Consider the following 576,716-nt stretch of genomic DNA (forward strand, 5'->3'; position numbering starts at 1 on the left):
ACCTTCTCAACATTCTGGTGTAGAAACTGAGGCTCAGAGTGATCCCGTAAGTCATCATTAATGGGTAGTAGATTTAGGGTTTTAATTTAGATCTGTGTGACACCGAGGCTCAAAGTTAAATGGTTTGCCCAAGGCCAGAATTAATTGGTAGCCAAATATGGACTAATTTGTGTGGTATAGTCTAAAAAACACAAAACCACACCCAAGGAAAATATATCAACAGACACCAACCTCACAGCTGGGGGTCTACTGTGTTTGGTGGTGCCAGTTGGAGATCCCATCTCCCAAGCCTTAATGTAGACCCTGCCCTCCTACACATTTGGTGAGCTGGGACCTGGGGCCCAGGGCTTCTCCAATGGCAGAGACTATGTTTTCAGCTGAAGCTTCTCTATCCAGGATGTTTTCCTGCAAGGCTGAATCTTGTCCCAAAGGTGGTCACAGAATTGGCACGTTTTGGGGCTGGACTTCCCCAACTTCTTCTTGCAGCCAAAGCTGGAACTCGAATCCTCTTAGGGGAGGTCAGTGAAGCTTCTGCTCAGAGACCAGACACAATCACTGTCTGGATTATCTGCAACGCAGGGCTGCAGTGTAGCTGAGCAGAAGTGCTTTACAGGGGAATAATTCCCAACAAGGGATTCTGGTGACCTTATAAACAAAGAGACTGAAGGAACTTGGCTTCTCTTTTCCCAGGGTGGAATGCCACCTAATTCTCTGAAATCCATTTGATTTTTTTCCCAAGCAAAAAAAATACAAATCCCAGGGGTCTGTGCTGTTTCTTTGAGACATTTAAACTACCAATCACATTAGTGTGGGAGCTACTTGAAGGAATATTGAAACCAGCAAACTGATTATATGAAGAATAAAAACGTGGTATAGAAAGGAATGAAAAACAATTAATACATTCATTTCAAGGCTAAGAGCTCTTTTCTGGGTACTTGTGGGATTTATTTTTTTATTGATTAATTATAAATGGTTGATGGGAATATGCATTGGGGATTTTTGGTTAGGGTAGGGTTGTACGGGAGAGAATCTCTTGCTCCCTGTTTCTTCTGGTTCATAGAATTTTTTTTTTTTTTTTAAGAGAGAGTGAGCATGAACAGGATAGGAATGGGGGCAGAGGGAAAGGAAGAGAGAGAATCCAGGCACATACCCTACGGGCACCCAGCCCAATATGAGATCACAACACTGAGATCATGACCTGAGCTGAAATCAAAAGTTGGATGCTTAACTGACTGAGCCACCCAGGCGTCCCTGGCTCATAGAATTCTACTAGCCCTTCCTGTAGGATCAGAAAGAAGCTTCTTTCTACCTCTCATTGGTCCTCCAAGGGTGGAGGGGGATTCTGCTAATCAGTGAGATGGTGAGAATCTGAAATTTTTTGTTTGTGTATCCGCATGGGGCAGGATCTGCATCAGAGATGGCTTTTCATGTCTCTGGTCTCTCTTGTACTCTCTGACCTGGCTGAGATGGGAGACAGATTCTCTTCCGTGGCAACCCTCCTGGTGGTTGCTGGTTGTATGTTCTGTAGACTCAAACCTCCCCTGTGTTTGAGCACTAGGGTCGGGACTTGGAAAGAAAGAACTGGAAGCTTGTTTTGGTCTTAAGTCTAAACTGTGTCTTCTGCTCTTACCAGTAAAGACTCCCAGTATTTTTATTCCTGTTTAACTTTATTTTTTTTTTAATTTTTTAAAAAATTTATTTATGATAGGCACACAGTGAGAGAGAGAGGCAGAGACATAGGCAGAGGGAGAAGCAGGCTCCATGCACCGGGAGCCCGACGTGGGATTTGATCCCGGGTCTCCAGGATCGCGCCCTGGGCCAAAGGCAGGCACTAAACCGCTGCGTCACCCAGGGATCCCTATTCCTGTTTAACTTTATATTTCAGCTGATTTTGTCATCAGAGGGGAGTGGGCTACTGTCAATGGCCCATTTTCATTGAGTGCCACAACTGCTGGCCATATTAGTGACCCTGATAGCAAGTTTTTTTTTTTTTAATAAGGAATGCTAAGTTGTGTTTAGAACAATCAGCTAGAGAAGGGTTGGCTTTCTGGAGAATTGCTGGAACAAAGAACAAGGATATTGGGGTTATATGAGCTTGGATTTGAATCCTCATTCCTCCAATTATTAGCAGTGGACCCTGGAAGGTTATTTTAAGTCCTCAACTCTTATATCCCATAGCTTCAAAGGGGGCATAATAAAACCCATTTCAAAATGTCACTGTAATGATTAATGATAATAGCTAGCAAGCAGTTCTTTTTTTTTTAAGATTTTATTTATTTATTCATGAAAGACAGAGAGAGAGGCAGAGACATAAGCAGAGGGAGAAGCAGGCTCCATGCAGGGAGCCCGACATGGGACTTGATCCTGGAACTCCAGGATCATGCCCAGGGCAGAAAGCAGATGCCAAACCATTGAGCCACCCAGTGATTCCCCAACAAGCAATTCTTGAGTGGTTATTATGTGACAGGTATTATTCTAGCTTTCTTGTTCATATCAACCTTGTGAGGTAAGAACTATTTTACCTCTTTTTTTACATGAATCTCAGAGAAATTAGTAACTCACTCAAGGTCATATAGCTACTAACTACGCTTAACCTTTGCATTATACTGCCTTTCAACTGAACAAGAGATTCAATAATAAATGTATGTGAAAGTGCCTGCTACAGTGTGTGGCACATGGACAGCATCCAGTAAATACCACTTTATTTCTTTTCCTCTCACTGATGAGATGTCTGAGTCAGAGGTTGCTCACTTTTAAGAGCACACAGCAATTTTTACTCTTTTGAACTCCCCTTTTCTGTACCAATCCCCAAAGGTAGAGATTAGCTGGGACTTTGGATTCTTTATATTAAATATCCAGGCCCAGGTGTTCAGGAGATATAAACCCATGTTTGAACCTAGAACTGCCTATTTCTTTTTTGTAGGGTTCTGGGGTCAATCCAGAGCTGATGTTGACAGTGGCCATTGATAATGATGCCAACTTAAGAAAAAAACATGCCTAGAAGCCTCTGGTAACAATAAGGACTTAAAGAAGCTGGTAGGGAGACAGAAGCAACATGATCATTTGATTTTATAGCATGTAGGTGTCATCCATGAAGTTTGCTCTGAAGCGTGCAAAGCCATGCTGAGTGTGGACCTTACACTACAACTCATGTAGTCAAAGGTGGAACAATACTTCGGGAGTCAAGGTCATGAGCTATATAAAGTGGACAAAGCTTTCAAATTTTGATTTAATTGTGTTTGACCTTCTTGAAAAGAACTGGGAACCTGATTACCTACTTAGCCAGAGTCAAGCCTGAGAAAAATCAGACCAGAGTCTGAAAAATTGAGGTTTACCTGGAATATGCTCAGGCAGTCACTGGGGCTGCATATTATTGGGGGTTCACATGAGAAACCTTTTCTTTGTTAAGAGCCTTTGGGAGCAGCCCTTTCCTAAAGAGGTAAATTTGGCCAGTAAGTTGAGATCTGAGAAAGAATGAGAGATGCATCTTAGTCTTGGCTCCCTCATTGCTTTCCCCTTGTGTGAATTGAGGATTTTAACATCACCTTCTTTCTTAGGTCTTTGTTTTATGAGGAAAAGGATCAACATGTGCCTAGTGAATAAGTTACTGCTCCTTTGTCATGGGGGCTTCCATTCCCAAGGTGATTTCCTTTATTATTAGGTAATCCTTTATTGTATCCACATTCCAGAAAGTGAGATGAAGAAAGGGGAAAAAGAAATACACGTGTCCTCTCTTGAAGTACACTTTCTCAAGTTGAACCCATGATTTCCACTTATATCCCATTGGCCAGAACTTAATCACTTGGTCTTCATTCTAGATGATTGTGTGCCTAGCTGAGATTCTTTTATCTCAGGAAATGAAAAGAATAGAGGGTTACTAGTATTATTAATGGTTTCTACATCACTATCAGAAATATCTTTCTTTAAAATAAACCAGAAGTCTCAATTAGATGAATTCTGGAGCTTCCTTTAAGAGGAAGTATATTTCTTTATATTAACTATTCCTTCAGCAAATATTCTCTCAATCTTTACTGAGGCCTCTTATTTGCTAGGTGGTATAGTAAGTGCTTTGAGGATTATGAAGATGGACAAGACATATTATCTGATCTCAAGGTGTTTACAATTCATTCATTTATTCAATAGATGTTTGATAAAAAGCTTTTGTATACTAAGGATGTGCTCAGCTCTGGAGGTAGAAAGTGAAAAAAGAAGTATGGAGCTAGCCCAAAGATAGAAGGATAGATGAAATAATAAATATAATAAAATTTTTTTAATTGAAAAAAAAAATAACAGAAAAGATTAACAAAACCAAAAACTGATTCTTTGATGTCATTAGTAAAATAGTTAGGGCGCCTGAGTGGCTCAATGATTGAGTGTCTGCCTTTGGCTCAGGTCATGATCCTGGGGTCCTGGAAATCGAGTCCCGCATCAGGATCCACACAGGGAGCCTCCTTTTCCCTCAACCTATGCTTCTGCCTCTCTCTCTCTGTGTCTCTCATAAATAAAAAAATAAAATCTTAAAAAAAAAAATAGACCTCTGAAAAACCTGATCAAGACAAAAGGGAAAATACAAATAAGTAAAATGGAATGAAAAAAGGAAAAAACTATAGACAGAGCAGGGTATGAATAATAAGCATACTACGAATAGTACTAGATGTAATACTAGATGTAATGGATATATTTTTAGGAAATATAAATATATAAGAAAAATCTTTGAGAACAGAATTAGACTAATAAATATTAAAGAAATTGAAATGGTAATCAAAGACCCATTATCTCCCCCCAAATCCAGACTCAGTTAGTTTTAAGGTTTCATTCTACTGAATTTATAAGGAACAGTGTATTTCTATTTATATATATATATACAATTCTAGAAATAATATATATCATTCAAGAAATAAATATTATTCTAGGTATATATACATACATATAATTCTAGAAAACATCATGAAGCATATGACATTATATATTTATGTAAATAAAAACTCCATGTGCATAAAGATATACACACTTTATAAGAATGCATGTAAACAAAAGAGCCTCATTCATTTTATGGTAGCCAATGATCAAGGTAACAAGATTGGGAAAGGGGAATAAAGGAAATAAATAAATACAAGAATGAATGAATGAATGAATGAATGAATGAATGGAGAGAGACCATACTGGGATGAATAGAGTATTGTTGATTCAATTCTTTGACCTATGGTCTAGTAGAATAGAAGAGTGGTAATCAAATTGTGGTCATTAGGGCTTACAATTCAGTAAAAAAAGATAGGCATATTTCATTTAAAAAGTGAAATAAAGTGATTTAGACATTTTGGAATAATCCTGGTCGTGGCAGAGTGGGGACACAAATCATGGTGTAGTGACTTCTGTCTGGATGGAGGCTGGGAGATGAACTTGCAGAGACAACACATTCTAGTGGAAGAGACTGATGTGGCATAAAGCGTGTAATTCAAAGAAGAGCAGAGAAAAAAATTAAAAGTGAAGATTAAAAATAAATCCAGTGGAAATGCAAAGGCAAGGACTGATAATCCAGTCTAGGAAGTAGAAGATATCTGAGCTGAGCCCACACAAACTGGGCAAATGACCAAGACAACTAGTCAGCCTGGGGCCATGTCTAGGTCCTCAAGTAGATGCTGATGTTGGCTCAGGACTATCCACAGAGCCCACGTTAAAGCTCTGTGCAATCATGCACCACACATGTGCTAGTGTGACCTGAGAACCAATCAAATGATTAGTAATAAAACATAAGCTTGTATTCTGTTTCCTCAACTAGGAGGTGAATCCCTTTAAACCAGGCCCTAGTGCTGGGGTTTTGTTGTTGTTGCTGTTGTTTCTTTCCACGACCATGGCATTTAGATTTTAACTCCAAATTTGCACATGTAATGAGATGATTTATCATGGAAAATTATTGCATGATCATCAAAAAGTAATGAAAAGTTGTCACAGCCTTGCTTCTTAATGGCGTTTCTCAGGGACGTCCTTCCCCCTACCTTGAAAATGAGCTCTAGGGGTCTAGCATGGAGCCAACCCGGGGATCAGACACTGTTTAATTCACTCAGGCAGTCAACCATAAACACATTTTTCAGAAGTAAAGACAACTTCTGTAACTTTTTAATTAAAGCATAAAAGCCCTTAATTAAAGAGATATAAATCACCAAGAAACCTTTACATTTTTGGAATCTTCTGTGGCATTGCATGCATGTTTCCAGCTGTGTTCACTCTGACCTCAGAGACAACCTGGTCCAGAGAGGGAAGGGCAGCACTGCTTACCAGTGGTCCTGGAGCAGCTCAGCAGGACCAAGCATTCAGCGGCAGTGCTGAGCTAGAGATGCTGGCATGGAGCCTGTACTTGGTGGACGGAGAGAACAGTGGACCTCAAATGAGAGCACTCAGTCCTGTCTCTCCCTTAGCTAAGTCCACTCTTAGTTTTGGTCAGTCAAGATGGCAGTTGCCTCCAGGGGGTAGGGGGACAGGTCAAACAACACCACGAAGAAACAATCAGATAGTTTGAGAATATAATACATTCCACAAAGCCATCAAGCTGGGTTCCTCAAAAAGTCAGGGTCATGGCAGAAAGGAGTTGGAGGACTAGAGTGGATTATAGGAGTCCAGACACTACAACTAAATACAGCGTGTGAACTGTGACCGCATCCTGATTGGAAATAGACACTAACTATGAAATGCACTCCTTCAGTTGATGGCAAAAATTGAATATAGACTTGAGATTAGATAGCATTATGGAGTTACTCATTTTAGTATGAGTGATAATGGTATTGCAGTTAAGTAAGACAGTGTTTTGTTCTCAAGAGAGGTATATTGAAGTATCTAGAAGTGAAATTTCATGATGTCAACAAAGGTGTCAGAATGACAACAACTATTGGGCATAGGTGGATGGCATCCATGGGTTCATTTGAGTAGTTTTTATACTCTTTATGTAGGTATGAAATAATTTTATACAAAATGTGGGGGATGAAAGAATGGTGGCCTCTTTTACTTTGTCTCTTGGAGACCTCCCTCCACATATGAGTCATAAGTCAGGCTGGGCAAGTGTAGCTGGACAAGTTTCCCTCTCTGTTGTCTGGATGCTGTGAATGCACATCTTTACAGCTCTTAAAATAATATGGGCTTGAAGGTAGCTCTAGGAGGTAGCTCAGAGAATCTTTTGACTGGCTGGATCCACTGGGGAACTCAAGGTGATGATGAGGGTCCAGAATAGGAATGAGTCTCCAGGACCCATGCCCAGCAAAAATACATGTGTTTCAGTAGAAATGCCACTGGACTCAACCAAGAAATCTGCACACTTTCTAGCCGCTGGGTGAAGTGGTCTCATCCTCCTGGGCTCAGGGGCTGATGAAGCACAGCTGCGGTGTGTGGTATGAAGATCTGCATGGGGCTATTTAAGGGACTAGGCTACCCTCACAGCTGGGGAAATAAATGTCCCTGGAACACTCTTTTCAAAATCTGGAACATTCCTTTGTCAAAACTTAAAAAAGGCTTTAGTTTAGAGAGAGCTGGACCTTGGAAATTGCCTGGCCTCATGGTTTTCAAACAGCGCTGCCAAGAACGTCCAGGACTCTGGGGACGTTCCAGTTCAAGTCAAGACTCAGCCCGAAAGTCAAAAACCTAGTCAAAAACACTCCTCTCATGGAAGACGAGTACACTAGTATCCTAGGGCTACTGTGACAAAGTTCCACAGACCGGGTAACTTCACAGAAATTTATTGTCTCACAGCTCTAGAGGCTAGAAGTTCTGAGAGCAAGATGTCAGCTCTTTCTGAAGGTGCTAGAGGAAGGTCTGTTCCAGGTCTCTTTCTTAGCTTTGCGAGTGCCTTGACTTGTGGCAGCATAGCTCCAGCTGGGGAGGCCATGACATTTCCCTTGTGTATGTGTGTCTGCGTTCACATTTCCTCTCTAAGGACACCACTCGGGGTGGATTAGGGGCCCACCCTACACCAAGGATACCTTGCCTTAACGAATTACATCTGCAATGGTCTTCTTTCCAACGAAGTCTACATTCAGAGGTACTGGGGGTTAGAACTGTAACATGAATTTTGGAGAGACACAATTCAACCCATTCCAGTGAGCTAGAGGGAAACTGGCTGGCCTCAGCTCCATAGATGCGCCTAGCATGGACACCCACACTTAGGTCTAGGTCTCCTGGGTTATCCTCAAGAGCTCTTGTCGCTACTGCAAGCCATCTGCTACTGATGCTCAGACTCAAGCATCAAGAGATCCCAAGCATGCTTTTCTTAGCCCTAGTATACAAGCCATTTGCTACTTTTGGGGTGCCCATCGTCCAGCCTCTTTCTATCAGCACCTGCTCTTTTTTGTGGGAAGTCTCCTATTGCGTGGCGCTTCCTGGGCAGTTAGTACTTGTTTCCCACTCTGAGAACTGGAAGGGCAGACTCCCTTCTCCTATCTCAGAGAGCGAGGGGGGATGCATGCCTTAGATTCATTCTCCTGGGCCTCATCCTTGGAATGAGCGATGCCATAACATTCAGGCCACGGCAGCATGCAGACTAACTTGTTCCTGTGGGGTCGCCTTCCCGGGCCTCCTTCTGGTCATCCTCCAGAACTCCCTGGCATCCCATTCCCATGAGTCCCTGACGGTCTTCTAGAAAGTTCCATTTTTGTTTAAGAGAATCCGTTTCTGTCATGTACAGAAATAACCTCTGACTGGTACACCAGGTGTCACCGGTTACCTGGAGAGGGTGTTACTAAATTCACTTTAATTTAGAACGAACCGAAACACATTGCGAGGCCCCAAAGATGACAAACTACCATTATGTGGATGTGGTTCTGGACTCAGGTCTGAGCGGGGACCTCCGACCTGTGCTCCGCGGGCCTCACCAACCCGGTGCAGCCGAGGTGAGCAGGGCAAGGAGGTGACCGCCAGCCCGCTGCCACAGGCTCGTCCATATCCAGGGACAGCCCAGACATGTCAGTTGTGTGGTAAACAGCTGCACTGGTGGCAGATCACAGGGCCCGCCGATTTTATCTTGTTAAAATCAAGCCTAAACAAAACAGATAAGCGCTCTGTCATCTTCCTGAATTAATCCACATTCAGTTTATCTTCGGAGAGGTTGGCCATGGTGTCATCGGTGTCACTGTAAACATCTGCTGGATGGGTAGCTCTTACTAATTTAATTTGCTTTTGGATATGTGTAGGTAGGACCTCCCCTAATCCAAATAATTTGGAATAATAGCAGCATCGAGGTGAGTGAAGTAATATGTGTGGTAAACCAAGGCCTTGGGGTTTTGTGGGGTTTTTTTCCTGAAAGGAAAAAAAAAAAAAGAAAAAGGACATGTATGGGGGTATTTTTGATTAAACGCCTTAGCCTTGCTATGGTATTTATCTTCCCGTGGCAGCCCCTGATCCAGTCACAATGTATAATTCCATTAGCATTATCTCTCAATTCATTGGAGGGGGCTTCAGCCCGGACAAGAGCGGCGGAACAGGCTGCACTGTTCAGAAGGCTTATTTCTTATTTCTCCAGCAAGTTTATTCCTTTATCGGCAGCTCGTTTAAAAGGAGCTAAAGGGGAGCCGGTCAAATCATTAAGTGAGAATTTAATGTGGGTTTTTAAAGGCAAACCCAGAAGCCTTTTTTTGGTGGTGGTGGGGGTGTGTGGAGGTTAAATTAAATAAGTGAACAATGCCTGCACAGCTGGCATAACTGTTGGCAAAGGATAATATTTAAAGGCCGGCCTCGTATTTTTAAGGGAGGTTTTATCTTTGTGCTTTTAATGAGGGAAGTGATTTTGATCGAGTGTCAGGACTGCTGGGTGTATTCTCGTCGAGCCACGGAGTGACCTTGTGACTTTGTTTCCCCACCCCACTCCCATCTTTGTCTCTTGGCCACCACAGAGGGAGAGCTGGGGGGAAGAAAGGGAGGATCTTCTTGAGCGCCTGCAGAGAAAGAGGAAGGCAGCTGGGAAGGAGATGCGGTACTTCTCGTTTGTCCGTGCTGAAGGCACGCAGGGTTCATGGGGAGAAATGAATCACACAGAAAATCCCCACACCCTGTTTGGTTTTAAGCCTCCTCTCCCAGAGGGGTCTTTGGCTTCATACACTGCCTGAAATCGCCTCCCTGGATTTGCTTCCCCTCCCTCCCTCGTTCACCCCCTCTTGGAAGTGCACATCAGTCCAAAATAGTCAAAAGACAAACAGCAGGTGGAAAGAGAAGAAGATGCCAGGGGTTGGGGAGCTACGTCCTAAAGACTCCTGGGACCTGCTTGTGTGGCTTGATGCTTATAATCCTGTTTTCCGGGAGAGGGATTTGAGGTGCCGAGAAAGTACATGCTGTGTGGAATTTCGAGAGTGGAGTTGGGAGGCCCTCAGATAGATAGATGTCTGCCTTAGCCATTAGAAATTGCCTGGGTGGCTCAGTGGTTGAGCGTTGGCCTTTGGCTCAGGGCGTGATCCTGGGGTCCTGGGATTGAGTCCCACATCGGGATCCCCGCAGGGAGTCTGCTTCTCCATCTGCCTGTGTCTCTCTGCCCCTCTCTCTGTGTCTCTCATGAATAAATAAATAAAATCTTAAAAAAAATTGCCATCCTAAGACATCAGAAAGGCAGCAGGGAACAAACCTGTGCTAAGTGCTTCATATGCATTATGTTGTTTAAAAAGAGTTTCCAAGCTTTTTTTTTTTTTTCTTAAAAATCAGGACCCTTAGTGGTAAATTTTTTGAGCAATCCCAATATATGTATGTTTATTTATTCATAAGTTATATATATGCTATTGTTGTAATGTATTATGTATAATATAGGAGCAACTATATATGTTTGAAAAGAAAGAGAAAAAGAAATAAAGATCGAAGTTATACTTTTCCCTTGAATCTCCATCGAGTCTTGGGGATACGCTCGATGCTCACAACCTACTCTGACAATTTCTTCTCCTCACAGCTATGGTTGTGAGATAGTTTTAGTAGCTGAGATTGTTTTGGTAATTTGCTCAGAGCTGGGATTGTAACTCATGTCATCTGATTCCAGATCCAAGGTCTTTCCATTACACGGCATCCCTTCCTTCTCTCCTCCTATCCTCTCGCAGCCCCGATGGACAGCTCTGCATTCCTATGGCCCGCTATTCCCTCCTTTTTCTGTTTCAAGGCTCTCCATATTGGTCGAATCTGTAGGGGATAACTCTTTAAATATTGATCGGCCCAAATCAGTGCCAGTGATCCTATTCCTCTTTGCCAGACACTCATTTTCCCCAGCTTCTCTTGCAGCTTGGAGTGACCATGTGACCTACTACGGACCAATCAGACATGCAGGAGTGTTCTGAGCAATTTCACCTGCTGTTAGAAGGGAGAACGATTCTAGAAAAGAGCTCCCCAGCACTTCTTTTCTTCTTGTGAGTCTTAAATATGATTATGTGAGGGGATGCTTGGAGCTGACTTGGGCCATGAGGAAATGAATCTCAAGGCCAAAAGTCGACTTATTAAGGATGAGACACAGACAAAGCAGAAAGAGACTGACTGGCTCCTTGAGAACCTCACTGAGTCCCTGCACTGGACCAGGAACCACTTACCTCCAGGCTGCTCCTGAGCAGATATTATCTCCAGAGCAGATATTAAATGTCTTCACTGCTTAAACAGATAGGCGGATATTTTGTTACTTGCAGAAGCAAAAGCCTTGCTAACTGACATAGTCTCCATTCGACAATTCTGATCAGCATCTCCCATCCTCATTCATCATTTTGTTAGTTTCTTTCTGTTCCCCAGTCTACATGTTAGCTTTTTTTGAGGAACCAGGCTTGATTCATATGGTATAAGAAGTTACATGATCCAAAGATCTTTTTAGACTATGAACTATTTTCCTGACTCTTTACTGTTTTATCTTTCCTAATTGTATTGCTATGCGCATGTTTGTGTGTTACAATGGCTTGTTCTATTTCTTTCCTTTGGCTAATTCTGCCCACACCCACCCTTTCATGGTTCCCAAAGCTTGCCTTCTTTGGAAGAGCATTTTATTCTTTTGCTATGACCCACTTCAGGGCCCTTTGTACTGGCTGCTTCCTCTCCCCATGTCTTCACCTAGCTGGTTCCTTCTTGTCCTTCAAGCCTCAGCTCAGATGTTACCACCTCAGAGAAGTCTTTTCTGTATCTTCAGCCCTTGCAGTGCTAATTTTCTTCATAAAACCAACCACTACCTGAGATTATCTTGTTCATTCATTCAATTCGTTCACTCTTGCCTCCACCCACAATGCACACTACACAAGGGCAGAGACTCAGTCTGCTCTGAGCTCCACTCAAAAGTACCTAGGAGTTGGCACACAGTAGGAGATCAGAATATGTTCGTATAACCAGTGAATGAAAGAAAGACTAAAGGGGAAACTCCTTTTTATCTATTAGCTTAGATTCTGCTTAGTGCATGAATAAAGCCAATAAGATCTTTAAAATCAAAACAAAAGAGAGAGAGAAAGGAAGGAATGAATGGAGATGAGGTACCTGCTCATCTGAGTCCTGGTTTCGTCCCACAGGGATATTTCAGTATTTTGAAACAGGGGTCCTTAAAAGAAAGCAATCAGGAACTCTATAGAAGTGCTGTGTAAATATTGTACCATCATGAACTTTCCATAATTTAAAATCCTTTTTTTTCATAATTTAAAATCCTAACTTAGAAGAACATACATTAGTGTTGTTATTGTTTCTCATTTAGATGAGCCTTCTTTTAAAAATATTGTAACAGCGGAGACACTTTTAATAAAAAAAGGAATAGTTGTAATTTCAATATGGTGTTATGATCAGAATCGAGAATAATTGCTTTCTGAATTGAATGATGCTCTCTCCCTTACAATCTCACACTACCTGGTGAAGACTTTTATCTCTGCGTTGATAACATATTAGTGCACTTATTTGTTGACTGTGTTGTTCTCCCTTCACCTGAAAACCCCTAAGGGTAAGGACTGTGCCTGAAACAGCTTTGATGTGCGGCACAGTGACATATGGTAGGCATAAATGTTTTTTGAATGGATAATTTTAAACATGATATCAGTTACACAAAGTATCCCCTTGGCATATTTCACTCTCCAATTACAGTGAAATTAAAAAAAAAAGAAACCTTTATGGTTCCACAAAAATCTGTAATATCTGTTTTGATCTTTGGGAGATATCTTTATCATTATTACCATTATCATTTCACTCTTCCTTTCTTAAGATGCACTCTCTCTTTATGTAGTATTTATGCCTGAATAAGCATGAAGAATCAGGAAGGGACAACCGTGCCCAAAAGGTGTTGATGAAAGCACTGGAGGGAAAGAGATAGGATGCTTTCATTTTATTTGCAGAAGAAAATGATGAGGCTTTCAATAATACTGATCGTAATATGGGAGGAAGCATAATTAGGAATGGCAAAGGGACATTTAGGCTGGAAATTTGGAAATATGCCTTCACAGAGAGGTGCATTTGATGATGGAATAGTTTCTCCCAGGAAAGAGAGAAGAATGCCATCGTTCAGGTCATTTAAGACAAACAAGAGGATGAGAGAGCAGTCATTATTTATAGCTTGTCACAGTGGAGGTGGATGTGGGACAAAAGCGTGTCCAGTGCCCAGATCTACAGTCTATGGGAAGAGATGACACGAGCCAACATTGAGCCTCTTAGAGAGGCTCAAGATTGTGATCTCTTAGAGACACTGGGACCCTGGCCTGGATTTTAGGCTCTTAGGAAGCTTCTGCGACTAACCAGGTAGGGAATAGAGGGATGGAAAGAAACTCCCTTGGAGTAGGGAGAGGCTGCCCAGTGGGAAGAAGGACAAAAACAATCTGAGCACACACAAGGAAAAGACTGAAGACTCGGGAAAATTTGAAAGCCAAAGGGAAACAGTGAAAATCCAGAAGGCTGAATTATTTGAGCCTCCACTGGACAACTGATAAGGTTCCATAGAGGCCTGTGCTGGGCAAAGGATGGTATGTCTGGTGAATGAGGTGAACAGGACAGAGGGGGGAAGAGGCAGGTTTAAGGTAGTTCTGCATCATCTCGTTACTTTCATCCCACTCTTTGACTTGACTATATTTCTGATTTCATCCTTGACTTCCTTCCCTGGTGTTGGTGTTGAGTGGGACATCAAAACCCATCAGTCAGCTTCGCTAGATATTTCCCCCAAAGCGTGACGGTTGAATTCAGTAAACATTTATTGACTCAACACAAAGCCCATGCTGTGGAAGATAATGACAATGAGCACATTAACAACTGAAACTTCAGACCTTTGAAGACATGAGAGGTCGTTTCATCCCAACTTCCATCTTCACCTAGTTTTCCAAGTGATGGAGAACTCCAAGTGATGGAGAACTTACTACCATCCAAGGAAATCTATGCTGTCTTTAGAGAGCTCCATTAGAAAGATATTCCTTTTATTGGGCCAAAATATTTCTACATAAGATACATTCCGTTCACTCATCCTATCTTGATATCTTGAAGTTATATAGAGCTAATGCAGCCCTTCAAATATTTGAAGCTGTCATATTCCCTTGAGTCTTACTTTCCTGAAGCCGAACATCATCAGTTCCATTGAATGTTCCAAATATAATAGGGTTTGGCCACTTTCTCTTGAATGTGGTCAAGTTTTTCCTGAAGTGCAGGACCTGGAACTGTATACAACAATCTGGGTATTGTTTAGCTGTCTCAAAGTAGAGCAGAGCTATGGTTGCGTGTTCTTTGGGACTCTGTTCTTTATTAATATAGCTTCTAAGATCATTGGCTTTGGCAGCATCTCACCACTGATTCACATTGGTAACCTACTGTCAACTCCAGCTTAGACTCTAAAAAAAAAAAAAAAATGTGGTTACATTTCCTCGATCCTGGATTTACAAAGTTATTTCTATGCTTATCTATAGGACCTTGGCTGTACCCATATTACACTTTATTTTGTAAAATTTCCCCATAATTTTACCACACAAAATTGTTTTTGGATACAAACAGTAAATTCTATGTTGCTAAGCTTTGATCATATACTTGTAGCCTGAATAAAAGAGGTTCTTCTTGATTCTACATTAAGATCCGTGGCACCAAATACATGCAAAATATCCAAAGTAAATGCAAAATCAACCCTTTCAAAGTGTAGAAAAATTACAAAGTTCTATACTGGGTGGTCTTTTGAGGAGCCATCAAAAAAAGGAATTACATCATATACTCTGAAAGTCTGAAAGACTTTCTAAAAACCTCCCTTTTTTCTAACTGATGCTCATGGATCTCAGGACTCCCTATCTTCACAGCCTTCCTCCTGCCTGGCACTCTCATCCTCACCCCCCGACTTCCATCCTAGGCTGCTGCTTTATTTCTCCCCTCATTACCAAATCCTTTTTCTTTTTTTTTTTTAATTTTTTTTAAAATTTATCTTATGATAGTTACAGAGAGAGAGAGAGAGAGAGGCAGAGACACAGGCAGAGGGAGAAGCAGGCTCCATGCACCGGGAGCCTGATGTGGGATTCGATCCAGGGTCTCCCGGATCGCGCCCTGGGCCAAAGGCAGGCGCCAAACCGCTGCGCCACCCAGGGATCCCCCAAATCCTTTTTCTTTCTGGAGTGCTCCATGTATTTTCAAATGTTAATCAGCTAAACTTCTCTTACCTCTTCCGTTCCTCAGCATGATGCCCCAGGTCAACACCAAAATGCCTTATTAAAGCACAAAATGCCCAATATTAAGCAGAAGTTGCTTTCTCCTTTCGAAAGGAGGAGGATTATAAATACGTATTTATATTTAATGTTTTTCTTTTATTGTGGTCGTGGACACATGTGATGACCATGTCTCCTGTTTTCTTATCCAGGTTATGAGTAAATCTGTTGAAAAGGATTACTTGGAGAACAGAGCTCTGATACCGATCCTAAGAAAACCTTCCTGTGGGTTTTCTCGAAGCACTAATGAACTGTTTTCGGGGGTTAACCATTCAGGCAGCTGACCCATTTAGCCCACATTGCCCCATGTTCTAAGGATTTTATTAAAGAGTCTATCAAGTGCCTTGATACTCTTTTGATTCAGATACTTTCTCTTTCATTTCCTTGATCGAAAAATCTCAGCACCCCGCTGAGTTAGGGAGCAAGAACAGCCTGACTGGGTTTGTTCTTTGAGATCCCAGAGGTAATCCTTGTGATCACTGTATCACTCTCTAAATAATCATATGTCTACTTTTTTACTGAACTAGTGGTTAACATTGTGCCAAGGTCATCAGTTTATATTTTCCAGAATTTACCTTATTTTCATCTCTCATAAAACTGGAATGGCATTTGCCTGCCTAATCCTTCCTTACCTCTCCGTATATAGATTAATAATTCACTATGGAGTGCTCACCTGTTAATAGGTAAATTATTATTAGCATCATTGTCATTTTAGCCTGCACCGCCTCTGGGTGTTGGTTTTCATGAGTTTACTGATCCCAGTGTAGAAGAATATCGCCTTTGCCTTGATTCAAAAGTTACGTGCTTTATCACAGAAAGGATTTCTGGATCATTCCTGGAATCTGTCTCTGATCATTTAGAGACAAACAGAAGTCCTCAGGCCAAAAAGGACACTGGTGGGTCTTTAGGAAATAAGAGATGAAGACTCATGTGGGTTGTGCACCTCATCATGCCCGACAGACAGACTGCTGTGTGACCTTCATGGCAGCCCACAAATGAGGAGCAAGATGGAGCAGATAGTTGGAAACTGGAACAAAGGCAAGCTCGACTATGATACAGATGGGGTGGAGGAGTGGTTGGCTGGATTCAGGAAGAGAGAGAGTGGAGGACTAGAGGCGTGATGAAGATGCTTTTAGCAGCAGTATTTTTTGTTCCTTTTTAACAAGCTTTTTTAAAAAATGGAGAACGTAGTACTTGCACATGGTAAAATGTCAAAAAGAACAAAAGATGTACAGTAAAACAATAAAATATATATCACTCTGGCTCCCACTCTGAGGTTTCTACTGGTAACTTCCAGAATGTTCTATGTATATACAAGCCTATATGGATATATACATACTATTCCGTATGCTGAAAATATGCAAATATATATACAAATACTCCGCTTTCTCCTTTTTTTTTTTCAGAACATAGATTACATAGATTTACTTCATTTGTTTGAGATCTACACTGTGTTCTATTGCAGGGGTGTACCATAATTTTAACAGTAGTGTTTGGAGAGAATGAAAACAGAATTGTGGCCAAACACAGGGTATTAATCTTAAATTTGAAGGGGAGGCAGGAAACAACAGGTGTTACAGGTTTACACTTCAGATACCTAAGTAACCTGAGATATGTCACTTCAATGTCCCTTGCCTCAGTTTGCCTAGCAGGAAAAGGAAATCACATTCCTTCTTGATTCCAGTGTTGAAAAATATGAAAAAAAAAAGAAAAATCTCCTTAAATACAAGATTTGGGAAAAACAGCTACTGGAAAGGGTATACATTAATTTTTTCTTATCATCTAGCAGTGGGATGTGGGCAGGAAGGCAACTCTCACTCTGGCTATAGCTATGCTAAATTGAGCTGATGGTGGTGATGTGTTTGCTGGCTGTCTGTAAACGGTCAGCTGAGTAACTAAACAGGCCTCATCTGGGCTGACCCACCTTTTCGTGGCCTGTTGCCAGGCCCAGGGGTGTCCTGGGAAATGTTTAACAATGGGCTTTCCCCCAAAATAAGAGCCCTGGTGTGTAGTGCTGATTCCTGTGGTGTAAATATTTCCACCATGACTGATTTCTGGCTATAGTATGCTGTCATTGAATGTAGAGGTGGGGAGAGAGGCACACAATTGGTTGCATACCGGGGGCTTGCAGCCTGGGGGCTCTGAGGGGCCTCACCAGGGACACCCAACATTTGTTAAAGCCTGCAGTCTGCAGGAGTGCACTGGGAGGAATGCCCTTAACAACAGAAGAAGGAGGGATACCTGGGTGGCTCAGCAGTTGAGCGGCTGTCTTTGGCTCAGGGGCATGGTCCTGGAGTCCTGGGATCGAGTCCCACATTGGGCTCCCTGCATGGAGCCTGCTTCTCCCTCTGCCTGTGTCTCTGCCTTCCTCTCTCTGTGTCTCTCGTGAATAAATAAACAAAATCTTAAAAAACAAAACAAAAACAGAGGAAGGAGAATGGGGCCAGAAGGAGAAATGGGGTCAGGTTACAGAGTCCTAGAGGGAGATGTTAAGGAGGAAAGAGGTCACCTTGGCCCATGCACCATCTCTGGAAACTCCCTGAGACTGTTTGGGGCTTTCTTTCTACCCTCACTTAGCATAGGCACCTCTGTTGTTCTTACCCTTCCCCATTGCTACTTTCTTCCCTCTCCCTTTCTTCCTACCCCTTGTCTATGCCTTGGCTTTGCTGACAACCCTTGGGCACTGCTTGGTTCTCCAGAAGCCACCAAGGATTGAGAAGATCCCCTGAAGCCCAAGAGAAGGCGATGTGACAAAGTCTTCATGGGACACTGTGTGGTGGGGAAACTGCACTGTCAGCTTCCAGCCACTTCTTGTTTCCAGTCTCTTCTTGCTGTGACACAGAAGAGTCCCTGGACTTCCCTCCTGCCCTGCAGTGTGTTAAGGGCCAGGGTCAAGTGTAGAGAACTCTTCTAGCACCATAGGGACTAGTGTTCACACTGGAGTCCACACAATCTGACCTCCAAGAGGCTCCTCTGAAGGCAGGTGCCATTCAGCTTGTTAAAAAGAACAGGATCCAATGCCCCTTTGCACTTCAGTGTTGCGTGTCTCTGAGGCTGACCATCTGGAACTGACTGCATCCAACTTTAGGTAAGCGTTGGACTCGAGCATTCTGTGTGCTGATGGTTTCCAGCACCCTGGCTGGGTTTTCTCATTTTCACTTGACACATTGAGATATGCTAAGAGGCTTGATGCAGGGGTTCTGAAGGGAGTTCCTGGCAGGGCACATATTGGTGCCCACTCCCACCCAGTATGGTTGGTCTCATACACCAAGCATGTCCCCCTCTGCCCTTCTTATTCTGAAGCACAGTGCGAAAAAAAAAAATAAAGCCCAGTGGGCTCAAATAATAAGAGTAAGAGGCCAATGAGGCCAAGGCCAGGGGAAGGATTCCCTCTCCGCAAGTCACTGTGTTAGTCATCTATAGCTTTACAATGGAGCACCTCCAAACATCTTGATTCTACTCCACAATGTCCAGGACCTCAGTTGGAAAACTAAAAGCTAGAATTATCTGAAGATTTGACTGGGGCTAGAGAATCTTCTTCCAAAGCGGCTCGCCCATGGGATGTCAAGTTGTGCTGGTGGCTGGTGGGAAAGCTTGGTTCCTTTCCAAAGACTGCTAGGGGATCCTCACCACATGGTGGTTCACTTGTCCCAGAGTGAGTGACACAAAAGACCAAGCTGGAAGCTGCCATGTCTCTTATGATCTAGCTTAGAAATCACACATGATCACTTGTGCAGTAATGTCTTCTTGGCCACCTAAGTCAGCTCTGATTCATGGCGAGAGGGGACTGCAGGAGGGTGTGAGTACCAGTTGGTGAGGATTGTTAGGGACATTCTGGAGGCTGGCTGTCACAGTTGTTTAGGAGATGAAACTTAGACCACACCATCATCATCTTGGAAATATATGATACTAGATGCCAATGGTCAACCCATCAGCCCAAACCCATCTTCATTACGAGAAAAATGACTTCAGGCTTTTGTGCTCTTTGCACCCTAGTCAGAAGGGCCAAGCACCTCACTTAAGCTTTTTGGCAAGTGAAGTAGGCAGAAGCAAGATGGAGCCTTCATGTGGGAGCCATCAATTATATCTAATCCTTGGAATTCAGACACACTGTAGGATCTCATGCCTCCAGGGACTGAAGTGCTTACATTTTCTTGTTGAACAAAATACAGAACTGGATGGAGGGGCACCTGGGTGGCTCAGTGGCTGAGCATCTGCCTTCAGCTCAGGGCATGATCTCAGGGTCCCAGGATCAAGTCCCCCATTGGGATCCCCGCGGGAGCCTGCTTCTCCCTCTCCTGTGTCTCTGCTTCTCTCTCTGTGTCTCTCGTGAATAAATAAATAAATTATATATATATATATATATATATATATATATATATATTTTTTTTTTTTTAAAGAAGAACTGGCCAGAGCTGGGACTCTGCTGTTTCTGGCCAACGAAGTTAGATCACATCCTCTCCCTCCCTCCCCCAACACCCCCCCCCCAACCCCCACACCTACCCCTGCCACTATATCCTCTAACTTTTGGTTCTTACAGTTAAAGATGCAAGTTTATGTGTTAGCTGTAAGAGAAGGAAGAATTCTGAAGAGGAGTGGTGGGTGAAAGGGTCTGGGAAGGCAGGAGAGAAAGATTTGGATCATAGGAGCTGCTTAGGGCCCAGATGACCAAGATCTACGCAACGTGTAAGGGGGCGGGGGTGGGCATCCTTCCTATCTTGGTACCAGCCTCCTGGCATGGCCTGGGAAGTCCCAGCAGAACAGCAGGGCTGGCTGTGTCCTGCAGTATAGGTGGGCAGAGGCGACTAGAGTGATGTCCTTCTCTAGGCAGTAGACTTCAGTGATGGGGCCCATGGAGAATGACATGATCAGACTGGCCCCTAAGCATGACCACGGTGTGTGTGTGTGTGGGGGGGTGGTGGTGTCTGTGACATAATGAGGGGAGACAAGGAGGGGTTGGTCAGTAGAGGCCGAGTCTGCGTGAGCAGGGCAGGCTGGGAGCTGAGTCAGGTGTTCACATGTGTGTACCCTCGCTAGGACCCACAGGCTCAGGAAGCCTGGGACCAAGGCCCACACTAAGTTCAAGCTACAATCAGGGACTGTGGTGACTCAGGGGTGCTCTTCCCCCACCCTCCTCCAGGGACACTCATTGTTCTGTCCCTTTTTTACTGTTCTATGGCCCAGAGTCCCAAAAATAGAACCCCTGGGCTAGAAGCTTACTTAACCCCTTAGGAATCAGAGGAAAGATTAAGTTTGTTTCAATGGATGGAGAATCTTGAGAGTAGCCTTTAGACCCCCAGGGGGCCGCTTGCTCCGATGCCGACCAGAGCTTGCTGGGGTGTGTAGTGTACAGCTGGTGACACACCCAGGAGGCCAGGGCCAGTGGGGAGCTGGGGCCCTTCCTGCTGTCTGCAAGGCATGCAGCCTCGTGTCGCTGGGGACGCCTCCCTCTCTTCCCAGTGTGTGCCGCGACTCGGGATAATGTTGATATTTCCACTCTCCTGCAGGTGGCGCCACAATTTAGGTTTTTAAGGCACCAGCGGCCTGAGGTTTCCATCCAGCGCTCGGTGCACCGCACAAAACCCAGCCAAGGGGCCAGCTCTTGGGGGAAAAAAATTTCTCTATAGCACCACCAGGCTCCGGTGATTTATTTAACAAGCAAATCTGGCTTTTATCAACTTAAATAGCAGTTCTGTTCCTAGGCTAATAAAATGGTGGTAGCTAAGTGAGGGAAAACTTAAGGTTTTCTTCTCCTCTCTCCTATTAAATCTGGCCCTTTTATTCCACCGTGAGAGATCGGCCAATACTTTTCTCCTGAAGGCCCTCAATAAACCACAACCAAATTGCCATAAAAAAAAATCGCCTTCTTAGAAGATAGGACTTTATGAAGCAATATGACTTTCAGTTCCCCCTCTTGTGGCCGTGGGGCCGGGCAATGACTACCTGTTTTCTCACCAGCCTGGGGTGGAAGAGGTGACGTACAGATCCAGTGTCAGCTGGGGAGAAAGCTTGGGTCCCTCGTCACCCCTCACCAGCTGTCAGGGGCTGCAGGAGGCTTGAGAGGGAGAAGGGTTTGTAATTAATGCAGAAACCCATTTTGCACTGTTACAGAGCTTGCCCTTCCCAGCGTGTCTGTTCATAAAAGAAGGGTCAAGACGACAGAGGACCCTCCCCCCCACCCCATATTATGCCATTTAAAAAAGCATATGTCCTTCTGCAAAGCAATGCTAATTCCTTGGGTGTGTGTTGCGCTTAGAGTTTCCAAATGCATGAATGGGTAGCATCTCCTTTGAATGGCACTACCTGTAAGGGCTGAGTCGGGCAGGTGAAAATGTGACATCTCCAGATTATCGAGCTCGTGGGTGGCAGCGCTCAGACTAGGACCCTGGTCTTCACGCTTCCAGTGTAGAGTCCTACTCATCCCACCCCAACCCACTCTCCAGCCTTGAGAGAGCAAATCCAAGGAGCCATAATAATAACAATAATAGTAATGATAATAAAAATCAAGCCCTGCACAGTTGTTAATTTGATCCTTCCTGGTCTCGCTCACAATGACATTATAACCACCCTTTCAACATCCCCCTCATTACTAACTGGAAGGGAAGGAGGGTAAAGGTGGTTGGCCCAACGGCCCTGTTAATGATGAAAGAAACAGCCGGGGCCCCTCACCTGCCCATTGTTGGGCCAGCTTTGTATCCCACTCCTTTTCTGGCCATTTGGTTCTGTTATTACTCTTCAGGCACCACATGGCATCCGTGTTTCTGAATGAAAATAAATAACACCACACACTAGGCAGGAGATAAAGAATAATAAATATATTTTATTTGCCACCTCTAAAAAAGGTCTTTGACTTCCCATCCATCCATCAGAAAATGACCCTGGGGCTCACTAGCAATATTCGTGTGTGTGTGCGTGTGCGCGCACACACACACACACACACAATCACAGGGAGGCTACAGGAAGGAAAAATCAGTTGTATTACAAATACATGTTAGAATGGCAGCAAAGCTGTTTTCTTGCTTCCCCTCTCTTTTAGCATTTTTATGACATACCCTGAAAGCCGAGTGGCAAGCAGAGATTTGAAAGGCTTGCCTGCCCCGCTCCCCACCCCACTGCTTTTATTAAGCCATGGTCCGTAAGTGACCCATTACGGTTTTCTATGTCGCTGTCTGCCTGTCACCTCCGGGAAAGGCCTATGATGGTCCCGTACAGCAATTTTAGAGCTGATGGCTCAGAGTGGGGTCAGGACCATGTGAGGACAGCCTTACAGGAGCCTGAGCCTGGGCACCTCTTTAAATTTTGCATCCTGGGGACCTCACCCGGGCCTCGGTCTGCCTAGACAGGCATTTGGCCCTGGGCTTCCTCTGCCCGGATGTGAGTCCGAGGAGCAGCAGCACTGAGTTATTTTGTTATGTGTTTCTCTGGACTTCCGAAACTAACCTGATATTGTGCGCTTTATCTAGAGTCTGGGATCCAGGGTTTCTGAGAATAGAGGAGCCAGATCAATGTATTAACGCTAGCTAATAAGATAACTCCTCGCTGCTTTCTGGGCCATGCAATACTCAGCGGAGGACCAGAGGCTAAAAGGGCTCCACTCTGTCTCCCGGAATACCCTCTAACCAAACAAGCAAATGTCTGGTTTCCTCCTGGCGCTGGCGCGGCTCATCTTTGCACGGAGGCGCCCACCTTTGAGAGCCAAGCTTCAGCAAGCGCGATCTAGCCGGGCCCTGCCTGACCTGCCCACGCGGCCCACCCCGGGGGGCTCGTAGAGCTGGGTAGTTCTCAGCTCCTTTCCAAGACTCCTCGGTTTACAACTCGGATTTCTGTGAAAATCTAACCCCTGCAGGAAGGTGTAGGGATTTATGCCGTCGTCAATCATTTCCACCTAATGGCAAGATTCTCAGGAGATGTTTTGATGGGAGGGACAGTAATGGGCAGGAAGTTGGCTGCCTATGGGAAAAGGAAAGTTGAGGAGGAGTGAGGGGGGAGGCCGACGCCCCGCGGCTCCGCTGGCAGCTCCTGGGGGATGGTTGCCCACGTGGGGAGGCAATGGTGGCACAGCGGATGGTTGTGCCCTGGGACTCTGGTGGGGGTAGGGGCGGGGGCCGGGGCCCTAAGCGCGGGGTGGGCGCCCAGAGCGGGGATCCCTTAGGCTTCTCCTGGTGGGTGGGGGCACATTCCCAGGAGGGCGAGGCAGAGGGTTCAGGGGTGGCGCTACCCACTTCCCACCCGGCCTCTCTCCTCTCTGCCAGACGACTGCCTGAACCGCAGCAACGTGGTGACGGCTTTCTTCGGACCTCGGGAAGTGCCCTGACGTCGCATTGTCTGTTTTGCTGCGGTCTGGGTCTCGGAGACGAGGAGCCAGGTCAGCCTCTCCGTGCGCACCTGGATGGACGAGTCAGGTTCCGGAGCAGGCTGCAGGCACTTGGCCATTCATGCCCGGAGCTCCCCAGGCCTCGGTCCGTGCGGGCCGCAGTGGGGGGGTGCCTCGGAGGGTGCGTGCGCCCGCGTGGGCTCCGGGGACCCGGGGGCCCTGCGACCGTCCGCGTGACCGCCCCAGGAGGCTGAGCGTGGCCCCTTCCGAGCGCGCGCCCCCGCCCGCCCCCCGCGCCCCTGCCCCCCCCGCCCCGCCCCCCTCCGGCCCGCGCCGCTCCGGGCAGGGGCGCCGAAGGTCCGCGCGGGGGGCGCGGGGGGCGGGGGGCGCGGGCCCGGGCCCGGGGGCGGCGCCCCTGCCCCCTCTGCCGGCCGCGCTCCGACGGTCTGGGTGTCAGCCGCGAGCTCCGAGCCAGCCCGGGCGAGCCAGAGAGGGAGCGGCGGCGGCGGCGGCGGCGGCGGCGGGGGGAGGGGCGGAGGCGAGGGAGGGAGGGGGGAGGCCGCGGAGCAGGGAGGGCGGAGGGAGGAGAGGAGGGCCCAGAGAGCGCCAGGCAGCTGGAGTTTTGCAGCGCTTGGCCGGGCTTCAATGCACAGCAGCAGCGAGCCGCGGCGGCAGCAGGCAGCCCGGGAGCTCCGGCGGCGGCCGAGCCAGCGGCGGCCCCGCTCCCTGCCCCCTGCAAACTTTGCGAGCGGCCCGCCCGGGGGGCCGGGGGCGCGCCCGGGAGGCCCGGCTCGGCCCGCGGCCGCGCTCTCCGCCGCCGCAGCGCCCGGCGCCGCCGCCCCCGCCGCAGCCCCGCGCCTCCCCGGGGAGCAGCCCGCGGCCCCCGCGGCCCCCCAGCCCCGGGCCCGCGGCCCTGCCCGGCCGGTCCCCCGGCGGGGGCGGGGGCGGGGGCGGGGGCGGGGGCGGCGGCGGCGCGGGCCGGGGGCAGCCGGGGGGCGGCCGCCGCTGCCCGGGGGGGTCCCCCGCGCCCTCGCCGCGCCCCGGCAGCGGCCCGACCGGGCGAGCATGGGCGGCGCGGAGTGACGGCGCCGCGCCCGCTCGGCACCAAGGACACTCGGCCCGCGGGTGGGGACGGCGGGGGCAGCCGCGCCGCCGCAGCCGCAGCCCCGAGAGCCGCCGCCGCCGCCCGCGCCCCGGCCCGGCCCGGCCCCGCCGGTGGAGGCAGCGGCGCCCGCATCGCATCCGCGCGCGACCTCTTCGTTGGAGCCCCCGCCCCGCTCGGGCGCCGCCGGGGGAGCTGCCCGGCCCCGCAGGCTGCGACCCCCTGCGCCCGCCGTGCCCGCCCCGGGTCCCGCGCCTCGGCGGGCGTCTGTCCGCGCGGGGCCGGGCCGGGCTCCTCCGCAGTGTGGCTGCGGCGCTCCCGCTGAAGGAGGCGGACGCGGCGCCTGCAGGTAAGGAGCCGGCGGGGATGCGCGGCCCGGGCCAGCCCGCCGCACGCACACACCCGCGCGCACACGCGGCCACACACTGGCCCTCGCCGCGCACACGCACCTGCCCACGTCCCGCCTGGACGCCCGCCCGGTGCGGCGCGGCCCGACCGAGGGGGCATCTCCCCTGTGCCCTCTCCGCCGGGGATCCGGACCCCCAGCTGTGCCGCCCAGGACCCCGGGGTGGGATGCGGCGTACGGCCCCCCCCCACCGCGGGGGCCGAGGGAGCGATCTCTCAGTGCCCCCCCCCCCCCGGGCATCCCAGCCGCTTCCAAGCCGGGAGCGAGGGGCCTGGGGGAGACCCGCCCGGCGCATCTCCGCTCCGAGGCCGCTGGACGCGCTGGGGGTTCAGCGGGAGACGGACCCACGGACGCTCGGGCAGACGTTGGCAGAGCGGGTCGGCCCCGCGCGGGGGGGGGGGGCACCGCGGCCGACGGGCTGCGGCTCTGCGGGCGGTGCGGGTGGACCGGGCCCTGCGCCTCCCCAGTAAGAGGCAGCACACGCCGTGCCGAGGCGCCGCACCGCTTCCCCGCGAATGCGCCGGGATTTCAGGCAGGAAGGGGCTTCAGCGTCGCATACGGGGTGTCGCTGGTCCAGGGAGGGTGCGTGGGCTCCGGGTCCTCCAGCAAGACGTACGACCTACTGGCCTCTGCAATCCCTCGGCACCAGCAGGCCCAGGACCCAGGGACACGGGCTCGGGTGCCCTCTTCGCCTCTCGACCCTTCCCTCTCCGCCGGGCGGGGAAGCGGGGGCTGCTTTGCCTGTGCCTCTGGCTTACACCTGCCACCCGCCTTCGGAGGTGTGTGTCTGAGAAACCGACCGGGAAGGGGTCGGGAGCAGGCTGTAGCGCTGGAAGGCACGAGGGTGGCCTCTCCCGTCACTCCCTCGGCAATGCCCCCCATAAGGGGACCAGGCATCCTTGGGCTTGCCAGTGTTCCCCAGAGCCAGGCTGCTCCCGACAGGGTAGGAACCACTCTCCAGAAGCCCGAGGGTCAAGGTTCTGTCTCCCCGAAGCTTCTCCTTTCCTTTTCGTGCCGACTGAGATTGCACAGGCTGCTCATTTTTCAAACTTTTTCTGGTGGAGGTAGGAGGTGGTTGGAGCTCCAGAAGGGCTTTTTGGCGGTTTCCATTTGGGGGTCAAAGAGCATTTCATTTGGGCTCAGTTGTTGTAGGGGGAAGGACGTGAGATCCAAGTAAAACATTATTTTGCAGTTGCATGTAAATAGAGCAGGGTCCTGTGTTTCCCCATAGCTGTCCCTTTTGGGGGTAGCTTGTCGGGCAGCCTGGCAAGAGATGGGATGAACTTGTACCCTTTATGCGAGATCATGTGTTCAGAGTGTCCTACAAACTCCCCAGTGGGAAAAATATGTTGGGAGTCTTCCAGAACATGAGGAGAAAGGAGTCAACATCCTTTCGAACAAGGGGCCTCAGTGTTGGGCACAAGATTTGGTTGATGCTGGAAATCCTGAAGATGGGTGCTGAAATAAAGGGCTCTCTCCCGCACCCCCATCTCTGCTGTTTTCAAACTTTGCCAGCTCCCGCAAAGGTCTCAGCCAGGCTGGGGAGGAGAACAGCAGACGCCCCTGGGGGCAGATTGTATTCCTGCTGTGTGCTGTGTGAACTGCCCTTTGATTGATTGGAAAGGGTAGATGGAATACAGCAAAGCTCTCCCAGTGGGGAGAACCCAGTAGGGGGAAGGAACATCATTTTCTTTTTTTTAAGAATGGTGTGTGTGTACACACACGCAGGTATATGCGTGGTTTCTCAGAGAGCCTAGCCCAATGTGTTCGGCTCGTCCAGTGTGTGACAGCAAGACCCACCGCTGGAACTGAATCATTTCCCGGCAGAACTGGATCATTCCCACACGCATGCCCTCTGAGTGCGTGGACAGGGAGGTCCCGCGTATGCGTAGAGGAGCACATGGTTTTCAAAAGAAATAGTGAGCTCCGGCACCAGTGGGTGGCTCCCAGGTAAACATTCTCTCCCGAGACCTCCAAGAGGCAAAAGATGGTGTGCAGAGCTTCCCGAACCGTCTGCCTATCTTCGGCCCAGACCTCTTGCTCCCTTCCCTGCTTCCCCCCACCCCTCCCGTCTTGTAGCCTTAGGATCCATCATTTTAATGCAAAGCCAGCAGTCATCATGCTAGTTATAACCTAAACATTTTTAAACATGGGTTCAAAAAAATCCCCACACTTTCTGCACTTAGCATTAGGTACCAATTTGGTTTCTAGGGCAAAGCAGGCATTAATTAACATCTGTGTAAAGCTGGGTGTACATCATCTAATTTTTTCCTGGCTCTCTTGCTGAGCCCTGGAGCATGTCACGTTGTCACACTCTCTCTACCACCCCTCTGTGGCGTTCCTTTTAAGTTCTCTAGGGTCTTCGCATGCGGAAGGGAGTCATACCAGAGAAGCTGGAACCCTGAGTGCTTCTTTTCAGCAGCCCCTCGCTGCTGCAAGGCTGAGCTCTAGGGGCTCCTTGGAGAGCGTGGGCTGCCCAGGGGTGCTATTCCTTCAGGCCCAATCTGGTGTTCACTTGCAGGCTCGCCTCTGTCCTCCCCCAGCCTGGTCCTGGATGCCCTCCCACCCCGATGCTCCGGCAAACATTTCCACATTTCCAGAGGAATCTGAGGCCGCCAACTTGTTTCCTTTCTGCTCTGCGCCTCTCCGTGGCTGCTGCTGCTGCTCCCTGCAGACCGGGGGAGGGGGGGGATCTGCGAGGCAGAGTCTGCCTACACTGGGCCTCCTGATCCTGATAATCACAATGAGGGCTGCCGGGAATCGGGAATCGGGAATAGAGTGGGGGCTTTCTAGGGAGGCAACAGTCCTGAAGTGGGGAGAGAGCTGAGGGGGCGGGCTGATGAACTGCTCTTAGCTCCTAGTTATCACCAGGCTTGGATGCAAAGAAACAGGCGGCCAATCTCTGTCCTCCCAGCTGGCTAGAGGGCATTTCTCAGCGCGTCTCCCCATGCTTACTAGGAGAAGGCACCGTGCAGACAATGCCACCTGAGAGACCTGTTGGAGTGGCTCCGTGATGGGCGGGGATGGCCCTCCGGAAAACCAGCCCGTGATCCACGCTGTGCTTAGTCTGTGCGACAGATGTGCCCTTCTCTTTTAGGCTCCGCTGGCCTCTTCTTGTCTGTGTCCAGCGGCCGGCGACGTGAAGCTGGTTCAGATCCTGGGGCAGCAGAACAGGGCTCATTTCCTTGCCCTGATGCCCCCCTTCCTGCTTCCCTTTCCCCCCACAACTGGCTCATTCACCTCTTAGCTTTGTGTGCACATCCGACAGCGCGTTCGCCCTCAAATTTGTGGCACTCCAAGAAATCAATATAACATGAATTTAACGACAGCTGGATGATTAAGTGTTATTTATATTTAAGAGCGGCATTCTAAAAAGACGTCGCGCTAATAAATCAAACGGCTGTTGGGGAGATGCACATGATTAGGGTAATTGCCCTATAGGCTCCACTGAGCAATGCTTGGCCCATGCAGACACTACCTTTTTGGAAGCTGCCCCCTGCCCCCTCCTGCTGCTCCTGACCCTGACCTCCCACCCCATCCCCACCATCCCCCCCCCCACTTATTCACTCTTGCCTCTCTCCTCACTGTCCAGGCTGGAGCATCCCAGTTGTGGCAGGCAGGTGGAGTCGAGTCAGGGACACAGAAGGGGGATCTGCTACTAAGTGTTAGGAGATGGGTCTTAAAAGTGAAGGCAGGCAGGAGGTTCTGATTCCCAGAGCAGAGGCCTTGTTCCAGAAGGACGAGGTGGCTTCTCTGCTTGATATGAGGCAGCCTGGGAGAAAAGCTTCCTGAGTCCCTGCAGGAGTCTGTGCCAGCCCCCCAGACCCCTGTCCTTACGATCATGTGGCATCACCCTCCCCAGGGAAGAGGCTGTGTGGACATTAGTATTTGCCCTTGTGAAAATAGCAGAAGGGAAAGGAATGATCATCAGTGATGATGGTGGTGGCTAATATTTATTCAGCACTGACTTGGAGGAGCCATCATTTAAGTGGTTTATACAGGTTGGCCCATCTCCTCCACGAAACTACCCAGAGAGGCAGGAACTGAGTTATTCCCCCCCATTTCCTGCATGAGCAAACCGAGGTGCCTGAGGTTAAGGACTTTGTCCAGGATCATACAGTTGGTGGGTGGTGGAGCCACCTCTCAACCCTAAGCACACTGACCTCGGTCCTTCTCGCTGAGCTGTCTGCCTCCGTAGGAGACCTGTGAGGAGCGTGTTGCCACCCTGGGGAGGTTTGTGGGAGAGTATGCTGAGGGCGCAGAGAATATGTGGTTTCTTCCTGGGACAAGTCTGTGACCCTGGGTGAAGCTATTTATTCTTCCACTCTCGATTTCCCCATTCATCAAGTGGGACGGCCTTATCTCTGACTGTTGGTGAGTTGTGAAATTGCACGGATCGTTCTAGCAGAGTGCTCAGTTTCTGAGGGTGACTCTTGCCTCTTTTGGCAACTCCCATTTCTCCCTGGGAAAAACTAAGGAGGAGTGAATGAGTGCAGCCCTCACCTGTGCTTTTGACTCTATGCAGCTCTGAGTCTTGTGCTGGTGGGCATCCAGTTGTCTCTAGTAAGGGCTTCAAATTTGCTGATGGTGTACAAATACCACTCTCTCATTTAATCCTTCAAAGCATCCAGCAGGGTGGGGGACTGTTTATTCTCATTTTGATTGCGTAGGGATGGAGAGGGAATGCCTGAGGCTCCAGGACACTACATGGCGGATGGTCTCTTCACTCTTGGGCAAGGATGCCCGTGGTAGGGACTTTTCGGTTCACTCATTCATGAGCCCTAGAGTTCTAGATTTTGGAAGCTGGAGAATCTTGGAAAGCCAGGGAAGGAATCTTGGCCTGTGGGCATCAGGTCACACTGGGCGCCTGGGCCATATAATAGTGGGAGCAGAGATTCACTGGAGGTTGGTGCCAATGGCTGCGTGTGGGGAAAGTCATCCTGTGCACTTAGTGTGAGTGGAATACTTTGTTAGGAATGTCTTCCAGGTCCTGAGAGGTGGGGGCTGGGAGGCCCTGATGGAGCCTGTAGACCTGGCTTGGTGCTCTCCCATCCTGAAGCCAAGCCTCAGTTGCCTGACTTGGTCTCTCTAGCCTCACCTTAACATTTTAGGGAATAGCCACAGGTGATACTCTTGCAGTTAGTTGTTTGGTTAGTTTTTCCCTCCAAAGATAAACTTTTAGCCTTCACTTTCTTTGGCTTCTTCTCTACGCCTCGAGGTGAGCAGAAGTTTCTGCTTTGTCACCTCCCATCTGGAGCAACAGTAGGCGTGGCTGGAACTGGCGTCCCTGGAGTCGTGCTTGGACCTGCATCAACAGGTGCATGTGATTTCTTCGGCTCCCTCTCCTTGCCAGCTGAGCTTGACTCGCCCTCTCCCTCGCCACGATGCCTTCTCCACGAACCAGGATTCACAACAGCAAATTGGATTTTGGAATGTTTTGTCACTCCAACACAAAAACAGATCACTAGCTAAGAGGACGTCACCTCTGCAGTCAATGCGCTGAATGTAGACCCATGGAATCAATTCTGAGGTCTTCTGGGGAAGAGTATTTTCATTAGGAAGCATGTGGAGAGAAGCAGTAGAGGAGGGCAGGCGTGTACTGGGTCCCTACGAGAGGAAAGCCATGGCAGTTCAAAGGCTTTCCTGGTCTTTGCTCAATATCAGCTTTATGTCTCTCATTCTCATTGCACTTGTCCCAGATGAGCACAGCTGGATTTGCCTCCTGGTGGTGTGAGGTCTGGAGCTGGAGGCCCAACAAACCGTTCCTTGGCTTTGGCCCAGAGGACAAGAGGGAAAGTAAGAAGAGCAGAGTTGGCTGTTTCCCCTCTTATGGCGGGAGGAGACAATGAGAGGAGAACATGTCAGGGCTGCAGCCACCAGGAAGTGTCGTTGAACTGACCTACGTAGAGTGTCAGCTAACCTTGCAGACAGAGCTACAGTTCTTTTTCTCCCTCTCCATCTCAGATCTGCTTCCTGAAGGTAAACCTAAAATAGAGCAGCGTCTCCCAAAGTATATTCTGTGGGAGTGAATAGGTATTGCATACGCAAAAGTTACCACGGCCAAAGTTGGGGAAACCCTGAGTGTGTAAAGCAGAGCTAGAGTTCCTTGTTGCAGGGCTTCTCAGAGCCTTTAAACATACTAACTTGGATAGTAAAACCACCATTGGCAGATATACTGGGTAGCGGCCCTGAGAATCCATGGAAAAAGGCTGACCTAAGACTAAGCATTTTATTTTGCTATTCTTAACTGAATAAAGGGATGGATTCCATGGATCCTACAATGAACATTTCAACAGAGCATTCATGCTATAGACACTAAGAACTGGGTTCTGGTGATTAAGTGGATACTAGGGTTTCAAGCAGAATTTTGCCAGATGAGCAGATAGTCGAACTCCAGGCCCAGTGTTTGCCCCTTGTCCTCCCAAGATGGCAGGGAGGTTCTTAGGCAGGAGTGAGGTCCAGACAGGTGTATATTTTCTCAGGTTCCTCAATGGTTCTGGTATGTTTCCCTGGTTAAAAACCACTGGTGTTGTGGGAAAAGTTCGGTTTTAGAGGCACATAGATGTAGCTCTGTCACTTACCAGCTAGGGGGTCTTGGGAAAAATCACCTTATGCTTCAGGATCACCAGTGATAAAATGAGGGGCTTGGTCCAGATTGGTGATTGTAAACATTTTATTTTATTTTAAAAGATTTTATTTATTTATTCGAGAGAGAGAAAGAGAGAGAGAGAGAGAGAGAGAGAGAGAGAGAGGCATAGACCCAGGCAGAGGGAGAAGCAGGCTCCATGCAGGGAGCCCGATGTGGGACTTGATCCCAGGTCTCCAGGATCACGTCCTGTGCCAAAGGCAGGCGCTCAACCGTTGAGCCACCCAGGTGGCCCTGTAAACATATTTTAATATGTATGTGGTGGAGTTCTTTATTCAGATGAAATTTTACATGAGATTCTAACACACAGGACAGATGCAAGAAGGACTGTTCTGCTCGAAGCTATGGAAGGGCCCAGAGCCTTGCACTTTTGGTTTGTCTGACCCTCACCCCTGGTTTTGGCCTGGCCTCCCTGGAAAACAGAGGCTGAGGCAAAAGCTGATGTGGGAACACTTTGTTGAGGGGGGAAATCCCAGAGCAGCAAGGAAAAAGGGGGGAGATGTAGGGAAGGAACAGAAATGACAAATGTACAAAGAATGCATCACCGAGCCAGCTAGAGAGTCCTGTGGAAGCACAACAGGTGGCTCATTACCTAGAGAAGCCTGATGGGAACACAGTCTCAGAAGGGTCTGGAGGGCAGGCACAGTCAGCACTGTGCTGGGCCCTTCTTGTGAGCTGCAGCCCCTTGGGCACCAGTCCCCCCTTGAGGCAGGGACTCCCACCCACTTTGGGGTTGTGATGCTTGCGCAAACCAGAGCTGTCCATGGTCAGGCCCATAGGCTGGGGCTTCTGGGGCTCCTCTCACCATGGGCCTCCTGGAGCCTGGCCTTTGCCTGGAAGGAAGAAAGCTTTCGAGAACCTTAGGAGTCGTGTGAGGTGTTCCTGAGGCCACTCAGGCTAGAAGTGCGACAACTGGCTGAAGACACAGCATTGGGGGTGAGGGTGGGGTTTCAGGGAAGACCTGGGTGGCAACATAAATTGGGGGTCTGGGCTACTTGTTTCCATATAAGAAACATATCATATCTTTAGAATAGAATCAGCTAGAACAGACTGCTCCAGTGAGGCATCATTCAGCCCTCAGAAGTCATGACCCCATGGCCACGATGGCCGTCCACACAGTGTAAGCCTCCAGTAGGAGCTGCATTAAGAACAGGTTCCAGTTAGGTCTCAAGAGGCTTTCCTGACATTTAGAGCTTATTCGCCAAAGGAGTGCCTTCCACACGGCCATGTGTGGATACCTCAGAAACTTCTGTGTGTCGGCTGAGGGGCATAGCTGCTTGGAAGCTGCGGTCAGAGGCAACCGACCTCTGCCTTTCTCTTGGTTTTAAGAAATATTGTAAATATTGAAATCTAAGACAAAAAGGGGGCATTTTTGCATAAAATACTTTGTATAAGTCATCACATCCAGCCAGCACCCCTTCCTTTTTACAACTCCTGTGTTTTGAAGCCCCTCCAGGGTCAGGTGGAGCAAAGGAATGATGGTTGGGCTGTGCTTGTGACCTCTTTCCCCGCTCTCTTCACCATTAGATACTGACCCCTGTCTTTCTTCCCTAAATGCACTTGCCTCTAACCGCTGATTGATGTGAGCCAACTCACTGACTTCGAGACATGTGTCTGCATTAGCATGTCTGCCTGAGATTTCTGGCTCCCGAGGGTCAGGCCCAGCCTCTGGTTGAAGTGTCTCTTGTGTAATCAGAACTTAATTCATACTTTTAAATAATGGTAAAGAAGCTGCTGCTAGCAGTAGTGATGATGACAATAGCATTGAAATTGTTTATTTCCTTACGTCTATAGACGAGAGGTACCAATTCTTACTTTTCTTGTGTACTTGGTGCTCCACCTAGGGCCTATCATACTGGAAGCAATCAATAAATATTTGCTGAGTAAATAGAATGAATAAATGGAGCAGGAGAAGGGGGAGATGAATGGCCTATAAAGACAGAACTAGAGGCTGGTGAACCAGCTGCTATGGCGAGTGCCTGCTCTCTGGCAGGGGCAGGGTTGACCCACATCAGGGCAGGTGGCTATTACAAAGGGTAAGACAAACGAGGACGAACGAGTGCTGGCCAAACCCATCAGTCACCGTAGAGCGTCCTGGGTTCTGGTGGTTCAGGGGCAGGTGGTCTATTGACATTGACACACATGGAATCGAACTCTTGCTTTCCATGTAAAACCCATTGTGGTTTTAGGTGCCAGGAGTTTGGGAGGGATGACCAGACTGCACTTCCCAAATCATTCCAAAGACTAGTTCCTCCATGGAAAAAAACATCTGTGGCCAAGTAAGCCTTACAAACACCTGATGCTCTGTCCTCCTCTTGGAGATTCGAGATGTACATTAAAGGCATAGGAGTCCCGCTGTAGACACACCTGTTCAGTTATTCTTAGCCAACCGTTTTTCAGCTTATTTGGTGGTAGGTATTTAAGCCAATCAACAACTCCTGGAATAGTGCCTTGCACCATCCCCCTCCCTGGCCTGGCGGCCCCTCCCCCTCCTTAGCAGGGGCAGGCTAAGGGGCCGGGTGCTCTCCCTTCCTCCCATGCACCCTCATGCCCATTTGCACAGCTGCCCAGGTGCCCCCAGTAGTGAGGGTGGGCGTCACAGGGAGGGGGTAGCGGGGCCAGTCCCTGTATTTATTTAAAAAGTGATGATGTAATATATTGGGGTTGGGGGAGGTCCCATTGCCTTGGGCCTCATCTTAGCATTTCAGGGGCTGGGGGAGCCTGGGGCTGGGGAGACCAGGGGCCTAGCCCCACAGAGTGAGGACAATGTGACCCCCCCCCTCTCCCCTTTGCGGCTTCCTTACTCAGTGATTGGAGTGGAGAGGTGATTCCGCCTCTCCTCTTCCCTCCTCTCCTCTGCTCCACCTTGGGTGTAAGCGACAGGAAGAAATAATAATAATTTAAGATTCACAAACAAAACAAAACAAAACAAAACAGTGTTGGACAGAAAGCATTTGGGGGAGATGCTGGCCTTCAAGTGAGAGCTTTTGGGTTTGAGTTTGGTCTGGAGGGGAAGAAACAGGAGAATGAGTCTACCAAATTGTTACACGGGGGGACTTTTGAGGTCCAGCTTTCAGAGGGGCTGCCTTCTTCCACTCCTTGCCATTTGCTTTTGAGAATGTCAGAAATGGCTGTGAATTGTTATGAGATGTTGGTGACCATAGTGTCTTCAGATGCACATTTTCTAAAGAAACCGTTTTAAGGAGCTTGATTGTGGCTCCGACCGGTGTGTGGAAATGTTTTTGACAAGGAGCACTTTTCGGTCGCACATGATAGATCGAGATGGATGTTTGTATAACATGTGAGTAATGACATTTACCGTCTCCATATAGTTTTCTCGGCTACTTTTATCCAATAAGAGGAGAAATGTTCTGCATTAACAAAGAAGGCTTGAGTTATTAAGACATAGCTCCCTAAATTTTGGATAGTTGAAACAAAAAAATATTCTCTTAAGGAAGAAACTTTGCTACCCCAGAGAGGCTGAAGGTTTCTAATTAGACTATAAATCCATGGTTTCTACTGTTGTGTAGTGACCCAGAGAGCAGAGTTAGGCATTTCCCATGGGCAGCATTTCAGTGCCTGGCACTTATCTTACATAGGTAATGGTGTGTGTGTGTGTGTGTGTATGTGTGTGTGTTGGGGTGGGGGTGGGAGTGGGCTATCACCTCAATGATGTTTGGATTTGGATCACCTGGGGACACCAGGCGGGTGACCCACGTGCCCAACTACAAGGCTTCAGCCATGCTTTGCTCAAGCATGGTGCTCCTTTGCAAAGTGAATAACAGTTGCTAACACACACTTACTAACAAAATTCCCCTGACGCCCATTCATGAAGCATTGCACTGGTGATTCTATCAGCATTAAACTGTTTGGTGACTGAGTTGAGAATTATAGGAATCGGAGAAATGAATTAACAATAAATCAAGTCCCAGCTGAGTTCGAACCCAACTGCAGTGAGTTTTAAATTAAAAATATCTTGCTATGATGAAGCAGTTGTAAGTCAAGCACTGGAGCTCTGTCACTCTTGACTTTAGAGAAGTGTAGCAGTCACCCTTTGAAAGGAAAACCCTGGCAACAGCCTGTATTGATTCCCAGCCATGCTGGGAAATTGCCACTTCATTTCTTCTTCATAAACTGTTGGCTTTCATTTTTTTTTGAAAAGGAATCCTATTTGCGGGGACACGACAGAGCTCTAGGAACTGGGCAGGTGGGAGAGGGCTCAGGCCCAGGGTGTTCATTCACTGCATTCTCTTTGGTCCTTCTCAGGAGGAGCCATGCAGAAGGGGAATCTGGGTCTGCAGGTGTCATGTGATTTGTTTTCCTGCTCGGACCATATTTGATTCTTCTTTCTGGGGGATCTGTACAGAAAAACAACAAAGAGAACACTTCAAGGAAACTGCAAGACTGTCATGTTGCAGTGACAATTGCAGTGTAATAGGAAATCATTTATGTAAGTTACGGTGCCCTCTGAATGGAGCTTGTCAAAAATGTGGCTACAGCTTCTCAAGGCCTATTTTTTTCCTCTCCTGCAAAATAATCCTGAGGTTTTCATTTTCAGAGCAATTGAAGAAGTATTATGTGCCGGGCAGGGAATAGGGAGACCCAGCTTCTAATCCTAGGCCTGCTGACTCTCTTCCAGCGAGTTCCCTCTCTGGGCTAGGCCTCAATTTCTCTTCCTTTATAGCTAGAGTAAGCCCTTGCTGTTCCCGAGCTGAAGCTCAGGAGGCGAAGATGAAGGTGGCCATCTGTATTAAAGGACCAGGTGAGCAGCAGAAGATTGTATTCGCATGCAAGGTCAGAGAAAATCAGGAAGGAGAGAGAGTGAAGTCTAAGCTCTGGCCTCTCACCATTACACTCGAACCAGCTCCTGCGAGCTTGCTGAGCTGAGCTAATGAAAGCAACCTGCAGAGTCTGAAAGGAGGATGTACGTGCAAAAGCAGGAGACCAGGGGAGGGGATGGTTACTGCAGGAGTGCGGAGGCCCAGGAAGGAGGGGACACCTCATTCTAGTAGTAGTAGTTTAGGTCAGGACTATGCAGAAAGAAAAGGGGTTGTGATTTCTCTTGATGCTCACCTTTCACTTTGCTTTTTCTGTATATATTTACGTGTTTTAGTTGGAGAGGTAGATGTGATGTTAAGTAATGTTTACCCAACAAGTTGATTGATCAGGCAGGCAGTTCAGTCAATATTTACTGAATGCCTACTATGTGCTATGACTGTGCAAAAGCTTGGTTGTATGGAAGCAAAATGGTTTCCGTCGTTGGGGAGCTCACAGCTTGGTGTGGTCACAGCGCCCTTGTCTATCAATAATTTAAACCCAACATACAAGGGACATCTGTGTACACAGACGGCATCCTGAAAACATGCAAGATGGGGCACCCATCCAGTTATCAAAGGCAGGACATGGAGAAGGTGTCCTGGAGAAGGACGAGGGGTGCGTGGGATTGGCCGCATGAACCTATGAGGAAGAGGTACCAGGTACAGGAAGTAGCATGGTCAAGGCATGGGGGTGAACTCACACGGCACCGTCCCCCTGCAGTAGTGCAAGGCAGGGGTGGGAGGTGGGGCACGATGCAAACATGGGTGCAGCCTGGGCCAGCACCAGTGTCCTGTAGGCAGTGGCAAGGCCTTAGGGATTCTCAGGTAAGAGAAACAAGGTTTCCCTGGTAGAAAAATCACTGTGGGGGCAGCAAAGAGAAAGAATTGGAGGTGGAAGTGTGAGAGTAGTTATGGGGGCACAAGGGAGGGCTGATCAAAGGCAGTGGCAGAGGGGAGAAATGGACGAATCCGAGAGGCACATAGGAGTTTGAATTGACAGATGGGGTATGGCGGTGAGGCAGTAGGGAGCAAGCAAAGGGGGCTATGGGAGGCCTCGTAGGTGGGAGGTGACACCATTTCCAGACCCACACTTGGTTGAGGGGAAGTGGTGAGGAAGGAGGATGTGTTGTTTTCTGGACATGGTGGATTGAGATGCATATGGGACTTTGGGTATAATCGAGAAGGAGGCCAGCAGACATAGGACCCTTGTTCCCTGGCAGCTTCATCTCAGTGCCCCCATGTAGGGTGCTACTCACCCCAGTTTTATACTTGCTTTACTTGGGGATCTGCTGGAAGCTCGGTAAGGAAGCAAGAAGACACATATACATGGATTTTTGCATTTTCCAAGTGGTTCATGCTTCAAATTAAAGATACTCTCTGGCACTTTTTGCATGAGATTGTTCTGAAAACCCCCAGGTCCTCACTTTGCCATGGGAGATCTCCACTCGTTTCCAGTGGGAAAACAGTCGTACCTGGAGGCTGAGTCCTACACAAAATATTACCAAGCAAGCTCAGGATAAAGGCAGAATTTGGGTGATGGAGAATGACTAGGCCTTTGTGCTGGGCAACACTGGTTCCCTTTCTTGGGGTGTGCACCTCATTTTTAATGTGTACACACTCGAAACAGCAGGAGCTGCTACAATGAGCTCCACCAGGAGCAGAGATGGCAATGAAAATTTTGACCTACTGTCAAATAAATAAAATCTTAACAAATAAAGGAAAATGCTGACTTTGCCCTTCAGAAATCATGTCTTGTCTGTCTGCACATCGGAGCGGTCTGTACGGGTCCGGCCCACAGGTGGAAAGGTTTTGCTTGGCCCAAAGAATGTACAGTTGGTTCACTTGGTTCATGAGAAGCAGTGCTGTTATTCGGATGCTGTTAGATGTGGCGGCCCCTCTCTGGGGAGCCACAGATTCCACTCCCCGTCGTCACACCTTTGCCTCACACATTTGTGGTGAAGGTACCTGAATTAAAATACCAGCAGCCTAGTACCTAGTGGCTACTCCAGCCGCGATGCTGGCCCCTCCCTCCAACACACAGTGGAGAAAATGAGCTGAGGTATCAGCGTGGAGCACTTTGCATTCTACGGGGAAGTTCTGTGATTCTGGAGCCTTACTCATCACAGCAGATGCAGAAGGGGCTGGTGGTGAACACGTTAGTCTCTCGGTGCTCTATCAGCATGTTTGTACTATGGAAACTTTAGAACACAGGCCATTTAGTTTGAGCAGAGTGTGGAGAGAAAATACGCAACTCCTTCAACCCTACCCAGACCCTTTCAACCCCCTGCCTCTGCCCCGGCTCCTCTGTGCTGCTGTGGAAGGCCTCCAGGCTTGTGGGGAAGATGAAGTAGTGGTCCCCGGACGGGATGCGGTGTCCAAGTAGCATGGACACAGTTTCCACTGGGCCTGCAAAATAGGAACTCGGAGCTTCCAGCCCCAAAGAGTGTCTTCAACTGCAAATTGGCAGCTTGGTTTCAAGTGAAACTGCATCTCCTCTCTTCTCCGGATGGCTCCTTGGTGTCTCAGAGCTGCTAATAAAAGTGGCTGGTGGACTCTGATAGGGAATGGGAATGGGACCCGGGTAGGTAGTTTGAGCTCTAACCTTCCGAGGGCCCCACAGAGAGGACGGGCTTTCTGCGCTTCCCTCCTCCTGCCCCGGCGGCCAGCCATCCTGCATTTTGTTGGCTCCACTCAGTACAGAATAGATTCACATAGCTGCACTTTCTGTCTCGGGGAACTCGGCAGTTTCCCCCAGTTTATCTGGTGGCAACTTATTTCCCTAGTAGGGGGCAGAGAGCTGGGCCTGGAGTCCTAAGAAGGGAAATGATCTAACCACATTGATCTGTGGTTGGGACCAAAATAAAGTTGTTGACACCACTCTGGGCTGTGCTTGTGGCCAGTGGCCGATGCCAATGGAGGAGGGGGCCGTGTTCAGGAATGGGGAGCCAAGTCCTCTCAAAGGCTGCCCCAGAGCCTGAGAGACAAAGGTAGGGGACCCCCACTGCTTCTCCTTTTGGATTTTGCTGTAGAGACTCCCCAAGCTGCCTACTGCTTATCAGATGTCCTCCAAGCAGCTTGCTCAGAGGAGAAGATCTAAGACAGGTGCAGACACTCGAGGTGCTGACAGAGTGCATAGTGTCAAATTGGCTGTTGACAGCCCAGGGCTGGGTGGTGGGGGAGGTGGGAGAGAGCAAGCCTTGCCAAACCCAGGACTAACTTCATGAAGAAGTGGCCGCAACTCAATCTCATCTTCATTCCTCCCTCCCTGAGTTGATGCCAGCAAGACCGAATGCTTCCTGGCAAATACTTTATAAGTAGACAAATCAAACATTCTGGAAAGCCTGTCTTTGTATGTATGGTTGTCATTATTGAGTGAAATGGTATGTTCTTTGCCTATAGGATCTGGATGCCATAGAAGCCCTCATGCTTTACTTTGGTGATGGCCATATTCCGATTGTTCAAGAGAGCTCACGTTAAAAGCTTTAGGGACATCACATGGCCAAATAGAGAAACTAACTTCCTAAACTGTCAGACCACATTTCGTCAGCATGTATTGTTTTGAAAGAATGGCGTATTCATTCCAAAATTTATATTTGCAAATTAAAAAAAAAGTCTGTAGGCCCAGAAGAGGTTTAACCAGCTGACAAATTTTTCAAGTAGCCTTGTTCGCATTCCACATGTTAGCTAGGTCTAAGTATTTTTGTGTCAAGACATCAGTATACCTAGAAACTGCAAATTCAAGCTGCCGAGAACTTATTTGTAACCTATGATCTATTGACTCGTGTTTTTAGCATTTATATCTCGTATTCTCACTTCATCGCAAGCTTTGAAGGCAAAGACACACATACAGTTAAGGCACACGTGTTTTAAACATACGTGCAGTTCCCTTTGGACCCAATATTAGGGTGGTTTGATTGTCTTCTCTAGATCCCCACCTTAAATTTGGTTTTCTGAGCTTAAAAACAAGCGTGCTTGAATGGTCAGGCAGCAGCGGGGATCACACGTACTGAGACCACGACAAATCCACCGGAATCAGGAAGTAGCATTAAGGGGAAAGTCTGCACGCACTGACGGCTGTGTGCTGATGTTGAGTCTTTTATTTCGTTGTCATTGCCCTACGATTGCGAACGAGCATCTACTGAGTTGGAGTCTCGACCACAGACTTAGCATATGGATGGGAGGCACAGAGAAACAGCTCTAACTTCCTCTCCAAAATGCAAACTTGGCTGAGTTCTTGTCTTTGGCCAGAAGGTTCTGAGGTTTCACAAAGGTGAAAAAATACAAATGATAACATCAAAGTGCAATTCGAGGAGATTTTTATCGAGGAGCACAAATGGCTGCCCCTCTGTAGTTGCTTGCCTGTAAGAAAATCTTACAGTTCAGGCTTTTATCAATCCTCCTTCTGCCTCTTTTCTCTGAGCCACACATGTGGGCTTTGCTGGCAAGGTGGACCTCTTTGCAGGGGGTGGGAACACCCTGGCTTTGGGAACAATGATGGAGGGCTTTCTCTCTTACTTTCCATGTGGACCTCGACTTCATTGCTGCTCATGGCACAGTTAGGCCTGAGTCCACATCCGACTTTGGAGAAAGTCAGAGTCTGCAGGAGGCGGGAGCAGCAAAGCCCAGGGTGGGTTCCTATGTGCATCTGGGTTGTTGGGCACAGGTGCCCTGAAGCACTCAGGCCAGCCCCATCCCACCGCTGGTTTGTAACCATTGGGTCTCTAAACTCCTTCCATGCTCATTTTGTGTATATTTTGCATGAGCTTCTGCCATTTGGAACTTTATTAATTAATACTTTTTTGAAACTTAAGTTTTGAACATGTTCTTACCATGGTAAATTTCATTCCGGGGTCCAGTTTGGATCCTGTTCTAGTCTGCTAGGATAGTTTTGAACTATCATCAGTGGATAAAGACTTACAATAACATGACTTCTCTCATAGTATCTCATCTGACCTTCACAAGTCCTGGAACTTGTCATCCACTAATTTGAGAAGTGTGACTCTCATTCTTTATTCAAATTACTGATAAAAATGTGAAACAGCATAGCACCAAGGACAGAACCCTTTAGCCTGGCATTTCCTGGAGAGCTTCCCTTATAGGTTTGACGGGAAAAAAAAAATTGATTAATCTACTTCGGGCCAAAGAAGCAGTGGGGCATCCAGGACCCAGCATAGACATTGGAGGCAGACAGACCTGGCATTGTAACCTGGCCTACACCAACTTGGCCATTCCCAGTGATCAGATTATTTGGGGGCTCAATATCTAATGACTATAGGTAGGTGAGAGCTGTAGGCGTCTCCACAGGCTTCCAAACAAATCAGGTGTCACACTCAATTCTACTATATATCAATGTGTCATGTGACTACACAGTACCAGTCACATAACCTGTTCTCAAAGCTCAGTGAAGACCTGATCTTCTGTTTTAACTAATGTGTCAGGGACAGTAAGTGCCTGAAACCTGAGGGCAGACACATAGGGCATGTAGCCTCTAGAGCCCTAGGCCAGCCCTGGCTCCACGAGGTAGTACAAATATTATCATTTCCTATGTGTTCCAGGAAATGAGAAAGTTTGGGAAGCCCTGACATAATGACTGTCTAGTTCGGGCTGTTGTAACAGAATATAATAGACAGGGCAGCTTAAACAATAAACATTATTTCTCATAGATCTGGAGCCTGAAAGTCTAAGATCAAGGTGCCAGCATGGTTGGGTTCTTGGTAAAGACCCTCTTCCTGGTTTACAGATGACCAACCATCTTCTCACTGTATCTGAGAGGGAGAGGCAGAGAGGGATACTCTTTTCATAAGGACACTAATCTCATTTGCAGGAGGGCTCCACCTGCATGACCTAATTACTTTCCAAGGGCCCTACCTCCTAATGCTATCCTAGTGGCATGAATTCAGGAATAAACAAACCTTCAGTCCATTATAATTACCCAGACAAGTTTATTTGATGGAAGGTTTATTTGAAGCAGATGCAACAGTATTTTGGTTTTAGGTTTCAGCTCACTTTCTAGTGGTATCGGAATTCAGAATCTTTTGAAGGATGAAACATAGACCCAATGGGAGCCCTAGACTGAAAACAGAGCCAAAAATGCTCTGGGCTTGCCAGATTTTTGTGCCCACAGGGCAGAGATTCCTGGACAGTATTTCTAACCGATCATCTATCTTTGACACCACTTAATTTCCCACTGAAAAATTATTTCTAACATCTCTTATTGCTCTTTAGTAAACCCAGTAGTGCTGATCAAGATAGTATAGTTGAAACACTTGGGTGAACTCTGATGTGAGTCTATCAAAAGCCAACTCACCAACCCTGGTGTGTGCCTTTTTGATGACAGCACTTCAGATGTTGACTAACCATCCTTGGGTGTAGATTAGAACTAACTCTCACACATTATAGCACACTGTTTAAGCTTAAGTAGTTTAAAGTAAGTTGCAGACATCATGAAACCCTGGCTTCTTGGCTGTGTGACCTTGGGCATGACCTATCCTCTCTGATGTTCAGTTTCCTTATCATTAAAAAGGTAAGAGAATACATGACAGGGTTACTGTAACAATTAAGTGGTAAAATACACACTGCTTGGCTCATATTAAGTGCTCAATAAATGGAGGCATAATATTGTGTAAAATTCTGGTCTGCTCTTCAGATACCTAAAACGTGTTAGTTGTAATTTCTTAGCACTTTGCAATTCGATTAAAACACTTGGATTTTCTTGGTTTATAAATAGTCACATCTGTTTTGAATGCTGGGCTTCTGTGGGCCTATTGCCTCGAGGTTCTACAAGCAAATGGGAAGACAAGAAGAGAAGGGGCTGCCTTTTCCCTAAGGATGAACTCTTTTAAAAAAAAGACTTAAAAATCTATGCAGGGATTCCTTCATTTCTGGAAGATCCAGCACTTGCTTGGAGTTTAGATTTAACAGCTGTGTTTGTATATCTAATCTGTGCATAGTACAGCATCTTCTTTACCAGGGCACACGTGTAAACATACGTTGTTTTTATAGGACCTCCAGTGATAGCTTAGATAATGTGTTTTCCTTGCCAGGCAGTGGTGATGGTTGCTGGTTCTTTTAAGTTTACCACCCAGCACCCTAGATTTGTTTTAAGGGAGAAGCAAGTAGAAGACTCTCGGCTTTAACTCATGGCTAGGATTAACCATTAGCAGGTAACTGTTGCCTAGCACCTACCTGCTTCTCATGTCAAGCACTGCAGGCTGAAGCAGTTGCTAATGTTTGTCGGCAACAAAGTCATAAAGCTGACATGGTCCACCAGACTCTATAAGAGGGGTTTGAGTATGCATGGCATCGACCACCTGGATATACTTGCCTGCATCCAATGGGGGAGATTTATGAAGACAGCCCATCTCACCTGTCTTCAGTCCCACTTCAGTTTCACTTGTTTCCTGGCATGATAGCCTTAAATGAGATGGTAAGGGCCTCTGGGATTCTTCTGCAGAGTTTACGCTGTGGGTGTCCCGCTCTCCAATCAGAGTCCTTTGGCACCGTGGTTCGTTAGAGCGGGCCCAATACCTCTGCTCCAGAATCAGTAAAATCTAAGCATGATGACAAACCATTAAGCTTGAAACGTTGCATTATTCCCAGCAACGCTCTGGCTGAGAGGAGGGAACCACTGGGTGTCTGTGGAGAAAGCTGATGAGCCACTGCAGAGGGGGCTGATGGCGTGGGGAGTCTAGGGACTGGCAGTCCGTCCGTGTATTTTGGTGATGATGGGGCCTTGGGGAGCTGAGCTTAGGCCAGCTCTGAATGAGACGGCCCTTCTGCTGCAAGCACACCTCGGAGAGACTTACGGCTCCTCCGCTGTCCCCTGAAGGAAGGGAGGCACCTCGCCGGCACCATCACAGCCGTCCTCTGCTCTTCAGCCCTTCTAGGGGGACGACAGCCTCAGGATTTAGAACAGCCTTCACTTCAGCTGTTCCATGCCATAGACGGACCGACCGTGTCTCCTGGTAGTTTTGGTTTGAAAATAGTTATTATATCTACTTATTAATGTATATATATGGAATATATTATATATAAATATATGATGTAAAATTAAACATTAATATGTGATATAAATTTATATATTTATGTATAGAGATAGACATCTATCTCTATACATATATATGTATACACGTATCTATCTATCTCTACTATCTAATTTTCAAAGGGTATCTTTGAACAAAATTGGGAAGTAGTTGAGTTTTTCCTAAGCTCTCCATTCAGCGTGAAGGTACTTCCTTTCTGCCTCTCCTTTTCTTTCTTTAGGGCCAGGGCCTCTGGCGCTAGCCACAGTATTTTGTGTCCCCTTGAGTCAGGGGTGAGTGAAAGCTGGCATCCTGCCCATGTTCTATTGCCCAAGCCCTGCTGCATCTCCTTGCTGGGAGAGAGTTGCTTTTTTTCTTCCTACAACATGCCTTCTGCCCACCAAGCTTGGCAGATAAGAGAGGATAGCTTTCCCTAATTCTCCCCAAGTAGTCCTATAGACCAGTGGGGACCCTGTTGATTGTCCTCTCTCCCTTCTTCTGTGTTAGTGCTGTCCTCAGAGTTCCCTTGGCCACAGGGAAGGGGAGGTGATGGAGGAGTAGTACCAAGAAGGGAGCTGTTGGAGGAGAGAGCATAATGCTTGACCCAAAGAAACAAGTTCCAGAGGTGACATTTAAGGCATTCGGTGGAGGGGGTAAGATGTTGGTTGGCACAGGGAGACTTCTCTAGAGCTTCTCAAACCAGACAGAAAGGCCCCCGAACACTAGCTCTATGTGTCTGTGATTCACTTTGGGCCTGGAGATGCTGTGTCTCTGGCCCTTCCTTCGCATTTCATTTGTGGATTTGTCAGGAAGCTCTGCTCCTGAGCTGATGGCTGTCACTCTTTGGCTTTTCTGATGGGTCTGGGGAGGCCTGGGGGAATGTGGAGATCCTTCCAGCAGTGTTATGTGTCTCCTGGGGCAAACCATCATCAGTATTAATGTGGAAAATAGCTCAAGGGTGATGAGAGCTGCTGGTCCCCCTGTCCCCACACTTCCTTTCATCTGTCTCCTCTCTGTCATTCCAGGAAATGCTGACCTCAGGGTGAGCAGGTCACAGGCCACACCTGGGGCTAGCAGAAACAGACCTCAGGATGCATCTCTGTGTCTAGATCATCCGGGTGCGGATGTGGGTGCTGGAGATAGGTATTCAGAGCAGCAGGGTTTCTGCCTGTGAGGTATACCCTGGGCGACTGGCTTGTTCAGGAACCACAATTAGAGAGCTTCTTTTTCATGCCATGAGGGCCCCAGAGCACCCCAGAATCATAGGCCAAGGGCTAACAACAAGCCAATCCCCTGACTCCTGGCAAGACCACCCTCAGGCAGCTTATGATGGGCTGTGCCAGACCCAAGGCAAGATCTCCTGTTAGAGTCTCTTTCCTTTTAACAGAGCTTCCACTGGTGTCACTTAGCTGGCATCAGGGAAGGCACTGAGGCCTTACTCCTGATCTTAATCTCCAGGGAGATAAAGCCCCAGTTTTCCTTAGGTCAGAGATTTGGAGCCCAAGGGGAGTGTGTCTCCAGGTGGAGGAAGCACAGCTGGTATATCAGTGCTGGCCTGAGCTCCAAGATGGTGGGGGTGGTAGTGGTGGTGGCAGTAGGGGTGGGGGGTAGGGGGCGGGTCATCAGATCACCCCTTCAGCTGGAATCATCATGCTTGCCTCTTCCCACCGTCTGGAGCCTTTCTGCTAGGAAGCGTGCCGCAGGAATTGGGGAGCTGATGGAGGAGCAGGCCTGCCCATTCCCATCCCCATGGTGGTGCCCAGTGCCCCATCTCTTGGGGCAGGGGTCCTCCTAGCTCCCCTTTATGGCCCAGGACTTCTGAAGGGGCCTGAACCTCAAACAAACAACTCTCATGGTGGCTTCTTTCTTAGAGCGAGTATTTGCTGAGAGCAAAGTCAACCCTCTTAGCTTGTTCCTTTCTAGGCTTGTAAGGAAAGGTCTAGGAGTTTGATCTCGAGCACCAATGTCCTGGGGAAGTTTGCCAGCTGTGATCTGGACACAGGCTCTCTGAATGGCTTTTCCAGCTCCAATTAACATCCTCTCTGCTAGTCACATTAACTCCCATCAGGAGCTCTCCTGTGCAAGACTGGGAGGCAGAGTGAGCCCTGAGCGCTACATGTGCCGTCGACGCATCTCAATTGCATGTGGGGCATTGATTCTACGTTTTCCTCCTCAGCAGACCCGCTAATAAGATTCTTTTCCCTCTCTTCCCTCCCTCCCCACCCTACCCGCTTCAACCTGGCCCGACTCCTGGTCAGACCTTGATTACATGTCTCATTGATTCCATTCAGCTATTTATTAATACGCTAATTAGTATGTTCATTTAAAGGAGAGTGACACCACTTTTTAAAAATAAATGTACAGAGGTGCAGGTTAATGGAAATTTCTGTTTATTTAACATTGATGTCTGGTGTGAAGAGGATTAGTTTTGGATGTTAAAAGGACACGAGGGTTTTTCCAGGGTTTAAATCACTTTCGCTGACAGTCGCTAACGCTCTTTGAAAGGTGACACTTAGAATCATATTGCACTTTCCTTCAGTGATCCCCCGCGCTCAGCATTTTGGGTAGAGAAGCTGGGGGAGGAGGGGCCACTGAGAGGGTGCAGGGCTGGCCTACGCACAACTTGGATGCATATGAGGATGGTTGGCCGTTGTGGTAGAAACAAGTGAGGCACACTCACTACTCTGCCTGCAAGACTGTCTGGGCGTTTGGAATAAAAAATGTATGAATGGTTGAATATTACTTTCCTGTTAAAGTCTTGTTCTATTTGTTGTTGAGTTGCTTATGAGAGGTGTTCTCATCAGAGTTGGCTAGTTCTATAATGTACAGTACCAGGGGGTTCACACATTGCAGTGTGATATCAGTACAAGAGGGGAGCCTTGCTCCATGCAGTCACTCAGGAAGCCAGGTTCCTTCCACCTTGTGGCTTCATCGCCCCTGGGGCTTCCCAGTTCCCTACTGACCCTTCTGCACCCGGCCAGGAGAGGAAGAAAGAGAAAATGTGTGAAGGAAGTTACGTTGCTGGTGTGGGGACTGGGCTCACTGTCCTCAAGCCCATCGGCACTGGGACCGGACGCCAAGTCTCTTTCTATACAGGAGCAAAGCATAGCTGCGGACCAGCGCAGAGACAGAAGAGTGCCTAGAAAGCCTGCAGGACACTGCTAATCCAGGAGAGAGAGAGAGAGAGAGCGTGTACATACCTTAGATCAAGAAAGACTTCCTGAGAGGTATTTTCTAGACTTTGTGGATAACAAAAAAGAGCTGCAAATTGAAAAAGAAAAAAAAAAGCAAGTAGGAGAGAAATTCATAAGATCCCAAGGGAATAGATTTGTGTTTCAGAAGTCTCTGGGGGAATATTTTCCCTGCAGTTGGCTAGGTGCTGGGCTCCTTGGGTAGGGACTGAATGGTATCTTTGTTACAGAGAGGAAGGCAGTGTAAAGTGTATGGGATGTTGGGAGCTGCTGGGGAATCATGTTATTATGCGATGGATTGATTTGGAAAGAGGAGTTTTGAGAAGATTCAGCATTATCTATCTTTCATGCCCCCAATGTCCCCAGTGTTATGAGAGTGAGTCTTGGCCAAGGGTACCATTATTATGGTGTGAGCCCCTCTCTTCTGCTTTTCTCCAGTGATGGTGGCCTCCTGCCTTTTCCCCAAAGCCCAGGGCAGCTTAGTGTATAGTTCTGGCATCCTTCATCTCACTTACAGCTTAGACCATACACACCCTGGCTTCCTAGCGATGCCCTCCCTTGGTAAGAGGGAGTGCCTACTAGACTACTGTCATGGGTTAAGGTCACTTAGGAAGGTGGCAGTAATTGTGCTGTGAGTCAGCTGGGCCCCACTGAAGAAGGCAACAAAAATGCACATAGCAGTTTGGCAACATCTAATAAAACAATAATTCCTGCTCCTAAGGATATAGCTCATGGAAATAATAGTACTGATATGTGAGGATGTGTGTGCAAGGATGTTTATAACAGAATCAGTCTTGGAGCGGACTAAAGAGAATGCCCACCAATAGGGGAATGGCTGGATAAATTGTGGTGCAGCCACACCATGGGTTATTATACAGCCATCCCCAAATATGGTCACAGCTAAACCAGGTGATCTCGAGCGTTTCGATGAGGTACTGTTGAGGGAGAAAAGTGTGTGGAATATAACTCTGTGTGTGTTTGATTCTCTGTGTGTGGAGAAACTTGTGGGAGAATACTTGGATGTCAGTAGTCTCCTGGAGGAGGGAGGTGAATGCGAATAGGGTGGGGGTGGGAAGGCAAAATAAGGTACGAGTGTAGAATGTACATTTGGCAAGGAAGGTAACCTGACTTGATTTACTTTTTAGAAAGATCACAGTCTCGGGGGTATGGTGGGTGGCACAGAGGAGAATGAAGCCGCGTCAGGGAGTCAGTTAGGGGCCGGCACTGCAATGTGGGAAGAGGTGAAGGCATCGGAAGGAAGGGGAGGGAAGGGAGGAAGCATCTAGAAATGGGTCAGAGGTTGATGAGCAGGTCGTGATGGTAATTGGATGAGGGGGCTTACAGACCATGAGGGTGGTGCTGTACCGACAAAGGGAGAGAATGCAGAAGGAGCAGGTGTAGAAGTGGAGGGACTGGGCTTTGGTGAGCTGAGTTTGAGGTCCCGTGGGCATTGACCGGACACGTGCTGGGTATGGTATGCAAGTGACCTGGAGGCCAGCGGAGAGGGGCTAGGCAGAGATGTGGTCATTGCGGCCTGGTGGGAGTGTGATTTACTTGAGCCCTCGGCCAAAGTGGATTTGGGGGGGTGTGGATGGGCAGCGGACCTAGACTATCTCCTTCCTCCTCCCAGTGGGTCTCATGGAAACCTTGGCGGCAAAGGGAGGTGATTGTGTACAGCAGGATTCAGTGCCTTCTGAATACAAAATAAAGTCATATTTTGGTTAAAATCTAAATTACGATGATTTTTTTTAAATCAACGAGCTGTACTCAGAACCTCTTTAAGCGTGTAGTAATTGCCTCCTGCAGCTCAAGAAGTGCTGACCGACTCCCTGTTGCTGTGCTCCCCACGTATCCAAGCAGCCACATCCCTCTTGGCAAGAGAAGGGAGGCCAAACTCTGAATTAACCTTACTGATGGGTGAGATTAAGGAAGGGAACAGGAGAGTAACATAGAGGGTGCTTACCCTGATTCACCGCGGAGCCGCGGGCCTCCTGACTCCTTTCTGGACATCTGGACAGGGTAGGCTCAGCGCCATGCTCTGGGCTGGGGGTGCTCTAAACTCCCATTGAACCCCCACAGTCCAGCCCTCATTTTCTTCCTAGGGAATGTCCACTTCCTTCAGGGGATGCCTCCCTGATGGGTACAGGGGTGGAGAATGGCCTAAGGCACCAACGGAACAACAAGGGAAGAATAAGGTTGTCCAGCACCGGCATGCTTTCCGAAGTCTGGGGCAGTGCCCCAAGCCACACCTGGATCTGGGCTCAGCCTCTCCTCCTGGTAAAGGGAGCACCTGCTCACCTGTTCTGTCTTCTCCAGCAACTCCTTTTTCTACCTCACGCTCAAACTGGAACTCACATATCCCTTCCCCAAAACTAGCTGAGCATTTGAAAATCATTTTAGGAAACAAAAATCCCAGCTGCTTCATGCTGCTCAATAAACAATCAAACAAACAAAAACCCAGGGAATCTTAACTATGTCGTCGTAACTTAACCCAAATAGCGGTTTGCAGGACTGCTGAGGACATCTCCCTGCAGTCGATGTACTTTACCACGCTCTAGAACACCAAAGTGGATAGTGGTTCAGGCAAAGGGTCAGAATCAAGGAATCTACTCCCTGTGGTATTTAGTGTCTATTCACTTAGAAGGTTTTTCCAGTATATGTGCTTCCAGGTTTCAGAAATCTTAGGAGGGACCGAATATAACAAAGTTGTTGGGGTTGAGGTGTTTTATAAAGCCCCTAAGGTGATTCTCACGCACAGCCAAGTTCGGAGTCATTTCTAGTGGCTGAACTACAAGCTGTCTCTGCCTGAGACATCTCAGAGGGAAAGAGTCGTTACTACATGGTTTGTGAATGGGGTGACTAGGTTGCCTGGGATTCCAGTTTCTTTGGGTGTGATGGCAATTTTAATCATACAAATTAGGAAAAACACTGGTGTTTTGAGCCCCAGGTCAAAGAGTTAGGTTGTATATCTTTTGGAAAATACAACAGAATTCTTGGTCTTGGTCTTTGGTGAGAACATGGCCAGTTCTGAGTCAGAACAGGTGTTTCTGGGATGAGTGGTGGGAGCAGAACCCGAACTGCCTGGCATCCATCCAGGGGCTCCCCCATTGTCCTCAGGGTAATCTATCTCCAGGTTATGCACCCCCGTTTCTGGATGCTTCCTGCCAAGCAAAACCCCCCAGAAGTGGACAAAATGATGGGACGTTAAAAAAAACAAAACAAAAAACAAGACCTCACATGCATTTAAAATCATCCTAGGCTCGTCAGCTTATCATAAAAATCCTTTCTCAGTCATCTTGAAGTTAGAATTCAACTCAACTTTGAATTAATTTTGTGTTAGGATTTAATTTGATTGAAGACGGGGCTGGGTGAGTCTAGAACTCCACTTCCTACTATGACAACTAAGGGCTGTTCAACGCGCAGGCCTCTCCAAACCCCTCACAAACCCCACCGGATTTGGGACGTGGCATTCCTAGAAACTCCTTTGAGTCTTTCCAAAGCGAGGCTTTGTCTCTCTTCACGCTGTCCCCATCCGCGGCCCTGGAGCGAAGCCACCAATTCAAAGGGCTCTGTTTGGCTGGGTGTTTTCTTCGGTTTCACGTTTTGTTCGACAGCATTAGATGTGCTCACGCTCAGACTCCCCGGGGCCTGTGTGTGCGTCAATGACGGCTTTCTGTCCTAATTTGGTCATGGTGATCTTGGGGTCTGTAGTTGTGGCTACAAAGAGAGGTGCTCTCTAGTTTCTTGTCATCCCCAGGGCTCATTTGCAAGCTGCTGCATAGGCCTGAAATAGAGAGCAGTCCAGAGAATAGAAATCCAGGCTGCCAACAAACTCTCTTGTTATCTTGATGCCTGGTATGCTTCTCTTGATGGGTGTTTGCGGGGTCCTGATGGCTTTTACCCCATCCCTGTCTTTTCCGTGGCTCTGGAATGCCTGTCCTTTGGTTCTTCTGCCCAGCAGACAAATGGGTTGGAATCCCTGGAACAGCCCTACCCTCCCCAGCTGATCCCAGGAGGAGCCTTCTGTAGGCTCTTCTCTTGACTTCTGCCCTCCATCCTGCTGCATTCTCAACCACTCCTGAAGGCATTCAGGGAAGCCCTGGTGAAGGTACGGAAGGAGCTACATTGCACGGAGAGGATGTTTACTGAGTGAAACACCTAGAAACTTAAACAGAGATGTAGATGTGGGAAGATTTATGGAAGCAACATGCTGCAGGCTTCAAGGTAAGACTGGGATCAGATCTAGATGTAATTTGCGTCCTGTGACTTCCTACTTGGGCAAGTTACTTAAGCCTCCCCGAGGCTGCTGCTTCATCTATAAAAATGGGGTGATGATACCTTCCTTACAGCGTTCAGTGAGCTGATGTATGTCAAGTGCTCATTAGCAATACCCGGCCCAGGGCAAGCATTGTTAAAGAATGTGCCCTACTACGTCTTCCTTTTGGAAAGGATTTCAGCTTCAAATGATCACGAACAGGAATCAGGGACAGTATCACCGTGGAGCTAGCCTGCTGAAATTCAGTTTACTATTTCAAGAGAGGAAATATTTGAAAAATAAATGTATTTTTCAGGTCACTTGTGACAGATTGGCATAGTTTTGGCCTCCCGTTCCTTGAATAGTGAAACCAGATGGGCTAGTTTGGCGTTTGACTTACACATTTTCCTTTTGTGAATCTCATGGGTTGAACTCATGGTTCCCAAGCCCTACTTATCCTAGGATTCAATGAAGGAGTTTCTGAGAAAGTACAGATTCCCTGGCCTAATCCCAGGCTGCTTGAATCAGAATCTCCAAGGGTGTCAGGAGTAGAGGTGGGGATGGGGAACCTTTTGGAAAGGGCTTCAAGGGGGATCTGGTGATCAGTTTCGGAAGTCCAAGCAAGAGCCCCATGACCAGTGTCGGTTTGCTGGTGGGGGGAGGTGCTGGGGCGATTTGCAGGATGGTTTCCTCTCCACTCGGCTCCCCCCGTGTATCATTAAAAAAAAAATTAATACTCAAAGGATTATCAACACCTATCCCCTTCTGTTCCTGAATCTAAATGAGCATATGCCTGGTCCCAAAGCATGACCCTTTTTGGCCTTTTTTGGCCACAGTGGCACTACATTCTGGAGCTATGCTCACAAATAGTTTTCAGAAATTCTCCTTTCATTTTAGGCTTTTACATGTGACACATGCATTGGATTCCTTCTCTTTCAATTCTTCCACCCAGAGGTGCGGCATTGCTGAACCCACTCAGCTGGGTAAAGGGGATCGAGAGGTCAAGACTGTCTTAAGCAAATCCATGTCAGTGTGGCATCCTCTCTCTCTTCCCCTCCCCTTTCTTGTCCTCAAACCTCCTTGTGAGGACCATCCCCAGCTGTGACCCTGAGGAGCTGTAAAGGAAGAGAATAAAAGCATGAGACTGTGGGAGTATGGGTGTCCCTCCTTGACCCTTCCTTGCTGCCTCCTCTTCATTTCTCTGCTTGGGTGGAAAATAGTAACACTCAGGTCACGATGCTCAGTGGCTCCTGCTAAAGTCTGAGCAATGGCTCTCTGCTGATCCTATCAGGAAAATGCTTCTGGAGGCTTTCGCTGATGTCTGTTAGATCTGCTACAGGGAGAACAGACTTTAGGAAATGTAGAATTATTTCTTCTAATTTTTTTTTGCTTCTCAAGGACAAGTTTTAGATGTTGTGTGAGTGATCGTGTTTTAGAATCTTGTCAGTTTTGTTTCTTCTACAGATTCTGAGAAACCAAGGGAGGGATCTGGGAGCCTCAAATCTGTGAATTTCTAAGGATCTTCAAGGACTCTGAAGTGAGTTAGGACATCAGCAAGGTGTATCTCCTTCTTAGCAGTGAATGCCCTGAGTGTGCTCTTATGGTAGGAGCTACAGGGTCCACCCCTGGCCTGACTTTGGGAAAGAGACTGGATCATCTTGAATGGTTTTGCAAATGGGGTCTTCCTCTCCTTCCCTGAGAGGTACTGGAGGGCTACCCTAGAGCAGACTAGAAGGCCACCTTTTGCATCTGAGCATTGGCTGATGTAATTCTGGGAAAGGAAGGAGAGTCTTTCTAGGGATGGTTGAGAAACGTCCTCCTAAAATTTAGTGATTCTCAAGTGGGTCCTAAACTAGTGGTTCTCAAGCATGACTATTAAGTGAAAACCCATGAGCCAAATCACATTTAGGTCCATGGAATGTTTTGGTGTTGGACAGATGAAAATCGAGTGAATTCTGACTTCAGGGCTCAGAAATGGGAGAAGCTAAGAGAATGAGCTCCACTAAAGGGGTCTCTAATACTTGTCCCCTCCTGGATACTAGAGTTCTTATGGTCCTGGGAGCATCCATTTTTACATATCCATATTCAAAGCTTTTCTGTACGTGCCACCATTGTTTCTCATTCCAAAGATTAGCTTTGGGAGTAGGCAAAGTCCTGTTCCTGAACTTATAGCTAGAGGACAGGACCCCAGGTCTTGGGGAGTGAGCAGAACATAGGTCTGGCTCAGTCAGGTGAACCCTTCTGGAGCACTTTGTCCATTTGGGCAGTTGTTAAAGCAGCTTTTGGACTAGCTAGTTATCAAAGATGATTTGCCACTCAGTACAATTCAGTTTCTAGGGTTGGTGGGTTACCGATGGTTCCCTTCCCATGTCCTGACCTCCACCCTGAATAAGTAATGTGATTCCATCAAGTCAGCAGGAATAGATCACCTTCTGTGAGGTCAAGACCCGAAGGTACTGGGGAGCTTTGTGGCAGATGGTGTCAACCAATCAGCCAGACCTTTCTCTACTCTATTACACTTCCTAACACCTTCACCCCAACTGATCCCATCCTCACCTGCATAAAACACAGCAAAGTCATGCCACCATCCGTTTCTGGGGAATCTGGAAATCCAACTGCTGTCCTGCTTGTTTTAAGGAATGAGAGTCTTGCGAGGAAAACATGTCAGAACACATTCACAGGGGATACCCTCCTTGGGACTATGTAACAAAAGAGTCAGAAAAACATCAGGTCGATCCATTGCCCTGCTTTCAGGTGGCAAAATGTTTAAGAATTACTTACAGAGAAGTGATGCTGGGCTTTTTTTCCTCATCCCAGGATCTCAGTTCAGCAGTTACTGTATTTATAGAGTGCCTTCTCTAAGCCAGAGATAGTGCCAGGAGCTGGGGTTTGGTGGCGAACTGGTAAACATGGCCCTACCCTCAGGGGGCTCATGGTCTGTCCCTGGACCATTGTTGTTGTGGCTTCACTCTGCATCAATACCCACAGCTACTTTCTAACTCTCATTGGGTTCAATGAAGGCTGCCTGTAGGAGACTAAGAAGGGCTGGCAGGAGGTAGGGTCCTTTTGCAACAACTACTAGGAACTTTCTGAGCCCTCCCATCCCGCCCCCCCCCCCCCCACCCCACAGAGGATATTGGGAGAGTGGCTGGCACACTCTTGAATTCCACGTCTGAGAACAGGGAGAGGAAAGCGCATTTGTTTTGTGCAGATCTTATTGATTTGGTGCAGACAATTAATAAAAAGGGCAGGAGCGGACAGGTTATGTATATGTGGGGAGCTTTGCTCAATGTGGCCCAGTGCTCTCCTTCATCGGTAGCACACGTTCGGCTCAGATCAATGCCATGCTTGGTAATTTATTTATGAAATTATATAGCCCTTCCTCAAGTAACATTTTACTTTTATCTTATTTCGTCTCCCAGATCCCCACAGTGAGAGCAGAAGTTATTTCCTCATAGAGAGCTACCTTTTGACACTCATTCATATAAATGGAAGGGGGAAAAATATCTGCAGTATGTGGCAGACATCTACCCAAAGACGTGATTATCGTTTAAAGGTTTACATTTCCATTGTATTCAGTCTCTACCTAGAAACCTGGGAAGTTAACCCTAGTAGGCACCTTCTCATCACTCAGTGGAACCAATAATGAGAGTCCTAGGAGTCCCCCAGGACCACCTGTCACATAGTGATGGGGTGTGCACCTCTCATCCTCCACACACTTAAGTCTGTTACTGCGTACTGTTTATCTTCTGTGGAACTTCCTGGTTGTGCTCTGAAGCTCCAGGATCTCTATTATTAACAAGAAGCCCTGGGAGCTTTCCTCTTCCTCCAAATAAGAATTATGCTACCAGCCAATGTCACTTATGGAATCTCTGCTGTCACAAAATGGGGTGAGAAATCTCTGAGAGAAATCTCTGTTCCTGAAATGCAATTAATGTTATGCCATATTGTAAGTCAGGCACTTGCCAGAAGCATCAGAACTCTTTCTGGAAGAAGGTAATGTTATCCTAGTCATCAAGTTCTTCCCACAAATGAAGCTTTGAATACAACGTCAAAGCATACAATCAAAGATGAATTGGCCCACAAAGAAGCAAGGGAACATGAATAAGAACCAGCACAAACAATAGACCTGCAGGTTTTCTGGGTGCTGCAGTGATCAAGCACTGGCTTTAAAATAACGATGCTTACTTACCATTTTAAGTAGAAATAAGACAAGATTGCAAAACCTGGCAGCCGACTAGAAACTATAAAAATGACAGTAGATTTGAAACATGGACCAAAAAAGAAATTCTAGAATTTAAAACATAGCAGGTGAAATTACGAACTCACTGAATTGATTTTAAAAGAATTTAGACACAGCTGAAGAGATAATTAATGACGTGGGGGACAGGGCAAAATAAACCATCTGAAATGAAGGATAAAAAATACAAAAGAGGAGGTTAGAGACATAGAGGATACCATGAGAAGGTCTTACTTATTGAACTGGATTTCCACAAAGAAAGAGAGAGAGTGGGGGGAAAAGGTATTATTTGAAGACGTAATGGCTGTGAATTTTCTAAAACTGAAGAAAAATACCAATACACAGATTCATGGAGGCCTACAAGCTCGAAGCAGGATACATAAAAAGAAATCTGCATTTAGACGTGTTGTCGTACAAATGCAGAAAGCTGAAGACAACTTGTACTACAACTTCCCAAGCAAGTCCCCAGTTTCCTTGTATCTGTACCTTTGTGTGTACCATTCCTTGCTGCTTCAGCTTTATCTGTCCAGATGTTACCTAATTTTTCAGGCATTATCCAGTAATCTTCCTGTTTTTACCTCCATCCAGATTTGTAATTAAAATTACCAATAATAATTTAATGTCAACAATATTAATCCTACTTTTTGGACCACTGCTACCATTATGGAACACCTGTTGCATTCTGGGCGTTGTTCTTGACATTCATCATACATGATCTCATTTAATTCTTATAAAACTTGGCAGGAGTTTCTACAACAGGATAAAATCTGAGGCCACCTGGCTCTCCTATGAACTGAACATAGCATTTTACCAATTTTGTGCCATTCATACCATTTTTTCTTGAACTACTATATTTTCTATGCAAAGCCCATTTCATCTAGAGAGTGAACCTCATCTTTTTGGGTCTCTTTCTGTGCCTAAGACCTAGCTTTGCACGTGCATAGGAGGTGTCCCTTTATTTGCTGAGGAAGCCTCACACGTGGCATGTCCCTGAGATGCCTTAAGTGCCTGTGGATCTGTTAAAAGTCTGAGCAGACGCACCAGTGGAAGTTGTGAGCCTGTCCCCACACCTTATCATATCTGCCTGCCTCAGCGGCTCCCATTCACACGTTAAATTGAAAGCAGCGACCGATGCTCTATTTAAAGTGTCCTCGGAAATGGTACTCAAGTGTGGAACACAGCTATTTCACTGACGTGGGCAAGGTATTTATGGAGAGGTTGTTTTTCCTTTGGATGGGGGAGGGGGGGGCGTTGTAACCAGAAGCCATTATTTGACACCTGTGTGGATGTCAAAAGGAAAACAATGAAAAAAAGAACCTCAAAAAACTCCACTACCAGTTACCTCCATCTCTATCAAGACATAATCTTCCTGGTTATTTTCTACATGAAGCCGTGTCTCTTCCATCAGCATCCAAAGATCACAGACTATGACCCCAGGCCAGGAAAAGTTGAAGCAAGAATTGTCCAGAGCAGAGAAAATAATTGTAGTGTTCGCCATTAGCATTCCGGCAACGGCTCTCTCTGGATTTGTTCTCTACCTCAGCTTGACAGCTTAATGGCCGGAGAAGAAGGAATGTTTTAGCACAGCCAGTCTCTACCTACTGTGGGGAGGGGGTAACCGGTGAAAGCACTAGGTGAAATCTCTAGGGGAGGGGGGTGCTATGGGAAAAGAGGTGTTAAGTTAGGGGAGATAGCCAACTCATCAGAGCTGCACGCCATCCCTGCTTCCAGCAAACCCATGATTTGCGTGGGCTTCCATGTCCTGTGGCTAATCTTTCCCTCCCCAGCTCTCTGTCTGGGCACCTTTTCACTGAGTGTCCTTTCAAATAAATCTTTTTTGATTCTACTGATTAAATCCACTGCTTGCATTTTTGACAGCCAGGACTTTTTTTTTTTTTTTTTTAAACTCTGAACAGTACCGACATTCCCCTCTCTCTCCCCTCCCTCACCTTCCCTTAGCTAATAGCACAAGGTTTTCAAGGCAAGTTCATGCTACACCTTCTACTCCTGGACCCAACATCCATTTCCTGTAGAGCTTTTTGCAGTGTGAAGGAATCTCTAATACCACAGTGCTAGAAAATGTTTGCCTGGGTCATGGAGGTGCAGACCTAGTAGAGATTTGGCAGGGAGTGGTTAAAGCTAGAAGCTTTGGGCAATTGCATTTTCAGGTGAGGACAACATGTCTAGAATAGTAGCTAGCCCTCATGACAGCTAAAGTAGGAGTCCTGGGGACCCTGGCAGCAAACATATCCTATGAAACTTCCAAAGCTTCGCTGCAACTGGTGTGATTTGATTGATGGACTCTCTAGGCAGCCTCTGACCGATGTCCTCCCGGATAGTCTGAACCTCTAGGGCGGTCAGTGTTTCTCCGTGACGTTCTGGGCAGGACAGTTCTTCCTTATTCAGGACCGTCTTGCACAACGCGAGATGAGCATCCCTGACCCTCTGGGTGCTAAATAGCAGAAATGCTCAGTCAACCAGAACAGCCTCAGTGCGTTTCTAGATGCCCATGAGGAGAAACTGCCCAGACTGAGAACTTTTACAAGTCTGAGAAGAGCATGGCTGACCCCTGTACCTCTTCCTGAGGTGGGGCACTGCTGAGGTATCTTTGACAGCTGGGTGACCTCGAACAAGTCACTTCAGAAACTCTCTGAGCCTTGGGAGTTCTCGCCTGTTGAATGGTGATGGTGATAGAATCCATCTCTGAGGGGCCCCTGGGTGGCTCAGCAGTTGAAAGTCTGTCTGCCCCTTTGTCTCAGGGGGTGATCCTGGGGCCCTGGCATCGAGTCCCGCATCGGGCTCCCTATGAGGAGCCTACTTCCCCCTCTGCCTCTGTCTCTGTCTCTGCCTGTCTCTCATGAATAGATGAATAAAATATTAAAAAAAAAAAGAAGCCATCTCTGAGGTTTGGTGGGAGGATTGATATTAGTGAATCTGTATGAGTTTACAGTGTGCTTGGCAATTCACTGAGCACATCGTATGCAGGATCTCATCTGATCTTTGCAGACAACCACCCAGTGAAGTAGGATCTATTATTATTCCCATTTTACAGATTATGAAGCTGCTTTTAGTCCCATCTCATGGGTGCAAAGACTCAAGGCCATGCAGCTAGTGGGACTACAAATTTGGTCAGTGGTTCTCAAATTTCAGCATGCTTCAGAATTTCCTGGGAGGCTTGTCAAAATCACACATTGCTGGGATCCACCTCCAGAGTTTTTGATTCAGTAGGTGTGGGGTGGGCCTGAGGATTTCTGTTAAGTTCCTGGGAGCTCTGGTGCTACTGCTCTGGGATCTCGGGTTGACAGCCACTGGCCTAAGTCTTCCAATTTATAACTACCCCAATGCAATGTGTTGTGAGCTGTAAGAAGGCAGGTGGAAAGTATATCCCCTCCTCTCTGCACATGTAACACACACATCAAGGGATTTTGTATGTCCCATGTGGTCTTGGGCGGGGCTTAGTCCCCAGGGCAGAGGACAGAGTCTTGGAATCTGTCTTCACCACCAATCTATGGAGGCTTCATGTGTCCCTCAGCCCTGGGCTGAAGAGGTAAGGTCCTAAGTAGGGACTAATGAGGTCCTTGAACCTTGTAGTAGGACAGAGAAGGGCAAGGTGGGTGACGAGGTAGCAGGTAGCCACAGGGAGACACTCAGGGACTGGCAGCTTGGGAAGCGCTCTAAGACGTGACTTATTATAGGTTCAGAGACCTGGACACAGACAATGTAATTATTTTATTGTGCTTGTATTTTCTGTGACTATCAGATTTTTATTCTCTTCTTCTGACAATATCCATCTGCGCAAAGAGAAGGCAGGGAAAGAGATTTTCCTTTCTCCGTACTTGGGCCAGAGTGTTCGGAGGGGAACAGTGGCTGGTCATGGTCGTAGCAAAGTGAGAGAAGCCCAGAGAGAGGCAGACCTGGGGCCGGGGCAGCCTCCAAAAGCGTCCAGGCTTGCTTGGTCCAGTGGCCCATCTAGGGAGCTTTCCAATAACAATATTGTAACCACCAATCAAGTGATTGATTGTTTACTGTGTCCCAGGGCTTACGCTGAGCACTACCAGCGGTGGAGATGAATCCCTATTTTCAACTCCATTTTACAGATGAAGAAAGTCAGTTTGAAGATTCAGAAATTTGCTCAGGGTCATACAGTGAGCAAGTGACAGAGACAGACCTGGAGCTCAGGGCTGCCCAAGCTAAAGCCCATACCCTTAACCATTTTGCTCACCTAAAACCTTGGCTCTTGCCTTGTTTGAATTTGGGAAGACTCTTCCCTTATTGCCCAGACACTTCAGCTCCACTCATCCTGCCCAGAAGCCGGTACCCACTAAGCCTCATGGGGCTGGTGATACCCCACACTTCAGACCAGCCTTTGCCCAAGACCCTGCCCATGAACCTGAGTTGGTCAGACAATCTCACGGGGTCTGGGTGTCTCCCCTTTGTGAGCACCAGGAGCACTCTCCTCTCTTGCGGGGCTGCTGTGTGGATGCTGATCTGTCTGGGCTCCTGGGAGGAAAGGTGGTAGTGGCATCTCCTACCACCGGGGTGGTCACAGCTCCAGCTGCCACCCCAGTGTTTGCAAGCCTTGTGCGTGTGCCTCCTCTGGGTAGGTGGCCTCACTCGAGAGCTGGAGAAGGGGAAGGCAGAGGATGGGACTTTCTTGATGTCTTTTCTAGGAGGAATTGAATTGCAAGCAGGTCCAGGGTCAGAGCAGGATCAGCGATTCTCAGCATGCTGCAGAGGAGTTGCTCTGTGCTGGGGATTTTCCCCTCTGCTGGTTTGATAAATGATCCAGGGCTGGGTGTCCAGGCCCCGCATGTGGGTCATGGTGGCCCCTACTGCCCATCCACTTCCCCATGAAATTGACAACAGAAGCTCCTGGATTGAAGGGCTTGATCCAGATAAAGACCCCATTTAAGAATTTTTTTTAATTTATTTTTTTTATTTTGCTTCTATTCTTTCCAGAGGTTTCCTGTCATTGTAGATTTGACACCTCACTCTCCGAGGGCCTCTAGCCTCCATCTCTCTCCTCCTCTCTGTGTCTCCCATCCCTCTTTCCTACACAGCACTAGCTGTAGATGGTGCTGGGAGAAGGCCCCCTGCCTACTGGGAAGGCATATGACCCTCGGTTCTGGGGTATCCTGCAGTCCTGTTTCAGGATGTCTGTCTCAAGCTAGGGAATCCCAGCTAAAGCTCTTAAAAAGGGCCTTAACTTTTTTTTTTTTGGAAATAGTCTCTTGAGTGCCGAAAATGATCTCATCCAGGGCAGTGAGTGCACTTAGAGGATTGAGGCCCCTTCCAAAAAGGCTGGCTTTATGATTTTGAGCCAAAAAGAACCATGAAATCTCATCACTGGATTAATAACGACCATAAAAGAACTCATGTGTTGAGTTCTTAGTCGGTTTTGCACACTGCTAAGTGCTCATGTAGGCATTAGCTGGTCCAGCGTCCTGCCCCGCGTGGGACCCTGCGCACAGCATCCCTGCCACATGGACACTTGGCTTTGGACTGAGCGTGCCTGGGGTAGCCTCTTCCACAGCCAGGCTGGCCCATGGACACAGGCAGGATGGAAATCTCTGCCTTATGGCCTCCATTCACAGGCCGTTTGGAGTGCTCCAGAAAGGTCCCTCTCTCCTCCGGGTAGCAGCCCCACCTTCAGTCTAGACATCCCATGCCTTCAAGAGGCCCTGGTCCTCTGTGGTTGCTTGTTTCTTTTCATCCCTTTCACTGTCCTGATGCCTCCGTGAGTCAGGCCAATGCGATAGCCTTCCTTTGCAGAAAGCAGAGTCAGACACAGAGTGGGGATGCAGCAATTCATTCTCAAAAGATGCACTTTTCTTCTGAAATCCCCCACTCACAAATAGCTCTTTTCATCTGGTCTTCTTGGAAGTAGGACTTTCGACTAGGCCAAGTTGGCCATCTCTGTAAAGCTGCTCCTGAAGGGGAGATAGCTTTCTGTCTCACAGACCCTGTGAGATTGTGTGACCAACTCGGGTTCATGGGCAGGGTCTTGGGCAAAGGCTGGTCTGAAGTGTGGGGCATCACCAGCTCCATGAGGCTTAGTGGGTGCCGGCTTCTGGGCAGGGTGAGTGGAGCTGAAGTGTCCAGGGGGACAGACTAGGAGTTTGGCCGGGAGAAGCAGGAACTTGTGCCCTGAGATCATAGCCTCCTGCCCCTCTCAGCAGCTGCCTCCCAGGGGGCAGGAGGTCCTCTGGGCTGGTTTCCCCCAGGACTGGATGCCTAATTGGTCTCCAGACATCTGCAGCCCCAGTGGAGCAGGCTTATGGGGCAGGCCTCCGCAGAGGGAAGGCTGCCCGTGCCAGCTGGGGGTCCCACAGGGGCTGCAGGAGGCCCCGTCCAGAAGTCTTCTCCTTTCTTGGGTTCCATTCACATCCTGGTCCATTAGCTGAGCCCTGGATGTGGCAGTGGGGTATGTGCCGTGGCGGAGGTGGGAGTAGGGAGAGAGTTTAGTCTCTCCTCTCTGTAATCGGCAGCTTCTCCCCCGGGGCCTGGAGCAAGAGCCAGGACTGGGGTAAAACGATAAAGATTAGTCTCTCGTGGGGAACAAACGGAGGAGCAGGAGCGACTGAGCTGATGGGGGAGAGCAATGCAACACGAGAAGGACTGGGACTAGATGGCTGAGGCTGAGGAGGGAACCTTTGTGCCCAGCACTCTTAGGAGCATTTACACCTATTAACTCACTTAATCCTCACAAAGGCCCCATGTGGTATGTGCTATTTAGATCCACTTTATACATGAGGAGCCTGAGGTTCAGAGGGTAACTTGTTCAAGGTCATAAGACAGATGCACACTTTTCTCCCCATCTCTGTGAGGAGCAGAGGAGAAGTGGGAGGCAGAGGTCCTAGGCTGGGGTGGAGTCTGAGCTCCACCCCCCCCCCCCCAAACTGCCTATCCTCTGTGGACCCCAGGCCCCTGCTGCATCAAAGGGTAGTGGTAGGAGCTCCCTCATGGTTTTGCGGTGAGGGGTGCTGGTGTGGTACGGTGAGGGGGTCAAGGGTACAGCCCGGTGCTGGGCATGTGGCAGGCCTCAGTAATTAGCTCTTATTGTGAAAGTGAGGATGCCTCCATTTTCAATCACAGAAAAGATATCCTGAGTGTGGGGTCTGCCGAGAGTCTTGATCAAGGAATAAAGCAGAGTCTGGGGATAAAGGGACCTAGGTACTCATTCTCTGTCACACTTGCCTTTTGGGACAGTGGGGTATGGCCTTGCAGGCTGGCTGCCACTAAGTTAAATGAGATGAATAAGGTGCTTGAATAGGAAGAAACCTCTCCCCTTTCCTTCTGGGGCCCCAAATCTGCGGCTGATGTGAGGAAGGAGGTGGGAGGAATGATGAGTCCACTGGATGGTCTCGGTCACAAGGGCCTTTAACAGAAGCTGGATCTTGAGGTTCCTGAGTGTGTAACCCTCACTCCTTACACTCCCACCAGACCACCATCCATTCCCTGCCCAGCCAGCTCAGGGCAGCCCTTGACAAAGACAGGCTATGGGTAGAGTCTGCCTGCCATGCATTGCCATCCATTGGGCAACACCTCAAAGTAAATTAGCACTTAAGAGGAGGTTCATCATTAATGATGGTGAATATAAATCCAGATATGAAAACAGTCTTCCTAATGCATTTATTTTTTTTGAGAAGGGAGTGATGAGTTGGTGTGGCTAGTTGGTCCTATAGCCTGTAATGTGGATGATGAAGAGTTTGCGCTAGCAGGATTACCTGTTCATTTTCCTATTGATCACTAGTGTCTGCGTTATTTGTATTATTTTCTTTCCATACTCTCCTGATAGGTATCTTTTAAAGCCACTTACTAAGTTTTTAAAACACTGGATCATTAACGTGAAATAATGCAATAAATTGTAAGTCCCCTTAATTGGCACCAATATGCAACAATATCTTGCAAATGCTGATGGGAAATTAAGGTGTGAGGGGACCATGTGAACCCCTCAGCATCATGAGAGAACCTCTGCTGCCCTCAGGACACCTGCTTTACTCTGTAGGACATAGACCTGTTGATATGCCACCCTGTGGGTAGGCCAGTTCTACGTGCGGAATGGTAGTAGAGCTGTTATCTTTCATTCATCTCTCTCTCTCTCTCTCTCTCTCTCTCTCTCTCTCTCTCTATATATATATATATATATATATATATATATATATATATAATTTCGTTCTTTTACTATTTTCTTTCCCTTAATCTTTAGTTTGGAGACCACAAAATAAAAGACCTTCTGTGCCAGCCAACTCAGTATCTGTCCATTTGCTCCAAGTCCTGGCTGTTTTCTCTCTGGAGACTCAATCCTCCTCCGTTTGCTCCTCACATGTCCCCTTCCCCACTGCTGTGTCTCCAGACACTTGCACACTTCTGTGTGTCTCCATGAGCACATCCCTAGTAGCCAGGCTCTTGCCTCTGCACTAGGGTAGAGAGGAATCCCAGGCCATGCTTCTCTCTCCTGGAAGATGGGATGCTCCTCCTTCACTGACACTCCGACAGCACGGCGGAAGTCCAGTGGTAGGAGAAGTCAGAAGCCAGGTGGCCCTGTATCAAGTTAGTTGGAGAGCCTGGGTTAGGGCCAGGGAAGAACTGAAATGGCTGGTGGGTCTCACTAGGTCATAGCCAAGAAGCAGAGAGAAGAAGTATTGTATCCTTTGTTTACGCTGATATGTTTTCCATTTCTGCAAGAGCTCCTGCTCTCCGCTCCTCTTCACCCTATCCACATGGGTCAAGCTAGAACTCTCTTTCCTGGCCCTTTCTTCATCATAGCATTAGCCTTGGGAGTCATCACAGACCGCCATTTTGTTTCCCAGCCTCCCTTTCTTCAGCCTTCCCCTCCCCTCTCACAGGAATGTCTCTCAGTCTCATTGCCGTGCCTGGCGAGTTGCCAAAGCAAACACACACACATCATTAGCCCTTCCTTTGGAACAAGTCCACGAGGCCATGGGGCCCCAAGACGAGGACATGTTTAAGGAGATGGGTTGGCATGGGGTGATGGCGCTGAGGCCGGAGATGCTGATGGCAGATGGGGAAAGGAGCGTGGAGCAGTCTAGGCCTGCAGCCGGTGTGTGGGAGAAGCCCGGGGACTCCACCGAGTCAGAACTCCCCGAGGTGGGCAGGGCAGCGGCAGCTTCACAGACTAGCAGAGCAGAAGGAGAACAGAGCTCCACAAGCATCAAATCAGAGAAAAAAAATGGTTTTCTTGTGGAGCCAAGGTTTTTTTTTTTTTGTCTTAAGTGAGCACAAGGGACTCCTGATGTGGAAGGGAATCTTTGAATTATTGGAAAATGCTTTGGGGATGGAAAATTGGGCTGAGGCTGGCCTCTGTGGATTTGGGGAGCTCTTTGAACAGGGGGCATCTGGAGACCCTTCTCCAAAGCTCAGCGGCTGGTTCACAGGACAAGTTAAATCTTTTCATGTTGGAGGCCTTGCACCCATCCAATCCCTGAATTGATATCCTGCCCCAGGATTTGGCTACCTTGGACGGGGGCTTAGAGCTGCATAGGGATGCTGTAGTGTCCATTTAGGGTCTCATGAGACTGATCATTTCTTCTTCCATGTCCTATTGGGCACTTACGCCATGCCGAGTACTGCGTACTGTGAATTGAACTATAAATAAGAAGTATATTTTCACGTCAGGAGGGCTTATTTAGCAGCAAAGTGAATACAGATGTAAACATTATGGCAAATGCAAAGTAGAAAGCAATCCACTGTGACGTTTGCACACATTGCTTGGGAAATTCAGGGAAGAAGGGAGATTCCTTTGGCTTGGAGGTTAGGAGGGATTGTGATGGTGGCAACACGGATTGCCACCACTTAGAAGGCAGGTCCCACTGTCATTCTCATTTCCTGGCTGAGGATACGGAGACCTAAAGGGAAGCAGTCATTAGTCCAAGGTCAAATTTTCAAGGGTAAAGATAGGGAAGGAGGAAGGAAAAGGGAGTTTCAAGCAAAGAGAACAACTTGGTGAAGTTATGAAAGCAGGAAAGCACAGGCCATGTATGAGCAATGAAGAGTAGTTCTATTTGACCGGAAATGATAAAAGTTAGATGTCAGAGATCTTTGAATTCAAGGCTAAGTTTGTCCTCCATTCTAGAGGCAATGGGGAGCCACTGATGATTCTTGAGTAGGAGAGTGTCATGATCAGAGCAGACAAGTGGTTTAGATAGAGGAGAATCGGAGATGTATAGACCATTAAGAGGTGACTGTAACAGAACATGAGAAGTAATGTGCTGTGCCCAGGGGACATTATAAAGAACTATTACCTTGGACAATGCAGGAGAGAAAATTTCTTCTCATTTTGGTAAGAGGCAACTGATTTCATAAGAATGAAGGAAAAGTGGTCCATTTTCCAATTCTTTCCAACTCCATCCACCCATTTATACATATTCTCCTAATCGCTAAACTAGACCCTACTCATTACCGCTCCACTCTTTTCCTTTCTGCTTACTGGATTTCTTTTCACAAATGTGATCACTTTAAGAGCAGTTAAATGGAATGAATTAAATCTCTTTCATGGCTTCAGACATTTATTGGCTTTGAAGGAAGTGGTATGTGAGTGCGAAGTCGACATACAGAAGCATCTAGATCACTGAGCTAAAGGTATTGCGCTGTAGTGGAGAGCACTGAACTCAGGTTCTGGGTCCAGGTGGTAACTCCTTTGGTGGTGCTAGGATGTGTAATCTGATTTTGAGTTTCTGTGCCTGCAAAATGGGGCTAAAGATACATAAGCCAGTGGGGCAAAAGAGAGATAGTGATAAGGCAAATGAGAGTCTGTAGGTCAGTGGTTCACCAAGTGTGGTCCCCAGGCAAGCATCATCAGTGTCACCTGGGAACTTGTTAGAACTACAAATGACCAAGTCACGCCCCGAACCCACCAAATCAGAAACTCAGGGTGGGCCTTCCAGGTGATTCGGCGCTGCATGGTCAAGTTAGAGAGCCGCTGCTGCTATATCATAGTGCTCAAGCATTCAGGCTCATGTGGGAACTCTATCTTGAGCTGTCACAGCGGTTCTGAAACCTGAGTGTGCCCACAAACACCTGGAGGCCTTGTTTCAATACAGGCCCCTTAGGGCTGGCGTGAGGCCTGAGAATATGCATTCTAGCAAGTTCCCAGGTGCAAACCCCTGTTCTATTACGCTCTGGCTTTGAACATATCTCTAGCTCTCTCTGGAACTCTGTTTCCTCACCTGTAAAATAAAGATCATGATGATATCTACCCTATAGGCTGTTAGAAAAACAAATGAGGTAGTTCATATAGAGCACATAGCTCTCTAAACGTCCTTGTTATTCATGAATTTGTAACATATTTTGCAAATTTAGAGGATCATTGGGAAAGCCGGATCACAGAGGACTACAGTGGGTCTATTTAAAAAAATTATTGTGGTAAAATATATAAAACATGAAATTTTCCAGGTTTTAAAAAGATTTTATTTATTTATTCATGAGAGACACAGAGAGAGACGCAGAGACACAGAGGGAAAAGTAGGCTTCCTGCAGGGAGCCCGATGTGGGACTCGATCCCAGGACCCCGGGATCATGACCTGAGCCAAAGGCAGATGCTCAAACTCTGAGCCATCCAGGTGCCCCCAAATTTGCCATTTTAAGTATACAACTCAATGGCATTAATTACATTGGTAATGTTGTGCAACCATCACCACCATTCATCTCCAGAATTTTGTCATCTTCCTCAACTGGAACTCTGCCCATTGAACAGTAACTGCCCCCTTCTCCCTTCCACCAGCCCCTGGTAACCTCTAACCTGCCTTCTGTTTCTATGAATTTGCATATTTTAGATATTTCGTAGGAGTGGAATCATAGAATATTTGTCCTTTGGTGTTTTGCTTCTTTCACTTAGCCTAATATTTTTAAGGTTCATCCATGTATCAACACTTTATTCTTTTTTAAATCACTGAGTCATATTTAATTGTATGGATACACTGCATTTTGTATATCCATTCATCTACTGATGGATACTTGGGCGGTTTCCGCCTTTTGGCCCTTGAACATAGGCTAAGTGAACATTGGTATACACATATGCCTTTGAGTCCCGGTTTCCACTCTTTTTGTTATATACCTAGGAGAGGAATTACCGGGTTGTATGGTAATTCTAGTTTTAGCTTTTTGAGGAACCACCCGACTGCTTTCACAGCAGCTGCACCATTTTACATGTTCACCAGCAATATTCAGCCATTTCAATTTCTCTCCATCCTTGAAAACATTGGTATTTTTCATCTGATGGTAGCCATCCTGGTTAGATATGAAGTGGTACCTCATTGTGGTTTTGATTTGCATTTCCCTAATGACATCTTTTGAAGTGCTTAATGGTCATTTGTCTATCTTCTTTGGAGAATGTCTCAAGTTATTTGCCCAATTTTGAATTGGGTTCTTTGTCTTTTTGTTGTTGAATTGCAGGACTTCTTTATGTATTCTGGATACTAGACCCTTATTAGATGTGTGATTTGCAAACATTTTCTCCCATTCTCTAGGTTGCATTTTTTCTTTTAAATATATGTATTTTTTATTTTAGAAGGAGAGAGAGAGAGAGAGAGAGAGAGAGAGAGCAGGGAAGAGGGGGGCAGAGGGAGAGAAGCTTCAAGCAGACTCCCTCCTGAGCACGGAGCCCAACAACATGGGGCTCAGTCCCACAACTCTGAGATCATGACCTGAACCAAAATCAAGAGCTGGCCGTTGAACCAACTAAGGCGACCAAGCACCCCTAGTCTATTTTTTAAAGTATAGTTTCACTGAGATATAATTGATATGCTATACACTACATCTTTAAAGTATACAATTTAATGGGTTTTGATGTATGGAAACAGCGGTGAGATCATCGCCACAATCAAGATATGAATAAACCCATCACCCCCCAAAGTTTCCTCATGATCCATTATAATTCCCCCTCCCTGCCCTTCCTCTCTCTGCCTGTTAATAGTAATGCTCTAAATGCCCTGCGGTTGACACTGAGGCATAATGGGAAGATGCCTAATCTGGGACTCAGGAGGCCAGACTCCTGGTGCTCTGGCTCTGTTGGTGGATGCTGATTTTGAACAGCCTCTCCACTTGCCTGGGCTTGCTTTCTCACCTGCACATGACAGGATCCTGCTATCAGTGGTTCTCATCCACTCTGGCCACATATTAGAATAATCACCTGGGAAGAAAATGATTATTGCTTTTTTAAAAAGCTACATTTTAATAATTACTTTATAGTTAATTTTGAATAATTACTGCTTTTTGAAAAACACGGATGTCTATCCCCCATCCTTTGAATGAGAGTTTCTGGAGGTGGGATCTGTGCTTTTTAAAAAGCTCCCCCAGTGATTCTGATGCACAGTAACTTGAGATGATTTTCTTCTTATTCAAAATTCCATGCTTTATATATCACTTTGTATTTTTCATATTGATTTTCTTTCACTCTTTCAAAAATATGGTGATGTAGGTCAGAAAGATATGTTTGTTTACAGACAAGGACACAAATCTAGACAGTGGGTAAGGGACTTGAGTAGATGTAATGTAGCGTGGAGACTGCAAGGTAGCATGTGTTCTCCATTATTCCCTTCAATTGCTATTAAATGAGGTGACGCCGGCATGCAGGCAGCCAGTGGCTTCTGGGTGGGGCTCCCAGGGTGGGATACCATGGATCAGGGTTTGACTTTGTCAGTGTATCCAGAGATTAACAGACTCTCAGGACTAACTCGCTCTAACTCCCTAAGACATTGATATTTAAGGTAACATGTCATCTTATTCATTTTAATGGAGTCTGCTCCTATCTAGTTAATGAAAGAATGGTGGTTGCCCTCCTAGACACCCTTCATGGCCTTCATGGCAGCAAGGTCTCCAGAGGGTACACTTGTAGCCTGAAGATGTCCTAGGTGAGTCAGTGAGATGTGTTCAGCCTTCAGATGCTTTCAGCCATTGGTGCTTTCCTCTCTGCTGAGCCATGGTGAGCATATCAGTGATGTCTCCCCTCTTGGTCAGGAGAAGTCTGCAACAGTTGACCCAACTGCAAGTGGTAGGCAAGTAAGGACAAGGGGTGCTCCTTCACATGAAGCACCCGGCAGGCTTCTCATGTGGTCCAGTTGGCCGGTTTAAATCTTGTGAATGTTAGGAGCTCATGTCTGGCCGAGGGGAAGGTTGACTTAATCCAACCTTGATTAACCACTGGGGCTAGGAATCGTTGGCTAATTCCAGGCATGCCCAACCCCCTCCTGAGGTGGGGCTCCAGATGGAGGGTGAACTCCCAAATAAAGTTAGGGGTTATATCAGTGGGAAAGGATCAGTGGGGGGTCAGCTGCCTCACTGGGGAGCATGAAATTGGAACCAGGAGGTTAGTGTTTTTGAGAACCATGTCATCCATTGCTTGGAGAAGTCTGATGGCCAGCTGTCATCACTCCTGGAGTGTGCTTCCTGTTGAGCCACATAATCATGTCTGGAAGCCACCACAGCTCTCTCTCTTTCCCTGGTTTGTGTAAGATTAAAAACCAGCAGTTGTTGCTGTTTTGCTTTGTGCTCTGGGCCGACCAACCAGAGTTGGTTAACATCTTCTTTATTCTGACTCTTTAGATTACAGCCTTCTTGAGTTATATTCTTGTTGGAGGAAGAAACCATGTCACCTGAGTGGGCTTCAATTCCCTGCTCTTTCAGCAGTGATTTCGGGACAACTTGCCCCTGTAAGGTGGCTTCTGCAGATACCTGGCACTGCTGTGCAGATGTCTTGTTACTAAATTAACTCTCAGAAGGTCACCTTATCTCCTTGTTCCAGGGACTTCTTTCTATAGCCTCTGTGTGCAGACTCCATCAGCTACCTCTTGGCTCTGTTTGAAGTAGTTGATTAGGTCAGGTGGGTGCCTGGGTGGAGGTTGAATCTGCACCTGGGCAGTGTGCTGGCAGGTGGAGTGAGGAGTTGATTTGGGCAAACACAAACATGACTGTGATGTGGTCGGGTGTCAATTCGGGTGGGAATGCGGGTCATTGGTCGGTTGCCGCATCGATCTTTTCCAGGCTGAGCATTTTGCCTCATTGATTTTTTCACTGCCGACTGACTCTTGTTCATCTGTTCACTTGGAGATTGCTTCATTTCTTTTTAGTTCATTTTTCTGTGCCCGTTTGACATTCAGCCACATTGTATTGCCCTTACTATAGGCGCTGATCACCCCTTTCCTAGGACAATCTCTGTGACCCTGGCAAAGGCCTTTAGCCTCCCTGACCTGTTTCCTCATCTAAATGGAGAAGATAACTCCTGCCTAAAGCATTGAGAAGCTGGGGGCATTTGGGTATCCAGAAGGGTAGCTCCTGAGAGGCGGGTGCAAGACTTGTTTGGTAAGGAAACTGTGGTATTGCTCAGACGTGGCAATGGGGGAGAACCTCCACTTGAGGAGGGGTGCTGAGATTCTATGGCTTCCATTCTCCAACCGGTGCATGCAGCTCAGGCCATGTTGGCTCCAGAAACCAGGGTGTATTTTCTTCCTTGTAACCTCAGCCCAAGTATGGCTTTACAACTGCCCATCGATGTCTAATAGCACAGCTGAGACAAGCCTGGACACTTTAACAGGACTCTGCTAGGGACCGGGGGGTAATAAAGGGGAAATAAATAGAGTTACTATAACAAGTCAATATGGTTTCCAAGTTATGTTTTATTTTGCTTCATCAGTAGATGAAACCCCAGTTTAACACCAATTGTGCCACCATGGAGCACTGTGCGTTTTTGATCCTTAGCGAGACCCAACAGATCCCTTAAAGTTTAGGCATAAAGACTGAGGCCCAAGGAAGGATGGGAGTTCCTTCTCCTACCTGCAAAGGTGTGCCACCAGTCCTGATGACCTGTGTTGGGAGCCATCTCTTACCCAGTTGACTTATATCGTGAATTTCCACTCTTCATGAGCATAGCTTTACACCAAAGACCAGGGTGGAGGAGTAATTATCCCTAAATAAAGCAGCAGCCCCACAGGATCACCAGAAACACCTGCTTTCCAGGCAGCAAGGAAGTGAGGCATCCAGACAAGGTGCTTGGAAGCTGAACTAGCTCTCTGAGGTGGGGGTGGGCGGCGAGTGACAGGGCCTTTGAGTCTGGGAACAAGATAGGGATGGATGCAGCAGAAACCCATACTTTGTTTAGATAGACTCATTTTATGCTTCTTCCTTTCTCTGTGTTTATTTTGTTTTCCCGTCGATTTCATGTAATCACAGAGAAAAATTGTGGCCTCTCTCAGCTATGCTAAGAGGAACCTGGAGAAGTGGGTTGTAACAGGTGTGCGGTGTTGTGCCGGGAGGTTAAAGGGAGGGGTGTTATGTACCCATGAGGCTGTGGTGATGGTGGACACAGTGTTACATCACTGGGCCTTCAGCAGAAAGGGGAAATCAAGGTGACATTTGTCCTAGCTCCTTCCCCTCACCTAGAGATTTTCCTTGCAGTTCTGAATCTTGAAAGCTTTTTTTTTCCCGTTTTCAATAAGTAAAGCAAATTACCTTCAATTTCTCAGTCTACTTGACAGAATTTTTATAAAGACTAAGTGAGAAAATAGATGTAAAAGTGTTTTTGAGAAACAGAAGCCAGCATACCAACATTTCCCAAAGTGTGTACCATGGAACAGTGTTCCTAGAGATAGTAGTAGGTGTTAAGCAATCAAGGATTCCTTGGTCAAACACAGTTGAGAAACCTTGGTTACCAATCCTACAACAGGTGTCTTCACCAAAGGACTTCTCGGGACTTTTAATACGCTCATGTGCTTCTTGGCTCTTCAAGAGGGTGATTTGGTGTTTCCCAAACTTGATTAAGCAGGGACCCTTTGCGGGCAGAGCTTTGGGAAGGATTGATAATCTTCACTGGGTTGTACCAATATAATTGTGTGAGTTTGGAGTTGCAGGCGGGTGGAGGGGCATGCTTTCATCCAGTAAGCTACGACAGGCATTTGTCCGTAGCGGTTTCTCATTTCAGTGCTTCTTCCCATTCTCATCAGTGTCTATGAAATGGCAACTACAAACAGGAGTTACTTAAAATCCAGATGAGTACTTTTGAAGGGGAAATGTTTTTTTTAAGTTAAAAACCATCTTAGCCCACATGCTATCACAGGTGAGCTTTGAAGACATTGTGCTAAGTGAACTAAGCCAGACACACAGGGGCAAGTACTGTATATCTCCACTTATATGAGGTCCCTAAGGTAGTCAGATTCATAGAGATGGGGGCACCTGGGTGGCTCAGTCCATTAAGGATCTGTCTTTGGCTCAGGCCATGATCCCAGGATCCTGAGATCAAGCCCCGCATCTGGTTCCCAGCTCCACAGGGAGCCTGTTTCTCCTTGCCTTTGCCTCCTTCTTTCTCTCTCTCCCCGTGTCTCTCATGCATAAATAATATCTTAAAAAATATAAATTCATAGAGACAGAAAGTAGAAGGGTAGTTGTCAGGGGCTGGAGGGAGGAAGGTTTGGGGGAGTTAGTGATCACTGGGGAACTGAAACCCTTTTCACTTGGGGATGATGAAAAAGTTCTGGGGATGGATGGTGGTGATGGTTGCACAAGAACACGAATGTACAAGAACGTTAATGCCACTCAACTGTACACTTAAAAATGGCTAAAGTGGTAATTTTTATGTAATGTCCATTTTACCACAATTTTCCAAAAAGTTGATATTAAAAAAAAATCTTGTCCTCTGTCTGAGTTCCCTTGATTTGGTCTGATTTCTGTCAGACTCTGGCCATCAGACCTTTGCTGGTTTGTGATCACTGAGTCCCCAGGATGCCCTTTAGAACTTGAGTGAGAGCTCTCTGCTAGGAAGTCTCTGACTGATGCCGATTATCCCTTGCCATGTTTATTCCTTGAATTTTACTGATTTTGGTTGGAAATTGATGAAGTTTGCAAATTGGTCCATACTTCGTAACCATTTGTAATTTTCCTTTAGCAAAATTGAAATTTTGATGTGATAGTTCTTCTTCCACCAAACCTAAGTGTAAAATACTAGGTCCCCGAGTAAAATATTTTGTAGTTTTTATTGGCATCATCTTCTAGCTGAGGTCATTGGTGCACCATCTGCATGATCAGGGGACTGTCACAAGCGAGGACCCTGATGACTAGGGGACTTTCTGTAGGCGTAGGCTCAGGACTCAGCCTCATTTTATATTTCATTGAGAATCAGCTTCTCATCTAGAAAATAAGGATACTCTTAGTATCCTCTTGGGAGTATTTAAATAAGGTGCCTAATGCAGACCACACAGCTGGTTCTCCAACTACCTGCCTCCATAATTCCCATTTGCATCAACCTGGGCAGGGCCAGCTCTGCGGATGACCTTGCCCTTAATGCTCCAAATGGAACTCTGGACTTGTTTGCTCCCCTGCAAAGCCCTCCCCGTATCAGTAACGTGCCACTGCTGTTTACCCAGTTCAGTTGCTCAAGCCAAAATCAAGGAGGTGTTACAGCTTTCCCTCTCTCTCTTCCCTCTCATTTCTGTACTCACCAGCAAGCCCTGTTGGAGCAGGTTGTCTGTTTTCAGCACTGATGCCTGACCCAGGCCACCTATCACCCCTCAATGAACTGCAGGTCTTCTCTTCCACCCACAAACCATTCTCCATCAAGCAGCCGGACTGAGTTTGTGATAAACCTGACCTTGTTTAAAACCTTTCCATGGCTTCTCACACCCTTTGCAATGAAATTCACATTTCTTCCCATGGTTTTAAATATCCTCTGTCATTTGCCCCCTGCCTTCCTCTCTGACCCCATTGCTCACACTTTTCTGCTCACCAATGCCTTCCAGACCCTCAGCCTTCTGCCTTTTCCTTGCCAAGTCTGCTCCTCCCTAGAGTTTTTGCATTCACTTTTCCTTTGATCTCCCCAAATCTTTGTGTTGCTGCCTCCTCCTTGTGATTTATTTAGCCCCCCTGCAAGCGTCACTTCGGATAGACCTCCACTGGTCACTCCAGTTGGGGACCCTGCTCCCACCTACAGTTACTCTATATGGAATGACTTTGCCTCCTTTTTTTTTTTTTTTTTTAAGGTTTTAGCACTGTCTGAAAAGAATATATTTTTCTTATTCATTGTCATTCTCCCTATTAAGTGTAAGCTCTGTGACATCAAAGACTTTTTTGTCTTATTCATGTGTACTCTTAGAACCTGGGTTCCTGGTATGTAGTAGCAGCTGGGTAAATGTTGAACAAATGCATGAATGGGCTTGGGTCATCTTCCTGTTTTCTGATTGGCCCCTCTCATATCATCCTTTGGCTACCCAGGGCTTGTCCAGTTGTGCCATGTCCCTGGGATGAAGGAAAGTTATCTCTCCTTCACAGGCAGGTTCTCAAGGCCTAGCAAGGTGATGGCACTCCAAAGCAGTTTGGTTTTTATGCACAAATAGGTTAGAAGGCTTTCTTCTCCTCCCACTTAACAACTACACATGGGTTGTGGAACCTCCTAGATTTATCTGCTCTCCTACTTTTGATATACAGTCTTTGGTGATGATGTCTGATGGATGACTTTGTGGTTTACAGGGAAGCATTGGATCTGTCAGAAGACTTGAGTTATAGACATGAATAGCATGGCTTTGGGGAAGTTAATGACGTTCTCTGAGTTTCTGTGTCCCCATCTGGACAACAACAATCATGGGTTGGATAGTGATGAATATATATTTTTGGAGTCATGAGTGTTTATTGCTTATGAAGGAGCTTGTGGAAGGCAAGGTTTACACACAAACAAGAGGTGGTGGTGGTGGAATTTCAGGCCGTGTAAGAGGAGGAGTGGGTGGAGCTGGCAGGTGTTTTCCTCTCTGTATGCAGCACTTCGTGTTTCCATCTACTGTGCAATGTGCGGGGCAGACTCACGAAAACGGTGAATCTGCTGAAAGGCCTCCTGGGTTTTGCAGTGGATTCAACCCTCTCTCATACCTTAGATCCATCTCTTGGCCTTCCTGCATCCCCAGTGACACAACTTCCGAGCAGGTCCCAAAAGGGGGTGTCAGCAGTATCCAACATGAATCATCCTCTGGCTGGCCTTGCCCTGGATCCTCGCAGCAATATGCCCCATCTGTATTCTTGTCACCTGGACAGAGAGGAGAACACAACTAATTCATAGGAGTGCTAGCGGAGGACCCCAGTCCTGTCAGGGGTGCAGGCAAGAAGGCCTGGTGTTGATGTTGGGGCAGAGGTTGACTTGTTGAAAACCATGTTCTGTTGCTGCTTTACAGTGATGGATGCCTTGGAGAATGGCATCTGAGGGTCTTCACCATTCTGTGCCTTACTTGTGAAAGGGCAATCGGATGGGGGATTAAGATTTTCTGCCCCTTGCCTCATAAGTTTCTGGTATAAATACAGAGGTAGGGTGAGGTTTCAGCAGAGTAGGGTGGGCAGAGCAAGAATAAAGAGTTTAGGCATGTGTTAGCGAATTTAGAATTGTTGCCAGAAATCGCACATGTCTCTTTGGTCGTTTGACTCATAGGTGTGTGCCCAGCAGGTGGGGAAGCAGTGTGACTCTGTGGTACATGGAAATAAGCAGGGGGAAGGCCACCAACAAGCTCCTTAGAAGGAATAGCATACTATTCTAGCATGACTTGATCAATACTAAACATTTAAAAGTTCTGTGTTGTCATGGTGATGGAATTATTTCCAAACTTTAAGCCAGAAAACCTACTATTCGGCTACCTTGCATATTTCCAGGTCTCAGTATCTGGCCCCAAAACTTTGTTGCAATCATTCTGAGTGTGGTGTTTTTTTTTTTTTTTTTTTTTTTTTTTTGAGCTAATATAGCTCTGTTCAGCTTCCGGCTGCAAGGGAGACTTCTGCCAAGATTTGCGACACGCAGCTGAAATATGTTTTGTATTTTATGAGCTTTGGCTCATCGTGGAATTAAATAGCACTAATTACATGAATATAGACCAGCAAGGGAGACAACTGTTCACTTCCTGATTTTCCCTGGAATTGAAAAAGAAAGGGAGGAGGTAGAAGGACAAGTAGGGGACTGGGGAAAGGGCCCTCCCACTAGACGTTAAATGACAACAGAAGTACTGTCATTTGTCCCAAACGCACGCCCAATGGACTGCCCCTTCACACTGCCACTCATTGATGGACCTAGTGACTTCCTTATTTGGACCCCCCTGGAAAGGGGGGTGGCTCTGATGGGGGCAGTGACAGGGCCAGGGGTCCGGGAGCCACTGGGGATCCAAGTGCCAACTGGGGGAGATGCTCAGGCCCAAGGATTTGAGAGTGATGGGCTCCCAGCTGGATACCCCCAGCACCCTGTATTTAGCATCATTTCCAGCAAAGTCTAATGAGAGATTTCACACTTGTCTAAAGAAGGGAATCTTCATTCCTGTTTTCATTTGTTTTCTTGCTAAAGGGAGGGAAGGAAATGGACAGCATCACTCTAGCATGGGTGTAAGTTAAGCCCTTGGTTGGGGTGGGGGAGTGTCAGGGCCTAGAGGACTCTTGCCTACTCTTCAGAGAGCTGTTGTGTGGAAGTCTCCAGAAGCCAGAAGTGAAGGCCCCTCCCTGAAGGGTTAGCTTGCTTGCTTGGACCGGGCTCAGTGCAATGGGCCAGGACCTGAGCTGACAAGGTGCATCCCACTCCAGCCTCCCTTATTATGTGAGACAAAATAGGCTCAAGGAGGGTGATCGAGGCCCACCTGACAGATGAGTGCCCTGTGTCCTCAGAGGGCAAGCTGTGGAATCCAGACCATGGCAGGCTCTCCCAAGGCACCCCACAGCTTAGATGTAGGCCGCTACAAAGCCAATTTATGCAAGGATGCAAAGAGCACTGAGAGAGAAACTTCAGTACCAGCCTTTTGTTTTTAATCAATACCCCTACCCTGTGGGGTATTATAATGGGCACCATCATGTGACTCTACTGCATGCGACTTTGGTGGAACCCTCCCAACATCAGTGGTGGCCTGCCTTCCCTGAGGACTAAGTGCCTTACTCTTGCCTCTCCTAGATCTGGCCCAACAAGAAACTTGGTGATCTCTCTTGCCTCAACATCCTGTTTCCAGAAACACCATTTTACAGGTGGAGAAACTAAGGTTTTGAGAAAGAAGGGCAGCAGGACTGTGACCAGGTGGGATGACCATTCCTGATGGGTGACTTTGGCTGACACATCAACCATCCCCAACTGTGGGCTAAGGAGATCTGACTTTTCCCCTGGTCGAGAGAGGAGGGGAGGGTCTGGAGAAGAGGAGCTTGTTGAGGTGAAGCCATGTATCATGGTTTCGCTTACTGCTGCCAGGCTGGGAGTCCAGGCAGAGAGGATGGCAAGGCCACAGGAAATGTGGCTGGAAGAGCTGTCCCTTCCAGATGAAAATCAGGCCTCTGAGTAAGTCTTCAATCCACCTCTCCCCAGGCCATGGCCACCAGAGGAGCTACATGGAGCGATGACTGTCCTCAGGATGTGGTAGACTCCCAGCACCTCCTCTGGGACCGGAGTGTCCACCCAGGACTTGGGGGAGCAAAAGTACCAGCAGACACTCCCTTCATCACAGTTTGGGGGTGTCCTGAGCACCTCCCCATGACATCTTTCCAGTTCTGTACATCCAGCGTTAATGGGGACCCTCAGAATGCCAGCAGCCAGCCCCCCTGGGCAGAGCACTCCTCATGGGCTGGGCTCTGGGTTGGGGCCGGACAGAGTGACCACATGGATGCCAAGTCCAGCCGGGGCATCTGACCCCAAATTCCTGGCCAGCCTGTTTCTTTAAATGAGACGCTGGAAAGTTGACGACTCTGTCCTCCCAGCTCAGGCCGCTCTTGAGAATGTTGTGTTTTTAAAGCCTCACAGCCAGACTTGGAGTAAAGAGAGTCATTGCTTAGCGACTCCCCCACCCGGAGCGCAGTGTCTGGAACATAAAGGGCTGCCGCGAGGTAATAATAGAGTTCCATGTTGGGCTGCCCGGGCTCGCCGAAGCTCCCGCTCAGCTCTGCTGGGAACACGGCAGACTTGGCCAGGGAAAGGTGGTTCTGTCGCTGGGGGGCTCCCTCAGGGCCAAGGACGGGGAGGCCTGGGGGAGGGGAAACCATAGGTGGGGGGCCTCAGGGGTCCAGGGACGCCCTAATCTCTGAATGGGGCGGCTCACACACTCACCCTCCTGCAGAGGCTTCTAGGCTCCTTCCAAAGGCTCTGTCCATGGTAATCACGGTTCCCCAACCCCCCTTTAATCAACTGGGAAGTAAGGATTAAGAGGGCCCTGAGCTGCTGAGCTTGGTGCTGAATTTCCTGGGGACCAGGGCTGGTTGCCTGGGCACAAGGACTCTGAAGCCTGCGGCCGGGTCCGCGTTACTCTGCTTCCCCATCCCTCATGCCCCTCTCCAGCCCTTCCCCCAGCCGCCAGGGCCACATTTCTCATTGCTCAAGAGAACAGAAGCAGAGCGGAGGGAAAGCGGACTGGACGGATTGACTCCTAGGCTCACGGCCTGCTCTAGCTGTTGCTGCATTGTGGTTGTGCACTGGGTTATGGCCACGCTGACCTTTCGGAGTCCCCCGTGCACACACGACTGTCCAATGACAGTGCTGTGACCTTCTCTTGGGAGGACAGCTGCTTTGACTTGATTTTTCCCCCTAGCGGTCGTGATGGATTGCACTGCGACATTCACACCCTCAGGCCCTTTTCCTTTTATGAATGTGGCCCTCATTTCTGAGGCAGCAATGAGGAGGAGGGGCAGGGGGGCCGTGGGCCCATCGCAGGCTTCGGAGGCACCATTGCACAACTAGGCCACAGACGTCCCATGTAAGTAGTAATTCTTCAGACAATAAAATAACGATTCATGCCTCCTGCTTCTGGAAACCAAGAGTTTAATGTGAGAAAAGCAGGCAGTGGGATGCCTGGGGGGCTCGGTGGTTGAATGTCCACCATCAGCTCAGGTCGTGATCCCAGGGTCCTGGGATCAAGTCCCACATCGGGCTCCCCACAGAGAGCCTGCTTCTCCCTCTGCCAGTGTCTCTGCTTCTCTCTGTATGTCTCTCATGAATAAATAATTTTTTTTAAAAAAAGAAAAGCAGGCAGGAAAAAATACTGGTTAGTTAACTGAGGAGATTACAGACTCAAGTGGGAATCTGAAAAGGGCTAATTTGGATCAGTGGCTGTCTAGTGTTCCTTGAATTAAAATGGGAGAGCTGTGCTGTGTGCCCATCCCCTCCCCAGCCCTCAAACTTTGAAAGGGCCGCTGAGGAGCATGAAGATTTTTCTGCCTTATGGACAGTGGCGCGGTCATCTCGTACCTGTCTAGGCAGCTACTTGCAATCTGGCTTTGGGAATGAGGAGGGGGCCGCTGGCACCTAAAGGGATGCCCCCTAGAGGCACCCTCGTGTACTACAACGATCAGGGCCCCCACAGTGCCCAGCCTGGGCTTGGAATCCCTGCTCTGACGGGCTGGCTGTTTCTGCCTGTGTTAGGGTGTTGCCAACTGTTATGACACACAAATCCACCATTTCAGAGCCTTGTTCCAGTGATGGTTTCTTTCTTGCCTTGGCGAATGAGTGCTTTCATCTCTGGGCCCCATCCTCCCATAGAGCCTCAGACTCCTCTTTCTCCAACTAATAAAAGGCTCTGTAGGGAAGACATATCCTTGTCTTACCTGCTCTGGTGTGGAGGTGGACCCATGACACTTCTTCACTCTTCACAGGGTCACTGGATACTGTGAGGAAACATAGAGGCTGGGGCAGGTGGGCTGTAGCTGGCGGCCACCTCTTACCAACAACTTCACACCATCAGCCACATGGATGGGGAAGCACACATTTTTGGTGGATCATTAGCTTCCTGTCCTTCAGCCTTGCCCAGACAAAAGCTGAACCACGTCTAGTGTGGCACAGGAGAGGAGGCCAGGGGAGTGAGTTTCCTGGTTTGTAGTGAGTGCAGAACTTATCATGACTGGAGATAACCTCAAAGACGGACAGCGGGAGGGTCCTGTAAGAGACCACCAGCCCCCAGAGGGCAGGGGTACTGTTGTCTTCATCTTCTTCTTTTTCTTTTTTAAAAAGATTTATTTGTTTGAGAGACGGAGAGAGAGCATGGTGGGGGAGGGGCAGAGGGAGAATCTCAAGCAGGCTCTGCACTGAGCACAGAGCATGAGGCCCAATCCCATGACCCTGAGATCATGACCTGAGCTGAGATCATGACCTGAGCTGAAGTCAAAAGGCAGACACTTAACTGACTGAGCCACCCAGGCGCCCCGAGGGGGGACTGTCTTCTGCATTTGAGTATCTGTACCCCGTGCAGCCAGTTCAGAGCCCCTCACGTGGTCCTTGCTCAATCGACATTCATTGGGTGAATGAAAGAATGCATGTTGATTCTAGCAACCATGTCTCCTGCATCATCTAAGTTTTCCTCAGTGCAAGTTTGTTTTAAGGCCCTGCTCTTTCTCCTCAACAGAGTCTGTGCTGATTTTCTCTGCTGAATAAATGATGGTTCTCAAAGTCCAATTTGTGGATACAAGGCAACTTGTTACAATATTCCAGCTGGTGGCCTGGCAGTTTTTGTTGTAAGTCCTGTATGAAAGATATAGTTCCCCTGATGCATTTGAAGTCATGCTTTAAGCAGACAAAACTGAGTATTTTAAGGAGCTAGAAGCCCTGGATCAGAGCAGGGTAAAACCAGCATTTTGAATTTGGTCACTGTTTCAGCAAGTGGCCCAACACCAAGATTTGCATTGTACTTTTGCTATAGGTGATCCCAGCTGCCATTGCCGACACGCTGCAGGGGAGTAGGCATTCATTTGTTTAATCATCATTTATTCATCCATTCATTCGTGTGTTCTCCAACATTTATTGGAGCCTGCTATATATCAGGCTCTGGTCTTGGAACTGGAGAGAATAGTAATGAAAAATATGTAATTTCTGATCTCTAGGACCTCATATTGTTAGAAAGGGGACAGCATTAATGGACAAATATAACGGAGTTTGTAAAATGTGAGACGCTGGTGGGCATTCATTCCCCTACTAACATATCGCAGGGGCTTCCTACATCAGAGGCAGGGTCAGAGATGGCTTCTTTGAAGATAGGATCCTAGATGAGGTGGGGATCCCAGGGAAGTGTAAATCTCCTATGCAGAAGATGCAGAGGCATGGACAGGTGGTGAACATCCGAAGACACATGCAAGCACAGCCCTCAAAGCAAACGTCCAGCAGACAGAGGAGCACTGTGTTTGATTCTGAAAGTCAGCACATGCATACACGTACACACACCTTTACACACCCAAATCTCGCCTGAGATAAAGCCTCACTACTTGCAAATTCTAGATTAGCTCTGTGGCCAGTGAGACGCGGGGATCTCTGGCATGCTTACTTTTCCCTGTGAAAGAATAGTCTATTAGAGAGGATGTGGTGAGAGACACTTTAGTCTTTTGGCTCAAAGGCTGGGTTTTTCTGTGTATGGGTTAGGATTCTTTCATTAACAAATACCAGAACCCACACTGGCTTATGTGAAAGGGGAATTTTTGGCTCGTGTAACTGGAAAGTATAAGCATAGAGCTGGCTTCAGCACACTTGATCCAGACATCTGTGTGATGTCACCAGGACCTGAGATCGAGTAACTTCCATGCTCTTGCTCAGCTCTGCTCTCCTCAGTGCTTGGGCTTCATGCTGTTCAGGCCCCCCTGCCCACCTCCCACCCCCATGGCTATAGTATGGTACCCACAGTTTTCAGGTGCATACCTGTCCAAGGTCACAGCCAATGGAAGACCTAGAACTTTTTCCTCAGCACTCTCATCCAAAGCCTGTGGCCTCTTAGAGATTCTGACCAGACTAAGTATCCATCCCTGAACCAATCCCCGTGACACTCCCCCTCCCCTGCTGCCCTCACTGTTCCACAGCTCTGTACTGATTGGTTTGGGCCCAGTCATGTGTTCTCTCTTGGACTGGGGTGGAGGCCATTTTCCCAGAAGCTTTTGAGCTGAGAGAGGGTGAAGAGGTGGATCCCTAGAGGATAAATGATTGGTAGCAAAATAAAAGATGTCCAGCATCTTTAATAGTGTCTTTCAAACATTTTGTTGGTCACGGCTGTATTGGTCAGCGTTCTCCAGAGAAACAAAAACTGTGTGTGTATAGGGAGACAGAGAGATTGGTTTTAAGGAATTAGGTCGTACAGTTGGAGGCTCCAAATCTAAAATCTGCAATGGTAGACCCACAGACCTGAGACTCAGCAGAAAGCCAAAGGGGTCTGCTGGCAGCATTCCCTCTTCCTTAGGGAGGTCAGTCTTCAACTGATTGGATGGCCACCTTATAGGGGGGAGTCTGTTTCACCCCACTCCCACTGATTTCAATATTAATTTCATCTGGAAACATCTTCACAGAGATACCCAGAATAATGTTTTTCTGCATGCCTGAGCACCATAGCCCAGCTAAGGTGACATATAAAATTAACCATCACAACAACTCACAGTACGATACGCACTTACACCACATTGGAGCACACGTATATTGGCTGAAACAAAAGTGGTGCTAAATAGTGGTTATCCTTCCTAACTGTGACATAGCCTTGTTTTTCCCTTCTATTTTATTTCATTAAAAAGCATGTGTGACCCCCTCAATTGGTTTCTGGATTTGGGGTATGTCATAGAGATGGTCTTGTGAAACACCATCTGAGAATATATCTTCAGAATGTTCTATCATCCCATAGCAAAGGTCCTTCCGGCCTGACTTTGTCTTACCTCTGCCCAGACCTGTGCCTGTTCATGCCTCGGTTTCCTTATTTGTAGAGGAGGCATACTTACAAATATTTCTTCTACCTAACAGGGTTGTCGTGAACAATAAAATAAGAACAAGGCAATGTATATGAAACCGTTTTGTAAACTCTGAAGTAATTTCGTGAGGTAATTGCTATTTTAAACTAGTCTATAATAACTTTCTTGTCTACCACTCAGGAACCTGAGAGGATGGTGCTATTTCATGAAAATTAGTTGGAGCTCTTCAGCACTACTTGCCACATAAAACAAAGACAGCCCCAATTTCTTTAATCAAAATGATGATCAGCTTCTAAAAATGAGTCTCATCTCCCCTGAGATCATTCAGCATTAAAATCTGATTTTAAAGAAGGGAAAAAGGGCGGTATGTCTGGGTTCGATTCAGAGCCTCTCAGTTCTCCAGCCTTCTGCGACTTGCCCACTCTGCCAGTTCAGCGAGGCCTTTGGGGCAATCTTGGGGTGATTCAGTCACATCATTTGCCTTTAAGAATCAGTGATGGGCTGAATGCCACCTCCAGCACTTTGTTTTAAAGCCATCTAACTGATGACCTGGGGAAGACATGGTGGGCAGGACCTAGAATTGGGAGCAGGGTTTCCTAGGTTGCATCCCCACTTATGAGGACAGAAGACAGATGTCCTGGAATGGAGCTGCCCTGGCAGGCCAGCCTGCAGAGACAGAGCAGCCTCAGGCAGCCCCGGGGGAGGGCAGAGGGCTGACCGCTCTGCCCTCTGCCTGCTTGTGGGGCCGGAACTGGGGGAGCATAGGCGCTTTGGTAGGGTCCCCCCTACAGTGGTGCCCGGCAGGGTGTCTGGGGAGGCAAGCTGCAGCCCACACCCTTGCTTGTTCCTTTTTTCTAACATTTCTCTGTTACTTGTTTTCTAATCAGTCCTTCCATGGAGTGTAAAATGCGAGGCTGGTTATTCCCATCACACGTTACTGTTTACTGTGGGTTCCCCCCTCTCGAGGTGCCACCATCCTTAGATGAAGATGATAAATGTTTGAGATGCATAACTGTGTCTTATTTCAGTATCTAGAAGATGGAAGAAGAGCCTTGGCACCTTTCTGCTCCGTAAATTCATAATTACAGGCTTCCTTGCCTCGTTTCTTGCAAACTGGATAACTGTTGATTGGCGTGTGGGTCTGTGAGTGTGTACAGTAAGGTTGGGGTATGGCAGGTGCACTTCCCCGGTCCCTGCCAGGTTCTGATACAGGGACTGCAGAAAGGTCCCTCCAGAGAGTTGGTGGCTGAGCCCTGACTGGCACCTGCCTGTTTGGAGTGAGGATTACCAGCCCTGCTGGAATTGGGTTCTTGGCAGCAGTGTTCTGAGAGCTGTGTTAGCCAGCAGAGCGTATGGCACCCAAAGAGCAAGCTCCTCCAGACAAAGGCCAGGGAGCAGGTGCTGAAGCGAGTTCAAACAAAGTTGGAAGACTAGGCTGCAGGTGATGGAAAGAGCACTGGACTGGGAGTCCAGAAGCCTGAGCTTAATGCCGCCCCCCACCTTCAACTCACCATGTGACCTTCTGCAAATCATTTAACTTCTCTGGATCACAGCATCCTTGTCTTTAAAATCAAGGATCGGAAACCTTTACGCTGAACTGCCTCTTTCAGATGAAAAACCTCTAGATTCTTCTCTGATATTTGGATTTGCACAGGCAGTTCAAGATAAGCCATCCCGAGTCCTCATCGGGCGAACTGAGATGGTGCCATTGGGTACCACCTTGTTATCATCATCCTAACCCTGTTCATCTCCTTTCAGTCTTGTCAACAAGAACAACTCTCACTTCATAAGTACTTAGGGCATGCCAGGCTGAAGGCCCTGTGCCAGGCGCTCTCCGTCGTGAACGGTCTTAGAGGTGGATGGCGGTGCCCACCTGCTGCATGTTACCTGCCAGGCTATGCCCTGTGGGTCCCAGGGGCTTGGCTTCCTCCTGTGGAGCTGGTGGGGAGGTGTTACCGGGAGATGTCCTGGGGCTTTTCTGCTTGAGGCCTTATGTGGATTAAAAGAGGCTTCCATGTGCTCTATATTCTGGACTCAGAACTGCGTGTTTCTAGAAGGACTCTAGGTTTTGCGGTTTGATACAAACCTGGGTTTCAACCTAAGCTCTGCCATTTATCAGCCCCTTGCCCTGGACAGAGTTACCGTCACCTCACTGGAGAAGCAGGTGAGAGCACTCTGACCCCAGCAGACAGCTGAGCTGAGCAGGCGAGGGGTGGGCGCGCAGGCATAGGGACCAGCTGTGGCAAATGACGTTCCTCCTCGCTTCCCAGCCCTCTGCTAATCAGAACAGGCCTTGAGTCTCGGCTATATGTCGAGCATGGGCCTGGCACTTGGACTCACCAGTGAGCATGGCAGGTCCCCCAGCCCACAGCCTCAGCCCCAAACCCAAGTCCTCCTGCAGAGGCTACATCGATGGAAGTGTGGCCCCCCCCCGGGGGGCTGTGCTCTGTTCCTTCAAGCGCCTCTCCTCATTACCACAGGTGTATAGTCTCCACCTGGCAGCGATGTCCTGACAAGGCCCAGGGCTTCCCTTGAGCCCTGTCTCCTATCTCTAGACTCTCCCTGGCGTACCTGCCATTTGATAGGCTTTTGCTGACCCCTCCCCGAGGAGACCTTCCAGCTCTGCGGGTCCTCCCTTCATTCTCGGCCAGGCCTTATGCCACCCACCACTTTCTCCCTGCTCCCTCACCCTGAGCTAGGAGTCAGTATTCCTCATGGGACCTGCTGAGCATTCTATGATCTGTCACGCAGCATTTTGCTGTCTGCATAAGTTAGGTTCTGGTGGCACCTACCCTACCTGACCTCAGGTTCTTTGAGGGCCCAATCAGCCTGGCTGTGCTGGGACCCCGCAGCATTCTGCACATGCCGTGTGCGCCTTGTGCCAGTATCTGTCACCTGGGGGAGTGAATGAAGGCCCTGGGTTGGCAGGACTGTCCTGGGCCGTGGCTACACAGCCAGGGCTCCTCTTGTGTGCATTTGAGCAGGCCTGGGGTTTCTGTCAGGGTTTCAGCTGACAACGTCAAGTCTTGGCTTTCTTCTTTTCTTCCGTCTTCATGGAAACTTGCAACTCTCCCCGTGGGGGCTCTCTTGCTCTACCTCTTCCTACCACCCCGTTGTTGAGGATTTGGGGGTGAACACGAGAAGTTTCACAAAGCTGAGATGCCCCCAAATTGGATGTGGGCCATTCCTGCCCTGGTTTCTCTCAAATAGGAAGGAATATGACGCCGTCCTCTAGAGTAGAAATGAAGGAGACTGTTAGGACCGAGAGCTATTTGTTCCATGGGGAGTTATTTATTTATTTATTTACTGGACCACTTCTCAAGCCATTTGTTCTCTCCCTTTAATGAAAACCTCTCAGAGGAGGCCCCAGTAGGGGAGGCAGCCAGGATCTGCCTCATTAAAATGACATCAGGGCTCAGAGCCGGGCAGCATACCCCGAGGACTGGTTGCTGCTGTGGTGCAAGAGATCCAGGATGTGGTTTTTACATTTTGGCCTCATGCACCATTTGGCAGTGGGGAGGCTCAAAGGAGAAGCATAGGTGTCAACCCAGAGGGCTGGGGTGTCACCGACATCCCCCAAGGAAGGGTTGTTTGCACTCTGTGCTGTGCATAGACAGTAACTGGTATACAGCCTCCCCTGTGCCTGGCTGGGGTAGACCGAGATGGATACAGTTAAGGAGAACCCACTGTAGACTTGCACTCCTGGGTTTGAATCTACCTCTACCACTTGTAGCTATGCAGGCTGTAAACCTTCCCTAAGCTCTGCAGTGGGGACAGCTATCCCGATTCAGAGGACTACAAGTCAGGGTCCCAGCAGGAGACAGCACGCACAAATCTGGTTATTTGTGCAAAGGTTGATATAGGAACCCTTCACAAAGGTGTGGCTCCGACAGAGGCAGAGCAGTATTTGGGAGTAGGAACAGTGAGGCCCCGCTACCTCCTCTAGGACCAACTGGGGGTGGGCAGGAGGTGGTTCACAGGACCTGAAGACAAGTCCCCTGGGACCTGTGGGTGAGGGTGGGAGCCAGAGCATGCAGCCCATCTCCGTCCTCCTGTCCTGTCCCCCTCCTGCCAGCCTTCCGCTCATGTTCCCAACTGGCTGCACATAACCAGGCGCTAGGGTCAGCAACCCACAGATATGCAGTCCATACAGCTCAGCGTCCCGGGCACAGAGAAGGGCAGAGAGTGGGTCTAGAGGGGCAGGTGGAAGAGAGCCAACATTGAAGGGTTTGTGAGTTGGAATGAGACAGTCTATGGAAGGTGCTGGACGGTGACTGTTACAAAGCCAGGCATTGGGTGGCCATGTCTGTTCCTCCTCCTCCTCCTTGTCATCATTGTTATTGTTATCATTACCATTATTGTTATTGTTGAGGTCGCCCTCCTGGCACTGCTGCCACCCAGCCCTGCCTGTCCCCCCATACACATGGGGGCAGAGTCCCTTGGTCTTTGGCTTCTCCAGTGTAGTTCTGTGTCCTGGCATGTGCAGAGGGCTTTTGGGGTCCAGTGGCCTAAGCCACTATCCTTGTTGTCCAATATCACATCTTTGCTTTCCCCCACAGGGAGCCTTTCCTCCTGAGTCCTGGCCCTCCGAGGGGACTCCTGTGCCGAGTGCTACCACGCTGCAAGGAGGACCTGTTTCTGAAATGAAAGCCATGCCTTGGAACTGGACTTGCTTTCTCTCCCATCTCCTGATGGTAGGGATGGGCTCCTCCACTCTGCTCCCCCAGCAGCCAGCCCCGCTGTCACAGAAGCGATCCTTTGTCACGTTCCGTGGGGAGCCAGCTGAGGGTTTCAACCACCTGGTGGTGGATGAGAGGACAGGGCACATTTACTTGGGGGCCGTTAACCGGATCTACAAGCTTTCCAGTGACCTGAAGGTCTTGGTGACCCACCAGACCGGGCCGGACGAGGACAACCCCAAGTGTTACCCACCCCGAATTGTCCAGACGTGCAACGAGCCCCTGACCACCACCAACAATGTCAACAAGATGCTCCTGATAGACTATAAGGAGAACAGGCTCATTGCCTGTGGGAGCCTGTATCAAGGCATCTGCAAGCTGCTCAGGCTGGAGGACCTCTTCAAGCTGGGGGAGCCTTTTCACAAGAAGGAACACTACCTGTCGGGAGTCAACGAGAGTGGCTCTGTCTTTGGAGTGATCGTCTCCTACAGCAACCTGGACGACAAGCTCTTCATTGCCACAGCCGTGGATGGCAAACCGGAGTACTTCCCTACCATCTCCAGCCGGAGGCTGACCAAGAACTCAGAGGCAGATGGCATGTTCGCTTATGTCTTCCATGATGAGTTTGTGGCCTCAATGATTAAAATCCCTTCCGACACCTTCACCGTCATCCCCGACTTTGATATCTACTATGTCTATGGCTTCAGCAGTGGGAATTTTGTCTACTTTTTGACCCTTCAGCCTGAGATGGTGTCTCCACCAGGCTCCACCACAAAGGAGCAGGTCTATACATCCAAGCTCGTGAGGCTTTGCAAGGAGGACACCGCCTTCAATTCCTATGTGGAGGTGCCCATTGGCTGTGAGCGCAGTGGGGTGGAGTACCGCCTGTTGCAGGCCGCCTACCTGTCCAAAGCCGGGGCTGTGCTCGCCCAGACTCTTGGAGTCCGTCCAGAGGATGACCTCCTCTTCACTGTCTTCTCCAAGGGCCAGAAGCGGAAAATGAAATCCCTGGATGAGTCGGCCCTGTGCATCTTCATCTTGAAGCAGATCAACGATCGCATTAAGGAGCGGCTGCAGTCCTGCTATCGGGGGGAGGGTACGCTGGACCTAGCCTGGCTCAAGGTGAAGGACATTCCCTGCAGCAGTGCGGTGAGTCGGGGGAGGGCCTGTGGGCTGGGATGGCGTGGTGTGGCAGGGGGACTCTGGCCTGTGGCTTCCATGGGATGTGAGTCACCCATCCCATTTTGCACATGAGACAAGTACCTCCGTCCCTGGGTCTCACTGGACTCAGATCAGCACAAGCTCCAATGTGCTATGGCTATGACACTGAGCTTATCAGAGCTGGAGGTATTGCTGAAAGGCAGATTTCTTAACTGAGCACTTTTCTCGGTTCTATACTGGTCATGGTTATAGGAGGGCATGCTATAGGAATGAGTGGGAATTATGTTTTATAGGTGTCACATGTACCGGGCATTGTTAAGGCTAGATTATCATGTGCTCTGCACAAGACATGTCCCCATCCTTCGTACTGACCATGCCTGCAAATCACTTTCCTGGGAGCTAAAATAAAACCATTACTAGAATGAGCTAGTCAGTCTACATTTGGGATAGATCTAGAACTTCAGGGACATTGTGTTTTTAATTTCTTGAGTATCTTTAGGAAAGGGCAAAATGAGAGCAGAAGTAGGGTGGGAGTCCAGTGAGCATAGAGGCGAAAGCAGAGCTTGCTCAGAAGCCTGCATGTAGTAAGCATCTTCTGTGTGTACTGTTCCATGGAAGAGATATGCCCAGCAACCTTGGAACAGTAGTGGGTGACCAAAGTGCTGGAGGAAACCGAAAAAGGTGAGAGTGAAGGGTTGGTTTAGGAGGCCTTCCAGGGCCTTGCTGGGTGGTCACAGGTGCAACAGGGGACATAGCCTCCTGCCTCTCCCAGCTGAACTCACTTGTAACCCGGCTTGCTGTGGCTGGACTTCTATTCATTTTTAAAATGATTCCAGTAGCTTAGAAGGCTCCGTTCTGAGCATTTCTATGTCCTGTGTCCATGTGCTTCCCCTTCTTATCATTCACTTAAAAGATCATGACCCTGGTTTGAGAAAAATCCATCCTGTAATCTTAACGTAGAGAGAAGAGAGGAAAATTCACATACAAGTAGAAGTATGTGATTCTTGATGGCCAGTCCAACTTTGGTGGAATTCCATAGTACAAAACTGTATTTTGATTGGCTTTAAAAGTCCAAGTTTCCCTTCATGAAGTATGGCCACTTGCCAAGTACATTTCAGGGGGCGCTGCACCCAGGCAGCCTGTGAGGAGGCCATTCCTGCGGGCGCTGGAGAGATGGAGAGGAAGGAAGGGTTTATCTTTGATATTCTAACCTTTAGGCTCAGGCTGTTCTCAATGGTGAGTTTTCCAGGTGCCTGGGCTGAAACTAAAAGATGCCATTTCTTGGAGGTACTGAGAAGCCAAGAGTCCCCTAGTGTCACAGAGGAAATGGGAGAGGCACCATTGGCTGGAGAGGGTGGAGGGGACTCCACCGTACCTGCTGAACCCTAGCAGGTGACGTATCTTTGGGAGCCTTTGGTTTGGGGCAATGGCTGATCCACTCAGTAGAGTCGAGGGGAGAGGTTTATGAACTGGGGGGCCATGGATTTCTCCCAAATGCAGGCTATGAAGTTCGGGCCAGGGGCTGTGTTGGGTGTATGTATACTACACATCCAAGCATAGCTCCCTGGGGGGGGATGATGGTAGGAAGCTGGCATGGGGAAGGCCCTTGGAGACCCTCTGGTCTCAACCTTCAAGTTGAATGAATTGCCCAAGGTCACGTATTTTGGAAAACAAAGTCAGACGCAGCACTTGAGGGAAATTTCCCTTGCCTCTTGAAGAAGGAAATCCCACTTGCACACACTCATGCACACACATATGCACACCATACCTACACGGGCACGTGTGCACACATGTAGTCAATGCCCCTACCAGCTTGCACACGTACGCACACACCCTATGTTCAGAAATGCAAGTTTACACAGTGTGCTTGCGAAACAGCTAGTTCTTTTGAGATCAGAGGGGTTGGCTATTTTTTCCTGTAGATGCTTTTCTGCTTTTCTGTAGAAAACTTGCTCAAATTCTTTTCGGGTGAGGCTTTTGGGAGTAGAATCAGCCACCGGGATCAGCCTGGCTGCCTATGGGCAGGTGTTTGTCCCGCCCTTGCCCCCTGCCACAATAAAAAAAGCAAAGTTCATGAGGGAAGTCTGCAGAGCTGCGGGTCCTAAGACCACATGGTGGCCTTGGAGAGAACAGAGGGACGACAGCTTTGCAAGGCAGGCTAATGCCAGGGCTGGGAGTCATGGAGGCAGATAACAAGCTTTTGATTTTTCTGTGGGCTTTAATTAGCCCTTTCAAGTTGGAGGCAAGTTCAGGGCTGAGAGCAGAAAGGAGGAGGCCAGAAACTCCACACCGGGCTGGGCTGTCTCCCCAGCCAGTGTAAAAAAGGCCATGCCAGCTTGTAATGTCAAGTATCGGTTTCCTTTGATTCAGCCGGCGCTTGGATTACTTTGCTCCGGTGCTCCGGTGCTCGGCTACAGTTCACTTGGCCCCAGCTCAGACCACACATGCTCCCCATGCCATCAGCCGGGCCGGAGTCCTGGGGCTCCCCAGCGAGGAGCCCTGCTGGGCACACGGCTTGCAAACCCAGCTTCTCCTCCACCCATTCACGTGGCTGCTGGGTTCCCTTCCGTTCTCCCTTCCTGCCTCGAGGCAAGGATCGGCAAGGTGAATCTAGAGTTCTCTCTTGCCTCTGAGTCCAAGATTCCCTGGAGGCCTGTGACGTGGGACAGAATCTCAGATGGATGGCCCGTGTCCTGGAGCGTGCCCTGTGTAAGACCACGAAGGAGGGAGGCCTGGGCACAGGAGGTTGACTTTTAACATTCGTGTTTTGCAGGCTAGGTGTTCCCTCTGGGCTTTATCATAATTACGACGCAAAGAGTTTGAAAAGGTGTGACTAGTGGTTCATTTTTTAAAAACTGAGATATAACTGATGCAGGACATTGTATCGGTTTCAGGTGTACAATGTAATGATTCGATATTTGTATGTATTGCAAAGTGATCACTGCAGCAAGTCTGGTTAACCACACCAAGTTACAATTTTTTTTTCTTGTGATGAGAACTTTTAAGATCTTTCTCTTAGCAGCCTTCAAATATACGATACAGTCACCATGCCGTACATTACATCCCCAGGACTTAGTTATGTTATAGCTGCAAGTTTGCACTTCTTGACCAGTGATCTGCTTTTATTGTGTTCCTGTTGTCTTCATTCCCCAAGGCTAGAATGCTCATCCTTCAGGGTCTTCTGGCCTCTCCCATTTCTTGGGGTCCACATTCCTTCCCCTGAACTCGGGCCTCTGGAACTCAGAGCAGGGAGCAGTGTGAGCCGTGAGGCCCCTCTCCCCCTCCCTAGGTCCCAGCTGCCACTTTGCATATGCTCACGGAAGATGAGGCGGTGTGGGAAGGGAACATCTGTGTGACCTGGGCTGCCGTGCCATGGAGCATTCGTGGAGGCACATGGTGAGCTTCAGCCTGGTGGCCAGACAAAGGGAGAAGTGTGGAACTCGGCCTGCAGGCCCCCAGAGAGCTCCCTGTTGCTTTAATGCCAGGTGAATCAGGGAAGGCTGGTGGAGCCCACCAGAAATAGAGGATGGCGGGCCGGAGTGGCCTCCTCCTGGGAATGTAAATGCGTCGCACACACAAATCTCTGAGTGGGTGTCGGGCAGGTGCCTAGAGGCTAGGAAAGCAGCCCTGGTATTTTCTGGTGCTTGTGGGAGATGGAAGTGGCTTCCAACTTTGCCTTCTAGGCCATTCTTTTTCTAATCAGTCCTAATAGAAAGAGGTATCCAAGAATAAATGGCCTAGAGTCTGAAAAATGTTATATAGGTCTCAGGAGGGCACGGGCAGAAAGAGGGTCCTAGAGGCATCAGCCAGGGATCCCATTCTATTTTGGGATTCAAGGGACTAGGGACCAACCTGAGGCCCTTTGCTTACCCACATCTAGGAGGGTTAATGCTAACATGTAAGCTCTGTTTCTCCTGCTCAGCCCTCAGATGGTCTCTGTCTCTGGTTTCTTTTGAAAGCTGTTACCCAGCTCCCCAAACCGTCTGTATGCAGAGCACAAGATGATTGGCACGAGGAGCCTGTTGCCTATGGCTTCTGTCATGTGCCATGGGCCTGAGCAGGCCAAGGTGACAGCTCCAGACTTTTCCTGGGAGCCCTGATACTCCTGACCTGGAGGGGGGCAGCCAGGCTGGAGAGTGTGCTATTGTGGGACAAGGCTCTTGTGCTCTACATGGACCAAGTGGCCTGGCCCCCAGAGTCCCCAGGCATAGCTCTCCATGCCTCCTCAGCCTCCTGAGGTAACTCATGGAACACTATCCCTCCCACCTCCAAATGAATTAATGAATAAACGAAACAATTATCAGGCCCTGGCAATGTACGCCTTCCTAGTGGATGCCAAAATCATGAAATGACATCAGTGTCCGGGGGCTCAAGAGTCCAGGAGAGAGATGCACCCCAGCAGGTGATTTTGACCTGTGTGATGGGAACAACGGCTGTGGTCATGGGAAAGGTCATCTCTCATGCCACTAAATCTGTGTGAGTTTGGATCCAATTGAGAAGTGGACATGGGAGTCAGGGAGTGTCAGCTTTAGTGCTGATAAAGCTAGATGGGGCAAAAATCAACCTCTTAATCTTCCCCTCAATCCTTGAACTTCGAGTGACCTTGCAATACAAAACATAGGTGCTTGGGGGAGAAACTTTTATCCAGAATCATTGCCTGACACTAGTCAGGTGTCCGTACTGGGAGTGGAGAGCGGTGACCTCCGAGCTGCCTGGCAATCCCGTTTCAGGGCTTTGCATTGTGCCTGACAGTTTACAGAGGGGCTCATCACCTACTTTTCTTCTTGAAATGGTGCTGCAGGGTAAAGCAAAGGCAACATCGTCTCCACTTGAGGAACTGGAGGAACAGAAAAGTCAAGTATGTCCCTCAAGGTCATAGGATTGGTAGACTAGAACCTACTCTGCATCCTAATTGTCAGCTCAGTGTTTCCCCAGTGTGCTCATTGGTGTGTTAGTGGCATCCGGTGTGGGACAGTCTATGGTGTGGGGGTTGTTGGGGCATTGACAATCCTGGGACCCCTGTCACTGCAAGAACTAGAAAAGCCTCTCACATTTCTGGAAGTCTCTGGCTGAGGACCATTGCTAAACCATATATCCAACATGGGGCTTACCCGCCAGCCCTGCTCTATCATTCCACAAGGTTCACAGAGGTACAGGGACTGAGCTTTTGATTTTTAACCCCACCAAGCTTCTCTTCACGTCCCACAGGAGAACCCTCCTCACAGGTGCCCTTGCTTTGACTCTTGTATGCCTTGGTTTTACAGGCACTGAAGCCCTGGGAGGAGACAGGATCACCCCCCCCCCCCACACACACACACCCCAGTCTTGGGCTGGCCTCCCATCCTGGCCTGGATGGGTTACTCAGGTTTGTCTGGCGCCTGGGATCCTGAAACTCCATAAGAGTGAGCATCCGGAATGGTCAGGCGGCCACCCCGGGCTCCGGGGGCTGGCTTCTGCTCGTCTGTTCAGTGTTTTCTTATTCCTGGCCAGCAGGAAGTGCAGCTCTGGCTAGATGGGGCGTATCCTGTTGTTCATGGCGCTAGGCAAGGTTTTTGTCTTGCCGCTCGGACCAGGAACTCCTCCTCTTGCCAGCCCCATGCCTCCTTCCTCAGCTCCACTACATGTCTCTGTCTCTCTGTCTCTGTCTCTGTCTCTCTCTCTCTCTCTCTCACACACACACACACACACACCAGGCCCACCAAACATGCTCAGAGCACACACACACTAAAGTCCCAGTGACAGCTCAAGTCACCTGTCTCCTTTCTCACGGGCCCAGGCACCCAGCTCTCACAGCCTATTGACCCAGTACTCCAGACCTCAAGTTTGGTCCTGGGGGGCCTGTCATATTGCAACCCCAGTCTTTACAGAAGCAAGTGTTTCTCTCCTCCAGGTTTGGCTTCTGTTCTGGGTATGCTGGTGAGAAGGCCACCCATCTCCCCCTTTTTGGCCAGCAGGGTTTGCAGGGAAAGTCCCAGCTAAGTACCCACAGATGGTGCTTTGGGCTACGGACGGTGGCTGGGCCTTGGGTGGTGTGCTGGATGTATCCCCCCAGATGCCACCCTGAAGCCTGTTGAGTCAGCAGGGGGAGTGATGGAGACCCAGGAGTCCCGTGTGCAGAATTTGAACACGGACAGCTGCCAAGAGACCTCGGAGGCCTCTCAGCCCTGCCTCTGCTGCTCACTCTGCTGTGTTCCACTGTCGTGCTTACACTCACCTCCTAAATCCCTCTTCCTCCTCTTTCTGTGATGCATTCTCCTCCACCCACCCACTACGTGGAACAGCTAATGCAGAGAGATCCCTCTCACGTGTGTGCGCGTGTGTGCGCACACACACGGCCCATACGGCAGGCGGCAGCCCAACCCAAATCAGCAGCTGGGTCTCTCATTCGTGAGCATACAGACCAGCCAGACTTTACGGTCCAGCTCTGCATTCTGGGCCTTTCCTTCCAGTCCTGTCACCCTCACAGGGTGGTGTCTTGGCCGGGATTCTGGCTGGAGATTTCGGGCCCCTGGGTCTCAGCCAGTCCCATCCTATGAGATGTCACTGGGCTGGTGAGCAGCTTCCCTTTTGCTCTGAATTACACATTTCATCTCCAGGAAGGAGGTGGCAAAAACAATATCCCTTTCATAAAGTGTGTTGAGACTCCTAAGGAAAGAGAACTACAAAGACATTAATAAATACCAAGAGGCACAGAACACCTTGTGTTTGCAAGATGCTTCCACATCCTCACCGCCCCACCTGTAAGGTTCTCCTGTGGTTGGAATGACCCTCTGGTGGGGCAGAAAGGGATTTAATAACACTGCTAGGATTTCAGGCTTATATTTTGGCTTCACCAGTATCTGCGTTTCAGAGATCTGGGCTCACCCAGATGCTGCATTCTCTAGCCCAGGCCTGGAATGTACCCCGTTTGCCTGCCCATCCCTCCGGCCCATGTTGCAGATGCAAAGTGAAGGCATTTGAAGGAGAGGCTGCATTTCAAGTCAGACCCCCCTGCTGTCACCTTCAGGTGTCCCTCGGTTTTTGCAAGGCAGAGAGGAATGACTGCACATCGCTGCAGGAGGTTTGCTTCTTTTCCTTAGCAGAGTTAGTGGAGAGGAGGGGGAAAAAGACAACTACGGGAGTTTCCCAGTTGGCCTCTCCATTTACATTTTTTCTCCCCTGGCGGACTGGGCCCCACGTGCTGTCCGCGTAGATGAAACGGGATCCGCGGGAGAAGCAAGCCCACGTCTTTTCCCAGTCCCGGTGTCATTACTGTGTCTCTGTCAGTGTTCCAAAATATAATGGGATTTGTTTGGCTGATTTATCCTGCAGGCAGGCAACATTATCCAGACTCACACACAGGCCTGAGGAGCAAGAGGGGAAGATGCATGGCAACAAGAGTGAGGCTAATAAAATTTATTCCCACTAACAAGGGAGTGACCTCCCCCCATAATTCAGCCTGGCCAGTGGGGCCACTGCTTCCCAGGGCCTGCCAGAAAACACACAAACTTAATCACTATGGCGTGCCCTGCTCCAATTATAGCTTTGGTGGCGCTGAGGCCGTCTGGAAGGGGAGTGGGAATGTGGGATGATGGGCAGTGTGCAACTTCTTTGCCCTTGACAGGTAGCCACCGGCGACCTTTGAAGCCAAGGCACAAATGGACAGAGCAGCACCTGACGGGGCTGTGCTTGGCACCATTCCCAGTGCTGGGAAGCCTTCCCTGGTATTTCCCTATGGTCACCCAGTTTGGGCCACTGGATGAGCCTCAGCGTGGTGGCCATCTGCAGAACTGGGCCAGTGGAGTTGGGGTCCTGGTTCTCTTGTTCCACTGGCCTCTAGTTCTGGTCATGGTATCTTGGACCTGTCTGCTTGTCAGAGGGAGGAACCGGGGCTCTCAACAGCTGAGCTAGTGAGGAGAAGGTCATGGGCTCAACCCCCCAGATCCTATCCTGGGTTGGGGTTACTCTTTGCTGGCTCTACTCAGCTATTCCTAGGAGGGGTGCATTGCTACACCTAACTGTTGGTTACAGGCCTCAGAGAGTGTACTTGGCCTAAGCCTTTCTCTTGGGAAAACAGCTCAAAATAGTGGCATTAGTTTCATCTTGGAAGGATAACTTATTATGATGATGAGTGAAGGGCCGCTTAGCGATCTGGTGGGATTGGACACAGTCTCAAACACACATAGAAATATTAAAATGAGTATAAAAACAAGCATTGCTTTTAGCACATCTTTTCCATTGATTCACAGCTAGTTACGTGTGTTAGTCCAGTGAATGTTTGCATCAGAGGCCACATGCACATACAGAACTCCTAAACCATGATGACCTTCTGTCCTATATTTTAGTATCCACCCTTTCAAGATGCTTGGAAACAGGGCACTTGACTCCTGGGAACCTTGGTGTGATTTGTTGGCTTGTTTGTTCTTCCAGCCCCGAGATACTTCTCATGAAGCCCCTTCCATAACAGTTTTGTCTAACTCGGTTGTTGTGACTGTGGGTTTGCTGGCTTCCCCTCTGTGTCTCTGTCCATGTTCATTTCCCCTACAATCTCGCTGGAAAAAGACACGGTACAGGAATCATTCTGTGGTGGTGCTATAGTAAGGAAGTGGGTGACGCCCCATTCCCTCACTCTTGTTTTTGACGTCTGTGTTCACAGCCAGGGTAGGAGGGCCGGCCTTCACCTGCTATGGGACTTCCCTGGCTCTCCAGAGAGTTCAGGGATGATTAGAGCTCAGGAAAGAGAAAGGGAATTTTATGTAGAATAGTAAAGTGGTTGGTTGGTGGGCCGCAGAGTCCCATTTTGGGGGATTTTTGTCTTTGTTACAGAAATGAGCACTCAGGCACATTGGACTATTTTATGGAGTAGGAAGCTTTTTGGTAAGAGTCAACCTAAGCCTCCGAAAGCCTCCTCAAGATGTTTCCAGCTCCCCGAGGACTCTGTCTGCTTACTTCTCCCTCGACCCTCAGAAGGTGCTTAGAGTCATCTCAAGGGGTAGCTGCACCCTGGACCTCAGACCCTGTTGCCTTTATTAACACCTTGGGGGTCAGTGGTCATATTTGAGCTGGGGCTCCCAATAAGTGGGTAATTATTGCCTTCTTGGGCTGTGGAGCTTTACAACTGGAGTCTGTATTTAGACATGATCTACTTCAGCTTATCTGATCAATATCCCCCTTTAAAAAAAATCCCACGTGCGTAATTCACTGATTCCCTATTTCCAGGGGAAGTCTGCTCTGATCAGTTTAGGAGATGTGTGTGTGTGTGTGTGTTTGTGTGTAAATGTAATTAATTAATGGGAAGGATTTAGGGCTGCTGAGCTTAAAGAATCCAAGACCTTTTCTCTTACACAGCAACAAGCCCCTCATGGGCATCCCTCCTCTTTTTCTCCTAACTCACATTTCTTTTCAAAACTGTAGCCCTCACTTTCCTTTAGGACCAAAGACCAGGAAGGGAGGAAGCCCTGTTCTGGTGATTGGCCAACAGCCTCCTTCGTAGTGGAGAGTTAGTTGCTTCCAGAGGCCCCAAGAAGGCAGAGCGTTTGTCCTGGGTGGCAGGAGGGAGAAGTCTTCCCTGCCCAGGTCCTGGCCCTGGAATAGGTTCCTTTGGCACCACCCTATAGGAACCTGGAGAAAACCCCTATGTAAGATGAGTGTTTGCCTTCCAGAACCAGGATCTGGGGTTCTGGTGCCATTTCTCCATCAACTTAATAGGTCACATGGCAGGGGGGTCATTTTGCTCTGTAGGCCTTTATTTCCTCCTCTGCAAAATGGGACTGTTGGAGTGAAAGAGGTTGAGTTTTTTGCCTTCTCTGAGACAGCCAAGGTGTGAAAGCGTGGCCTTGCCCTGTGCTGGATGGAGCACTCAGAACTAGGCCCCGACTCACCTCTCCTGCGAATCCCTGCTGCTTCTGTGTGCCCCCTCTACCTCAAGCACTGTGGATACAACTGAGGCAGGGCATGTACGGCCTTATCTAGGTCATAGCCTAGGTCTATCTCCCCCACTGAGAAGGGGGCAGAAACCGATGAGATGTTTCCATCTTCACCTTTTTGTGTCCTCACTGAGGCCTTTGTTCACTTCTTCCCTTCCTACTTGTCCTTATGCATACAGTAAATAGTGTTGTTTTCAGTTAGGGCCTCGGTTTCCCCTTATAGAAACAGGAGCTCCAATAGCCTAAGGTACCAAAAGTTTGATGGACAAAAGCCCAGCTAAAGGCTCTTCAGTGGGTAAGCTTGGGCAAGTGTCTGGTACCTTCTCCCCCTGTGTGATGATCTGGCCTTCCAGCTTTGGGGGTGAGCCTGGGGTGCCCAGGACTGCTCTGCACGAGACAAGATGCTGCCTTTGCATTTAGGAAGGGCAGGAGAGCTGGTTGCTCCCAGATGGAAGGACTCCTCCCCTTGCTGGACCAGGAGCTGCCCACAGAGCAAGAGGGGACCAGGTCTGACTTTGTATTTTCCACCCTGGGCTCAAGATCACTGCTGCCGACCCCGAGCAGTTGGCGGCTGCATCCCTGTTTGAAGGAGTTGGCCGCATCTATCTGCCCAAGCCTGCTGGCCTACCTGGTGGGCCTCCTTTGGATCAATTCAGGATATTTGTAAACAGTCAATGCCTAGGGTAAGGGGGTGTCCTGTGGCTATGGAAGAGGCCGTGTCCTAGAGCTGAGCTAATTGGCCCACGGGGGAATGGACCTGGTGACCCTTACCTCATTAGCACCACATCTGGATCACTGAGCTCTGGCCTAGTTCTGACCTTTCCATAATAAGGACTCTATGAGGGGTTTCTGCAAAGGTGGGGCACCTGGGGGCGGGGCTGAGACAGCCCCACTGGGCAGGGGAGGTGCCAGCAGAAGCCAGGCTAAGGGCCGCATTAGCCAGAGTGAGAAGCAGCTTCAGGACCGGGCCCCTGCCTGCCTTACCACCCAAGGCCTTCCTGGTGGCTTGGCACAGGTGTCAGGGTGACAGAGGTTCCTTATGAGTATGTCCCCAGGGCACGGGGCAGGAGGCGGTACCGAGGAACTCCCAACCAGATGCCCTGCTGTCTCCTCCACCCTCTTCGGAGTCTCTGCAGAGGCCACCGGACACCTCTGGGGTCCTCGGGGACTGCTTTGCAGCTCTGCCCCCGGGGAGTCTGGGGAGACGGCGGGGGAAGGCTGCCGGCGGAATTAAAACCCCCTTTCCATGGAGATGATAGAGCTCTTCAGAGTGCCAGTCTGTCTACAGAGTGGGAGCAATTTCCCTGTAATTGGTAAAGTAACCGTAACTGCTCTGTCATTTGTATGTAGCGACACGTAATTGCACGGTAACCTTTGCCGCCGTGCGCAGGGGAAGCGCGCTAAGCTATTAGATTGTAATTTGGAGTGTCAGCTCCGGCTGTCCACACCGCCTTCACCGCCAGCGCTCGGGAGCCTGCCACCGAGCCTCTGTAGCTGGATCCAGAGGGCCTGCTCTGGAGCGGCTGCACCGTCCCTCCCTGGGCCGGGGCTGTGGTGTCCTTGGCAAGGAAGGGACCTCCACAGGGTCCCAGGCCAGTGCTTCCCCACCTGCTGAACGAGGCTCCAGCACCTACCTGGGAAGGGGTTAAGATGCAGGTCCCCGAGTTCCTGATCCAGTAGATCTGGGGTCGGTTCCAGAATTTGCGTTCCAAATGAAACAGCGCTAAATGTTCTGGATCTTGCCATCCCTCCGTTCCTTCCTTCCGCCTCATAGGCCCTATGGATCTTTAGGAAACACTACTTTTGCTATCTCGTCTTGATGACATTAGCCTCTTTGAATGTGATAACACCTCTCTGAGGTGGACACCATGAATTTTCCCCAAAACGTGAGACACACAAAGGTTGTTGGGATTGTCTAAGGATGACAAACGACAAAGTGCCAGATGGTGTTCTACGTGTCTTAAATCATTTAATCCTCACCCCAGCACTAGCAAGTATATACTCCTGTTATTATCCCCAGTCTACCAATGATAAGCTGAGGCACGGAGAGGTTAGATACCCTTGCTCAAGGCCGCACAGCTTTAAGTGGTGGAGTTGGGGTTCAAGTCTAGGCCTTCTGATTCTAGTTCAGCAGTGTTAACCACTGTGAAATCGGGCTTTAATTTACTCATCCGTCTATCTGTTCATTTAACACACGTATGTCTCAACCTACTGTGAACCAGGAATGAAGCTAAGGGTATGAAGATACATAAAACGTGGTCCTGTCCTTGAGCTCATGGTCCCTGGAATCCAGTAGATCACAGATCTTGACTAGTAAAGCCATGCAACCGTGAGGATGTTTGTGGAAAGCGGACTTGGGATCTTCCTGCGTGGGGCAGAAGGGGGTGGCCCTGTCTGAGGCTTTAATGGGACCCTGTCTGTTCCCAGGGTTGCCCACGTAGGCACCTCATACATTCCCATGGAACAGATCCTTATTTTTTCCTTGGTAAGAGTAAAGTTGCTGTCTAACAAATAAGCATTATGACAATGGCCAAAGCTCATTTGTGTGCATTTGTGGAGCAACCAAGGGAGAGGTATGGCTGGGTTCCTGATTATAGTGGGGTCCAGTCCACCCCTGGTGCCCCTGGCTGCTGCTCTAATCTTGCTGTTAATGGGGCCCAGGGGAGAGCTTGGCCACGGCAAGAGTATACACTCTCCTCCCCCATTGCCCAGGGTGTTCTGGAATCCACACCAGCCCTCACCTGTCGAAGGCTTTCAGCAATTAGCCTTTCCTTCCAGGGCCCACACGGCCCCGGCATCTCTGCTCCTTACACCTCAGCCTCCCTGGTCTGTGGTCCCTATGGGGTCCCCCTGCAATGATCAGTGCTCTAATTACCCTCTGCCCACAGCTCAGACCCAGCATAGGGGCGTCCTTAGGGAGCCCACTCTGGTCAGGGGCCATGCTAGGGATGCTCCCTGCAGCCATCCCACCCCTGTTCTGGGCAGGATTCCCATGAAAAAAAAAAAAACAAAAAAAAAACAAAAAACAAATATAAACTATCATCCTGCATTGACAGGGTGCTTTCCTCTTTACCCAGCATCCTCACACCTGTTTTCTCACCTGGCCCTCAGGACAGTCCTGTCTCACTGTTTTATATTTGAGTTGTGCGGTTGGGAAGGGAGCTGCCACGTGATCCCGAGTCCTGTGTCATCTCTGCTACTTCGGTGTTAAAGGTCCCGCCCACCCCCATTGCCCCTGCTTTGAGGAAACAAAGAGTAAGCCTCCCTCGGGCCACAGCTGGGGGACCTCAGCATCCCTGCAGACCTGGACTGCACCCGGCTGAAAGCCTCGATCAGAACTTTATCACCTGGGGCCCTATGTAGAGGGAGAAACCGGTATGCGGTGGGAAGGGCGGATGCGCGGGAGAAAGCCATCGTTGTCCCAGTGCCACGTGAGGAGCCCCAGCAGTGGCCCTGGTCCCACTGGAGCCCAATGACAACACCCTGAAGCAGGTGGGCAGTGTGGGGGATGGTTGTCAGGTCCAGGCGAGCGGACTGGCTGCCTCCTGACTGTCACGAGCCGAAGACGGGCAGGGCTGTGGCCACCAGGCTGCCCTGCTCAGCTGTCCTCGCTTACCCCCCCGCCCCCCGTGGAAACATCTCTCCCTGGCCCCCTTGCCGCTCATGTTGCCAGAGTGGCAGAGACTTGCAGCCTCCGAGCAAGCCGCGATTCATGCTGCAAGCGGCCAAACATGCACGCTGCTCTTTTTGTAAGGGGTTCGGTATTTATCTGTTGGTGTTCGGCCTGGCCGAGGGGAAGAAGGGTGTCCAGTGATGGGCCTCTCAGAAATGTAATTATGGGGGCTGAGCAGCCTACAGCCTATGCCAGCGAGGTGCGTGTTTGTGCCAAAGGTGGTGGGAGAGTGTCAGACATGCCTGGTCTTGCTCCCTGCCTCAGTTTCTCCTTTTGCACCATAGACGATCATCCAGCGTCATCTACTTGGAAAATGCACCATGAGGGCAAAAGTCCCTGTGGCACAGCTTAAGCCCAAGGAAGTCAGGGGTGAGGGCTCCTTGTGAAGAGGAGGCAGGAACATGCAAGGCCATGAGGATTCCCAGCATGCCCTAGGCAGCCCTTGGCATGCCTGGCATAGCATGCTGCTCGTATGTCTGTCAGGGAGAAGGCACTGTCCTCCCTTTATCTGGATTTTTCCTTCTTCTTTTCTTTCTGTCCCTTTTACCCTCCACCACCTGCCTCCTCCCCCATGTCCTCATTTTAGGAAAGAACCATAAAGATCAGACTAAACCTTGAAAGCTCCCTCCTAACTTTGACTTCTGTATTATTTTTGGGGGGGCGGGAGGGGAGGAGTTGGGGGTTGTGTTTGGCCTGGGCTATTGGGCCAGACCACGCAAGAAAGGCCAGAGGGGATCAAAGATGTGGTGCAGACATCTGTTATGCACGTGGCCTGCTGGGCCTGCCCCTGTTCTCCCCAGCTCTGCCCCAACTGCCCCCATGAGAAGAAGGAGGGGAGAGGTCAGAGAGAGGTTTTAGATGCTCAGCATGTTGTCTTCTCTGAGGTGGACAATGCCCATCACCCCAGTCACCATCCTACGAGGTAGCTGAGGGGCCCTCTGAGTCTCTGGAAAGCTCAGAGTTGGCCACTTACACACAGCTCCTCTGGCAAGAGCTCGCCTGCTGCTTCTCCAGATGCCTTTTCCTTTGGCTGGATTGAAGCCTTTAAAAAAATGACACCTTGGATTTTATTTCACTCCTTTTTCTAAAAAGTCCAAAGACGTTTACAGGCGTGAGCTCTATAGACTTTATGGAAACCCATCAAAAAGCAGGCCTTGTTTCCTTCATCTTTATAGAGTGGAAAATAAAAGCACAGGGAAGATGGAATAACTCTTCTAAGGCCACACAGTTCTTCTGAGAAAGAGGGGAGAGAAAGCCAGCGTAGGTTCCTAGAGCAGCCTTGGAGAGGTCTGTGCCAGACCAGAGCTGCTCGATGGGCACGCTGGGGGCTCTGCACCAGCTGTGGCAAGGTCCCTTCCACTCCCTGGAAGGACAGAACCCGGCTGTGACCCTGTGCTCACATGGGGATCCGGGAGGCTGGAATAAAACAAGGAGAGACTCACCAGAAACACAGTGGTGAAATGGTCCAAAGGCTTTTCTGTTGGTTCCCGGACTCCTGAAAGTGTCCAGGACTCAGGAGCAAAAGGTTGGATGTGTGTGTCACACGGGGTATCCAGGGGATATTCTCTTTAAGGAATGCTCGTAGACGTTCCAGTCATTTTTAGGGACTACAGTGCTTAGGAAAGGCTGAAGGAATGTTAAACATATTTCTTCCTGAAAAGACTTTTCAGATCTTTCCTGTAACTAATCGTTAGGAGCCTCTCATGTGGTGTTGGAATGTACTGTTTCGGTACAAAATTATTTGCCCAAGGAGCCCTGTTTTGGTAGAGCATCCTTGGGGGGCTTGACTTCCACAGAAGACACCGTGGGGAATGCTGGGTTGCCCATCTTCCCCTATGCTTTAAAAAACAAAACAGAACAGGGAATCTGAGATGGGGCATCACGAGGCACCACTGTGGCTTGTTGAGTTCATTCGTGAACCTTCTACTTCTATTCCTCTCTCCCCAACTGATTGCCTGTGCATGCCTCTGTCATGGTATTGTCACTCACATGTTAATGTTTCTAGTTCTCTTGTTCTGCACTCAAGAGTCCTCATCTGTGTGTCTGCTCAATAATAAGTGTAGGTGTGGAGGCCACATTCCCTCTTACTCCGGAGGAGAGCTGTCTGGAGCGGCCCCTGCTCATGGGTGCTGGCCCAGGGCTTGCTGGTGTGATGGTGATGATGGACGATCTAAGCTACCAAGATGGAGCCCTGAGGGGTTGGAGGTGGGGCAGAGAGGCCATGGAGGCCAGCAGAGGAAAGAGACTCTAGGGATCTGTGTTTTTTCACCATGGTCCTTCCAACTACTTAGGTTGACTGTTGACAGGCCACCTAGTTTCTCTGGATCTGATTGTTTCACATGAAAGAGGATTCTCCTAGCCTTGCCATTCCCTGACTCGGTACTTCTGCTTATTGCCCTGATGTTCCCTCCTAATTTTCCTCCTTTTTAATTTTCAGCTCTTAACCATTGATGATAATTTCTGTGGCCTGGATATGAATGCCCCCCTGGGCGTGTCGGAGATGGTGCGTGGCATTCCCGTCTTCACGGAGGACAGGGACCGCATGACTTCCGTCATCGCGTACGTCTACAAGAATCACTCTCTGGCCTTCGTGGGCACCAAAAGTGGCAAGCTGAAGAAGGTAGGACCTGCGAAGGCAATCTCTTCCCACTGGCATGGATATTATCTCATGCTGTTTTACTACTTTGGCCCCAATGGGCAAGTGATACAAGCTTGAGCTAAGGAGATAAGTTGCTGTTGAGGTCATGAATGATGCCCTGTCCCTCCTCTGCTTTCATGTGGAGGGTTGTTGTGGGGATCACAGTGGGTGAGTGTGCAGATTCATCTCTTTCCTAGGGCTGGTGTGCACATGGCGGAGTTACTGCAGCCTCACCTGGCCATCCTAAAGGGCGTGCTCTGGCCAGCCTGGGTTTGTGCCCTGCAGCAATGGCTCTTGAAGGGCAGTGGTTGGGGAAGGTGGACAGGGGCAAGTTATGTGCCTGTTCCTCTTGCTTCAGTCCTTTTGACTGGTGCATCCAGCTGGAATCCGTGCGGGGAAACAGATAAAAAAAAGTTCAGGACCTGCTGGAGCTGCTGTCGGGGCTGAGAGTCAGATGGTGGGATGAAGAAACTGTGGGTATTGTGAGGGCATAGAAATGACTTGAGGTGGAGTAGAATGGTATTGACCTGGACATGAGCTTTTCCTCCTCATCCTCTAGAAGCTTTCAGGCCTCAGGGTATTGGGTGATGTTGGCCCATCAGCAGCACTGGGGGCACCCTTCCACCTAAGACTCTTCTCTCAGCCACATTTGCTCAGGCTTCTCATCTCAATGACTTGGAGCTGGTGCCCTAGAGAGCCCCGGCTTGACTGGATCCAAAGCCTTCCTAAGACTAAGCAGTATATCCTGTTTTGTGTTGGCTGATAATTGCACTTCAGTCTCATCCCAGGGAAATATTGGTGAATCTATGTGGAAATCCCGCTTGTCTAATTTAGGCTTCCCATGGAATTCTCTGGATGTTGTGTGATTCACACTGGGCACTACCCGATCTGAAACCGTTTTGAACTCTACTTTCTCTTCATTGTGTTTTGGGGTATTAGTGCCACGTGGTCAAGGGGACATGTTCTGGGCAAATCTGGAAGACTTTGCCTACTCTCCCATCCTACTATATAACAGCCTGGCAATCATTTCTTTCTCTAAATCCGACATCTCTTGGAACAGGCAGTGGGGCTGGAGTGTGAGAGTAGGGAGGGGGAAAGGCAGGGAGAGTGTGTGTGAGGTGGGGGGATGTGTGGGGTGTAGTTACACGGGTAGTATCTGGAAGAGGAAGCATGTGCTGGGGAAGTGCCATGACGCGCCACCAGGATGACGCGGGCGGCGTGCCACCATCTGGTGCTGCCCAGAGAGCTAACTGTGGAACTGTCGTGGAGGGCCTTCCGTGTCAAATGAATGACTAATTTCACCATCATCTCCATAGCTTTCAGAACTATATTTCCTAATTCCCTGCATTTCTGTGAAGACTATGTTAAGTCTTGTGGCTGCCTTGGCCTGTTGTGATTCTGGCTCACACGTTGAACTGAAACTCGTGGAAGCCCGAGAGGGTGCCGTGTGCGAGGTGTTGGTGTGTCGTCCCTGCATGACTCCTACCTGGATGGTGCTGTCTTCTGCCTCTCCCTCTAAGTGCACATGTGTCTACGTGTCTCATCACCTCCAGCTGCTGTCAGGAGCCTGGGCCAACTCCAGTCTCTCCTCTTCCCTCTGTCCTTGGCTTCCAGCTTTCCGTGAACTGGGAGTCAGGTATCTAAACTGGCTGAAATTGTGTCCCATAAGCCTCGGTATCAAGAGAGGAGGGAAGAGCCCAGACTTTGGAGCAGGGGCCTCGAGGTGTTTCTGTTGGATGCCCAGAGGATTTCATTTTTTATTATGATTCGGAGAGTTTGGTTTGCTAGGAAAGTGAGTTCTAAATACCAAAGGCCTTCCCACAGGGTGTTCATACAATGACCTGCTTCACCTGACCTGATGTGTAAATAAGCACTATTGGGAGTAGAAAGTAAGCAAGATGATTTGGGGTGCTTTAACTCTTTTCTCTAGAGACCCCAATCTCAGTGCAATGGAGAAGTAACTTACCCCAATGTGCTAAAAGATTCGCACCCACTGAATTTCCTACCCCGGGCCATAGGATCACTTACTTGCTGGCAAGACTGAGTAGATCCTTTAGGAGGCTTTTTTTTTTTTTTCTCCTTTTTTTTTTTTTTTTGTCATTGTCATTCACTGGTGTCAGTGAAATAAACACTGAGAGTTCAGTGCACATAACAGAACAGACAGTTATTTTCTCTCGGGGGAGCAAAAGAGACATGTTTCCTGGCCAAGGTTGCATTGTAAACCCAAGACAGTCAACCTGCAAATGTGCGCTGTTGGTCAGAGGATGGATCGAGGTCAGTGGGGCTGGCTCTCTTGCACCCGTGGAAGCCAGGCCCCTGATGGGGAGGTCAGAGTGCAGCGCATGTCCATGACAGTGGGCTGAGGACACCTCCGGGGGTCTGGGCACGCAGAGTGCACAGACACAATGCCCATAGGCAGGCTGTAGGCAGAGCCTTGCCTTCAAGTGTCTCCAGAGCTCAGCCAGGCCTGCAACGACAGGCAATACCTGACCAGGAGGCTCGGGGCTTTATAAACCTTGGACTGGCATTTCCCATTATTTTGGGGAGTTGATGTAAGAACAATTCTGTTCCAGCCACCTGGGACGTTCCATTTAATTTCCAGAGCAATGGGGCGATTGGTGAAGCATAAACATTTGAGAGGTAAGAGCAGAGGGTCATGTGGGGGGAATGAGCCAGTGGCCCTCCTGGGGAAAGCCGGGCCATCGGGGCAGCCAAACTTTCTGCTCCATGAGCTCAGAGTGGCAGCCTTTTTAATAGTTTTGCTGGAACCCAGCTACTGCTGCTGCAGACTCAGCATAGCCGGCCCAGGGGACAGTGTGAGTTGGGAAAGGAAGGCTGGGCTGCTGAGTCTGTTGTTTGAAATAATAAAAAGCAAAGGCCAGTTTATTTATTTTTTCCAAACAATAGAATTTCCCACCACCCTGCTCGCTGAGCACCACTCCCCTTTCCTTGCCATAACTCTGTATTGCTTTTCCCAGAGGTTATCGGACCACATTCACCTTTTGGGCAGAGGCCCAGCCATGAAATGCTTTGGGGCTGCAGGAGGATTTTTGCAGGAAGTTTTGTGAGCTACTGAAACGAGGGGGTGAGAATAATGGAAATCACACTGCAGCCGTAATTACAGAGTTGTCTTCCCTGAGCCCTGTAATAATCTCCTGTGTGTATCAAGGGCCGTGCAGAGTTCTTTGCAATACGACAAGAGACTTGAGGTAGGGAGGGTGGGTGGGAGGGCTTGGGAGTTTGCTGTGGGTTTCAGGGGTCTGAGAGCTATCCATAGGTTGCCCTCAAAATTACTGACTTTTCCTTTTGTTTAAAAGGTGTGGGTCCCCATCATTTGCAACCTTGTCTCTGATGACCATAATTTCACTCCTTTAGTGCACACATCACATGAGGCAGAGGGAAAGGAGGTGAGGAAAGTGCCAATTTGGATGTCTTTCATGTTTTCTGATGCGTGTGTGTGTGTGTGTGTGTGTGTGTGTGGCCGGTATTGGCAGCTTTTCCATGGCTAGTGTTATAGGCAAGCACCGTTAAGCAATGTGGCATATAAATGCTACCAGTCACCAGGAAGTACCTAGGAACTTAAGAAATAACCCACAGACTGTTAAAATTTCAACTCCTGGTTAAAAAAAGTCTTAAGGCGAATACTATCCTGATCTGCTGTAGAGTGTCTGCGGAAACGAGAAAATCTCTGTCCTGAGTTGGGGTAATGAGGCCAGTGTTGCCTCAGATGAACAAAAATCTCTTTGCTTAAATATTTTGGCTCTTTCCTTGCCTCTTGCATTCCTACCACTAAGTGATCATATTTTATAGCTGCTGTTCGGCAGTGAATTTACTGCCTGACATTAGTGGGAGAGACTAATGTTCATTGTGAGCCAAAACATCATAAACTTCCATGTGAGGTGTGATGGCTCCTTTCCTTTTGTGATTGCATTGTTCCTGAGTATTTAACTAGGCTAAACTGTTGACATCTAAGGGGCAGAGCACTTTGTGGAGACTGGTTATGCAGAACTCGGACTGGTCCGACTCTTGGCCCATAGGAGGATATGTAGCCTTGTGTGTGACATGCCAAGCCTCAGCAGCCTCTCTTGACAGGGACTCAGCGTGTGTCAGCAGGGAGAGTACACAGGAGTAGATATCTTAAAAATCATTCCCGTCGGGAATTATTATGCACATCATCAAAATGGATATTGTCTATTTCGAAATTGATTTGCTTGTGTTCCACGGTTCCAGAAGGGCAACCAAACAGAAGTGGGGTGGGGTGGAGGGAGACCCACCTGGGTCTGTATCATTCTGACCATAAGGTCTAGGGAATAGATGCTCTGTGTGTGTGCAATGCTCAAGTCACAGAGCAATACTGGATCAGAGATGTGTAGCCACTGCTTTGCGACTTCCTAAATGTATCCGAGAATTCTAAACACTCCCCTGGAAGTTTGAATCAACTTTAAAAAGAAATTCATTCCATTGATAGGACTCCAAATGGGTGAAGGTATCACAAAATCGAATGGAGATGTAATGTTGGAACTCCAACTTGCCTGGGGATCCTGAGATTAGAGCAGAGGTACGTGATCTGGGGCAGGATTTGGTCAGTGAGCTCTGTTACGAGTTTCTTCAAACAGAGGTGTGTGGGAAGCCTGTGTAGGTCTGAAGGTGTGGGGTAAGTGAAGAGGAGCTGAGGTTGAAGATGCTACAGACAGAAGAGCACCACAGATGTTTTAGGGGTGCCGTGCCCCTTCTACTCATCTTTCATCTCAGGGGGGACAAGACATGGCTTTTCTGTCATTAGTCCTTCAAGCCTGGGGACCACAAGACTGGCTGGCCTTCAGACCAACCTCACTTCATGCCAGTTGCCCACTCTGGTCCATCTCCTACTTGTGCAGCCTTCCCTGCTGGGTTTTAAGCCATTTTGTCTGTGCGGTATGTGGTAGACGTGGAGGGCGGCCTAAGCTGGTCAATGTCCTCAAGGGCGTGTCTTATATTCTTGAGCAATATTAAGTCTTCATTCAATCATCCTTTTTATATAAGTGTATCCCCACTGGCATTCACTTCCTGCCCCTTGCTATTTTTCACTACTTTGCCCTTGGACCCACCCATTGTCCCTGCATGTCCCTGGTGGGGGGAATCTCAGGGGGTTGCTCAGAGCAGACCTGACCGGGCATTGGGAGGTGTCCTCACCATGGAGCTTCGGCCTCAGCCCTTCTCAGAGCAGCTTGACACCATAAGCTGGGGCATCATCTCTTTCTCCTGGCAACCTCTTGAAATACACACTTTGAGATCCCCAGAAAATACTACCTCGGGAACGCTTGTCATTTTATATTCCAAATGATCATTAATAGTGCACATGATTTAAGGAGATAGTCTTCAATGAGCTTTGCCAATTCAAGATTTATTGATACACGTGTGCCACTTTTTTGAATCATATGTGTGTGTGTATGTGGTGTATGCATTTGTGTAGAATGATCCTGATCATAAATTAAAATGCAAAGGCATTAAAATGGAAGAGAGTGCTGCAGAAACACCCCAAATCATAGAGCGCACTCAGTCAGCTGATGCTCAAATGCCAGACACGCTGGAAGAATTTATCCAGTGACACATGCAAGTGAAGTAAAATATTGTGCTTTACAAGAACATATCATTAAAATGAAAACTAGCAGCATATCAGGAGTCTGGCCATGTAACCAAGACAACAAAGATGGGAAAGGATGAAAGACATGGTGTACCAGAGGAAGAGGGAGGAGCAGAGGCGAGGGGAGGATGGGGCCCCCAGCTGTAAAGGGCCTCTTACTGCTGGGCTTGCATCTGATAGGACCCATATCAGAGGACGACAGTATCTTTGAGTTCGCAGTGGTGAAGGCACTCGGTGAGGGCAAGACCAGGGGCAGGTCTTCATTGCCTGAAATCACTGCACTTCCTCAGCCACTTTGATGGGAAAGGTAGTGGCAGCTGAACAGACTCAGGACTCATGGGCTGAGCTCTGATTGGGGTGTCTGCTGAGAGTCCCTCCTTGTTAGCAAAGGACTTCTGTGAATGTGGCCACATGACTGGCCGCCTGGGGGTGTCACGGAGCGTTTCTCAGCAGCTTTGGCTTCTTGTAGAGGCATTCACGGGGACCTTTTTAATTTTTTAAAAAATTTTTTAATAAAAAATTAATTTTTTATTGGTGTTCAATTTGCCAACATACAGAATAACATCCAGTGCTCATCCCGTCAAGTGCCCTCCTCAGTGCCCGTCACCCATTCACCCCCACCCCCGCCCTCCTCCCCTTCCACCACCCCTAGTTCGTTTCTCACGGGGACCTTTAAAATATCTCTCTCAAGTGTGCTGTAGTCACTTGGTGCTTTCTATTTGGCCCCAGATGACACAGGGGCCTTGCTTACCCACTGGGACAGAACAAGTTACCCCAGAATGTAGGGGCTTAACCAAAACAACATTTGTTATCTTGTAGTTTCTGTGGTTGGGCATCCCGTCAGGGCCTAGCTGGGTGGTTCTAGTTTGGGGTTACTGACAGACTGCTGCTAGTCAAGGCGGCAGGCGGGGCTGGGTAGGGGGAAGATGCACTCCTAAGATCATCCCTGTGGCTGTGGGCAAGCTTCAGGTCCCCACTGGCTGCACCATGTGGACCACGCCCCCCATGACGGCCGTTCACACAACACAGCAGCTGAGAGAGAGAAGAGAGGGTGAGCAACCTGAAAGCGTCGATCTCTTTGAAACCCAATTTCAGAGGTAGCATCCTGTCACCTTTGCTGTATTCCGTTCCTTGGAACTGTCATATGGTCCAGCCTCCCTTCAGGATGAGGGGCTTCCAGCTTCTACCTAGGCCTGGATACCAAGAGGCAGGGGCCACGGCCCTTTTAGTGGCTGCTCACCACACTACGGCCCTGTTTCTGCATCCTCGAGGGCACCCAAGCCAGTACTCTTAGACTTCCAGTTATCTGTTTGTGGTGCAAGGAGGGCCACAGCCCGGAGACTCTATGGCTCCCGGCTTTGCCCCCATTGGGAAGCACCTCCTTCCTTAGGAAGGGCTCCCTTTCCTAGTGATGGAGCTGGCAGGAAAGAAGGTGGGAAGGGAACCCTAGTGCTTTGAACGTCTGGTGAGTACCAGTTCCTATTCTGGGCATTTTACGTGCATAATCCTCAGCATTTCCTTTGGGGTAGATGCTACAACCTCCGTTTAACACATGAGCCAAGAGACTGCCTAACTCTCCAGGATCACATAGTTCGACCTAAGGTCTGCCCTTGACTCCTTTATGTGGTAACATCTGGGACTCTACTGAGGTTGTTCTCTCAGGCTGTGGGTTAACCTCACCTCCCCAACTGGGAGAGGAGGTGGTCACCTGGCCTCCTGCACCTGGCCAGTGTGCCTGTTGGTCAGAAACTTCCTTTCATTCCCTCTGCCCCAGTGCAGGCTCAGGGCCCTGTGCTGGAACCCCGGGTGGTGATAACCGATTTCCTGTGTCTAGGTGCTCCCCTCTTTAATTGTCCTATGAGTTGTGCCAGGTTCATCTATCCAAAACAACTCCAAGCCTATCTGTGTCCTGGGTAAAAAAAAAAAAAAAAAAAAAAAAAGAAAAAGAAAAGAAAAGAAGAGAAGAGAAAAAAAAAGAACAGTTGCCTCACCCAGGCTCCTGTGGCCCCCAGCTATGGCCCTGCTGTAAATAGCCCGGCCCCACTGCCTTCCAGCTCAGCTCTTCAGCCCTGGCCCGGCACAGGTTGAGTCCTTTAGGGCCCTGGCTACCTTTAAATGCCAACGAAGAGCCTCCCACCTGAGAAACAATGGGATGCCCACCTACCTGGCAGCTCTCCACGGTTTCCCTCTGGAGGAGCGATCCTGCTGGAGCCCCAGCCTGCACAGAGTGGGCGGTGGCCTCGGGGAGGCCCGGAGCTTTTCTGGGAAGCAGACAAGCTGTGCTTTTCCACTTGCCACTGACCTGCTGCCTAGGACGCACTCGGGCGCTCCTTCGTCTTTAGCTTCTCACCCGCGTGCTCTCTCCCCACAGCCTGGGGACTGTGTGTAGAGGTTCTTGATGGGTTTTCTCATTGTTGGGTCATCCAGGGCCCCTGTCTTTGCTCATTGGATGATGGCTGCTTCTCCTTAGATCCCAGAATTGCTTTGCAAGCCTGTGGGGCCGAGGACCTAGTGACGCCCTCTCCTTACCACGCTTGGTCATTTTGAGCACCTCCCCCGTCCAGCCCGGGTTGCCTTCATTTTCTTCCTAAATGCCCATCCCCCCAGCCCGAGCTTCTTGGCCGTGCCCTCAGTCCTGGGCTTGCCTTTGTTCACTGCCACCTCTCAGCTCTTGCCTGTTGGCTCGGTGTCGTTATGTAGTATTGTGCTTCTGCCAAACATGTATCTCCTCATGAACATTATCTTGACCAACTCACCCAGAACCACTGTGAGGCTAGTGAGGTCTGGGGCAGCCCTGATTCCACAATTCCTTCCTAGGTTTGGTGGCCTGAGGAACAGTGACTTGAGGGGCACCCTTTCCTCCAAAGCTGCCCCTGGATGCCCGTCGCCAGGTGGCATTATCTCCATTGTTCACTGCAGAAGCCAAGGCTCATAAAGATGAGGAATTGGGGCCCATCTTCACATCCCATGTTGCTGGCACAGCGGGGTGGGGACCCAGCTCTACTCTGTTGACCTGCTTTGTCCACATGAGTCCCATCAGGAAAAAAGGGCCAAGGAGTGGATGTGAGAGCAGTGGGTGTTGGCTCAGGGGTCTCCCCCACCCCATAGACCCTCCCTTCTTCTCAGGCTACTGAAACACACAGCATCCCCAGTGCCTCTCCCCAGGTCCCAACTTTTCTGGCTTCCTGGAGAATCATTCAGAAGCCCCCTCCCTTCCCCTTCTTTAGTTCAGGCTCTCTGCTGTCTCCCCAACATTCCCTCCAGTGATCATTCATTTTCTTCAGCCTCCCCCAAAAGATCATAGCATTTATCCATGAGTTTCTACCAGAAACAGGATTCCTCTGTGGGGACTTCTTATGATGGGTATACAAGTTTTTTGAAAAGTTGTATGTAATTATATCTTAAATGGCTCAGATTAGCGTACATGGACTAGCTTATTTAATCTTTATGATCACAGTTGTTTTGGGCCTTCCCTCAGACATGCCAGATGTGAGAGAGGAAAATACATTTTCTATTTTTTAAAGATTTATTCATCCATTTTATTATTTTTTTACAGATTTATTTCTTATTTTAGAGAGAAAGAGAGAGAGCGAGAGAGCGAGCATAAGTGTATGTGAGTGGGGGGAGGGACAGAGGGAGAGAATCTCAAGCAGACCCCCTGTTGAGTGTGGAGCCTGAACCCAAGGGGCTCGATCCTATGACCCTGAGATCATGACTAGAGCTGAAAGCAAGAGTCAGACTTGAAACAAACTGTGCCACCCAGGAGCCCCAGGAAAGCACATTTTAAACTTCACTTTCAGAGTAAATCTCTTTTAGATCCCGTGAGGTTTTTCGGATAGAATCAGCTTAGGCTCTGGGTGGACCTGAACTTGCACATCGTTGACTTTAAGTGCCACCAATGGCCACTGGGGACGCTTGACCCCACCGTGATCTGGGCAGCACCAAGGCCACAGGGATGCTGGAAGTGCCCACGCTACTTCTTGTCTCCACTAGGCCGTGAGCTCTTTATCCAATGGAAAGGTCATGGGCTTTGGTGGAAGAGATTCGAGTTCATCAAAGGCAGCCAATGAATCCTTTTTCAAATGGGAGAATGGGTTCCCCAAATGGATACATTATGTATCCATTTTATCAATTTGAGTTTTTATTCAGTCCTGTTTTTTTTTTTTAAGATTTTATTTATCCATTCATGAAAGAGAGAGAGAGAGAGAGAGAGAGAAAGAGAGAGAGAGAGGCAGAGACACAGGCAGAGGGAGAAGCAGGCTCCATGCAGGGAGTCCGACATGGGACTCCATCCCGGGTCTCCAGGATCATGACCGGGCCGAAGGCGGTGCTAAACCGCTGAGCCACCCGGGGTGCCCCAAGTCCTGTTTTGATTTACCCAGAAATCATAGTCCATCAGAGGTTCCAAACTCTATAGCCGAGAACTTCTGAAAGCAGTTTATTTTCTTCACATAAAAAATGGGCGATTAATATAGCTGGATCTGTGACCCAGTGTGTCTAAATCCTCCCAGTTAGACCACAATAAAGGCCATTTCCAGCTCGCAGTCACGCGCACCCTGGTTGGGCGGTGGCTGTGCTCCATGTGATATATTTGGGACAGAGACTGAAGAGCAGCCCCTCAGTCTGGGACATGCCAGTCTTCTGCTGCAAGGAAGAGAGAGGCAGCAGAGCCACCTGACGACTGTTAGAGCCGCCCCTTGGAGGGAGCACCCATTACTGCTGTTCACATTTTATCGGTCAAACCAAAGTGAATGGTGTGGGAAGTAGGAATCTGCCACGGGAAATGGCCCCATGTGGATGTGTATGGTGGGGAGGGAGAGAGGGGCAGAGAACATTTTGTTAAAACACAGTTTACCGGAAAGACTATTAGTGCGATCGTCAACGTTGAGTCAAGAAATATCAACTTGGTCATCTGTAATGTGCTAGATGCATCTTGACTTAAAGAGCTATGGTCTTTTCTGCCTTAATATTGGAGAAAATGTGTGAGGAATATAGGATATGACTGACTTCATATCATCAACCCCCAGACATCGTGTTAGAGATTTTTTTTTTGAAAAAAAAACAAAACAAAAACAAAAACAAAACAAAAAACCTAAACCCTCTATCAGCTGATTTTCTTGTGATTTGCTTTTTCTCCCGAAACCAAAACTAGAGTTGTTCAAGTCCTTCCATTAGTTAGACTCTGAATGTTTGTATTTCCTTGCATTCAGTTGTCCGTAAGAGTGAGGGTACTTTTTTACACACGGAGATCGGATTGTGCCCAGCAGAGGTCTCTGGAGGTAATTAAATTATCCAAATTTATTCAATCATTTCTCTTACCTGCAATTAAATCGAGCCTCCCAAATTCATTTTCCCTGAGTAATTTAACTCCCTAAACTTCCCGCATTTCCCCCTCTGAACTCTGCTTTTCTAACTGTGAATTCCAAAATTCATTCTGGACACAGGCAGGACCTCTGGCCCCTGAATTCCATTCCTCTGGGTGATGAACCCACCCTGGTTCCCGCTGACTACCTACTCAAGGCCAGCTCACAGGCCTCCTTCTCAGGGCTCCCTACCATCCACTGCTCTGGAAAAGGCAGGAGAAGTGCAGAGCTGGAATTCCAAGCCGAGGAAGCCGTCCTGCAGATTGGTTTGGAAAACATTGATTTTTTTAGCTCTCAAACTTATTTTGTAGACTGCCAATTTTTTGGCAGACACGTCTTAAACGTATATCGCACTGATGATGCATGAGAGCCATTGAGCATCCATAACTGGGGAAAATGATAAGTATTTTCATGGCTGAGCTGGTGGCAGTGATTGTGAGGGCCTTGGCAATCACGGAAAGCTCGTGAGGAGTTTGCCCTTTTGCAGATGCGCTAGGAGGGGCCCGCTTGTCCTTTCTAGGCTCTCCACCTTCTATTTCCAGGTAGATAAGACATAGACCCACATGCACATGACTGTGTGCCCCCTCCATCCACACACATTCACGTCACCAGCATGCACACGTGCTGAATCCCCACATGTACCTGTACGTGGGCACTGAGGTACCAGACCCTCCTCTGTGCTCAAGCCTGGGGCTCGCCCTCCTTGGCTGTGCTCCCCCTCCCTTGTGTTCTCTCTGGGAATTAGCAGCACACCATCTAATCAGTTTACCTCTGACTCGCCCACTTTGGCTTCGAGATGATGACAGAGTGGAGCTATTTAGCTGTCAAACGCGCTGACTGTTGCCCAGATGGACAGCATTTCAGACATCAGAGTGGGCTCTTTTTCCTCCGTGTGTGTGTGTGTGTGTGTGTGTGTGTGTGTGTTGGGGGGGGGGGTAATGAGTCTCCCAGATGCTTTTTTAAGTGCTTTTTGCATCTGCCTTTCATTTTAATGCCTCCTGCTTGCTGACCTCGCTTCCCGGCAGCCAGTGTAAGTGTGATTCCCATAATTAGCTTAGTGATAATTTAATCTCTGTGTTTTAAATTTGATTGTTTTTGAGAGCCCTGGGTCTGGGGACGGGAGAAAGGGGGACCTTTGCTTTTGTCCAGACTCTCTCTGTCCAGGGACACGTGCGGGGAGGGGACTTGCTGGTTTGGGGTGGGGGTGGGGACAGTGAGAGGAAGGCCATTGTGGGTAGATTCTGGTTCCCTTCCTTTGTCCCTGTGTCCCATCAGAGTATGAAGGCAGGTGAGTATGGGTACACACAGCACTTGAAGGTGCCTCAGTGAGGAGCAGCTCCAAGATGGGAAAACATCCACTTCCCTAGTAGTCATGGCAGCCATTCTCTTAAGCCAGAGAAGGACAAGAAGGAGCAAAAGGAGCCACTGGGTGCCACCTTGTTGCATCCCACACTCATCCCCGCAGTCTTCGTGTCTGGGTCTGTGTCTTTATGTTCAGGTGTGCACCTGGGGTTGCCTGTACCTCTCAATGGTCAGGAACCAGGCCTGCATATTACATGAAGAGCTGGAATTGACCGCAGGGAGATCTCAGCTGTGTTTCTGGTTGCACTTCTAATTTCGGACAAATTATTTATTTGAACAATGAGAATATTGATATACGCACCCTCCGCCTCTCTCATGAAGGAGCTGGGGATAACAGGACTTCCCATCTGCAGAGCAGTCTTTGAGTCACCAGGAGGAAAAAAAATAAAAATGAAGAAGATGGTGAGGAACGGATGACTTTCTATGCTTAGTAAACTTCCAAGAAGGAAAAAAAAAAAAAACTTCCAAGAAGAGTCTCCGAAACCCATGGATAGAAATGCCCAGGTGAACCCAGGCCAGGAGTGTGGAAGGTCTCCAGAGATCGGGGCCTGTAGGGGAAACCTCAGATGCTCCAAATAGATGCACTAACCAGTCCTTGTGAGATTTAACTGTGCTCAAGATCTCTTTGGCAGAACTTCAGAAGCCCAGTGAGGAAGGGGAACGATGTCATTCAGCTGAGCTACTCTTGGCCCCTCACTGAGCGGCTAGGACATGTGAGGCCCTCGAATGGGTGAATAACCAGGGTGAGAAGGGGGCACGGGCAGGCCGTCCTCGGCTCTGAGGTTGGGTTCCCTCCTACCATCTCCTGCAGCCTGGAAACAAGGTCTTTGATTTATGAGCTGACTTTTAATTAAAAGAACAGCAGAAAAGAAATCTCATTTTGCCACCATAGGATAAATGATTCACGATCCGAACTAATTTTGCTTCTTCTCCAAATGTCCCCATGCCGCAGGAGCGGGTGCATGTGTGTCTGTGATGGGACGTTGGCTCGGGGCTCTGGTCTGACTCCTCTGACGCGTCTGTGCTCCCAGGCCTGACCTTGCCTCTACCTTCGGGGTCCTCCTGTGCTGTCCTAACACCTGCTTCCAGGTGTGCATTCTTGCCCAGGGTCACAATTTCTCTTTGCAGCTTTCCTCAGGATCTTTACTTGAAGAGATGCTGTCAATTTTAAGTTGCTTGTAGAACTTTTCTTTCTTCTTTCAACCACGACGATGTTCATACGGTCTCTGGCAGAAGAGACTTTATTTTGTGGTCACCCCGAATTCTCAGGATGCTTTTATTTCCCTGAGAGCCCCTTATGACTTCCCTTTGGCATTTCCCGGGGCGGAATTTACCAGACCCGCAGCCCATGTTCTCTGGGAGTTGATCTGCTGTAATATGACCGAATCTGATGTGGGTGTGACCTGCCACGTGTGTGGACATAAACTTGGCCTCTTTATGTGACATTTCTTTACCATCACTATCCATCCACCACCTTTAGCAGTATGATATGGACTGCCTTTTCCTGTGGGTCCTTCCTTCTGGAAATACCAATGTTTATTTGCTATTTAGAAGTATATTTCTGTCTGAGAGGCTACTGGGTCTATTCTCAGTATTTCCATCCTTCCCTCCATCAGCAAGATTTGTGGGGCCTGTCCATTGGCTACAGAAGTATGAGCCAAGTGTCCTCAACACAACCAAAGGACCCTCCTGCCACTACCCTTGCTGTGACTTTGGGGCAATATTGGAGAAGCCACCATAGTCTCTTTGCTCCAAGGAAGGAGAGAGAATCTGTCCCTGAAATACACTGAAAAACCTCAGTGGAGGGATCCCTGGGTGGCGCAGTGGTTGGGCGCCTGCCTTTGGCCCAGGGCGCGATCCTGGAGACCCGGGATCGAATCCCATGTCAGGCTCCCGGTGCATGGAGCCTGCTTCTCCCTCTGCCTGTGTCTCTGCCTCTCTCTCTCTCTCTCTGTATGACTATCATAAAAAAAAAAAAAAAAAAAAACCTCAGGGGAAGTGGCCAGCAAAAATCACCAGCTAAGATAAGCCAGGAAAAAAAATTTGCAGAGCCACGGAGAGGCCTCTTGAGCCAGTGGCAGGAATTCGGGTTTGTACTTGGTGATGAATTTTCATTCTTCTCTGCTGGCTGACTCACTTTGAGGGATGAGGGACAATCACCCCCCTTTGCAGGGTCTCAGTCTTATTTGCAGTAAACAACAGAGGGAGTGAGCTCCAGCCCTCCCCCACCTTCTGTCTGCTGCTGCATTTATAAATACTCAGTCACATAATGTCCTGGTGTCAGCACGGGGGAGGCTCACAGGGACATAAGCCACCACTTCACAGTTAGAATGTTTTTTACTGCCTGCCACTCACCTCAAACTAAGAATTGGTATCTGTGGGCTCGCCTTCAAGCACCAGCTCACGCAGCCCGCTGCCTGTCACCAAGCCCAGCCGTCTCCTGCACCTGCTCCTCTTTCATGAGTTGAGGGAAAGACCCCTGTGCCCTCCACCTACGTTGGGGGACCAGCAGTGACGTCTACTTTCCAACCTGTCGAAGTGATGCTTCCCAGAGCACTGTGGGGCCCTGGGGCTGTTCTGCGAGATGAGATCACTGGTGCTAAACTTGTCTTTGCTGACAGCCTGGAACTGGATTCCAGGGTTCCTGGCAGGCTTGGGAGGTAGTCGGCTGGGGGTGAGTTCCCACAGATGCCCCAGCTCCTGCCACCACTGCTGTCTCCTGAGTCGGGCTTCCTTCTCCTCTGACACTTCTCTCCTCCCAGTCGGGTTTGCCAGGCTCCCTGTTCTAAAGAATTGCCTCCCTGTCCACCACCCCCACCTGGTTCCTGGTGGCTTAAAAGGCTGTAGAAAGCCAGGTTGGAGATCTTTAAAAAAAAAAAAAAAAAAGAGGGGGTGGCTCAGTTGTTTAGTGTCTGACTCTTGATTTCAGCTCAGGTAGTGATCTCAGCATTTTGAGATTGAGCCCCACGGTGGGGGAGGGCCTCCTGCTCGGTGGGGAGTCGGCTTGAGGTTCCCTCTCACTCCCTCTCCCCCTGCCCCTCCCCTACTCTCTCTCTCTCTCTCAAATCTTTTTTTTTTTTTTAAAGCCAGGTTGGAGGATATGCCAGGCATCAGTCACTTCCCTGTTCTTGCGTGTGGACAGCTGTCTTGCATCGCAAGCACTGGTGCTTGGTGTTGTGCAATCCATGCCCGGGGGCGGGGGGGTTGCTGCAGTTGGGCCCCAGAGCCTGAAAGAGCTCCTCTCCTCTTCAGGCTCCAGCATGTCTGTGGCCTGCCATCCTGACAGATGAGTATGGAACTCCAAGGGTCCCAGGAATTTAGAACAAGACTTGGGAATCCCATCACTGGGAACCTGGGCCATGTGACTCTGAAAGAGAGGGCTTTCTGGCAAGGGAGACGGAGCCCGGCCAGGGTGCTCCACTGAAGTCGCAGGTGAGATAGACGAGCTTCCCTGCTGGGAGGACTTGGCCAGGAGCACCTTGAGAGAAGCCCAGGGTGGGGGGGGTGGTGTGTGCAGAGGGAGCACCAGGCATCTCACCAGGGACTAGCAGCGAGCGTTTTAGTCTCCTGTCACTTACTGACTTCAAACAGCACAGTTAGTAGGTTAGAAGTGACATGGGTCTCACTGGGCCAAAATCACGGTGTCTGACAGCTGCATTCCCTCCTGGAGCTTCTCAGGGAGAATCCATCCCCTTGCCTTTCTGGCTTCCGGAAGCTGCCCACATTCCTTGGTTCAGGGCCCTCTTCCTCTGTTTTCAAAGCTCGCAGCATTGCGGCTCTCGAGCCTTCTGTAGTCTTAGCTCCCTCTGACCCCAGCTGGGAAGGCTTTGGGCTTTTAGGACTCGTGATGTGATTAGATCAGACTCACCTGCATAATCATCAGTGGAAGCTGATGACACTGCAAAGGTCAGAGTCACCACATCATCAGTCAGGGTTGGAGAGGGGAGGACAGGATGGAAGAATGAGAGAAAAGTGAGCAGCTACTGCGTGCCAGGCCCTTTGCTCCCCAGACCTTACATGTGAAAGTCTACGGCCCTTGCAGCAGCCCTGCGTGCTAAGCGTTTACTCCAGTTTTTTCCCCAAGACACTTAGATTCAGACCCCAGAACCCACACTCTTGTGTTCGCTCTCCCTGTACGGACTTAACAGATTTTGTGTATGTGTGCCCATGTGCATTTTGGAGCTTGATTTGGTTTCCTCACCCCAAATCCAGCTTTGTGTAGGTAGGGGTGAGGCTGGGGCATGTGAGGAGTTTGAGCCCCAGAGAGGAAGCTCTTGGTCTTAGCATCCTGGGCAGCTCTCCTTGCTGGAAGTTTCTGAGCATTCCAGGGCCTGTGTTCTGAGCCCCAGAGAGAGTGGGCCTTTTCTCTCGCCGCCTGTTGAAATCCCTGGACTCTCACCACGAGCTTCTCTACTTACAGGACTGAGCTCAATTGGGCTTGTGAAAAGGAACAGCTGATGTGTTATATAATTCCCTTTCAAATGTGTGTGTAACAGTATGTGCATAAATATAGTGTGTGTATGTGTGTGTGTAGGGGGGGAGTTGTTCCTGGAAAAGCTGAGGAGGACCTGTTTGCCATTTTCGATGACTTGTTCTAAAGCATTCCTCTGCCTGTCTTCTCATTCCGTTCTCCTTCTCCTGCTCCTGCAGGAAGATGGAGAGAAGTCGCAGTGCGCAGCAGCCCACGGGAAGGGATGTTAGGGACATTGGGCTTCCGACTGCCTCTTCTACTGTGTCACCATAAGGCACAGACCTCCGCATGCGACCTCAGCTCTTCGGGTTATTGATGTGAGAAATTCTGCCTTTGGGCTTCAACGAGATCGAGTGTGCAAACAGATACCACGATCAGGAAAAGCTACTTGTGCAGAATATGGATGTGTGTGTATAAATCTGAATTTACAAAGAATAAATGGGGATGGTTTTTAAATAGAGCCTTTAAAAGATGAATTATGTTTTCTTTTCTTTTTTTAACTTTTTATTTAAATTCTTTATTTAAATTTTTTATTTAAATTATTTTCTTTTTTTAAGTTCAATTTGCCAACATATAGCATAACACCCAGTGCTCATTCTGTCAAGTGCCCCTCCTCAGTACTGTCACCCAGTCACCCCAACCCCCCGCCCCCCTCCCTTTTCACCACCCCTTGTTCGGTGTCTCTCATGTTCTGTTGCCCTCACTGATATTTCCCACTCATTTTCTCTCCTTTCCCCTTTATTGCCTTTCACTATTATTTATATTCCCCGAATGAATGAGAACATATAATGTTTGTCCTTCTCCGATTGACTTACTTCACTCAGCATAATACCCTCCAGGTCCATCCATGTCAAAGCAAATGGTGGGTATTTGTCGTTTCTAATGGCTGAGGAATATTCCATTGTATACAGAGACCACATCTTCTTGATCCATTCATCTTTCGATGGACACTGAGGCTCCTTCCACAGTTTGGCTATTGTGGCCATTGCTGCTAGAAACATCGGGTGCAGGTCTCCCGGCGTTTCACTGCATCTGTATCTTTGGGGTAAATCCCCAGCAGCCCAATTGCTGGGTCGTAGGGCAGGTCTATTTTTAACTCTTTGAGGAACCTCCACGCAGTTTTCCAGATTGTTTGCACCAGTTCACGTTCTCACCAACAGTGCAAGAGGGTTCCCCTTTCTCTGCATCCTCTCCAACATTTGTGGTTTCCTGCCTTGTTAATTTTCCCCATTCTCACTGGTGTGAGGTGGTATCTCATTGTGGTTTTGATTTGTATTTCCCTGATGGCAAGTGAGGCAGAGCATTTTCTCATGTGCATGTTGGCCATGTCCATGTCTTCCTCTGTGAGATTTCTCTTCATGTCTTTTGCCCATTTCATGATGGGATTGTTTGTTTCTTTGGTGTTGAGTTTAATAAGTTCTTTATAGATCTTGGAAACTAGCCCTTTATCTGATAGGTCATTTGCAAATATCTGCTCCCATTCTGTAGGTTGTCTTTTAGTTTTGTTGACTATTTCTTGTGCTGTGCAAAAGCTTCTTATCTTGATGAAGTCCCAATAGTTCATTTTTGCTTTTGTTTCTTTTGCCTTCGTGGATGAATCTTGCAAGAAGTTGCTGTGGCCAAGTTCAAAAAGGGTGTTGCCTGTGTTCTCCTCTAGGATTTTGATGGAATAAAGATGAATTATATTTCAAATTTTCAACAATCCTCTGTGTGCGTGTGTGTGTGTGTGTGTGTGTTAGTCAGTTAAAGCTTTGACGGTGTGAATGTAAAGATTTCCTATCTTTTTTATAATTACCTTAAACTTATCTTTGGCCCAGTTGATTTGATAGCAGACTAGAGTTTTGTGTGAGTGTTTTCCAGAGACTTAAAAATTAGGAGGGGCTGTTCCAGCTCATCCGCACAAGGATTGGTCAGGGAATACCCAGGTACATACCCAGGGAACCAGCCAACGAACCAGGTGGAGTCAGGGTGTGTAAGTGCGAGTGTGATACGCCTATGTGAGAGCCCTGTGTAATTACCTCTGATGGTACCTTCTGCATTAGGGGGACAGGTGTTTCATTAAGTTTGAGAGATCTGGGGCATCCTCACTATGCCATGGTGGGATCTTGGCGTTCCAAAGTGAGCACGCAAGGATCCAACTGCCGAGAAGCTGGTTTTTTCAGCATATTTTAACTGCTTGGACACCACTGTCCTGAATGACGAGCTTATTTAAAGGATCAGAAAGACTCAAACTGTACCGCCACACAGCCTCTGAGAATGCTGTTAGGGCCATCCCGGGAAGAGACTGGAAGTCTGGATCCCTGGTCCACCGCTTTTTTGTTCTGTGATCTTGTGTCTGCCACTTTCCCTCTGTCTATTGCAGACACAGAAAACATACCTTGCTGAGAGCAGCCCGTGAGTGGTTTTCAGAGCCCAGGATTGGCGGGCCCTGTTGGCCCAAGCAGGCCTGTAACAAGGCCAAGATCTTTTGAGTGCTCCCTGCAGGGGGGCGGCAAAGGCCACTAACCTCTGGCCTCAGGCAGAGAACCCCGAGTCTTGCCAGATGGGTCATCTCGGCCACAAGAGTGTGTGACTGATTCAGCTCTGGAAAAATAACGCAGACCCCATGTGCTCCCCATTGTAGGTCTGGGGGCTTCGTATCTCTTTTGGCCCTAAGACCAGCCACTCTGCAAAGCAGTGGGGAGGACTCCATGGAGGGGGCACTCTGAGCTCCTTCTCTTGTTTGATTATTCGATGACCCAGGAGACAAGGGAGCAGGCAGGAAAATAGGCCCCGTGGGACCACAGTCCCTTCTCCACCAATCACTTCTCAGCCTGTCTTACAGCTTCTCTAGGTGTGAAACAAGTAGTGGGCAGTTTTACCTGACAGAGCTGTTTAGAGAATCACGAACAGGTGGTGACAGTGCATATTTCTCTAAGAGGCTACGAAACATTTCAGCCTGGTGACTTCCCCCAACAGGAGTCTCCTGCTGAAGTGCCCAGAAAGCCAAGAATCTGTGAACAGGCAACCGCACCCATGGTCATACTTATTTGGTCTTCTGATAAATGGTTTGGCAATTTGACTTTAAACTACTAAAAGAGCACAGAGGAGAACTTGGAAAGTGTTTTAAAAATTTAAGAAGGAAGGAGGGGCCCCTGGGTGTCTTGGTGGTTGAGCGTCTGCCTTTAGGCTCAGGGCTTGATCCTGGGGTTCTGGGGTCGAGTTCCACATCAGGCTCCCTCAGGGAGCCTACTTCTCCCTCTGCCTCTGTCTCTGCCTCTCTCTTGAATAAATAAATAAAATCTTAATAAAATAAAATAATTAAAAGGAGTAAAATGGAGGGATCAGGGAAAGGAAATTATGGGAGAGATGGAAATAGAGCCACTGCCCCCACAAGAGGGGTTATGCTTAGAGAAGATTGCTGTTGGGGTGCCGGTCACGTTCTAATGCCACCTTTACCTACACCCATGCTCCTCAGTTAGTGAGGCTGAACCCGATGGGGACTTACCTATGCCCGCTCTGGCCAACATTTATGTCATGCTTCCTAAATGCAGGCACTGCCCTGGCTGATGGACCTCTATCAACTCAATCAAGTCTCCTAACTGCCCTACAAAGTAGACATGCTTGGGATTGCCAAGATCACTTGAGGAAACCGAGGCCCAGAGTTGTTCAATCCAATTGTGATTTAATCACAATCACGGCTTGTGATTAAAGCCGTGGAGGCAGGATCCCCAGGGCAGGGCCTGGCTCTAAGCCCATGTCTGTTGGTCTCAGGCTGAACAGAGCATGGTCACTTGCAATGGCCCGAGGGAAGCCTGCAGCCTCCCAGGAATGTCAGAACTCACCCTCTTCTTCGTCTCTTATCCCTTGAGCTGAAGCAGCCCTCCCCCACCTTGCATTTTCTCTGCCCTGAAATCTTTGGTAGGCAGGCAGTGATGGGTGGCTCCTCCCTGCCCGTCTGGTTGATGGCTTCTTTCTCCCTGGAGGAGAAGAAAGGCCAGACAGTATCTGCTTACTGATGTTGAGTGTCCTGGGTTGAGACCAGGCCCCTTGGCCCATGTGGACACCCAGAACTATGACCTGGTGTTGTTCATGGGCTTTCTATCTTTTGAAGGGGATGCTCCCTGGCTCTAGATTGGCATCTCTTCTTCCTTAGCCTTCTCCTCTTTTTCTAAAAATACACATTTCGAAAGTAGCAGATGGCTTCATGGGTGATCTTCCAGCCCCTTCGCCTCTAGCTCCACAGGGTGAGGTTTTCTTCTCCTGGCCTTTTTTTGCCTTCCTTCCTTCCCCTCAAACCTTCTGGCCATGGCCCAGCCAAGTGTGTGATCACACTTTGCTCTTTGGGCTCATGCAGCCTGGGCTGAGATGCCTGGTCCCTGTGGCCCTGACACCACAGCACGGGCCAGAGGAAGAAGGGCTTTTCTATGAATGGATCAACTTCTTGTCCTCAGGCACAACAGCCATGTGTCCAGAGAAATTCTGGATGGTGTTACTGTTAAACTAGATTTTCTCCATAAAGAGAAACATTGCCATTATTTGGGTGGGGAAGAGGCCCTTAGGTGGCTTAGCTCAGGCCAGGGACCAAGGCCTCAGGTGGCTTAGCTCAGGCCAGGGACCAAGGCTTCAGTCATTATTCTTCAGAGCTTCTAGGGAAAAGATTTTGAAGCTTTTTATTTTATTTTTTTTTTAAGCTTTTTAGACAGAGAAGTCAGTCTTCAAATAAAATCTTAATGGAAGCCAAACATAAAACTGATGCAAATCAGGTCAGATTGAAGTTGATGGTTGGGGGAAATGAAGAGGGGGGAGGTGGTTTCAGAGCTTCTCTCTCTGTCTTCCTAGTGGCCTCCCTAAGACTCTAGGGCACCCCATGGAGCTCAGGGAGCCCCACCTACACGTGGCTGGTCTCAGCTGAGTCATGAAATCTTCCTGGCGTCGGGGCTGCATGTCTTGCGTTGTTGGGGTGAGGCCGGGGGGAATGCAGGGTGGTGTGTATGTAAGGGAGTAGAAAGAGAGGGGAACTTCTGCTGCTTCTCCTTTGCCCTCTCAAAGTGGGTGGCACCTGGGTCCCCCAGGACTACACGATGGTCCTTAAAGGGAAGCCAGGCCCCCAGAAATGTGTTGAGTACGATTGTGCGTCTTCTCTCTTAGCCAGTATCTCAGAGCTGTGAAGAAAACAGCTTCTAGTGGGCCACTTTTGCTTTTAGGGTGAGATGCTTCCATGGGAGAAATATCCTTGAACGTAGCTGCCAGCACAGGTGCCAGGGTCGGGAATAGCCTGTCTCCTGGGCTCCTGCAGTAGGACACCTGTGTTACTGGTGTGTTCCTTTAACTTGCTGAGAAGGGTGGGCGGCAGCTCGGGCCGATTTTCATTTTGGTGATCAATAATGGCTGTGCTGGCCAAGGTCACCTGTGCCACCACTGCCACCAGCTACTTAGAGACCTCCCCTAACATCTGAATCACACGTGACAGTTTGCAAAGCCTATACCGAGTCATATGTTGCCACGCTTACGTGGCACACCCACCTGCGAAGTAGGTGCGTCGATTCTGGTTTTACAGATAAGGAATGTGTCTTGAGAGGTTACCTGCCGCCAGCAAGGTCGCCAGAGCAGTTAGTGGCACGGCGGGCAGGTTCCCAGCCAACCATCAAATCTCGGATTCTGAGTCTAATGCCATTTACACTTTTCCACAGGTGCTTCCAGCTGTCAGGTCTGGCAGCTCAGGTTGGGAGAAGAGCAAGATGAAGGAAGGCCCTCGATTCTAGCGGGTTCTCCGCATCCCCTACTAAATGTCCCACAATGCTCCGGCTCGCCTCACCCTCCCTCCTTGGCGAGAGAGAGAGTGGGGCTCTTCCAGAGCACATTCCCATTGTTATTTTTTGCATCTCAGCACCACGTGTCTCACTATTTTTATCCTGTACTAGAAACTATTAAGAGGGGGAGAGATGTTAATTGGTATTATTACAGCAAACCGGGTCCTGGTAACATTGCAATTCAGAGGTAAGCGCTCCACTTGCCTCCCCTGCCTCTCAGGCCGAGGTAGGGATTCTATCCGTTTGGCTGGCAGCCAGCACAGATTTCTTGGGCTGGTGCAGGCCGGGGGAGAAAGAAGTGTTCAGGCCTCTGCCACGCGCCCCCGGGCCGCCGGGCCTCCACTCCACGGTAGCTGGCGAGGGAAGGATGTAGGGCGGCGGGCGGTGATGCGATTGTCCTGTCTGATCCAGCGATGCTAGGCTGGAAGGGAGCGTGGGTCTGCTCGGGCAGCTCTCCTGGGGTGCCGCTTGCAGGGTCTTTGTGGGAGAATCTGGGGCATTTGTATTCACGGCCCAGCTGAGAGCGAGAGATAGCAGCCTCCTCCTGTCCTCCGAAGCCGAAGCCAGAGCGAAGAACCAACAGATTAGGAAATAATAGCGACGAAGTCGGGCAAGTGTGGCTTCACTTCCAGAAGGAAGAAAGGAAGGGCATTGGAAGAGCAGGCTGCCTGTCCGCTGGCTCTCTGGGTTCAGATCCTGGCAGGTTTCCTTTGCACCACGTGACTGCAAGCGGGTCTCTCTCCCTCTCTGGCCTCAGCTTCCTCATCTGTAAAATGGAGCTGGTGTATCTGCCTTGGGGCCGTCATGGAGTTTAACGCACATTGCACGCAGCGTGCAGTGAGGGTTCGAAAAAGTGGAACTTTTATGGGGAGCTTTTTCTCACGTGCTCAGAGATTCTTGAGGGCTGAGTGTGCCCGAAGCAGCGGGAGGCAGAAAAATCTAGATTGTGGCCTGGTGCTGTCTGCTGACCGCTTGGACCCAACCCGTGGCCCCTAATGTCTTCTAGAGCCTCTCTCAGTGCCCACTTCTCTACCCCTGCTCAGCTTGCTTTCATGACATCCTAAAACTCTTATTTTTGATAATGCTTATTACTTTTTAAGAGTTACTATAGCAATATGTATCATTTGTGGAAAATACAGAAAAAGAATAAAAGAGAAAATGAAAATCACCTGTAATCCTACCACTTTCAGAAAATTATTATTTTGAGACATGTGCGTGCAAACACACACACACACACGCACACACACACGCACACACACACACACACTAATGTGGGGGAGGAGCAGGGGGAAAGGGAGAGAGAAAATCTCAGGCAGGCTCCACGCTCAGTGCAGAGACGTACGCAGAGCTCAATGCCACGACCCTGAGACCATGGCCTGAGCCCAAATCCAGAGTTGGATGCGCAACCAACTGGTTCACCCAGGTGCCCCACCTTCAGAAAATTATTATTGAGACTTGGATGTATTCCTCTGTGTCTTTATTTTCTATAAACTTGTACTTTAAATATATATAAAGTTGAGATTATAGACTCCATATATATTATATTTATATCATGCCTTTCTCTAACTTTTCATTGTGAACATATTCCCATGTGATTAAGTATCTTTCAAACATGATTTCTAAAGACAGCCTAGTGTTTCATCATACAATCCTTGCTCTTCTGTTCTTTATCTTTAAGCTTTCTGGTTTTCTTTTTAATGCTTTTACTTCCTGTTTCCTTCTTATCTGTTAATTTTTGCTTTATGGATTGGATTTTCTCTGCTTTCCCTCCCCCTGGTGATTTGGAAAGTATTCATCCTATTTAAACTCAATAGTGATTACACTTAAGTTTTTGAAAGCATATTTAAACCCATAAGCATCAAAGTTAAGAATTAAACAATACGGTTTTATGTCCTTCCCTTCTCCAATTTCCCCATTTTGGCTACTATGCACTAGGTTTTTTAAGACCAATGCTAATATTTTTATACATTATGATCATTTCAATATTCCTTCATCCCTTTCAAACATAGATTCACATTTCTGCTATTCCACCATTAAAATTGCACTAAGTATTCAGGCAGCTCGAACAGCTTATCATGGCTCATGTATTTCTTACCCAGCACATCCCCCACCTGCAGGTTCTGGATTTTGCTTTATCTCTTGGTGGATCAGCATTTGATTTTAAGACTTTTTTTTTTGCTATAAAGGGAAGACTGGTAATGAAACTTATTTAACCCTTGAATGTCTGAGAGTGTCATTCTATCGACTTCATATGTGAATGATAACTTGGTTATTTCCTATTTCTCAAAGTTGTTGGAATTTTTCCATCATCTCTGAGCAATGAATGTTGGAAAGTAGCCCCAGATGAGCTGATTTTGATTCTTTGATAGGTTTTCTTTTCCTTTTTCCTGTTTGAAGGTTTAAAGAATTTTCTATCTAGATACCAAACAAAGTATATGTTGATTTAATTCCTTTTGCATTGCATTTAAATATGCTCTTTTAATCTGCAGCTTCTGAGTTTTCAACTCAGGGTTGATGATCATGAGGGTGATCGTGATTGTGATGGTTCTGCTCTAGGCTGTTCTCTTCTAGAAGGATTCCTTCTACCCGTGTATTGGGTCCCCTGGTTTTGTTGTCTAGGACTCTCTTTTCTCCTCACTGACATACAAGTCCTGGGAAAGCTTTTCCAGCGTAGCTTTACATCTGAAGTTAATTTCTTGCAGTTCTCTTTTTGCTGCTAAGTGCTTTCCATGAGGTTTTCACTGTGGCCTTTCAAGTAAACTCTCCTGACTCCACATCCTTCCTTTTAGATCAGTGGTGGAGGACCAAGTAGGGTCGAAGTCTGGGTCTGGTCCTGGCTGTTGTTTACATACTGTCTACTGCTCTGGGGAGCCCAATGGAGTCGTTGCAGAAGAGACCATGTGGCCAGCAAAGCAATTAATATTTACTCTGTGGTCTTTGAAAGGAAAAGCCCATTGACTCTTGCTATAGATACTATTTAGTTTGATTTCTTTCAGACAGGAGTTCTCTTGAATCATACTGAAAAGCAGATAAGAAAAATTTCTAAACATTCCCTCTTTCTTTTTCATTATATTCAATCTATCTCATAGGAAGGTATTTTTTAGTGAGCCTTCATCGTTTTGTTTTTATTTTCTGGACCTGTAATATCCATTTTACTAATTTTTTTTTTCTGTTTGCTCAGCATTCCTCAGAGACGTTGTATTGGGAGGTCTGGTGGGTCTACAGGAGATCACTGAGGGCTCCGTTCTGAAATGTTTAGATTTCCAGTACCTCTCTCTCGCTGTCTCTCTCTGTCTCTCTGTCTCTGTCTCTTTGTGTGTGAGTTTGTGTTCCACTCAGAAGGCAAAGTCACCCTCATAGTGAGTGATCTGTGAGATTAGCAGAAGGTGGGATTCACTCTTACCACCTTATGCAGTAAGGGAAGGAAAGAGACACAGAGAGGCTGTGATGATATGATCAGAGTTTTGAGTTTAAACCCTGCTTTCTTGCTCTGAAGCCCCCAGGCCCACTTCCCAGCTGGCAGCGCCACCTCCAGCTGTCCTGACCTGATGTGGTTTCCACCTGGGGAAAACTTCCCCTAGGTCTTTGGCACCTGTGTTTCTGGGAAGGCCCCAACTCTGTCGTTCCAGAGATGGACTGGATGGAACCCTAGGGAGAGGGGGCTGGGGGCACACAGCCAGTGTTTTCTGTGTGGCTGTTTTTGCAAACATTTGGAGAATTTATGATTTGAATTCTTTTTATATTGTACCTGAATTGTCCACAGCCATCAGCGTTCTTGACACTGGTTTCCACCTGGTAATTCCCACACCTGGACTTCCAGAAGCAGAAGGTGAGAATGTCTACCTGCACAAAGTGAGGTATATTTGCTGCACTCCCGGGTGAACATAAAATATTGTTTGAAAGCGATTCCCCTTCACTATGTATGTTCTCACAGGCTAGCAGGGTGTGTGTATATGCGTGCTTGTTGGAGGGGAAAAGTGAAGAGAAGGAGCATGGCATGCGCACGCTTCTTAGTACAGACATGAATTTGAAAGTTGGGCATTTTCTTTTCCTTTTTTTTTTTTTTTTAAGATTTTACTTCTTTGACGTAGAAAGAGCACAAGCAGGGGAGCAGCAGGCAGAGGGAGAGGGAGAAACAGGCTCCCTGATGAGCAGGGCCTCGATCCCAGGACCCAGGGATCATGACCAGAGCCCAAGGCAGACACTTAACTGACTGAGCCACCCAGGCAGCCTGAAAATCAGGCATTTTCACAATTTAGGCAGCTCCAATTATCTGCATTTCTGGAAAGGAGATGTGGTGCAGATGATGGAAACCAGCAGATAACTTACAGATTACTTCTACTTTGTTTGGAGATACTTGGTATTAAGGGTGGAGGAGCCTGCCAGTTCACCCCGAGCTCCTGCCCCTGGCTCCGTGCTTGCTTGGGCTGGTGTTAAAGCAAACCCAGGTTCCGTGACATGCTGCTGGAAGGCCAGGGTGTCAGCCCCAGGGTAGGTGGTGATATGAATTGAAACTGACTGAGGGGAACAAGCTCCACTCAAAACCTCCGGACGGGACCCCCACCCACCATCTCCTCGGGGCATCACTAACACCCCCTTCGCTTCACCTGGAGGAATCTCACAGAATCCAATTTCCTCTGGCCCACTTACTGCTCGTCAGCCTGCCCCAGAGTCTTCTCTGCACTGCCAAGGAATGATCACTCCGTCTCCCGCTGACTGCCGTTCCGTGTGCTCCCGGCTTCTCTGGCAGGATGGATTCTGACCAAGGAGGTTGAATTTCAAATAATACAAGAAGGTGGGGAAATCTTTTCCCAAACAAACAAAAAATCATATCGTGTTGGAAACAACAGCAACAAGGTATTTAAATTCTTACCCTGAGCTTCTTCATGCAGTGTTTAAATTATGAGCTCTGTCCCAGAAAACTGCTCAGGAGAACTCGTCCTCGCAGGTGCCGTCTTTGTTCAGACGGGCAGCGCAGAGGGTCCGCAGGCCTCCAGGCGGCGCGGCAGGAGGCAGGAGGCAGGAGGCGGCCGTGCCGGGCTCTGTGATGCGGTCACGCCGCGCAACTGTGCATGCCTCACCTGGGCCCACATAGACGCCTGTGTCTATGCTTACTAAGCTACATATTTCCAGGCTGTAATTGCATCCCGTGTCTCCACAGCATTATAGACATGAAGGAAGGATGAGGGCTTTGCACGTTCCTAGAGATGTGATTATGATAACAGGCAGCAGACCCTGTTTGCTGTGCTTGTCCCGCTCGGCATCTCGCACAGCTCTCTGCCCCAGGTGGTGTTGCGAGTGGATGGGCTTGGCACGGACACTGCTTCCCAGCCTGGGTTTCTTGGGTAACTTTGGTTATTTATTTATTTTTAATTTAAATTCAGTTTGACAGCATGTAGTATAACACCCACTGCTCATCCCATCAAGGGCCCTCTTCCGTGCCTGTCATCTTGGGGTGACTCTGAACTGAACTTTCATGCCCACATGGGAAAGTGTATTCATCCTAAGTGTGTGTGCCTCGGTGACTTTTCACGCGTTGAGCTCCTCCGTGTAACCTGCACCCAGTTCGAGAAAGAAAACATTCCCCTTACACTCCTCTTTGAGTCACTACTCCCACTTTCCCAAGGGCAGCCCACCCTCCTGACTTCCCACAGCATAGATTAGGTTCTCCAGCTTTTACTTTAGATGAATGAAATCGTGTGGCACACACCCTCTTGTGTCTCATTTCTCTTGCTCCACTTTAGGTTTATGAGATGGACCCCTATCACTGCAAGTAGATGGAGTTGTTCGTTCTTGTGGTTGCATAGCATTCCATTGTGTGACTATCCTAAAATTTATTTTTCTCTTTTATTGTTGATGAGCATTTGAATGGTTTCCAATTTTTGCCTTTTATGAACAGGGCTATTCTTAATACTCTTGTGTATGTCTTCTGGAGACCATAGATTCATGTTGCTACTGCAAATGTACCTAGGAGTGAAATTGCGAGGGTCATTGCATGCTTTCAGCTTTAGTGGATGCTGCCAAATACAGACTAGATCTTTTTTAAAGGACTTTTAAATTGTGGGAGGCTGGCTAATACCCTTGCTGGAAAATAACAGAAGGGGGTAGCTTTTTCAGACAGTTACGGCGTAGTGGGTTTCAGCGGGAGATAGACCTGGTGTGTTCAACAAGTGTTTATTGACTGTCCGGTATCTTAAGTGGCTTCTGTGACAAATCACCACATAGTTGGTGGCTTAAGACAACACAGACCTATTCTCTTAAAGCCCTGGAGGTCAGAAGTCTAACATGGGTCTCAGTGGGTGGAAATCAAAGTATCTGCAAGCCCGTGCTCCCTCCAGAGCCTCTGGAGGGACATCCGTTTCCTTACCCTTTCCAGCTCCTAGAGATGCACTGGCTCACACCTCCTTCCTCCGTCTTAAAGGGCAGCATCGTGGCATCTTCCAATCCCTCTCTGCCCTGTGTAGTGAAGTCTCCCTCAACCACCCTCCTATAAGGACCCTGTGACTGCATTTAGGATCCACCCCCAGAATCCAGGATCGTCTCCCCATCTCAGGATCCTTAACTTAATCACACCTGTAAAGCCTCTTCTACTATATAAGGTAAGATCCACAGGCTCCAGGGATTAGGACCAGGTACCTAGCCATGACTCAGCCTCCCACACAGGGAGATACCATCCTCTCTTGGTTTTCCCTGGGGCACCCACAGGACCTGCCCTCATGGGGCAGCAGCTTCCCACATCACAAAGCTGCCCGATTGTGCTGCTACTCTTGATGATTTTTATTGCACTGTGGGAAAAGGTTGACAGATGGGACCAGAGAAGTGTATGTAAAGGATCCACCTGACAAGATCTGTTTTATCAAATTATACTACTTTCAGTGGTAATAAAGACTTTCAAATGGGTAGGAAGAAAAATATAATGCAAGACACCAAAACTGCTATGTGGGATCACAGATTAGATCCTGGGACAGAAAAAACAGACGGGAGGGGTTAAACTGGTGAGAGCCTAATATAAGCCTGTAAGTCTCACTAATTTTGTTTCAGGAATTGTGCTGTGGTTATGCAGGCTGTTAATGTCAGGGGAAATGTGGTGAAGGATGTGCAGGCACTCTCTGTATTATCCTGGCAATTCTTCTATAAATCTAAAGTTCCTTCAAAATAGAAAGGGGGGGTGGGGAAACAGTGCAAAGCATCCACTCAGGGCCAGTAGAAAGCTCAAATTCTGTTTATGTGACCTAGGAGATAGGGTCCTGTATTGGCAGGATGGATTTAGAAGATCCCGAGGGTAATGATGAGGCTTACCAAAAATATAACCCCAAAGTATGGAGTTGGGGGCGGGTGAGACCAGTTATCCTACCCCGCGGTGGAGCTGGAGCTGGGGTCCAGGGTGCTGCTCGGGTGTGAACGGGGGAGAGGCCAGCCTTCTGCCTGCAACTGATTCATCAACTCCTCCCTCCCACCCCCGATCCTGGCCCATCTCAGGGGCTCAGTCTTTTAAGGGCTCCCCAGTGGCCAGCCAGCTCACAGCTGAGTTTGTTATCTTCCCGCACACACTTATCTGGGCATGGTTAGAGCTTCCTAATAAAATTTGTCACTGACTTTAATCCCATCACTGTCCAGACCCAGTGATTAGCCCCTCCGGTTGTTTTGGCTTTGCTTTGTACCTCCAGCCTCCTCCGAGGAAATTGGTAGAGATAGGAGTTCAGAGAGAGCTCTTGGCCCCATAAAAAGAAGACACAGAAGAAGCAAACCAGGACCACGAATAATTCTACAATAATTAGATACAAACGGCTTTGTCTCCCTCCTGCCTTCCCGTCTACCCCCATCTCAGGCCCCCCCAGGCACAGAAGCAGGAGAGGGGGAAGTCTTGTCTGGTCCCTGCTGGGAGCTGCAGAGGCTGGCCTCACCTCTGAGCTCTTGACAACCCCACATGCCCTCTGCCTTGCTTCTTGGTTGCCTGTGATGGGGAGGGGGTGATGGGCAGGTCTGGGCAGGGGAGAGGAGGCTCTTAGTCAGCTCACCTGGAGCCATGCACCCACACCCTGAAACTGGCTATAGAATTTCTGGGCCACATTTCCCCTCCCCTCTGCCAAGCCCCATGGAATGTCCTGGCAGGCTTCTGGGGTTGTATAACTCTCCACACAGCTGCAGGACTGGATGCACAATTCTGGAGCCCAGAAAGAGAGTGGATGTGGAGAATGCAAAGAGGGAAGTCTCCGAGGCGCACGTTCACTCAGCAGATATAGTGGGGGTGCTCCCGCCAGGCACATGGACGGTACCTGGGGGGCGGGGGGTGTGTAAGGGGCGTGTGAGTGCACTGAGATTCACCGTGTCTCCAGGTGTAAGTTGAACATATCACTGTGTCTGCGTGGGTGTCGGGGTGGAGGGACTGAGTGGTATGTGCAGGGGCTCACTGTTCCATGAGCTGGCCTTTCTCCCCTGCTCTTCGGGCCCTGCCGGGCCGCCCTCACTGCTACCTGCCCTCTCTCCTTGCCTCCCAGCCCCGGAAGGTAACCCTCTTCTCTGTAAGTCTGTGTGTTGCCTCAGCCCCCGAGTTTCCTTTCTCAGCTGTCGGGGCTTCATGCTCTGGCTTTGGGCACCTGCCAGGAGGGAGGCAAACACCGGAATGCAGAGGCGGCAGGTACCTGCCATGTGTGTGCAGAGGCCACGTGGGCCGGAGGCAGGAGGCCCGGAGCCAGCACTGCCTCTCCGTCCGAACTGCCTGTCTCCCTGAGGTCCTGCAGCTGGGAGGCCGCGCCTATGCAGTCCCAGATGCACGGAATCTGCACTGCCGGCCGATCAGCCCCAGGGGGGCACCGCAGGAGCTGCGGAGGGTGGACAGTTCCACGGGCCACAGGAAGAGGTCAGCCCCAGGAAGGTGCCGTAGACCCAGGTGGCCCAAACAACACAAACGTTTTATCTCGCAGTCCTGGAGGCTAGGGGTTCAAGATCGAGCCGTGAGCAGGGTCGGTTCCGTCCGAGGCCTCTCTCCTTGGCTTGTAGCAGGGCCTCTTCTCTCCGTGTCTTCACACGGCCTTCCCTCTACACATGTCTGAGTGTCCACATTACCTCTTCTTATAAAGATATCAGCCAAATTGGATCAGGGCCACCTTAATGACCTCATTTTAACTTAATTACGCTTTAAAGACCCTATTTCCAAATACAGTCACATTCTGAGCCGGGGTTAGGACTTCAACACACGGGTTCTAGGGGCACAGTTCAAGCCATCACCAGGACTACTCTGCCTCCCATCTGTAGGCCCATGTCCTAGCTAGCTTCAGGTTACAGCCAGGGAGTCCCCCCCACCCCCAGCAGAACCCTGGCTCTCTCTCCTGCACGGGTGTTTGGGCAGCTTTGGGTCTGGTGGCTTACAAATTACCTGCAAAGAAAATAGAGTGGGGTTATTTTCTTGGCTCTTCTTTTAATAATTTTGGATCAGGAGCAGGCAAGGAAATGTAGTGGCCCAAATAATAACTCTGTGACACCAGACGGTGGTGTGGCCTTGGCCAACTTACTTCACCTCTCTGACCATGTTTTTATTTTTATTTGTTATTTTATTAATAATAAATTTATTTTTTATTGGTGTTCAATTTGCCAACATACAGAATAACACCCAGCGCTCATCCCTTCAAGTGCCCCACTCAGTGCCTGTCACCCATTCACCCCCACCCCCCGCCCTCCTCCCCTTCCACCACCCCTAGTTCGTTTCCCAGAGTTAGGAGTCTCTCATGTTCTGTCTCCCTTTCTGATATTTCCCACACATTTCTTCTCCCTTCCCTTCTATTCCCTTTCACTATTATTTATATTCCCCAAATGAATGAGAACATATAATGTTTGTCTAAATCGACACGATGGGGCTGTTGTGAGGCTTGAGATAATATGTGTGAAATGCTCAGGGCACTGCCTGGCCCCCAGTGGGTGCTCCAGACTTCTTTACCTCCTGTCCTATCAGGTACGGGACCGGTGCTCCCACCATTCCTGCAGGCGGGCTAGTGTGACAGACACTGAACCCAGTGCGCCACCGACAAGTACCTGCTGTCCACGCAGCAGAGATGGGGCAAAGGCTACTGAGCGTGAGGTGCGGCCCTGACGCTGCTGTTTCTGAATGAACCGTACTCCAACGTCGTCCCTGCTAATTGCAGGTCAAAGACAAAACCTCTGTACAGAAATGGTTATTGATACATTGAAAGCAATGCCCAGTCTTGGGAACTTTGAATACAAAATTTGAAGAAAGAAAAGCTCACGTGGGCAGAGGCTGGAGAGAAAAAGGAATGGAGTCCTCTTACCCTACAGGCGCTCAGACTTGAACAGGAACCAGCCACCTGGGGGCTCAGTGGTTAAGCGTCGGCCTTCCGCTCAGGGCGTGATCCCGGGTCCCAGGATGGAGTCCCACATCGGGCTCCCTGCATGGACCCGGCTTCTTCTCTGCCTGTGTCTCTGCCTCTCTCTCTGGGTCTCTCACGAATAAATAAATAAAATATTAAAAAAAAAAACAAATCATAAATTACCTGGAGAAGCCCTGCTGCATAATATCAGTCTTGGCTTAGGGTCCATATCACCTGGTGTTGTCCAGAGCTCTTCCATCTTGGCTGTTGTCCTAGCTGCCTGGTCTGACTTCTCTGTGCTTGACCTGGGGAGCATGGGGAGGTGGGCAGGCTTCTCGGAACTTCTCTCTCCTCTCCCTGATTCGCACAGGACTTTCACTTTTTAGCAGGTGACTATTTCTTTGGCTCTGATCCCTCTTCCCTTTTCTTACCCCTCTTTTGTGTTTGGGCCTCCGGATATTTCAACCTCACTGAGGAGCACCCCACAACGTACAGCCCCCTCACTGATGCCTGTGCTGAACCCAATTAGGAGGAGGCAGATGCAAAAAAAAAGAGCATATTTCCCATCACCATCCTCATCTTCCGTACCCCATGTGCCTCTACCCCAACACATCGGTTCCCTGGCCCCAATTCCCTAATCACTTTGCCAGAGTAAATAATTGCCGGTGTGTGGTGACCCAAGGTCACAGCCAATGGAGGGATGTAATTAGGGCCTTCATTTCCGACCATTTTGGGAGCTGTCTTCCAGCTGATACTTGTTTCTTGGATCCCTTGTGCTGATGGTCATGTCCCTCACTCATACTCCCCTTCTGAGACTGGACAGCTTGGGCTGGAACAGAATTGCTCGTGAGCAGAGTCTTTCCCTACAGAAGGAAGACGGTGGCACATCCTGGGCCGGAGAGCCCAGAGTGTGGCCCTCACCCCTTTCGCACCACACATCACAGTGTGTGAGTGCCTGCTCACCACTATTTCCAGGGAGGACTGAGACTAGAAACTTGGCCCGTGCCCTCTCTCCCTGGACTGCCCAGCACCACACGGCCACCAGGCTTCTCCAGAGTTACAGCATCTGCTTTAATCGGTGCCTTTGGAGCCCTGTTGATTCGTGCTGGCAAGAGCTGGGCCTGCTGTGAGCTCCCTGGGCTGGGCGGGCTGAGTGCCTTGAAAGGGGTTACGGTGGGTGGCACTCTCCCCGAGAGGAGGCACAGGCCCTGCCTTGTGTTCCTGCCTCTTCTATCTCTGGCTGCGGGTGCCAGGATGTCTGGCTGGGGGCGATGATGACAGATGACTGCTTTGCAGGTTCTTCTGGAAGTGTTCCCCCTGGTCAAAGCAGGGGAGGCAAACATCTTCTTGTCTCTACTCTAACTCTCAAAGCTAAGCCAAGACTTGAGACAAAAATAAACCTGTGACTACTCCAAGAGAAAAGGCCAAGAATCTCTCGTGTGTCCTTCCAGCCTGCCTTTTTTGGGATGGGGAGGGGGCTGTTGAGGAAGGAAGTGGGCAGTATGTGATGTCATGTTTTGGTGTCTGGTGCTTTGAGCCTCATTTTGGAAGAATGTCCATACTAAGCCTGAGGGAAATGGAAGGTTTCTTGATTTAAGAAAAGGAGGCCCATTGGCGTCACCTCTGGGAAGGTCACTGCTACAAGGAACTTGCACAGCCCCTCATCCCACCCCTGTGAGTGTGTGCAGATCCCAGCCTGGTGTACGCAGTCCATTCTGGGCCGCCGAGGCAGCTGAAGAGCGTGAGCTTGTTCGTGCTCTCTCTTAAAGGGCCGGGCCAGGCCTTCTGTTCCTGGAGGTCCCCCTAGGTCCAGGAACCATGATGTCCCCTCTTCCTTCTCTTAGAAAGCTTTCTACAGGCAAGGATGTGTCCTTGACTGCTTGCCCCTCTTTTGTTTCCTCACTGGGGACATCAGGCACAGCAAACAACAAAATATACATTTCTTCTCCCCACCCCACCCCTGCCCGGGGGGAAATATAAAGCTGCTCAGCCCATCAGTTCTTGTTGGGGGAACGTGATGCTGACTGGGAAGGCAAAGGCCACTGCCTCGGACTCCCTTCCCATGGCAACTCCCAGAAACCTCAAGGCAGGGGTGCAGTGAAAAGGGAGCCCAAAGCAATGCTTCGCCCGGCAGCACCTGGAGGTGGAATCAAGCTGTCCCCCTGCTGCTCATGAGGCACGGAGGGGCCTCAGCTAGGAAGGGTGAGCCCTGAGTCCACCTGTTCTCCCACTTGTCTTTCTTACCCAGGGTCTCCTGGAGGTGTGGTCAACCACTATTTAAAAAGAAAGGGGGCAGGTGTCGGTGAGTCGGGACCTACCCTAAGTTAGCAACGAAAACGACCCATACCTTGAGGGTGTGGAAACACAGGAGAACGTAGCCTGGGAATTTTCTGCCGGCTTGAGTCATCTCATTTTTGAGGCCTCCAAGCCTTGGGTGGTAGAGTGCTCAAAGTTTGGGTCCCTGTCTGGCTCCCTGAACCAAGAAGTGAGAGGCCGAGGATCAGACTTACCTGCCTGAGCCTCTCTGGTTTTCCAACTTGCCCAGAGAAGCTCCAAGCCAGAATGGAAGAGAATCCTAACTCTTGAACATATAGAGATTATTCTGGAATTTCAGAGAGAGGGCTGAGAGGCCCTCTGCGGAGGTTATGAGTCCAAGGGGAGAGCACGTCTGCCTTCTTGTCCATTGGCTCTGGGGCAGGCTGAGCAGGTCCCTCCAGTTCCTAGAGTTCTGTCCTGAGAGGAGGGCCATTCTTTCTGGTCCCCCAGTTATCTCTGGTCCCTGCAGCCACCCTGTGGGGAGCAACTCTCCTCAGCAGTCAAGTGATGGAAGAGTTGGGGAGGGGGAGTGAAGTGAACACGATCGCTTGCTGCTGATAGAACAGTAATGAAATTAACAGGTAGTTAGAGCTGCCCCATTAACAGTGGAGTCAGTGTGTCAGAGCCACTTAGGGTATCAGTCTTCCAGATGTCATCTGGGACAGACAGAGCTGCTCATTTGTCCTATCTACCTTTGTGGGAAGACCTATCTGCTCCCCAGAGGGCTCACTCCCTTTCCTTTTGAAACCTTGATGTGCACCCCTAGCTGGGGAGACGTGGAAGGCCAGGGTATTGCTAAGGTTGTTTCGGAGGCCTGTGAGAGATGCATGACACAGAAGCATTATACAGCAGCATTCCATAGCTGCTCCGAGTGCCAGAGAAAACCACAGCTGCCCGGACCTGCCTTCCAGCCCCATCTCTCTTAACAACTTACTGTGTGAGCCTGATGTACAAACACAGCCCCTGTGGGGGCGAGTTTGCTCATCTGTAATGTGGAGGGATCCTATGCAACAATCATTTTCCTTCCTGGAGGAGGGGAGGGATTCCAGATGAAAAACAACAACGGGTGTCCAGGAAGGAAATGGACAGTGTGACTGAGAAGCATTTCGTCCAGTGTCCTTAATCTGGAGTGGTTGGCCTGGGGCCCCTTGCTGGGCTTTTGGAGGCTGATGAACTCTGTGAAGTTGTCCATAAACAACAATGGATGAGTGAACATTTTCCAGAATTTTTGAGAAGACTCCCGGAGAGGTCTTGGCCCTTATAAAATGAATACCCACTGGCAGCTTCGTGTGGGAGCAGCCTGGACTTCAGCCACTAGATTGGGGAGGACAGCCCCTCCCCTAGAGGCCGGACCTCACTTGGCCTTTTGTCCAGCAGATGGAGAAAGCCTTGCTTCTGACTCTGGGTGAAGCTGTTAGGGAAGACGGAGAGACATGACAAGTGGAGGCAATCACACATGACAGGGGAGTCAGAGGACAGAGTTCCAAATGAGGTGCATTTGCCTCCTCAACCCTTGGTAGGAGCAGAGCTGGGGCCATGAGACCAGAATGAGTCCCTTAATTACCCTGGGCACTGGGTCCCCTTAAATGGATCAACTGTGGTGAGAAACATTGATCAGGCAAGAGTTTTGGGGAGATGGCTCCTCCTAGCTTCTGAACCCCTTTGGATGGGAACCTGGCAACAATTCTTGGCTGGCTGGACTTTGAGTTGTCCTTATTTGTCAGTGTTCTAGGTGCAAAGCTGAACGTTGTCAGGGACCGAGTTGCCAGGTAAACTAAGACCCACAGTCCCAAACCATATGGCTCTGAATAAGGGGCCAGAAGCCTGGGAAGCTATGGAGGAGGAAAACAAGTGGGAAAAGTCGGACGAGGTAGAGAGCCCGAGGCACAAGCCCAAGTGAAGTTATAAGGTCAAGCTCGTACCTAATCAAGTATCTGTCTACCCAGCAGCTGATTTTCCACCTCATTGGAAAGAAAGGGTTCGAAAGGGTTGATCTCTGATAATGAGCCAGTGCTTTGCCAGCAATTCAATTCAGTGCAAAGAAATTCAGTGAATAAACCAAATATTTGTGAATTACCTGTTGTGTCTTCAGTACCTTACCAGGTACTATAAGAAGTAAAAGGTAGGATCTCTGCTTTGATGAGGAGAATAAGCATTTATAGAAGAAGGAGCTGGAGAGAACCATGGCTGGGCTCTGTATAAATGTGCATCAGGAATTCAGTCTTTGGTTAAGAGCTCTTGTTCTTATATCCCTCCAATTCATGGTTTCTAAGAAATTAGAGAATCCGGAGTCTCTTATGTCTCTTCCCCCTTTTCCATTATAGGCCTGAAAACATGACCCATGATTGTTTTCCTCAAGGAATAAGTAACATACAAATACAGGTGCTGAGGGAGTGAGGTTGTGTCTGGTTAGGAAAAAACAGCCCTCATTTACAGCATATGCCAATTTCTGTGGTGTCAATACTCCCACTGTGGTGAGCTCAAGCCGGCTTAACAACAGCCATGAAATTCCTAAAAATGTAATAATCAGCTGTCCTGAGCCGGCATCAGCTGGCTCCAGCCCACCGCTGTTGGCTCCAGACCACCTGTTGATCAGACCATCACTGACCACTTCATGGAGCACTGGGTCCAGATCTTATTGGAAGAGTAGTGGCTTCCATAAAATAGCAGCTTGAGCACCTACAGGGCAGCTTCCAGTGGGAATGGGAAGTTCCAGAAAGAAAATGTAGCTCTATTTAATACCTTGTAATTCCACACAATTATCAGAAAAGAAACTGAACATTGAGAGAGAGAGAGAGAGAGAGAGAGAGAGAGAGTCTGTGTGCTTGTTTGGGTTCTTAAACTTAGAGTAAGGCTTAACTTTTGAAATATGCTGTGTGTCCTGGACAGAAGACTGGCTTAGATGACCTCTAAGGATTATTAAATCCATTTTTAGAAAACTTTTAATTATGTAAAGCCTTCTGACGAACTAAGGGATTAGGGCCCTTCTGCAACATGGTAACCTGGTCACCTTGCCACCCCTTTCACTGAGCCCCTCCTCCTCATACCTTCCAATCCGCTTTGCTTCAGGGTAATCTCCTTCCTCAGCCACAAGAAGTCAATTTACCTGAGGTCTGGTTGCAAACATCAGTACTTAGGTCAAAACTCACCTGGCCCCACCTCACAGGGATGCCTTCTTCCTACAGTTTCCCCTTCCTTCCCCTCCAAGTTGAGAGCCCTGAAGGATTGAGGAGGAGATCCTACCCATCAACTGGGTAATGGGAACTGAGTCCATGGGGTGCTGAGCACCTGTGAGCATGGGAAGAGGGGAAAAGTCTAATTCAGCTTCTCCAGGTGATGAGCTATCCCATCCCGGGCTCCGGTGGGAACCTGGCCAGCCAGCTGAAGGTCTCCGAGGGGGAAATCAACCAGAAATGTCAGTCAGGCAGTGGAGCGGGACCAGAAAAATCAATGCTGAATTCCAGAACGCCAGGAGGGCAGGAGAGGGAGGATGGAAGGATGAAATAAGAGCATTTGTTTGCAATTCTAATATAACAAATCAACAGATCACTGGGCAAAGATGTCTAATGAGAAGGCACATGATGGATGCGGGCGGGTGCAGAGAGGAAGGGAAGGATGGAAAGTCCAGGCACAGGCCTGCTGAGGAATTCAGAGGTATCTGTGTCCACTGTGATCCTGCTGCCAAGAGAAAGGGCATCCAGACCAACTCGCCTGAGGCTGCAAGCCCAGATCTGCCACTTACTCATCATGTGGCCTCAGACCAGTTACCTCACCTTCCTGCTCCTTCATTGCCTTCTCTGTAAAAGGGAGCCATCAGGAACACCCACCAGGTAGGGCTTCACAGGGATAAAATGAGGTAACTGGGGTAGCTGATGCTTGCTATATGGAAACAGCCATTTTTGGTTTTCTTATTTAAAACACCCATCATAGTGCCTGGTGCATGAAGTTAACTCCTTTTGCCCCTCGGGGCAGATTGAAGGCTGAAGAAGACAGGGAGGTTGGAGCCCAGATGTCACCATCCAGGCTATGTCAGAGCCTTCACCATATTTCCTCTCTGGGCCTCTCAGATGGAACCAACACATTCCAGTCTTGTCTAATCCTGCTTTCAAATTTCTTTCTGGCTGGGACATATATTTAATAGTATAAAGTCTGGACTTCCTCACATGTAAAGTGATAGTAATGGTGCCTAGCTTAGCAGGCTGTTATTAGGAGAGTGAAATGCAAGATATTTTGGGAAGGTTCATTGTTCTTACCTAACCTTTACTGACGTGTATGAAGTATAGTCTCAGGTTTGAGCAGGCTACATGCATTATCTCATTTAACCATTAACAACCATAAGGAGTTCATACTGTTGCTCATTTATGGTTTAGGGAGATCGGGAGTTAGTTGACTAGCCATGCCCAAGACCAAACCTGCCCATCTTGCCCTCAACCTGGTGATCGCCCTACCTGGGGCCTTCTCTTCCTCCATCTGAGCTGGCGTGCTCTTCTCAACATAGTGTAGAGCTGAGGTGGACCCATCAGGTAGAGAACTCAGCTTTCAGAGCTGGGTAAACAATCCCCTTCATCAAGAAGTACCTGTGAGTTTTTTCCCAATGAATTGTGGCCTTGATTTCTACCAGCTTATCCTGTGAGCCTGAGAGACTCTGTCAGCCATATCAGAAGGCGGAATCTCTGAGGGAGGACACAGGGAAGGCCCAGAAGAGTTCCCAGTGAGAAGTACTTCCTGCCACCCTTCAGTACCACTCAGAGCATTCCATCCTCCTGGAGGGGGTCAACGGAATCTCTGAGGAGATCCCCAGAATTGTGTTTTCATGTTTCTCTCTTTCTGTCCTTATAGACAGAGAAGTGAGGTATTTGAATGAAATCAGGCAAGATCTTCCAAACCATATTTTTGCCCTCTTTTCACACGTTGGCAAATTTTAAAAGCATTTTAGTTGTGAAAAATGCTGTTCTTTCTCCAGGAGTGAGGGTCCCAGTTTAATCAGCGTGATGTGTGCTATAGAGTAAATGTTTGTGTCCCACCCCACCCCCAATATGCTTCAGCTGAAAACCAATCCCTAATGTGATGGTTTGGGGATGTGGAGCTTTGGGGAGGTAATTAGGTCAGGAAGGGGGAGTCCTCATGAATGGGAGTAGTGTCTTTATAAAAGAAGCCCCAACAGAGCTCCCTGGCCCCTTCTGCCTATTGAGGACACAGCAAGGAGAGGGCTGCCTGTGACCCAGGAAGTGGGCTCTCACCAGTGAATCTGCTGACCCTTTGACCTTGAACTTCTCAGCCTCCAGAACTGTGAGAGATAAATTTCTGTTGTTTATAAGCCGTTCAGTCTATGATATTTTGTTATAATAGCCCAGACTAAGATAAAGCAATAATTGCTGACTTATACCATGGAGATAAGTCATTTATGTACTATCACCATGGAAATAGGCAACTAGACATGTCTGTGTGTCTATGAGGTGTGTCCTATGGACTCTAGTCCCCCAGGGTCCCACAGCGGCTGGTGAAGGCTGAATGAATAGATACCAAGGCAGGCATGTCTGCTCCGCTGCTGTGAGGAGAGGGCTCCAAAAACTGGACAGAGAAAATCAGATGGTTTGGGATGGAAATTACCACCAGACAAAACTCTTCTCATCTGCTTCAGAAATAACAGAAAAAGCAGCAGGTGGCAGGTCTGGGATATTAGACCACGGGTATAAGGGTAGAAGTCATGAGGTGATATGGTTGGCCGGATCAGGAGGTTAATGAGAACCACACTTAAGGAGAGGTCCTTTAATGGGCCCGATGGTGCTAGTGTTCACTGTGTGAGAGAAGATACGATGATTGTCAGGTTCTTCTGGGCTTCTAGAAAAATGAATTAGCATGGACACTCTATAGGTGATACAGAGCAGTGTCCTCCAATGTGGGGAAGGCCGAGCATGTGTGTGGTTCAGGGCCCAGTGCCTACCCCCTGACAGGCACTCCCTCATCAAATCCTGCAATCCCTCTGCCCCACACACCAACATAAACCCTCATGCAGATGTGCACTGGACCGCCTGGGGTTCCTGGAACTCAGGTCCCTTTACCAGATGCCACCTGTTGCTCAGGATGCTCAAAATGCAGCATATGGTCCTCGTTGTCCAGAATGGAGTTAATTCCTGAAAATATATCTCAGGAAAAGGGCATTGCTGAGAGGGTGAGGTAAGTGTTTGGTTCGATTTCCAAATTGAAAAAGGAAAGCGTGCGTGGGAGAGAATTTCAAAATAAAAGTTTCAGATTCTAGAAAAAAAATACTACTGAGGACTACAATTTAGCAAGAAAATGCTGTGTTACGTTCACCTGAATGTTTTAGGTGAAGCAGGGTATTGGGAAGCAGGGTATTTGGGGAGAAGGAACAGGGAAAGGGGGTCCCCTGGAGTTCACAGAAGGTATGGGTGGTCCGGTGGATGCCGGTTTCAGCACACAGAACGATGGGATTTGAATGGGCCCGAGGTCTTCCCTCTGCTCATTGATAGGATCAGTCTATTATTGTGTTTCCTGGAATGGAAGCAAACATTTTTAAAAAGAAGCGATGCCAGATTCATTTTAATTTGAGAGAAGTGCCAATTTAGGAAATGAAGGGGGAACCCTGGAGAGGCTCCATGTTGTTGGTCTTGGGAAATTTTCTCTGCTGAATCCTTCAGCGACAATATTTTCCTTTCCATGTAATGAAGAAAAGATACAGACATGAGGTTAATTAAGAGGGACGTATCTAAAGGAAGGCTGAGTGCCGAACAATCCAGGGGGAACGTGGCCGTGACCACCAGCGGCACCTTCGTCGCTACCCTTGATTCCTATTGACTGAGCACATGCTGGGGAACAGCATGGGCCCACCGGCCGCTAGAAATCGAAACATCTGGGCTGAGAGGGCATGGAAGTCACTGTCATGAAAGCATCAGGCTGTCTTACCCTTCAGAAGGAGAAAATAATACGCAGAGTGTCAGTAGAATTGGGGTCTGGGAAGTCGGGCCAGCTGACTTTAACTTTGGGGAGCGAGACTCCTCTTTCTGAAGGCTTGGGGCTTCACAGTGTGTTCACAGCAGCCCAGGAGACAAGCATGCTTCCCCAAAGAGAACAGGGTGCAAAACATGATGGCACTCATTGGATTTGCCTTTCCTGTAGGAAGAGAACCACAAGGGGAAGATAGGCTCTGAGCATCAGCAAAGGAATCTGTTCCGGGGTGGGGGGGTGGTAAAGCTTTCTGCTCCTCCACAGAACTTGAGGGAGCTGGGCCTGAAGAGACACCAAAGGTGTGAAAAGCAGTGGAGAGGTCCCTGGGACTTTTGGCCTCTGTTGGTCGGTCTCCTCCATGACAAAGCCCAGGGTGGTGGTCAGGTGTACAGCTGGGATGCCCCAGGAGCAGCCAGTCAGAACTGACACCGTCCACAACCACTAGGCCCCGCTAGCACCACCCTGCCCAACGTCAGCCAGCCTGGGGCATAACGCAGGGCTTTGACCTCTCAGGGCCATGCTAGTTCCAAAAACCTAGAAAACCTTAAGTCCATCAGGGCAGGACAGGTCCAAGGGTAGGTCCAAAAGAATAATGAGGCAAAAGGCATTGCTTCGGGTTCCTGTTTGCTGCCCATCTTTCATGCTACATTGTAAGCTCGGAGGCCTGGGATTGTTTTTGCTTTACTTGGTGAGTGCTTCTTAAATGCATGAAGTAAGTTTGCAGACAGGGCCCTCTGTGAGCAACAACATTTGGGAGGACACAGGTCAGTATCTAAAAGAAAAATAAAAAGGACAAGAAGAATCCCATGGAGAAGCAGCAGATAGGAATCCAAAAAGAAAACGTAGGAGGTGGGGGAGGTGGCCCATTCGCAAAAAGTGAAACTCTTGAGGCATTCCCAAGAAGCAAGGGGGTGGAAGGGACATCTGTTAGAACTTCTGAAAATGGGTTGGGTGCAGGGGGGATGCTTCAATCGCTCTTTCCAGGTTTTTAGTCCCTTTGTTTTCCATTTCTGTGTTTCCTTACATGCAGTCTTGCAACCTGCAGGCGGCTCACCTCTCCTGCCGTCACCTGGGGCGTCTAGGGTCCGGGGCCATGAGACACACCACACATGTTCCGGGGCCATGGGGACACCACACATGTTCCTTTAATCTCCAGCTCTTTGCTCCTGTCTGATACCTTTTTCTCTCCACACCTCGGGCTTTGATTTGTTCTCTTTTGCAACTGGATCTCCCAGGCCAGCCCTGAAGGCCACATGTGACAATTTAGGGTCTGGAGCCTCCTTTCACCTCTGTCTCTGACGGATGGTTTCTTGAGGCCAGGAATGTCACTCTTGCAGGCAATTGGTGACCTGCTACTTTCTAAAACAGTTGGCACTCCTTGCCCTGAGGGGTCCTCCAAGCGCATCCTAGTCAGACCTCTGGCCTCATTAATCTGGGTCTACCTTTGGGAACTCTGTTCTCTGACATTCAGCTTTTGTTGGCCTTGGGCAAGTCATTTGTTGAAAGACCTTTGTTCCCCTGACTGGTGGCCAAGCAATAGGATTGTTACTTGACTGAATAGGTTTTTTAAGTGTTTTTAAAATTATATATATATATATATACACATATATATATATATAAAATCAGGATAATACAGTAATATAGTCAAGAAACGTACATCTATACACTATATTTATATAATTACATAATATACACATATATACATGCTCTATATATGTACTATATTTACATACATATATTATATTTATATTACATAAAATCAGGATAATATAGTAACATAGTCAAGAAATACACATATATGCACTATATTTATATAATTATATATACACAGTGTATTTATATATATAAATACATACACAGTATATTTATATAAAATTAGAATAATATAGTAATATAGTCAAGAAATATACATATATACACTATATTTGTATAATTATACTACATAATATATAATAATATATATTATTTATATGTTCTATATTTACATAACATACATATACATATCATATACATAACATGAAATGTAAGAAAGCATGAAATAAACTCCAAAAGCAGACCTTGGAAGAGGATTCCATTCATTACTATTTACAAAGGTGGAGCGTGGGGGCATGAGCACACACACATGCTGGGGTTCTATAAGCTTGGGGTTTGTGGGCAGGGCCCGGTGCTTCTGGGCGTGTGTTCCTCGTGTGTTCCTCGCTGGGGGCTGTCAGCGGGAGGTAAGAGACTCTTGTTCTTCTCGGTTGAGTTCAGCCGAGCACGTAGGGAGGATGCTCACTAGACCGGGCAACGTGCTGGGCACCGCGAACCCAGAAAGAATTAACCGTGGCCTGAGGAGCTCCCAGCCCCACTTGTAGGTCAGTCTTCTAAAACGGTGTAAAGGGCAGCATCTTGTCTAGGATCACACAGGAAGCCCAGTGACAAAGCCATGTTTAAGAAATCACTTTTGGAATTTGCATTTTGTGCGAGGCAGGTGAGATGCCGTCTCACGGGGCAGAAGCAAGCTGGGGAAGGTGGGGAGGGAATTTTCTGTGACTAAGCTGTGAGACATAGGTTCTTAGCTCCATCTCTGATGGAAAGTCAACCCTGATGGACTGTAGACAGGCCATGATGTTGGGGTTCACCCTGGAAAGAACCCTGCATCCACCTCCTGCGATAGGATCCAAGAAGGCGAGTCTTCAGTACTCTAAGCCTTCGATTTTTCCATATGTAAAATAGAAATAATAATGGGATGCTCACCCTCTTTCCCTTACATGGATTTTTAGGAAATAAAATGTGAGAACAGCTGTCAGAATATTTTGGAGAAATCAGCATAAAGCCATCCGGATGCTGCCTCTGAAAGTAAGTGTCGCCCTGCCCATCAATCTTCTCTGTGCCTCATTCCCTTCTCTACCAGGTGCCCAGTGAAACCCTGTAGAGCCCAGCAGGACTGCTACAAAGACAGTCAGATACAATTTAAAAAACATTCTACTTACAAGCAAAAATCCCACAGCAGCGGTGAGGCCCTGACCCCTGTACACTTGGCTCTTTCCACAAACAAGTGCCTGATAATCACCCTTCATGGTGATATATTTGATTTATTCTATGGAGGTTCATTGGAGGGCCTTTAAAAAAGGAAACTGTGTAAAAACATTTGCTAGCAGCTTTAGGGAAAGGGAGGAAGGAGCAGAAAGAATTACGACCACACACCCTTGGAATTGTTATCATATTAAGCCTGTTTCCATGAGTGGATGGATTTTCTGATGCAGTTGGGTATCTTGCCTCCGGACACTGAAATTGCTATCCTCTACCACAGAATAAATTACGTGTCAGGCTCTTTTAAGCAGTTTCAGGATGGTTAGTTTGAAGACAGCCGCGCACGCTGGGAAGGCAGGTGGGGCTCAGGGTGGGAGGATGCACTTTCAAAAGTGGCCGGTTGCGTGTCATCGTGTTATTTGCTGTGTCGTGTTGATCTGGTGTGATTTGACAGCTGCACGTGAGAGGCAGCAACCTCAGGAATTGTGAATTCCCCTCCAGGTGTTTGTCTGTGCAACACATGTCTGTGCAAGATAGTGGGGAAGGTAAACCAAGCCTCCCTTTTTAAACACGGGGATCTTGACATTTTCCTGCAGACTGAAGCTCAGAATTTTTATGATTGCCTCGTTGTGGGGCAATGGGAGGATGTAACTGATCGCTATCGAGTTAAAAGTGTGTTCTAAAAAAAAAAAAAAAAAAAGTGTGTTCTATGGCAGCAGTGCACAACCCAACACAGACCCACGCCCATGCATGCACACACCTGCACGCACACACACACACATAGAGTAAGGTTTTCCAATTAGCTGGCCAGAGGCATGTTGTCCTAATCCCATAAAGCTTCAGAAAACACTACACTGCTCATTCAGCTTTAGGACATTTTCTGGGGCCAAGAACCAGACGATTCTCACCCTGGTAATCTCCCAATTGGTAGGGCCTGGAGGACCACAGGTAAAAAGGCACGTGCATTAAAACATTTGCTTTAATGTTTAGGGGGGGAAAATACCATAGGCTTTAGGGAAGGGGAAGAGAGAGCGAAAGACTCACTGCCACAGACTTTGGTTGATCACCATTTGCATGCGCCTGTGAGTCCAGAGCTTGCCCCTTGAGCCGGTGGTTTGCACGTGTTTGGGTTCCGGAAGCTGCTTGAGCAGAAAACGTCCCCACTCTCCCCCACAAACATCTCTACCCAACGTGTCACCTGAGGTGAATAAGGAGTGTAGTTGTGCATTGAATATATGCATATGCAAGACTGATGCATATGCATGCGTGTGTATGTGTGTGTGTGCGAGTGTGTGCTATTTGGGTAACCAAATACATACTTATTCATATGTTCTAAAGCATGGATGGTCACACATCCTGAGAGGCTTGTATGTAGACAGTCTGGAGGGTCCTCCGAGGCTTCCAGCGATGACTTCTTTCCAAGGGGCCGGCCTTCGCGATCGCTGAGCCCGAGCGCGGTGGGCCCGCATCTGCAGGCCATGTGTCTGCAGCCCCGGCACCTGCCAGCTGAGCTACGAGTGTCAGGGCGGCTGGATCTGGCGGAGACTCTTTTATGCTTTTCAATTCCCTCCGGGGCCAAAGATAAAACAGGAGCTGCAGTTCTTGAATGATACCAGGGCTGCTGAATGAACCAGAGACGGTTAACATCCTTGCTGATAGTAAAGCGTGTTATACGTGGTAATAATTGCAGGTTATAGAGCTTGCTGCCTGGGATAAAGGGTTTAAAACGGACATGCCAGTTCATCTCAACGCCAGTTGAAGAATTAATACGTCCACGTGTCTCACGGAGTCATGGCACGTTAAACCTTAGACACCATCCTGAAAAGCCTTTCCACGACTTGCTGTCCAGTGGTGGCCAGCTGATTTGGAACAAAGCTTTAGTTTTGATATGCTGACAAGCTTTAGTTTTGTAAGGAAGATTGAAAAATAAACCCCATTAAACCGAGAATAGAATTGTCAATATTCAGCACATCTAAAGCTATACAGAATTGTTTTTTACTTTAAATCACCTCTCAGGTTGTGAGTTGATGCTGGGCATTGGGCGAAGCCAGGCTGATGGTCGGCAAGTGGCAGTTATGGTCACTGCCATGGTGTGACATCAGAGTCTTTGTTTTGCCGTTATACCATATGTCACTTTGAAATATATGTTGGACTGATGTTGGGATTCTCAGGCTACAGTTACCATTCAATGCGAACGTTCATCGTGTGGTTGTGAAGTGCCGATTCGCATGTTTGCCTGGATAAGCAAATCGCAGCTGAGTTGCAGATAATATTATGTATCTGATACTCCCCTAATTTTGTTGCCTCATTTTAAACCTTTGATGGGGGTGCTGGAAAATAATAAAAATGGATGTTTATTGAGCACCTAGTACATGCTAGGCGCTGTGCCAAGTGCTTTATCTGTGGTTTGTATCATAAAAACGACTTGCTCAGAAAGAGTTGCTTTACTGCCTACATCTCCCAGATGAGAAAATTAAAGCTCCAAGTGGTCACGATTTAACCAGAGTCTGTGGCCTTTACCACTTTTACTCTCAAGTTACGGGGGTGTTCTTTTGGCATGGTGTGGGCCTACACGTTTGTGGATCGTGCAGAAGCTTTCCTATAGAGTGCATCAGAGCCGTGGCTTCTCCCACAGAGGGCCCAGGTCAAGAAGGACACCTTTTCAGGAGGCAAGCATCATGCTCCTACAACAGTGGCCACATTCAATGTGGCTTCTGCCACCAACTTTTGTCTTGCCCCTCAGCCTTCCCCTCGCTGAACCCTTGGCTTTGTCTCCACTCTGGCGCATTCCATTTTGGACTCCTTACCCCCCCCCCCCTTCACCTTTTTCACCTCCCTGTGTCTGGGGATGGAGGCTTCCACCTGATGTGATCGGCTGCTGTCTCCACTCACCTGGACACTGTGCAGAGCAGTAAGAGTGATGATGTTGGTGTGCATCCCCCTGGCTGCAGCCTCTGGGGTTTTCTGTATTTTTAGGTTGTGTGTACTTAGTGGCGTGGGCCAGCCTGGGGAGGGAGAGATGAGGGAGAGCTCTGTCTGCTTTGCATTGAGTAAGATGAGAACAAGAGGAGTGTGAAGAGATGGATCAGGGCATGGTGGGCTAAGGATCGCTCGGTGTGGAGGTACAGATCCGACAGGGTTTTTTGTTTTCACTCAGAAGCAGCTCTCTTCCCGTTCTGTGCTATTGCAGATGCAGGAACCTCAACTTTCACATGTACACCCACATGCCACCAGTGACTGCAGTTTCCTTTGTGAGAAGGTGTGCGTGTGCAAGCACATGCCTCTGCATGCGCTATGACCACATCCTTCCCTGTTAGATATCTGTGCCTCAGAAATTGGCTACATCAAGCCTTTTAATGATTTGAGCTCAGGACCATGAAGAGGGGAGGCAGTGAGCTACTCTTTCTGGCTGTCAGCAAAGATCTGTATTTTTCAGGATTTGACTTTTTATGTTCCATATCCTGACCTTTATGCTTCTGGAGAGCCTCTTTGAAAAGCAAAACAGATATAAGAGGGGCGCCTGGCTGGCTCAGTCGGTAGAGCATGAGATTCTTGATCAGGGTTGGGAGTTCAAGCCCCAAGTTGGGCATACAGATTACCCCCCCCAAAAAAACCAAACAAGTCCCCCCAAAAGACCCCAGAACAGACACACGATGCTAGTTGGTGGGTCACCTAAGCTGGATTCTCTTTTACAAAGGGACAGCTAGTAGCTTTTTTCATCTGAGGACTCAGGGAAGCAGAAAGAAGGAATCTGGAAGGAATGCCCTTCCACATTAATGATGTTGGATCCAAGGTCTCAACGGGCATCATCCTTGAACAAGCAATGCTTGCATAAGACGGAGCATTCAAGGGGCACTGCAGCCAGCAGGCCCAGTAAAATCCAAGCCAATGGCTCCAGTCGGCTCCTGCAGTGGTGGCATCTGAATGGCCAACAGTCCAAGTATGCTCAACCCTCTGTCTGTGGAGTATGGCAGCTGTGAAACCACCCCTGGAACCATATCCCAGCTGGACAGAGGGGACGGGGATATTGGTTGATCATTCCTAGCTTGTGGCACACAGCGCCCCCCACCCCTGTCTCCTGTTCATTCCTTTTCATGGATGGCTGTCCTGTGCTGATTTTTGGTCTCCCCATGTCTCCTGGGCAGTCTGGCATCAGGACCTTGATTTCTCTGTGTAGTGACTTAGGTGGGGAGTTGAATTGAGTTTTCTCTGAGACTCCCCAAGGGCTGGGGGAACGATCGTCCTGTGTGAGTGGGCTCTTCCACCCTGCTGGCTCCTTTGCTTGGGTCTCGAACGGCAGCCGTGACACTTGCAGCTAGGGTGCAGGTGGAGAGCTGGGCTTCCTGAAGCAGGCTGGCTCTGTCCCCACACTCATAATCTGTGGGGCAAGCCTTACCCCGTGCCCCGCTTCCCCGGCTCCAGGATGGCTAGGCCAAGTAATTATCCCCGACAGCTGCTCGGTGCTCACTGCCATGGCCTTACCTCATCAGCCCCCCATTTTTGACTCTAGCTGCTTAAAATATAAACCAGATCCCTTGTCCCCCTAGACGGACTCCCTTCAGAGCAGGACGGAGTGTGGCGTGTCATATGTCATCTGATTTGCAGTGTGTTTGGGCGATTGCCAGATGGGCATAGGGGGAGGGAGAGGGCAGCTCCGAGTGAGCAGAGGGGAGTTCAGTTTTCTGGGGATGGCGTCTCCAAGCCCATACCAGACCCAGTGGGTGACGTTGACAAGCTGTTTGCCTCTGAGGCCCCATGTGTAGGTCGGAGAAAAACCTGTAAGTCACCACTCATTTTCTGGGAACTGGAGGAGTCTGGAGTCTGCGTAGGCAGCCCCAGCCATAACCGCCCCCCTCCGCCCCCACTGCGGCGGAATGCTGGAGAACGTTAGTGCGATGCTTCTCTCCATCCCAACTCACTGAGCAATGGTTGGAAGCTGCTTTCTGCGGGGCACTGGCCCTTTCCTTTGCCTTATGGGGGTTAGCCTTTGGCCTTTGGCCTCGAGCTTCACAAGTGATGAGAGAGAAGAGAGTATTCCCAGGTGTCAGAAAGGAGAAAGAGAGACGTGGAGAGGCTCAGGTGATGGGACCAGGAATAGCCACTGGCATGATGGCTGGTGGCTGTAACATGTCACCCATGTGCCCAGAGGCTTCCCCGTGCAAAGACAATCATCCTCTGATACGCACACGCAACCCCCCACACACAATTCCCACACTTCTGTCAGCTGGACCCCTGACTGGGTCTCCTTCCATTTCCCATCCTCCTTTCCCCAACAGACCTCACCCTTTCTGGGAGAGCAGGGCCATCGGAGGGTGGTAGGGGTCCTCCTGCCCGGACGGGTGGGGGCGTTCACGGACTGGGACCGAAGGCTCCAGAGCCCGCGCTGATTAGAACAGGCTGCAGTTTGAGCAACTGTAATAAGGAGCGGTCGTCATGGAAACGGGCTCTTGATGTTGTCCAGATTTCAGAATCTCTCCCTCTCCCCACCTTGCTTATTTGCCTTCCTTCCTTGTTTGTCCCCCGAGGCCACAGCTACATGTTTGGCAGGAGTTTATAGGGCCACAAGCGAGGCTGAGGAGCGTGGATCTCGGCCAGGCCCCGCCACGCGGCTGCCTGTCTAGATGAGGATGTGGCCCTGCGTAGCCAGGAAGCCCGAGGCAGGGCACGCAGTTCCTGTGGGAATCCTGGAGATGCGGGCCGGCGTGTCCAGATGTCAGGAGTGTAGACAGGTCCTGAGAAGGGCCGGGGAGCTGGACCTCAGCTCTGCCTGCTTCCCAGGGGTGGCCCCAGAGCAGAGCAGCTGGGAGGAGCGATGGACCTGGTGTCTCTGCGGGGGCGAAAAATCCAAGCTGGACCTAGGTCGTGGCCACCTGCAGGACCAGAAATGCAGGTGTGCTCAAGTGTTCCCTCTGCACGGGAACCTCCTTCTCTAACGGCCCACACCTGCACTAGTCAGGGTCATGCTCACGGAGCTGAAGGTGGCCAGAGCCCGGCACGGCCTGCCACTCTGGTTCAGCATAGCGTCACTCATGGTCATGTGCCTCAGTGTCCCTGGATGCAAGAAAGTGGGGATCATGTCCCTTGATCTGACTGCACCTGTCTCAAGGATATTGGGAGGCTAAAGGAGTTGATGGTTGGCAAACTGCTTGGACGGGAGCGAGCCTTGCTGCTGCGAACCTATTGCAGGACAGAGTTGGAACAGCAGGACTAAGAAGAGCCCCAAACTCACTCACATTGAAGAGAAACTGAACTTCTCAGTTTGGGTTTTTTTTATATTTCTGGAGATAGACAGCAAAGTGGCCCCATCATCCCTCTTTGCCTCCCACTGTGGGAAGCTGGCACAGGTAAGGCAGAGATGCCAGCCTGGCTGGCTAATGTGGGCTGGGTCCCAGGGACGAGCAAGGCAGGCACCCTAAGTGGCCAGAAAGCCACGGAACTGGGAGTTGAGTGCAAACTGTGGCCAAAAGGGAGCCCTGAGAGCTGATGCTGCAAGTGTCAAACTGGATGCCAATGAGGGATCTGGGGATGGGGAATAGGAGACAAAAGCAAAATGGCAGGAGCGAGGAGACATAAGAACAGAAAGGGAAGGAAGACCAAAGGTGGTCGGTGTCCCTGGTGTCAGGTAAGGCTGTTTGGTGGTGGACTGACCAGTTCCGGCTAAAGGTCCAGGTTAGAGCAACAAAGTAGTTTCACTAGGAGGTGATGGATAAGCCTTCATCCATTGGGTGATACTGGTCATCATCTCTAGGGCTCTGGGTCTTCGACTTTTCCTTCTGTGTGTCCTTAGCCTGGTTTCTAGCATGTTGGGCACTTTGTTTCGCATTTTCCTTCTCTGCCTATTCAACTGACTACAGTGAGGGTGTGGAGGCAACTTCCCAAGATGGTGGTTCTTTCTAGAATATGGGGAGTACAAGATGGGATATTAGGAAGGCAAGGGGCCACCTGACTCCTTTTGTCTCCTTTGCAGGAGGTCTGGGGTACCCCAGGTGGGCACCTCTGTCTGGGGGCCCCTCCTTCCAAGCAGTGAAATGCCTCACTCTAAGGAAGCAAGAAGGGCAGCCTGTTCTCTGCTCCGAGTTCCCAGAACAGAGAGGAAGCTTCAGAGGCGAGCCAACCATTCTCTTGTTGCGGTGGTGTTTGTGCTGTCTCCAAAGGGAAACGAATGCTAAGCATGAAACTCAGAAAAACATCCTATTTAGAACGGTTCTGCCCCTGGTCACGTGTTTCCTCTTTCAGGTGTATTTCCTTTGTTGTCCTTTACCTCTGGCCACCCATATTTCACACCAACTAGCCAAGTGGGCACCAAAGCCTTTGCTGGTGTTGAGGCTGGAAGGTGTTTAGGATGGGCCTCATCTACTCCAGGGAGCCCAAAGGCATGTATCTAGCATCACTTTGGTTGCTACAATAAAGGGGTGACATCAAGCCACTTGTTGTAGTAACAGGTAACATCACAGAGTTGTCAGAGTGATGAATGATCAATTTCACAGTCAAAAAGATTGATTTTTTCCCCCTCAAATTTTTTACTCTGGTGAGGGCACATCCATAGCAATTTGGAAATTAAATAAACCTTCTAAGTTTGCCAAGCCAACCAGATGCTTTCATCGTATTATTTTCGTTCCTGTTGCCCCCTCGGTACCAGCATCAACCACAATTCCAGAGAATTCTGTAAGAGCGCGCAGTCGAATGGTCAGCATTGACTGCGGCATGATACCAACACATGGAAGAGGCAGGCTAACTCCCATGGTGCCTTAGAGTCCTTTGCAGAGGTTCCATGGGACAAAACCATGGAAAGCAGGACTCAAAAGCATCTGAGTTTCAGCAATGCCATTTCTAGGCGTGTGACTTTGGACAAATCACTCGATATGTTGGGCTTCATCTGTAGAAGTGAAATGAGCCCGCCTCTCAGGGAGAAGAAATTGGGAGGGTATTTGTAAAAACACACATTTCCCCTGCTGACCCCTATTAGCCAGACTCTCTTCCCATGAGCGGTCCTTCATGACTCCCTTTTTTACTCTCTCCCTCAGTTTCCCCATCTGTTAAATAGAGGCAGTAGCTCTCCCACTCTCTGGCTTTCCCACCAGAGCCCCCGCACACACACTTCTTCCTCCTCCCCCCCCCCCCTGTGTTTGTGAAGACGTGAAAAAGCCTCGAGTTCCTTGAAACCAAGAAGTGGGATAAATACCCTATATTGATTATGATGATTATATCTGGGACTAGAAAAATATGATTGCTTCGTTGCCAGTAGCAACCAGATGGAAATGCAGGAGTAAAGGGGCGGCGCCGTGTTGTGTAGAGAGGTTCCCTGGAAACAGGAACACCTTTCTTCTTCTTCTTTTTAAAATCTCCACTTCTGCTCCCTCGGTCTGGCATCCCTGCTCTTAGGAGATGTGGTCAGGTGTAAAATGGGACTCAAAGGGATTTACAAAATGGGCTGACTAAGGGCTTCTTTGGGAATGCCGTGGGGGCAGGTGAGTCTTCCTACGGAGAGCTTTCCCCTTTTGAGGCAGAGAGGGGAGACCCGGCTGGTTGGCAGTGGCAGCAGCCGCTGGCCCAGGGGAGAGAGGAGAAGCGCAGGACCCACAAAGGAGATTGGGGGCCACCGAAGAGTGGGTGAGCAGTGCCCCTCACCGAGGCCCTCTGGGGATGCTCTGGCCTCGGGTAAAGCCGCTTCTCCCTCCCAGCTCCAAGGAAGGTGTTGGTTAAGAGGAGAAGCCCCAAACTCATCTTGGATGGTGAGCAAACCTATCACATCACTGCATTCCAGATCCCTCTGCCTTGATGCCAGAAGTGCCAGGTGCTGGGCTGCAGTGTGTGCCGCACACGCGACATCTCCTGTAGCCTCATTTAACTGCTGTCCCTGCTCACAGAGTCACAGGGCCAAGGAGTGGCAACATCAGGTTTGGAACTCATGGTGCCTGCATCCAAAGGCCGTGCTCCTCAGGCCTTGATGCTAATCATTTCCCCAGCCGGCCAGAGGATTAGCAAGTGTCTGATGGCTGAGCTTGAGCATGAGGGCTCCCAGGAGAGCCTGGGAGTATTAGAGAGCCCCTGTCCTTGCCCACTGATCGGAGACTTTGCCTCCAATCCCTCTGTGATGCCCTTGTGTTCTAAGAAAGAAAGCATCTGACCCCTAGGTCAGGACTTCCTCCCTCGCTCCCGCAGGGTTGGGGGCTGTGAGTATTCTGTGAGCACACTGACTTCCTTGACAAAGATCCCATGTGGGGCTATACATTTCTTGTTGCTGGCGGCCACTAGCTGACTCTGGGAAGTGACTGGGGGAGTGTATGTCAGCTCCTGAGGATGTGGCGAGGCCCCCCCACCCCTGGGGGGTGGGTTGGGAGGGTGAGGAAGGGAGCTAGTGGGGATCGTAGAAATGCACCCCCCTCTCCTGAGAAGAAGCTGCTTTGGCTCTAATGTGACTTCTGCCCAAGGGATATGATTTGACTGCTGGTTATATAGAAATGCACAGTATTTATCACAGCACTCAAAGAGCAGTTTAACTAATTATGAATTTACCGAATATAGTAAAGTTATTCTGGTATAAGAATCACCATAGTAGCTAATGTTTATGAAGTATGCATAAGCACTTCACATGAATAACCTCACCTGATTTCACAACGGGGCGGTTGTAAAATTGACTCCATTTTATAGGTGAGGAAACTTGCTCCCAGGGAGGATGGACCATTTCCAGTAAGGGCTGGAGCTGGACTCTACAGCCCTGGGCACTAACCTTTGCAGATCATCCCAGGCCCCTCTTCTGCTGCCATCAGCCAAGCGGCTCCACTTGCCTTTTCCTGCTCTGGTTCAGGGTCTCTTTATTTTTTTATTTTTATTATTATTATTTTTTAATGCTACTAAGGTTTATTTTATTTTTTATTTTTTTATAATAAATTTATTTTTTATTGGTGTTCAATTTACCAACATACAGAATAACACCCAGTGCTCTTTAAATGGACTCCTTGCTTACTCCAGGCCTTATGTACTCCGCTGCCCTATTAATCTTCCTAATCTCATTGGCACCCAATCACCTCTGTTCAGAAAACTCAGCACCTCCCACCACCTACACAAGTTTAAACTCCTTTGTCTGACATTCTGGGCCCCAGATATCTAGATAGAGTTCACTCGTTGTTATTCTTCAAGCCACACGCGTGGACCAGCCAGCTAAACTACCAGCATTCTTAGAGATGCTGTCGTCACACCTAAGGCCCTTACTGGTTATCCTTCTTGCTGGAACATCTCTCCTCTCTCTTTTTCTCTCTCTGTCTATGTCTCTCTCTCTCTCTCTCTCTCTCTCTTCTCCAATTGCACATGCTCAAACCCCACCCATTTTGACAGGCTCAGCTCAACTGCTTCCACCGTTACCGGGCCTTTCTTGATTTCTCTAACTGGGCACAAATTCTCCCTCCTCTCAACTTCCACAGGATTTGATCTTTCTTATGCCTCTAACCGTTTTCCATCTTTCACATACAGTCACTTATTCATTTATTCAACATCTACTGAGCCTCTCCTGTGTGTCCCATGCAGTGCTGGGTGCTAGGGACGAAGGAGGAATAATAGGGCCCAGTCCTCAAGGTACTTGATGCTTGGTATCAGTATGTGTCTGATATCCATGCCCAACTGGCATCTGGCGCAGTGCCACAGGAGGCATGCGACACGATACATTTGTTTGAAATGAATGTAGATGCTTATACTCTGATGGGAAAATGAGAAGTGGTAGGAGGACACAATGTTGAACCAGGTTGTATGGCATGGAGAGCCAGGAGATTGGTCCCCTGTTGCTTTATATGCCAGGAGACCCTCTGGCTTAGCTAGAGAGGGGTGAATGGGGACACAATCTCTCTTCCATTCATTTCTAGAGGGGAATTACTTCCTCAGCTAAGGAAACCTCTCCACTACTTGCCCAGTTGCTCACAATTGGCAGTGATATCAAATCGCCCTTGTAGGGAGATTTCCTGAGGGCTTCACACAGTTGGTGGTGGCCCACCCTATCATGCCAGTGTCACCCAGCAAAGACTGACCATTAAGACTAAATGCCGTGGGGCACCTGGGGGGCTCCATTGGTTAAGCATCTACCTTCAACTCAGGTCATGATCCCAGGGTCCTGGGATCGAGCCCTGAGTCGGGCTCCCTGCTCAGCGAGGAGTCTGCTTCTCCCTCTGCCCCTCTTCCCCTGCTTATGTTCTCTCTCACTCTCTCTCTCAAATAAATAAATAAAATCTTTAAAAAAATAAGAAAAAAAATAATGCCTGGCTGAGTCCATGGAGTCATGTCTAAGCTGCATGTGTGAAGCAACCAGAGAAATATAAAGTCTTCAAGCAGCATGTAGAGTAGGGGTTGGCAAACTCCAGTCCGCAGCCCAGATTTGGACCACCTGTTTTTGTACAGCCTGCAAACAATGGTTCTTATATTTTTATTTTTATTTTTATTTTTATTTTTTTTTTGGTTCTTATATTTTTAAATGGTTGGGGGGAAATTTTTAAAAAAAGAAAATATTTCATGGCATGTGAAAATGATATGAAATTCAAACTTCATTGTCCATAAATAAAGTTTTACTGGCACACAGCCATGCCCATTTGTTTGCATTTTGTCTGTGGCTGCTTGCATGCAGCAGCAGCCCTGAGTAGCTGCAGCACTGAGCACATAGCCCATGGGCCTCAATATTTGCCCTCTGGCCCTCTACAGGATAAGTTTGTGAGTCTTGTGGTAGAGGTCAAAGTTCCTATACCCATCCTTTTTGGTCAAGAATAAAGGACTTCTCACCTCTTCTAGTACATAGGGCCAATCAGCTGCTGGGATCGAAGGCTGGTGGTAAGCAGCCTACAGATGGACAAAGCATGGGCAGGGGTTTGGAATCTGAGTTCTGTAAAGTTGAGGTGAGACCTTTCCCATAAGTTTGGGATGTGTGGTCTCTAAGGAAGGCCCCATCTTCCCTATAGGTGGGCACGGTTCTCTGGTCTACCTGACCTGTTCTGCAGAACAGTCTGTGATGCATGAGGATGATGCTGGGCCTTGCAGACTTGTCCTCTAAGGCTTTGGCCTGGTCAGCCATCAGGATCCTGGCCCAGTGGACACAGGAGCACCCCTCACTGCAGGGTCCCAGCCCTTGCAGCCCACTGCTCACCAGGAACCCTGTCTTTTGCCTTGCATTGATCCCTGTTTGGACTCAGCTCAGCCTTTTTTTGAAGCGCCTGAGATCTAGACGGACTGTAATTATGTAATTCTTCCTCGTTATCTTTTCTAATTGTTCTCAGAGCTGTTTCCTAAACTGATTGGAAACAATTGCAGACAGGGAATGGAGTGGGAGGTAGGTGAGGACCTGGAGGCTGGCCAGAGCCAGGCTGACTGCTGGAGGCTGTGTCTGAGCAGGGTAGGTGCAAGGTGGGGACCGAGAGGCAACCGCTCACAGGTCCTTTTGTCTGGGTGGTGGGGGTGGCAAGGAGAAGCACTCATTGAGATGTTGGAACCTCTGGTTTAATCATTCACGAATAACGAATCTCCCTCCTGCTCTCAGGCCCACAGGCCTGGCTGTTTTCCCTTTCTCTGCTGCCCCGGTGACGTTGGTGGAGCTCCCTGGGGATTTTGGTGGTGGCCAACAGGGAACAGGGCCCTTCCCTCCTGGCATTGCATTGTTTGTGCTTTCTTGACAGAAGAAAAAATGCAACTCTTGAGCCATCTAGCACCCCAGAAATCTGGGGAGGACTGGTGGAGGGAGACTTGCTACTGATTTGGGCCCGAGTGGGTGAAATGGGGCTGCTGGTAGTAGGTCCTCAGGAAAGCAGCAGAGGTGTCATCTTCTTTGAGCTGAACTCTGGAAAAGGGACCAGGCATAAGACAGGGCACGTAGGGCACTGGGGGCAGTGGGGCTCTGGGGACCATCGCTGTCACCTTGGGTCTTCTTAGCTGTGACCTCTGTTTCTTTCTGTGAGGACAATGATGCCCTCCCCACCCCCCGCCCCCCACCCCCATTGCTCTTCTTTCCCTCCTCTGCAGAAAAGATGTGAGTCTGCTTCTCTTAGAAGTGCAGAGGGTCTTAGAAAGGGAAGATGAGTTGAGTTGGGGCTGGGACGCCCACCGTGCCTAATGCTTGATGAGATTCCCTCTCAGACACACCATCGTCATGACCCTTTTTATCATTCCCAGAACCCCTCTCACACAGGGGAGACTCGCTTCCTTTTGAGAACCTTGAGAAAGGACTGAACCGGATTCTGCAAAGGTGTGAAGCACCTACTGTGGCAGATGCTAGAGAAGGCACTGGACACAGAGACCCCTTCTCCCAGGACTTGACTTGGAAGTTCCACGGATGTTCCCACCATCTGGGAGCTGGCAGTGGCAGTCAGCATGTGGGGCTCAGAGCTCTTTCCACCAGACCCAGAGCTGCCCATTGAGGCTGAGACTGGCCAGGTCAGAAGCTGCATTGCTTGCTTGGAGGGTTCAGCCCAGGGTCACTTCTGGTGGGGTTGGGGGCAGCAGCCGTCCTGCTGGGTATCTCTCTCTCTCTCTCTCTCTCTCTCTCTCTCTCCTCCTTCCCAGCCTCTGTTCAGGGTGGGGATCTAAGGGGGAGTTGGAGGGGTGCCCATGGAGTGTTGGGGACCCAAAGGTCCCTTGCTCTTCCTCAGTCCTCCACCCAGAGCACCCAGCTCCACTGGCCATTTTTAAGGCCCTAAGTCCTCTCAGCCCTAAACTTTGTTCCTGTCTCAGGTTGCCTGGGGCATGTCCATTGGATATCCCATTTCTTTCTGGGCTTAAGATCTAGGCTGAGGGGCAGAAAGAGGTTCCTAACATAGTTGTGTTCTGGAAACTCTTTTCCTCTGACCTGGCATCTTAAAGGGTGTCAGCATCTTACAGGGTTGCCCTGCTCTGGTACTATCTCAATGTCCAAGACTGGATCTCTTACACATTTTTTTTTAAGATTTTATTTATTTATTTATGAGAGACAGGGAGAGAGGCAGAGATACAGGCAGAGGGAGAAGCAGGCTCCATGCAGGAGCCCGACGTGAGACTTGATGCCAGGTCTCCAGGATCACACCCCGGGCTGAAGGTGGTGTTAAACCACTGAGCCGCTCGGGCTGCCCGAACCTCTTACACTTTTAAAGCTTGTCATTGCCTTCATTGGGACATCTAGGGCTTATTGCCTTGGGGCAAAGCCCGCTTCTATGCCCAGTCTCTTGTTCAGTTAAGGGGATGAACGTGAGTTTCTTCATCTCTGGCCCATGTGGCCATGAAATGTCACCCTTGGGGCCATTGCCCCAGGCCAGCATTTCTCAAACTCTTTTTCATTATTACCTTCTCCAACTAGGAGAAAAATAAATTTAAATTCTTCCAAATGAGGAGGTATGACAATGTATCAGGTAAGGTTGAGCTTAGGAGGGCGAAAAACCATTGTAATTCCTAAGATTTTTGTATGCCCTCCAATCTTCATGCTCCTGGGGACGCTATGGCCCCCACTCAGAATGCATGCTGTAGGCTTTCCAAACATGTTTCCAAACCGTGTGTGAATTCTCTATTATCTCCTGTGACATAGAGAAACAAGAGTCTTAGTGAATAAAGAGTATGGTCTCAAGGACTATGTGAGACATATAAATTTGGTCCTTTACTGGAATGAATAGCTTCCCGTTTTGGGACCTTACTTTTTCCACTTATAAAACCTGCTTCTTGCCCCCTCAACAAATTAGGAGGCCACAGCTAGGGTCAGGCAAGCATGACCCTGGCCACATATGTGTGCCTCACATAGGGATGCGGGCCAAGGCCAGACAATAATATCATCCTGTTCTTCCTTAGTTTCTGCCCCACCATCCAGCCACCCAGTGGTGCTCCTGATGGTCATGGGAAGCCCCATGCTCACCCTCTTGGTAGCTCTTCTTCTTCTTTTTTTTCTTAAGATTTATTTATATATTTGAGAGAGAGAGAGGAAGTAAGAGAGAGCATGCACGTGCCCTCCTGCACATGAGCACTAAAGCAGGGAGAAGGCAGAGGGAGAGGGAAAGAATCTTAAGCAGATGCCACACTGAGTAAGAGCCCAATCTGGGCTTGATCCCAGGACCCTGAAATCATGACCTGAGCCAAAACCAAGAGTCAGACACTCAACTGACTGAGCCACCAGGTACTCCTCTTGGTAGCATTTCTGATATGTCACTGTGGGGTATTGAAGGGCTGGTGACTTGCGGGCAGGTGGGGTCTTCAGGATGATCATGGGACTCTGCACGTCTTCTCCTTGGCCTGCTTTTAAGCACCCCCATTCTTACACAGATTTCCCTCCAGAGGATGCCTTCTGGCCCCTTCTGTAGGAACCACAAACCCCAGCATGCTGCCTTTGTCCTAAAGGAGGCCCCGCAGACCTTGTGCCTGCACTCTCTGACATTTCTGTTTTAGGACCAGGGAGTTTGGGCCCGCTGAGCAGGGTGAGCCAGGGCACGAAGCCAAAGGACTGCCCTGTCTGTCTCTAGTTGAGCACAAGCTGAGAGCAAGTACAGCCCAGGGTCCCTGGCCAGTCCCTTCCATGCAGAGTTTAATGGGATGCACAAATGAGAAGCAGGCTTCTGGAATTTGGCTTTGGCTTCTGGCTCTCAGTTCCTCCAGTGTTTCTTTCTTCTCTACCTTCTCTCCTGTCCTTCTCTTTTTTGGTTCTCTTCCCTTTCTGCCTCCGTGCATTATTGCCTGACTGCCCGGCTGCCTGGCGGCTTGCTGCCTGCCTCCCATTCGACTTAAAAGCAGGTGCCCCTGACCAAGCCAGGACTTGAGGTGGGATAGAGGGAGGGAGAAGGAAGAGGAGTGAGCAGTGGCCCAGTGATTCCAGTAAATAGAAATTAACCCTTCCCTGGCCTGGGGAGGTCAGCCAGCTATTTCCTTCCCCTTCCCACCAAGGTCATAAAATCCATTTCTAACTTTTACCAATTCCCCTGTTAGTACCAGAAACACACAATTAGCTTTAAAAGTGTCTCCAAGCTGTGGCCAGTTAGAAATTTATGACTTTTTTTTTTTTTTTAAAAAGCTTTCCTTTAAAGTGGCTAATTAGGTGTATTTCTCCAATGGTAATTTAAAAAATGCTAATTGGTCTACACTCTGGAAGGAGGAGAGAGAAAAAAAAAACATTCCCCCTTTATTATCTTGGCACTAGGGAGACATAGAAGAGACTGACCCAGCCTGAGCAGTGAGAGTAGCCTCCAAGGACAGGGCCAGGTGCCGGCTCTTTTATGAGTTTGGCAGCCAGAAAGAGGCCGGGAGCATGGTTTTCTGTGTTCCAGACCATCTCCTCAGGCAAGGGATGCGCACAGTGCATCTGAGGAGGATGGCCAGGGCACGGCAGGGGCAGAAGTGGTTTACCCAGCCCCAGGGTGGGCCTGAGAGAAGCCTTCACGGTGGCTTCCAAGGGGGACGGATGGGGAAGGGGAGGGTGCAAGGAGGGCTCGCCCCAGCCAGGACTCACGCACCCTAGAGACCCTGCCCTGGCACAGAACTTGACAGTTGCTGAAGAACATGCTAGTGGAACACATCATTTGGGGGAGGCTGTGTATTCTGAGGACAATTGCAAATTGAATCTGTAGATACTATTCCTACATTGGAGATGGGATGTGTCACAAGGAACCCTGGGCCGGAACTTGGCAGGCAGAAGCCTGGGCTAGATGCCACTGACCACCCCCTGGCATGCCAGACAGGGTGGGGGTGACCCAAGACTTATGTCCCCATGGAGAGATGGAAAAGGCCTCAGTTTGTCCGGGTGTCCCCCAGAGCTGGTGCCCCCCACCCCTCCCGGTTGGGCAGTCAGCAGCTCCCCAGCTGAGCTCCCTCTGCTCCTTCAACCACAGCCTGCCTCGGGCCTTGGGAGTTGGCAGTGGGTTTCTTGGATCTGCCTTTTCTCCAAAAGGAGCTCAGAGATGGGGCAAAACAGCAGGGTCAGGGCAGCCCAGCAGAAGTGGGGTGGGAACCTACGACTCCTGCGTTTGCAAGGCGTGGCCCTGGTGAAGTCGGAAGATAGAGTCAAAGGTTCCTTGTCTTGCAGCTAGGAAGTCCAGAGACCCTGCTGGAGAGGAGGCCTGGTGCCTTCCCTTCCGTTACTTGCTTGTGCTCCTCTGGCCGGCTGATGGGGAGCAAGCAGCAAAGGGCAGGCTCAGGAGATGGTCCGGAACGCGCGGCTGTGGGTGGGGAGCCTGGGTGCCACCCGCCCAACACGGAGGGTCTGGGGACCAGGTGAGTTCTCCTGGAGAGCCAGTCCTGTTTTCGCCTTGGCCCAGACGCTGGTGGCTCTAGTCCTGCAATCCCCGTGCGTTGCTATGTGAATAATACAATTACGAAGACATAGGACGGGGATACACAGAAAACATTCTGCAGCAGAGAGAGCGTGAGAGGGAGGGCCAGTGACAATCAGATATTTTGTTATCGGATCATTTCAGGGAGGAGTAGAATTCTTTAAAACCCTGTGCTATTGCGGAAGGGAGGAGCGATGAGCAATTATACAAATTACTCCATTTATTTTTCAACATTAGCTTTTATCAGGCATCTCTCGCAGTTTGCCTCCTCTCTGTGGCTCCAGTAGGAAAACCAGATGGAGGTGGGGCTGGAGTCTAGCCCTGAATCTCTGCTCCTGGACTCAGTTTATCCAACAGAAATGTCGGAGGGGGGAAGCTCTGCATTATCTCTGCAGCGGCAGTGGGGATGATTTGCTCGGATGGGCGGAGCAGGGCCTGAGTCCTGGCTCTGCATTTCTGAGCAGGTGAGCCCGGGACGATCCCTTTACCTTGTAAGCTCTGGTCTGTTGGGAAAAACCAAATGAAATGCACAAATTGTGCAAAATGGAAATATAGACTCAATGTAATTGTTACCAAAATGAGAGGAGATGATGGATGCAAAGTATCTAGCACGGTGCTGGGAAGGCGGAGCCCTCCACAGTACAGCTTTTACCTTATTCCTGACTCTTCCCCGATAATTGTGCGGTGTTCACAGGGGAGGCTAAGGAGGATGAACATAGCTCAGGAGGTGTGTAAAGAATCCTGAGCCATTCTGAGGGGCCGTTGGGGCAAGGATGATAAATGTTCCTAATTTGAACCCGCCACACAATCCATTTTATTCTCCCCTGCCTCTCCGAGGCTGATGTGGTGGGGAGGCCTGACTCTTTTGGCTACAGGAGGCTCTGTTTGAGGGTTCCACCTTCAGTGGTTTCCTGAGGTGCTGGGCCTCCTGGTTCATCCATCTCCTGGGATGTCCAGAATTACTTAACCTTTTGGACTCTCTGTCCAGTGGGGTAGTAATACCCACTTTACAGGGTTCCTATGGGGATTAAGAGAGCTAATTCATGGCCCAAAGCTCCTGGAACAGGGATGGGGTCTTGGAAACTATTTGATGAATGCCACTGCCCTTCCCTCTGCAAACCCAATAAACAATTAATTAGCAACTAGACGTTGGGCTATGCACATCACTCATTAGCTTGAGCCATAAAGGAAACAGAAAGGACCAAGAGCCAGGCCATTTAGATAGGACCAGTGTGAATCCATCTCCGAATGGGTTTCTGATGGACAATTAGAACAGGATCTTACTAATAAGGCTGCTTGAAAGCATGGACCCTTCATAGATTCTGGAGAGAGACAAATTTGTTTTTCATCTCAGCTTTATGATATACCAGCTGTGTGCCTCTGGGCTGATCACATATCTTCTCTGTGTTTTTTTCATACTTGTCCATAGATGAGAAGGATTAAGTATCATTGTGGATGTAGAAAACCTGGTAGCACACAGTGGATTCCTCCGTAGATATTAATTTTCTCCCTTTCCTCCTCTCTGAGTGGGGATCAGCTTGGTCTGCGTAGGATTCCCATTGTTCTGCAGGAAAGTCAAAGCCTTTGGATCACGTACGTGCACAGCCATGCACGGGGGTGAGTAGGGGGCTTGGCATATGGCAAAGGCTCAAAGCATTCAGTGACCAACCGAGTGAATTTGTTCCCAAACTATTAGCATTTGTCTGAAACCACAGGTGTGTATTTAACAATGACTTCCCTGTGAAAGGCTCCATAGCCCTTTGAAGACTTTGCCTCATTGTGGGGAAGATCCTAGAGGCGTCATTTGATCTACTTCACAGGGTAGCAGGGCTAAGGAACAGAGAAAGACAATGGCTTGCCCAGGTTGCAGGGAAGCAGTGGTGTATTTGACATCTGAGTCCCAGGCCCTGCCTGTCATACTTTTTGTAGTAAATCAATTGGTGTCTCAAAAAAGAGGTTCTGGTTTTCTCCTGGGGGGATTTCCAGGTATCATTTGGGATACTAGGAATCACTCTAATTATTATTATTATTATTATCATCATCATCATCATCATCATCATCATTTTGAGCACCGAATTTTCAGCTTTGTGTTAGATATGTTGTATCTTTCAATTTATTTTTACAAGTATTATATACAAGTTTGATTTTTCTATTTTATAGATGAAGCTTTGGTCAAAACCTATAGCTAATAAAGTGAAGAAGCAGCTAAGATTTAAATTCAGGGGTGCCATAAGTAAAGCCTGCTCCCTCTCCCCGACACCACACTAACCAAGAACCAGAGAAAGAGCAAACCCAGTGAACGTTCTGAGGATAGAGTCTGGATGAGGAGATGGATATTGCTAGGGGGGGAAGATGAGGAGAGTTTGTCTTGAATTTTGTCACATGTTAAAACTGAGGAAGGCCTACTTATGCCCTTAGTTCTTAGGAAATTTGGGGACTCATCTTTCATTTTTTTAAAGATTTTATTTATTTATTCATGAGAGAGACACACACACACACAGAGGCAGAAACATAGGCAGAGGGAGAAGCAGGTTCCATGCAGGGAGCCTGACATGGGACTTGATCCCGGGTCTCCAGGATCAGGCCCTGGGCTGAAAGCGGCACTAAACCGCTGAGCCACCCGGGCTGCCTGGGGACTAATCTTTTAAAGGTGAGCTTTTGCTTATTCTACTTTAAGAAGGAAGGAAATCCTGACCCATGCTCTGACGTGGACGAACCTGGAGGTACATCGTGCTATGTGAACTAAGCCAGACACAAAAGGACAAATGCCAAATGAATCTACTTATATGATGCCACTTATATGATGAGTAGTCCAGCCATAGAGACAGAAACTGGGATGGTGGTTTGGGGGGCTACAGGGAAGGAGGAGTGGTGACTTGTATGATGGGTACAGAGTTTCAGTTCTTCAAGTTGAAAAGAGTTCTGGAGATTGATTGCGCAATACATACAAATGAGCCTAATGCTACTGAATTGTACATGTAAAAATAGTTAAGATGGTAAGTTTGATGTTATGTATAGTTTACCACAATTTTTTCAAAAAAAAAAAATGAGTGCTCTTATTCCTATTCAGATGCTTGGAAGTGAAGAGCCTTTTGTTGTACTGCAGCTTCTGGGTGGATACTTGGGACCACCTGGCTTTACGTTAGGTGATGGGACTGTGGTCAGCTAAAGCCCAGGAGCTGGCATCAAGGATCACCTAGGGGGTGTCCCTGATGTAGACTGCATACATGAGCCAAGGAAAGATTTGGAAAGGTCGGAGTCTCTCTCCCCTTCCACCAGACCAGCAGCTTCTAGAAACTACTGCCTCACAGTCTCATGGAAGAGATAAGCTAGCAAAGAGATGTTTCAGGGGAGTGTGAGAAACCAATGACACAGAAAACACATCCTCTCTGAAGAAGCCATTCAGGGGAACGGGGCCAATAATTAAATACGTTATACCTCAGACTAAACAGAAGCTGTAGTCCAACTTGAGCTTGACCTTAACTCATGGACAGCTATGGCAAGGTTATTGGGACTCCCTACACCCACACCTATTCACTGATGCCAGAACCCTTGAAGAAAAGAATTGGCACATGCCATAAACATTGGTGACATTGTAGTGGCTCCAGGTTGGCAAACTATGGCCCACAGGCTACCTCTGGATCACCCTTGATTTTGTAGAGCCTGTAAGCTAAGAATGGTTTTTACATTATATAATGGCGGAAAAAAAAATCAAAAGAAGAGTATCTAATGACACCTGAAAATTAAATAAAATGTGCCTTTCCGTGTACAGAAGTAATGTTTGATTGGAGCACTATCACGTGTATTTATGTATTGTCTGTGGCTGCTTTCATGCAGGCATAGCAGAGCTGACCGGTTGTGACAGATAATACAGCCTGCAAAGCTGAAAATATTTCTCATCTGCCCTTTACAGGAAAGTTCGTTGACCCCAGTCTAGTCTAGTATTTTTTCAAACTGCGGGTCACAACCCATAAGTCAGTCGTGAATCAACTTAGTGGGACATGATCAGTATTAAAAATAAGTTTTTAAAAAAAGAACACTGGACAGAAAACACCAGAGTCCATCATTTGTTGTAAGGCCAATTTCTCCTTGCACATTTTTTCCCTCTCCTTAAGCTTTCATTTCAGTTAAATATACATGTATATACTCAATCATGATGAGAACTGTTTTTCCTATCTGTGGGTCTTGGTGAAAATGTTGGAAAGCTATCAGTCCAGGTGAACCTAGGAAATTTACTGTTGTTCACCTGGGCATCCGGGATAAAACCTGCACGCAGGCCTCTCAGGGACCTCTGCTCAGGGGTACAGTAGTCTGTACCTGCAGCCCAGGCTCAAGCTATGCTGGTTGGTACAGGATTCTCCACTACATTTCTTCCCCCAGAGCATCCCTGTCAGCAATCGCCACGATGTGGCTGTGAAGTGACCCCTGGCCCCAGGTAGGGCTGTTCCTTTGTTTCCGTCCAGTTTTCTCCCCCTTGAAGAGGGAGGTTTCCATTTCCCCAGAGGGCAAAGAATGAGGAACGCTCAGTCTTGGGTGGAAAAAGAAAAACAAGCAAAGCCCAGGACCAAGGACTTGGAGCTCCCTTCCTGACCCCTTCGATTGACAGCTGATACGGAGTGACGAAGGACAGATCTTGTGCAAGGTGACAAGAGGCAAGATCCGAGAAGGCTTTGTGTTTACAAACATATTGCCAAAAGTGTCACGGATATAATTGAAAAACATCAATAGCGATCGATGGGAACGAATCACTGGCCCCGGCCATTAAAAAGGAATAGAAATTCAGGTGTGAAAGAAGTGAAGAGGAGAATCTGTTATGACCCTCCCGCTCCCTCTCCCACTCCCCCTCCCGACCTCACTGTCCCTTTTCCTTTCCTTCTGCTCCCTAGTCACTGCCAATTTTTCTTTATGCAGTGGAAGGAAAACCATTGATTTGTGCAAGAGCATTTGCCTTGTCTTAGGGGCAGAGTGAGAACAGGGCTACCTGCTTTCCCCCTCCTTCCTCCCAGCCGTGCCCAGTGTGTCTGTTGAATCTCCGTGAGATTCTCGGTGCTTAGCCAAATTCAAGTTCTCAAAGCCATTAACCATAGGTGTCCTCCACTCTGGCCTTAAAGGCCCAGGAACAACAGCCGTTGTAATACAATAGGCCTTTGTCTGAAGTAGATTATTCCAGGCCTCAAAGCTAAGCTTGGTTGGGTCCATCCTGATTCTGAAATCTTTTTCTTTTTTTGTATATTTTTTATTGGAGTTCCTTTTGCCAACATATAGTATAACACCCAGTGCTCATCCCGCCAAGTGACCCCCAGTGCCCATCACCCAGTCACCCCCACCCCCCCCCGCCCACCTCCCCTACCACAACCCCTTGTTCATTTCCCAGAGTAGGAGTCTCTCACATTCTGTCTCCCTCACTGATATTTTCACTCATTTTCTCTCCTTTCCCCTTTATTCCCTTCCACTATTTTTTTTATATTCCCCAAATGAATGAGACCATATACTGTTTGTCCTTCTCCAATTGACTTATTTCACTCAGCATAATACCCTCCAGGTCCCTCCATGTCAAAGCAAATGGTGGGTATTTGTCGTTTCTATGACTGAGGAATATTCCATTGTATACATAGACCACAGCTTCTTTATCCATCATCTTTCGATGGACACCGAGGCTCCTTCCACAGTTTGGCTATTGTGGACATTGCTGCTAGAAACATCAGGGTGCAGGTGTCCCGGTGTTTCATTGCATCTGTATCTCTGGGGTAAATCCCCAGCAGCCCAATTGCTGGGTCGTAGGGCAGGTCTATTTTTAACTCTCTGAGGAACCTCCACACAGTTTTCCAGAGTGGCTGCACCAGTTCACATTCCCACCAACAGTGTAAGAGGGTTCCCCTTTCTCCACATCCTCTCCAGCATTTGTTGATTCCTGTCTTGTTAATGTTCCCCATTCTCACTGGTGTGAGGTGGTATCTCATTGTGGTTTTGATTTGTATTTCCCTGATGGCCGGTGATGCAGAGCATTTTCTCATGTGCTTGTTGGCCATGTCTATGTCTTCCTCTGTGAGATTTCTCTTCATGTCTTTTGCCCATTTCACGATTGGATTGTTTGTTTCTTAACACCCTTTTTGAACTTGGCCACAGCAACTTCTTGCAAGACACATCTATGAAGGCATTGGAAACAAAAGCAAAAATGAACTATTTGGACTTCATCAAGATAAAAAGCTCTTGCACATCAAAAGAAACTGTCAACAAAACTCAAAGACAACCTACAAAATGGGAAAAGATATTCGCAAATGACATATCAGATAAAGGGCTAGTATCCAAGATCTATAAAGAACTGATTCTGAAACTTTTCAAAGGCCAAGGAGGCATGTTCATCAGGCAGCTTTCAACACTCACATCATGGTGGACAACCAATGGCACTGTTCTTTAAATTAGGAGCAATGGGTAGGTAGGGAGTCCAAGCAGGTGTGGTGGATGTGATACGAGTGTAGACATCTGGGATGGTGACTCTTGCAGGTAGGATGAATGAACCCTGACATTCAGTGAGAGTTCAGTGAGGAGAACCTTTTGTAAAGTTCAAGCCACTTTAGGATCTTGAGAAAGGGTATAATATATCTGTAATTAAAATATAATAATACTGGCAGCAGCAGCAAAATGGCAGCTAGGTGCCACTTCCAGGGCTGCAGAGGGTTGGGGAGTCTAGGCATCTTGGGGGGGCTTGGCTGGGTGCTTGACCAGAATCTCCCACACTAAATCAGCTCAAAAAGTCTCAAACATAAGGAATAATAGATTAGGGGAATTTTATCCAAATAAACCAAAATGACCAAGGAAGACAGACCTCCGAGGATGAGTAGTAGGGCAATTACAGAGAAAGCAGTGTCTCACAAAACTGGAGGAGGTAGATTGGGGACCACAAGAAGGAACAGGACCCAAGGACCAAGGAGCAAGTCAGTCTTCTTGGGGACAAAACAATAGACTGGGTATGAGCTGGAGTAACAAGTTTAGTGCCGATGGGGTCCCCCTTCCCTTTTTCTCTGTCTGTGTCTCTGTCTGTCTCTCTCTTATTTATTCTTCCATTATATTGGTTGTTTATTAAATGCTAGGCATTTTCCCACATTGGGATTAAGATTTAAAAGTACAGCATTAAAATCCCTGCCCTCAAGGAATTTGTGAGCGAAAGCATCACCACAGTGCTTAACTACCAGACAAAGTCTATATCCTGACATTTTTCACCTTGTTGCAAAACAGCTTTACCATTCGAATAGCTGAATATGGAGTTTGAGGGAACCCCGAGGAGCAGGGGTCTAGAAGCAGGCACAGGAGGCAGCTCTAATCAAGTGCAGGCCCTCTGAGGAGGGGTGAGAACCAAGTTCTTTAGGTGATGGGGGAAAATAATGCCCAATAAAGCCTTCAGACAAGGGCCACCTTCTGCTGTTTCATCTCTGGCTGTCAGAGGTTCCCCCCACCAACCCCAGTCAGTGAGTGAGATGTCAGGAGGATGGATTAGCCTCACACAATGAGGTACTAAGGATCTTTGAGGCTAGAAGGGAAGCAGGGGTCCTTGTAGAGCGCTTATAAACTTATCCTAAGATGGAGTCTGTGGGTTTCTAGTGCAGGCAAAACAGCCTCCGGCAACTTTCCTTTGCAGAGACACAGACTCCTTCTTGGTCCTGATATCATCAGTAGGATACACTGACTCCTTAATTGGACTCTGGATTGCACTTGAATTTGTTCTATGTTCTGAGACATTTTCCCCTCTTGGTGGCTTGAGGAGAAGCACCTGTGCATACGTGAATAGCAGTGTGTGGGGGGTCGGGGGGTGGCACCAGGCTATAAAGTGGTTAAAGGACTTTTTGACAGATGTCATCCATCCAACCAACCAGTCATGGGTTTACTTGAGAAGTACGTGCTGAGTGCCCACAATATGCCCTGGGCCCTACCGTAAGGACAGAGTAGAGAACAGAGTCCTACTTGGCTTCCCAAGCTCTAGGTTTGCCGCTTATCTTTCCAATGGCTGCTCTTTCACAAAGGCCCAACTTCTCATTCTTGGATTGGACAGCCTTGTGCCATCGCGAGAAAGGAAGATACAGTAATAGGGGCAATGAGAGTTATTGCTCTCAAGCAAAACCTACCTGTTAGGAATCAGGATAGTGTGAGATTAGGATGAAAATTGCCTCCGGGTCCACATCTCAAGAGGAATCAAGAATGAGGACAAATGGGAAGGGCCCAGAGTGACAGGCTGGCTGGGAAGGGAAGGGCCCTAGACTTAACCGACTGTGTGGCCCAGGACAAGTGGCTTCCCTAGTGTTCACTGGCCTCAGGTGTAAGGAGAAGGGATTTGGCATTCAAACTCTTCAGTCTCTTTCTTCTGTGACATTGAATGAGGTGCCACTTGGTAATGACGCCAACTTATTGATCTGTCTTGCTGCTTCACTCTCTCCTTTCCTTGCTGCCCCATTTCCTTTCCTTTCTAGATGTGATCAGCTCACATGTCTGCACAGTCCTTCCTGCAGCTGTTTCTCCTGAAGGGCATTCCATCTTGCCAACATCTACCACAATCCTCTTGCCCAGCACCATCTAGTAGAACTTTCAGGGACGATGGCAATAGTCACATCTGTCTGGTCAATCTGGCAGCTGCTAACCACATGTGACTATGAAGCCCTTGAAATGTGGCTGGTGTGACTGAGGAACTGGATCTTAAATTTTACTTAATTTTCACTTAACTTATGTGTCCAGCAAGCACCTTATTGCATACCGCTAACTTCTTTTCCCAACACCCCTGGGTCATTGTTGTGTTTGCCTATTTATTTCTTCTTATACCCCTGGTTAAGAGCTTGCTATCTGTAGTCTAACTTCCTTAGCTCAAACCTTCATGACCACTCACCGGCTGCAGGACCTTGAGCAATTTACTTAACTCTTTCAAGCCTCATTTTCCTTGCCTGTAAACTCAGGCTACTAATAGGCCTACCTGCCAGGATGGTTGAGGGTATTAGCTGGATAATGAAAGTAGAGCATTTAGCACAGTGCATGGGCACTCTGTAGATGTTACCTGAGGAGGGGGGATATATTTCCACCCCCTCTCTTCTCTTAGAGTGAAGTCTTAAGGGCTAAGACGATCTAACCTGGAGTTATTACTACTTAGCAGATGGAGACAATCCTTTGTCTTTCTGGGCTCACATGGGAGTCATTTTTGTTTGATCCCTATTCTCCTTGCCCATCTACCCGCTCTCTCCCTACCTCTGTGCTCGGCACCAGGCCGGAGTCAAGAGGCCTAACAGTGCCTACCCTGATGGGAGCTGAGAGACCGCCAGTCCACCCTCACATACATACGTGTGCCCACATGCACACAATCCTTACAAAGTATTTGGATCCGGGATTTCACTCCTTCAGACGCATCTGCGTCCCCTGTCTCTGGCTCCTTCTCCTCCAGGCGATGGGGAACAGGGTGACTACCCCATTAATTCTAGGCAGGCCCTTGCTCCTCTGCAGGTCTCTCACTCCCTTCAGACCTCCCCTCCGGCCAACTCCATCTCCCCAGTGACACCTCTCGATCCTGCCCCAGGAATCAGATGTCTAAATAGCAAATGAAAGATTAATGCCAGTGGCCAAGATTGGGGTGTGAATAATTTAAAGGGAAGAGTAAGCGCCAGCTCTGCTTACCACCAGGGCTGCCTGGGCAGAGGTCAGGGAGAGGTTAAGGGCCAACTTCAGGCCAAGGATAGGAGGTTGTGGATTCTAATGAGTTGACTGGAAAAGGATTTGTTGTCATTGGGTGTTGGGAAGAACTCGTAGTTACAAGCAGAAAATGGGTCCTTTGGCATTCTTGTCGATACAGGTATGATGGTTGTCACGAGGAGTGTGGGCAGTTTTCCCAGTGGGTGCCATGTTTCCATGGACACGGCAGCGCTGGAAACTGCCCATCGGAGGAACTTCCTGCCCCCCGGGATGAGGACCCCTCGCACCAGTGTCTCTGTTCTTGTTGCCACCCGGAACCTGTTGGGCTCTAGGAGTCCACATGACTGGGATATTTAATGGAATGCCTTGTGGGGATATGGACTTTAAAGTGAGGAGGGAAGAGCAGCCTAATGTTTGTGAAACGAGCAGAGTTTTTACAGTGTGGCTCTTGTCCAGGCAGGAAACCTCTGTGTGCATATTTTCCTCTCCTCCCTCTACCACCTTGGTCACCTCTCTGCTCCCCCAGCCTCCTGTAAGGTTTACCGCAGTCTCTCCTCTGATGGTTTGGGGTTTGATAAATATTTTCCCCTCCGGAAGTCTTTAGCAGTGCAGCAAGAAGGTTACATGATGGATTCTCCCCATCACTTAATTGAAGCCATAAAAAATGGAAAGAGAGTTTCCAATAAACCAAACCATTACTCACTGGTGGATGGAGAGGAGATCCCAGAACCGGGCCCTGGGAGGCGCAGCTGGGAAGCCCTCCAGCTGACTGTCTATTATGATTATTAATCACAACGGCAACAGGGTTCATCTGCACAGAGCTTCTTAATGAACTTGGACTCATGTCCTTACAAGGTTGTAGCTATTATAACAGCCAGGGCCTTTCTGTTTGAAATCCCTGAAGGCTTTGTTGACTGGGATGGATGCCCAAGTAGGAGCGTTTGTCCTGGTGCTCCCCAAATTATGAGATATGTATGGTTGTGTCTAGGCCTGAATAGTGGAAGGGAGAAAGCCACATCTGCTGTGGCTGGGAGACCCCAGTGTGATTAGAAGTATGAAGATGTGGCTCGTAGCCGGGTGCATGCTGTTTATGGGTGCCAGACTAATGGTTGCATGCTGCGTATGGCACGGTGAGAGTTTTGTTGGGTGGGTGGTTGATATGGGTATGGAAGTGAGGGATGTTCATGGTAATGGGTATATATAATTTATATATGCTTTAAAATAGCATCATCTCTATGGGTGTATAACATTTGGGTTTCCAGGTGCATTATAAGCAGGAAGACCCACAAATTTGTTGTCCAAAATAGAAGAGTTTTGAAAGTAAAATGGGGCATGATTACTATTTTGCCTAGAGCACTCCTAAACCAGGACTTTTGCAGACAACCAAAGATGTGTGGTGACTCCACGTACAAGCTACCTCTGAATTGCTTAGGTGTGTTTTCCATTGAGGTTGACCTCCAGTTAAGTTTATATTGAGAGCGAGTCTGTCAAGAGTTAGAACTTAGAGGTGTGGGCAGAGGGTTGCCCACAGTAATCACTGGCATCTCACCTGATTGCTGCCACATGGTGGGAAAAGCAGCCCCATGGACCCTTCCCCAGACTCATTGCTCCAGTTTTAGAGATGTCCTGGTTCTCTGCCCATGTCTTGACACCTGAGGGACTTTGGCACCCTCTCCAGGAACCCAGTGTCATCAAGATGGGAAGTGTGGCCAGTGAACCTGTTGCCTGCAACCTCACTGCCCTAGGAGGGACTCAGCTGACCCAGGGGATCTTCAGACTCGCCATCTGCAGGTTTGCTGTGTCTGCGTCCTGGGAGTCACAGTGCCATGAGCCAGGAGCCAGACTCTGTTCCATTGTGGTTGGGTCTGCCTTTGGTTGCCTCGGGCCTCAGTTTACCTCTATGTGAAACCCAGGGAAGAATAGTATTTCCCAACAAGAATATTCACATCTGAGACGGCATTTGGGATGGGCTGTGTAAGAGAAATACACCTTCTTTTCTGCTTCCTCCCCTCTTTGTTCTCCAGCCCCTCAGCCCTGCAGTATTTTTGTGTATCAGGTGACTTTGCCTCTAAAGACCCCAGACCTTTGTTCCCTGGAGTCCCCCCATATCAACAATAAATTGCTGCACTACTAGCAAACTCCTGAGGTTTGGAAGGAAAGGAGAGAGAGGAGTCCTAACGGAATCTCAGCTGGTGTTTTCGTGGAGGTCGCTCTCTGGTGCCCTGGTTTTCTTTCCAGCTTGCTCTGTGATCCATGGCAGGCAGTGGCTCCCCAGGTTAACACCTACGAGAATCCTTCCCCGGCTGCTTTCTGCAGAGACTCTCTCTCCCACCTTCTCCCTGAAAACCAAGAAATCCCTCATGCCACAAGCAACTAGATGCAAACAGACATTAATCCATCTGCAAAACCTCAACATGTCACCTAATCCTTATCAGTGCATCATTGCCTCCAAGGAAGATCTTCTTCTATTAAAAAGCAGTTGCCCTCTCTGCTTATAGATTTTGTGTGATATTTATACCAGATGTAGCTATCAGCACGTGAGATGCCATCCCCTTCCTTTTGCCTGGGTCTTGGCTCTTAGCCTTTGCAGATGTCTCTCATGACCTCAGTTTCCCACAGGGCCTCTGTTGGCAAGATGCTAAGCTGCATGAAGGCATCTGTCTTGCTGGATATTGTATCACCAGCACAGGAAGGGTGGCTGGTGCACAGGAAGCATGTAATTTCCTCCATCTTTCAGGTTCATTCATTCATTCAACAAGCAGATCCAAGGTCTAGAGGGAGAGACAAAATAAACAAACAAAACCAAAAATAAAGACAAGCAGTTATAAGGGCTCTGAAAGAACAAATAGGGTTTTGAAACAGAAGATAATCAGGTTAGGGTGTACCTGGAATGAAAGGCAGGAATATCCTTTCTGAGACCTTAAAAAAATGACAAGGAGTGGCCACGAGTGTTAGGGTGAAAAGGAAGTCTCTAAGGAGGGAGGTCTACCTGGGGGCTGGGAAGTGAAGAGAGAACTGAGCTCCCTTGAAGGCCTGGGAAAGTCTCCTGTGGATTGAATTTGATGAATGGGAGCATTTGTTGGATTTAGAGAGGTAGGGAGGAGCTAGGCCATTTCAGAAATGTGCAGGTGGTCAAGGCACTGGGGGGATGTGATTGGTAGGTAGAACTTGGACTCCTTTATACTCCAGGCAGAAGGATCTAGAGGATTTAGAGATGAAGCCCCTGGAAAGTCTGTAGTATGAAAACAAAAAGTGAAGGGGGTGAAGAATGTAATCTGAGAGATGTTGGGCAATGGGTTGGATGCCAGGACTTCTGGGTCTCCTTTCTGTTCATACTTTGACACATCGTTTTCTTGTGTCTTGTGTTCCTCTATGTTTATCAAGATGATGTAGCTACAAATAGGGTGTCTGGACTCATGTGGCTCTTGCTCAGAGTCAAGTTCTTGCTCAGGGGCAGAACTTGAAATCAGGGCTTAGCCAAAACCTTGTGCTAAGTCAATGAGACCCAAATTTCAACAACAACCATTATTGTAACAAGGTCAACAACAGCCCCTTCTTACCTCCCGCCTCTTTGGTGTCAGTTAATGGAAAGCAGTTTAACTTGAGATAGATTCGGTGGTGAGAGCCAAGCCCGTAAAATGTCCTTCAAAGGTTATGGTCTTGTCAATTAATCATCAGAACAAGTTGTTGATGAGAGATCTCAGGGCTGAGGCCCAAGCAGGGTGGAGAGGTGCCAGCACACAATCCAACTGGTGGGAGTTGCTTCACAGAACCGGAAGACGCACAGCCTGTGAGAGTTTGCCCGGCTCCAGGAGAATTGGGGCCTTCATCTGCAGAGAGGGAGATGAGGGAGTTTCCAGACCAGAGGAGCGACTCGTTAATTAGAAGTTAAATGTTCTCCTATTTCTGCCAGATCTGAACGCATTCAAGTGAAAATATAGAGAGCACAATCCCATTTCTTTCATCTTTCCATTTCTAAATATTTCTTTGCCTTAAACACCCTCATGTTCCTTTAATTTGTGGCAGCTAGATTATTCATGGACAAACATGATTGGGGTGACAGCAGAAGCACCAGGACTTTTTCTACAAGACAGGGCTAAGGACTGGGCTGTTAGCTCCTGGGGCTCACATCTCACTCCCGGTGGGGTCCCTGTCCAGGAGAGATGCCAGCCTGCAGGGAGGGGGTGGACAGATAGATGGATGGACAGCCAGAAAGGGAAAGACCAGGAGTCCAGGCAGGTCCCCAGCATCCTCTGGTCCTCTTGATGGTGGTTAGTGAGGTGGAAAATGGTGCTGGGCCTGGGGGTGGAGTAAGTGCTTGGCAGAAGGCAACCTAGCCCCCCCCTTTTTGCCCATTGCTCCTGCCATCCCATTCCCTCTCCCCAGGCAATAAACTTGCCCTTATTATTTGTAAACCAACCCTCCTTGTAAGGATTGACAGTCCTAGCCTCCATCAACCCAATGGGCTCAATTCAGGAGGAGGGAAGATATTCAGGAGGAAAGAAGATATTCAACACATTTTACCACGAAGGGCATGAAGTCTCCTGCTAGGTCAGGCATTAGCTCTTTAGGTGATAGATCTGAGGCAGGTGCTTAGGGTGCCCTAGTGGAAGGACCTGGGGCTGCTGGGGCCACTGGGAAGGCATTGGAAGGCAGTGGCTTCCTACCAACCAGTGCAGAAATATTTCATTATGTAAACTTCCTGGTGCATAACTGGCTGAATATCAGGTCTAGGAGCAAGACGTCTTTCCTCGAAACTGTGAGAAGGATGGCCCAGGGCCAGAGGAGACGTACAACACACATAAATACACATGTGAATATCCCACCTGGGGGGAGAGCTGAGGGATCCAGCCATTCTTTCATCCTGGGTGGGAAGTTAGTTCAGTATGTAGATTCTCCTCATTTCCCCTGCCCTGTGAACTCTCAGGTGCTGTAGGCTCCTCAGGATTTCAAGGAGTGGCCAGTAATACCACAGAGGACCCAGGACTCAGAAACGTGACATCCCGCTTGTGAGGAGGTGCCCCCGTGCTCAAAACAGACCCCCCCCCAAAAAAAATCCACCGAGTTTGGTCAAAGGGAGATACCTGGGGGCTAGGGCTGCTGGGGCGAATGTGAGATGTGAGATCTGTCCTGCCATCCCAACATGGGCAATCCTGCCACCTGGTCCAAGTTCTGGAGATCAGCTTTGGTGGGGCTCTTGGATGGAGACCCAATGCTGAGGACCTGCATCCCCCAACAGCAATTCCTGGCTTCACAGCACAGCTGCCAGTGACCCCCTTCATTTGGGTGTTTGGCTGCAAATGTTCAACCCTAAGGGCTCCATGTCAGCATGTTTCTCTGTGGACTGGGCAAAAGCAGCTGCATCTTCTAGCAAACCCTTCCAAGTCTACTGCTGGTTAGCAAGATTATAGTATTTTCCTTGCAAGGTGACACCTCTTGGGCCACTTTTTGAGATCCCATTCTCAAACACAGGAGGAGAATGTTTCAAGGCGCAGAGAGTTAGAACAGAGTGGGTTTTAGAGGCCATGTGGTCCCACAGGCTTGTTGTGGAGATGAAGAAGGGGGTGTGGGATGGGTGAGGCAGGCAGGAAGGTCACATAACTTCCCTGAGGTTGCCTGCAGAGGTGATGGCGGAGACATGACTGACCCTTCCTCTCTCTAATATCTCATTTGGCTAAAGTTTAAAAAAAAAAAAGAATTTAGGAGAAAAATTATTTGTTTTGCTTGGAAAATACAGAAACATATAAAAGAAAATACATACCCAGAGTGCTGCCACCCCACAGCCACTGTTAATACTTCCTTTCAATTTTTATATTAATTATTTCCCATAATTAAGATTCTCATATATATGTGTGTGTATATATATATATGTGTGTGTGTGTATATACTGAATAGCCCAAAATGAAAATCACATATATGTGTATATATGTATATGTATGATTGGATAGGTATATAATCGTGTGTATATATACACATATATGTACATATATGTGTATATGTACATATATGTACATATATATGTACACACACATATATATGAGTTTCCTTCTGGCCTATTTAGTGAAACCTTGTAACTCAAGTAATTTCTCCACTTGTTATAAACTCTTCATAAACATAATTCTAAACATGTGCTTAAAATTCTATTATGTGACTATATCATGATTTACTTACCTCCTCCCATACTGTTTTATATTTAAGTTACTTCTCATTCTCAAATTATAAATAATACTAATATGAAAATGATTATGTGGAAAGGTTTTCTTTTCTTTCTTTTTTTTTTTTAAATCCCTGTATTTCAGACTATTTCCTTTGGCTAGAATCCCAGAAGTGGTGTTTCTGGGTCAGAGTGTAGAAACACATGAAGGATTGGAGATCTATTACTAAATTGTTTTCCAAAAGTATTGTTCCAATTTACGTTTCCACCAGAAAGCTATGAACTTTTATTAAATCTTTGCTAATGTGGTAGACAGTTCTCATTTCTGATGTGAAAAATATCAGTGTCCTAAGTTCAAGTATGGCTGTGAGGCAACAGAGATTTTGATGTGAATAAATAGTCCCATTAAACGTTTTTGAAAATTTAACAAAGCCCTGAATATACCCTAGAAAGCAAAGAATTGGCCCTATTTAGCCCAGTTGGCTAGGACCAGGCCCTAAAAATGATGTCTACATCCCAGACTGGGAGAGATATACTGACATAGCCCAAGGAATACAAATAAAACAGGGTAGATTCATCTCCAAGGGGCCTGCTAGAATGTACGACCTGAACAGTTGTGTGCTCATGTGCGTGTGTATGTGTACACAGCTGTGTGTTATGTGCATGCATGAAGCATGTCTGTCCCTAGGGGAAACCAGAGTGCTGGATCAACAGACTCATATGTGCATGTCCCATGATAGAAAATGGGAGTGATGCACCATCCTGTGACAATCACCAGGGTGACTCATTTGGCTTCTCGGAAGATCTATGTTGGTCTTTCTCAGCCCTGCTGTTCAGAGGTCCTCCCTGTTCTGCGGTGGGAGGTGGGTCTCCCAGCAAGGTTCAGGCCATTTCAACCAGGCTAGGGGAAAAGGCAGGCTGAGATAATGAGCAGGAGCTAGTGACAGGGGCAGTGTGGCAGGCAGGGACCTCTCAGAACCAATGAGAACATTAATGTCTGCCTCTCCAGACCCACAAATGCAGGGCTGTCATTGGAGATCTTGCGAGAGCTCCCTCTCCCCTGCAGCTCTGTAAGAATGTGAGGACACACTGGAATGATGGGTCCTTATGGAAATGGAAATGCCACATGGACTTGTTTTCCATATCGTTAGAGAAGGGGACAATGAGAAGTTTGGGTTTTGCCCTCAAAATCATCACTCAGTCCATTTCAGTTCCCTGGGGACACCTTCAGCCTTTCCTGTTCATATGTAGGCAGGTCACCCTTTTCACCCTCCTTGGGAGGGAAGTTGCGAGGGATGCTGGGACCTGGGAGACAGATTGAACTCTGGCCCTGACTCTGGTAATCTGTGTGGCTCCAGGCAAGTCACCTGGCCTCTCTGGGTCATGCTCTTGTCACCTGCAAAGTAGAAATCTGGATTTGGTGAATACTAGGCCTTTGCCTAAAGTTTTACATATTTGTAATATGATTTTAAAAACCGAGCATGCTTAAATGAGCGATGTTTTGGCAAGAAGAGAGCAGTTGCTCTGAATCCAAGAGTCCAGAGGAGTGGTCCTTCCTGCCACTGGTGTGTTAAGGAGGCCCCTGGGTTTCCTTTCCCATCAAAAGATATAAAGAAGTGTTGAAGGTAGACAGCAGGTAAATTAGAGTCCGGGTCACTGTGGTCCTGAACAGTCTCAGAAGGGAATGGGGAAGAGCTCAAGTATAACAGTTTAGTGACCGAGCCCGGTTTTGAAGGATCCCTTGGAGAGTGTCAGTGGCTTACCCATGGCTGCCTCATTTGTGTCCCGTGAAGAAGATCCACGAACACTGTGTGGCAGGAGATGGGTGCCAGTCCTTTCCAATGAGCCAGGGGATGTGCGCACTGAGGATTAGTCACCGGGGCCGTGCAGGAGATCTTCTCACCCTGCAATTTAGGCCTGGCCATATCGGGTCTCTGCATCTGTCGGGCAGTCTGTCCCTCTGCAAAATGGAGCCTTTGCTCTGTACCCTTATAAAACCATTGTCATTTCCCTGCCTCTCCACCAGGGCTTTCCAAACTGGGGGTCCCAACCTTTTAGTGTGCTGTTAAGTCCAGTTAGTGGGCTGTGACTCACGTTTTCAGGAATGGAATAGAATGAGAAAACAGAGTGCATTGTGGGTAGTAAGTGTAGGGGCTTGTGTTTGTGAAAAGCTTTGTTTTACCCTGGGTTGCAAGGTGAATGAGATCTCCTGAGTAGGTCTCAATCAAAGCCTTGAAAACTACTCTGTGGGATGGAGAATCCGAGGATAGGACGCTGGAGGCTCTGCCTGCATCATCACAGTTTATATTTCCTGCCACGTGGGTGTGTGTAGTGACCACCAGAAATACCACCTGGGCCACGAGGTGGCCACTCAGCCCCCTGGGTCCTGGCTCTGTGGCCTGGGCTCCTGACTCAGGAGTCTTGCCTGACAATGCCCCCTCCCCTAGGATGACAAATACCTGTCACCAATCCTCTCCGGGCCAGCAGGACGTGGGGACCCTCCGTCTCCCTTTGTCCCTGCCCCTCTGGCTGTTTTCAAGCCTAAGGAGGTGAAGAGCAGTGGCCATTCAGCATCTCCTGGTGAGGCAGGAATTTGGCCCCAGTACCTGGAATTTCATAACTAGAAGGAGCGGTAGGAGCAGCCTCATCCTGCCCCCACCATTCTGCAGGGGACCTGATACTCGGTCAAGTTACAGGCAAACAACTTGTAGCAGCCAATTTAAAACTCAGGTTCTCCATCAGCGGGTCTCATGCTCCATCCCCGTATGTGTCCTCATCCTGCCAGAAGCACCACATTTTAGCAAATAGCTTCTGAGAGCTTTGGGGTGAAAACATACATCCCTGAGAAGGGATGTGTATAACCCTCCAGCCACACACACACACACATACGCCCCCACCCAGCTGCCCCTTCTGTCTTCACTGCAAATAACCCATCCTGGTGCTCTCCCAGAGCAGAATGGTAGCAGCAGATCTCAGCTCAACAAGCAGGACCAGCACTGGAGTAGCGGCGGGGTCAGTGGGGGTGACAGGGAAGCCCCTAGCATCCCTCCCTCTGCGTTGCTCACTCATGGCAGGCCCCGCAGCCCCATCGTCCCACCTTTCCATGCCCCTGGTCTCAGCCATGAGAGACAGGAAAAGGAGGAGGAGGAGGAAGAAAGGGGAAGGAGTAGGAGAGGAGGAAGGAAAAGGAGAAGGGGAGGATGAGGAAAAAGAAAGAGAAGGAGAAAGGACAACCATGGTCATCAGAGGAGCCGTCAGAACCTCCACGGGGCACTGATCCAGGCTTGGTGCTGTTCCAAGCACTTTACATGAATCATCTCAATTAATCTTCACGCCCCTGTGAGGTAGCACGATTGCTACCACCACTGACCCCCTTGAGCATAGAGAAAACCAGGCCCAGGAAAGTTGCACGATTCATTGTCACACGGCTCGTTAGCATCTCTACCAAGCAGCCTGGCTTGGAGGCCCCACTGGTAACCACCGCCCTGGTGCCCGGTTCAGGGCCAGGTGCGGCCCTCGGGGCCCGAGCAGCCTCCCTGGCCATGCGGTGTCCCAGTTCTGTCACAGTGAAGCCTGCCTGGGCTCAGGGCCCAGAAGAGCTGGATTGTGGCAAAAGGTGAAGGGATGCGGGTCCCGCTGCTGTCTGCTCCGGCCTCCTCCTCCACCCCGTGGGGTTCCATGGTGGAGTTCCTGGGGTGGGTCTCCCATGGCCCAGTGAAGAGGAATCTTCTGGAAGCTTTTTGGGGTGTTTCCTGGGGTTCTGCAGGGCAGGATTCTGCAGCGATGTGGCATCCTGCGCAGCCTCCCGTCAGCCTACTGGAGGCTTACATAAGATGCAGACTTCTCGAAAAGCTATGTGGGGTCAGGCCTCCAGGTGAATTCCTCCAGGGGATCTGACCCATATTGCGCCACGGAGGTGCTTGGGGACCCGTGAAAACAAAAGAAGTGAAAGAAACCCTTCTCCCCCCGCACCGCACCGCCACCTACAGAGTCTAGGGCCATCCTCGCTGCTCCGAATTGACAGGGCCAACTACGGAGCCCTCTCCCGGTGTGAGCCCCGGGCCCCCTCCTGGCTTCCCGAGTCCAGCCTGAGTCTGCCGCCAACTTACCTGGCTGCCCTGGGGACCAGGAGGCCTCCCTGGAAGGGACACTGGACACCTGGACCCTGAAAGTTAGGGTGGGTCCAGGTGGCCACCGCCCCAACTCATTTGGATTCTGCACCCAAGTGGGCGCCCAAACACTCCACTCCTTCTCTCTCCCAGCACCCCCACCCCCAATCCCAGAAAAGTAAAGCCACCAGACCTACCTTTTGGAGGTTGTATGCCTCTGTCATCACTTTCAATGGGAATGGGGGTGGAGGAGGAGGTTGGAGAGAAAGAAGAGAAAAGGCTGGGAGGGAACAAAAGTCCCCATTTAAACCCAGGCCGATGCTGACACAGCAAAAAAGCAAGATTAGTAAAAAGTGAGCAGGAGATGATTTATGTTTTATGCCTGAGGACCCAGGGAAGGCTTCCAGGTGTCACCCAGGCTGCCTGGCCGTCTTTAGCAGCAATTAGAGCTGGACACTGTCCTGAAGCCCCTGGCCCCTACCTGCCTGCTTAGTTTCAGGCTGATGCTTTCATTTACTCTCTCGTGCACGGGGGCTTCCAGAAGCCTCCCTTCCCTGTCTGAATCGTCTTTCTCTATTCTTCCCCTTGGGTGAAAATAGAATATGGCATCTGTGATTGGGTGTTGGGCGGGTGGAGGATGGTGTATGGCCAAGCCTCAGGATGCCTGGGTCTGGGGCCTCCATCCTCTTTCCTGGCCACCCACCCTCGTGGCCATGTGCACGTGTCCAGGCTCCAAGTGTAGGACAGGGATTAGGAAAGACCAACCAGTCTTCCCTCATCACCCCTCTGAGGGTTGTTCCCTGGGGTGGAGATGTGGAAAGGGAGTGGGAGGCAGGCCCTTCCTCTCTGGTTTTGAACCACACAGAGAGCAAAGGCAATGTAGCTGGCCGAGGAGCTGCTCGGCATCATCACCAAGGAGTGGAGACTTCTGGGTTTTGTGCCTGGGCGTCGTGGCATTGCATCAGTGGAGCAGTTTGTGTTTTGTTAACGAGCTCTTATCCGCTAGCGCCCTGGTGGCAGGTCCATGGGTAGGTGTGCTCGGCCCAAGAAATTATGGACCCAGGTCAAGGACACACAGCACGTCTGGCCATGCTGCCGTTGGAGTTCACGGCCAGATCCTAGCATAGCCCTCGTCAGGATGTGGGGAGGAGCTTCTCCGGGTCCTCGGCTGCCTTCCTCTTAAGGCTGGTTGACCCAATAGACTGAGCCCGTTGGGAGCAGCCTGCCCTTGGCTCCGTGTGCCATGGGAGGGCAGTGGTGGCTGCCACAGGGAAGAAAGCAAGCTTCAAAAGGGGCCCTGATGTTTTTGGGCAGAGGGCATTCTCTGGAATCAGTAAGGCTGGCCAGCTGCCCCTTACCTGCTGGCACCTGCAGCAGGACGCGGCCCCTCACCCTTGCACATCCGTTGGACGGATTAACAACGGGCACAAGAGAAGGTAAGGAGAGGCTCTGCGGGGTTTTTAGAAGCTGGGCCTGGGTGTCCTGAAGCTCCTTATTCACCTTTACAGTGGAGTCTCCTGCCAGACGAATGCCCCAGGCTCCTGTAGGGAGATTCATGTCCCCCCTCTGCCATTGAGGTGTCTGTTACCTACCAAGTGTCCCTTTTGTCAGCAGTGCTGTCTGCTGCATCACCTGTTTAATTTTTCCTTTTGAATTTCCTGTGAGCTTGGACGTAGATCATCAAACTTATTAGACTTGTGTGTAAAACAAGAAGAAAAGAGTCATTGAGGAAGTACTCAGGGACCCACCACGTCAAGGGCGTTTGCTTTGATGTATAGGTGCTGAGATCTCTATTTTAACCCTTTCCAGGTTGTTCCCGGTATTTTCTAGTGCGGGGTGGGGTTCTGGATGGGGACACCTAATCCAGGCAGCTGAGGGCAGGTAGGTAAAGGGGTTATGAGCCATGAGGGGGACGCCTTACTTTGATACTCAGCCACACTATGTTCCACACTATGTTCTGAAGCTTCTCCAAGTTCTCCACGTGTTGGTGACCCCCGAGATGCTAAATGTCTCCTTGAGAACTCTCTCTGCTGACAATTGCTCTTGGCAATTTGCAAGGACTTAAAGCCAGTTCAGGTGGTTGAGAGATCCACCCCCGCCCAAGGGCTGGGATGGAGCCAGTTTATTATTCATGGCTTTATCCATCCTCACTTGTCAACCATCAACCCAGTCCCAGGTTCAATCCTCCTCCTCCTCCTCCCCCTCCCCCCCCATATGACCACGCCCTCTCCAAGCCCTTCTTTCTTGACCTACCTGGCCTTCCCAACCGCTCCTGCCTCTGAGCGCCCCCCACCTCTCTGCAGTCCATGCTTGATCCCACATCTCCCATGATGCCTTCCTCCTCCTCCTCCTCCTTTCCCTGAACGCCTGTAATACTTGAGGTAGTAGTTTGTTTGTTCATTTAATAGGTAGTAATTAAGCCCTAGGTGCAGAAGCAGGTGCAGATTGTTCTGGGAGCTCCTGGGTCTGTAACCTCTCAGCCAGCATCTCTGCTCCTGCAGTGGCAGCTCTCAACCTGGCCGCACACAGGATCACCTGGGCACGTGGCAGCTTTGATGCAGAGGCTGCACTCGCAACTCAGTAAGCCAGGCACCAGCATCGTTTTTTTTTCTTTCACTTTCGATTTTGAAATAATTGTGGATTTGCGTGCAATTGCAAGAGGTGGCACAGAGAGGCTCTTTGTACCCTCCACTCAGTTTGCACCCCCACCATGATCACATTTTAACGTAACCATGGTGCAATGTCACAAACGGAAAATTGACACTAGGACAACCCACCAAACCCACCCATTCGGATTTCACCCGTTTTCCATGCGCTTGCGTGTTGTGCACAGGCATGCACGTGTATTTAGTTGTGCATAATTTTACCACAGGCGGAGATTCATGGAATTACCTTGTGATCACATTATTTTTCAAAACTCCCAGATGATTTCAGCGTGTGACTGAGGTTGAGAGCCAGCACTCCGCGAGCCACACCCTGTTTGCATCCGGCAGTGCCCCTAAACTGATGGTTGCTGTTTCCTTCCAAATTGGGATTTCTTCTCCACAGCCAACACACCTGACCCTCTGGGAGCCGGCCTGCTGTGCCCACCCTCCCAGCTGCTGCGGTTCTCTCTCTCTCTCTCTAACCCCCCCACATCAGCCCCCGACCCTGACTTAGGACCCACACGTCAGGTTGCTGGAGTCCTCCTCTGGCCCTTCCTGCACACAGAGCTATTTCCAGGGCTCGAGAATGAAATTGAAAATAGACCAAACAATGTGACAGTTTTCTGCTGCTATTTTTTCTTCCATGAACAGAATGTTCAGCATTATTTTTTTTCTCTTTTGTGCAATACTGCAAGTGAGAAATAATCTGATTGGAATGCTGGCTTATGCTGTTTATAAGCTGCAGTCACCAGCAAGCTGTGCGGAGGGAACTTTCCTAGGGACTCGGTGGGGGGTGGGGGCAGGTGCTGGCGAGTCATTGGTTACGGCCACAGCCGGGTGCTGATTAGGCTGGGAAGTAAATGCCCACATGCACGTGGCGGCTCCTTCTTGGAGCTTCTCTTTTCCTGGAAGCTTCATCATGCTTTTTGCCTGAGAGTGATCAAGGCCTGACATGTGAGTACTGGGAAAGCACTGGGAAGGAAGACAGAAGGTGTCTGAGGCTGGGGCACATCTGACCTCAGACATTGCCAGTGAAGAGCCGAGGGGAAAGGGGGGTATCCCTAATACCCCAAGTTTGCTTTCCCAAAGAACCTGGACTTTGAGGCCTGATTGGGCCAGCTGTAGAAGCACAACAGAGTTCAGGGTTTGGGGCTGCAACACGAAAATACTCTTTGCATCCTGTTGGGGACTCCTCTCCAATCGCCAGAGAAGGGACAGGAAGTTTCATGACTGGCAGTGTCATATGGGAGCTTAGAGAAAGTGGAATCATTATTTCCTGGGAGTCTTTAATCTCAGGATACTCATTCTTTCCCTCATAGAAGAAACAGAGGGATCATTGGCTCTCTGCCACGCGTCGAGCTTGGTTCTGAGGACATCCAATGTTTGTCTCTCTACAAAGGACTTAATTTTATTTTATTTTTTCTCCTGGGATAGGAGGGGGACCAGAGTCGGGCAAGAGAGAAAGTTGATTATTTTGATTTATCCCAATCCACAAATGCCCAGAATATGTAAGGACAGGCCAATCCTGTTTTAAAATCACCTTCCTTATTCTTCAAGTGCTCTGGAAGTGTTCTAGACCTTGACACAGGTGAATGGGTGAGTTTGTTAAAACCTCATCAAAATGTACACTTAAGATCTGTACCTTTAATTGTGCGTAACTTTTACCTTTAAAGAAAAAAAAATCACTTTCCAGACAGAAAATGGAAAAGAAGCAGTGAAGCCACAGTTAAGAGAAGAAAACTTTAATCAGGAATAAAATCCTGATTTTGAAATTTCATCCTAACTACATTTTCGTAGGCCAGACTTGGTGGCCCCAAGGCTCAGCCCCTCCGAGGCATAGACATGTGCCCATCAGGGGACTCGCTCTACTCCTGGCCTAGGTTCCCTGCTTCTGCTTCTGGAACATTCCTCCCACACTCCAGTAGGGCCAGCATGGTCCTGCCTTCCCATGAAGCCTTTCTCAGTCTTCTCCAGTGAGCCTAAGTGACCGTTCCCTTTTCTGCTTACCTGCATTGACTGCCTTAATATAATTTGACCCTTGGTTACTGAGCATCTTTCATTTTTATGTACTGAATAAGTTAGTATGTTGAAAGGCCTTAGAATGGTTCCCGGCACAAAATAAAGCTCAATAAATGATCATCGTTATTGTTGTTATAGCTTATGCTTCCAGTCAGTCTCCCAAGGGCCTGTGTCCTTGACTGATGTGCAAGTGTGGTGGGGGCTGGCTTGCGTCCTGTGGTCATCAGCACAACGCTGGACGTTTGTGCTCAGTGAACTCTGCACAGATGTGTGTAAACTCCAGGTAACTCTAAACCTGTGTATTTGTTGAATCTGACTACACCAGAGCTGACTGAGGAAAATTCTAGCAGAGTCTTCTGCACTGAGATGCAGCACCAACCTGGTGGTGTGGGGAAGGAGGGCATGCCAGGATTTTAAAACCTCTTTCCAGACCCATGTTTGAGAGACCCTGAGAAAACGCGTGGTCTCCAACACAGCCAAGAGGAGGAAGGTTGTGACCTCGGAGTACCTGGTCCTTGTGGATGGTCTTTGGAGCCTCCCATGGCACCCTGGGGTGGGGTAATGAGATGCCACTTGATGACAGCAGCCCTGCTTCTCAAAGTGACACTCAGCAAAAGGGCAGCATGACAATGACACCTGCTCACGAGCCCCACCCACCTCGAGACTGTGAGGGCTGGGCCACCCTGCTCATTAGGTCGGCATCTGTCCCCACCAGCCTGCCTGCAGCTGATGCTCATTAATCCTGGAGTCCTGAGCCTGGTGAGCCGAAAGAGGCTGAGCTTTTAGAGCCATTTATGGCAATAGGCTTGGTGACAGCCGCTAGATTGATTTATAATTGGGCTGAAGGGCCCCCTGCGTCCCTGGAGCCCAGACTCCCATAGTAGGCCAGTCCAGGAGGGTGGCTTTGGCTCACAGACTTCATGAAGATTCTCATTGCAGGGGTGACTTTCCTGCCAGATCAGGATGGTGGCAGTGCCACAGAGCCGATTCCAGCACACTCTGGGGCTTTCTGGATTGGCCTTCCTGGTTTGGGAGACTTAAGAGGACCTACCTCGGTGAGGACACAGTCCCTTTGGGAGGGCAAGATGCTCATCATAGTCTGCCCTGGCCAATTTAGGGATTAGCCTTCTGAACTCATAGCAGTCCTGCAGGAGATTAACACTAATGCAAACAGCAGATGATGTGCGTTTAGCGCGTACTATCCCCCCTGACATTGAGCAAAGCCTTCAAATGTCTTATTCGATGAAGCAAAATCAGGCCCATTTTGCAGATGAGGGAACTGAGTCACAGAAGGCTAAATTACCCGTTCCAGGCTGTACCTTCTGAGAGGCGGAGCTAGGTGGCCTGGCTCTGGGGTTTGGTGCCTTTGCTTTCTGCTATCCCAGGGGTAGGGCTTGGAATTCCCAGCCCACACAATGAGTCTGATGTGTGTCAGAGATGCTGGGAGCCTCCACAGTGAGACGAGAAGCCCTGGCTGATGGAAAAGATGCTGGAGGGAAACTGAGACCTCAGTTGTATTCCAGCCACCTGGCAGCCATGGGATGCTAGATGCTTTACCTCCCTGCCAAATAGGCCTACTGTCCTCCAATGTTGTTTGTAAATTAAGGATACCAGCCTTCAAGGCATGTGAAAGCACTTAGCAAAAAGTTAATGACAGCAGTAACTGCCCCGGGCCCAGCAGGAAGTCCCCACCACTGGGAGCACCCACCTGGAGGAGTGGCCCATTTCAGGGGGTAGCGATGATGGGTGATGTTTCATCCGTCACTGGGGTGGATGGCAGCTTTCTGTCCTCCTTCCCCTTCCGTGCGCCGTGGATGTGATTACACCTCCAGTCACCTTCTCTCTGGGTCCTTCCCTGCTCCTGGCATGGGCTCTCATGAGCGTGTGGGTTGGAGTGAGCTCATCTCACTCCTCTCCCCGAATCTTCCCATCGGCTTCTCTCCACATCTCCTTGCCTCTCTCTCTTTCTGCTTGGTTCGTGATCATCAAAGACCGATCTTGGGATCCAAACTGTGAACCCAACTGTCTCCATTGCTGCAGGTTTCAGAGCAGCCGCGTGACAGTGGCGCTTTTTATGGCACCAGAAGCTGCTGATGCATAATTCAACAAACAATCTAGAAATGCATCAGAATCCCAATTACTCACATCAGAGGGATCTTGATGTTAAACACAGTCTCTTAAAAACCCACTCCATTCATGCCGGTTCCTGCGCTTTTATCTTCCAGCATTTGTAAAAGTTTGGGGAATGCTGGGCTGCGGTGGGAAGTTTTCAACCTAAAACTGATGGCTGGGTGTCCCTGTGGAGGATGTGGGTGGTGTACGGTCCCCAGCCCCTGCCCAGGCCAGCTGTGAGAGCAGCAGGTGCCTGGGGCTAGGTCTTGGGGCTGGATTTCCTCAGGTCCCCCAGGCCTGGGCAGGGGCTGGCCCTGGAGTCTCCAGTCCTTCTGGCAGGTTACACCCACAGAGGCAGGGCTCTGCCCTGAGGACGGCAGCATCCTGATCCACTGCAGAGAGGCCGTAGTGGTTAGGAACACAGGCTTTGCAAGAAGACACGGGTTCAAAGTCTGGCTCTGGCATGAATCCTCTGTTTAACTTTGGGTGTGCTTCTTAACCTCTCCGTGCCGTCCGTTCCTTATCTGTAACCTGTGGAACACAGTCGGACTTACCTTGCAGTGCTGTTGTGAAAACCAGAGTTAATTTATGCAAGTGCTATGTAAATGTGGGCTACGACTGTTACTGCAGAAGCTTCCATGGCTATCTGGGGGCCCTTGGGTCTTCGCATCCCTTCCAGAGGGTCTCCAAGTTTCAAAGCCCTCTGGTTCTGCCCCAGCAGCCCAGCAGCAGCCACATGACCAGATATGAACCGTGTAGGTTGGAGGTGCCTGGCTGCCTACAACACTTTGAAAACAACCCCTTGCCCCCAGCCCACAGGTACATTCTTCAAATTTATCCTGGCTGGCACCCCTCATCAGCAGGACTCCCTCTGGGGTCTTCCCTCTCAAGCTGTCTCTTACTTATTTCCTCCTCCCCTGGGCTTCAGAGTCTAAAGAAACTTCCTATCTACCCTGCCGCACCCCTACGGTCCCCTCATTCCCTGGACCGTCACCAAGCACCCCCCTATCCTCGGCCGTGCTGACTAGCCTCCGGAAAGCCCGTTTCCGGAGGGCTTTTGCAGCAGACACACTTGTGCATTTTCTATGCGGCTGGAGGGGCTGCTGCGGCTAGTCTGCGCTCAAGTCCACACCTGAACGCCTAATTGGGTGTTTCTCACACTATTTCCAGGAGTGAAGAGGGGAGTTATCTGATCAATAGGCCTCATGGCTATTTGGGTTTTACCCACTTGCTGTGGGGTTGGAGAGAGGCACTGCGTCCCCTCCGCCAGGTGTGCACCTGGCCACACCCGACCCTGCAAGGCAGGACCGCATTTACACAAGGTGAGGACCTGACCTGGGTCCCTAAAGGCTGAGAATTCCCACAGCTGGCTGTGGACTCACTGGGCTGGCAGATCGGAGCCACGGATGGCCGCCGAGGCCACCCTAAGCCAAGGCGGGTCTGTAAGTGCGGAGAGAGGGCAGGAGCCCCGGGGGAGGACAGATATTGTGGCAGGTGGACCAGGGCCTTCCTTGTGGCAGGAATCCCGGGGGTGGGAGGTAGTGGGAAGCAAGTGGGGGAATGTATTTCATGGATCCTCAGGATTTCTTCTTGGTTTCAGTGTGACCCTGACTTCTGACTTTACGCCAACTCGGTTTGAATGCAATGCGACTTACAAACTCGTGCTGGCTTTAGCACAAAGAGGTGAGGGGATTTACTTAATGTCACACAGCGGGCAACTAGTGGAATAGATGTAAGGATCAGGTTCTCTCTCCTGTCAATGCAGTAGATGCCGTCCTGACAGCTAGAAGCTCACACTCGGACAACAGGAACACTCAAGTTCAGAGAGGTGAAGTCACTTGTCCAATGTCACACAGCACATTTGTGGCAGGGTTGGGACTGGAACCCAGCTCTCCTCAGTCGTCATCTAGCATTTGTTCCCCTCCCCACCCCTGATCGCTTTTGCTGGTTTGCTCACCTGCTCCCCTCATTAGCTAGGGAGGAGGGGTCCTCCTAGGACCTGGCATCTGCTGATGCCATCTGCACTGAAATCGGCCTGAGTATCTCAAGGGGGTAGGACAGAAACAGCCCTACCGGCTGGGCATCACTTCACAGGGAAGCTGGCCCATCCCAGGGCCCTGGGCTGAATGGAAGGGCAGGCTTTGCATAAGCACACACTGCTCCCATCCTCCTGCTGCCCCCTCCCAAGTGTCCTGGGTCTCCGCCAGGGCTTGGAAAAAAATAAATTCTGGATGGCTGCTAGCCAGGCAGACACCCAGGTTGTCAGGGGATTGGGGAAGGTCAGACAGGGATGCCAGTTAGCATGAAGAAAAAAAACAGAGGATGGGTGTAAATTAGTGGCCTGTGTCTCAACAGCTCCGTGCCTGGAATCTGAAATGGGCCTCACCACAAGTTGGCTGGGGATTCTAGATGACAGCACAACCCTCTTTCGGAGTCCAGCCCCCTGGCTTTACTGCCACACTTTTAAGGCAACATAGGTCAGTGTCCTGGTAGCACCCCACCATCCCAGCCTCTTCCCTACCGAACCGGGTGGCAAGACTCTGATGTCTCTGGGTGCCCTGTGCTCCACGTGCAGTCACACACCTCATCTGTGGATCCCACGGGCCCCTCTATTCCCCCTACCATGTCTGTTGGCTCTTCTCTCTCTTCCTCTAGGCCAAGGGGTGCTGGAGGGTCAGGGCTATGTCTCTTTCCCCTCTGAATGCCCGGTGCTGAACACGGTGGCACATAGCAGGTGCTCAATAAATATTTCTCAGATGAGTGAACGGGTGAATTCCTGAATGAACCAATGAAGAAATGCTTAGTTAATAAGATTAGGCCCAGAGAGATGAGGTGATTGAGGCTTCCAGCAAAAATCAGCCCTGTCCAATGCCAATTTGTGGCAGAGTTTGCTCTCCATAGGTCTGTTGGTCTGATATGCAGGCCAGAGCCTCTGATTGTGGCCCCTCGAGGCTAAAGCCCATTCGCTGGACTACTAAGTGCCAGGCGCTGACTTAGGTGCTGGGCTGATAATGAGATGAAAATGATGGTCCCCCTGACCTTGAGGGGATCACAGTCTGGGGGAGAGTAAGGCACACAAACTGCCTGTTAGTGGCTGTAATTGAGGGATTCACCCCCCACTGTGGGGCCTGGAAGAGGGCGTCGAGAGCCCTCCTTGGGACGGTGGGGCTGGGTCAGGCTCTGGCCCAGTGGTATGGGAAAGGTGCTGATAGAGAAAGAGAGCATGAGCTGGATCTGGAGGGATAAGTGAAACTTGGCAAACAAAAAGTGGACAAAGGAGGGGAACACACTTGGAGGAGTATATTGACAGCCTGTATGAGGAACTCAGGCTTTATTTGTCTGTGGAGGGGTTGTAGGGTGCTGCATGCCAGTGGAAGAAGATGGCCTTCTATGGACCTGACCACAGGCGTGGGTGCTCAGACAGATGCAGAGAGGCGCTAGGGTTTTGCAAATGGTTATGCCTCATCTGCTAACTGGCCCCGAGCTCAGCTGGATGCCGAGTCTGTGTGTGTGCCCTGGTTTGAGGCCCAGAGTTGCCACAGCTTCCAATGGCAGGGCTCCTCAGACAATCTAGAGGAGGCTGAGGACTGGCAGTTAACATAGTGACTGCTGAGCAAGGCACGTGGCACCTCACTGCAAAGGGCACTGAGTTCAGAAGTAACTTCCAGGGGCTCTGGGGCACCCAACCCCCTGCCCAGAGCATCGGCTCCCCATATGAGGCCCTTTCCAACTTGGACTGTCATGACTCTGATCAGTGAGAGGCCTAGGAAAGTCAAGGAATTGTTTCCCTGGAAGCATTCAGAGGACAGGCCAGGAATAACAGCTTCCCACAAACATTAGAGGGTGAACCTGAACTACAGGTTGGAGATAATAATAACCAGGCTCACGTTTAGATACTATATGAGGGCTGGTTAGCTTTGTTTCCCCTCCTGATGGCCTTCCTTCCTTCCTGCCTTCCTTCCTTCCTTCCTTCCTTCCTTCCTTCCTTCCTTCCTTCATACTTTCACTTGTTAGTGTAATAAATAGTAATTGAATGTCCTTCGAGCACAGGGCACACAGACTCTACCCTCAATGAACTAGGAGGACAGAAATATAAGTAATTCCCACATCATGCTGTGATGTATGTCTATCCCTGTCTTTTGTTCATGCCCCAGATCCTCTGCAGCTTCTGTAGACTCCTTGGGCTCCTTTGCCTCTGACTTCCAGTTGGTTTTAACAATGAGGAGTTTAGCAGGAGAGTGGGGTGGAAAAGAGAGAGGCTAAGGGTCCCCAGGTCCTCAGGTCCTCACTGCTACCCCTTCCTGCCACTGTCTCCTGGGTAGCCTCGGGCCACCTGTGTCCTTTACCTACTAGATCACTTCTCTCAAGCTGGCCATGGAAGCCTTTCTCCTTTCAGCTTCCAGGAACGATTCCCATCCCATTCTCCTTCAGGTTCAAGGGTGGAGGGGGTTCCTCACTTTCCCAACCCGGGAATACTGCACTATCCCTTGAGGTTGTCCTTTATCTCACATTGGGAACCAGGGAAATGATAGAAGTGTATCTGCCCATGTCACCCTCACTAGCAGAAGACAGACTCACAGAGGTCCCACCATCCCCTCCAACATTCCTTGCTAGTCTCATTAGTATGATATGGAAACCAGAATGAGGAAGCTCGAGCAAGAGAAGAGAAGTGGATCCCCTGATTCTCCCCATCCTGGCCCTAATGCGGGACATCACCCCTTGCGTTTCCGATGTGTGGTCTGTCTCCCCGATGCCACGATGGTTCGTGGCCACGCACACGTGGATGCCACAACTCTGCTTCTGCCAGCTTCTGGTGCTCTTCCAGCTTCTGGTGCTCCTGGCTCTGGATATAGTCACTTTTCCATGATGCTGTGTTTTGGAGAGAAGCAGAAACAACTGGAAGATGCTGGCATTCCTCCACGTCATTCAGAAGGAGAAGGTTGGGCAAAAGGGAAACCCCTTAAGACCAGGGGTTCTTGGGGGAAATTACTTGAGCTCACTCTCCACGTGCCTTCCAGTCCCATGGTCTTCTCTTCCATTAACTTTTGAGTCACCAAATAATTTCCCTTTTTATTATAAGCATCCTTTTCCAGGATGAAAAGCACAAAAGGAGAAACAGAAAGCCTTTGCCCGTCTCACGCCCAGCCAATGCGAGGAAGTGAATGCTAAGTTGAACTTTCAAGGGATCCCAAGAGTATGCTGAAATGCTGGGGGCATGGGACAAGCATTTCTTAGGAAACACTGAGGGTGGAGTGTTGCTGGTGAGAAAGGGGGTGAGGACACGTGGGGCAAAGAATCTCGGGTCATGCTATGGCATGTGCTGGAGCTCTCTCTGTCAAAAGGTAAAGTACTCGAGAGATGGATTTGCAGCGGGGCCTTTCCTTTTGAGCACTATCATTTCCAGCCAGAGTTCTGGGAAGGCCATCACCTTGGCTCTGAGCTGCTTTGTCACTGCTTATGTGTTTCAGGTTCTTCTCATACGTTATAGGACTTGACAGGAAGAAGCCCCACTTTGAAGCATAGAATAATGAAGGTTGGTGCTCCCTAGAATCTCCCGGAACTAAAAGGGATGAGAGAGGCTGCTTAAACAGATGAGCCCCAGGCTTGAGTGGGTCCTGAACCCCACAGCAAGAGGTCAACACGGTTCCTGGTCTGGCCACTGTTGAGACCAGTGTGGCCCTAGTATGGGCCCCAAGGCCTCTGGGCACCCCTCTGGGTGAAACTCATTATGACTTATTCTCCAAAGGGCTAGATGCAGGACCAGAGGAAATTGTTTTAATAAGCAGATTATTTTCTCTGAATCAAAACTGGGAGTTGGGGCAGATTCTTATGATAAAATATTGGGGTACCGAAGCTGTCACTGGGGTGGACTGTCTCGAGACTGGGATCAGTATGGGTGAGTGACTCACAAATCCCACATTTTCCCATTTTATCTTAGGCAGCAACACAAACCAGCTGGGTAACTGTGAGCAAGACACGTGGCTACCTGGGACCTCGGTTCCGAGGGTCTCTCCAGCTCTATGAAGTGATGATTTTAGGTAAAAGAGGAGAGGAGTCCCGTGAGGGTCAGAAGGAAGTGAGGGTCAGAATAACAGTGGAGGTGGGCCACAGTGGCCCAGGGTGGCCCCCAGGAGGGGAGCCCTGGAACTGTGACCCCAGAGTTAGGGGCTGCTTGGGAGTCAGTGCATGTCCTTTGTGATTTCCCTGGCTGGACTAATGGGGCTGCGACTTCTGTCCTCCCCCGTGTTCAGGTTCAATGTTTAATTAAGGACCAGGGCTGCCCCTCAGTGGGAATTGATTGAAGCGGGTCTGCAGCCCCAGACACAGGCACAGACGCGCTGGCGGAGGGGTGCAGAAAGCAGGCCCCTGGGGGCTGCCGGCCTCTCTGGCGCACTGCTGGAGACAGAGCAGGGCACAGAGAGCCCTTAATGGCCAAGCACATTAAGAACATGGTTCTGGCTGAGGGCACAGGGCCCTGGAGAATGATAATCAAACTCCTTGCAGCCGGTCAAGCAGCTAAGCAGACAAGATCTAAATAAACCTGCTTCTGTCTCCAGCCGGGCGGGCCCCGCTCTTGGTGTGGAATCGGGTTGTCTCCTCCAACAGCCTGACCTTGGACTCCCCTCTGGACCCTGGTGAGGTGCCAGCTTCCCAAAGTCAGCTTCCCCACTGTCCCTCACCCCCGTGCTCCCTCTTCTGGGCTGGCTCCCGGCCCCAGCGCTGTCCGGCCACCCATGGGCTCCGCTTTTCTCCTCCACCCTGGCGCCACGGAATACATCAGCCTGCAGGCTCTGCTGAGTAGTCCATCCCCTCTCCAACTTAGTCAAGACGCTTAGACATTAAGGATCTCGAGTGGCTTATTCAAAGATCCTCGAATTCGAGGACGACATTGTAATCTATTAAATCGGGAGCCCGATCTGCACCCATGCTTCTCAAACTGCAATGCACGCTTAAACCAGCTGTGGATCTCATGCACATGCAGATTCAGATTCAGTAGGTGTGGCGTGGGGCGGGGGGGGGGGGGGGGTGGGATGCTAGGAGCCTGCACTTCCAAAGAGCTGTCACGTGATGCTGACGATACCGGCCCCTGAACCACACTTTGAGGAGCAAAGGTCTAGGTTAGTGTATTCAGAACGTGGTCTGTAAACTGCTTGTTCATGGCCTGCGACGTGCTGGGTACAGACACCGAGAACCAGCACTTGAAAATTATAGAGGAATTCAGCGTCGCTGCAACGTCCCAGGGTGTGGTTGGTGTGTTTGCATTTGGTGTTTTGAAATTTCCGTTTTCTGGTGATTTCTTTTTGTGGTTTTTGACTGAAGTATCCATCAACAACTGGGTTGGAAATGTTACTCTTCAGCTCTTCAGCCCGGATCAAGTGAGAAGCAGTGGACTAGATGACTTCTGGCACGCTTAGTGGTCTCTCGGAGTCTCGGAATCTCTGCAGCTCATGTGCAAAAGTGTCTGTGTGGTTGCGACTGACCCTGGCGGCACGTGTTCCCTGCAGAGGACGCCCCAGCCCTGCAGCCCCCGCCTCGAGCCAGGCAGGCCCTTGCCATTTCCTCACCTCGCCTGTTTTCCACGGGCAGTGTGTTCTTTCCCAGGCAGATTTCTGGGTATTTCAGACAAAGGTTTGTATCAGGGGAGTTCAGCCTCTGATGATGCCAGGAAGGGCCAGCTCACAAGAGATCGGCAGCCCGAGAGCCTCTGAACACGCAGCCTCACGGGCGTCCACACTGGGGCTGAGCAGCCCACTCCCCTGGTCCCCAAGCAGGACTTGGCGCCTCGGTGGCAACCACCTGCCCCACTTTGAGAAAGAAAAAGCCAGGCTGTGAATCAGGCCAGTGACAAGGTTCCCTGGCTCGCGTGCCCGCAGGGGAGGGCCTGGTGTTAATGAACCTAAGTGCAGTCACAACGGGAATGGGGCCAGCTGGAGCCCGCCCGTGTTTGACCTGCGGTCATTTGGCAGGCCTGGGTCTGCTGGGGGAGCGGTCAGAGACGAAAACACAGTCCAGTTTGCTTCCTGCAGCCGCAGTCTCTGTTGTACTTGGCCCACTCTGGGCTGTCACAAATGCTGGCCAGGACTGGCAGGGATGACCCTGGTGGCGGAGGAGGGGCAGGACAGGCAAGACTCATTTCAAAGCTCTCCTTATTCTTTCATTCCCCAGCCTCAGCGCCTGGCCCAACGTTGGGCAGCTCATGGGTCCCCTCCACCAATGCCTTGTCACGGGTTGATTTTATAGGCTCCCCTATTCTGAGCGAGAGGGAATCCCTCAGCGCTAGAAGCTCTCCAGAACATCTCGCCATCTTCACTAAATGCTAATTAGGTTTGAAAATCGCAGAAAAAAGGGGTTGATATTGAATAACCATGCGTTGAATGATCTTCTTACATCCTTTGGAAATCAGCCACTCCAGTGTTCAAAGAGGATATGATTTCAGCTAAGCTGGATTTAATTGAGTGGTTAGATTTTTATTTGTGTCTGTGATTTATTAGATGACCCAAAGCTGCTCTACCTTTCAATTTATATAATTTGCTAATGATGTTCCAGGTTGACCACAGGAGGAATGTACGTGTGTGCATGCATGTCAGCCTTTGTACGGAAGGAGGTGCTTGATAAGGTGGGGTTTTTGAGTTGTTCTTTCAGAGATGCGGATGAGCTGACCTACCCTGGTTGTTCCCTTTTGCTGTGTGAGAGATACCATCCTATATCTTCCTCACACGGGTGCCTGGGGCTGCGGGTGGTGACCATGGCCAAGGAACAAAAGCAAAGCTATTTGGTTGATCCAGGGCTTGGACCCATGACTGTGGCCTTGTCATGACTGTGGCCAGCAAGCCCCTTAACGTATTTTGTGAAACCGAACCTTTGTACCCATATTTACTGAAAATGAGAAGGGGAAGGAGAAGAAGAGACTTTATGGCCACATCTGTGTACTACAGTCTGTTAAGACACTAAAAGGATTCGTCTTATTTAGATGCCTGGTGGTAGCCTCTTCCCTACACCAGCCCCCTCGCCCCCCAATACAGATGGATCCCAGATTTCTCAGAGCGATGGTTGCTCTGGAGATCCTGCTCTCTAGCTGGAGCCAAACCGAGAAAAACTTTAGGGCTGTGTGGACTTGCTTTGCATAGTGTCTGCCTTGGAGGCTGGAAAATGGAAACGGAGAGCCAACATCTATACAGTATGACCGCGGTGCTCATATCCTGCCACCTCCCATTTCTAGGGGAAAAAAAGACTTCTGAGAGCATCCCCCTGCTTAGCTTTGAGCTAAGGTAAGGCAGCTGGTCTCCCTTCCCTGCCCCAGGCACGGTGGGTGCTCCTGGACACTGGAGCTCCGGGATGGCCCGTGCTATTTGTGCTGCCACCATGTGTTCCAGCAAAACTGACTCCCCCATCAGAATGCAGTTGTCTCTTCATCCTGGTTTCTGTCTTTCCTGATATGATGGGATAATCTCCACTTCTGCAGCCCATGTCACCTGACGTTTTGTGTGTGTGTGTGTGTGTGTGTGTGTGTGTATACACACAGGGCAGGGAGGATGGAGCGCCTCCCTTATTGGAGCATTAAGCAATTGCCTCAGTGCTCAGAACCACACCAGCCTCTACAGTAGGAAAGAAAGAGGAAGCTAGAAGCACACGCTAAGGCGGGTCACATGTGCTACAGCTCTGTAAGCATCTGGCGTAGGAGAGAACCAACAGGAAAGTGAATCAGTGTTGTCCAGTGAATCAGCGTTGTCCAGCCTCTTGTCTTTCACACGAGGGGCCACAGCTGGGCATGCCGCATCCTCTGCGTGACCAGTACCAGTACGATTCCATAATGCTCAGTCAGGAAAGCCAGGGAGGAGACTCCAGGGCATGAAATAGGAGGTGAGAATATTTGGTGTTGTAAGCTTTCATAATTTCTACAAGTTCACTGGGGGAAAAAAAGGGGGTAAAGAATGCACAAAGGCAAAAATGTAAAGTCAGAGACTGATGCAGTGATCTGATCACTTGAAACAGTTGAAAAGGCTGTAATTTATTCTCGTGCTAAGCTTCACCTTACTATCCCCCAGATGATCCCCGTGGGATGCACAGCAGCGTGATGCTTGTTGTGGGTCGGAGCTCGTCCGTCTGCAGGAGGTGATGGGGCAGGAGGAGCCTTGAGAAGTACGGTCTGGGTGGTTGCTCCAGAGTTGGGGCTGGAAATGAGTCCCGAAACTAGAGAGTTCATTGGGCAGGTGGTACCCCCTCTGTGTCAGACTGTCCATATCTGGGGGGCTGAGACCATAATAGGCCATCTGAGCCTGCAGAGGGACAGGTAAACAGACTCTGAAAGAGCCAAAGGCATTATTATTAACAGTTCTTCAGAAACACGTCCCAGGAGTTAGATATGAAGGTGGCTGTTTGCATTTGAAGTGTGGCTCTTGGGAATTCTAACTAGTACAACACTGTTGGAAAACAATTTGTAAATATTTAGCAAGAATATTAAAAATATTCGGGTCCTTTGAACTACCAATAATTTTTATAGGAATCAATTTTGAATTTAAGAAAAATGGTACTAAAAAAAGAAAAAAGAAAAATGGTACTAATCACCAAGATACATATTTCAGCATTTTTTGGCTAAATTGGAATTGATCTCAAGACCAATTTATAGGGGAATGGTTAGGTAGATTTGGCATATTACATAGCCACTAAAAATTTAGTTTATAAAGGCCAGTATTGTAACCAGTTCTTGTGCAATAAATGTGAGAAAAGCACAAAACTTGTGTAATGCATAAAATAAAAACTAGAAAGAAATCTACCAAAATGCTAACAATAGTCATGCTTGGAAAATGGGACAAGATGCAGTTTATTTTTTCTATTTATCTACATTTTCTCAAGCTTCCTTTAAGGAGTACTTAGTGTTTTCATAATGGAAAAAAGCAAAATTTTAAAAACAGAAAAAAATCCTGGAGAATTGTTTGGGTAACGTCCAGGTCTGAGAACAGACAGGTTTTGAAATACCAACATGTAACCTGAGGGTCTGCAGTCAGCCAGCCAGTTGACCCAGTGATGAGAAGCTCTTTTTCTGAGTGGGTCAGTGGGTTTGCTTGGTGGCGGGACCATCGCATGATAAGGGCCATGTGGTGAGCGGGCCTCAGAGAAAGATGTGTGCATTGAGGAATCAGCAGGAGCCTTCCCCCACTGCTGGGATAAGTCCACCAGCCAACTAGGATTTCTTTAGGGCTTCCTGTGAAGGATGCACCCTGTTTTGAATAAAGGATGGTACAGAAGAAATACAAAAGCAAATTGTTGTCCATAAGAACTTGCATTCTTATCCAGGGAAAAAAAATAGCGCAAACATACACAGAAACAATTCAAGAACACGATAATATAGAAGTACATTTGTGTGTGTCTATATGTACACTTGTGGGTGTATATATATATGTACATATATAAATGTACACACACATAGATATGCACACTCATCCACACATACATACTGCAAACACTCTCTCAAATATATTGGTAGCTTAGACAATATATGATAATTGTGCAATGGAAAATAAGCACTTATTGTACTGTGTTAGCAGCATTGTCTTTGAATACAAAGGACAGCATATCATTGCAGATAATTTCGATAGCAATAACCGTGATTGCAGACCATGCCAATACTCTCTCTGTTATTAATGAGCTGATGCCATAGCAATCTCCATTTGCAAAATGCCACACATAGCAATTTAAAATCTTGATCATTTTGACAAAATTGACTAGGCATGCCTAGGGCAAGAGGCTCTTGGGGGCCTGGGAGGCCCTGGCACAGAGATCGCACGTTTGGTTCTCACCTGCATCTCCCCAGGTGAGTTTGAACAGCCCTCTTGGTTTTCCCCAGAGAGACTCGGAGCATGGAGCAGGCTGCAGGATGGACGGGAGCCAGCAGTTGCAGGGTTCTTGCTTCTGTGCAGCACTCCTCAGCTGCTCTAATATACCCAGGCAAGCACAGCAAACAACCCCGAGAGGCTCTAACTGGAGCCTGGGACAGCATCCCTGCGACCCCTGAGATGAGCCATGGTCTTAACTCTTCTGCTTCCTCTTCTTGTGGCTTCGGGGAATCAAGGAACCCCTAGCCCATTTGCTTAGTCAGGGGCAACAAATGCAGACAACTTAAAAAATCTCCCAATGGCTCTATCCTTATGCCATGCACAGGAAAGAGACCCTGGCCTCCATTTTTCCTTTCTCCTTCATATTTCTCATCCCTGTGACCTTTTTCTTTTTTCTTCCTCAATGCAAGCAAACATAGAAGTGTGAATAATTAATTAAGAGGAGCTGCAATGACTAACAGTTGTAGTTGGAATCTGTGGCTCAGGAAGCCTAGGGAGGTGGAGGGGGGGGTTAGCAGGTGATAGCGAGGCCCTCTGCATCCTGTGGGGTGGGGGGGTGGACACAGAGTCACGCCACCACCACCATGCCGTGTCTGGGCCCTCCACTAGAAGTCTGTGCCCTGGGCAAATGGTGCAGGACTGTAACTTGGATCACATCAGACATGGTCTACATGTTTACCCCAAATGCGCACATGCACATGTGTGTGTGACGCAGAATATGGGCTAGTGGTGTCAATTTTTTGCCTCCTTAATATCGATGCCAGATGTTACCAGACTATGTTTTACATAACTGTAATGTCACTTGGAATTTAAATAATTGTTTTTGAATAAAAATGATCAGATCCGGGGTGCCTGGGTGGCTTAGTTGGTTAAGCGTCTGACTCTTGATTTCAACTCAGGTCATGGTCTTGGGTTCATGAGACTGAGTCCTGGGTCAGGCTCTGTGCTGAGCACGGAGACTGCTTAAGACTCTCTCTCTCTCTGTCTCCCTCTGTCCCTCTGCCTTTCACACTCGCTCTCTCTCTTTTGCGTTCTCTCTCTTTCTCTCTCTAAAAATAATATTGGATCAAATTTGGGAAATGCTGTCCAGCTCCCTCTTTGAGATTCATACTACACTTAAGTACATTCTTTTTTTTTTTAATTTTTTTTTTAATTTATTTTTTATGATAGTCACAGAGAGAGGGAGAGAGGCAGAGACACAGACAGAGGGAGAAGCAGGCTCCATGCACCAGGAGCCCGATGTGGGATTCGATCCCGGGTCTCCAGGATCGCGCCCTGGGCCAAAGGCAGGCGCCAAACCACTGCGCCACCCAGGGATCCCCCTTAAGTACATTCAAATACCTGAGTAGTCTACCAGTAAATTATTTGTTTGCATTTGTTTTCTCCAAACTTATTTGACCATGGGATCACATTTTGGGTCACTTTTGTTTTTAACATCTTGTAGGACACCATCACACAGTAGACAACATAGGAAAATATTGGTCTGCACAGCTCTGCCCCCACCTAAAAGAAGATATGGTGAGACTGGAGATGTGCGTTTGAATCCTTTTCTATGTCAGAGCAGCTGAGGGACTTTGTCTCTGAGTCTCGGTTTCCTCATGTGCAACACAAGGGTAAAAACCAACAATCAACCCCCAAATTGCAACCGTAATTATATGTAATAGCAACTATCACTGTGCTTGGAACATAGGAGACTCTCTAGTCTCACATAGAAACTGAATATCAATATAATCCGTAGTAGATAAAACTGTGTTGTACCTAAGCGGAACGGATTTAGACCTATTAGAGAAACATGAGTGTCTTGCCCAGGAGATTTCCCAACTGGCTTCTGTAACCTGATATCCTGCCTCGTTCCTAACCATGACTGTAGGAAAGTTCTCCTGGTTTCTCTCTTGCCTACGTCCCTTTAGTTTGAATAAAGCCCATTCTTCCCGAAGGCCATGGTTCCTGGACACCAACAACAGCATCACCTGGGAACTTGTTAGACATGCATATTCTGGCCCCAGACTTAACAGAGGTAGGCACTCCAGAGTTGGGGACCGGCCATCGGAGTTTCAGCATTTCTTCAGGTGATGCTCCCGCTCACCAAGATTTGGAAACCACTGCCCTAGAGCATCACTTACGTTGACTTTGCCAAACCCCATCAGAGCTCACTCCCACAGGGCCCTTCCCCTGAAACTGAAACCTGTCCTATCTCCTCTACAGCCTCCCTGCGGAGAACTGCTGTCTATTTGTGGGGTTCTTGGAATGTTGGTGGGCTTCTTGAAATCACGGTCATGAAATTTGAAGCTGGCAGCTCTCTGTACCCAAACCAACAGGCAAGGGATGCAGGGCGCCATCTCCTCATCTGCTTCCCCCTCCAAGCCTCACTGTGCATCCAGGGCAGGTTCTCGGATCCACCCATCTGCTCCCAGAGACCAGGGCAGTTTAGCCAATGGTGGAGGAAGAACAAGCTCCTGGGGGAGAAGGTCGAGTAAGCATGTCTCCTGGTTGTTACCATGGAGGTTGCTACCCTGCCACGCATTACACGTGACCACAACCTGCAAATTCCACAGGCTGCTCTCTGTGGGGAGTTGAGCAATAGATAACAACTGTCCAGAGGGCTGTTTCTTAGGTATTTTGGTTCATTAAAAAAGTTGTCTGTGGTTCCCAGAAGCCCCAAGGGGCGGGGCTGCTTCTACTCCTGGAATCCCACGTGGGGCCAGTTTCAGCAACATGCAGGCAAGTCTCAAGCCATCAGTGAGTCAGCACCTTTATATCAAATCACATAGTGAGTGCCATCTCAGGGCTCATGTGCTGTGCTGTGAGGAGCTGGTGGCAGCTGGCTCCAAGCTCGTGTGTGCAAGTGGTAAAGGTCAGGCAAGAACTAAAGGACCGGTCCCTACCCCCAAAGGCCTTGCAATCTCAAGATAGATGCTATCTTTCATTGCTTGTGAAATGTGCAGAGTTAGCATGAAGAGCTATACCTGGGGTTTCAGGAAGCCCAAGATCTAATGTTGACTTTGTCATTGATGATTTGTGATTCAGGCGAGATTGTTTCTTCATGTATTCTTTCATTCTTTCCTCCAACATTGGATTAATGGTGATTATGTTCTTGGTGCTCTGGTGGTCACTAAAGGAAGCATCAAAGGGTAAAGCGCAGCCCCTGTTCTCCAGGAGCCTACAGTCAAGGATGGATGGAGGGCTTCCACAGATGTGCTCTCCAAGTCCCGGGGGCAGCTGGAGGACAGAGCTATGGATGCTTTGGAAAGAGAAGCGCTTCTCAGACAAAACTTTGAGATGCAACCTCCATTCCTTCCTCCTCTGCATTTGGTTTTATAAAAGGCATTTGGCATGAATTAACTCCTAGCTTTCTTCTACATCATAGGCTCCCAGAGTGAGAAGGGAGAGAAAAAGTTGCCTCGTTTAACCACTCCTTGGATGCTGTATACCCACTCCTGCAATATGCACGCACCCTTGCTCACATGCAAGAGCCCAGCCAAGTTTCTGGATTACAACCCAGCCTACACTTGAACATCTTCAGCCTCGGAGAACTTTTGCCCATTTGATGGGCTGCTGTTACAGATAAGAGAACTAATGGCCACTTCAGAAGTGTTAGTGTATGTGCTGCCAAAGCGAGTACCACTTCAGAAGTCTTAAACAAGAGGACACATACCCATTTCAGAATGGTGTTGGCCACCATTTTGGTTGAAAGTAGACTAAATCTCAACTAGAGGTATATCCTGCTACCCTTGAGTAGAATTCCAAATCTTAGTGGTTCAAAGAAACTCAGAGGTGGGAGGGACTTTTGAGTATTCTAAATCATTCTCCCTCTCTTTCCCTAAAATCCCTTTTACAAATGAAGATTTGAAAGCCAGAGAAGTAAAATGACTGATCCAAGTTAGTAACTTACTTTGGCTGCGATCCAAGAAACTTCTTGGAACATCCGGTAGTTTTCGGGGAATGGGGAGCTTGCAGGGGTACTTTTCTGGCTTCCCATAGTCAGAGATGAGCAGAGTCTGCAGAAATATGCCCCACGGTACAGGATGCTGCATGCCTCCTCCTCAAACCACCCTGATCTCCTGTGGTTGCTCCATGGTAGAGGGGCTTGGCATCAACCTCAATCTTGAGGAACAATCACCCGGAATGTACCATATACCAGTCGTGTGCCGGAGGTGGTGAGAACTCTGAATTAAATACTCTTCCTCTTTGCTCTAAAGCTGGTTTTCAATTCTAAATGGAAAGAACTATTTTTATGGCTTGAGAACACTAGACCTCGGGCACATGAGGGAAGCATCACTTCTGCTGTGTAGGACCCTGAGCGTAACAATTAGTGCCCACTTGCAGGTAGCATCGTGACTCGAGAATCCCTTCTGCGCTTCTGACAGAAACAGGATAATTGGAGGACTCTAGTGACACATAGATGGTTTTACCAGGAGCAGGCGCCAGTGGGGGCAAGAGATGGAGTCACCAGGGTGTCACTCCTGCCTCCTCGCCTCCTAGTCAGGAGGGTGGTGCAGTGTTAACACAAGGGGGACGCTTGCTCCAAAGGCCGCTGGCCCTCTGGTGGCCCTCCCCGCGCCCCTGAGCACCCGGCGGTACAGTCCTGGAGGCCTGAAGCCCCAGTGTGTCATCTTCTCCTCTCCTCTCCTCCGAGACAGTGTTGTGACAAACAGAGCTCCGTCAGGCCAGCCCCCTCAGCTCTCTCCTCTCCTCAGCCCCGGGCCTCGCTACCACCAGGCACTTCTTCACGCGCACCGTCTCCTGGAGAGCACGGTGGTCGCCAGGTAGAAAGCAGTTCTGTGCTGGTGGCCGCCGAGGGGCAGGAGGGACTCAAATGGTGTGTCCTCGCAGCGCAGCACTGAGGCGAGGGGGCAGGAGGCTCGGGCCGCGGGCTCCGTGGGGCTGAGGTGCTGGGCCCCAGACACGGGTCCCCGGTACCCGAGGCGCCGGCGCTGCCGGGCAGGTGTGCGGGTACCGAAGGGGGGAGCACTCCCCATCAGGGCTCCTCCCCACGTGCAGGTGACCACCCCAGCTCTCCCCTCTCCTTGCCTCTTTTATTTGGAGCCTGAAGGAGCCGGGGCGTGGAAGAGCTCCGTGCCCATCGGAGAGGCACATTCCGCAAGTGGCGTCCTCGGAGAGCCTAGAAGCCGGAGACGGGGGCCTTCGGCCCGGAAAAGTGATCTTCAGGATTGAAATCATTTGAGACGATTTGGGCGGGAAGAGGAGAGAACCGCCTGTTTTCGGCCCTGGCTCTTTCCCAGCTGGGCCCAGTAAACTAGGCTACCGGGCTGCTGCTGGGTAGCGGGTAGCGCGAGCACTGCCCGTGCACCGGCTCCTCCCCGCCGGCCCCGGGCCAGAGGCAGGCGCAGAGAGAGCCTCGCGGCGTCTCGTGCGGAACATCTGGGGAATGCCGTGTAGAGGTTCTTTTCCCTGTGTTTTGTTTTTTACAAAATTCATGAGGCCGCGAGAGGAGTTTTTGCTGGCATTCATGTTTGATGAAGAGAGAGCAAGGCAGGCAGGAGTAGTTTCTCCGTAAGCGAACATAGCCCAGGGCGGGATCCAGCGCTTCCCCCCAGAGCAGGGAGGTGATTAACCCGCTTCCCGCCGATCCCCGAGGGGGGCCCGTACAGGGAAGCCTGGGGGCCGGTGGGACCGTGCCGGGGTGACAGTCAGCTCACACCCTCGCTAGGACAGTCACGCACACGGGGACGGCGTCTTCTGATCCCAAACCCAGGCCAAAGTGGCGGGCAGGGCCTGCCCGATGAAATTAGCGCTGATGGGCTGCCTCCACGGTGGGATGGAGACATTAGGAGGCTGGGAGGCCTCTCCTGTCTGAACAGTGATTGATCGGGGCTCCTGAGAAATGGTTATCACTGAGCAAATCGCTTCCTGCAAGCGGAGATTTCACAGCAGCAATTTGGTTCCTTCTGGTTGCTTCTCGCTGAAAGCGCCTGGCCTAACATCACTGTGTATAGTTAGAGAGTTTGAAGGGCCTTCAAAAAAAAAAGACCCTTTAAGGGAAGGTATATGGGTACACTTGATTGGGATGCAGTGAACAGGGGCCCCCCTGCATCGGCCCCCCGCACCCACAGTTCTGTGCTCTGCCTCACTGCGCGTGGCACCTCCTCCCCTAGCGTGTAGACTCCAGGGGTTTTTCAGCAAACTCTGTACAGCCCTGGGCCAATGCCAATATGCCTGGTCATGAGGACTAAAAGCCCTCGGACTTCTCCATTCTCTACTGTCCTACCTACATTTGATTCTCGCAGCAACACTGGGAGGGCAGGTAGACTGAGGCACTGGGTGATCTGGGGGTGTGTATCTGAGGTCATGCCCGTGGAACTGGGATGCAAACCCTACTGCCCACCATTTTCTACCACATGAATGGGCAGGGTATATTGCTGTCTGCCCCTCTTGGTTCCCGTGAACATTTTTCCTTTCTAAATTCAACGCGAGGCCCCCCTGCTCCACACTGTCCTCACTCCAGCAACTCTGAATTGTGCTGCGCCTGCCCCCCATCCCCTGCCAGCAGGCCATGCTGGTTCCCACCCCTCTGACTGAGAATATCATGCCTTCTCTGTCTACAGCATCTTTCCTGCTCTCTGACTGTTCTAGGAGCTCCTACTCAGATCAGATATTACCTACTCAGGGAAGGGTCTTCTCTGATCCCTTCTTTCTCCTCCTCACTCCCAGGCAGAACCAATCACCCTATTTCCAGGACTACGAATTCACCCCTGAAGTTTCCATGTTTGTGTAGACCACACTGTATTATGGTTGTTTGATCAGCTGTCTGTTTTCCTTCTGGGGCTCTTTGTGATACCCTGTGGGGCAGGGGCAGTGACATATGGCTTTAGGTCCCCAGTGCCATACACTGAAGAGTGCATAGAGAATTGGTTTTTGATGAAGGGAGCTGAGGGTGGAGGAACCCTGTCTACCTGGCATGCCCTTGAGCCTACAAAGACTCTTCCACTTCTTGAGGAACAAGCAGACTGCTGGACCCCTCGGGAAGATGTGAATTTAATGATGTTGTCCTAAATCCTTCTGGAGGCTGGACTGGGATGAAGCTGAGAGTGATTTGAGCTTCTGAAGAATGCTCAAAGGCAAGACATCCGTGCCATCATGGTCGGGTCTGTCCAGGCCTCCACCAGGACACAAGACCCCAGTCAAACTCCCCACTCTGTAATGGGAAGACAGACAGGGCATCAACATTTGAGGCCAGGCTAAAGTGAGCTTGTGACATCCAGGATGGAAATGGGGGGAGGGCAAGGAGGCAGCCCTACCTCTGTTGGTCTTTACTGCACACACTTCAGCACACTGTTTGTTGGGGTATCTCTCTGACACCTTGGAAAGAACACAGAGCTCAGAAATGAACTTGTCAGTTAATGGCCATAACTGACTCTGGGTGCCAGACTTACTCCATCACATGTTTGTCATTTGTTTTCTTTTTGCTGTTCCCCTAAAGAATGTTAGAACATTGTCATGTAAGAGTAAGCTCACCTGTTTGAATTGATAAAAAATAGTGAGATGAGCATTCTATGTTCTCTGTTGGTATGAGCACATCACACAGATTTGCCTAGAAGTGAAGACTGTGTTGCTAGACATGGTGTTTCTGCTTGTCTTGGGGTTAGGGTTCAAGGGCTTAACAACTTGTGTGCCTTTTGCATAGTGGAAGAAAAGGCAAGAACCAACACCAGCACCTGTCAAAGACTCTGGGCGTGTTCATCTCTACAGATTTCTGCTGGATGTATTCTGATACCCACCAGTGACTTCTAATTACGAGCTGCTCAGGCTTACCTTCCCCTCAACCTCCACTGGCTCGGGCCTGGCACCTCTCAACAGCTTTACCTTTGACATCCTGCTTGTCTGGGGAAGGAGTCTGTCATGTGGTATTGGATGTGGAAGATCAGCCCCTCAGAACTGAGAGTGAGACCCCCTAGATAGAATTGCATGTGACAGGAGAGATGAGTTCATTACAATCTGCAGCTCCTAATGAACACAGCCTTCCAATGCTGATGGGAACCTTAAGGAGTCAGGCATGGATTAAAGCCATGGAGTCTTTCAAATGCACATGCCCCCTAATAAATCACACGTTGAAACTGGTCGAATTACTCTTTGGTTGTCTCTTAATAAAGACCAGGACGAGCTTCTCTTTTCTCAAAGCAGGAATGCATGGGAGCCAGGCTGCCATCTTGGTCTGGCCCAAGCCAGCATGAAATGGCTCAAGATGATCTCTGATGTGCCCATGGCTGGTGTGTGGCTGGATCGGCGGCTCTGTAATCAATCCCAGCTGCTGGCCAGAGGGGGCGGGGGGAGCGCAGCCACCTGAGCCTCAGGTTGGAATCATCTCTTATATCCCTATTAAACTCTAGGCCCCTACCACATGGGACAGTTTAAGGGGAAAATGAGATTTTATTAAAGCCAGGGGACCTCCCTGACGGAGCAGCAAGCCTAATAAGAGCCGTAAGGGTTTCTTATCTTGGATGAAAGTTTCCCACTTTCCCAGATTCCTCCCTTTTGTTGCTGCTGTAGCACCCCTCCTCCACATCCTTACTTCCATGGGTGCCTCATTATTTAAAGCCACTGCTAAAAAGCCGAAAAGCAGTTAGTAGCCAAAACCATCCAACAGCTTTTCCTCCCCCTAATGAAGGCCAGCAGTTTTGTGTATATGTGTTTTATAGTCTGAACACAATGACTTCAAAAGGCCTCTGAGTTTCAGAGCAATAATGTGATCTGGACTATGGCAGGGGTGGGGTGGGGAGTAAAACAAGCCAGAAAGGTGGATGTGCATCTGTGTCTCCTGCTCCAGGAGGGGTCCATGACCCAAACAAGCTAAACTGCCCCCCTGGTCTCAGCAGCTCACACTCACTCAGTTCATCTAGAATGCAGCGGCCTAGCATGTGAGGATGGTCACCTTTCCCCTGTCTTCCTCATGACTTGTCTTGCGGGCCCTGGGGAGGAAGACATTGCAAGACTGGGCTTGGCCAATGACTGGGGTCACTGGTAGCTGGGACTGGGGATTAGCTCAGCATTGAAGTTCAGTGAGGACTGGTGGGTAGCCAGGGCTTGTCTGCCTGCATTATAGGCTTCCTCATTACTTCTGTCATGCCCTAGCCACTTTCAAAACTTGGGATCGTTGCGTGTGCAAAATGGAGATCATGATATTTACCAGCCACATAGTACAGTGAAGATTAAAAAGGATAATGGATTCTAAGCTCTCAGAAAAGTGCCTAGCAATAGTACGTACACAATAAATGTTCAGTATTTTATCATTGGCATCATTGGCGTTAAAATGTTTTATGATTTTGCTCACAGATACTTTAAAAAATGTCCATTTCCTTAGTGCTTCCCTCCTTTCCGTGCCAAGCCCTCTACTGAACCCACAAGCATAGACTATCTTCTTTAAGCCTTCTAGCCTTCCCTGTTGAGAGGTGAGAAAGTTGAGGCTTTGAGAATTTACACAAAATCTCACTGTTGGTGAGGACAGAGCCAGAATTTCATTCATTGGGGACTTGTCCAGTGCCTACTGTATGTCAGGCTCTATTCTCTCTGAGGACTTAAAGCCTTGTGGTTTCATTCTAAAAGCCTTTGTCTTTCCTGCTTATCATGCTGGTCTCAGGTCTGTGGCTTGTGGGAGACGATGAACAACATCTCCTGACCTGGGGTGAATTTAAGGATAGAGAAGACACTTGAATCAGCGTAGAGTTTCTGCTCCTGCCAGAGACAGAGGGTAGAGTAGCTGAGCAGGTGTCATTAAGAAGAGGGAGCCACCATGGGCCCATGTCACCTCTTTTAGAAGACCAGCACCTACCAGAAAAGAAGCCATGTAGGTATCCAAGATATTTTCATTGAGGAAGACATTGCTCGAGGAATAGATACAGACCACATCGTGTGTGTGACACGTGTGGTGATACGGAATGCTATGCAGTTTGTTCAATTGAAATTTAAAAATTCTAAACGGCAGAACCACTTAGGGTTCTCAAATCTGCCTTGGCTTGGCCATTCCTCTCTGCTTCTTTTTGTTATTATTGAAGTCTAATTGACATACGATATCCTCTTAGGTCAGGTGTACATCACAGTGATTGGATATTTGTGTGCATTTGGAAATGATCCCCACAGTAAGTCGAGTTGCTATCACCGTACAAAACCATCACAACACTATTGACTGTATTCCCAGTGCTGTAATTACATCCCCATGACTTACTTATTTTTAACTGGAAGTTTGTACCTCTTAATCCCCTTCCCCTATTTCTGCACCTTGTGGATTGGAAAACGTAAGCTCTTTATTGGCCATTTTTGCTCAACATCTGGCCCCGCATAGCATGTCACCAGAATAGAAGTTTTTTCCCAAAGCATACGGGTGTCAGTCTAGAGGCAGTGATCAGCAATAATTAAACAGGGTGGTGACACACATAATGAAAAGACAATACGGTTTTGGTTTGGGAACGCACAGTAGCAGGTTTGCATTCCAGGTTGAATTCTCTACCTCCGCAATTAGGTTTCCCCGGGGCTATTTCTCAGCCTGTTTCTGTGGACCAACGCCCTCTTCAGGGGCTGAGGGTGTCCAAGACTTTGCGGGTGCGTTGAGGGCAAGTACAGACTGGGGGTGACAGATCAGGAAGGCCCCAACCGTGGGCTGTGATAAGGGAGTCATCATCCCTGTGTCTTTGCTTTGATTCCTCCATTTCAAGGACTGCTGGGATGGTTCCCCCACCACGCCACCCCAATCAGAGGCTGCCTCCTGAGGCTCACCGCCACTTTGGTTTTGGCCATCAATTCTCTCACAGTCTCAGATTTATGAAACCCTCCATGAGGGTGGCCTTCCCCATGCCAGCACCTCCTTCACAGAGCTATGTCCAGAAATAGGCTCTTCCATCTGAGAGGCAGTGAGGTCTTTGGAGAGGAATTTTGATAAGACAGGATTCAAGATCCTGGAGGCTGTCAAACAGGCAGCTGAAGATGGTGCATCCTGGGCCATCCCGGTGGGGCTCCTGGGGTAGTTCTTGGCCAACTTTTTTCTTGTCCACCCAAATGGCTCTTGTCTTAACTTATCTATATCCTTTCCTGTCCTCCCTGCCTCCTCTCCTTCTCTCATCTTTGTGACTATCATATACATAACACAGAGCCAACTTAAAACTCGGTTCATCATTTCCTTCTTTGCTCCTGTCCCTGTCACTTCTCTGCCCTTACCTGCCTCCCCTCCCCCAACATCCAAGGCATATTCATTAGCAGTCAAGCTCCCCCACCCCCTCCCCCGGCCCATGTTCTTCTGCGGGATCTCCTTTCTTCTGCCCTCCCCTCGCCTCTACCTCTGTCCATCAGTATGGCAAGTGCCCCCACAAACCAGGCATCAGCTCCCACTACCTGTCAGGGTGCCATGCATCGTCACTGGGGACACTTGAGGCAAAAATGGGCTGTCAGGGGTGCCTTGGTGGTACAGTGGGTTAAGCAACTGACTCTTGGTTTCAGTTCAGGGACTTGGTTTCAGTTCAGTTCAGTTCAGTTCAGGGTTCTGAGATCGAGCCCTGCATCGGGCTTTGTGTTCAGGGCGGAGTCTGCTTGTGACTCTCTCTGTCTCTTTTTCCTCCTGCCCCTCCCCACTCTTTCTCTATCTCTCTCTCAAATAAATAAATAAATCTTAAAAAAAAAAAAAAAAAAAAGACTATCAGCTCCTGGAACATATTATACCCTTTTGAGAATCTAGTTATATCTAAAGTCAGGGGATGGCCTGGCCTAGTCATAGCCCCTGGGTGCTGGAGTGGGGTAGGGAGCAGGGGCTCTAAGAATGAGTCAGCTGAACCCAAGAAACAGATCTGCTCCCTGCTCCATTGAACGAATTTGCTACTCACTGACATTTATTTATATCCTCTTATGTTAGTGGTAGGAAAGGAAAAGAAATAGGTAACACACATAGCACACACAGAGTCCGGGAGAGTTGGCCCTGCCAAGTATAGGCAATGCAAGGCAAGTTTTACCACCGAAGTATAGATTAAACAAACAAACAAACAAATGGATGATTTTATAAAAGATGTTTTGGAGCATTAAGAATTTTCAGTAGAGGGATCCCTGGGTGGCGCAACAGTTTGGCGCCTGCCTTTGGCCCAGGGCGCGATCCTGGAGACCCGGGATGGAATCTCACATCGGGTTCCCGGTGCATGGAACCTGCTTCTCCCTCTGCCTGTGTCTTTGCCTCTCTCTCTCTCTCTCTCTCTCTCTCTCTCTCTCTCTCTCTCATAAATAAATAAAAATTAAAAAAAAAAAAGAACTTTCAATAGAGCTGGGGGGGCATTAGCCAAGGCCAAAAGCTGGATGTCCTCCAGCACTGGAGAGGCTACACCCCAGCTGAGAAACCATGGCCGCTCTGGCGTGGAGGCTGGTGGGTTCTCCAGGAACCTCCCTCCAACCAGTTGCCTTTTCCTCCCCTGGGGTCTCATGCCAGCATCTACACGGTCCCGGACAACCTCGCAATGTGGAGACTTTCTGAATCCTGCCACAGTGGCCCCTTGGGTGGACAGAGTCTCCATTTTCCTCTACTCAGATTCCCAACCAGGGTTAAGACTGGGAAGGAGAGACACCCAGGTTGACTCTGTGGCTTCAATGTAAAACACTTGGGCTCCCCTGCAGGGGAGCCATGGCTCATTCCAGGCCACGCTGCTTACACCTCTTTGTATCTACCTCCCGGGGAGCCATAATGGACAGATTAGGCATCAAAATCACTCCTCTACAGAGAGTCTATAAAAATTCTCCTTCTTTGATGAGCTCGTCGTTCAAAGCAATGGTTTCAGGGCAGACATGAAGTGCCTGCTTGTGCGCAAACTGTGGTGGGAAGTCTTTCTCTGTCAACACTGGCAGGTGCTTCCTTTGGTGAATATTGTACCCACTCGGGGCTCTTCCATTCTTGCCACACAGCCCCCTGGCTTCTCCCATCTGCAGAGCCACCAGAATCACTAGCCCGTCCCCCTTGGATGGCTCCTCTGGACAGTGGCTGAGGAACAAGAGTTGGGAACCCAGGCTGGAGGAGTTCTCTGCTCACTCTGCTCCTGGAAAGCCTCCTCCTGTCAGTTTTGCTGAGAAGGGGAAAACACGCACAAGACCAGCAAGGGGTCTGGTGCTTTGTCTTAGTGGGTTGCTGGCGCCCGGGTGGCTCTGGGGCCCTGGGAATCAAAGGAGGGGCTTAGGCCACTGGGCTCAGTGCTGGCTTTGCTGATGATTTTGCCCGAGGGGAAGACAGAAGTTGAAAGAAGCTGCCTTGGTTGAATGGCAGAGGTGCTGGGGATGTTCTCATCTCCTGTGAAGGGGCTGCGAGAAGCTCTGAGCCTCTCTGAGCAGCCGGGCTCGTGAAGCCCGCAGACCCAAGAAGGTAACCCAGATGAGAGCCCGATGCAGTGATGAAGAGTTGGGGTGATTTGAATGAGGGCAGGGGGTGGAAACGCCCCCAGGTGGTGCTGAGAGCTACAGGCATTCACAGAGGGGTGTGTGAGGAGAATGCAGACGCCCGACAGTGGGATGTGGGTCCCAAGGTCAGGGCTTGACATCCAATGTCACCCTGTGGCGCCCAGCTGGTGACTGCAGATTTCACTCTGGCAACCTCGCTGTTTGCAGGGCTGGGCTGCCGGGTCCTTCGGGGCTATGCCTGGCTCCTCGGCAGATGCGTGTCTGTCAACTCCCCTCAGCCCAGGCCTTGTCTGCAACTGTTGGCTGAGACGGGCACCATGCCCAGAGCAGAGCCAGGTGTCCTTGAGTGAGGCAGGACGAGCCACACCTTGTGCCCAGGTCCTCCGAGCCCACGTGGCTGGGCAGGGGCTGTGCTGTCAGCCCCTTCCTGCTGAGGTCCCAGCCCCGAGTCCTCCATGTGCCAACTGGAGCAGGGGCAGGAGTGGCAGGAGAGAGCAGGGCCCTGGCTCCTCCTCTGGCCCCCGAGTCAGTGGGGGCGCTCCGCCAGCTGGACCTGGGTTCACACAGCTGCTCCTCTGGGCTCAGGACAGGCCCACGGAGCCGCTGGCAAGAAGGAGCGACGAGAAGCAAGGCCTGTGTGGATGCAGCCACTTCTCTCCCCCCTCCCTACCCCCTACTCTCTGCTCCGACACTCTATCTCCTTGCTGCTTTTCTTTTCTCAAACCCTAACAACTGATCAAATAGTTTTTGCACATTAATAAAAAAAAAAAAAAACCTAACTGGGGGGCACCTGGGTGGCTCAATTAAGTGTCTGCCTTTGACTTAGGTCATGATCCCAGGGTCCTGGGATGGAGCCCCTCAGAAGGAGTCTGCTTCCCTCTGCCTCTGCACCCACCCCCACCCCACTCTCCATCTGCCCCCCCACCCCCCATCCCCGTTTGCTCACTGGATCCCTCAAAGAAAAGAAAAAAAGCAAACTGGAATAGAGTAATCACAAGTGATCCTGTTCTCCCTTATTTCCTTGGCCCTCCCTCTTTCTCCAGGCAATGCTGACCACCCCCTTCATGCTCTCAGTGTTTACCCATTTCCAAGACGTCACACTCTCTTGACCATCTTCCTTCTTAGGTGTGTGGTTTTCTGTCATCACAGAAAACTCCCTGCCGTGATCTCTGCGTCCTCCAAGATCTCCATCTTCCAGGCCTGGAGCATTAGGAGAAAAGTGTCACAGGGGAAGAAGGCTCTGGCCAGCAGATCTGGGTGGACTTCCAGTTCCACTGCTCACCACTGGGGGACCTTGGGCCAGCCCTTGAGCCTCTGGTCCTTGGCTTTCTTATCGAATACAAGCCTGCACTGCAGGTCTGGTGTGACTACTGGGATCAGTTCAGTTGAAGGACATGGCTCCCATTGGCCCTTCCATCCTTGCTTATGCCCTTTGTTGGCTTTTTCCTCCCCCTTTGTGCTGGTCCCGAGGGGATGCTCATTCCCCAGGGAATGCCTCCATATGTGGTCATCTGTCCCAGCCAGACAGGTCCTTCCTCTAGACCGGGTCATCTGTCATATTCCTTGCATATGGTGACTCATTGCTGGTCTCCTCCTTCTCCCATAATTTCTTCCCTATTTCTCTGGCTTCTCTTTGGTTCCCTTCATCCTTTTCCACTTACTGCCAGCAGGCCCCATCTCTTGCCAGTCCACACACCACCCTCTCTTCCTGAGACCTCCACCCCTTTTCCTTCTTCCTGCTGTATCTCCTTCCTCTGCTACCATCTTGCCACCAGCCTACTTGTGCTTGAATCCTTCTTGAGAGCAGTGTGACTTGCCCCCAAAGCGGGTAGCAGGCAGTGGTCCTGCAGAAGAGCCTCTTTGAACACTGCCTGTGGCAGAGCCACCAGCCCAGCCTCCTGAGCAATCTCTTGTCCCAGACCAGGGGGTCTCTGCAATCTCCAGAGCCTGGCCCATTGCCCCTCACCATACCTGTACATCTCCACCTCTAAACATCGCCAACCACATTCCTGACTCGATCTGTATCCACAGGTCGAGTGCCATATTCAGCAAGGATTTCATTTCTAGGCATTCAGGTATCTCTTTCTTGGCTTATTTCAAGCTCACACTTCCATATCCAGTCCACAAGTCTCAAATGTTTTCCAACTTTCTCCAAAAGTGAAGGTGGCCCTTTGTTGGAATCCCTTTTCTGGAATCCCAGCCAGCCAACCATCTACTTCCCAGATGATGATTCCTGATTTCCTGGAAAGCTGAAGGTTGGCTGAAGAAAGATATATTTCTTATTTAATTCTCTCTCTTTTATAAGGTAGGAAAACCGAGGCCTAGAAGGCACAGGGTCTGTTATCCTAAAAGACAGGCCCTCCTAGCCCAGAAAGTGAGAAAAGGACTGAGGACTCCTTCTCCAGGTACTGAGCTCTATCTTGTAGGGCTATGAACATAATGAGCAATGGGTCAGACTCACTATTTCCTCCAGGTGCATCCTTAGATTACAGATTTCTTCCAATTTCTCTCAGTGTGAAGCTCCACGTAACCAGACAGTCATCTTTGAGACAAGTTCACGGCTTCTAACTAATCGCACTGCTTCTCTTCAGGAGTCGCCAAGCTCCCTGAGAGATGGGGAGGCACCCAAGGGACCCAGAGGCTGCACACAGCTCCCTCCTCTGATTAGTGATATAAAAGGAAAGGTGGCAGGACACCCAGCTTTCTTCCTTGCAGTGTGCTCTAACTCATTTTTTAAGTTCTCAAAGGAATAGAGTTTCAACAATCTCCTCAGTGATACGGGTGTCTATTTAAGAGGACTTGGCAGAGGAAATATTTCCTTGCTGCTGCCCACCCCTCCCTCTGAATCTCTTTCTCCACTATGGCCTGGGTACCAGCAATCTTGGCTTTGGACCCCATCTCTACCCTCTGCCTCATGTACATGGCCTTCTCTCTTTACCTGGTACTCGTATCCATTAGCCACAGTCCCAGGATTATGGGTCCATGCGGCTACAAGAACCTTCTAGAAATTAATTGATGCAAACCCTCATTTTAGAGATGAGGAAACTGAGCCCCAAAGGGGGTGCATGAGGAAGGAGAGACACATAGGTGGGCACCCATCAAAGGGGCTCTGGCTGTGTTCTCCAAAGGGGGGGGCACCTCCACTGGAGGAGACATAATCTGTATTGCTGGCTATGTGCTCTCATGTACCAGGCACCTTGCGTCACTCAGTAGATAAGGCAGGCATTCTTGCTTATCTCCAGTTTACGGATGAAGAATGTGAGGATTAAGCCATGTAGTAATTGTAGTAACTCCCTAAATTTACAAAGTAGTAAATGTCAGTCCTGAGAGTCAACCTGCGTTTGGTCAAATTCCAGGGCCTGCCTGCTGAACCACAGCGTTGAACTATGAAGACAGGGCGAAAAACAAACCATCTTTCTCCACGTCCCCAGAGCAAGGCCATGGATTGGGGATTTGGGGCAGTCAGAAGAATCCTGCCGGTTTATGATGTCTTTGCTAATGTTTGTTCTAGGCAAGAGTGTGGGCGCCATGACCCCAGGCGGGCCCTGTTAAGTCCAGTGACTTCTAGACAATTTGATGGAGATAGAAAGAGCCCCTCAAGCTAGTTATCACTTCCAGATGCCAATGGCGTCCTGCGATGGGACGTGTCCAGGCAGCTCAGCCTCTTAATGGCTCTGAGCTGGCATTAAACCACTGCCCCATCACAGGGAGGACAAGAACTCTAAAGCTTTGTACTCTGGCAAGCTGGCTACGATCTCGCCAGCTGCAAGGCCTTTGTGGAACAAAGAAAGGCAGTGCATTTCTTTCTTTTTAGCCCATTATTTGAGAGCTGAGTCTCTATCAGAATATCCTGTTATTTGCTCCACATGACAAGATCTGAGCATAAATATGTCACAACCAAAATGCTAATGGCTTCCTCCCACCATGGCTGCCCATCTTTCCTCAACATTCCCTCCCCCTTGCCCTTCCCATGCATGGCTCTGTGTTCCAGGAGGCAGTATCTGAGCCATCCCCCCTGCCAAGGGAAACATCACTGCCAATGAGTGTGGAATGTTCTCTCCTAGCAGTGCGCTGGTCCAGGCCCAGGGACCACATGCCCTCCGCACACCAGCAGGTGGCAGAGCGGCTGGGATCAAGCTGTTGCTTCTCCATCCTGGTACTCTGCTGGAGGAACAGGGCCTGCCAACCGCAGCCTGGGAGGGGATTTGCCACATGTTCTTGGCCAGGCCCGGGCCATACCTGGCCAGCTTCAACTTGAGTTTCAACAACCTTTGTTTCTTTGTGATCTTTCAACCTCTCCATGAGATATTCCAAACAGGCATTACTAATTGAAATTTAAAAAGAGAAAGTGATAGTATGGTGGCTCCTCAAAAAAATTAAGTATAGAATTACCATAGGATCCAGCAATTCCACTTCTGGATATGTACCTAAGACTCACAAGCAGGGACCTAAACAGATTATTTGGTGGTTGTTTGTTTGTTTTTAAAGATTCTTTATGTATTTTAAAGACAGAGAGAGAGAGAGATTGAGAGCACAAGTGGGGGAAGGGGCAGAGGGACAGGGAGAGAGAGAATCCTCAAGCCAACTCCCCACTGAGTCCCGAGCCCAGAGCTGGGCTCGATCTCATGACCTTGGGATCATGACCCAAGCTGAAACCAAGAGCTGGACGCTCAATTGACTGAGCCACCCGGGCGCTCCTTAAACAGGTTATTTGTACAACCATGTTCATGGCAGCAGAATTCACAACAGTGCAAAGGTAGAAACAACCCAGGTATCAATTAACAGTTTGAATAGATAAACGAAGTGTGGCATATACAGATACTAGAATAGTATTCAGCCTTTAAATTTAAAAGGAGGGAAATTCTGACACCTGCTACAATATGGATGAATCTTGGGGATATTATATTCAGTGGAATAAGCTTGACACAAAGGGACAAATACCACTTGATTACACTTTCATATGATACCCAGAGTAGTCAGATTCATAGAGACAGAAGGGAGCATGGTGGTTGCCAGGAGCTGGTGGGAGGGTGGGGAGAATGGGGAGTTAGTTTTTAATGTGGACAGAGTTCTGGTTTGGAAGGATGAAAAAGTTCTGGAAGTGGGTGGTGGGGATGGTTGCACAGAAATGTGACTGCACTTCATGCCACTGAACTGTGCACTTACAAATTTGTTAAAATGGCCAATTTTATGCTTTATAATTTACCATAATAAAAAAATAACATATTTGAGCATGTTTTACAAATCACGAAGTCCATATACAAATGTCGATTTTCAGGTCATTAGTATTATTTCGAATGATAGGAGACCTGTGGCTCAGAAAGTTGTCTTTCCTAAGGTCATGGATCTTGGGCTTTTGGCTCCACGTCTAGTGCTATTTTCAATGTACCGCGGATGGCATGTCCACGGCATGTGGTACCAGTGCTTGCTTCTACCCCTACTGCAGACATGACTTCGTTGATCGCTACACTTATTCTGTTGAAATTCACACTGGACCTCAGAATCATCCTTAACATAGCCCTCTGGGCAGTTACCATCGATCAGTCGGAGTCCAGCAAGCACATGGCGGCTTACTTCTTTCACATCCTCGTACTTCTAGCATTTGTATTCATTTCTTCGTCCGAGTGCCCCCCCTTTCTTTAGGAAGTCTGAAGATGCATGTGACTGGTAGGGAAAGGCTGGGGTCCTCTTCAGAGAGCCAGGGGGCTAGTTGTGCAGATTCCCAGCCCAGAAATGCGTCAGGTGTTGGCAGCCTCGTATTTGAATACTGCTGCCTTCGGCCCCCTCTTCTGGATCAGTATAGCAGCCCTACCTCATAGAGGGCACCCCTTCCTGCAGGGGCCTCTGTAGAGAAGCCATTTAATATGGAAATGTGTGGGCAGCCCCGGTGGCCCAGGGCCTGATCCTGAATACCCAGGATCAAGTCTCACCCAGGATCGAGTCCCACATCAGACTCCCTGCATGGAGCCTGCTTCTCCCTCTGCCAGTCTCTCTCTCTCTCTCTCTCTCTCTCTCTCTCTATCATGAATAAATAAATAAAATCTTTTAAAAAATATGGAAGTGTGTGAATTGAAGGCCTCTCAATCACCTGTCCCACCCATGGCCTGACCTGACAATGCTACCAGGACCTCTAGTTGTCTCATGCTTTACAGGGCGACCAGGGGACGGACAGGACTCGTGACTGAGAAGGGGTCCTTGGTCACCTACTGGCCTTTTGAACTCCCTCTTGTTACATGATCCTGCTTTTTATTTGTGAGAAGCCTGGGCTCGATAGCTGCTCAGACCCCACTTCATTTCCAGTTGAGTTATTGATGCAAGTGAAGGAAAGAAAGGAAACAAGATTAGTGTCAATTTCCCTTCTTCTTTCTTTCTCTAATGTTCTTCTTTCCTTTGAAACATCAAAGGAAGGCCAAATAGAAATTCTTTTTTTTTTACACCGTCCCCATCATAATAGAATACAGGAGGGGAAATTCCAGCAAACGAAATTGTTCTCAGACATCTTTTTATTTTTCCTTTCAATAGCTTTGATTTAGGTCCCATGGCTTTAATCAAAGTGTTCAGGGGGCACAGAACTGGTTCCGTTAAACGAGGTCTTCACTTTTCCTACCCTAACCCTTCCTGCTCCTGTCCTGCTCTCCAAGTTTGTTGTTATTGTTTTTTATTAATGTGGTTGGGAAAAAAATATCCTCCCAACAAAGGAGTGAGGACCGGAGAGAAATTTTATTTTCAGAGCTAATAACTGGAAGCTGGCTCGGCCACTCTGCAGCTGACAGACTGGTCTCCAAACCCAAGTCCCTTCTCTCCTTCCCTCTCTGCTAAATTTATCCATCACTCTGGGCAAAATAAACAGAAGGCCCCATAAACAAATCAATCCACCCACCATTTTCTGTGAGCTCACCAGTCACCTATGGTGGGCACACGAGTGGGTTTCTGTGTTTGGGGCACTGCATGCTCACATCAGGCACCACGGGCCCATGGGGGCCTTTGGAGAAGCTGGCTTCCCTTACTGATGGCATGGTGAACAGCCCCCATGGCTGCCATCCCTGCCTTATGCCTGCTTGGGATATTTCCCTCTCTCCCAGCTCCTCCCAGTTTTCCCTGGAAGGTCCCCTGTAAGCTCATCTCTAGAGTGTAGCAGTGACCTGCCCCCCAGGGCTCATTATGGTTGACTCCTTGGGGAAGGGGATGGCATCCATGACCATCCATCTAAAGGCCAGTTCTCGGAACAGGCCATCAGGCAGCTTGCACTCCACTCACCTCTTTGCTCCATTTAGCATTCATTCTGCAAACACTTAATGAGCACCTGTGCAGTGTTAAGAACAGGACCAGCCACCAGGGATACAAGGTGACTATGGCAGGGGTGGCCCCTGTCGTCAAGCCGTATGTATTCAATAGGCTTAGAGGGCCAGAGGGGTAGACAAGGGGTGTGTGCGGGACTGTGCACGCAAGAGTCAGCCAGACACTGGGGGCCACCCCACCATGTCCCTCTCCAAGCGGACCTCTGTGCTATGTTCTAAGCTGCGGTGTGGATAGAGGCGCTGTCCACTCTACAATACTCCCATAGAAGGTTTGGCTTTCCTCTTCCAAATCTGCTCACTTTTATATTTTTATTGATGAAAAGCATCATTTAGCACTAAAGGCCTTTGCTAAGCCTGCCAAGAATATCCAATGTGCCTGTAAAAGAAAAGAAAAAACAGGACGCCCCCCCCCCCTTTTTTAGCCCCATAGTCCTAGGGAGTGGCTGAGTATCACTGATCTCTGTTTTGAAGGTGAACCCTACCTCTGCTCTGATCTACATGGTCTTTTACCTTGGTGTTGCAGAGAAGGGATGATGCCTGGGACCTGGAGGGGGGAAGCAACCGACAGAGCATATTCTCCCAAGCCTTCTTGGAGTTCATTAGGAAGGCCTCAGGGACAGCAGGAAGTCTCATGCCTATTTATAGATGAGGGGCAGATGCACCTGGAGGTCCTGACCTTGATTTCCCCACCCCCCCCACCCCGTGCCGTCTGAGGCCACATGGTCCTAAAGCAGCGGACCCCCAGAGAGACAAGCTGGGGCAGAGAAGGCACCCCTGATTTGGGGGGTATGTAGCGATGGTCCTGAGAGCTGTGTAATTTGGTAGGATGAGAGAAAGGATGTTGCGTCTTTAACATCAGGTCCCTAAAGGGAATATATTTGTTAAACATTATAATTACCCTTCAGCTGCTGAACTCATGGCAAATGAGAGCTCAATAGCAATTGAGAACTATATAGCAATTGAAGCCACACCGAGGCCCATTACTGTTTCTCAAATGATGCTTTCATTTAGATAAGGCAGATAATTATACATCTTGATTAGGTCACTGCTCCCAAGGGGATACGGCAGTTTTTCAGGAGTGCCCCCCTCCCTGTAAATAATGCCATAGAACTGCAGCCAGGCTTCCAACTCTCTTTCCTCTTTTCTCTCCAGACCTAGATAATGAGATAAAGAGGCAAAGACATAGATGCATATACATATATGTGTATATGCAGGCATGGCTCCATTTTTCACTCTCTGGCCCCAGCACTTAGGGACACGGAGACATGGGAGTTGGTGGTCAGGGAGGAAGAGGTCAGAAATAATCATAGTAATAGTCATAATATCATCGCAGGTATATATTATCCTTTATTTCACAAAATGTATTTACATGCATTCTTTCTTTTGGTCATAGCTGCAATCAAAGCAGACAGAATGGATAGTAGAAGCCTTGGGATTTTTTCTTCCAAACTGGGTGGAACTGGATTCAAACAACAATAGCAATAACCTTTTGGTGTGCCCTCCAGCTCCAAGTTTGAGTCTGTTTGTGTTACCCTTTTATAAACCTGAGGACAGAGTCTGGGGAGGCCCAGTGGCTTCCTCAGAGCCACCTGGTCTAGAGCCCAGACCTTCCATTCCCAGGGTTTCTTCCTCTATGTGATTCTACACCTTTCCGTGGGCTCTTACTGAATTCATAGTAAAGCCAAGTGCTGCTTGTGTAGCCAACAAGATCCTGGCTACTGCAGGCTGTGCCTTGTGGGGTCCTGGCGGCCGGCCATCCAGCCGTGCCCACAAGAACATGTCCACCCGAATCCATTCATTCGTCATCATGGCTCCTTTCACCTTGTCTTCACAGAATTTACCCGATCACAATTACTTCATTTGTAAATGTAAAAAAGAAAAGAAAAAAGAAAATCATGTGTTCACCCCTTTATCTCCAGCACCTACCAGGGTTTCTGTCATATAGTAGGCACCGAGTTAATAGTTATTGAATGAACACATATGTTGTTAAGGATTAACTGTGAATAAATAATGGCCTGGATGCTCTGAAATCATCACACCTGAAGATCTTGTACGGCTAATTACTTCCAGAGAATTTAATAAAACACAATCACTTCCTTGCTCAGTTTTCTTCTCCACCAACTCTCCTCCAAATTATTTGGCCCATTGTTACTATATTTAGAGATCCCGCTGCTGCCTCGTTATACTGGCAATCCGTATTCTTCAAGTTTTGTTCTGCCCAGAGTGTGTGGGCACACTGCTTCAGGATCACTTGTTAATATAAAGGGCATCCCTGTGAGATAATTGAGATTGAATCCCCCCCTGTTTTTCAAATAAGAAACCTGAGTTGGAGACACTCTACAGATGATGAACATCTGGGTTAAATTGGAAATGGGGAGAAAAAGAAAAGGATTCCTATATTTCAAAATATCTGGATAATTAAATAAACCTCTCAATCCCCTTCCGGAGGTCAGAAATAATCATAGTAATAGTCATAATATCATCGCAGGTATATATTATCCTCTATTTCACAAAACGTATTTTTGTATTTTGTATGTTGATGCCACATAGATGCAGAAAGACTTTGTTTTGGAATCTAGAAAACGAGTTCGTGGTTGCAATGGAATCTCTCTACCTTGGTCACAAATCTTCATCTGAGGTGGCCATCCCTGCTGCGTGGAGTGCTCTGTGTCCAGCCACCTCCTGCTCTCTGGTGTGGATTTACCCGTAACTCCCTTCCCTGACTCTGGCCTAAGAAAATCCTGTACTTAACTTAGCCCAATGCTCAGCCGAGCACTGTTATTTATTTATTAGAGTTGCCTGCAGAGTTCCAAGACCACCAGGCCTACGCTCAAATCTATAAAAACACACAAGGCAATTTCCAAACACTGCAGTAAACTCCCCCTGAAGAGTCTGCTGTCATCGGGGATCTCAGACTGAAAAGGTTTGTGTAAAGGCAAAGAGGAGGCCAGCTCTCTTCGAATTGAATGCAGCGGGAGATGTAAAGCCCTTAATTCTTTCTTGGGAAACATCCTGTCCCCACGACCCCCACCTTGACATGCCGCAGATGAAATGTTGAAGGCTTCCTGGTAACCCGGCTGGAGAGACAACACACCCGAGCTGGCCATTTTGGTGTCTTGGTATCTTCGGATCCCAAACTGGCCATGGGTTCAGGGCCAGGCTACTGTACAGCTCCAGGAGGCATCATTTACAAAGAAAAAATGAATTGTGTCCTCAAGAGCTATTTGACACAGTGGCCTTGGAGTTGCTCCCAGCAGGCTGGGACCCTGGGTAAGCGCTGCTTCACTTGAATCATACACTCCTGCCCACCAGGAGAAGGTGAAAGAAGCCTTTTGTGGAGAGGATAACAAAAAGTGAGAAGGAGGTGAAGAAAAGAGGGAGGACAGGGGAAAGCAAGCAGGGCACAGAACTTTGCACTCAGTATACAGTGATGGGCGCTGGGTGGATCCGGCTCACACTCAGCCTTCCCTGTTGACCCCTGGGTGTTCTACAGAGACCCTCATTCCTGGTGGCTACATTTAAAAAGGCTGGGGATGGGACACCTGGATGGCTCAGTGGTTGAGCATCTCCCTTTAGCTCAGGGCATGGTCCCAGGGTCCTAGGATGAGTCCCACATCGGGCTCCCTGCAGGGAGCCTGCTTCTCCCTCTGCCTGTGTCTCTGCCTCTCTCTTCTTTGTCTCTCATGAATTTTTTAAAAAAAAAAAAAAGGCTAGGGAGTTCTTCTGTTTTTAGTTGGAGGTGTCTCCAGACAAAAGTAAAGCTTGAGGCTTCTAAGTGACCAAAAAACAAACAAACAAACAAACAAACAAACAAACAAATTCTTACCTGCCACCAGTCTGTCCATTTGGATACTGGATCTCTTGCAAGCAGGGGCGATGCCCCTAAGGTTAGTGCCCTTGGGAATAGGTGGATTCACAAACTGTCCTCAGTAATCTTTCCGCCTGTCCCTGGCCTCTTTGTTCTCCAACGTGAATCCCTGGTGGAGCAGTGTTGACTCTCTAACATGTGTGAGAAGGAAAAAGAAGGTTGGCTACCGTCATTCCTATGAGAGCCCCACAGGGAGAGAAGCAGTTCTAAGTGAGTCCGGCCCCTGATGTTTTATTTGAGTTAGAGCTTAGATAGGTTCTCTGCTTGACCTTTAAAAATCCCCTTTGCTTGCCTCTGGACTTCTCAGGACTTGCTGAGGATGTGGAACCAATATTTCCTGGGCCAGAATAATTATCCAGTCTTTGTTGCTGGGTGATCACTTCTCTAATGACCTCACTCGGGTCTCTCTTCTGTTATGAGGGCAGGTGGCAGCACCCTTAGATCTGTCCTTGCAAAAACAGCCTAAATGGTTGCCCTATGCACTGTTCTCGGTTTGGCATCGGAGTGAGAATATGAGAATATTTAAGACACGAGCCCTTCTGCTTTTGTTTTTTAAAAACCGCATTGACCGAAACGCAGGAAGTTCATCTTTAATATCACTGTTTATAAGCTGCTCGGCAATGTTTACCATGGTTATAATTGGAATCATTAAGCTTAGGTGACATTATTAATGCTGCTGATTAAGTTGCTATAAGCCCAACTTCACCATTTATACTAACAGCCAAGTCTAAGCTTCCAGTGTTCACACTTGAGCACTGGGGTGGGAAGACAAGCCCGTTGGAAGGCGCAGTTGGGAAGGGAAACGAACACCTGTCCATTAGGTGGGGCTCCTGAGAAGATCCAGCTCAGAACACCTTCGCCCACTATCGGTAAAGCGTGTTCCCTTGTAAAGTGGTTCTTCCAAGAACTGGACATCTCGGCTCTGCTAGTGCGCGCTAATAAGGGATGTCCACGGTCTGCCTTCTCTCTCCTATCCCCGAATCTCTCTCCACGCCTCCCTTCAAACCTTGCATTCATTGTCTGCTGCCGTGCTGGGGTCCTTTGTCAGTAACCCCGGTCAACCTCTCTACTACTCTACCGCTTAACAAGACGAGTACCCCCATCCTTTTAAAATTAGATATAATTTTTTTATTGTGGTTAAAACAAAAAAAAAATCCCACATAACGTGAGATCTACCCTATTAACAAATTTGTAAGTGTGCAGTACAGCACTGGTAACTGTAATCACAGTGGTGTACAGCAGGTCTCTAGAACATTTTCATTTTGCATGACCAGGAATTCAATTCCCGTTGAAGAGCACCCCCCTATTCCTCCTGCCCCTGGCCCCTGGCAACCACCCCTCTACTTTCTGCTTCTCCTCTACATGCCTCATATAAGTAGAATCATGCAGTCTTTGTCCTGTGGCTGCTTTTTTCACTGAGCACGATGTCCTCAAGGTTCACCCATACTGAAGCATATGCCAGGACTTCCTTCTTTTTTAAAAGCTGAATAATATTCCATTTTATATATATTCCACCTCTTCTTTTTTTTTTTTTTTTTTTTTGCCTGTGTTGAGGTATTTTTTATTGTGTTAGAATTGACATACATTATATTATTTTCAGGTGTGCAAAATAATGGCTCAAATGTAAAATACTATAAATGATCGCCACCCCCAAGTCGGCTTGTCTTCCATCACCAACATAGTCGCAGCATTTTTTTCTTGCGATGATTTGGATTTACTCTATTAGCGAATTTCCAATATGCAAAAGAATGTTATTCAGTTGCCATGTTTTACCTTACACCCCCATGACTTCTTTATTTTCACTTGGGACTTTGTACCAAATGATACACCCACTTTGCCCATTCTACACCTGACATTGGCAATCACCAATCTGTTCTTTGTCTATGAGCTTGTTTTTCTTTAGATTTCACATGAGTGAGATTGTACGGTATTTGTTTTTCCCTGACTTGTGTCACTTAGCAGAATGCCCTCATTGTCCATCCACATTGCTGCAAATGGCAAGATGTAATTATTTTTATTCCAATTAATACTGACACAAATCTTCTGCCTCCTTGGTTAAGTTTATTCCTAAGTATCTTATTCTTTTTGATGCTGCTGTAAGTGGGATTGTTTTCTTAACTTTTTTCCAGATAGTTTGCTATTAAGTGTAGAGAAATGGAACTGAATTTTGCATGTGGATTTGTTGTTGAATCTGCAACTTTGCTAGATTTGTTTATTAGTTCTAACCCTTTCTTGTGGAATCTTTAGGGTTTTCTACATAGAAGGTCATGTCATCTGCAAATAGAGATAGTTTACTTCTTTCTTTCTCATTTGAATGCCTTTATTTCTTTTTCCTGCCTGGTTGATCTAGCTGGAAATTCTAGTACTATGTTGAATAGAAGTGGTGAGAGTGGGCATCCTCACCTTGTTCTTGGTCCCAGCATGAAAGCTTTCCGTTTTTCCCAGTTGAGTATGATGCGAGCTGTGGGTTTGTCATATATTGGCCTCTCTTATGTTGAGATAGTTTCCTTTTAGTCCTGGTGTATTGAGTCCTTTTATCATGATAGGGCATTGAATTTTGCCAAATGCTTTTGCTGCATCCATTGAGATGATTATGAGATTTTTAACCTTCATCCTGTAAATGTGATGTATGCCGTTGATTAATTTTCATATGTTGAACCATCCTTGTATCCCAGGATTAAATCCCATTTGGTCATGGTGTATGATCTTTCTAATGTGCTGTTGAATTCAGTTTGCTAGTATTTTCTTGAGGATTTTTGCATCTTCACTCATCCAAGGGTATTGGTCTATAGTTTTCTTATAATGCCTTTGTCTGGCTTGGGTATCATAGTAATGCTGGCTTCATAAAAAAAGAGTTTGGAAGTGTTCCCTCCTCTTCAATATTTTGGATGAGTTTGAGAAGGGTTGGCATTAATTCTTCTTTAAATGTTTGGTAGAATTCTCTTGTGAAGCCATCTGCTCCTGGGCTTTTCTTTATTGGGAGGTTTTTGATGGTTGAGTCAATCTCCTCACTAGATATAGGTCTTTGCAGATTTTCTGTTTCTTCATGATTCAGCCATAGTAGCTTCTGTTTCTAGGAATTTATCCATTTCTTCCACGTTATCCAATTTGTTGGTGTATGTATGATCGTTATTGTAGTCTCTTAGGATCCTATGTGTTTCTGTGACATCAGTTGTAATATCTCTTTTTCTATTTCTTATTTTATTTATTTGAGGGTTTTTTCTTAGTTGACCTAGAATCTGCCAATCTTGTTGATCTTTTCAAAAACCAATGTCTTCGTTTCACTGATTTTTTTCCTACTCTCTATTTTGTTTATTTCTGCTCTCATTTTTATTGTTTCCTTTTGCTAACTTTGGGCTTGGTTTGTTCTTTTTTCCAGTTTCTTTAGGTGTAGATTTAGCTGTTTATTTGAAATCTCAGCTCCTTCTTCTTCACATACTTTTCTCTCTTGGCTTCAGGGAGTCTCTCTCTCTCTCTCTCTCTCTCTCTCTCCCCCCCCCATTCCTCTCCCTCTTTTTCCCTTCCTTTCCTCTCTGTCCCTCACTAGTTGCTTCTCCTTAGACCTCTTCGCTGGAGTACCAGGGCTCCTTATCCCTCTTTTCTCTCACTACCTAGGGGGCTCATTTATTTTCTTGTCTTCAAACACCCATCTGGACATTGGTGGTTCCCAAAATCACATCTCCAACCCTCACATCTTTTCCTTGAACTCCATTCTCATACCCATATGCTTGCTCAACATCTCTGCTTGAAAGTCTAATAAACATTTCAGAATTAACATGCCTAACATTAAACTCTTGATTTCTCAATAAAATCCTACCATCTTCCCAGTCTTCTCCAACTAAGTTAACGGCAACTCCGTTACCTAGGTCATTGCAATAACCTCCTCACTTTTTTTCCTCGCTTCTTTCCCACCCCTCCCTTCTTGGTACAGAAACCAGAGGAGACCTTTTGAAACATCGGTGGGACCTTGTTGCTCCAGTGTTTAGCATCTTCCAGCAGCTTCCCATCTTGCTCAGTGTAAAACTCAGTCCCTTGCGCATAGTTTCCAGCCACCCTGGGCCTTCATGCTATGTCTTCAGCATGCTTCACAGGCTCCCACTGAGTCTCTGCATCTTTGGTTTCCCATTCCTGAGACTCTCTCTGCCACATGTCTGCCTAACCCACTCCCTTCCTCCCTTCAAGTCCCAGTGCCACTTCATCAGAGATGCCTTCTGTAGCCCCACTTCATAAAGCTACCCCATCCCATCTCCAGCACTCTCTGTCCCTCTTCCCCGGCTTTCTTCTGCTTCCTTTTCCTCACAGTACTTACAAACACCTGACACAGGAGTTCTTTATCTGCCTGTTTGGGATTATTTGTTACCACACCCAACCCCTTCTGCCCAACCAGAATGTAAACTGCACGAGAACAGAGATGTTCTCTTGTTTGTTGTTATGTCTCATGTACCTAGACCATTGCCAGGCACCTGGTTAGTGCTAGGTAGATGTTAATTGAATGAATGCATGAAAGACTAGGCCAGACCCTTGATGGTCTCATTTATCTGAATGTTATATGGAAATGGAGACAATTGGGTACATCTCTTGCTCATGGTCGGTAATGAAATCTGACGTCAGCTGTCTTGGGGATTTATCAGTTGGGATGTTTCAGTTGCAACTAACAGAGACTGACTGGGGTTATCTTAATCAAAAGGAGAATTTATGGGGAAGGATATCAGGGCCTCCCAGAATGGATGAGTCGCTGGAGGAGCAGGCTTGGATGAAGTACAGGAAGCAGAGTGCTCTGGCGGCTGGAAGTGTGACAGCCATCTTCCAGCAAGGACAGTCTGCAGGACATTCTGTCCCTGCTATGACTCACCACTGCCACCCCGAACACTTTCTAACCATTCTCCCACGTGTGTCACCTCCTGGAGGTCCAAAGTCTCAGAATCAGGACTTCTCCGACTAGCCCAGGGCTCTTGGGGCCAGAGGCAGGGAGGGGGAGCATCCAACCCTTTGTGCTTCCAGAGTGAGGGCACTGGGTCCTGCCTGCCACCAAAACCTCCCTTGATGCGGGGGGAGATTCTACAAAGGAGGGGGTGCTTGAGGCCGGGGCTACCCTCAAAATAAGTCTAATAGGAAAAGGCATGCGTTTCCCTGGTCTTTTGCAATCGTCGTTTCAAAGAAGCACCCTAGCTAGAACCGCGCCAGTGCTGACAAGGAGCTCGGGCGCCTTCGCCACGCTTTCCTGAGGCTGTCAGCAAGTTGCCTCCCGGGAGGCCTTTGTGGGGCTTCAGACCCCTTCCCTGTTCTCTGCGCTTGCCGCATCTGTACGTGCTTGTTGCTAAGCAGAGGGAGGAGCTAGAACTTCTTCCTTTTTGAAGGCAAAGAATCCCTCTCCAAGAGCTTTCTTTGCCCGGATTAATTAGAGCCATCTGCAGAGCAGGGGTGCATTAGGGACACACACACATGTATACAAACAAACACACCCACGGAGCTATGCACTGAGCAGCCTGCCCCTACGTCAGTGACCTACACATGTTAGTGCTAAACAATGCTGACAGTGTATTCTGATAAAAAGTTATTTTTATTAAAGACACTAGGCTTCCACCTTGCACCATCTGAATATTCCATTCCCTGATGGGAAAAGCAGAGCTGTTGTGGCACAGCCATAAGAATGTGAATATGAAGCACTTCAACTCCAGATAGCTGAGCCCTAGAAAGATTTTAGACCCCAGTAGGTTTCAAATAAAAACTCATCCTGCCTTAATTATGAAGTCCATGAGTCCACAATGATACAATACATATTTGTGGATTTGAGCTCATTCCTGATTTAAACCCTTTGCTATGCATGTACCGAGAGCACGCATACACACACACACACACACACACACACACACACACACACATTCTGCCCATGCCCCCAGCTCACAGGCATGCACAGTTCTGGTTGTAATGATTCAGATGCCATTAATCCAATCCCAGCAGGACAGTTGCTCCTTTGATGTTCCCTTGGGGGAACATTCCAGGAGGTCCCCACTCTTACTGATGTGGAACTCTCTGGGGGTCAGTGAGCAATGAGGACATGTGTTGGGGAAGAGAAAACCCCTGGGCTCAGCGTCCAAGTGGGAGACAGATCTGACATGAAAAGAGCACAGACACCAAGGAGATGCAAAGCCCCCAAGAAGCACACCAGTCTTAGTGGAAGCCTGAGGAAGAGGGCCTTCCCTGCAGGGAACGGGGCAGCGGCTCCTCCATCACAAAGCCATGCAAGACACTCTGTCCTCCTGCCTCAGTTTCTCCCCTTGATTAATGAAGTGGCCGGAGATGGGGGGAACACATGCTTTCTAGGCCTCTCAAAGAAAGCCAAGTCCTTCGTAGACTTGCTGGTTCAAGCGAGAACTGTAGAGGAAGCTACACATTGTAGAGCCAAGATCATGCTTGTCTGTTTCTCTTTGTTCTGTAATGAGGTTTCCCTTCAGTTTCAGGAAATTCAATATCCCGAATACACTGCACTTGCCAAACAGATAGTTTAAGGTGTGACAACATGTATTCACTGGGAAGAGCTTCCCAGTGAGTATAAAAAGAGATTCGGTTTGTAAATATTAGATTTCCAAGCAACTTTTCCGACAACTATCCGTTACATAGAATCAAGTGCACGCACCTGTGATTAAGTTAGTGATGATAAGATTACAGCAATTGGCATCACACTGATGCTGAGTTTATACGATGACAATTAGCCCGTAAATGTCACTTAATAAGGGCATAAACACATATTTAAGAGTGGATCTAAGAACAACTTAGAAAGTAATCACAAAAAGTATTCTGGGCTGGAGCCATAAAATCCAGGCCAATAAATCTCTGCCAGCCAACCAGACATTCTGTTATTTGATAAAACTAATAATGCAAAACTTATTGCTATAGCAGAAACGTCATAAAAATGTAGTAAAAATAAACAAGCACATGGCTCTGGCAGAGGAGCTAAAAACAAGTATGGAAATCGAAGACATCAAAGGAAAGCCAAGAAGCATCTTGGCAAGTGGGAGCAGGCGATGTTCACATATATTAGTGGAAAATCTTAAGGAATTTGGGATTTTTTTTCATGTTTGAGCAATATTTTGGGAAGTGGTATTTCATACATAGTTGTCTGTGTACCAAGAGATTTCTCTTCCCAACATTATTTTGTAATGTACTTGACTGGTGAGGTCTGTTACTGTTATGATGCCTTTTGGTAGAAATATTTGAAATTTTTCAAGCAAAGGAGAGGCACTCATGTTTTCGAGGCATACACTCACCGCTCACCTGCATTGTCTCGATTCTCAAAACGATCCTGCAGGTGGAAGGAAGGGGTGTTGCCATTTTACAAAGGAGCTCCAAGAAGTCGGTCACGCGGCCGGGTGGCAGGCGTGAGTCTGTCTGATTCCAGAAGCCATGGGCCTGATAATGTGCCAAGGCCCACGGATCGCCCTCTGCATCTGCTCCCTGTGAAAAACCCCAGCACCATTACTGGGGCTCAGCCTCTCTGCCCACAGCGGCCTGGACCAGGAAAGGTGAGGCTGCCTCTCTCTTCGTGGGGCTCTGCTCTGGCATCTGAGGTCTGCCCCGGCCTCGGGGACGCCTCCAGTTCTGAGCCTGTCAGCCAGCGATGGGTGCGCATATCTGCTGGGTTCTCTGGGCAGTTTATCAAAGGAGGAGGAGAGAGAGGAGGAAGAGGAGGAGGACAGCTGTGTTTTGGATCTGCATGGGTCGCAGGCCCACTCGGCCCCAGCAAGGCCGCCAGCGGGGGAAGCAGGAAAGCTGGGCCGCAGCGCCAAGCCTCCCCTGCAGGGGCCTATCCAGCTGAAAGCAGCCTCCTCGCCCTCAAATCCAATTAAAGGCCGGTACTATGTCAGTGGAAATGTATGCCAATCCTAATACAGTCTAATAAGCCTTAAAATAGCACTCTGTAAGTGGAAAGCCCTGTGGTTTAATTTGATTCACAGCCTAATAACAGGCCTAATAAGAGGGAATTGGCCCCCTTTTATTTTCCAACTGGTCTCGGCATGCTCTTTTCTCCCCTTCTTTTTTTGCCTTCATTTGCTTTATCTGGAGCTCTGATAGTGACAGACGAGCAGGAGTGAAGGGAGACGGACATTTCTTTCTCTTTAGATTCCTGGCTACGGGGCACCTGGGTGGCTCCATCGGTTAAGCATCTAACTCTTGATTTGGCTCAGGGCATGATGTCAGGGTCCTGAGATTGAGCCCCATGTTGGGCTCTCCACTGAGCATGGAGCCTGCTTAAGATTCTCTCTCTCCTCTCCCTCTGGCCCTGAAAGAAAGAAAAAGAAAAGAAAAGAAAAGAAAAGAAAAGAAAAGAAAAGAAAAGAAAAGAAAAGAAAAGAAAAGAAAAGAAAAGAAAAGAAAAGAGAAAAGAAAAGAAAAGAAAGAATAAAGAAAGAAAAAGAAAAGAACTTCCTGCTGAAAGGCCCCTGGCTCCTACCATCTGAGGGAAGGTGGTTCTGGCAACTGGCAGGGACTCTGGGTCCTTGGTACAGTGCTTGCCTCGCTTCACGCCTGGGAAATCCTTGATTTCTGCTTTGCTACCTTCCGTTGGCAGTGGGGGAGATGCATGCGGCACTCCTCAAGGCGCCTATCTTATAGACCTGCCTTCTTCCTGAGCCTGGGATCCTCCCTCCCAGGACAGTGGAGCCAATGGCCATTCTCACACACCCTCTTCGGGAGGTGATGGGGTGGCTAACTATAGACAAATCTTAAGAACACAGTCGAGAAATTGTTTCAAGGACCTGTCTTTTGCTCCCAATTCTTGAGAGAGTAAAGGATTCCCAAACATTTAAAAAGCAGAGTTCAGGGATTTAGTATACTCTTTCTTTCTTAAACAGGTTTAACGAGATATAATTCACACTCTATATAACTCACCCATTTAAAGAATGCAATTCAGGGTGCCTGGGTGACTCCGTCAGTTAAGTGTCTGCCTTTGGCTCAGGTCATTATCCCAGGGTCCTGAGATTGAGCTCCGTGTTGGGCTCCCTGCTTGGCGGGGGAGGGTCTGTTTCTTCCTCTCCCTCTGCCCCTCCCTCCCATTCATGCTCTCTCTCTCTCTCTCTCCTATAAATAAATAGAATCTTTAAAAAATAACACAATCCGACGACTTTGAGTACAATTATGGAGTTGTGCAACCATCACCACAATCAATATTGGAACATTTTCATTACTCTATAAAGAAATGCACTAATCTTTCACCACCACCTTCCCTAGCTGCCATGCCTCTCATCCCTAGAAAACCACAGATCCACTTTCTATCTCTGTAGATTTGCCTATGGTGGATATTTCATAAAAACGAAATCCTACAACATGTGGTCCTTTGTGATTGGCTCCTTTCACTCAGGATAGTGTTTTCAAATAGTGTATGTCAGGACTTCATTCTTTTTTGTGACTAAATAATATTCCTTTATATGAATATAGCACATTTTCTGTATCCAGCCCTCATTTGATAGACTTTTGGGTTGTTTTATTTTCTTTTTTTAAATTTTTTTATTGGAGTTAAATTTGCCAACATATAGCATAACACCCAGTGCTCATCCCATCAAGTGCCCCCCTCAGTGCCTGTCACCCAGTCACCCCAAACCCCCGCCCGCTTCCCCTTCCACTACCCCTTGTTCATTTCCCAGAGTTAGGTGTCTCTCATGTTTTGTCCCCCTCACTGATATTTTCACTCATTTTCTCTCCTTTCCCTTTATGCCCTTTCACTAATTTTTATATTCCCCAAATGAATGAGACCATATGATGTTTGTCCTTTTCCGATTGACTTATTTCACTCAGCATAATACCCTCCAGGTCTTTTGGGTTGTTTTCACTTCTTGCCTGTATGAAAACGCTTTTTAAACGTTTGTGTACAAGTTTTTGCATCGACTTATGTTTTCATTTCTCCTGGATACATACCTAGGTGTGAAATTTGGGAATGATATACTAAACCTATATTTAACCCTTTAAGAAACTACCACATTATCTTCCAAAGTGGCTGCATCATTGACATTCCCAGTGGCAACGTGTGAGGATTCCAGTTTTTCCACACCCTTGCCAACATTGGTTACTGTTCATCTTCTGTCATAGTTATTCCAGTGAACATGAAGTGATATTTCAGTGTGGTTTTGATTCACATTTCTCTGAATGTACTTAATATACTCTTGGTCTGAACAGATCTGTGAGCTAATCAGTGGTGAGTGATGACTTCAAATCTGAGTCATGATGATTATTAATCAGGTAATCCTGAGCAGGTAACTTACTTTCTCTGAATCTTAGTTTCCAGATCTGTGATGTGAGGTTGAGGTACCTCCTCTGGCCATGAGACTCTAGGGGAAGCAGCCAGCTTGCAAAGGGTAGGCATGCAATACAGGCTCCTTCCCTCCCCCCATTCAGATATGCCAACCTCCATTTTCACGTCACTACAGTGGGAATGATATTTATATGTGCTCCACCAATTTCACGACAAGGTGGGGGAGAACTATAACTTTAAGAAGACAAAGAGGGTGATGATGGATCGGGATGAGTTGGGACAAAGAAAAAGGCGTTTGACACCAAGATAAAGAAATTGGAAAGGTTTTTTTAACAAGGAGAAGCAAAGGGTGAGGAGTGACATAATAACCATCTTCAATATAAGAGGGGTTATTATGTGGAGGATGGTGACCAGCTGTTCCCCATCTCCACTAAGGACATCAGAAGGAAAAATGCATTTAGACTGTGGGAGGCAGCCTGTAGCTTAGTTATTAGGAAGAGCTCCTTCGCTGTCAGGGTCGTGAAGCATTGGAATGGGAATTTATCAAATTTCCTGTCCCTGAAGGTCTTTCCAAATATGATGAAGTGCATCCAGGAGCATGAATGAGATGCCCCAAGGCAGTTCCTTCCATCACAAACCACTGCAGTTCCTGGCATTGCCCACCCTGGGCAGCCTGCCCCGAAAGACCCCCTGCACACACCAGGTAGCCGTATAGTGACCACTTGACCCCCTCCCTGTTGGGGATGGACCTGGTTGTTCCCTCTTTTCTCCCGAAATGGTGTGGGGGAGTTGGTGCTCTCTATTTCAGTAGTGAGTGATGTGGTTTCTATACATAGCCCCGGCTTCTAACTTCTTTGGCAGCTCCTGGGTTGAAAGGTGCCGTTAAAAGAGAGGGAGAAAAAGAGCTAAATAACCTTTTTATTTGGAAAAAAAATCTTTCAAGAAAAGCTCAAATGTTTGGTCCTTTAATAGATGGCTCACTGTGGCCATTATTGTCCTTGGCAGATCTCTCAGGGTTGGAGACCTGGCTAGCTGCTCCTGTTTTACAGATGAGCAGACCAGAGTGTACGCTAGGGAATGAGGATTAGGATCACAGAGGGAGCATCTCCAATGCAAGGTGCTGTTCTCACAAGAAGTCCTGGTCTGTCCATGGTGGGTGTTATGGGAGCTTCCCCACCAGTCATTCCACCTTCCTCCCATAGCACAGTGACCAGGAAATGAAAGAAAGGTTATTTCTACCTCCAAGACTGCAGATGGGTTACATAGGCATGAGCTAACCAGGGTAATCTCATCTGCCTTGTCTGACTGACAGTCTTTGGTCCAAATCATCCTAAATGAGAAGTGCCCCGAATTTCCCTGGCCCTGAGGACTGGGGCCTCTCCAACCTGCCGCCACCTATCCTCACCTCTTGTTTTGGGGTTGTGCTTACTTGGCCACCCCTTTTGTTGCGATGTGCCTAGATATCGATCCCCATTGCCCTGGGAGCCAGCAGGAGGGGCCTGGGGCAGCTAGAGCCCTGGGGACCACCCACATGCCTCTGTGAGCAACCTTCCAGCTTATCTTGGTACTCCCTACAAATATTATGACTTTACTATGTGTGTCATGATGTAGAAAAGTTTAGGAAATGTTGAAGCAGAAGAGAACAGGTTTGGGAGGGGAAGGATAGACGGGCACTTGCCCCATCCACTTGCTCATGTGCTCAGAACAGTCTGCTGTATCCTCAGCCAGGCCTCCCTCAGACCAGGCCTGCTGTGTCCTGAGACCAGGCCTCCTTCAAAGCTCCAGGAGGGTGTGAGCAACATCATAGGCCTATGTGGGTCATGTTATTATGCATGTATTAAAGATTAGAGAACTGAGGCAAAGGGGTTGTCTGGGCAAGGTTAGTTAGCAAGTGGTCAGAGCTTTTGCCCAGGCGATCTGACCCCTCCACCCCCGGCTTTCCAGCTGACTAATAGACAGGTTAGAGGAGGAAAACAGCTGTATGTCTGACACGTCCTACCGCATAGATCGTTCCTCCAGCACCAACCTACAGAAAACCTGCGAGGCAAATGAAATCTGCACCTTCTTCCCTTGTATGCTTCTCCCAGAAGAGCCAAGCCTGGAAAGGCACCCAAACGGTAGTGTCCGAGCGTCCCCCATCCGTGCTCCCTTGTAGGGGAAATCTGGTTAAGATGAACGTGCTGGTAGCAATGAGGTGCTTCCAGAGAGCAAAGCTGCCTGAAGAGGCTGTGAAGGGGAGAAGGAGAAAGTGAAGCCAACTGCAGAAACCGGGAAGCCCTGGGCCGAAGAGTTAGAAGCCTGGCATGAGGTCTGGGTTCCACCTCTAGCTGCGTGATCTTGAGCCAACTGCCCTCCACCACCGGCCTTTGGATGTGGTATTAAGACTCTTCCAGGAGCACACAACTGCCTGTCCCTCTGGGCAACCGGTCACACTAGACCTTCAGGCAGCCTCTCCTGCGACTGACCCATCATCTCCTGCATAGCCTTCGTGGACAGCTCTTTTTGGGGGGGCAGCAAAATCTCTTCACTGAGCTGGCCTGGATTCTGGCAGCTTCTCAGTCCCCGTCTCCATTCTTTTCTTCCCCTTCGCCTATCCCACTGCAGACCCCCATGCACAAACGTGCGTGCGTATCCACATCCCAACAGGCTCCCTCCTAGGAAACCCAAACTTCCCAACAAACACTCCCTCTGTCCGCCTGTGTCTTTGTTTCCAGGTGATGAAACTGGCCTTAGGCCTGGGTGGTTGTCATGGAGATACATCCCAGCTTCCCACCCGACATGCCCCACATGGGCCCTCGAGCTCTTCTGGGGAAAATTTCTGGAAAAGAAGGGAAAGATCTGGCTCTGCCCTGGGTTTCTCCTTTGTGGGAGGGGCTCCAGCTCCATTGGACCCACCCCAGCTCTTTCCATCAGGGAGGGAGCGAGAGGGAGCTGGTGACAAATCTGGGAGGTTTCCTATGGCCTCATTCTATCCACTAATTGTCCCAAGCGATGATGAGAGAAAAAAGAAAACAATGCATCGGGTTAACATCCGTGATACTTATATTTTATCATCGTTGCTAAGGTCAGCAGAGGAAGACGGTTTATTCCTCTCTGATCGTTCATGTAATGTCATCTTTCTGCTGCTGAGCACACCTTACCGCCTTCTGATAGCACCATCAGAAATACCTCACCTCTTCATTCAGGCTCTGAAGAATAGACAGCTCATCAGTAGTGTCTACCTGAACCTCTGCCAGGGCACATCCTTCAGGAGTGCAGACCGGTCCAAATTTCTAGTAAAGTGTGTGTGTATGTGCCTGTGTGTGATTTAGCCAGACTTCATCTCTAAGCATCTCAAAGGACTTGGCCAGTGCTCTGCATATCCCAGCCATTTTCAGGAGGAGAGTGACACCTGCTCCTGCTGCAGTGGGCAGACAGAGGGAAACTGAGTCACAAAGTATAAATGAAGGACAGCATGTCCTTTCATGGAGTCTGACAGGTTGAAATCTAGTGGCCACAAAGGGAAAACAAAGGTTTCCTGATTGTTCTGCAGCCTTTACAGCTTGTTGGGAAAACAGACCACCACAAAAATTCTAGCCACAGGACCTGCTTTACAGAGAAAGGAGTAGAATTAGCTCTGGAGGGAGAACCTGATAACCTGGGTCTTAGTCCGGCCTCCCTCATTACTGAATTGGTTAAGTCACATAATATTTTTGAACGTTGTTTTTAAAAATATTTTCCCTAAAAAACTAAATTAAAATAGCCCCTTTCCTCCCTCTAGATGATCCAAAGGTGTGAAGAGACTTTGAACCTTTCAAGGCATGCTAGAAATGCTAAGTTTAATTAAAGCCATGAGATATCTCATTTGGTGCTTGCAACCATCCTATGAGGTTTGCATTATTTCGTGAGGTTCAGAGAGATCAAACAACTTGCCCAAAGTCACCCAGGTAGCAAGCGGCAGCGTCTAGATTGGGATCCACTGACTTGAACTTGAAAGCTTTTCATCTGCCCACAGCTGTCTGTCTGTCTCAACCAACGCGGAGACTCAGATCCAGAGAGAGGGTCATTTCAAGGTCATCCCAACAAACAGCCTGCTGTACCAGCTCTGGAATGATATGCAGCTCCAGTGACCAGGAATTACAGGAGCCTTATGGCTCATGCAGCAGATGGGGAAAGAGGAGAAAGGGATGGAGTGGAAGCAGAGAGAAAGTGGAGGGAAGGGGAGGCCATGTGAACCCCCACGCTGGCCTGGAAGAGGGGAGAGTACTGTGCCACGCGGAAGTCTTTGAGCCAAGGGAACATGTGTGTCTTTATCTCTGTCCGTACAATTTATGGTCCAGCTGGGCCCCTCCGTGAGGCTGGGCTGCTCTGCCACTGCCGGGAGAGTTACTCTTGGGGCCAAATACTAGAGGCCCTGGGGCCCTGCCAGGAGCACACTGTAGTCATGGTTATCGGAGGGAAGTTCCCAAACAGGGTGGGCTAGCAGGGCCCAGAAGATTTAGAGGGCACAACTCTGTGGAGCTCCCACAGCAACTGCCTGGCCTGAACTCATGTGTGTTAGAACCATAGATTGTCTCATTTCCTTCCCTAGGAGTTCTGACAGATGTTCTTGTTGACTCACTCATCCATTCATTCATTCATTCAACAGAGATTCATAGCAAGCTGGTGGTTCTAATTGTAGATGAAATATATCTTTCTACAGGGCACCCCAATGTACAGGGTAAATTTGAGTTTTCCTGCCCTCAAGAGAAAAGCAAGAGACGAATGTTAACATGACGACACCCATGGATGTACAAATTATTATAGGTCACCGTAGTCTTGTGGATTATTACTTAACACTCTGCTCCTTGGTGGATTTCCTACTTTCACACCTGCAGCCATCCCCAAAAGGAGTTATTTTAAACATCTAAGATCAAGTCACATATATGTGTGCATTCACTCATTTGTTCACTTCACCATTTACCAACCGCTAGTACACATTTTGTTGGGGAAATATTTACCAGGTATACGTTTCCAGCGAGAAAGCTGAGGCAAGATACTTCAGAGGATACACGGGATACACGATGATCTTCATCTCTCGTATTAGAGGAGAGTTTTTCCTAGCTCAGGTGTAAGTTGCTGTGGCTTTAGACACGGGATCCCCACATGCCTCAGAGATATCATTATTCCCTTGTTCCGCGGAAAAGTGAGTGCTTCTCACTCTCTCCTTCCTTGACACGTAATTAAATTGTAATACAGACAGTGACATGACAGCGCTTTGAGGACAGAGGTAGAAATACAAGATGTTTTGATGAATAGCTACTGGGAATCTGCATCAAGCTGGGCACGTAGATAATGGGACAACATACAGGAGAGCCAAGGAAGAAGGGAGCCGAAGACTAACACAGAGAGGAAGGGCGAGAGTGGGGACACTGGCTGTCGCTTGCAGGGGGCCAGCGCTGACTATTTCTGAGTGCAAAAGTAGGCAAGGCACGTGGTCCTCGCTCTACAGGACTTGAGGCTCCAGGCGATCCTTTATTGCAATAGTCTCCCCTCTTTGCCCCCATCCCCCACCCCGAGAGCTCAGAGTTCTGAATTTGTTTGTCTTATGGGATGGGAAGATGCATACTTCAGCAGTTCTCTGTCATATCATGGCACATATGGGTGATAGTTTCTGGGGGGCACACTGAGCACCTCCTGTGACTTAGATGCCATTGGGGTGCGCTCATTCAGGTGACTTGTGTCACATGGGAAAGGGCAGGTGATTCTGAGGAGGCACATCATCTATTCTCCTGCCTTCAGGCAGCAGTGGTGCATGTGTCATCCTGATGAGGCACAGTAGTCTGGGTGGCAGTGGGTGTTGCAGGAGCCATGGGTGGGCCAGAGGGAGGGTGGCCACTGTGCATCTGAACCAAGTATTTATTATCAGAGAGGTGGTGCCTGCCTGTGCACTTAGCTTATTCTCTGCTCCAAGGCAAGCCTCAGTTTCCTGCTTGCCCTCTTTCCAGTGTGTCTTTAAGCCAGAGGACTCTGCAAGGATGACCCTTCCCTCTCCAAAGGGTGATCGTTTCAGGAGGACTTTGGGCTCCTTCTTGAAAGAGCAGTGCAATCACGATTATTAAATGGTCCATTTTAAAAGGAGTTTCCAAACAGAAGGAAGGGTTGTCAGGGGTTGGGGGGACAGCAGAATGGGCAGTTCATGTTTCTTGGGCATAGAGCTCCCAGTCTGCAGGACGAAGGGCTCTGGGCGGACGGTGGCAATGGTTGCACAGCGATGCCGATGTACTTAACACTGTCCCACCGTACACTGAAAAGTGGTTAAAATGGTCTGTGTCACATTATGTGGCTTTTACCACAATTAATTTTTCTTATAAAAAAGACTTGCCATCCAAAGAGTATGCCCCATCTACCCTTTATTGTCCCAAAGTAGCCTCCTTTCTTCTTTTTATAGTATGCATTTCTAACCTTGAAACAAAATTCTCGAGGTACCTGGGGGGCTCAGTCGGTTAAGCGTCCGACTCTTGATTCCAGCTCAGGTCATGATCTCAGGGTCATGAGGTCATCCCCTGACCCTTACCCCTTGTCACTCAGCAGGGAGTCTACTTGAGAGTCTCTCTCTCCATCTCTCTCTGCTCACCCCCCACTCCTACATGCTCTCTCTCTCTCTCTCTCTCTCTCTCTCCCCCTCTCTCTCTCTCTCAAAACAAGTGAATAAAATCTTTAAAAAGAATCTTACTCTGTGAACTGAACTTACACTATGACATCGAGTACTGTTCTCTTTACCCTTTCTCCCCAGGAGACTTTTACCAGCCATGGCGCTCTGTCCTCACAACCATCATCCTAGGGAGGCTCAACCAGGGTCCCTCCTCCGTAAACCAAGGTGCAAAAGCCAGAGGTCCCCCCCACTCTGGCACATGAGGGGACCAGCAGGAAGGCCGCCTCTCCTCGGTACCCAGACACCCCTAAGCCGGTGAAGTGGGAGGCAGGACTCTTGTTTTGGGTTGTGCTTTCAAGTTTATTAAAACACACTTGTCTACAGCATGATACTTTAAAACCCAGCTTAATTTATAATAACCACAGCAACAACCACAGAAGCCACTTATAGCTAAGATTAATCTGTTGGTAACTCATTATATTCACAGAACCTTTATTTGCCTAAGTGTATTACTGTGGTTCCTGGATTCTATTGTTATTTTCAGCATTGTTATTCATACCTCTATCCAGCATTCCTATTTTTATTGAGACGCTTTTTCCCTTACATTTCAGTAATGCCTTAAAGTCTGTGTTTTAGTCATGATCATAAGTTCCCCAATGGCAGGACTGATTTTCCTAATGTTACGGGAAGAGGAATACAGCAAGGGACAGAGCAAGACAAGATGGTCTCCTTGATGCCAAAGGACAATTCCCTGACGGATTGATCATTCCTGTCACATACACTGACTGTGACTGACTGACTGTTCACTCTATGTCATCTGTGATGCTGGTGCTCAGGCTACTCAGATCCAAAAGGATTAAAAATGGAACAGCAGGGTCACCCAGATCTGTGTCTGAACCCCGTTTTACTAGGTACCGTACTTAATCAGTAGCTTGTGTGAATTGGGCAGAGCTGCCATCTGGATCATTCCATAAGACAGCACCCACTTGCATTGGAATGCATGTAGTATCCACTTATATTCCCCAGCACGTAATGAATACTCAGTAAATGTTAATGGTCATCTTATCTTCCTTGGGGAGCTCATGACCTAGAGAAAGAGCCAAATCTTGAAATACTCAGACCTATGCTATGAAGGAATAGGGTAAGGGCCAGAATGTGGATGAATCATCAAATGGTCAGACCGGCCCAGGGGAGAGGGGAGGCTGGGGCCCAGGGCTGCCTTCCAGGGAGAAGGAGCAGCATCCACCCAGGCCCCGCGCCGAGGAGGGGTGAACGTGCCAATGCAGGAGACGCAGGTCCGACTGAGGTGCTGGTCCACAGCTTGGGCCCTGGGTATGAGGCTGGACTGTCCAAAAGGCCATTGTCAAGGGCTTGAATGCCCATTCAAGGGATTTCAATTTTATTGTATTTTAATAGTTCTAAGACACACGTTTTCCCACACATTTTATCATCTCCAGAATGCATCTTATAATCTATGCATTGTCATCATTAATTGCCATCATTTTTTTTCTTTTTCAGTAGTACCCCAAATTACAGTGTACTGTACAATTGGCACCTCAGATAGGATGGCACACAGCGCGGTAAAGGCCACAGGACCCAAGGCCTGAGCGGAGCAAGCTTCATGCTGCTATTGTTTCCTTTCCATTCTGCTCACTTGTTCAGCGCTGGCAAATAAATGCCCCGTTGTGCTCAGATGTAATTCAGTGCTGGTAAAGGACACAAGTCCTCCCAACTCTGAGCAGTGCTGGTCTCAGGGGGCAGCATTGGCCAGGGTCAGTCTCCACCTGCTATGAACTATCTGGCTTCAAAGAGGTGATTCCAGGGAAGAGACCTTTTGCTGTTCTCCACCTCACGGTTCTTTTGTGTGCTTCCCCAGCTCTTTGGTTTCCCCTCATTCTTTGTGCCCCTCTCGTCTCCTTCTCTCCATTGAGTAGAGCTGTCCTTAGGGCATAGTAAGGCCACAGCTCACCTGTTGTGAGGGCAGGGCCAAGGTCAAGGAGGCAGACACAGGAGAAGAACAAGCACCAGCTAATGCTGAGCTAGCTGAGGCTCATCTACATCCGGGCCACTCAGAAACCCAACCCTCCCCTCCTTTGGAGGGTGGGGCCTGTTGCCCTGCAACAGTACCCTCTGATCTTTCCACTGGTGCTCCCCAGCATCACCTCCTCTCCTTGCTTCCCTTCAGACCAGTCTGCGAAATTCACTTTTATCCAGCTTTAACTTGGGTAAGTAATTGAGAAAGGCTTGATGTAATTTTCCTTAGACACTCAACCCGTTGATTTCAACCATTCTCTGCGTGGAATCTGCTGAATCTTGAAATTTAGCTGCACCTCGGACTCGGGGTGGGACGGGGCAAGAGCAAAGGTTGTGGACAAGATCTAGAGAGTGAAGAAATCCACTTGGGATCTGTTAGGCCCAGAATCCCACTCCCACCCTTTCCCTGTGATAGCCAGGCTGGGAAGCTGAGGGTGTGCTTCCAGTCCAGATCAGTATTATTTGTTGTAGAGGATCTTTAGTGGAAGAAAGAAAAAAGTCTTCATTATTAGGTTCAGCTTCTCTACTAGATTCTTTCAGTTAAGAATCATTTCAGGGCACCTGGATGGCTCAGTGATTGAGTGTCTGCCTTCAGCTCAGGTCGTGATCCTGGGGTCCTGGAATCTAGTCCCGCACTGGGCTCCCTTAAGGGAGCCTGCTTCTCTCTCTGCCTATGTCTCTGCCTCTCTTATGAATAAATTAACAAAATCTTTAAAGAAAAAAAAAAAAGAATCATTGGAAGTTCTTTTCAGAGCTTTCAAAGGAACTTCCAAATGAGAACCCGGTCTTCCAGTCTCGTCGCTGTAAATCCTGGACACAGTCACGATATGTAATCCAGCGTCTAGATTGAGTGTGGGGGCCTTTGAGTATTCTCTCCTAACCTAAAAAGATGGAAAACTCAGGTCTACTCCCTTCCAACTGCTGTATTCAAGCAGAGAGAAGAGAGAAAATTTACATTATTAAAGTTTGTTTATACATGAGCCATGCTTTCATAATTGCTACTTTTCACAAGTGGATTGCTTTTTCCTTTTTTAATCAGTGGCTTGCATAGGGTAGGCACATAATAAATACTTGTGAAGGAAGAATGGAAGGAATCTCTAGTTCAATGATTTTATTAAAACACATCTCACGGGATAAAATATGGAAAACTGACCTGTGGAGTATATGATTGGGAACTGAGATTAAATTTAAGTCAAAAGATTTATTTTGTTAGATAAATTTCATAATGTATTTTACTCAAGCCGTGTGTGTGGTATGGTAGGGAACAGGTCATGTCATCTGGTCAGAATTTTCACTTAATAAAGGAGGGGTGGATAGCACATCTCTGACTTTTTGACCAGCTCTGGCACTCACGATTGCAGGGGTTAATCACCTTCTTTCACTGGTTCCAGCCCCAGTTTGTCTTCTAGTCACTAAAGGGACAGGGCTGCTGCTCACCCTGTAGTTACTTGCTGAATAAGCTCCTGAGTCAGGGCAGAGCCCAGATGAGGTCCTTCTCCTCCCTGGGCTTCTGGACGTTCTAAGAGAAGCTGTGTCTCATCAGAAGGTTCTGTGGGCTTCCCTTTCTCCTCATCAGCCATCATATCCCCTGAAAGATAGCTGGCGTGGAAAACAGTGATATGGGGGTGGGAGGAGGCGTCTGTGTCCTCTTGCTAGCAGTGATGTGAGCCATCTTTCCTCCCTCATTTGGCACATGGACAGCCCAGTACCCACATGTCTCTTTAGGATGCTGCTAGGGCACAGGGATTTATCTTCTTGGGGAAAGGAAAGCACTATTTTCTTGTCCAGGGGACAGGAACTAAGTGCCAGACGAAGGAAGTGGGCAGTTGGGATCATCAGCTTCCAGGTATTTTTGAGGGCAGATCCTGTGTCTTGTTCAGTATTGTGTCCCCAGACCAGGCCACCCCACACCCCAATATTTGCAATATGGTTGCTAAGTAATCACATGTTGAACGCTGAGCATTATAAAGCGCTCCGCCGTTCCCCTAGAAGGATATCTGGCTGTCTATAGAACCCCCTCGTGTGCTTCGGAGGGTGAGGGTGTTCATCACTGAGTAAATATCCGGGTAATTACTGCACTGGCAGCCCTTTTGAGACAGTTTGTCCCGAACCAGGACCAGGGTGGAGCAACTCTTTCTTAGTGGTTACAATTCATCCAGTCTTGATAGCTGTTGGGCTTGGACAACTTCAGAGGTAGTGTGTGTGTGTGTGTGTGTGTGTGTGTGTGTGTGTGCGCGTGCGCGTGTGTACTCTGTGCTCCACAAAAGAAAGACTTGCATTACTTGTGCCAGTGGATTTCAAAAGCACTTGGGGGTCATAGAGTTTGGAGGGGCTTCGCTGACAATGCTAAAGTGGCTCCAAGGGCTTTGGGTTTGCTGCAGGTCCGTGCTGGAGGCAGACGCGGCTGTCCTCACTCCCAGCCCAGGGCCACCCCTCGTGTAGGCCTCGCAGAAACTCAAAAGTTAAGAACGTTCCGGCACCACAGTCTGCAGTTGGGACTCTGAGAAGGGTAGATAGACAAGGTCATAGCGAATTTCAGAGAGGAACTCACACTTTGAGACGTGAATAAATAACACAGTATCTCTACAGTATAAACATCAAGAGTGGGATGAGCAGCTGTTTTCTGAGGAAACAATGGACTTAAATTGCTCTGGGAAGGCCTCAGGGCAGACGGTCAGGAGAACTTCCCGGCTCTGTGGCCCGTGCAGAGATGGGCCTACCAGCCACGGCCTCGGCCTCACTCACTGAGAGCGGCTTTCTGCCCTTGCAGCCCCGTGTTCTCCCAATGGGCAAAGGAAGCCCCTTTAGTTTACCCAGCCTGGAAATACGGTATAAGCCGGCCCTTGTCCACCCCCAGGCTCGGGGTCCTCAGGCTGCAGCCTTCTGCATCAAGCCGGGCCAGCTGAAACCACTGAGATGACCGTGGCTGGGTTGCCTAGCCATGGGTCAGGCGGCAGTGTGCCCGCTTTTCAACCCTGTCACTCAAAAAGGGGCTGAACTTGCCACTACTGGGGTGCAGTTTACTGCAGCTTTCCACAGTGACGTTTATGTGTGAGAAGGGAATAAAGCACACCTTCTCCATCTGATCGCCCATTTGCGCTCATGTGTTGTGCAAGTATGAATCTGTACATCACGGGTATGTGTGCGCTGTTCCAGCCGTAGATGTTTGCACGTGCATCTGGGTATTTGCATGAGTGTATGTGTTCCCACAGCCGGGGGACACGCGTGGACGTGGGAAGTGTGTATATGAACATGCGTGTGTACCTGTGTGTCTGGGTGCGTGAACGTGCACACGTGACCCTTGTCAGGTTTGATTTCCACATCAGCCGTGGCTGATGCTCAGATACGTTCAGGTATCCACAGCACATTTGCAAATGTCCATCCCATTTTTGCTCACGCTGCTCTCCCTGCCTTTATGGGGGACGAATTGTTAAATGTTGGCAATGCAGTAAAGAGAAACTGATTTCAGTGGAATGTTCCCTTGCCCTGCAGACACATTGCCACTGCTTTTATGCAGCACATTACACCGTGGTGAAATTTAGTTAATTTTATGGTTTGTTATTACAACAGCAGAGTGGATTGAGAGAGGCAGCGTCTGTTGGCTCCATGTCCCAGATTTCCTGGGTGTGATGGGAATGAGAGCAGGAACCTCACTCAGTGGCCCAGAAGCAAAGTCAACCCAGAAGCAAAGCGGCTGCTCTAATTGGCTTTTGACTTCTGTAACTAGAGGGATCCACTGGTCAGCAGAGGCTTGGCTGCTGCCCTCACGGAGTGTATATTTTTGTCCGGGGATCAAGAGGGACACTCGCAGAGCTACGAGAAAACACCAAGTGCTCGACAGTTTTGCTGAAAAGCAACACGTTTTTGTGGAAAGAGCTTTGCGGTCTGCAGACCCTGTGTTCAGTTCCCAGCTTTGCCAGCAACTGGCTCCTTCTTCTAGAACCGCAATGTCTAATCCCAATTTCTGTAAAGTGGAAAGAGAGATGTCCGGGCTCTGGGGTTCCTGAGAGGCAAGCACCTGGAACATACTGGGTGTTCAGTAGTTCCCTTCCTCACTTCTCCCCTAGGAAAACTCTTCTGCTCCAGAATATCTCCGGAGGCCAGGGGCAGCCAGAGCAGAGACAGTTTCGAAACCAGACCGCGTACCAAGAGGGAAGGGAGGAAGGACACACAAGTGATTGGGCCCATAATTTCTGCACCCCCAAATCAGGACCTACATGCTGAAAACTTCAAAAGGTCTATCCTGGAAAATCTACAACAAAAACAGGTGCTGCCCAGATCAGATGCTCATCACTCTGAGTGTGAATGTGACTGGAGTCCATTAGCTCATTGAGATATATGCCATCAGGCACTCTGAATGAGGCAAAGCTATTAACATTCTTATTTATACTACTAATGAAGCTAATTAAATCTTAAATCCGAAACAGAGTTGGTGTGGACTCGAATGCTTGGAGAGCAGAAGCTGTTTCCACGAGAACATGGCTTTTCTTGTTAAATCTTCTCAGCTGGGTCCTTGGATCCCACCACCAATGATAGGGCAAGCAGATGACAAAGAATATGTCAGCCCTGCTATCGTTCCTCCAAGGTCTGGCAGCTTCTTCCATGGGCTGGGAGGCTGTTCATCTCTCTACGTGTCACTCCTTCTTTCTCAGCAGACCATAGCTCAGCAGCTCCTATAGGTCCTGCACAAGCGTCATGTGTTGGCTGGGGCAGACCTCACTTCCCTCCCACAGTGGGGGAGACAGCTTTGAGAGGAGGTGACAAAACAAAGACTTATAGATTCAGGTGCTTGGGTTCACTTTCATTCCCCCATTGGCTCAGTGTCTCATCTTTGGCGAGTTTCTTCTTCAGGAAGTTTCCTTGCTTGTCCTCTCTTGGAAGAGCTCTGGGCACACTAAGAAGCTATAAAGTTGTGTTCTCTGAAGGTTTGGGTGAAAGGACAAACAACGACACCTTTGTTTCCTGAGTGGAAATGAAGCATTTCATGGTTAGTGTCAGAGCCCATCATTTTAATATAGGGTGGCCTTGAGCTTTAATGCTAAAAAAAAAAAAAAAAAAGTTTCTATTTTGGCCCAGGAAGTCCCAGAATGAAAGTATTTGAAAACCACCAAACAAGGCTGACTCATTTAAGGAGCATTAACTCACGTGCTGTGGGGCAGCAGGGGGGAGGAGGGCAGGGCTTAGAGATGAACATCCTCTGGAGGAGGATGCAGCCTTCTGAGTCATGGCATCAGAGAATAATTAGATTTGGGTGATTTTAGCAATCACTAAACTAACCCTCTTATTATAGAAAAAGGGAACACTGTTGATTTAGTGTTCTCCCTCCAGACTCAAAATACTCTTATTGTTCATTATCCCCAGTCCTAACTTTTGATAAAGCTCGTGGAAGAGGCCAAAGAGAACCGGTCATTCATGAAGACTATGCTCAGGGAATAAGGTCTTGTGAGTCACTGGACCACAGATTGGGGGCAAGGGATGATGAATTTTCAAAAGATTAAAAGGCAGCATGTTGGCCTTCATAATAACACTAGCTGAATATAATGTATTTTTTAAAATTATCTTGAAGCAGTCAAGATTTTTCCAGTGCTAAGAGCAAACATTAACCTGTCGATGTAAATGGGTAGACATCTGGTTAATAGAAAGATCGGGTAACTAGAACAACAAAAGCGATGTCTGGTATTGAATTCTTTTTTGAAGTGTTTTGTGATCTGGCTTATTTTACAATCAGAAGATGAGACTCTACTGAATCCCCTGTTACATTCCCATTCAATCCTGAGGTCCAAGGCATTGGTCAGCAAGGTCTCAGAGGGTGGGTTTGAAGAAATGTCAGGAAGAGCATTTCCCCTGCAGCCCACTATATCCATGAATGGGAGAAGGGCGTAGGACACCCCCCTTTCACTCTTGCTTAACCCACAAAGTCCAACTCTGATTCTGGCCCTAAGAGAATGAGTAGTTCCTAAATCTTAACTTCCTCACTGTTTTCAGCTGAGCCACACAATCTGAGGTGCCATTTTCTAAAGCACCATAAAACACCAGAGAACAACTCTTAGCCCGAGGTCTTTACCTCTGTTTAAATGTGAGCAGTGAGACTTCTCTGGGCAAAATAATAATAATAATAATAATAATAATAGAAGAAGAAGAAAATAAAAAAGAGACAAGACTGCTTTTGGCTCTTTGCCACTTCAGTGTTTTACATTCGGCCACAAGAATTCCATTAAAGATATGCTGCATAGTGTAAAAAAAAAAAAAAGTTACAGATGTTATAAAATCATCACGATGATCAAATACAATTTAATTAGTGTACCAACAGTGACTAAATTATGTGTACAAAACACCACTATGCTCAAAGCACCTTACGAACAGGGAAGAATTAGGTCCTACAGGACCCCAGAGAGGGGAATTGAGTTCTCTCCCTATAGGAGAGAAGAAGAAACAGAGGGGCTGGCAGAGGGAGTGAGTTTCTGTGCCATGCCAACATCTGGCCCTCCTGCAAAGTGCTGTTGCTAGTGCTTATGTGGCAAGGCAGGATGGTGGCAGCGTCTTGGACAATGTCTTACTAGCAAGTCCCCGCAGGGCTCCCAGGAAGCCGGTCACTGTGCTGCTTCTCCTCACTGGAGGGGAGACATGCTTCCCTCTGGCTGCTTTGTTCTCCGGGATCCCCAAGCCTTGACTCTCAGCTCTCCAAGCCTAGGCGCCTCCTTGAAGACACCCCACCGTGGTCACGTCCCTCCAGCAGCTGAGGACCAAGCACAATTAGGCAGCCCAGTGAGCTCCAGCCACACCTGCTCTCCCTGCGGGACTGTTAGCAGTGGGAACCTGTGAGGAGTTGGGGGAGGGGAGCCTCCCCTTCCACAGCCTCCCCTGGCACCAACCCTTGCCTAGGTCACAGTTGCTTGGTGCTTGTTGCTACCTTCCCACCTCCCTAGTTTTCTTCTTCTTCCTCCTTGCTGAGGATCCAGGGGAGCACCAGCTCTGGGCTGGGAGCAGGTGCAGGATGGGGAGGAGCTAGGGGAGCCCATTATCACTCTGCACACACGTAGCCTAATTAGCATCAGCCGGGAGTCCTGGCAACAAGATGGTGCTGTGGACCCCCACCCCACACACTCCCCACCAGCCACACCCAGGGCGGGCTGCTGTGGGGAAACACGCAGACATCTGCCCATCCTGATTTCAAACCACAGAATTGGCAACTGGTAATGTCCTTTGAGGTCATCAAAGATGATGACTTTTAAATTGTGGCATGAGACCCATTAATGTGTCATGAAAGCAATTTAGTGGGTCGCAACCATCATTTCTAAGAAGAGAAGCTAGCAGAATGCATGTCACCTATCAATGAGACTTTTCCTTCCGTTGTCTATGAGCGTGTGTGTCCTGGGTTGAGATGTACTTGTGATGGTAAGTCTCAAAGAAAAAGCTGGAAAAAGGCATGGCAGCTCAGTCCCACTTCCTTCTGCTCTGGTTTCTCTCCAGGCTCCCTGAGCCCTTGAGAACCATCCGGTATGCAAAGATTTCTGTTGGAGGAAGTGCCTCAGCTCCATTGGCAAGCCCGTCCTGGTTTCAGGAACGCTCCCCACTTCCAACAAGTTCTTCCCTGCTGTCTTGCCTGAATACCAGTCAACACCGTTTCTCTTACTTGGTTCTAGACATCTTACCACCCTTCATGTAATAATCCCTGATTAAATTCTCCCCGTGAGGAGTTTAGAAATCCCAGCTCCTCAGGTGAAGAACTGGGCACACTTTCCATAGGTGACATCTCCCCTTGCCACTGGCTTTTTTCTTGACACCATCTCAGCTACCCTTGAATGAGGCCCTTGCTACAGTTAAACAAGACTGGGATGAAGATGTTCTTGCTCCAAACAGCCATCAAGACCAGAGGTCACAGAGGACAGTGGCAAGGAGAGGAGCCTCCTGAGTTCAGAGTGGACCAGGTCACAGGAATGGAATAGGGAAAGGCTGTGTCCCAGGCAGGTATCAGCCGAAGTCTCAACCTAAATGACGAGAATGTGTATTCCTAGCCTGCGGGTCTCAGTCATTATGTGCGAAGAATGGTGATGGACACAATGTTTTCCATCCAATCCCTTCACAGGTAGGGAGAGGGAAGAGTCAGGGATTCCAGAGGCTTTTATAATATTCACTTAATTAACAATTAACTTGTCAGTAAAATGTGAGCACTGGGGGGCACCTGGGTGGCTCAGTCGGTGCAGTAGCCAATTCATGATTTCAGCTCAGGTCACGATCTCAGGGTCCTGGGATTGAGCCCCGTGTTGGGCTCCTCACTCAGTGTGAAGTCTGCTTGAATATCTCTCTCTCCTCTCTCTCTCTCTCTCTCTCTCTCTCTCTCTCTCTCACTCTCTCTCTCTCTCTCTCTCTCTCTCTCTCCTCTGTCACTCCCCCTGCCTGCATGGGAACTCTTTCTCTAAAATAAGTAAGTAAATAAATAAATAAATAAATAAATAAATAAAATCTTTTAAAAAAATGTGAGCGCTTGAAGGAAATTCAGGAACATCTATGTGTATTTCATAGAAGGTACACATACTGCCCATTGGAGTTTAGTGCCTTGACTGGGGTCACCCAGAATTCTGTGGCTGAGGAGGATCTAGAACCCAGATCTCAGTGCTCAAGCACATCTTCCACTCTCCCTGGATCCTTGACTCTTGCTACTGGCTCTGGTGGCACTACTTCTTCTCCTGTAGGAAAAGGAGAGTGGGGCCCATAGTCCTCTCCCCGTGGGACGTTATTGCACATAATTGGAGGCACATGGCCATCACTTCATCCAACAGTGGTGCCTGGGCCCATGGGATGGGGAGCTGGTGCTTTGGAACATCTGAAGGGGATGCATAGAAGGAGAAAGCCTGAGAGCAATGGCCACACATTATTATGATGAGAGAAATACTGTAAACTTGAGGTTATTACTTTTATCACTGTTATTATTAGATTTAATGGCTGAGTGAGCAGTTCACTTGGCCCTAATAGAAAATTGGTCCTGACAGCTCTCCATAACCATGAGATCTGGGGAAAGGCAATTGCAAGAAGTGCTCTCACCTTTGGTGGGGCGGGAAATGCGCAAGGCTCAGATGTGATAGCCCAGGTGCCCGAGCAGCAGAGCAGAACATCTTGCCCCTTCCCTGGCCTGTGACTCTAGGTAGGAAGGGGTGAGGGCAGGGAGGCTGGAGGCCCCAGTGACCCTTGGCAGAGGCAAGGTCGGTAAGGTTCAGTGGCTGGGCTGGGAGAGACCCCCATATCCATATTCTTTCCACTCTCAGCTGAGCCCCTTAGGACTGTATCTCTGCCTCCCAATTGCTCTTCTGTGATATTAATTTGTGGTTGTATTCATTCCTGCTGTTATTATACAGCTAGGTGATGCAGAACAAAGCCTCTCATTAACATGGCCGAGGAGCTGTTGCTACCGCCAGGGTTGACCCCCCCCCCCCTCCCCACGCCGTCCCACCCCAATCTCCACTCTGTCTTGGCTGGAACAGAGCCTTGAACCTTGGAAAATGACTGATGGATCCTGAGACCCAGACAGCAATTCAGAAGCCAAAGGTGGCTGGGAAATCTCAGTAAAAGGAACAGCTTTGCTCTGTCACTGCCCTTGGCTGCCCTTCCCGTTTATTAAAAAATAAAAAAGTGTATGATACTCTAAAGCACCACCTGTTACCCCTTATGACAGGTGTCTTGAGCTGCTTTTGTGATGAGCAGAGAGGCCTGCTGCACCAGGTCACATTCGCAAGGTGACTGCCAGGGTCAGTCACCCTGGTGCTGTGTGATCTTGGACATATCCCCCCACTTAAGCCCAGTCGACCCATGACCCGGGTCAAATCCACAGCCCAGCTCAGGCACTCAGCCCCCTACCCACCATATCACTCGCCTAAGGGTCTCCATGGGAACCACTCACCTCTGCACAGCCAAACACTGGCACAATTTGGGGCTGGAAAGATTCCCAGGTGGGAGTCCCTGGCACACCAACTTCTTTACGTTTTTACATTTTAAAGTGTGCCATAAAGAAATACTCAGAACTGCTACTGGGCAGAAGGCACGTTTTATTTCTAAGGACTGAGGACATTTCCCACCCTTTCTCTGCCTGTCCCCTCTGCATTGTTCAGTGTAAGTGGGTCATATTTCACTCTGAGTGGTGATTCCTGGAAAGCGTGAAGCTCCGTTCTGATGGTTTTTCCGCCACTGTGAGACTATTGATTAAATCCCAGTGGCTGTCCCTGATGCCCTGATAGGAGGTGGCCAGCACTGCTAAGGTCTCCCCTCCTGGATTCACTTCATCTGCACCACCTCTCCAGCATCCTCGGCTCAGCCACACTGAATGCCTCGCTGTTGCCCAAACACCCCTGGTCTTTGCACATACTGTTCCTTAAATTAAACTGTTCCCTCTCTTTTCTCTTGGCAGAATGTCCACTCATTCCTTAGGAACCAGCTCAGGGACATCTGCTCTGTGACCCCCTCTCCTGGCCTCCTGGTGCCCATGGCGCCTTCTAGATTCCGACTATAGCCCTCAACACACAATGCAAAGCTCCCCTTGAAAGAGTCAGGTCCCATTGACGTTATTTGTGAGCTCAAAAAAATACCTGTTAAGTGAATGAATAGAAACCTTTCATCACAGGGGTCAGAGTGAGTGGGTGAAGGTCACCAAATAACAGATTCAGGGGCAGTGGGACTAGAATTTGGGAACCCTGATTCTCAGGTAGGGTCCCATCCATCTATCATCAAATTTCCTGAGTGCATCCAGAGGCCAGGAGCCAACTCATTTTTATCTCCATGTCCTGTGATCCCTTGAGAATGGCTGGTGCAGAGGGATTTGAATTGTTATTATTTCGGTAATTAAAAACAACCCATGAAGCTAGAGGCCCATGATGCAAACAAGGAAAAGCAGCTGGAACTGGCTCCAGGCTCTCAGGCGATGCTGCCACAATTGAGGGTCATGCTTAACCGATTTTCTCTGCTTTCCATCAAGGCAGGGTGTGACAGTCCCTGGATCCTCGGGACGTGGGGCCACAGCAGGAGGACAGGCAGGCATTGGGATGAGCACCCTTGGGCGGAATCTTGTGGAGACACTCTCTAAAGGAGCTCACTATCTCCTTGTGAATGAGGGAAACACATGTGAAAAGACATAAAAATATACTGAGAGCCAGACTCAGGCCTGGGGTGAGAGGATCATGATGGTGGTGTTCCCAAAGAGCAGGGGACACTCCAGGGTGGGCCTGGGGTGAATGCCGGAAAGATAGGATTGGAGCTGGATTCAAGGGATAGACTCTACCCGCAGCGAGGGGCAGCATGGGGGCATTTAGACGCGGCCTAGAGGTTCCTCGAATGGGGTGACAGCAAGGTATCCTCGGAGCAGAAGTTCTCAGACTTGGGTGTGCATGGGACCAGCTGGGGCCTGTTACAGCCCGTGCTGCTGGATCGGCCGCTAGAGCTCCTGATTCTGGGCTGGGGTGGGTCTGAGAACTTGCTTTTTGAATAAAGCACGTGGTACTGGTGCCGCTGGCCCCAGAACCCCGGTTTGAGAACTGCCGCGAGCTCCCCCTGGGAATAGGGTCCTGCGGATCTCTGGCCAGGTGTGGCATCCCCCCACGCTTGGGTCGTGAGCAAAGACAACCTCTCCTCATCTGCAAAACGGTGTCCCCACTCTTAGTTAGAGTTGCCGTGAGCGTGACACGAAATAACGCAGGTAGCAAAGCTGATGGCTCTTGTCTGAGATAGCCAGTGAGGTGTCCACAGGGGAACCCAGTTCGGATCCCCGCTCTTCTCCCGTCCCTGGAGTCCACCGTCTCGTAAGAATGGGCAGCAGTGGCCCAGGAGGGAAGGGGAGGGCCTCTCTGCGGGCCAGGGGGGTGGAACCTGCATCCAGGGGAGCGCGCTCCCGTGAAAAGCCATCCCCGCTGAGGGCTGTGTCCCTGCCCACGGTCATCAGGAGCCCTCCTTCTCCGCGGGATGCAGGGGGTGAAGGGCTTGATGGGACCATGACCCCCTCCGACAGTGGGTGCTGGCGGCAGCCGAGCGGAGGGGGGAAGTGCAGTGTGTGTCCACACGGTGGGCAGCTGGCTCCGCGCTGAGGCTCATGCCCAGGCCACAGCCTGTGGCGCCGAATCCAGCACTGGCTTCTCCACACCTGCTCTCTGCTCTGTGCGCCCCCTCCCCCGACGCCCAGCCCAGCCGCGGGGGCCCGCTCTCCCATGCATGTCCTGCTTGCCCAGGGGATGCCAGCAGTGCGAAGCGAGGGGCCCACTTGGGGGAGCCTTAGGGTCCCTACTGGGTGGGCTGTGGAGGTTCAGGTGGGTGGTGGGTGTGAAGTGACATGGGGGAGGTGACAGGGACCAGTGCCGGTGAGGTGCGTGTGCCCCAGATGCCGGGGACATGGTGGCCGTCTCCTACCAGCTGACTCAGGAGGTTTCCCTGAGCCCACCTGCCCCTGAGGGCTGCGGCCGGGAGCTGTTCCTTTCTGGAGTGTTCTTCCGGCTGCTGCGGTGCTGGGGACTCCTGGATGGCGCAGAATGCTCTGGATGCTGCCAGCTTTCCCTGGTGCCTGGGAACTCTGCAGGGCAGATCGGGGCAGAGAATGCGGCCTCTCTAGTTCTTCCCTCCCATTTGGCTCCCATGAAGTCCTAAGGGGTTTTTGCCCTTTGCTGTCTCCGAGGCCAGGACTCTGCTGAACCTCCTGGCTTCTGGGAATAGTCTGCCCCAGAGTCAAGACCCCCTGGCCTCTGGTGCCCTCACACGGCCCACGGACCAGAGGTAGGAGGTGCGGAGCAGGGTGAGGCGGCCACCCCCATGCCGCCCACGCTCTAGCATCTGGCACAAAACACTCCTTTTGTCCTGCCCTCCCCCAACCTATAAACCTCAGTGATGTCGTGATGGAGACTTGGTGGGGAGGAGGGGGGGGGGGAGGGAGGGTGTCATGGGCCAAGAGGATCAGAAATGCAGCTGAGGAGGTGACTCAAAATAGCTCATGGAGAACAGGCTTCTGCTTGACAGGCTGACAAGGATGTGCCTGGAGCCAAACACTCCTCTTTGAATGCTCTGTCTCCTTCTAATTATGGATCTGTCAGGAGGAAGAAAAGCCAGTGCCCGCCCGACCCCAGTGACCCTTCACTTAACTTGGAGATGAAGAAGGGAAGCTCAACCCCCATCAGCAAGGCCAGACACCTCACTGGGAAGACATCTGCCCACCCCCGACCCTTCCATGGGGACCGGAAGTTCTCTTTGCCCGAGCCACTGGCTTCTTTCCAGATGGATAAGAGAGGTCACCTGTGTCCCCAAGCAGGGACAGGTCTCCCTGTTCTTAGGGCCTAGTAGGAAGAGTGAGGACATCCTCCTCATCCAACAGGTGGATGAGGAGGCTGGTCCACAGAGGACTTGCTAGAAAGTTGTCTGCCATCAAGGACTTCTTTATAAGGTTTGTTAACTTTTATATGAAAATTCTTTTTAGAGGTTTTAAATTTAGTATAATTTGATGAGTAAATCACAGAGTCAGCACTGTACCTGCTTCACACAGAGCATTCTCTTGGTGTCCTGAGGGCCTAGAGTATAGCAAACCCTCCGTGCATGCGTTTCAACGAGTGACTGACTCTGGTGTTACAAGGATGACTCGTGAAACGCATTCAGGGAAGGCCTCACTTTCCAGTCAAGCAGGCTGTAATTTTGATCTTGTTCTGGAAGAATTTATCACTTCAGGAGGTTTAGGGGTAGAGGTGGGGATGAGGGAGGTCAGTAGAATTTGCTAATTAGCAGTTATAATCTTCCTTGATTCTTCCAGATAAAAGCTTATCAAAGTATATACATATATAAATATGTCCACGTGTGTGTGTGTTTATGCAACTGACTCATCTCTAGGCACTTCTAACCTAGACTGCAGCTTTGCCTCAGAGTGCCAAATTATGGTTTGTTGACCCCAGGGGCCATCCTTGGAGTGTGGGTGGTGTGGGCTCAGCAAACCTAGTCTCCTCCCTACCTCCCTTCCTCCTTCTTTCATTCTGTCCTCACCCCCTTCTGCCACAAGACTTCTTGAGAACCCACTTCGTGCCAAGCACTGGGCACAGATCCTGGAGGAGCAGCAGGGACTCAGACTGTTCCTGCCTTCAGCAGGTTCACATTCTAGCAAGGGAGACAAGCAGCATTCATCTCAGGTTGCGTTTCCAGAAAAATTAGACTGGGCGAGAGAATGGTGATGTCTTAGGGGGATGGAAGTCATTAGAGTTGGAAGTGTCAGAGAACGCCTCTCTGGGGAGATGACATTTGATAAAAAGGACTTGTAAGAAGTCAGGGAGCAGTCACGTGGTGTTCTCTGGGAAAGCATCCCAAGTGGACAGAGTGGTCCTGAGGCAGAAAGCGAGGTAGGGGGCAAAGAGGCGCTAGAGAGATGGAAGTGAAGTGAGCAAGCAGAAGAGGGGGGTGCGTGAGAATGGGGAGTGGGTCACAGAGGCCATTAAAATGCCTGCTACTCATTATTCAAGAGCTTCCAGGCATTTGATTCCAGGATTTATTAATCTGGGTTCTGCAGGAGAAAAAGAACCAATAGTAGATAGATTACAGATGGATGGATGGATGGATGGATGGATGGATGGATGGATGGATGGAGATTTATGATAAGGAATTAGCTCACATGATTATGGAGGCTGAAGGGTCCCGCATTCTGTAGGCAGCAATCTGGAGAGCCAGGAGAGCCACTGATGTAGTTTTCAGTCCGTACCTGCTTCTGAAGCCAGGAGAAGACTGATGTCCCAGCTTGAAGACAGGTGAAGTGAGAAAGTTCTCTTCCCCTGCCTTTTTGTTCTACTCGGGGCTTCACCACAACAGAGGAGGCCCACTCATGTTGGGGAAGGCAGTCTGCTGCTTCAGTCTACCCCTTCAGTGGTAATCACCCGGAAACCCCCTCACAGACATGCCCTGAATGTCTGACCACGTATCTGGGCACCCTGTGGCCCAGCAAGTTGACACCTGAAACTAACCATCGCACAAGGCGGTGCAACTCAAGGTCTGTAGAACAGAAAAGAGACTGGGTGCTGGGGCTAGGGAGGACCGCTGTATCAGAGAAGCTGGCTTCTGTGCACCTGCTGCCTTTCAGGCTCTGAGGGCTTTGCACACCTGTGTCCACCCTGCCCCATTTACATGGCCATCTCCAACATCCACGATGCCCTGCTGGGCCTCCTTGTACTCGTCTCTTAGGGCCACTGTAACAAAGTGCCATAAAGTGGGTGGCTTGAAATGGCAAACATGTATTGTCACACAGTTCTGGAAGCTAGAAGTCTAAAAACCAAGGTCTCCACGGGGCCACGCTCTCTCTGAGACTCTAGGTGGAGCCCTCCTTGCCTCTTCTGAGCTCCTGATGGTGGCCATCTGTCCTTGGCATTCCATGGCTCACAGCTGCATCACTCCAGTCTCTGCCTCCACTGTCACACGGTGTTTTCCTCTCTTATAAGGACACCAGGAATACTGGATTAAGGCCCACACGAATAACCGCATCTCATCCCAATCACATCTGCACAGCCCCTAGTTCCAAAGAAAGCCACCTTCATAACTACTAAGGGTTAGGACTTCAACATATCTTCTGGGCAGGCACATAGTCCAACCTGTAACCCCTGTCTTCCTGAGCCTCCCAAAGGAGCCAGACACTTGGCCAGAGTGGCCTTGATGATTAAAATTTCAAGAATTCCACAGCCATCTTCCAGTTACCAACAAATCCACTGACTATCACTGACCAGGCACCTCGAAGCTATCTTTGTAGTTTTAGGGCATCCTTGCTCGTACCCCAAACCCAGGAGAGGTTTTAGGCATCCTGGAAACTACTCTGAGAAGTTGGGTGGTTAAATCAGAAGCACAGAATGGATGTTTCTTTCTTCTCCTGGGTTCAGCTGTGGGTCACCTTGAAGCTGGGGGCAGGTGCCTCGGCTGCCATGAGAGTGTTGTGGGTGTTTGCCAGTCGGAGGTCCCCCCAAAAAGTAAATTCCAACTGGAGAAGAGAAGGCTACTGCCCTGTTTTGTTCTCTATGGGGGGTTTGTGTTCTTGATATTAATCTTTTTCCCCCAAGGACATGAGAAAGGCTCATAAGTTGGAGTCTGATCCCTGTCACCCCTCACCCAACGCTCAGCCACATTTCTATGAATCTGTGATGCTTATGTTTGGGCAGAATTTGGTTCTCATCCATTTTTCCAGTGCCCCAGCCATCCTGTAGCATCCAGAGAAAATCCTGTCAGAATAAATGCTGGCTTTAGGCATCTCTTCCATTAGCCCCAGGGAAAGGCAGTTTAATCTGCAAAATTACTTTAAAGTTACCAAGAGGGCTCTCCAATTCTGAACATTTTTAATAGCCACCACTCATTCCTTTCCCAATGCAAAGAAGAGATTTATTCTGGCCAGCTTATCCCAAGTAAATCTTGGGTATCTCAGTTTTACATTTTAACGAGAAACAGGCACTTTATAATAACTGCTCAGATTAAACTCCAGCATACTTTCAAACCATTAACCTGGAAGGAAATGTAACGATAAATTAAACATATTAATGAAGCTGTACTACAAGCTCAAAATTTGTTAGGTAAATTGTAGCATTATTAACAACCAACTTGACTTATCACAATCTATCATTGGAGGGAAATGAACTAAAACAGTGATTACATGACATGCAAACCCCGCTGGAATAAATGAAAACAGAAATGATTGTTAACAGCAAATGCAAATCTGTTGGGACATTTTCATGTGAGTGTCAAACCTAGCAGATCTTTTACATTTTTCTTTTTAGTCCTTTCTGCCTTCCCCTCCTCTTTCCAACCCCTCCATCCCCTTCACTCCTCCCTTAGGAGGATCTGAGGGTCGATTTGGGGTTTATTGGTCCGTATACTTGTCTTCAGTTCTGCACTCACTTTGCAGAGAGAGCCTAGTTTCTGCACGCGGTGTAACCCCCTCTGGGCACCTGTTACCCGTTGTTTGCAGACGCTGTGATTATTGGTACCTGAATTACTTTGCACCCTGGTAGGACTGCAGAATCTTACACGCTTGGAGAAACCTCGGAGATACGAGGTCCTCACTTCCACATAAGGGAGTGAAGGAAGGCACAGAAGGTGACATGTGTTCTGATAGCCACCCAGATACGAAAGTGGCAAAAAAACAGAAGTTGCCAAGTGACACATCTGCACATGAGACCACACATTTCTCAGTCCTGGGCTCAGGGCTTCAGATGGACCCTGGTCACAGTCTGAGGGTGGTCCATGCTATAGTGGCCCAGCAGGGGCACAACCACCCATGGCCCAGGGGAGTCCCTGGAGCACTAAGCCCCTGCACAGCAGAGCCCTTGCCCAGGCAGCAGTTCTGGCCAACCTACTCCGGAGTGTCCGCCTAGAATTGTCCTGGGACATTGCAAGAGAACCTGGCCAAGCCTCTGGGTTGACTCAGTGTTGACAGCTTTGCTTTTACTGCCTTGTCACAGTCTTTGGGGTTACTGATGCCCAACTCCTCAGATCACTGTGAGGACTGGATGAGATGGCACCTGGACAGTCCACTTTGCAAAACCACAACCTAAGCAGACAGCATGGTGTCATGGTAATGATTGCCGGCATATCAATACACCTCATCGTCACATTGTCTGAGGAAGAGCTAAGTACAAAGTACTTTCTTCCACCATCAGCCCCTCCCCCTACCCAGCATAGGTAAACTAAGGCCATTCCCCAATGGGGAGGGGATGAGAGATGCGGAAATGTTGGGATGTAGGGAGGAGGGGAGGAGGGGGTGAGGGAGAAGAGGAGTCAGTTGGGAAAGAAAAGCAGCTACAAGAGAGAGGAGATGCTTGTGCTGTTTCTGCTGGAGCAAGTCTCAGCCTTTGTGGTTGGCCAGCTTAGCCCAGCTGCCAGGAGCCTGCAAAGCCAGTGGGTGGAGAATACAGGTCCTCGGCTTTGGAACCAGGGCTGTGGAGGCAGGCAGACAGGGTGGTGGCAACCACAGTGCTAGAATCCTGGACTCTCCTGATGACTCTCCTCAACCCCTCAGCCTCATGTTCCCATCAGGGCATCTGTCTGTTGGGTTTCATGAATCAGCCACCAGCCCTCAGCAGTGTACACACACAGGTGATTTACAGCTGGGGTTGGGGGCGGTGGAGGGAAGACGTGCTGGACAAGGTGAACTCGCGGGGATCACAGCTCAGTGGCCACCTGAGTTATGTGTCTCTCCTTCCATAGATCTCTTCCCTCCATGAATTTCCATTATGTCACCCAGTGTACTTCCTTGGTGCTGGAGGAGAATTCACCGATATAAATGTGCCCCTCTTCCCAACCCTTGTGTTTCTGATCTTGAGACCCCTCTGAACTATACCGTCTAGAGGGGACCCCCAAGAGATGGGGGGTCTGAACAGCTCTTTAAGTCACGGGAAACTGAACCTTAGGACAGTGATATCCACACCTGGGTTTGTGACATTTCTTCTTCCTGAGTGTCCCTGGCTGTTTGGAAGAGTGACCCAATGATCTCCTAAATCCCTAAAAAAAGTAAGTCATAATGGTTTAAACATGCATATGGGGCATGATGGGCTTAAAAAGATGGAGGAATGTTTTAAGCCAAATGAGCAATAGCAATAGAGCAATCAACTCCTAAATGGCCAGGCACTCTTTGGGGTTGGAGGGTGGAGAGGTTGAAATCGCATCAGACTCACTTGCTGGGGAGGGAGCTGTGTCCAGATGCTCAGCCGTGCTACCTTTGTGTTGTATGATAGAATGTGGCCACCGCTTCAAGCCTTCTGATGCTCCATCTTGGAGAATGAAGTTGAATAAGGCAGCCCTTTTAGGGAACTGGAACTCCAGCCTTGGTTTCCAGACTCAGTGCAAGTGGTGGCTTAGACCACAGTGCCTGCATGCAGAGAGTTCCAGATTTCTCTGCCACATTCCTTTGCAAACCCTTTTTTTCACCATATTCATTCTGATTGCATTTTTTTTCTCACTGTGATTCTACTATAATTGTGCCCAATTTAGCAACTGGGAGAAAAAAGGCATGGAAACTGGAGGGTACTTTGCAGACACTGACACAGTTGGGTAGATAGACGCGTATACTGGCTTCTGCTTGTTGCCACTTTCTTCTGTTGTGGGGCTGTAAGGCTCACCACATACCTCCTCCTTCCCATAGTGGCTTCCCTTCCACCCCCATGCTCAGCTGGGCTGTCTGTCCAGGGGCTTGCAACGGGGCTGGGAGGTCAGTCACCTTGCACAGGCAGTAGCCCCACCTTAGCCTCTCCAAAGTGCTTTCTGCTCCTCCCACCCCCAACCCACGGAAAGATCTTCAAAATTTTGCCTTGAATGTTCACCAGACTCCAACACATGTCCCCCAGGGCTCCCTCCTGCCAGTCTCTCTGCCCTCCCACAGGTCTGTCTGCTAGTGGATGCCGACATAGCAAACACACATGGTGCACCAACACTTCAGCACAGCGTTGCTTTGAACAAGCCCTACCAGGGGATCAGCAATGTGGAGAGCAGATGTCAGAGGTGACCCACCGTCTGCCGTTTATAGGAGTTGCTCATTCTCCGGGTCGGGAAATGTGCACAGAGACTGTCACAGCCAGTCCCATGAGCATCCAAGAGGTTGTCACTGGTATCTCTCTGGGAATTGGCCCATGATTTTAAGAAAAATAAAAGAAGAAAGCTCGCTTAGAACGCAGACCTGCTAGGGCAGCTAGAATTTACGTTCGCGCAGATCCTGGGTTTGACATCCTTGCCTTCAGCAGCTTGGCAGATCGAAAAATAACAGTCTTGTTTTGTGTGTGATCAGAGTTAAGTAAACCAACCCCTGCCAAGTTCTTCTCTTTGTCGGGAGAAAGACATGGAAGGGGGTGGGGGCATCATGAGTGTGTGTGAGGGGGCGGCAGGAGAGCCAGGTGAGCAGAGACAGTAGGAGGGAAGCACTGAGAACAGTGCTGGCATCGGACACCCTCTCAAGGGTAGAGGTGGGGCAGGGTGGCCGCGAGTAGGCGTGGCCAGGAATGGGAGGGCAGGAGAATGAGGAAATTTGGAGGCCAGTCTCTGGCTTTCCCTGGGGACACCTAGTAGCCACCCCCCTCTGTTGGAGCAAGCCTTCTCAGCCTTTAGGGAACTTCCAGATCTCCTGGAGGGCTTGTTATAGACTCACTGCTGGCCTTACCCTCAGAGTTTGTCATTCAGTAGTTTTGCAGGGAGCCTGGAGAATTTGCATTTCTAACAAGTTCCCAGATGCTGCTGGTCAGAGGCCCACATTCTCAGAACCACAGTGCCAGGGAAGCCACAAAGCTGACTTGCTTGACTTTTCCAATCCAGATGTCACGGGGGGATGTGTATTAACTGGGCTTTCACACTGTGTCCACCGATAGAAATGTTTTTATTCATGTGAAGTGCTTAGGGAAGCCCTGAACCCCTAAACCTGCCCTCCTCTTGCAATCAGAAGGTAACACATGAGAGCAGCACCTCAGTGTCTGGGGTGTGATAGGCTGAATTGTATGGCCCCTCAAGAAATGTAGAAGTCCTGACCTCTGCTTCAGGCGAATGTGACCTTATTTGGAAATAGAGACTTTGTGGAGGTAATGAAGTTATTTAGATGTAATCCAAGTCATGCTGGATTAGGGTGGGTCCTCAATCCAGTGTCTGGTGTCTTCATAAGAGAACAGAGTGAGAGATTTGGACTTAGAAATAGACACAGAGAAGAATGTCCCGCGAAGGTAGAGGCAGTGGTTGGATTGATGCTGCCATAGCCAGGGAAAGCCAAGGATTGCCAGCAACCGCCAGAAGCGAGGGCAAAGCAAAGAAGTATTCTTTCCTAGAGCCTTCAGAGGGAGCAAGGCCCTGCCAGCACCTTGATCTCAGACTTCTAACCTCCAGAACTATGAGAGAATGAATTTGTGTTTCAGGCCACTCGTCTGTGGTATTTTGTTGTGGCAGCCCTTGCCAACTGATGCATGGGGCTTCAGAGTCTGACTGTGTTATCTCAGGAGCGGCCAGCTTGACCACTTTGGGTGGGTCTGAAGTCTGCGGCAGTCAAGGGAAAGGCCCCGCTCCCCAAGGACATCCACATTCAGCCCCGGCCGCTGGCCCTGGAGCCTTGCTTGGAGAATACCCAGGGAGCCGAAGACTTTGCCAGGGTGATGGGGGGAAGTGGACAAGGAGGGAGTGTGGCCTGCCCTGCACGGCCCGGCAGAGCCCCGTGCCCACCAAGGTAGGGAAGGGTGCTATCGGCTTTGCAGTTTAGACAGAACGAAAGAAAGCGAGGAAGGACAGACAGCAAGGGAGTCGGAGAAAACCTCCCGAGGGCGCGGGGCGTGGCTGGTCCCTGACCCCGGGGCCAGGAAGCAGGCTGAGGAGAGACAACCCTGGTCTCTCGGGGGTGTAGAGCTTGGACCTCACGCAGAGGGCGCAGCGGTGATGTGTCTGGAGGGCAGGGACAGCTGGTGACAGGAGCAATCACTCGCGGCCTGAGAGCAGGCCATGGGGGCGCCCTCCCGTACCTGGGGCGGCCTGGTTCCCTATCTCTCAGCCTGGGGTTCCCCGGCTCCTGCATGGGACTTGCCCGTGGTGCTCGCTGGAAGTGCACGTGCCCGGGCTCCCCCTCGGCCGCGGCCACGCGGACTGTGAGGATCCCAGGGGCGGCCCGGGACGCCGCGTTCCCACCAACTCCGCAGGCAGGTTTTATGCCCAGGAGGTCTGAAGCCACCGCTGCAGACGCTTCATGAGCGCTGGCAGGCCTTCCCCTTTCCAGCTTAAAATTAGGGGAAATCCAGGGGAACAGAAGAGGGGGAGGGGGGCTGCAGAGAGTTTCTGCTTGGCGCTCCCCCAGCGTGGGCCGCGCTGGCGTCGGGACACACCTCCCCTCGGCCCTCGCAGGTGACCCGGGCTGACCGGGGTTTCCAGGCCAGCACCCCGGAGTCCCGGCCCGTCGCAGCTCTGCCACCTACCGGCTGTGGGAGGAGCTGCAGCGCGCGGCGCAGAGCGCACGCAGGTTGGGGAGCAGCCTCGGGAACCCGGGCGCGCGCACGCGCAGGCACGCGCACCCCCCCCCCCCCCCCCCCCGCCCCGGGACGCCCCGCTAGCCGCAGCAGCAGCTGCTGATTCACCTGTTGCTACAAGCACAGATGCGTTAGATTTCTCAGTTCAAGGGCTGATGAGATTGGTGGGGGGAGGAGGGAAAAAGAAAGCAAAGCGCAGGATGATCACCAGAGGCTCTGAAAAGACTTCCTCTTCCTTCCTCCTTCCTGTTTTCAGGGAGGAACACAGAGGGTAAAGACGTTAGTGAGACTTGTGGAAACTGCACTCTGCGGGGGTAGGGGGGTGGGGGGAGGAACAGGGGGCAGGGAGGGAGGATGTAAGCAGCCCACCCTCCCTCCTCTGGCCCCTCCCCAATCGGGAGCACAGACTATTATGCCCTTCCCTTGAGGCATGCTGCTGGCCAGTATTGTGGCCTTGCCTGCCTCAGTTTCCCCAGTGTGAGCAGACAGGACAGTGGCATGAATAAATGGATGCCTCAGACTCCACCAGAGCATTAGGCTCACGTCTGATCTTCTCTAGGGCTCAGAAGGCTGGGAATGTGCATCAGTATCACCTGTCTGGCTAGGAACGCTCTGGAAACTAGCCCCAGAGCTACTTAGAAGAGTGTAGCCTCTGCTTTCCAACCCTCCTGTCTGACTGCCTACACTTGTTTGGGATGAACTTCCTACCCTGCCTTGACTCAGGCTGTGATCCTGTGTCAGAATAACCCGAGGGAGGGGGGGGGGGCGGGGGAGGGGATTTCATTGACCAGGTCACCTTAAGTCTTTGGGGAAAGAGTCAACAGTTGTTCCCAGGAGTCACAGACTCTTGCACTCTGGCTTGCAAACTTGGCCCACCAATTACTTTTGCTCCATTTCTTGGTCTCTTGGCTTTCTTCCTAGCCCTCTCTGAAGCTGCCTGGCTGGCTGTAGCCTGAACCAGCTGAGGGAGGGGCCCTAACGTGGGTGTCCAGGCAATGAGTACTGTCTTTTGCTTGTGGTGCTCTACTTTGCTCTTGCTGTGCATGACTTGGTCATTGTGAAACTGCTGTGGTTTGACAAGGGCAAGCAAATGGACACTGAATGCCACAAAGCATACACAATCAGGGCAAGCTTTGTCACAGACCAGTAAATCAAATCCGGTCCAATGCAACCCAACACAATCCAATCCAACACAACACAATGCAATCCAAACTAAGAAATGCAATCCAATCCAACACAACATGACCCAGTACAACACTACACAATAAAACAAAATAAGCCCAGCCAGCCGGCAGTTTTATAGCACCTCATTTCCTCATTTCACTCTGCATTGATGGAACTGGTGAGGTAGGGGTCTAGGGAGTGGATTTTCCAGGTCATATTCGATCCCTTATTTACAGATGGTTAACAGCAAGGGAATGTCATGGCAGCATGGTGAGGGCAGTGGGCTCAGGAGTGAAGAGAATGGTGACTTGAATTTGGGTACGCAGTTGGGTTTTTGTTCTGCATCTGTTGTTGGGGGTGCTGAGGTATAGGGACAGGTTACTAATGTGAGTAACAATCTTCACTGATGTGAGGATGCACCAAAATAATGGGCATAAGAACTCTTTTCAAAGTTTTAAGCTATTGTTAGTTGAGTAACTGCTTTGTAGGCAAGAGTTAAATCTATGTTTTAAAATCTTGGCCTGGAGGCCCTTTAAGAGCTGGGGTTCCTACCCCGCCGTGACTCCATCTGGGAAGGCAAAAATCAAATGCTGTTCCTACATTGACTGTTTTCCATGAGTCCGACTTGGTTGATTCCATTTATATTAAGAATATATCAAAGATTTCCAAAATTCCTGGTAGAAAACGTACTTTGTAGATACGTGTTGTTCCCTTGACCCATGCACAAAGGACCCAAACACAAGAAGCTGGCTACAAGACAACTGAGAGAATGTGGATGAGTCCACGTGATCCACCTCCTGACACAAAGTAGGCAGCCTCTTGGTGGTGAGGGAGTATTTTGTGTTTTTTTTGGGACAATAAGTCAATTCTCACCTTTGCTAAAGGAATGAAAATGCTCACTTTCAAGGGTGTTATCATAGGTTTCCAGTTTGGGGAAGTAGTGTACGGGTGATTATTTTGCCCTTGGCCTGCAGGTTAAAGTCCAGTGCCTGGAAGAGCATTCGGGGGGTCTCTTGTGCCTACATGCAAACTACCGTCCCAGGCTTTCTACTCACCTGTCCCTCTGAGGTCACCTGCCCTAGCCATGGCTGGCTGGTCCCCACCACACACACCTGGCACTGTCCTTCATCTCCACCTGCTCGTGCCAGCCCGTCACAGGACATGCTCCTCCTTGTAGTTCCTTCTGTTTGAATCATATTCTTCCTTTGAAAGTCAGCTCTAATCACCACTCTTCTGGGAAGTGCCCCTCTCGGTACCATTCTTTCCTTCTTGTGGCCACAAACAGCCTGTTGCCTCTGTACTTCACTCAAGAGAAGCTTGGTGTGGGCAGTCAGGCACATTGGGAAAAATCGGAACTTTCCACCCGTTAACTATATCTGACATCAGGCATTCCGAGTTTTGGTCTATTTATGCACAAAACATGAATAAAAATAACTTTTATCAGAATTGTAGCTCATTTATTAAATCAACGAGCACTTATTGCATACCTACTATGTGCAGTGTGGATTAAATTAGAAAATGTGAAACTGCTTTCTAAATTGTGTGTCTGTGTGTTTTATATCTTAGCTGTTTCAGACAAAAAACCCTTGAGGGTCGAAACCAGCCAAACCTCTTTTGAATCCTTTGCAAGATTCCCTTTGTGTCTTCTGTAGCAGGAGTTTAAACAGAGGTGCTCAGTTCATGCTTAACCATGGTATTGACCTAGAGAGAACAGACCCCCAGAGGTTGCACACAGCAGGTTGGTGTGAGAGCCGGTGGGGCCTCAGTTTCCCCGGCCTCAGTCACAGAAATAGCTCCCCCTGCCCTTGGATCCTCCAACCCGCTCATCTCAGTTGCCAAATGAAAAATGTAGGGAGAGAAAGCTCTGGAGGACGAGCACAGGTTTCCACTGGATAAACAAATGCTTGGGAGAGCGGAGGATAGATTATTGTTAATTATCTGACACCTTTATTTATGTAGTGTCTGTAATAATAATAATGATAATAATAATAATAATAACTGTCTGAAGTGCTGGCAGCCCATTGGAGACTGAGGAAATAATTACCTGCTTAGAAATCCAGGAGGAAATTAAGTGACGTGAGACGGTTTTGTTGCTGGCTTCTTTTTGTCTGTCTTTCCCAAGTGCTACATGGCAAGCTGACAGGAGCAGAGTCCTCTGGGCTGAAGAGGAACACAGAAGTGTTTCCGTCCCGCTCATCCCGGGTCTACCTTGAGAGGCAGGAAATCAAGTTCACTACCTAGTGAATGCAGCTGCGGGTCCAGCCCGTGGACCCCGTCCTACAGACCCAAGATGGAGGGACATTCTGATCTAGCACCCAAGGCCTTGTGAGGTGGGCGGTCAGTGGGGCTTCTCTTGGAGCCTGGAAGCCAACGACCCCTACAATCTCCTTCTCCTTTCCTGAGATTTCTCAACCCTCAGTCCTGTGCCTCTCCTGTCCACTGGGCTCTCGCATCAGTTCCCCCTCCCTGCAGACTTGGGGCAAAAGGTGGAAGGCCCCAAGAAACAGCAGGGAACAGTGACCCCTGGTGGTAGGCGCTGGCATGAGGCCCGCCAAGGACTACCAAAGAGAAAGGTCTGTGAGAAGAGCCCAACCACCAGCTCCAGCCTGAGTCAGCCCTTGGAGGGTACTTCACTTGAAGTCTTGGGTCAGTGAGGCGGATAAGCCCTGAGATTTCTTTTTGTAATGATAAATTAGAGTCTTGAAAATGACATAGATTTTGGAGAGATGTTCCCAAGCAAAACTGGTGGCAAATGAGACTCCTCTTTACTTCTCCAAAAATGCCCCCACTTCTCCATCCTGAACCATCTTGATTTCTGTTGTCCCCCCATTAATCTTTCATAAGGCACTCCCAATCTCCTCTGTCAGGGAAGAACCATATGTGGCCAACGAAAACCCATATCAAGCCTCTATAATTGTGTCACCTGGACCCAAGAGTACACCTAAACTTGCCATTTTGTTGGTGGTACCTAGAGAGACAGGAGACCCCTTCTAAGCCAGGGCCTCTCACTTGACCCCACTCTACCCATCTCTGAAGGTCAGCTTCCCCTCCCTCACTGGAATATGTATGTCTTAAAAGATGCTTAACTCAAAGGAAATTTCCTCAACTTTCATCATTCAGAAATGATGGTGACAGTGGAGAAGATATCTTTCATGCATTCCTCAAAGGGACTCCCTATTCATCTGCAGGTTTACGTAGGTTAAGGCATGCAGCCTCTTTAAGCTGCCGGGCTGAGAAATGGGAGAACGTTCTCATTTCTCAACTGAGTGAGCCCTTTGTGGTTGTTTGGGGACAACCTAAAGGGAAGTGGGAAAATGTGACCTGTGTTCTTCCCTTTCGCCAGTGACTTGCCAAGCTGTATTCTGTAATCCATGAAGTGTGCCAGATTTGACCTCAGCAAGAAGGTGAGAAGGTCAGCCTGCACAGTGGCCTAAATTCTGGCTCTGGAAAATGTCATCATGTCACAATTTCACATTCTACCTCTAGCAGCAATGGCCAAAGGCAGATCCTTAGCAACCACTTTCTACCGAAGCGCCAGTCCCGGACTTCCAAAGGCAACCAGACATAGTCAGCTGGCTGTGCCATCATCACCTCACATTTAACAGATCTCAGACTCACTCTTTATCTTCATATCTCTGACCCCACTTGTCCTTGGTCCCACCGTCCCCTTGGTCATCCAGATGTGACAGTTGAGAGTTGTCACCAATCTTCAAGCCTCATCACCTTCTACCTCAAGTCTTCTCCTTGATTCCCACTGCCTGAAGACTAGGCCATAATGAACATCACAGTCTTTTACTGTCTGGTCTATTCCATTCACACCATCCAATGAGAAAGATATGTTGCAGGGACATGCAGTTTCCTACAGCAAAAAGTCTTATAAAGGGGAATTATTTCCACACGGCCCCAGACTGCCACCATTCAACACATTGTATCCCTTACCATATCTTCAGAATACACCACATAATACTATAAGGAATTTCATAAATAAGACTTTGGGCAACCATTAGTGGCTTAATATTGACTCTAGGCTTGAAGAAAAAGGTTGGAGGTTATAAGGGCATGTCCCTGAGGTGGAGTGTGGTAGGAAGAGTGGGAGATGGGCACTCAAGGACCATCCATACTCACATCCAAGAGGCCAGATGCAGAGAGGTGGGGTCCAGCTTCTTCCTCAGACCATCAGGAAAGAATTAGTGTCACTCATCCTATGATAAATTTCAATGTCAAGTAAGCATAGGAGACCAAGCCTCTCTCCCTTAGCAGTGATGTAACCATGGTACATAGTTATGAGGGATGTGCCTTGGAATATCCTATGAAATAACTGTGATAATAACTAAAAACTTTAGATCAGCATTGATGATGTGCTGTGCTAAGAATGCTTTTCATCTACTAACTTATTAGTTCTTCCTGTCAGCGAATGTGGTAGGTACAGTTCTTCTTTGCATCTTACGAATGAGGACAGTACGGGATTTGCGAAGTTGACTCATTCCCCAAGAAGTATCATAGCCAGCTCATGGCAGAGCTGGCTCTGGAGCCCATGTACTTAATCACAGCACCACATAATTTCTTGGCCAAGCCAGGAAAACAACATCCTGACATTCAGAATTAAGTGTTGGCCAAATGGAGAAAGGAACATATTAAGACATTAATATGGCATTGGTATATCATATCTACATATTGATTCTTGATATTACTAACCCAATCAGTGACGTTCCTGCCCTGGGTTACTTGCTGCCTGGTCTCAGTTTCCACATCTGAGCGCACAGAGAGAGAGCTCCCACAGGAGCGAGAGCGGTGGCTGTGGGCTCTGTGCAGTGCCTCAGAGCCGTGAGATCAATAGTTTAATTGCTGTGAAACACGGGCTGGGTGATGCTGTATAAATAATTGTAATAACTGTGGCCGGTGACGGAGAGGATGGTTTTCCAATATCTTATTTTAAAATGCATTTCTCTACAATTAACTCCACAAGCTTCTGGCAGAACGAGTATCCCATACAGGCACAGGGATTTTTGAGGTCCACCCCCCCTTCGAGACCCTTCAGCTTGGATACCTCATGCTTTTTCCAGACTCTCCCTGGCCTGGATCAAAGGTCACCCATCTGACTTTAGGAGAGTGTCTTTAGGCCCCTCAGCCGAGGGTGGGGGCGGCTTAAAGCGGGGTCTCTGTGGTTTTCCTAGGAGGAAGGGTGGTCAAAAGACCCTTTGTGAGAATCGCAGCCAAACTCCCTGCTGTCCCTGGGGCCCCACGGCTCTCTGCATCTGTGCATTCCAGCACTGTCTGGTGATGTCATACCCGGACAGGGACGTCCTTCTCCACTCCAGAATTCTAAGCCCGGGGAAGGCTGTTCCCCACAGTGTCTTTGGGAGTGGATTTTCTGGCTGCAAACTATTCACATGCCTCACCCAGGCCTCATGAATTCCTGGGTTCTCATTTGAAATAGTTCCAAGTGTTTCTTTCTCAGAGTAGCTGCTATAAAAAAGAAAGAAAGAAAAAAAAGAAAAAGAAAAGAAAGAAAGAAAGAAAAAAGAAAGAAAGAGAAAGAAAAGAAAGAAAGAAGAAGAAAAAGAAGAAAGAAAGAAGAAAGAAAGAAAGAAAGAAAGAAAGAAAGAAAGAAAGAAAGAAAGAAAGAAAGAAAGAAAAAGAAAGAAAGAAAGAAGAAAGAAAGGAAGGAAGGAAGGAAGGAAGGAAGGAAGGAAGGAAGGAAGGAAGGAAGGAAGGAAGGAAGAAAGAAAGATGTGGGCAGTGGCTGCGGGGGGAGATGTGTGGGGATGGAGAGGACAAAATAAGTAACACTTGGTGAGCTGTGAGACAGCACTGAGGGAAACCCGCTCCTCAGAGAAGATCTGGATACTGTTTACTGGACAATAATGAACCCTGTCACTGTGGCACCTGTTTTTTTGTTTTTGTTTTTGTTTTTGTTTTGTTTTGTTTTTGTCAGTTGTTGCTGAGGCCAGATTTTATGCCAGCGAACTTTAACTCTAGTATGGGGCTCTACTCACTGGCTTTGTGGCCTTGGGTTGGATGAATAAAACAGAGCCCTGCTCTCAAGAAGCATAGAGGCAAGTAGAAAGAGGAGGGCGCACGCGAGACCCCATGTCGTGATGAGCCACAAGCGCCACACAGGGAAGTGCTGCTGGAGTACAGGCACGAGGCATCATGTCTATACCAGGAAACAGTGTGGGGAGTTCTTGGAGAGAGTGTTGCCCAGCTGAGCCTTGAGTAAACACGAAATGGATCCCACACTTACTTCCGATCCTCTTTTTGGCCATACTGAAAAAAAATGAATAAGTAAGTTCCTGGCTAGCTCAGGAGCCAGTGCCACTTTGAAATTCTGCTGTAGATACCAAATGAGCGCAGCTTGACTCTCTGCCTGTTTCAGGACTTTGCAATCCACTGACATTTGAAAGGAACCCTTAGCCATTCAGCCAGGAGCCAGATGGTGTCACTCTGACCAAAGTCCTTCCCGAAGGGAGGGTGCCCCTTGGCCCGTAGGGTGAATGGCTGAGGCCCCAGCTGTTTGGGGACTTGTGTTTGTCTTCTGGGAAGCCACCGCCTTGGTACTTTGCACCAAGTAAATAGAGGCTGTTCTCAGCCTCACAGAAACACACACAGGTGTCCTTGGATGGCACCCCTCGAAAGGGCTGATCCCCCAGCAGCTTGATGAGGCTGTAGGGAAAGAACCCAGAGCAGAGCTCATCAGAGAGAGCAGATGTCGAGGTGATAAGCACTTGTCTGACGCTCCCTGGGTTATTTATTTGTCAAGGAAATTGCCAAACCGTGCCTAGAGGCTAAGCAACAGTCCCAGGGCTTCACGCAGGCAGCTCCAAACAGTCTGACAAGCAGGAACCATATAGGGCTGGCTGCTGTTGCCGGCCCTCACTGCTAGAAAGAGCTGTGATGGTCCTTTAAGGACAGGACTCAAAGCCCTGTACCCTTGGGAGAGTCTCTGAGGGGCTGGGACCCTCTTGATCTTTTTCCGGCGTGATTAGAACTCCTGCATCCATTTGTTGATTTACCAACCTGCTATTAAGCAGCTCTAGTGTTCACAAAGCTGTTGGGGTCCTCGCCAGGGGCCTGTGCTGTGCTGCATGAGCGTCACAGTCACACCGTCTCTTCATACTCACTGGGCACAGCACGTCCCAACCAGCAGTCCTGTGTGTTTACTGCTTTCTATGGACCAGACAGTTGAGTAAGAGCCTGGTGACACCCTGCCGGCAACCTTGAGCTTGGAATTCTGAGCCGATATTTCAGCTGAGGATATTAAATAAGCCTGAAGGTCTGCCTGAGGTCACAAACGTTAATAAGAGGCAGAATCAGGACGCCAGCCCGGCCGGCTACACAGCCCATGCTTACGCGCCGGGCCGCACACCTGCCCCCAGGATGCTGGCCCCGTGGCTGGAGTCAGCACACCCGGAGTGTGGGGTCAGTCGCGATAGTCTTCCACACCTGCTGAGACACGAGGTGGCTTCAGAGGCTGTGCGGGCCCCTCCGGTGACCTGACAGGAGGCAGTCGGAGTGGGATGGAGAAAGCCATTGGAGGAGTGTCCCACTCCAGGTTCCGAGGGGTCGACGCACCCGAGGTGGCTGAAAGGAAGCAGGGAGGGGACTAGAGGAAGGAATGGGGTGAGGGAAACGGTGTGAACAGGAGCGGGCTGGTCCCAGTCCCAGAGAAAAGAGGAAGGCCCCCTGCCTGGCAGCAGGGGCAAGGCTGTGTGGGTGCTGCACCCACACCTGCTTTGGGTGGGCAGTGTCTGGGGATTGCTGGGCAATAAGAGGATGACAGGGGTGTTCCTGGAGGGGGTCGGGGCTAAGGGGAGGCCTGGGGGCAAGGACTTGGGCTCCGCTCTAGGGTGCTGATGACAGAATGTAGAGGATGGTTGGGCCAAGGGGGTGAGGTTGAGGACATAGCTAGGAGACGTGAAGGCTGGGGGTGGGGGGCTGCCTCTGAGCCCGGAGAACACTACACAAAGTCTACTCCCTTCATGCAGCCAACAATTGATTCTTGAGTCTCTACTCTGTGCTAGAAGCTTCTGTTCTCTAAGCTAGGACCCGGCTGGTTAGGACTCCTAAAGATCCTAAAGATCCTGCCACAGCTCATGCGAGAGCCCATCCATCTCCCGTCTTCGCCCTACGCCCATTCTCCCTGGGTGCTCCAGCTGGACAGGGGTCTCTCCTCGTTCTGGTACAGCTGCATTGAGCATCTGCTGGATCCCACCCCGGAGGAGCTAGGTCTCCAGGAGGAGAGAATTGCTGACCGCACATCAGCCCCTTGCTGTCATGATGTACCTTGTTCATTAACCCCTGTGTGACTGCAGAGAGGAAATACCCCCCCACACACACACCTGGCAAGGGTGCCTGGAGCCCAAGGACTGTGTAGGAGGACCAGGAGAAGAGTGACTTGTCTGAGTCCTCGAAGAGGCAGAAGGGGAGTGTGGATGAAGAACCAGGAGTTCGGGGGTCTGGGTCTGACACTGTCCCTGACACCACGCAGGGCACTGCTTCATCTTGAGGCAACTGGCCTTGCTTCTCAGCATCCTGCCAGCTCTGACTCTGCCTTCTGCTCTCGATCGGTCCTCAGAGACACCTCTTCTCTCTCTGAGGCCAGGCTGCGGTGCCCCACTTCCCCTCCTGTGGCTCGCCCAAACCATAGGCATGAACTTGTTTTCTTCTTTCTCCATAATGTCACAGGTTTTCTGAATCATGCCCAAGTTGAGCCAGACTCAGGGTTTCCCAGCCAATTCCTCTAGCTGTGGGGCAGCTGTGTGAAGGTGGCTGTATCCACGTCGGTGGAATGCCCATCTGAACATTCCATCTGTGGGCGCAGACACTTCCCCATCCAGTTTCCTGCCCCCTCTGTCCAGCAGTGCCCCCTTTCTCATCTGCTTCAGGTGGCCCAGAGCAGAGTTGTGGGTCCTCTTCTCTTTCCAACCCCTAGATGACCTCGTAAGATGCTAGGAACCCAATCTGTGGACCATGTCTTCCAGTCTCTTGACAGCACATATGATTGCTGCTCCCACTGACCAAGAGTGGAAATCGTGGGAACCGATTCCTTGGAATTGCCTCCATAGTAATCACTGCTGACATTTATGGAAACTGGACTGGGAACTTTCTCTGTGCTAAGTGTTCTATATGCTTGGAACATGATCAGACTCCCACAATAAGAATAACAGTATCTGTTTAACATCTGAGGAAAGTGATCCTCAAAGTTTGGCAGATCATCTACGCCAGAGTTCCTGAGTAGCAGAGGTGGGGTTCCCACCATCTGCTCCTGGGCTTGCCCCCAGGCCCTTCTTCCTGCACACGGCGTCTCAGGAGCAGAGGACTCTGGTCTTTTGTAACGTGGATGAGCATAGTCCATCTGCCAAGCCCCTGAACCAGCTGATGTGTGTAAAGCACAGGGCGCAGCTCATGGCAAACGCTGAATCAACTATTCATCTCCACTTGTTTTTCTAGGAGTAGGTGCAGTCTGTCCAGCTGCTTGGTGGCCACAGGCACACGGGAAGTGGCACCCAAGGCTTTGGAGTATGGGTTACTCAAATAAATGGTGGCTGGGCTCACAGTCTGGCTGACCCACCAAGGTTTCCAACCCATAACTTGTACCTGCTATACTTGCCAGCGTGTATCTTGCAAAGGTGTGGCAAGAAAGGCTGATTTTCAGTATTTCACATTTGGGGTATGCTGGTTTGAACCTTTTTTCTCTTTCATATCAATTCTACTGACTTTCCTTTTTATTTCTTCAACATCTTTCACTCCTAGAGCTGTATCTTATTCTTTGTGTCACACCCAACCAGGGTGGCGGAGGGATGGAGGCCATTGTTCCCCATTTCTCCTTTTGGGGCAGGTGCAAGGTAAGATGTCCTATTGGCAGCCTAGAAGTTGTCCTTCAGTTTTGTGGGTGCATAGCAAGAGACCCAAGGGGACTCATTTTCCCCAGAGTGTTTGGTAACACAGCGCGGGATCCGTGCACACACAGGGCTTGTCTAATTAATTACTGTTTATACTCTTGCAGTTCCTTTCACATCCTTTTCTTCCTGGCTGGAATCAGGAAATCAAAACAAAGCACCCTCATTGGGGCAGCCTGAGCAGGGTCTAAGCCCACATCCTGAGCCCTGGGATTCGAAGCTGGGAAGAGGGGCTGTGGCATGTAAGTGAGTCCACTCTGGCGAGACAGGGCCCTGCTGGCCACTGGGGTCTGGGCTGGACAGTTGCCATCCCTCTCCTGCTTCTGAATCTTCCAGTTAGAACACCCCCAACTGGTCTGGGTTCCTTCCTGTGCCACTAGGGAGCTCTGCATATTGAGACAAATTATGATGTCAATGAGTAGTTTGAACATTTCCATCCATTCATTTGTTCAACCGGTATTTATGGAGCACCTACTACATGGCATGGCTCAAGGGTTGGGGGTGCATCAGTGCACATGAAAGAGAAAGATTTCTGCTCTTGTGGAGTTTACACTCTAGCAGGAGAGACTAACTATGGTGCAATAAGTGAGTAATCACAGAGCTATGGAAAAAAGGAAAGTGGAGCCTGGAAAGGAGATTGAAGAGCCAGAGAGGCGGGGGGGGGGGGGGGGGGGGCGATTTTAGAATGAAAGTCCCAGGGGAACCTCAAGTGACACTACGAGTGAAGCTCTGTGTCCAGGTGTCCACGGCTTGGAGCCAGGGGAATATTGACAGTAAGCCAGGACCTGGAGCCCAAGAGAGCTGCCCTTGGTGGAGGAGAGACTTGCAGGCCCGGCTGTGAACTTACAGACCATCTTGTCTGCCACCCTACAAACCAGGCACCTCTTCCCCCAGGGAAATGGAGACATGGCAGGAGCTCCTTGCCCTCGGAAGCTCTAACCTTACAACCAGCAAGCCACCTCCCTACTCATAGCTGATGTTGGTGTCCCCACACACCCTTCCCGGTCCCTCCTCATCTGTGCAGGAGCTGAAACACCTGCCCTCCATCACATTGTCTCAGACTTGTAAGGGGAACGTTTGAGAGGCTGTGTGGGAGTTGAGACGTGGCCTCATCTGCAGAGACAGAGAGCGAGCATGTGTGTACACAACTGTGCATTTGTGTCTGGGAGTATGTGTGTGTGTGCCTAAGAGTTCCGCCTATGGCAACTCAGGCCTAGAGTTAACTTCTCAGGTCATTCATTCATTCAACATAGGAGTGCTTACTGCCTGATGCTGGCACTCTAGGACGAGTGCCTGCTGTTCAGCCTGTGTGACAAGATGCTGAGTGACAGTGACCAGATTATGTCACTTAGGGTCTGGGGGTGCCAGTTGAGTAGACTGCATAAATAAGATCTAAAAGTTTCATTATTTTTCCTCCTGAAAGACACCATGGCCCTATAATGTCCCAGGAAAGAGGATCCTGGTCACTCATTTCCCACCAAGGGTCCTGCCTGCTATCTCTGCCTCAGTATAAGGCAGATCAAGGCCAGGACACCTAAGAGAGCCAAAGTTGTATGCTCAAGGCTCTTGAGAGGAGCAGAGCCCAAATCCCTCACCTCCCTCCTTGGGCACCTCACCTGCCCCCTCTTGTCTGCACCCTGCCCACCCCAACACAGGCCCCAGTTTGCAAAGTGATTGGTCTGTCTGGTGCATGTGCTTACACAGGAGCCCCTTGAGATTCTGGGGACTTCGGAGACTTGCCTGAAAGGGAAACAGGTCTACTTCTGGCTCTGGCACCACCTAAATGTGGGGCGCACGTCTCCATAAGCCTTGCCACCCCCTGCCCCCCACTCTGGGAAGGAGACCTGGCCCTGTGGCCGCCCACATCACCAGGTTGGCTTCCACTTGCCTCTGTGTTTAGGCTTGAGGGTCCTCGGGTTCAATCAGCCCCCACACTGCCTCTCCAGTTCCAGCTCCATTTCCAGGCCTGCCCGACGAGACCCCACCCTCTCCTTCTTGTAGCTGGGCCCGGCCCAGAAATCTGGCAGTGTAGACCTTGACCAGGAAGTTTGGGGGAGGACATGAAAGGAAAGAGGCAAGGGAGGACACCGGGGGTTGCCTGTATCTTTAAAGATGAATGGCACTGTTTGCTCATTAGGGAGATTATTCCAAGCAAGAAGGCAGCCAGAACGGTCTAGTGCAAGCATCTGCCTGCTACTGGGAGCCGATATTTATTGTTCAATCCTTCAATGGATGTAAATCAACAGCCCGGCCCAGATAATGTTCCAGTAAACAAACAAGCAGCTGCCAGGAGCTCCCCGGATGGCTGACCTTTGTGGAGGCCACCCTGCTGATGTTTTAATAGCGCTCTGCCTGGCAGCGCAGACACTCACCGTGCCAGGGATGAAGAGAGGTGGATGGGTTGGAGGGAAAGGGGGACGTGCTGCTGGGAGTAGCCCGGGCTGCAGACTGAGCAGGAGGGGCAGGCCGGGGATGCCTGGGCACCGGAGTAGGTGTGCCTGTGTGTGCCCCTGGGGGCACACATGCCTGCCCTGGGTCGGCTGCCTGCAGGGGATGGCACGGTGTGTGCCAGGCGTTGTGATGGAGGTTCTTGCGTGGTCCAGGCAGGACTGATGCCCAAGTCACTCTGCCCTAATGCGGGCTCACCCATTGTTGCTTTTCTCATCTTTATGGAAGTATATTTGACAAATAAAAATTGTATGTGCTTAACCTGTAGGACTTGATGTTGTGATATGTGCATGTATACGTACATTGTGAAATAGTTGGCGCGATCAAGCTAATAAACATATCGGTCACCTAATAGGGTTACCACTTTCTTTCTTCGTGTGTGTGTGTGGTGTGATGCAAACTCCTAAGATCTATGCTTTTGGCAAATTTCAAGTATACACTGTGATCTCATTGCTGTATGTTAGGTCTTTAGAATTTATTTATCCTCTATAACTGAATTTTTATGCCTTGACCAGCATCTCCCCATGCCATGCTCCCCCTGGCCCTTGGCAATCTCTATTCTACTCTCTGCTTCTGAGTCTATTTTAGATTCCACATAGAAATGAGATCATGAAATATTTGTCTTCCTATATCTGGCTTATGTCACTGAGCATGATGCCCTCCAGGTTCAACTGTGTGGTTACAAATGGCAGGATTCCCTCCCTTTTTTAACATTTAATAATATGCTCCTATTTGTATGCATGTATTACAAATATATAATACATACACTCTATATCCATGCGATATATATATCAAGTTTTCTTTATCTATTCAGCTGTCAACAGACGCTTAGACTGCTTGCGTGTTTGGCCATTGTGAATAACTCACTGGTTGTTAAATATTGAAATTCTTCCCCATGACTGGCAGTTAGCTGTGCCCCTAGACCCCCAAGAGCCCACACCATCCAGGTCCTGCTTTGCCCCTAGAGCAGTATTGCCAGGTGCAACTGGAGCCTCTGAGACTGTGCCCCCTGTAGCATCTCTTCTGACTGCTTGGTTCTTTCTCAGCACTTCTTAGATGTTTCTGACTGTCACCCAGCGTACAGGGCAATCCTTGCCAAGCAAGAGGTGTGTCCAGAGTGCCTATAGCCTGAATGCAGAAAGAGAAGGCAAGAGCACATCAAATAAGCTGGCCGAGGGCTAGGCTAGATCAGAACCGAGCCCACACACAGCTGTGTGTTATAACTCACCTGGACTGATGGGGACCACACAGCTCGTTGGAGTTTACAGCTTGTGAGCTCCAGAAAAACGAAGACAGTGGAGCACATGAAGGTCCCAGGAGAAACAAGGGTGTTGTAGCCGTGGAGAGGAGTGAGCAAGATCTCAGCTGAGGGAACCTCTAGAAGGATTGTCAGCAGCCAAATTATTAGCAAGGTCGCTTGGAGAGTACAGATCAGAAGGCAGGGATGACGATAACCTAGAATTGTGCCATCCAGTAGGACAGCCACTGGCCACACGTGGTCATTAAGCACCTTTAAAAATGTGGCTTGCTAAAAAAAAATAAAGTGTGGCTTGTCCATATTAAGGTCTGCTGTAAATCTTAAATACCCATCAGGATTCAGAGATGTAGCATGAGGAAACGTATGTAAAATATATCACAATTTTTTATACTGTATATATGTGAAAGTAATAATTAGTATTTGGCGCACATTGTGTTAGATAAAACAGATCATTAAAGCTAATTGTAATTAATTAAGCAATTTTACCTATCTTTTTAATGTCACCATTAGTAGAAAATTTAAAATTTCACATGTGGCCCACATTTGTGACTGGCACTATATTTCTGTTGTCCGGCACCGGCTAGAAGAATGTTCCGTTGGGTCTATGGCAAGACTTGAAGGGACAGGCACACCCCATTACAGAACACGTCTACACTCAGTCTCCTCAGGACAGTGCTGCGTGAAGAGAACCAGATTCTTCCCTCTGACCCTTCTCCATATTTTCACTCTTCTCTCCCTGGACCAATATGGATATGCCTTTATAAAATCTGTTCGTACCACTGATTTTGCTACTCCAGATCCATCTTCCCATGGACTTAAAAGATTTTTATCTCCAAAGGTGGCTTTTGAATAAACCTGATATTACTCACTATGTGTTTTATTACCCACATTTGCAGAGTTGGAGGTGCCACGTTGGTAGCCCTTTTGTTTGTATGGTGCACACCTGCTCCCTGAAGTCTCCGTTGGGGCTGAGCCAATGATTCCTGGTTACACTCCAATTAGTGGCCAGATCTCCTGGGAAGAGGGAATGGAGGCCGATGAACACCTTTGGTTGTAGCATTCGCCACTTGGCCTTATGTGAGTGATATCTGAGCCCTTTAGGAGACAGGCCTCCCGGAGGACAGGGCAAAGACCCTCCTTTCTTCTACCGAAGCTGGCTCTGAGCCTGGAACACAGTGGCGTTCCATGAATGCCCTATGGATGATGAATGAATGCAGAGTGTCCCTCTGTCAGGGGGCATGTAGGGTCATGACTTGATCTTCTCCTTGGTGTTAGCCTCAGAGAATAACATCGTTTAAACACCCAAACTTACATTATCAGCTTCTTTACATCTTCTACCTTAAAAAAAAAAAATCAACTTCTATGTCCATCCTTTCTCAGTGCTCAGGTGATCCACAAGTATCACCTGCATAGTGTAAAAGAAGAAATCTTGTTTGTTCTTAGCTGCCACCTCCCAAGCTTCAGGGTGGCTCTTGTGTTGGCAACTGAACCAGAGCCACTGGCCAACACATCTCCTTTGATCTCAACTATGCCTTTGTGGCCTGAGGTGTCTTTCCTAGGCTGTTCTCCAGGTGCAGGCATCTGGATTATGTTTCTACCTTATCAGGGGTGGACTGAACATGCTATTCTGTATTCAAGTGAACTTGGCCAGGAGAATGGCTTCTGTTGGTTTTCCCCTGAAATCCCATTTGAATGCTGCTTGCCATGTTGCTGGCCACTTGGGCTGCCACGGAGTATGGGAAATAGTGAATGATGACACCGAGCACTCCTTTCTTCCTCCTGCCTCTCACGTTGAGTAGTCCTTGATCACACCTTGACCAGCTCAAGAGTCCATGCCCATTGGTAGAATGTGGCTCCTTTTTCCTGCAGGGAGTTGACCATTTATATAATAACTACTCATTTTCCCCATCTTTATTAAGGCATAAGTGACAAATAAAAATTATATATATTTAAGGCATACAACTTGATAACTGTATGTCTTGTGACATAATTGGCACAATCAAACTAATTAGCATATCCATCACTTTACATAGTTAACCATTTTCCTTGTGTGTGTGTGATGAGAACACTTAAGATCCACCTTCTTAGTAAATTCCAAACACACAATTCAGTATTATTAACTCTAGTCACATTGCTGTATGTTTTTCAGAGCTTACTCGTCTTCTAACTGAAACTTTGTGCCACTTGACCAACATCTCCCCATTTTCCTCAACCCCCAGCCCTTGGCTACCATTATTCCAGCCTTTGCTTCTAGGACTCTCACTAGTTTAGATTCCACATATAAGTGAGATCATGCAGTATTTGTCTTTCTGTGTCTGGCTTATTTCATATAGCATAATATTCTCCAGGTTCATCCACGTGCTTGCAAATGGCAGGATTTCTTTCTTTTTTAAGGCTTTTATATATATATTTATATATATATATATATATAAAACATATACATATATACATACATCTATAATGTTTTGTATATATACATATATAACATGTATGTATATCTATATGTGTGTTTGCGCATGTGTATATATATATATATATATATACATATATATATATAGTATCTTTTCATCCATCAATGGATATTTAGGTTGTTTCCATATCTTGGCTATTATAAATAATACTGCAATAAGCATGGGAATGCAGTTATCTCTTTGAGATACTGATTTTGGTTTCCTTTGAATAAATACCCAGGAGTAGGATTGCTGGATCATAAAGAAGTTCTATTTTTTTTTTTTTTGAGGACCCTCCGTACTGTTTCCCATAGTGACTATACCAATCTTCATTTTCAGCAACAGTGCCCAAGAGTTCCCTTTTCCCCACACCCTTGCCCACACCTATCAGTGACTACTTAGTGAGCACCAACCATGTCCTGGGTGCCATGCTGGGCAGTGGAGCTACAAGGCCGAGTCTCCGCTCCCGTGAGATGCGTGGTCCCAGCCTTTTTAGCCATGTGCCGCTCTCCTCCCCAGTGCTTGCTGAGGATATACCATTTTTCTGTAGTCCATCTCCATCATTGGCCTTCTTGCTATCCCAAAGAGCTTAGATTCATCTGCTTATCTTCTAGCTCCCTCCTCTAGACCACTTATACAAAATGTTAAATAAGATAAGTCATAACACCAGCACTTGGGAAATGCCCCCGGTCCCACTCTTCCATGCAGAAACATGTCTTCTTCTGCCTCTAAGTCGATTCTCTCTCCACGGTCAAACTGCCCAAAGTCCCACAGAGACTCATTATTTTTAAATGTCTTTTCGCATGGAAGCTTGCCAAAGCCTTTTGGGAAATCTAAATCACTAAGGGCCAAGCACTGAGCTAGGAATCGGGAGCCCTGAGTTCTAGTCCTGACTGTTACTGGTTTTTCACTGAACTTCAGGTAATGCACAGAACAGCCTCTGCCTCAGTTTCTTCATCAGCAAAATGAGAACAGTTATACTAGTAGTCAACATCATAAAAATCCTACAGCCACCAGATGAGACAGTATTATTTAAGAATGCTGTGCAAGGTAGAAAACAAAAATATAAGGGATCATTATTTGAAAATTTACAACAACAAAAAAAAGAAAAAAGAAAAAAAAAGAAAATTTATAACAGCATCGTCTTCATTCATATGCATGATTCTTTCCCAAAAGAACTGCAGTAGGCGCAGACATGGTCCCTCTGGCACTCCTGGGGTGGTGTTTGTTTAACATCAACTACTTTCACTTCCAGAAGGGATATAGGTTTATACAACCAAAAGAACCTGGTTCAACATGCGTTAGTAGAGTACATGAACACACGGAGGCATGGGCAGAATCAGTCAGACCTTGGTATGGGTTGAGGCCACGCCATTTGCTCGATGTGTGACCATGAACAAGTTACTAAACCTCTCTGTGCTTCACCTGTAAATGGGATGTTAATGCTTACTTTGCAGAGTTATGGGAAGTTAATATATGTAAAAAGCCTGCATCAGACCTGACACGTGGTAGCCACACAGTTATTAGCAGTTCTTGTTGCTATTGTTTACATGAAGCCCAAGGAGCCAGCAGCTGGGCCATCCTACCTAAATTTGATGATTATCCATCATTCAGCCATTTCTACCACAAACTCCTCTTATCCAAGATCTGTGTGAGATTCTTCCAACAGATGGATGAATGAATGCTTTCCTTTCTGCTTTCTGAAATAAGAAGTGGACTATAGAGGGGTGTGGAGAAGCCTGCCTTTCTAATTACTGCTTCCCCCTCACCCCGCCCAGGCAGAGTGTGGAAGGGGGTACCATAACCCCATCCTGCCTCCCTGGGGAAGGCCCATGAAAACTTGCCCTAGGTCCTCCTGGGTATGTCCCTCTGTCCCTGCCCTAGCTCACCCAGTTTCTTCTGATGTCCACCGACATCCAGCACATCACCTGCGCTAAAGAGCAGGGGGTTGGGGCCCAATGATAAAGAAGATTGATCAGGAACTGAATCTAATTTCCCTTGGGGATCAGACCATGGGCACTGGAATGGACTCAGATCCACCAGCATTTCCTAGGGCAGCCTGCTCCTGCTGGCAGCCTTAGGGGGCTGGAGACCAGCCAGCATGCTCAGTATCACTCTTGTAGTTCTTATGCTGCAGCTCCAGAGGTGACTCACAGCTGGGGATGAAGCCTGGCTGGGCTGGGGGCCAAGGCCATCGCCACGCGGTCAGACTTGGGTGGTAATCCCAATTGGTTTTGCATGAACTCTCATTTCATTCAGATTAAGGAAGGACCTGTCCAGGATAGACATCTGGTGGCATGGGGGTGGGCACAGAAGCGGGAGGGCTACTGGAATCTGAGGCATTTTGATTTTCAGAGCTAAAATTATTCCCTTTCATTCCTTTATCGGTTTTTGATTTTGTTTTTGTCTTAGCGAGCTTCATGAGAAATCAGCAGAGAGGAGTTTTAACTGCTTTCTTTTATTTCTTCATTTTTTAAATAAATATTTGTCAAGCTCAAATATTTCAGCATCAGAATCAGGAATGACTGGCAAAAGTGTCTGGAACTGTATAGACCAGAGACCCTGACCTCAGCCCCCTACCTTTATCTAGGTGGCATGCCTCAGGGGGTAAACATGAAACCCACCAAGGAACAAGATCTCATGTAATGGGTGGTAGGAAAAGCATGGACTTCAGAGTTGAACCTAATTCTAATACTGTCCCCAGTTTTTTTTAAAGATTTTATTTATTGATTCATGAGAGATACAGAAAGAGAGAGGCAGAGACACAGGCAGAGGGAGAAGCAGGCTCCCTGCAGGGAGCCCAACACGGGACTCGATCCCAGGACCCTGGGATCATGTCCTGAGCCGAAGGCAGATGCTCAACCACTGAGCCACTCAGGAGCCCTGTCTCCAGATTTTATAGCTCAGGCTAATTGTTTAGTGTACCTCTGTCTCATTTTCCTCATCTTTTGTATCAGTATAGCAGTTAGGACTTTTGATGTTGCAAAAAAAAAAAAAAAAAAAAGGTCTTTTTATTCTTTTAACAATAAGGAAATAACTTGAGTAACTAGAAAATCCTGACATAGGGCAGGCTTTGGGGTCAGTTTGATTCAGTGGCTCAGGGACATCACCAAAGACTAATTTTTTTCCCCATCTCTGTACCTAAACCTTTCCTGGTTTCAACTCCCCTCTTTATGACAAGAGGGCTGCCCGCAGTTCTTAGAGCTAGCTGTCTTTTTGACCTACTGAGGGTGAGGAGAAATTCTCTCTTGCCTGATCACAAAACACTATTTGTCCCTGCTTTGCTCTGAGTGCACATGTTGATGGCTTGGACCTGCTTTCTCTCAATCACTGTGGCAACAGAGTGAGATTAAACTGATTTGCTTGTGCCCTATTGGGAGCACCCCCCCAGGGGACGCAGGGGGTGGATCCTGTCTTGCCCCTAAGGTGAGAGAGGGTGGAATGGATGCTGGAGAGGCCGTGCAAAGTCAGGACAAATGACCACTAAGCCCGCAGGATTGAGAGGATTACACCAATAAGGAATTATGTGCAAAACCATTTCTTAGTGCCTGATGTCTAGGAAGGGCTTAAAAATAGTGCTTAAGAGGAAAACAAACAAACCGAGCCTGGAACAAACCTTAAAGCAAACACACAAATCACAAAATAACCTAGTGTGAGAGTTCGGTGAATTCAACAGAAACGAGAGGCAGCAGACTTTCAGATGAATTGATGTCATCAGTAGATGTTAATGTGGTGTCCCTTCTGTAATTTATTTGCTCTGAATAACTTCTCTTCTCCTTGATCTCATGAGAGGCTAAAAATTAAATATTAAAAATTAAAAGTAAGAGTGCATTATGGGAATATATGGAATATAATTTTTTCTTTAGTTTTGTTACTGAAACCTCTAAAATTACACTGTGGGTACCTTATGGAATCTTCTACAAGTGGCATTGACTCAAGTTTGGTGATCCTCTAGCTACTGCCTCTCCCTGTCTCCCTCTGGATGTTTGATCCCAACCTAGGTGGGTGCCATTGTTAGTACTGGGCAGCGATTGCATTGAATCTATGAGCTCAGGCTCCTAACTCCTAATGATTCTGATTCTAGAGACCTGGGCCAGCACCCCAGGTCAGATGAGCACCATGTGGTGTTGGGAAGCTGCTGTCTAGATTTGTCATCCACTACGGGGGAGCGTGGGCAAAAGTCTGTCCTGGCTGTCTCTGCGTTGTGCAAGCAGTTCTAGGAAGGCCTGTGGATGGCCCAGGGGTGATCTGCCGTGCTAAGTGTTCTCGGAAGTTTGGAGATGACTCATGATCAACGTGCATTTTCCTGGAATGCTCATGTCCTCTTCCCTGGGGATGTGAATAGAACCTCTAGGAGGTTTCAAGACCTACATCTAGTCCTAAGCCTGAAGCAGAAGCCTATGGTTTAATGGCCAGAATGAGTCCACTCAGTGTGAAACTTCTGGGGTTGGCACCTTGCCTGGTTCCCCTCAAAGATGTGCCATACTAATGTTAGGTATTAATAACAGGGGAAACTGGATGTGGGGTATATGGGATCTCTCTCTACTGTCTTTATAAGTTTTCTATAAATGTAAAAGTGGTCTAAAATAAAATGCTTATTAAAAAAGAAAAAACAAACAAACAAAAAGATGTGGCAGTGATAGCTGGGTAGCCTTTTCAAAGAATGAGCCTGCATCCTTACACCCAATTATTTTCTGAGAACAAATCTAACAAATAATATCTATCGCCTTTCTGTTACATGATGACACTCTCATGTGAGGCAGCTTCAGTTACCTGCTGTTTACCCAATTCCCAGTCCCTGCTCCCTAATACCAACCCTATCCTCCTCTCCGAAGACTATAAGCCAAGCCTCAAAGACTAAAGCCTGAGGCAGAGAGAGCCAGAGAGGATGACACTAGGTGCTTTGTGATACCTGGTTTGGTCTCCCTGCCTTCCCTTCTCTTTGCTTTTCTCACCAGGAGGCCCATGGGGGGCTTCTCACCCCAGCTCCTCATGGCCTGGCCTTGGGGGCAGAGCTCCCTGCCTCTCCCTTAGCTGTTGGGAGGGTGTCGGGGCTGACGCTGGACTTCAGGCAGTGTAGGATCTGAACTCATATCATCTCTCTTCTTCCTCTTCTCCACAGATCCGGGTGGATGGGCCCCGGGGCAATGCCCTCCAGTATGAGACTGTGCAGGTGGTGGACCCCGGCCCAGTCCTCCGGGATATGGCCTTCTCCAAGGACCATGAGCAACTCTACATCATGTCAGAAAGGCAGGTAAGGCTCTTGGGCTCTGTTAGACATTTGTTTTGCTGCTAAGTACTAGCCTGTGGCTCAGTGGAAACCTACGGGAGGCCAGCTGCAAAGAAGGCATTTGATTTATTTGGCTCAGTGTGTATCTTTTTGGTTATGCTGCCTGGGGACTGAGGCTGAGTGCCCTGAAACAGGGAATAAAGCATTTAAAATATCAAAACATCTGGGAGTCTAGAACAAATCCACTACCTTCAAAGTGATGGGTGAGTATAGATTCAGGGCCAACCTTTACTCTCTTTTGAAGAGACGCGGTACAGATGCCCACTTTTTTTGGTCCAGATTTCCCTACACAAAGTATAATCTCCTACCAAGGTCACCTTCTATGGTAGGCAAGGATGAGTTGCCCAAAAATCTTGGTTGAGGTAACATCACAGAATGGTCAAATGGATGGAGATTCAAAAAAAAAACAGGGTTTGTGTGTGTGAAGTGAGATGATACAGCATATGTTCTGAGCCTTTGTGTATACCTTATAACTCTAGCATGAAGTTCCAGCAAATTCCTTGAGGCCAAGCCAGGCAGAAGAGGGAGGGTGCAGGAATTACTATTAACTGATACTGAGTAGGAAGTAGCAAAGTTGGACTTTGTTCCTGGAACTCTGCTGAGTACTAAGTAAGTTCTTCAAGGCTCCTTGGCTTATACCAGGGCTCATATGTCTATAGCAGGCAAAGGTATAAATATCAGCTTGCAAATTCCATATATTCAAGAGTATTTCTGGGAGTGCCCTAATTCACAGATCAGAGTGCTCCACCCCACAAGCACTACCCCCTCAAGGGTGGATTAGCACTGCCACACCTTGCCTCTCTCATCTCTATGTTGGCTGGGTCATTCCCAGGAGCTGTCGCTCCAGTCCATGAATATGTATGTGACAAAGGCAGCAGCCATGAGGGGCAGATCCCATCTCTTATTCATCTTCATTAGTGAGGCCTGAACTCCCCAGAGGACCTTGCCGACAGAGTCTGGATTGTTCTGTCTGTCCCCTCTCCGCATAGGGAAGGAGATGAATACCACATTATGCCACCCACAGGGCTTGTGCATTATGCCTTGGCAGCCCACAGCAGCTCCATCCTCCCCAAGAGCTCGATGACATCTTCTCTCGGTGTGGGACTCCCCACTCAGCCACACTGGGACCCATTGTGGTGCCTTCGTGGAGGCTGCCCTGGTCTGGGGATTGCCTGATGTTGGGCCAACAGAGGCACATTTTACCCCAAGAGACAGGACAGGGTATGAGGCTGCTCCTCTGCTTTCATTCCTTGCTCTTTTTCAATGGGGTCCACATCCCACACACCCTGCCTACCGTTGAGGCCCTAGATACTGAGGGAAAGCAGCTTTCCTTAGTAGAATGAATCCTTTGGAGAAGACCCAGTACCTCCACAGGACATTAAGTATTTCAGGATGTCTTGCCTTACCTGTAAGCCAGGATCTCTGAACCTGGAACTTGAAGAACTTCCAAAGATGGAAAATATAAGCTATGTGGAGCCCCCTCTGATAACTGAGTTGGGATTGTGAGCTCTTTGTCCTCTGCCATTCTGCTTTCCTGAGAGCAGTCAGCGGTCAGTGCCCACTCAGGCTTGGAGAATGAGGTCCACTGGAAGCTCTGGATTATTGGAAAAGAAAGGATGGCAGGAATGGATGGGGCCAGGGCATTCATCTATTCTGGGGCTGCTCCTCGCTGAGATGGAGGGCAGCCTGCTGGCCCAACAGCTGGCCCAACCCTGGTATCCAGTGGGTTTGCACATTCTTTATGTGGGGAGCGGTAGTACAACAAAATGGTTAAGTGCACAGGCTTTGGTGTAAGAATACCTGAGCATGAACCTTAGCTCCACCGTTTACTAAGTATATTTTCAGGTAAGTTCCGTAACCTCTTTAAGACTTAGCACACTCAACCATTGCATGGAAGTAATAATAACATCCGATAGTGTCCCAAGGATCAAATGATACAGTGCATGTAACAAGCCCAGCACAGAGTAAGGGCTTGGTGATTGGAAGCTCTGCAACAGGAGGGTCTGGACATTGCCCGTGTTTGAAGTCAGGCAAGTGGGGGCACCAAGATTCTGGGTGACCTATCAGGTATGGAGCTTAGGAGTTCAGATGGAGGCTGAGGTGGGCAGGGATTCAGTCCCAGTAAAAGTAGATCAAGAACCCACAATCTGCTTTATTGACTGGGCATACCAAGTAGAGCTGCGGGCAAGAGCACTCGGTAAATATTCTAGGGCTATTCCAGCCTCTGTCAGCTGATGGGTTGCTGTTGGCCATGCTGTGTCAGAGCACTTTGCAGCGCTGAGTCTACAGGTCAGTCTGTATAAGCTCAGCAATGATGTCTGCTCTGCTCGGAGGGCACTTCCCTTTGTCATCTGGCTAGTTTTGCGTTATCCATCAAAACTGAGCTGTGCTGCCACATTCTACCATGAGTGATTGATGACTTCTGGGTAGACAACTCTTTGGTAGCTCTTCTCACACTGGGATGTCTTTCTCTCTTACCAGACTGTCAGCAGCTTGAGGGCCACCCTATGTCTTCTTTGTCTAAAACTCACCTCACCTACACCTTTGATATTGATAATTATTTGATGAATGAATGAATGAATCCCCATTGTCATCATTGACCCAGAATTGGAAAAGAGAGGGACCGATACAAATTATCTGCTGCTTATCTTAATTCCCAAGTTTAAACTTATATATATAATCAGAAGACCACACTTCGGACAAAGGAAGTATCTCCCAAACCTCAGTCATCTGTTTATCACCACCATAACTTTTATCCTGCCCTGAACTATTTTTTGCTTTGTGTTTTTATTTAAATAAACATACTGTTTAAACCTCAATAGCCTAATTTAACCACCTCTTACATAGTACTATTATAGATCTGATGTGCTAGTCATATATAATGCCTAATTGTGATATTGTGGCTTATAATAAGAAACATATATTTAGTCTTCATCCCCATTTCTGGCACTGGGCTACTAAAACCCATGGAATTTCCTGAGTGATAAGAGCAATGAGAGAATCTTTTGTTATAGTATTTGGTCTCCTGTCCTCAGTTCCTGAAATCTTCAGGACCCATAAAACTGAAAAGGGTGTCTTGTTATTTGTAATAAACCCCTTTCAGCCACCACTGAATTTTTGTAGGTTTGGTGACTTTTGGAAATCCCCTAAAGAAGGAGGGGGGTGAGTGGGGTGTTGGTTGTCTCGGGAGCCAGCCATGTGATTAGAGGGGTGGAAAAGGTAAGGATGGTATAACTAGTAGAGGTAGAAGTGGAGAGTGGGAGGTTTGTGTGTGGGGGTGTGTGTGTGTGTGTGTGTACACACATGTACGCATACAAATACGGTATATTTCCTGGCTCTGTGACCATAGACAAGTTACTAACCCTCTCAGTACCCCATTTATTCATTCAATACTAACAATTATTGAGCACCTACTGTGAAGCAGCCACTCTCTAGATACTAGGGATTCTGTGAGGAACAAGACAGACAAAATCCCTGCCCTGTTAGTGCTTATATTTTAGGTAGAGACACAAGATCACAAATAAGTAAGTGAATGAATGGTGTATCTCACATGCTGATGAATACAATGAAAAATTTAACAGATCCAGTGGGAATGAGGTGGTGGCCAGGAATATGGTGGGGAATGCTCTTTAAGGAAGGTTGTCAGAGGGGCACCTGGGTGGCTCAGCGGTTGAGCATCTGCCCTTGGCTCAAGGCATGATCCCAGGGTCCTGGGATCAAGTCCTGCAACGGGTCCCCTGAATGGAGCCTGCTTCTCCCTCTGCCTGTGTCTCTGCCTCTATCTGTGTGTCTCTCATGAATAAATAAATAAAATCTTTTAAAAAAACGAAAAAATAAACCTAAAAAAAAGGAAGGTTGTCAGAGAAAGCCTCCTAACAAGGAAACTTTTGAGCAGAGAGAAGGGTCAAGTGAAGTGTCAGGAGGCAACTGGTAGCAAATCCTCATCCAGGCAGAAGGAATAGCTAGCACGGAGGCGGGTGATGGGAACACGCCATGGCATTTCTGGGGATGCAGAAGGACTGCCTTGGAATGAGGAGTGGGAGATAGCAGGTGATGCCCTGGGAGAGAGACCGTGCCTCAGCATGTGGTCTGTGAAATGGGAAAATAGTAAATGGTGTTGATCCCTTTGGGCACTGACACAGGCCAGATGAGCTAATGCCCATAGAAAGGGCTTGGCTCAGCATCTAGAAGTGAGTGAACACCCAAACTGTTATGATGATTTGCAAATTGAATAATCCCAAGCCAGGATATTATTTGTGCTATTAGGAATATGTGAGTTCCTCTTTATTTCTCACCCAGTGAGGCTTTCACTTTCCATTTGTACTTGTCCTGGGTGTGTTGGAGGGAGTGTACCCCTGGACAATGACCTATCCGTAGAATGTGTGTGTGTGCACACCGCCCCTGTGTCCGCCCCTGCCTGTGTGTCTCCCATCAGTCTCCTTCTCGCTTCATACATGTCTGTGTGTATGTCTACAGTGTGTATTTACTACGACTCCAGTTCTCCCAAGGGAATGTCTACACACATTGAAACTGCTGTGATAAAAACCTGCCAAAGCAATGGGAGGGAAGTGAGAAAAAATGTCAGCGAGGCAGATGAATGAGATGAGGTGGTAGAGCTGGGCTGTCCTCAGGTGCCCTGGAGCAACCCCCATCGGGGAAGAAGCAGCTGTCCCCCACATAAGGCAAGTCTCTTTGATAGGCCCCAGATCAAGTGGCACATTCAGCATCTTGGCCATTTCGCACCCCAGCCCTCCCCTGCCTGAAGGCCAGAGGCACCAGACACATGTTTCTGTTTTGAAGACACACTTCCATTGTGTCTGGGCCAAAGCCATCTTTCATGGCGTTCTTTGTTTTACCGACTCCTATTGACCTGCCGGGCCTGCTTCCAGGCCCAGGCTTGAGGACACTCTCATGAGCAGATGACACTCGGGTCCTAGCTGTGATCCAGGACAAGATGCCTGTGGGTACTGAGGAGGTGGGTCTGGAGGTGGGTCCACCTGCTCTGAGTTCCTAGGAAGGCAGGGCCAGGTGGGGCAGCTCTCCTTGGTTCCTTCCAGCACAATCCAGTGGTCAAGTAGAGAGGGCCATCTTGCTTTACAACATATTACCCACACCTGAGTCATTCATTCACTCAACGAATATTCACTAAGCATCTACCATGTGCCAGGCGTTAGCCCAGGCACTGGGGACAAAAGGGGAAAGAAACAGATAAAAACTTTGACTGTAAGGGCTTGCAGTTTTAGGAAGGGGACACAAAGGCAGCCTGGGTGGCTCAGTGGTTTAGCGCTTGCTGTCAGCGCAGGGCGTGATCCTGGAGTCCCAGGATCGAGTCCTGCATCCCACTCCCTGCATGGAGCCTGCTTCTCCCTCTGCTTGTGTCTCTGCCCCCCCTTTCTCTGTGTCTCTCATGAATAAATAAATAACATCTTTTTTTAAAAAAGAAAAAAAAAGGAAGGGGACACGGCAGAGAAGCCACCGATGGACTGGGTAAATTATGCAGTAGACCAGGGGCAAAAGGACATGGGCCAGGGTAAGTGGGATCTGGAGTTCTAGTCAAAGCAAGAGAATTGCCATTTTCTTTTTCTTTTTTTTTTTTTTTTTTGTATTTTTTTTTATTGGAGTTTGATTTGCCAACATGTAGTATAACACCCAGTGTTCATCCTATCAAGTGCCCCCCTCAGTGCCTGTCACCTAGTCACCCCATCCCCCTGCCCACCTCCCCTTCCACCACCCCTTGTTTGTTTCCCAGAGTTAGGAGTCTCTCATGTTTTGTCACCCTCACTGATTTTTCCCACTCATTTTCCCTCCTTTCCCCTATGATCCCTTTCACTATTTCTTATATTCCCCATATGAATGAGACCATATGATGATTGTCCTTCTCCGATTGATTTACTTCACTCAGCATAATACCCTCCAGTTCCATCTACGTCAGTGTAAATGGTGGGTATTTGTCATTTCTAATGGCTGAGTAATATTCCATTGTATACATAGACCACATCTTCTTTATCCATCATCTTTCGATGGACACCGAGGCTCCTTCCACAGTTTGGCTATTGTGGACACTGCTGCTATAAACATCGGGGTGCAGGTGTCTCAGTTTTTCACTGCATCTGTATCTTTGGGTAAATCCCCAGCAGAAAAGACCCTGAATAGCCAGGGGAATATTGAAAAAGAAAATCAGAGCCTGGGGCATCACAATGCTAGATTTCAGGTTGTACTACAAAGCTGTGATCATCAAGACAGTGTGGTACTGGTGCAAAAACAGACACATAGATCAATGGAACAGAATAGAGAATGCAGAAATGGGCCCCCAACTCTATGGTCAACTAATATTCAACAAAAGAGAAAAGAATATCCACTGGAAAAAGGACAGTCTCTTCAATAAATGCTTCTGGGAAAATTGGGGACAGCCACATGCAGAAGAATGAAACTGGACCACTCTCTTGCACCATACACAAAGATAAACTCAAAATGGATAAAAGATCTAAATGTGAGACAAGATTCCATCAAAATCCTAGAGGAGAACACAGGCAACACCCTTTTTGAACTTGGCCACACAACTTTCTACAAGATATATCCATGAAGGCAAGGGAAACAAAAGCAAAAATGAATTATTGGACTTCGTCAAGATAAGAAATTTCTGCACAGCAAAAGATACAGTCAACAAAACTACAAGACAACCCACAGAATGGGAGAAGATATTTGCCAATGACCTATCAGATAAAGGGCTAGTTTCCAAGATCTATAAAGAACTTATTAAACTCAACAGCAAAGAAACAAACAATCCCATCATGAAATGGGCAGAAGACATGAAGAGAAATCTCACAGAGGAAGACATAGATCATGGCCAACATGCACATGAGAAAATGCTCTGCATCACTTGCCATCAGGGAAATACAAATCAAAACCACAATGAGATACCACCTCACACCAGTGAGAATGGGGAAGATTAACAAGGCAGGAAACCACAAATGTTGGAGAGGATGCGGAGAAAAGGGAATGTGAACTGGTGCAGCCACTCTGGAAAACTGTGGAGGTTCCTCAAGGAGTTAAAAATACACCTGTCCTACGACCCAGAGGGAGTTGCCATTCTAAATGGTGGTCGGAGAAGTCTTCCCAGAGAGATGTAGTGTGTAAACGGGGTGAACGGAGGCCTGTTGTCATACCGTCTTCCCTGTTCTTTGTGTTTCTGTTCAAGTTCTTTGCCCGGGGTCGTGAAGCGGGGCTGCTCAAGTGTGCCTGTTGGGACGAAATTGGTGAGAGGGCCCTTTCGTGACTGGGATTTTTACCATGTTGACTTGTGCTGGGAAGTTTGCTTCAAAGGAAAGGTGGTAGGGTAGTCCAAGACAGGCTCGAGCCATTTGGGGCCGGAACCCCAAACTGGATGGTGCATCTGCTGTGTGATAGGGGGCCATTACTGCTTCTTTCTGCCTCAGTGTCCCTCCCATCCCCATCCTGCCTCCCGGAAGTGTCCTGAGGGCAGCCGACGTGAAGCCTGGCAATCTCGGGTGTCTGTACACCCCCACCTCATCACACATGGTGCAGCGTGGAGATGGTTTCCGCCCCCGCTGGGCTCCTGTAAGAAAGATTCTGAGTCTCCGGGCACTGGGTCCAGGGCGCATGCCTCGTGAGGTCCCTCCATGGTGACACGGCCTGGCGTCGCTCTGCCTGACCCTGCAGGGGACACAGCTGTGTGTGGCAGTGTGTCTGGAGGGCTGACACTGTGACAAGCCTGCTTGGACGTGTGCTCCTGGGGCCCAGACCCAGCTGCTCTGAGGGCTCCTGGGAGAGAAACTGAAGCAGGGACCTGGGAGTGAGTGACAGGCATCGGAGCCCCCTCGGGCCCTGGAAGGAAAGAGGAAGGTGCTGCCGTGTGTCACCCAACTTCACTCAGACGGAGGCCTTCCCGTTTGTCTGCAGCTGATCCTGCGGGTTCCAGCGTGTCATTACTGAGATGCTCCCACTTCTCACCTCCTCTCAAGAAAGGCAGAGACCGTCTCCATTTTACTGTCACAGAACCAGAGGGACCCAGACAGGGAAAATGACTCCCTAGGTGCTGGGAGCCCGGCTTCTCCCCAGCATCAGGAAATCCCAGAACTGGAAAAGTGCTCGAGGCTTATTTGGGTCCACCTCTCTCCTGCAGACTTTTCCTGTTGCAGTATGACTGAGGAGCAAGCCAAAGCCCCGAGAAGTGAATGGCTTGCCCAGTGTCACACAGCACGCTGGCCAGGGAGCCAGCTTAGAATCCAGCTCAGCTCCTCATGCAGTGTCTTCTGCAGCCCCTCTTCCCAAGAGGGACACGGAGCTGTCTGTGGGGGCAGGAGATGCTCTTTACCTTCTGGTCTTGTCAGCAGGAAAGTTCTATACCTGACTTCTTAACCTCCAAAATGAGCCTCAGAAGACAAAGGGGCTTGCCGAGGGTAGAGGGCTGAATGAGGCAGTGGGGGTGACAGTAGGAACTCAGAATCACCCCACCGCTCCATGGAAGAGGTGTCCTGGCTTCTTCCGCCTTACTTGTAGCCCGATACAGGTTAAGACAACAGCTGCCTTGCAGCCTCTATTCTAGAGCCTCTTGGGGTACGTGGGGCCCCAGACACAGTCAACCCATCTCATCGAGAGAGGAGGCAGTCGAGCCCCCTCCTTTTCCAGTAGATGTGTTTCTAAGTGGTCACTCACAGAGGCATAAAGCCTCGGACACCTGAATATGATCGAGTCCAGTAACCTCCCCAAGAGGAGAAATGACAGTGGCCTGGCATTTCTCAGACGGGGTGACTGTGTGTAGGAGGGAGACCGCAGGACATGAACTTGGGTTCTCATCCCGGCCCTTTGCACGCTCACCAGCTCTGCCACTGGACCAAATCATGCATGCAGTTCACACTTCGGTTTCTTCATGTGTAAAATGCAAATGATAATAACCACCTTTCAGGGTAAAGCATCAAAGGTGAGATCTGAAGGTGCCTAGCATGTAGCAGGCTTTCAGCAAGTGGTGGGAGCTCTCTCCATCATTATCATTATTATTACCACCACTTTGGTAGCCAAAGGGTGGTTCATCTCTGGGCACCAGCTCCCCAGGGGGGCATGAGTGACAGAGCGCCCTGACACCCATGCCCCCTGTCCATTTAGAAGCCCCTCAGATGACCCTTAAGGCCGAACATTCCCTGCATACCTGCTGGGGCTGCCCTCCAGGAAACCGAAGGGCCAGGAGCCTGCAGTCTCCCACCCCAATCAACAGAGCTGTGCAGCCTCTACAGGGCTGGGTGGGTTTTCCTCTGTGCTCTACTTCCACTCGGGGGGGTGGGGGTGGGGAGGAGTTCTAGTGTGTTTGAGTCCAGTTCTAGTGGACTTGGGATCATCACAGATTGGGCACCCAAAACGTCTGCTGACTCCTCATCTCTCAGGACCTATAAGGCAGACAGGGAATGGCTTATATCCCTTCCCTCTGCTCAGAACACCAGAAGAGCTAGTCTGGAAAGAGGGCAGCAGGGGAAAGAGGAGGGGGTGGTGCGGGAGGAAGGACGAGGAGATCCGAGGGGCAGGTGATTAGGGGAAAGCCTTGGCAGCTCCTGATCCTGAGCTCCATTAAGCGTCTGTCTCCGGCAATTGCCCTGACAGTCACATCTCCTCTCCACTCGGTGCCGGCATCCCGAGGCCATCGGGGCACTCGAAGGGCCATTTCAAAGACAACTACCTGCAATATTCCACTTAGCAGCATGTGAAGAGACTCCAACAGTGTGGGCAAACAGGGCTAGGGCCTGCATCTCTGCCACCTTCCAGGTCCTTCCTCCCACCATGTGTGTTAATCAAGTGCCCACTGCGTGCGCTCCCAGCCCAGGTATAGGCCCTGCACAGAATAGAAGAAAGCAAAAGGAAGGCAGTGCTCTGGGAGCCTCTGTTAGGGGTGAGCTGGGAGCAAAGTCCAGCCTGCAGGGCATTGAAACAAAAGCGGTCCTACAGTGAGGATTACCCTGGAAATCCAGCATCCTCATATAGTTAGAGCTAGGTAGGGTGGAGGACAGAATGTCAGCCTGAAGAGCACAGTCTCCTTGTGCATTTGTGTAGTCTCATGAGGACTCTGGTCTAGAGGCCAGAGCTCTTAGAGTGTTTCCCAAGATAGTTCCCGATTCTGTGGGTCCTACTCAGCTCCTATATCCTACTACCTCAGGTAGCTGTGGATGGAAGCTGACTCCTACCATCCTAGCCCACGCCCCTGTGCTCTTGGGGATGACATCTGAATGGAAGTGGTTCCGTTCTGGGAGATTCATCGACTCATGCTTGAGTTCTGCAGAAAGAGAGGCTGGGAATATTGGATACTTAAGTGAACTGTGTACTCAGTTTGAATATTGATGAGACATTTTCAAAAGTAAATAGATGCATGTTAATTTGTGCCATTGTTCAAGATGACTAGTTGGCATTAGTGATGCCACATGACTTTACCAAATGCAATATAGGCATAAAAGGAGAAATTACAAATGGCAGGATTATATCTGATCCGAGTCTCTTAAGTGCATTTCAGATATTTTGCATAGACAATGGAGACGTGAATTTGAAACTGACTCAAAGACAATGCCATCGTTTCAAGGAAATGCATAATTGTTGAGGGGGAGACTATCTGGATATTTATTTGAAGTTTTGCACAGCAGCAAAAGACTGAGATGCAAGCAAAGAAATAGGTACGTCCTCCTTAGAAAGGATTCTGAGCTGATCCTGAAGGTTATCCGGTTACCTGCTGGATGACTTGAAGGTGGTTCAGAGCAGGAGCTGGAACCACCGGCCCTTGTTTTTGGTCCTAGCTCTGCCACTTGCTACCTATAAGACTCTGGGCAAGTTATTTAATCTCTGAGTACTTTCAGTTTCTCAACAGTTGCTAGTGCCCACCGCCTGGGTGGTGACAATGAGTAAATCAGAAAGCACATATAAAATTCTTAGTGCAGTGCCTGGCGCATAACAAGGGCTCAATAAATCTTACCTTTCCTCTTTATTGTTTTCAGGCTGCTGGTCTAGTAGAATGATGTCTGAGTTTTATTTTTTTTAATTTCACCCATAGTATTTTTACTTCTATCATTCATAAACTCACTTCTGTCTCCTCTGGGGCATGTCAGGCCCCTGGTGTTTGGTACCCAGGGTGGCAGAGAGCAGAGAAGGGCAGCCTCCACTGGCCACACTTCCCATCCCCTGCCGCCCCGCAGCCTGAGTCCACAGGTCCCAAGGGCCTCTCGGGCTGGAGCTGTGGTGGTTGACTCTGCCCAGATCGCTTCCTTGAGACACTGCCCTCCAGCAGGGGTCACTGCTTATACCAGAATTTACCTGCAGGGTAAGAGGGGAGGCCCTTTGAGGAAAGGTCCTATTGCCCTGGGGCCACTTTTGTCCACAAAGCTTGAGGAAAAATGCTGCTCTCATTAAGCTGAGGGCATCTGGGATCACACACAATACACGTATGAAGCATGAAATGTGACCGAGGCCTCCTACCTGACCCTTTACCTCACTGCTTTAAGCATCAATTAATCCAGGATTCCCCAAATTTTATTCTCACAACCAAAGTTTGACAGGACATTTTTTTTTTTTTAAGTTTTCTTTGGTCAAATACATTTGGAGAAATCTGAGTTAGGTAGGTATCTTTGAATCCTTGGTGAGTTGATGAGTATTATGTGCTTCCAAGCTAGGGGTGGGGTGGCAAATTGGGGACATAGTGTCTCCCAAGCTCATGTGACCCCAGAATTCACTTTACCAGGAGCACCCAGAGTGGCTGGTGGAGTATGAATCCTTCACTGGAAAAGACTTCATTTTGATCTTTCCCAGCCCTTTTGATTTCAGCTTCCTGCTCACTGGTGGTCTCCCTGGCTCTAGCCTGACCCTGGCTTCTCTCCTTTTGTGCTGTTCCAACTCCAGGCATAAGCTGAATTCTGTCTCAACTCTCCTGAGTTCAGGAAAGGAGGGTCCTTTGGATTCTAATCTCAAGGTTGCATCTGGACCTCAGGCTGCTCACTGACCTCTCTGGCTTGCTGCCACTCGCGTGAATTCCTCCTCTATCCTAGGTACTCAGAGCCCCCCCTCAGCTCTGAGCCTAGCCCCAACCTTGATCGACAACTCATTGTCCTTCTCTGAAAGCCACCAATTTTATTAAAAGTATTAAAATCCTGCCTCTTACCTACCGTTGCCATTCAAAGCTGTACATCTGGGATTAACAGAATTAATGTATCATTTTACTTCTGCTCAGATGGTTCTTAATTTAGGGGCCATTGTTTATTTTCATGTATTTATTACTCTCTCTTCAACAATGAAATAAATGTTGACAACCCGATATCCCTCAATTCACGTGATTTAGAGGAGGCAATTTATCTATTTGTTATTGCTTTGCTCCAGAACACCAAAGACCTAAAAGCACAAACTCTAAAATGTTGAGCAACATTTTTGCTTCTCTAGTCTAGTGGTATTAAAGTGCACTTTGATGCTAAGAAGTACAAAGAATTATCTGATGGGACAAAGGAAGAAACCATTAGAACCTTTTTTTTTTCTGGTTAAAACAAGAATTTGGTTTTAAATATTTAAATATTTAAATGTAAGCATTTAATAGACAGTCGATACTGGATACTGTTTCCCTGCCTTTGTCTGTATGTCAGGCATCCATATTTCAGAAAGGCATGGAGGTACATGGGAGCTCCACATTTCCCAGTGGTGATACTGGTGTTCTTACTGGCTGATTCAGTTTTAATATATTACAACAAGTTTGCAATTTATGTGCAACAGATATTATCAATATTGTAAAAACAAATCTCAAAATAGAGTCTTTACAATTTGAAACGGAAGTAACCATGAGGAATCATTTGTACAACCCAGAGGTTTGCTGGTTTATGGAAACATGATTAAACATTTTTCTTTTAAGAAAACCAAAATATTCCGCATTTGCTGATCTTTTCAGTTCTGACAAGCAGCTGTCAGAAGTATGTCACCTTGCTGATAACTTTAAAAAATTAAACACTTCACCTGCCCCCTCAATATAAAGGTAATACGTTAACAAAGAATTAGAAAGTATCCACTTTTAGGAAGAATTTATAGCATGGGGAGACCATTTCAAAAGGAAAAAAGAATGTTTGGAAATATTTTCACCTTTATGTGATTTTGTTGTTGATGATGAGTAGGTATGACACTAAAAATTTCTACCTAAAAACTTTTAAAACTTGGAAACAGAATCTTCTACTTGCTGCAAAATCTTCCAAAGGAAGCATTTCAGAGAGTTTTGACCTGTTTTTAAAATATATATAAAAATTCAGCACCTTCCGATTAGTTGAAAGAATGGCTGATTGACATCAGAGAAGATGGAAATCTACCAGCTGAATCTCAACAACAATCTTAACATAATTGGTGCATGAGACTGAAGAGAAGCATCTAGATTTAGTCAGCATAGCCAACAATGCTCTTTTTGCATTTCTGTGTCTATGTGAGGTGTCTTTTTCCATTATGACAGCCATGAATGCAAAGTTTCAAAATAAATTGAACCCTAGGCCTCAGTACCCCATACCACTAAGTGCTCAACAAAGAATTTCACAAATAATGAAGCCAGTTCTAACATATCAGTCCCACCATTTTTAATAATAATTTTCTTGGTGATAGTAAAATGTCTTATATCATCCATTAACAAAATAAAATAAACACTAAAATGCTACTTTATCTTTACCTCATGTCTTTATTTCTTAACTTTGTGTGTAGATGCTAATGCAATCATATTAACAAGTAGAGGGGGATCCCTGGGTGGCGCAGCGGTTTAGCGCCTGCCTTTCGCCCAGGGCGCGATCCTGGAGACCCGGGATCAAATCCCACGTCAGGATCCCAGTGCATGGAGCCTGCTTCTCCCTCTGCCTGTGTCTCTGCCTCTCTCTCTCTCTGTGTGTGTGTGTGTGTGAGACTATCATGAATGAATAAATAAATAAAATCTTTAAAAAAAAAAGTAGAGCATATATATAGTCTTTATAAACAAATATGTGTATTATAAATGCATGCTCAAAAAATTTTCACTACAAGGTATGCAATCATCAATACTCTTTGCTGGCTATCAGAGTAGGTAAATCTGCAGATGCTTCATAAATTAATCTCCTTTAATCTCTAATCTTCACTTTCCTGTCACTTTTACAACTATCTTCTCTGTACCCAAGAGTCTGTTAAGACCCAGCTCAAAAGTCCACAGGGCCCATTGTGCATTGGTACATTGGCTGAGTGGAGTCAGTATGGTTAATTTCTTTATCCTTGGGTACTTTAGCCAATGTCTTTTAGGTTTTTCAAAAGCCCAGATCACTGAGCAGCAGATAGAACATTCTCTCTGGGAAGGTCTATAAGGAATTTGAGATGGTGCTGACAGATAAGACAAACTCCAGACAGGCAGATAGCATGATCATGGCCATGGCCATACAGGCTGGCAGGGAATAGTTTTGTATTAAGTATGGCCAAAATGACTGTGGATCTTGAGGACTGTTTTAATGGGCATAAATCTGTCAATCTGGAGGTAACCTTTGCTCATTATGTCTCTCATTTCCCTTTTATTTTTCCTTTGTCTCATTCTCTCTTTCCTCCCTTTTTTTTTTTTTTTTTTTTTGGTATTCCTGTCACCTTCCTCCTTTTTTTTTTTTAAATCTCAGTCTCTTTTCTAACTCTTCTCCACATTCACCTTCCATTTTCCCAGTCTCTGAGAAGGAGGGAGAGCTAGAATGGGGTCAGGCCTGTGTTTTTCAAACTGCCGGTCATGACACATTAGCGGGTCGAGAAATCAATTTAGTGGGTCACGAAATCAATTTAAAGGGTCATGACCAGAATTTTTTTTTAAATGGAATAGAATAAAATTGAACAGAACAGTGTCCATCAAGCACAGTAAGGATAAGTACTATTTGTGAAACTATATATGTGCATGTACGTGTGCCCTGGATTGCAATGTAAAACATGTCTTGCCATGAGTCATGGTCAAAGTGAAAGCCATTGATCTAGGAACAACATCTTGCATGTACTGGCAGTAAGTTTACTTAAGCTTTGGCCATCCAACTCACATTTCAAATGGTGCTAATGACATCATCTGGCCCTCTGCTGGTTTTATTCAAGTGACTTCTTAATTTCAACAATTGGCTGACTTCCATAGTTATTTGTTGACAGTTTAGTGTGGCAGCAATGGGTAGCGGATAAGGCATTGGGCACAGAGTAAGGCTAACTGGAATTAAGTTCTTGACTCACAAGATCTTGACTTCTGAGTCTTAGTTTCCCATTTATGAACTATCAATGCATTCCAAACTATATTTCACTAAACTTCACTTGGAAGTGAATGTATTTCTACAGCTCACTGGGATGATGGAAGTCCCCTCATAACCAGAGGAGATCAGGAATGCTATCCTCTCCAGGCATTTCCCAGCTGTTGCAAGAGCTGAAAAGATCCACGTGGTAGCACACATATGGCCTATCCATGGCAACAGAGCACACCATTACACATCAGTGGGGAAACTGTCCAGATGATCATAAACTTCTATGTAGGCCTAGAAACCTTTGTCCCTGCAGATCTGTGTGTTGTCCCCATGGGAACATACAAAGGTGCACAAGACATCTATGCCCTCAAGGAGCTTAATATTTAGTGATTATGTTCATCACTTGCAGTTTGCAAGAGTCACTGTGTGGTACAGGGCCAGCTGAGTCATGGTTAGCTTTTCTTTGCAGTGGCCTCTCCTTGTCTAAACTCGAAGTTTCTTTTCTGTCTGTGGGAGCTGGACACAAACCCTAAACTTCCTTGCAGTCCTGATATTTCTTAGTTATAAATGTAAACCAGAGTCAAGTCAAGATGAGAGGGGCAGACTCCAATGGTTCTCCAAATGCCAAATCCTGCTGCATTTGCCATGTGCACCGAAGGGAATAAAACTAATTACTACCTTCCTAAAGAGCTGAGCATGGGTGGATACACCCTTGAAAGTGGCCAGCAGAAATGCTTCTTGTAAACCATTCTCCCCATGCAGCTGCCTGCAAGTCTCTCTGCTACGGCCTTTGCTATCCAAGGACCCCTTCCTCGGGCCATTAGCGAAGAGGCTGGTCATTATTAACTAGTTGGCATTGACTAATGACACTAAGCTTTTTTTGGCCTTGTGTGGGCTGGTGGCGGGTGTTCAGTTGACCCCTGGAATTTGGAGTTTACTCTGCCATGAAAACAAAGAAATAAATTAGAAAAATGAACAGAAGCCCCTATGGTTAGACAAGAGATAGCTCAACAGCCTCAGCTGGTCCCCTCCGTAAGACCACACTCACCAGAAGACTCCTGCCTCTTAGTCCCCCACCTTTTAAAAAATATATATTTTATTTATTTATCCATGAGAGACACAAAGAGAGAGGGAGAGACACAGGCAGAGGGAGAAGCAGGCTCCATGCAGGGAGCCCAATATGGGACTTGATCCCAGGACCCCGGGGTCATGTCCTGAGCCAAAGGCAGACGCTCAACCACTGAGCTGCCCAGGTGTCAAATGCCTCCTAGTCCCTTGGCTGTCATTCCCAGATTCCTGGTCCTACTCCTGTCTAGGCTAGTGATGTGAAGAAAGAAACCCCTGTTTCTCTCTCTCTGTCTCTGTCTCTGTCTCCGTCTCCCTCTCTCTCCCCTTTCTGGAGCCTGATGCTATGAAAAGACATAGTGTCTGTAAAACATCTTGCACACTGGAGAAGATTTAGAAATCTTAGTTTCATGTAAGGAACCCATTCTTTAAAATATACTTTATAGGGGATCCCTGGGTGGCTCAGTGGTTTAGCGCCTGCCTTCGGCCCAGGGCATGATCCTGGAGTCCTGGAATCAAGTCCCATATCAGGCTCCCTGCATGGAGTCTGCTTCTCCCTCTGCCTATGTCTCTGCCTCTCTCTCTCTCTCTCTGTGTGTGTGTGTGTGTCTCATGAATAAATAAAAAAATATTTTTTTTAAAAAATAAAAAATAATAATAAAATAAAATGTACTTTATAATAGATTGTATGTCATGAGTACCACAGAAATCTTTCTGCACAGAAAATAGCTCTTTTGGGGCACCTGGCTGGCTCAGTCAGGGGAGCATGCAACTCTGGATCTTGTGGTTATGAGTTCAAGCCCCATACTGGGTGTAGAAATTACTTAAAAATAAAATCTTTTTAAAAAAGAAAATAACTCTTTTAAAGTATTCTACAATTATTTACTTTGTCGATCATAGTTGATGTTTTCCTTAAAGTGAGATGCACTTATTATTAAATGATCTCCTTTCAATTTAATTCTATAAGCACATATCATTGACCTACTAGCGGGGCTGGCAACTACAATACAAATCTGATGGACCTCCTGCTTTTGTCTGTAAAGTTTTATTGGAACCCCATCACACCCATTCATTTATGTACGGTCTATGGCTGATTTGACCACAACAATGAAGAGCTGAGTGGTAGATACAGGCCATATGGCCATTGCAAAGTCTAGAATAAAAACTATCTAGCCTTTTATAGGAAACAAGTGGTTTCTCCTGACTTAGTCTGTGTTAAACCTCGAGGTCAGGAAACAAAGGGGTGGGTACAAAAGAAGTCAAGCAGGATCCTTGTCCTTAGGGAGGTTACAAGTTCACGAGAGGAGCTTTATGTTTAAACATAAAATTAAACAGTCAACAGTTGCCAGTTTTCTGCTCAATCACACGTGTGTGTCCCCACCTTTCGGTCTCTGCTCCTGACCTACTATATGTCCAGGGTGTCCTATGACTCATGTCACCCAGGAAATCGTGTGCATGCTCCAAACCTGCATTTCACATTGAGTCATCCGCATCCCCATCTTCTGGTTTGTCTTGGCAGCCCCAGGAGGCCAGCTTGGCAATGTGTACCATGTAGACACTTGATAAGCATTTGGTGTGTTTAAATGAATCCTCGCACTGATTTGGGAAAGATGGGAGAAACATGAAATGATCTTCTTTTTACCAATTAAAAAAAAATCCCAAATGGAGCCTGGATCAGACACATGAAATCAATCTCTCTATGTCTTTCTTCAGGCAACAAACTTGGCTTTGACTTTAAGCCAAGTGCCAAGGGTCCCCCCAAATAATTAAACTATTTTGGTAATTGTCTTCTACGCAAGTCACTCTTTCTGGAGAATACCTGTACATTTTTATCTTATAGATAAAAAGGGAGCCAAATAACTCATCCCTCTCCTGCTTTCCCACTAAAATTTCCTAAATCCCACTACACAAAAGGACATTTTTTAAAAATCAAAATGAGAACAATAATTTTATGTGACAGGATTATTTATATGGCTGCTCTCCCCATGATGAATCCATCTAGGGGCTCAGCACCTACCCCAGATGCCAATTCATAAATCAGGAAATGCTATTACCCACTGGCCATAAAAACAGAGCCCACCCCATCACAGAGGACTCATTTCAGGAGTGGCTGCCCCATTTCAGGGCAGAAATGAGTTCAGAAAATCCACCTGGCTGTCCAGAGAGAGAAGAAATGTCTTTTACTTGATAAATAATCAGTCTTTCCTTCCTCTCAATCCCTTTTCCCCTAGAAATATGTAGAATTAATGGCACAGATATATGCCATTCCACAGAAAAAATAATAACAGGGCTAACTAGATTGAAATGAGTCAAAGGGCAAGCACAGGGGTGGCAAGAAAGCTCCAGATTTCCCGTGAAGCCTTTCCTATTAGCTTAAATGCAGTTCGAGAATAAACAGCTTAGAGAAAATTTAGTGGGAGTCCTCCTTTCTGGCATTCCTCCTGCAGGCACCCATTAAGGACAGGCAGAGAGCCAAAGAAAAGGGCCAAGAAGGCGAGAGTCATTGCAAAAAAGCCTGGGACAGAGTAAACCGAAGTCTCCGGATCCATCTGTGATTCCTCCAGTGTGATTGTGTACTTCATTTTTATCTCAACAGATATGTGTTAGCATGGGGAGAGCACATAGAGAGAGTTAGAGAAAAGAGAAGAAGGGAGGAGGGACAAGGAGAAGTAAGGTGGCCGGAAAACTCTTCTGGAGTTTGGCAGGGGGGGTGGGTATGGTCAGAGTCACTTGGCAATAGTGGAGATCCAGCAGTAGACAAAACAGATAATGCCCACACATTTGTGTAGCTTCATGCTCAGGGCATCGGGATGGACAATAAAGAAGTCAGCAAATAAATAACCAAGATCATTTCTTCTAGTGGGAGGTGCTACTAAGAGAAGTAAGATGGAATCACATGAGAGCAGCTGAAACTAGCAGAAGAGGGCAGGTTTGGTCTACAAGGCTCAGGAAGCTCTTTCTGAATAATGACATGTGGGCTGGCTCCTGAATATCTACGAAGAAAACATTTAGACAGAGGGAACGGCAAGGGGCAAGACTGGAGTAGGATGCACTTGGCATATTTAAGTGACAGAAGGATAGTTACCACGAGAGAGAAGGCAGCGCAAATGCCAGCTCACAGTGATGTACAGGAGACAATTTTGGGAACCTCCAACAGTGCTCCAGTAGCACCAGGTCCAGGTGTTGGTGACTAATTTTTTTTTGTCTAATATATCCAGTATCAGGGAGCTGTGCGAATAAACAGGAGAGGGCCCCGGTGCCCTTAGCTTATCGCTCAGACCGGCCTTTGTTTTGAGCATCTTCGTCTACAAGCACCCCTAGTACAGAAGAGAGATGGTCCTTGAGAAAACAGCACAATGAAAGCTAATACTTGCTTACTGTTACCTTGACAGTTTGAGGGATTTTTGTGTGTGCGTTTTGTGTTTCGTCAGTTTTATTGAGGTATAATTAACATGCAATCTCCAATTCTCAGTGTATAGTTATGTGGTAGTATTGGAATAGTTCTGTATCCTGATTGCAGTGGTGGTTACGTGAATCTACACATGTGATGCAATGAAATAGAACTATATACATACTTGACACCAATGTAAATTTCTTGGTTTTGATATTATAATTTTATAAGATGTAACCATTTAGGGAACTGGCTGAAGGGTACTTAGGACCTTCTCTATACTATCCTTTCAATTGCCTATGAATTTATAATTATTTTAAAGTAAAATGATTTTAAAGAAATAAAAATAAAAAATTTTAAATGTATAAAGAGGAAAAAATTTTAAATTGCGCTACAACAATTATTGCAGAGAGATCCACCATTGGATACAAAAATCAAAGGGCAAAAGTTTGAGGAAAAAATGGGATATTTTCAGTCTCAAAGTATTTCCTCCAGGATATTTCTTAACTACAAAGGGAAAAACAGTAACTTTACAGTGGAGAGACCACCTTAGTCAAGTGATCAAGGTTAGCGTCACCCGTAAAAAGACATATCAGTATCATGATCCCCTTGATAAGATGCACTGAGAAGGAAACAGAATCACTTCTGTGATATTCTTGCCAAAAATACACAACCTCATTCTAATTATGCAAAAATCTCAGACAAATCCAAAATGAAAGACATTCTACAAAATAACTGACTAGTATTCATGAGAAGTGTCAAAGTCAGGAAGACAAGGAAAGATTGTTACAAATTAGAGGTGACAAAGGAGATATAATAACTAAATGGAATATGAGATCCTGGAACAGATAGGAAGTTTAATAGAACTGTGACATTAGAATAAGGCCCAGAATTTAGCAAATTGTATTGTACCAATGTTAACTTCCTGGTTTCCATAATTATAACATGGTTACCTTAAACATTAGGGAACTTTGGGTGAAGGGGATATGGGAACTCTTTGTACTTATTTGGGCAACTTTTTTGTAAGTCTGTAGTTAGTTCAAAATAAATAGTTCTTAAAGCTGAAAAAAATGTATATAATAATGCAATCACCCTTATGGTCCTGACATAATTCCCATCGCCCCCAAAAGTTCTTTAATGCTCCTTTGCAATGGATCTTCTCCCTACTTCTCCCTCCCCTGGAAATCACTGAACTTTGTTCTGTCACAATGGTTTTTGCCTTTTCTAGAATTTCACATAAATCGAATCATACGATATATAGTCTTTGTATCTGGCTTCACTTACCCAACACAATGCTTCTAAATTCATCCATGTTGTTGCTCCTTTTTATTTGCTGAGCAGTATTCTACAGTATAATTGTACCTCAATTTACCTATTCACCATCAAATGATATTTGGGTTATTTCTGTTGGGTGATTATAAATAAAGCTCCTATGAACACTCTCATACAGGTTTTTGTAGGAGCAAAAGTTTTCATTTCTTAGGTGAATACTTAGGAATGAGATTTCTGCTTCATAAGAAGCTATCAAACTGTCTTCCAGGATGGCTGGATTTTGCATTTTTACCAGCAATGTATGAGAGTTCCTGCCACCTTCCCATCCTCATACACACTTGGCATCATCTGTTTTTTTGTTCTTGCTGTTTGTTTTTGGTTTTGTGTTTTATTCTTAGCCAATCATGTAGGTATGTAAAGATATCTAATTGTAGTTTTAATTTACATTTCCCTAATGACTAATAATAGTAAACATCTTTTCATTTGCTTACTTGCCATCTGTATATCTTCTTTGGTGAAGTGTCTGTTCAAATCTTTTGCCCATGGGGGAAAAAAAACCAGATTGTTTCCCTTATTGTTGAGTTTTGAGAATTATTTGTATATTTTGAAAACTCTTTGTCAGATATATGCAAGTATTTTTTCCCAATCTGTAGCAGGTTTGGGGCCCATCAGAATAGGAAACTGACACACAGGTTAAGCAACCTCTCCAAGGCAACACAGTTTATGAGAGTGAAGATAGGATTAAACCTCAAGGATCTATGCTCTTAGCCACTCTCCAGTATTGCCTCCATAGCCACTCACTGTTCCAGGAAGAGGTAAAGCTGGATAGTCAGCATGACCAGGTCTACTTCTGATGGACCTTTCTACCTGAGGAAGCTTCAAAGTGACCCTGGAGTAGTCACCAGAAATCTTGGGGCCAGAGGGCCTGATGTCTTTACATGTAGAACTCTACTAAAGAACATTTATCTATAAATGGAGGACATGCCTTGGCAGCCTTCCAGATTCCATAAAAATGATCACTCATTAATTAAATTATTTTAACCACACATAACAATCACTTCTTCAGAGAGTAAAAAGTAAACTCTGCTTTATAGTGATAGCCATTTCCTGAGTTTATTTTCGTCTCCTGTACCTAATGTTTATGGATTTTGGTTTGGGAGGCAGAATGAGATATTTCTTCCAGTGTTCTGAAAGTCAGAGCCCATCACACTCTTCAGCAGAGGATGCAGAAAACAAAGGAATTTTCTGTAACTGGAAGTTCCTCAGGTAAGACTTTTGGACTCCAATTTCTGCTTAAAATGCCTTTCTTCCTCTTAGATCTGGAACCTGTCCCTTGTTATTTTGAATCCTTGTGGTTAAGTGCTATCTAAAATTACAAAATACTCCTCATTTTATACTTAGAAAACACACACTAGGGCCTCATAGTAAGGCATGGCTATAAAAAGGAAACACATTCCCAGGGGTCCTAGGGTCCTGGTCAGAGCCATAGTCATCAGCTTCCCTGATGGGAGGGAGTCAGCTGCCTTCCTTCTCTTCTTTGTCTCCAAACCTGTATCACCATGCCACATGAGAGTAGCCCAGTGGAAAACTAAATACAGATTCTGTTATTCATCAATATAACTTTCTTATATCCAAGAACCAAGACCTCAGGTAGAAAGAAAAATTGAAAAGTAAAACATTTAACTTCAGTCAGCTAAGCTGCATACAATTCTCAAGGCTGGAATAGCCTATGGTGTTATGATTCTGGAGACAAAGTGACAGGAGAGGTGTGTGTGTGTGTGCGTGTGTGTGTGTGTGTGTGTGCATATGTTCAGAAACAAGGCATGAAGAATCTCAGGAATGAGTTTAGTGTATTGTGCTTTCCACTAACTTTAGTTTCCAATGATGCTGTTTTCAATAATTCCAGAAACACAGACATCACTTAAAACAGATGATGTCTGCTCCATGAAGATGTAAACTACATTGGGATGATCTTGCCCACTTCCATATGTTGTATAACTTGATTATTATCTCTCTATGTAGGCAAATCCATTCATTCAACCATTTACTTGCCAAGCATCTGATAAGTAACCTACCCAGTACTAGGTACTGCCCTAGGAAGAGAGTTATAGAAGTAAACAAGACACATCTCTTCCTTCAAGGAGTTCATGTAATATTGAAAATCAGCATGTAAATTCATAAATGCAGTACAATGAGGTAAATGTGACAACAGGAATGATTAGATTATAGGGAGATAGCATAGAGAAAGGAGTGATGAAGAAGGCCACACAGGAGCTGAGTTTCAAGGATAAATGGGAATTTACTGAGGGAACCAGAGAGGAAAAGGCTATTCTAGGCAGAAGGGACAACATTGCAAAGTCAAAGAAGACTTGAAACATTATGGTGTCTTAAGGGAAGCTATACAGAATTTAATGTCATTGGAACATAAATTAAGATGAGAGATTGGTGAAAACTGTAGAGTTGGATGGAGATGAGATCATACAGTATCCTAAGTACCATACTAAAAAAAGGTTGGATTTTAGTCCATAAACAATAGATTCATCGACATGATTTAAGTAGGGGCAAGAACGTGACAGACTTGAATGTCAAACGGATCATTCTGGTGGCAATATAGTGAACAACTTTTTAAAAGGGAGAAGTCCATTTTTTAAGACTAGGGAGAGCCAAGGAAGAAGTTTTTGCTATCACTGTGTCAAGTACATATTTAATTTAATCTTCACCAGCAGTGCTACAAAGTAGTTACTTTTATTTCCTTTTTACAGACGAGAAATTGAGAGGTGTATAATTTACCTGAGGTCACCCGGCTGGGAAGGGGTAAAACTGTGATTATGATGATTCCAACAAAATTTAAGCTTCACAAAGGTACAGTTTCCAGGGATACTTAGGAGGTTAAATAGCCTTTGTGGTAACAGTATGTAGGAGAATGTAAAGGAAATAAAGCAGTTCAAGATGATTCCTGAAGTTCTCAGTCAATGCAAATTAGTTGTTTGATGATACCATGGGCTCAGAGAAGAAATACAGAAGGGACGTCTTTCCAAACCCTCATATGTTCCCTCTCTTCATAAAAAGTGTCTTGCACCTGTTCTCTGAATACTACCCTCTTCAAACATACAAAGGATTTTTCTGTCTACATTTTCTATCTTTTGTTTCTTCCTGTCATCTGTTCTTTCACCACCCCTCCCCCATCTTCAGTCAAACTCAAGTTTTGTTTTTCTCTTTTTTTAACCTCAGCCCTGTTTCCTTCCTACATCATCAATACTTTGAGTTTGTGGCTTAGATTTCTTACTTTCTTTTTTTTTTTTTTTTTAATTTCTAAGCCTTTCCTCAATCCTCTGCAATATGGTTTCCCCAATGAAACTACTTCCTTAAAAAGGTAGACTATGACTACCTCTTCACCAAATCCCATGGTCTCTGTTCAGTTCTCATCCTCTTTGACCTCTGCTTGATGCTTACATCCATCACATCATGGCAGTGATACTGACCTTAACTTGGCTTCTTCCTACATTGTAGAACTCTGATCGTCAGAAATTCAACATGGATTCTTTCACCATTTTGAAAGGAAGTTCAGAAATATAATTCTATGCCAAGTTTAACCATCAACCTCTGTAAACATTTCTTTTATAGCTTTCCCAAATAAACCAACATCCAAGTCATCATCATGGGGGACATGGTGAGATGTGCTTCTTTTTTACCCAAGTGAAAAAACTTTCCTTCTTCCCTATATATTTGATGTCTTTGGTAGCAGCATAAAGGTTTTATTGTGATAGTCTTGGTTTCAAGATACCAAAATGAGCAACCAACAGTATCAATTAAGATGGGATACAATAGAGTAGGATATGCTTCAAATTTCAGACACTTAACACATAGGATTTTATTTCTTATTCATTTGAAGTGGACTATCAGTTCCGCAGTTTTCTAGAGAAGATACTTCCCAAATGAGAACTCAAGGATAGAGGCTGATTCCATCTTGCCTCTGTTATATCAAACATGGCCTATATCATTGTTGCTGCAGAGAAAAGAGAGAATAAGGTGATTATACATCTTAAATGCTTTGGCACAGCAGTCATACATATCACTTCTACTCATATCCTTACTGACCACAATTTGTCACCTGGCCTCACATAACTGCGAGGGGACTAGGAAGCTCAGTTTCCATGTGCCTACAAAGGAAAGAAGAACCTAGTACAAATGAGCACTACTCATTTCTATCACATTGAAAAGGTTCAAAGAATAGTCTTCCATAATCTTCCATAAAATTCCATCCTGTAGCTCTGAGACAAGTACTCTTTTAGCTTTACCTTGGTCATGGATAGTTGAGCTACAGCTCTATTCAGAGCCAAGAAAAAGTGTTAATTCATATCATGGAAGCACTTCAAATGATAAAATCAATAATTCAATGTTTCAGCACCAGAACTTGAGGACAGCTCCCCACGTTGTAAAGGATTCAGCTTGGCTATAAGGTTTCTTAGCAGTACTGATTTTCTGAATTTTTATATAGGTATATACACATTCAGAGTCACATACTGCAATTAAAGCCCTCCTTACTTTCATTCCTCTATCCTACAAATTTGAGCAACTTCTTTGAAGAGCAGGAACAGACCACCAAAATGCCATTCTCTCTAAGTGTTTAGTTGACAAGTCCATCTAAATTTTAAGTGACAGCCTCCACTCTGCACTTAAGAGGCTGCGCTGCCTTTAGCCCTAATGAAACTGCCAAGTAATTTTGGAACCATGGGGAAAAGTCTGGCTCTAGCCCACAGGGGATATATTGAATAACTTGGTTCTTGCTGACCTCAATTGGTCTATAATTTCTAGACGTTTTTAGCTATCATCTGTGAATCTGTCCTTTCTCTCCCAGTTCTTATTTGGAAACCATCCCCATGGTACATATAACTGAAGGAGTCACAGGCACAGCAATTACTGATGAAAGAAATTCACATGTGGCAACTTCTTCCATACATGTTATAAAAATTAATAAACATTTACTTATGACAAGTTAATAGCAAAACTGTAGGTAGAGATATGTCCTCATTTCTTTATGTATACATATCTTTTTACACAGAGTATTTTTTTCTCCAAATAAGCATTTAGGAAGATGAGTTCAGCTCTTAGAAAACCTAAGGGTGAACAGAATGGATTTCTGAGCATGCTGGTATTCTCGATTATTCCTGTCAACCCTTCAAGCACGTTCTTTGTCATTCTCATTAAGGGTGTGGGCCTCAGGACTGACTTCTCATAATGTGCTAAGGGCAGCTCCTACTACCCTCTGCAGGTCCCCCTATTTGCTTCATTCTTTTCTCTTCTTCCTAGTGATAGAAATATCAGACATCCCAGCAGCGTCTCCCTGTTCTTCCAAACCTGGCAGCATCTCAGGGAAGAGGACAACAAGATAAAGCCAATGTCTCAAGAAAAAATAAAATAAAACCATTAAAGGGACATGCTTTTTGGAAGGGCAACAGGTAGCAGAAAAATAGCCTGGGAGAGGGCAGAAAAAATGTCAGAGTCACATAACAGGGTCAGGTTTTTGCTATTTCTACATCAGGACTGTATTTACACCTTCAGATCTTACTGGCTTTTCCAGACACAATCTAATCTGTCATCAGAACACTCCCCAGGTCTGAGGCAGAGCTGATGTGGTGTTCCATTCTGCTCTAGGCATCAGCAGCAGTCTTCACACTCCTTCCTCATCTCTAATGTTTGTTCAGCAGTCAGCACACCTGGACACATTCCAAAAATTAAGAACATAAGCTAATAGAATAATAATACCCTGTATTTATATAGCACCTTCCTTGGAGATATGCCAAGCCTCTACCAACTGCATGTCACCAAGACCACCACCAGTCCCTAATGCAGGGCTACTGCCACTTGCCATAAGCAAAGACAGCTTGGATATCAATACGGGCAACTTAGGAAAGGTGACATGACACTCCTCTACCCCATATCACACGTTTGCCAGCCAGGCCAGCAGTTAACGTGCCAGAAACATACCTCAGTTGACCAAGAAAACAACAGACAACATCCAAGTGAAGAAGGCTTACACCTGGGTTCCACCAAGTCTGGCAACCTGCCTCCTCCTGCAGGTACCCACTGTCTGACATGTCCACTGGGAATGGATTGCACCATGGGCACCTGCACTGTGCATATGAGGCAAAAGCATGAGCTTTTAGCTACACCTCTTAGCAACCTATGGGGTTTTCCTTTCAGCCCCCAAGTAAGTAAGTTCTGTGCTCCTCCCACTAATCACACTTGCTTTGCTTACAGTAACTCTTCATAAGTATTTAGTGATCATATAAGTAATCCATAGTTCCAAACCCATGATGAACCTGATGTGTATAAAAGAAAGGATAATGGACAGTTATTGTATTTGGGATTAAGGGAAGTGAGGCAAAGGGGTAAAAAATAGTCATGATGGTCCCCTGGTTGGATATCCCTCTCTGACACTTTACAAAAAAATCTGTGGCAAGCATGGAGTAGACCATCCTGCATATTTCCCTGTGCAATAAATTCCTTTCCCAAGAGACCAGGGCAATCACAACAGGTTAGGGAATTCCATGCCAGCCACATCATGTCTCAAGACCCCACAAACCATGGAATGGTACTAGAGGCTGGCAAGTTCATAAATTATCTGCCCAGTTGATTGCATTTTTAATCAGGGTGTCCACCATGATCACTAATGGCCATTGCTTACAGAATGAAGCCCCAGTATTTATCTTGTTTTAATTATATTAGAAAGCAGTGATATTCAATTAACCAACTAATCAAGTAAGCCAATCAATACTGGTCCTGGCAGGATCCTCCATAGCCAGCTCCTTGTTCTGGGTGGTAGTCCATGCTTTAGAGTCAGATGGAGTTAACTCTTAATGGCCAGGGTTATGCTACCAAGAAGTAGGCATGAGTAAGGAAACCAGGATTCAGCTTTCAGTCATGGGCAGAAACCCTACGGGTTCTTTCCTTTGCCTGATTATAGTGGATATTTGCAGCAACCTCCTTTAGGTTAAGATGTTATTTGTTCTACAGTGTATATAATTTTTCCAAATATACATAGGAGACATTTTTCCCATCCTGCAGATTGGAGATCTGAAATCCCCAAGTCCTATAACAAGCCAATGGCAGAGCTCTAAACATTGAGTAGATCTGATTATGGGATGACAGCATGAAGTAACTTGTGATGTTCCTAAGGACTGCCAGATGGTTCCTGACATATGAAGTAGTCCTGACAGCAGGCAGACCAATCTGGAAGGCCTCCACCAGACCATTTTAGGTATGTGTGTCTAGACTTGTGAACAGCTGGGAGACACGGTGAGTCCAGAGCAGAGCTGCTCCCAAGGTGAAGGCTCAGTGAATAGGCACACCCTTTGCTCCATTCACATGTGCCCAGGGACACATGGCTTTGTGACTGGGTGGTTGCCCAAGGCTAGGGAGTTGTTGCTGGCCAGAGAGGAATGTGTGTCCCTTTGGCCGTACTCATGATCCTTTAACTTTTACCTGGTTCCTCCTACACACACACACAAACCTAATCATTCACGTAGCAAGCCCATTTCCCAAGGCCAACTGATGACTGGAATTCAAGGAATATTGTCCAGTCATCCCATTATTTTTTCTGGCTTGTAGGGCAAGAGCCACCGTAAAATTTTCCCTGGATGCTCCCTACTTGGGTGATTTTGCTATTCATTGGATCCCAAGCTCTGTGATGGTTTCAGGAATTCCCACCCTTTGCAAAGCTGAGGATCCCAACTGGAACCTCTGAAAATGGTCTGCTCCTAGATGCAGATGGCTTCAGAAAAGGAGAAATGTCCAGGGAAGATGGGTAGGTTCTAGGACACCCATCTCATTAAACCACAGCCGCTCACGGACAAATTTAATCATTTTGCAGACCAGTCAGATTGCCCTAAAAAGGGATATAAGTCTATTTGATGACTGCAGACTACACCCTAGCAGTACCTCTTCAAATGCATCAAAATTCCTAAGGCATCCTTGGAAGGAAAGTAGGAATTACTTGGTGCAGCCAGAAAACCAATGCTTATATTATATGGAAGAACAGCACATTGCCAGTTGGAAGAACTACCCAAGCTCTCAAGTTCTTGTGTCTCTGTGGACTACTGCTTCAGGTGGGCTAAGAGTTAAAACCTTATTCCCTGTATGTGGCTGCCTGAACCTAAGCAAGTGTAAGGGAAAGTGAGATGTTTCACACAGAGATACTTTAAAAGGGAGAGAATCTTAAGACTGCTGTTCGTTTCCAAACATTTGATGAGTTTCAATTCATTAAGAGTTTTGTAGGCTTGTTAATTTAATAAGAGCAAATGGGGCCCTGATGTCAGACAACAATCAGTAATTTGAAGGGGGTGAAAAAAGAATAAGAAGTAAAACAGTCATTACCTAGCACAGTGTTTAATCAAAAGACACCAGGAACTTGCAACTTCACAGTGATGTTTTCAAAGGTTGGAGATTTTCAAATGTATAGTCTTTGACTCTGGCTGGCAGGCTGGAAAAAAATGGACATAGTTGTGATAATTGGGTGCGATGGAATTTAAAAGTTCAACCTCAACTGCTCCCCCTACACATACACATACCCAATCAAAACCTTCTGTCTTTCCCTTGAGCTGGATTCAGTTTGAGTTTCAGCCCAGTACTTCAAGAAGCAGCCTTTATCGTGGTGTTTGAGGTCTGCTGAGCCCCACACTAATATTAAGTCAGGTTGTTCTTGACTTTGACCTCTCAAGACCTCCTTTTCTTCTAATGAGTTTTTCCTATTTTCACCTCATGCCTTCCATGTTATAGATAGGACCTCTGTGCTTTCCCATTTACCCTGCTGTTCACTCTCACAGGTGTGAGTGTGTGGTCTATATGTTTCCCAAGTCCTTTGGACTCCCCCATTCTACTCTGGCCACCTGCCTTTGGATGGTTGCTTGGGATATTAGTGCCTGTGAGTGGCCTGGCAGGGTCACAATGCACAACATTGCGACAGTGCCCTAGCCTCCTCTTTGAGGGGCATCCAGTTCACATTTCTATCTGCTTGGGCCTGACTACCCTGGCCTCAGCTATACAAGACCTCTAGGCTGAGAGTCAGAAATCTGTAGCTATCTAGGGAGAACTGCATGGATCTCATCTGCCCTATTCTTGGTTCACTTCTTTACCCAAAACTGAAAATGACCCCAATCCTGGCTTATTGCTCTTTTTCTGCTCTCTGATTCTTTCTACATAGCACCCTGCATATTGCTACCCAGTTTTTAATTGTTTAATTCAAGATGCAAGTTGACCATCGAAGAATGAAACCGTTTCAAAGGCTTCTCTTTGACTTTAGGATGCCCTCTTGCCTGACCTGACTTACGGTTTAGCACAGTACGTAGCCTGGGATAGAGACCCAACAAATGCTTGATAAATGATAAGCCAAATATTATTGTAAGTATGTGGAATCAACTCATCTATTTTGACCCAGAAGCTTTCAGATGATTTTGATCCCTGGAGAGTCAAGCCAGGCTGAATCAGGCAGGACTTAGCTGAGGTCGAGGCACAATTCAGAATTCATACCCAGGACTTCCCAAATTTATGAACCTAATACACTAGTTTCTCCCAAAACCCAAACCCAAGACTCTACAGGGCTCTTTCCACTATACCAAACTTTCTCCTGCTGCCTGCACTTGTTGCCTTCTGTATCTTTTGCTGTAAGCATAATGAAAAGCTTGCAGTTATATCTACTTCTGGGACCTAGCTGCTCTAGTGGCATCAAAAAGGGACAGGCTAGGTATTTTTTACAGTCAACTGGTCAAGAAACAGATGGCAGTGGCTCAGGGGCATCAGGAACCCAGTGGTGTGGGCAATGTTAGAAACCTTCCTCCTCGTGTACAGAGAAGCAGTAGAAAGGCTCCCAAAGCAAGCGTTGCCTATGCCTTGTGTCCCTGATAATCATCCCTGAGAGAGGACATATGTTGCCCTTTTGCAATAGAAATGAATGAGCACCAAGTCAGGTAAATTCAAGAAGAAGGTCAGGTTGGGATCAAGTTGGGTTTTTTTGTTTTGTTTTGTTTTGCTTTGCTTTTTCCTGTTGCTACCCAAGACCCACACTAGACAGTCACCCTGCAATAATCTCTGGGCTGTGGCTGCATCTGCCTAAAGATAGAAACAATTTTAGTATCCAATGCAGAGAAAGCAGAGGGAGCAAACGCCAGGGGAGAGGGTTCTGATGGGATATAGATTCCTTAATAACAATTACCATGAGCACCAGAGCTTTCAATTTAATTAAACCAATTCTTCAGTGTGGGGATCTGTGCCTGGGCTTCGTTGCTTTTTCTTCTTTCTTCTTTTTTCTTTTTTTGTTCTTTCTTTTTTACAATGTGCTTGCCTCCTTGGTGTTGTATCTCAGTGTAGCAGGATATCTGAAATGATGATGAGTGGATGAAAAAAGAAAAATGATTTCTCTTCTGGTGCCTTAATGGAAGGTAGGGAAAGAACTGAATCGAGAAGTTAATAGTTACTATCATTTATGCTCCCTGGAAAGCCTGATACAGGCGAGCTCTAAATTATCTTTGCTAATGGGACAGGGGTAGCAAATGAAATGATGTCATGGATCTGTTTAGCACCTGCCATCTCCTGCGTCCTTCCCACAGGATGTCTCATTGAACCTGCCCGGCAGCTTTTAGAGTCATCATTATCCTACGTAACAGGTGATAAAGGTCAAATGGCTTCTCAAAAGCCACAGAGCCAATGGCATGGTGGCACAGTTAATCTCAAATCCAGGTCTTTTGATTTTAAATCCAAAGCCTCGGGAAGCCTGGGTGACTCAGTGGTTGAGAGCCTGCCTTTGGCGCAGGTCGTGATCCCAGAGTCCCGGGATCCAGTCCCACATCAGGTTCCCTGCATGAGGCCTGCTTCTCCCCCTGCCTGTGTCTCTGCCTTTCTCTCTCTCTGTGTCTCTCATGAATAAATAAATAAAATATTATAAATAAATAAATAAATAAATAAATAAATAAATAAATAAATCCGATGCCTCTGCATTGACTCCATAAACAATGCTCCATTCTCATTTGGTGTGTCACTTTTAACTGTTCCTCCCACAAAATCAATGCAAGAAAAGTGGCCAATTTGATAGATTGTGTTATTTCCTTTCTGTCTTCAGGAAGGGATGCTGATGATCATAAAATATTCCCAAGCAGACCTGCTGGGTGAAATGCTCTGGTAACAACCAAGGCAGGGATTGCTAACCGCATTTTATAGCGGAGAAACAGGCTCAGAGATGCTAAGGAACTTGCCTGAAGGCGCACAGCTAGTGAGTAGTAGGTAAACCTGGTCAGCCCGCTCACGGATCACGTGCCATTTGGCTGCTGACTTAGCCAGTTTGAAATGCTGTCCAGGCCCCCTTGCCAGTAACCCTGTGCCAGACTGGTGGTGAATTCACACGATTGGAACAGATCATAATAGCCACTCATGGCGCCTGCCCCATTGGGTGGGTCAGCCACGCCAGCTTCCCTTCCACACAAGCTCCCCAGTTCTGCGTCTCTGCTGAGAGGACAGGAGAGCCCCAGACACCCAGGGGAGAAGTTCAGCCCCTCTCTTTCCCATCTGGCCCTGCCCTGTTCATCAGTGCTCTTGTGCAGGCTGCACGAAAGGAAGCCTCAGGGGCCTGGCCTTGCCTGGAAGCACTGAGGCCTTTCAACGAGCTGCTCCCCATGAAGGAAGTAAGACCTTGGTCCCACCGCTGAAAGGAGTTGCTTCCAAGAGCCAACTGCCGCTTGTTAGCTGCCCTCCCCACTCCATCCGAGCCTTGGGCCACAGTGTCACACCGGTGTGTAGACTCGAACCCTTGACTTTAGCCAAGGGTTCACGGATGACAGGCGACCTCCAGGGCCCAGCAGCCCCCTGATACTTTAATGCCCTTACACCCAGTCCCTTTTATCCTCCTCTCTGGGTATATAATTGAGCTCATGCCAGGATGGGGTCTCCCCCTTGCCCCCCGCAATGGCCCTCTGAAGCACATGGCTCCTCTCTCCTTTGAGCACATCAGGAATGATTCTAACAGCAATAGTAATTGATCAGTTAATTAATTTAAAAGACTCATAGCCCCAGGAACCTGATATATGCATAACACTGCACTGTCTCTCCCCATTTGTCTATGCGTTTGTCTGGGGGCTTTTTCAGACCCCCAGACAAGGAGCCACTTCAAAGGCCAGTCCCACTCCCCATGACGCAGCCTTCCACCACCACTGGGAAGAGAGGGGAAGGTCCATCAGGGTCCCCTATCAAGGGGTCAGCTGGAAATCAAGTTATAACCAGCACGACGTGTTTCAGGAGCATCTCAGCTCCCATGCATCGGGCCAAGGCATCATTAATAATCCACAGCCTAATGACGGAGATGAATACTGGAGCAGAGGGGCAGCCTTGCTGTGGTGAGGCGGAGGGGGAGAGTGACTTATTAGCCCTGCTCCAGGTGTAACCTTCTCCCCACAGCCAAGCGGGGGCCAGGATGATTTATTGGTACAGTAAACGGATTTTTATAATTAAAATTGATTTTCAGTTTTAGCCTGGTCTGAAAGGACCCGGTCAAGTTCAAGAGGGAAAAGGGGGGCAATCTAGGGAAAGAAAGGGAAATGTGCTCTCAATTTCCCACATGTCAGATTGTTAGAGCAGGAAGGAACCTCTCGTTTTACAGGTGAGGAAACGGCAGCCCTGGGAGGTTGGCCAGCCTCAGATGGTGAGATAAGGCACAGCTGGGATTCAACTCCCTTGAGTCTCCTGCATCCCTGAGATACACACACTCATTTTCCTGGGACTGTGTGTGTACACGCTCATAGAACCACAGTATACTGTGGCGTAGGTCATTCACTGCACAAGGACACGTAACCAAGGAGATTCTCAGGGCTGCAATCCAGCCACGTCTTGCGTGCTCAGGCAGGGCTGCTGCTCCCCAGAGAATGTGTTCAGAGGTACCATTTGGGTCTGTTCCGCTTAGGGGTCAGCCACTGGCCAGTCAGTAGTTGCCTGGGTCGTCTGGGGCTGTGCCTATTCTATCCTCACCTCCCTGTGCAGTGCCCAGAGGCTATGTTGGGCTGTTTAATGACCTGAGGGCTCTGCTGCAGATGGTGGAGCTGTCTTGGGCTACTGTGTGCCCAGCCCAGTGCAACCCACCGCATCAGGCATTTGAGCCCCTGAGTTTGTCCGAAGCTAACCTAGAGCTGGCGCAGATGTGTCTGCATCACACAAATGGGCACATCTAGAAGATGGGGCAGGTGTGGCTGGCACTCCCACACGTGCATGCTGCTCTTGACCACTCCCCCTAGGGAAGGCCCAGTTTCAGAATGGGAGCTGCATGTTCACACCAGAGTCCACTCAGCAGACTTCTGTTCCAGCCCATCGCCGGGCATGCAGTCACAGGACTCTTTGTCCTTGCCCGTCGCTGGCTCCCCACACCAGGTCCTGGGGCATATGGTACCTGCCATGGACTGGCAAAAGCCAAGAGAGCAAGAAGGGATCCATGAATATGGGCATATTCCTCTTAAAAGATGATAGAAAGTGATATATGGCCTCTTCTCCTAGCTTAGTATGTTGTTTAAAATAGACTTTATTTTTCAGAGCAACACTAGGCTTATAGCAAAATTCAACAGAAAGTACAGAGAGTTCCTACATATCCCTGCTCTCTTCTCCCCCAACCCCCTCCCCAACCTGGTGTATTTGTTATCATCAAAGAACCTTCGCTGATGTATCATAATCGCCTAAGTCCATAGCTGACGTCAGGGTTCACTCTTTTTATTGTTCATCCTATAGGTTTTGACGGACGTATAATGACATGTGACCCTTATAGTGTCAAAAGGGTATTTTTGGCCTTGAAAAATCCCCTGTGCTCCACCTATTAATGCCCTGCTCCCTCCTCACCCCTGGCAACAGCTGATCTTTGTACTGTCTCCATAGTTGTGCCTTTCCCAGGATGCCCTATAGTTTTAATAATACAGTATGTAGCCCTTTTCAGATGAGCTTCCTTCACTTAGTGAAAATGCCTTTAAGCTTCCTCCGTGCCTTTTTGTGGCTCGATGTTTCTTTTTAACATTAAATGGTATTTTGTTGTCTGGATTCATCACATTTTATTTATCCGTTCACCTGCTGAAGGACATCTTGCTTGCTTCCAAGTGTTGACAATCACGAGTAGACCTGCTATAAACATCCACATGCAGGTCTAGTCTGTTTTCCATCTACCTACCCAGACTACCACCCACCATAGTGAAAAGACCCAAGACCCAGATGCACAAAGATTTCAGGGAGTCCAGACTGGCGGGAAGGACTTGGAAGTGCCCCCCTCACCGCACAGGTGTCCCACCTACGCCTGCCCCCAGAAAGTATCTGCCTGCTAGTGATGGAGGAGGGGCCTCCTAGAAGGCTGAGTAACCAGGACATGTTAAGAATGCTCCCAGTCCTTTGTTTCTGTAACTGTGAGGAGATTACCGCAGTGCACGAGCAGCCGGTTAGGACAGCAGTATAGAGAAGCACCGTTTAATGCTACATTAACGGTTCCGTAAGTCACGTCTGATTACCCGTAGTGATGTGCACAACCCTTATCATTTGTCCTTCGAGTTGGGTGTAACTGGCACACGTGTTGCGCAAATGGCTGTGATGAGTGCTTGCGTCCAATAAAAGGCTGGATCTGGAGACCTGAAGATCTCACCCAAGGCCGGGATCCTCTGCTCCTTGTGTTAGGTTTGAGCAGCCAAGCGGGGCTTCCAGTTACCTGTCTCTCCTCCCCATGAATATTCTTGGAGCTGTGGTGTGGATGGCTCTGGTGACTTTTTTCTAAGCTTCACAAAAAGTCTAAGCCTCAAGCCCATGCTGTCATGCATGTGAGGGTCACCAGGAGCCTGGTCACAGGGGACAGGGAGGAGAAGATGGGAGAGCAAGGAGAAAAGCCCATTCTGAAGGCAAAGGTGAAGGCTGTGGTGGGGAAAGGTCCCCACTCCTGGAGTCGTTGGGAACTCAGGACTCCCCCGCCCCCTCTACTCCATTCCCAGGAGTGTGCTTTCAGCGGCCACCAGGAGAGACAGCTCATTCAGGCTGAAGTGTGACTGAGTGACCCTGCCAGGAAATTTCTGATAAAGAGTAAAAGGGATAGACAAGGGGGGAGATCAAATTGCAGAGAGGGAGGGGCTGCCCAGGCAGGAGGAGGGACCACCTCTACCCCACAGTGTTATCTGTGTCCACTTTGTTCTGGGTCCAGCCCTTTGTGGGACATGATGCCTTCAGTTTGCACTACTCACCCTCTCTTTGCTCCTTGAGAACCAGAGGATAGAGCAGCCCCATGGGTGGGGGTACCTTTGCAAGGTTTTGCTGAGTCTAAGTGGACAGCATGCCAAGGCTCTTGCAGAGACGACACAGGGCCTCTGCGGAGAAGCTTTCTCATCAGCTTTTCTGCCTTAAGTGCCCACCTTTCTGATCGCACCCTCTACCCCAAAGACATGGACTCATTATGGCCTTGTCCTGACAAGGATGCCTTTGCGTCTCTGTGGTTCTGCTAGGGTCTCCCTATATTTAGGAAGCTAAGTTGATGGGAGGAACTGAACAGCACAAAAGGCCAGGGTGGACCCTCCGAGACCTCCCCATCCTCAGAGACACTGTGGGGCCAGCACAGGTGGGAAGATCACTCGGGGTGTGGCCTAGAAAGTTTGTCCACAGTACTCCCTCAGAGGTCCCGGGCAATGACTGAGCGGCTGAGAGCCCCTCTGGGTCAGAGCAAACCAGCTACCCGCTTCTGGCATGCTTTGAGCACCGTGACGTTCAGCTTAGCCCAAAGCGTTGGCCAGCACATGGACTCAGCTTGCTCCGTGGCCTCAGACTGTGCCCATGAGCCCCCAAACAGGACATGGATTCTCTACTGCTCCCCAGCTAGCAGCGCCCCAGGACACAGGCAGGTTCTGAAGCCTGCAGCTCCCAGAGCTAGTGAAGCAATTCCCTAACTGCTCAAGTGTCAGGCCTTAGGCACAGCATTCCCTCCCTACTCCTGCCAGGGTGACATTGTACCCCACTGAGCGGTGGTGTGGGGTCCCGCCCTGCGTGAGATGAGAGAGCCATATTTGGAGATGAGAGTCGTGGATGTTGAGCAGACCTCACCATGGAAACGTGCAGCCAAGTAGCAGCTCTAAGAGATAGTTAAATGGAACCTCTCCAACCCAATCCTGTCATCAATTTCCATGATGTTTGGATCCATTTCAGGCAGTCATTGCTCTTCATGGGGGGTTGGGGAGGGGGGTGTCATAGGCTCTTGGCCCTGGCAAGAGAGAGGATTCCAGTGGACAGGGAGGCTACATGGCCGTGGAGTGGTTGTCGGTCATGCACCCCAAGCCCTGTATGGCTGTGTGTCCTGAGCCAGTCCACTTAACCTCCTCCAACCAACGTCCTCATCTGTAAAATGAGGCTGTTGTCCCCAACCTGGCACCCTCACAATGTTGTGGTGGGGGTCACACACAATCACGCCTGTGAAATGGCTTTATAAGTTGGGACGCCAAGCCCAGCAGTCAGGACCACCACTGTTCCCACTTCACCTGTCTCTGCACTCTGGAGCCTTCAGCCTTCTGCATCTCTCAGACTCCAGGGCAGAAATACAACTCCTCAGCCCCTGTACCCAGGGCAAGCCCATCATCAGGGTCATTGGTAGGGGAGGCCGAGTGGAGAAGCACTGGGCTTTGTGAAAATACCAGTGCCTGGCTCCTGGAAATTCTGATTTTGCTGATCTGGCCTAGACCTCAGCATTTTCTAAAAGCTCTACAGTTAGAGTTTAGTTAAGAGCTCAGCTAGGTTGGGAATCCCTGAGCCTAGACCCTACGTCCCCACCCTGCCGTCCTCCCTGGCACTTACTACTGCCCTGATTCTCCCCTGGAGTCGTAAGCCTCCACATTGAGGGGGGCCACACTCAGCAAGCGCCGGCCTGGGGAGCATGAGAGGGGAGTCCTACATCCCACACCAGCACCCCCTCCCACCCCACCCTGTGTGCCCTGGACTCTGGTCTAGCCCAAGCTCTGTTCACAGCAGCATCCCAGGCAGGCGTAATGGAGTAGAAAGGCTTTTTAAAATGCGTCCCACTTATGGCACACTACCTGCCCTAAACTGTCACATTTGTTTCCTTGCTGCTACCTCGGTCTTCATCCTGCAGGTTTGTTTGCAAATTCAGCAACCGCCCTGGGTTTCGGCGTGTCTGGATGCTGCATCCTCGTGTCCCTGTCACTGCAGGGTCTGCTGGACTGTGTGCCAACACCACCACGCTGGGCCTCGCTGCCCGACCCCGGCCTGCCAGACATGCCCCGCCAGCCAAAGTACCCACATGCTGCACGCAGCACGGCCTCTTGTGCTTGGCCGGGAGCCAGCGCCGTTTCCTGTCCCAGACCCACAGCCAACTTTTGATGATGCCTGTTCACAGAGGTCAGAGGAAATGCTGAATAAATTAAGGCCGCAGATAACCCTGACCTCATTTCTTCCAACAGCTAGAGCGGCTCCCTGGCTTTGTCTGACTTCCCCCAGGGCTGTGGGCAATAACACGAATGCACGGGGGTTTCCGTCCTCTTCCTGCCCTCTGCTTGCTATTTGAAAGCTAGGAAAGGCTGTCAGAAAAGCTGGAGGGGGGAGCGGAGGAAGCAGGGAAATGGTTGGAAAGTTCTGAGCCAGTTGTGGAGCCAAACCCCTATCCGGAGGGCCAGGGACTGCGGGGCTGGGAGCCCTGGCGGTCACTGGGTATGGCTGGTGGGTCAGGAGTCCGGTCATAGGGTCCCATCGGGTCCTACCTCCTTCCCCAGCACCACTTCGAAGATAAGCAACGGCAGAAGGGCCCAGCGATCACAGGGGCACACCTGGAAACCTTGAAAGTTGAACATTTCAAAAATAAGTAAAAATAAACAAATAAATAAAAATAGAAGTTGAACTTTTCACGGCCATGGTTGCCGTCGCTGCCATCAAAGCTGTCGCGTGTGTGGCACCGATGCTCCAGGAGCCGCGTCGAGTGTCTTACTGGGGCCAGATTATTTCATCTGCATAGCCTTTTGCAGACAGGGGAACGTGCAATGCCTGGCCAAGGCTAAGGAGCCGCAGAGCTAGAATCTGAACCGTGACCCCTCAGATCACAAAGCCCAGGTCCTAACAGCTGCCCTGACTGGCTCCCTGGTGGCCCTCCCTCCCCACAGTGGGTTCCGCACACCTGGATCCCTCTGCCAGGCCCTGCATCTACTGACCTTCTGTGTCACAGGCAATGGCAGTTTGTTATTGGGAGCTGTTTATCCCTGGAACAAAGACTTAAGTGGACGGAGAAGGAGTGGCTGAGACTCCTAGCCCTCCCCCAGGCCATCCCACACATGGCCTCTGAGAAGGAGCACACATTCGCCAGGACCAGACACCTCCTCCCTCCCTTGCCCCTCCCGGGGCCAACAATTATTTCTGACCTCGCTGAGTCCCCATCTAAATATAGCCCTGGCCAGCCGCTTCTCATGTGAGAAGGGGAAATCTGTTTCAAGCCTTAGTCTGATGTACATCAGACTCCCCAGCTGCACACCATGTGCAATGGATGCGTTACCACCACCACACCGCCCACCCCTCAGCAATGAACCTCCTAACAGAAACCACATGGCACACTGCTACAGTGCTGTGGGGTCAGTTCCCGGCAGATGGACGTGGGACACCCTGCCTTAGCTCCTTGGCTTGGCTGCCTGGACACACGAAGGCCCGGGTGGCATGGCTGGGTTGCCTGGTGCACAGGGGTCTCATTTAAAGAAAGGCAAGAATGTGTGTATCCTCTCCTATCTGAAGAGCTACTGCAAAACGCCCTCGGGGGAGCGTCCTTAATGATATAAGTGCATCTGCCCATGTGAGCAAGATGACCCCTGACCAAGGATACTCAGGTATTAGAGGACCCTCTTCCTCTTTCCCCAGCAGCAGGCGGGGCCCCTGCAAGGGGAACTCCCGTAGGTTTGGGAGAGTTCGTTGGCTACCTTGAGGCAGGGGCTGAGGGCAGAGGAAGAGGACTCAGGTTTCTTTGGGGCCCCTGAGATGCTGGGGTATAGAAGACCCCCTGAAGTGTCTCCATCTCCTTTCATTTGGGCCCCATGATTTTTCCCAGAGTCAGATTCCTTTTTTTGCAGGAAGATGTTTGTCACTATCCAAAGGAGCCTCCCACCCAGACAGGAATGTCTGCAAGGGAAGGTGTGTTTCTTTGCCGCATGGCCTTGGACACTCCTGCCCTTCGATGTGTGCAAATGTCGCTCCTGTTACTAGACACACACACCTAGGCACACACCCTCAGCCTCTGTGCACCCACTGACACCCGCATACCATTGGCCCACAACCACCCTTCAGTTGAACAGTTTTGTTGAACAGTTTGAACTCCTGACCGGTGCTGGGGACGCTGGCCAGCAGTGCCCTCAACAGAAGGCAGTTGGAGGGAAGGGTTGGGTGCTGGGTGGAGAAGGGCCTGCCCTGCCACTTCCCACTAAGAGTCATGCCAGCGAGCCAGAGGGTCCCGGCATGTGTCTGGGAACTCACTTGGCTCAGATGCAGGGGCCTAGATAAAGGTGTCATGGTGCCAGCCCCTCCCCCTCCCTCTTCTTGGCTGCCGGAACAAAGGCCTCCGTTGAGCAGACTGGGCTTGGGAAACTCACACCAGCAGGTCCCCAGTCCCAGCTCAGATGGGACTAGCCTCATCCGCAGCACTTGGTGAAAGATGGCTGGTGAGAGACGGCTGGAATGGGAGCAGCACTTTGATCCCCAGGACAAAGGCTCCTTCCCACCTGTTGGGCTTGGCAGTGGGGAGGGAGGCTCCCAATCTCCAATGGGGTGGGTCCCAGGGGCCCTGCCTCTTCCTTCAGCCCCGACCTTGGGGCTAGGTCAAGAGCAGACACCTTGGGCAGGAGTCCGTATCTGGGGATGGTCTCAAAAAATAGTGTTCATGGCCACATGGCTTTGGACAAACACTCCAGCAACTGAGCTTCACCTGAAAAATGAGGGGACTGGTAGCTAAATTGTTCCTAAGGTCCCTTCCAGCTCATTAACTCTGTGAATGCCAGAACATTCCTCCCATGGAATGTAGGATGTACGCGGAGCTAGTCTCCAGGCTCCTCTGTCAAACGCACTGGATTGACCCACCCAAACTGGTGCCTGCAATACTGCAGCCCAGACCGGAAGATGCGGTCCTCCAAGCACACTGTGAGAATATGACCGTGACAGTCTCTCACGAGGGGAGAGAAGTTGACCTTTATGCTAAGAGATGAACTTGTGGCGATAACAGAAATTACAGGTTTTAGGGTTAGAGCCAAGACGGGGAAATCCATTCCATGTGGCTCTTGGAATATGAGCTTGACAGGAACCCACTTCGTTCCTTCGTTCCTTCTTGGGAGCAGTCACCCTCTTGCTCACAGATTCTCACTTGCCATGCCTGAGCTGGGTACTAGGTGTGGAGAGATGAGGAGAGATGACTTCACACCACCCCTCTGGGGAGGGGCACATTTTCTCTGGGAGAGATGCTGGAACAACAGACCTTGATGTTACTGGCATTGCACTAACACATGCATCCCAATTACTCCTCACCCCACCCCCCAATTACTCCAACCCTTCAGAGTGCTTACTCTTATCCTCAGAGGAGGAAAAGGAGGCCAGGAAGGGGCAGATCCAAGACTCACACCAATATCTGTCCTCACCCGTCTTCTCTGCTTCTCACTTGGCACTGAGATAAAACTATTCCAGACTCCCTTTTTCTCTCCAAGCACATCTGAAGAAGCCGGGAAGTCTCCCTGGAGGAGGAGGGCTGTGCTACAATCTACTGTCCATCCCGTTAGGGCTCCTGCTCTGTGATGGGCCTCTCTGCCCTCTAGAGGGGCCCTCAGCCCCTCAACTTAGCCAGCCCTTCCGTTTGACAGTACACAGCCCGGGGTGCTGTGAAATTTTCAACCCAGAGAACTGGGGTTCAGCCAGAAGTTTTTCAAGCCCCTGGGCTGCCTCCAGCGAGTCGGCACATTGGAACCTGGTGGCAGGCTGCTGCCCCGGCTTCCTTTCAGGTTCCGCCTTTGTCACTGTCCTGCTGTGTGACCTTGGGCAAGCTGCTCAGCCTCTCTGGGTTGCGACTCTTCCATCTGTGCACCTGAGAAAGGCATCGCTCTCTTGCTTGGTGAGGGGTCTGCTTAATGACAAACGTGGCCAGTGCAGCGCAGCCCACACCGGGAGGCGGAAGATAGGATGATTTCTCGAGGCTCTGCAGAAATCGCGCTGAGAGCTCCTCACCCAGCTACTGCCGCTTGCTAATGAGGAACAGCATATGTTGATGATTCCGGCGTCAACACTCGCTCCTTGGCTGTCCGAGTTCCCAGAGCAAACTGGCTTCCTATTAGGCATTTATACTTATTAATAGCAGCAAATTGCAGCCCTCCACAACATCTGCTACTTTCCATTTGCAAGGAGCTTCCCAGACCATTTGTATTAGTAGTATTTTGTGACCGACTCTCCCAGGCAGAGTAGGCATGGGTCCTCCTATCTGGAAACGAGTCAGTGGAGGTCTAATGAGGGGAGAGGATTGGTTCAAGGTCACCCAGATACCCAGAGTGGATTAGAGCTCAGGACCTCAGCTCCCAAGCCTCATGCTATGAGGCTGTTGCCCTTGTTGTTCTGAGGATCGACAACCTTGACCCTGGAACTCCTGCCCACGGGCAGGTGGGACAATGCCGACAGCCAGGGCTGCTGCTCTTGACCTTGTGCGTGAGCCCTCTGTCAGGGAAGACCGCCACTGGATTAAGCTCGTGGCTGGAACACAAGCGGAAGGAACTGCTACGTTTAAGACAACCCATTCCTGAGGGGCTTATATTGCCACCAAGTAGATAAAATCATTTCCTGGCACTAGGGCAGCCAGGAGATCAGTACAGGGAGTCAGTCCTATGAGCATCTGTGCTTCCAGTTAGCCATCTGCACCTGGAGAACCACGTTCTCCTTCCAGAGGCTTCTCTGGTACTTTGCGTAGGGGCTGGACCTCCCTGAGATCTAGTCTCCAGTCAGAGAGTTCAGAGAGCCTGGTCAGCATGCAGTACACCAGGAAGATTCATTTGTGATGCTAGACCCAGCTTTTCAAAGCAAAGTGAAACCACCACACTGCAACCTTTCCCCCGCTCTATTTCCCCTCCCTTCTACCTTTCACAGGACCTTTGTACGTGATGGCCAGCATCCGCTTATCAGCTACCTATTGCCAAAAAGGCCATGTAACAAACCCCCAAAACTCAGCAGCATATAACAATGAGCATTAACTCTCGTACTCATGGACCTGCACATCCATTGCATGTCAACTCATGTAGACGAAGCTTGGCTGGGCAGTTCTGCTTCAAGCTGCCGTGCCAGCTGGAATTGTCTCCCGTCTGTGGGCTGGGCTCTGGTCTGCTCCACATGGGTTCATTTGGCCGAAGAGGAAGCCGCTACACAGGGAAGCTCTTTTCACGGCAGTGACAGAAACACAAGAGGGCAAGGCTGACCATAGAGGCCTTTGGCTTGTGCTTCTTATCCCATTGACCAAATCAAGTAGGCCAAGTCCAAGTCAAGGGGCTAGAAGTACACTCCACCTCTCCATCCAGCATGAGGCCAGATAGGGGTGGGCATGGGGATGTAGGAGGCTACCTCAAGATGCAGGAGTCAAGATTTGGGACTCCTGACACCCACCGCTGTGACCAGCCTCCTGGCCTTGGCCTCTCTTGCCAACCTGCCACGGTCAGACCTACCGGCCACCTCTGAGCAAAGAGGACATGGGTGACTATGTGCCAGGACCTGGAATGACCTGAAATAAACATGCTTCCTGAACCAGTGCTCAGCCATCACAAGTTCAAGCCCTGGCAGTGGGGGGCTCAGAGGTCATCCCAGAGACAAAGGCTCCATGCAACCCTTGCATGGCCCCAAGTCAGCAGTGATGAGGCCTACAAAGGCAACCAGAGGCCACCAAAGGAAAGAAAGGCCCCTGGAGAGGTTTGGAGGGGCACCCCAAGACCATGATGCTGAGATCCATATGTATTGCTGAGTTACTAATTTTCTGGAAAAGGACTGACTTTTCCCAGCTCGACTTCCTTTGCTCAGACACAGGAGGACAGGACGGGGATGGATAGGACAGCACCGGGGGCCGATGCAGGATCTGCACATCTTGACAGCTCCACAGCAGCCCCTCAGAGTTCCCTAATGGGTCTTCTTGCATCTTTTTCCCCCCTTTTTTGACAATTTTGAAGGAAATTGGGTACTTAAGAAGCCATTGGACATTTAAATTAACCCCCACCATCAAGCTCAGCATAGCCACTGCAGCATTAGCATCCAATTATAAGAGGAGAGACAGAGTAATAACTCACATTTCGACCAGAATGTCAAATGCTTGAACAAATGAGAAGCACTCACAGAAACTGTATGTTGTATCTATGGAACATTTCTGAATGTAATCAGCAGAGCAGCAGGCACCCTTTGGGATGCTAACAGCAACAGGCGGAGTGGGACTCTACTGCCAGAAGAAAGCATCTTCCAAAATATCAGAGAAACCAAGCAGAGTCTAGACAGTTGGGGACCAGGACTCAAGAAGATTCCCTGAACTGTCATGAGCACACCCAGGCCCCAGGCCCTCTAGGCCGTGGGCTCTTGGTGATCAGAGTGCAGAAGCTTGCAAAAGTCAAGGTCATGGGGCGCCTGGGTGGCTCAGTGGTTGAGCGTCTGCCTTTGGCTCAGGGCGTGATCCTTGGGTCCTGGGATGGAGTCTAGCATCGGGGTCCCCGAGGGGAGCCTGCTTCTCCCTCTGCCTGTGTCTCTGCCTCTCTCTCTCTCTCTCTCTCTCTCGGTCTCTCATGAATAAGGCTGAATGAATAAATAAATTGAAATTAAAAAAAAAAAAAGAAAAGAAAAGTCAATGTCAAGCATTCAAGGTCATGAGCTCCTCCACTCTCTTGGTCACCTGGTCTTTTGATCCCCAGCCATTGTTTGTACATTCACAAACTTATTCATGGGGCCGGGCAGGTAAGGGAATGAGATGATGCTTCTATCTACACAATATTTAAAAACCAGACAAAACTATGATTTGGGGAAGTCTACTTTGGAGTAAAAAGGTAAAGAAAACCAACATGAGTCCCAGGAAGATAATGGGTTTAGGAATAGAGGTAGGGGATAGACACCAGCACACAGGTGCTTCCTGGTCATAACTGAGAATGAGAGCCAAACCAGAGGCTAAGCAATAACTGGAGAATCTTATAAAAATCAGAGAGCATTTGACCTCATAAGACCTATTTAAATTCAGAGACCCTCCCTCATGCTCTTGGAAGAGGGGGGGGTGTGAAGAAGGGTTCTGGGTGACACAGCTGTGACATTATTTTTCCAAACCAAGAAATGGAGACCCAGAGCCTGAGAATGGCAGACCCAGTTATATCAGAGCACATGATAAGAGATATGTATCCAAAGCCCTTTCGTCCATTTGAAATTAAATTGAAAAGAGTAACAATGCCTATCTTTTCACCCAAGGATCTCAGAATATTTTATAAACATGAATTTATTAGTCTAACACCAGAAACATTTGTCTTTTAGTGTCTGGCTTATCTCACTTAACATAATGTTTTCAAGGCTCATCCATGTTGTAGCATGTGTCAGAATTCCCTTTTTCTGAAAGGCTGAATATTACAATCATCCCTCCTTATCCACGGGAGATACGTTCCGAGCCCCCTCGGTGGAGATATGAAACCATGGATAATACCAAACCCTGCATAGACCATGCTTTTTCCTACGTATAAATACAAAGCTGTGATAAACTTTGTAATTAGGCACAGTAAGAGATTAACAACCATAACTAATAATAAAATAGGACAATCATAATAATATACTGTAATAAAAGTTGTGTAAATATGGTCTGTCTCCCTCTCAAAATATCTCATTTACCATACTTCTTGTTGTGTTGATATGAGATGATAAGATGCCTACGTGATGAGAGGATGTGGGGTGAATGACGTAGGCGCTGTGACCTAGTGTGAGGCTGCTGTTGACTTCTGATCACATGTCAGAAAATGGGGATCATCTGCCTCTGGACTGCAGTAACTGAAACCAGAGAAAGCAAAACCGCAGATGAGGGATGGAGGAGAGAGATGACTGTCCATACTGCATTCTGTATGTCCATCCATTTGTTGGTTTGCTTTGGGTTTGGGTTGCTTTGGGCCGCTTTCCACCTTTTGGCTATTGTGAATAGTGTTAGTCCAAATATTGGTCTATAAATATCTGTTCGAGCCACTGCTTCCAGTTTTTTTTGGGTGTGTACCTGGAAGGGGAATGACTAGATCACATGATAACTCTATGTTTTTGAGGAACTATGACGCTGTCCAATAGGACTTAGCACAAATCCAGTGGAATGTGCTGAGACAACTCTGCAGCCATGTCCAAACCCATCCACCCAAGGAACCCGACTTCCCTCCCAGCTCTGCATAGGCACACACAGAGGTTTTGAGAGGTGGTGGGGCTTCTGTCTTTAGATGCAGTGAGGGAGCTGTTGCAGACACATCAATCAACACATCTCCTGGAGTCCAGTGGCCAGGGGACAAACTTCAATCTTTTGTGGTGTCTGAGGCCATCCATCACTAGGATGGCTTGGGTCACATCGCCATCTGATTCGTTCTCCAAGCAGAAGCCCCCTCCATGACTTCCTTTTCTCACCTCTTCCTGTGGTCTGAATTCCCTCACGCAGTTAATTAGCATGCCTGGCACTGTAGCTTAAGACTTTAATCAGCGTGGGGTGGTTTTAATTAATCGTGTGGCTCTGCATCTGGAGTGGTTTGTGTTCCAGGGTCAGAGAAGGAACTGGTGATGGGGGAAGGGAGAAGCAGCTTTGTGTGGCATAAGGTGTGGATGGAGAATCTGGAGGTTTGGGGGAAAAGGATCACAGTGCCATGGTTGCTCAGAAGCTACCTGGGCATCTGCGCAGCTTACTAGCAAACTATGGAAGGTACCCAGAGCCGTTAGGGCAGACAATTGTACCAAGATAAGTGATGGAGTCAGTCTGGTTTCTGGGAGTGGCTTAAAATGTCAGAAAAATTTCTGATGCTTTCCAAGATTATCCATGGGTGGGGGAGTGAGGCAAAGCAGTGCTATAGATTGGGAGATGTAGAGTCCCAGAGGGATTGGCCATTCTGGGGAATACTGCCTGAAAATGGGACTTCAAGAAAGTCCTAGAGAGATAAGGGGGGTGGCACTTTGCCTCTCAGTTAATGGCAACCTTTTTACTTGGTCTGTCAGAGTCCTGTGGGCTCCTCAGTTTTAGCATCCACCCTTTAAAAAGAATGGGGAAAAAAAACTAGATCTAGCTCAGAAGAGTAATAATAATTTAAAAAATGACTGCACGTATAGAGAGAAAGATCCTATAAGAAAAGGTTGAGAGAAAGCTGGGTCTCATAATAACTGCCTAGGAAGGACTTCTGCTCCTGTCCTACAGGGATCCATCTAGATGAAAAACAGAGAAAAAGACAGGCCTGTTAGAGTACCTGGTAAAAGCGCTGAATAAATCCAGGAAGCTGGGCTACCCCAGAGTTTCATCTCAGAGATGAAGCAATGACTGGTTTTAGGGGCAGACATCGCAGTTCAAGGAGGAAACGGTATGATCAAGGTGCTAAAGAAGAAAAGTTCCTCCCGGCCTGTTACACTCCTGGTGGAGTTCCGTGGGGCGGGCAGGCTGCCGGAGCAGGATCCTGTGATGTGGTGGAGAGGTAACGTGTCCGTGCGACGAAGAGTGGGGGATGAACGGCAAAGATGACAGTAATAACCGTTGCTTGCAATGTGCTCGTGCGTTTCCAAAGCAGCTTCACACGTACCAGATCACCTGTGCTGTGGGGAGCTCCGTGAATGGGGGCGGGCAGGGGGATTTTGTCCCTGTGTTTAAAGTCGAGGGAAAATGAGACTCAGAACATTATCGCTGGTAAACATGGTAAACGATGGAGCCAGGATTGGAACCCAGCTCTGCGGGGTCCAGTACTCTTATACTCCTTCCAACCAAACTAAAATCACACTCACTTAAAATCGGGAGAGGAAAGATTTTTATGATTCTGGGTATTGGCACTGTTTAATCACCAGTTGCAAGATATTTTTAGAAATCTGAATGCAAAGCCTTTTGAACATCAGGTTCGCCAAGCAGCGGGCACACCCCAGAGCCCCATGGCACATCCATCCAAGACACATTATAGAACATGTCAATGGGAGAAACTGGGGAGGATATTAATTAAGTTTAGACCAAGAAAATGCTTTTGATTGAACAAGCCATGATTTTCTCCTCAAGCTCGTGCAAAATATGGAGTGCTAGACAAGCAGCTGGAACATATGAAAACATTATTATGTACTTGTGTTACTGACTTCCACCATCTATGGTCCCTTTTATTACTTTTTTTCCCCTCAAGGCATCATGTTTTCAAAGATTTTTGCCTGCTAAATAAACTGCATTTATTAAGTAATAATATATTTCCCATTTTTAATATGGGACATACATCACCAAGTATGCATATAAGAAAGAAAACAGCCACCATCCAATTTCCATTAGGCTTTTGGAAATATTGAAAATAGCTTGTGGACCTTATTACCCCTCACGAATTCCTGGGAGCCCAGGTATTTTGGACTGGGAACCAGGGTTTATATACTTACATGACCAGCATGTCTGTGCCCACTTAGGGGGTAGGAAGAGAAATTAAAGAGGCAGTAGGAATAGGGTAAGTTCCTGGCTATGCATAGAGCCAGCAGGGTAATTTGTACACAACGGATTGTCAGAATTAATTGCAAAAATGGGAAAGTCACATGTAGGCAGAGCTGAGGCATAGCCCATGCAGATTACATGAGCAGTAGTAACAGGAAAGATGAAATCCCACAAGTGCAAAAAGACATCCAAGAATGTGGAGAGAGGGTCACAGAGGCCAAGGACAAAACTCTAAGATGGGAGCGAGAGGCCAACAGGTAGCTGGGAAGAAGGAACATTGCAGCGTAGTCATTAAGAAGGCTCCGTGTGCACTTGAGGAAACAAAACCCAAACCAAAAGATATGTAAAGGGAATAAGAAAATGAAGGTAGAAAGGGAAAAGAGATCATATGGGGTTTAGAATTAATTATTAATTAATTCCAAAAGATGGTTTCGAGACTAATTGAGCAGACCCTGGTGCCAGTTCGCCTGTGCATGAGTTACAAATAGCCCCTGCCAAGTGTACATAATTTTTCGGAGGCAGATGCCCCCTGCAGCAGCAGGAGGGGTGGGGGTGCGTGGGAGGGTGGCGGGGACACAGCCTGTGCATTTGCTCAGGAAGCACAGAGGCTCAGCCAGGTCGGTGTGATCTGTGCTTCTCGGCGCCTGTTGTCTGACGGCAAAAAATTAAAAAGGACGGCCACATCAAATTCTCTTAGTGCAAGCTGAAAGATTAGGTAAGAAGTCTTCTGCTGAGATAAAACAGTGTCCCAAATGGAAAAAGGATGATTCAAAAAACAACAACAAAAAAAAACTTTTCATAAAGATGAAACTGGCAAAATAGACAATAAAGACCAAGGCTATTGAAAGAAAATTAAAATCCCATTTGATCCTGGGTATCGTGATTAAGTACCTCTTATGTACTGGGCCCTGAGAAGTCACGTAAAAAGACATCCGGGCACGAAGCTACGTTGGGGAACAAAGAAATGCAAAAGATCTTGCAGAGCATGCAGGCGATGGAAGCACTTGGGCTAAGCAGAAATGTCACGTGGAACATTTTACATGAACAAGTGGCTGGCGAAAGCGAGTACAGGGCTTTGGGGTGGGAGAGGGAGCCTCTAGTCATGAAAAGGGTGTGGGCAGGAGGAGAAGTAGCTAGCAACAGCTGTTCTACGAAAGCACCAGAGTGAAAAACCTTGAGAGCCATTTGGCCAACAGCATGAGAAAGAGAGCGGGTAGGTTAACAGCTACCAAATGAGTTCAAAAGTGTGGAGAATGAGAAAGAGAAGGGTCTTGAACTTGGCTTACTTACATGCTCTCGGGAACCACACAGATCATACCAATGAAACAAAAAAGAGTAAAAGAGATGAACCCAGAAGAAGACAGTACACCTTATAGAGAAAGGAAAGAAAGGAAAGAAAAAAAGAAAAAGAAAGAAAGAAAGAAAGAAAGAAAGAAAGAAAGAAAGAAAGAAAGAAAGAAAAAAGGAAGGAAGGAAGGAAGGAAGGAAGGAAGGAAGGAAGGAAGGAAGGAAGGAGAGGAAAACAAGAATGGAGAAAATAAATATTTGGGTTCATTCCATTTTTAAGAAGTAAGCAGGTGATGGATTGGACGTTTGTAGAGTATTGGGGGGTTGTGATGGTGGGAAAGCGTCAACACACACTGTATAAATATCTTCTATAACAATTTAATATGAGCTGTAAGGAGGTTATGCAGGGAGACGGCTAAAAAGGTAACAGGTGGTGTCTCCCCCGGATGCTCAGGTGGCCACCTGCTCCAATATGATCCCTCAAGGTCTCTTCCAGCCTGGAGCTCTGGGCCTCTTCACGTTCCTACACTGATTCAGGTGATTTATCTGATGGAATAGCATCTCTTCCTGGGAATAGCAACACTACAGGGTGTTGTGCAAAATCCTGATCACCCCTCTCTTGTCTTCCTGTCCCAGCTCACCAGAGTCCCTGTGGAGTCCTGCAGTCAGTATCGGAGCTGCAGCGAGTGCCTGGGCTCGGGCGATCCCCACTGCGGCTGGTGTGTGCTCCACAACACGTGAGTACGCTGGGTAGCTTCCTCCTGCCTCGCACTCCCTCCCTAATTCCCCTCCTCTGTCACCACCCTCTTTCCCTCTGATCTCTCTTCTCTCCCTGCCTTTTCTTATGCTTCCTTCTTTGTACCAGTTGCCAATCCTATCCCCTTCTTTGGTTCTGACTTCACGTTAAATTGCCAGATTCCCATAAGAGATATGTGGAAATGTCAGCCTGGGAATGATGATGAATTGGGACTTGGAATCACATGGGTAATTACACCCTGGAGGGCAGGAGGGAGATTATCCCAAACATTCCTGACTCTGACTTGGCTGCAGAGTGAGGCTCTAGGACTGAATGCCAGGAAAAGGCACTGGCCTTTGTTGTCAAGTCTCACGTGGGCCACTAGATCATGTGCGAGATATGGACTCTCCATTTAGTGATATGACATCCACATAAGACCTTCTTCAATATCTCCCCAGAATCTTCTGGTATTTGAGGTGTACATTTCGAGCGTGCAGCCCCCAAGGACCCCCCTCTGGCTGTCAGAGGACCCTGCGCCTGGGCTCACTAGATCCAAAGTCCCTGTCTCAAGGGCTGGGCACTCTACCTCTGCACCTCTCTGCGCGGGTTCCACTGTATTCTCAAGAAGAGGGAAGAAGCAAATGGCATAGGGTGGAGATAAATCAGAGAAGTGATCTGAGGGCTGCGGTGCAGGGTACAGACAACCCACCCAGACATGTGCTCTTCGTTGGGGATCCAAAGACCCTTGGCATTGCTGACTGGAGAAGCCAACAATAGCTGGGCCCCACGCAGAGGGAATTTGCTGCCAGTTAAACTATGTTGCTAGAACCCCAGGCTTCTGGTCAACACTTGAAACTGAGATGCTACCAGTCAGACACCATGTTGCACATTAGGGAGAAGGCTTTCTTTAGTCTCCCTGCTAAGAGCCTGAACTGGATGTGACCAAGGACATCTTCTAGTCATTCTCAAGTGTGAGAAGGTGGGGGCAGGACCTTGCTCCCATACCAGGGATGCTTCTGAAAGTGAGAAATGTCCTCTTAAATTCTAGTGCATCCTCTCCCAAGGGCACAGTCACCCTCCCGTCCCTGGGTACAGGCTCATGCATCATGAGTCCTTGAGCTCTTTGAAATCGCTCAGTTGTGTTATGGTGGGAAAAATTGAGACCCGTTGACTCACATAAGGGAGGATGACTGGAAACTAGGGGGATGGGAATGTATGCAAACATCTGTATGGTGACATGGATCAATAGAGCCCAAGAGCAGCCAGCCTCACAGCATGGGAGAGATTGGGTTCAGAATTCAAAGCAGCTCTGATGGGTGCAGAGGAGTTGCCTGGGTGGTACTTTGAAAGGTAGAAGGGAAGTCATTTCCTTTTTCCTCTTCCCCTGGGGCCTCTCAGGAAGGGGCCATGCTCTAGACCCCTTGCTTCCTCGGGGGCCTAGGCCAGCTGGCTTTTGCCTTAGCCAAGGGTAGCTCAGCAGATCCTGGCGTGGGGTACCCACACTTAGCGTCCATCAAGGGCAATCAGGAAAGCTGGCCCCTCTCGGACATATCATGTCTGTGGCACCCAGAGACAGGTCTCCATGCCAGCCTTGGTCCTGCCTGGTGACACTGACCCACATGGCACTAAACCCTGTGTGGATGAAGGACCCCCTAGGCTCTGGAAAGTAAGCAGGGGAGCTGTGAGTAACCCTACATCCTGTCCCTAGAGCTGAGTTCAACAGAAAAAAGGAAGGGGAGACCCAGAATTATTTCCTGTGTGGCCTCAGTTTCTCCTTCAGTAACATGATACCTGCCTCCTATCAAGTGGACTGGGAAATAATACCTGAAAATAGGGGTGGATTGGGGCCAAAGAGAAGTCTAGGTAGTTGGTGAAGGAGCCCACCAGCCTGCAGTGAGAAGCCAGCACTCTGCCTCAGTGTGGCCTAAAGAAAACAACCAGGGGCACCCACGTCGGGCATCTCCCACCAAGTCCAAATTTTACATGGCCCAGCTGTAAATCTGGGGCAGCCCAATTCATCTGCGAATTGGAGACAGTGATGCCTGTCTTGCTGCCTCGTCGAGTTGTCAGAGAATGAAATCAGGAATCACCACACAGTCGGGGAAGGACCAAGAGCTCCTGGGTGTGGGTGCCCTGCCTCTCTTGACTTTGGTCACCCCCACCAATTGTCTAGATGGCTCTGTTGAAGCTGCATCCTTCATCCTTCCCTTCCCGCGGGATCCCAGCCTCAAACTGCCTTCCTCTGGGTGGTAGATGCTCCTGCTGAAGTCTCCTCACCTCTGTTAACCTGGCATCACATCTCACGTTGGCGTTTGCCTGTCTTCTTCGTGCGTGTCATGTTGGTACAGCCCTTATCGAGTTGCTCAGCACTGAGCTACTGCTGCTGGCAGCTCTTCCTTCCCCAAGATGCCACAGCGGGAACAGGCGTGGGAGAGCCGTGAGGGACCTAGCAGGATGGCTGGGATGGAAATCACTGGAATCTACTTCTCACTCTTTGTAAATGTGCTATGGGGTTTGGACAAGTACAGGCAATTCCCATTACTCAAGGTCACTCTGTTCCATAAGTCACCCCAAACACCGAATCTGAGAATACAGAACCACCACTCCTAGGATGGTTCCAGGGTGGGTTCCTACGAGCCTCTGATCATAGCATGTCTGTCAACAACTTAATACATAGCTGTGTCTTACGTGTGTCTCTGTTTAAAGACACCGTATTTAATATAAATTGGTTTCTTTTTAAACATTGAACTCAAGGCCAACAGCACTAGAACTCGTGCCTGAACAAAGTTGACCTAGCACATGTATTTTCTCCGTAAGGCACAACATGTTCTTCTCATGCTTAAGAACATTAGACAGCACTTCAGCACAATACCTGGGGGACATTTTAAACAGTGTCATCACCAACAAAATGCATGAAAATGCAAAAAACACGGCACTCAATAGGCCATGGAAAGGACCTTTGTTTAAAGTGTGAACTGAAACAAGAAAGCAGAGTATCCTCAACCTCGTTCAACCTCTGATAGGGATGTGTGGATGTGGCCATTCACATCTTTCTCCACTCTGCTCATGTCCAGAAATGACCACAAAAGGGCCATAAGTATCCAGTTGGGGATTCCATTTTATTTTTTTTAAGATTTTATTTATTTATTCATGAGAGACCCAGAGAGAGAAGCAGAGACACGGGCGGAGGGAGAAGCAGGCTCCCTGTGGGGAGCTGGATGTGAGACTCAATCCCAGGACCCCGGGATCACACCCTGAGCTGAAGGCAGACGCTCAACCACTGAGCCACCAGGTGCCCCTCCAGTTGGGGATTTTATTTTATTTTTTTTTTAATTTTTATTTATTTATGATAGTCACAGAGAGAGAGAGAGAGGCAGAGACACAGGCAGAGGGAGAAGCAGGCTCCATGCACCGGGAGCCCGACGTGGGATTCGATCCCGGGTCTCCAGGATCGCGCCCTGGGCCAAAGGCAGGCGCCAAACCGCTGTGCCACCCAGGGATCCCTGGGGATTTTAAATAAATGTTAGCAAGTACGGTGAATTTGCAAATATGGAATCCACAACTTAGGAGGATCGTAACTCTGTACATCAGAAACTTGGCATCTTCGTTTATAAAGAGGAAACACAATACCTCTCTGTGCCAGTGGCAAGTGGATAAAATCAGATGATAAATGATGTTGTAAAAGTCCAAGGCACACCCCCAGGCCAAGGTGGTAGTTTCTGAAAGTTTGAGCCTCCTGGTGCTGGGGTCTATGCAAATGTGTCTGATAAATCTCACGCCCCCCCCCCCCGCCGCCGGGGGAGGATATAGCTCCTGAGCACCCTATGTCGAGACTGCCTGCCCACCCTGATGTTGCCTCCCAGAGTTAAGGACTAAGGAGAATCATTGGCCCCCATGGCTAAATGAAGAAGAGAAGGTCCCTGGATCTTCTAAGATGCTGTAAATCAGAATATAATGCTTAATATAGAGAAAGTGAGATAAGCAGGTCTTAAGTGTACACTTTGAACAATTTGGAAGGCCCAGGTAATCCACACTCCCACCAATATCTACAAAATATCTGGGACGCCAGGCTGGCTCAGTCAGTTAAGCAGCTGACTCTTGATTTCGGCTCAGATCGTGATCTCAGGGTCATGGGATCAAGCCCCACATCACATAGCATCAGGCTCCACGCTCAGGCAGGAGCCTGCTTCTCTCTTTCTCTCTCCCTCTCACCACCTCCCCCCCCCCCAGCCCGCCCCCACTGCTCGCGTGCTCACTTTCTCTCTCCCTCTCTAAAATAAATAAATAAAATATTTAAAATAAAAAGATATACAAAACATCCTTCATCCAGAAGGTTCTCTCATGTTCCTTCCCATTCTTTCCGGTGGGCCTTTCTTCCCTAGTCACTTAAGTTCAGGTCAAAGCCAGACACCACTTTTTCTAATACACTCTCCATTTTATTTTATTTTACTTTATTTTATTTTTCTATTCTATTCTATTCTATTCTATTCTATTCTATTCTATTCTATTCTAATTTTCTCCCTTTCATTTTAAATAGTTGCCAGCCAGACATTCATGTTTGGGAGAGGTGCATGAGGACATGGCTAGAAAAGGCTGAGGCAGGCATAGATAGTGCAGAAGGTGGAGGAGGACCAGAGGGAACCTGCAGATACTCCCCCTGGGGGCACCTCTGTTTGCTGAGAACGGAGCATGGTGGAAAATGCAGGGGCTTTATTGCATGTGGGAGTGCTGTGCCCCCCATAGGTCTTATCTGTACACCTTTTCACACTGGCCTTGCTCCCTCAGTGCCAGGCACTGGGCGAAGCTCAGGGGATACAAGGGGACTGCATCAGCCCTGAAGCTTCCTGAGAACCAGGACCCTCATCCGGGGAGGGGGCAGGGAGCAGGGGTTGCAGACTGTGCCAGAATCGGCACATTTGGTAAGTCCCCATCATGGGCAAACACCTGTCCTAAGTGCTGCGAGCCTGACCCTCAGGAAAACCAGGGCAAGAGAGCAGCAGGACGAGGGCTCCTTTGAGTGTTAAGGTATGTCCTTTTTCTGTCACTTTTGCCAACTTTTCCATGGTTCTAGGGAGTAGGAGGCTGAGAGCTTTGTGGGAAGAGGCCAGCAGAGGCTCTGTGCGTGTGTGAGACAGAGAGAGGGAGGGAGAGAGTGAGAGAAACAGGGAGAGAGAGGCGGAGGAGCAGGAGAGAGAGCGAGTGCATAGTTTAAGAGCAGGGCCCCTTCGAACAGGTGGCTCAGGTAGCTGAAAGGGTCCTTTCTACCAGCAAGGGCACAGGTGGGGTGCAGACTGAAAAGGCTTAAGAAATGCTCGTGTAACTGAAATGTCCCTCCAGTTGTCTCAAGGGACGGGCCTGCCAGCCCAGTCACACAGAACATCACCCCATTGTCCCCTCATGCGGCCCTTGACCCAGCCTGCGGGCTTGCTTGTTTCCAGTGGCAACAGTGATTTCAACAGGCTGGGTTTTTATTTGCGCCTGAATCTTGAGCCCATGTTCCCCGGGGCATTCACCTTGGGTCCGAGCCTACCTGTTCTGACAGCCCACCTTTGCCTGTCCTGGGCCTGGAACATGCCCTCCAACCAGCATGCTTGGCACGTCCCAAGGCCCCTCTCCATCTTCCCGCCATCAGGCCCAGGCCAAGAAGCCCATCTCCATCTCAGCAGGTAACAGGATCCCACGGCAGGCCCAGCCACATCGATTGGCCCCAGACATTACCTTTCTGAAGAAGATTGGTCAGCGTCACTCCCGGGAGGCTCATGTAACCCAAGACATCAACAGGGGAAAGATAAGATCAGCTTTTATAAAGTCTCCCCCTTGCCCCGTGGTGACCCCTCATCCTTACAGATTTCTTCTGTTGGGAGAATGCCCACCCCTGGGTGCTTGGCACAGGGTACTGTGCAGTATCCACCCCTTTTCTCTTTTGTATGGTTTCTGCCAAGATGTAGAGAGTGAAGGGAGAGGAGAGGGAGAGGGAGAGACTGCTATCCAGAGCGGAAGGGGGAGGTTGCAGCTAGGAAGCTGTCTGTGCACCGAGCCAGCCTGGGCTCAGTTTCCTCAGCTGAGAGCGGCAATGGAAAAGCCACCCTGCCGCCACACTGAAGAGGAAGGGAAAGACGTGCATGAAGCACCTTCATGGCCTTCATGGTCCCCGGAGGTCACCCTGATGGCAGTGACTGGAGGAGCTGAGGCCTTGGGCCAGACCCCAGGGCCTCCTCCATGGCCTGGCCTCTCCCTGTCCCCCCTTCCAGGACTGGCAGGCTGTGGCTGGGCGGCTGGAAGCACCCACTGCTGGGAAGTCTCCCTGCCTCGGGCGACCCCAACCAGCCACACCACGGGGGCAGCGTGCCTTAGTCGGCCCTGGCCCCTGGGAAGGTGCAAAGTCCGTCCCATAGCCACGGCTGAGCGTCCCCTTAATGAAGCACGAACAGATTCCAAAAATGCAAGTCCTTCCTTGCTGCTTCTTAGCCTCTCCCATAGCCTGGTTCTATTTTATTTTTAAGCTGTGTCGAAGGACTGCTTACTACCAACCTGCCAAGGCAGTGATCTCTCCGAGGGCCGTTTGCAGAATGCCCACGCACTCCTGGGGAATTGGTAAAATCCCTTCTGCCCAGCAAACTTTGCAGTCTACACTCTGGTCTTCCCTGAGGCTTTGCCAAGAAGTTATCAGCCCCCGGTCCCGAGGGATGAATCCCAGACTGGATACTGGTGCAGTCGAGTTTTTCCATCTGTGGCTCAGCTGATAGACAGCATGGGTTAAGGAAGCTTGTTTTCCCCTCTTAACTCCTGCCTCCCCCTCCTCCCCACACGCATGTGTAGAGCACATGCTTTCAGGACTGAAGGATATTAAGTCAACACTGTCATCAGCTCATAGGAATTAGGAAAGCCTGGGGTCCATGTGAGCGCTGTCTCTCTCTCCATCTCCTGCCCTCTGTCCCTCCTCCTCCCTCCAATCCTGCTCTTCTCTCCACCTCCTCTTTCCTAGCCTTTCCTCAACCCTTAACAGAAATAAGAGGTCTGAACAGTGCTACCTACTGGCAGAGAGAGGAGAGAAGCAGTCCCCACTTCCCCTTCCCTTGGGCAACTGCTAAATGTAAATCTCTTCTCAGCAACAGGGAAACCCCCACCCCCACCCCAGGTTCCTTTTACCACCACCTGAGGTTAGTGTTCAGGATATCATCTGTTTGAGGAGGGGGCCAAAGGAAGGCAAGGCGAGAGTCCCACCTGGCACCCCCTGGGAGTCAGGCTGTGGGCCTGATGTGACGGTAGTGAGCTAGGCCCACGTGGTTGCCGTGCAAGCCAAGCCCTCAGAGGTTCTCAGGTCTCCTCCGGACTCCTGCTCCTGCTGGTTCTATTCAGTCCTATTCCGCCCTCCCTCCTGCTTCAGCAGCTGGGACCCATGAGGGAAGCCCATATCTGCTCCTCAGGTTGGCTTTGGAGCTTTAGAGATGACAAAGGGCCATTTCATCAGCTGGTGGCCAAAGGGAAACTATAGCGGAGTCAGTGGTTTACATTTGGTTTATCCAGGAACAGCCTCAGGACTTAGGTGGAGACTGTGGTGTCAGTCACTGGGTCTAGAATCACGACACTGTGGGGCACGGCTGGTCCACGCTCTTCATGTAAGAAACTTCTTGCACATGCATCTGCCTAGAAGGGTTCCCTTCACCGTCTAGCTCACCCTCCTCCAGGCTGCGCAGCTGTGCCTGCCCATTTCCCTGGGCTTTCCTGAAGAGGGCAAGGCTAACATGATGGGCAAACCCAGTCTCTTCCCTCACCAGGGTTCCCGGATGGGGACACAGTGACCAACCAACGAGCCCCCGTTAGAATAAGCCATTTGGGGAACCCTACCCCCACTTCCAATTTTTTCCAATCTCCTGGTGTTCTAACCACAGCTCCCCACAATAGTACCCCTCAGCCCAGGCCATGGCCAACATGAGACATTAAGGATGGGCGAGAAGCAGGGTCAGCAGTGGGGATAAGTCAGGACATGTGCTGGTATCCAAGGGCTGGGGGACCCTGCTGGAGGGCCCGGGAAGGACCAGCATGCCCCACCCCACCTCCAGCCTGGAGGCTCACCCAGACCCCACTCAGAGCCCCAGTTCCAAATTGAAATTTGCTTGCCCAGTTGGCGGCCCTAGACGTTAATATTTCTATCACTGTCCTTAGGAATTAATTTCTAAAGAAATTAATCACCATGTCTTCCCTCTCCCTCACCCTCTTCCTTTCTCCGTTCCTCTCTTTTCCAATTTTCCACTTGGCTGGGAATTCTCCAGCAGCGAAAGTTCAGGCTTAGGGGAGGGCGGAGGTGGCTGCTTCATTAGAGAGGATAATCTCATTGGAACCACTGGCTTGAATAATAACCCCTCCAGGTACCAGGCCTCTGTCCCCATGGCCTTTCGACACCTCTGAACTGGGGCTGGAGGGCCCAGCTGCAGAGCAAGAGGGATGACGAAGGGTTGTAGAGAAGGTGAGCAGGGCCGGACTCCAGTTCTGGGGGCCCGAGCTTGTCTGCGCAGGGTCTACCTCCTGCTGGCCACCCGCAGGCCTGCATTGTTGGGGGCCCATGAGGGTGCTGTTTGGGCCACTGCCTGAAGACTCTGTCACCTGATGTGCACTTTTTGAGACCTGCCTGGCAAATGGATGAAGCAGGACCTTCCTCAATTTCCCACAGTGGAGTTAAAGCAAATGCTATAGGAAGGACCCAGGAAACATCTAAGCCACCACCTGCGCCGCCCCCAAAAGTCATTGCATGAGTCCTTTGCACACTTGCCAGCTCTTGCCTGGGCTAATGAGAAATCACAGCCTTAGAAGAGTAGGAGGTCATTACCCTGGCAGACCCTGTAAGAACTCAGAAGGGATCCGTCCTTCCCCCTCCATTATCCTATCACATCTAAGGTCAGTTGCCTGTGCTTTTGGACATTTGCAGCCTCCACCCTCACGGGCCCTGAGGGATAGTAGAAATGTCAAAACATCCCTGACACTGACCTTAAACTTGACTTTCCACTAAGAGAGCTGAGTAGTCAATACCCTTTGACAGCTAGTAAGAAAGCAGAGCTCCAAGCAAGCCAGACCACTCTTCCCCTCTTTCCTCCATCCTGGCCTCTGGGGCTCCCCATCCCTCATTAGGAAGAAAATTGCTAGAGCCATCTCTGTCTTTTTGTCTCTGATTTGCCCCGTGGGCCAGTCTGAAAAAAATCTGTGCTTTTGTGCCAGCTATATTTTGGAAGGCTTGCATGAAGAAGGCAGAACAGGGGTGGGATCCTAATACTGGTGGGCATTCATGGAGGGCTTATCTCCAATGAGCTATGCCCTGCTCTAAATACTTTACTTGCATAACCTCACTTAATTCTCCCATAATAACCCTATTTGGTAAATTCTATTCTGTCCCCATTTTGCAGAAGAGAAAATGGAGGCACCAAGAGGTTAAGTAATTTGCCCAAGATTACACAGTTAGGTGAGATGTTTAAAATTGTAAGCTATGGTGGCTTCCTTGGTAAGACTTAAATCTGAGGGGAGGGGATGACAAGTATTTGGTTTGGGGGCTCTCAAATTTGGGGAGCCATGGCAGGATGCAGTCACATGAACTTTGGAAGCAGCAATCCATGCAGGTAGACCTTGTCTTGAGATCCCACAGCTGAGTACCTTTGTACATCTGCAAGAGAGGGTGGAGTCCTCTCTTCTTCGTCTGTTATCTCTAGTTAGCAACTCCAGGTGATGCTTGGCCCCGACACAGGTTCATTTTTCTCCCTTCATAATTTAATCAAAGACATTTTTCAGACCTACTGATTGCTCTTGGAAATAAGGACTTCAAAGTTGGGGAGTCAGTGAATAATTTAAGCCAGCTCTCTGGGTCTGCTGTTAATGGGAGTAATAACCCTATTAATAGCGATGTCAGTGCAGACACCCTAGAAAAGTCCATAACATTAGCTTAATGGCTGGAGGTAATGAAGTCCTCACAGAGGAGCTAGCCTGGTAAATTAACTTCCAAGACTTTTAGGCAGATGCCCTTGTTGCCATGGTCTGCTAAAGCAGCCAGGGAGTGCCAGGGAGGTGACCAATCCATGTCTGACCCTTTGCTCTCGGGATTCCTAGAAGGATCCTGGAGAATTCACAAATTGAAATCATATCCAAAGCACATCCTAGTGGCAGGCAAAAGTAGCCATTCGCCTAGTGACAAACCTTGAAGGGAAATTTTGAAATCGTCTCAAGCAACAGAAAGAGAACATCAAGATGGTGGAGAAATGGCTTTAGAGTGCAGCACGGGGGTCCATCCCTCATATCTCAGTCTCGAAGATTCAGAAGGATGGTCTTGACACCACGGTGGTCAAGAGCAGAGGCTCCAGAATTCCTCTGTGTTCAAATACTGGTTCTCCCTGATTGGCTGGTGACCTTGAGCTAGTTATTTATCCACCCTTCTTGCAGTTTCCTGGTCTACAGAATGGGTTTTTCAATGGTACCTGCCTCGTGACATTGTTGAGAGACTGTGACATAAACCATAAGCCTCTAACTGAGGTGCCTAGAAGCGCTCGGTGACTAGCAGCCACGATGGGATTACTCAGAATTATGTTCTACTTTCTTGTTCCACATCCAACTTACTCTGTAGCCACCATTTTTGTCCCTGTATCTCCTCTTCTTCCTTTAGTCCACACTTTCGGTGACTTCTGACCCCTCCGCCACCTCTCCACCATTAGGCTGTCCTTCTCACCAAAGCCAAAGATGCCTTCTTTCCCTGCGGTGTTCTCTGCGTTGAGTCACCCCAAGAGTGGCCGGGCGTGTCCTGGAGCCTCTCTTCCCTCATCCTCAGCCCCACCCTTCAGCGGTCTTCTCCCTCCCCAGTATCCCCCCACCCCCCCACCCCCCGCCCTGTGTGGCCTCCACAAGACCTCCCTGGCTGTTCTGGTTCCTGCTAAACCCCTTGCCTGGTACCCCTGCCTGTCCTGCGTCAGCTCCTGACATCCTCCTTCCTCTAGACTCTTAACCAAAACAGATCAGCCCCTAAGGAATGACCTCCCTGCCATCCCAGCCAGCTCCTCCAAGCTTGTCCCTCTGAGAACCCTGCTCCCCCTTACCCCACAATAGAATCAGGAGACCACAGTTTCCAAATGACGGCAGCTCAGCGAAGGTCCCTGTGCCCGTGGCTTATCCGACTTGGATCAAAACACTGCTCCCTGAAGCTCAGACAGGTGTGGGCAGTGAACTCTCAGTGGAAGGCAAGATGTCCTGGCCTTGGCAGACAGCTTCAGTCCCTTCCCCATGTGTGACGTGCACATCTGGATGAAGGGCTGTGATTTTTACGTGCGTGTTTCAGCAGCCTCATCGGTCAGGACTGTAAGACCCCAGGTCACCCTGGATGTGGGCCACCTGTGACCCGGTAAACTTTGAATGACATAGGATGCTGAGCAATAATAGAGACCTTCCCTGGCAGTTACCGTGCGCCAGGAAACTGAGATTCCCATCCGAGGCAAGCTGGCTCCGGAGCTCGCTTTGAACTACTATACTCTGCTCCTGTGATCCTTCCTTCCCTGCCTTCCCCGCCACCTAACATTTGCCTTCTGTCTACTGGCCACGAGGTATACAGGAGATTCCAGAATAAGTCAGGCTTAGTTTCTTCTTTTGAGTTCACACTTTGTAGGAGAGGGCTGCATGTAACCCAATAGTTATCATATAATCGAAGAAGTTCTAGACTAGAAGAAACCCCAGATGCTCCGAAGGGTGGTGGTGGAGAGAGATTGCAGATGCATCATAGTTGAAGCATGTCTGGAAGGGCAGGTAGAAATTGGACAGGGGAAATGTGGAGAGAGGGTGGTCCAGAGAGCAGAACTGGCTGACCACGGCAAGAGTGTATTGTATATACAGCGAGAACAAGTCTCGGCTTGCCTAGGAGGGGAGGAGAGTCGCAGGGCTGAGAATGGGTGGGGAGGTAGGAGAGCAGGGCTTTGCAATCCTTTATGTGCACGAGGAGTATGTCAGGGGTCTTTCGGGTGATCTTAAGTGTCTGCCTTGGGCAACAAGTGATTGGGATTGCCATCTTTTTCAAAATCCGGCATGGGGTGGGGGGAGAAGGAGGGAGGAAGGGGCCAGGAAGGTCAGTCCTGGACACATTGAGTTTGGACACGTCCTGGGAGCCACGGAGAGTGCCTGACCCCTGCACCAGCCCCTCACTGGAACAAGTGGCCTTCTCCGGAGTCACTGGTCGGTCTGTCCCTCCCAGGTGCACCCGGAAGGAGCGCTGTGAGCGGTCCAGAGAGCCCCGCAGGTTTGCCTCTGAGATGAAGCAGTGCGTCCGGCTGACCGTCCATCCCAGCAACATCTCTGTGTCCCAGTACAATGTCCTGGTAAGGGCAGTGGGATCTGGGCCCAGGGACAAGACAACCCTCTCCCCACCAAAGCCCCCCAGTGCCTTTCTGGAGAGGTGGGCCACGCCTGACCAGCATAGCTGCTCGAGAGCAGCTTTGAACAATGTGTCCCTGGAGGTGGAAGAGGGGAGCATGCACACGACTATTGGGGCAGAGGCTCTCTGCATAATGGGTAGAAAAACAAGCAAATATGTGATACCAAAAATGACCGAAAGGGTGACCGAGAGAGGGAGGGTATTGGGAACTTTATTTCTGTCTGTAAGATGGATCTATGTGCAGAGGGAGAAAGGGGCAGGATGGCTCCCATGTTCATGCCCTGGGCACTTGGTGGTTGGTTTGCCATTTTTCCAAACGTGGGAACAATGGGAATGGAGCTTGACCAGCAATATCTCAGTCCTACCGACCTCTCTTTCTACAGACAAATCCCCTAAGCATTCCCATTTCCTGGAGCCAAATCCATTCACATGCAGCGAAGGTTCCTCCGCGTCTGTCTCTTCACTCCCCACCACCTTGCCTCTGGGCCTTGTGATCAGTTGGCTGTCTTCTTCTCTATGTTAATAATGCCTCCTGTTTTCTTTCTCTCTGCTCGCTTGCTCTCCCTCTATCTTCCTTTCCTATGCACACTCCCCTTCCCCATTTCACGCTCTTCTTCTCTCTCCCCTCTGTGGGGCTGCTCACAGCTGGTCCTAGAGACATACAATGTCCCGGAGCTGTCAGCCGGCGTCAACTGCACCTTTGAGGACCTGTCAGAGATGGATGGGCTGGTGGTAGGCAATCAGATCCAGTGCTACTCCCCAGCAGCCAAGGAGGTGCCCCGGATAATCACAGAGAACGGTGAGCGGTCCCCAGAGGCAAAGCTGGGTGGCATGTCCTTCCTCCTGCCTTGATGAGAGCTCGGGACAGGCATGGGGGCATAGAGGGACCACACAGGCAGGGGAGAGTCAGGGGAAGGGGGTGCTTTGGTGGGTATGATACAGAGGAAGGAGATGAAGTGCCTTTCGCTGCTCTTAGAAATGACTGTTGAAACCAGGTGAGCATCCTGGAGTCAGCGTCATCCTAGGTGAGGAGCAGCTGCAGAGGGTGGAGGGAGGGCTAGGCGGGGGCAGCCTCAGAATGTCCTGGCTGAGTTCAGAGATTGTCCTGGAGCACGAGAGGCTGGGCATGGGGGGGAGGGTAATGGGGGAAGGGAAGCTTGTCAGGAGTAGGGGTGGGGGTGCAGAGCTCCTCTGCTTACCTTACCCTGCCTGCACCGATGGGTCCCTGATCTCAGGCCATGGTCTGCCATCCCCAGCCTGCTCTGCCTTCCCAAAGCTGCATGTTCATGGCCAGCTCCACTGGGAGGAACAAGGGTGGACAGAGGCCCAGCGCTGGTGAGGGACAGGCCCAGCCTGGGCAGATTGATTCCATGTTGGCGCTCCCATTTGGGCTTGTCACATTTGTTCCAAGCTGATTGATTAATGAGACTCTCGGGGAAGGCACAGAACAAGGCTGGAAGTGGGGGCCTGGGGTCAGGGCTGTGAATTAAACATGAACTCCGCCAGCTGAGGATTCCAGGAACACCCGCCAAAATGGAGCCCTGAGCCCACCAGAGGAGGGGATGTCGGACCAGGATGTCTCCTTACCAAGATGGGGAATGAACTTAGGTGGCCACATACACGCACATGCATGCAAAACCTCTCACATGGCCCATGGCAATGTCACAGAGAGTCTACACTTTGTCCTGGTAGCTAATCAATGTGTGTGTGTGTGTGTGTGTGTGTGTGTGTGTGTGTGTGTGTGTGTAATTCTGTGAGTCTGGCATGGGCACCGTGCATGCAAGCCTGTCACAGTATGCATACAGGAGGGAAGCTGGTGAGCACATGAGGGTGGGTTCTGGGAAGGCAGTGTGGATGGAGGAATAGACCAGAAGCACCCTCTGCAGATACTCTCGGGGCTGTCCTGGGACTGAGCCCGCTGAATCAGAGTCCTGTCATCCTGTCAGAGCTGAGAGCATCCCCGGGAGAGCGGGCTCCCCTTTCCCAGCATGCATTACTCTTAGTAAGACCCTCACACGGGTCTTGACCTCCACCTTGAACTTGTGGTTGGCTCTACCCCACAGGGGACCACCATGTCGTCCAGCTACAGCTCAAGTCAAAGGAGACGGGCATGACCTTTGCCAGCACCAGCTTTGTCTTTTACAACTGCAGCGTCCACAATTCGTAAGTGGCCCCCAGCCTTGCTCAGCTCTCTGTTCCTGGGGTCAGGGTTCATCTGGAGATAGAAGATGCTAGCATTGTTTGCAAGGAGTTACCATCTAGAGGGCCTGTAAGAAGGGGAATTAGACAGGTCCCTCCTCTGGTAGCCATAGGATTCATGGGAAGGCTAGAATGAACAGAGTAAGAACCTGTAGCATGGGGATCTCCAAATCCCTAGCCCATACATCTTCTCTGGCATCAATCTGTCTAACCGATTTGGCTCCCACCATCTGTTGAGGAGGAGGGTGCCCCTCATTTGAAGAACGGAGCAGCCAGAACCCCAGGTGAGAAGAGGGGTCTGAGGAGGGAGAGAAGCCCCCATGTGTGTCCAGGCCAGGCAGGTCCAACGAGCACTGAATGCTCAGCTCTCCCCAGTCCCCTGTGGGCTGGGTCAGGACTCTGGCTGTGGAGGGCCAGAGTGGGGCAGGAAGGCACATGCTGGTGAGCTCTGGCCTGGGGGTCTCACTCTGGCTCCAGCTGTAGCCTGGCCCTGTTTGACTGAAGCAGCCACTTCCCGAGGGAAGGCACAGAAAGCAGAGTCTCGGGCTCTGGAGTCAGACCAGTTGGAAACGTAACCATTCTGTGTCCCAGTGTCCTCTGTCTGTGGGGAAATAGTAGTCCTCCTTCCAGGAATGCCACCCAAATATTTCACCACTGACATGGCCAGGCCAGTTCTGAGCAGAGCCGTGGTTGGCTGGGACACCTCTGGTTGCTGCTCCTGCATATCAACACTGTTTGGTCCATAAGACAGCTGTGAGGACTGGAAGAGCCATTACAAGCATAGCATTTAGAGCCACTATCTGGGCACTGCTCATGTTTTTGCTGTTATTATATGATTATCCCCTCTCTAAACTGATGGAGTTGGACCAGACTGAGAAGGTACTAGCCATAGAAACCTTTATCCAACCCAAACTAGGTGTGAAAGTCCAACTGACAAAACAGATGGAAGTAGGAGTCCTCTGATTGAGGGTTAGGAGGATCTGGGACCCCTCTGTCTTGGAACCCCACACATCTATCTCTTTGTCTCCAACAAAGCTCCACAGAACCCCCGGGGTTCCATAGAGCATAGTTTGAAAACCATAGGACCTGATTTCATAAAGCCCTGCTTGTTTTAAAATGCTATTCTGTTTTCTTCTCCCTATAGAACGAGCTAGTTAACCAAAGACAATCTGGGACTCTAGGCTGGTGTAAAGTTAGTCTACCCATCTGGTTATGGCAGTTATGAGTCCAGAGTATGGCAGTCTTTGGGGCTCCAAGTAAGGTGGTCAGGCCTCCCAACTAAAAACAAGTTGCTTCGATGCCAGAATTCTCTTCCTGCTCCTTGCCATGGAACTTCCCATGGCTTTACCACTTGGTGGCCTATTCCCTAATTTCCAAGCAATCCACAAAACAATTTTAAGCACCTACTGTGTACAAGAAGTGTCACTAGGCAAGAAGGGTCAACAATTAATGAGATACAAAGACTCAAGCTCTGCTTCCAGAAGTCATGGCCTTGTGGGCTGGTGGATGAACTGGTCAGTGAGTAAGTAAAATATGAAATAACAAAGCCAGTACTGTGCCAGAGACATAAACCAAGTGATTAACAGGATAAGGGCCTAGTGTGACCAACTCTCCATTGGTCAAAGAAGGAGGAGGAGATGGCCAGCTGAAGGAAGGGGAAGTCTTCTTCTGCAGGGAGGAGGACAGCATGGGGAGAACATGGCCTGTTCATGGCTGAAACAGCAAACACATGTGGAGACAGTGGGCCTGGACACTGACCAAAGGGCTCAGGCTACATGGCAAGGCATTTGGATTTTACCTTCTGGAAGATGGGAACCATTTTACTCTCTGATGGCTGAGTGTAAATGCTCATTTACACAGGATGGAGCTCTTATAAAGCTGCCTTTGTTTTTGGGGGGTAAAGTGTGGAAGTGGGATTGCCAACTGCACAGTGACCCATAGCACTGAGAGAGCATCCTCAGGACCTTCTTCTGCCAGGGTGGGTCCATGTGGGTCCTTGACAGTGAGATCCTGGAGTCGATTTGAATTAAAACTCAATTTCTTTCTTGGCACTAAATTTATGCACTCTCCAATGAGCTGCTTTCTACTCCAGACTGCATGGAGGGCACAATTCAACAAAAGAGGGCACCATCCTGTGGAGCTGGAGGTGGTTGGTTAGGCCCTTGAGGACTAAGGTTTTCACCTACCTGAGTGAGGGGGAGGAGGCCACAGATTCTGGGCATCCTGAGAACCTGGTGTAAAAAAGGGATAGACTGGCATCAGATCTGCTTTTTCTGAATGTTTGAAAGTGGTTTCTCCTACTATGAAAAAATATTTTGCTAGGCCCCTGGCTTTGGGTTCACTGAGGTCCTATGATTTGTGCCTCTTCTTCCTCTGTGCCCAGGTGCCTATCCTGCGTTGAGAGCCCATACCGATGCCACTGGTGCAAATACCGCCACGTCTGTACCCATGACCCCAAGACTTGCTCCTTCCAGGAAGGCCGAGTGAAGGTGCCGGAGGTAGGTCTGTTGAGTGCTGTTTGCTTGTGAGCATGGGGCACACACATGGCAGGCCTTCCCTCAAGAAAACAGGCAAATCCTACAGCACCTGGTTCCGCCCCAACCCTGACTCTAAAGGGACCACTTCATGAAAGCAGTAAACACGCAAAGCTCTGTGCTGGGACCAGTGGGCTCTGGGTCAGTCCTGGAGGTTCAGCTACAGGCAAAGGTACATTCCAGATCATTCCAACCATGAAGACCCTCCACGTGCCAGGTGAGTTGTAGACCAATTGCAAAAAGATGGGTGTGTGCATGAGATAGAAATAATTATAAGTACACAGCAAGACAATGTATAGACTCCTTGGCTGTCCCTTGGAGCACTGTCCACCAAGCATATCTGAGATCAAATTGGACAAGTTGAGTAACAGGGAGAAATAAGAAAGAAAGAATAGTCAACTTATCAACCAGAGTAGTAGTTCTCAAAGTGTGGCTCCCAGACCAGTGGCATCAGCATCACCTGTGAACTTAGTTAACCACTGCCCCTCAGACCAACAGTATAAGAAACTCTGGGGGTGGCCTTGGCACATGGTGATTCTATAGCACTGTCCCATTTGGGAATCACGAGAGTTGGCTTCATGGTTAAGAAGCTGCGCTTTTATTTTCTCCTAATCTTCATTCCTATCCTTTGTTGTTGTTTTGTTTCATTTTTTTGTTTCTTGAGAGAGATTGGGAGAGAGAATGCACATGGTGGGAGGGGCAGAGGGGGAGAGAGAGGGAGAATCTCAAGCAGATGCCCTGCTGAATGCAGAGCCTGATGAGGGACTCGATCTCACAACCCTGAGATCATGACCTGAGCCAAAACCAAAAGTCAGATGCTCTACTGATTGAGCCACCCAGGCGCCCCTATTCTTACCCTTGAACACTATTCATCATCATAATAGAAATACTCTATGCCTGCGTTGGTGCCTTTCTTAGGAGGTAACTTTGTGGGCAAGGACCTCAAAGAGAATGGGTATAAAAATACTTTGGAAAAGTCTGCTATGGTTCAGCCATTATGGTGCTTATGTGACTCCAACCATCAGGCCAGGAGGACTGAACAGAGTGGTTGCTTTGGGATGTGGTTATTTCGAATAGAAAGATAGATATATATAGTGGAGATATATATATATATATATATATATATATATATATAGAGAGAGAGAGAGAGAGAGAGAGAGAGAGAGGGAGGGAGAGAGAGAGTTGGTTAGACCCCACTGAATGCAGGGGCAGAGCTGCAGCCTGGCTCATGCTATCTCCATCAACACTGGACTCAGTTTCCAACATCTTCACCCCCTTCCCTAGCCTTGGGTACACCTTTCAGCCACCTTCCCATACCCACACGGGTGCCATGACCATGTGGCAAAACCCACATCTGTGAGAACAGAGAATGGTCTTGATGCAGGAACCTAAGAGCTTTTTGGGGAATAGGAAGGGAATGGTAAGAACCCATCACAGTGCCTCGTCCCCTTCTCCTAGACTTCTACCCCCGTGAGAACCCTAACTTTGGCCAAACCTTTAATGGCAGGAGGGAAGCTGTCTTGTCTCTGAGGCTGAGAGGGGAGGGTGATGTCTGTTCCACTGCCAATGCCTGCTGCATTGGGCCCTGCCAGCCCAAGGGGACATGACTGAACTCTGTCTGGCAATGAGAAAACCCAAGCTCAAAATCTCGTCTTCCCAGGCTCTGATGGCTGAGCGGGAGCTCTACAGGTAGAGAAAGGACAGAGCAATTGATTTGAGAGGTAAAGTCAAGGAATGGTGAGGTGGACACGGAGAGAGGCTGATCTGACTGAGTGGGGGAATGTGAGGAGCAAGCACAAGAGAGAAACAAAGAGAAGAAAGAAGATGTTGTGGAAGTCCCTAGACATAAAGCCCTCTCCCTCTACAGTGAGGCCTGTCCTTGGCTAGACATGGCTGCTGTGTATCATCATCAATAAAAGAGACCCAGACATAGATTGACCCTTTATGGGGAAAAGGAGGAAAGAGATTGGCGTGTTGGCTTTGAAAAGGAAATGCGAAGCTAATGTATGCGTCGACTCTGTTCTCTTTTAAGACAAAATGGATCTAAAGCTCGTAGGACAGATGTGGGTTTGACAGCAAGGGGCGCTCCACCGGCATGTAAACCCTGATAAAAGGCTGTCCAGTCTCCTCAGCCCTGAGCCTTTATCCTGGGGCATGCGGCCAGGAGAAGGCCTGCTTCACCCCCGAAGACCAGGGGCTGGGGGCCCGGGAAGAAACCTCTTACTTTGTTCAGGAAGCTGCAAGTTACTTGATGGGAGCAGAAGCAAAGAGGTTTTCAGCCTCTCTCCGGCTTTCCAGGCTGGCGTATCTGGCACAGGTTTCATGTGTGGAGAGGCCCAAGGATAAAATAGATGAAAGTAGAAACAATTGAGCTATCTGGTGGATTTCAAAGGCCCCTAATCATTTAATTACCTTGAAGGAGGTTTTCAAATTTCTGCTTTTTCTTTCCTGTTTGCTCCTCTTGTCCCAAGTCTCTTTCTTTCAAATACATAAAAGAGGCTTGCATCTGCCACTCAGAAGGAGGGGGGAAGAAAACTAGAGGAGAATAAAACAAGAGCCCACCGTGTTTCCCAGTGTGGTTCAGGGATTCCTGTAGAAGAACAATGTCTTTGAGTGCCTGGGTTGCCAGCCAGACACAGCGCCCCACCTACTCCTGACACTGGCAGAGGCTGCCAGCGAGTCACAGCACCTCAGATCTGATGCCGGGGCTCCCAAGAAAGGAAGAGGCCTGGAAAAACGTGGCCAGTGGAAGGTGGTGCTGAGCTAACCCATATGATGGCCACCCTCAGACACTTTCCATTTCACCCAAGCTGCGTTATGGTGAGCCTAGCAGGCCATTACAGCAAGAAGCTCCCAGGGACCTTGGAATCGCTATGCCTCCCTCCCTCATCACATCATAGGATGGAAGTACTTTTCACTCCTCTTTTGCCTGGATGTTTATTTATTCTAAGAAAAGCAAGCTCTAAGCCTGTGTTTCTGGCCCAGTGTTGGAGGCTGCCTTTTACCCAGCTCAATACTAGGGCCATTTTGAGTATAATGAATGTAGAGGAGAAGCCAGAGTTGACCGCTTCATGATGGTCATTGTGGCAACATCTTCCTGGGGAATGTACCAAAAGGAAAAGAAGTCATCAATATTTGTGGATTCTTGACTCATCCAGCCATTTGGGGTCATACAAGGAGGTCATTGTGCTCAGAGCTTTAAAGAAAACCCCTGGCTGCTCTTGGAAATAAGGTGACTTTTTATTTTATGTCGTTGTTCTGTTTTCTCTCTTTTTGTTTGTGCAGCAGGGGTTCCTGCAGTGGGATAAGGGATAAACCAAGAAAATTATGCATTTGAAAGGTGATTTTATAGAAGCCCCCAGACACAAGGGTCCCCTCTCCCTGCCAAGAAGAGAGCTTATTCGTAGCACGGTACTCAAAGCTTGGCACGGGTCACCTTCCGTCCTGCACTACCCAGTCCCTGAGCATTTCCCATATGCAGAGCATTGCGAGAGGTTTCAGGGTGTGGGAGCAGTCTGTAGTCTGCAGGTAGAGATGGGTAAAATGGGACTGCTGGTCTACATGACCTCTAATATTCTTGAATTGTAAGTAGAAAGAAGCTGGAAAGTGCCAAGGAGCAGTCCATGCCTAAGAAGTGGTCTTAGAGGGTGAATGCTCAAGTCCAGGCTGTGGTCTCCCTGTCCTACTTCCAGGGTGACTGCCACTCAGCCTCAGAGCCTGCAGCTTCCCTGGACCCATCCCCATAGGATGAAAGGGGACCCCGGGCCCAGAGATTCTTCTGGAATCCCCAGGCTTTCATTTCTTTTCAACTTTGAGTGTGGGGAGGCAGACAGCATCCTTTTGTTAGTCAAGAGAGAGACTGCCAGGTGGCTCTTCATTGCCCCAGCACCATCATGTATCCCCAGGAAGGCTTTCATCCCTGCGTCTTCCAGTTTCAACACCGGCTTTGTTGACTATCACCAGGGATGTTGGATTACCTCTGGTTTTTTTTCCTCCCAGAACAAAGAATGCATTCAGGTGAAGTTATTGGTCTGGAACAGAGAAGTGGTCGATCATTGTTGTTATTATATTAATGGCAAGTACTCTAGCATAATTACAATTCTCAGAAATAGAATGCCCAATAAACATATGTTGTTTGTAGTAACTATATTCCAGTTACAAAGAATGATTTTGTTTCACTAATGAATGGCATTGTGATAACAAAGCCTGGGTCTTTGGATCAGATGCCAGATCCCAGGTACCTAAAAGAAAAGAGAGAGGAAGGAGAGGAAGGCTGACATGGAGTGAGTCTTCCTGCACTTGCCCCATTCTCCCAGAGTCAGGAGAGACTGCTTGCATCCCAGTGGAACAGCCTTCCCCGGAGGCAGCTGTTAACTGGGCCCACCTCTTCCAGCTGGGCAGGACCTCGGGTTCCCCAGTGGTTTTGACCCAAGCCCCCATCAGGCCCGCACACGTAATAACGGTGCTCCATAAAGAACAAAGGTGGACGTCCATGGACAAGCAAATCCACTGACAAGAATTTATCCTCCTTTTACTGTTATGTTTCATCTAAACTGAAAAGCTAAGTCAGCTACTGAAGCTGTTCCCTGGGCATCAGGCCAGATGGGCTTTACTAGGAAGGCCCACAGTGCACAGGCTCAGAAGAGAAAGTTCCTGCAGGCCCTCTCTTCTGGAAGTTCAAACAGCACTTACTCCAGAGAGCACATGTAGGATCATAAGAGGCAAGATGCATTCTACTTGATTTCCAAAGCAGTGCTAGAAATGTTCTAACAGTCCCTACCACCTGGGCTAGAAACCTGTAGATGGGATGGGTATCCTAAAATCTGCCAGCCCCATCCTCAGTCCTCTCCAAGAATGAAGAGCTGGCAAAGTGAGTGGGGTCCTAGGCCCTGGGCCTCTACTTGCCCCTTGTGCTCAGACAGGGCAGGCCAAGGGCATTTACCCACCACCGGACTCAGGAGGGAAATGGGGTCAGCCACCTTGTCAGTGATTCTGGCAAGAGGAGCCATTCCTGGGGCCCAGCCCCAGGGAGCAAAACCACTCTCACCATGCCCTTCACCACCTTTGAGAAAACAAAGCCAAACCCAGCTAAAGAACTCACTTCCAATCCGTGCACCGCCACCACTCCAGGTATTGCATTCCTGGGCTGCCATTTCTCCAGACAATTGCACTTTCCATCAATCTCGGCTACCCCAACCCCCCCTTGAGGTTATGGGTATTTCCTTTCTGTATTATTACTTTGCTCTCTCCATAAACCAGCCCATCGTAGATCACACTAATGGCATTATAAACTTGGGGAACAGCAAGAAAATATATGGTGCGTTACATTTTTGTATTGGGCACTGTGGGTCTGAGAAGGTGAGTGTAAATTTGGGGCGTTGGTTTGGGCTAGCTTCTTTGGAATTGATGGGGGCTGAGGTGACATTAGTGGCAAGCTGTGCCCCTGCAGATCACTTATTCCTTAGCTGCCCCTCAGCCCCTGCCCCACAGCCCCCCAGAGCGTCACATTTCCCCAATCTTGCTGTAACAACTGGGAGAATTAGAGCCCTCATCTAGTACACACACGGGGGGCTGTAAATCCACAGGCCTACCACCCCCCTCCCCAGGCAGCACCAGCCCTAAGGGCGGTGTTTTCTCTCTCAGCTCAGCAGCATGCTTTTTGTCCTTGTTCAATTATTTAAATATGCAATGAAACCTCTGTATAAAGCAGCCACTGACATGCTGGACACGGTGGATGGAAAAGCTTTCATACGTTGGCTTGCTCCTTCTGCTCCCCACAATTAGTGGGACCATCTTTCCTTCTGTGTGCATTTCAGTGAAAACCAGAATGTGCGTGGGGCCGGACGGTGGACCTGGAGCCCACATGAGCCACCTTCCAAAAGCCAAGACATTAAAGGTTTCCTTGCACCTGAAACCACTGCCACTCTCATCCCTCAGTTCTTCCAACTGCAAAATGTAGCCGCAGGCAAAACATCCTCCAAGGGAATCTGATCCTGAATGTTTGCATTTGCCTCCAAATAATCTTATGAAATGAGGTTGCTTACCACCTTGGAGAACTGGCTGTTTCCAATGAGAGCTCAGAGAAATCCCTTCCTTGAGAAAATGAAGAGTATTATGTTTTTGAGGAATTCTGTATGGAGGTTAGATGATCATCTGGGGACACAAGTCAGTAAGATGACCAGGTGAAAATACTTTGTCCATTGTCATTGTGGGAACTGAATGAAGTAACTGGTGTCCTTAGTTCCTTTATTGTGAACGTGGGGGTGATCACATGTGTTGAGCTGTGAAACGAGATAGCAAATGGGAAAGCACGTGGAAGGTAATGGAGGTGGTGGGATGTGCCCTGGATGGACTCCCTGAAGCCCCTGTGCCATGTTAACTAAAATCATAACAGCATCACACACTGCCTGCCAGAGCCATACCGCCTGCACGACTGGACCAGATTGCAGTGTGTCAGTCATTAAAAGATTACACTTCCCTAGCGGTAGGTAAAGGGCCATTTCCAGAAGGGACACCCCCACCACCACCAGCCGCTCCAGTGTTCGTTCAGTTGGTCAATATTTTGAATGCCACACTTGAAACTAGTTGAGTAGGCACTTTTACCCCATTCTAGAGATGGGAAAACTGAGCTTTAGAAAGGCTATATAATGATGTGTCCCAGATCATCTATTGGGTTAATAATAGGACTAGGACCATACAATCCATTGAATCCGAAGCAGCCTCTTCGTTCCATGGCGGAGGAGATGCAGACAGTTTGAGGGACTTGCCCAAAGCCCCATGACTGTGGCAGAGTCCCCGTCTCAGAGCCTATAGAACATGCTGTAGCAAGATGTCCCTCCCAGAAGAGGGGGCCGCTGTTAGAAGAGCAGTGGACAGACCTGGGGCCTCTGTACCCATCTCCCTGTGTTTGGGGCACTTGGAGCTATTGAAATTGTTAAGTGCAGAAGCCTAGAAGGGGTGGGAAAAGCTGGACAGTTTATGGGACACCCTCCAACCCCACCAAAAGCCCTTTGGAGGAAGAGTTTTTAACCCCCATTTAGAGTTAAGCTAAGCCATGATTAGAGCCCTTTCAAGGCTCTGAAATGAGCAGGAGGAAAATAGCCTGGTGTTCAGAGTTCAGAGACTCCCCAATCAGGTTCTTTCTAGTTAAGGATGCTGAGAGGTGATTGTCTGAGCCCCAGGCCATGGTGGAAGGACTTGGAAGTGAGGTCTTCCGACACGAGTCCTAGAGAAACAGGGAGGTTTCTCTGCAACCTCCCATGAGCATCAGACATAGTGGTGGTTTTATACCTGGAATCTCCGTGTGAGGCAGGTCAGGATCTGAGGCCCTGGGGTGGGAGGAGGGAGCAGTGTGGTGGCCACGGTCCCTTCATGCCTTGCCACCTAGGGAAAAATTGCCATTTTACATTTCAATTAGGAGGGACACTGGGGTCAATCATCAGTGCCACCAGAGGAAAATGGGCCTGGCCCAGCCCTGGGCCTCTCCAATTATTATTAATGAACTTACTCTCAGACCTGCCAACCTTTTTATATGCAAACTAGGTCTTATGGGGCCACTGGCAATCAGGACTCATTAAAGAACACGAGCCAAGCCTCTCTGAGAATCTTATGGGGGAACAGGGGCTTGTGTGTCTGCCCACATCCTAGACTAGAAGCAGCCCAGCCCCAGAAAGGTCCCAGAGCCCACAGGATGGTGTGGCAGCTCAGCAGTCCTGCAGAGCTCAGGGAGATCCTCCCAGACCCACCAGGCCACCCTGAGGTGGTCCCAGCCCACCAGCCGGAAGTTGCCTCTTTCATTAAGAGGATGAAAGATGGTGGGTTGGCATTCAACTTCTTCAGCTACCAGTCTGCGGTTACTGGGCCATTACATTTCCTCTCCCTGCCTCAATGTCTCCTTTGCAAAGTAGAAGGGATCCAATAGGTTGGTCCAGAGAACTTCCCAGATTCCAGACACCTCCTGAGCATTGTTCATGGGCAGTATCATTTTGCCGTAAGAGCTGGAAGCAGGAGATCCAGGACTTCTAGTACTCCGAATGCAACCAGAGACCCGGCTCCCCTAGGCAGACATTGGATGGAGCGGGAGGGCCAGTCAGGCTTGTGCATGGGGAGGGAGAGGAGAGCTGCCCAGGGCTGCAGGCAAGGAAAGAGTGCAGGTGGACCATCAGGCTTGAGACTCCCTGCTTTTCGTAGATCTTCTCTCTTGCTTCTCCAGCTTCACACCCCTCCTGCTCCAGTCTTGAGTGTCACCCTAGTCACTAAATCGTTCTTGTCTTCTCTGTGTCCTGTCTTTCTCATCTTGCTAGGGCCAGGGGGGCTGAGGTAGCAGCCAAAATGGGGGCACAAGATGCAGCTGCTAAGACTCTGCATGTGCGACCCAAGGCTCTGGAGACTTGTGCACTTTAGAGTCTCAGGGCCAAGTACTGGGTTCAGTGCTCTGATCCTTCTCCCCTCCTTGTTGCTCCTCTGTGTTTTCATTTATTTTTAATTGTGGAAAAATCCACACATGAACCTTAACCTTACCATCTTAGCCAGTTTTAAGCGCAGTTCGGTGGCGTTAAGTACATTCACACCATTGTACGACCATACCGCCATCCATCTCCAGAACTTTGTCGTCTGCCCCAAAACCAGAATCCCGTCCTCATTAAACACTAAGTCCCTATTTCCTCTCCCCCAGGAACCCCCATCCTATCTCCATAAATGTGATTATTCTAGGTGTTTCGTATGAGTGCTTTATTGTGATTGGCTTATTTCACTTGGTAGAACGTTTTCAAGATTCATACTTGTTGTAAGGTGTGTTAAAATTTCCTTCCTTTTAAGATGGAATCATATTCCATTGTAAGTATATATCACATGTGGTTTATCCATTCGTCCACTGATGGACACTTGGGTGGCTTCCACTTTTTGGCTGTTGTGAATAACATTGCTGTGAATGTGAGTGAACAAGTATCTGTTCTAGTCTCTGCTTTCAATTCTTTTGGGTATATATCCAGAAGTGGGATTGCTGGATCTGCCTCTCCTCTCTTAGCTGCTTTGCAGAATAAAGCTACATGCAGCCTGAAGGAGGGAAGGGATTAGTTTAATGGGCCCAGGGCTCTTGCTCCCCTATGGCAAGACTCCACAGTAATCAGGAAGGACAGAGGTGAGAGCACCCCAAATCATAGAACCAGAACTGGTAAGAGCCGAGTGGGTCCTTGGATTCCATCTGATGGACAGATAAGGAAGTTGAGTCTTCAAGTAGGCATATGATGAGTTCAGGGTTCCATAGCTTGTCAGGAGCTCAGCAGGCATGAGAGTGTGGGTCTTCTCCCTCCCGGGTTTCCACGACAGAAGGGGCTCGTGTTTGCCTTCAGACCCAGGAGGGGCAGCTGCCAGTTGCTTGATTGCCTAAGACCCTCCAGTCTGCCATCCCCCTGCACCCTCTCCACTTTCCCCTGTCAGGGAGGAGTCCTAGGGTTATAGGCCAGCAGCCTCAGCCAAAAGCAGCATCCCCAGGAAGGATGTATGTGCCGTGCCTGAGATGGCCAACCTGCCCAGAAGTCATCTGTCCCAGCATGCCTCAAACAGCACCATAACAGGAGTAGTCTGGGAGATGGGGGACCTGACTGACATGGGGGATCCAGGCCCTCCCTGTGTCTCAGAAAGCCTCACTTCTTCCCATGCCCAGTCAGGCCCCGCATTACTGACTCTCTTCCACCCAGGTCCTCAGAGCTCAGCTCCGTGGTAGGTCCCACCTCTGGACAGAGAGCAGAGCACCCTCACTCTGTATTTGGCCCCATTTCCCCCCCAGCCCTTCATGGACAGAGTTTACCATCTCAGGGGAAAGGGCCTAGTCATTTCCTCCATCCCCCAAGGCTCTCTGGGCCCCATTCAGTTTGAGGGATGAGTATGCTCATTGTAAGCATCCAAGAGGTTCTCCGTGTACCTGCTCAGAGGGGCATTTCTTTGGGGTCAGGCCAGCCGCGGAGTGTAGTCAGAAGCTTCTGGATTCTAAAAGGTCTCTGGGACTCATATCTGAACATTCCCAATTGCCAAATCTCAGCCATGTATGGAAGACCCTCCAGGGCCCTCCTGCTGTGGTCCAGACTCCCATTCTAGAGCTAGGGCCCAGGGCTCACTGTACAGAAGCTCTGGTGGGTCTCTCTGTCCCAACTCCTGGCAGCCTAGGTCTGAAGCACAGGGGTCATCGGCCCAAAGTGGGACATGGGACGCCCAGCAGCAGAGTCTGTCTCTGCTAGGGTGGGAGGGATCCTGAGAGGGGGCAATCAGGAGTTCAGAGTCTGGAATGTATTAAAATGGAACCTGAAGAAGGCGGGGGGAGAACCTCAGTGAGGAGTGGCCTCCAGACAGTGACTGGGACCTGGGATTTCTCGGACCTATTCCCTCCCACATAGAGGCTGGGGATGGGGCAGCAGTGTCTAGAACCTTCTGTGGGTATGTCCGAGGGAAGGTGGAGCAGGGCAAAGATCTGGGCTGTCTCTGGAGAAGCTCCTGCACCTGCTGTCTGTTCCAGGACTGTCCCCAGCTGCTGCGAGTGGACAAGATCCTGGTGCCCGTGGAAGTGATTAAGCCCATCACTCTGAAGGCCAAGAACCTTCCGCAGCCACAGTCCGGGCAGCGCGGCTACGAATGTGTTCTCAGCATCCAGGGCAACGAGCAGAGGGTGCCCGCCCTGCGCTTCAACAGCTCGAGCGTGCAGTGCCAGAACACGTCTGTGAGTGCCCGTGGCCCTGCCTCCCCCAGGCTGCCTGAGTCCCCCGCTCCGCCCCATCACTGTTCTTTTCGAGAGCCCCGTCAGCTGGACTCTGCAGGTTTCCCCCAAACACCCACAGCACAGACCAACTCTCTGCCTCACTGCTTCCTCCAACCCCGCTTGCCCGGCACAGTGCTGGGCTCTGAGGTCACCGCGTGTCTGCCCAAGGCAGGGGCCGCAGTGGCAGGAGCTTTGGGACCAGCCATGGGACTGCTGTTTGTGGCCAGAGGTATTTGCAGGGTGTGTTAGGCTCCAGGAACACCCGTGTCCGTCCCCCTTCCTGAGACGAGCTCTGGAGTCCCTGGGCCCTGCGCTCCTACCAGGGCTGCCCTGAGGGCCTTGTCGGGGCCCGCAAAGGCCCACTGCTACCTTTACACCTGCACAGAGGCCGCTCCCAGCACAGAAGCCTTCTGAGACCAAACACCTGCAAAGGGAGCAGTGGAACAGGGTGGAGCTAGCTCAGGTCAGCACAAACCTGCCCGATGTTTAGAAAATCCACATTAGGTCCATGCCCGACCATGACAGGCCAGCAGGCCCCGCTGCCGATGGCCTTCGCCTGATTCCTGGGTACCTCGCAGTGTGCCCTGACTATTCCTGTCCCGCTGCTCCTCTCCGGACCTTGAGGTCTTCCCAAACACTGCTCTGCTCTCTCTCATTCCCTTTCTCCACACCCAGATGCTCAAAGCTCATGAGGCTTTTAGACTCATAGTATTTTCAAGCTGTAGGAAACCCTAATAGTATTTCTCACTGAGCAAATGAGAAACTGAAGGCCCAGAAGCAGGGGCAGGTCTAGGTTTGTGGGCTGAGAGAGATCTGATCTGGGGGACCTTCTTTTAAGAATAAAATGTAATAAACACAAAATTAAATATATAGGCAGGCCTGAGAAGGGGCTGAAGGTCCACACACCTCAGGGTAACTCACACCTGACCAGAAAAAAGCAGTATGTCTAAGGTCACACAGCTAGCGGGGGGCAGGGCTGGGTCTGGATTCAGGTCCCCTCCTATGTCACACTGCCTTCCGTTCATCCTTCCCATTGCTGCTGGGTACTTATATACGGTGACTGTGTTTGGGATGCGATGTAGGGGCAGGGAAGTCCTGGACAAAGCGGCTCATGGGAGCACCTCACTCTCCCTGCAGGAAAAAGTCTGGGGGTAAATGGAGCTCAGAGAGGCCCACATGCTTGCCCAAGGTCACTCAGCATTACAGGGATGGAACTGACAACCGTGGCCCAACCTCTGAAATCCCAGATGTGTCCCCACAGCTCTCGTGTGCACATCCCCCTCCTGTCCCAGCAGCCAAGGATCCTGGCAGATTTCTGCAGCATTCTGGATTAAACCTGCAAGCAAATGGAATATTAAACACCTCCTGTTTTCTCATAAATCCTGAGGCCAACCAGAGTGGCCCCAAGGGTTTGGCTCTAGTGATTCTCCCCCAAATAAGTGAGTTCCTGCAGGAAGAAAAAAGTCTGAGCCCCATATGTGAGTCAGTGGAGGGCAGATAGGGGTTTAGACCACAGAGAAAAGTCTACTTGGTCAGAGACACTGCCCCAGGGAACCTGGTCTCAGAGGTGGCAGGAGGGGCTCTGACGACTGAGACCTTGTTTTCCCAGACACTACAAGACTCGGCCTCACCAACCCAGGGCTTCATCTGGCTCCGTTAAATAGACAAGAGCACCCATATAGCAGCCTGAGTTCATCCTACAAACTTCGTGGTCAGAACTCAGTACCTTGGGACCCACTGCCTTTCTATCCTGCCTACTGGCTTCAGCACTCCTGAGCAAGGCCTGACTCCCTGAATGAGCCCACTAGCGGTCACATTGTCCTGACCGAGGGGGGCAAAGTCGGAGCCTCCGGGGAACAAAGGTGTAAAATGGAACCCTGACAAGTGGTTGGGTCACCTCCAGGGGGTACCTGTGCCGGCATCCTGGTCAGTACCAAGGAGTCAAGGAGAGGCACTGTTGGACATCTGATGGTCTGACGTCCAGTCTTCAGGATTTACAAAAGCTGCTGGTCACATATAACTCCTTACACAGGAATTTCACATCTGGAAGCCTGATGCCCCAAGACACAATGGTCAAGTCCACTTCCAGCCCCAAGGGCCAACCCCCCAGCCCCCGATGGGGTTCTTGCCCAGTTGGCTGGCTTCCTGAATGCAGGGGCTCAGACAATTCACATTCCAGGAGACTTCCCACGTCCCCAGGACCATGGTGGAAACATGACACAGGGCTTGGAGGCCTGGGGCCCGAGGCTCTGGTCACCAATGAGAGGACATGGTTCCTAGGCTCCTGGCACAGCCCCCTGCAATCCCCATAGGAGCTGGGGTGGGCGCACCTTGAACTCTGGCACCTGGAGCTAGGAGTCTGTCTGAGGCCCCCAGCCACTGGGGGCCAGTAGGCAAGACCCAAAATTGCTGCTCCAAAGCAGTTCAGCCTTTTTTATTTCAATACCTTTATTTTCCTCACCTTCATGAAGAAGGTGATGGGAGAGTTTTTTCTGTACCATTTTAAAGTCTTAAAAACTGAGGCAACAGGAGGTGTATCCCACAGAGGGTAGGTTCCAGGAAAAGTCCCCTGTAGGCTCCTCTGCAATCGTGCATCCAGGAGGGCTCAGCTCTGACCTTTCCTAGGAGCCTCTGTTTCTGTTCAGGGACCCCAGCTGAGATGCTGATCTGGGCCAGGATGCCACTCGCCATCGAGTGACTTCCTAAAAAAACTCTGGGGTCATAATCAGGGGCAGGCCTCCTTTAGCATAGTTACAGTGCTATAGAGGACAACATACTATTAGGGGAGGAATAGACCTCAGGGAGGATGTAGTAGGATCCTGCGACAGAGGGCATCTCTGAAGCCCAGAGAGGGCATATGACCAGCCCTAGATCATACAGCAAGTAAGCAGGGAATTCAGAACTTGAATCCAGCTTTACCACACACACACACACACACACACACACACACGCACACACACACACACAGCCATCCAAGGTTGGGCAAAAACTAGCAACTGAGCACTTTGTACCCAGCCTGGGTGCAGTCCCTGGGAACAAGGTCTGCTGTGCCTCAGAGAGGACTGTGGGAGCAGGCATGTGGTTTCACTTCCTAAACCCCTGAGTGTTCTGGAATTGGGCGGTGGGGTGGGGAAATCCAACAAAAAGTCCAGGTTTGTGATGGCAGAGGAAGGGGAGGTGACAAAGAGATCTCAGAGGAGAATGGAGAAGGAAAAGTAGTCCAAGAAAACTCCTCCTGGCTGTGAGGTGACAGCAGGTCACCTCCAGCCCATGTATCAGGGACAGTCCCTGAGCCATCGCTGTAGCCCTGGTTGGGGTGAGAGGGTTTGTAGGAGGAAAACAGGGCAGCTCACAGGCAGTGGTTGGAGGCAGGAGCAACTGTGGGTATTCTTGGCCTCCTTTAGACCAAGGCTCCAGGGAAATGACAAGCACTGCTAATAATAATAGTGCCCAGTACCCGCCTCTCAGTCACTGGCAATCACGCGAGCAAGTGGCCGCAGCGGGCAGCCAGCTCCAGGCCTGGCTTCCACAGACCCGCCACAGCCTCCCATCTTCTCCCTGTGTGCCAGTCCACCCCGTGCAAAACAAAGATGGAGAGACCGGTTGGGGAGGGAGGTAATTGGCCCCCTCCCTGCTTTATTGGAACACGGCTGGGTCTGCTGAGCCCTCTGGGGTTCTGGGTGGACACGGAGCACACACATTTCTTATGTCATATGGATCTGTCCACCCGAATGGTAGAATTTGTCAGCGCCCTATCTCAGAGCTCAGAACAGGGAATGGTTAGAGGAAAGACCATCCAGATTATATAGGTCTTGTCTTTGCTTTACAAGGTAGAAGTTCACCACGTCATCCCCTAGCTGGGCTGTGGTGTGCCAGACCTTGATTGAGACACTTAACCTCCTGGCCCCTGAGAGCCTGAAAGCTCTGGGTTTTGTGCAGATTAACTGCCCGCTGATTACAGAGAGCTCTATAAATGCTAAGTGCAGCAGAGGTGGGGAGTCCTGGGGGATGGGAGCCAGTGGTCCAGACTCCCCAGCTGTGGGTCCCCTCCTGCTGCAGAGCTCTGATCATGGGGAAAGAGCCTCCAGGAATGAGAGTGACCTCCCTAGAGACAGAGGAGGTGAGGAGGGAGCACCCAGGGTTAATGACTTCTCTAATATTTAATCGTCAAGATCCCTGGAATGAGCCATAAAAAGATAAAGCAATACCCGGCATAGCTGATCCTTGAAGCCTTTCCTTTTCAATCTTCCTCGAAAAGTGAGTGCATGTGAACACACACATGCGCTCCAGAACACATAAGCATTCTCCTATGCACACATCTCCATATGTACCAAGTGTCTGGCGCATAAACACTCAATAAAAGTCTGCTTCACATAAACATAAACATAGGGAACACAAACATATTTTTGGACAGCATCCCCAAAAGGAGACACACAGACCAAAACACACAATAATACTTGAGTGCTCGTTCCACGTGACCGGCACTGTGCTCAGAGCCACGAGGGTTGTTTCCCACCCCCCAAAGGGTCCTGTTAAGTCTGTCCTGTTTGTGATTCCCACTTTACAAACAGGGAAACCAAGACTTACGTCGCTGGCTCGCATTCACACGGGTGGGCCGGACAGAACCACTCTGTGGCAGTGCGCACACGCATGAACACACAGCTAGTACGGGTTTGACGCTGAGCTCTTCTCAGGTGGGCTGTGTGTGAACTCGTTTGTGCACACAGACACACGCGGGCGTGCATACATAAGCAGAATTTCTTGCCTTGCTCTCTGGGGGACTTCAGGGCCTGTAGGTTCTCTTGATCCTTGGCTGGCAGGCCTCTGATCACCACCCGCTGCTTCCGCATTGAATCCCGACTAGATCTGGGCCTGAGACGCCGAAGCCAGGCTTGGATCCTGACTTAGCTGGCCTGCACCCCCTACCCCTCAGCATCCATCCTAGAGGTAGAGGCTGCAACAGCCGGAGCGCAGCCTTTGCACCTTTCTTGCACTGGCGCCTAGGAGGAGGGAGATGGGAAGGGAGAGAGGAAGTGGATCTTGGCTGGAGGTTGGGCTGGGAGAGAGATCTGGGAAAGTGTTTCCTCCCTCTCCCCTTCCCTACCTCCTGTCCCCCACCCTCTTTTGTTCCTGCACACCTCTGCTGCACACACGTCCTGCAGGGAGTGGGGATTCTCTAGCTCCCTGCAACACCAGCGTCACTAGGGTGGCTTGTTTGAAATGCATCCCCAATTTCCAGTCCAGCAGGTCTAAGGGGGAGGCCCTGGGATCTGTGCCTAGGCCCCCTAAATGATTCTGATGAATGGGGCCCACAGACCACCCCGAGAACCACCAGTCCAGAGAGGAAGAGGTTTTTGTGAGAAAGCTTGGGATGCCTTAGAGAGACCTAGCCTGGCCCAGAAGCAAAGAACAAAATCTCTGGGGAGTTGATTACCACACTACATGGCAAAAGATTTGAGTTCACTAGCTGAGCTGGGCGATCATCAGAGTCCCCACTGTTGTTTCTGTGGGGCTGGGGAGCTTTGCTTTGTTCTATGGCTCGAGCGCAGACCTGGGCCCGGGCTCCGGCATCGTGGGTCACACGGGCAATTCCATGGGAGTGCGGATGGTACAGTGCAAACCACTGTCACTTTCAGGAAACACTGAACGTGGCTCCCTGGTCTAGGCATGTGGCTCCCGGGAGTTAGTGAAAACTTAGGGGATGCTAGGGTAGAGCCTGAAGAAGACTGGATGCCATCCCACTTGTGTATGAGGACAGTGTCACAGCCTGTTCACATTGGAGCACATGCTGTAACTCAGGAGTTTAGGGCAAGTCCCCAGATTAGGATCACAAACATCCCCTCTAGAAATCTCCATGAATAGGCTCCAGAGGGGGAGCACCAGGACAGGCCCGGAGCCCCTCCCCAGGCTGTGTGTTCCCGAGGTTCTGCAGTTGCCCTCCTCTTAGTGAGGGAGCTAGCAGGTAGCTAGTCCGAGGAGGGAGCATCAGCTGCCTCCGTCAGACCCATCAAGACCCCCATGCCCCAGCCCCTCCAAACTTCAGCTAAGTTGAAAGAGCCTTTGGCTCTGCAAACACCACTTCACACCACGTCTCCTGGGCTGAACCCCTCTAGCAAGTTGCAAGCCCTCAGCCCCTCCTTTACAGAAAGCCTATCTCAGTTCCATTCCTCCATCCACCCCCTGTGGAGGGCAGAATCTGGTGGAATAATGAGAAAATCACCAGGTATGGATTGGAAATGCTGCCCTGGGCAGGCTCAGAGTTCCTGCCACCTACCCTCCCCTCCTTCTCTGGAGAGTAGGAAGTGTCCGCTATCAGAAGGCGGCTTTGGGGTGTGGGGGCTGGCACCTCCCCCTTCACCCTCTCTTCCCCCTCCCCCAGCACTCAGTCCCAGGGCCCACACCCAGCCAGGTGGGGCACTGATGCTGAGGAGGGCAGGGCAGGGAGGCAGGACCCAGCGTCGACCCCCCCAGCCCCCCCCCCGCACCCCCTTGCAGGCCTAGAGGCAGCTCCCCCATGGGCAGCCAGCCACGGACCTGAGGCCTGACCTCTTTGAGCCAGTGGGTGCCTTTGGAGTCTTGGCTCAGATTCCCAGGTTTGGCCGCTAGGGTGTCCAGGGATTTCCCACCTCACCTCTCAGCCCCACCCAGCTCTCCTCTCTCCTAACCTCCCTCAACTCAGCCCCTTCATTTCTGGTGCCTGCACCCTCTACCCCTGCCTGGGGATCGATCAACCCTCTCCAGGTCTTTGATAAAGCACCCACCCCCTCGGAACTTGCCCTAGAAATTGGAAGTTCCCAAATTGAATCAAGCGCCTGGTGGGGCCTAATGGCAAGGTTCCCCTGGGCAGGGATAGAGGATGCTGGGAAAGCCCAGCTGTGAGCCAGCATCCGTGGGAGGGGGAGGAGTCGCTTGCTGTAATCTGCTCAGGGAATGCACATTCCAAACAGTCTCCCATCCAGGCCTCACCCCTCCCCTGCCTTAGTATCCTGCCCCCTGCCCCTACCCGTCCCCCAAGGCACGCTTCCCCGAGTGTGCACCCCCATATGCACTCAAGCACATATATAGCAGATCCTTAGGCCTGAGCACTCCCGGGGTCCCCAGGCTGACGAGCCAGCTCTCCCTAGGAATCCCTGTGACCCAGCTTTCTTCTTTCCTACCTGCAACCTGGCTGCAGTACTCCTATGAAGGGATGGAGATCAACAATCTGCCTGTGGAGTTGACGGTTGTGTGGAACGGGCACTTCAACATCGATAACCCAGCTCAGAACAAAGGTGAGGATGGTGGGCCCCGGTGGGGAGGCAGGACAGAGGGCAGGTGTTATTCCATCCCGCCCCCACACCCCGGGGGGGGGGGTCCCTCCCCCTCTGGCTCCGAGAGCCTGTCCTCCACACCTCTCCCCTGCTCCGTGACCTCTCAGGTGTGGGCCCACTGTGGGCAGTGGCTCTGGGAGCTGCAGGGTGAGTAGGACTGACCGCAGGAGCCCTGCTGATTCTGGAGGGAGCCCCAGCTCCCCGTCCAGTGGCGCTCTAGGCCCCGTGGTTCTTTTGGTCTCCTCCATGTCTGAATGGCTAAAGGAACAAGGCTGCTTGTGTCTCAGCATCCGAGATGGGGACTGCACTCCTTGTCCCCAGGCCCACCCCCTCCTGCTCCGCCTCTCACCCCAGAGTACCTCTTGCCACCCACCCCCCACAGTTCACCTCTATAAGTGCGGAGCCATGCGAGAGAGCTGCGGGCTGTGCCTCAAGGCGGACCCGGACTTCCAGTGCGGCTGGTGCCAGAGCCAGGGCCAATGCACTCTGCGCCAGCACTGCCCTGTTCACGAGAGCCAGTGGCTGGAGCTGTCGGGTGCCAACAGCAGGTGCACCAACCCGCGCATCACAGAGGTAAGCCTGGGCCTCTGGGCCCTCTGCGTGGCCTCGGGCCCTGCCAGCCATGCGTCACTGAGGCGACAGCCACCACGGTGGTTGGCTGGCTGGGGACGTGTTTGTTTTCCTGCCCAGCTTCCCCAGGAGCCCAGGGTTTGGTCCAGGGCTGCTTCCTTACCAAGGAAGGTTGAAAACAGAGAGGGGCTCAACTGTCCTGTTGGAGTCTCCACGTGAGCTGTGTCAGAAATGACTCCAAGTCCTGGCCACTCTCCCTTTGTCTCTAAGAGTCTGAGTGATGAGGCTGTTAAGCTCCATCGGGGGCCACCTCACCAAGCAGTTAGTCCTGAGCGGAGGCTGGGCGCAGCGCCTCTGGAAGTGGAGAGGGTGCAAATGGTGAGACCCCAGGACTCACTCAAAGCAAGACCTAAGCAGAGAGATGACAAATGACAAATGGATTTGGAACACAGTTCAGGAGGGCCCAGGGGACACAGGCCCTGGAGCAAAGAGCAGTGAGGGCCAGGGCAGAGCTAAACATGCAGAGAACAAGGCTCGAGTCCCAGCTCTGCTAGCTAATTGCTGGGTATCCCGGGGCTGATTTATCACCACCTTTATGCCTCAGCTTCCTTACTGTGCAACAGGTCTAAGGTTCCATCTCACGGAGGAGTGACAAGGACTGTCGGAGAGAACCATGCAGATTGCTGGCTCCAGGCCCAGCCCAGGAGGATCTCGCCATCCTCCTTGTTCATCATCCACATTGTTAAAGCTACTCCCATCCATGTCTAGGCCAAGGGGATCACTGCCCCTGGGGTTTATGTAGGTCACCTGGTATCTCCACCTCCCCACTCTCAATAGAGAGACCCCCTCAGACACCACCTCCCATGCTCCCCTGGTATATGTGCTGCCGAAATGAGCACTATGCTCCCCTGGTAAAGCAAAGAGGAGGCATGCATGTCTCAACAGGGGGACAGTGCTCCATGCGCCTTGGCCTTGCTCGTTGTAGGTACACAACGCCTCTTTGCCACAGTGGATGCTGATTTTAATAACAAAGCAAAAAGGGGCAGAGACAAAAAGAGGAAGGGAAGCTCAGCCCCGTCTCCATACATAATAAGGATAGATTGGTATTGGCTCTGTGCAAGGTTTCACAAACACATGTGTCTGATAATCTACTAGTGACTGCTACAATAATAGGCAAATACAGGTGTGCAAGATATTTTCAGTTTGCAAAATATTTCCACATCCCTTATTTGTCCATCCTCACAGCCACCCGGACATATGATTCCTGGGGCTGTCACAACAAGTAGCACAGAGTCAGTGGCTTCAGTGACAGAAATTCCGTCTCTCATTCTGGAGGCTAGGACTTGAGACCCAGGTGTGGGCAGGACCTGTCCTTCTGAGAGCTCTGCAGGAGGACCAGCTCCGGCCTCTCTCCTGGCCGGCAGCCCACCATCTTCTCCCTGAGTCCCTTCTCGTTTGCCTTTCTGTGTGTCCCTATCCAAATTCCCTCTATATGAGGATGCCAGTCCTGTTGGATTAGGACCCACCCGAATGGCCTCATTTTAATTTGATGAGGTCTTTAAAGACCCTTTCTCCAAATAAGGCTCTTGGAAGTACTGAGCGTTAGGACTTCCGCATATGGATTTGGGGAGGACACGATTTGAGCTATAATGCCTGCCAAAGCCAGGGTTTGTAGCCTCCTTTCCCAGATACAAAGAACAAAGTTCAGAAATATTAAAGTCCTGGGACTCCCGGGTGGTTCAGTGGTTTAGCACCTGCCTTCAGCCCAGGGCGTGATCCTCGAGTCCTGGGATCAAATCCCACATCAGGCTCCCTGCATGGAGCCTGCTTCTGTCTCTCTCTCTCTCTCTCTCTCATAAATAAATAAAATCTTGAAAGAAAGAAAGAAAGAAAGAAAGAAAGAAAGAAAGAAAGAAAGAAAGAAAGAAAGAAAGAAAGAAATGCTAAAGTCCTCTCACCAAAGCCTAAATCAGACAGGTCTTGAGTCCCAGGTGTCCGGATTGCTAGACTAGTCTCTCTCTCACCACAGAGGAAAGACACTCCCAGATCTATTCCCTCACCCCTCCACTCACAAATGCTGCACACACACACCAGGGATGTGTAAAAACAGGTAGGAAGCCTGACCTGTGTGAGTGCACAACTTCCTCCAGCAAGGCAGGCCCTCAGCAGTGGCCCTCTGTATGTGTCCCCCACTCCGGCCCCTTCACCCTCCACACCTCCGGTCTTCTAGACACAGTGAGGTGGCCTCAGCCTCTACCTCAGTCTTCTGCATGGGTAGGAATCTCAACAGCAATTCTCAAACTGGGACAAAAGACATGCATTTAACCTACAGAAGTATCTGTGGAAGGAGAGCCCTGGGCCTGCCCCAGTCTCCCTCCTCCCCAACCACCCCCACCCGCAGAGCCCTTAACACGGAACCATTCCCAGGGGCTGCCACGCGTGACTGCTAATGGTGTGTCTGCCGCAAACAGTGGGACTTGCTTTCTTCTTGGCCTGAGACCAAGAAAATCACAGGGAGGAGATGGCAAATTAAACAAATCTCCCTGTGACGGAGGCTATTTACTGGCTCCATACTGGCATTGGCCCTCCGGGGAGCCGGGGGAACCAAGGACTGGGCCAGAGATAAAGCTCCTTTTTCAGGACAACACGCCAGGGCTAGAATATCATGCAGCCGCTGCTGCCAGGTGCCAGTGGGGCTTTGGGGAGGGGCTGGGCAGGCATTTGGGAAGAACGTGCACTCCCCCTCCCGGCCCTCCCTACATCTGCCCACCTCCCTCACACAGAAATGGGCTCGTGTCTCCAGGGGACCTGTCTTTCCACTGCGATGGGAACATGAAGGTTTTCGCATGAAACCTTCACACTCAGGTGCACACTCACTCACAAACACGCATGGGTAAGAAGGAAATGTCTTAACCTGTAGGTGAATGGCCTTCCCCAGCAAGGCTGCCCCTCCAGCCTCATTTCTCTTACTTCCCCCTCCCACCTTCCTCCAGGGTGGGCCCCCCAGTTGTGACCTTTGGTGGTGGAAAGAGTAGGTGATGTTAAGAGGTGGGCGGTCTGGGCTCCTTCAGTTGTGATCCCATTGCCACTGGCCAAGATCCAGGTACTGGTGTTGAGAGACACCAGGAATGGGAAATGTGCCCTTCTCTGATCTTTTGGATGCCAGGAGAGGCTGGCTCAGAACGTCTTCTACCACTAAGGTCACTAAGTGGGATGTCGTAATTAGATTGTGGCAACTGTCCATAGCACCTACCTCAAAACAGGCCCTGGGGTGTGGATTCCCAACATTTCAGTCATGAGTCAACACCAACAGTGACATCTCTGGAAGAAAAGCCTGTCATTCTGGCCAGTATATGAGGTGAAATCTAAATTAAACCCATCTCTGTTAGAAACCAAGCCAGACAATGAAGGCAAATGCTCCTCTAAATCCAGGAAGATGCTTGGGTAGTTGTGGTTTTCAACCCAATGACAACTTGAGAAATAGATATGGTGCCATCACTGAAAAGTCCAGAGGAAGTAAGACACTGTCCCTGCATCCCAAGACTCAGGATCTGAAGGATGAGGAATCAGACACAAATCACTGTTACCATGAAAGGAGTATAAAATTTCAGTGGAGAGGGAGAACAACTGGTTATGGAAAAGTGACATTTGAGAAGGATCTTGAAAACGGGGTGGGCTGCCATAGTGTAGAGGGCTGAGGGTATGAAGAGGGTTTTTTTTTTTTTCATTTTCCTTCAGAATGGAACAATATGAACAAATGCCACAAGGTTTTATTCCTTGATTTTCTATGAATCACCTGGTCACAATACAGATCACATTCCATCCCCTCATCTCTTCCACAAAATAGGGGAATGGGAGGATTTGAACACTTCTCCCAATACCACACGCTAACGTGGACTGCTTTACCAGAAGCTCCTGACATCAACAGTCCCAGACCTGGGTGTCCTTATAGATGTGGATCCAACCCAGGGAATCATGCAGAGATGGGGAAGAGCCAGGAGCCTCTGCCCCATCAGCAGGTGGGGGATGGCTCTGTCTTGATGCTTGTCAAAGTACCATGCTTCTTCCCTCCAGATAATCCCAGTGACAGGTCCCCGGGAAGGGGGCACCAAGGTCACCATCCGAGGAGAGAACTTGGGTCTGGAATTCCGGGACATCGCCTCTCATGTCAAGGTGGCAGGTGTGGAGTGCAGTCCTTTGGTGGATGGCTACATCCCAGCAGAACAGTAAGTGGGAGCCCCGTGAGACGGAGGGAGGGATGGCTATGTGTTGATGACTCACCTCCCCTGGCCAACAACTGGCAGCCAACAGCACACAGTGTTAGAGACCATTGGGGTGGGGGGAATAGAATGCCCCTAACATTCGAGTGTCCTCCCCAGCCGTCCAACCAGCTAGCTGCCATATTGGCAAGTGTAGAAAGGGGTTGGGGACATGGGGCCGAGAGGGAAGAGAAATGTGATTGCTGCCTCCTTGGGGCGTGGCCGTGACGAAAGCAAAATTAAAATCTGTAAGAGAAACGTGAGTTTGGATCCCTACCACTCCCCCTGCTGCTGTCCCTTAGTCCTGACTCGTGTCTTCCTCCAGTTACAAAAGAAGCTCAGCCTCTGCTACTCTCTGTGGAGGCTGAAAATGAAACTCCAGACCCACTCCATCCTGTAGGTGTTTGGGGTTGTTTTTCTCTTTTTCTCCATGCCAAGTCATGGAGCATGACGTGGGTCATTCCATGAGTGACCTTTACCTCCCAATCCACCTGTTAGAGGAGGTTTGTGAGTCATGTATCATTGCCTTGTAAATAAGTAAACACAATTTTCCAGCCCAGCAAACACACCCATGAAATGCACAGCACGATCTAGCTTTCATCCTATTTTGCTGCCCCTCCCAGAGTGACACCTTGCCACTTGACAATTTTTAGGTCTCCCTTAGGTGCATCAGTGGAGTTTACCTGTCCACTTGCTGGGTCTTGCCCAGATTTCGTGATTCTGGAACCATCAGTACCACCATCCTCAATTCCCACTGATTTCCATCCAGAGCTTCCTAAAGCCATCTCAGTAGACCTTATGATTGAAGGGTCTACTCTTGATAGAATTCACCTCCCTGGTCCCGCATGGCTTATTTGCCCAAAGATGTTTCTGTGGCTCCTTCAACTTTTGGAGTACTTCTGAGGACAAAACCAAAGCCAGCTGCTACCAAGCTATTGTGATTTGGGGAACTTTAAGATGCCCTACTCCAGGCCTGCATAGCCAACTGGAAAATATATGATTTTAAAGTCACATGATTGAACTATTGCAGTGCTAGTTAGATCAGCGGATTAAGATAGAACACCCAGAAAAGAATTCTGATATGTAAAAATTTAGTATGTGATAAAGGTGACATTTCAAATCAGCAAGGAAAGCAAAGATGAGTTAATAAGCAGAGCTGGTTAACTCTGCAAAAAAAAAAAGACAATACCAGACCCTCGTTTCACATTATACACCAAACTAAATCCCAGATATATTAAAGAATTAGGTGAAAAAATAAATCTGTGGAGTGATTAGAATTTCTTTGATTTCAAGGGAAGTATAAGAGCAAAAGAAAACAAGTTATAAAGGAAAAGATGAGGGGATCTGAGTGTCTAAAACTTAAAATTCGTACATCAAAAATCATTGTAAACAAAGAAAAACGTGAGCAGTAATCTGGGACTACCATTACATCTTATGATAGTTATTATGTGCTTTTTTTTTAATATACAAAGAGGTTCCATAAATAAAAAGGCAAATATCACAAAATGAGCAAAGAGCATGAAATGAGCACGAATGTGCAATTCACAAGACAAAGAACCAAAATTCATGTGAAAAAGTTAAATATCATTAGTAATCAATGAAATAAAAATTAAAACAATGGGGAACAATTTTAAAAAGTTAATGCCCAGTGCAGATGAGAAACATGAGAAATAGCACACGCATACATTCATACTCTGAGGGTAAATTGGGACACACTTTGTGGAAGGCAATTTGGAATGTGGATCGAAAATCTTTAGCCTGATCATAGTGTTTCTAGAACTTTCCTTAAATAACCAGAATGCACAAATATGTATTTGCAAGCACACTTATTTTGGCCTTATTTGTAACGGTAGAATATAGAAGCAACTTACATATTTTTAAGTAGGGAATTAATCAATTCTTAAATCATTATACATGCATAAGGCATTAAATTATATAGCCATCAAATCTGATATTACGGGAGAATCATGACCAGGCATATGCTCCAAGTGTATTAGCGAGAACATCATTCACTGAGCAGAATAGAGTTTCTCATTAATTCTGTAAAAGGAAAACAAGACTGAACACATGAACACCAAAATGTTGACAGTGAATATTTCTGGGTGGTTCAAATGGAGTGGGAGGAAGTATATGTGCGGCAAGCATTTTTATGCACTTTCTCTTTTTTATTTATCCTAAACATGTATTCATTATGCTATCTGGACAGAAAGGCATATATTTTTTACTGGACTGTCACCCAGAAGTTCTTTCTTTCTAAGAGAGACCTGGAAGCCATAAAGTAAAAGAAGGAGCCCCTGAACCACAAACACTTTTAAACTTCAGTGTGGCAAAAGACACTATAAAGAAAGTGGAAATACAGGTGGCAAGATGGGAGAAAATAATTGCAATACTTACTAGAAACAAAAATTAATACTCCTCGTTCAGTAGCTCCTACAAAAAAAGACCACCCATTTAGCAATATAAAGAGACAGTCTTCAGACCAAAGGAAAAGCCATCTAAGATTTTTTTTTTCACAACCGCACACACATACTTGCAAATATCTGCAACATCACTAGTGATCAGGGAAATAAAAATGACAGCAAAAAAAGCGATCTTTTTTTCCTATTGGAAAAAATTTCAAAGGATTGATAATATCTAGTGTTAGCAAAAGAGTGAAATAATCTCACCCAATTGCTTTTGACAGAAGCATAAATCAGTAACGACCCTTTGGGACCATTATTTTCCTCTCCCTATCAAACATCACGTACATAAACAATGACCCCACAAGCTCCCCCCTTTGGAGATTTATTCTAATGAATGTGCAGTGCTTGAGGATATTGCACATATATAAGTTGGTTCATTTTGCAGGTTATCTGGAGTAGGAGAAAAATCAGGGTAAGTTCAATGTCCATCAGTAGGAGGAGGAATACATAACGGTACAGCCACAGCCACAGCGTGAAGCGCTATGAAACGTTCAGAGAGGATCCCGTAGGGCTGTGCGCGCGGCAACACAGGGCAAGTCCACGCTGTGCTGTGCAGTAAAATGACAGGGATTTAGGACAGTGGGTAGTTAGGTTTCACTTTTATCTTTAAAGTCATGTATATGTTTATATATGTATGTTTTATGTAATTGTACACGTGCATGTATATAACACTACGTGTGTGCGTGATACCAAACACACACACACACACACACACACACATATCTGGGCAAGTTGCCTAACTTTTCTGTGCCTCAGTGTCTTCATTTGTAAAATGGAGATATTATATATATATATTAAATACATTACATATGTTTGCAGGGATCTAGAGAAAGCCTACGAGGAGGAGATAGATCTACACATGAATACCAGATTTTTTAAAAGAGATTAAGAGTGAAGAAAGGGACACTTATATTTACTGTCACACTTCTGTACTGTCTTGTTTTCGAGGGGTGTGAACAAATTTCATAATTAAAACAATGAACATTTTTAAAAAGGGACACGTCTCCGGCTCCTCTCCACCCCCCCAAACCCCCACCCCCCAGCAGGAGTCTCTCCTCTCTGCCAAGTGCCCAGCTGGGGCTGGGGGCAGAAAGCACTCCACGGAGGCAGTCCATACAGTAGGAACCAAGTGGCCTCGGGCCAGGGTCTGAAAACCTCAAGTGTCCTCCAGGGTCCCTGTCTGACATGCTGTGGGCCCTTGAGAAAGTCACTACCTCTCTGGCCCCTGCCAGCCCTGTTCCCTGAGCTGTTTGGCTGAAACATTCCCCACTCTCTGATTCACAGAGGGAACAAAATTATTGAATGACGGACTGAGTGTCTGGGGTCAGAACACTAGGGATCCTCCCCTGGGCTCTCACTTGACAGAGTCTCCATGGAAATTGCACTTCCTCATTGCCCAAGAACCAAAAAGGAGCCTTACAGGGAAGGATCGGGGTGTCTTTCTCCTCCTCGTCCCCTGCCTTGAGACCCTACCGCAGAGAAGCGGCCAGGGTAGGCGTGGCGCCCAGGGGTCCCATGTGGGCGTCCTGTGCCCCTGCTGTGACCACGGGGTCTGTCCTCCCTTCCCCGCAGGATCGTGTGTGAGATGGGAGAGGCCAAGCCCAGCCAGCATGCAGGCTTCGTGGAGATCTGTGTGGCCGTGTGTCGGCCCGAGTTCATGGCCCGGTCCTCACAACTCTATTACTTCATGGTGAGTCCCGGCCTTTGGCAACCCGACCGGGCGCAGGTCACAGACGGCGTGACCATGGTTCTGGGCCCAGCTGGACCTCTGCGGTCAAACCACAAGCAGCTCATGGGAGTCTGTCGTGCAGCGTGAGAGCACAGTCCTGGAAATCTGAAAGACTGGATTCAAATCCAAACCATGCTATGTCTGGCCCCGACTCCAGGGAAGCTGCTCTGGCTCTTGGGCCCAGTGTCCCCCTCTGGCTGAGTGGCAGTGTGTCTGGCCTGGGGTGTGAGCCTTAGCTCTGCCACTTATTCACTGGGCGAACTTGGGAGAGGTGCTTAACCTTCCAGTGTCTTCATTTCTAAAATGAGGGTGATAATACTTGCATCTGCCCCTTAGTATTGTGACAATTACATCAAGCAGATGTGTCACTTCTCTCCTCTCCTGCATGGTTTCCACTGTGCCCTGCCCTTTCTTGGTACACTGGCACCCCATCACTTCTATCCCATCATCTACTTTCAGCCCACCTTCTCCACTCCCCATAGCTCCGTCCTATGACCTCCTTAATCCCACGCCCCACCCCCCACCTCCCCTGCACCCCACTCCACCTTCCTCTAGCCACATCATTACCCTCCTTGCACACCCTTCCCTGCCTGTGGCCTGTCTGCAGACTCCGACCTCCACATTCCCTCCAGCCAGGACCCTCGCTGGCCCAGCAGAGGCCACCCCTAGTGAGGGGTTCTGGGGGGGGACAGGGGCTCTCGGGACCTCTTGGGACCTTGGGCATGCAGGAGGCATGTGCTTCTCTGCTGCCCTGCTCACTGCCTCATTTTTAAAACTGTCTTTCCATCCAGTTAACGTCTGGGGTTAATGACAGCTCTGATGGGATACTTTCCTCATGATTACGAGCTGCTTTAGAAGCTGGGAGCCTGAAGTGATGGATCTTATGCCTGGGCATCAAATGCTCCAGAACACATCCCAGGGAGCCCACTTTTCTCCCTCCCTTCTCCCACCCTCTGTCCCTCCTCCACCTTCCTCGCTCTCTTCCTCCTTTCTCTCTCCAACTGACAACCATTTATCACCTTGCACCATCCCTCCCACTAGATTATTTGATAAATATTTGCTTAATTGGTTGAATCTTATAATTTGGTGGCCCTGGCTCGTGGGTGTTCTAGGGATGATTCAGAGCCTGTACAGCCCCTCCCCACCCCACCCCACCGTCCAGAAGGAGAGGTAGGACGGAGGATGTGCATGCAGACGTGCCTGTGGTGGGGGCCCAATCTGGGAGGGATGTGCAGCCTCCACCTCCTCCCCCCACCGCCCTGTCCTCGGCTCCCTGCTCCACTCTTAAGAACCCCCCCTCCTCCTAAACCCGGTTGGCCGGCGCTGCCTGTGCATAACACACATATGGGATGGATTTAATGGATGTGTTGATTCAAATCCCATCTCTTTAGGATTTGTCCCCGCACCTTCTTTGGAAAGGCTTTCAGGAAGTTTCCAAGTGAAACCCAACACACCTGGACACAATCAGTGACACACGTGTCCGTGTGTCTATAGAGAGACGCGGTGTACTCTGTGTTACATGGATGTCTCGACACGTACGTGGTGGATCCAACTGAGTTGAGATACCGAGAGGAAGAGAGACAGAGATAGAAGCAGACAGCACTCCCCAAGTGTCTTCATCCCCACTTCTAGAAGGACCCGGGGTGCTGCTGCCTTCCGAGGCTGCCTGGGCTCCTCGGTCTGACCCACACTGTCTGTCCGATCCTGTTTCCCAAGGCTTTGCATGGCCTAACCCCTTTTGTCTCTCCATGTCCTTCCCCACGTTGCCTTGAGCCGTGTCCTCCTTGTCAGCCCAAGCTCTGCTCCTGAGCCTCTCAGTGCCTTCCCTGAATACATAGCCTGTGGCACCCATGGTGCCTGGCCCACTGGGGGCTCCCTGGCATCTGCCCACACTGCGCTGGCCATTGCCTCTTGGAGCCTGTGCTCCTCTGTTCAGACCCGCAAGTCTTTGGAGATGAAGCCCTGGCCGTTCCCTTCTTTGTTAGCCCCCCATGGTGCTTAGGCACTCTTAAACCTCTCCGCTCATTGGAATCTCCTGTGAGGCTTTAAACAAAATGCTCTGGAGCCCCCCTGAGCTGAGTCACACGCTAGAGGTGGGGATCCTAACTCAGCCCAGGCTGAGGACCACCGGCCTAGGAATCTGATGGAATCTATTCCATCTATCTTATGGAACAGATACCACATGCCTTATACTTACAAGGAGCCTGTGCAGTATTCAAAAGCTGCTTCTGCTCTCAGGTAAGGCCAGTCTTGCTTGCACTCCTGTTTCCACTCTGGAGCAGGATGCGGTTAGGTGCAGGTAACAAGGCAAGGCTTCAAGGAAGAGGCTGAGCATACAAGGAGGAATATGATGCTCCAGATGAACCTGGAGTAGTGGGAAGCGGTCCCTGGTGTAAGGTACACAGGTGCACCAAAAGATGGGAACACAAGGATGGAGAGGGAAGGGGGTTCATGAGAAGAGAAGAGGTCAGAGCACAAAGATAGGTCAGAAAAGATGAGAGCTGTTGCCGCAAGGCAAAGATGCACTGGTCCAGTGGGGCTGTGGGACTCAAAGATTTGTGCGGCTTTTTTGTTTGCGGGATACCTCTGAGGAATGGTACTGGTGCCACATGTCTACTGAGGAGGACTTTCAGGGAGGAGGCACGATGCTAGGGACCTGAGTCCTCCACAGCCTCCAGTGTGCATCGAAGAGCCCAATCATTGAGGCTGCCCCTGCAGAGCTCCTAGGGGGCCAGGGTGGGAATGGGGGTCACCCAGGTGGTGAGAAGAGACAGGAGGACCCTCTGTCATGCTCCCCAGCATCTCAGAGCCTTCATTGCCTTTCTGCTCCACTAGGCAGTTTGCAGGGGGCACACAGAAGCCCCTGACTCTTCTGGAGTCCTGAGACAGCTGGAGAAGCTGGAGACTTGGGGCACATTGGGGGTCCTTTTCCAGGGGTGCCTCTCAGGATCTGGAGCATGCAGGGGAGCCCCTTCCCAGTGTTGAGGTTGGGAGTGAGGTTTGGCTCTAACTCCATTTCCCTCCACAAATCAGGCCAGACTCTCATGTGTGGGTTTATTCACCCAGAACCCAACTGCCAAGGCCAAGGGATCAGCATTCTTGGTTTTGCCCTTAGATCTCCCTAGAGATCTCCATGGAGGGAAACTTTTCCTCCCCACCTCCATCTGGGAACCAAGTGAAGAGGTGACAAAAAATACAGAATTTGATTTCCCGTGCAAACCCACCATGAAATATTTATGCAGCATGACTTGAATAATTAATAGTTTCTCACAACTTTAAAACATGTCTCCATGTCATCCTCCGCTCACCCCAGAATAATCCCCCCAAGCCTGCCACTGCAGAGCCAACAGGGATTCCTCACTTGTATCCCTTCTAGAACCCCATCTACTGGGGTTGGGGGGTGGGGAGATGGAGAATCAAAGTCATCTTTGACTCCATCTCTAGGACCAGCCTTACCTCCCGCAGACTATCCCTCTCTTTCCCCTCCAGACGATGAAGCAAAGGCATCATTTATGGGAGGTGACCCCATTACAGAAGCAGAGAACCAGCAGGTGCCTTTGAGATAACTCGTTTTGACCCAGCTCTCTGATGTTATGGTCAGAGAGGTTACAGGACCTGTTCCAGGTCACACAGCAAGATCTAGGCAGAGCTAAGAAACCAGGGCTCTTTCCAGGGCCTCACCCCACCCTGGTCCAGGGCTCCGTTTGGGCCAGTAGCAGCGCTAGACTGAAGCATGCCTTAGCTTTGGGTGCAGGGGGATGCCAGGCTCGGGCTCTGCAGGGACCCGGTGGGCAGCAGGGCATGTGGGCCCTGCCAGCATGCAGGGTAGACACTGTGTGCAGCGGTCAGCAAGTCGCCCAGGCTCCTTCTCTCCTCCTCAGGTGTTAGGAATGGAGGCCTCTCCTGGGGAGCAGGCCTGCCAGCTGGGAGCCCAATAGGTTCAACTTTTGGTGTGGAATTCTTTAAGGGGTCAGGGAGAGAGAAATCTTCATATTTTTTTTTTGAATACTTGTATACCTGTGTTTATTTTTTTAAATTTTTTTCTTTTTTATAAATTTATTTTTTATTGGTGTTCAATTTGCCAACATATAGAATAACACCCAGTGCTCATCCCATCAAGTGCCCCCCTCAGTGCCCGTCACCCACCCATTCACCCCCACCGCCCCCCCGCCTCCCCTTCCACCACCCCTAGTTAGTTTCCCAGAGTTAGGAGTCTCTCATGTTCTGTCTCCCTTTCTGATATTTCTTCATTTAAATGCAGATACAGGCTTCTCACCTGGGACCGAGGAAAGTTTTTTCCATTAAAATGCTAATGAAAGAACAAACCACAACTCCAAATCCTCAGCTCTCAGGTGCCCCCTCTCACCATCCCATCCTCACTCAATCCACTGACCCTTCTTGGCTTCTCTTCCTGGGTTTTCCTGGGGTCTTCAGGACCCACTGCTCTGGCCTCTGGGTGTTTGGGCAGCTCTCTGGAAGAGCCAGCCTCGTGGAAGGAGCAGATCACCTTCCCGAAAACAATTGAGGAGATGCTAGAGAGCCAGAGCTCTGGAGTCAGATCTCAGATGGGCCGCTTTTTAGCTGTGTGAATCTCTTCTGTAAAGTGGGTACTAACACCAACCTTGTAGAATGGATTGGGAAAATAAATTATATAGACATGGATGAGGAGATAAAGCCTGCCAGTTAGAACCGCAGCACGCAGCAGCTGTTATTATTACTGTGATTATATGGAGGTATAAACCCGCAGGTCCAGAATGTTGCTTCTCCGCACAAGCCCAGTAGGACTCCGTGGGCTCTTTGGGAGGCCACTGTTACTGAGCAACTCCGGGAGCGGGGTGCTGCCCCTTCAGACCCTGTCCCGGTCGTGTCTCAGGCCATATCCTTTCCTACACAGACGCTAACTCTCTCGGACCTGAAACCCAAACGGGGGCCCATGTCCGGGGGCACCCAAGTGACCATCACAGGCACCAACCTAAACGCGGGCAGCAACGTGGTGGTGATGTTCGGGAAGCAGCCCTGCCTCTTCCACAGGTAACGCACCTCCAGGCAGGCCTCAGGGGCTCACAGCCCAGAAGGTGGGGTGGGCAGGGCTGCCCCAGGGCAGCAGGCGGACTTCCAGGGCTCACTCACCTCTTGGAAGTGCTTTCTCCTCCCTGAGAAAGGGGCCCTTTGCTTTGAGGGAAGATGGTATGGGCATAACTGGCTGTGGGTGTCTGGGGCTCAGTCTGGAGCCCTGCCAGGCAGCCCTTCCCTAGATGGGTCATTCATGCTGTTGCCTGCCATTTAGCCTCTGTGCCCCGACACCAACCACTGATACAGAACCCTGGGGTTCCATGGACACACTTGGGAATCTAGAGCACCTGCCCCCTGCCACAGAGCCAGCCAGGACTGCTGAGACCTGCCAGGGGCCCCCTAGCCCAGCTGGCTGAGATTGAACGTCCCGAGGGCCGCCAGCTCTCTCTCCCCCTGGTTGCACCATCCAGGCTCAGGAGGGCACGGCCTCCATAAGCCAGGCGCCTCGGGGATAGCAAGGAGGCCAGGGCTTCATCTGATGCAGGACTCAGGGACGTGGTGGGGATGTGACATTCCACACATGGTTCCCCGGGGCCAGAACCATGCTGAGGGCTGAGATAGATCTGAAGTCAGGCCAAGGGTAAAGAAAAAAAAAATCCGTCTGACACTTGCTGAAATAGGAAGAAAGAGTTTACTAAGGACTATTGCAATGGGTGTCAGAAAGGAATAAGGCTTCATTCCAAACATGCCAAAGACAGCTGGGGATTTATAGCCACCAGCAGAGCGAGGGGTGCGCGCAAGGGGAGGGGGTGGGCTTGGGGGACACTGATGTGATATTAACTATCGGTGGCAAGAATAGGAAAATTCTTGCTAAACTGACTTAATAGGATTCTTGCTGAAGGCAGCCCGGGGTGATCGGGGATCAAGGGTTGGAGAACTCTGGCTGACCTGACTTAGCAGGATTCTTGCTAAAAATGGGGCTTGGCAGGCCCAAGACGGGGCCCAAAGGATGAGGCCTCATTGAAAAGAGGTCTTCGAGGAGCCTGTTCACGATTTGGTCCAGGAGAGGGTCTTTAGGGCCTGGAGGCAGTGTGCCCCGTGGCCTCCGAGGCCCTGCAGACAGGGCAGGGGTGGGCCCTGGCCTCGGACCACTGTCCCCGCCAACACCCAGGAGCCCAGCTCCATGTCTGCCCTCCCTGCAGACGTTCTCCATCCTACATCATCTGCAACACAACATCCTCAGATGAGGTCCTGGAAATGAAGGTGATGGTGCAAGTGGACAAGGCCAGTATCCACCAGGACCTGTTCTTCCAGTACGTGGAGGACCCCACCATCGTGCGGATCGAGCCAGAGTGGAGCATAGTCAGGTAGGGGTGGCCCTGACCTAGGGTTTCCTTCCCCGACTCTCAAGAGCCAAGGACAGCTCTGGGGCCCGGGTCTGCTTGGAAGACTGATGACCCGGGGTTGGTTCAGAGCACCGCCCCCTGGACCATACCTTCCTGCCAGGGCACCCTCCTTTCACTGAGAATACCTCTGAGTGGGACCCAGACCCAGAGCCCAAGCTCTGGTCAGCAAGAGCCCATGGCCCCTAATCTAAGGATTCGGTATATGTGCCTGGAGGCCATGATACCCTCACAGTGACTGCGGGGGGGTGCCAGGCCTGTTCCCAAATACAGGTGATAATCCCAGTCCTGCTGAGGGATGTAGGAGAAAGAGTAAGATCAGATCCAACTTCTCCTTGGCCTAAAGCAAACAGCATGTCCTTACCACCAGGGTCTAATTCGAATGCCCATCCTCTGGGTTTCTATAACCTCCTGCCGTCCCTCTGTCATGCTCTGTCATGATCTCGAGTTGTCTGCTTGCTTCGCCCCTCCCTCTACTGCACACTCCTCAGGGGCAGGGACTGGGTCTTGTTCCCTGTTCTTTCCATGGGGCCAGCATGTGTATAGAGAGCATATGTCCTGAGAGGCAGCCAGGGATGTGCTGTTACAGGAAGACCCTCCAGTGCCACCTCTCACTCAGCTGTACACCAGCTACGTAACTTCCTGGGGTCTCCTCTTGAGAGATTCACCATCGGGGGCTTTGGAAATTCCAGGGTCCCTGGGGCCCCTCTCAGTCCCCTGCTTGGTGGGGCTCCAGCGTGTGGCATCTCACTTCAGGGAGGGAACTGCAGGAGCGCTGCCCTGGTCCCTGGAGGATAGATCGTAAGGAGAAGCTGCTGCGCAGAGCATCCTGACAGCAAGGCAGGCCCCTGCTGACCATTGGGAGACTGCTGAGTGGGGGCCTAGGGGGAGTGCAACGGGACTTGGGGTGGAAAGGACTGGGCTCAGCCCAGCCAAACGTCCTCAGGTTACTTAACATCTCTGGGCCTGTGGCTTCTCATCTGTCAAGTCCCTTCCGGGACACTGGGAGGGCTAAGCCAGATGCATATGCACAGTACTGCGCCTGGCTCAACTCTCGACCACTGTCTCTGGCTGAGTCCTCAGCCCTCCTCACTGTTGGCTTCAGTTCTAGAAGGCATCTGGCATCGGGGGATGGGGGAGGGCAAGAAGATGTAGTTCCCATGGCTGAAGGAGAGGTCAGGGACAAGTCCAGTCCAGAGAATAATCTTTTAAAATAGGGGTCAGGAGACTCCAACCTGAGGGCCAGATCTGGCCATCACCACCTTTTATAAATAAAGTTTTATTGGAACACAGCCATGCTCCTTCGTATATGTTTTGTCTATAGCTGCTTTCTCACCACAGCAGCAGAGTTGAGTAATTGCAACAGACCATATGGCCTGGAAGCCTAAAATATTTACTCTCTGGCCCTTTCCAGGAATGTTTGCCACCCCCGGCCTTAAACCCATGAAAGACAGGCAGCCTTTGTGGAGATGAGATTGGTTATCCTCAGCCGTTACTCCGTAAAACCCAGACTTAATAAGCTTTGGCCGTGATTTTAAAGTAGATGACTATAAGGCACAGAGAGCGGGAAAGAGTCTGTAGGAAGCTATTCTGGGATTTGCCCCCAGGGCCAGGTGAATCCAGGAAGTTGGTGTAGCCCTCGGTCTAGACAAACTCAGCAGCTCCCTGAGGAACTCACAGCCTAGTTTAATTCAGCTCTTCCTCAAGTCGCTGTCATGGAAATAGAGGCTGCGTCCTTCCTGGCACCCAGAGGCCGACCCTGAACCACGTTCCTAACAAGAGGGAGGTTGGAAGCACGTTCTGGGCCTGCCAGCGGGCTCTAGAATTTTTGCTGCAGTGAACAAATTCTCTGATGGGGCGGGGCTCTGCCAAGTGTGGCTTTGCCTTGCTCACAACAGCCTGGGCTCTGCACGCATGAACAGTGATGTGGGGGGTCCGTTCTCAAACGTGGATTGAATTGGAGATTAAGAAGATTGGGAGATGGCCAGATAGCAGAATCTCATTCTGGAACGCAGCCACGGGCAGAAGAGCCTGTCTGGGTTTTATAGGAATCTTCTTGCATGTATGTGTGTGCCCTGTGCACGTGCTATGCATGTGCGTGTGTGTGAGTGGGAAGGCAGGTGGAGGGCAAGAGAAAGCCAGGGAACAACTGGGAGTGTAGCGATGGGTAGAGATGCAGAGAGGTAGAAATGAATATGGGCGACAGGGGTTCTTCACACACCAAGCTTACGACTGTTTCTGATAGTAGGACTCTTCTTGAAGATACTTCTTGATGGTGGGGACAGTGACTTGTCACTTCCTTTGAGTAGGCCCCCAGGAAGTCAGCCCCTGCCCCATGTCAGCTTCTCAAAGCCCTCTAGATAACAATGGCACGCAGGTTTTTTTTGGAAAGCTACACAAAGAATCTCCTGCTCCCTCCTCACCCATACCTGGCTGACACCCAGGCTACAGGAGACCCGAGTCTCCGAACATGCACTGTTTGCCTTCCTACATGAGGTTCCTGGGTGTCTGGGCCTCTGCCTTTCCCAGACCTCAGCAGACTGAAGCCCAGAGTCAAACTGTGGTGATGGCCCCGGGGAGAAGACTGTGCTCAGACCCTGGAGGGTCTGGTGGGGGACATTCGGGAGGAAGGCTTTCCTTAGGCCAAAGTCAGTGTGAAAATCTCTCTGTGACTGGCAAGGGCCATGGGAGAGACACCGGGGGGCTGCAGAGAAGCATCTGACTCAGGCAAGCCTCCAAGGATGCCAAGCTGAGTGCAGGATGGCCACAGACATCTGGTCATCACTGGTTCCCTTGGCTGCTTAGAACTCATCCTTCTTATTATTCAGTCAGTTTGCCACCATTGTCCCCGTGAACATTATCACGCCTCCTGGTTGGCATTGCCTTTAATGCCAGAGCCTCATCATCATCATCATCACAGTCGTCAAGTGCCCTGTGCTGACACGCCTCCTTTTCTCCCCCACCCCATCAGTGGCAACACACCCATTGCCGTATGGGGGACTCACCTGGACCTCATACAGAATCCCCAGATCCGTGCCAAGCATGGAGGGAAGGAGCACATCAATGTGAGTCCAGGGCTAGCAGGGGGGCATGGGGCTGTCCAGGCAAGATGTCACTTTCCCAAAGGGTGTGGGAAATCCCAAGTAGGGCAGGTCCCCCAGACACAGATTGGAGCTCTGGGATGGTGAGATGAGGGAGCAGACATGATGGCATTTTTATACCTTGGGATATGGGCAGGGAGAAGCAATTGCTTCTGGGGGGTCTGGGGTTCCATTCCCTTATTCCTCCAACTTTCGGACCCCCAGGGCTGTTCCTTAGCTTAGAGAGAGCCTAGTCACTGCCACAATTGCTGTGGGCACAGGCACTCCTTGAGCGGCCAGCTTCTATGGTCCTGGCTGCAGAGGGGCAGTGACCCATCCTTGACTGTCCCCTGTCAACACCATGCGGTGCGATCGCACTGAGGAAGCCCTGGTGGGTGTGTTGGGGCTGTGTGGGCCCAGACACTGCATGGTCTTCCCTCTCTGGCCCCTCTAGCTCTGTGAGGTTCTGAATGCTACTGAGATGACCTGCCAGGCTCCAGCCCTTGCTCTGGGGCCCGACCACCAGTCCGACCTGACCGAGAGGCCCGAGGAGTTTGGCTTCATCCTGGACAACGTCCAGTCGTTGCTCATCCTCAACAAGACTAACTTCACCTACTACCCCAACCCCGTGTTCGAGGCCTTTGGGCCCTCGGGAATCCTGGAGCTCAAGCCCGGCACCCCCATCATCCTGAAGGTAGAGCGAGGTGGTGGGCAGGAGGCGGGAAGTAAGGAAGCTGCTGCATGGAACAGGGAGGCTTTCCAAGTCACAGAGAGAAGCCAGAAGTCATGGGCTCCAGTCCAACTTCATAATCGGAGCCCCTAGCAGAGGTTGTGTCATAGTCCAGAGTATGAGAAACACTGTCTCTGAGTTTGTATTGAGAGGCAAACTCTCTTTAGAGGCCACAGAGACTTGATCAGGGCAGCTGGATCCGTCCTGGCCATCTGACTCCCAGGCTTTCTCTGTTCCCTGAGTCCAGGACCTGGGAGGTCAAAGGCTCATCATGCTCCTTCCTCCCATGTAGCCCTTTGCAAACCACAGTATAGGGTTTCTTTGGAGCACGGGTTGCAAATCAGTTATAGAACCCATGACAATTCCAATCAACTGGGAGTGATTGACCCCAACACTGCCTTGAGAAGGGTTGAGGCTGCATTTGGTTAGGCTAAAGAGTGCCTTGATTACGGGCCCCACTGAGGAAGGGAAATGGTAGTGTAAGTGCCACAAAGCTTTTGGAAGGTGGCCTCTTCACCAGCTCACCAGCAGGACGGGACCTCTGGGCGGGAGGATGTGGCCACCAGCCAGTCGCTGTGGTCCGGACTCTGGGGTGCCAACTGGGGCTTCCTTGTGCCTCCCAGGGCAAGAACCTGATCCCACCCGTGGCCGGGGGCAACGTGAAGCTGAACTACACGGTGCTGGTGGGGGAGAAGCCGTGCACTGTGACCGTGTCGGATGTGCAGCTGCTCTGCGAGTCCCCCAACCTCATCGGCAGGCACAAAGTCATGGTGAGCCTGGCAGAGGGTCCAGGGGGATGCGTGATGGCTGAGGTGGGCACGAGGGATGCCAGAGTGTAAGCAGACCAGCTCCACCCTGGGCACCAGGGCTTTCCGGGGGAATCCTTATGCTCATCCTACTCATCCTCTTATGGAGCAAGGCAAAGCTGCGTTAATATGATGTGCACGGCGCCTGTTACAGGCAGGGCCCGCCAGGGCAGGACCACTGTTGGCAACATAACCTCATACTCCGTGCCTCGGTCCTTATGCTGGGATGAGTCTCAGGGAGCCAGTCATCGAAGTCATGTCAGACTTCTTGAGGTCCCAGTTGTGTGCTGTGTCCTTATGAAGATGACAATGCTGGTCCTGAGTACTGTGCAGCATCCCATCTCTGGGCCCCCCAGACCCATCCCTCAGCCCCCACACACCCCCCAGCGGTTCTTACAAGAACCAGTGATGATGGTTCTCCTCCCTGGAGCCCTTTCCGTCTGTCCCCCCACCCCGCCTGTGGCCAGTTCATCGAGGTCCTGGGCCTGCTCCCCCTTTGCCCCAGCTCTGTGCCAGCTCCCAGCTTCCTGTTGCCTGCTGTGCCCCCAGGCCCGCGTCGGTGGCATGGAGTACTCCCCGGGGATGGTGTACGTGGCCCCAGACAGCCCGCTCAGCCTGCCTGCCATCGTCAGCATCGCCGTGGCAGGCGGCCTCCTGGTCATCTTCATCGTCGCCGTCCTCATCGCCTACAAACGCAAGTCCCGCGAAAGCGACCTCACGCTGAAGCGGCTGCAGATGCAGATGGACAATCTGGAGTCGCGCGTGGCCCTGGAGTGCAAAGAAGGTACCGGGGGACCGGGGGTCATGGTCTGACCTCTAACTCTGGCCTCTGAGCTGGTGTCCAGACCCGACCCAGATCCCAGCAGACCCACCCCCTCCCCTGGTTCCCCAGGTCAGGTTGGGGTGGTCTTGAACCCCAGAAGGGCAGCTCGCAGCCACAAATCCTGAATCCTGGCCGCCGGGGTTTTACACTCCCCTCTCGGGAGGGAGCTTGGGGTATCTTGACACACAACACGTTCAGCAACCTTGAGCTCCCCGCCTTTAGGCTGTAGGGCTGATTTGAGGTTTAGAGGGAAGCGGGTTGCACAGCTTGTATTTTTAAAAATTACTGACACCACCGTGATGTGAAGTCAGCGGTGCTAAATCCAGGAAGGAAACTTAGGAGTCAGAGTCTTGTCGCCCCCAGGGTATCATTTCGTGAGTCACCCTGGGAGGGTCTGAGTGGGTCCTTTGCTGTGGATTTTTTTCTCGGAGTCCATCGGGCCGGTACCTGGGGCTCTACCAGCAGGGAAGCCGCGGCTCCGTCTGATGGGGAAGTGCGTCCGTCCCATCCCCTCACTACACCCTTCGCTGTCAACACGGCATCTGCCTTGTGGGACTGTTAATTACTGCCTTTTATTATATTTACGCTGCTTAATTTTTTTTCTCCGCAATGTACTCTTCCCTCTAATTAGGTGTAGTGATTAGAATCTCTTTAATGTGTGGCGGGCGCAAGGCTTTGAATGTTGGAGGCGCCTAGTGACTTGAAGGAAAGCTGTACACCGATAAAAAGCCAGCCCCCGCCTCCTCCTCCCGCCAGCCGAGCACCCCGACTGGGAGGGGCCTGGGAGGGGAGTGGGAAGCCAGGTTCCTCTGAGAACGTTCTGGAGAAGGAGACATCAGCCTCCAGATAGGGAGTCCAGCCGAGGAGTGTCAGTGGAGGCACCCGGAGAGGGCCTTGGGTCTGGCTTGGGAGAGAGCCATTCTGCACCATGAGATTAGCCCCAAAAGGATGTCAGGGGAGCCCAGGACCGGTCCTGGGAGGTGTAAGGGGCAGCGTGGGTCCAGGCAAGGTGAGTCCCCAGAGCCCTGACCGTAAGCCAGGACGTCACCCACACAATCACCCAGAAGAGGCCCCGCCTAGGCCCTTCGCTGATGGAACACACACTCACTGCCACACACACACACACACACACACACACACACACACTCGGATGATATACACATGCCACTAATGCCACGCACACATTACATGCATTCACACACACACACACACACACACACACACACACACGCCCGTGTTCCTCACTCAGCACATGCAGGAGTGCTCATCAGGCTTTAGGTGACCGCACATGCCAAAAATCTTAGTGACCCCCCCTCCATACACGCAAGTACCCACACCTTGGTGTAAGTTCCACACGGATGCATTAGGGCTGCTCTGCCTTCTGAGTCACTCGCCTTGATGAGGACACCCTGCGTCAGTGTGACCAAGGGTGTGGAAACAACAGCAGCGCGGGAGAGGGTCCACGGAGCCAGTGCAGGAGGCCGGGCGGTGCTTGGTTGTTGTGCCAGATAAGAAGCCCCACTATCCTCAAGGGCCAGAAACCTGAGATCCAGAGGCCCGAGGTGGCACTGGGGGGGCACAGGGGGCCCTGGCCGCAGGGCCTGGGGCAGCTGTGCTGTGTTCATGTGATCCACAGAGCCCACGGAATACTTTTCCCTATTCTTGTGCTGATTTCAATATTAGGAAGTATCGTTGACTCAGTGCCACTGGCTGTTCTTTGCCAGCATGGGTTAATGCATCCGGGCTGTGTGTCATGCATGCATGTCAGTATGTGTACCTGTGCCCAGGAGAAAGGCAGAGCAGGGAAGGGCCTGGTGCCTCCTCTCTAACTGCCTCCCAGGGTGGACGGCAGCCTGGGGGGAGGGCTGTGCTCCGGACCGAGGGTGCTCACAGCTTGGGTACCGTGTAAACACCTGGGTCAGGTGCTGGACTTTCTTGGGGCCCAGAGAGAAGGGGGCCTTGCAGCTCCACAACCATCCAGAAGCCTGAGCTGCCTCCACGGACAGCAGTGCCCACATGCAGGTCATAATTCACCATTGAGTGGCATCACCTTGAGGAAGGAAGGACAAAGATACGCCCCACACATCTATCCAGAAGGAATCTATTAATGTGGCATAGCCTTCGTCTGGTCCCCCTGGGTGGTTGATGGCTCCAGTGAGCCACCTGGTCCCAAGCTGGGACTGCAGAAGAAATTGTTCTTAACTTATAAAAGGAAGACCGCTATAAACATGCAGAATTGGGAATAGACCCTCCACCCTGGAACCTCTCCCCTCCCTCCCCCTGTCCCCTGATAGTGGAGTCCCAACCCACCCCAGCATAGTCCGCAAACCAAAGCCCTTCATCTTCAGAGGGAGGTGGCCTTCAGGTCTCAGCAGCAGGACACATCTGTGGACAGCCCACCCCCATCCATGCTTTGGAAGGGATTTGGCCCAAGACCAGCTTCCTTGCACTACGTCTTCCTCCCCTTCCTGTGTCATTCACCCCAGCTACCTAAAACATCCCACATCATCCTGCACGCCTGCGGTCCATTGCCTATGTCTCCCCGGGGTTGGGGTGAGGATTCTGAGCAGTCAGACGCAGGGGCTGCTCCAGTCAGCAGTCTCATGGGCTTCCCTCTGTGCCAGCTTTTGCCGAGCTGCAGACGGACATCCACGAGCTGACAAGTGACCTGGATGGAGCTGGGATCCCCTTCCTGGACTACAGAACCTACACCATGCGGGTGCTATTCCCCGGAATCGAAGACCACCCTGTGCTCCGAGACCTCGAGGTGAGAAGCCGTACCCGTGACCAAGCCTTGCCCCCTGAAGGTGTTATAGTGTGGAGAAGGGTGTCCGTGATCTTCAAGGGTAGGCACCCCGTTTGGAGGTGAGAAAGCTGAGGCCAGGGAGGGGACGTGACTGGTCTGAGGCTCCCCCCACTGGTCAGCGCCAGCCAGCCAGCCAGCCAGTCCCTCTGCAGGAAATGGGGCCACGCCAGGGAGCCTCTGAGCCAAGTTGGGAGTAGATCTGGGTTCTAGGGGCCATGGACCCATTGAGAATTGAATGGAAGTTGAAGGGCAAAACTGTACCTATATGCAAAAGCCAGAGATGTGGCAGACAGATGGTGTCATGAGCTCATTGGCCGCCTGTTTAGGGAACCACAGTGTAAGGGACTTAGGTACATAGTTGGCGCTCACTCAGTGTATGTGGAAAAGATAAGGGATGTGCTGGGAAGGGGGGTGGGCGCATGAATGGTAGGAACATAACCGTCTTTTGTACCAGCAGGACCTCATCTTTTGAACATTTTATCCCACTTACCGTCTAGCATAGTATCTGGCTTATGCATATATTCATGTTACGCTTTGTTCCAAAAGGGATTTGGGATGACTTATAAAGATAAATACCAGAGAAAAGCGAAAAATACAAATGAGGAAACCAGGGCAAAATAATAATCATAAGGAATAATCTCTGCGAGTTGACGGCGCGCTAATCTCCTAGTCCAGTTTTAAGTGCTTGGTTTGTGTGTGTGTTGATTGATGATCCAACAAGCGGTCTGAAGAAGGTGCACTCATTTTAGATGCAAGGAAACTAAAGTTTCAGGGAGAACTCTGGGGTCACCTGCTGGGAGGGGGCGGGGCCAGGATTTGAGTCTGGAAGTTAGACTCCAGGGTCTGTGCTCCTTACGAGGCAAAGACTGCATGTCGCTGTCATGCCTGAGGGCTCTAGATTCTTATCAGGATGGATCAAAAATCTCCAGCCAAAGCAAAAACAGAAAACGAGACAAACTCTGAGATTTACACCATCCATGACATCACAACAGACCCCTCCCCCCCAGCTCAGCAGTGGCGCGGTTCTGCAGGTGTTGGCCTGCGGGAATGTCTGCGTGGGCTGGCCAAGGGGATGGGGAGGCCGTGCACCTCTCCAGAGGCAGAGCGGGGCCCCGGGGACTCTGGAGCCCGCGTGCATTTCTCCACAAACGTTTGTTAAATACAGCGTGCGCCCGTGTGCGGAGGCCTGTGCTCCCGGGCACGCTTCTACAACGAGGGCAGGGGCACTTCCATGTGGAGGAGTGTCCCCTTGGCCCCTCAGTAGATAGATACCAAGGGGCACTTCCAGAGGTCATGGACAGTGGGCCCTGTGTCCTCACTGAGAACGCCGTCTACATCTTGATGTTCTAGCCATTTTCGTGGCCCCACTCTTCCTGCCTGTGTCCTCTCTCATTCTCTTTCATTTTTCTCTGCCATTTATTTTTTTGCCCAGCCTCATTTTTACTTGCTTCAAAATACCAGGGTGTTTGGTCCCTTGAAGACTCTGCACTTTGCATATGCACTTGCATCTCGAGATTCTCAGAGTCTCCAGCCTGGCTTGGCACTCACTGAACACACACCCAAGGGCAGTACGCTCCCAAGGACTGCCCGGGGCGGGGGCAAGATGGTCACAGGGATCCTTCCTGCACAGGACCTCACGGGTGGTGGTGCAGGGTGAACGCTGCCGTGCTCCAGATGTCATCATTCATAGGGGACACCTCTGGACTTCCTCAGTGTACAACCTGCCTCACTGTGTGCAGCAGCCCTGTTCACGGAGGACAAGAAGACAAATGATTCCCTCTCACCGCCCCTCCGAACCGTATACCAAGACGCTTGCCGAAAGCTGTTGGGAGCCCCCGCCACCAAGGCCAGCTTGGAGGCCTTGCTCCTGTGAGAAGCAAGACGGGGGCTGCTCCCCAACTCCTAGCCTTATTCTTCAGGGAGGCACACAGCCAGGAACCCGGCTCGGCAAGCCAGGCTCAACAAACAGAAACCCCCAGCCAGCACCCTCACCCCTCACCCCCGCCCTCAGAGCCTTGCATGGAGCCAGCTCCCTGCTTCCCTGGGGCCGCACTGGCCCTGTCTGCCTTGTTCCCTGACCTGAGGTACCCCCGGACACAGGCTTCCGGGCCAGCAAGCTCCACACTCTGCCAGAAAACCTCAAGAGCTTTGCTCAGCACCACCTTAGAGATCCATAATTTCTGCACTTCTCAGTGACACCACCTATGCCCTGGGCTGAACATGCACGAGGGCACCCCAAAGTTACTGACTCCCCCTCTTCATCTGTCTGCCACGGGTGTCAGACGAACCCAGCCCTGGGAGGGCTGCGGGGGGCCTTGAGAACCAGGGCTGCAGTGTTGTCATCACCTGAGCAGCCTGTGTGACCTCCAAGCTGTTCAGTGCACAACCTGGACACCCTGCCCCCGCCCCACCCTGTTCCTCTGGCCCCCGTTACAGATTATACCATGTCCGACCGTGACCCCATTCCTCATCCAGCACATTCAGCTTTCCCCTCAGACCTGAGTCTTCTCGCTTCTTCCTTGCCTTCATCATGTGGGGAGACGCTTAGTTCCCACCCTCCTGCTCATGAAGGAGTGAGCAGCCACCTCCACACACCTCCATGAGCTCGAGCCCCTGGGATGGCTGACTGTCAGGCACAGGCTGACTCAGGTCACACAGCTTTCCTCATTTTGAATTGTGGTAAAATCCGCATCACATAAAATTGACCATATCAATGATTTGTTCGTGTTACAGCTCAGAGTCAGTGCGTACACGCTCGCTGCACTGAGACCATCACCACCAGCCGTCTCGGAGGGTTTTCATCTTCCCCACATGCTACCGTGTCCCCATTACACACTAGCCCCCCATCCTCTCCCCCAGAAACTGCCCTTTGACTTCCTGTTTCTGTGAATTTGAAGATTCAGGGCACCTCGTGGGCATGGAATCATGTAGTATTTATCCTTCTGGAATGGGTTTATTTCACTTAGCAAAGTGTTTTCAAGGTTCACCCCGATGGTAGCACATGACAGGATTGCTCTCCTCTTTAAGCCCAAGCAATAGCCTGTTGTAGGTTTGCAGCACCTTTTGTTTGTCTCCTTATCTGTCAGCAAGCACTTGGGCTGCTTCCACCTGTTGGCTACCGTGGATGATGCCGCTAAGAACGTGGGCGTACAGGTATCTGCTTGAGCTCCTGCTTCCATCTTTTGGGTATATACCCAGGACATACGACTTTTCATTTCCATTAGACTTACTGATTAATTGACCAAAATCAGCTTTTCCTCTCCCACCCGAGCCTGCAGATTCACACAATCCAGGAATCTTGCCTGGATTGGTCTTTGCTGATTTGTTTCCAGCCCTGTCGTACCACTGGAATAGTTTCTCTCTGTGTTGGCTTTCTGAAAATGGAAATATTCCCAGGGAAGCCACTGATATGAATCTAAAGCAATGTTTCGCAACCCTTGCAGCCGTTGGGATAGCTGCCCACTGGCTGGGCACGGGCGGTAGGTGTGTGAGAGGAAGCAAATGTTGTCTGACTTCAGTCTGTCCTGGACACAGGCCACCCATCCCCCTCTTTTGTGACCATCAGGTGAAGGCAGGCATGGGGGTGAGGGGTTGCCTAGGCACTGCACAGGCACGGATCCTTTCAAACCAGGGAGCAGGGAGTGAACCGTAACCACACACCCCATTTTCAACCTACCCATGCCTCCCAAACTCTAACCTGTTGGGTTACAATTAAAATTTACTATCCAGTTTTATACTCACAGACTTCAACTAAATTATCAAACCATCTGGTGAATAAAGAAAGTCTTGTTTCAGAGTGGCATTTGCTTAGGGAGCAGGGGTGGGAGGGTGGCAAGTTATGAAGGGGAATTGTGCGGATATTCTTCACCAAGATACTTCACTTCCTTCTCCTCTTCATAAAATGGGGAAAAAATTCTTACCTTCTGCGCACCCCCGGACTCCAGGCCAATGCATTCAATGTCTTGAAAACTCCTGGGCGAGAGGAATGGGTGAACAGCAGCCAGTGGAGTAGGAGAGGCGGGTAATAAACCTGCTGTTAAGTGCGTACCGCATGTGCCAAGCACTTTACATGCATTATCTATTTAATGCCCATAAAACAATATGACATGGGCACTCGTATTCTCATTTTACAGGCGAGGTGATAGAGCCCAGAGGTGACAGCTTTCCTCCGTGCATGAGTCAGTTAGTGTCTCTGATTCCAAAGCCTGGGCTGCTGACCGGCACGCTGTGGCCTCAGCTTTGCTGGCTGTGCTACACCTTCCTTCTCTGGGCCCCAGGCCTTGGGACCCAGAAGGCGTGTGCAGCTAAGCCACGAAGTTCAGAGCACATCCTCTCACCAAATGTGCCATGTGACCAGCCCTGTGTTCTCATCTTCCACTCCAGGGGCCCTGATGCCAAACCTGGCTGTGGTTCCCTTGCCCTCGATGGGCAGCCTGAGCTGCCAGGAGGCCCTGCATGGGAGGCTCACAGCTGGCTCTCAGTCACCTCTGAGGCCCACGGGTAGGACCGAATGTAGTGAAGGATGGGGAGGACGGACAGGGCCTGGGAGGCCAAACAGGCTTGGGTTTGGGCATCCAGCACCCTCCTGCACCAGCTGGCTGGCCTCGGGACTGCTACAGTAGGTTCTCTGAGAGATGGTGAAGAGGACACACGCACTCTTGCTTGGCTGGAGCGATGAATACGTGTGCCAGTGCCGGGCACTGCCCATGGTGGGTGCCCAGCAAGTGGCATTGTCTCCCATCAGGACAGGTTGTGGAGCAGTTCTCTGGGGGGAATGAAGGACAGACAAGGTAAAACATGCATACATGTGTCCGGGGTGGTCACAGAGCCGGGAGGGAGCTCAGCGGGATGCATGGATAGCTGGGAGACTGAGGCCCGGCTGGCGGCAAGCTGGGGCTGCCTCCTACCCTTGTCCTTCCTTGGCCAGCCCCTGTGAGTAGGGAACGGGGTGCGGGCTGGGGAGAGCTGGGCAGGGCGGAAGCTGAGATCGGCCCCACCTTAGGGACGGTCGGCTGTCGTGTGGGGTAAACGGGTCAGTATTTCTAGAGCATGTAGAACAGCGCTCAGCAGAGTAAAGGCTGCACACACGACAGCTCCAGTAGCTTCACGTCTCTGATGAGGGAGTGGAGTCTTCTCAGGGTCCCCAGACTAGCACACAGCAGTGACAGTTAACCCCAGCTCGGCTGAGTCAGACTGTACCCTGCACTGCTGCGCACCTGACGCTCCTCCTCAAAGACTCCCGCGGCAGGGACACGGCCCCTCCTGCGGAGGCCCCTGCCCCCCCCAGCTCCCCACCCCACAAAGGGTGCCCTGCTCCGCTCTCAGAGGGCTTCACCTTGGGGGCAGAGGCTATGCTTGGTTAAGTCACCTTTTCGTTTTCATGGGTGGATACACACAGGGCAGTGCACACGTTGCCAGAACACCCTGAGTGGGCACCGCCGTGGAGCCAGCACGCAGATCAGGGAGGCATCCTCCCAGCTCAGGCGCGGGCTGGCTCAGTGTGGAGATGCAGGCAGGAAGACCAGCGCTTCCCCTCTCCCCGGGTCTCAGAGGAGTCTCTGAGAAAACAGCAGACACTAGAGTCGGTCAGGGGGCACCTGAGAGAATGCTGGGCTTCCTCCCCTTTCCTGGCGTGAGTCACCTTGGGCCCCCAGAGATGTGAATAGACTTGCCCAAGGTCACACGGGGCGGCAGTGCCAGAGCCTCTGTGCACCTTGGAAGTCCTGACACGGAGGCCATGGGTCTGTCAACGGGACCCAGGTGGCCAGAGAAGGGTCAGCATCAGGGCAGCTGCAGGCTCAGGTGTGGTGATCCCTGGCCACTGGGGTCACCTGCTGCAGCCCCGGCCTCCTGGAGGCCGCCCCGGGGGGCTGTCTGTGATGCTCACCTGCTGTGGCGTGGGGGCCCCTCACTGGCTCTGTGCTACCATCAGGGAAGAGCTCAGGCTCCGAAGTGGGTGAGGACCCCAGCACTGCCATGACAAAGGGTGCTGTTGTCTCTGTGCCTCCCCCGACTCAGCTCCAAAGCAGAGGCAGTGTGGGCCGCCACGGGGTTAGGAGAATAGCTAGCACGGTGCCCACCACCGGACCAGGGCTTGATGGCATCGGCAGGGGGGCTGCGTCCCAAGCGGCGGCAGGGACTGGGGTGGCAGGGTCCCCGCTCCTGTCCCCGGCAGTCACTACCCCCGGGGGCTCCTCCTCCGCAGGTTCCCGGCTACCGGCAGGAGCGCGTGGAGAAAGGCCTGAAGCTCTTTGCCCAGCTCATCAACAACAAAGTGTTCCTGCTGTCCTTCATCCGCACCCTGGAGTCCCAACGCAGCTTCTCCATGCGCGACCGCGGCAACGTGGCCTCGCTCATCATGACCGTGCTGCAGAGCAAGCTGGAGTACGCCACCGACGTGCTGAAGCAGCTGCTGGCCGACCTCATCGACAAGAACCTGGAGAGCAAGAACCACCCCAAGCTGCTGCTCAGGAGGTGAGGGCGGGCCCGAGGGGTGGCAGGGGCCAGGTCAGAGAGCCCCCGCCCAGCCCAGCCCACTCGGCCTGGCTCTTGCGCCTTCTGGGGAGACCGGGGCAGAGCTCCAGAAGGAGCAGCCAAGTGCCCCAAGGGTAGGCGCCGACCCGCCCAGAGGCCAGGGTGCACCCGGTCGCCCTCCTGGAAGAACCCGTCCACCACGCCCATCTGCTCCCGGACATCCTTGTCTTCTCTCTCTATCCCTATGCTGCCCTGATCATGACCCTCTCTGCTGCAACTCTTGTCTCAGGGACTCTTCGGGGGCCTTTCTCCCATCCTCTGGCCTTATCTAAATCAGAACGTGAATTAGGATGCCCCGGGCCTCTGCCTGGGGACCCGCCTCACCACCTCAAGATTGGGAACCCGAGCCCCTGGCGGCTCTCCCCGCCGTCCGGGACCAGCAGCGAGGCAGCGCCCGGGAGGCTGCAGGGAATGCAGGATCCCAGGCCCCGACCCACACCCCCTGGGGCGGAATCTGCATGCTCACGAGAGACCGTGGTGATCGCGGGCACGGGAGGGTGTGAGGAGCCCTGGGCCAGCCGGTGTGCAAAGGAGAGCCGGGCGGCGGCCCCTGCCACTGCCCTGCACCTGCCGGGGGCTCCGCGGGGCTCCGTCCCACACCGCATCCCCCTCGGCGCTGTGCAGACCACATGTGGCGACAGAGCCCTATCCTGGGGCTTGGCTTTGTAGGAAACAGAGACTCTGTGACCCCAGCCACGCTGCCATTCACACTTGCCTCCTACCTGCGGGAAGGCTGTGTCTCATCTAGGCTGTTTCTGCTGCGTCTTTAACCTTCGAGCAGACAAAGTGGGAAATCTCCCACGACCGGCCATCCCGTGCGGCCCTCTGCCTGTCCTCTGCCTTCCGCCCTCGACGTCTGGGTCTGAGCAGGGCCTTCCGCTTGGTCCAGAGGCTAGACTTGGCTTCCACAAGTGTTTACCTCAGGCTTTTCCTGGTGCAGCGGGCATTTGCCTGCACAGCTGCAAAAGGTTGCTACCTCTCGGAGCAATCAGACAGCTTTGGAAACAGCAAGGTGGATCATTTTGATTTTTGTTTTACTTTCACCACGCAGCCACCCACCGGTGTAATTCTAGGGTTGCCACTGCCTGCCAGAGCTCCCACCGACAATTTCCCGGCGTGGCCTCGCTCTGAGTCTGTGCGTCTCCGCCTCTTGTTTTCCAGCAGGGCTCTCCCAGATGCTCTTTCTCCTTCTGCCCTCCTCTGTCTCCCTTTCGTCCCCTTGCCCCCGGCTGGCCCCCTAATTTCCATGGCCTTCCTTCTCTTCTCCTGGCTTCCCCTTGTGCTGGCAGCTGCCCAGCTGCCTCGGGATGGTAGCTCTTCATGTCTTCCGCCAACTGCAACTTTCGAGTCCATCCAAACATACCTGGATGGGCCTGTTGCTCTCTCTGGAGCTGGCCACATGCTTAGCACAAGCCTGAATGCCGTTTGTTTTCTCTAAGTGGATGCAACCAAAAGTGTCTTTTGGCCATAACACTGCTTCAGTGGCTTCCCTTCCAAGGTAAAAGGATAAGTGGGCTTGGGTAGCAGTCTAACAAAGGACGCAAGTTAGACCCAAGACGGCACTTCCGGTCTTTTGCAAATGAAACACCAGCAGGGTTCCAGGGTTCCAAAGGATGTGGAAATAGGATAATTTGGCATCAATTGGGATGAGCTAGGTATACAGCTTTAGTACGTGTCAGCTCTTGGAGTCTTTCACTTCAGGTGATGGGGTCAGTCTAATCTATCTGGCCTTTGTCGCCTGACCCGGTGCTGTGGGTCATTGCCTGGCACCTGCTGGAGACTCCTGCCACCGTCTTTTCTGTTCCCTGCCCAATTGCAATCTCCCCAGGTTTTTTCAGTTTCCTTTTTTCACTGCCCCCCCCAACAGGAACTATAAAGTTCCCTAAAGCTGTCCCATCCAAGTCACTAGGAGCCCCATGTGCCCGTTCAAATGTAAATTAATTAAAGGGGAAGAAAATGTAGAATTCAGCTGCACACTAGCCGCATTTCAAGCGCTCAGTAGGCCCCTAGGGCTGGTGGCTACCCCACTGGACAGCAGTGAGAGCTCTCATCATCATCGCAGAAAATGGCGGTGGACGGAGCTGCTCTAGCACATTCCCACCTGACACCAGAGTGTCGTCTCCGGGCTTCATAGGCAAAGCTTGTCTCGTCATCATGGGGTGTCTAGGCTCCACAGAATTCAAGTATTCTTGGATCTCAGGATGTGGCCCGAAAGCCAGAAGCAGCAAGATCAATGCAGTCATTTCCCTGCTTCCTGGTCCTTGGGCTCTGACCAGCCGCTTCTGTCTTTTTTCTTGCTGGGACAGAACTGAGTCGGTGGCTGAGAAGATGTTGACCAACTGGTTCACTTTCCTGCTCTACAAGTTCCTCAAGGTATGATGGGATGTGGGGGTATCTCTGGCCCTGCAAGTTACCTACCCCCCAGCCCCTGCCAACCTGCCCTACTTCCCTGCACACCCTGAAGCCCACAGTCCCCAAGGCCTGGCTCGTAGAACCCCATGAAGAAATGCAGTCCTCCCATTGCCATCACTATCACCAGGGGGACAGACTCCTGACCATCACAGGAGACAGAGCCCATCCGCCTCGACCCCCTGCCCTGTCCATCCTGGCAAGAGAGACAATGCCCTGTCCCACAGCCCACTTTCTCCCAGGCCAGGGAGAGCCGAGCCCCAAGGGGGAGCCGAGCCCCAAGGCCACAGTCCCCTTGTAAGCTCATAAGGATTCATCCCTTAGTTCCCCGCTTTCTGCCCTTCTGGCCTCCTCCTGGGGCTGATAAGTGTCCCAGGCAGGTACCACAGCTGCGTGTGGCAGCAGATAAGCCTCCTGTGTGCCTGGGAGGTGGGAGAGCTGCTCAACTTCCAATTATTACCTTGCTTTGTAAGGACTTTGCAGCCACGCAGCCACAGGGACTGACCTGTGTCTCCTGCTGGGCCGCAGAGGAGGCAGTGGAGCAGGGTGGGGAGAAGGAAGGGAGCGGGGACAGGAGGCAGGGCTGGTGAGGAGAAGACGGTGGTCCAGAGGGCCCAGACAGATGCACATCCGACGGGGGCGGGGGTTGACAACAGAGCAGAATGAGGAGCAGGAGAGAGTTGGAGCAGAAGAGGGGAAAAGCAGCCCTTGGGGGAAGCGGGCTCCAGGAGGCTGGCCCAGCGTCCACCCAGCACGGTTCTCCTCTGTGCCCAGGAGTGCGCCGGGGAGCCCCTGTTCTCGCTCTTCTGTGCCATCAAGCAGCAGATGGAGAAGGGGCCCATCGACGCCATCACTGGGGAGGCCCGCTACTCTCTGAGTGAGGACAAGCTCATCCGCCAGCAGATCGACTACAAAACCCTGGTAAACCAGCCTCACAGCTTTGCCCCATGCCCCCTGTAATGGGGCTCTGGCCCCGGGCAGCCCCCGCCTGTCACACTTGGGTTCTGAAGAGCCGCCTGCCCAGGCCCAGCCAGGTGTTCCACGTAGGCCGTCCCCAGACTCCCTCACCTGGTTGGGGGGGACTAGTAGCTCACTTCAGTGGGACTAGTGTGCTTGTAGGCCAGTGTGCTGATCGTGGGGAGCAGCTGGCGGGCTGATTCCACGGAATGAGTGCCTTGTCGGCTCTCCCGGGGTGGGGAGTGACACTTCCACACAGAGCAGGTGGGCGCCTGAAGGGAAGCAGCCAGAAAGAGTTCCTCAGGGTTCGGAAGCCTACCTCCGCACACCTATCTGAGTTCACATACACCCAAGACCTGAGGGTGTGAGTCCAGATTGGCCTCGTGGTTACACCTTTGTCAGGGAACGTGGGGATTCCCTGTGTCCCAGTTCAACCCCCTCTTCTGATGGCCGCTGTCACCCTAGAAAGCAGCCACACTCAGCAGGTAGGAGTATGAGGTCTGGATTGGAGTCCCGACTCTGCTTCTGACCAGCTGGGTGATTTGGGGCAGGTCCCTCCATCTCTGAATTGGGGTTTCTTCATCTGAAAAAAAAAAAAAGGAGGATAACACCAGGACTGACCTACACAGGGATAATAATAGTGCATACCTCCCAAAGTTGTCCAGAGGATGGAATGGGGCAAGGCGTGCAAGGCAGGGAGCCCAGAGTAAGTGCTCACTACTGCTCACATAGGCCCTGCCCCCTCCTTCTTGCCGTTGGCTGTCACACTTGGGTTCTCTTAGGTGGAGGTGTGACTTCCCACCAGGCCTCTGCTAGGAGAGCGGAGAAGGTGTGAAAGGAAGGAGGTAGAAAATAAGATAACAGATAAGTGCTGGGGGTGAAGCATGGGGGGCACCCAGGACGAAGCTGGGGCAGGGGTGCAGGGTGGTCGGGGGATGGGGACAGAAAACTAGGTGGAATTTAAATGAACTAATGGGGAGGGGTGCCTGGGGAGCTCAATCAGTTAAGCATCCAAGTCTTGATTTCAGCTCAGGTCATGATCTCAGGGTCAAGAGCTCAAGCCCCATGAGGAGCTCCGCACTGGGCATGGAGCCTGCTTAAGATCCTCTCCCTCTCTAAAAAATTAACTCATTAATTTGCAAAATGCACTTCTGGGGACATGTGACATGCACAGGCCGGGCCGGGACAGAGGAGAGCGGGGCCGACCTGCAGGAGCAGTGAACCCAGGGCCAATCCCAGACTCCACGGACAGCAGGGAGGTGTCCCTCCTGGCTGGGAATGATGTGGCCCTGAGGCACCTTCCCCCCATGTCAGTGGGCCAGGGGCGGGGGTCCCAGTGGGCATCCAGACAGACATGCTGGAATGGGCTCCCCGAGGAGGCTTCAGAGGAGCAGGGTGTGTGACTGGGGCCCTTGCTTCCCTGCTCACGTTTTACTCTGGAGGAGAGAGTTAGAGGCTCTGATTAAAATGAGAAAGGGGGGAGATCTTCCCCAAAATAGAGCCCCGAATCGATTTTTTTTATTGGAGTTCAATTTGCCAACATAAAGCATAACACCCAGTGCTCATCCCGTCAAGTGCCCCCCTCAGTGCCCGTCACCCAGTCACCCCCACCTCCCGCCCACCTCCCCTTCCACCACCCCTAGTTCGTTTCCCAGAGTTAGGAGTCTCTCATGTTCTGTCTCCCTCACTGATATTTCCCACTCATTTTCTCTCCTTTCCCCTTTATTCCCTTTCACTATTTTTTTATATTCCCCAAATGAATGAGACCATGTTTGTCCTTCTCCGATTGACTTACTTCACTCAGCATAATACCCTCCAGTTGCCGCCGAATAGATTTTTAGTGAGCTTGAAGTACCAACGAAATGCCTCCTGCCTGGCCTCCCCCGACGCCGTCCTTTCCCATCCGCAGTTCCTTCCCCGGGACTGAATCTGGCACAATGAGCTGTAATAATGCCCTGTCCCCAGATCGCAGCATCCTTTACCCCAGAAGCTAGGCTGCCCTGGATGATGGGTCTTACCTCCCGTGTAAGGAACTTGGAATGGGTCAGGGGAGCACAGCCATCAGGCGGGGGCACTGAGGGAAGAGACATCCTGAGGAGAGGAGAAAGAAATTGCAAGTGTTCTCCCCTGGGAAGAAAGGGCTGCAGGGAGATGTGAGGCCACCTGAGGCCTGAGAAAGGGAACCCCCAACAGGCAGAAGGGGAACAGCCCCTGGCTGGTGAGGAGGGAAAGAAAAAGAGAGAAAGCCAGAGGAGCTCTGGACAATTTGGGCCAACCGATGCTATCCCTGTCCCAGGCCGGAGGGGCACCACAAGGGACAGGTGCTGAGAGGCTCAGGGACACATCACTTTGTAGCTAGGGGCCCCTCAGAGGTGTTGAGTGATTGATCGGCTTGACACTAGAACTTGGGCTTGCACGTTCCAGGGCCCTGCTGCTGGGAGTGCCTATTAGCATCACCGGGAGCCTGCTAGTGCTGGGTGCTCACCCAGGAGCCTCCTAGGTAGGTACTAGATGCTCACTCAGGAGCCTGCTAGTGCTGGGTGCTCACCCAGGAGGCTGCCAGGTGCTAGATGCTGGATGCTTACCTGCTACACCGCAGAATCTCGGGCCCCAACCCAGACTTCCTGAGTCAGAATCTATATTCTAACAAAACCCATGAGTGATCCTGTTCACATTAAACTTGAGAGGCACTGAGCTAGCAGGAAAAAAACAACAACAAAGAAAAACATCTGGCAGTTTGCTCAGAAACTAAGCAAGGGGCACAGAAATGGGAGTGGGGAAGGAACGTTCTGGGTGGAGCTGTCGTTTGGCCAGTGGCCGGGGAACCCTGTGTCTCAGTACAGCCACCGCTTTTCCAGATGCCCTGGAGCATCCCATGGGGTTCTCCTAGGGCCACCTCAGGGTCTCTAGGAGGAGGATGCCCAGAAAAGGCTGTGCTGCTTCCTGGGGGAGGCTGAGCCCAGAGCACAGGACAGCAGGGACGGCCAGGACAGCACGAAGCAGCAGGCTGTGCTTGGCCACTAAGCGTCGGACAGTGAGGGCCCAGGAAAGCTTTAGAAGGGACCCTTGGTCCAGAGTTCCTCCCACCATTGTTTTCCACTTAGGACATTTTGAGGGTAAGAGTTTGGTTTTATAGATTTAGGAGGTTTTTTTCCTTCTTCTTAATGGAAGAAGCATGTTCCCATTTGAGCTCGCAGCAGTCTGGCAGCTAATGAAAGGCAGGCGTCCAGGGGCCAGGGTTCTGATTGCCACCACATGGAGCAGGAGGCGGTGGGCGAGGAAGCTGTCATCTGCGTCTGCAGGCATGCAATCGGAGGTGGTGGGGGTGCAGCGAAAGATCAGGGAGGGGAGTGTGCATGCAAGGGCAGTGTCCAGGCGGTGGTGTCCAGGATGCACCAGGGACCCAGCGCTTCCTGCTGCCCTCCCCCACACGCCTCCCCCCACCTCCTCCAGGTCCTGAGCTGTGTCAACCCAGACAACGCCAACAGCCCTGAGGTCCCAGTGAAGATCCTTAACTGCGACACCATTACTCAGGTCAAGGAGAAGATTCTGGATGCCATCTTTAAGAATGTGCCCTGCTCGCACCGGCCCAAGGCTGCAGATATGGACCTGGGTGAGTAGGCTGCCCACCCGGGGCTGCCCTAGGGCTGGTCAGAAGCACCCCCCGTGGCCCAGAGGCACCTGGGTGCAGGGAACGGGCATGCTCAGCCCCAGGAACCCAGGGAGCCTGCCTCCATGGGTACTCAGCAAGCAATAGGCAGAGAGGGCACTGCCGTCTGCTGGCAGCACCGCTAACCCAGGGGTCCTTGGAGCAGCCCAGGGGTGTCCTATCTGCAGTGAAGTGGAATCAGGCTCAGTCTATGTGGTCCGAGGCCCCACCGCCACCATCCTTAGCCCCTGGGCCCTTCCCCTCCCCTCTGTTCTGTGAGTGCCATTTTTGCTGACTACCTAAGGCAGGAGGGATCTGGGTCAGTGATGGAGGATGGAGAGAAAGAAGAGGGGGAAAATGAGAGATGACAGCCTGCTGGGGAGCAGGATGACATTTTATTTGAATGTTCCACGAATAGATCACGTAGCCTACATAAACAAGGGCTCGCCACATAGGGCCAGCTGTACTGACCCAGTGAGGGTTGGCCTGAGTGTTTATGAGATAGCATCCTGGGGAAATCCTAGTGGGGCGCCCCGAGCTCCAGAGGGGCCAGGGCTGAGGAGAAGCAGATGGGCATCATGGCAGAGAGATGCGCCTGGATTGGAGTCCTGACCATGCTAAGTCCCTGCTGTGTGACCTTGGTTAAGTTACTGCCCCCTTCTGTGCCTTAGTTTCTTTACCTCTATGGCAGAGATAAATAACAGTGCGCACCGCACCGTGTTGTAAGAATGAAGTGAGAGGGTGCGTGTGAAAGCCTCTGGGCGCAGCACCTGGCCCGTGCCACACACTCTGTTAGCCTTGGCCGCTGTTATTACTGATCATGGGGATAACATTGGTCAGGAGCAGGTTTGTGCCTGTTTGTTGATCCCGGGCATGGAGGGGAAGGTGTTGATGCGGATGTGCTTGTGTCTGGAGCAACATAGAGGTGGGAGGACTCCAGGGGCCCCTCACCCGTCCATCTGGTCCCTAAGCTGCCTGCAGCTAGGCCATCCAAGACAGATGGGCATCTACCCTATTTGTAACATCCAAAGGGGACCTTCGTCCCCTCTCGAGTGGCACCTGCCCTCCTCCCCAAATTCTGATGCCAGCAGCCTCGGGGTCAAGAAGCCCTGTAACCCACCTCAACTCTCTCTGCTTCATTTAACACCACGTCCCCTTGTTTGGCTCCCGACGGGCCGTGTCCGAGGCACAGGCACCCAGGGAGAGAGACTGGGCAAGCACCTGCTCCCCCCCACCTGGGAGGTGGCTCTGCACATGCTGCTTCCAGGACAAGAAGGAGGCATATGTGAGAGTTGGTGGCAGTGCCGTGTGAGCCAGCATGTCACCTGTGTGTCCCAGAGCACCAGGCACCTGGAACAGAGTGACGCTTGCACCTGCATGCAGGTGACTCTGCCACCAAGAAGATTCCAGAGACTGACATAGGGAAGGCACCTGTTACAGAACCAGTGGGAGGGAAAACAGCTACCAGGAAGGAAGACTCCTGTGTTCCCTGCCCCCAAACGATTAAGTAGGTTTTTCCATAATGGGTCTCCCCGTGACAGTTAAGTTCATGGAGGATGAGGGAGCCAGGTAGCACCCACCATCCCTTCAGTCAAAGTGCAGGACCCATGTCGGTGCACCTTCTTGGTGTCCTTATCTGCCCAGTGGGTGGGAGGATAATCCTGGCATAGTGAGGCCAAGAGGAGGAGCTGCTATAAAAACCTTCATGCAGGGAGGTGAGTTTGGAGAGATGGTGCTAGAACCCAGGAAGAGCCCCTGTGTGCATGTGCAGATCGGATTGCTGCTTCTCTTGCTGGGAACTGGGGTGACTCCTCAGGAGGGAGAGCCACAGGTGGCTGCATAAGCCTCCACCTGAAGCATCCAGACGAGTTTTTGCACCTGAATGCCTCCTCTTCCTTGCCAGAAAGAGGCAGATGAGTTCTCATCTCTTGGAAGGAAGAGGAGGGATTCAGGTGCAAAAACTCGGTCCTGTGGTGGTTCAAATACTTCATGGTTTCAGGATGAGTGGGACCCAATGTTCTTCAGTGTCCTATCAACCCCCAGCTAAAGGGGTGCCCTCTAGAAGCAGATTTAGGGCCACATTCTTTACATGTGCTTGATTTCGCAGCCAGTATGTGCTGCTCAGGATTGTCCTCCCCCCCCCCCCGCCCCCGCCCGAATCTGCACATCCTGAACTTGGAAGGGGAAGGGGCTGCTTCTTAGCTTTAGAAAACCTACTGCCTTAAAAGGTCTAGGTGTGCAAGCCCAGCAAAGCAGATCATGAATGCAAAGATGGAAAGCATCCTACGGCCATAGCGGAAAGCCATATGCAGTGGAAGCAGCAGCCTCGGAGCAGCTGCAGGACTTCCTGCCATCCCCCGAGCAACGAGCGATGGGGCCCAAGTGGGGCTGCACGCTCTCCAGGCTGCTGGGGCCAGGGACAGGCCGCCTGCCTCCCAGCAGGGGCTGGGTGTCCTGTGACGCGCTGCCCAAGAGACCAAAGGGGCCACCTGTCCCATCAGAGGTGCTGCCAGGGAGGACCCAGAGACAACCGGGGCAGGGGGAACGAAGCCTCCGACAGCAGGGAGGAAGCCAGAGAAGCAGGGATCCCAGGCAGATGGAGCCTCAGGGCCCCACCTTACTGGGGAAGGAGTGTTATGCCCCACTCCTCACAAAGGCCCCCTGCGCTGGGTGCTCTACCAAGGAATGCCCTTTTTTCTATTAGATGCAGAGCTTGGAGCTGCCCTGAAAGCTCCGGCCTTCTTTCTACCAAAGCCAAATTGCGTAACAAGGAAATGAGGCCTCCTTAGAGACCCGAATGCTTTTTCCACATGATTCAACTCAGCCTCATGGCCCCCGAGGGGAGAAAGAGGCAAGGCAAGTTTTTCCCATCATGTAGGTGATAGTGCTTTAAAAGTCTAAAAGTAATTGACAAATGTAAGGTGCGATTATTATCAAAAATTAATCTATGCCGAAGGGACATTGCACAAAGCACAGAGATGCATAGAGGACTCAGCCACACGCCTTGGACAGAGGCAAGCTAGCCAAGCATCCTCCCTTCGTTCCTCCTCGCCCATAGCTGAGGGCATGGGGCAAAGGCTGCCTCCCCCGTCCTGATGCCAGCCCCCCCGCAAGGAAAGGGCGCTTGTCGCAGAACAGCTCAGAAGGGATCAAAGACAATTTAGGCCCCCCGTCCCGGCCCCCATAACTATCCTAAGTAAATCCAGCCCCAAACATCTCCTCCTGCCTTTCATCCTCACCGTGGCCCCTGGCCTGGCCTGGCCCCCTCATGGCAGACACTTGCACTCATTGCTCCTTGGACTGAAGTTCTCTCCACTTCCTACCCACCTCCATCCACCCTGTCACCAGGCATCAAGCAACCAAGTTGGGGAATGTATCAGTCGGGGTTCTCCAGAGAACAGCCAATAGAACGTGCAGAGAGAGAGAGTTATTGCCAGGACTTGCTCACGTGATCATGGAGGGTTAGTGCCCTTGGACTGCCCTAGCCTGACACCATCGGCTGCGCAGCTGATACACAACAGAAATTTCTTTCGCACAATTCTGGAGTCTGGGAAGTCCCAGATCGAGATGCTGGCCGTTTTGGTGTCTGGTGAAGATCGCTTCCTGGTTCAGAGGTGGTGCCTCCTTGTGTCCTCACTCGGCACAAAGAACAACGGGGCTCTCTGGGGTCCCTTTTATAGCCTCTAATTCCATTCACCAGGGCTCCCCCTTCACAACCTTTTGTCTCACAGAGACCCCACGTCCACGTCCCATCACACTGGCGGTTAGGACTTCGATGTGAACATTTTGGTGGGACACAAACATTCGGTCTCTGGCAGGGGCGGCCAGCAAGTCCCAAATCCACAAGGGAGGCTGCCGGGCTGGAGACCCAGGTGAGAGCCGGTGTGGCAGGTCACGTCCACAGGCTTTCTGCTGGCAGAGTTCTGTCCTGCTCAGGGGAGGTCAGTCTCCTCTTCTCTCCAGGCCTTCAGCTGGCAACTCACTTTGCTCAAAGTCCACTGGTCTAAGTGTTGATTGCTAAAAAGCACCTTACAGAAACTTCCGGAATATTGTCTGACCACACAGCCGGATGCCAAGGCATAGCCTTAGTGACACATAAAACTAACCAGCACAGGAGCCTGTGAAGTAAAGGTCGCAAGGCCTGCTTTCATCTCAGCCTGTTGGAATCTAGGGAAGGAAAGACACCCTGGGGCAGGGGCTGAGGGCTGTGCGGGGACAGGAAGGCGTCGGGAGCTCCCGAAGCACGGTGGTGGTGATATCCCACTCTGATACACGAGGCTGTCTTTACCCCAGTTATGTCCCTTCCCACCCGCAGGTACTGGATCTAGGTACCCCACCTCCAAGCACTAGACTCTTCAACCCATGTATCGTAAGAGCCGACCTCGGGGCACACTCTGTGCCGGTCATGGGGGTACCGGTGTGAGCAGGGTAGGTTCCCCCATTTCTTTGCACAGCAACAGAAGGCAGGACACCCCTCCCTCTGAGCCATGGGACTCTGTCTCAGCACAGAAGAAATCACCAGTGCTGGTCTGGTCCCCTGCACAGGAGCATCTGCCGCTCAGAGAGGCAGTGCCTGGGCCCTGGCCACGCAGCAGGAAGGTGGGGATAGCACCCATGTCCTCCCTAGACAGTGTCCCCTTGGGCTTTGACCTCTCGAGAGTCCTCCAGTTTAATGTGGATGCTCTCCCAGTAGCCCCTGGAACTCCGCCACCCGCTCTGTCCTGCTGCCCAGGGTTCAAGTCATGCTGAAAGGATATATATGTTTTTCAAATCAGTAATTCCTGCATGCAATAAAAAGATACACTATCTTCCGAGGGAAATACAAAGAGTTCACAGCAGCCATCTCCCCAGTTTGCATTTTCCGCTGCACCTGATGATGGCAAGGACAGATAAAGATAATGGGATTTTTTTTTTTTTCCTTTCTTTCTTCTTTCACCTCCCTCACTCCCTGGAAGGTGGAAGCATAACAAATTGGGTTGTGAGTGTGTCTGTCCTTTGTGCCTGGAGCCTGGAGTGGGGCACGGGGTGGGCGGCAGGAGCTGTGAGAGGGAGGTCAGAGCTAGCGGCTCCCTCTTGGTGCCGTGCATGGGAGCCCCAGGGTCACCTTCCCCCTCCCCGGTGCCCACCACCTGCCTTCGCTCTTCTTTGACACTGCACACCAGAGCCCCGCTGGGGGGACCCCAGAGCCTCTGCATTGCAGACTCAAGAATGTCCATTAAGCTCCAGCTCATGTCTCCTTAATCGAGTCGCAGAGCACAGCCTTGTTTTGCCTGCAGCCCTGCAGACTTGCACCAAATAGAAACATGTAGGCAGAGCTGCACACTTTACAGTTTATATGGACTTAGCCTCTCACGTGCAGACAACACACTTCCACCTGGGGCTTTCTTCTCGGAAGCGCCACATCTCATAGTTCAGTTATTTTATATTTTAGAACTTGCTTTCACAATAAATTTTTTTTAAACAAAAGGGATTTAGATGGTACCCCCTTCCCGGTCCTGGGTCAATCTTCCAACCTCATTTGCAGTGACGCTCTGATCCTGTCATGGCCACTCCCCGTTCTTCTGTGATGCATGTCCCCTGCACTGGGGAGTGGCTGGGTGTCGAGGGTGCCTGGGCTCCCTGCCAGGGGTCTGCTTGGGGCTTACCTGTCAACAGGTGTCCAGCAGTACTCTTGTCTCCGCCTCCAGCCCTTGGCTCAGGATCCCGTCCTTGGGGGTAGAGCAGGGCCCGTGCAGGTTTGCCAAGTGCTGCTGGTGACAGCCTGCTCTCAGCACCCCAGAGGGGGGCCCGGTGGCCTGGAGCAGGAGAACAGGCATCTGCTGTCAAGGTCCCTCTTGGGCTAGGAGGGTTGGCTCAGCCAGCACAGATCAGTCTGGGGGTCATATCCGTCCTCCCTTGCCCATCCAGTTTTCTGTGATGGGTCCAAGGAAAGGTACTGATAGAAAGAATGGAAGGTGGGAGGGGAGTTGCAAACCGTGAGTCCCCACCCAAAGGTGAAATGAAGGGCATGCATGAATATGTGTGTGCATACATCTATGTGTGTGTGTGTGTGTGCATGAGTGTGGACGTGTGCATGTGCACACGCCTGCATACTCACACCACAAGGGCCAGAGCTCTTGCAGGCTTATGCTCCAGGGAGGAGGCACCCGTCAGCCTAGCACCTGCTGGGAGGTAGGGGACCCTCCAGGAGCCAGGCCAGGGATGTACTTGGGGCCAGGGTCTCCTTCCAGGGTTGTCCCACAGATGAAGCCCTCCCACCTCTCTGGCCTAGCTTCCTGCTATTCCCCCCACCACCTTCTCAAAATTTGGGGGACATACCATTATGCTCCCATCTCCACTTCCCAGACAATTTCCAAGCACTGTGTGGTCTATCTCCTGAACACCCCCCACATCTGCACTCCAGTCCCCACTGCTTTGGCCCAAAGCAGCCATCCTTGGCGGGGCTCCCCCACCTCGTGACCTCCATGAGCTCCCTGCTTCTCATACGCCCCATCTCCCCAGCCCACAGCTCACCCCCAGATGCCTTAACCGGGCTTGCCAGGTCTTTCCTGACGCACTTCTGACTTGCACGTTCCTCTCCAGCCACACTGACACACATTCACGGATCCCCCAGAGCATCACATAAGTAGCACCTCTGGACCAGAGCGCCTGCTGCCTTTGCCCCTTGGCCCTCCTCCCAAGGCTCTCCTCATTCTTCCCTCCACCCAACCCCGATCCTGGGCCCCTGATTCTTCAGGCTCCCTCCCAGCCTTCCACTCCGGGAGCCCTTCAGGAACCAGGGCTTAGCTTTCATGAGCTGTGATGCCCTCCCAGCACAGGGTCTGGCCCACAGCGGGTGCTGGGCGGGCGGCGTTGGACTGAGTGAGTGTGCAGTGGGACTCTGAGATTCTCTGGATTCGGATTTTCTGTACGGTGGCTGCAAGAGATGCCTCTCCCTGGATGTCCTGGTCCAGAGTGCGCCTTTTCTCAGGGTTCGGGGGCCGTCCCTGAGCTCAGCATCCCCCATCATTTGGTGCCTGGAGGTAGTCTCCAGTCTCTCTCCATGGCCCAAGGGCAGGCGGAGTTGTCTGGAGGCAGGCATCCACCGGGAGGATGCTGGCCATGGGCCCAGCTGTCACATCACCCCTCAGCTGTTCTAATGGGGTCACCTTGTGCATACATAGCAAGGTGTGGACACAAAAGAGATATATTTTTAGTGCTGTCTTTATAGGCAAGACAGAAGGAGCCTGTGTGGTGAAGTGGGTGCTGAATTTGGGATTGGGAGGCTTGGTCCTATTGATTTTCGTTACTGACATGAAAACTAAGCGTATGTTGAATATGCAGCAGCACACAGAGAGCAACATGAGACACGCCCTTGCTCAGCCCCAGGAGGCTGAGCACACACTGCCCGCAGCCGCACACACTGCCAGGGGCACCAGGCCGCTGTCCTTGGGAGGTGAAGGTGGCAGGCCCGCCTGACCTTCAGCCACCCAACCTGCTCTTGGGTTCCTCACTGCCAGGCAGGGTTGAGATTTCCAGAAGCCAGCGATGACATGTGAAGGGTGGATGGCTCCCGGGATAAGGGGAAGCCAGACGTCTTGGCCTTCCACCTCGTCCTTTCCTGGTCCCGGCAGGACGCAGCAGAGCCTCTGGGCTCAGGCCCCTGTCGAGACAAGGTCACGAAGCAGAGCAAGAGCATTCTTGAGACATTCCTGGTGAGTTCGAGGAGAATAGAGGCCACGGCTGGTCTGGGTGAGGGGTTTCAGGAAAGGAAGGAAAGCGTGGCGCAGAAGCAGAAGGGTGTCCAGGCCAACAGGTAAAACTGAGGACCCTGGCAGAGAAGAGTGGGTTTCCACGTCAGCCCACCTAAATTACTGGGCGCCAGGGGATCTCGTGCCTTCCTGCTGCAGTCCACCCCTGCCCCTCCATCCTGGGTCGGCTCAGCAAACTCCCCATGGCCTTGCTTCTTCCTACAGACCTCAGGGATGCAGCTGCCAGCACCTGGCTCCCACCTCTCTGGGCTTGCATCCATCAGGACTGGTTTGGGGACAGGATGGAGAATGTCACTTTTTTACCTTTCTTAGATTTCAGGGGAAAAATCAAACCCAATTTTTCTGTATGAGAGACAATGAACCCAACAGGCTCAAGAGAACTAAAAGCAGGGCTGAGGGTTCTCCTCCTTGACTCCAGCTCACTGTCCTCACATTGGTACTTGGAGGAGTATTCCTAACGTTTGGGGATAATTGCTAAATGACCATGGTTGCTCTCCCCCACCCCCTGCTGCCTGCTAGTATCCCACCCGAGCCGTGTCCCCGTCTGGAGAACACCCGGAGCACTGGGGCCCCTCTTACGTCACTGTATCCAGTGTATCCAGGTGACCTGGCCCAGGGTCCCTGCCCAGAGAAGGTGCTCAGTTAGTGCCCGGGGAAGAGAACTCAGCTGGTTACCAGAAGAAGCAGTGGCCTGGGGAGAAAGACCCCTGTGTCTGCCTTCCCAATCTGTTTCTTTAATTTCCTGGTCATGAATTTGGAAGGATTGGTGATGATAATTTAAGACAACTTTCCTTCTGGCACCGGCTGTGCCTCCTTTCTGAGGAGTTCAGACCAGCCGTTGACCCGGGTTGCTCACGGAATAGTTCACCGTGCACCTCCAACTGCAGCTCTCTGCCTGCCCATGGTGAGCACCAACACACAGGCAGAAACTTCTCCTGTACTGCCTGGAAATAGGCCACCATCGCTCACGCACCCATCCTTCTCCTTCCTTCCTTCATTCACGTGTTCGCTATCCCTTTAATAAACACTCATCGAGTACTTACTGTGTTCCTGGTGCTGGACCAGCACTGCTGGTAGGCATCTAGCAGCATCAAGTTTTTGTACTCCCAAGGACAAGCCATCATTCCTTGACTGCCCTGGGGGGAAGCATGGCCATACTCTGCCCTACTTTTTACAGTTGGGGACATAGAAACAGACTGATTTTCATCTGCTTACATAATTATTGGACATGACTCAGAACCGAGGCTGCTGAGTACAGCCACACAGGCTGTGCACTGCACAATTTCAGGGGCGTTTTGCAACAGGGACGCCTTGCATCGGGCTCCAGAATCAGTCACCAGCTGTCATTGCTCAGTCCACCAGGCTGTGTGGCTTGTTCAGATCCCACTGAACTGAGTTGTGCTACAACTCCAACATCAAGTGGTGCCAGTGTAGCTGCTAAACCAGAAGAGCTGGTTCCCGTCTAGGCCTGGCAAGCCCACAGGCACTTGGGTGGAGGAGACTTCCTTCTCTCTTAAGCTCAGCCAGTGGACCTAATATCCAGAGCTCTTCCCCTGCTTTTCCTCCAGCTCCCCCATCTGCTGGGCCCCCAAGTTGTCCCTGTACTTCCCCCCACCCCTAACACAGCCTCTGACTTAATGGCCCTGGTGCCATCCACCAGGCAAGCCGGGGAGACCCCAGAGGCCTGGTCTGGTAAGGCCTGCTGTGGGGCTGGGATAAAGCATGCCACTGCCTTATTCCTTGACCACAGACTGGCCTCTACCACGAGTCAGACTGTGCAGCCTATCAGCTGAGTGACCTCTTTTCCCCTGCCACTCAGAAACACATGTGTCCATAAAATGAAAAGCAAGAGCAAAAACCACAACAAGTGAAGCATTGCCGACTAGGTGCCTCCATGGGGCATCTCCCTGTCAGCGTCTCACCCTACCCTCCCCAAGGCCCAGATCGGTGTGATCGACTCCCAGCCTGCCATCCGCAGGACTGAATGGTCGGCGGTCTCCGAGGACCCACTGAGGCCCCTCAGCTCCAGTGAGCATGCGTGGTACCCTCATATTCACATTCCTGAGATGCCCCAAACTACATGAGGCTTTAAGCCAGGCAGCAGGCGAGCCCAGGAACTAGAGCAGGGACTGGGGCATTATGAGCCTCTCTGCTGCTCCTAAGGGCCTGTTTTCCATCAATAGCACTGGCCATGCCGAGGGCACCAAGCAGGGAGGGGTCCCCACTCTCTGTGCCGGTGACGTGGTCAGCTGGAGACCCAAGCTCAGCCTTAGCAGGAAAGAACAGTGTGGGTAGGGGTCGATTCTGAATCGAGTTCCTGGAGGCCATAGGAAAATACACCCTGGGGTCAGGCAAGAATGTCGGGTGACTCCTGCCAGGACCCAGCTGTGCTCTGTGAGTCCCAGGGCTCTTGCACAGCTCAGAAGTATTGGTGTCTGTGTGGCGCTGAGCAGGGCTGTGACCGCCTGGAAGACAGATTCGTGGCTTCCTGGCTGGAACACATGGGAATGCATTTGAATTTAAAAGGCTGTTTTTCTTTTCTGGTGTGTGCATGTGAACATATGTGCGTGTGTGGGTGCGCATGCCTGGCATGCACCTGGGTTTCCATGTGCGTACATTTCAGGACTGGAGCGTGTGCTTCTTCATCTCCATGTGATTTGTACCATGGGTGGTGACGGCAATTTGGTTGATGAGAAGCAGTCTCCTGCTTCCCCATGTGGTATCTACCCAAGAGCCCGTGCGTTGGTATTTGGGCCCGTGGGGAGAATGCATAGAAGCGTGTACCTATAGTGTCAAATAATCAGGTGCTGGATGGATCACCAAGATGCTGCTATTCACACGGCCTCTGTGGGGATGGCGCTGTTCCTGGGCACAGGAACGGGTTTTGCTGGCCTCTGTACACACATTCACCCAGCTTCCCTGCCAAGGGTGACTAACCTGCTGGCTTTTGGGTGCAGGACACACCCCAGGAACAGGACCAGGGTGCACGGAGACTGAACCTGCAGCCTGGGTCTCGTTAGCTCCAAGACCTTGCAATCAAGCAAAGGAGCCCATGGTGGTGACGATGCCGCCTGGCATCTGCTCAGCGCTTTCTTAAGTGCCTCGGCCCGCCTTGTTCATTCAGCCAGTACTTACTCAGCACCTGTTCACAGATGTGGCCACTCACGGTGGCAGGCGGGCAGGGGAGGATAGCTGATGTTACCCGTCTTGTGTCCCTGAGTTTGGTGGGATGAGAACCAGAGCTAGAACTCAGGGCCCTTCTGCACAGAGAGCTTCTCACCCCTCCTCAGGGAGGGTTTATCCAGGGATGCATGCTCCACATGGTACAGTGCAGCTGCCCACCCCGGGCCCCTGGGATCCCTGCAGGAGGGGCTCAAGGGCCTCTCTCAGACGCTACTGCTCTCCCTACAGAATGGCGACAAGGAAGCGGAGCCAGGATGATCCTGCAGGATGAAGACATTACCACCAAAATTGAGAATGACTGGAAGAGACTGAACACACTGGCCCATTACCAGGTGGGGTGACTGTGCAGGAGGGGTGGGGCTCGCTCAGCTGTGGTGGCCTCCAAAGCTCAGACCTCTCTCACCCAGAGAGGCTGGATACCACGCTGTGCACCCACCTCTCCCCCAGCACTTCTGACTCCCTTGGCCACCCAGGGAAGCCTGACATCCCCCAGCCAGGAAACCTTGACCTCTTTGAGATAGGACACTAACATGCGTGCCGCCCGCAGGATGTGGGCAAATCCCCAAGAAAAGGCCCTTTGTTGGATGATCCCTGGGGCATAGTCCAGGTGCCCTCTCAGGGAATCATCAGGATGGAGGGTGCTGCTGAGTGAGAAGTTCTTGCCACAGTTGCTCCAAGAAAGAGCTACAGCATAAGATGCTACTCAGCCGTCGGGTCTGTCTTGTTTTTTCAAAGCACAGCTGACCACCTCCAAAGTCCCCCCATCTTCTGTGAGGCACTGACTGCCCCTGAGGTCCAGCTTATCTCCTGGGGTGACAGACTTTCTGTACCCAGGCTCTGAGAAGACTTCTCCCTGCAGGTGCCAGATGGTTCTGTGGTGGCCTTAGTGTCCAAGCAGGTGACAGCCTATAATGCAGTGAACAACTCCACAGTCTCTAGGACCTCGGCGAGTAAATATGGTGAGTTCTCCCAGTCGGCCTGGGGAGGAGAGAATGCCCGAGCTTGCGGAGGCAACTATCACGAGGGCAGCCCTGTTGAAAGGCAGCAGACCCCTGGGCGGGAGTCAGGGGGGCTGACTGTCTCTGGGGAGAGCCCGAGTGGGGAGGGGTCTCCACATCTGGAACTCTGCGCAGGAATTGAGGACTTTCATCCTTGACAAACAAGAAGGAAGTCTAACCTTCATGAGCAGCTTACACTCTACGTGATGCTTTCACTTTTGTGATATTCATTATCACACATCCTGTTCATAACAATCAGTGAATTAAATAATTATTATTTCCCCCTATTATGCAGATTAGCAAATTATAACTCAGATGCAGAGACTCTAAGTGATGGGTAAAGGTCACACTGTCACGAGGCAGTTGAGGGAAGGTGCAGACCCAGGTCTCCGGCTCCGTGGTACGGGGCGGGGGGAGAAGGTACTGGAAGTGGGCTGGGAGCCCTGGGGCAGCCCTACTCCGCCTCCACCTGTGTGCTTTGGGGCCAGCTGCCTGACAGCTGCAAGACCTGGTCCTACCAGCAAAACAGCAAATGAAAAAGTTACTGACTTCACAGAATCAGTGTGGGAAATAAGTAGAAGAAAACACGGTGGCACCTGCACATAGTAGGGCCTTCGCCTTTTCTGCACCACACTCTTTCCACCACACCCCGCATGTCAGCTAGCAAGTGGGAAGGGCTGGCCCAGGCCGGACGGCAGGATCGGGGGAAGCAGGTGACAGGGCCGTGGCTCAGCCGGTGCACAGTCATGAAGGGAACGGGCTACCCACTCCTTAACAGTCTACCCAGAACACATCCTGAACCATCACCTCAGAACTCTTTCAAGGAACACACTAACAAGGGACAGGCTTATATTTTTAGAAATTGAATAATTTAGGGCTGGAGAGATGCAAGTCCAGGAGGGCGAGAGATCTCAGTGGCACGGAGAGCTTCCTGGAGGTGGCAGGCAAAGCATCCCAGTTTCAGGGAACATTGCTTGCAAGACACACAGTCAATAGCACCCGCACGCTGTAGGAAGGGTCACACAGCCTTGGCCGTGGCTGGAAGGGTGGGGGGCCGGCGTGTTGGGTAACTACAGGCCTCACCCAGGCGGGGTCACTGCATTGGCAGAGAACATGATCCGGTACACGGGCAGTCCCGACAGTCTCCGCTCGCGCACACCCATGATCACCCCCGACCTGGAGAGCGGAGTCAAGATGTGGCACCTGGTGAAGAACCACGAGCATGGGGACCAGAAGGAGGGTGACCGGGGGAGCAAGATGGTGTCTGAAATCTATCTGACGCGTCTACTGGCCACTAAGGTAGGGGACCTCAGGCAGGGCCGGGGGCAGGTGTGGGGTATGGGGAGGAACTTCATCAGAGCCGGCAGGTACCTGACGTTTGTGCCAGGACCCCTCTGTTAGCCACCCAGCGCCGGCACTCGTCGTCAGAACCTCAGAATCCTTCTCGACCCAGTGCTCCAGGCAAACCCCACCCGGGCATCACGGTTGGCATGTAGTCTGAGGCTTTGTCCCCGCCCTTCTCCGTACCCGTTCTCAAATATAGAGACATGAGGTACATCTGTTCACGCTCCTCTGCCGTGCCCCCACGAAAGGATGACCCCCTCTCTAGGGCATCATATTCAATCTCTAGCGAGGGGCAACTGGGACCCCAGCAGTGGCTTTCCAGGCGCTACCTCCAATCCTGGGGACACTGTGTGCCTGCAGCTGTCTCTCTGCCGTGGGGCTGGCCCCCGCCTGCTCCCTGCAGAGCCAAGGGAGTACCTGTTCCTTAGCCAGAATGCTAAACAAAACCAGCAGATCGTGCTTGTCTGCTCTGACCGAGGGAGCTGTTCATTAGCATTTGTGAAAGGTGCTAAAATAACACCACCCAAGGGCGTCAAACCAAACCGTGTTGTTGGCAGAGGAAGGCTTACGTAGGTCCAGTCTTGGTGCTCCGTCTATTTTTGCACGCGCTGGGGAGGTTTAGGGAAACAGATGAAGATGGTGGGGGACTGCCGGCGCGTGCACTCACCCGGTTCCCCCAGGGGCCCGGGCTGCGCGCAGGCCTCCCTTCCCCTCTCCGGGGCTGCTAAAACCCGTCCTGGGCCTCGGCCTGGCCCGGAGCTCCCTGGGCGGAGCTGTGCCTGAGCTGGCTGCCCTCGCCCGCAGGGCACGCTGCAGAAGTTTGTGGATGACCTCTTTGAGACCATCTTCAGCACGGCGCACCGGGGCTCGGCCCTGCCCCTGGCCATCAAGTACATGTTCGACTTCCTGGACGAGCAAGCGGACAAGCACGGCATCCACGACCCGCACGTCCGCCACACCTGGAAGAGCAACTGGTGAGCGGGGCCGGGGCCCCCCACTTCTTCCACGGGGACCCCTCGGAGAGGGCTCTGTCACCCAGCCTCCCCACCCTCTCCTACCTCCGTGCTCCCTTCCTCCCTCACTTCCCTCTACCCAAGCCTCCTTCTTTTCTATCAGCCAACCAGTTAAGAAATATTGACCTAACCGGGTGAGCAAAAATTAACATGCTGAACGTTGCCACCAGGTCCCTGTCGCGTCCAGGTCCGCCCGGCCCCGCGTGCCTGACACCGAGTGCACAGACAGCGTCAGGCTGGGCCCCAGGCACGTGGGTGATGGACAGGCAGGTCGCTGTTCGGACAGGGAGGCTGGTGCGATGGTAGAGGGTGCACGTGGGCAGCTGATCCGAGAGGTCGGCATCTAATGGTGACTCTCCAGGACAGCTGTGACCTACGAGGCATCTAGGTCAACAAAAAGGTATTTCTGTTCTATTAGAGAAGCAATGGTCTTCCCTTTCCCCCAGACATGTCTTCCACACTCCCTTTGGGAGGCCAGGGACGTGGCCTTCGGAGCAACTCTGCAGAGTCACGCTACAAGGATGGGCAGGACCCAATGCCATCCTAGCCAGAGTTGTCTCTGCTTCATCTGTCTCAGAGACAGAGGGATCCTCTGAGCCCTGACATCCCAGCCGTCCCCACTGTGGTCCCTCCATCTGTCCTTTAACACATGTGCCCCTTCCCTTCCTGTGTGTACTCTGGGTTTCCGTCTGCAACGGCAAGGTCAGACATCAGTATTCAGTGCCTGGTGTGGAACCTTGCACAGCGCCATGGCTCAATAAATATTGATGATGATGTAGGGCCCAGGTGGTCTCTACGTGAGGGCTCTACCTCAGGCAAGGCTGGCTTATATTTAGTGCCATGCATTCCAGAATCGCCTCCCTGTAGCTTTTAAACAGCCCCTGTCCCAGGTGGTTCTTCCCTAGAACATTCTTCCAAGGCAGTGCAAACCTGCTGCCTGGCACCTGCCAGCTTTGAGGACGGCCCTGGAGCTAGGGCACAGCCAGGCACCCCAACAGCCAGCCCGGAGCCACAGACCAAACACAGATGACAGCAGGAGTCAGAAGCGGCACTAAAACCTATTTCATGTCATCTCCTTTGGCTTCTCATCTCTTCCACCTGAGGATTAGTGCTGTCTCTGCCGAAATTGGAAAGGTGGGCAGGAAGAGAAGTTTGGACCATAGCACCAAAGGGCTGGGTGTGCTCCCACATTAACTCTGGGTGAAAGAAGGTCTTCCCCCGCGGGCTTCTTGCAACCCTTTTTGAAGTAAGACTCCCAGAGTCTGGATCCGCCATCTAGCGCAGGAATGCTGGGTGAAGCCTCTTCCCAGGCCGATGTGTCCTGGTGCCCGCCTCGGGCTAGGATGCCCATCCTTTCAGTGTGCCTCTGCAGGCTGTTCCGAGGCCCGTGTCCCTGGCCTGCCCAAATCTGCTTCTCTCTGCCAGCGAGTCTTCCTTACTTACCACCTGGTCTGATTGTGAGCCGCCTTCGCAACACAAGGCATGCTCTGACCAGCCTGGCTCTTGGTTCTGGCTGGGGAGAGGTGGTATTTCCAAAACCCCCCTACCTGCCCTCATAGCCCATTACAAGCAGACCCCCTGAGGTGGTGTCTGAACCGTTTGCTTTCAGCCCATTCCTCCTTCTAGAGGAAGACCCCCGCCGAGGAAGACCCCTGCCAAGGATTCCCTAACGCCCCTGGCACCAGCTCTTCCCAATACTCTGCTGTCCTCATCAGGAACTCCAGGGCAGTGCTGGAGTCAGCAGTACCAGGCCCGAGTTCTTGCACCAAAGGACACGCTCCCTCTGACCCTGCTTGCTGCCCAAGCGAGAAGCAGTTGGTCTGGGAATTATGAGATCTGCATCCTGACTTAGAGCTCCTTGTCCCTAAGTGGAAAAAAAAAAGAAAAGATTACTTCTCTATTCCTGGCCAAAGTTGTAACTCACCTTGCCCCCCACTCCCCTGCCCCCCTTCCTCTACACTCTCCTACCTTTTCTCTTTGAAATAAACCTGCTGCTCATTTAGCCTGAGTGGCTGCAATCAACCAGAGATTAGTGCCACCACTAATGTTAATAATATGCTAATATTTCATTAGAGGCAGGAGCCTCGGTGAGGTGCCCTGGCTTCCCTGTTTGATTTGCCTGTCAGCACAACTGGCTTAAATAGGGGGAGTGTTGGGAGAGACAGCGGGGGCGGAGCAGACAGGAACTCCCTGTGTCCCTCTTCTGGGTGGGACTTCCAGAAACAGGAAGGTGTGGACAGGCATGGGAGTCCTTCCTCCAGAGCTCTGACCCTAGATGTCGTGGGCTCCACGGGCAGCTACAGTGACCTTGACTTTCACTGTGTGTCACGATTTTCTGTGTCATCCCTTGATTTCCTGTTCTGCACTTCCCGGGATGAGACAAGCACCACCTGACCTTGCCAGATCTCGGCACTGCCCGCCCGAGTGCCAACGGCGCATGCTGTGGGAACAGAACACTTGTGGATTGATGGGCAGTTTTGAACAAGAGGTCTTTCTATATTTTAGCATTTGTCATATAAGAGGTACTGGCTGCTAGTGGAGACAGCAGATAGAAATATTGTACTTGCTGTCCTGAAGGAAGTAGCTTGAAGGGTTGGCGTTCTAAGAGGCAAGCCAAACGCACATGAGCCCTGTCACTACCACCAGCAGTTGGAACAGCAACCAAAATCCTAAAATGTCAGGGCCAAAGGCAAGAGGTGAGCTGGTAGGAGCAGAGGGAGGGAAACAAGCAATCCCTTGCTCAATGCCACCCTGCTTCCTAAGCTGCATCTCAGTGGGCTGCATGGACCCATGGGGTGGGAGAGCCGGCAGTCTGGCCCGAGGCAGCAGGTGGGCACATTTCTCCCGATGCCCCAGGACCCTTTCTGGCAACACAGACAGGGCCTTGCAGTTATCAGACCACACTGCATTGTTTTTTCTGTTTGTCTTGGTTTAGCTGATTCCCCTCGCACATCCTCCAGGCCTCCTCCAGCTAGGGAACACCTGTGAGTCTTTAAAACTCAAGACCATCAAGTGTCCTTCCCTCTGTGAAGACTTTTTGGACCCTCCTCTCGGGGTGGCCTGGATGACATCTCCGCGTGCCCCACATCAGACCCTGGATATCCTTGGGTTCCAGCACTGATCAATCCCAGAGCACATACTCTATGGCGTGTCCGATGCCCCCCCAACCCACCAGAACACAGGCTTCTTGAGGGCTGTGTCTTATTCACACTGTAGCCACAGGTGCTAGCATAGTTCCAGATATGCAGTAGGTGCTAAGTGCAAGGGGTATACAGTAGGTGCTAAGTGCAAGGAAGACCGAGGGGGAGGGGGAACACCAGGGGGCAACTGACAGCCTGTCATGTGGGTCTCTAAGGCCAGCTCTGAGAGGAGAAATCAGTTAGCTACTCTAAAGGGCTCAGCCCCAGGACCTTCATTGTGTAGGACGGAGCTGATACCACCAGCCAGGGGGCAAGGAAGTGCTTCCTTCCAAGTCATACAGTGGGATGCAGAGAATAAGATACAAAGCCTATATTCCAGGTTATTCTTTAAGGTTTGCCAACCAGATGTGCCTTGTATCCAGCATAGGGGGCAGACAGTGGAATAGTCTGGAATCCCACTTTGGGGAACCCGTCCTGGCCACCTCTGAGCCCAAAGCCTGGTCCCATCAGGCAAGGTGGTAGTCCCGTGGTGTAGGCCGGGCATCAAGCCCTCTCCGGAGCCCATGGTTCAACCTTGCTGATCCTCAGTTTCCTGGAAGGCAAGTTGGCTGCATAGGCTTTGATTAAGGATGGTTGGTGCCCAGCCTTTTCTCTTTTCCCGGAGAACTCTCCAGACTACACCACAGAGCCCTGCCCTATCTTCTCTGACTGCCTGCCTCTTCCCTCCACACAGCCTGCCACTGCGGTTTTGGGTTAACATGATCAAGAACCCTCAGTTTGTGTTTGACATCCACAAGAACAGCATCACGGACGCCTGCCTCTCCGTGGTGGCCCAGACCTTCATGGACTCCTGCTCCACGTCAGAGCACCGGCTGGGCAAGGACTCCCCCTCCAACAAGCTGCTCTATGCCAAGGACATCCCCAGCTACAAGAACTGGGTGGAGAGGTGAGTGCTAAGCCCCGGAGCCACAGTAGGGCCCCTTGCTGCAGCAAACAACTGCTCTCCATGAGGGCTCCCCTCCCCAGTGGGTGGAGACAACAGATAGAAATATTGTACTTGCTGTCCTGAAGGAAGTAGCTCGAAGGGTTGGCATTCTAAGAGGCAAGCCAAATGCACATGAGCCCTGTCACTACCACCAGCAGTTGGAACAGCAACCAAAACCCTAAAATGTCAGGGCCAAAAGCAGGAGGTAAGCTGGTAGGAGCAGAGGGAGGATCAGTCACAAAGCCTGATCCTGCAATTGCAATGCCCACACCCCATTGTCCCCAGTGGCACTGTCAGCTGAAGCAAGACCCCGGGGAACCTGGCTGGAAGTTACCACTGGGTTCTGCTTCCCTGCCTGGAGGGCCCCAGCCCTTCGAGGCTGAAACGCCTTCAGGCCCAGGAAGGAAATCAAGTCGCTGCTCTGATCCCCACCCAAACAAAATAAAACATACAAACAAATCTTCAAGGGACCAAATAACATCTTGGCACAGAAAATCTGGAGTCTTCTAACCTGTCTGCCCCTGTCCACATCAAGTGGGGATGTCGTTCTCACTCTGACGCTTCTCCCAGCCCCAGTCCCTTGAGCCCTCCAAGACGACCTCTTGATGCCCTGCACCCTGTAGTGCTTTCTCGGCCATCGTAGCCCTGACCTAATCGCTGTCTTACACAGTGCCCTGTGCTTGCAGGGCTGCCCGTAAGCTGGGGAGCCCGTCTTCCTGCAAGGCTAACTTGTGGTAAAGAACATCAGTGGCTTGTCTGGGCCAATCAGCTCCACATACCAAGCACCTGAGCTAGGCAACCAGCCAAAGCTTTATTTATTTATTCATCACAGTAGCCCTGGAATATAAGAGGACAGGATTATAACCTCATTTTCTGCCCATGAGAGTGAAGAAATACACATTCAGAATGGCTAAGTAATCAGCCCATGATGACTTCAGTGGCCAAGATAAGAGTTGATCCCAAATTTGGGTGACGCCTACATCACTTTTCTACTATTTATGATACTTTTAGACGTGGCCTCTACCAAGCTATATGGTGCCTCTGTGTGAATTAAGGCAGGTGCCCTTTCCTAGAGAAGGGTGTAAGCACAGGCCAGGGTGCATGGTTTGTTGAGGGATGGACTGGTTGTCACCCCAAGCACCTTTGTGCAGTGAACAATGCACAATTCCACATGGCAGTCTTGATTTTAGAGTCCCTTTCTCTTTTTATCATAGAGTCTAAAACTAGGAAACCCGGACGGAAGCTCAGTTTTGAGGCCTTTTTTTTTTTTTTTAATGAGTAAAAGATGCCAAAAATTGTTCTTGTCTTAGTAACTGAAGACAAAATGAAGAGTATCATTTCACCCATAGCAAAGAGACAGTCTCCATACTTCATACTTGAAAACTGCCTTCCCTTGTAAAGAGCTGGAATAACTAAGAGGTCATGGAGTCCTGGCCACCTCAGTAACATAATTCTGCTAACAAGGGTTGAATTTTATTCTTTGAGATCCTCCCCACCCCTTCCTGCTGATGTGTGTAGTGGGCATCGGTGTTGGCCAACCGAGAGAGAGAGAGAGAGAGAGAGAGAGAGAGAGAGCTCCTGTCCTTGTATTTATGTCTGAGTCATGAGGAGAGGCTCTCACCTCCACAGAGATGGTGGCTCATTCTTCTGACAATAGAGCTGCCAGAAACAGGAATAGCCCTCCTGTGTGGTCAACGGCTCTTCAGCAAAGAGAGAGGGGGAAAAGGTGGCAGCAAGGCCAGATTATCCGGGCACTGGTGTGGCATCACTGTGCTGGGACCTCAGGTCGGGGGCAAAGAATCAGGGACGTGGTGGGCGGGGGGCATTGCTGAAGCATCTGCAGAGGGGACACTCCCCAGAACACAGTTTGCCAGTCAAGGATGAGAGTAATGCATGCGCAGGGCTAATGGCCTTCCTGCCGCCCGATGCTAAATGAAATCTGTGCCACGCAGCTGCTACGGGTCATGAGGAACCCCAGTCCATTTGGTTATTTTTAGGAGTGGCTCGATGGTTTCCATTTCTTATCCTGCCAGTTTCTTAGCAACCAGTGGCACTCTAGGGAGAGTCATCTTTCACTAGCCTAAGATCCCACCCAACCCTTTCTCCTCCCATTCTGGGACGAGGTACAGAGACAGGGGGATTAGGAGACAGTGTGGACTGGTCTGGAGATCAAGTCTAGAGTGCTTCTTCACTTGGTGATGGATGGATCGATTCTGCTGTCGCTGCCTGAGGAACCTGGCACCCGAGTTTGTCTGCTTGTTGGAAAGTGCAGCCCAGAAGCACAGAACTCAATCACCATCCCCTGTGAGCCTGGTCTCCCACCTCAGCCTACCCAGGGCACCAGCAGCCTGCAGGTCAGAAGAATGTTGGTAGAACCCAACCTCTTATGGCCAGGGCCTACTCGCTGGTAATGTCACTGCCTGAGCCTACAGACAGCCCACACAGGACTCAGGCTTAGTGACTCGCTGTGGGAGACTGCACCCTGCATGCATCACAGCTGAGAAAGAGGACTTACCCTGGCTGGTCCCCTCTCTAGAGCAGGGGGAAAAGCATCTGGATTCTGGAGACCTCACTAACTCTGTCGGTTGAACCGCCTAGATCATTCTATCACACCTATGCTGGCTTGTATCTCCTAGAAGTTCTTCATCTACCCACACTCCCCCAAACCAGTCCTCCCATTCCATTCTTCCTCCCACCTTCCTATTTCATCCTCCCTTCCATCCTCCCATCCCATTCCTGCCTCCAAATACCTTTTAGTGCTAATGGTCAGCAGCTCTACTGCAGACTTCCAGTCTCTGCTGCCTCTCTACAAGTATTCGGGTCTTTGCTTATGGCCACACCCAGAGAAAGGGAGCAGGATGTCTAGGTCCCCAGCAGCAAGCAACTACTACACTCATAGAGCAGAACTCAGTGATGTTGTCACCATGAACAGCCCAGTGTGTCATGACCAGTCGTAGTTCTTGCATCATTAGCAAGAGCCATACAATTATCGTGTTAAGTGAGGGTTTCCTCTCATTTTAAATTGGTAGAACCTCAAGGTTATTCCTATGGCGGCATTAGCCTCTCTCACCTGCACTCAAGGCTTTCCAGGTAGGAATGAGTGGAGTGGAATCACACTTGACCCGCTCAGAACTGGACTGGGCTGTGCCACACATCAGAATATCATCTGTCACCTGTGTCACAGCATAAAAAAAGGTTAAGAATTTTGAATATTTAAAAATGCCCCCTAAGGAAGCCATCCATTCAAAATATAAAACTGTGACGGTTCACCCTGGGAGCAGTATTGGAATACAGACATTTCATTAACTTATTCATCAATCCGTGGGTCAAACATTTATGGTCTCCATCAAGAGTATATGGGGCACGTGGGATATATTACACTGGATCCTTCCCTTGTGGCTCCTGTGGTCTAGGAAGACACGGACAGGCATTCAACAAGCCCCAGGAGCTGTAATAGTGCAGCTGGGAGAGTAAGAGCCTGATTCTGCTGGGCCGGGAGAGGTCAGCGAACGGTTCTCAGAGGAAAAGACTTTTGTACAGGGCCTTGCAAGCCAAGTGTCTGTATATCAGAACATCAGGCTCTAAGCATTTTTCATGTCTATGCCTTCATCCTTGAGGTTGTCTGAAGAGATGACAAAACATTGTTCTTCTAAGAGTTCAGGGCATTGGAGACCACTTTCGTGATCACTGGAGCTGTCATAATGGCAGAGATGAGACACCCGCCATCACATACTGGGCCCATCCCCTAGAAGCCCAGTTCACAAATGCAGAAAATTCAGCATTCTAGGACCCTGCCTTCATAGCAGCTCCCCAAAGACCCACAAGGGTACTGGCGTCCCATCTGGTACGAGCAAACCCAGCAAAGAATGCTAGGTAGGGCCAGTGGTGGAACTCAGACATCCTCAGCAAGTGTGGTCTTGGCCAGCCTGCCAGGTCCTGGCCAGCCAGAGGGGGTTCTTGGGGGCCTTTCAGAGCATCAGTCCCTTCTGAAGGGGCTCACCTGCAGGCGAATCCCCTGGGAGGAAGTTCAAGTACAGGAGCCCAAGCTGACCTTTCCCTTCCTCACTGCATAGCCTGCTGATAAGAACACTTGTTTGAAGTTCATTAACGGGGCATAATTGCATTCTTCACAATCAATAAGCCTTCTCAGTGGCGGTGGCGGTGGCCCAGCACAAAGGCCAGCCCAGCGGGAGCTGAGAAGGAAGCAATCACCCACACAGCCAGGGAATCCAGGGTGAGGTCATTATCAGGCTCAAGGGATGCTGGCAAGGCCAGAGGGTGGGACACAGCCCTGGAGGGGAGTGAGGAGAGGTCAAGGCAGGGTCAGCATGCCCTGTCAGGTGGATGGGCCCAGCTAGGACCGGGCAGGGCTGGGGACAAGAACCAGGCAGAGTGTCAGCCAGACCCAAGACCCACACTCATCCAGGAAATTGAGCCTTCCATGGCCATGCAGCTCAGCTAATCAGAACTTGCCGAAGATGAGGACATGTGCCTGGTGCATTCATGAGCAAGTGTGTGACCACAGACGTGCGCTGGTCCAATCCAGCGGCCTCTGCACGGAGACAGCAGAGGAGAGACTAGGCTGCTCCATGTGGACATGAATGGTAGCATAATGCAAAGCACATCCGGGTGAGCCACCACCCATTTCTTCAGATGAAAAGGTTGGAAGCCCTGCCCTCTCCCCCCTCCACCCGAACCCCTTCCTCCCTTTCTTTCTCACACACAGACACACTTTCTATATATTCTCTTTGGAGAAATGGACCAGGCATCTAGCACACACCGAGGCAAGCCTTGTTGAAGGGACAGAGTGCTGGGCACCTGCTATTTCCAGTGGAGACAGTGGTCCCTCACCTGGGCTCTCGTGCACCCCAGGGAGCTAAATACCACAGGAGGAAAAAAAGCCTGATGGCCCATTCGCATACCCATGAGAGGTGTCACGGACAGGCAACGGAAATGGCAGGAGTCTTTGCCTGTGATGACAGTCATGTCCTGTGAGTGAGGGCCTGGGTTTTTCATCCCGTTCAGTCTGTCTGCCTGTCCACAGGTGACAGAGTGTCACTGTCAGGAGAGAGCTCTGGACACAGGTGTGTTAGCAGAGACGCGCTGGGCCACTGGCCGTGGAGAAGCCAGGAAGATCATCGGTTCATGGTCTTCGCCAACGTGACCTGACCACACAGCCCTCTAGCCGACCAGTGCATCGAGACAGTGGCACACATCTCCTCGGGAGGGGACAAGGTTGGGAGCCACCACCAAAACCCCTGGGTCTCCACTATAAAATGGAACGTTGGCATTTACTGCCCTCCAGAAATAGTGCCAATGAATCGAGTCTCTCGCCGGAACATTTATACCTGGAATGTCATTAAATCACCCAGGACCCAGAGGACGCTGAGGCTGTCGAGGGGTGGGTTGCAGGCCAGGAAGAGAACAGGCTCTTCTGGGATGGCGCGAAGGAGCCATAAGGCAACAGGACAGGGAACCAGGCGGGGGTGGGGGTGGCTCTGAACCTGAGGGGGACAGGGGGACAGGGGACCAGCCATGACCCCGCCCTGGATGAAGGTTGTGAAGGATGATGTCCGCATGGGCTGGGGGCAGGACAGCCTTGTCTGCGGCCCCAGGCGCCTCCGAGAAAGGCCGTCTCATTAAGCTCTTGTCCCTGGGCCCAGACCTCCTGCCAAAAGGCAATCAGCTCAACAAAGCAGTTGGCCGGTGTGTCTGTGTGTAGCCGGGCTTCTGAGGTCAGAGGAGGCGCCCCCTGACCAGCCCCTTCCTTTGCCAGAGCGCACAGATTTCATCTCCTTCCCTCTGCCTCCCTCGGAAAGTTTCCAGAATGAACACCAGGTCTGCAGACGCAGCAAGGCTATGGCTCAGGGCAGCGCAGCCACCATGGCCCTCGTCGGCCCAGGAAGGCTCTGGCAGCAAATTGAACTGTCATTCAGTTGCAGACCCTCAAGCTTGATGGCTAGAGGAACACGCAAGTGCCACCTCTCCAGCTTGTCACCCACTCCTGGGCAGAGAGGGGGATAGAAGGGGGGATGGCACAGGACTTAGGCATCCATGGGTGGTACCCTGAGAGGTGCAGACTGGGAATGGCACAGGGCCGAGGGGCCAGGCTGAGACGGCACCAGAGCCTCCGAGGATGCCCCACACACTCGCCCAATCAAGCCCTGAGTTCTGGGAATCCCCGGGGCTGGCACTTGCACTTACACAGGTGAGCCAGTGCCTCTCCTAAAACGGTGTGTCCTCGATGCCTCCCTCACCTTGGCCTATCCCCACTCCGCCACCGTCCCACCACCCTCCTCTGTTCCAGGTTCTCAGGCATGCCCTTCCCTGCTCTGAGGGCTGAGGCATTCAGTGCAGGCTGAGCTGGGGTGATCAGGACTCCGGTGTGGGGGGCGGTTCCCCGGATGCCCTGATGTCTCTCCCGGCTTTTGTAGGCTCCAGGCCCATTGGTGTGGCCTACCCCCAGCAGGCGCCCAGGAAAGGGGCCTGGGTGTCTCTGGGGCTCTGGGGCCTTTCCGTTCCTCATTAGGACCCTGCACAACTCCCCTCTGGTGGAGGAGTTGGGGTTCGCTGCATATAATGTCAACTTGCAGAAATTAAAAATGTAAATGCTGGCGTCTAATTAACCAGTTGACAGCAGTGCACAGCTGCAAGTGACAGTGACTGATTGCCTTCTGCCAGCCTCTCTCCCCACGCAGCCCCCCTGCCGCCCCCGCTTCGCCCAGGGAGCCCCCTGAGAGGGGAGGGCATCGAGGCAGAGCAACCGCTTGGAAGCCCAGTAGAGCCCAGTGGAGGGCACCTCTTGCGTTTGTGGGAGGAGGAGTGACAAGGACAGAAGAGCTAGACCGGGCGCCCTTTGGGGGCTGGGGGCCAGGCTGAGGCAGGGGATGGCTCCTCCTTACTCCTGCTCCCACCCCGGTCCTCCCCTGACCACTTCGGAGCCACATCCTCCCCCTGCACCCCGAGCTGTACAGGGCCAGCCCAGAAGCGCAGGTGGGAGAGGGCCCGCCGTGGTCCCCAGGGGGTGGTGCCAGCCATCCGCCGGCCCCCGACATCGTGCCAGGAGTTTCAATCTGCCCGGTCCTCTGTCCGCACGGCTCCAGCTCTTTCTTCCCCTCCGCCTTCCCTGGCAGGTATTACTCGGACATCGGGAAGATGCCGGCCATCAGCGACCAGGACATGAACGCGTACCTGGCTGAGCAGTCCCGGATGCACATGAACGAGTTCAACGCCATGAGCGCGCTCTCGGAGATCTTCTCCTACGTGGGCAAGTACAGCGAGGAGGTGAGCCCACCCTGCTTGGCACCTGCTGGGAAGGACGGGGCAGAGATGAACAGTCGCTGCCTGTGTAGCAGCCTCTGCACAGGAGCCCCAGGCACGAACCCCAGACAACCCCCCGCCTCTGCTGGGGAAGCTGTCCCCGCCTTGGACTTGGCGGCTGCGCTCCACAGACTGGGACCGTAGAAACCTTCCGTTCTGCAAATTCTACATTCATCCCCATTCTCAGATATTTAGATAAAGTAGCTATTTCTTTCTCTCTCTCTTTTCTTTTTTTAAATTCTTACTTCTTCCCTGCTTGTCCCTCTTTTATTTTTCCCTTTTCTCTCCCTGATCTAACTGTCTTTAAGCAAGCAGTTTCCCACTCCCATGGTAGGCTGCATGGGAATGGTATGTGGGAGAGGGAGGGGAGAGGAGGGGAGAGGAGGGTCAGGACAGAATAGATACAGAACAGAGTTCCCCAGACGGAAAAGAAAGCAGACGCTGCCTTTTTCCTGGCCAGTACAGAGGTGCTTATGGGAGGGTTCTAATTCATGCAGGCTTAGCCCAAGTGGGTTCAGAATCCAGGCTCCCTGTGTCTGAGCGGCAGCATAACCACCTTCCCCTGTAGTGGGAGGTAGTGACAGGAGCTGGAGCCGGTGCCCCCCGTTCTCCGCCTCCTCCCCGCTCATCACTGAGAGGGCCTAGGAGCCCCAGGCCACGGAAGAGGCCCCAGCAGGCTGTGAGCAGCATAATGCTGCAAGCCTCCAGTGAAGGGGAAGCCAGGTGTGGGTCCCATAGGGGAGGGACCGAGATGCCAGCCTGCAGGCCGGTGCTGGTCCTGGGCAAGGCTGTCACCTGCCCGTGGCCACATGAGAGAAGTAAGGATGATGCGGGATGTGCCAGGGCAGGAGTACAGCTGCCTCATCTTGCAAGCACTGCCCTTTAGTCTACAAGGACACTCGTCTACTCTTGGTGTAAAAATGCCCCATCCTCATGAAATACTAGCGCCAGGAACTGGTGGTTCTAGGCCAGCTAAGAGGTCGGCAACTCCACCTTGGTCTCCCCACTTAAAAATACACTAAGTGGGCCAGGAAATCCAGAGCTCTGGGAGCCTCCTCTGGAGCCTTCAGCCTCCTCTCTGGCTCCTCTGCCTCCCTACCCCTCAGCCCCAGCGCCAGGAGATGCCACACCTGCGTGTCAGGTGCCCCTCGTGGAGCAAACTTCATGGGAAGGGCGCTCGCATGTGTTAGGTGACCTTGTCCTCTCCAAGGGAGCCACCCACACAGGGACCAGGAGTTCCCCCATTATACAGATGAGGCAATGAGGGTTCAGAGAAGTGATGTGTTTTTCCCCAGATCACCCAGCTAGACACTGGTAGATCTGTTATTCAGCCTCACGTCTCCTGAGTCTGAGTCAGCTTCTCACTTATTTTTTATTGCGTCCTCACTGCCATTCTTCTCTACCAACCATCTGATCCCAGAAAAGGCTTTGGCAGATGTTATCATTCACTGCTAGTGACCAGGAAAACATGAGATATCCCCCTTGGAAGGATATTTGTTTGTTGACACGCAAGCAAAGCCAAATGACTTTCTAAATGTGGGATCAGGGGGCCTCAGGGAGCTGATGGGGAAGATACTCCTTTTTAGGAAGGAGGGGTGGGATTTCTTAATATCTATGAAAGCACATTCCCCAGAGACACCAGGCACCACACTTTACGTGGGGGTAGGCCCGTGTGTTTGTTAACCTGCAGGGACCTGGTACATCTCTGAACAGGTGTCTCCTGCCCACTGCCAGCTGTCTTACGTGGGCAGCAGAGCGCATGCATTTATTCAGACATGTTGATGAATGTGCCGACTCCCTGTGCTCACTGACACAGGGGTACCCACCTGCTGCACCCCACCCCCAAGTGCCCCTGCACCTCTCCATCCCTGTTAGCCAGGCTGCCTGCTGACCCAGAGACTTCACGTGTGCAACTTTGTGTGCACGTGGCTTTCCAAGCCTGACCCCGCTCGCCCTGTCTGTGCACGCCCTAAGAACACAGACCCGTATGCACAAACTAGTAACCTCCCCGTTCTTGGCCCTTCAACAGATCCTCGGACCTCTGGACCATGACGACCAGTGCGGAAAGCAGAAACTGGCCTACAAACTAGAACAAGTCATAACCCTCATGAGCTTAGACAGCTGAGAACCGTCCTTCCAGGGCCCCTGGGGGGAGGGACACACCAAGCCGTGCCTCAGTCTAGATTATCATCTTTACCAAGTGCAAGTTCCGACTGGCGTCAGCAGCATCCCCTGAACAGCGCTGTCTCTCTCTTCGCCTCTTTCTGTCTCTCCCTCCTCCCTGCATCCCTTCTCTCTCAGTTGCTCTGCCAACATGATCCAACCAAGCCACCACCCCTCAGTGAGTCCAGGATGGCCAGGCTCACACGGGGACCTGGCCAGAAGATATCAGAGGGGCTCTCTTTCCTGGCTGACTCCCAGGCATCAGCAGAGGGGGCCCAAAGATGGAGGAGGAGCCATGGAGAGAGAGAGGACGCTCCTGCGTTGCTACTCCACCTTCCACACTGGGCCAAACCTTGGTCTAGGGAAGAGGCAATGAGCTCAGTATTACCTTCACTGGGAAGACATCACCTGGCTCTCTCCCTTCCCAAATGCCTATCTCCAGGGGGTCCACCAGGGTCTGAGCCCAGTGGAGTAGGGATTAAGGGGGTGGGGAAGGAGTAGAGAGGTGCTTTTCAAGCTGCCTCTCACTTCTTGGGTTGGCATTCAGAGGCCGCCTTGTCCCCTTCTAGTCTTCTTGGAGCCCTTCCAAGTGCTCTTAGGGACCTACCCGCCCTGTCCCCTCCCCTGCCTGTGGAAAGCCAGACAGGAGAAGCAGCGGTTGCATTCCACTGTGGAGACCCTCCTAACCTTCTAGTCTGGCTCATAGCAGCAGAAATGTAACATGGAGGGGGAGAAAGGGAAAGAGGGTCGCATCCACCCTGGGCAGAATCGGTTGTTTTCCATTCATCCCCAAATGCAAATGAAGCACGTCCATAGTCATAGGCTCATCCGTTGCCGGATCCTTGATGCTATCTAGAGAAAGCACCTACCTGCATCCTCCTTGCTCGGCACTCATTAGGGGACAATGTAAAATGCAGAGTACATCCAGGAGATTCTACCTCCAGCCGCCTTTATTGGCTCCGTCCCCACCCCCCTTCCTGAGAACTCTATAGAAGCTTGGGGCAAAGAGCTGAGGCCCTGGCCCCCTGCAGAGCCTGGTGCCACTGCTATGCAGAAGACATTGTCACTGGACTGTCCAGACCTACTTGGCAATGACTCCCTCACCACCTGCTGTCTCTTCGGTCACTGCCCTTCCTCACCTCCTCCCTAGTCATCATGGAGAGAACCACGCTCAAGCACAGCCTCATGGAAACAAACCAAAACGCCAGCCAAACTCAGTCCCCAGCTCGCCGTGTCCAGGAGGGACCTAGGACTCAAGTGGAAGGAGCTGGCCAACAATGAGAGAAGAGACATACAATGGACCTCGGCCCTGGCATCTGTTTCTCCATCTGTCCTTCCATCTCTGATCTCTCATTTCAGCCTGTCAGGCAAACGTGTGCTCGGACACGGGTGAGCAGGGGCCGTGGTAAGAGACGGTCTAATGTAGGGTCATGGAAACCTTAATCTTGAAGGGACTTTAGATGCCATCTGGCCCAGTTTCCCACCATAAGCAAGAGACTGTCTTAGCAGTCCTGCTGGCTAATTATACCCCACTCTGGGAGACAAGGAGAAGCATCACCTAAAGTGTGGTTGCAAGTCAGGGTTCCGGTCTTGCCTTCACTCCCTGAGCATCAGACATCAGTCTCTGTCATCCATTCACAATGAGCCCCAGGTGAAAATGGGAAGGAACCACTTCATCTCCAGCAAAGTTCATGGAGCACCCTGTACTTTTAAGAACTCTGGCCCCTTTGGATATGAGTGTTTGTGTGTGTGTGTGTGTGTGTGTGTGTGAGTGTGTGTGCATGTGTGTGCATGTGAGTGTGTCTGCTCTAGGAGCAGGCAGAGAGAGCTCGAAAGGATTTCTTGTCCTATGGAGGGGACTCTGAGGTGTTTCTCTTCTCCATCCTTGCTCATTCATTCTGCAGCTTCAGGACATTTCAACACTAGCTTTCTGTGCTGAGTGCTGGTGGGTGGAAGAAGAGTCACCGGTCCGTAGGAAACCAGGGTGCTCAGTGGCCGAAGGAGGCCTGGACTGGCCTGGAGGTGGAGGTGACCCACAGCAGGGCATCATGTGGCATGAAGGAGAGGACAAACGGGGACAAAACACGAGTAGCTAACAATGGAAAGAGGAGAATGGGGGAAAGATGTACGTTGTGGGGGGAAAAGATAACCAAAGGTTTTGGCAAATGAAGTGCCAGGTGAAGAAGCACGGGCTTTCTGCCCTGGACCATTTCATTTCCTCCCAGGAAGCCACGGGCCCTGGCCAGAGAGGAAGCATGTGAGAGCGGGCGGGTGGGCGGAGGAGGCACGGTGGCCAGAAGATGTATTTGTACACGTGAGGGGTTGGGGAGGAGAGAGACACAAACATATTTAACACAGATTCGCTGAGTGGAAACAGAGTGTGTGTGTGTGTGAGCGCATGTATGAGTGAGTGTGTTTGATTTATTTTTTAAGTTTTGCACAGTTAGGAAAACAAATTAGCAGGCAGAAAAGAAGACTGTTATCGTGGTTCTGCTGAAGCTTTTATTTTTTACCGGATTATTATTGTTATTGTTATTGTTCCTTCGTCGGTACAGAACCCCCCTCCCCAACCCGCCCCTGCCCCGGGTTTTGTCACAAGAGAAGCTTCAAACACCTCAGAGAAAGCTCGATGTCGGGAAGAGAGAGGACAGGACAGTGTCCTGGCTCTCCTCCTTCCTCCTGGAGGCAGGTTGTTTGCTGAAGTCTCTGCGACCTGCTTGGGCTGGAGAAACAGGAGAGGACCACCCGGAGCTGCTACCCATCTTGTCCACAAAAATTCTCTTTCCCTTTTCTGTTTGTCTCTCTTTCCTTTCTCTGTTCCTTTTACAATTTTTTTTCCATTTGGATTCATGCGCACATGTGATACATTTCCAAGTAAAGACAAGGCAGCGTTGTCGGAAAGCTGTCCTTGGCTCCCATGGTCTTTCCAGAATATCCCCTGGAGACCCCCAATCTCCTCCTGGCAAGCCAGAGACCCCCAGAGCTGCCCCTGGAGGGGGGCACGCAGACCAGCACCCCACAGAGAAGGGAGCTGGACAAACTGGCCCCAGGAAAGGAAGGTCCCCTCGAGGCCTCCCCCATGACTGTGAATTTGCAGGGTCATGACTCTGTTTAAGGTGGAATCTTTATCTAGGTTCTTGGGTCCCAGGCAGAGAGAAAGGGAAGAAAGGCCCATCTTCTCTCACCTTCCCCTCCAACCGCCTCCTGCACCCTCCCGCCCTTGAGACCACCAGGGTCCAGGCGGTGCCGGGAGATCACACAGTCAGAAAAACAGACCTCGGTTAGATGGGGACTTTGAACGTAGGAGGGAGATGGGCTGACGCTGAGGTGCTGGAAGGCGGACACCTTTATGGGGTCCTGAATTCAAAAGGACGGATGGAGAGAAGCTGAGACAGGTGGCTGCGGGCAGGTCATTCCTCTCGGGAGAGGCGTCTCCCCAGGGCTGGGCTCTGTCATCCTTTGTCCCTCCTTGTACAGAGAGACGCCGGCCTCTCTTGGTACCTGCAAATAGGGCCACTAAGTGCAGATGGCTACTGTGTCACTTAATTCCTCAGGAAAATACTTTTTCTTGCCTTCTTTCAATGTGGTTTTAATTCGGGGACTGAGGACAGCCTGAGTGTGCACAGGCCAACGTAGGTTCAAACCCCTGGGACATGCACACCCAGAGTCGGCTCTAGAGCCTCCCTCTTGTGAGCCAGTGGGTGGACAGGTTGGGCCGAGATGCCTGAGCCAGGCTAGGGTCAGAGAGAGAAGTCCTCTTCAATCATCCCAAAGTGAAGCAGACTGTCCAGAGCTGTGCCAGGCAGGAGTGGGAGCCGCTGACAGGTAAGGCCGCTGACCTTGGCCACTCAGGCCTGGTTCTCAACACCCCCAGCCCTAGGCTAATGTCAAGGTAGTGTCCCAGTACCCCCATTCCCCCCGTCTGAGGCCCTCTGCTTGTGTTCCCCTTGCATGTCTGGCTTCTGAGAGTGTCCCTCCCCCCGCAGAGGCAAGTGTACCCCCTTGTCCCCATTGCCCGCAGCTCTGCCCCAAGGCTGCGGACCTCCTGGCACAGGAGCCTCAGACCTCACAACCCACCCCCCCCCCCCAGGGCAAGCCCCTGCCACCATTCCCAGCACTGCCTCCCTGAGTGATTGGGGGTCCCCAGTCCCACCTGGGCCATGGGGGTCCCCCATCAGAGGAGCCACAAGCAATGATTTCTCAAGCAACCTCCACCCCCCAGATGCCAAGTCCTGCTGATGTTTCCAGAACCCAAAACAACCACTCGCTTTGACCTAACAGGCAAAGCCCTGTTTTCCATCTGTCTCCATTCTCAGGAATGAGGCGACATTCTTTGGGCTTCAAGGATGTGAAGTCAAATACTTAACCTCGTGAGGGTTAAAGTGAATTATTCTTAATCAAGAGCAAACATTCCCACCTCTCAGAGAGCAAGGAGGGAGGGGAAGAGGCAGGGAGGCTCTGCAGGCCCAGAGACACCCCCTCCGCGGTCCTTGCAGGAATGGGCCGCCCCAACAGGTGGTCCTGGCATGGGTCCGAAAGGCCTCTGAGAGGCATGTCTAGGCATGAACAACCTCCAGGTACCAGAGTCCCTGGAAGAAGACCCTGCCCCAGGTGGATCCAGGCTCCTTCCTGGCCTTTCCTCTCGCTCCTAGTTCATGTCAAGGACCACCTGTAAGCCCTGCATGCTTCCCGTCAGCATCCAGGACAGGTGACGGAGAGCCCCTGACCCTGCAGCCCCGCCTTTTTTCTTTAACCTTTATGTGAACTGTCTATTTGGGGTCTGAGGTCATTTGGTTTTTGTTTGTGTATGTTAAGCGTTGGAAATTAAGGAGGGAGCCCAGGTGTGGGTGTAAAGTCCAAACTGCTAGAATGGAGAAACAAAACTCCTCACCTGTGACCTGAGAGGGATGAGAAGAGCCTGGGGGCTGGGGCTGGGGGGGCTCCCCCTGTTGTTAAAAAATGGGTCAGGATATTCCCCGGATGTGGACGTGCCTGGGGAAGCAGCCTCCATGGCTGCTAATATTCTCGGTGCTTCCTGGGCACCTGGGATGGCTGGAGCCTGTGATGCCAGGCCTTCCCCTCCTGCCTCCTGCCACCTCGCCCCAACAGGTGCCACAGGAGAGACAGCTCCAGAGAGAGGCTGGGAAACCATGAGCCTCCATCCTCATGGTGCTCTGAGAGTGGCAAAGCCCTCCACTGGAAAACTTAGAAAAAGACCCCCCATCCACAAAGGAATCTCTGTAGTAAAAGTTTTGGACTTTCAAGAGAAACTTTTTTTTTTTAAACTACAAGTCTTTGCTCCCTGATAAAATTGTTTGTTTTTTTAATTTGGGGAATATCCAACTTTATAAAATATAGAGGATTTTTTGGTTGTAAAAGTAATGCATACTCATCAAAGTCCCAATTAAATTCCATGAGTAGACTGGTGACTACCCCAGCTCAGCAAAGCTGAATGAAACAAAATCCCTAAATGAAATTAAAAGAGGTTTCTGTCTTCATTGGCAGAGATAGTGAGTGGGGTGGGGTGGGGGGGGGGGATGCTCTTGGTCAGGTGTGTCCCACCCCCCTTCCTCCTTACCCCCTTTCACTTTGTCCAGTCTTGGCTCTCTGGACCGCCCCTGGTGTGGCTGAGCCCCCTGCAGTCCCCCACCAGCTTTCCTCAGACCGAGGGGTCACCCGTTGGGGATGGGCCATGGAGGGACCAAGCACCCTCCCCTGAGAGTGCAAACGCTCATGGCAAATAGACAACAGGTTCTATGCAGTTCATCTTCTACCATTTTTTTTTAAACTGGAATTAGAACATCTTTTGTTAGTGTCTTTGATCTTATGAGTCAAGCACATTTTGGAAGAGCTCCCTTCCAAGAGTGGAATTCAAAACAGAGGATACAGTTAAAGAGCAATGCAAAGGACACTTCACCAAGCGAGACCGCTCACCCAATAGGACCCCTGGATGCGGCTCAGGCCTGTGACCAAGATGCGACACGTGTCTCTTGTGTTGTCCTGCCTCCTCCCTTCCCCAGCGTTCTCCCCAGCTGTTGGCTTGTTAAACCTTCCGTTCTTTAAAAAGAAAAGCTAGTTTACCTCAAAGATTCTTGTTTCCATTTGGAAACTAATGACTTTGTGTTTTAGAGTAGATGACCCTCCCCTCCATCACCCCCTGACTGGGGCTGGTGTCCCTGAGGCCTGAAGGCCTTGCCTAGTCATGTGTTGGCAATGCCGACCAAGAACAAGACCCCAAGGCCCCGGAGACAGGAAGGATTGGGTGTAGCTGGCTTCCTCCCCACCTTAGCCGGTAAGGACCAGCCCGTCTCTTCCATCAGGGTCCTGCCGAGTAGTCACCATAGTAACCAGCAATGCCAGGGTACCACCAACAGAGACCTGCTCATGAGTGAGCTGTGAGCCCGGGCAGAGGGGGGAAGCTGGCCTGATCACATGGCCCAGAGTCAAGTCAAAGACTAGAGGGAAGAGGAGAAACAGGGTAGGATGAGTGGGTGGTTTGAGGAACAGCAGAGGCCTTCGAGTCTTGGAGAGAGGCCGCTGAAGGGGGTAGGGCAGGTGGGTCCTGCTCCGGTCACCCCCTTCCAGCTCCACCCCAGTTTCGCTTCCATAAAGTTCCCACCTTGAACACTGACACTTTGTTAGAACAAAGCAAAACATATCTTTAGACAACAGTGTTATAATGAGCCTCAAAGATAGGTGGATGGAATCGATTAGAGGAAGAGGGTCTTCTGGTTTTGATTTTTAAAAAAGAGTATCCTAGTAAGATTAAGAAAAAAAGGATTTAAAAAAAATAAAGTTTTTAAAAAGGAAACCTATGCTATTTAAATTGGAGCCCAGTTGTAACTTGGTAAAGGCAAGCTTCTGTACCTTTGTTATAATTAATTGTATACCTGTGTATGTAAATATAAGGCATTCCTATTTTGCAGTTCAGAACAAAAAAAAACCTATTTGTAATATAGAATAAAGTTTATTAAAAAATAATAAAAATGCAGTTTTGGGATTTTGGTCTTTTCTCAAGCGTCTGGCTGGAAGCAGACAGAGGGGAAGGTTGGCCACAGGTAAGCCTCCACCACGTACAGGTGGGGCAACTTGTCTCTCCAGCCACATGGTATCTAAACATTCTCTTAATTACAGCTCTGTCTTCAGTTACAAAGCAGATGTCTCGGGAGGCGATAATGCCCCCAGATAGGGACAGCAAGCATGCTACCAGCCAGCGCTGTCAGCAGACATCCCTTCCACATGAAGCCAGATCAACCTCTGAATCCTCCTCGACACAGCCCTCCAGTTTGCTGGAGTTAGTGCCGGCGAGGGCACGAATTGCCATCCCTGTTGTGAGTCTTCTTGGCAAGCCACACCTCAGTATAAGTGATCTCCTCAGTCTAGCCCACCCCAGCATTTTAACAGAGGGTAGAAATCTTGAACCCAATTGTGCTTCTGGCATAGGAGTAGGATAGGGAGAGAACAAGAAAGGGAAAGGTGGCGGTGGAGGCAGGGAGCAGGGAAGCAGACAGCTGTCCACCTGCCACCAGCGTCCATCCGTAGTCCAGACTGGCCTCCAGGGCAAAGTGGGCCGTGCACAATCAGGTCTGGGCCCAGAAACTCTGCATCATCCTCTGCATTCAACTGGCTGCCCTCCCATGGATCCTTTTGTCTCTCCGAGCCTCAGATCAGCAGCCAGAGAAGGTTGAGCTCCATGTCTCCAACGTCTGTATAATTTGAAGTGAAATCCATGAGAGGGAAGCAGGATAAGAAAGGAGAGACAGAAACACCAAAGTGGAGAGTGTAAGTGAGGAAGAAGGGCAGGAAACAGGGTGGGGAGAAGACAGAGTGTAAGTGAGGAAGAAGGGCAGGAAACAGGGTGGGGAGAAGACAGAGTGTAAGTGAGGAAGAAGGGCAGGAAACAGGGTGGGGAGAAGACAGACAGACAAGCAGCCAACAGCAAGTCCTGCCCTCCCTCCATTCCCATGCTGGGGTTCCCCCAGCCTTCAAAGCAGAGCCCCCAGAGTGTAAATGGAAGGAGTCCACCAAGATGGGAACTCTGGGGGCCAGAGAGAAAGGGCAGGAGGTGACTTGGTGCCAAGTCTGTGAGTCCTGTCTTGTCCCACACCTTCCAGAAGAGAGCCCTCCTGAGATAAGAGGCAGCCGCTAAAGGGTAGACACAGCTCCACAGTGACACCGAGACACCACCACCTCTGGGAGACACGTCCTACAGCCAATGACCAGGAAGCACATCAACCTTGGGACAACAAGGGAACGAATGGCACCCAAGAGGGAAAGTGGGGATTAGTGACCCCAGACCCAACAAACTGATGGGCTCAGATCAGAGTGGTAGCTCTTTTCCAGTAGTTCCAACAGACAGGGAAAGTATGTTTTCTCTTTTCCTAAATGATGAGGCAGGCTGTGGTGGGGACAATGGTCTCGGTCCGAAAGTTCAAATCAGATTCCACCCACAATCAAGTTCTTGTCCGTCCGCAGGCTCCTTTACCTGTGTGATGTCAGGCAGTACCACCATCAGCCACCATGACCTTGGGCAGATGGCTTCTCTGTGATTCAGTTTTCTTCTCCAAGACCTGAACATGCTTCTAAATGCTCTATGAAACCCAGGAGAGGGATCCCTGAGTGGCTCAGCGGTTTGGCGCCTGCCTTTGGCCCAGGGCGCAATCCTGGAGTCCCGGGATCGAGTCCCGCGTCGGGCTCATGGCATGGAGCCTGCTTCTCCCTCTGCCTGTGTCTCTGTGTCTCTCATGAATAAATAAATAGAATCTTTCTTAAAAAAATGATATGGTACAAACAAAAGAGTGTATCTGGCCGAGGCCTGAGTCCAACTTTAGAATGGATGCCATATTAGTTAGCTCAGGCCGCTGGAACAGAAGACCAGGCTGGGGAGGCTTGAACAATGCATTTGTTCCCTCATGGTTCTGAAGGCTGGAAGTCCAAGATCCAGGGGCCAGCATTAGTTTCTGGGGAGAGCCCTCTTTCAGGCTTGCATAGAACTGCCTCCTGTGTCCTCACATGGTCTTTATTCCGTGCGCGCATGGGAAGAGCTCTCTGCTCTCTCTTTTCATAAGGACACCGGTCCTACCAGGTTAAGGCCCCACCTTTAGGGCCTCATGTAACATTAATTACCTCCCTAACGACCCAATCCCTGAATTCAGTCACATTGAGAGTTAGAATTGAATTTGAGGGGACACAATTCATGCTCTAACCGATGCCCTATTTATTCATTGACAGAAAGTAAATATCTTATGAGAAGGGACATGAATGTATTTTGATTGTTAGCCTGTGAGATTCTGGAAGGCAGAGATGTTATCAGTTGAATTGATGTTACCCAAGCTTAACAAATGTCCAGCACAGAGGGAGTGTTCAGTAAATTATAAATGGGTAGCGGGAGGAACGTGAACAGTAAGCTGGGAGAAAGCAGTTGGCCACAAAGTCAGTTGCTGGCTCATCTCCCCACCCAACTAATACGCCTCCATTTTCTTCCATATCAAGCCCCATCCCCTCCCATGAATATTTTATCTCTAGGAAACGAATTCCTGGACTCGCAGCCAGTGGCTATCTTTTGCAGGTTGTTGGGAGCCAGGCACTGCAGTCAAAACCTCTCCCACGGCTGGGAAAGCTACTGCTGGCTGTGCAGCATAAGTGGGAGCAGGGGCAGATCGCTTCCACCCCAATCCCATTCTCCAAACCTGTGCTGCTTTTCTTTTAACAAAATTCCCACTTGAACACTGCCCCCAACCCGCAGGGCTGCAGGGGGCGGGGTATGTGCTAAAGCCAAGGCAGGTGTACGCCGTCGGGTTGTGAGTCGGGCTGGCGGGTAGATCGAGTCACTGTTCAACAATCGCCCCCTTCACTCCCTGAATGAGCAAGGCGGCTTCCCATCCCAATTAAGGCAGGCCAGCCAAGCCACTTGCCGATGCATTCGAGCACTCGTGATGTGCCACCTGCAGTGCTCCATCAGCCTGGACAGTGAGGACAGTGACAACGCAGAGCAGAGACACCAGATGACCCTGCATGAGTGGAAACTAAATCTTTGCTGGGTTAAGTCACTGTGGTGGGGAGGGCATAACAGATTATCCCAATTATTATGGGGAACTGGAAGTTTAACCTGACCGGTAGGTAGTCCCTTAACCGATAGATAATACATGAAATCTCACCTTCCACCCACAGACAATTATTCTTTTGACCTCAGGCTTTTTTTTAAAAGACATTATTAGCTAATTACAGTCAATGTGACTCATTTTGTAGATGTTCCTAATTTTCCTGAGCCGGATTTCAGGCTAGGGGGAAAAGGGGAAGAAAGAAGGAGTAAATCTATAGAGAACAGGAAAAAAGGGAGGGGAGGGGAGGGAGGCTCCCTGGAGAGAGACATGAGGAGTAAGAAGATCAGAAAGGACTGCCTTTAGCCACCTCTGTGCTGGGAGATTTCTGCCCAGTGTGCACCCAGACACCCGCGGTGGTGAGAGGTCTCCAGCCTCAGCTAGAGGTCATGGCACTCACACCACACACTGCCCTAAGGAGAAGCTATTTTGCCTTTTAAGGACGAATTCAGCCAAGGTGGTTTTATTTATTTATTTTGTTTTTTTTTTTTTTTTTTTTTTAGAGAGAGAGCATTCCACAGGGGTGAGTGGGGGCGCAAAGGGAGAGGAAAAGAGAGAATCTTTTTTTTTTTTTTAAAGATGTTATTTATTCATGAGAGACCCACAGAGAGACGCAGAGATGCAGGCAGAGGGAGAAGCAGGATCCCTGCAGGGAGCCCAATGTGGGACTCGATCCCAAAACCTGGGATCACGCCCTGAGCCCAAGGCAGATGCTCAGGCACTGAGCCACCCAGGTGCCCAGGAGAGAGAGAATCTTAAGCAGGTTTGACACCCAGCACAGAGACCCACACAGGGCTCCATCTCACAACCCTGAGGATCATGACCTGAACCAAAGTCAAGAGTCAGATGTTAACCCTACTGAGCCACCCAGGCACCCCCACCAAGGTCATTTTAAAACATAGCCTACAGTTTTCTATATACTTGGATTTTGGTCAATGGTCAACTCCCGGGAAAGCCAAGAGCTCATCCTTACTAGGGGCACAGACCATGTTCTCAGCACAAGTCCTCCTCAAGATGGCAGCCCCCCCTTGGGAGGCCACAAACAACAAGGTCTCATGAGGCCTAGAAAGACCCATCCACACTCAGATGCTGACTCTTCTCAGCAGCATTTTCAGCTCCTCTAAAACGGAGGCAGGGGAGGAACTCACACCCCCCAACTGAAGAGGGGTCCTTCTTGCCCATGTTCCACATTGGACCACAGACCTAGGCCACGCTTCCCCATCTTCCCAGTCCCCAGCCACCTCCTGGTTAAGCCTATCTGACTCTAATGGGTGCCAAGGCAGGGCCTGGGGAGACAGGAAGCAGAGGGGTCATGGAGGGGAAGCTGCTGGTCACTAGGATACTACGATGGACTCTCCGTCCATTCACCAGGAGCACATCCTGTTTCCTGCACTAAAAGGACCAGATCCCCTTGAGAGCCAGCCTGCACCACCCCCACCTCCACACTGCTTCTCATTCCTTCTTCCTCTGTAGTGTATGACTCTGGGGTAACACAGGCTAATAAGCCACTCACTCAGAACTGTGTGACTGCAATCTCCAAAACTAATTTCCTAACCCCCCCCCCCCTTTGCAGCCTGAACACATTATCTACATAGAGTAATGATGACAGACCCAGGCCACCATTGCCCAGCTGTGTGAACCCTCAGTAGTTTCCTAACTGGCTCCAAATGTCAACTTTCTAATCTGTAAGGATGGGAAAAATAACACCTTCCTCACAGGGGATCGAGTGAGGCAAGGATCACAAAATCACAAAGCACTTGGAGCAAGTCCCGACATCTCGTGAGGTTTTAGTGGATGGCAGCTTTTGGCACTGAGTGGCAGCCTTCTATAGGAAGAATCGCACATGTTCTCTCTCTGGCCCCAGCTCGTGGGCAGCGTATGGTAGCCACTCTAAAAATCTCCGTGAAATAAATGATCAAGTCAGTGCAAGGCTCTTACAACTAACTGCCCAAGCCCTGAAATACAAGTAGAGGTAAAAGCTTCCCAATAGAGGCAGCCCAGGGGGCTCAGCAATTTAGTGCCACCTTCAGCCCAGGGCCTGATCCTGGAGACCCAGGGTCAAGTCCCACACAGGGCTCCCTGGATGGAGCCTGCTTCTCCCTCTGCCTGTCTCTCTCTCTCTCTCTCTCTCTCTCTCTCTCTCTCTTTCTCTCTCTTTCTGTCTCTTTGTCTCTCATGAATAAATAAAATCTTAAAAAAAAAAAAAAAGCTTCCCAATAAAGTATAGAAATGAAGAACAAAAAAAGATGATGAGTGCCTCAGTTTCCCCCCAAAGCAGAGCTGGAGACAAGGGCTTGTGAGCAAGTGGCTGACTTGGGGAAGTGGTCCTGAGGAACAGAAGTAGAGGCAGAGGAATGAGGACAAGCCAACTGAAGGGTGTGTTACCGAGTGGGTCCCCACTGTGGGCAGCAGGACTCCGTCTCCCTTGGCCCCTCAGAACAGGACAGTGTCCTCTCAGCATGTGTCCCCGGGGTCCCATTCCCCACTGCTCAAAGGTCGCAACACGGGCTGCTGGCTCCCACCAACTCCTAGGTTTGCAAGGCTGTAGGGATGGCCATGTGGGTCCCCCCCAACCCGGGCACCCCAGTGACCCCTGAGGGAGCACCCAGGGAGAAGGCAAGGTGGACGCAGAGTCTGGCCCTCCCGCAGGTGCTGTGCCCGCCCCCTCATTGCTCTGGTGACGGCTAGAGTTGAAATGTGGTCAAGAGGGTACAAGGCAGAGCATAAGGAAGTCTGCAGCACAATCCCAAGTCCTTTAAAAGCCTTAATAATTCTATAAAACCAAGATTAAAGTCATTTCAAGAAGTATTTTCTTGGGGATCCCTGGGTGGCTCAGTGGTTTAGCTCCTGCCTTCAGCCCAGGGTGTGATCCTGGAGTCCCGGGATCGAGTCCCACGTCGGGCTCCCTGCATGGAGCCTGCTTCTCCCTCTGCCTGTGTCTCTGCCTCTCTCTCTCTCTCTCTCTTTTTCTCTCTCTCTCTCTGTCATGAATAAATAAATAAAATCTTTTTTTTTTTTTAAAGTATTTTCTTGTTTGCAAGCCCTCACCTGCCTTCTATGTCTCCACTGTTGGGTCACTCCAATCACTGGCTCCTTTCCATGATTCTCCACAAAACCGAATCTTATTCTACCTTGAGAGTTGTGACCTGGGTGAACAAGGGAAGCACATCAAACTGATTCCCAGCCTCCGATGTGGTGAGGGCTGGGCTCGCATACTGGCTCCGTGACGCACCCGATTCACGGGTGACTTTTCAGAGGGACTTGATACTAATTTTTTTTAAGATTTTATTTTTTTTATTCATGAAAGAGAGAGAGAGAGAGAGAGAGAGGCAAAGTTGTTGCTAATGTAACCTGCCCACCACCTTCCATCTTTCTCCTGCACGCCAATTAGCACCTTATCCCGGGTGGCTGCAAACTCTAATGGTCTATAAGGCACCACTCAGCACTTGATTTCAACAGATCAGTGCTGATATGTACTTCATTATTTGATTCCCTAAGAATTTTACCTTCTTTATGCCTCCTCATCTCAGTTAACAGGCCAAGGTTTGCATTTCTTCTATTCTGAACTGAACCCTGGACACATAGTAGTAAGATAAATGCCCACTATCCTCTATAAAGTACTAGAGCACAGGAGCAAGTACTTCCAGAAGACTACATAACAAAACCAAACTGATCCTGAAAACAAGGTTTCTAAATGACCTGTAGTCTTCTGTGTCCTGTCAACAACAAAAAAAAAAGAAAGAAAGAAGAAAGAAAGAAAAGAAAGAAAGAAAGAAAGAAAGAAAGAAAGAAAGAAAGAAAGAAAAAATTAGATCCTTTAAGAAATGTAGTACTGACAAGATATCTACTTAGAGTAGATAAAGAAGAAAACACGAGAGTCGGTAGGGCTGCGACCCTGATTCAATGCCCTATGACAGAGGGTCGTCACTTCCCAGGGCACTAAGACTTCCACAAGAGATGATTTCGTAAAGTGGAATCATTCATTCAACTCTCAGGATCCAGCCTTAGGTGGTAGTGACCTACTAGACTCATTTTATAGATGAGGACACCGAGGCTCACACCAAGGCGAGCAACAGAGCTAACGGAGCTGACGCGGGAGCCAAGGTTTCTCTGCCTCTAACGCCCACGCTCCCACCGAGTGTGCTACGTCATAACACATTAAACAAAGCCCCTCTCCCTCCCACTGATGGCTTGACCGACTTTCACCACAGCGTCGGAAATACAAAGGATGTTGCAGGGAACAACGAGCGAGGATGGGTATTGGGCTGCCACCGTGACCCGAAGCAGGGGGGGAAGGACAGACTTTGAGTGGCAACTTCTGACACAATTAGGAGCCACCATCCCCGGGGGATGAGACACTCGCGGGCCCCCTGGTGGGGTCACCACAGCTACCGACCAGCGGGGCCCAGATCTCCGATACCATGCTTCACTGTGGGCCTCGTGTGACCTTGGCCATCTGTCTCTCTGCCTCACTCGCCTCATCTGTGAAATGGCAATAACCTGTGAGACCGTTGTGGCAGCGAAGTGCAACTGTGCACAATGTCTGACGCAGTGTAGCACACCTCAGGAAAAGGAGCTATTTTTTTAAGGTTTTATTTTTTTTTTTATAGATTTATTTTTTTTTGGTGTTCAATTTGCCAACATGTAGCATAACACCCAGTGCTCATCCCGTCGAGTGCCCCCCTCAGTGCCCATCACCCAGTCCCCCCACCCCCCCCTCCTCCCCTTCCCCCACCCCTAGTTCCTTTCCCAGAGTTAGGAGTCTTCATGTTCTGTCTCCCTTCCTGATATTTCCCACACATTTCTTCTCCCTTCCCTTCTACTCCCTTTCACTATTCTCTATATTCCCCAAATGAATGAGAACATACACTGTTTGTCCTTCTCCGATTGACTTACTGCACTCAGCATAATACCCTCCAGTTCCATCCACGTCGAAGCAAATGGTGGGTATTTGTCGTTTCTAATGGCTGAGGAATATTCCATTGTATACATAGACCACAGCTTCTTTATCCATCATCTTTCGATGGACACCGAGGCTCCTCCCACAGTTTGGCTATTGTGGACATTGCTGCTAGAAACATCGGGGTGCAGGTGTCCCGGCGTTTCACTGCATCTGAATCTTTGGGGTAAATCCCCAGCAGCGCAATTGCTGGGTCATAGGGCAGGTCTATTTTTAACTCTTTGAGGAACCTCCACACAGTTTTCCAGAGTGGCTGCACCAGTTCACATTCCCACCAACAGTGCAGGAGGGTTCCCCTTTCAAAAGGAGCTATTTTTAACGCTGCCTCTCGGACTTGCCCTCGAAACCTGCTTCTGGTGCGACCCCCACCTTTTTTAGACCCTGGATGTGACAGACGCTGCAACTGGGGCCAGGGGAGGGTAGGCCTCCTGGCAGCTCCCAGTCCTCTTCCCATGGGCACGGCTTCTCAGCTGGGGGACGGTCTGGGCGCCCCCTCAGCCCGCGAGCTCCCCTGCGGCCCTGCGGCATGCTTGCTCCCTGAGGAGAGGCCGGTGGTCACCATTGGTAGAAGGGCCAATGGCAGCCCTGGCCCCGACGAAGGAGACGCTGGGGGGCACTCACCTCGTCCAAGTAGGGATCCAGGGGCCTGGCATGTGCTTCCAAACACCTGGTAGAATGTCACTTGTCCCCCACCCCCACAGAACCCCACAGAACCCCTTCCGCCTGGTGTTTGGGTCCTGTAGCTCTTCAGTTGGCCTCTTCAGTCTCTGTTCCTTGGAACTCGCTTTGACAGACCCTCACCCAGCACCCCTCACGTTCCCCAGAGAGCGTAAGGGGCCTGCTTAAAGCCTCCACCAAGGGAATCTCCCATCTTTGACCTCCTGAGTGGCCTTCCTGGGGGCCCCGAGTAAGAGCTCAGGCCAGGCTGGACGAAAGAGCGGGCCCCAGTGAGTTACGAGGCTGTAATTCCACCAAGGGCTTCTGGAGAGATGGTAAACTCACGTCCCAAGTCTCCCGTCCCCTGGCCCATTTCTTCCCCAAAATGATTTATGACCCTGTAATTCTGAGGCAGGACTGTTTCTTAATTCACATCATCCAAATATTTTCCTAAGGCCATCCAGGTCCTTCTCTTGGCTTCGAACTTCCTATCTCAGGGCTCCTGGGTGGAATCACAAACCACATCCTTTCTGCCACTTTGTAAGAGGACGACACCTGCCTTGACATGGCAGGTGGAAAACCACGTCATGCCTGAAACCAAATGGGTACCAAGAGCCTTCTCTCTATGGCTGTTTTCACCCTTCAGATCCTCGCAAGCACTAAAAGGCTGTGTGTAAATGTTCCACCGTCACCACAGCCCTTCCTGCGCCCAGGCACACCCTGAGGCCAATGGGGCGTACCTTCCCCAACACCGTAGTTCACATTTGTGACTTTCTGGTCTGCCTCTCCCATTACAACACAAGTTCCCTGAAGACAGGGACTTTCTCTGGTTGGGTTCTGCTCTATCTTCAGCATCTGGAACAGTGTCTGGCCCCAAGCAAGCACTCTAGAAATGTCTGTTGAGTGCATGAATGATGTCCTGAGCAAGTGCATGAGTGTGTAAGGTTGGTCTTTGGCACTGACCCCAAGAAACAGCAGTGAAACAGAGGCTCTCCTTAAGTCCTAATCCCACGCTTGAGCAGGAAACGGGGTGCAGCTGGTGTAGGAACCTTCCTGCCATCTTCCCCTTGTTGCCAGCTCTGTTTGGGATAGAGTCCCAGAGAGAGTGGGTTGTTGGTGGAGAGAGGTGACTCTCCTGGAGCTGGCACTGGGACAGGGCCAGGGTGGGACCCCTGAAGGATAACCCATCCTACCAACTGTGCCAAAGGCCTCTTGTCAGACACCTCAGAGGCCTCTATGGAAACCTGCAGTGGATGATGTGCCATCACTGGGCCCCGGGGCATCCAGCCAGGGATGGAGACAACAGCTAAGAGCTCCAGCTCTGCAGAGTAGTGGCCACCCTCTCTGGCCCAGACTCTTTCCTTCTCACTTTTTCTGACGTCCACCCATGCCTGCTTTATCTCTTTAAGATCTGTTCGTGTTCTCCTTGGTGGTGGCTGGTAACTATGGAAACTTCAATTAGGCTGTTTTGCTCAATGTCTCTAAAAATGGCCAGTGCAGGCGGCAGCAGCCCTTGACTTACCAGAGACCCAACCTGAGCTCTTCCATATGTTCTGTTAGGTCACACCCTTTCAACATGTAAGAAAATGCTCCTCAAGCTACTTGTGATGAAAGACCAGTTTCTCTTTGTAAAGACTTCCAAATCATCACAGCCCTATGTTTTTGTAAAATACAAAAATACAAAACAAATTAGAAAAATGAAACAAAAACCAAAAAAAGCTATAGAACATACAAGCCCCAATTCCATCGTGTAAATTTGGTAAGCCTAAGAGTACTATAAAAGCTATTAAAGTTTTTGGGTGCCCACTCTCGATTCCCACGCTGTATCACCATGGGTGACTATCAGTTCGTGGACAGACTCCAGTCACAGGCCACACTTTGAATAGCCCTGGCCTGGAACCCCAAGGAGAGGATGCAGGATGCCACCCAGGGCCTCCCCCTAATCCGGGTGCCTCTCTGACCAAACCTGCTGACTCCATCCTGCTGTGACCTATATTCAAGCAAGCCTCAGGATGGAGGGTGGGGTCACCCCGGGGAGTACCATGGAAATGTTTGCACCTGAACTTGAGCCAGTGTGTGAGAGAAGCAGCCGCAGAGGCCTTGTCATGCTGGGAAGTGCTCAATAGCCAGGAATCTGGGGCTTGATCATCCATCATGAGATGCTTCCTGTCCAGGCTGAATCCCTGGGTTCCAGCACGGGATGGGATGGCACAGACCAGGGGTCCCTCAGAGCAGGGTCGGACCAAGTTTGTACTGCCCATGATACACCAAATAACCCCATCACTTTCCCCCGTGCCTTCTATTGGACTAAAGATCGCTGTTCCCATGACCTGGAGGGAAGCTATCTTTTTTTCTACCTTTCTTTCTACCTTTCTCTGGTGTTGAACCCCTTTCCTCTTTTAAAAGAATTAAACTATTCTGGAGCCCCTGAGTGGCTCAGTCGGTTAAGCCTCAGCTCTTGGTTTCGGCTCAGGTCATGATCTCAGGGTCATGAGATTGAGCCTGGGGTTGGGCTCTGTGCTGAGGACGGAGCCTGCTTAGGATTCTCTCTCTCCTCTGCCCCTCCCCCAACACTGGTGCACCTGCACTCTCCCTCTCCCCCATAAATAAATAAATAAATAAATAAATAAATAAATAAATAAATAAATAATACTTTCTGTAAGTAAATTAATGTATGCTTTTTAAAGTAATTACACAAATATCAAATAGAGTTCTATGAATTTTTACACATCCAAATGAAGATATAGGACATGTCCATCTCACCAGAAAGTTTCCTCAGGCCTTTTCTTAGTAGATACTAACTTTCTCCCGCCCCCTGAGCTAACTATGATTCTGATCTTTACCAGTTTTACATTAACTTCACATAAATGGTGTCAAACAGTGTCTATTCTAATTTTTTTCTTCTTTCATTCAATAAAGTATCTGTGAATTCATCCATGCCATGTGGCCTGGTAACTGGGTTCTTTCTTTTTTTTAACTGGGTTCTTTCTTACTGCTGTGTTGTATCCCGCTGCTGCTGTAAATATTCTTGTATGACTTTTGGGGAGTGCACATATTTCATTGCTTTCAGATAAATATCTACTAGGGTAATTGCTGGGTCATAGAGTAGACCATGTTTAGGTTTAACGTAGACACTGTCCAATAGTTTTCCAAAGTGACTGAGCAAATTCATACTTCCATCGGAAATGTGAGAATTCAGGTTCCACATCTTCCCAAGACTTGGTTCTCCTGTTCTTTCCATGTTTGCCGTTCTGGTGGATGTATTTTGGTGTCTCAGTCCGGTTCTGACTGCACTTCTCTGATGAATAGTGTTGAGGCCCTTTTCATATGATCTTTGGCCATCTGGATATCCTCTTTTTGTAAAGTACCTGTTAACTCCTCTGCCCTTAAAAAAAAATCAAATTCTTTATTAGATGTACTTTGAAGATTTTTTTCTAGTCGATGACTTACCTACTCACTTTCTGAATGACAACTTTTACAAGGTCTTATTTTAATGTAGCCCTGTGTATCACTCTGCTCTTTTATGGTTAGTATTTCTCTGTGCTGTTTGAGACAGTTTTGCATGGCCCCAAGGTCATGAAGATATCTCCTATGTTTTCTTCCAGGAACTTTGCTATTTGATCTTTCACATTTGGATCTATGCTCTACCAACTACTAACTTTTGTGTATGGTACTGAGTAGAAGACAAAGTTCATTTTTTTCTCCATATCTATCTAATTGCTCCAGTACCATTTATTGAAAAAAAAAAGCCATCTTTTCCCCACTGATTTTCAGTGGAGCCTTTGTTGTAAATCTTGTGACTGAATATGTGTGGGTCTATTTCTGGATTCTCTATTCTGTCTCATTGATCGGTCTATTTGTCTCTCCTGTCTTTATTGTTACAGCACCCTAGTAATTCTCAAAATCTCTTCTTCAATCTCTCTCACCAGTGTTTAACAATCTTTAGTGCAGAGGTCTTGCACATCTTTTGTTGGGTTTATTCCTAGCCATTTGATATTTTTTATCCTACAGTAAATAACATTTTTTTTGTTGTGCTAAGAAACATAATGAAAAAACATAATGCAAAAACATAATGAAATCTACTACCTTAAACAAAAGTACATTAGCATTAACTATATGCATACTGTTGTGCAACAGATCTCTAGACCTTTTCATCTTGCACAACTGAAACTCTATACTCATTGAACAAATACCATATTTCCCCTTCTCCCCGGCCCCCAGTAACTACTTTCTATCTTCTGTGTCTATGTGTTTGACTACTCCAGGTTCCTCATATGAGTGGAATTATACAGTATTTGTCTTTTGTGACTGGCTTATTTTACTTAGCATAATGTCCCCTAGGTTCATCCATATGGTAGTGTGTAACATGATTTCCTTTTTGTTTTAATGCAGAATAATATTCTAAAGTATGTAGAGACAGCATTTTCTTTATCCATTTATCCATCAATAGACACTTGGGTTATTTCTATCTCTCACCTATTGTGAATGCTGCTGCAATGAACATGGGTGTGACAATATCTCTTTGATATCTTGTTTTCAGTTCTTTTGGATCTATACCAAGAAGTGGGTTTGCTGGATCACATGGCAATTCTATTTTTAATTTTTTGAGGAACCTCCATACTGTTTTCCATAGCAGCTGCACCATTTTACATTCCTTGTAAACAGCACTGAAAAGATCTTATTGTCCAATTGTTTGTTGCTAGTATCAAGAAATTCAACTGATATTTTTGCATATTGACCTTGTGTACACTGATACTTGCTAAATCCAGTTACTAATTTCAACAGTTTGTAGATTCTTTTGGTTTGCCTATGCATACAATTATTACATCTGTGTGAAGAGCTTTACTTGCTCATTTTCAATATTTACATCTTCTTTTTCTCTTCCTTGCCTTATTGAACTAGTGAAAACCTCTAGCACAGTATTGAGCAGATGTGGTGAGATTATACATCATTATCCCTCCCTAAACGTAAGGGATCTCCCATCTCCTGAGCCTTGCTGGGAGGCAGAGCCCACCTCCCATCTAGAAGCCAAAAGAAATGCCAGATGCTCACTCTCAGTTTCTTTTGCAACCAGGGCACAGGGAACAGAAGGCACACTCAGATGGGGTTCAGGAGAGAGGTTACTAAAGGGATCTCCTATAGTGATGTGGGCGGGGCTAAAAGAGCCAGTAAAGGGCCCAGGTGCCCAGAGAGCAACATTAGGAAGCTGCCCTCGGGTGGGGGTTACACGGGGGTGGGGGGAGTGGGCAAGGTGAGGAATAGTGGTGTCTGAGGCTGCTGCTCAGGGGGAGCTAAGTCTCACAGGGACGTGCCTGGTGTCCCTGAGGCAAGCTGAGGCATCTGCTGTGACAATTCTATGAGCTACCTAATATCCGTTCCACAATTTACTCTTCTGTTTAAACTAGCCAGAGTCAGATGATCTGACCTGCGGCTACGAACCTAAGATATGCCCAACGATGGCAACTTCTCTCCATGCCTAAAATATCTTAAAGTGTCACATTCTACCATCTGATTCATTCAACAAATATTTCCTGACTACTCCTTATGATCCCAGCCGAGGCTGGACATGCACTCAGATACCTCCATCATAACTCACTGCAGTCAGCACCTGCCGGGCAGCAGGTAGAAGCAGATGCATTTTAGGGATAGTTAAAGCCACAGGCTAAAAATGGAAATATTCCTGAACACAGATGTGACTTAAAATTTTTTTGAGATAGATTAAATAATTTTACTAGCGAATACATAAAATAATTTCAAATAAAATATTTTTATTTGAAACAGTCATGTGTATTATGGAGATGAGCACAAAATTTGCAGGACCCCTCAAAACAAAACATACACTGTCAAGGAAATTCCAAGTATCCATAGTTGTGCACTCTTTGATACAGAATGGTAAGAAAAACCATAGTGGGGTCTCTGATTCCTGTGCTCATAATGTGGGGCATCAGATTGCTTCAGGGACCTGAGGCTTCACCTTCAAAGTGCTACTGATATAAAGAAAAGCTGGTAATAATCTATCTAGGCATGAGAATGTAGATGCAAGTACTATATTTGAAATGGAAGAGCATGACTGATTTTATGAATGTATTTTAAAAGGTTCAGTGAATATCTCATGCTAAACACCCTGGCCCTGAGTTCTGGGCTTCTACCAGTTTGACAGTCCCCTCTCGTCAATGGGGCAACCCCCACTTGGCCATTGTATTATCAGTCAGGGTTCTCCAGAGAAACAAGGTAGAGTATAAAGACTGGTTGCAAGGAGCTAGTTCATGTGAGTGCAGAGGCTGAGAAATTCTGAGAATACGGTGGGGAAGCTGAGACCCAGGAGAACCCATGGTGTAAGTTCAAGTCCAACAGCCAGCCGGCTTGAGATCCAAGAAAGACCATGTTCCTTGTAAGTTTGAAGGTAGGAAAAGACTAATAACATCTCAGCCCAATCAGTCAGACAAACAGATTCCTTCTTATTCAGCCTTTTCGTTCTGTTCAGGTCTTCAGTTGATTGGATGGGCCCCCTGGTTAGGGAGGGCCATCTGCTTTACTCAGTCATCTGATCCTTTTTTTTTTTTTTTTAACTTTTATTTATTTATTCATGAGGGACCCAGAGAGAGGCAGAGATACAGGTAGAGGGAGAAGCAGGCTCCCTGCGGGGAGCCCGATGCGGAACTCGATCCCAAGACTCTGGGATCATGCCCTGAGCGGAAGGCAGACGCTCAACCACTGAGCCACCCAGGTACCCTCAGGCATCTGATCCTAATATCAATCTCACTCAGAAATGCCCTCACAGGCACACCCGGAATGAGGCCTGACCAAATGTCTGGGCACCCTGTGACCCAGTCAAATTGACAAATAAACATTTAGCCAAGACAGCCCCATCCAGAAGTCCCAGTGGACTCTTGGAGAGGCAGCAGGACACACAGCTCCTCAAGACTCCCCTTGATGCACCCACCAAGACCCCTCACAGGAATGCTCTTTCTCCCCTGACTCCCTGAGGCCAAAGCTTCCGTGAGAACTGTGGGAGCCCAAGGAAGCTCATCTCTACCTTTCCACCATCTGGGTGCAGCCCAGGGGACCAACCTATCCTGGTTTTCCTGTGGCTTTCCTGATTTTAGCACTGAAAGTCCCCTGTCCTGACAAGCCCCAGGGAACCAGCCACCCTAACACAGCCTAACCTCAGGATGGTGAGAAGCTTCAAATCTTCATGCCCCATCTGGGCTAGGGATCCTCATTTTCTTCCTCCTGGGTCTCAGAAGGATGAGTGGGAACATTAAAGCTTGTTTTCTTTTTACTCACACCGGGTTAGTCACACAGTCTAAAGCCCAGCCATCCAGGGAACAGAGAAGATGCTTTTAGTCCCTCGTTTTGATCTAAGAAATTAGTTTTTAATCGGATGAGAGCTATAAATGAGGCAGTGCATGCTCCAGCCCCTGCATGTCCTCCTCAAGGACAGACCTGGCACAGGGCTTGCTGGACTGTTAGTGACATGGTCACTCTTCCCCCAAGATCCTCTTAAGGACGACTGATTCTTGGGATCATTTCTGTGTTTCTCAAAATGCTTTCACACTGGCTTCTGCTTTATGGATTCCTTCCAACCAAATGTAGCCTCAAACAGGAGTTGAGTTTTGTTTTGTTTTGTTTTGTTTTTTAATTTACTTATTTATTTGAGAGAGAGAGAGAGAGAGAATGTACAGAAGCACACAACAGAGGGGAGGGGCAGAGGGAGAGAATCTTCAACAGGACTCCCTGCTGAACAGGAAGCCTGACACAGGCCTTGATCCCACGACCCTGAGATCATGACCTGAGCCAAAACCAAGAGTCAGATGCATCACCGATTGAGCCACCCAGGAGCCCCAGGAGTCGGGTTTTGATATCCTCATCAAAGAGTGCTTAGTCTGTGCAAGGGAGCTTCAGAGCCAGGCAGTGTTAATCAGAAAAGACTTGGCTCCTGACCTCCCTGGGATTTCTCTCTGACCCCCATCCCCAAGCCAATAATACCACCAGAAATACACAGACAGGGCTCTGAACAAAGGGAGAGAGAGTGAGAGACAGAGCAAGGCGATGAGGTTTTCTTTCCCTCTCTCTCTCTCCTTCTCAGATAATTTGGGGCCATAATGTTATGGCTGTTGGCTTTCATGTTTTCACAAATGAGATGTTGCCTGCTTGCCCTCAGAGGCTCTCTCAGCAAGGGGAAAACAGAACCTCTGAATCGACAGCTAAGGCAAAAATGACCCTGTAAGTGTGGTAAGCCTACAGGAATGAGCTAACTCAGGGCCATGGGGGAACTGGAGGATGTCCCAAGGGGAGACTCCATGTCCTGCTGAGATGGGACTGCACCTCCCTCCCCTCTGACCTTTTGGGGGTGATACAATTGATTATTAATTATTGTTATTGCTGTTCACAGGCAAGACATGTACAGGACACTCAAGTCAAAAAGCACAAAAGGGCCTCCACCCTACCCCTGTTCCCTGGCCATCAGTTCCCTTCCCCAGGGACAGACGCTGCCCCATTGTATCTCCTCCCTTTCCAGAGAGAGCCCACATGCACTTTGTCATGCACTTAGGAAGTTGGATGTTTGCAAGAGACAAGCTCGAACTCAGTAAATGGAGGCGTGAAGATCCAAAGCTTGTTTGGCTACACATCAGAGCCCCAGAAGCAGGGTTGTGGGTAGGGGAAGTATTTTCTCAAAGGAGAGAAAGATGGCGCCATGTGAGAAGCAAGATAAACAAGAGCAGGAAGAAAAAGAGGGGTTGCCCTGTGTCTGAGGGCTCATCTCCCAGCCCTCCCAAGTCTGGGCTCTGCTGCTCCTCGGGGCTCAGCCTGGGCTGGGTTAGTGGTACCTGGACGCCTTCCTTCCACAGGCTCAGACCTGGACCTGCTCTACAGCACTCCTGGCTCTCCCACCAATGGGGTAGGGAGCTCACTACTTTACACCATGCTCCTGGAAAACTTGGGATTGCCTGAAGGTTTCTTCTTCTAGTTATTTTTTTTTAAATATATAATTATTGTATAGACTAGACTCTCTTCCCACACAATTTCATTGAGAGGCTAACTCTGCCTTCTGGAACCAGGATAACAGTGTGCATGGGCAGGTTGGAAGTGGAAGGAAGATTTACAGTGAAGCCAACTTTCCGGGTATAGATTTGTGAAAGCAAGGGGACATTTGGGGGCAAGGCCAGTGGGAGAGGAGCCACCTGGCCCTGCCACTGAGAAGTGTGGGCTTGCAGGACAGGGTGCAAGAGGTGCACGGGGTGGATGGGCTCATTCAGGCCAGCCCTGCCCCACTGCCAGGCCCAGAGCAGCCTCCTCCTAAAGTCCTCAGAGGCAGCCACCAAAGGCAATCTTGCTCCAAGCTCCACTTCCTGACAACTCTACAGGGAAGAATTAGAGTTTTAGGAGGAGGCTATGCCACAGACAGAGTCAGCATCTCCTGGGCCTTCATACTGAATATAAGAGCTTCACTGTTCTGGGTGTAGAGCAGAACGCTAGATCATAGCAGGCCTGTCCTTGCCCTTCCAAGCTCCCAGTATAACTTAACTAGACCACAAACAGGGACAGAGTCAAACAGATGACTTAACCATGCTTTGATGAAGGCAGAAAGAAATGCTGTAGGACAGTCCAGGATTAATTGCTAAATGGGGAGTAAACATGTCACTGTCATAGGACCTCCATGGATCCAGCAGAGAGCAAAGGCTTTCCAGAGGAGCTGGGATGGGAGCCACACCTCGGAGAGTGGATAAGTTACAAACAGGAGAGAGGAGGGTGGATTAAGCCACATCAGAGAAAGGTAGTGGTCACTGAAGATCTCAGGGCACCTGTCCCCTGTCCACCCACGTATACTCAGGCCCTGACACCTGGGAGAAGTCAAGACCTTGTCCAAGGTCAAGAGCTGGGGCAGGCCAGGATGTAGAACTTCTGATTCCTTGCTGGCCTCAATGATGTCTCCCAGAGCCTTTCTGTCTCCCATTTGTGCATTATGGCCTGTCACCCACACTCTGCAGCAGCCTGAAAAAACAGTGGCAAGCAGGCCATCATCCTGGAGGTGGTGGCAGGAGGAGGGAGCGTCAGCAAAGCCCTACTGTGAGCGTCTGGGCTTCCCCTCCCCACCCCGGTTCCTCTCTGCCATCTGATGGCACCTCAGCCCGCTTCTTCTCACTTGCCTGCAGCTAAGTGGCATAAACTGTTTTTGCTGCTCCTTTTTTTCTTCCTCTTGTGTCCCCTCACTTTCAGGGAGAAAAAAAAGCGCTAAAGACACAGAAGAAAATTGCCACTAATGTTCTCTCCCCTCCCTCCATTAGAGTTAGCGCTTATAAATATTGAAGAGCCAAGCTCTGTCAACCTCTGTGAGTACCATTGTCTGTCTGCTGGCTGTTGCCCCCCTCCTCGGTCTCCCAGGGCAACCCTCCCTGAGGCGGAGGGAGAGACCTGCTCCAGGGAAAACCAGGGAGGCGGGCTGGGGCTGCCCTGCCCAGGGAGCTGGGCCACAGACAGGGGCCCAAGGGTGTCCTCCTACTGGGATGGCTGCGAGCCCAGAGGAGGAGTGATGGGAACCTCCAGAGAGCACAGAGGGAGACAACAGGGTCAGGGACCTTGAAAGGGAAGTGGAATTCTCTAGAAGACACTGAGAAACAGGTTACTAAAATCATATATCCCACAAAACACAAAACTTGCTCGAAAGCACCCACCCCTCCCACTGGCTCCTAGGTGAGATCCTTAGCTGCTGCTCTGGGACACCCGATAGCAGGGGAATGGGGGCGCCCCTCTGCCTGGCTCTGAGGCACAATAGGGAGGCCAGAGGGGGGATCCTGTTAGTAAAGATGGGACAGGGATGGCAGACTCCTGGAAACTAGGCCCAGGAGCCCCCACATGCCTCTCCAGCTTGACCTAAGTGTCCAGGCTTTCCATCCATGCAGTCAGAATTCTCTGCCCCCAAATCTCAATACCCTGCCCAGGCCCTCTCCTGGGGCGTTCCCGCACCAGGCTGTGGGCCCTCTGGATGGTAGTGCATCCTTTGAGGGCAGGTGTGGAGCTGTCAGGACATGTGCTGTACACTAATAAATCAGAGGCCCAGCCAAAGCCCGTGCCCACATTAGCTTAGCATGGATTACCATATAAATTGGATTTTACTGCCATTTCCAGTTTTCCCTTCCTAATTTACCTCTTCTACTTCCCTCTGCCCTAGTGAACCTTTCTCTGGCAAGTCTTCTGTTTCTAGGGGAAGAGAAATCCTCTGTCTGGACTCCAGGTCCTCCGGGTCTGCCCCACCCATCAGAAATGTTCTTTTCTCACCCATCTGGTCCAAAACGGTGCCGCCTCTGGGCCTACTGACGCCTCTGAGTCAGCCGCATCTGTCATTCTCGATGCTTTTGTATTTTCTACAGGACACCTGCTGTCCGTTTTGGTGTTGCCAACCTTGCCAGCTTGGAGAGTCTTCTTGACACAAACCATAGAGGTTTGGGTGCTTTGCCCTACACAAACTCAAGATCCTTCCATTTAGGAGTGATCCATGGGCAGAATTTTTGCCATTCTTGCTGCCTTGGTCTCTCCAGCACCAAACCGTCTCACTGCAGCAACTAGCTATGAACCATCCCCACCGTAAGAAAAGGAAACTGGCTCTGAGTTGCAAATCGTGATTGGAGACTGGCACTGAAAGGAAAATAAGCAAGAAATACAATATAATGAACGCAAGGCTCTGATGCCTCCTGTTCAAAGCTTTGTCTTTCCCAGGCTGCCAGGGGCTTTTGTTTTTTTCACCAAAAGATGGAAAACTGTCTCTCAGACTAAGGCCCACAGTTGGACTCCCAGAACAAGCAAGGAGACGCCTGGCCCATCGCCCAGCACCTACCCCTTTCCGATTCCATCAGCTATAAGATACTGAATGCCAAGTCTGGAAGTCAGGGAGAATTTCCACAGAGCGAATTTCAGCCCTGATCAAAAGAATGTCGGGCTCTCGAACCACTAGCTTTTTATCTTGCTCACTATTTGACAGCCAAATCAATTCTTCCCTTTTTTTGCAACAGTTTTTGCTCCCACTCTGATCAGCTCACAGCTGGTAGAGAGAGATGTTTTCCTCCTAAAGCCACTTCCACACTCTTAATTTGTGTTTCTTAGAAAAAGGAGGAGAGGACCCTGATTGCTCGTGGCCATTCCGTCTTGGCTTCAGGAGTCCTGCCGGTGTGGTCCCAGGGAAGCCACCGACAAAAAGATCTCTGGAAACCGACCAGTTAATACACTCTGTGAAGGATTCACCTTCAAACAAGTACAGGGAAAGAAAGGACTGGAAAGAAGCAATTCTAAGTGAGTGTTTAGCTTGTGCAAAGTCCTGGAGGAGGCAAATCACACATATCATAGGAATATCATTTATTCACCTATCAGTTTACCACCTCTCTGTCGCCCCTCAACCTGCTGGCCATCTGACCTGCCTCTGCTTATGCCCCCAGCCCTAGCCACTTGCACACGCATCAGCTGAGAAATCCTGATCAAGATTCTCAGGTCTTCTGATGTCATCAGGAGAATAGGCAGATAGAACCAAAGAGGCTCAGAGAAACAGGAGGATTTGGCCAGGAAGGCTAAGATCACATACTTAATAAATAACTTCAAAAGATAGGGAAAGTGTGGAAAGTCAAAAGGTGTGTGGCTTGAGAGGGTCTGGAAGTCTGACACGTAGGCCCTGGAGAGGTACAACAGAAAAGAAGGGGTAGTTGAAGAAGAGCTCTCAAGAGTGACTCTGAGTATGGGCTTGGGTTCTCTTTGATGTTCTTCAAAAGACCCAAGTAAAGTTTGGAATTCCTTTTAGATTGCCACTTGGCTAGTGTTGATCCGTACCTCTTTAAATGCAATTCTCTACAAAGACTGAGCTATGAGGGTTCACCAGATTTACTCGGATTACTCATCAAGACTCATTTTTTGAACCTAAGGTACAAAATTCAACTGCACCTGAAATTACAAACTTTATCCTAGACTCAAAGCAAGAACAAAGAGCACAATTTCTCTCGGACAACTCAGCTACTAGAGTCAACCTAAAGGTAGGCAGGTGGAGTATCAGCCAGAGGGGCAGAGCTGTTACCTTGAGTGGATCTAGATTCATCAGGCATTGACTTCCTCTTATTTTGACCACTCAAAAACAATTCCAGTTTTTTAGGAAAGTCATTTTATTGGGATTGGGATAAAGATGAATGTTTCGGCTCTGTAAGGGATTTTTTTTATTTTCTTTCTTTTTTTCCCCCCTTTGGTATCTTGATTCAGTGAGCTCACATAATGCTGCATGAAGCATCATTTTCCAAACCTTCCATTCTTCTGCAAACTGCTATGCTGGCTTGCTCATCATCTCCCTGGTTTCTCTGACTGTGAGGTTGCAATAAATGAGCCATATGGGGCCTTAGGATTCATTTTGGTAGATACCTTTATCCCTTAATGAGACGAAAAAGGAGTTTTGTCTTTACCATCTACTGTTGGTACCTAATGCTTTAAAATAAAGTTGTGGCATCTGACTCATTTGAATCCAGTGAAGTTGAGATAATTGTGAATTCAAAACAATTCTAGCTATCATACACAAAACAAAAAAACAAAGGAAAACAACTTCTTTCTTACCTCAAATTGCCCCATCCTATTTTGTCCCAACAGTTTTTATAAAAATTGGTCACACATCATGCAAAGATGATACATTTTTGCAGTGAACATACTATACCCCAGTGACTAAATTCACCCACTAGCATTTTACCAGACTTGCATTATGTTTCTGTCCATCTATCCATCCTCTATCCAATCCAACAACTCATTTTTTCTTAAGACTTTATTTTTAAGTCATCTCAGCACCCAACATGGGGCTCAAACTCAGAACTATGAGATCAAGAGTGGCACGCTCCACCGATTCAGCCAGCCAGGTGCCTCCATCTCATTTCTTTTATTTTACCATTTATGTTTATTTTTTCTTGAAATATAATTGATATATAGTAATGAGTAGGTTTAAGGTGTACAGTACATTACTGCACTTATTTATTGCAATGTAATTACCACTGTGACATCAGCTAGCCATCTCTATCACTTCACATAATCATCATTTCTTTTCTGAAGTGAGAACAGATCTACCTTTTAGCAACTTTGAAGTCTATAATACAGTATTGTTGACTATAATCACTATGCTGTCCACTAAATCTCCAGGACTTGTTTATCTACTAGTTCCCAGTTCATACTCTTAAACACCACCACCCCCAACTCCTCCCCCCCTGGTAGCCACCATTCTACTCTATGTTTTCATGAGTTTGGCTTTTTTTGATTCCACATATAAGTGATAGCCTATAGTACTTGTCTTTCTTTGTCTGCAAGGTCCGTCCCACTGTCACAAATGGCAGGATTTCCTTCCTTCCAGTGGCCAAATAATATCCATTGCATGCACACCCCACATCTCCTTTATCTACCCAGTGATGGACACTTGGCTTGTTTCTGTATCTTGGCTATTGTGAAGAACGTGGCAATAAGCATGGAAACACAGACACCTCTTTGATATCCTTTGATATCCCGATATCATTTCCTTTGGATAAATACCCAGTGGTGGAATTCCTGGATCATATACTAATACTTTTATTTTATTTATTTATTTTTTTTTTAATTTTTTTTTTACTTTTCTGAGGAACTCCATGCTGTTTTCCACAGTGGCCAAACTAATGCACATTCCCACCAACAGCACCCAAAGGAGCTAAGAACACTCAAGGGAGAAAGGATAGTCTCTTCGACAAGTGGTGACAGGAAAACGGGGTCACCACGCACAGAAGAGTGAAATTGGGTCCGTATCTTATGCCATTCACAAAAATTAACCCGAAAGGAATGAAAGACTTTAAACATAAGATCTGATGCTATAAATTTTATTTTACATGGGAACCACAGAATGAATTCTCAAAGTTCTCTTATTTGGGGTGCATTGTACACTTCAGGACAACTCTGTGTAAATAATTCAGCATGGGTGTCATTAACTAGATTTGAAGTTTTTTATAGATTTCTTTTGAGATAAACTTTACATACAACAAAATGCACAAATCTTAAGTGTACATTTGCTAAGTGCATGTATTTGCTGTGACTTACCTCCTTACCAATACAGGGTAGCATTTTGCCATCACCCCAGAAAATTCTCTAATGTTTTGCTCCTCAATTCTCCCCTGCTCCCCAGAGCAACAATCATTATGAAATTTTTTCTGCCACACATTAGCTTAGTCTGTTCTAGAACTTCATAGAAATGGAACCGTACGGCATACTCCATCCTATTTTACTTGCAAAGTAAACTAACCTCTAATCCCTTCCAGTATAGGGAATACTTGGGCTTTTTTTTTCTTTGTGTGGTTTTAGCAAGTAAGGAGTTTGTTTGCTCCCCATAAAGCCCAGGGTTCTATGGGTCATTACTCTTCATGTTGGATGAATGCTACCCATAAGCTGAAGCAGTTTTAGCTCAACTGTCCAGAGCAGACAAGGCTGATGAAAACAGAGGATATCTGTGGATTAAATGAACTTTGTGGTGGGTTCCTGCAGCCCTTCACTCATTTGTAGGGAATGTTTCATGAGGCTTCATTACCATCTGGATCGTCCAGGGCTTCACGGGACTGCCCGGTCTGCAGTTTGCTCAAGGTTGGAAGTCAGAGTGTACATTTGGCATCGTACAAACCCAGCCTGGGTCCTCATTTGCTTCATCCCTCTGACCCGGAGGACTGCAGGCATCATCATCTCTTGGGTACTTGGGTCCTGGAATCAGAACTGCGAGGGCCCTGTGGAATTTGTGACTGGAGAAAAATGTCTTGTTTTTCTCGTGTTCTCTATGGGAGGGAGCAGCCAAAGGAAGAAGCTGTCTGCATTGCCTGTGGTGTAAGACCACCCGCCGGCACAAAATAGGAAGCAGAGGGAAGTAAACAAACCAAATTTTGAAATGTACTCATCACTGCAATCTGTCCTCTGCACGCTCTTGCATCAAGAGATGGTGGGGACGCAACCAAGCGGAAGGTACTAATCAGCTGGCCCCATGACAGCATCACAGAGGGGAGGAGAGGCATCCAGACAGCAGTGGTGGGCCCTCCCAGCCTCAGTAGGGCAGGACTCTCTGCCTCCAGGGCAGAGGGCTAGTGGCTCTAGATAGCCACCCGGCTGCCCTGCACATAGAGGTTTTCCACCAGCCACCACTGCCTTGGAGGTCCCGTGCTGAACCCAGGGGTGGTGCAAATGGGAAATACAATGGTGGTGCTGGTGGTGGTGTTAAGTGAGGATCTCAGGGGTGTGTGAGATGGGGCACCAGCAGCAAAATTCTGCAGAACTCACCAAGAGAAGAGTAAATGTTAGTCCATGTGGTCAGTGGAATGGGGGAGGAAGAGGGGTCGCCTCCTCTTCAGGTGAGTAATTGAAATCAGCTTAGTGTTTACAAACATTAAGACCCAGATCCTGCCTCCCTAGGGCCTCAGGTGCATTGACGGCTAGAGAGAACTGTCCACCGTTTCAGAGTTCTGGTCTGGACTTTATCTTAATAAGATTGCGAATGGAGGTAATTAGAGACCAATTGATTATCAAGGATGAATTGAGAAGTGTCATGGGTTGGTGTACATTGAAGTTTGAGGACCAGGCGTTCTGGAAGCATGAACCAGACTGGGAAATCCCCAGCTTCTCGAGATGGAGTAGTGAGACTCAGAGACCTGCACACTCAGCCAGCGAGGGAAACAAATCTTCAGCTGTTGGCCACTGAGGAAGACCCATCATCAACTTCCCTGAGAGGCCCAGGGTCAGCTGGTGGGAAAATATGAAAGATTTTCTTCTGTGTCCTCCTATCAATTCCCAGCATTGAGGCTTAGTTCGCCTTGCATGCTTCACTCGAAAAATATGCAATGACCCTGGGCCAGAAAGGACCCCGTACCTTGTACGAGAAAGGACCCTCTCCTTGGAGCTCATAACCTAACTCAGGGACTATGGTTTGTTTACTCCTGATCTACTTCCCTGTCAGCTGTATTTCTCCCTCCCTTTTGACACAAGAAAGGAAAGAGAAGGAGTTTGAATATTTAAAAACGAAGGCAAAGGAAGGAGAGAACAGAGTGAGTATGACTCTGCATCCTACTGTTTGGGTGTATAATAAAAGCACACATGGTTACTACCTCAGGACCTTATTACCGAGTGTCAGGCTAAGAGACAAACTGGATGACTCAAAAGTTTCAGATGAGGCATTTGAGTTGGGGACCAAAGGGACTGTTCTGAGTTCCACTGCCACAGCTAAGAACTGACTCCAGCATTCCACAGTAGATACTGAAATTAAAGACACTCCAGAAGAAACTCTTGAGAATTGCCCATCATTATCCACCTCTTTACACCTGTGTTCACTGGAGTCCAGGTCTGGCTCCAGCTGCCCCCTGTCGCACTCCTTCCCTTCCCCAGGCCTGTTGAGGACTCTCCTTCTTCACCAGGCCCAGGGAGAGTTTGGAGAGCTCCCCATACTTGTGCCTCCAGGTCATTCGTTTTATAGGAGGTTATCTCCCGACTTCCTGCCTTCTGAAGCCCCAGACCAGCTGTCCAGTTATCCTAGTGGAGTCTCACCCCAGTAGAGCCCAGAACCACCAATGCTTGGGTCAGCAGAGGGCACAGCCACATGCCTCAAGGGCCAGAGTCATGGGAGAATGGCTAAAGCAGGCCTCAGCCCCCACTGTGCCCACAGAGGGTCTGCTGCATCAGCTCAGCGAGTCCTAGATGACATGGACAGGCTTGCCTCCCAGGATCCTCGTGGCCTGACCAGAAAATGGCCTGTTGTGCTTGTATTGGTCACCCACCCCATCTATCTGTTTGTCTCCTGTCACTATTTCATGCTCCCTGAACATTCACCGAGGCAGGGGTGACTCTAAGCGAGGTCCCCCTGCCCTTCCAGCAGCTGCAGTTCAAAGCACCTTTCCTTCCTTGACAATTTAAAGAGCAAAACTGTCATATCCCAAGTTTCTGTGCTCAGTGAAACAATGCCAATTAAGTCTCCAGAGAGCCTGCATCTTTGGGGAGCCACTCACAAGAGGGCTAAGTCTCCAGGGCTGCAAACAAGGGGCCCTCATCTGGCAATGCCAAGGGACCAGCTCCAAAGAAGGGATGCTGGGAAAGCTGATATCTCCTCTTGGACCTTTCTAGAAGCCTGGGCTGATGTAAAACTTCTTCTTCTTCCAGACAGCTGAACCCTTAACCAACCACTTCCTTTTTAACCACACACACACATGTGCACACACATACACACAAACACATGCACCACAGAAATGCACACATAGGCAATGCCACATGCACACACATGCACACATATATGTGCACACACATGCACCACAGGCATGCATGCACATACAGGCACACACACATACACCACAGGCATGCACATGTATGTGATGCCACATGCACACACATCCACTCACACACACCAATATCCACTATCCTAGCAGGCACGATTATCCCCAGTCATGCTTTGCCACCTGAGACAGTTCACAGTAAAACAGCTGCCCCCCAAAAATGTAGAAAATAACATAATTTCTCAGTGCATGACCGTGTCTGAGTCGCACTGAATCTATCAGCTCATCCACATCAGGGTCATCTGCCTGATGGAGGACACACCTAAAGGCCCTGATGGTACTTTTCACTGGGGATCTCAGGGCCTGTGCAAGTCACCTCGTAGTTATTCCAATGAAGCAAAAGGAATCCAATTCAAAAAGAACATCCCCCAAATCACACTAACTGGATTTAAAGGTGTGATTGGATTTTGTGGTGGGTGCTTTACTTCATGTAAGAACAGGTTTCAATTCCCTGAGTACACGGTGGCTCCCAGCTTCAGTGCAAGGGAAATAAGCAAGGGTGCTGGGATGAGGGAGGGAGGCCGCCCTGGGACCCCGAAATGCCTCCGGAGGTCACTCAGGTCTTTTGTCCTGCAGGTGAAGAAGGAAGCTCCTGGGAGCAAACAGTTTGGGGAACAATGGCAGCAAATCCAGAGGGACCCTCAGAAATAAGCTCTTCTGACCACCCCACCTACAGAAAAGGACCCCTGAGCCCGAGAGGTGAGCACATGATGAAGGTTACGAGTCGGCTAGTGTAGGGGCTGACTTCCCACTTGGCCCTGTGTGCCCCACACCACGCAGATGCCCCACAATGCAGCTCTGCCACAATAAAATACGTGTGACAGAGGCTTCCCTCGACATGACAAGTGGAAAACGCAGATTAGTCCTCTCTCCAACCCTAGAACAATGGATAGGCTTCTCTGCTCTCCTCTGAACAGAGGGTCCTGACAGTCCACTTCTGTACATCCTCTAGGTCTCCAGAAAACTTGCCTCCGCAGCCAGCATAGCCAGTGGAATTGACCCACAGGAAAGTGGGGAAACAGTCCCTGACCACCTGGAATTAAGTCCTCTGTGCATTGGCCTTGCCCCATCCCACACACCGCTAGGGCCACCATCCACTGCCCGACAGACTGTGTGCTCCTCAAGGGCAGCAACCGTGTAAACTCTGTGCCAGCTGCAGCACCCAATCTGGAGAGTTCCACACAATGCTTGATACAAATTAAATCAAACTGGCTTGGATTAGCTGGTAATTAGAAGCTGGCTTTGCAGTGACTTGGACAGGTCACTGACAGGAGTGCTACCCGCCAGGGGAGGCACAGGCCTCTTGCCAAGCTCCAAGGCCTGAGAAACAGCCGAGAGAGCTGACTGGACAGCCAGGACGTGGCCTCCCTCCAGGAACGAGGGCAGTCTGGAGGGAACACCATGGAAAAGGCCCACAGGACTTTGGTGGACACCTCTCTGCTCACATGTAGTTAGGAAGTGGCTGAATTTCCAAAACAGGGCAATAGCCTTAGACGGTGACGTGGCCTGAGCCGAATAAATGCCAGGCCCGTGACAGGTCTTGAGGAAGTCCAAAAATCGAGAAATCCTAGGGAATGATGTGGTCGGCTGGGCCACTTCGGGGGAGGAGGCTGTTGGCTGGACGAGGGACTTGGGCATGGAGGAGCCCTGTCCCCCTTCTCCTCTGGCCCCAGCAGCTGCTCCCCTGCCTCAGCAGCAGGGCCCCACTGAGCTCCAGACCCCAGGGCCCGGGGATGGAGCTGAGGAGACTCCCTGGGGCGGGCCTGAGGGGCCCCTCCCAACCCCAGGGAACTTGAGAATCCCAGCCAGCCTTCAGAAGACACCAGAGAGGTCTAGAAAGGCCCAGAGCCTAACTTCCTCCCCAGTGCCTCCTCCTGGATTGCTCTGACTCACAGCCACGCTCCGTCCTCTACACAGAGGAAGAACAGACAGGAAAACACACCAGCCCTGCAGGGACAGAGCAAGAAGGTGGACAGGTGGAAGGATGAAGCGAGTGCTCCTTCAGTAGAAGCAGCTCCACCGGCAAGAGCTGCCCACCGCCTCTGAGGACCCAGACGGGGCCCTGGCACCAGAACCTTCTATCAGGGCCCTGCACTCCCACCCCCTCCTCCCTGCCCCACCTCGAGACGGAAGCCCGGGGCAGCAGAGGGGCAGGGTGGCAGGCCAGAGGGCCAGGCAGGGGAAGGAGTCCCCAGAGCTGCCTTCCTGGGATGTGGCCACCACCCACCTGGTCGGCGGGCTCTGTGCACACCTGCTGGGCAGGGCTGGCAGCACCAACTCACAAGGGCCCTCCCCGGGCCTAGGGCCTGACCAGCTACCCTTTCCCCAGGGCTCCCCAGGGCTCCCCAGGGCTCCCCAGGCCAGGGAACAGCCGGCCCTGGAGCGTTGGCCGGAGGCCCCACGGGGCCCATGAACGTGGAGGAGACGGGCAGGCTCCCGCAGGCTGCGCTCAGGACGCCCCAGCTCTCGGCAGTCACAGAAGGCGTGGTGGCCAACGGTGGCCAACGGTGGCCGCGGCCTCCGGGCCCTTCCGTTTCCCCTCTTGCTCACTTTGCTCACAGCCAAGTGTGGCAGATGGAAGCCGGTGCTAGAAACTCTGTGGACGTGAGTTCCAATTCCAGCTCCACCCCTGGCAGCTGGCGGCCTTGGGCAGGGAACCTAAACTCCTCAGGCCTCAGCATCCCCACCTGCACAAGGAGCTAGCACCTCCTCCCTCGGGCTCCCAGTGGGGACAAAGGGAAACCCTGAAACAGATGGGCCGGTGAGCCTTGGCCCCAAAAGGTGCTCCTTCAGGGCTTACTTTACTTTCTGCTTCCTTTAATGACCGCAGGAGGGCCTGGCACTCCTCTGGGGAGCCCCTGTCCCATCCTAAGACATGATGAGGAAGGAGGGAGGCTGCAAATCATAGCATTTATGGAGAGTAAGGGGCTTATAAGGAGCTCCCATAACCCTCTGGACACCACTTGGGAGTGAGGGAGCGAGAGCTCTGCGGCCAACCCCCAGGAGAAGGAGGAAGGTGGTGAGGAATCAGTGCACACAGCAACAGCACAGTCTGCATGGGAGCTGCTTGGTGTGTCCAGTCTTGTGTGTGAGCTTTGTGTGCAAGCAGAAGGTGGGGGACCGCGAGGCTCGCTCTGGTCACCTCTGTGCCTCCAGGAGCCGGGCCAGGATTAAGTATGTTTGATGATGGGTATTTGTGATGGAAGTTCCCTAATGAGCTACAAGATTGTTATCTAGCACTAAAACAGTATTATCATAAATACTACAAATTAGGCTGGGCCACCATTGCTAGATCAAACAAATAATATGAGTCATTGAAATGAGAATAAACCAGCGGACCAGCCCACGCAGTGGCTGGTGCCTTGTCAATTTGTTTATTTGCTTTGGACCACGTGGGCTAGAGACAAAAAGTGATCCAGTCATATGTCAGTCCTGTTGTTGGATGGAAATTCTCCCCAGGAACGAAGTGAATCAACGCATATAACGTGGTGTGCAAGCATGTAGACCAGAGAAGTGTTTTATGGTGCCACACTGGAGAGGGACGTCGGCCCTTAGTTCCTGGACAAAACTGCAGCATTCTCTCCTTTTAATTTGCAAATGCAAATGGATTTCATTTTTGACATTTTTATCCATAGTTTGAGAGAACAACGCTCTCTATTGGGAATGGCTGGAGCAAATGAGATGATTTTCTTTATCATCATTAAAATATTGGAGCCCTTCTTCAAATAATTGACTACAGAAGCAATCGGTCTTCTCTCTTTCCATTACTAGGAGATCACCCTCTCTCTTCTTCGTCTTTGAACTCAACCACTATTCAAAATAATCAATATTTTGTTTTCAAACAAAAGCACTTCGACAGTTCCATTTCACCAGGACAGAACTGAAAGGCATTGGAACAATTCGTTCTGAGCCCACCAACTTTGGTCAAGATGACTCTTCAGAGACTATGCTGTTTGCACATGGCAGGAAGGCTCTCTCTCTCATGTGCCCTGCAATCAGACAGGGGCAATATGATTGAATCCTGGCCAACTCAGTGCAAATGGAGGTGACGTTAGCCACTTCTAGGCCTGATCCTCTACCACGGTGACCTTAGAGGTCCTGTGTTCCTGGTGTTGCTTCTGCAAGATGAAGACCACATGGAAATATTTGTTGTGTTAAACACTAATAACCGACTGACACAATCATGCAGCAGTATTTCAGATTCAGCTAACATTTGCAGCTCCTTCCATGCTGTTTATCATAATGTATCTGTGGATCATAATGTATCCATGCCGTGGATCATAATGTATCTGAGGGTGAAGTCCTTTGTGTCTATCTTCATCACCAAGTTATCTGATCTCTCTAAATCTGATCACTTTTTGATCCAGAAAGCAGTCATGCTTTTGTTTGTGTTCATAAAGAACTTGTGCCTCTGGCAGATTACTTAGCAATAAAGAAAGCTCTTGCCTCCTCTAATAATGAGATAGCAACTGCCAGGTTATTCAGATACAACAATATGACAGATAAATATTATAATCCCCATTTTACAGAGGAAGATATTGAGGCTAAAAAAGTTAAATAACTTGTCCAAGTGATATCGCCATATAAAAAGAGGAGCCAGGATATAAACTCAGACCTTTCTTATTTCATGCTTCTATTTTTTCCATAAGCTACATTATCTCTTGATTTTTATCATTTTAAAAAAAGGTAGAAGAATTCACAAAGTGATAAGTTGAAGGACCCACTTTGTGTTATCTTCAAGCGAGACAAACCTTAGGCTGAAGATAAAGAAATGAGCTTTGAAAGAACTCACGCAAATGTAGACAGGTCAGATTTTTCTTTTTCTTTTCTTTTTTTTAATTAATAGGCTTTATTTTTTAGAGCAGATTTATGTTTATAGGGAAAGTGAATAGAAAGTACAGAGAGTTTCCATACACTTCGTCTTTCCTTCCCTATTGTTAATATCTTCTATAGTTATGGTACATGTGTTACAATTGATGAACCAATATTGATATGTTATTACTAACTAAAGTCCACAGTTTATATTAGGGTTCACTCTTTGTGTTGTACATTCTATGGGTTTTGACAAATGTCTAATGACATGCACCTGCCATGACAGTATCATACAGGTGAGTTTCACTGGAGCCAGAATCAGGGAAAGATCTCACTGACAAAGTGGACCATAGGTTGGACTTTAAAAAATGGATAGGACTTTTTAGATGTACCAAGAACCATGAACAAAGCCAAAGAGAAAGCAATGCCTAAGGGAATTATTCAAGAGAGAGTGGGCATGTCAATTTGTCTTAAACAGAAGGCTCACACTTGGGAAGGTAAAACAAGAATGAATGCATGTTTGACACTATTATGTGCCAGGCAATTGCTAAACATTTTACATGGATTAAGTGACCCACAGAACAATGTATGATATAGACACATTATTTCCATTTTTAATGAAAGGTGTGCCAGTCAAATCTTGGAAGGGTTTTTACAAACTTCTCCAAAGTGACAAATTGGTATTTGGAGGATCAGGAATATAAAATTAGGCTGAGTGAGTCCAGAGCCCTTTGACTCACTGCACTATAATGCCTTCAAAATAAAACCAAAAGAACAGAGCAGATAAAACAGAAAAGATAAATTAGGGACCATTTAAGGTTGACTTGGAAGTGAAGCTATAAAATTGTTTTCTTTCAGCAATATCATTTCCAAGAAAAGTATATACTAGTATCTCCTTTTGATAGCTGAAGCCAGAAAGAAAAGGATAAGTATGAATCTACAGAATTTTGCCTCCTTCATAACAGCTTATATAGGCTTTTAAAAAACTCTATTTAGAAGAATGACATGATAAAATCATATTTGGGATGTTATTTATCTGAAGATGCTATGTCAGATAGATCAGGGAGAAAGAGAGCTGAAGGAGAATCTGTTAAAAGTTTACTGGCATCATTCAGGTGCTGGGCCACAAGGGTTTGGACATGAAATGGCAGTTGTATGAATTGAAATAAAAGGATGGTTATGGCAAAAAAAAAAAAATGTCAAGAGAGAATTGGCCAATCTTGGGTATGAGGGAAACATCTGGAGGAGTTAAGTGTACCTGGGAGAGTGACGGGACTATTTTTGAAGACACTAAAGGTTAGAGGAAGGACACAAGCTAGGACTGCAGCTGTGCTGGGGACATCATGATATAACTGTCCAGCAGAGATGGAAATCAAGTCTGGGGTGGAGTGAGAGGGTCAGGTGTAGACTCAGAGACCTGAGAGTCACCTTCGTAATAGTGATGAGTGTGAAGGGTGGAGAGAGGGGGAAGAAGAAATTATTGGACCAGGTGTCGAGGGAGGAGGACAGCTCAGCAGACAGGAGCCAGAGTCCAGGATTAAGTGGGCTTCACAAGAAGATCAAGACAAGATTGTCAGATGCTACCCCACTGAGAGACGGAGGCCACGCAGGCCAGGAAAGGACCTTTGGAGTCCTTTAACATGAACTGGAAAAACATCCAGGAGAGAAAGAATGGAGATGTGGATGGCTCGGGAGTGGAGACCCAGGTCTAGGGATGCTTCAAGCAGAGGAAGATCATGACTTTTCTCATGCATTGAAGGCCCAGAAGGCTAGATTTGCTCAAAGCCATTGTTCAAATGCCAAGGGAATGAGCAACAGCAGCAGAGCTCAAGAGACTGTGAGGAGAGCTGTTTCTGAGCAGCTGAATCAAGAAGAGACACCCCCCGCACCGGGCACATTAGACAGAAAGTACTGCAAGGGTAATGGGGCTACCTCTGGAGAGAAGGGGTGGGGATGCCATGGGAGGAACACTGAGTTGTCACTGGATAGTATATTCTCGATTTCATACCGTGTACAATAATAATTGCTCCTCTGAACAGGGCAAATAGGTGAGACTGTGACCACCCTTCCACACAAGGCTGCATCAAGCTGGAATCAGGGACTCTGAAGTTCCATATGGGAAAGAAGACTTCTCCTTGGAGCAAAAAATGTGCAATGGGCTCAGGTCCTGAGAACTGACTCCACTTGGTGCTCCCTCACTAGTTGTGGCAAGAAATGAATCAGAGGCAAAGACGAGGCTCCTCCTCCACCACCCTTCTCTTTGTCTTTCAGTCCTTTTTCTCTCCTGTGTGTGTAATTTTTTTTTCAGGTATTTTGCATCATGCATTGCAGATTCAGCACTGTATTAAGAGCTGGTTTTATTTTTCATTAGAAAGCAATGTTAGTTTTAACGTTAGTCCAAGAAGAGCATGATTAGGAAGGCAAATCAGCTCCAGAGAATGATCAAATGGTACATTTCAGAAACAAATGGTAATGATTTAAAGATTATCCTTTGCCTTTGGATTACCCATGCTATTGCAAACCTCCATCAGCCCTGGTAACCATGAGGTGACTCTGGAATCCATAAAAGCCCTTAAAGCAAATGCAAAACTCCCAGCCATCACCCAGTCTCGCTTTTCCCCCATGGGACTGATTTAGACTGCAATCAATTGTCTATGAACTCAGAGCAGAGAATGTTCAAGTTAGGACTCACCAACAGGTAATCAGAATCCAGGGATATTTTGTTTTGAAACTCATTTTCTTCTCTCTCACCACACACACACACACACACACACACACACACACACACACTGTAAGTGTGGAGAAACCCACATTAATCTGATTGCTGAGGACTGATGCTAATGATGAAATTACTCTCTGGAAATCCAAATCCATGTGTTATAACATCACAAAGAGGAAGCCACTTTACTTGGTAATGATTGAATGCTGCTCTTCACTCCTTTAGACATTTCTATTTTAGGTGTCCAGAGTCTTTTGAGCTCTAGACTCGAGTCCTTAAAACAGGAGAACAGGCTGGTGACAGAAAAGGCAGTCTATGCATCAGATTCTTCCAGGAGCTCAGAGCTGGGAAACAGGAGCTAGACTGGAGGCCTCATGAGGCAAGGCAAATGAGCTGGCCTCAGTCCTGGGCCAGCTGGGGCCAGAGGAGAAGTCAGGAGGCTGATGCCCAGAGGCCCTTTGTCCTCCAAGGCACCAGGACCAGACTCCAGGTCAAGTACGTGGCTTATAGTCAGGCAAAGACTGTGTGCATTCTGAGTGTGAAAGGCAGTCTTTGAGACGTAGTTTTTAAGCCAGAGATTCCAGAACTTGAGAGACCTTCTGAAGGTTTGTGGAAACAATCAAGCAGCCTGTGTGACACAGCCAGCCTGTCCTGGACACTTCAGGATGTTTGTTCATTCTATACAACAAATTCACTTCTCACTCACCAGATTTGTCTTCAACCTCATGGTTCCTAGAAGGGTTCCTGGAAGCAGGGACCAGCAGCTGCCAATTACCTTCAGAAATGAGCTCAGAAGCCCAGAAGGAGCCTTCCTCTTGAGAATTATGCCTTCTTTGGGCATAATTAGGCCCCTGTGTTTGGACTTGCATAGCTGGATATGGGACAATCTGCTTCTTTGGATGACTATACCAACTGGAGAGAAACCAAGTACCCTTCCTGACCCCAGGCAGCAGGATCAGGATATGGGATGTTTTGCACATCCCCAGAGTCTTTCTGGCATAAGAACATTAGAGAAAAAGAATTATTAGAATTAATGTTTAAAATTCTGACATCCAGACAAGATCTTGCACTCAGAATGTTCTGGCCCACCATGAAAGTGGACAGCAAGAGAGAAGTGCGTCAGAGAGTGATTCATCTCCCTCCCCAAGAAGCCTGCAAAGCGTCACAATGCTTATCTCTTCTAGGTGCACCCGGGCACTAAGAGTTTCAGATTCCAAGATGGCCCCATGCCTCTAGCCCTGGAGAAAGGATCTGTGCCACAAGCCCTAGGGTTTGAGCATTAACTGTCCTGCTACACCTTGCCAATTGTGTGCTCCCCAAGGATGACTTCACTTTTTTTGCAAAGGGAAAGAATTAGAACTCCCTTTTCAGGAAAAAAAAAATGGAGATGTTTAGACACACTCTGTGCTAAGAAGGTTCATGCCTCCCCTCAAGGGCTTCAGGGGTTGGAGGCTACCCTGTCTGGTCTCAGACACCAGAGCTCCGAGGACCTTATGCCAAACAGTAAGCCGCGGCAACACTGAGAGCAAGATAGACTTTAGTGATGAAGGGCAAAGAAACAGGCCGGGAGGGGAGAACTGGAAGCCCATCTCAGGAGCAAGGCACAAATCCAGGGCTTGAATGCGTCACTAGTAGGAGGTCAGTGATGGGACCAGGGGATAAAGTCAGCATGAGCGCAGAAAGAGGACTTGATGCTGGGATGCGTTGGGGAACTCCTAGCAGAAGATCGAGATCGTAACTTAACAGCCAAACACAGCACCAGTGGTAAAAAGAGGGGTTCATTCTTCCAACATTCAAAACCTTGCTCTGCTCTGGGGACACAGAAAAATGAGACCATTCCCTGCCCGCCAAGGAGCACACAGCAAGGTGGAGGGAAGACATCCCTGTGAACTGGTCATCTTAACAGAGTAGCTGGAGTGTGGGGCACAGCCACGGAATGTGAGCATTGGGACGGAGAGAAGTGACGGGTGGGCAGGCTCTCAAGGGGAGCCAGGGCCAGGTCAGGGAGTGGTCTCTATAGGCAATCTCACTCTAGACCTGACCCACAGATGGCAAGGGGCCATTGAGAGGCTGCTGGCATCCACTGAGGTCAGAAGCAACAGGAACCAGCTCTCACTTATTTAACCAAGAAAATTCACATGGAAGGAGAAAGGCAGCTCACGCTTACCTCACGCTCAGCCAGGACCCCTGACCCAGGGCTGCTCTGGGACCCCAAGGATTTGGGGAGCTACCAATGGGACAAATCAACTGTGCCCCACACAGCTGGCAAGTCACAGTCCAGGGAGAAAGTCTGACACCAACCTGTGGCCACACACCTGCCCCCTTGGTAGGCAGTCCCACCAAAACCGGGCAATGTGAGTGGTCCTTCGCCCCCACCCCAAAATAGAAGATTGAGGTTCTAGAGCTAAAAGGAGAGGCCTGACTCTTGGGTGACCAAAGATTAATGGAGAGCATGCCTTAAGTGTCTAGGCTGGGGAGTGACATAAAAACATGTATAGTTGAGAGCAGGGGGTCAGCAAACGTTTTCTATAGAGGGCCAGAGACTAAATATTCTCAGCCTGTGGGCCAGTGGTCTCTGCTGCATCTACACAACTCTGCTGCTGTTGCATCTATTCAACTCTGCAGACAGGCAGCACATACAGGGGCAGGCGTGGCCGCGCTCCAGGAAGGCAGTATTTATAAACAGAGGCAGTGGGCTCCCCCGGCCTATGACACGCTGACTTATGCCACATTGGGGTGGAGGAGACGTACAGGAGGGGAGAGAAAGAAAGCAAAAAGAACAAACAGGAAACCGTTCTATGGTATCCCTGGGTGGCGCAGCGGTTTAGCGCCTGCCTTTGGCCCAGGGCGTGATCCTGGAGACCTGGGATCGAGTCCCACGTCGGGCTCCCTGCATGGAGCTTGCTTCTCCCTCTGCCTGTGTCTCTGCCTCTCTCTCTGTGTGACTATCTAAATAAATAAATAAATAAATAAATAAATAAATAAATAAATAAATAAAAAGGAAACCGTTCTATGAAAATGTGCCCTGGGGGTTTTCTAGCAGAGTGCAGCCTATTGGGGAAAATTCTCTACTTCTCTCTCTTTGGGATACCACCAGCCCCAGGTAAGGAGTCCCTTATAAACTTTTATTTTCATGAACATTCAGTTCGGTTTCCCCTCGCATTTAACTTGTTTCTTAATTGTCAGTTCCTGTAGGGGGTTCTATTTGTTTTCTCTCTTTTGTAGGGTTTTCATTCTGGCAAAGGCAGCAGCAGTTCCTCCTCAGCAGGATGCCTGCCGCGTATTGACTTTTCCCCCCTTTATTATTGTACTGGAACTATGGGCTTCCCAGTGTGGGACACCTGTATTTATCTGAGTCCATTTTTAAAAATACAACACAACCGCATCCCCACTTTTTGGGTTGCTGTCTTGCTCGCTGCTGGCAGCCCCGCGAATCTGCCCCCATTCCGCATCTTAGTCATTACGCAGCTCAGCCAAAGAGAAGGCGCAGGGGCCTGGGGAAGCTGCACGTACCAGGATGGCAAGGCAAAAACCTAGCCCCTCTTCTGTAATCACCTCTTCGGTATGAGGCAATATGCTGTGAATTAGTGTGTTCCAGGCCTGGAGTGGTAACATATGGTGTATCTCTGCTCATTCTACATTAAATCCTGACATTTTGCAGCTGTCAAGATAAAGCTGTTTATATGAGTAACATTGTAGTTTGTTTATAGGGAAATAATGTGTAGCAAGTTATGATTAATCAAGGTGTCTAAAATCTGCTGGAGGCTTCTAAATAGATTTGTTTTCACTGCCGTGCTTTCTGTCTCCTAGATCAGGGGTTTAGTGGCCCCCCACCCTCTTGGTAGCTCACACACTTCTTGGTCCCGGCTCCTGCGGGACAGGCGGGGACGGGGAGGCCAGGGCCACGATTGCATAGGCAGGAGGAGCGGGGATGTCACATGGAGTGAGGGGACACAAGAGCCAACGTACCTTCATTGCTGTATTTTTGTGTTTAGAACCCAAGTCTCCAGTTGGAGCATCACCTGAAGAGCTGTCCATAGGCGATGGAGTCTCCAGGGAAACACAGAGCACATTTGGCTTGGATTTTCCTGGGTCCCAAAGGTCAGGGGGCCCAGCAGCAGTGCAGACTTTAAGAGTCTCACCTCCTAGAGGTTATATGAACCCCTTATGTGTGTGGTTCTGGGTGCCAATTACCCATTTGGCACATAACTGGTTAAAACCCAAGGCTCCGGGGAGTAGGAAAGAATCCTATAGCATCCTCTCCCGCTGAGCCGTCCTGCCAGTGCAAGAATCCTTCAAGTCCACTGACAGCCGGTGTCAAGCCACCACCTGACCCGTCTCGGTGGGACAATTGCAGCCACCTGTATGACTCCAGGGAGGGTCACATGCCGGGAGGAGATTGCCTCCGGAGCCTCGGCTAATCTGCCCTAGTTTCGCCCTGTGGAGTAACCTGAGTCTCCCTAAGGGCTTTTCCGGATGAAAAACTTTCCGATCTTGTCAACGGCCACCATGTCCTCTACAGACCAAAGCTCCACATCCCCTGAGCACTGCTTACAGTACCTTGGCCCCTCCACCCTGGCCACGCGCCCCCAGCACCAGCTGACTGGTCTTTATGCACCTGGAAGTGTGGGCTCCAGCATGGACCCATCTGGGTGTCCGCGATGACCGCAAGCTCCAACTGAGCTCTCTAACCTCTTGCACTTCTTCCATGGCTCCCCGTGGGGGTGCGGTCTGAAGGCACCGTGAGTAAGACAGTCTCAGAACAATAACCATCATCATCATTGGCCCTGACATTTTTTTGAGCTCCTTATCATTTTAAAGGACTTTCCCTTTGTTCAGGCACAATTATCTCCCCCAAACAGCATCTCTGTATTAGAGCACCTCTTAGGTGCTAGGTGTACTTATTCTGTGCCTCTAAGCCAAATGTGCAGATACGGCTTCAGATGAGTGTCAGCATGCACAGATGCATGGTTGGATACACAGGCACACATGCACACACACTCACACGTGCATGCACCCTTCTGTGCTGAGCATGCAGCAATCCTTGCCCCACTGCTGGCCGGGTAGAGAGGTGGACAGTCAGCCCCCACCAAAGGGACACACAGGACACAGTGGAGGTGGCTTCATCCACAGACCAGAAGATGCATCAGCAGACCTGGTGGTGCAGCATCAAGGGCCAGCTGCCTTTTTGGCCGTGGAGACAGAGCCAGCAGTAGCAGCAAGAAAAGGAAGCAAGTAGCTGTAGCATCACAGCCTTGCTGTGCCCATGCCTTCCTGGGCATGCAGAAAGCAGCTGGCAGGAAGGCAGGCAGAAGGAGAGGCAAGGAATTTGCTGCCTGAGAGAGCAGGGTGATTCCACGGTGGCAGAGGGGACCTTGTGTCATCACCCAGCTCGTTTTCAGCAGACAGCTTTCCTTCCCCCAGTCACCTGTACCTTGGATGTGCTTCTAGAAATGTCCATGGTGAATGCTTACAGAAAAAAGCAGAGGGCTTAGACTGGAGTCTTAGGAGATGCCCCAGTTCAGAATGGACGGGAGAATATGAAGCCGCTGGTGGAGCCGGGGCAGGATGGGGCCAAGGAGCAGAAGGAGAACAATTTCGAGGACTAGTCAGTCCAGAGATGGGGCTTCACTCACCTGGCTGGGGTTAGCAGTGAGCTTGCACTGGAAGACACTGAGTTTAGAGTTTAGCATCACTGAACCCTCCCTCCTGGGGTAAGGAGAGTCCCCTCATTGATTCAGAGGTTATTTCATCTCCGTAACTGGAGATCTCAGAGAGCCCCTCTCATGTTGCCATGCGGCAGAGAGAGAGGGGCACCAAGGCACCCATTTCACGGGTCAGAAAACACAGGTAGGACCAAGGAAAGGGCAGGGGACGTGAAGCCAGGGATGAAGGATTCCTGCAGAAGGAAGGTGGTGCCTTCCGAAAACCACTAGAACAGACAAAGAGCTGAATCCAATCCAGAACCCGGCTCTCTCCCTCTACCCCCCGTCGTCCCCACCCTCCTTTTCTTGTAGAGACAACAGAGCGAGCCTCTTGTCAGAAATTAATGTGGCACAGGACAGTTAATCAAAGCTGAACCGCCCCCCTGCCCCCGTGAGTGGGCAGCTGGGCAGCTGGAGTGGAGGCAAGCCCTCCCCAGCATGGTCCACCTGCAAGGGCGGGGGTGGCCCTGCAGGGGAAGCACAAAGGCAATTTCTTCCCATAAAAAATGATATGAGGTGAAAAACCGTTTACTGCACATTAGGATCCACGGTTGGGCCATTTGTATGTTTTACTGGGATGGTTATGTCACTAAATGAAGCCTGAAAAATCCATCATGGGCAGGGAGCCTGACAGTGGCCTGGTCAGGGGAGGGGAGTGGGGGATGGCGTGGCTGGCAGGGGGAAGAGGACAAACGGGAAGGGACAGATATGGGTGTTTCAGGGGGGCCTCATGTCCAGGCACTGTCCCAGACCACTCGGGTTCACGTCAAAGGGCCTGGTGAATCCCCCATCAGCTCCGCAGTTACTGTTCCTCCTAAACGGAAGCTCAGAGGTTCTCTCTACCCTAGTCCTTCTTGGCTGGTTCTGGGGATGCACTAATTTGCCACTTCCAGTTTAAGGGGTGACTTTAGTTAAATGCCTATGTGCTAGGTGGGAGACCCTGTCATTCCCATCACCCATCAGGACCCTCCCCCTTGATCCTTTGGGCCCTGAGCAACCACACTTGTGGTTAGAGAAAGAAGTAACTGAGAAGACCCTCGCCAGTTGGGGAGCAGGTACCTAGGGAGCGGAACGCAGCAGGAGGTGAGTGTGGGAACGCCTTTGGAGTGGCTGCATGTAATCAGGAGCTCTGGTAATGAGCGCCAGGGCCAGCCACCTGAAATGCCACTTGTCCCCTTGCCTCTAAGCGTGTCTGGCTTTAGCAGACTAATCAGGCATTGGAGGCCTCCCTGGCATCCCTTCCATGCCACCGACACTCTGCTATGTATGACCCTCAGATCCCAGAGCCAGATGGGCCAAGAGAATGTCTGACCAGGGCCCTTTGCCATCCAGGTGAGAAGCCCAGGCGGGCACTAGAACCTTGTTCTCCCAATTCCCAGGCCCCCTCCTGCACCTTGCTGCTGCCCCAGGGTCAAGTGTGCAAGTGCAAGGGGGCCCCAAATCACTAACAGCCATCCTCCCTGACCACAAGGCACAATCCACTACACTGGAGTCACACGCAGCCAGGGCATTTACTAGAATGCAAAATGTTCTCACCCCAGCCTCCTGCTCCCCCATCTCGCTTTCCCTTTCCATAACACATAATCCCCCGGCATCACCAAACTGAGAAAGAAGGATGCCACCCTGACCATCAGTCCCCAGTGCCTGAAGGAGAAAGGCAGGGATGTCACTAGATGCCAGGCAGGTAGATGGAATGTCAAGACGGCTGCTCGGACCCAAACCGCAAATGGTCATGAGGTGGCTTGAGGACAAGATGGAGAGAACAGCCACTGAAGGTCCTTGACCACAACTGGAAACTGTGCAGCTACCACGGGGCTGGCATGATGCTGGGTTTTGCTACAAGTTCATCTGAGGACAAATCAGACACTGCATCCTCACGGAATCGACTCGGCTGTCCAACTCATCTTCCCAGGTGAAGGCAGTGGATGCCAGAAGAAAAAAATCCCACATGTCAGGTGAGTGGCAGGGATATTGTGAGTCCCAGCCTGACCCGTGCAATCTCCTGTGCAGTGAGAGCGAGACAGGGGTCTCCCCAGGGCGTGAGTGCAAGAGCAGATGGTTGGCAGCAGAGGAACAGCATCCCTGTGTCGGGGGGCGACTGGGGGCGGCGGCAGTCACGCAAACTCTTGGCACCAGGAGGCCTGGGTTCTGATCCCTCCTCGGCCACTCACTAGATGGTAACCTTGAACGATTTCATGAACTTCTCTCTGCCTCAATTCTCCCGTCTGTAAAACGGGGAGAAGAAGAGCACCCGCCTTGCAAGGCTGCCTAAAGACTTTTTTTTTTTTTTTAATTAATTTTTATTGGTGTTCAATTTACCAACATACAGAAAAACACCCAGTGCTCATCCCGTCAAGTGTCCACCTCAGTGCCCGTCACCCATTCCCCTCCAACACCCGCCCTCCTCCCCCCTTCCACCACCCCTAGTTCGTTTCCCCGAGTTAGGAGTCTTTATGTTCTGTCTCCCTTCCTGATATTTCCCAACATTTCTTCTCCCTTCCTTTATATTCCCTTTCACTATTATTTATATTCCCCAAATGAATGAGAACATACACTGCTTGTCCTTCTCCGATTGACTTATTTCACTCAGCATAATACCCTCCAGTTCCATCCACGTTGAAGCAAATGGTGGGTATTTGTCGTTTCTAATCGCTGAGTAATATTCCATTGTATGCTGCCTAAAGACTTAACCGAGTCCTACCTGCCCGTGTTTAGGACAGGGGCCGGCGCATGGTAAGTGCTGCAGGAGCACTGGATGAAACAAAGGAGTGGGGCCTGGCCAAGGAGAGCCAGCCTGAGACCAAAGGCAGAAGTGGTTCCAGAGTGAAGGGGCCGCTCAGGCCACCCCCACCGTGACTAACGTGGATGTCCTTATTTCCCTCGGCTCCCGCTGCTGTGTGCTGCCTGTGAAATGAGTTCCCAAGACCTGCCTCCTATTTTCTTATTCAATTTCAAGATAAAATTAGGGTTGTGTCCCTTAGGGAGCAAATGTGCCCCTCAAACAAAAACCTCCCCAGAGAAAGACTGTTAAAATCACATATTTAAAGGGACCTCACAATTTTTCTGACAGAGTATTAGTAGCAATAAATAAATTGCCAAATAGGGCTGCAAACTTGCAGACCTGCTTGGTCTTTGAGTGACAGTTAACATCTCTTGGGAAAGAACAGTGACAGCTGAACATGTCACCAAAGACACGGCCTCGATTGCACAGTATGTGAGGGACTCCTTCCGGGGGGAGGGGCAGGCCCAGGCCAAGGACAGCCAGACAGGGCCCTGTGGCAGGAGGTCTAGGGCTAGGAGTCGTGGGGGCAGATGGGGTCTTCCCAGCCTGGCGTCAATGAGCCGGAAGTTGACCTGAGTGGGGAGGCAGTAGGGACACAACCTAACACTTGTGGGGACTGATGGTGTTTGCATCAGGTGGACGTCCAGGCCAATAGTGGGGCTAATGTGGGAAAACTAGAGCAAGGCCCTGGGAAAGCAGCGACCCAAGGGGGGGAGGAGGTTGGGGCACAGGGCTGGAGCCCAATCTCCGCCATGGGGACAGGGAAGAGAGAAAGGGGAACAGAGACGGAGCCTAGGCACAAGAGACCCAGATGGGAGACCAGTAGAGCTTGGGTCAGGAAACCGCATGTTCAGAGGCCTGCGTCCAGCGCAAGGGACGTGGCGGGAGTTGGAGGACAGGGAGGAGTGGGCAGGACAGCAGGAGGATTCCAGACCTTTCCAGGCAGTGGGGAAAGGTCAGAATCCTGTAAGAATCCTCAGAGAACTTCAGAGTGGGCCGGTAGGGAGCCATGGTCATAGCTTAAAGCCTGTCTTTAGCTTTAAAGGGATGCCCCAGAAGCCTCTGTGTTTTAAAAATGAGGAGGTCAGGGATCCCTGGGTGGCGCAGTGGTTTAGCGGCTGCCTTTGGCCCAGGGCGCGATCCTGAAGACCCGGGATCGAGTCCCACGTCGGGCTCCCGGTGCATGGAGCCTGCTTCTCCCTCTGCCTGTGTCTCTGCCTCTCTCTCTCTCTCTCTCTCTCTGTGACTATCAGAAATAAAAAAATAAATAAAAATAAATAAAAATTTAAAAAAATGAGGAGGTCAACCCGGGGAGGCAGAAATCCAGCCAAGGCCAAACATTCCTGGCACCGCAGGAAGCAAACAGGCGGAGATACACCAACACTGGGACTTGACGGGAAGACAGGGACTAAGCAGGTGCGCACTGCCCACCTCGGACAGACGGCCCAGGGCACCCGGAAGGGCTTGTCATATCACATGGATTTAGCAAGAGGGCACAACGCATCCACTTACCCTTTGGTCCATAAATTTTGCTTGGTCCTCTTGGTCCATCAATCTTGCTCATGTAGATTGTTTAAAAATGTTCTGTGGACACAAAACTTGTTAATGGGCTTTTGCTTGGAGGAGAGGCAAGGGACATTGATGACAGAGTGCAAGGGACATTTACCTGGTATTTATATATTTCCTTCATGTTCTAATTTTTCACAATAATCATATCTTCCTTTCATGATAAAAGGAGATATTAAAACAGAATGTGTTACGGGAAGACATACAGGATTTTTTTAAACAACTTCTAGAAAGTTTGTATAAGAGTCGGTTTATGAGGGTTTCTGGTGGTTTCTGGTGGGTCCAGAAACAAGGAGATTCGTAACAGGAGGTTGTAGTGGGGACACACTCGCCCTGTCCCCGGCTTCCTGCCTGACCCAAGGAGTTAGATATTTGCACCCTTGCTGTGCTGTTGGAAAGGAATCTTTTGCCCATTTTGCCCCTCGATTCAGCCCCTCCCACTCTGGAGAAGAATCATGATCTATGATCTATGATGGGATTGGCAGGCTTCAAACCCCAGGGAGCTCCTTTTCTGTGCCCTGCAGAGCTCATGTGTTAAAAAACCGCACGCACCTCGGCCTCTCTCTGTCTCCTGCAGTATCTTTGCTCTTGCCCACCCAGCTCCCTCCAGAGCAGCTCTCTGTGTAGACTTGGGGGAAATACTTGGGTCTTTTGGGATCCAATTCTCTTTCCCTAATCCAGCTTTACCAGCAATGAGGCTGATTATTTTAATTTATTTTTATCTGACTTCTGGTCTATTTCTGAAAGGACTCAGAACTCATGGAGGGATATGATTAAATGTCATATTTCTAGTCCCTCAAAAACGACAACAAATAAAAAACCCCACAAGATCATTAAGGCACGTTGGTAAAGAAAGCTTCTGATTGGAGGGAAAGTGTCAGAAGGATTTGTCACCAGTAACAATATCAACATAAGAACAACCAACCATGATGTTGTGATAAAAGAAGTAATACTCATTTGGTCTTCATACCCGTCTTTGGCACAGAGCTCCTCAAACCCTTGGAATTCCCTAAGTGAGGAGAGAGAGAGATCGTGGTGTCTTTTGTTATGTTAATGAGGCGACTTTTGGAAAGCCTCTAGATAACCAAAGGCTGGGAGCCGGTTGCCAGGGGAACCGACCATGTGATTAGAGAGATGGAACTTTCTGTACTACCCGAGCCCCTACCTCCAGGGAGGGATGAGGGGCTGAAGATTGAGTTCAGTGATTTCATTGATCATGCCTAAGTAATGAAGCCTCTGGCAAAACCCAAAAGGAGGGGTCTAGAGAGCTTCTGGGCCGGTGAACTGGTGGAGATCCAGGGAGAGAGGCACTTCTGGGGAGAACACAGAAGCTCTGAGCCCCTCCCCGTATCTTGTCCAATGCCTCTCCTCCACCTGGCTGTCCCTGAGTTATATCCTTTCATAAAAAACCGGTAATCTCATAAGTAAAATGCTGTGGGTTCTGTGAGCTGTGCTGGCAAATTAATCAAACCCAAGGAAGGAAGGAGTCTTGGGAACCTCTGATTTATAGCCAGTGGGCCAGAAGCACAGGAGACACAACCTGGACCTTCCATCGACATCGCCAACTTGTGGGATGGACACCTTACCCCGTGGAATCTGATCTCATCTCCAGGTAGCATCAGAACTGAGCCGAACTGTGGGACAACCCAGTGATGTCGGAGAATTGTTTGGTGTGAGGAAAAACCCTCACATATCAGAATTGGTGATCAGAGCCATTACTAACATGTATTTATTGAATGTTTATCGGAGGCCAGGCCCTGTGCTCAGTACTTTATATGTTGCTTTTGGTTTGGTTTTAATTCTTAATGCAACGTTCCAGAAGAGGAAAGTGAGACTCAGCAATGCCAGGGTGGGGGCTGCTCCAGCGGAGCTGAGATTCACACTTGCGCTGTCTTCCCAGGCCATCTTCTTAAGCACCACCCACTATCGTGGCTGATTTCACCCTTTCCTTGTGAGGCGGCAGTAGGTTCGCCTCCCCGGCTGGTGGGACAGCCAGTTCAGGTGGAGGTCATGACAGGGCCGTGTTCAGAGCAGCAGCAGAGGGTGCACAGGGACAAGGGCAGGACAAATGAGGACCAGGACACGTGTCCAGATAACTGGGGGTGATGATCGAGGCAGTCTGGGGAGCCAGCCTGGGCCATGATCCCCAAGAGACCTGCACAGACACAGCCCCTCAGGAGGAAGGATTGCAGAAATCCCTCAGGTACCCCTTGGGCTTGAAGCGTGGGCTCATCCTACTGGCCCTACATCAAGGTTATTAAAATACCCTCGATTCTTTTCTGCAAGCTTGGCCATAAAATCATGGCCATTTCAACTGCAGAGAACCTGAGAAAATCATTCAACTCTCTGGTTCTGGAGATGAGCAAACAGGCCTGGGAAGGTGAACAAATTACCAGAGGTCACAATGCAGAGTAGGGAGGAGAACCGAGGAGTTCTGAGTCCCCTTGCAGTGCTCTTTCTATGGTACCACCTCAAGGCTTGGGATACTCCCCTTTTCTGGTCCTGCCATTGTGAACGTCTACTTAGGCTTGGGCACTGTGATGCTCCTCAACTTGTGAAAAGCCCAGCATGGGTTTCCACCCTCAGCTATAGACTCCCAGTGAGGTTCAGGAGATTGTAGGCATGCTGTGAGACACCCCAAGCGTATGCTCAGCTCTCTGGACTGGCAAACATAGCTCTTAAACCTTGTAGGTTGTAAACAGATGATAGCAAATGCGACAGAGAAATGCAGGATTGATTTTCTATGTCAGGAGCTGCTCCTAATTTATGCTCTCTATAATTACCCACATTCCAGATCTTGAGAGACATCTATTCCAGCAGCTCGAGATAGGATCTCACCTCCCTCTCCTCGCCACCGCTCCCAAGCACACAGCCCTTGGACTGCAGGAGTTCAAAAGTCTTTCCAAGGTCATGGCGCAAGCCAAGAGCAGGGTGGATAGAGAAATCACGTCCCGACTTTCCCGGTCTCTCGGTCTCTCGTGCTGAACCCCCTCTCACGTTACCTCACCTTGCACAGATTTCTGTCATCAGAGGAGAAAAGGTCATTCAAGCAAGAGTTTCAGAAGTCACTGGAATAAGGCACACACATTGGGTCTCATCCGTGGGGAGGCCCAATGCAGGCAGATGGAGATGTAAGAACAGAGTTTCAAGAAGTTAAAAGAGTGTCTGCTGGCCAGGCCGTAGTGATTTAACAAAGGGTCTGTTTGCGGTGGCAGAAGAAGACCCCAAACTCTGCCCCTCCCATCATGCAGGCCTCCCTGCTGTTCTTTTAATAGAAGCATTTTCCCTGCCTTCCCTCCCTTCCCTCCAAAAAACCTCACAAATATGTTGTGTGAAATATCAGAACTAATTAGACCAAATGGTGTTCATATCTGTCACTGGTTTTTCTGGGGGAGAGCAGGCTGTGTCGTGGAGGGAAATTTTGTTAACTAATTAAGGACGATTTTTAGGGGAGAGTGTCATGTTCCTGTGGGAGAGGAGGGTGGGACAACTGGAGAGGGTTCTTGGATGCACCAAGAATGGAGATTAAAAAAAAAAAAACACAGCGACACCCGGGTGACCCGGAAAGTGGTGTGGGAGAGACGCCTTGGACTGAGCCTCCAGGGCAGCCGTTCCAGAGTTCTTCTTATAGTCATAAGAGGACACTGTTTGCTCACAAATGAGAGCGTGCCTACCACACCCCACACTGATGAAAAACTCCATAGGAAGGAGGAGGTAGTTTTTCCCAAGTTGGTGCTTAGCAGTTGTCACTACTGCTCTTACACAACCAAGAGCAGGGACCACATCTTAGTTTGCTCCAGCTCTCAGCACAAGTGAGGGGACGCTGGTAGTCACCCCTAAAATTTGACTGGAATACAGCAGAAGACAAAGAGGATGCGTTTATACAAGTCTCACTTGTGCTGGAGACAAACTAAGATCCTTTGATATTTTTTCTCATTGAGGAATATCTAAAGAGAAGTAAGAGAAAAGAGAACGTAAGGATGTCGAATCAGCAGAAGACAGAAGGAACTTGGAGCTGCCTTCATGAATTCAAAATACTGTCTTGTGAGAAAGGGAGTGGATTCGTTCCAGATCAAACTAGGACTTGCTGGTAGAAGGGCTCAGGTGAGGGACTTTGATCTGAAACAAGAAAGAACTTTTGCATGATTAGAACTGTCCCAGAAACGAAGCGGTCGGCAGCAGGCAGGAGGCAGCAGGCAGCTCCTACCCTCCTGGGCGGTTGAGCCCAGCGGCCCAAGCATCACTCAGAGCTGCTCAGGACAGTCCCTGCAGGAGGGCTTCGACTCTGGGGCTCCTGAAACGTGGGCTGCCTGAGCCTGGAGATGTGCAGCTGTAACATGCAGTATTTCAGTTGCATGCCAGCAAGGTGGTTTTCCCTGAAGAAGGAATAGGGTGAAGGCCCTGAGAAAGTCTTTGAAAGCCTCTTCACGGGCAAGTCTTTTTTTTTTTTTTTTTTAAGATTTTATTAATTTATTCATGAGAGACACAGAGAGAGAAAGAGAGAGGCAGAGACACAGGCAGAGAGAGAAGCAGGCTCCATGCAGGGAGGCCGATGTGGGACTCGATCCCAGGACCCAGGATCATGACGTGAGCCGAAGGCAGGCGCTCAACTGCCATACCACCCAGGCATCCCCATTTTGTTTCTTAAATTCCACATATGAATGAAATCATATGGTATTTGTCTTTCTCTAACTGATTTATTTTACTTGGCATTACACTTTCTAGATCCATCCATGTTGTCCTAAATGGCAAGATTTCATTCTTTTCTATGGCTGAGTTATATTCCATTGTGTACACACACACACACACACACACACACACACACACATAAGCATATATAAATATGCATCACCTCTCCTTTTTTATTTTTTTTTATTTATCAGTTGATGGACATTTGGGCTCCTTCCATAATTTGGCTCTTGTAAATAATGCTGCTATAAACTTCAGGGTACATGTATCCCTTCGAATTAGTATTTTTGTATCCTTTGGTTAAATACTTCCCCTGCAGGGAGCCTGATGCAGGACTAGATCCCAGGACCCCAGAACCATAACCTGAGCCAAAGGCAGACGCTCAACCACCAAGCCACCCAGGCATCCCCACGGGCAAGTCTTTGAAAATGCGAGGAGGATAGGGGTGCCTGGGCGGCTCAGTTGGTTAAGCACCCAACTCTTGATTTCAGCTCAGGTCATGATCTCAGGGTCATATGATCAAGCCCTATGCCTGGCTCCATGCTGAGTGTGGGGCCTACTTAAGATCCCCCCTCTCCCTCTCCTTCTGTCTCTCTCTCACATTCCCTCTCTTTCTCTCTCTCTCAAAACTAAATTTTTAAAAAAGTGAAGAGGATAAATAGGAATTCTTCAGGAAATACCAGGATGTGGCTTGGCCCAGGCACAAGGTGGGGGTACAGGTGCCTGGGGACCCCACCTGAAGAGCTCTTCCGCGTTCTCACTCCCCTGCAGCACCCGGACTCATAAGGCCAGGCACACTCAGGGGTGCCTGGAACTAGGAAGACACATTTTGTTCAGCTGGTGCTCAACCCCCAATGATGCTAACAGCATCCTTGCTCACCCCTCTGTCACCCGGCTTCCTGGCCTGCAACCTCCGGCCCCAGAGTGACTTCTGATGAGGTCTGCACTGAGCAGCAAGGAGGCACTGTGCTTAGGGAGCAGACAGTGTCAGTGGGGCAGGGGGAGTGCCAGACACAGCACCCAACAGGTGGACCTGTCCTTAGACTGGATTCAGATGCTGGCTCTGCGACTCACTGGTTACGTGGCCAAATTGCTTGACCTTTCTTTGCTCTTAAAAGGAGGTGATATGTTTACTTAGTTCACAGGATTGTTTTAAGGATTTGGGATCCGCACAGCAGACAATGGCCAAGGACACACGTGACACACGGTCAGCACCACGCGAGCAGCCGGGTTTGTGAGGGCCCTTGGCCCTCTGCCCCCCAACCTGATGCCACTGCTCTTTAAGGAGATCAGAGAGGCCACCGTGGTCTTGGGTTACAGGAAGGCCACCATCAAGTGACCCAGATAGCACGCGTCAAGGGCTGCGCCAAGAGTGGGGATGGTTCCAGCAAAGCAAATTGCAAAGGCAAACCAAATCAGGGAGTGATCGAAGAAAGAGCAGAGCAAAATGTTCCCCGGGGACCGAGGGGGGCTGTCTGCACACAGGGCCTCTGGCTGCTGTCCTGGCTCTGGAGGCCTCGTGGCCTTTCTGCCAGCGGCTCCCAGGGAGCCCTCCTCTAGCAGCCAGGCCCCTCCCCGGCCCCGCGCCGTCACCCCGGGGCTCCTGGCCAGCCATGGTTTCCCTCCTAAGAACTTCGAAGCACCTCCAAGATAGACGTGGCAACTCATGTGATGGATGGAGGAACCGAGCCGGGCAGCTTCGGCTGGCTCTGAGTCGCAGCCTGAGTGTGTGTTGGGCCTGGGGCCAGCAGTCCCCCTTCCCACCGCCCCTGCTGTCCCGGGTCCCACAGCCATGGCTCCTCTCTGCCCACCTGTCTGCTCCACATCCTCCACGAGCACCCCTTGTGCGGGTCTCCTGACCCTGCCCTGCCCTGTGGCTCTGCTTACTTTAACGTACACATAGATTACAGCTACATTAAAGAAGCCTGAAAATACCAAAGCAGAACTAAAGCAATTATTATAATGCAGCCTTAACAGCAGCTGTAATGAAACAGAATTAAAAATGTGCCAGCATAATCACAATTCACTGTTCCCAACGACCTTCCAGAACTGCTTTCATTTGGAAAGTAACATCCAGTCCTGAACTGTCAGATGGAAGGAAAAATTCAATTGTGCCTCCCAGCGCGGCCGGGTCCCTGGCTACCTGGAGCCCTGGCTCTTCCACATGAAGACATCTGTCCCCTGGCTGACACTCCATGGTATCATCCACTGGCTTCGTGGGGCGCAGGGGGAAGGGACGCAGGGGCTGGCTTATGCCTCTCCCCTCCCTCCCCTTGTGGCCAGGCCCGCCCATTCCACGCTGGAGCAAATTCAAGTCTGAGCAGCATCCTGCCTGTTCCTGCTGCACACAGTGACAAGTCGCATTATTCCACCTGATTCCTGCAGCAACCCTCAGATGCAGGCTCCGTCACCTCCCTCAGGTGATGAGCAGGGAAGCGGGGACTTAGAGAAGTGGCCCCTCACAGCCACGCCCAGTGGGGGCCAGATCCGCCACTCGGATCCTTGTCCTCAGACCCCAGAGCACAAACACTCACCTTGACTTCATGAAGCAGAGGAGAAGTCGATTTGGAGGGGCCCCTGGTTACCTGCTCCCGACGGGGGCACGGGCGGGGCGTGGTCAAGGTGAAGTGATGGCAGGAGACAGAGAGGCTTCCTCGAGGACGCATCTCTGCTGGAAGCATCATGGGCAGCCGTGTAAAAAAACACAAGGGCTCAGAGACTCTGCGCCCCTGCCCACGCCCTACCCAGCTTTCTGGAGCCTCGCCCCAAGGCACACCTCACATCGTCCTTCCGAGCCTGCAAAGTCCTCTCGAGAGTCAGAGATGGGGACACGACAACAGAAATGGGGACGTTACCTGGCTCTTCATTTGTGTTTGGTTTTCACAGAGCTGCCACCATGTCTAGGAGTGTGAGATGCTGGCACCTTGTCACACTGGACCAGGAGTGGGCACATGGGGTGGGGGAGCCTGGTCCCCAGAGGTTCCAGGGACAGTCAGCTCCTCTCCCTTCCCCAGCTCCAGGCAGCCAGAGCCACCCCGCCCCACCTCTGATGCTAAGGAAGGTGCCCTGAGGACTCTAGTTCTAGAAGCCCAAAAGTCTCGAATGTCTTATGACACGCTCTGCAGACATGCAGAGTTCGGAACGGCTCTCTCTGGCCAGCCTGGGTTTCTGGAGAGGGCCCTGAGCCCCAGGCTGCAAGCTCTCCACGGGCCTGCACCCCACTCCACTTTAATCGCTTTGGGGACCCGTGCTGTCTCCACCTTGGGTAAGGGGCAGTAACAAAGCACCTTTCAGGTTGGCCATGGTTGCATGTAGGATCGTGGCCATCTCCAGGTACCCAGGTCTCAAAGGTCACTATAAAGAGACCTGAGTGCCATACCAAGGTTGCTGGTCAGCTCAGCCTGCCTCCCAGGTGAGGAGGCATCCGGACCACGCCGCAAATGCTGGCCTCACCCCTTGCCTCTGCTGTGACAGGAGAGGGCCATCGAGAGAAGCCACCCCCGGCTTCTTCCTTGGGCCGCAGTCCCGCTCTCTGAAAGCCCTCCCTTCCCCACCCCTATCTGACAGAGAGAGCAACGCGTCCGTAGTAACTGGACTCAAATCGAATAGGACCTGGGTTTTCCTGGTCTGGTCTCCAGCATGGAAAACGGAGCTCGCCTTCTAGAGGTGAGAGGGTCCTAACTGTGGTGGTGGGTGGCGGCGTCTGCGGAGAGCACCGAGCACCCAGCACGGTCAACCACGGCAAGTCCAGGCCATGAGGTCAACTGAAGACACAAGAATGCTGTGACCCACCTTTCTTCACGGGAATCGCATTAAAACCCCAAGGTTTGTAAGTGCCAAAAGAGTCTTCAAGCACCTGCTGGTTAGAGGAACACGAGACCAAGGTGTGTCCTGCACAATCGGATTAGGTATCGGATACTTTTGGTGAAGACACACATGCTGGGGAACAGAGAAACAACACAGCGCCTGAAAGGCCTGTGGCAAGCAGGGAGCTGGGGCGCCTCCTGTTCCACCCACCTCTGCTGGCCCGAGGTTTACAGCCCCCCTCCTCCCACCCCCAGGCGCTAATGAGATGCAGGGAGGGGTCTGCAGGCCCGATGGAGTGGCTTGCAATTTTTGTTGCTGTTGTTTTGAATATATCTTCCTCTAGTGCTCTGCCAACAGCTTGTTAGCACATGGCTCTGGTGAGCGAGAAGGCTTTAGCTGGTGTGACGCCTGCCCCGGCCCATGCGGGGGTATTCAGGACATTTGTCTACAGTGTCCCCAGACAGATGCTCTAGAGCCTCTCCAGCAGCCAGTGGCATACGGACACCAGTCAATTGAGGCCCCCCACCCCCACCGTGTCCAGGGAGCCAGATTTCTAAGCCCAACCCCCACCAAAGTTTCTTTTCCCATCTGTCTTGCAAAGGTGTGAATGGATCTGACAAAGGATGAGGAAGGAGGGGACCAGGAGAGAAATTAACTGCACCCCCTACTAGCACATCACCATCACAGCACACACACACACACACACACACAAACACACACACACAAAGGCAGTCAGACATCTGCCAAAGTAAGCTCTGGCCAAAGGACTAAGTCCCAGAGGGCATGTGGGCAAAGCTTTCCCACTGTGGGGTGCAGTGTTCAGAAAGGGTGAGGAGAGTTGGATTCAGGTCCCTGCTCTGTGGTGGGCTAGTTGACCCGAAGCCAGGTACTTCCTCTCTCTGGACTTCAGTGTCCTTCCCCCCACGGTTAGCCTGTCCGAGCTTTTCTAGAAGAGCACCTGGATTGTACCATGCCACCTGTAACCTAATGCCCAAGCCCACTCTGGAACCATCTCTTCACTGGAGGCCCAACAGCATGGAAGTCGTTACAGATTCGAGGAGCAGGGGAAAACACACAGGCCTTTCTAGGGATGAGACCGCTCACCTGAGCCCCAGAACCAAGACCTCTGGCTGCCCAAACCCTGGGGTCCGTGCTGCAGGTACTTCCTCCCTTTGTGTATAAAGTCCCCAAATACATATTTCTGTGTCTCCAACAAGCTGCAGGTGACTTGTTACATGCTTCCCGGACCTCCCTCATATGGGACCTATCAAAAGCCGTATGTTCCTTACCCGGATCCCATTTCTGGATCACTTCATCTCAATCCATCTCTCCCTCGTCTGGATTCAAAGTGCTTGCTGTTTGGACTTGTCACCTGACACTGGTCTTATGCTGCCTTATACTGGATTAGACTGCATGTGTTTCCTCTCGGCTAGATTGTTGTTTGTTGCAAGGTAACAATGTGTGTCGTTTTGAACTAATGTAGAGAGTTGTTTTGTTTGTTTTTTTGTTTGTTTGTTTGTTTTACCTTAAATACTTACTTTCTGCTATTTATTTTAATGCATCCGGTTTGTTTTGGTTAGTATTTTCATAGTATGCCCTTCCTCATTCCTGCTACTTTCAAATTTCCTGTATCCATCTTGTAGAGGTGTGAATGGATTTGACAAAGGATAAGGAAGAAAGGGAAGGAAGAAAATGAACTACACTCCTCCTACTAGCACATCACCTTCATCACCAACACACACACGTACACACACAAAACCTCATATTGCACGGGCAACCAGATACCTGCCAAAATAGAATATGGCCAAACCACTAAGGAGAAAAAAGCAAAATATGTTTTAGGAGTTTCTTATAAGTTGCATAATTTTAGACCCAAGATTAGAAATTCCATCTTTAAAAAAGCAAGGTTAATTGATTTTTATTTATCGTGATTGCTAATGTGATTTAATTCATTTCTATCATCTTGTGTTGCATTTGATCATTGTTTGAAGAGAAACTCTTCAGTGAGTCGCCCGTGCTTCTCCATGTCTTAATGGGTATCCGAAGAATGTAAGGCTCTGAGCTTGTCACCTGGGTCACTTCTGGGGGTTGTGTTCACATAAAGAAATCTGAGAGAATAGTAACGTCTCCCTTTTGAACACAGCACATGCTCACTGCCTGCTTAGAAATAGATTCCCCATGCACGGTGCTCCTCAGCTGCTACACACACTCACTGCACATGCAACACCCCATCGGGACCCCTCTGCTTCACCTTCTGGGGGCCACAGGGGCAAAGATGAGTACATGATACTCATGGTGGTTGCTGTGGATGAATCTTTTTTTTTAAAGATCGATTGATTTTAGGGGGTTAAGGGGCAGAGAGAGAGAGAAAATCTTCAAGCAGACTCCTCTCCGAGCGCAGAGACATGGAGCTTGATCCCAGGACCCCGAAATCATGACCTGAGCCAAAATCAAGAGTTGGCCACCCAGCCAACTGAGCCACCCAGATGCCTCTCTGTGTGTGAATCTTAAAGCCCTTTGTCTCTGATCTGAGAGTCTCATGTCTTCCAGCAGCACCCATGAAACAGCGACAGGCTAACTTATTCACGTGTAACCAGGATAAATCAAATCCCAGGCCCTTCACAGTCCCGGTAGTAATCTCCATGGTGATTTCCTCCTCACTTCCTCCTATCATGCCTCCTATGGGAGTGATTCTGGTTCCTTTATTCCTTTTCAGCCTCTACGCCATGGAAGTCAGGCATTGTACTTCTCTTCATTAAGTGGCTATTCCTAAATAACCACTGTTTAGAAAGTTGAGTCTAACAATGTTTACAGTCATCAATCACGGTCTCTGTCCTCCTTCAGGACAATAAGATGCCTTCCCACCCCGTCTCCACTCCTGCCCTGTGTCCTTACTCTTATCGGAGTTTACTGTCACCTTGTTTGTAATCTACTTTTTGTTACTGTGCTGTTGTAGTCAGTAACTGATATTTACATTTACCAAAAAGCTGATCTTTTTGTGGCTATTTTTCTCACCATAGCTTCTGGCTTTCCACTCCTTCCATCTGGTTCAGTTTCCATCTCACTGAGTTACATTCTTTAGCTGTTCTTACCATGGGGATCTGGGAGTAATAAATTCTCTTGGGCTTTGTGTGTGTTAAAAACTCCTTTCCCTTCATCTTTAAACGGCGGTTTGCTTAGGATCCAAATTTTAGGGTGCTAGTTGTCCTATAGCAACGTGAAGATACATCTCCTGTTGTTATCTATTTTTGCCAGCGAGAAGTGTGCACTTCAATGGTGGCCAGTTCTTTGTGTAATCTGACTTCTAGCTGAAAGTTTTTCAAATTTTTCTATTTTTTTATTTTCTGTAGGGTATCTGCAATGTGTCCAGATGTGCATTTGTTTTTACTTATTATTCATGGGACCTCATATTCTTCAATTTAAGGATTTAAATGTTCCTTTCATTCTGGAAAATTCTCCTCCAAGATATCTCCAAATACTACCTCCACCGTCACATACTCTCCATTCTCTCCTCCTGGCACTTGACTAGGTGTATTTTGACTACATATCTGTTAACTCTCTTTCATATTTTCCACTTCAAATTCTAGGTGATAATCTGGATGTACCTTCCAGATCACTAATTCTCTCTTTGGCCAAATACATAGTACTACAGTGCACACACACACACACACACACACACACACACACACACACACTGCTACTATTATACTGTTAATGTCTAATACACTATTTTACCCATCTAATATAGTTTATATTGTAATGATACAGCTTTTCTTTCTAGAAACCCCCTTGCCTCCTTTTCAAATCTGTTTCTGTATTGCTCTGTCCTGTTCTTATCATTTTTATCCCTCCTTCTATGTTTTTAAATGATTTTAAATATACTCTAGTCAGTGTCTATTTAAGATTATTTCCCCTAGGGATCCCTGGGTGGTGCAGCGGTTTGGCGCCTGCCTTTGGCCCAGGGCGCGATCCTGGAGACCCGGGATCGAATCCCACGTCAGGCTCCCGGTGCATGGAGCCTGCTTCTCCCTCTGCCTGTGTCTCTGCCTCTCTCTCTCTGTGTGTGACTATCATAAATAAATAAAAATTAAAAAAAAAAGATTATTTCCCCTAGATCTTGAAATGCTAATTATCCAGTTTTCTTCTTCTTCTAAGGGTCCCTCTTCATAGCTTGTAGCTTTTCAGAGAGTCTACTTTTTTATTGTGGGTTCTTTGGTGGCATTTGTTTCCTTAGGTAATCCCATGTCCTTGGTATATACATGGTAGCATCATCCACCTATATAATACTATATGTTTGCTTTTGTTAGCACCCCACTGGTTTTAGCAGTTCTGAACCAGTATGTATGTTAGTTTACAAGCATTACTTATGTGGTGTAAATTTGTACACATAGTGAAGGCTTAGGTTTCCAATTTCTGGCATATGACTCTCTTCCACCCAAGGCTTTGGTAGATGGCAAACTTTCTTGAAACTTCCCCAAACAGATCTGCTGAGTTTTTCTACTGCCTTCAGAAGCTTTCAATTTGTGCCAGAAGTCCTCTATCACGTTCCCCCACTCACTTAGATTTGAGGCTTTATTTTGTTTTAAGATTTTATTCATTCATTCATGAGAGACAGAGAGAGGCAGAGACACAGGAAGAGGGAGGAGAAGCAAGCTCCATGCAGAGCCTGATGTGGGACTCGATCCCGGGCCTCCAGGATCACATGCTGAGCTGCCCAGGCACCCCTAGATTTGGGGCTTTAATTCTTTACCATCCTTGAATGGATGGTAAAACCCCAATCTGAACCCCTAAGGCCTATGTCTGGGTCTTAACCCCCTTTGGACTATCATAGTCTCAGTTTACACTCAGTGCTTGGATTTTGAGCTCCTGCCTCATAAATGACACAGGGAATTTCTCTAATTCAATTTATTCTTGTTATATGCAGACTTATATATGCATAGGTGGAAGGAACACCCTTCCATATCCACTCAGTCTGCCATACTGATTGGGAGTCCTCAGCTAACTTGTAACTAACTAACAGCAGGAACCATGTCCCGTCTTTCTGTGCATGCCTCTACTGTAAAGGAGGCCAGAACCACACACAAAGTCAGAGCTCAAAAAGGGCTTGTACCAGTCTCGGGGTCTGACAATAGGGGCTTTGTTAACTGAATCATGGTACAACAGTGCAGTGGAATGCGGTGCAGCCATTTTAAAAGATAAGGAAAACGTGTAAGTGATATGGGAAAATATTACCAATATCATTTTTAAGTGCAAAAGACAGGTTTAGAGAATAGTATGCACTGTTCTATTGTATAGAAAACAGACTGGACAAAAATACACCAAAATGTTAGCACCAATTTGGTCCCTAGACAGTGAGAGTATGGGCTATTTTTATTTTCTTCTTTTTATTTATATTTCCTATAGTTGACATTTATTTCTGGTACAATAAGTGTGATGCATATGAATTTAAGTTAAAACCTGGTAAAACTCCAAATGCCAAATAAAGAGAAAATCTGAGATGTGCCCTTCGGTTCCTCCCTCTCTTGTGGGCTTACACTGTCTCAGAGGAGTGTCCATTTGACATCCATACCCTGGGGGGAGGTTGCTGCTTTCTGAGCAATTCACAATTGCCCTCACTTCTCCCTGCCACTGGAAGGGTTTTCACCACGGAGCAGTGGGCTTCTGCAGACTGGCAGCCACCCGTTGGTCCTGTGTCATGATGCGTCCTGGCCCATGTTCCCATGGTAGCCCTTAATGAAGAATGACCCGAGGGCACGCCACACCTAGCATCCCTCTTCAGTTTCTACTCCCACACTAATTACACCCCCTACGTGCTACCTGGGGTACAAGTGCTGTGCCGGGCTGCTGAGTCTGACAGCACCGCATGCTGTACACAGACCTGCCCTCCTCCATCACCCTGGGCTCTTCCTCATTAACCCATGTTCTTTTCTTCCTCACGTTTTGTTCTGGACCTCACTGCCTTGCCCTCCCACCAGAACTTGATGGGAAGTTCTCTATTCTATCCTTAACAGATCTCCATGGCTTTGAACTTTAGAAAGCAGAGACTAGGGTATCAGTCCTCCCTACTCAGAAGGAACGCTGTGTTCCTTTGGGCGATTAAGTGAACTTCTCCAGTGACCAGCTTTTCCAATTCCAGTAGAGGTATCTTTGCTTGGGTCACAGGAGTATTTTTATACCCTGACTGCAGAAAGAGGGGCTTCCTACCATCTGGACAATTGCCTGGTTAGAAGGCAATTCGGGGAGCCCAATGGCAGATAAAAGACAGCATTTCTTATACATATGATAAGTTATTAGGATGATAAAGGACAGTAACTTGACTAACCAGCATACAGATTTGTACAGTGTCCTGCAGATGAGGGTGGGGTTGCAGAATGCCTGACCCACGACCCAGGAGAGAAGCCAGGTGGTGCCCCGGTTCCACCCCAGGACCTCACTCCAGCCAGGTCATCCTCATCACCCACCTATTTAGTGGAAGCTAATGAGCAATGTTGAAATTAGTAGTTTAGATTCTCCCTGTGGCAAGGTCCTTCTTTTCCCAGCTCCATTTTTGGCTGTTTTTGTTCCCGGAAGCATCCTCCAGGCAGAGATCAATTAAAAGTAGGCATAAGGACCACAGGAAGGACCGAGAAAAGAGGTCTATGGGAAGCCCTGGAGTCCCTTTGTCTGAGGACTCATTTTCCCCTACCTCTCTCCATTTCACTCTCCTCCCACTCCTCACTCCTGCCTCTGGAAGTCGGGGAGGGGCAGACACTGAGCAGGTGGCTCTGGCTGGTGCTTGAGTTGGTGGCAGGTTGGGCAGGAAGATGCTTGTCAGCATACGGGCCAAGGGAACACATGGCCCCGAGTTCCTGGGGACAGGAGGGGAACAGGCAGGAGCAGATGAACTGCTAAGCAACAGGGTTGGTAATTTCAGCCAGGGAACTTTCCAGCGATAAGAAATAAGGGAAGGCAGCCAGTGGGGGAGCATGGGAAGGGAGGCTGAGGGACTCGGTAGCCCATCTCTGCACAGTGAGATCTCTGTTGATTTTCTTTTGAAAATAAAACACTGTTCTCTGTAGGAAGCTTTTGCTTTTCCCAACTTGCCAAGCTGAAGACAATAGAAAGCCATCAGCACGTGCCTTCACCCTCCTCAAAGGAGAAAGTTCCTCACACTCACATTTAAATCATTTCTGAGCTTCAGGAGGCGCAATGGCTGAACTTAAACACAGATCAACATACAGGGAACGGAGCTCGGGGGATTTTAAAAATAGCTCAGAAGGAAGTACACCACAGTGTGAATAGCAGTGGTTTCTAGGTAATGGGATGATGCGTGAGTTTTTTCCTCCTGCTTCATACTCTTCCATACTTTTCATGTTTTTATGATGTGCAAGTACTGTTTTACAACTTTTCAAAAGCTATTTTAAAACCCAGACAAAAGCAACACCGATTCGTGGAACGAGGAACACCTGTGGACTGGTGTTTCCAGAACCTACCTTAAAGACTTGATCTTTAAGTCTGTTACTTGATTTGACCACCACAAGCATCCAGTGACATCAACTGTACCCTTTGTACAGATGAGGAAACTGAGACTGGGGAAGTTAAGTAGTTTGTCTAAAGCGACCTAGCTGTGACTGGCTAAGTGAGATTTCAACCCAAGCCTGTCTGCCCTCGGGCTGTGCACAGGAGTGGTGGGCAGTCACCATGTCTTATTGCCGGGTGCTTCTTGGTGTACACATAACTTCACCTTAAATAGGCCAAAGGGGTGAGGTGAGGAGCAAAACTAGAGGTGGGCTGCATCCTGCAGAGCTATATGGGCCTGGGGAGGAGTTTTGGGAAAACTCAGAGTTTTTGCTCCTGCTAATATGCCTCTTGGTTCAGCAGGGCTGCCTCGGCCCCTGGGTTTTCATGATCTTTCAACACAAACACCCAACAACTCAAAATTTCTTGTGCTTCTTTTAGTTCAAATTCCCAAGAATGGGAGTCTAGTTGACTGAGCCCAGCCTTGGCGGGCTTCATTAAGAGAGGTCTTTGTAGCCTCAGTTGGGGGGTCAGAGTGAGCCAGCTTCCCTGTCCTTCGCCGGGATCTGAGTAGTCAGGCAGTGACAGACATCCAATAAAGGGAAACTCTAATGGGACCTGGGATCCAAGCAGTCAATTCACAGACAGAATCATGTTAAGGGGAGAAAGGATCTCCTCTGTTCCTCATTCTGCTGTTGTCCTCGACATTACCAGTTTGGTGAGACATGAGAAAGGGGCAGAAAGTCCTAAGGATCGATGGGAAGAGGCAGGGAGAAATATATGCATTTGTGAATCTACCTGAAAGTACAATAAGGATAAAAACACACCTTTCTGGTTGTGAAAGTTTCAGAATCTAGATTTGTTGGGCCTCCCTCAAAAAAAAAAAAAATTTTTTTTTCTACTTCTTATCACCTGATGTCTTGAGAACTTTGTGTCTAAGTTCTTCATGTAGCACACAATTACTTTCTAAGCATCAAGGAAAAGCTGTGAGCCCTGGCACTGAGTTCTCATCCTAATCTTCTCAGCTGGGAGATGCCACAGCCACCTGCCTTTCCAACCAGGCCAACTGACCCTCAGAAGCCTCTAACTGGCTGAAAACAACAGACAAGCTCCCAGCCTAGGGAAGGTCATGACTCAGGCTAAGTCATTTCTGTCATGCCTGGCCCCAGATCCTGGATAAGGCATCCCTATTCTAAGCCCCCACAGAGACCACAGAGGCAGAGCAGTGTGGGTCTGTCCTGGGGCGGTTGCGCTGTCTGTCCTCCACCATCCCTGGAGCCCCCATGCTAGGCTGTCCTGGATCCCCTTCCAGCAGCCTGAAAATCCACCACTTGCCACTCTGGTCTTTGCCAGATCTTAATCTCCAAGTGTCAGGAAGATCACGTTCATGTCACAAATCTCAGCAGCGATATTCCTTTCTAATACAAGAGCCGATGTCTCTGTTTCTACTTTGTCCCTTTCCCCAGCACAGACCCCAGGCCATTAGTCACAGGGATAAGAAACAATATGCAATGACTCTGGCTCAGTCTCACATGTGTTTATATACTAGTTGTGGCATACAGCTCATTTCTTCTCCAGCGGGGCCCCACACCTAACCCTCTGCCCTCTCTTCATTGGCTTCTCAGGGTCAAGTCCAGAATCCATACACCCAGCTGCTGGATGAGGAGCAGTTCTAGAACAGTTCTAGAACAAGGAGTGGGAGTGGGCAGCTGCCTGCAGGATAAGACAGACCTTTGAGTGCAGTGCCTTGGTGGGGTAACATGCAATTACCCTGGAATACAGGAACCCTGTCACTGAGGATGGGGGTGGGAGGTGCCTAGTTGTCGGGCAGTAGGATTCTGATTTCTTGTTTTAGCAATCCAATGGGGTTTCAATCACGAGGAGGTGGTTATCAAGAACCATGAAAGGTGTGAGGTGTTACCCTACTTGCAGCTAACCAGTCAGCCTGCCGCAGTTCCACGGATTCTATCAGAAGACAAGAGACACCTAGCTCAGAGTCAAAGGACTGTTGCTCGTGGTAGTAACACCAGCCAGAGTGTCAGCATTTGCACCAAGTCCTCAGGCCCCAGCTTCCACAGGGCAACACAAAGAGGAGACTACGGGATCGATGTGTGCAACTCGGGGATTGAGTTACAGGAGAACCTGGAAGCTTAGGGAACTCAAACCTATTATAACAAGTGGTAAGTCTGCTGGCCCTCTGTCCTAGAGGGCAACGTACTCTTTATTAACTGGAGAGTAAACAGAACTGCCTTCTGCCCTGGAAGGAAGAACTATCTGTATCTGCCAAAGAGGTTTGCTATACAAAAATCATCAAACAGCCCAGAACAAAAGCTGTCAGTGCTTCTACTCACAAGATGTACAGAAACACAGGAGACCTGTTGAGAAGCATCTCTTAATAACAGTTACACAGCGCCTGATTTCAGGGAAAATTGCTACCAGTGAGGTCAATAAATAGTACTGGGGGCTGACAGTGCAGATAGAAGCTGAAATGTAACCCAGATATGTGAATATAAAAGCAAACGTTGACCTACAGGTGTACTGTTTAGTATTTGTGTCTGATAACCAGGTGGCACATAACAATTATGAACATCAGGAAGGATGAGTCAGATAAACCTTGCGAAGGTTACATCTGACCACGAGGCATATACACTAGATCACGGGATGTGGTCCCACAGTGTGGCTTATGAATTTTCCTCTCTCTCTGTTTTTCAGATTAGATTATTTCTGTTGGTTTCTCTTCAAGTTCAATAATCCTTTCTTCTCGAACTCCAATCTAAATTGCATATTATGCTTTTTAGTTCTAACCTTTCCACTTGGTTCTTTTTCTTTTCTTTTTCATTTCTAAGATGCCCCATCTGTTCGTGCTATTTTACCTCAAGTCCTTACACATGTTTGTAATAGCCGTGTTAAAAATCTTGTGGCTAATTCCAATATCTGGGACATCTTTGGTTATTTTTCTTTGGACTGCTTTTTCTCTTGACTATGGGTCATATTTTCCTGCTTCTTCTGCATCTGATAATCTTTTATTCTATTCTGGGCATTGCAAATGATGTATTCCAACTTTTGATGTAATGAAGTCAGAGGCTTCACTTCCAAGGAAAAATAGGTCTTCATATTTCCTTTTGTTTCTATTTACCTCATCTTTTTTTTAATTTACAGATTTTATTAATTTATTTGACAGAGAGAGTGAGGACAAGCAGGAGGAGCAGCAGACAGAGGGATCACATGTTTTTTTTTTAAGATTTTATTTATTTGACAGAGAGAGAGAGAGCATGAGTGAACACAAGCAGGGGGAGCAGCAGAGGAAGAGGGAGAAGCAGACTCCCCGCTGAGCAGGGAGCCTGATGTGGGGCTCCATCCCAGGACCCTGGGATCATGACATGAGCCGAGGGCAGATATTTAACTGACTGAGCCACTCGGGTGCCCCTACCTTGTCTTTTAATATATCTATCTCATATATTTCATATTGTAAATAATATAATGTTATGATACTACAACTAGGCAATTTATAAAAGATGTACAAACTGTTGGGATATCTGCTCAATTTTACTTAATTCTTTTTCACAGATGGAGTATATGATTTAAAAGTTTAGAGAGTACAATTATAAATAATGCTTTCATTAATGTACATATACATAAATACATAATACATGCATATATACACAGGTATAAACATTTATGTTTATATATATTATATATATATAATTTAGGCATAATACTGATTATTTACATAAGATAGTTACCTAGAAGTGGAATTGTTGAATCAAATTGTGTGCACATATTTTTTTTAAGTTTTTGACTCATTTTGTCAATATTGTCCAGTAGTCCTCCAGAAGGATTGTACCAATTCACCCTAAAGCAGGGGAGTATGAGAACATACTCTCCCCCACAGCCTGCTAACACTGTCTACATTTGGCGTTCTTCCCCATCTTTAAAAAGGTTTTATTGATAAATAATAATATTTAGGTTTAATGAGAATATCTTCCTTTACTCATAGACTTGAACATTTTTCATATATTTACCATAATAATTGCCTTTTTAAATTGCCTGTTTATGTCCTTTGCTTTTTGAATTAAGATGATTCATCTTTTATTTAAAAATTAACTTTAAGAGGGATGCCTGGGAGGCTCAGTGGTTGAGCATCTGCCTTTGGCTCAGGTCATGATCCCGAGGTCCTGGGATCAAGTCCCGCATCGGGCTCCCTATGGGGACCCTGCCTCTCCCTCTGCCTGTGTCTCTGCCTCTCTGTGTCTCTCATGAATAAATAAATAAAATCTTTTTTAAAAATTAACTTTAAGAGATATTTTTATAAGAAGTATCTCCATTCTTTGACACAATGTTGCAAAAATGCTTTTCAGTTTATTATTTGTATCTTTATTTGTTGGTGACATTTTCATATACACAGTACATTTATGTCATCAAATTTATTAGTCATTTTCTTCATGGTTTCTACCTTTGGAATTATACTTACAAAGTCACTCTGAACTCTTAGATTACATAATCATATCAATATTTTCTCTTAGGACATTTACTTTACATTGAAATCTTTAATCCATCTGGGATTTATTATGATAAATTATGCAAGACAAAAATCTTATCACACACTAAAGTCTTGTGCATATATTTGGGATGGTTTCTGGGTTTTCACTGAAATCCAGTGATCAGTTGAACTATTAATATGTTACTTACTATCACCACCCTCTAATTTTTTTGACCAAATAATGCATTTTCACATGTGGCGTTACATTCCAAGAATGACATTGACAAACCAGAAAGCATTTAAATGTGGAGTTTTAAAACTACTTCGTGTAATAAATATTTTAAAAACTTAGAATGTTTTACTTTGAGAAGAGAGGAGTCAATAAGTAAGTCAAAAAGTAAGTCAAAAAGGAGGAGTTCAATAAGTAACCTAGGGGGGTTACGGTATAGTTATTTTTCAAATAGTTAAAGATCTCTTATATGGATTGGAATAAATCTGGAAAACTCTAGAGGAAGGAACCAAGGCTAATGGGTGGAAATTAGTAGAAGAAAATTTTGTCTTAACAACCATCTCTCCTGACAACTGGGTTGTTGAGCAGAATAGGCTGTCTTGGAGTGGAGGGGGAGGGCTCAGAGCTCAGAGGTGATGGCTGCTGCTCACAGAAAAAGTTAAAAAACAGACAACTAATTTTTCAAGGATGTAATAGAAGCAGCATTTACAGCAAATAAGGGCCTGTGCTACTTCAAGGACATTCAAACTCTTAAATCGTGGTGTTTGTGATCTTATTTCCTAAAACAGAAAAAAAAAACAAAAACAAAAAACCCACTGTCATAACATTAAGGAATCGAAGCCTGACCAGCTAAGAAACCAGCAGTGAGTGATCCCTAAGGCAATAGGGCTGAGCCATTGTTTTCCAAAACTTTAGAAGCTCTGGTCCATTTCTTCTTTGTCTATGAGGTGGTGGGTGCAGGGCTGGGGCTGGGCTGCTGGTTGTAAAACACATGGAAATTTAATAGGTCCCCACAGAGTCCTCTTTTTTGTTTACAGTTTTAGGCCTGACTCAAGGTGCCCCAGGTACAAAGGGATATTTCCCCAGACAACAAGAAAAAAGTGGCCCCAGAATCTTGAGATCTCATTTTCCTCTTCTGCAGACACCAAAGCACTAAGCAAAGGCACATTCCGTCCTCTCTTCACCTCCAGGAGGTGTGAAGAAGAGAACTCTCCTTTAGTTTTCAGGAAAATATTCCGAGCTGCCCTATTCAACTATAGTGATTTCATCGATTATTCATCCCCTGGCTTGGGGAGAGGAGGTGTCTCAGCCATGCTGGGAGGCAGAGCTTTGAAGCAGCCTTCTTTGGACTGGTTTCCCTGGGATGGAAGCAGGAGCCCAGAACAGGAGGGCAGAGGTTGTCCTCCCTCTGAGGCTGGCAACCCTGTGGAGACTATCTCCTCGCTGAGGCCGTTGGCTTAGCAAGTGTCCAGCCACCTAAGCATTCGGGCTACGGTCTGCTGAAGACTCACAGTTCTGGCTTCATTCGAGGCTATGGTAGAGGATAAAACACCATATGCCATTGACCGTCCAGCCCTCAGGTAAAGATAAACACTTAGTGGACATAAGACGTGAGGCAGAAAGTGGGCGGTACAAGGTGTCACAAACTATTAAGATGGACATAATTCACCATTAACACATAAAGAGGAAAGTGTATGGGCCTTATAAACGTAAGGTTGAGTGAAAAAAAAACAAACACAGAAGTTTTGTATTAATCCATTTATAAAACATTTAAAACAAACATATTTAGTGACATCTGGGTGCCTCAGCGGTTGAGCGTCTACCTTTGGCTCAAGTCGTGATCCTGGGGTCCTGGGATCGAGTCCCACATTGGGCTCCCTGCAGGGAGCCTGCTTCTTCCTCTGCCTCTGTCTTTGCCTCTCTCTCTGTCTCTCATGAATAAATAAATAAAATCTTTAAAAAACACACGCACATTTATGATGTTGAAGTCAAGATAATGGTAATCTTGGGATGGGTGGTGACAAGTGTCTGGAAGGGGACACATGGGGGCTTCTGGGCTGTTATTCACATTTCTGTTTCTTAAACCAAGTGCTGGTTCCTTGAATGTACTCAGATTGTGAAAATTCATTGAGTTGCACATTTGTGATTTATGCACTCTTCTTTATAGGTCACACTTCAATTGAACATAACCAAGAGGAAGGTGATAACTTGGCCCTTCTCAGTCCTGTTCCGAGGACTTCTGCAGGTTTAAGCCATTTAACTCTCCCAGCATCCTTGTGTGAAGTAGGTGATGCCTTCTTCTTCTCAGGACAGAGTAGACTCACGTGGCAGGCAAGTCACATCAAATCTTGGTCTTCGGGACTTAAACCTTAGGCTCACATTCTCATTAAATATTTACTACATAGAGAGCAAAGTAATACCCCCAAACCCAAGAAGAAGAGGAGAGCTAGGATTTAGACCCTCTTCAGGCTTACAAATGGAATCCATGACCCTAAGGAGACCTTGCAAATCAGGGAAGAGTCCAAGAGCTCCCAGGGCCCAGTGGGTCCCTTGTTACTCAAGGACTGATCCCTTGTGGGCTCTGTGCAACACTGGAAACTCGTTTTGGGGGTTCTCTCTCACCAGACCGTAGGGATCCCTCCACCTAGAGACACAGCTGTTTCACAGACTCCTCCCAAGCCAGAGTAGGGGCGGGGGGGGGGGGGGGGGGCGCTGGGGTAGGCATGCAGAAAACGCAGGTGGTCTGTCCCAATTCAGACACTTAATCAGATCAGTTAAGCAGAAACATGGCCTCAGACAAAATTAAATTATGGTTTCTTCATGCCCTAGTGGAAAGTTCATTGCCCCAGGCCTCAGGAAGCTGTTCCAGTTACTGGCTCTGCCATTAAGTATCTGTTCTAACCTCTCTAGGCTTCGTTCTTCATCTGTAAAATGAGAAATTTAAAATATAATTTCTCTACATCCCTTTCAGCCCAGACTTAGGACCTAAAATACTGGGCTTTAAATTTCTGCCAGGAAAAAAATCCTAACCCCAGATTTGAGTATAGGACTTTGAGATTGCATTTAAGTCTTGACTCAAAATGTAGTGCTTTGCAATTTCTCGGCATCTCAGTTTCCTATACCATAATAGAGGAAAAATAACACTTTTAGGAATTGTTGCCAAGATTCAATGAGTTGATGAGTGGTTCTCAAACTTGACCTTGCTACAGAATCACACTGGGGTCAGGAGGCTTATTAAAACCCCCTGCTTGGCCTTCCTCCCAGTACCTTTGACTTATTAGGCCTGGAACAGAGGCCAGAAAGCCGTGTTTCTGTCTCGTATCCAGGTGATGCTGATGCTTCTAGTCCCAGGGTCATACTTCGAGAACCCCTGAGTTACTGTATTTATAAGCTCATAATAGAGTATGAATCTAAAATGTCTTGACTTGATCCAAATGGAAAATGGTTCCTCAGTGCTAACACACAGCCATATAGATGATTCATGCTCTTACCTGACAGGCAGTTGGAGGGTAAACCAACTGTCCCCAGGTTCCACCAGCCTGTGGATTCCACTGGGACAGTATTAGCACTGATAACCAAATTTACTGTCTCATAGCCCCAGAATACAAATTCAGGACCCGATATTTGGGGGACTGTCCGTATGTCTATACATGGACCTCATGTTGTTCCACAAGGTTCTCTCTTTGTTGATGTTGCTCCTACACACACACACCAAACCACTCAGTGGTGGTCCCTTGTCACAGCCATTCCTGCTGGTATAGTCTGGCTTTCCTGGCCAAGAGCTATCTCCCCACAATGTGGCAGCTTTGACATCCTGAGTGTGCCCCACAGGGCTACATTCCCTTCAGCCCTCCCAGAGGTGTCATTTCCTCACAGAAAAGCAAGAATGGCTCTCCCTTCAACCCTACCACCCTTGTCACTGACCCCTAACGTCACACATCTGTGCACTGGAAAAACTTCATTGCAGAGAACATGCCCTTTTCATTTCACAGGGCGGGAATGCCAGGCCTCTCTTCCAATGAAGTTGGAGCAGGTGACCAGTTTCACCATCGGTTTAGAAGGGGAAATGTGTGTGCAATTTCTAAGTCAAATCACCAAAGAGGGGCTATGAGTTCTCCATGCCTTCTGTTCCTTCCACAGGGACATGAGTGCCGCATGGTCCAGAAGCATAGCAGATGCAAGTGACCTCTATTCCCAAGTCATTTTATTAAGGAGAGAAGCCTTGGAGACATGCCACCAACACTGACTTAAGTGTCAAACCACTGAGATCTTTCCCCACAGCACAATTTAGCTTAACCTAAAACAAAGTTCCTTTAGCTTTGCTTGGGCCTCTAAGACGTAGTCAAGAACTTAGAGAGAGGCCAGAGAACAGACACCCTAAAGCCTTTCCCATCTCCAGATCTTTCCCATTTCCCACAATATGTCTCCTTCCCTACTCTCCATAAATATCACCTGCAGGGAGTCCCAGGGAGCCATGCCATAAGCCTACTGCTCAGGAAACCCATCAGGTTTTAAGTTTCAATGGGAGCCGGTTGGTGGTGGTAGTGGCAGCAGTGGTGATGGTGGGGGCTGGGTATCAGAGAGATTTGGGGCTTGGGGCAGAAGGGTGGTACAGCACCAACTCACAACCCACTACTCAGAACGTGATGCTGCCAGGTAGACCCGAGGATGGTCCCTATAGGAGGGAATCACATTTCCTGGGGCGGGTGACCACATGGCTTTGGTTGGGGGACAAGCCTACTGCAGAGATAAAAGCATGTTGGCTCCCCTCAATCTTCAGTAACAAGACATAAAGGGACATTGGAATGTCTTACATACTTAATTTCAACATCCTCCAGTGGAAATATCTTGCTGGGATCCTAGCAAATGTGCATGGATCCTAGGATCCTATTCTGGGCAAAAAAAAAAAAATATGTTCCTAATTCCTGGGCAAAAAAAAATATCCGATTTGGCAAATTCTTAGCCAGGTGGTCACACCAGCATTGAATGATCTTGAAAGTAAAGACAGAAAGAATCCCCAGCCCAACAGGTAAAATGTAAATGAAGGAAACTGTAGCTGGCCTGAGCGCCAGGTCCCAGTAGGGCAATGGGGCCAGAGTAGAGAGGTCAGAAGGGAGTACAGGCCTTCCAGAGTCTGGGCCTAACCATGGGTGGGCAAGTTGAGAATTCTGGAAGAGGGCAATAGGCAGACCAGTCATAGTTGGGTCACATCTCTGCTCAATCATCCAAAGTCAATGAAGGCAGCAGGATCCCTAAGACAGATTTTAAAAAAAAAAATTGCTAACAAGTTTTACACTGGGAAATAGAAACTGCTCATCATATAATAAATGTTTCACTTTGTAAGATAGTTCTCTTCCTTTCCTTCAAAAATTTTTTGCTTGTCCTTATTGTATCTTATCCTTACAACTCTGCTATCTGGTGGATACAGTAAACTGCGGAGCAAAAGAAGAACTAACACTTACCTGGCCTCCAACATCACCGGGGACTGTGCATAGGACAAATGAACTCATTTAAACTCACTCTGTTTTGGGGAGAAATATCATCTCTAGTTGCAAGAAACTAAGGCTCAAAAAGGATCCCTTGCCCACAGTCAGCGAGGCTGTAACAGCAGTACCCAGATTCCAACCCAAGTACATGTGACCTCAAAGCTCATCCTCTTTCTTTCTTTTTTTTTATTAAAGATTTTATTTATTTGAGAGCACGAGCAGGGGTGAGTGCATAGGGGACAGAGGGACAGAGAGAAGCAGACTCCACACTGAGCAGAGACCTCGATCCCAGGACCCCAGGATCATGTCCTGAGCCAAAGGCAGACACTGAACTGACTGAGTCACCCAGGTGCCCCAAAGCTCATCCTCTTTCCATGGACTTTATTATACGTGTTGACCAACATCACAAAGCAGTCGACGACGGACTCGGGCACAGGAGCAGTTTCTGCCAATACTCAGTACCTAGTTTCCAGTTCTATCAGGCAAGACATAGTACGTAATTGTCAAAGTCTCACTTTAAACAAAACAGGCCCATTCAGCATCACCCAGAAAATGCCCACAGTGCCTAATGGTGAAGGAGAAGCCCCTGCCCACCTCCCACCACTTCTTCACCCTCTCCCAACACCTGAGGGAGCTCCAGAGTACTCAACAGACATTTTAAAAGCAGTGATACAAAACTGCATGCAAAGACCCAAACCTTAACATTATACAAACAACACCTTTCTATTACACTGTTCAGCTCAGAAGTAGTAGGCTTAGAGAGTAAAGTTGTTCTTTTTTTTTAAGTGAAGGGTTTGTACCTTGATTATTTCCCAAGTTCATTTGAGATGGTTTGCAGAATGAAACAGTATCTGAGAGGCATTCAAAAGATCAGGTAAATGCAGGTTATCAAGCCCTTGAGATAAGCTAATGATTACTGTTGAGCCTAAACATTAGCTGCATCTCCTAACAGGTAAAACAGTTCTATCTAACGATGATAATTTTTTATTTATTTTGTGGGGTTTTTTTTAAAGATTTTATTTATTCATGAGAGATACAGAGAGAGAAGCAGAGACACAGACAGAGGGAGAAGCAGGCTCCATGCAGGGACCCCGATGTGGGACTCGATCCTGGGTCTCCAGGATCACACCCTGAGCCAAAGGCAGGCGCTAAACCACTGAGCCACCCAGGGATCCCCTATTTTGCAGTTTTGAGTCTTTAAGTTCCACCTAGTTAACATGCAGTGTAACAGTAGTTTCAGGTGTAGAATTGAGTGATTCATCACTTACATGCAACACCCAGTGCCTTCCTTAAGTGCGCCTCACCCATCTAGCCCCTCCCCTGCCCACTTCCCCTCCTGCAGCCCTCATTTTGTTCTCTATCTCTAAGAGTCTATTATGGTTTGTTTCCTAGTCTCTCTCTCTCTCTTTTCTCCCCTTCCCATATGTTCATCTGTTTTGTTTCTTAAATTCCACATACGAATGAAATCATATGGTCAAACTGATTGACTTATCTTGTTTCACATAATACATGCTAGCTCCATCCATGTCGTTGCAAATGGCAAGATTTCACTCTTTTTTATGGCTGAGTAATATTCCATTATATATATGGAATATATATTATATGTGATATACATATTATATGTGATATATATATATATATATATATATATATACCACATCTTCTTTATCCATTTGTCAGACAATGGACATTTGGGCTCTCTCCATAGTTTGGCTACTGTTGATAATGCTGCTATAAATATTGGGATACATATGTCCCTTCAAACTAGCATTTTTTTATCCTTTGGGTAAATATCTAGTAGTGCAGTTGCTGAATTGTAGAGCAGTTCTATTTTTAATTTTTTGAGGAGGCTCCACACTGTTTTCCAGAGTGGCTACCCCATTTTGCATTCCCACCAACAGGACAAGAGGGTTCCCCTTGCTCCACATCCTTGGCAACATATGTTGTTTCCTGAGTTGTTAACTTTAGCCATCCTGACATGTAATAATTTTTTAAATAATTAAACAGTTTTTAAAAACTGTAAGTGTGTATGTGTGTGGTATGTCACCAATTTCGAGGAGAAATGTTCCCTGTGATTATTCATATGTAAGAGACAATAGGAACCATGAGTACTAGTATTTCTTCTCTCTTTTTTCTTTCTTGCCATCTTGCTTTGCTTTCTCCCTCCTTCTTTCCTTCTTTCCTCCCCCATTTCTCTTCTTTCTTTGGCTTATGAAGTATAGAAAAGTATTGAACAGTAAAGAATAATATGTACCCACTCAACACCCACAAGTAATTTATGCTGTATTTTCCAAAGGAAGATAAACATAACAATTCTAAGGGAAAATAGTGAAAGCTGCTTCGCATACCATTCACAATTCATTTCCTATTCCCTACCCCCAGGAGTAATCACTATCATCAACTTAGTGTATATTTTCCAGTCCTGTTTTTAGATATTAAATATAAATATAAGTAAGTACATATATATACATATATATAGATAATATGGGTAAGTCTCATGTAAATAGTATCATTTTATGTAATTGGTTTTATGTAAACAGTATCATTGAACACAGCATTCAACAACTCACATTTTCCACTCAACATTACGCATCTGATCCCTATCCATATTGACACACAGAGATCTAGTTAATCCATTTTACTTGCTAAATAGTATTTCATCAAATGACCATACCATAATTTATTTATCCCTGCACCCATCCCTACTGGACATATTTGTTTCCAATCTTTCAGCATTATGATCAAATTCTGTATGTACAAAACAGCGTATGACTGCTTGTATGTATCTTACAGAATTTTTCTTTGAGACACAGACCTAGACATGGAATTGCATATCTATTTCAAATTTTCCTAGGTTGCATACATCAGAATTCACTATGGTGTGTGTAACCAAAAAGTGGCTTAACTGAATGATATTAGATGGCCTATTAAAATTCTGGCGAGACGAGAGAAGTAGGCTGGAACAATATTGCCAAGGATGCCCCTGCTTGGAAAAATACTTCAGTACACCTCAGAGTTGTGCTAATAGAAACACCAAAGTTGCTGTCTAGAGCCCATTACTCTATGGTTTCAAACACCAGAAATTCGAGTTCAGCTACTGCAGAAGAACCAGATATCTTTCCTCCCTTATCATTCTGTGATGCTTCCTTCATCAAATATCAAGGACCTGTGCACAGTCGGATCTGTGTTTGGTCTACCATGTTCTACTGACATATCTGTCTATATCAATACTATGCTGACTTAATTATCATGTCTTTATGTCTTTATGTTTAGTAAGACAAACCCCCTCTTCTCAGAATTATTTTGGCTGTTTTTGTACATTTATTCTATATGAATTTTAGAATCAACTTGTCAAGTATGAAGATAAATCATGTTGAACTTTTTATGTTATGTACATTGCATTTATAGCCTAATTTGGGAAGAATTGATATCTTTATAATAAAGACTTCCCATCCATAAACATGTTCTATCTCAGCATATTCAATTCTTCCTACATTACTTGAATTTTCATAATACTTATTTTATTATAATGATTCACACCTATGACCTAGGTTTTCTTGCCATTCTAAATTGCATCTTTTTCAAATTAAATTTTCTAGTTTGGCCAATACTGATGTGCAGAAGGCAGTAAGCCTGGATATGCTGATCCCCTACCCAGCAAACTTGACTTAAGAAAACTATTGATAACTTTTCTGTCATTTGGTTTTTTGCAGAAACAATCAAACAATGTGTAAATAACAATTATGTCTTTAACCTTCCAGTCCTTATCCTCTCATTTTATTTTTGTGTTTAATTGCATTTGTTACAACTTTACACACAATGTTCACACTAGCAAGGATTAAGAGTGGACATTCTTGCCCTCTTTAAATGAGTGTTTTAGGATGCCTGGGTGGCTCAGCAGTTGAGCGTCTGCCTTTGGCTCAGGGCATGATCCTGGAGTACCAGGATCGAGTCCTGCATCAGGCTCCCTGCAGGGACCCTGCTTCTCCCTCTGCCTGTGTCTCTGCCTCTCTGTGTGTCTCTCAGGAATAAATAAATAAAATCTTTAAAAAAAAAATAAGAGTGTTTCCAATCTTTTGTAATTAATTATGGTATCTGCCATAAGTAGTAGATGCTACTATTAGATTAACAGAGTACTCCTAATTTGCTAAGAGATCATGTTTTAATTACAAATGAGTCTTGAGTTTTATCAAATCCTTTTTCTACATCTATGGATTGATTTTTCCCCCCCTCATTTCATCTTTGAAGAAAACAAACAACAGTCGCAGCCAAGATAGAATCCAATTATCAGATTATCAGAACCAGAAGCATCCTGAGATATGATCCAGTGTTCTCAATGGGGCTGTGGCATGCACGGCTGGGGGAAACTTGTACTGTTCCGGATTGTCCTACATACTACAGGAGGACTACCATGCCTGGCCTTCGTTCATTAGAAGCAAGATGCACCCTCTAAGTCATCTGGAAATAAAAAAACTGTCCCCACGGATTTACAAAGGTCACTGGAGGTGCCGCCATGTTACTTGGACACCAGAAGGGTCCAGAATTGTCCAGAGATCTGTAGGGCTTGTCCTAACCCTGAATTACCAAGTTCTTCCTATGGATTCACTTTAGAGCAGTTTTGACATCTCCCTGCTGTGAAATCTCCACTCTGATGCCCCCAACCCTTGCTAAAGTGGTGTTGAGTTGTTCAGATTCCTTCTAATTACCTTTGTTCCTGCCCTAAGCAATCCTTCCAGGGATCCCTATTTTCCCTCATTGTAAATAATTCTAAATACCCATCTCTTCTCTCTGCTCCTGCTTACTCTTCTCTGGCGAGTCATGCCTGACCTGCCACCAACCTGCCAGTCCCACTTCTCAGATACAGTGGATCTCAGCAGTAAGACAAGAAGGAAAGTGACTTCTCAAAATTGAAGAGCCAGAGGTGCTGCTTGCATTCTGCCCCCCTCACTCAGCCATGAGCCTTCCAGTAGGAGCAGAGCATCCAACAGCTCCATGCTCTTGCCCCACCTCAGGTGCACACACACAATGCCAACAACTACCCAGGCAGGGCTCTGCCCAGGCTTCTTCAAGCCTGACCTTTTGTGGGTGTTAGGGGAGCACCCTGGAGCCCCTTGGGAAGAAGAGACGCAAAGGTGAGTCCCTGCCTTATATTCTTACTTCCCAAACTACTGCAGCAGGGGAAGTGGGGGCTCTGGGCCAGGACGGGGTAGAGGAAGGGAGACAGTAGTCATGGGCAGGTGTGGGTGGACAAAGTTCTGCTCAGAGGGCACACTTTATTGCCTTCCCGTTGGAAAGGAAAGCCAAAGCAGCCACTTCCACATCAGGACCTGGATGTCCACCAGGAGCCTTGTGAGGGTCATCTTGTCCAGGCTGCCCGGCCTAACCAGTATGAGTATACCAGAAGCCTTCCTAGTCTCAGGGCACTCCTGTGCCTCCATTCATGCTGTCATCACAGGTTCAAACCTTTCTTGAGGATTCACTTTGTGTTCAAAGGTTAAGAAACCAGTTCCCACGTTCCAGTGCTCCCCATTCAGCTGGGGAGAAATCCAGGAACACGATTCCAGGAGAGGGTGCGCAGGGCCCCAGCAGAAGTACGTGGAACATCAACAGGAGGCAGTGACTGTCATCACAGGAGGGCTGGGAAGGCTCCACCAAAGGGAGTGTCCCTCCATCCTTCTGTCTGAGACTTGTCTGGGGAGCGGGCCGGCAGGTCCAGCCCAGCCCGGCAGACACTGTGGGTGGGTGGCACCCATTCCACAGCTCCCCCATTCCCACTTTGTCCTGCTCCTTAGGGAGACTTCTGTCCCAGCCACACCAGGGCTCTGGACTCCCCCTTTCAGTCAATGAGCATCTGGGGAACAAGGGGAAGAGAACATCAAGATACCACTGAAGATGCCTGTGCTAGGGAAAGGTGGGTGGTATGAGCAAACCTGGCTGGCTGGCTCCGCAGTGGAGGACTGGCTGGAGGTGGATTCTGAGTCCAATCTGGGCTTCTTTGGATTCTTGAAGGATGTACATTGGAATCACAGATGCCAGTGACCAGAAGACATTTTATAAATCGTTATTCCAAAACTTTGGTATAAAATATGCCCATAATAATTTCCTAAGTTTCAACTGTCTCCATTTTTGATAGTCGTAAAGTTAAAGACTGTCAATGACAAAGAAAAAAATAGAATACCTACACCCCTTACTAATTTGCCATATGGACAGCATGACACTGAGGGCATTCTTCTCCTTCCAGTTACTAGCTGTGGGACCTGATACAAGTAACCTAACCTTCCTGAGCCCTCTACTCACCTGTAAAATGAAGACAAGGCTATATACCATGCATGGTTGTGGTAAGAACAAAAACCATGTGCATTTGGCAGGTGCTTAATAAATGGTAGCTAGCACTATTAGTCCTAGGAGCTCAGGAGCAGGAAGACAACCCCAGTGTCTACCATTTCTAAGAATAATTTCTAAGCCAGAACTGTAGTACAGACCAACTCTAGTAAAGATGATATTCCAGAGCAGATAAAAATGGGATTCAGTTAATGGAAGACTTGCCAGCTCAATAAGGCAGAGGGGAAAGTTATTATCAATTTCTGTATTAAGGAACTCTCAAAAAAATATTAAGGAACTCTCAGGGGGAAACTCCTGAGAAGAAATGCTGCTTATCCATCCATCGTTCATCCATCCACCCATCCATCCATCCATCCATCCATCCCAGGGAGGAAATGGGAGCAAGAACACCCAAATGCCATGAGTTCCTGGATGTCAAAACCATGCCCCAACCCAAAGGACATGAACAGAAAAGTCAACAAAGACAAAATTCAGACAACCTGTTAACAAACTTTAAATGTTCATTTTGGATTTATGAACAATTTAAAATTCAAAAATAAAAATCAGACCATTTTCCCCTTAACTGTGTGGCAATGGTTTTAAAATGTGAAATCTCCATGTTTATAAGGGTGCTGGGAAATAGTCACTCTCAACAGCGCTGCTGGGAATCCTATATGAGGTAGCCTTTGCAGTGGTTAGGAAGAGAGGCTGGGCAGGGTAGGTGTAGGGCAGGTGCTGCCTCACGCACACCACCTCCAGATGGGATCCATCTGTGTGCGGTCTGCTCCTGCCCCAAACAAATGGTCCAACTCCAGAAAAACGTGCATTTGCTTTGACCTCTCTGCTTCATTTCTAGAAATTTACCCTTGCAAATAATAATGCCATGTACAAAACATATAGCTATAAAGATGTTCCTCACAGCTCTGTGAGCAATATTTAAAAGCCATAAACAGTCTAAGTGCCAGCAATGGGCACTTGGCCCAGGTGGCAGTGCAGCACAGTAGCTCCAGGACTCGGAGCCAGAAAGAATGCAGTAGGGTTCAAGCGCCAATCTTCTGCTCACTCCCTGTGTGACCTTGGGCAAAATATTGCCTAAAAACTTGTTTTCTTATTTATAAAAGGTGGATAGTAATAGGATTTACCTCATAGATCTCTAGTAAGGAATAAATTACATGATGCATATAAAGCATAGCCCACAGGAAGTGCTTTATAAATATTTGCTATTATTAAATAAATTACACTATAACCATATGATGAAATTCACTGCACCCATAAAAAAGATGTAGAAAACTATCCAACGACGCTGGGAAATGTTTATGGATATTGTTAAGTGCAGGAAGTGGGTTATTTACTGGATGATATCTAGTTTTGCTAAAAATATATTTTTCCAGAAGGAAAAGAGTGAAATAATTTACATCAAAATGCTAACCATAGTAATTTCTCAGTGATGGGATGACAGGAGATTTTTGTTTTCGCATTTGAGCTTTCCTATATTTGCCAACTTTTCCTCAAAAGAGAAGCAGAAAGAGGGCACCATCAGTAACGTGACTCTGCTTGCTATTTATTTATTAGCAAAGATGGACAATAATTGATTTTACCCATAAAGACATTCCAGGAAACCAGGGTAGAGAATGGTGTCCCACAAAACTCCTAACCAAGTGTTCATGCCCTGCACCCTTTTGGGGAGGAAACAGCCTAAGAAACCTCCTAACCCAGAGGACAGCAGGTTCCCTCAGCCTGTGGGACCCGCGGGGCCTCACCTGAGTCTGTGGGTCCCACCCTCAGTGCCCTTACAGAAAACAGGTGGGGAGGAGGGTTGGGGTGGGGAGCAGAGGGGCAGAGGTATATCCTTCTTCACCCCCCTGCCACACCTGGATCTTGCCATCTTCTTGGCTCCTGTTTTTTATTCAACCCCCCAGGGGCCACCATTTTCCCACTGTGTCAAGTTTTTCAGTGTGTTCCTTGACCATTGGCTCCCTCGGGGCAAAACAGAGGCCCCAGAACCCCCCCATAGCCAACCTGGCCCGAGCGCACAGGCCCAGGGCAGGACTGGCTACTTTCTGGCCATGTCCCCTCCAGGTCAAGTCAGGGCAAGGAGGAGAGGAAGGAAGGACAAAGGGCAAGAAGAGGAGTGATGAGCACATCCTTTCCTTTGGGCAAAGGAGGCAGAAGGTGAGTCTGAGGCCTGACATGAAGTCAGCTGGCCTTCATTCTTGTCCCCAAATCTACCCCCAAGCCCCCAAGTAAACGACGTTTCTCCAGGAGCACAGAGAACTGGAGGCCAGTGCCTATGAATGGCATAAGGAAGTGATGTCCCGGGCTTTACTTTTCCAGGCGGAGAGTCTTGCTCATTTCCACGGGTGCCATTATCCTCATGTAGCGTCTACGCTGCACGGTGACCCTCGCCGAGAGCCCTCCATCTCGTAGGGAAGGTAGTCGTGAGGCCGCAGTGGTTCTCTAGCTGCTTGCCATTACCCTCCAGCTCTCTCCTGGTATTCACACACTCTGGGATGGCTTTCTGAGGAGGTTTCTAGACGGCTAACCCTGATTGGGTGCACCCGAACAACTGTCTAGAGTATAAGAGAGCTTTTCTCCCCTGTCTACAAAACAAAAAATGACAGTAAAACCTGCTCATTTGCCAAACCCACAGGACCACTGGGATGAGTGAACAGGGTCATCCCAGAAAGAGCCCCCTGACAGAGAGGTATTTTAACAGAGAGAGGCCTGAGCTCCGATTGTGTCTGCCTGCAGAGCCCTGATCTTAGCTACTCCATCCTACCCTCCTGCGAGTGAATGCGGCCCTCAGACCCAGCTGGCTGCCACATTCCGGGGGGCTCTAGCTGGAATGAGTCAGAGTGAACATCCCCGAATTGAGATGTTATACTTGCAGCCCTAGATTTTCCAGCTCTCGGTACCTTCAAAGGCCAAGTGTCCCTTTCCGTACTGTCCCTCCTTGACACCTTTGACACCCACCTGCTTGATCGTTGCCATTGGTTTTTTTTTTTTCTTTAATTTCAGGGGAAACGTGGCAAGGGCTGCCATTTAGGGACACAGATGCAGAAGAGAGAAGGCACTGCGAGCAGAGCCGGGGGAGACCAGCGCCAGCCATTCCCTCCGCGTGAAAGCCCGCTGCTGTCCCCTGCCGGGCCCACCTCCTTTCCAGCAGTGGCTGGGACACCACACCCCACCCCTGACTCATAGAAGACTCCTTCTTCCGGGTAGGAGCTGCGTCTTTTGTTTCGGAGAACTTATGGCATCTTAGAGCACCAAAGGGTAATGGTAGGGCCCTACCTGGGGCACCCCAGGCCCGGGTCAGGAGCCGTATTTGCCCAACTGAGTTAGGGCCTGTCGGTCACCAGTTAGGCTACAAATACACAGAGAGCTGAAGAGACTCCTCAGGCAGGGACACAGGAGAGAGGAGGCCGGCAGAGCGCCAGGTGCCCGTGTGACACATACCCCCATCACCCACAAGGGTCCCTCTCTTTCCTTGCCTGAGAGTTTTTCCAGAAATCAGGCTGCTCTAAACTCTGTGCTAAGGTAGCACGATGCGCAGGAGCCGAAGCTGCTCGGGTGAGGGCGGGAGAGGGACGGGCGGGATGGGCTCCTGGGCATGTTTGACTCAAGGTGTTGGCAAACAGGATCGTAGAGAAGCTTCCCCCCCTCAGGGACCCCATAACAGCTTCCCTGTTGCCAGGAGAGGGATTTCCCGTCATCCTCCCTTCCTCTTGTCAACGGCTGGCACTGCCTGAGCTGGAAGGCGGGCTGACAAGGTTAAGGGGAGAGAAGATCTGATACGCTATCGTGCTTCTCAGGTCCATGACAGGCAGGCTGGTGCGGAGCGGGCCGTGGCTCTCCTCTGGTCCCCTCCCCAAACAACCCTCGGCTGTGCCAATCAGGGAGGAAGATAAGAAGCAGACTCTGAGTCCTGCTCCCACAGCCTAAACCCTGAGGTAATTATTTAGGGGACCTCCGACGTGTCCATCAACCTCAAGCCTGGGGCCTCCTCTCCACGTGGTGCTCTCCCACATGCCCTGTGCATCGCGCTGGTCACCATAACCTGATAGTGACACCCCCTGGAAGAGCCTGGCCCACTGCCGGCTGCGAGGCACACCTGCCCCGTAAGGGATGGGGCCCGTAAGCCCCCAAGCAGAAGCCCACGCTCCCACCCCAGGTCACCTGGGGCTGCTGGAAGTGCGTATCAGGGTCAGGCTGCAAATTCCTTATTGCTGGTCCTCAGTGAGGTAAGTATAGAAATTGAGCAAGCGTTTTGAGACTTTTATAGCAATCCGATAGAGTAATTTAATGTGTTTATTCTAGTAGTAAAAGAGGACTTGTGTTTTCATGTCTTTTTATTTCATTGTCCCAGAAATGTATTCTAAGGAATACATTTTTTAAAGAAAAATAGAAATTTTATAAAAATATCATTCTGCAAGAAACTGTCAAAGAAAAACCCTGTTCCTTCATCCCAGCTAGTTGGAGAAGCACGGGTCTAGATAGAGTACACTGCTCCAAGTACACGGCGTCGAGGCCTCCAGGCCACTGCCTACTTGTTCTCTTCTAGGAATTTTGAGGGACCTCAAGAGTGGAGAAAGAGAAAAGACAGAGGAAAGAGACGGGCCGGCTGGCCTATAGGGAAAGGGCTTCCTTCTAGTGTAGCCTGCCCCACCGGAACCAGGCCAGTCTGTACTTCACTAACCTGCCATGGCAAATCCAGTCCTTTCTGGCCCTCATTCCTGATATTATGGCTATGGGGCAGGTCAAAATAAAGGCAACACACTGCGGGCGTGGCCCCTCTGGGTGGCCACCCAGAAGGCCCACAGGAGGGCAATGCGCCAGCCTTGAAAACACTGGTCCCCTTGCACCGCCTGGCTGCCCCGAGGCCCCTCACCACTTCCCTTCTAGTCTGGAGGCTCTCTCCTTTTAAGGAATGCAGGCAGATCAGGACCCGAGCCCCTCCCCAACCCTCAAGCTGACCAGGACCTCCTGAGAAAATTCTTCAGCTCAAGCGGACTACCTACTGCCTAAAAAACAAAAGCACTGTGGTCACATGCTTGGGCTGGAGTTCCAATTCCCCCACCCCTCCTGTGTGACCTCGGGCCCACCACTCACTCTGTCGGGACCTCAGTGTCTCCATCTATGGAATGGACATAACAACACCACTGTCTCCTGAATGTGTGTATATATTATATGCCAGATGTTGGCCATCACTTTACCTGGAAAGCCTCAAAATAACCCTGTGAGATAGGTGCATCTATTCTCAGACTTCAGGTGAGGACACAGGTGTGAAGAGGTAAGGAGCTTGCCACATCCCCAGGGTGAGTGAGAGCCAGGGCTGCGCGTTCTGCAGGCCTCCGCCCAGCGCTCCCGTGTTGGGTCATTGCGGGAGGCCGCCACAGCACCACTCCCGGCTCGAGGGACTGCTGCGGGGATAGAACAACGCACTTGGCGGCCTACCTTCCTAAAGATGAGTTGCTACTGCTTTCCACATGATTTTCTGAGGGCTCCTCGAGGCCTCCAAATGTCCCCTGGCTTCCAGGCTCCCACCTAGGGTAGCAAAAGCTTGGTGAGTTCCAGAGGGAACCAAGCCAGGGCTTCCTTGGCAGGTAGCCCAGCCTGCACACCCTCTCACAGCCCAGGGTCTCCTATAAATATGCCAACAGCAAATCAAAGGCTCCGAAGCAAATCTCAATAGTTACTTAATTTCAGGCTCTGAAGCATTTTCAGCCCTGCACCTCACATCCAAGCTCTTCCACATGCCCAGCTCCTGGATCCGTGTGCCTCACCCTTCTAAATGCTGAGCCCCTTCTCTGCAGAAGACCAGAGACACCAGCTCTTATAAGAAGGGAGCAGGACTAAAGGGTAAAGAAGACATTTGAGGAGGTTGCCTGACTATCCATAAATATTGATGACTACTTGATGAGTCCACATTGGAGCCAGGACTCTTGCCAGGGCTTCCCCTGGAGGATGTCTAGTACAGGATTGGGGAAAGCTGAATACCAACTTCTTTCCCTGACATGCCCTTGAAAGGCAGACCCACTCTGATGGGCACATTCTGTTGAAGGTCAGTGTGCCAAGCAAGGTGTCCTCGGTATCTCTAAGCTGTATGGCATACCGCCACGGAGGTATTAGCATTCTCACCTGACAGATCAGGAAACCGAGGCTAGAGAAGGTAAGCAGCTGCCCCAAGGTGGAGGCTGGCCAAGCCAACAGGTGGAGGAGCCAGCATATGACCCAGCTCTGATGAGCACTGGTGTCTGAGCTTGTCCCCCTCCAAGAAACCCCATGTGTCCTCCTTGTGGGACAAGATCCTGGATCTCTTCCAGGTTCTAGTTGCCTCCCCTCCTTCCCTCTCCCCTGAGCTCCAGGAAGGGCTCCACTCCACCACCAGCATCCCAAATGATCCTTCCAGAATTCTAGCTTCCATACCACCCTGCCAGGGGGCGGATGTGTGCTCTCTTTACCTTTTCCCCCTTTGGGTCTCATTTGTTTTACTTCCAAGGTGGGTGCTCTGGAGAGAGAAAAGGTAAGCTCATTTATTGGGTGGATGCAGAGTGTCTGGAGCCCTAGCTTATTGGTGCTTAACCGCCTCCCGATTTCTAGGAGGAACTCATGTCAAAACATGAGAGACTGGAGATACCCTCAGCACAGGCCTATGGGTTTCTGGAAACACAGAGCAGGAAAGTGCCATATCCCTCGCCCCTCAAGGGGCCGTGATGGGTATGTCAGAGACACAGTCTAAGCCTCTGAGTGACTATGTCCCATGGCAAGGTTGGCACAGTGCCCACACTGCCACCAATACCAGAATCCTCTTGGGTGCTTGCTTGTTAAAACATGCATTCGTGGGCCCCGGCCCCCATCTGAACAATGATGCAGTCTGCAGGGCGGTCCAGGAGTTTTCTCAGGCTTCCCAGTGATTCTGACGTTTACAGAAATCATACAATCTTCGACTTAGAGCACGGGTTGCAGAAGCAGAACCATCTGGATTCGAATCCTAACTTTGGGCAAGTTGCCTAACCCCCTCAAGCTTCAGTTCCCTTCTACTGTAAAGTAAGAATAGTGCCTGACTCCTAAGACATCAGGAAGAGGCAGAGAGAACGTGCTTAGTTTGTGACAGCTAAGGAGCCCCTGTAAGCTTGTCCACTTCGGCCCAGACACCCACACTTGAATATAGTGCCCCGATGTGGTAAGTATTCAACAGGCAAGGCTCAGACTACCTGTTGGATTTTGCTCTCACAAACCAGGGGAAATTGAGGAAACTCAGCGACGAGAGCATTACAGGTGGTGGACAGTGATTAGAGGGGCAAACTTTAATTCTAAGCAATCAACCCACAAGTAAGTGGTGAGCGCTGCTGTGAGTCCAGCAGCGCCGAGCAACCACGGCTCCTAGCCACGGCGACTTGATTTTTACCTGAGGAGATGAAGTAAAAACGTACAGGTTTAAATAAAATAAGAATTAACTAAAAGAACAAGACAATCATCAAGAGATGCTCCCCTTTGGTTTTTGCATACGGCGTACATGTTCGTTAATTGCCTATTATGTGCCACGGACTCTACTAGAAACCGAAGATAACAAGGCTGAATGATACAGACCCTGCCTCAAGATATTTAAAGTCCAGAAAAGGAGACAAATCAGCAAATACGACGAGCAAATCAATGTTCATGATTAATTTACTTTCTTCTGGTTATGCATATTGAAAAAGGTTAAGTCTCACACGACTCGAAATACTTCATTCGGAGCCGCGGAGAGCAGCCCGAACACTTGAGAAGGCATCGGAGTCTGGTTTCCTCTCTCCCAGAATGCAGAGCTTCCGACGCATGTCTAGAGCCAAATATAGCGAGTAGCCCACTCTGGGGGCAGGAACGGCAGACAGTGTCGAGACTCTCCTCTAAAGGCAGCGCAAAGTGTGAGGACACAAGTAAATCTGTCCTAGACCGTTCACCACCATCCAAGAGGGGGGAAATGCAGAGCACACCCAAACCACCTTTAATAACCCCAATACCGTGGGGAGGCAGACGGTTGGGAGGGAATCCACTCACATCCACACTTTCTGCAAACTCGCGGCTCGGTTCCTTGAGGGGAGGAAGAGCATCTGTTTGTTCACTGCCATTTGGCCAGCGCCTAGTGGGGGGGGGGGGGGGGGGCTGAATGACTCAATGAGGCAACTGTCCAGACGGGAGAAGCAAGGGGCCCAGTGTGCAGCCCACCAGCAGACCTGTGGATCTGTAGCAAACAGCCCTTTTTATTTTTATTTTTATTTTTATTTTTATTTTTTTTTAATTTTTTTTTAATTTTTTTATTATTATTTATTTATGAGAGTCATACAGAGAGAGAGAGAGAGAGAGGCAGAGACACAGGCAGAGGGAGAAGCAGGCTCCATGCATCGGGAGCCTGACGTGGGATTCGATCCCGGGTCTCCAGGATCGCGCCCTGGGCCAAAGGCAGGCGCCAAACCGCTGCGCCACCCAGGGATCCCTATTTTTATTTTTATTATTTGTAGTTTAAGAGAGAGAGAGAGAGTGAGGGGGCAGGGGAGGAGGGAGAGAGAATCCCAAGCAGACTCCCCACTCAGTGCAGAGCCCAGGGCAGGGCTTCATCTCCCCACCTTGCGATCAAGACCTGAGCCCACATCACCAGTCAGACTTAACCCACCGAGCCGCGGGGGACCGCATCAAACAGCGGGTTTTACAGCCCAGGGGTCTCAGAGCTCTGCACCTGTGCCTTCGGCATCTCCCCTGAGAGGAGATGGGGCATCATCCCCTGAGATGTCGGGGGGGCACCTCAGACTCAGCGGCAGTCAGCCTGTCCACCCTCCCTGCACCTGCTCCCTGCACCCCAGAACTTGGATCCCAGGGAATGCGCCGCTCTGCCTCTCACAGCGCCCAGAAACCAAGGACGGGGCACTTTGGGCCCTGTCCCCACCCCTCTTCACCCACCCGCCTCCGGGCGGCTGCTTACTGCCCACAATGCCCTCAAATGCCCCTGCATTACTCCAATCCAGGCCGCACTCGCCTCTGAACTAACCCAGGTGCTCCCTGGCTCCTGGGCCCCTTGCCATCCCCAGACTCCTGCACCTCCTCTCACCCCCTCCCACCATCCCCAGCACTCCTGCTCCTCCTCTCCCCTCAACACCCTTTCTTTCCATCTGCAGGAGGTAACTCCTTCTAGTTGGTCAGGCCGCAGACCTGTTCTCTCCTTCTGGACTAGGACAAAGCCCTCTTGCCTTGACTCTACATAATTCTCTCCCTCAATGTTTGTCACCTTTGCTATTCTTTTCACAGTCACTGTCTAAAGGGCAACTATATTGGCGCACCTGGTGACAAGCAGGATGGTAGAAACGAGGAGGCAGTTCCCATAGTAGGACTCAGCTTCAGCCCAAGTGCTGGGAACAGAGGGAGGAAAAAAAAAAACAGTCCTTTTTGTGCTAGGAACGTCTAAAGGAGTGAGCCCCCGGCCCCTGGTCTGCTTGGCTTAAGGGAGGTGACTTTGACTCCAAGGGGCAAGGTGAAATGCTCACAGCACCCAGGTACATCCCACCAATGAGCAAAGCTGGCAGGGTGACAAGAGGAGGGTGGAGGCCTGAAGGCACAACCCCCCTGGGAGCAGTTTCAGCCCCGTGCTCTCGGGTCTTGTCTTATTTTTTCAGAGAAGTCCCAAATCAGGATTTTATATAAAGTCTTCTGATTTTTGAATGCTGGCAACTAGTTCAGAAATTATAACAAATAATTTGGGAGCCAAATAAAACATATCTGTGTTCTGGTTTCTGCAGGCCGACGTCAGATGGCCGCCCCTGCACCGGCGATGTTTCTGTCTTCCCAGCCTAGCCACCCACGGCCTCGTAAGGGATGCCCCCTCACCCTTCCTAGGACTCGGCATAAAGCACACCTGCTCTGGCTGCTGCTTGGCACCGCACTAAATAAGCTCCTTACCTCAGACCTCCTGGACTGTCTCCAGTTTGTCCGTCCCTCCCCTGCCCCAACCCAATTCCATTCAAGGGTCCGCACTGGAATGTGAACATCACTGGATCGAGGCCAGCCAGGTACCCATAAGTGGCTTTTCCTACAAACCACCTTTTAAAAGAGCCTTTCTTCGGGGGGAGGGTGCTCAGGGGAGCTGGAGCCTGCCCTGGATCTCCACGTGGCCTCTCTCCCGCCTGTGCCTGTCCCCCTCAGTAGTCCCTGAGGCCAGAAACCTAGAGCTCCAAGGAATAGAGTTTGAAAGTCATCGTCCCATTCATCCCCCAAGGATTAACACTCAAAATTAGCTCTCAAAGGCCAAGCTAGAAGAGTTGAGACCCTCTCACACCACAAAGTTGGATATCTTCAAATGCCACTGCCAGCAGCCATCCTCTAAACCCACTGATCAGGGACTTCTGCTGGGAAGAGGGGTATGGAGAGTCCCAGATGGAAGTTTGGGGCAGCACCCAGATGGTGCCCACTTCCCAAAGGGGGAGTTAACAGCAAAAAGGAAAGGGGTGAGGCTACAAACTGCCTGTATCTGGATGTCCTACAGGTGCCCCATATACCCTGCAGGTCCTGATTGTGCATCCGAGGCCCCCCTCATCCTCTCTCCTTCCCAATCCCAAGGATAGCACCACCTAGTCACCAAGTCCGACTCCTGACAAGATGCACTGAAATAGTTACCCCATCATCAAGACTACAAATTCCACCCTTTGAAATTTCCCATATCCATCTCCAGTTTCTCTGTCTTCATGCCCAGAGCCTCAGTTCAGGCCACTGTCCCTTTCCCTAGGTGACTGTCATTGCTGTGCAGACGACCCCTCTTCCTCCCTCTTCACCCCAAATATAACCCCACCATGTTGTCTGAGGAATCTTCCAAAAGCCTGGAGAAGATGTGGCCGTGACCTCACTTCTGGTGTGTCCCCAAGTGCACCCAACGGGGCAGCCTTCCAGGACTGCCTGGGGATGCCCGGGCCCCCTCTGGAGTCCCTGTCACCACACCTGCTATTCCAACTGCCTCAGGTCCCTCCCCCACCTCCCCATGAGCATCCCTTTTGGTCCTTCAGGGGGGGTCTGAAGAGGCCTCTGACCCTGCAGAAGGTCTTTCCTTGTTCCTCACACCCTCTCCACTTTCCCTGCTTCCTCTTTACCCCCTTCACCTACTGTCATGGGATTTCTTATCCCATGGCCCTGCAGCACTGCCTTCTGGCACCTCTCACCCTAGACTATGAGCCACTCCAAGGCAGTGACCATGGTTCAGACACACACTGCAAGCCCAGTGCCTAGCACAAAGTACTGAATGAATGACTGGAACATTCTAGCCTCCACCTTGTGCCTGACGTTGGCTGTTTCCAGTCTCTCAACACACACGGTTGAATTTTAGCATCTGTAGTTTATCTCCCAGTGAAATTTGGTGCCAGCTGTGGTCACCTGTTTGATTGCTCTCTGAGCTCTGCCTTTAACTAGAAATTAATTTGGATTATTCAAGCTCTCCTTGCCCACCGGAGAACTCTGGCTGGGTAAATCCAAAGCTGCCAGCGATTTTTGTTTTTCCGTTTAATCTCTTTTCTCTCATGCGCCAACTCTAATTTTGTGCTTTCTGGCTTCCTCCCCCCATCAGTGCTTATTTTTAATCTGCCATCTCTGACCCCTCACAAATGGTGATTCACCTTGGATCTCCACCTTCCCACCTGCTCATCTCAGGGAAACTGAGGCCAGCCTTGCCCAGTGGCTCAACTACATCATTTGGGAAATCTGAAGCAACCCTGAGAACAGAGAACAGAAGGGAGGAGTCCTGAACCCCAGTCTGCCACCCTCCCAGCCCAGACTGTGCCTCATTGCTTTGGAGGGTCAGGGATTTTATTTTATTTTATTTTATTTTATTTATTTTATTTTATTTTATTTTATTTTATTTATTTTATTTTATTTATTTTATTTTATGTTATTTTATTTATTTTATTTTATGTTATTTTATTTATTTTATTTTATTTTATTTTATTTTATTTTATTTGTGGGGGGGTCAGGGATTTTAAAGGCCAATTCTTGGGCTAGAAGTTCCGACCACCAGCAACGAGGGCACAGAACATGCTAAGGAGGTCAAAATGGGGCACCCACTGAGGCCCATTTTTGGTAAGACTGCGTCCACCCCCACCTGGGGTCACCTGTGCCTGACAGAGAGTGTGTCTACTTCCCGGCTGACCCAAGAAGCTCGTTTCATCATTCATACCCCCTTTTCCCCGTCCTAGTCCACATCAACTCCCAGTCCTGCTCTCTTGGCCAGAGACTATTCACACTTCACACAAGCTCCAAAAGCAAGACTGGCACGTATCTGCTGAGAAAGTTTGCAAAAATCTAGAGGGGGGCATGGGGCTGAGAGCCTGCCAGGAACTTCAGTGAAATCAAGAAAAAAAAAAATGCTTATCCTATAAGTTGTTCAAGGTACCCTTACCCAAAGACACACAGGAACTGAGCAGAGGAGCCACCAACAGTCTTTGTGCAAATAGCAAATGGTTTTGTACACAAAGTCCACAGCCTCCACTATATCCACCTGCAGAAAGTTCCTGTACAAGGCAGGTTCTTATTTGAGGGAGAAGAGTCTGTGATGTCAGATCAGATCAGAGCTCCCTGAGTAACTGGCAGCTGTAAGAAGTCCAGAGAAATTCGGGCACCTGGGTGGCTCAGCGGTTTGGTACCTGCCTTTGGCCCAGAACATGATCCTGGAGTCCCGGGATCGAGTCCCACAGGAGCCTACTTTTCCTCTGCCTGTGTCTCTGCCTCTCTCTGTGTCTCTCATGAATAAATAAATAAAATCTTAAAAAAAAGAAGAAGAAGTCCAGAGAATTCCACTTAGTGATTTGACAAAGCTCTCCTCAGCACCTGTCCGGGCGTCCCACCATGCCCAATCCCAAGGCAAGCCTGCTCTCAAGAAGCTTACGGTCCTGTGGGAAAGATGGCAGAGGCATAAACAGAAGTGCGAACCTTGAAATTAATGCAGAAGATTGATCAGTCAAGCTGCATCTCTAGGTGTGAGGTTATATAATCCTTTGGAGCCCATAAAAAAGAAACCATCAGACAAATCAGCCACCTTGTAATTTTAACTGAAGTGCCTAAACCAGTTTCAGCTCTGAAAACAGAAATTCTAGCATCATGCTTTTCTCTAAGTATGCAAGGCAGTGTGCATTTTACCTGCGCCGGAATTAGCAGAAACGGCTAGGATTTGTGAATTCTCCCTTCATTTATATTTAAAAGAGGGAAATCCATTTATCCCAAATTCATTACCCACAGATAGAATTTGCCCCTTGCTCCAATCTAGCTTTAAAGGTCACAGGAAATCATAGAGGAAATATGTAAACTATATTGACCGTGAGCTCACATGGAGCAGGAAATTGCAGAAAAAAGGGTCCCTCCTGGCTCACTGATACTTCTCATCTCCAGCATTTTAACTTTTCTTTTCCTTTTTTTTTTTTTTAAAAAGATGTTATTTATTTATTCATGAGAGACACAGAGAGAGGCAGAGACACAGGCAGAGGGAGAAGCAGGCTCCCTGTGGGGAGCCCAATGCGAGACTCGATCCCAGGATCTCGGGATTATGACCTGGACCTGAGCGGAAGGCAGACGCTCAACCAGTGGCCCTCCTAGGCATCCCACATTCTAACTTTTCTGATCAGTGGACACAAAAGGGAGTGAAAATTGGTGGCCTTGATTTGGCAACACTTAATAAGTGTTTAGAATATTCACACATTTTGGCTCTCAATAATACTTCTCGGAACCTATCCATAGGAAATAGTCAACAATGAGTATAAATTTGTATCTGAAAATATTGTTTTAAATAATTTAAAAATCGAGGGCAGCCCCAGTGGCACAGCAGTCTAGTGCCGCCTGCAGCCCGGGGTGTGATCCTGGAGACCCAGGATCGAGTCCCACTTCGGGCTCTGATATGCCTGTGCATCAAACTGAAAGTAACACAGAAGCCATACAAGAAAAGATGAACACTTCTGACTATAAAAATATGAACATTTTCTATGGCCAAACAATATAAATAACATTTACAATGTCAAAGACAAACAGGTAAATTATTTGCTACATATGTGACAGGCAAACTAATTTATTTGATATCAAAAGAACTCTTAAATATCAGTGAGAAAAGAATAACCCAACATAAAAAGGCCAATCACCATGTGAAAACATGTTCAATCTCACACAAAGAAACGTAAACTGTATTAGCAGCTGGATTCAATCTTTCATCTATAATATAGGCAAAGTCCAATAATAACCAGAATTTTTAATTCTGCTCATTCATTTTTGATGGAAGTATAAAGCTGAAGGATAATTTGATAATCTGCCAACATCTGAACTTCTTAAATATTTCCACTGTAGGAATTTATCCTTGTATATACACTTGTACAGGTACATAAAAATACATAGGCTATTTGCAGTAGTGCTGTTTGTATCAAAAACCTGTAACAATATAACAAATAAAGGATGGTACTTCCAGAATGTGCCACTCAAGGGAGTGCTACACTGCTGTTTGGCAGAATGTGGAAGCCCTACATAGACTGTTATGGGAAATGATGCCCAAGATACACTGGTGTACTGACTGCTAAGTGAACATAGAACGTTGAAGAATATTAATAATGAATAGTCTCATTTGTAAGGTATACATATATTTTTTTCACATAGGATAGAAAGTGTCTTGAAAGATATGAAAGAAACATACATAATGGCAACTTCCAAAGGATAGAACTTGTGGGGAACGGGGATTTTATACTTTACTTTATGTCATTCTCAACTGTTTGATTTTTGTCTTTCAATGGTTATATGTTGTGTTTATAATTTTTTAAAATACTTGACTCATTAATTGAACCATTATTAATAACCTACTCTGTTACTGGAATTCTGTAGACCCTGGGGATACAGCAGTGAATGGGTGGACATTACTTCTGGAGTAGTAAATAATAATGTGAAGTGAAATGGATTATTGCAAGATGGGGAAAGAGACTATAGTAATGGGAAGAATGCTTCCACCCGAAGCCAAGCAAAACTTTTATAGGGAAGAGTAAACAAGAACTGCGGGGAGGGGGCAAAATGAGCAAGGGATGTGATTAGACAGTTGATGTGGGACTGTCTTCCTTCGTGGTCAGCCTATTTGCAGGAGGGGTTGTGAAGGCGAGGACAACAATATTCCATTGTTGGCTCAGACTGAGCATGGGTCAAAATTCAGGGTTTAGTAGGGTGGAAAAATGCCTAACTAAGGTTTGGCCAAGACAAGTGAGTGAGTATTTTGTCCACATTGATCAGGAACAAAGAGTGGAGCTAATCATTTATGAGACAAACAATGGGAATTTGGAGGATCTGTGTCTGGCCTTGCCCTCGGTAAACAGGGGGTTATCCCTGAGTCTTAGCCAACTCATACTGGGTAGGCTGGTTCTTTGCAGTCAGCATTTCCAGGAACACAAAGGAGCAGATTTCTTGACCATTGCTGTTTTCCAGGAGAACAGAGCTCAGGTAGTATTTGACCTTGTCAAAGACAATCACAGCCCTCAAAGAGCTTTAATTCGTAAGGACTTAACAATGAAGCAATCAAATAATAAATAAAAGTTACAGAACTGTCATCAGATGCTTTCAGAGAGAAATGACTCCCGGCCCCTGAGAAGGACATATCAATACCACGGTTAGCTCCTTAGCTTTGCAGTTCCAAAAATTCATCTGTATCTGCCCAGGACCAGACTGAAAGATCACTGTAACAGAACAGATGGTGCTGAAATGGACCTGATTATGTACAAAGATGTAAGATTCATTACAGCTCAATGAGGGAAAGCAAGGATTACCCAATAAATGGTGTTGGGACAATTAACTAGCAATTTGAAGAAACAGTAATTTTCAAATCTCACTTTATATTATGCACTAAAATAAATTCTAATTGAGTGGAAGAGTTGAATGTGGGGTTTTTTTAAACATCAAAATCTCAGAGAAATAGAATTGAGTGTTTTCCAAACCTCTAAAGGAAAGATAACTTTGTAGGCTCAGAAGCAATACAAGGAATAAAAAGAAAAAAAAAGAGTAAGATCTGTAAGTCTGACTACAAAAAAAAAACAACAGTAACATATAAAAGCAAATGGCAAATAAAAAATATTGCAACAAATGTAACAAGAGGCACTATATTTAGTATTTAAGACCTCCTGTGTATGGGTCAGAAACAAATTAAGACTGTAAAAGACAGGGCAAGAGACACAAAAGAAGTTATATAACTAGCAAACAAGGATTTTTTTTCTTTTTTAAAGATTTTATTTATTTATTTATTTATTTATTCATGAGAGACACAGAGAGAGAGAGGCAGAGACACAGGCAGAGGGAGAAGCAGGCTCCATGCAGGGAGCCCGACGTGGGACTCGATCCCGGGTCTGCAGGATCACGCCCTGGGCTGAAGGCGGCACTAAACCGCTGAGCCACCCAGGCTGCCCAGCAAACAAGGATTTGAAATGCTCACTTGTCAGAGAAAAAAATAAAAATTAAAACACCAAGTTACCATTTCCCTCTGTTAAGTTAGCATAAATTGAAAAATAATACCCCTGGGACTTCCGTTTCTGGTGAGGATGTAGAAAGGCACAAGTGACTGTTGAACCTGCCCTAGCAATGAGAACTAGCCAAGTAAGCCACAAAATCATGGTTTTCCAAACCATCAGAGTGCTCAGGATGCAAAGAAACCTAAATAAACTAAATTGCAGAAATGACAAGCTCTTCCTAAGATAGAAGAGATCCATAGCTGCTTCTACGTGTGAGGTGACAAGGAGAGGATATCTGACATAAACTCAGCTAAAGAAACAGCAGCCCAACTTGTTACAACATCTCACAGGTCTAGGCGAGCTCCTATGACGGGTCAGAATTCCAAGAACCCCAGCCACGGAGCAGGTGTACACCCACCCACATGCCAAAGCTTTCATATAGGTCTCTATCAAGTACACAGGTAACAGGCCGAAGGCAAAGGACAAGAACCCAGAGATTTCCCTTCAGTCAGGCAGCATCCTCCCCAAGTGCAAGACCAGTAAGAGCTGAGAAGTCCCTTCAAGGGACCCAGGGCCTCCCCCAAATGCAGCACGATGGCCTTCCTAAGACATAGAATGGGGCAGAAAATGAAGAGAGGTCCCTCGAGTCACAGAAACCTGGGGGAAGGACCTAAAACTCAAGCCGGCACCCAACTGCCAAGCAGAGAAAGAGAAAGCCTCCCATGGTTCAGAGAGCTGCCACCAGAGCTGTGAAGCATCAAAAGATCTCTTGGGTCTCATTGGTACACAGAGCCCAAGCCCTAATGAAGAGAGTGTTGACAGCACTCTCAAGCATTCTGAAGACAGTGGTGAACTGGACCAAACTGAAAATTAAATGCATTCATACCCTGCCCAGCTAGACCTTTGATGGTCCCGTCCCTCACATTAGCAGGCTCATAGAAGGGACATAACCTTTCCTGGGGGTAAATATTCTTTATGTCCTTCTCCAGTGATCCTTTACACACAATGTCCAACATAAATAAAGAATTAAGAGACCATAAGATACGAGCCAACGTGATAGGGTCGAGAGAGCAAGAGTAAACAGAAGAAGACCCAGAGATGGCTCAGATGTTAGAATTATCTACACAGTGACAGTGAAATAAACAGAATAAGTATGTATGAACGAATGCAGAATTAGGAGAGGGATGGAAACTATTAAAAAGAACCAAATGGTCATGTTATTAATTCTTTCAAAGACCACGAATTCTGTTTAAAACAAAAATTATAACAATGAATTAATAGAGCTTAGAGCACATATAATTCGTTATTATAGCTTTCATTTTTATGAAGTCCAAAAGAGGTAAAAAGAATTTTCTTGAGTAATTAAAATATTCTATACTTGGGGGAAGGGGATTAAAGGTGTATATAATTGTCATAACTCATCAAATTGATTTCTTAAAATATGGGCATTTCATTTCATACCACGTATACTTCAGTAAAAAAATGTAATATTTTCTTAGGCTGCTGAGGGCATGGCAAAACCAATACTCCTGTAAATCGGACAATTGTTTTGGAAAACATTTTGGCATTATAATCAAGAATTATTAAAAGTCCAAATGTTCTAACTTGACAATTTCATTTAGCCAAATATGGTCTTAAGAACTAATTCAACAAAAAGGGATATGCACAATAATGTAACCCATAGTGCTCTGAAATCCAACACTGGATAATAATTAAACAATGTGCAATGAAACATCCTTATAGAATATATTTTAGCCACTGAAATTATATTGTCATGGGGTGTCTGGGTGTCACAGTCGGGTAAGCATCCAACTCTTGGTTTCAGCTCAGCTCATGATCTCAGGGTCATGAGATCGAGCCCCAAATTGGCTTCCATGCTCAGTGTGGAGTCTGCCTAAGTTTCTCTCTCCCTCTCCCTCTGCACCTCCCCCCACTCTTTGCATACACAGGCTCTCCCTCTTATTTATTATTAAAATAAATAAATAAATTTTCATGTTAAAAAATTATATTGTCATGACTACATAACAAGCTGAAGACAGTTTAGGCTATAAACCTCTTCACATCCTTGAAAAAACACATAGTGAGAAAAGCACTAGAAAGAAAGAAACTGTAATGATAAGTCATTCATATGTTGGGCATGGGAAAGTATTTTTTCTTTTCAGCTTGGTTATCTGCATCTTGATATTTTTCTTTCCTTTAAAATGTTTTCAATTTTTTTAGCTTTCCTTTTTTTCTTGATATCTTCACAATATTGCATTTTTCTAAGAATGTGTTTTTTTTTCTGCAGTGATCCTCGTATCATTTATGTCCGTCCATCATTTTCTTTGTTTAAATTGGTTTTTTTATTGCACAAGAAACCCATGATTACGTTTTCATGATTTTTCCTGTATATAAAAAGACCTCAGTTTTACCCAACAGTTTTTAATTTCTAGAAAATAAATGGGAATGGACTTTCATCTCTGAATATAATGAACAGGGTAGGCTTTCCCAATGACCCAAATACTTAGGCCTACCTGACGGAATCATGATACACAGCTACACGTTATGTCGATTAATATAAAACATTAAATCTATTTCTTTGGAAAGCATCTGAAAAGACTAGCAGTGGTTAGTCTCTGGGTAGTGAGATAAGGTCAAACTGCTTTTTCCTTGTCTGCTTTTCCTACAGTGAACCTGTATTATTTTGTGACAAAAAAAAAAAAAAAAATGGTGAACTCAGATCCCAATTTCAGGCTCAAGCTCTCCTGAAGCTCTGGGCCCAAGCCTGGCCCAAGTCAAGGGCAGGGAAATGCAACTAGAAGCTTCCCCTTCAGCATTTCATCCAGCTATCTATGCTCTGCTTCCCATCCCTTGACCTTACACCCATGAGTCACGCTGTCCACATGCCCCTCACCTGAAATAAGTGAAGGAAGCGGGTACCCTCAGTCTGGTCTCTCTCTTGGTCCCTGGGCTCCTTGGTGTCACCTAGGCAGCTGAAGCAATAGCTATACCTGCGTTTCCTCCCCAAGTCCCTGGCACCAGAGCCTGCTAAGCCATCCTAGCTCTGGTTCCTGCCAGACCTTTATTAACCGTGACAAGGGTTTGGAATGCCTGAGAAACATCCTAATCTCCCCGTCTCCCTGTAGAAGCAAATAGAGTTAAAGGAGGCTGTGGAGGGTGGAATGGTGGCAGATGCATCCCTGGAGAGCCCAGCTCCAGCCTTCCTGGCCGGCCTGTGTCTCCCCCTCTCGGCTCAGATCTCCTCTCAGGAGCCTGGCCAAGCCTGCTCAAGGGGAGCTGAGGAGGTGACTACAAATCGAAATGAACATCCTGCTGTAAAGAATTCAGGGTGGTGACAAATAGCTTTATGGGGCCCTGGCATATTGCAGACAGCAGAGAACTCTCTCTTCCCATCTGCCCCTGAGTAAATTAAAGAGATCACCCCTTGTCCCTCCCTCTTTCTGACCCCCACAGTACTCAGAAAAAAGAAGTGTGACCATGCCTAATGATGAGGGGGAAAGGAACAGTCCAAATTAGCAGGAACCTCATTAAAATATGTGTCTCCTCATAGCTATTCAATCACTAATTGAGTTTTCTTGCTCACTTTAATTTTGACGTTGGTGTCTTGATTAATTAACTCTGTCACCAAAGCCCCAAGGTGTCACAGAAGGACTCACCAGGAGTTTATCTTACTACGTTCCAGCCAATTTGACAGGTAGGCTGTCCCTGGCTAGCTCCATGGGTGATGATGACCTGAGCCTGTCATGGTCCCTTGAGCCCTGGAGGAAATGGAGACACATTGTCATTCCCTAACTGTTGGCCACAGGGCCCAGCCAGCAGGAAGAGAATCAGAAGGCCCACCTTGTTGCTTTCCCTCTCTGACAGCATAATAAATGTCCTTCTCTCCATCTGCATTCTCCTGTGGATACGAAGTTCATCACGCATACCATGGCCAGTGGGAGAGATGGATCACAAGTGTTGTTTCTGGATAAGCCTTCTGGGAAATCACGTGGTCACTCACTCATCCCTTCATAGAAGTATTTACCTGTTTCTGACTGGCCTGCGCTGGACTTGTGGGGAAGGAAGGGGTCCTAAGAATTATAAATTATGGGCACTGTCCATGAGGCATTTATAATTTTAGTTGAAGAGCTGTGACATTCTCTTATAAAAACAGAAGCCAAGATTTGGTGTTCAAAGGGAACTTCCAGGTGGCAAAACCAGTAGTCATGGATATTTCAGCCATTTCCCCTGCTCCTCACTTCTGGGACCCCCTGGCTTGTTTCGCACAAGCACTGAGTAATCGCAACGGAGCCACCAGCAGGGGGAGCTTTGGCAGGAGAACTTGAAAAGTCAAAGTTCTCTTCTGGCTTTCTCCATTCTCCCTCTGGGAGTAGAGGGATTAGGTCACAGAAGACAGGGGCGGGGGAAGGGAAACTCCCCTTTCACCACCAACCCCCTCGGCCCACCCCACAGAAGAGGAAGACTGGTCCAGACTCATCGTTGCTTTGATAGTTTGGACTGGGCTACCTGTGAATGGAGCCGCTCCACCCTACAGGTGGGCTGGGGGTCTGCTCCTGGTCTACATGACACTGGGACCTCTTAGGCATCTTGCTTTTTTGTCTTTCTCTGTTATCTTCAGCTTGGTGGCGCATTGTCCCTGAGCACACCATGCATCCTGCCCTTTTCTCTCTCCTTTCCAAGCAGAAAAGAAAGAAGATTCATGACCAGAGATTGAATCTTTTCCTATGGCATTTGGGTGGGGAGGAGGAGAAATCAAAAGCCACAGCTGCTTCTGTTTCCTCCAGCCTAATTTACAAAATCCTCTCTGTTGTGGCTCTGAGTTCACCCTCACTAGCATTTAGATGCTGTTTTCCCTACAAGTTTCATCCCATGAGTCTTTCTCTAGGAGACTCCTGATGGGGCAAGGGCGGGGGGAGGCGGGGGAAGGGAGGCTATGATCTTGGGCAGAATACTGCTATTCCAGGGTACCTTGTCCAAAGTCCATCCACGAGTGCTTGACACACACGGAGAGCCAACGAGGCCAAGTCAGCCCCACAGCGGACCTAGTATTTCAGGGCTCTACTCGAAAGAACTCCCTTACCACATGCTCTTATCTGATACATACTTTCCCAGATTGTCCTGCTTCTCGTATCTCCTATTTTCATTCTTGATCTACTTTTTAGCCTACCTTGGCAACCAACAATAATACCTTCTGCTTAAAAAAAAATCCTAATGGCTTTCTATAGTCCTTGGAATAAAATCGAATCCCCTCACCATAGACTACTCGGATGGCTGCACTGTTGATCTCAACACCCTCTGCTCCTCTCTATGGAAGGATCATGCATCCCTACCCATGATTACATCACTTTTGGCCACATAACTTGCTTTGGCCAATGGGAGTGGCACATCTACTTCCATGCAGAAGCTGTAAGACCATCACGTGATCCTCTACCTACCTTCTCCTTTCCCTCCACTAAGAGACCAGAAGTGTCCCAGGTAGGAGTTGTCCCATCGTTTTGGGTCTTGGCATGAAGAAGTTTTGCAGCCAATCCACACCAGACATGTAGTATGAGTGGTAAATAACCTTCCTTACTGGATGTCATTGAGATTTGAGGGTTATTTGTTACCATTCAGAGTACACTGACACATTCTATGGTGCAATCCAACCCCTGGCCACTTCACCAGTCTCCTGTCCTAACTTCCTTTCCCTCATCCACTACATTCCAAATGCCCTGGCCCTCTTTCTCTTCCTTGAACATGCCATGTTTGTTCTCACCTCAAAGCCTTTGCACAATGCTGTTCCCTCTGGCTGGATTGCTTTTTCCTGAGGTCTTCACATGGCTGGCCCTTCTTCACTATTCAGATCTTGGCTTGAATACTAGCTTCTTAAGAAATGCCTACCCTGAACCCTATCTAATGGGGTCCCCCAGCTATTCTTTGTCATGTCATCCTGTCTTATTTTACATCTGTCCACTAGTTTGTTATTGGTCTTCCCTCCTTGGGGATGAATGCTTCTTGAAAGTAGAGATCTTGTCCATCACAGTCACGGTGGTATCTCCAGACACCACAAGGTCACCTGACACGTAATAGACACTCAGTAAGTATTTGTGTTATGAATAAATAAGTCTCTCCCAAACTTTAAACTCATTTTCAACTGTCCACTGGACACTTCTTCCTAGAATTCCTGACTCCACAGATCCAAAGCAGAATTCACAATTCTGTCCCCTCTTCTCCCACTGCAAACTTGCCCTCATCTTATTCCTGATTAACCGACTCCATCCCTCACTCTGCCACCCAAACCAGACTCCTCAAGTACTTTTGCACTCCTCTCCCTCACTCTCTTCCCCATTCCCAATCAGTCACTGGGCTTATTCTCTTTCTTAACTCTCTCTCTAATCCACTTTGTCCTCATTCCTACGCACCTGCCCTCACTCAGGCCCTCATCATCCGTTGCCTGGATTATCACAATCTTTGCAGAACAGGGTTCCCTGTTTCCAATTCTCTCCCCTCCCATCTGTGCTGCATACTGCCACCAGAATTATCCTTCTAAAATCTGATAATGTCACTCCTCTGTTTAGAAGGATTTAAAAGGAGCTCCAGGATAAAGTTTAACTCCTTAGAGGCCATGAGATACCTCTGTGTCCTGACACCTACCAACTTCCCAATGTGTCTGCCATGCACAGCCAGACCCCTCACCCCATCCAACCACACTAACCAGGTCAACAGATGCAACATGTATCTGCACTCACTGCTCCCTCTCCCTAGAATGCCCTTCTCCTTTTAGCCCCTTGCCTTCCCAAATACATACACAGGAACATGCATGTGTGTACGCATTCCCATCAGGACTCACCTACTGAGAGCCTTCTCTGCTGCTCTTGCTCCCTCTGTGTAGCCTGTCCCAACTCCTCCCTGCCCTCCTCCTGAAAACAAGAAAGTAGCTCTAATGATGAGCTTGATGCCAACGTCTCTTATAAGATCTCATAGCACCGTATGCTCTTTGGGTACAGATCTGTCTGTGAGATTCTTAGGGGCCGAACAAGCAGCCCTTCCTGTTTGAGTTCCCAGTACTTTACTCAGCATGTCTTTCCCGATAGACACATAGCACGTGCTCAATAAATCTTGTTCCAGTGAATAGATGGATAGCTGGTATTAAGTATAGGGAGAGAGAATAATGGGTGAACTAAATTACATTACAAGCCAGAGCACTCGTCTGCGTGAGATGACCAGGAAAAGAATGCAAATGATAGTTGAATCAACTCTTAGTTTCAGTTCTGCCCTAATAAAGCTATCCCACAGAGTGGATACATGCCTGGAATAAGAATTAAGAGGATCCCATAACTTAAGGAGTCCTTAGCTCCAGACCTCACCAGTACATTGACCTCTGGTATGGATCTTAAATTCTTGTCCTTGGTGTCCTCATTTACAGCTAATCTAGCCTTCTCCCACATAAGTATTATAAGAAAGGGCCTTCCTAATGTTGCTCCCATTTCACAGAGTCTGAAAAAGGTTTATAGTAATGTCTCCAAACCACACAACTGGGAAATCAGCAAAGTCAGAACTTGAACTAAGGGTCTCTGTTTCCAAGCTGTGTGTCCTCCTCACCCAACTGGGCTGTCTTCCCCCCAAAAGACAGAGCATCAGTAAGTGGATTGTCTCTGTTGCCACCACCTCTAAAATGCTTTAATGCCAGTACCTTCTTCCCTGCAGCTATCTTGAATCACTTTCCCACTGTCCCAAGGTGCCTATTAGGGTATATTAGATCCAAGCCTCTGGGGAGTGGGCCAGGACCCCTGGCTCCTTGCCCAGGAAATGGAGGCTCCCCTCCAATGGGGAGCAGCAAGAGCTCCAGCAGGAACGTTCAGAAGCCAGCCTGTCATTTTAGAAGATTCAGGTTCCAACTTAATACTATTTGAGGCTCAAAATAGCCCCTCCAGTCTTCCTGCTTATTTCTTAAATGCAGTTCTTAACAGTAATGATGGCACCTGTGGGGGAGGAAAAAGAAGGGATTTAGGCTGTGAGTTGGTTTCATGTCACCTAAAAGGATTATTTTTTACCATCAGAAAGATAATTCCCCTCCTACCAGTGGGGAGGATGGATTAGGTCTTTACTTCAGATGGCACTTTATGAAAAGATTATTTAAAGATTACAGGACAAAATGGATGCATTTGACAACATCTGCTAGGGCTGGGTTTTTTAGCTGTCTGAGAAACAATTGCTAATTTATACAATTAATAGATTGTTGGCGTTGGTGCATTGTTCACATCTAGAGGCTGTCTGCCCACAAATGTCCACACACTCCTGTTTCCTTTCCCATCACCCCACTGATTTTTGATGGAGAATGACACAAAATGCCACTGCTTCCATGAAGTCTTTCCTGATCTCTCCATTTGGAAGTGGATATTCTTGCACCCAGACTCCCTCCCCTCTTCGAAGGTATCATCACCATACGGCTTTGGGTAGGAGATCTACTTGCCTGAGCCTTCGCCTCCTGAATCGGAAGCTTCTTACACACGTCATTCCTCAGGCCCCATAAAGCTGTGTGTGCACTTGGTGGGGAGAAATATAAAGGCTACTCTGTGCTCCCAGGTCTCAGCAATGCCCCCAGGGGTTGTGGGGAAGGAAGGTCTTGGAGGCTTCCAGGGATCAGGCGGGCAGTGGTGTTGCTGGGGCAGGATTCTGCCCCTGAGTCTCACCACCTTGTTATTCACACAGCGGCTTTGGGGCTGAGGGCCCCCAAATTCTCATTTGCCCTCTCTCTTTCTCTCTCTCTTTAGTTCACCCCACTCCTCCCGCCAAATCTGCTCTTGTGAAGTCCATGTGTGCCCACAGGCCATCACCTGCCATCCTGAGGGGCCTCTAGAGATCACTGCAGCCTAGAGCTTCTAGGTCAGACACCCCAGGGCTCACATGGCTAAGTTATGCATGGTGGGGCAGTTTGGGGAGAAAAGTATTGAGAATAGGGACTCCTGTGGGGCTCAGCAGTTAAGCACATCTGCCCTCATGGGCTCAGGGTGTGATCCTGGGGTCCTGGGATCGACTCCCACATCGGGATCCCTGCATAGAGCCTGCTTCTCCCTCTGCCTGTGTCTCTGCCTCTCTCTCTCTCTCTCTCTCTCTCTCTCTCTCTCTCTGTGTGTGTGTGTGTGTGTGTGTGTGTGTGTGTGTCTCATGAATAAATAAAATCTTTAAAAAACAAAAAGTATTGAGAGGAAGTATGGAGGATCCTGGATCACTCTCTGGAAAGCCTTTGCACGGTACAACAGAAGCAGGTCTGCTTTACTCAGAGCTGAAAGCTGCCCCCCCAAATCCCCAGAGATCTGGGAGTGGCACCTATATTCATTCACAGCATTGCCATCCCCAGGGGCTACCCACTCGTTCAGCCTCTCCCCTGTCATTCATTGCCCTTTGGTCTGCACCAAACTAATGCCAGCCCCAACCCGCTGGCCTCAAACTCCTCCCTGCATCCAAGGAACAGTTTCTCCTGCCTGGACTGCCTCCCCTCAGTTCTTCTCCACCCCACGAATCTCTCCTCCACACCTTTAGACTCAGCTCGGATGTCGGCCGCTCTGTGAAGCCTTCCCTGATACCTGATAGACATTATCTGAGATACAGAGAAGCAACAATCTCGTCTCTGAACGCATTCACTAATAAACGGCTGCTCATAGTAAATACTACTCAACAACTACTTATTGAGGGCCCATTGCATCCCAGGCACTGATCTCCACACTTGGAATACAGCAGTGAGCAAAACACACAAATATGCCCACACTTGTGGGCTTACACTCTCGCCAGGGGCATTGTGTCGATTGTGTGTTATTATACACAATATATTTACTTCGTAAATGTAAATGCATACATTTACCATAACAAGTAAATTACACAACATGTTAGAGGTTGGTACGTGTGTGCAAAACAGAAAAAAAAAAGGGATGCCTGGTGGCTCAGTGGTTGAGCATCTGCCTTCGGCTCAGGGCGTGATCCCACCGTCCCAGGATCCAGTCCCACATCAGGCTCCCTGCATGGAGTCTGCTTCTCCCTCTGCCTGCCTCTCTCTGTGTGTCTCTCATGAATAAATAAATAAAATCTTCAAAAAGGAAAAAAAAAAAAGCAGAGGCCAGAGTGGAAGCCAGGTAGAGAGACTGTGTGGAGGAGGAAGAAGAGGCCATCCCCATCTACACTGCTGCCAGGGCCACAGGTGGGCTTCATAAGAGCAGGTTCGGTGGGGGGACCGGAGTGAACTAGAGAGAGAGAGAGGGCAAATGAGTATTTGGAGATAGCGGGTGTAGACAACACTTTTGAGGCTGGCTGCAAAAGGGAGCACAGGAAAGGGACACGAGCTAGAGAGGAGACACCTCTGCCTCTGTGTGTGTGTGTGTGTGTGTGTGTGTGTGTGTGTCATGAATAAACAAATAAAATATTTTTTAAAGGTTTATTTATTTATTTATTCATGAGAGACATGCAGAGACACAGGCAGAGGGAGCAGCAGGATCCCTTCAGAAAGTCCGATAAGGGACTCGATCTCGGGACTCCAGGATCACACCCTGGGCGGAAGGCAGCTGCTCAACCACTGAGCCACCCAGGCGCCCCCTAACAGTTTCTGACACAGGGAAGAAACTTTTGAAATGCTTGCTGAATGAGTACTTGACACCTCAAAGATGAGAGAAAATTCTCATTTCTGGTTCCTCCATAAAATTCACCCACATGAGTTACCAAGCTGCATTTTCCAAAAACAAAACATCCCTGTGACATCGAACACCTTTATGCAAAACAGTGATTCATACTGAAGTAGGAAGCAGTTTCCTTGGATACTTTTAACAACCAGTGAACATGGGCCATCCCTTATCAGTTGGACTTTTCCATGGAGTGGGACGGAATGGAGATCTGGGAGGGATAATTTGGAAACTGAGGTACCACGAGGTAACAGAAGACTAGATGTCCCGGCCCAGTGGTTGGTCCTGCTTCAGCATGGCCACGCCAAATACTACAGGAGAGGATGTGGGGGTGGGACACAAGAAGGAGTTCAGAGGGTGAGAAGAGTTTGTAAAAGGGCTCCTCAGTGTGAGGACACTCGGAGCCCCCGTGGCCGACAGTCTTGAGCTCCATCCCAAGCTCCCACCCATTTCCACATGGCAGGAAACAAAGCGTCTAAATCTAAATTGGTGTTTCTGATTGCTTTAATTAGTAGGCCACCTGTGTCTGATTCATTTTTTGCCCTTCCAAACTTCCCATCAGTACATATATTTGGCATCATGCAAAAGCCACTGGCCTTGTGATGACTTGAGCTCTGTGAGTCTGGAGATGGGCAATCACGGAAGAACGAGCAAGAGAGCCATGCTTCGAAGCAGCGAGGGGGAAGCTGGTACTTGATCTTCTTACTGCTGACCAATTTCCTGCCTTCTCTTTAGAAATAAGTTTAAAGTGAAGTAGGGGATCCCTGGGTGGCGCGGCGGTTTGGCGCCTGCCTTTTGCCCGGGGGGCGCGATCCTGGAGACCCGGGATCGAATCCCACATCAGGCTCCCGGTGCATGGAGCCTGCTTTTCCCTCTGCCTGTGTCTCTGCCTCTCTCTCTCCCTCTGTGACTATCATAAATAAATTTTAAAAAATTAAAAAAAAAAAAAAGTGAAGTGGAATGGTTTTTAAATTGTGCCTTCTGGGAAATGCTCCCACTGCAAGAGTCCGCCGGCCTGGGACCCTCTGCCAACTCCACCTCCAGGTGGTTTGAGCTTCAAGCCTCTTGTAAGTCCCAAGGCTCAGTTCCACTTTCCCCACGTTTCTGACCCTTGGAACTTCAACAGGTGGACATCTGTGCATTTTGGGACCAGTCAGCACTGTGCCCTAAGAGACAAGAGAGAAACGTGATACGGAAGACGATGAAGAAGCCAATAAAGGAAACTCTGGAGCAACTCGGCGAATTGAATAATTTCACAAAAGAAACTCATGTTGGAAATAGGACTGCGGTAGATGAGCCCAGAGGAAATGCAACCGGCCGTCCAGGCACTATCAGCCAGGCCCTTAAGACCCCAGATGTCATCAAAGGATTTGCAAAGAGACAGCCAGGTGAGCTCTGGACAAGGTCAGCAGGGATGCACGGCGATCTCGTGGTGGGAAGGCCCGAAAGAGGCCTGAATACTCCACAGAAAGTAGAGATACCAAGAGCTCTTGGGAGACCTGGGGAGAAACAGACTACAGACGTGAGGCCTTCCTGTCACCAAATACAGGTGCTCTACTCAGCCAGTTTGAGAAAGTCTCTCCAAGACCTTGGCTCTGGAAGCAAAGTCCGGCAATGACAAGCTTTGAAGTTGGAAAAAAAAAAAAATAACATGGCATGGAAGTTTGGGACATTCTTGCTATAAATGGCATCTGTCTTCTAGGGATTTTTGAATCGTTGCAAAGAAATCAAGAGACTCTAGAAATGCACTGATAACCTAAGAAAAGGTGACTGAAAAACATAGTCGTGGCTTCCGGTTATACCCTTCATCCCTTCATCATCGTGCTTTGTGATCCTAGCCTTGGGATGAGGGACCCTTGGGACCTGACTAATTATGTCTTTATAGTGTTTGAGAGAGACAACAGGTCACAGCTCCTCTGCCTGTTTTTATTAAGCCTCCTTGTTTTTAAGTGCTTACCAGCATTTACTACCGTAAATGAAAAGATGTGAACTAAAAATGAAAATTGAAATTAAAAAACTAAATTGTACCTTCTGTGATTTTTATGCCTAAACATTCCTGCATTATATGGGCATAGCTCCTGTTTATCCGTTCATCTGCTAACAGACGCTGGGTTGTTCCCACCTCTGGGCCGCTGTGTACATGGGTGCAACAGCATCTGTCGGGGTCCCTGCTTTCGATCCTTTTGAACACAAACATAGAAGTGGAATTACTAAATCACAGAGTGAGTTCTACTGCCCTTTTGAGACACTTCCCAAAAGGAAAGGAACCGCACAATTTTGTACCCCACCACCAATGCATCAGAGTTCCCACTTCCCCACATTCTCACCAACACTTGTGATTTTCTGCTGTTGTTGTCTTCATAGCCCCCCTGTAGGGTCTTGTAGGGTCTCACTGTCCTTTTGACTTGCAGCTCCCTGATGACTAATGCTGTTGGGCATGTCTGCAGAGCACCAAAACGGTAACAAATACCTGTTCTGCTTGCTTCAGGGCTCGGTAACAGGGGCACATGGCACCGGGGATGTGAATGGACTTTGCGACGCTCAGTGCAACTTATTAAGATGATGATGTTTCCACCGAGGCACTGACGTGCGACTTTTACTCAGAGGTTTGAGTGCTTCTGAACAAGAGCATCACTGCACGATGTGTGGAGGTGGGAAGGGACGACAGAGGTCCTGTTCTCACCAGGGCAGTCCTTGCCACTCCCACAACTTCCACCACTCAGGGGTACATTCTGATAACACCCTCTTGCAAGTGTTTCCAGCTGTTTGGGGGCCCTCGGACTAAATGTTATCCCCCTCCTTCAGCTGCTGCTCCCATGTGGAATTGGGAGTCTGCTATGTGGAATGGATCGCGTCTAAGAAAGATTTTGACATTTTTTTCCATATACATTTGTGTGTGGATTTGACCTTAGGGTTTTATTTTCTTTTTTAAGATTTATTTGAATGTTTTGAGAGAGAGAGAGAGAGATTAAGAGAGCGCAAGTGGGAGGAGAGGCAGAGGGAGTGGGGGAAAGAGACGTTCTCCCCATTTTTGCTTCAATCAGAGAACCATGTCAGCTCTGAGGGAGGGCATGGGATGCCTGGTGGGATGATTCTTGTGGGTCTGGATTTCTAAAAACACTCGCGTAGGGGCATTTGACAGTGTTCTGAGCTTCTGAACAAGCTCTAGCCAGTGAAATTTGAGTCATTACTGTTTGTGTGACCTCATAAGCCAGAATATAAAATTCTTCTCAGGTCACGTGGCCAGATTGGTAATGGTGGTTTAAAATAATTTAAAGCCACAAGGCCAGAGGTCCCTGGGTGGCTCAGGCAGTTAAGCATCCGACTCTTGATTTTGGCTCAGGTCATGATCTCGGTGTCCTGAGACTGAGCCCCATGTCGAGCTCCATGCTCCGAATCCCACCCTGCTGGCACCATGCTCTTGATCCTCCAGTCTCTAGCACTGTGAGAAATAAAGTTCTGTTGTTCATATGTCATCCAATCTATGGCATTTTGTTATGGCAGCTCAAAAATACAAAGAAAGTACTTAGCACTATAAAAAATTATACTTAGCACTATACAAAATTATACCAGTTGTGCATTTATTAAAGGCATAGTATTTATTTTATGCCATATTAATATAATGCATATTTATTTTATGCAATATTGATTGAATGCATAAAATAATAACCTCTTAAATGTTCCTATCCCTTTACTGTGCTTTATTCATCCAAATAGCACCAATCTCCACCCACATGTTATTTATTTATGTGTTTGACCTTCTAGTAGTCTGTCTCATTAGAATGAAGCTCCCTAAGGGCAGGAATCTGGCTGGTGCCCAACAGTGCTTGGTATGGCATAGGCCTCCAGTAAATATTTGTTGGATCAGAGCATCAGTTTGTACCCGCTTTCAGAAACAACACGTTGCCTCTCCAGATCCAGCAAGGAAGGGAGGCTCCATCCCCCTGTCCTCCACATTTCTATCCCATTGTCCATCCCATTTCTCACTGTGAGGGAGGCTGGCTCATCTCTGGTTTAGAAGGCCTCTCTAACCTCTGGGCACCAGCAGTGCAGATTTCTTTCAAGTAGTTGACACAGGCCATGACGGAGCAGCTGGTGAGAAAATTCACTGCTTGTTCAATGCTCTGGGTTCATGGTCATCATCACGGGCCAGCCCCGTGGACATGCAGTATTCCCCAGGGGCCACTGAGAATTCAGCCCCCCAGGTGTCAGGAGAGCAGACTGCCGTGAGAAGGGAGGAGCCTTTATAGAGTGGCCTGGTACCTCTCCAGGATCTAGACCAGCGTGACCAAGGGGCCCCTCTGCCCTGCAGCTTCTCATGGACTTGGGATAGACTCTCCTCTTCAAGTGTGCTTGGGACTGTGGCCTTAACTTTTGGCCCATTCAGGCCCTTCAGCTTCTCCATTTTGAGCCACTGACACGATATTCTTGCAGTCAGCATAAATCACACAAATTGCTACTGTTGCATGTGCGTGTGTGGTAAAATATACACAAGGTTTATCACTTTAGCCATTTTAAGTGTACAGTTGAGTGGCATTAAGTACATTTGAGAACTTGGTCCTTCAGCCTCATTTGGCTCAGGTAATAACATCTTCTTCTGCCTTCCCCTGGGTGTCCTTCTTCCACCCTGGTCACCTCTTAATCTTCTTTGTAAGCCATCTCCTCATCACCTGACCTCCAGACATTAGTATTTCCCAGGGCTTAGCCTACTGCTCTTGTGTACACACTCTCATAGGTGATTATATATGTTCCCACTGGTTTAAGTAGCATCTGTAATTTGATGGCCCCCAAATTCAGATCTGCAACCCACATCACTCCCTGAGTTCCCGATTCATATACACCATATTCATATGGTGGTTATTCATATAGCCACCTCCTTAAAATGCCCACTTGGATATCTCCTGCGAATCTCATAGATTTTCTTCCCCTCAAATCTTCACGCTCCTCCATCTATATAAATGGTACCACTATTCACACAATTGTTTAAGAAAACGAGGACACCTCCTTAATTATAATCTCTCTCTGCCTCCAATTCAATTCATTACCTCATCCTGTTGGTTTTGTTTCCCCCTCCAAAATATTTCTTGACTCCATCTACTCTTTTATTCACTCCCTAACATGTGATTCATCCCCATCACCAGCTTTCACCTGGATAGTGTCCTCACTAGATATGCCTGCTTCTGGTCTTGCACACCTATAATCCATTATCTCTGCAGAAATTAGGTCATGGGACATGCTTCCTCCCTCAAATATTTAATAGCTTCTCATTATATCTCAAATAAAACACAAATGTCTCATCATGACCAATAAATCCTAAATGATCTGTGCCTTGCCTAATGCTCCCAGCTCATCCTATGGCTCCTCCCCATTACACTCCAGCCACCCCAGCCTCCTTTTTTCCTTGAATATACATAACTTTCCACATGGTGGCCTTTGACTATACTCATCCCTTTCCCAAGAGATACATACATTCACCCGCTTTTTCCCTGGTTGCCTCTTTTCCTCCTTCAGAACTCAGTTACATGTTATGGCTTTAGAGAGGTTTCCCTGACTGCCCTAATTAGGTACATTTTCTACTTCTGCATTCTAGCAATTTCTTTCCTAGGATGTATTACAATTTGTGCTCAGCTGATCATTTGAAAATATTTTTTACACCTTCTTAATGTCAAACACTAAGGTAGGCCCAGGGGATATAGCTGTAAACAAAATCTGGTATAGCCCATACTTTAACAGAGCTTTTAGCATAGTAAACATATATTAATTTTTTAAAAAAATCACAACTGTGAGTGTATAATACAAAATGGCATGAGTACTACAAAGAAATTTTTATTTCAGAATATAATTAAAAAGCTAGCACTGGACTAGAATGTGGGTAGGCTTCCCAGGGAAGTGATGCTTCAGCTGGCATCTGTGGGATTAGCAGGGGTCAACCAAAGGAAGAGATTAGCATTCCAGGCAAAAGGAAAAACTTACGCAAAGATCTTCCAGCAAGATAGAGCAAAACTCTAGGAAGGTCAGGGCAGCAGCTGCAGAGAATGAAGCACAGAGAAGTGCATGATGTGACCAGGGAGCTAGCCAAGAAACACCATGCCCGGGCCTTGTAGGCCACGTCAAGCAACGTGGTTCGGTCTCAGGAGGAAAAGCGAGCTATTCAAGGGTTGTAAGTAGGAGGTGGGTTAGAGGTTGGGACTCACATGATGGCATCTGCTTTTTTTTTGGAAGATCGCTCTAACTACAGTGTGGGAAGCCACTTGGGGAGGCCACAGAAGAGCTGAGAGGCCAGTGGGTAGCTTTGGGCTAGCCTGATGATAGCAGGCTTGAGGGCTGGCAGCCAAGACAGGCAGAAGAGGACACACTAGGAGGGTATTCAGAAATCAAATCAATAAGAATTCATGGTGGATTCCATAGACATAATGAAGAAGAGGGAAGTCTCAAAGAAAACTCGATTTCTGACTTAATGGACTTAATCCAGTGAATGGATCATTCACTGAAACGGGGCACACCAAAAATGAAAAACAGAAAATTGGACGTGAACTGGGCAGGGGTTCCCTGAGGGAGGGAAATCTTGAGTTGGTCCTAGCCCATTGAGTCTGAGACGTTTGGGAAATGCAAAGGGAGATACAATAGGATTTTGAGAAACAGTGGGATAGCACATGTGGGTCAAGAGCTCAGTACAGGGTGTGAGCTGAAGCTCTAATTTAAGGGTTCACTGATGTAAATGCAAAGGACTAGATATTTTCATTCCCCCCAAAATTCACATAGTGAAATCTTAAACCCCAATGGGGCTTTCAAGAGGTGATTAGTTCATGGTGGAGAACCCTCATGAATGGGACTAGTGCCCTCATAACCAAGGTGAATTGTTTTGAGTCTGAGGAGACAAGAAGGTGGAGTTTATCTTTAGCCAAGATGAGAGAGTCTATGGGAGAAGAAGGTTCTGGGTGAAGATCACTAGCTCGATTCTAGCCTGTTAAGTTGGAAGTGCCTATGAGAGCTGTTGCACAACTGTTGGGAAGAGTCAGTGCTGGAGGCAGAAAATGCTGAGCCAGCAGCACATAGATGGTACTTAGATAATCTTTAAAACCAACAGGATTACATGAGGTCGCCTTGAAAGTAAGGGTTAAAAAGAGAGGAGGTCTGAGCATGAGGCCCTGGGACACCCCAGGTTTAGAGGGCAGGAAGATGGAAGATGCCAGCGAAAGAGACTGAGAAGGAGGGACCAGCGAGGAAGGAGAGCCAGAGTAAAAGGTTTCCCTAGAAGCCAAGGGAAGAAAATGCTTCAAGGTGGAGAGAGGCAACCACTGAATTAAATGCAACTGATAGGTCCAGTTAGATGAGCACTGAGGAATATGGCCACTGGATTAGCCGTGTGGAACTCACTGCTGACTTTGAAAAGATTCGTTTCCGCAGTAACCCACAGAGGAGAAAGATGGGAACCAGTGGGTATGGACAACTCTTCTAGGAGTTTCACTGTAAAGCAAAGGAGAGAAATGAAGTGATAACTGGAAAGTGCTTTCCTGGTCACACTGCCAGTTAAGGGCAGAGCAGAAGTTAAATCTGCCCCCCTCCCACCCTGGGCTGCACAGACTGTTTACCCTGGAAGCTCACAGGATTTCGCTGCTTCATATGACCCCACTGCCGTTTGAATTTCTCATCTCCCTCTCGTATCTGCTCACACAATCTCTTTCTCTCCCCTCTCCAGCCTCCCTCCCAGGAATATACCTCAGGCCTAGGAATGGGGGTTGGAAAATCCAGATCTCAGGGACACGTGCCCATATGACAGTTCAGCAGCTCCAAATCCAGGCAATCACTACTGAGGTTCTCCACAAGAAGTAGAGCTTCTGGGCTTGCACCTTTGGTCACCTGGCCCCAACTCCCCAACCCTACCAAGGGATTGGATGGCTGCTGACATCTCTTCCTTTCCTGGAATCCCATTCTAAATACTGCTTACCACTTCCTGTGTGATGACTGTGTGGGGCCGCTGGATTAAACACCACGTGTCTTACAACTTTTATTCTTTTACACTGAAAACACTGCAAAAACAAAACAGAAAAATGACACGCGCTATTTTTACACATGAGGAAACTGATGCATGAGGAGGTTATAACTTGCCAAGGTCACACAGCAAGTAACTGGGAGGCCTGAAACTGGAACCTAAGTCTGAACCCAAAGTCCTTGCTTTAACTGCTGTTATGCCACCTCTCAATTTCTGCTGAAGAGCAAGACACAGAAGCAACTTCAGTCAAAATTTTCATGTTAATTACTGTCTCCTCCCCTCCCTCACTGCAGAGCCAGTTTTCTCCAAGGTGACATCTCAATCCAGCCTTGACAGGGAAACAGGTCTACATATGAATGGCAGGTCCTGGTTGAAGATAAATAATTGAAGGGCTAATTCCTGCCACTGCAGGAAGCAGGAAGAGAGGGAGAGAGGAGGGAAGTTAGGGACCACCACTAAGGTCCAGGACCCTAGCGAGGGAGGTGGAAAACACTGGGAGGGATGGACGCTTCCACAGTCTCTTTCTCCATTGAGTGCACCGTCACTGTACTTCCCCAAATTACCTCCTGTAGTAAGGTATTTACAGCTTGCCACCCCAAACCAAGATGTTAGTTGTGACCATTATGACAAAGTATTCCACTCTCTCTAATTGGTCTTGTCCTGGCATGGATGGCCATCTGGAGCATTCTTTTCAAAATATGCCACAATTCCAAAACTGAACTGTCAAAGAGCAGAGCCCTGAGAGAACAAGGAAGGAGAGGTAAGCTTTACAGGCTTACCTGGAGACTCCCTGCGGGGTCCATGAGGCATTTCTAGGCTCTTCCAGGCACCAGGGCAGGGACCAAAAGGGCTACTGACATCACATTTTGCTGACTGTCCCTCAAGATGTACATATCCATGGAGGCGGGGGAGAAAGATCCCATCCCCTTTTGAGTAAACACATACATTTGATTCCCTTTCCTATTAAGCCACATGACCTCAAACTGCATTTTGTTTTCCACAATTTTCGATATTTCTGAAGCTTTCTGCAATAACCCTGCATTACATTTATAATAGGAATGGGTATTAAACTTTCATTTGTTTTTCAGGGACAATCTGGAAATAAGATGCCCAAGAAGGTAATGAAGTGGTTGGTGTGCAGTAAGAAAGATGTCAGCTCTAGCAGAAATGCCTCTCCCAGGTTGGAACCCTTCTCACTGGTGCATCTAAAAGTCATAAGCACAGATGCTGTGGTAGCAGTTTGGATCATTAGTGGGTTGTGCTAGGGGACTGCACTATGCTCAGAGCTGGTAGGAAAGATATTGGGCTGGTCTTGGGGAGCCAGGAAGAGCAATTCTACTCATCTCGGGCTACTTAGTAAGGAAAGAATTAACCCACATGGGGAGCCAGCCTACCAATGAGTGAATTAGTCCTTGCCTTGCTCTCAAAGCCCTGCTAAGCAGTTGCTTTTCTTTTCCTTTCAAGGGGAGTAGGCATCACAAGGCAATCTCACAGTATTTAAAGAACACATATGTTCTCGAAAAGTTGTTTTCTGTAAATTAAATTTTCATATACTTAATCCTACTTTCCCATACCTTTTTTATTATCAAAATAAGTAACCTTCTGGAGAGAATACAGTCAATCTGCTTTTGGGAATATGACACAAGGCGAAAGGCAGCACACTTGTTTTTTGAAACAGGAGTATTTTTAATAAGCCTCTAAAAATAAGGTATATGTGATAAGTTTCTCAAAATAAGTTATAAAATATGAATGTAAGTAGCCAGAAATATCTGTCCCCTTGGCCAGCAGCTTCATGGTCCAGAGGAAAACCCATAATGATAGCTGAGCTGAAGAAAAGAGACTTTTTAAAAAAAAATCCAATGTTTGAATATTAAGCTCTTATCTCTCAGCTCCAAACTTACCCTTCTGTTCTATGCTTTATGACAGGGGTGCTCTGGCACCCAAAGCCACCTTCCCTGCATAACCAGCTAGATTCTCAACAGACTAGTCGATAGGGGGCGCTAGAGGAACGCTAGGTGGCTGCTGGAGGAAGTAGGGAACTGATCCTACCGGTTTGCCTCCTAATCCTTCCAGTGTCTCCCTAGCAGAGCTTCTCCTTTCTGGAAGTGGCAGCTTGGTTCCAATTTCCAGTTTTTATGCTCCCAGAATGAGGTTCATTGGAGTCCCTTACTTGCAATGGTGTATTGAAGCAAGCTTGCTCAAGAGAATTTCAGGATTTTTTGCAAGCTAATCTTAAGCATGATTATTATTAAAAATAAATTGCATCAACTTACTATAGCAGAGCTGTACTGTTAGAGCGGTAGTAACAAAGCACCCCAAACTGGGTGGTTGAAACAGAAGTATATTTTCTCACAGTTCTAGAGGCCAGAAGTCTAAGATCAAAGTGTCTTCAGGATTGGTTCTTTCCGAGGGCTGTATGGAAAAATCCCTTCAGTGTCTCTCCCCTAACTGCTGGTGGTTCATTGGCAATCTTTGGCATTCCTTGTCTTATAGAGGAATCACTCCAATCTCTGCCTTTATGTTCATGTGGGATTCTCCCTGTGGTCATGCATGTCTCCAAACCTCCCCTTAGGACACCAGTCATGTTGGATTAGGGCCCATCCTACTGACCTCTAAATAGGTCAATTCTGAGATACTGGAGGTAAGAACTCCAACATACATTTTGGGGGACATAATTCAATCCATAACACAATTAAACAAATTACAGAGAGAGAGAACAGACAATGGTTGCCAGGGGTTACAGAAGGGGAATGAAGGTGTGACTATGGTGGGGCAGCAAGAGGGAGTTTCTTTGTGATGATAGGAGAGCTTTGTATCTAGATTGTGGTGGTGGTTATACAAATCTCTATAGGTGATACAATGTCATAAAATTATACACAAAGACATTAAAAAATGAGTAAATTGTAAAATCCAGTCCAAGTCTGTAATCAAATTAATTGTGCCAATCTATTTCCTAGTTTTAATGATGTATGAATGTCACTATTGGGGAAAGCTGGAAGATGTCACAATTGGTATAGGGGTACTGTTTTTTGCAACTCCTTTCAAGTCTATAATTATTTCAAATTTAAAAAGGCTTAAAAAAAAACAGACACACACACAAAAAAAAAACCCAAATAATCCAATTAAAATTGGGCAGAGGACCTGCACAGACATTTCTTCAAAGAAGACATCCAGATGGCCAATAGACACATGAAAAGATGGTCAATATCACTCAACAATCAGGGAAATGCACATCAAAACCACAATGAGATATCACCTCACACCTGTCAAAATGGCTAGTGTCAAAAAGACAAGAAATAACAAGTATTGGTGAGGATATGGAGAAAAAGGAATCATTGTGTGAGTGGTGCAGCCACTCTGGAAAGTAGTATGGAGGTTCCTCAAAAAAAAAAAAAAAACAAACAAACAAAATAACATATGACCCATTAATTCCACTACCAGGTATCTGCTTAAAGAAAATAAAAACAAAAAAAAAAAAAGAAAAGAAAATAAAAACACTAAAGATATATGCACACCTATGTTTATTCCAGCATTATTCCCGTTAGCCAAGATATGGAAGAACAACCTAAATGTCCATCAAAAGATGAACAGATCTTTTGATGATCTGTTTTGATGTTTTGATGATCTGAACAGGCAGCCCAGGTGGCTCAGCGGTTTGGCGCCGACTTCAGCCCAGGGTGTGATCCTGGAGACCGGGGATCGAGTCCCACATCGGGCTCCCTGCGTGGAGTCTGCTTCTCCCTCTGCCTGTGTCTCTGCTTCTCTCTGTGTGTGTCCCTCACGAATAAATAAATAAATAAATAAATAAATAAATAAATAAATAAATAATTTTTTTAAAGATGAACAGATAAAGATTTATATAATACATATGCATAATGGAGTAGTATTAACCGTAAAAAAAGAGTGAGATCCTACCACTTGAGACAACGTGGATGGACCTTGAGGGTATCATAGCTACTGTGAAATAAGTCAGACAGCAAAGGACAAATATGTGATTTCACTTATATGTGAAATCTAAAAAACAAAACAAATGAAAAACAAAGCAGGAACAGGCCAGTAAATACAGAGAACAACCTGGTGGTTGCCAGGGAGGGGGAGTAGAGTGATGGGAAAAATGGGTGAAGGGGAGAGGAAGATAGAAGGCTCCCAGTTATGGAATGAATAAGTTATGGGAATAAAAGGCACAGCATAGGGAATACAGTCAGTGATATCGGAATAATGCTGCTGGTGACAGATGGTAGCGACACTTGTGGTGAGCACAGCATAACTTACAGAGTTGTTGAATGTTGTAACACGTGAAACCCACGTAACACTGTGTGTTAACTATACTTTGATAAAAAATAAGTAAAATTTTTAAAAATAAAAAAATTTTAAACCAACAAAAGTCATTGGTACCCCAAACTCATTACTTCCTAAATATCTGCATTTCGTTGTCACCTGTGCTCTGAGGTCCCAGCCCTGCAGATCCCTTGTTCCCAGCTTCTAGCTTCTTCCCTCGTTGCCTCAGCCCCTGAGATGGCAGCTATTTTCTGCAGTTATTACAACTCTGCACTACCTCCATGTTCCCTTCTCGCCTTCTGTTCTCTAACACCTGCTTAAGGAAATCCTTATATTAAATTCTCTCTGTTAATTATGTTTGTTTTCCTGACTGATATAACCAGTCAACACAAATGTTCTCCAAATGATGCAAATGGCTCACATGATGGTAGAAGATAAAGCATTTTCATTTTCCAAAACCACAAAAGGCCGAGCCTAGATGCCTCTTCTGATTATCCTAGGATTCTATTTTGGAAAATTGGCATTCCCAAAGGATGCTGGGAAGCAGAGCTTGCGTGACCCTGAAGGTAGCACAGCAATAGCCATCTCAGGAGCCCAGCTTCATAAGATTATAAAGCAATCTCAGAGAATAATACTTTGTTTTAGAAATTAATAATGATTTTCTTTCTGATTATAAAGGTAACCTATGCTGCATTGTACATTACAGAGAGTATAAATAAATACACAATCCCAATATCCAGAAAGATACCACTCTTAGTATTTTTATGTGCCTTCTTCCATAATTCTTGTGATATGTAATATAAATAATTTGTATCTGTCTATAAATATGTAGCTTTTAAATATGTAAAATAGGATTGGATTCATTTATAGATCCTGCTACATTTTGAAGCTAATTATCAATCACCCGTCTTCCCTTTGATGAATAAATATAGGCTTTAGGTAAGGATTCTGGCAGGGGACATGCCTGGGAATCATGGCTAGGGAGAACATGGTTGGGGTTTGTGGACAGACTTCTAACTCTCATCCCACGCCCACCCCAATCTTTAAAATGGGGTTCTTAAGGCAGACCCTTCCTCAGCCAGCTGCCTGTGAGATGATTTTGCTGCTTCAGACTCTCTGATCTCCAGAGCAGGGGCAGAGAAGACCTCAGAAGGCAGGGCTGGCCCCAACCTTCTGCGCACACACTTGGAGCAGAACACTTGCCACCTGTTGGGGAGACCTCTCCCCAGCACCCAGGTCTGTCGACTGGGGAAGAGCCACTGTACCCTCCAGCTCCCCCAAAGAAGGAATTATTAGGAGCAGTGAAATCTGAGAGCACTTATCTCACCAGCAAAGTAAATCATTCCTCTGTCATGCAGAGAAGCAAATGAGAAAAAAACATGGAGAGAAAAGCTGAATGTGTTTTCTTGCCAAAGCTCCTTCTTGAAAACACAAGCTCCAAGGAATAGGAACACCCTCACACACAGTGTTTATAGCACACTTTTTCAGGTAATGCTATAGAGCGAGCGAGCCTATCTGACATCCAAATGTCTTCAAAAACACGATTTTATATTTCGTGGGGGTTTTTCTTATTATAAAACAATACAGAGTCATTGTAGAAGTTTGAGAAATAAGGCAAGCTCCAAGAAGAAAATGAGAAGCACAGTTAATCCCATGATCCAAAATAACTACTGCTAGCATTTTGGCATGAATCGTTCTTCGTACTAGGCATTACTTTTTTAAGTGAATTACACAGTATATATTGTTTGGTAACATGTTTTTCACTTAATGTACCTAAAACACCTTTACATATTTTCCCATTTGTCCGTTGCTCTGTAACAAAGTACATCAAAACTTCATGGTTTAAAACAATAATTTAATTTTGCTCACAATTTTGTGGATCAGGGCCCAACCACATTCCAGGAGATGGAGAAATAGTCTCCATCCTTCCAAGGTCACATAGCAGAAGAACATGTAGGATGGAAGATGGCCATCTTCGGAAAATACAATATGCTGCATATTATTAAAAATTCTTCAAGGACGCCTGGGTGGCTCGGCAGTTGAGTGTCTGCCTTTGGCTCAAAGCGTGATCCCAGGGTCCAGGATCATGCCCTGAATCGGGCTCCCCGCCCAGTGGGGAGTCTTCTTCTCCCTCTCTCTGCTCTTGCTCATTCTGTGTCTCTCAAATAAGTGAATAATATCTTAAAGAAAAAAATATATATTCTTTATAACTATAATTGCTGAATAAGATGTATTTTTAAATGTGTTCATCATTGATTTGATGAATTTCAATTTTTGCAGATATTAGAAACTATGTGATAAACGCCTCCATAATGAATATTCCTGTACAAAAAAAAAAACTTTATCTGCATCTCTAAAATTTTTATCAGGTTAAGGGTGGAATTACTACTGGGGGACAGAATTAAAGCTGCTTGATATAAACGGCAAATCAATTTCCAGTAAAACCCTAATTTAGATCCACTTCACTTTAAAATATTTTGCTCCCCAAAAGAAAAATAGTCCCATCAATACCTTTCTTTAAAAATATAGATGACAATTTTCCTCCATTATTTTTCCAGATATTTTCAGATGTGAAAGCAACTCCCACTGAAATTTTTATTGAAAATTAATCCAACCTATCAATGAACCTAGGATGAACTGGCCTCTTTCAAAATTGTCTTCTGGTCTGGAAGTTTTGCATTCTGCGCTACCTTTATCCTCATCAGTGGAAATTTACTCCTTATTGAATCATTCCTAGCGTGTTAAGCCTTCGTAATTGTTTTAGGTAGGACGGTGTTCTCTATTTTATATTTAAACTGATTATCAATGTTAAATTGGGCAAAGTGCTTACTTTGTATATTTGTTCATAGTCACCTGTCTTTCCAATTTGTTATTAGTTCCAAGAGTCTGTGGCCTGATTCTCTTAGGTTTTCTGAGTAGACAATTGTCTTAACTGTAAGTAGTGGAACTTTTGATTTTCTTTCTGGTCACCCATCTTACTTCTGCTTCCTATCTTTCTCTGTTGGCTAGAATATCCAGGACAGTATTAATATAGTGAGACAAGGTATTTTTATCTCATTCCTGATTTTGACTAGACTACATCTGGTATTTTCCCTTTAAATATGATATATGCTATTGTTTAATATAAATATTCTTTATTACTTAAAGAATCCTGTTTCTAGTTTACTACACCTGTTCATTCATAATTGGTACAGAAGTTTTCTGAAATGCCTTCTAGACATTTACTAAGATGGTCGAGATATAATCTTCTATTTTCTAATAGTAAATGATTTTTGTATTCCCAGAATAACAAAACAGAATTATCATGAAGTGCCCTTCTTCTCTACCTGTTGAAATTGATTTGTGAGCACCTCAGAAATCCTGTGTCTACACAGAGTGAGAATGGTTAGTAACTTTCTATTTTATGCTACCTTTTCTCAAAGTCTCTTACGTTTTATGTAGTGTATACGTTTTATGTAGTGAATGGAAAGGTTTTCATATTTTCTCTACTCTGGAATAGGCTGAATGGTAGAGGGATTATTTGGTCCTTTAAAAATTAAAAGCAAAATCATCTAAAAGCGGAGTATGTTTAGGAATCAATTCTTTTTCTTCTTGTTAATCTAATCAGATCATCTAAATGTTTTTGGTTGCATGTCTTATTCATTCCAGGTAGCTTTTTAATGTATTAGCATAAAGTTGCCTTTAATTATCATTTGAAATTATTCTATCTGTTAATACATTTCCTTTCTCCCGTGCATTTTTACCTCTGCATTTTCTCTTGCCATCATACTGTCAGCCATAAATTGTCTATTTTGTGATTTATTTATATTCATTCTTAGATTTATTTGTCTACTATTTTTGTTTTAAAAAGGAATTAATTTCTAAAATATTTTCTAAGTACTGTGGTCCTTACATTTGATTGACTGTTCTTTTTCTTCAGAAAAATTTCTTCAGAATATTACTTAATTTATTTTTTCTTGTTTAATTTTTTTGAAAGCATTTTTAAAACTATGTGTATGCCTTGAATTAACAGTGCTAACTATAACCCACGAATTTAAGATAACGTTTTTATTTCTGAATTGTTGAATACTTAAAATGTCCTTTTCTCACTTAGTAATTTTTTGGGGGACTACTTTTAAATTTCCACGTGCTTGAAGTGTTTCTGTGACTTCTGAGATGATTTCATTACGGTAAGAAAATACAGCCTAAACAATGTCTGCTTTTGTTATTTATTGATGTTTATTCTATGATCTAATGCTACGTATTCTTTTATGTTGTCAGCGCACCCCCAGAGAACAGGAGGAGGCCAGAAAGGCTCCCTCCCTCTAAAGTATAAGGTCATTTAAGTCTATCCATATCCCTCTGCTCCCACCCCCTCTTTAGTGCCCCTCCTAGAAAGACTATTCCTGTTTCCTCCTAGAAAGGAAAGCAGAAGTACAGGAATAAATGTGAAAGAGTAAGCACCCCAAATACCTTGAGCTAAGTTATTAGGGCAGACTCATTGCTATTATAAAAATAATATATACTGTGTTTCCCTGTTCTATTCTACTCTTCTGGATGGCCTCAACTCTGAGGAAATGATAAAGACAGAGAGAGCAATGGACTGCTAGATCAATATGAACCCTTGAACAGAGCACCAGGGGTGTGAGCATATGGTTTTTCCTTGTCCTAGCTTCCCAAGTATCTGGGGGCTTCCTTCCAAGCAAGAGTCCTTGGAGATTCAATAAGCAATGTATGCTTTGTCTTGTTAAGAATAACTTCTACCGAATTCAGAAGAAACAGATTAGTATCACTCAAAACACTGTATGGACTCTGTGGGTTCTGCATGACATTTTTACAGCCAAGCCACATCCTTCTTCTTTGTGACATTTGGTTGTTGTTGTCTCATACAGACTCTTCACTAGACTATGCCCCAAGATGGAGCTGAGTAGACCACACAGAATCTACCCTCTTTAGTGCTTAATTCACTTACCTGTGGGTTTTCATATCATAATGTCATGTCTTAAAGGCCAGAGTAACCATGCATGGCTTTGCACAGGACAGTCTGAAGATGGTACAGGCTTCTTTCTTGTAAGACAACACATGCTCTCTTCATGATTTGCACCCAGGATCCCTTCTGACCCCCAGACCAATATCTAGAGACAGGTTAGAGCATAGCCCTTCCAGTAAAGTACTGGTCAAGCTAAGGGAAGAAAGGAACTGCATCTCACAAGAGCTGCAAGACCTGATAGAAGGATGGCCTATTTAGCATTTGGCAGAGACCCAACTTGAAGACCTTACCCTGCAAGGATGATGTGCCATCCCACCCTGCAGAATACAGACTATGTCTTAAATAATGATCACTATGTGGGTCTCTGAGGTGCTTTTGGGTGCTGTTGAGTACCATGGCCCTCAAGAGGTTCAATATATGCCAGGTTTTTGCCAGGCTTCTTATCACTTTTAAGCAGAAACAGATTTTTGGAGGTTCTTACTCTGCCATTTTGGAAGTCAAAATTGTCTCCATCCTTTCCCCCTGCTTTGTTTGATTAAGATAATCTGAGGCTTCTGCTAATGTGTTTTCTTCAGAGAGAATACATTTGCTTCTGGCAAGAGACACGCAGCACTACCAATCCCAGATCACATCAATCCAAACCAGGGATTGAGGTGACCTGAAGCTGGCTTTGGCCCCTGCCAGGGACAGACTATTCCTGTTTCACGTTATTCCAGTGATGTAACCACTCATGGTCTTAACCCAGATCGTGGGGTTTTATCAGGGCCTCCCACCCCTGACAGGCGCCTAGATCCCTGAGTCTGCCAAAAGTTCTGCTCAGCATCTTAGCCCCTCAGCCATGTCGACTGGAATTGCCAGACGTTCATGGGAGAAAACTGGCCAGAAGATCCAGGTTCGCCTCACTGGGTCTCCCTCTTCTCAAAGAACTCAGCCCAATGATTCTTCATTGACTTGTGATTTCTCAGATTTTTTTCAAATAGATTTTTAAAGATGTATTTTGTCTAGCTTTTCTAGTAATTCTCAACAGAAGAATAGGGCTGAATTGCCAATTTGGACCCTAGTGGAAACAGCACAGTGTTGCCTGTCACAGCGGCAGGAAGCATAAAGCAAGAAGATGACAGGAAGGGTGCACCTCCCGGATGAGTTAGATATTCTATTTTTTTTAAGATTTTATCTATTATTTGAGAGAGAGACAGAGAACACGAAATGGAAAAGGGGCAGAGGAAGAAGAAGAAACAGACTTCCTGCTGAGTGGAGAGCCCAACGCAGGGCTCCATTCTAAGACCCTGGGGTCATGACCTGATCCCAAGGCAGATGTTTGACTGAGCCATTCAGGCTCCCCAGAGTCAGATACTCTTGGGGAAACTTCTCAGATGGTCCACACACAGTCTTGTTTCTATCCCATCAGTCAGAAGTTACTATATGACTACATCTAGCTTCAAAGGGAGGGCAGAAAATGTAGGCCATTTGCATCGCATGCTGCCACCCCAAATAAACTCTGGGTCTTGTTACAATGGAAACAAAGAAAAGAATGGATTTTGCTCAGGCAACATAGTCTCTGTCACATTCCTTATCTATAAAATGGGAATAACAGGGCAGCCTGGGTGGCTCAGCGGTTTAGCACTGCTTTCAGCCCAGGGCATGATCCTGGAGACCTGGGATGGAGCCCCACATCAGGCTCCCTGCATGGAGCCTGCTTCTCCCTCTGCCTGTGTCTCTGCCTCTCTCTCTATCTCTCTCTCTCTCTCTGTGTGTGTCTCTCATGAATAAATAAATGAAATCTTTTTAAAAAGGGAATAAAATTAATTACTTAACTTATAAATCGATTAAAGGATATATATATAAAATGCAGGTAAACTTCTTAGTACAGCACCTGGTACGTGATGAACATCAATAAATGTTAACAACAGTATTATTTATATAGTACAGTATTTTGAATACAATAGATTATTTCATGATAGACACAGAAAGGAACAATCTCTCACACTTCCTCTCTCTTTCCCATAGTCACCTAAAGCCTCTTATAAACTCAGTCAGATAAACTTGAGAATAAAATCCTTATTATTACTGCTTTGTTCCCAATAGTTGAGTATTTGCTTGATTTCTAACAGCTGATTACAGATTTAGCCGTAATAGGCATTAAAACACATGTAAACCTCCCTTATAATTCCACTCTGGACTTTTCTTGGAGTGTCCATATTTTTACATAGTTTCATCCTTTTCAATCTAACAGATGTACAAACAGATATGGGGTTTTCTGCACCTTCATAAAATCAAGGTCCTGATTTTTAGCTGCACATATAGCAGGGCTCGCCATGCTCATTA

At 49.0% G+C, this 576,716-nt stretch overlaps 1 protein-coding gene and 1 pseudogene across 1 annotated transcript; both read left to right on the forward strand.

Moving 5' to 3' along the window:
- Positions 1–25,248: 25,248 nt before the first annotated feature.
- On the forward strand, positions 25,249–453,119 carry PLXNA4 (plexin A4). Its single transcript, XM_072764009.1, has 32 exons — positions 25,249–25,382; positions 88,802–90,070; positions 106,098–106,280; positions 295,026–295,157; positions 345,718–345,818; positions 358,029–358,152; positions 358,854–359,007; positions 360,272–360,371; positions 362,791–362,905; positions 373,452–373,652; positions 380,866–380,962; positions 381,384–381,574; positions 385,646–385,797; positions 389,865–389,982; positions 394,916–395,052; positions 396,237–396,401; positions 399,409–399,502; positions 399,972–400,211; positions 400,871–401,017; positions 401,603–401,837; positions 404,501–404,643; positions 410,888–411,156; positions 413,523–413,589; positions 414,400–414,546; positions 418,036–418,195; positions 429,394–429,497; positions 430,025–430,124; positions 431,272–431,462; positions 432,312–432,481; positions 436,394–436,606; positions 443,779–443,929; positions 445,995–453,119. The coding sequence occupies exons 2-32, from the start codon at positions 88,886–88,888 to the stop codon at positions 446,088–446,090; spliced, it is 5,682 nt and encodes a 1,893-aa protein (XP_072620110.1). The 5' UTR covers positions 25,249–25,382; positions 88,802–88,885; the 3' UTR covers positions 446,091–453,119.
- A 105,233-nt stretch (positions 453,120–558,352) lies between these two features.
- On the forward strand, positions 558,353–558,769 carry LOC140599570 (protein LZIC pseudogene; annotated as a pseudogene).
- Positions 558,770–576,716: the final 17,947 nt, after the last annotated feature.

The sequence above is a fragment of the Vulpes vulpes genome, chromosome 7 (genome assembly GCF_048418805.1).
Source record: "Vulpes vulpes isolate BD-2025 chromosome 7, VulVul3, whole genome shotgun sequence".
Lineage (NCBI taxonomy): Eukaryota > Metazoa > Chordata > Mammalia > Carnivora > Canidae > Vulpes > Vulpes vulpes.

Bases quoted from the DNA above. Each gene is read 5' to 3' on its own strand.
- PLXNA4 (XM_072764009.1), top strand. From the start codon at position 88,886: ATGAAAGCCATGCCTTGGAACTGGACTTGCTTTCTCTCCCATCTCCTG. The intron at 359,008-360,271 runs GTGAGCGGTCCC...TCTACCCCACAG, and splicing joins CCGGATAATCACAGAGAACG to GGGACCACCATGTCGTCCAG. The intron at 413,590-414,399 runs GTATGATGGGAT...CTCTGTGCCCAG, and splicing joins TGCTCTACAAGTTCCTCAAG to GAGTGCGCCGGGGAGCCCCT.